This window comes from Crinia signifera, chromosome 6 (genome assembly GCF_055691185.1).
Source record: "Crinia signifera chromosome 6, ASM5569118v1, whole genome shotgun sequence".
In the NCBI taxonomy this organism is placed as follows: domain Eukaryota; kingdom Metazoa; phylum Chordata; class Amphibia; order Anura; family Myobatrachidae; genus Crinia; species Crinia signifera.
In genome coordinates, this window is record NC_139222.1 from 68,805,822 (window position 1) to 69,382,537 (window position 576,716).

Here is a 576,716-nt window from a genome sequence, read left to right on the forward strand (position 1 = left end):
CCCTGTTAGTCCCCTTGCTGTATTGTTCTCTCTATTGTATTGCAGCTGAGAACGACAGATGAAAGGAAGCATTTTCTGCACCTAGATGCAGAAACGTAGTCAAGATGAGCCTGTTCTATCTGTACGTGCTATGGCATGCAAAGATGTGTGAAAATTGTCTGTTTGCTTATTAAATAAGGGCCAATAATTGGCTGATAGTTAATCCTATGATACGCTCTGGTATCTGCCTGTGGTGATAAGTTCCTTCCCCCTGTGAGATCTAGGAGAACTGCAAACTATACGCGTCAATAGGAAATATAGGATATGAACAGTGGTGTAGCTAGGTGCCACGGTGCCCGGAGCAAGGGCATGTCCCCCCCCCCCCCCCCAATTTGTAGTAGCGAACTTTGTAATACCCATTACACATAAATCCACATGCCATAATGACGATTACACATAAGGCTACACATGATGCCCATTACATACTATATAACTAATCGTAATGCCCATTACACATAAGTGGCACTTACCTTTATGCTTGATACCAGGGGCTTCATGCTCCTTGCCAAGGGGGGATGCAGCCCACTCCCTCGCTGTGCCCTGCTGATCTAGAGCTCAAGTCTCCCGCTGGACCGTTAGCCAATAGGCATTCCCAGTCCAGCAGCCAATGGACCGCAAGCGCCTATTGGCTAGCGGTCCAGCAGGGGACTCCGTCTACGCAGGGCACAGTGGGGAAGGTAACTGGGAGCAGGCAAACTGGGGGGGCGGGGGAGCTGGCGGCAGAGTGCACGGCTCCGGTGCCCTGTTATATTTAGTCGCCCGGAGCTCATGCTTCGCCCTAGCTACGCCGCTTGATATGATAGACAATTTGTGCCTAAAGCTGCCTCTAGGAGCACTTCTGAAATAAAATGTATCACCAATACATCAACACATACAATACAATACAACAAAGAAAATAATTCCGTGTGTTCCTGGGCGCTGATCACATTTAGGAATGTCCGATGAGTATGAACTCTCCCAATAGGATCCAGTTGAAGTAGTGATGGTATTTCTACTCCCTTCCTTTTTAACCAAGAGGGCAAATTTTGAACTTACCTCCCAACATGACCCTCTCAAAGAGGGACACAATGCGCTGTTCCGGGATTTCCTTCTTAATGTATGATTGCCATCATCTGTGGTGAATTACCTTTCTGATCCATTAACCCAGTGGTTCTCAAACTCTGTCTACAGGACCCCACACAGTTCACGTTTTTCAGGACAGCCGACAGGTGCACTTATTGCTGACAGACACATTTTAAAATAGCCACAAGTAGAGCTAATTATTTCACTTAATTTTGTTAGGAGACCTGCAAAACATGCACTGTGTGGGGTCCTGAGGACCGACTTTGAGAACCTGTGCATTAATCTGTTCAAAACAGATGCCGGATGACGCTCCAACGTCTGGATCCCGACTGCCGGTGCTCCGACAGGGAGGATCCTGACTCACAGGGGCTATTCTCCCTTGTGGGGGTCCATGACCCCCATAGAGGGAGAATAGAACCTGTGGCGAGCGTAGCGAGCCCAAAAGGGGCTTCTTTACGCTCGCCCCCCTCTCGAAGCAGTGGCACTCGGGATACTGACCGTTGGGATCCGCACTGTGGGAGCCCCATGCGGTTTAAAGAAAAAATTATGAAAAACCTCATGTCGACATTTTTATGTGTCTATCTTTTTCATGAAGACATTTTGACCCCATTGACCTATTTTATGTTGATTTTTTTGGGGTAGACCTATTGATTGTCTATCTAGACACAGTAGATCTATCAACCTGAACCATTCACAGCCAGGGTGGGAAGTCAGATAGTGGTGGGGCTGTTGCCTCACAGACTGTGTCCGGCTATTCTCTTTACTGCTGCTCCTCTTCTTTGGAGGCTGTGCCACAATAGTAAGGACAGACGGTGACGAGCCAGCGCTCTGTAATGATGTCACAACATAATTTATTCTACGCGAGGGCTGGGGCTGAACCATATAACTGCGGTGGGGGGGGGGGTTATGTTCTAGGTGTATGGGTCGACACAATTAAGGTTTACCGCTATTAGTCGACACCTTAGAAAGGTCGACATGAAACATTTTACATACGTTTTTTCACGTGTTTTGGTTGTCTGTCGACTTACTTTGTCATGGACACTGTATCAATGTACCACATCCCCATGCATGGCTTGCTTCACTCAGCCTGCTATTATATTCTCCCTCTATATCCACGTGGAAAGTTAAGTATGAAAAAAACACCTGTTGTGGGGAAAAACTTGAAAACCCATGTCGACCTTTCTTATGTCAACATATTGTGTCGACATTTTGTACATGTCAATCTTTTTAAGGTGTCGACCAATAGTGGTCAACCTAATTACTGTCGACCCATTGACCGCATTCCTGTTGGAGGGTGGAGTGTGCTGTCAGCCAAAGTGCAGGTATAAAAACAAATCGTACCAGAAATAAAAATTACATCTTGGTGTGGAGGGGAGAGAGGAGAGAGAGTTGTTGATGCGCGTGGCCAAACATGATTACACATCATTGAAAATGTAAGTGCTGCAGCAGAATCCATAACTTAATGTATTACCTTATTGCAAATCTGGACAGTTAGATGTAAAAGTATGACTATAGTGACGGGATACGGTCATTAGGTCTACATTAACTAGGTCGACATGGGCTCGGTCGACAGTCAAAAGGTCGACATGGGGTTTTTCACTGTTTTATGAGCCGACATGTGCCGACAGGCGGTATTTCATGCCCTGCCATCCACTAGGGCGTGGTGGGAGAATAAAATAGTGTGCCTGAAGCATTGCGAGCGATGCGGAGCACTTCAAACCGTGTCGACTCAATTTGGGTAAAAAAAACCGTGAAAATCCCATGTCGACCTAGACCCATGTCAATCTAGACCCATGTAGACATTGCTGCCTGTCGACCTAGTGGTGTCGACCCAATGCTTCTCAACCTAGTTGGTGTAGACCTAACAACCCACACCTACAATGAAACAGAGGCGGTGGCCAAGCTTTAAGAATCCCCCCCCCCCCCCCCCAGTGGTCTGCATTCCACTTATTTTTATGTGATATCATTGTAGAAGAAATCTAAAAAGAGGTACATAAAGTAAGAAAGTCAAGTCCCATTTATTTAAGAATCTAGTACATATTAAGAGACCATTCAGTTTAGAATAGATTTGCTGTGCAAATTACCAAATACAGTCTGCTCCTTATAGATTTATAGTAAGCTTATAGCCTGAAGCAATAGAAGGAAAAATGTGACATTTCCATTCACAATATGGGCCCTTATTCTGATCGGTGCGGATATTCCCGCTTGCGTACGGGCCGCCGATGTTTATCGTCTGCGCATGTGCAGAGGTCACTCTGCGCATGTGCAGGCGGTTTCGCCGCATGGATTCTTTATACGCCGCACAGGGGGCGTAGAGGGGCGTGAGGGGCTACTTAGCCTCATTACCCTATGCATACGCCCCGCGTTTCATGGGCGTTCCCATGCAAACGCGGGGCGTATGCATGGTAATGAGGCCGTGACGCGTGGGTACGGGGCGGGCATCTGACATCGCCGGATGTCAGCTGCCCGCCCCCATACAAGATTTTACACGGACAAGTGTCCGTGTGGTCTTGTGTTGCGGGACCTGGTGGAGCGTGCGGCCCTGCATTCGATGTTCAGCGACCATCGAATGCAGGGGCTGCTCCCACCATGGAGGAGGCGTATCCCCGTCCACATTCATGCGGACCGCCACATATCCGCATACGGACGGAGGTGGCGATCCGTATGGAAGGCGGATCGCCAAGACGGACATCACCGCATATTTCTGATCGGGCCGCACCGATCAGAATAAGGGCCATGGTTCAGCTGAGAAAACCATTCTCTTTTATGTATGTAACAGAACAGTACACAGAGTTCCTTTCTAGTTATTAAACAAGACCGTCCACAAGCTTTGTGCTATGAAAGTGAAAATGAAGGCATTTATTTCCTATATCTTAATAAAGATGGCACCATAAATGAATGAAAGTTTATTATTTATATTGTAGATTCATATTACCAGGCCGAGATTTACATTTATTGCTCCCCTAGGCCAATGTTTTCTGTCTAAACCCCTGAATCTAGCAGCGCCACACAGCTTGTTTCAGGAGTTTAGACGGTCTGCTTTTCTATCCTCTGGAGATGGACCGCAGTTCACCAGTTGCCGGTCCCTGTCTTAGACTATTTCATGACAGCATACAGGGGGTTATTAGGTGGGCCTGATGTAACATCAGGGTTGCCGACCCTCCCGGAATTTGCGGGAGTCTCCCCGGCCCCCAGAAAGGTGGGCAACCCTCCCGGAATCAGGGGGACCCCCACTGAGCCCCCCCCCGATCGCAGCATTTAAATGCCGCAATCCGCGGGTCTCAGAGGAGGGGGCGGAGCTAAAATGGCACAATCGTGTCATTTTAGCCCTGCCCCCTCCATGGAGATCAGTTATTTCGGTTATTTGTCGCAATGGGGACGGGGCTTAATGATGTCACCATTAAGCCCCGCCCCCAAACTCGTAATGAAAGATTCCTCTCCGGGATTTTTTGCAAGTCGGCAACCCTGTGTAACGTGCAGAGAGAGTAAGATTTGGGTGGGGTGTGTACTTCAAACTAATATTTATATTGCAGTGTAAAAAATAAAGCAGCCAGTATTTACCCTGCACAGAAACAAAATAACACCCAAATCTAACTCTCTGCACATATTACATCAGCCCCACTCCTCTGTGCACATGGTTTTGTCCATCTGAGAGTGAATTTGCCTTTTGTGAGTGAACCAGAACCACTCCCACAGTCCATTACTGACACATTTTGGAACGTAATTCATCCCTATGCAATCAGAAGCTGGTTAATATATTTTAACCTTTATCTAAGGATCTTTACTGATCCTTTCTTTTCGATGCTGACTTGTTAAACGTTCATTTATTGGACTATTCTGAATAATTATTTTAATTGGGTCATAATTTCTTTTTATTCTCTAAAAGAGTTCTTTATAGCTCAATTACAAATGCTTGACTTGAATAAATAGCATTCATTATTCAGTCCACCCCACTCATATGAAAAAAAAAATGTAGGCAAGCGCTTCAGGTATATCTATACCGGGCTACAGAAACCAGACAGGACTCTCCCTTCTCAGTGGGTCATCATTAAATTCTACCTCATCTGTAATAGATGGGCAGATCTACATGTTCTCGCTACTCCTTTGGTTGTAAGTTGTTTGTCATGATATCAGAAACTCTGACTTTACGAGAACAGTATGCTTTTGGTTCACAGGTTTGTCATAAAGATTAAGGGGCCCATGTATTATTAGTGTATTATTAGTGGGGTTTTTTTATCACCTCTATTTGCAGCAATAAGAAATTCTGTAACGTCCAGATGCATTTATAATCACACGCATTTATAATCGTGTGATCCACATGCATTTATAATCCACATGCATTTATAATCACAGGGGCTGCGATAGGAGTATCACCGGTTATAGTATAAATGGTAGATAATGTCTAGGTCTACCACTTATGGTCGACAGGGCTACATCGACACCTGGAAATGGTCAATCCAAGGTCATTATTTACAAAAGGATGACACAAGCTTAGGGTCTACATGAATACCATCGACATGAGTTTTTTGTTGCCTATGTCGACATGGACACCTTATAAAAGTACCGCGTCCCCTGCGTTTGGCATACTATTATATTCCCACACTATGCCCACTTACATAGTAAGTATGAAAAACCACCTTTTGTATATAAAAAAAGGTAAAATCTCATGTCAACCATGTCTGTTGACCCTAAGCTTGTGTTGACCTTGTGTGAATGTCGACTTTGGGTATGTCAACCATTTCAAGTTGTTGACCTAGTCACTGTCGACCATTAGTGGACATTGTCTACCCAGTGACTGTATACCGTGTCACATGCAATGTGTGATCCCATTACTGTGTGTTACAGAGGTCCGAGATGGGCAGCTGCACAAATCCGGCCTTCGCATGCATGCACTAGTGGCTACTACCAGGAATGTTCTGGATGATCCCTCTCCCGTATAATCTGCACTATGTAGCCTATAGAATGCAATAGCTAACACCATCTTAGCTAGCAGTGCCCAGTTCCATAGCTTGGTAAATTTCACAGTATCCCATAGAAACCTGCTATTTGCGATCAGAATCATATTTGCTGTGGAACCCCTTTAATTACACTTTAAGGGTATCCCACAAAATCTGTGTAAAAAATCTGCCCCTAAAAACATTATTCAATGTTGACAAAAATGTGTTTAACAATTGCTCCATTTTGTGAAGCAGAGTGCGTTCCCTTGGGCCTGCTGTTACAAGTTTAGCATTGTGCGCTAGGTAAAAGTCTACAGACCATAATTGTGAAGCGAGAACCGAAATGGACAAGTGTGAGAAAGGGAGGTAGGCGTTCTGCATCATATAACTGTCCATCAAGGCATACTATTCCACTGGTGATGGAATAGACACTAGAGATGATGGAGTGAATGGGCGAGAAGGTGCAGCTGAACAATGCAATGAAGAGATAAGATTTCAAAGTTTTACAGCTCAGAGAGCCGTTACCTGCTCAGCCCTTCTATCATTTTTAATTTGCTTTTTATAGCAATCATCGCTCTGACAGTTTGATGCAGTCATGGCAAAGTTGCAGGGCTCATAAAGGAGACGTGTCCCTGTAAGAGCGGTTCGCCCAGCAGAGATTGGCTCCACATCTATTGCTGTGTTAGAACATTTGCTGGGATCACCTGATCTTGTGCTCCCACATACTTGAAATTACATACTTGAAATTATTCATGTTAGAAGTCTTGTATTTTCACAGCCTTCTATTTCAAAACACAGAAGCAAAGGTACAATGTTGAAATGCACTATTAATGAGTTGTTTAATGTTTATGAACATTGAGTTATATGACAGAAGGATTTTATTTATTTATTTACAGTTTATTCTATAGCGCAGCATATTCAGTTGCGGTTTGCAATTGGAAACAAAAGTGATAACACAAAATGGGTAGTAACAGACTGATAGAGGTAGGAGGGCCCTGCTCGCAAGCTTACAATCTATAAGGATAATAGGAGGGATACATGGAATCTAGAGCATCTCAGTCCCACCAGATTACAAGACAGTCCTGATGGGATGCAATTAGATATGAATGCTCCTGGTAGTTATGTTGGGGTTCTGGTATAAGATAAGCTTGCCTGAAGAGGTGAGTTTTCAGGGAACGCTTGAAAGTTTGGAGGCTAGAAGAAAATCTGTATGTGCGTGGAAGGGCAGAGGGTGGGTGCTACCCAAAGAAAGTCCTGCAATTGTGAATGGGATTTAGTAATGTGTGTGGATGAGAGACACAGATATTGTGCAGAGATCTTGTCCCCATCTGGATATTGGGGTATGTTTTGGAATCTGACAGATAGATAAAGGTAATAGAAATGAACTTAACATGTGAAACTTTGTGACCAGTCGTGTTTTCTATGCATTATTGTATGTGGAAAATTATAGCGCGTTAAATAATATTCTACATACAGTATACATAATACAATGCACACAGGGTAGAGAATGAAATCGCTGTGTAGAGTGGTAAGATTTTATGTGCAAACATGGTAGTGGCTATAGACTAAATACACATCCTGACCACAAAAACGGCTGCCCACTGTGGTCCCATGCAGACTTCTGCAAAATGGGGTGGTATGCGGAAAGATAAAAAGAATAGTCATTGGTAATGTCAACTCTTTCTTCTATGTTGTTTTTAATCTGTGATAATTAGACTCTATTGCATCATACATTGCTGGTAACAGAGTCATTAATTATTGATACAAATCAGTGGCTAGTGCTGGGAACAGTAAGCTAGAATACAAATGTAGATTGCCGCAAGGTGGATTCTTACTTTGGCTTGATATATGCGCTGTATTAGTTTTATTTATAGATCACGTATTGATACTAGAGAACATTTTGTTTGTGCAAATTGCACTCTTTAAAATGCATGTACAATATCTTACAGTACAAGTCCATCTTTTTGTAGCCACATTTTGCACCTAGAACCTTACGCTTAAAGAGGCCGAATGCAAGAGGCAGATGGGCCTCATTCAGATTATGCAATGCAGATGTTCTCGCTACTGAGTGATTATCGTTACACTGCGCATGCAAGGTACCTTTGTGATGCTGTTTTTAACGCAGAGTGATTAACAGGAAGGCAATTGGGAATTTGCGACTTAAATTCAGGGATGTCATGGCATTTTTCTGGGAGTGTGTGTGCTTTCAGATGCCATCATGTATGCAAAAAACATGGCAGCCCTATTGCTACAGTTGTGGCCAATCTACATGACCATAGACAAGTTGTTGCTCCGTGTTAGTGCATTGAAGTTGAATATGTGCATGCAGTTGCGGAGAACCTTGTAAAGGCTTCAGTGGACGTCTATTCTCTTTTCTTTTCAGATAATTAGCAAGTCTGTAGCCTTGACTATTGCTGCTGCACAGGCTTTTTCATTCAAACCAGAATTATGCCCACAGTACAGTCGTCACCCTGCAAATGTGAAACAATTTGATCTGATGTTATGTCAAACAAAAAGATCTGATGTTATATTATGTAGGAGTAGGGGCTAGGACAATGAACAGGCCTGAGCACTCAGGTACTTTATATTTGCACTTGGTTTTAAACTGTGAACTAAAGCAGGAAATGACTGTGAATCTGTGTTGGATGGACTGTCCTCCGGGTCTCACCATTTGCTTACTTGATACAGTATGTGATCTTTTGTTGTGGGAGGCAGGCTAGTGGGGATGGGGTGATTTTTGTGTTCACACCTGGTAGCAGCCCTACTTATAGTGAGTGCTAGGCTGCCATATCCAAGGCTGCTCAGATTCCAAGTAATCAGTGCATAGTGTAACTTAGAGTTATACAGAAGGGAACTAAAAGGAGAACAATGAAGACTAATCTGTCAGCCAACTGCTTTTATCTAACTACTTACTGTGGATATCCTCCTGACCAGTGGTGTAACTCCTCGGAGGCAATGGAGACTTTTGCCGCTGGGTGTTAGCCATCGGGGGTGGGCACAGAGAGCAAGCACCATGACCACTATTGCAGAGTCCTGGGAGCCACTCGCCGCGGATCGATTCTCTATTATGGATCCGATCTGCTGTATCAATTCTGTGCAGTGAACAGACAGCTGAGTGACAGATCAGCTGTCCAGTGATATTTGAAACTGCAGCCTGCCGCACCCAGGCTGGTGTGTAGGCTGCAGGGAGGAAGGACTCAGTGGAGGTGGGATCCCTGGCAAGCATCCACAGACTTGGCGACTGCGTGTAGCCTGTGCTGCGGCCAGAGGTGGAGGTGAGCGGTCCAAGCCAGGGGGTGCGGGGCACAACTATCAAAACCGCCTCCGGGTGCATCTTATGAATTTACTCCCCTGCTCCTGACTATTTCATCCACCCGCGCATTTGGACCACCTTGCTCCCTTATTATTGCTACACATCTGCTGCTCCCTGAAACAATCTAATTCCATGACTTTTAAATTGAATTTACCACTGTTTTAATACTGCCTTTTATGCCACTGTTTCTTATATTCCTTATATTTTCATCCTGTTACCCCACACTGTATGTTATACCTCTGCTATGCACAAACTGCCAGCAGCAAACTACACTGTGTGCCTCACTCACGTGGCTGCTTGGATGGTTTCTCCATTGGCAGGTTGCACTACATATTGATATTTTCATGTGTGGCAGGCATTCCTGGCCTTGGTCCTTGAGGGGTGCACTGGCAGTGCAGGTTTTTGTGGTATCCAGTCTTTGGCACAGATGTCCAAATTAGAATAATTAAGGTACTGATTGGGTCACCTGTCCTCCGGCATGGATGTTACTGGGGCATGGGCTGCTGGTGTGCTTTGGGAGGCTTCAAAAGTGATAAAATGGAGAGTGCTAAAAAAAACAACCAATCAGCTCCTGCCTGATATTTTTTCAAACACAGTCTGTGAAGTTAATAGCTGATTGTTTATCACTCTCCATTTTATCACTTTTGAAGCTTAATGTATCTCTGAGTCTGTAAATGCCTGATACAGACTATGGAGCAGGTGTATCAACTAGCTAAAAGTGCATACGCTGCACTTAACGTTAGTTAGCTGGGGGATGAAGTTTTTTCAAATGTGTTACTAGTGCACCTAACGTGTGCTTAGGACAGCCCAACGAGTAATGTTCAGTGCAGCTGTCCCCTTCAATCCCCCCAGAAATGAGCTTGACCGGCACAGGGCTAGCATTGTCCTATCCCCACTGCTGCTGGCTTCGGGCTGTGCCCTAGATTTCGCGATAATAGCAACATCTTCCGCATGCCCAGCGAGCTGGCCAGGCAGGCAAAGACACCGTGTCAGTCTGAATTGACACTCCATCTCCAGGAGGGGACATCGTGGGACGAGGGAGTTTACGCTCCCCCCTCCAGCTGACAAGATTTTAATACGCCATTCCGGCATCACCTTGTTAATGAGGCTAAGCAGCAAGTGGGTGCTAAAAGCTGCTATAATACATCTGCCCCTATATATCATATTGGCAAATGTCTTTGGGTCCTTGTATAGCTTATCTCCCAGAGTGTAATGTTTGGAGTGCGCCACCATGGCTGCCTCACCTGGTGTGCTTGTGGAAGAGAAGGAAATACATGGGACTGAGTGTGCTAGGACCCTACTGTAAGCTTTAGGACTTAGAGATGCAGCTACTTTCATTGTGACAGCACGACCTCACAGGTGCACTTGCCGCGGGTTCAACTGCAACTGCTAGCACCGGCGGTGGCTTCATAGAAAACCTATATAGCACTGGTGTGAATATTTACACGCACGCCACATCTGTGCTAGGAACTAGTGACAATGTTGTTAAATGGTGTTCTTTGATAGGTTGAGGTTGAATGTCTGCACACAATGGTTTCATCCACAGCATGTTGGCAGTTTACTTTTAATGTGACACCAATATTAAGTCAGATTTGTACGCAATGCCGATGTTCAGGCAACTGCGATGCCTGCAAACAGCAACAGAAATATAGGGATACAGATGGTTTGATGGAGGAGGGTTCCAAACTAAAATCTGTTCCATAAGGTCTAAATTCCGGTCTGCATCATGATCAATTTTGTGTGGAGTTGATCTGGGTCAACCCCTATACATCATTAGGTGTATAGGGGAAATTCTTGGTAGACCCCACTGCCTTGGGGCTCCATCACCTCCTCTAGAGGTCAGTTACTTGGTGGAGCAGGATCATGGAGGTGCCTGATGGTTTGTCCATCAACATGGGTGATCCTGACACACCCCTGTTCCCTCCTTTATAATGGACCGCTGTCCTCTTTATTGATTGGCTAAATACCTCTGCAATAGCAGGCCACACCACCTCCTCTGGTGGCTGGCCATACCTCTTTAGCTTGCAGTCTAGCACTGCTTACAGTATGTTAGTTTGAAGTGACTAACAGTGAGTGTAAAATGTATTACAGTATGTTAGTTTTCATGCATTTTGCCATGTTACCCAGGGCACATGAGTTAAACAGCCCTCAGTATTATTTTATGAAACTTTATACTGTTAAGGTCTTAGTGCTAACATATATACATCTATTTCTACAGTTTTATACATTTCTAGTAAGCCCGCTTGAAGCAAATTCTAGTCTGCTACCTTGTGATTTTCTCTCTCATACAAGCACTAACAAAGAGGCAGGGATGTAGCTTCACTCACTGCCAACAGATGGCAGTGTTTCGGATATACAGATGATGTCACAATTTCATAGACATTGTGCTGTAATTTAGGATTTCCCTCCGGCAAGCTCAAAGTAACAATTCTTCTTCAGTCAGACAAGTCAAACAGCTTATATAAATCAGCAAGAGAATTCTTGCTTGGGAAGAGCATTTATTCCGACAGGATGTACATGCTAGAGAGTGGTCTCTATATCTAGCTGTCTTTTGGCTTCTGGTTTGCAAATTGGGTCTTTCAGACATAAATTTCATGTCTTCCAGACACAACCACAAGGTGTTAGTGGACAAGAGTTCCGGAGGCATGCTTTGTGGAAGCACAGGCCATACCATGGAATTTTGTCTGGGCTACCAGTTTCTCCCATTCCCAGAGTACTACGCAAGTTCAAGGTGGAGGGTGGAATGATCATACCAGTGGCTCCGGCATGGCCCAGATGCCATTGGTTCTTGGATCTTAAGGGGGAGTATTCTATCTGTGTCGATATTACACCCAGTGAAAATATCGGCACTTGCCTATTCAATGCTGTAGTTTCCAACAGCATTGAAGGGTTTCAGATCCAACAATTTAAAAATTGTCGGATCTGTGGGGCAGCGGGCATCTCAACAGGGAGCCTGTCAGCAGTAGCCGCTGATTGGAGCCAGGGGAAATCTGTTTTTGAAGCCAAAACCAACCTGATTGAAATCTGGCACTGGCACTTATACACAGTAAATTACTGCTGCTAACTGACTGACTGAAATCCCGCCCCCGCCCCCCAAAAAAAAGTATTGTTCCCCAATGCCCGATCCTCGTAAGAGGTGTAGACACTAGACAACTTGTAACGATATTGGTGTTGCTTCCAGTCAAGCAATATAGTGCATACACATTGAACGATATCATAAACTATATTGTTCCATGACGTCACTGTGTCCCCACTCCGTACATGCAGTCATTGATAATATGGTCAAACGCAGCTGCATGCACAGACAATGAAGGGCATCACTATGCACGGGAGAGTTCATCGTTAACTATATTGTGTGTACGCAAATGTTATTATAAACTATTTCAGTCTGAACGGGCAAAATGAGTGATATCGATTGTAATATTGCTTAGTGTGTATGGGGGCTAAAACGATTTTTACTAATTATATCGTTCAGTGGCCACAGCATCATAGCTTTCATTGACTATATAGTTAGGATTAAGCTGCATGTACAGGGGTTTGCTAATGATCCGCGGGTACCCACTGTTAGGATTAATATACATTGGACATGATACTTATTCCTGATCCTTTTTTGTGTGAAAAAAAGGGGGTATAATTGCCCGATGACTATCAGGCAAAAATTGTTACTTTTTACAGGGGATTTTTTGCCCACAAATTTATCGGGGACCATCCTTCTTGGGGGTTTTTGTACAGTGTCCACTAATTTGGCTCATATATAAAAGGGCAATATTTTTTACTAGCAAGCATTGCACTTTTAAATATCAGGCGTTATACAGGATCAAAAGAACTGGATTTTACAACACAATGCTTCGTAAATAAACTAATGATGTAAAAAAAAAAACCTTCAACATAAACATTTTAAAGTATAGTGGAGGTATGGAAAAGTAAAGGCTGTAAGCGCACACTTCAGAAAATGGGGGTGTGCCCTTAAATCTGGTATACCACACCATATACCCCTTATACACATTTTGCACCACAATTGTAGGACCCCTTATACTATTCTGGTGCCCCTTACACATTATGCCACACAAAATGAGCCAAAATTCACATTATGCCACACGGATTGAGCATACCTCCCAACTTTACAGCCAAGGGACGGAGGGACACATGCGCACTGCAGACATGTGCCCCCAAAGTTTTAATGTTCGTTTTAAAAAAGATATACAGTACACTCAATAGGGAAGTTATTTTAAGTCTTGAAACTTGTGGCCATGTTTACTAAACACCAGATAACATTTGCAAATTGTATTTGACCTGAAACATCAAGGTTTTTATTGCTTATTTTTAATTTATCAAAGCTTGGAGTATCAACCAATCCGCTTCTGTAATTTTTTAAATACAGTCTGTAAAATAAAACAGATTAGTTGATGTATCAGATAATGTATTGTCCCAAAATGTCATGTTAAAATGTTTTCACAATTGAATTATTTAGGAAGCACTGTGCCATTGTCATAATTTCTGTACAGACAATTATTTTACCAAAATAGTAAATCTACTGTTTTAGACTGCCAGCACAATGCTGCTCAACACTACTGTACAATTTATTTTCAATACTATAATAATAGTGTGATCAGTGTGATCATTAAAAAGTTCCTCTGGGGCAGTTGTACCAGTGCTTATAGTCACTTGCTCCCCACAGAAGTGCGTGGCACAATTGTTTGGCTACTGTATTGGGTGATAATGTGCGAAGATAGGCATAATAGGGACGTGTTGTGCTTTATACCCCTTTTTGTCCGATATGATAAACATTAGTCAATTACTGTATTAAACAGAATTGATTCAACCGTTCCTTCTCAATCTCTGCCTCTGGCTCCACCTCACCACCTTCCATCCTTCCTGTCGGGGTCCCTCAGGGTTCCATCCTTGGCCCCCTTTTGTTCTCTCTGTACACATCCTCTCTGGGTGCACTCATTAACTCCTTTGGCTTCCAATATCACCTCTATGCGGATGACACCCCAATCTACCTCTCCTCTCCTGATCTGTCCCCCACTGTTTTCTCTCAAGTTTCCAACTGCCTCTCTGCCAACTCCACCTGGATGTCTGAGCGATTTCTGAAGCTGAATATGGACAAAACCGAACTTATTATCTTTCCCTGACCCAGAGCTATGCCTCCTACTAATATCTCTATCACTGTTAACAACACCATCATCTCCCCCGTTCCCCAACTCCACTGCCTGGGTGTCACTCTTGACTCCTCTCTCTCCACATCCAAGCCCTGGCCCATTCTTGCCGGTTCCAGTTACGCAACATTGCTCGCATCAGGCCCTTTCTCTCCCAGAGTGCAACTAAGCTGATCATCCACTCATTGGTCATCTCACAGCTTGACTACTGTAATGCTCTCCTCACCGGCCTCACTCAATCCCAACTGGCTCCTCTCCAATCTGTCCTCAATGCTGCAGCCAGGCTTATCTTCCTCTCCCGCCGCTCTAATTCTGCCACTCCCCTTCAACAAAATCTGCACTGGCTTCCATTCCTCTACAGAATCATCTTCAAACACCTAACCCTCACATACAGGGCCATCTCTAATTCCATTGCTCCATATATCTCTAACCTCATCTCCATTCATACACCCTCCAGCCCTCTACGGTCGGCTGACGACTGTCATCTCTCCTCCACCCTGATCACTGCTTCCCATGCTAGAGTACAGGACTTTGCCCGTGCTGCACCCCTTCAGTGGAATGCACTCCCTCGCTCCATTAGACTCTCCCCGAACTTGCAAAGCTTCAAATGGGCACTGAAAACTCACCTATTCATCAAAGCGTACCCTTCCACTGCATAAACTAGTCCTGCATAAACTAGCTGCTTCTCCCTTGCCTGTTTACATCCTGCTATCTAGCCACCACCTACTTGCTTGCACCTCTTGTAATCTGTCTGTCTCCCCTTCCTACTAGATTGTAAGCTCCTCTGAGCAGGGCCCTCTTCCCTCCTGTTGTCAAAGCCCACTTCTCTTCACATTTCAGTCACAGCTCTCCTTTACTTCAACACTCAGTGACCATCTTCATACTCATCTCCATCATTGGCCTCAAGCCTCTAGTTGTATGTTGATTGAGTCCTCACTACTTACATTTAAGCTGTAATGTGTATTGATCTGTGGTGCTCTTTATTTGTACTGTATTTTTGTTATTTATTCAATGTTATGCCAAGCTTTGTCTCCCTGTATTGTTCCTTTGTACGGCGCTGCGAAACACTTGTGGCGCCTTATAAATAAAATTATAATAATAATAATAATAATAATTGATAAAATCCTGTTGTGTGCATTACTCACTGCTTGGCTACAGTTCATTTGTCTAGGCCAGCGGTTTCCAAACCGTGTGCCGTGGTGCCGTGGGAGACTTGCAAAGGTGTCCTGGATTGTTGGTCCATGAACAAGTGTAAGTTACTTGTGCCCAAAGTTTGTGAATCCTGTCCATTACCACATAACTGCCCCTAAGGATGAGCTATAAACACAATTTAATATTTTTTTCTGACTTTCTTTGAGAAACTTTTGGTCTAGGGGTGCTGTGAAAAACTTTCTGCCGTGATTCAAAAAATTGGGAGCCCCTGGTCAAGGCAATACAGTAAGTTGCTGATATCCTTTACATAAAGAGTTAATCTATATAAAATTGGTTATACAGTAAGTAAACTTTTTTGTGTTACAAATGAAACAAAATTGTGTGTAAATAGTGAATAGAATAATGTAACACTGTATCTTCCTAGAAGCAACAAAAACTTTATTAAACTGAATCCAGGTTCTTGAAGCTGGTTCCTCGATTCCCTCCGAGATGTAAGCTGCACTGCTGTAGAGACTTCCATAGTGGTAAAGGGCTGACCATTTAGGGAATAAAGAATATTTTGTGTACAGATCCTAAACTTGAACACAGTGATTCCAAACCAGTAAAATAAAAGCATTATTGCATCACTGTATTTGTGTACAAATGGTTACATCCTGTATTTTAAAGCGTAAGACACTTTTTACGGATACATAGCTAGGAGACAATATAAGTATTGTATAGTTATTTGCTGATAACAATATGTTGCTGCAGTTGTCTTTAGTTCTGTTTTTTTCCCTGTTTTTATGTATAAACAACTAGTAATCACATTTGTTCAAGTTATAACATCTACCAAAGTGATATGTAAATGCTTAAAACAGAAGTCCTCTTTAGTGGACTTTATTTATGAAAATCCTCAGAGGCTAATTGGGATAAATGACTAAACACCCCTGTTCCCGCGGTTTGCAAGATATACAGGCTTCTGAAGCTTATTCATTTTCAATTTGTTTCTGAAGCAGAAACACAAATTCAGTATGCCTCACAACACGTCATTTTACAGGAGTCAACGCCCAGTGCACTAAATGTGTTTACAGTGTCAGTTAGAGACTTGATGGTGTATTCTATGCACTGTAACAGAGAATTGGAGCGTCTGATTGAAAGAATTAATATAACACAGGCATTTCGGAACTACGGCCCTCCAGCTGTTGAGAAACTACAAGTCCCATCATATTAGGGAATGCTAAAACTATGACCAGGCATGCTGGGATGTTTAGTTTCACAATAGCTGGACGGCCATAGTTTGGACATGCCTGGTATAACAAATCATAACGAAAAGCAATAAAAAGACTGTTAAGTAGCAATTTTCTGAGCAATGCACGTGTCAGCTCTGTGTGCTGAGCGATCTGTCAGGGTCAGTGTTCTACATTGAGAAAACTGGCCCTGACTGATTACTATCCAGCATGCTGGATATTACTCACCAGGCATAGTGATGTGGGGGGCTGCTCATCAGTGTCACTATGGCCCTACACGCGGAGCGATGTAGGGGCATTTTCTAAGTGATCTAGTGAGAGAGCTTAGAAAATGCTACTAAATAGCTACATTCCGATGTTGGGGGGGTGTCTGCGCAGGCACAAGCGTGTATTTGCGCACGTGCAAACCCAAGCAGTGAATGGCTTACTATTGAATTATTTTTCTTGCTAGCGGAAGCATGCGCGCGGGTATGTGTTAACGGACACATCCCCGCGCATGGTACCGAGGGGATTAGACAGCGAGGGGTGGTGGACGTTCGACAGGGCTGCGTTTCAGCACTTGGTAGGCATCAATTTTGGCTGCTTACCAAGCCATAAATCACTTCCTTGATAGAAAAGTACAATGAGTTCCTTACATTTTGTGTTCCTGTGAGAGGGGACAGTAGTCCTATAACATTGTTTAAAATATATATATGGACATAGCCTTAAAACTTTGTTAAAATTAATCAATACAGTCCACTGAAGATGGATAGCTCATTATGAGTTGGTGCTTTGTTTTATTTTATTTTTTTAAATGGAAAAATAAAACTGTGATTACTGTAAATGCAGATCATGGTTGTAACATTAGAAATGACCCTGTGGATGCTAAAACTGTTACATCACTCTCCACTCCTGTAGTGTTCAATCCTACATGCTCCAAACTGCCCAAAGTTTGATTTATACAGTAACATATCTGATTGCCATTGCTAATTTAGGCAGTTCTTCAGACCTGCTCACATGGCTGCTACTTTGCAGAGCCCTGCCTATATATATCTATATATATATATATATATATATAGATATATATAGTGAGAGAGATAAAGATTGTGGCAGGGACAGTATAAGTCAGTGATGGCTAACCTTGACACTTCAGCTGTTGTTGAATTATCCCACACATCCCAGCATGCCCTGCATCAGTTTTAGAATGGCCAAATAGTACAACTGTAGCAGGGCATGCTGGTATGTGTAGTTCGACAGCTGAAGTGTCAAGGTTAGCCATCACTGGTATAAGTTCACATGGTGTGAACTCTCCGGGCCAGGTTTTAGAGCAGCAGGCTAATTGTATCCAGTCCAGGTTTCCTAAGCTGATGTGATCAGGGTTTTAATGATTAGCAGCACATGTGGCTTTCTTTTAAATCTGTGTCCAGGGCATAGGGTAATTGCTCCTGATGGTGGAATACACTACCCAGCCACAGTGAAATCATTCCCTGTGCAAGGCTGTGATAACACTGCAAAAATTTTGCAGCCCTATGATTAGCTGCAAATCCATGCGCAATCACTCAGCTGACGTCACATGACTTGCCTTCAAATGTCTGGTCACACCTGTGTTTTCCATGACACTCACGAAAGGAACATGGAGAGTTACCGCCCCAAATGCCGACTTCATGTCATTCAACTTTCGTTCGGCCATCACTACGAGACTCCAAATTCACAGCCATGTGCTCAGGTCTGAATAACCCCTTAGAACACCAATACACCAATAATGTTTTTACTCATTTCTTACTTAAATTTACTTTAGAAACCCCTTAGAACACCAATACACCAATAATGTTTTTACTCATTTCTTACTTAAATTTACTTTAGAAAAAGAAAGAATAATTTAGCTGGGCATGTGAAGGGAAAAACCTCTTACCAGTGTGATATTATGTGGTGACTAGAATGTAAGAATATAAATTTTATGAACTGAATTATATTTTACTAAAAACCTTGACTGCGTTATTGTAATTAATGTTTTTCCCCTTGATATGGTGAAAAAAACACTAAACAATGTTAGTTGACACTGATAGCAGAAAGAAACGAAGCAAGGTAAAAGAAGCAATTTCAATAAGATTATCCAGATCTTTTACAATACTCTGTGGCAGAAGCATGAGACATAATTCAAGACAATGACTTTCTGTATGTGATCTTTCCATGGCAAGAAGGACCTGCAGAACGTTGAGTGCGCGGTGGTGAGGTCTTAGTAACAAGCTTGCACGGTCTTCCGCAGGAAAAGGATTCAGCTGTTCTTAGAGTAAGTAACAATTTGACACAAAGTTTGTTTCTTATAACTTTTCCATAGAAATGGCTGTATTTTATCCTTGGTTTTTGGGCAAAGACTTGACAAAAAATATATATTTATATATTTTCTTCTTTCTAATGAATAAAAATAATTTAAAACACTAGAGGCTATACATGACTATATAGATGCTGTTCATTTATAAATTAAATATTTTACACTTCTTTCAGTCTCTGTACACGTCACACGCAGGCCGAGTGCGCAGTGTCACTTTCACCACTCATTCGTGGTTTTTAGGTTGTTTTGCAAGTCTGGATTATGTCTTCAAGTTCTGTGAATAAGTCTAAGTAGTTTATTTTTGAATCAACATTCATCTTCGACCTCTCGGATTGGCGGTATCAAACTGCTCGTCGATTTGTATTGATTGATCTGATTAGCCATGTGTGTGCTCATTGGCTTAATCTGAATATTTCTGGGATAAGAATTTTCCATTTCATCTGTATACCATTTCTTTTCTGCTGTAGGGCAAAATTTTGGGGATATAAAGGAGGAAAGCAGGGGAAGGAGTAAAAGAACGGGAGACAGCGGATATAGAAATAGAGCAGATTTAGAGAAGGAAATAAAGTTTGAAAGGAAAGATAAAAGATCATAGAAAACGGTATGAATGAAGAAATAAGAGAGACATCATTTTCAGGACGAAATGATGATTTCCAGTTTAACAGAATAGTGTGTAGTCAATAGATGATAAAGAAAAAGTTTAAGTACAATAAAGCAAAGAAAATAAATAGTATTATGGCCAAAATAGAGAGAGAAGCAGGAGAGATTAGTAGCAGCAAGATGGGTGTAGGCAGGAAACGGAATGGAAGGGTGGGTTTTAAGGAAAGATAAAATGGGAGAAAGGGAAATAGGCATCGTTAGTGCTGGAAGCCAAATAATTCAACAGTCATTAAAAGAAAAAGAAAAATCAAAACATGAGTAAAACTAAAATAAAACTGTGAGAAATAGAGGACCAGCAGTGATGGGAAACCTGCAGGTAGAAATCTAATTTCACAGCACCATTGTTAAATTGTAACTGTTCCTGGTCTACTTAGTTTAGCAGTACAGCTGATCATTATACTGCTTGGAACTTCCAGGCTTGGCACTTTGTGTTCTCTTTATTACAATATGTTTCTGTTTACACCTATATATTATTCAGTATTTAAATAGTCTGAAATTTATTAAGCAGCAATTCCATGTATTGCCAGAGGGTCCCTTTAACACACTGTTTATGTCTTTTTTCTCGCTGTTCCTTATTTTCGGCTAAGGTTGGCTGGTACAAGGCTATGCACTGCTGGTGGTAGGGTTGCGTATCTGAAGCAAGTTCCAATAAGCAGATGGAAATGTTGCTGCAGCACCATTAGGAAAGGATTCTTGCATTTCTGTGTCTGAACACTTCCATTCAGTTTAATGAAATTATAAATATAATTAAATGCAGTTAATAAGTGGTTGGCTTGAACAAGGCAACTACTTTGCATTGTCACAGACACTTATAAATGCAAATTTATTGCATTTGTAAAGGCAATAAAACAAAATGCCTCACGTTTTATGTAAAGCAACAAATCACCAGTGTGTACATAGCCTAAGTCCGTCTAGCTGTAAAATGCCTAATGATAATAACGGAAGATGGAAGCGCTATGTACAGTAAGTTACTCCTGCATTGCTAGCTTACCCAGTTAGGCATAGTGAGAGTTAACTGTCTCTCTAATAAAACTCTAATATTTCAGTTTAATTCGTGTTCTTTTAAAGCTCCCAGATCTCTTAGAACACATCATAGGCTCTGAATTATAAATGAGGTTTTAAAGAGACGGATCTGGATGCATCGTTTTAACAGTGGGTTGTATTAAAACACTGAGATGTGTACACATCAAAATAATTTCAGCTCCATTTAAAAAGCCATTTAGTGGGTATGTGACACATAGTGGGACATATTTCATTCGGGAACAGCCAATTGTGCCTCAAAGCAACCTTTCAATGATAGTGTGTTAAAAGCCTATCTGTGATCAGATGAACACATTTCATATATAATGTTTAGGATTATTATTTTTTAATACAGTTTTTATCTACTTTCTCGCGTACACCCCCACCCACACCTCCGCTTATGCTGTCGCCTCTGCTTGTCAGTAAATATTTTGTTTCTGTTTAGAGAAAAGCCTCGGATTGTTTTTTTATGTGTGCTTAATACAGTGGAGAAGGTAATATAAATGTTTGCGTTACTAACAAATTATATTTTCAGCAGATACCTCTAAAGCTGTACATTCACACTCCTCTGATCACTAATAAAATGTCTTATAAAGGTTCCACTAGTTTATCGCTTCTGAAAATTCTCAACTTACTTGCTTTCATTAAAGGGCTATTGCATTTTTATTTATTGATCTATTTTATATAGGAACCACAATCTGCAAACAACGGCCGCCAGTAACAGTGATCTTCTAGAACCTGGTTTTCCTTTCATGTTACGAGCACTGAACACTGATGCATGGATCTCCTAGGCTAAGGAAGGTAACAGTAGCTACGTTGGTTGATTTCTGTGTGTAAAACTTGCCAGCACTGAAACTGTTGATGGATTGTCCCGTCCCCCCCCCCCCCCAAATTGACAATACACATTGGGGTGTATTCAATGATTTTTTGCTCGCTGTCACAGCTCGCAGGGTCAGTAATCAACTCACCCCCTGCACACGCTGTATCCTCCTCACTACGTTTTTGTAGTGATGGGGAAATGGCGTGTACGGCTGCTAAAACAGCGGGGCTTGTGGCTAAACACAGTGGGCTCCCTGCATTAGAAGCGAGCTTCGCTGTTTGGGGGAATCCTCGCCGTCCTCTGACAGCGAGGATTCCCATGGAACATAGAATAGGGTTAGCGGCTGGCGCGGGCGCTAAACGGCGAGGGTCGCTAGTTTTTGGTGATCCTCGCTGTTTAACTCCCTCGTCGGCCGCATTGAATAGGGCCCTAAGTGTTGTTATTGTTGGATTCAGTCGCCCACTGTGCAATGTTGCACATGAATGACAAAGCAGAATCTACCAAATAGACGTGAGATTTGAAAAAGCTTCCATGTGTGCATGTGTGTATATATTTCAGATAGTATAATATGCACATTGACTTTACTATTATTAAACATAAAAGGGCATTGGACAGGTAACCATTGGTCAAATTGGAATTTGTAAGAGATGCAGACTAAAAATTATAATTCTGATTTAAATAATGCAAGAAACAAAGCTATTTTTTTGCATTTTAGACTTGTCCAAATAGGTTGTCCCTGTCTACACGGTGTAACTGAACACACAAACAAACACAGAAAATGATATGGCAATGGAAACTGACAAAGGGCAAGGGAAGGTATTGAAATGAAGACAACCAATCAAAAAAGCACAAGGTCACATGCGAGAAGGCAAGCAAGCTGGCAATGAGGAGCCACATAAAGACAGTAGCGACAGAACAGCCACTTCAGATTAGGACTCGGTAAAAGCTGAAATCAAAGTAGAACAAAATTACACAGAACACAATAATATAAACAGGAAAATACCACACAATGGGAACCCCTTGGCAGCTGGAACAGCCTGTAGTGTCCTAGATAGAAACATTTACTACCACACTACATTGCATAGTCATAGCCTTCCAGCAGTAAAGGGGCTTGGACTGATTGACCTCTGTCATTATATATATATATATATCTGCTATCTACATGTTATTCATTGTTCCACACAGGGTTTCACAAGGACAGAGTTATAGAAGGAGGAGGAAGCCCATAGAAGCCTCTAGTGCATGCAGAACTGGGGTGATCCATACCTTGGCCCATTCTATTCGTCCTTGTTGCAATTTAGAGAGAGAAGTAATCTATGTGAGTCATTCCAAAGCCTGTTACACAGTTACAATCCTTGCATATGTTATTTAGGTGGGTGGAGCTGTATTACATTCTGATTGTTTATGCTATTATCTTGTTCCAGTAGCTTAATTACCCTGGTTCCAGTAGCACGACACAATATATAGCATTGCTACTGCTTCTAAAAGCTCTGTGCACTGGTACAAATCTACTGTGTGTCTGTAATGTCTCAGATATTTACCTCAATACAATTCCCCTATGAATGCAGAACTTATTTAATCGATAAAATATCGGTTTTATCAAAGAACGATTAGTCACTTTAATTTCATTTAATGTAATTTTCATTAGAAAATACCCACTTCTCTCTTCCTGATATTTCTGATGTGATGGAGGTATTTATCAAAACTTGGAGACAGATAAAGAGAAAAAGCACCAACCAATCAGCTTTAAGGTGGCCATATATCAGAAAGATATTGTACCCAATCGTACAATCTCTACTGATTGTATGACGGATTGTGTGACAGATTGTGAGTACATTGTGTGTCCAAAAACCACCAATGACTGTCGGGAAGTTGAAGAGAAAGATGGACACAATCGTGATTGTAAGACAGGTCTTTCTGATGTATGGCCACCTTAAGACTGTCATTTTGTAAGCAGTCTGAGAGATACTAGCTAATCAGCTTCCACCTTACATTTTACAAACTGTTATCTCTCTCCAAACTGTGATAATTAACCCCCTTAAACAACACATTTGTATAAATGCTTCCAATATTGTTACTTGCTGTGCAGTCTCTGCAGAATTTATGTTATATTTCCTTGTCAGAATTAATGTTATAGGTCATGTGGGACCTAACAAACAGCTACCAATAACTACAACACCACGGGACAAAAGCCACTGCAAAAACCTTGTGTTTGCAACATTTACAGTTATTTAGAATCTACTGAGCTACTTTTAATCTTGGTTACTTCCTGTCATTGTCAAGCTGTATAATGCTCATGTGGAGCTGGGAAATACTCATGCCCTACAAAAAACTATAAAATCTACCAAATAATATATAATGCAGATTTGGAGATTAAACAGTACATTACAAAACAATGACTGTACCTGACTTCAGGCTTACAAAACTTTCTAAGTGTGTCTCCTATTATTACACTTCATTTATCTTTTTTCATAATGGCTAATGGCTGCCCCTAGTATTGAAGTTCAGCAAATGGCACCACATAACAACAAGCACATAAGCACTGAATGGTTCACCTCCGATTGAATGGCAGCTGGTTTAATATCACTTAGCACGATACTGTACATCCCACCAGCCTTTGTCAATTACTATCAGCAGCAACTGCAAATATAGGGGCAGATGTATTAAGCCTTAACAAGAGATAAATGCAAGGGTGATAAGGAGAGATAAACGTCCAGCCAATCACCTGCTAACTGCCATGTTACAGGCTGTGTTTGAAAAAAGTCAGTAAGGAGCTGATTGGCTGGATGTTAATCTCTTGAATTGAATTTATCTCTTGTTAAAATGTGCCCTTAAAAAGAAAATTTAAGCAAGTATATACATCTGCCCCATAATGTCTAAATCCCTGTTATACACCAATTACACACTAAACTAAATATCACACATTTCTAACCTTGTTCAAGATTTCGAACAAACCTTCAGGGCAAGATGTAACCAGCTTCAAAAAGTGATAACTGATAAGTGATAAACAACCAGCCAATCAGCTCCTACCTGTCATGTTACAGACTGGGTTTGAAAAATGATAGGCCACTAGTTGGCCACTCTATCACTTATTGAAGCTTGATACATCTGGCCCTTAAAAAGAAAATTTAAGCAAGTATATATGATGCTCATAGTGGGACTAGGTTTCCTAGACAGTACTGTATGGGAGCAAATATGCAGCCTGTCGGGGGTTGAAGTACTGTAAGCTTCAATTATGGGCGACTGTGGTGTAAATCAACCAAATCACCACATGATGGTATATTTGGTCCCATAATTTTAGCTTAAATAGCCAAAACCTGATAGATGGATAATTTGAAAAACTGATTTGAACTGATAGGAAAAAGAACAGTGTATATTTCCTCTTAAAAGAATAGTCAATAATAAGAATACAGTTTAAGATACGTAGGAGTAATGTGAGAACTGGGACGATGCAAGAACTTTAAGGCTGAATATAGTGGAGACTTGACCCAGTTGTGTACAGTGTTAAACAGTAGTTCTATAGCACAGACGAAGGTTTACTTTAACCTCCATTAAAAAAAAAAAAAAAACAGAACAAATACTACAGTATAAAGTTAGTTTATCTGTTTTTATTCTCAAATGTCTTTAACAGAATTACAGAACATACACAATATGTGTGCAGAACTTGGAAACGTGCAACAATGTGTCCAGAGTGTGAAGCCTAACCGATGATTCACCAGCTAATGTGCAATAAGGCACTGCGCGGTTTTGTTTTGGAGACGTTGTGTGATGTTGGCACTACTGTATAGTATTTTCTCCAGACAGCAAATACAATGCAATTAAAACGTCTATCCTGTAAACTAAGCAAATTATCGTTGCCAAACCAAAAAGTTATTCTAAAGTCAGTAGTCATAATAAAGAATGTACATAATGAGCCAATTACACATTTCTAATGACCATAACTCTACTTCTAGGTTCTACCAGGCTTATTCACTGCATATGGCCCACAAAACATATTCGGGACTAAAATGGAGACGAGGAGCTGTGCAACCTTTAAGGGATTGCCTTTGCTGCATCACCCATAGGTGAGACAAGCTAATGCCATCTTCAGAAGGAGTTACACCAAGGGTGGCCAAACCTGTCCTCAAGATCTACCTACGGTGCATGTTTTCCAGGCAACCTAAAGTGGATCTATAGTAGGAATGAATGCAGCATGTTTTAAAATGACACAGTTAGTAACGACTACAGCTGTGCACAAGCTCAGTAACCTGGAAAACGTGGACCATTGGTAGATCTCGAGGACCGGTTTGACCACCCCTGAGTTACACAGTACTGAGGCTAACAGATAGTAGCCATCCCCACAATTCTCTTTTATATGCTGTTTCCTGCCTGTGTAGGATTCAAGCTCGTTGACTCTGACACAATACCAGGGAGGGAAATTCTATACAAAACCCAATCCACATTGCACTGTATCTTCCAGAAATGCGGTAGTATATGTTACACTGTATCTCCATTAGAAATCGGCTCAGCTGATTCCTTTGGTCTAGTCCTGACTGGGAGTTGTTCATAAGACAAAGCTAGATGGATCTTTGGCTTCTAACTCATGCATTTAGCATCATAGTACAAAAATATAACTGCTCATAGCTGGTTTATGACTTAGTGGCCAAGGTCCATAGTATGTTAGCAATGCAATCAATTGCAGAGATAGTGAATGAGAATTTATGTAGCTAGAAAACTACACTAATTACAGATTTCTGTTACGCTAAATAGACATCTTTATAATACTTCAAAAACATTCAGCAACATGTACATTCATGCAAACACAGATACACTGTACACATGCACATAACCTTTTAAAGGCATTAGAGGAGTGAGGAGGTTTGGCACATATGGTATCAAATACTTATGGCACAAAGATACATCTTTACATTAATCATTTTTGGTAAATATCAGTTGTATACAAATATTACTGTCTAGTGTTGTTACACACACCCATGCTGGCTTACAGTATGTGTTTTTGTTCTAGTTAGAGAATGTTACATTCCTCACAGTAAATCACAGTAATAAATAACTACTACACGATAACAATAAAATAATCAAGGTTTTTTTCCTGTTTTCAAATAAAATTTTGATCACTTTCTTTAACAGTGTTCTACTTCACATGGCTGTCAGTATATAGTCTACATAATAGGTGTCACAGGAAGGTATAAACTAGACGACGGACAAATGATACAATGTTGACAACTTTTCCCTTGTACTCTCAGACAAAAGATAATGGGCCTGATTGATCTTTAATAGTAAAGCAAAAAAGCATGCAAATGGGCAAATCCAAGGGGACAGGTGTAACGTGTGGAGAGAGTTAGATTTGGGTGGGGTGTGTTTAAATTGCAGTTGAAAAATAAATCTGTAGGCTACATGCAAAATGTGCCAGTATTTAAACTGCAGAAAAACCATATAAATGTATTGGCTCCCATTGTATAGCAACCAGGTTTGTTCCAGACACAAAATTACTTGCTTTTGTTGCTTTACTGAATCTGGCCCATAGTGCACACACACACACACACACACACTCACACACTGTGCAATATTGCACAACACCACATCTAGGAGTGTTCTCTCATATCCTCAGATTGAGCTGCATGTAAAACCAACTGCAGGAGTGCTCAAATAGAGCGCACACACACACACACACACGACGATTTAAATATTTTGTTGGAATTAGGCAAATCATAGGGTGATAGGAAAAATCGTAAAGTGAGAGAATTGGTAAGAAATCTCCAGTTTTTGTTAAAGCGGCAATCATTTACACTACAACACCAGTTTGACTGGAAATTTCTTATGGTACCCACAGACGCATCAATTTTACTGTGCTATGCGTTTTTGACTGTACAATGGTTCTATACAATTTTTCTTCCAGCTTGCTATGAGATGTGCACTTGGATGCATAAGATGTGATGTGATGTGATGAACCCATGTTTGTAATGTTAATTTTCAGATGTAGTCTAAAAAGTATGTGCAGCACGTACTTTTTTAGACATACAATATCGGGCTCCCGGGAATGCGCATCGCATCGCACAAGCCCATAAACACCACCCGATAATTGTACATAAGATGCGTTTTGTACTTAAAAAGTACAAAACGCATTAGATAATTGATGCGTCTGTGGGCACCTTTACCCAATCTCTCACTTTCTGATTCTCCCACCCTATTACATTTCACCCCTAGTGTGTACCCAGCTTTAAGATATTGCTGTAGTGTGATCATTTTAATAAAGATCATTATAGTCAGGGAAGAGATTGGGTACTTGTGTATTATCAGGGAGCCCACGAAATCGGCCGCAAATCGCATGCAAAAATCGGATGCAATTTTGCGGCTGATTTTTCCCTTTTTCCGGCCAATTTTTCATTTGCATGCTGTTCCATCATTGCACACCTTGCACACCACTGATTTCCATCGTAGTGCATCGCATATAGTGGCATGTGATGCATGCAAAGCGATTCAATTTGTAATTGTACAATCACCCTGATGGGTGCTTACAATGTTAAATGCACCCCCACTGTCAACACCACCCCCACTATCAACGGCAACCCGAAGCGTGGCGAGTGGTGGCGGTACGTGTCCTTTCGACCTTTTTCATACCCCCACTATCCACGTCGGCATGGAGTTGATTTTAGATAGTGTGGTGAGCGGAAGCGGAAAACATGTAAAGTAATCCGCTGCGCTCGCCACACTATCTAAAATCAACTCCACGCCGACGTGGATAGTGGGTGTATGAAAAGGTCGGAGGACACGTACCGCCGCCGCTCGCCACGCTTCACTATCAATAGTGGGGGTGGCGTTAACAATGGGGTGCATTTAATGGGGTCCACTTGCTGGCATGCAATGCTATGTGATACTTAAATGTACAATCAGGGGCATTTTCTCGAAAATCACATCACATCGCATCGCATACCATGGCATACCATTGCATAGTACCTGGGGGTGTGCAAGGATGGAATAACATGCAAATCGGCAGGAAATGGCTGAAAATCTGCAAAAAAATCGGCTGCAAATCGATAGCAAAATCGCATCAGCAAAAAAAAATCGGCCGATAAATGGGATGCGATATCGTATGCGATTTAGATGAAATCGGGCGCCGTGAGATTGTAAAAGCTGCGAGAGTCTTACACTGGCATTACACATATCTGGAAATTCAAGTGGGATGTGAGAATTATTTACATACTTAGATCAGCTCTTACTTTGTTATTGCTTTCATGATCACCAACAGTACTGGCATCATAACTTTTGGCCTTTAAAAGACCCTACAGACATCTAGTACTTTATACTAGAGAACTAGAGAATAGCACCATTAACATACCCATTGTATAAAGACAACAACAACAATCAAGGTCTCTGTAATAACTGTCCACACTTACAACCTCACATGCAGTAACCCATTCAGCTTACTGCAAACACACTCATGACTTTATTGCAGTGACATTTTCTATGCAAATGTTGCCATGCAAAAGCCTTTTTATTTTACACCACGTGTTGAATCTAATTCACCAGTTAATACTGTAGTAGTTATAGCAGCCTGATTTATGGATATGTCATCAATATCATGCAGATGTGTCCTCCTACAGTCACATTACGCAGCCCTCCTAGTCGTGGTGCAACCCGGCAGTGCTGAGTCATGCAACTTTTTTAGTTAATGGCTACGCCATTAGGATGTTTCTACTGATTAAAATGATATGCAGCTTATAACCAATGTCTATAACCAATGTGATATTCTGTGTTGCTTTACAGTGTTTTCTTGGAAAACACTAATGTTACAGTTCATATGCAGAAGCTGCTTGTGTATCCTATTCAACGATGAGACAAAGCAGCATTTCTAGCAAAAAATAATGGCAGACATTATGAGAGCTGTCCTGCCGGGTATCTCGCAGTGCAGTGTATGAGGATACATGACAATCACATGCGAGACCCTAAACAACTTTTGTAAACCTTCAGTTGCTGACTATAGTGTAAAATGCTGCAAAATTCTAAGGCTCTACAGTATGCAGAGCAGTGGTGTCAAACTTGTGGCCCTTCAGCTGTTGTGGAACTACACGTCCCAGCATGCCCTGCCATAGTTTTGGCAATCCATTATATAAAATCTTTTGCAGGGCATGCTGGGATGTGTAGTTCCACAAAAGCTAGAGGGCCATGAGTTTGACACCACTGCACTAGAGAATATAGTAAAAGATACAGTACTTGTGTACTAGCACGGCGCCCACGATATTTGGTCGCACAACTTTTAATCGCATCGCATTACATCGCATGGCATACACCTGATGCACTGTGATGCGATTCGATTTAAAATTGTATAAGCCCCCTATACGATGTTTAATTGTATAAGCACCCTAATGGGGGCTTACAATGTTAAATGCACCCCCACTATAAACGTGAACCCAAAGTGTGGCGAGCAGCGGCGGTACGCGTCCTCCGACCTTTTCATACCCCCACTATCCACGTTGGCGTGGAGTTGACTTTATATAGTGTGGCAAGCGCAGCGAGCCACCAAGCCCGAAGCGCGGCGAGCGGACGCGTATTACTTTACATGTATTCCGCGTCCCCTCGCCACGCTTCGGGCTCGGTGGCTCACCACACTATATAAGATCAATTCCACGCCGACGTGGATAGTGGTAGTATGAAAAGGTCGGAGAACGCGTACCGCCGGCGCTCACCATGCTTCGGGTTCACGTTCATAGAGGGCGATAATGAACGATGATGGTAATGATAAGGTAATGAACGATGCATGGGACCATACACTGTTAATGGTATTGAGTGTCCACACTAAAAAATATATAGTAAAAGATACCAATCAGAAAGCCCTTTCCGAGTAGCATCTTTGGTACTTGTGTACTATCACTGCGCCCATCGCATCGCAGACCATAAGGCATGCGATGGTATGCGATGCTATTGGCACCCGATGGTATACAATTTAAAATTGTATACCATTGTATATGGCATACAATGCCATACGATGCGATTTAAAATTGTATAAGCACCCTAATGCGGGCTTACAATGTTAAATGCTAACCCAAGAGATTATAATGCCGGATCAGGGGCAACAATAAGGACAAGTTTTGATTATCGCGTTATCCCTGGTGCGCTCCATCACGGAGAACCAGGAAGTAGAGTTCCACATACCGGAAGTGACGCGACGCGAACTCGGAAGCGATCAGCGGTGACAGCGGGGAAGGAAGGTGGACGCTCGTTCACCACTGATCTCTTCAATTAAGGACACACTATATAAACGGGAGCTGCCCATGCCACATCACAAGCCTTGAGAAAGACCTTTTCAATATAAGGTCGAAACGCGTTGGTAGAGTGAAGTGGCAGCTTTTTCTGATCCAGCTCAAGGAGACACCAGGAATTTACCTCCGGTATTCTACACCCAGGACTGCTACCCGGGACCAGACTGGTGACTATTATACCAAGCTTACCAACTGATTAACACCCAGTTCTGATACTATATTCGGTAATTGTACCTGTGCTACTTGATTGCTGGATTTTGTTTTGCTGGATTCATCATCTTTCATTTATTTGTATTTTATGTCCATGTATGTATATGTGTATTAAAACTGGCTTCACTATCTTGAGCCTTTCTTTTTGCATATACTGGAGTTTACCACCTGACAGAGATACTCCGCATATGGAATTTGACCACTGTGCATAAAGGAAGTATTTTTTGCATTTCCCCCTCATCACTATTATTTGCTATTATAAGATTATTTCTGACTCACTGGCGCCATCTGGAGTTGCAAAACTTTTGCTATTTAGATGCAGGACAATTTGGTTATATAGACAATGACCCACATGTACAGCGGGTGCTGGTGACATCACTAAATGGTATCGTTTACCGTTATCGCTCAGTGTATCACTATAACTATAACTATATCGGTGGTGGCTGCTAGAGTAGTCTAGTGTGTAGTCTTAAGACCGCTTTGTTCATTTTGTTGCTTATGTAGAGATACTATAAGATTGCTTTTTCGGCCATAAGCTTAGAGGATATTGCTAGCAAATGGCCACACACCGATCACCACTACACTATCTGTGTAGTAAACAATTTGTAACGTGTACTTACTTACTACGTTGCATATATTATAACAGCATAATATAATGTATGGAGTAACAGATGGAGATATGTTTGGGAACTTGAAATGTCACGCTGAAATAAGGCACTTGGTTACACCAGGTTCCCTGTAATTGACTATAACTAAAAAGTGACTTTGCATAAAGGTTACCATATCAAACTATAACTAGACCATAGTTATGTAAACAGATCCGCTAAAGTAGTTTTTACATTTTCTACATGTAAAAAAAAAGTAGTGTTTCCCACTGAGCCCCATTCCCAAACCACCTTACATTGTAGCACAATTTAAAACAAGCCTGCCTGGGCAACCGCATAGTACTCTGAATGAACAGCTACGTTGGGAAAAATAAGCATAACATTTCAGTTTCGAGGGAAATATTTCCAGTGTATTTTTTAAAACCCTTGCTTTTTGCAGATTTTACTTGCAATATTTAGGACAACAAAAAAAGCCTGATTTTGCATTTACTAATACTGTCCTTTTAAATATATCAAGCATAATCATGGGTTTTAAAAAATCCATTGCTTAGTGTTAAAAAAAGACCTGGCAGTATAATTACTTTGTACGGTCAGGATCAGTAAACATATTTCAAAATAAAATAATAATAATATTTATATGAAAATGATATTGGCATATGTATTGGATATAACACATTGGTTATAAATATAAGTCCTACCACCTCCTGCAGAGTCCCTGGAGGAAACTCTTTTTCCCACTTATTTTGTACAACAAACAAGTTTAGTTTACACTAATAAAAACATTAAGACCATTTCCACCCTAACAGGAAGATGTTTTTTGTTCACAAACTCAATCCGTGCAACCAAAGCGGAATCTATTATTACCACATTTTCATATGTAGCGAGTACCACACTCCTGGAATAAAATTGCACTGACTTATGTAGTGCAATTTTGCATTTTGATTGGTGTTTTGATACCAATCAAAACACATAATTCTCTTGACTATGTAAAACATGTGGCAAAGACAGTATAAGGAAAAAAAATATATGAAAGAGAAAAAAAATACTCCTAACCATCTAGCTTCCGACTCAATGTTCTATCACTTCTCGTGACCCGTGACCCTAGAGACCAAATACTCTCTCTTTCTTCCTTTGCCAAATCTATTGAAGAAGCTACTGTATAAAGCCTTTACTACCATTCATCCTCCATAACATGAGGTCAGCACCCCGTGTGTATCAATAATACACAAGCCTGATGCCAGGCACTTTCTATGGATGCCTAGTATTAATATATTATATTCCTATGTGCCTGTGCCAAGTTGGAAAAAAGAAAAGGTACTCTTTACCTAGAACGGCGCCCATCGCGACCATCGAATGCACTAAAAAACGGGTGCGATGCGATGCCCGCGATTTCCCATAGGGATCAATGTTAAAAGTGAGATTGGACGCGATTTTAGTGTTCAATGCCTCAATGCCCGCGATTTTTACATAGGAAACAATGTTAAATGGGCCACAGAGCCCTAATAGTCCCCCTGAAGTCTTAAATGGCCCCCACAATTTTTAACGCCACCCCACGATCAACGTGAACCCGAAGCGTGGCGAGCGCAGCGAGCCCGCGAGGGGCGGCGGTACGCGTCCTCCGACCTTTTCATACCCCCACTATCCACGTCGGCTTGGAGTTGAGAATAGAATAGTGTGGCGAGCGCAGCGAGCCACCGAGCCCGAAGCGTGGCGAGCGCAGCGAGGGGACGCGGATACCTTCACAGGTAAACGCGTCCCTTCGCGGGCTTCACAGGTATCCGCGTCCGCTCGCCACACTATTCTATTCTCAACTCCACGCCGACGTGGATAGTGGGGGTATGAAAAGGTCGGAGGACGCGTACCGCCGCCGCTCGCCACGCTTCGGGTTCACGTTGATCGTGGGGTGGCGTTAAAAATTGGGGGGGCCATTTAAGACTTCAGGGGGACTATTAGGGCTCTGTGGCCCATTTAACATTGTTTCCTATGTAAAAATCGCGGGCATTGAGGCATTTAACACTAAAATCGCGTCCAATCTAACTTTTAACATTGATCCCTATGGGAAAATCGCGGGCATCGCGTCGCACCCGTTTTTTATGTGCATGCGATGGCCGCGATTTTTTACCCGTGATGCCAATCGCGGGCGCCGTTCTAGGTAAAGAGTACCAAAGAAAACAGTCAAGACAGTAACACAGTGCCACCTCCTCTGCCCTCGCCCCTGAACAGCACCATTGGTCACATACCCCTTGTCACAAACTTGCCATTTAGACAAAGCAAGAATAGTTAGATAAACAATTAAAAGTAAATATCCTCTGCCAAAAGCGATCTGTTGTAATTTATAGGCAAGCAGATATCAGAGAAATGAAAACTCTCCATCGCTAATTAAAAAATGCACAATGACGCTTTCCATAGCTTGATTTGTATTACAAAAGTTTTACCAACTTGGTAGAGTAAGAGGATAATAAATACTACATGCAAACAAATACTGTTAAATATTAGAGGTGCATGTTACAGACATTAATAAATGACGGTGTTCATCCCATAGAAACTTAATGGCACTTAAATAACATAGCTCAATTTTATCATTTACAGAGCTACCGCCAGTAGCAGATGCTTGTCTCAAAGACTAAGTTATACACGTCACACAGTCACTGCGAATGGCGCATCAAAATCAGGTAAGGTTTCTTTGGCAGTTTGCATAAACCTATATTCTGTTTCAGCTTCCACTAGGCTATGAACCCATGCTTATACTGTATGGAAATTCTATTTGTTCTGGTCCACACAGGCTTTCATTGTACATATACTGTATATATAGTAGAACTGATAAGTACATACCAGATTCTGCACGTGGCTTACTGAGTGCTTCTGTTTGGTCATCTATTAGTTAGGACTGGTTCCAAAGCTCACAACATATAACATTTGAGCTATAGATTATAGGAATGGTTGGGTGACACTAATGAGTAGATCAGTAAACAGAAACAGCCATGCACTCATGACCAAAACAAATGAAGGACAGTGTATATGAGGCAGGGTAGTAGAGCTGCGTTTCTGACACTGATGCGACAGGGGAATGGATGCACACATGGGAAACAAAATCACACATCAGTTGTTATGTTTTTACCATTCGCGTAGTATGTCAGTTCTGTGGCTTATATGTGTTTTACACCCTTTATAGCCTTTGGCTATATGACCAGTATCTACAGCTACACCCCTAGCATATTAGTCACTTATACCGCTCCAATAAAGTGTCAATTATTTTTGGTGGGTGTGGGAGAAAGCAAATGAACAGATATTTGAAGTAAACTTGAATATGAGTCCTATCAACCTAAACCTTTTTGTTGTTTGTTTTCTATAGCAGTTGCGTAGGGTTTAGCAAATGTAATACCTTCTTTGCTGGTCTTGGAGTCTTTAAAATATTGCTGCACAAAGGGGATAATTATTACCAGTTACTAGTTAATCATTCTATATTAATACCCCCTCTGTCCTCAGTAACCCATCTACTCCTCCCACAGTGTTACAGTCGGTCTTCCAGCACGTACTTCTGTTTGTCGCGGGTGTCGCGAGCCTTGACGCGGTTCTGGCGGTTAGCAGAGGCTGGGATGGAGTGAACAGATGAACTTTTTTTGCTAGAAGAATGTGAAGAGTGCGAGGAGTGGGAGAGGCTGGCACGAGACTGGCTGGCATTGTGGTCGAACTGCATCAGGCAGAAGATGAGGTCCGTGGGCACCAACTCAAACTCGTAAGGAGGATTTGTTATTACATACCTACATAAAAAAAAAGAGATACTGTCTCTGAAATGACCAGATCAATACGTTTTCCAGGTTTTGTTATAGTTTATAAGCATAAAGTGGTTCATTTGCTGCTATTAAATGAAATATTTAAAAAAGTTCAGAGGTTTATTAATGTACTGTAACATTAAATGTGTAATTCATTTTTTTTGTAATTTTCATATTTCAAACTACAGCCGCATTCTGTGTAGTATTAGAAAACTGCATTAATCTGAATATTACTAGAAAATTCTATCTCCACATAAAGAGAAATTATTCAGGCAGATTATGGGGTAACATTGTTAATTAGCAGCGACTCGTTTCTAAGTTTTAATGATTTGATTGGTAACAAAATTTAAAAGACAGCCCCTGTTTACTTTTGAAAGTATAAATGAAATGAAGAAACTCATTTAAGCTTATACAATGCCCAATCTGGCAAGATGCTATACTGATATTCTGTAGTTTCTAGAATCCAATGTGGTCATTGTTCAATCTCGAAATCAACGGTTAATATTGTGAATGAATGTTGACATTTTGACTACATAAAAAATTAAACCCAAAATGATGACCAACTATTATATTCTATTGAGGAATGAAAGCTAGGATTAACATTCATTCGTCAATAGTAAATAATGGTTAAACATCATTTTGAATTTGATGAATTTTAAGTGTCATATGGTGAAACTGATATGTAGTCAAAATGTCAATCATTCACAATGTTGGCAGTTGATTTTGACATTGAATATGCCTGCATAGATCAGCAGCAGCAGGGGTTAGGCTGTGGGAGGACAGGATAGGGTTAGGCATATTAACATAACCCGAGCATACTGGCATGGAATACGCATACTGATCAGCGATTTTTTTTTTTCTACCAAAGTGACAATACAGGGTGGTTGTGCCAGCTGCTCACACAAGGGGACTTTATCAAAGGTGTGATAAACCTTTGATAAAGTTGTCTGAGGACGATGGCATCAGGCAAAGCCACACTCCCTTGTTGGACTCTGGAAACTTTTGATTGATTTACCCCACTTGGACCAGCTTTCCCCCTAACCGTTATTTGCTAACCAACTGGACACCACCACCTGTTTACTTTTGGAGCCTATCCCGAACGTGAGTCATAAAAAAACTTTTCTTCACAAGTGGAAACAATTAACAAGGCATCCAGCCAGGTTAATGGACCCCACCCTACCAGTTTACCATGGACTCTAATGTGACATACCACATCTAACTACTGGAGGAGAGCAATACTAGGAACAAGCGGGACCTGTCTACGTATATTTTCCATTGTCCTTCTGTTATGCATTTTTAATTCTGATTGTGTATGTTTTATTTTGCATTTTATATTACTATTTATTATTATCCATATATCTCATGTTATGAGATTTAATAAACCTTTATGTGATACCCAATTGATCATAATAGATTGCTTTACATATTACATTTGAGCGCACCACAAACCACATTTTTTTATTTTCCAATACGATTATTTACTTTTTGAAAGACTGCACCAGGCCCATCTTATTGTAACAAAAGTGCTTTGTTTATTATTACCATCTGTAAAATCTAGTCTGCATGGATTTTAGGTAATTCCCAGATAAATGAGATGCTACATTGGAAATGTTTTCCGTAGAATGTGTAAAGGTGTCCATACACGTACCAATTACCTGGTATTTTTTGTGCTAAAATAGCATTGTTGTGCATGCGATGCGATGCTATTTTAGCACAAAAAGTACCGGGTAATCGGTACGTGTATGGGCACCTTTAGACTTGTATGGGGAAGAAGGCATTGAGGACAAGGAGCAAACATTTAGCACATGTCTGTACCACCGCTGTCATCACTGGGGGGGAAAGCCGCTCAGTGCATACTGAGCAGTTTTCCCCCTGCCCGGCGCAGTCAGTGAGGGGCAGACAGAAGCCACTCATCTACTGGTAATAACAGCAGATAAGTGGCTTTCCCAGCAATGATGCAGGAGCATGCATCATTGCTCACCGCCAGACCATACTCACTTTGCGGCCTTGAGCTGTAAGCCACTCAAAACATGAAGTTTGAGCGTCTTTCAGCTCAAAATCGCCCAGTGTGTATGGGCCTTAAAAGTTAAACAGAAGCAAACAGTACAATAATAGTCGACTAAACTTATGTAGACTCCTGTAATCCATTTTGGACACTCTAATCAGCTGGACCTTGGCGATGAGTTTCTGCCTCACAATGGGGGTTATTCTAGTCCATTCTTTCTGACAAAATCCTTCTTAGATGGACAAAACCATGTGCACTGCGGGTGGGGCAGATGTAACTTGTGCAGAGAGAATTAGATTTGGGTGGGGTTTTTCTTCAAAGTGAGATCTATATTGAAGTGTAAAATCATGCAGTCAGTATTTTCCCTGCACAGAAACAAAATAACTCACCCAAATCTAATTCTCTCTGCACATGTTACATCTGCCCCCCTGCAGTGCACATGGTTTTGTCCATCTAAGAAGGATTTTGTCAGAAAGAATGAACTAGAATAAACCCCAATCTTTGGGATGACGCTGTAGGCCATGGCACTGTTACCTGCACCCGCTAATCTCCTTAACCCTCTCTATATTCAATGTACAGTATGAATTTATTTTTGCAAGGATGCGTTATTTTATACTAAATTTCATAACTTCATTTAAAGCACATTTGATTTAAACTTGAAATTATACATTCTGTAGCGCAAAAAAAAAATTCTTATCAGCCAGTCACTTACCTTTTGGTACACTGACTAGGTGCGCTTAGATGGGCATCACGTAATCGATATATGCCAAAGCAAAGCATGTTGTATGTTTTCAGAGCTTTGCAATAGAGATCCCCATAACAGCCACCATCCTGCAGAAAAGCAGAAGCCCGGCAAATGTAGGTAACAATATGTGCATGTCCTGATATTTCAAAGACCTATTTCTTAGTTCGCATTCAGGTTTTCTTAACCTCTCCAGTGGTATGGCCGGAAATTGTCCGGGCTCAGCTTCGCTGCCACAGGGGGCGGTGCCCGAAAAATTTCCGGGCACACCCACACCGATATGAAGGCAAGTGCCAGTGGTGCCTGAAGCAGTGCACCACTGGCGCATCACCTATTCGGGCACCCCCACAGTGGTCATTCCCCATCCCCCCTCCGTGGATGGGGGATGTTTGGTGCGGCTTTGGGAGACTCGGGACTTCAGACGCCCGAGTCCTCCAGAGCCACACCAAACAACCCATGCTGAATACTTTTTCCTCAATTTTGATTCTTAGGTGCCCATTTATCATGATCGCATTTACAATGCGATCTGGGCGGAATATTACCGCTCAGGATCGCATTGTAAAATGCGATCATATCAGGGCAATGTATCAATATTAAGGGCGCAGGGACAGGGCTCTGATAGGAGCCCGTCCCTGCGAAGCCCTAACCCGGGAGGTCAGCGCATGCGCGGTTATGTGCTGACCCCCGCCGACCCCTCTTACCGCACTACCCTGCTCAGGCAGTGCGAAGTGTAGCCATAGGCTACAATGGGCTATCGCCACATTACAATGGCGATAGCCCAGGGGTGCGATGCCGGGCTGCCCGATGTTGATACATCGGGCAGCTTCGCATCCCCCATAGAAACCTATGGGGGATGCGGTCGGCGGCGCTGCAGGGAGGATCGCAGTAGGGATCGGATCCCTGCTGCGGTCCCCCCTTAATACATTTGGGGGATACAACATATTTGCATTGAACCTCGGGGATTTAACCGCAAATATTGCTTGATAAATGCGGCCCTTAGTATGTACACAAGTATTTAGGATTAGTTTTCCTTTTTTTTTACCAAAAAAACTTAGTATACTGTAAGTCTCAGAAGCTACATGACGCCCTGTCTTCTGGGGTAGATGTATGAAACAGTGATGAGGAGAAGTGATAACATCCCTAATACTTTATCACCAGCCTGTAATTTAGCAGTCAGGAGCTGATTGGCTAGTGATAAAGTACCAGGCACTTTATCACTTCTCCTCCCTTAGCCTTGCCACACATTTGAAAGGACCTTAGTGACAGAGCATGTATGAAGCAGTGATAAGTCCTCACAGCAGCAGGACTCTACCAAAGTCCATTAACCATGGCCTTCTGTTCACTGCAATTTGTCGATGACCAAACACTTTACCAGGTTTACAGTGCTCAGGAATAGACAGTATAAGTAGCTGCCCAAATCGCAGAGTGACGTTCAAGCATGACCAATAAGATGTTGAAGGCTGATCAATGAAGTCTATGGCAAGAATGTGTGTACCTCCTTCCCTAGACAATTAAGACAGGGATGGGGAACCTTCGACCCTCCAGTACACATCCCAGAATGCCCTGCAACAGTTTTAGCAGGAAGCAAAACTTTACCAGGGCATGCTGGGATATATAGTTCAACAACAGCTGGAGGGCCAAAGGTTTCCCATTCCTGAGTTAAGATAACTGGCCCCTGACGAGCACAATTAACAGTAATGGTAACTGAAAGTAGCTTGTGATGTGACTAAGGAATTAATAAAAGAAATACAATATATAATGCAACAACCGGACCATTCACCATGGGTTTGATACGAAATCCCGGCGTTCGGAATCCCAACGACGAAATCCCGACAAGGGGGGTATGTGGATCGCCCCCCCCCCCCCCCCTTGTCGGCTTGCTGCGCTTGCCACGCAGTGGGTCCGGTCTATCACAGAGGGAGAAAGTGTCGGGATTTTGAACGCCAGGATTCCGACCGCCAGGATTATAACTGCATCCCTTCACCACGGGGTAAAAAATGATCTGGTGGTGTTAGCAGAGAATTGCAAAGTTTTTACACAAACTGGCGATTTGACAATTATGACACTCCTGGGTTATGGGTGTCAAACCATCATGACATCCTGTCACATGGATATGTCTTTTGTTTACAAAGTAGGTGGAAATATAGAAAGCTGTGGTTCCCAACCCTGGTCCTCAAGTACCCCCAACATTGCACGATTCCAGGTCACCCGGCAGGTGCAATCATTATTCAGACACATTTTAAAAGATCCACAGGTGGAGCTAATTATGTCACCTGTGATTCTGTGTGGAGACCTGGAAAATGTGCACTGTTGGGGGTACTTGAGGACCAGGGTTGGGAACCACTGCTGTAGAGGAAGCTAAGTTGTGCAAGGTGGTGAGTCTGCAACATAATGAATGGGCAAAGCAAACCAGAATGTAGTCACTGCAAATCAATGAGGATTGCCCACACTGATCCTTACATTATGAGCTGATTGTAGCTTTCCGCATCATCGGAGTTACTTTTGTTCAGTGAATATATAAATAGCCACTCTCTGCATTTAATCTATACAAAGTTTACTGCCTGTTGCCGGGTACTGTTCTGTGTGGGTGTGGATCAATTTACAGACATACTGTAGACTAGGTTGACACTGACAAAAGGCTGACCTGTAGTAGCAGCAGCGTAACTATAGCACCGCAGCCACCGCGGGGGGCTGCTGTGCATGTGAGGGCGCCGGGGGCTGCGGTGCTATAGTTACACCCCCCCCCCCCCCAATCCCCCGCAGACTTACCTATCTCACTGGTCCCGGCGGCTCCGTTCTTCTGCTGAGGACCACCACAAAATAGCTGCCCCCATATAGCACACTGTTCTCTGAAACTGTCTGCTGTATGGGGGTGGCCATTTTGTGGTGGTCGGAGCCGCCGGGACCAGCGCGATAGGTAAGGCCGCGGGGGATTGGGGGGGGAATTGCATGGGCGCCGGGGGGGGGGGTGGGGGGGGTGGGGTGGGGAAGGGGTTTTGCCTGGCGCCCAAAACTTAGCTATGCCACTGTGTAGTAGGTCTATTTGGAAAGAGGTTGATATGAGCTTCTTTTTTTAGTGTCAGTCTTTACACCGGAGCATTTGGATCCCCAATTAGTGTAGCGCGTATGCTGGCCATGCTTCACTCTCCTACAGCTGCAATCGGCACACCCTACCTTACCCCAAAATCATGGGTCCTCAAACTGCGGCCCTCCAGATGTTGTGAAACTACAAATCCCAGCATGCCTTGCCACAGTTTTGCTATAAGGGTGTGTTAAAACTGTGGCAAGGCATGCTGGGACTTGTAGTTTCACAACATCTGGAGGGCCGCAGTTTGAGGACCCATGCCCAAAATGATTGAATCGGGAAATCATGTCTACCTTTTCATGTGTTAACCATTGCCATGTCAACCATTTGTAAGTGTCGACCTTTTGTCAATGTTGATTTGGTGACTGTCTACCAGATATATTGAGAGGGGTGAAATCTTTGTAAAAATATTTCAACATTTTCTTCTTCAATACATACAATATATGTAATCTTATCTTTATCTCATTCTTTAGGCAAAGCATAAACATAGAAGAAAAAAAAAGACTCTTGTGCAACTTTTCCTTACCCCAAGGTCGGCAAATGGGCCATCATACAGAGCTAGCTGGGCTACTCTGCAGCGATCCCTGTTGGCTAGTGTTTGTGGGGTGCTGTACCCTCCACGTAATGCATTCTCTTCTGCTATAAGGGCCTCTAACTCCGGCGTTGCACCACCTGTCACCAGCGTTCTGATCAGGGTTAAAATGTTATCATTGAAGTATGTCTGAAAAATTAAGCAACAAAAATAATAATATTACAGCCAGGCAACAACATTGGTGTTCCCTTTGCTTTGCATGTCTATACATCTAGAACCTTTGATCCATTGCAGTCCACAACTTTTCAGTTGACCTCCACAGATTTATGGCAGATAGGATAGCCTTATGTATTCATGATCCATCATTTTATTGTCATAAATTATAACTGTATGAATGGTGTATGGACATTATATATATTTTTATTAATGACACAAAAGTCTCTGCTTATATAATTAGAACTAGATTGGATAGTAGAAAGAGTACTCTGAGTATGAGGATGGTGACCTAAGGTCTCACTGATAGTTGTTTATTGATCAGTTTAAATATTCTGTATGAATCCTAAATTCCCAAAGGGGTTTATATGGCAAGTATATATACAACCATAATGGTTATGGAGCTAGACACGCCCTTTGGATATAGCATGACATGCTCCTGCGACAGGACACCTTGCATAATATACTGCCAACTATAATCTTCCTGAAACTAGTTTTCAAAATTAGGCAAGCATGCATTATGAGCCTGATTCTTGTTTACTCGCACAAGCAAATTCTAAGGGGTTAATCTGGAACAAAAGTTTTGGTTCAAAGCCTAACTTCTAGTATATATAAAAGTCACTGTATATGTCTGTGGTAGGACAAAACAACAGACATGTATGATTGCTGCATATGAGCTGGTCTCTCTTTAATTCACCAGTGGCACCCAGGCAGCTGCTTAGCTCTCTTTCCTGATATTTTGGGTCCATTGGCTCCTCAGCCCCGACATGCTGATTTTTGGGAAACCAGCAGCATGTATGAGAAAGTAGGAAAGTATGCCCTGTATAATAATTGCACTAAAATAGCGTCGAAGTCCCCACTCTGTATGAATGGTGTATGGACATTATATATATTTTTATGGTACTTATGTAGTATCTGGGCGTCCGATTTAGAAATCGGATCGGATCGCATCGCATCGTATCGCATCGCATGCGACCAAATCGTATGCGATGCGATGGTCAAGATTTTTCCATAGGATTCAATGTTAAAATGGTCTGAGTCCATTTTAACATAGAATTCAATGGGAAAAAGGGGTCCTTTTCCTTTCCCCACTATCCAAGTGGGCATGGAGTTGGATATAAACCTGTGGCGAGCGTAGCGAGCCACCGAGCCCGAAGCTGTGCAGCTCGGCGGGTATGTGTTCCCTGTGTGATTTAAGAAATATGCGTTCGCTCGCCACGCTTCGGGCTCGGTGGCTCGCTGCGCTCGCCACGCTATATAAAATCAACTCTATGCCCACTTGGATAGTGGGGAAATGAACAGGACCTTCTTAACATTGAATCCTATGCAAAATCGCATCGAATCGCATCGCATCGCATCTGATTGTATGCCTTAAGGTAAGGCATACAATCACAAAATCGGCAGCCCAGATACTACATAAGTACCATTTTTATTAATGACACAAAAGTCTCTGCTTATATAATTAGAACTAGATTGGATAGTAGAAAGAGTACTCTGAGTATGAGGATGGAGACCTAAGGTCTCACTGTCAATTGTCATCCACATCCAATTTCTCTTGAAATCCAGAACACCCCTAATCATGGCCACACAGAACGATTGATCATTTACTCAACCATGTGGCTCCCCCGTTAATCCTCTCCCTCCACCGCTGGCAAATGGAGAGAGATGCCAGCTGCATGCAGGACCTTTCTTATTTGAATAGGGTGGCCACTGATTGGCCCTCTCAAAGCCAATCAGGTTGGCAGGGGGTGGCAGAGGGTGATGGGGAGGAAAGGGAAAGGCAATGTTTGATTAATCAATGAGACTTCCACATACAATACTGCGTGCTCTCCGATTACCCACATTCACATGGTGGGCGGATATTTTCCCAGTGTTTCAGCTGCCATTTTCCTGGTGATTTCTGCAGCAATGCTACTTTCAGAGAGGGACTCCCCTGCTGCTCCTCCTGGCAGTGCTGCGAGGAGTCTGAAAAATCAGATTAATTTTCTGTTATTTCAGACTCCTTGGATCACTGACTGAGCGATCGGGAAAAAACATTAGTCTGATGGTCTGAAACATGGGGTAGACATTGTGATGCAAGAGATTTATAGGCAGACTCTCCTGGTTATCACAATGACAGTGAATACAAACGGACCCTAAGCTTAAACAGAATAGAAACAACTACCATACAACCCTCCCCACACCCACCCACACCACCACCACCATTAGCCTTTTAAATATTTCACGGCAAAGTAGGTAACTAAGAATAAATATACAACTGGTAAGGGCAAGGCTATTTCAGTGCAATCATTATACAGGGCATACTTTCCTACTTTCTCATACATGCTGCTGGTTTCCCAAAAATCGGCATGTCGGGGCTGAGGAGCCAATGGACCCAAAATATCAGGAAAGAGAGCTGAGCAGCTGCCTGGGTGCCACTGGTGAATTAAAGAGAGACCAGCTCATATGCAGCAATCATACATGTCTGTTGTTTTGTCCTACTGTAGCATTTTAAGCTGTAGCATAAAAATGGGAAAACAAAACTGTAACACAATAAATTTGAATTGTGATCACTGTTACAATTTACAATCTGCTAAACAATACAAACATTTCTTGTGTTCCTCGTGTGTCTTCTGCTAAGTTGCTTTCCATTACTGTCACATGAACACAAGTGTTGAACACACTTACAGTGTACAGTGAAAAAGTTACCCATCATAGCTTCAATGGATTATTTATCAATGGACTCTAACTGAAAAAAAGGGGAGCTAGAAGTGGAACGATTTTTATGTGTAGCTTTTAGAATATTTCATACATTTCCTTCTGTACAGTATGTTTTGTTTAATACTGTTGCATGCGTGGAACCAAAGAGTTCTTGTCACTCATGCACCGTGCATTAAATAATCATTGCAACATATATTCTATTACTAAAATAAAAAAGACATAAAATTGGACCTTCATAACAGGCATAAATCAAGATCGTACAAAGTCATTATTGCTAGCTTGTAGTATTAGTACAGACAGAATATAATTATGATAATGTGACCGAACAGAGATGTGTTCACATATCCCCCACAGCGATACAATTCGCTCAGTGTAACTCTGTGGCATCAGGCATGTTTTGGTGAATGTTTGGCAATTAAGAACCTATGTAATAGAAATTGAGGGAAAATAATGCACACACAGCTTCTGCTGATTAAGATGATATGGGGCAAGGCTATATTGAGTGTTTGACTGGAACTGTACCTGCACCTGCATAAGAAATGGAACATTACAGGATTTTCCTGGAAAACAGTGTAACTTTGCATTTAATACGCAGATATGAATGGTGTGACTAAAAGAGATGTCTAACACAAAAGAAGGCTATGTGGACACACCTGTATCATATAATATTTAATCTGCCAAATCAACCAAAGGGTCTATCTATAATTCTGTTACCTTCTAGACAGGCTGGAATCTAAAGTATCGTTAGAAAGTCAATTATAATCATTGTAGTATAATAGGGATATATGATGCAGAACTAAATGTATGAAGCGATCTCACACTGCATCAACATTACACTGTATGCACATGATTTGTTTCTATACTTAATCAACTTTATTGGAGAAACACAGATTTGCTTGGTAACAATGGGGCAGATGTATTAAGCCTGGAGAAGAGATCAATGGAGATAAAGTGATAGAAGGTAAAGCACCAGCCAATGAACTGTGTTTGAAAATGACAGTTGGAAGTTGATCGGCTGGTACATCTGCCCCAATAAGAGCTGACTGACACCAGTTATTAACCATACACATCCAAGTTTCCCAGTTACATTTATCATTGCGTCTAGCTGTTGCTATGGTTTTTCACTTGTTACCAGAGGATTTACAAGAAGTGGAAATGTATATACAGGTTGAGTATCCCGTATCCGAGTATCCGTTATCCGAATTATTCTGAAAACCACACATTCCAGAAAGTGAAAAAAAAATATTTTTTTTGCTAAAAACTCACTGAGGACATTTGTAACAGCACTACTGAGGACATGATATGTAACTGGCACTATATATGTACAAGAAAATGATTGCTTGGCATTCAAATTCAATATCTGAGATAGTACACAAATTTTGTTTCATGTTTTGAAACCTTGTTTTTTGAACAAATAAAATATATTTGTGTATTTTATGTGGTAATAAAATATATTTGTGTGTATTTATTGTGTTTATACAGCATACATGCAAGATACTTCAAAATACATAATTGAAATATTAAAATATTCCGAAATACGGAATAATCCATTATCCAAAATTCTCCTGGTCCCGAGCATTTTGGATACGGGATACTCAACCTGTAATAGAATATCATACTTACAATTATTTACTTCCTTAACTCTTCTACTGTAAGTTATTTCAGGATGAATTTATGGGAATCTATCACACAATACAGTTCATCTTGTGTACAGCCTCCCCAAACCTGCCCAATGACTGATCACTCAGTTGGTGGAAGTATGTGTAATAAAGCCTTCCAGTAAAGGTGGCAACAGCTGGTGAAGCTGCTATGTGTAATAATGTCACTTACCGCACTCATGAGCGAATCCAGCACGCTTACAGCAAAGGCAGTGCCACAGGCAAATGGCTGGGTCAAGTAAAGCTCAGTGTCTGGATCGTCATCATCGTCCTGGTCCAGGAACTGAACATTAGAATCATTCACTGCAAGCCACAAACAATAAAGATATCAGCTGGATAATAACAAGTGTACAGTACTGCTACTTACCCATAATGTGCCCTCACTCTAGACCTCACATGAGTTTACCTACAACTCACATATCTAATGATGAATGTAAATGTAATCCTACAAGTACACACTCTTATTGTAGTGGAGCGACTATGAAAACATAGGTCACTCATTTTAGTGATGGTACAGCTTATATAAATTCTATATAAAGTTTAGAACAATATAGCTATATATGTTTTGGGATTTATTTTGGAAGATTAGCAGATTACCTGTGAATGAACAACTGGTGTACAGATTGTTAATGTCCCAGGCAACTCACAACCACAATAGAACTTAAAGCAAATCAAATACACTATTTATGCCAAGAATGCCTGAAACAAACTCAAGGGTATTGTAAGTATGCAAACTGCCATAAATCAAATGGGTAGCGAAGCTTTGCAGACCCGTAGGAAAATGGGCCAAGTAGGTGTGCACAGTGGATTTATCTTGCATTGGCTTTTTTGTATTTCTGTTTCTTTCCATTACACACACGGCTTTGAACCTCCCACTGCCCTCAAGAAAAGCAGACTATCTGCTCTTCAATAACCCAAGAGCTTGATCACTCCAGAGAAGTAAGAAATGAGAAACAAACACTAGGAAAAGGCTGCAAGGCATGTGGAGTCAAGGGTTTTTTTGCCTTTTGAGTCATGTCTCTCTTGTCTGAACAGCCAATCATACTGACAGACAAACAGGAGCTGGGGGCAACTAACTATCAGCTCTGTTATAAGAAAAGATTCTATATCAGAGGTTATAGTGATCAAAGCCATACTGATGTTGGCGTGAGAGCCATGAACAGAAAATCATTACAGACGATGCAAACCAGTTCCACTTAACAACTAGAGCCACACACACAAAGTATGTAACAAAAGCAGCCAGAACCAAAGCACTGAATAGTAATGCTGATGGTTTCTCTCCCACAGCCAAATGAAGAGCACCCAAAACACTGGATGAGAAAGAAAAGCACACAACAACATACAGTATGTAGTATATATATATATATATATATATATATATATATATATATATATATATATATATGGAGATCAGGGGTGCAACCAGATCAACATCAGAGGACAATGGCATATTTTTGGGGGGGACAGGTCTCCAAATTTTAGATTTCATCAAATGAACTCCCTGAACAACATCCCTCTTGCACCCATGAATTTACTCACATGGCAGCTGTGCTAGATGGGTACATTCAGTATATAGGTGGTGCACTATTAAAGATTATAGGGAGAGCAGTGGGTTTTACATACTACGAGTCCCACATGGAAAAAATGGCCTGCTTGAGAAAGTGTTGAGTGCACGGATAACAAAAGTGGTCATCTATCAGAACTACTGTGTTAATGCTGACCACGCATGAGTATCTGCCATTGCAAGGGCAGGGATCTGGAAGAACCCTCTCACGGTAAGTAAATATAGTTAATCTAATTATTATACAATAAAGCCATCTGGAGATCGGAGCCCACGGTAAGTAAATATAGTTAATCTAATTATTATACAATAAAGCCATCTGGAGATTGGAGCCAAACACCATAATGCTTTGCAATTTAGAGCTGGTAAATCTAAATGCATGGGGGTTGCAGTTACTGTTGGAAATGCAGGTACTGCCGTAGAGGTTTCCAATATTTGTGGTTCCATGGTACCTTTGGGGATAATTAATATTCATGAATATCCCCCAAAACAGATGTTTTCAGTGAATATCCACTAAATATTCTTTAGAAAAGCATCCACTCAGTGGATGTAAAGATTGCATACAAATCTTGATGGTTGCTTTTGAAAATCAAAAACAAATATTTTTTGGATATAGCCATTTTAATATTTTTATTACTAGGTCTGTGTTGGTCGCTAACTGTGGGATTTTGTTGACGTTATATAATGAAATATAATGAAATGGTAGAGGATAAATTTCCATTTTAAAATCAAGAAAGTACAGTATAGCTGACCATAATGAGAGGGGAGTTCAGATGATGTTAGCCTCTAAAATAACATATGAAAGAAGCATTGGGGGGTAAATTCCACCCAGCAATTGACTTTAGTGAGTAAAGTTCATGTAATTTTGTTCCCTGGTTGCGCCTCTCAGTGGAGTAGCTGTGTAATATCCACAGTGACAAGAAGGTAAAGAAAGAAGAGGTGCTTCTTCTTACCCAACTCTGTAATTATTGGTATGTGAGTTCCACTGTTTTTTTCCTGACTGAGTGATATCAAAGGCAGCAGTTTGCCAGGCTTAGCTGAACAGTGCACGTGTTAGAAAGGGACAAGGCAGGAAAGGATCAAAGAGAAAAGACAGAGAAAGGGTAAGGCAAGACAGCAGCTCAATGAGTGTGCAGATGAAGGGAAAACATGCACAAAGGAGTTCTATGCAAACGGAAGATACAAAAAGTGGAAGTTACCTGTACTTCAAATGATGTTACATAAACTTCCTATTCTATAAGAGTTACTTAAACCACTTCTTGCTTATATCATGTGGATAAAAGTGGTGATATTTTGATACAATATGGAGTTCATTAACCTCACTTTTTGGTTCTTCCACATCTATCAATGGGGAGAAAATGGCAGAGGATAGCGGCATCTCAAAAACACAGTAAACCAAGCTGTAATATGGCAACATGTAGTCCAATCTAGAGAGCCTACAATTAAATAATCCCACATAAAAAAACTATATAAATTGGTTAGAAACAAAAACTCTGCTGTGTTGAAAACAAGGCCTCGCCCGTGCGTACTGCATGCAGTGGTTTCGCAAACAAGCAATCAGGTCTGAATAACGCCAATACGCAAATAACAAAATAAATTGATATAGATCTACATACTGTAGATCTATATTAGAACCCACAAAATACATAATGAAATAATAAAACATATGAAGAGAGGTGCTCTGATCAAATAAGCTGGTACAAGGAAATTGGGGGACGCATAGAGAAAGTGGTGAAGGTGTCAGAGAGAAGAAGTGATCAGGGAAAAGAAGAGAGCGACTGAGAGTACGTGAGAGGAGTATAATTTTGATACACTAGATAGCCACTGGACAACAGACTGACAGAGGGGGCAACAGATGTATGTAATATAAACCTGGCAAGTGAGGAAATTGAGATGAACAGGTGAGTTGAAGATGGATGTAAGAGTGAGGTGAGAAAAAGACATACATGATCACACATGACCGGTTGCAGGAGATAAAGGTGTACATGATCAAATGGTGGATTCCAGAATGAGAAACTGGCAAATTCTGGATTATTGGGAGACCGGTTAGATGTAAGGGTGGAGACACCTCCCTCTACTCCATTTGCTAAGTCCAGACAGTAGAGATGGGTGGAAGAGAGATGAGTATGGATGGGAGGGGTTCCGTTTTATAAAGGAGAAGATTCATGTACATTATGACATCCATTATGACATACAGTTGGAGAGGACCGAGGGTAAGAGGTCAGGGGTGAAGATGTAAAGATGGGGGTCATCAATGGACAGGTCATATTGAACATGAAACAAGATAAAGCACATTCTGGTGGAGAAGTGAAGGGGACTAAAGGACAGAGCTTTGGGGAGAAACAAAATAAGTAGAAAGAGTAAGGAAAAACATGGGTGAAAAGAAAGTACAGCAGGAGAGGTGGTGGTGTACTGCATGTGTGTGTTGACATATTTAGGTGATGGAAAGAAAATCAAATTTGTTGGAGATGAAAAGATTGTGGCAAAACTGATCTTGTTTTCCAGAGGGCACAACGGAAAAAAAGCATGAGAGGGACATGAATTTGAAGAAGTTTCAGGAACATTTGACCTATCTTACAAATAACCTCCTCCAAAGACCTTCCTGCATCCTGCCAATTATTCACAAATATTGTTTTCAAAATGGCACAATAAATTTGAACAAATAAACAATATCTTATGCCTAAATTATGCCGATTTATTTTATTGTCTAAATAAAAAGGTACATGGTTGGCTATAGCTATAGTTATGTATAAAATGATACTTCTACTTGTTATAGTAAAAAAAAGATGTGTTACATTTCTTGTTTCCCATTTTCTTAAGTACTGTACGCCTACTTTTTAGTACAAGAATCAGTCAATCACATGGCAGCAGCTCAATGCATGCACACATGGCGAAGAAGTTCAGTTGTTTTGAACAAACAGCAGACTGGAGAAGAAATGTAATTGATATCACTGACTGTAGAATGATTGTTGGTACCGAACATGGTGGGTTGTGTTCATCAAAAACTAGAGATCTCGTGGTATTTTCAAAAATGATCAAGTAAGGAGCAATATTGTGGTTAAAAAGGTCATCAAAAGCCTCCTGTTAAATTGAAAACTGAGAATGGCCAGACTGGTTTAATTTGGCAGGAAGGCAGCAGTCATTTAAGTGAGGAGCATCCCAAATCCTTGATATGGATGGGCTGTAACCACAAAATACATTGGGTTGTGTGCCAGCAGTGCTTTGCCCACACTATTGGGTGTCAAGAGACCTCAGGGTAAGGTTAGAGTTATGCAAAAGAAGGTGGAGGTGGCGCTAATCCCTGGAGAATCTGGGTGTGTATTCGAGCTGCTGGTCCTCATAAGAGGGGGGTCCTCCCCTCTGGGAAATGGATGCAAAAAACAGGTTTGGAGGACCTGCACTACGGAATACGGTTGATATGGTTGTACGTGATGTGGATGATATAGACAAGTGTTGTTATATAAACCCTCACTATTCTAGTGTCAGAACTGAGGTGTGACACTAAAAATGCAATCGACCAAAGTGATGTTGAAAAAATAAATAAATATATATAAATAAAACAAAATGGGTACTTGTGTATTTTGGCGGCGCCCATCGCATCGCATACCATAACGCATGCGATGGTATGCGATGCGACGCGATTTCGTTGGTTAGTGTACGATGGCATACAATTTTCAAATTGTATGCCATTGTACATGGCATACAATGCGATGCGATTAAACATTGTATAAGCACCCTAATGGGTGCTTATACAATGTTAAGCACCCTAATGGGTGCTTACAATGTTAAATGCACCCCCACGCCACCCCCCCCCCACTATAAACGTGAACCCGAAGCGTGGCGAGCGCAGCGAGCCCGCGAGGGGCGTCGGTATGCGTCCTACGACCTTTTCATACCCCCACTATCCACGTCGGCGTGGAGTTGAGAATAGATTAGTGTGGCGAGAGCAGCGAGCCACCGAGCCCGAAGCGTGGCGAGCGGACGCGGATACATGTGAAGCCCGCGAAGGGACGTGTTTACCTGTGAAGGTATCCGCGTCCGCTCGCCACGCTTCGGGCTCGGTGGCTCGCCACACTAATCTATTCTCAACTCCACGCCGACGTGGATAGTGGGGGTACGAAAAGGTCGTAGGACGCGTACCGCCGCCGCTCGCCACGCTTCGGGTTCACGTTTATAGTGGGGGGGTGGCATGGGGGTGCATTTAACATTGTAAGCACCCATCAGGATGCTCAAAAGCACCCTTTAGGGTGCTTATACGATTTTTCATCGTATAGGGGGTCAAAATCGCATCGCATGCCATCGGGTACATGGGATGCGATGCGATACGTTCATCGTACGATGCACAAATCGTGCGCCGCCAAAATACACAAGTACCACAAAATGTATTTTTTCACCATCACTTTGGTCGATTGCATGAAGAATGGCACCAGTGTGACAGAGCACAGTGTGATAGATCGAAGGCCACAGGGTGAGGAGATGGTCAGTGTGATGGAACGCAGGCTGCGTGGTGAGCGAGGGCAACAGCGTGTTAGATTGCAGGCCACATGGTGAGGGATTGTGTCAGGGTGATAGAGCGGAGACCATGGAGTGAGGGAGCTCATCCATGTAGAGCGCAGGTTGTGGGTTGAGAGAGCATCAGTGTTATAGAGGGAGCACGTCAGTGTGATAGAGTGAAGGGGGCTGGGTGGGGGGATTGTGTCAATGTGATAGAGCGGTGGGTGAGGAATTGTGTTAGATCACAGACCGCGGGATGAGGGAGCACGTCAGTGTGAAAGAATGCGGTGTGAGGGAGTACATCAGAGTGATAGAGTGCATGGGGCAGGGTGGGGATTGTGTCAGTGTGATAGAGCGCAGACTGTAGGGTGAGGGAGTGCGTCAGTGTGATAGAATGCAGGCCACGGGGTGTGTCTATCTATACCTAGCGAAAGGAGCTAGATAGCTAGTATGCTGGATACTCCTCGCCAGCACACTCCTCTGTTGCTGCCCTGGTTGGACACACCTGCAGTCTCCCTATATGACCAATAGTAAAAGGTTATGCGGTAATTTGGTGTGTGTGCCATACAGTAGGTGCAGATAAGAATTTCTTCAATTTAGTGGGTTTTATTTCAAATACTTAAAACATTCAATTACCAAGTTTAACAACATAAAAAATATCAAATATTCCAATAAAATTGTCAATTGATGACCTTACAGTATAATAAAATTATATGCTGGATACTCCTCGCCAGCACACTCCTCTGTTGCTGCCCTGGTTGGACACACCTGCAGTCTCCCTATATGACCAATAGTAAAAGGTTATGCGGTAATTTGGTGTGTGTGCCATACAGTAGGTGCAGATAAGAATTTCTTCAATTTAGTGGGTTTTATTTCAAATACTTAAAACATTCAATTACCAAGTTTAACAACATAAAAAATATCAAATATTCCAATAAAATTGTCAATTGATGACCTTACAGTATAATAAAATTGCAAAGGTGGGGAGTCTTGTTCTAAAGGAACCCAGAGCTGGTGCTTGGAACCCGAGGTGTCAGATGGTGCAGGGTGTTTTCTCCGGATGAAACACCCTGCTGGCTTCCTTAACCCCTTCCCGACGGGGCGTTTTTTGTTAACTTTTTTTTTTTTTTCCTCCTCGCGTTCAAATAAGCGAAACTTTTTTAATTTTCCGGCTATATAGACACATGAGGGCTTTTTTTTTGCGGGACAAGTTGTACTTTTTAATGGTACCATTTACTATACCGTATAATATTCTGGGGAATCAGGAAATAATTCAATGTGGGGTAAAAAGAAAAAAAAACGCAATTCCACAATTTTGCGCTGGTTACGGTTTTTTTGGAGTTCATAGTTCGTTTAAAATGATGGGTTATCTTTATTCTATGGGTCGTTACGATTCCGGTGACACCAAACTTATATAGTTTTCGTTACGTTTTACCACTAAAAAAAAATAGAAAATTTTACGGTTTTTCTAATTTGCGTTGCGTCGCCATGTTCTGCGGCTTATAACTTTTTTATTTTTCCACCTACGGACCTGGGTGAGGGCTCATTTTTTGCGGGCTGAAGTGTACTTTTTAATTAATACCATTATGGGATATGTGCGACTTTCTGATCTCTTTTAGTTACTTTTTTTGGGGTAGGCGATGCGACCAAAAAACGTAGTTTTGGCGTTGGGAATTTTTTTCCGTTTACGCCTTTAACCGTGCGGGATAACTAATGTTATATTTTAATAGATCGGACTTTTAGGAACGCGGCGATACCAAATATGTTTATTTTTTTATTTTTTATTTATTTTTATTTGTGAAATGGGGAAAGGGGGGTGATTTGAACTTTTAATATTTTTTTATTTTTTTATTTTTTTTTTAACTTTTTTTTTTTACTTTTACTACAAGGCCCCCTTGTGTACTTGACCACTAGGGGGCGCGATCGTCTGTACTAGGTTCAGCCATAGAGCTCTATGGCTGAACATAGTGATTTTCAGCACTTCCTATTACATCCTGCCTCAGGCAGGATGTAATAGGAATGCTGACATGGCCAGCACAGGGGTCTACATTAGACCCCTGGCTGCCATGGCAACCGATCGGCACCCTCCGATCTCGCCGCGGGGGGCCCCGATCGGCGCCGGAGGGGGGCGCCCCCCCTCCGATCAGCTATTTAAGCACTGCGGGCGCTTTGCCCGCGGTGCTTAAAGGGTTAAACGGCCACGATCGGCGAACTCGCCGCTCGTGGCCGTGAGAGCAGGTACCTGGCTGTAATATACAGCCATTACCTGCTCTCTTTCAAGCCAGCTCACTCCGTGAGCTGGCTTGATTCCCCCGCAACCGACATATGACGTAAATGTACGTCATATGTCGGGAAGGGGTTAAACATCTCTGCTGTCAGTAGTCACAATTCCAATGCGTTTTGAGCTGCTGGTGGCTTTTTACACAGCCTTGATAAAGAGCCATCAGCAGCTCAAAATGCAATTTTACAATTTTATAATAAGATCATCATTTGATATTCTTATGTTGTTACACTTGGTAATTGAATATATTAAGTATTTGAAATAAAAGCCACTAAACCGAAGAAATTCTCACCTGTTTTTTTTTTTGGTTCACGCTTTCTGACAAATTCCTTCTTAGATGGACAAAACCATGTGCACTGCAGGTGGGGCAGCTGTTACTTGTGCAGAGAGAGTTAGATTTGGGTGGGGTTTTACTTCAAAGTGACATCTATATTGCAGTGTAACAATAAAGCAGCCAGTATTTACCCTGCACAGAAACAAAATAACTCACCCAAATCTAATTCTCTCTGCACACTTTACATCTGCCCCTCTGCAGTGCACATGGTTTTGTCCATCTAAGAAGGATTTTGTCAGAAAGAGTGAACTAGAATAAGGACCATTGTGTTTAAGTGCTCTACCTGGTGCAATGTGTACAAGTGGCACGCTGTGGTGTAATGTGAATAATGGAGACAATACTGTGTGATATAATGTTAGATGTGACCACACCCCTTCCCCATCAAGCCATGCCCCTAAATTTATGGGGCACACCTTTGACACGCATGGACCTTGCTTTAAGTATGAGGAGCGGCGCAAATTCCTTTACTGGTACAGGCACCAAAATGTCTAGTTATGACACGTACACATTTTCAGTCAGCTAAAAACCAGAAACTGAAACTACACTGGGTATAGACTCACCAATATGACTGATTAAAATTGGACAATTGTTTCCTACTCTTAAGGATCTGGATTTCTGCTGCAACATTCTAAAAGCAGGGTCAGAATGAATCCATGGATCCATGGACAGCGGTGGCAAAATAGCAGATGATATAGGGAATGTTTTCTTGACACACATTAGGTTATGTAATTAAATACAGTTTTCTTGACACACATTAGGTTCAAATTTAATTCTTCCTGCTCGTCGTTGAAATCATGCCAAAAATAAAGAAGGACACAAAAACAGATCATATACAGATCATATCCAGTACAATAAGATACTGTATACTTTGTAGAACTAAACAGTAATAAAGTAAACATCACTGGAATGGTATATTTGGCTTTAAAAATGTCTACAACTCGTACCAAATGTCTGTACTATTCAATATAACCAACAGTGTTGCTTACCAAGCTCAGTAATGATGGGAATGTTGGCTCCTGTGGTAATAGATGGTTGCCTTGCTAGACCATGTACCGGGCTGTTATCTGGGGATGATCGATCCATTCCAGGTGGTGTAAAACCTTAGAAGTAAAACACATTGCAATAGGTAATCACTTCCAGTATATGCATAGTTACAGTATTTAAGCAATGCTTCCCACATCTGAAATCATTTAGGTACAGTATGTATGTACTACAAGGTAAGTGTATATCATGCCATCTTTTTGCTGTCAGAGCATAGTGAAATGTGTCAGGCCACATATTGCCTATCCCCAATCTAGTAAGTAAAGACTCCCCAGTACAATTTTTTTGTTGTTTTTCTTTTTTAAATATGCACTAAATTCCCAGGACACATATTGTATTAACCAAAAACAAGAGGATTTTTTCATAGGGTTTCTCTAAGAATAATATTCTATTTTCTGTGTGTGTGTTAATCTGTATTAAGTATTCACATTTACATTTATGACATACTTTTACATACATTACTTTAGACAAATTATGTCTAATGTACCATAATAGACCTTCAGGCAGATGGCTTGCACATGCACACTGGGTACAGCAATACATAAATAACTGGTAATAAAAAAAACAAAGGACGGCACATGAGGGTGGAGGGCCCTAGTTGTGAGAGATTAGATTCTAAAGGGGAGGGGCAGACAGACAGGGTTAACCCTTGTGGTTGGGGGTTTGTAGGGAGCGCTCCCCACTGGGCAAGTTTTTCTGGGAGCGCTCCCTAAAAAAAAAACATACCACTGTAACCGCTGGACACTCCATGAGCCGCTGCCCGGTCCTGCCCCCAGCAACCAGGCTGTGTGCGGCATGACGTTACACAGCCGGGGGTAGGAGGCTGGGCCAGGCAGCTGCAGCACTGATCTCATGAATCTATGGCAGGCGTCCTCAAAGTATTTTGCTCTGGGACCCCATCAGACAATACAAATAATTACAGAACCCCAGCAAGTTACTGCAGAAGGTCACATGTGTGGTCAGCAGACAATTATTAACGACACAAAGAAACTGTTACTTCAATAAACAGAATGTGATCAATCTCTCACTTATTTTTATAGACTTTCCCTTGGCTTCCCCATTTCTTGACAATTTAAATCAGAATTATTGTATTAAACTGTAGATGCAGTCTACATAATACTTCACTGGGCCAGTCACATGGTCCTATCAGAGCCATATTACTGACAGGGCTACTCCATCTGTCTGAGGGGCCAATGGTATCACCATAATGCTAACTCCTCCTCCTGTGACAGGAGCCAGATGCGGCATATTATATTACATGCATCACTGACTGCAGTCACAGCGTTGGCACTGCAGAATGACTGGTCCCTGGGTGCATCCCAGCATCTCCAGACCCCTGAAGTGATGTAAACTGGGGTTCAGACCACAACCCCAACCAGACCACAACCCCTATGCATACAAATCTGTGAGGTCACACCACGTTTTTAATATTGCATGGCTTTGTCACACCCACTGAGTTCTTAAACTCGGTCCTCAGGACCCCACACAGTTCACGTTTTCCAGGTCACCCGAAGGGTGCACTCCTTACTGACTGACACATTTCAAATGATCCACAGGTGGAGCTAACAACTTCACTTGTGATTCTGTTAAGAGACCTGCAAAACATGCACTGTGTGGGGTCCTGAGGACCGACTTTGAACCTGTGAACTAATAAATTTATATAAAGTTAGGTTTTAAAAGAAAATTCCGACCGCCAAAATCCCAACACTTTCTCCCTCTATGGTTGTCCACGACACCCATAGAGGGAGAATAAATTAGTGTGCCGAGCGTAGTGGGGCAATGGGCCCGTTGTGTAGCGAGCCCGCAAGGGGGGGCGATCCATGCGCCATCCTTGTCGGGATTTCGGTGGTTTTCAAACTCCATGGTTTGCATCCATTCCTTTCTTTCATGAAGAGGGCTATCTGAAAGAAAGGAATGGATGCAAACCATGGAGTTTTAAGTGACGATTTTTTATAAAATATATTCTGTTTTACTAACAATTGAACATATTGTGTTTATCTGTTTTTAAACATTTAAAAAAAAAAATCCTATCAGGTGGTGGAGGACATCAGTGCTCTCTATAATCCCTTTTTTCTACATGCTTTTTGTCCCCCACTAACAGGGGGGATCTATAGAGTAGCTGCTTTAAACTTGTGGGGTGCACTTGGGGTCATTGTTCGTTTGTATATATATATATATATATATATATATGTGTGTGTGTGCTGAAAAAAATGCTGTATACACACACACACACATCGCAATAAAGCTTTAAGTTCCAGCTCTCAAAAACAAATAGTGACAAGTGTGTGAAGCTGTGCCAAGTATAAGGACCCTGATTTCCCTGCTATGTGACAAGCCTGTACCTCCAGTGAGTGATGGCACATGTATAATGCAGGGCCTTGCACAAACACATCTATCATGAAACGCTGAATGCTAAAAAGCACAGCTGGGAGGAGAAATCACAGCAGCCACTCCAATCTCGGGATAGCTAACAAGGCTGCAGCAAAGTGATGCCACTTAAAGCTGTAAGCCCTCAGTGTCAAAGTGTTGATTTTCATACTGGTGTAGGTCAACGGTAAACACACAAAAAATAGCGTGATAGGTTTATTTTTTCTATAAAGTGTAGATGTATCTACTGTACCTCCTTAAAAACAAGGTCCAAGCATAAAGATAAGGCTTTAGCAATGTGAATGCTAGCTTTCGGATATAGTTACAAATTAAAAAAAAAAGATAAAAACTGTCCGCAAGACATTGTGTATTTAGCATATTTGACGAGGTGACATTCGTACAGTATTTGTTAAACAGGAGTCATTCACAAAGAGCTATATTTAAAAATCATACTACAGTACCCTCTGGTGGCTGCCTCATACTATAACATAACGTGTACGATTTGGTGAAATGTTTGTTGCTTGAAGGAGTTTTTAAATGTTTAAAATTCTTAAAGTTCTTAAGCAGAATGATACAGGTTTCTTTAGTTATACATGCCTCATGAATCAAATGTCTTGACAGACATCTGTTTTTTTTTGTTTGTTTTTTTAGATCTAGAGATAAAATATCAAACATTATAATGATCAATCTTAAAGCTTTGAAATGGCGGTATAGCAAGGACAGTTCAATGACTTATACAATTATTCATGGAGTTTAGTTATGGTTTAAAGATTATAATTTAACAATAGGCTCAATTTGCCCTCACAGTTGGAGAAATAAAATATTAAGGATTCTGCATTCCTAGATGAAAGCTTTCGCACTCCCCGGTACTACTCGCGATGGCAGCAGTAACTGATTTGATGGACTACAACAAACATGTGAGCAGCTGCGTACTCAGTGAGTATACTACCAAACATGTCATCTATAGGTCACATGCTACAGGTGCGTTCACACACCACATATCTGGGACCTCTGTATGCAACATGTCATCATGTACATCGTACACACACAGGGAAAGTCACCGTGTGAGCATTCAGCGAAGGCAAGACTTCACGTGGTCCGTGCACTTCTTGCGAACGGACCACGTGATGTGCCATGCGCAGTCTTTCAGAAAATCGGTACCCCTGCAAATGGGTCTGAATTGTGACAATTATACTTTCTTCACATTCAATAATTACACATGCATTTCAAATGTCCAAAGATGAACAAATATAAACCAGTAAATTATTAATATTGGTATAAAGAAATTTCCAATTGGATTTGGAGACAAGAGAGACATATATGACATTACTGTATAGCAACCACTAGACCAGGAGTTCTCAAAGCATTTTGCTCTGGGACCCCATCAGACAATACAACTTATTACAGAACCCCAGCACGTTAATGCAGAATGGTCGCGACACGTGTGTGGTCAGCAGATCGCACATGCATGGCAGCATTGCGGAGGCACTAAATGAGGAGTCTGAAGTAACAGATAATTCAACAGATGTTTCGGATTCCTTTGCTCACTAACAAAGAGATCAGAGAAGTCCTAAACCTAAAAACATGGAGTGGTGACCCACTTTGGGGTCAGAGCCCACAGTTTGTTGCTCTTGGTTTAGTGCAGTGGTTCTCAGTTTGTGCACAAGTATCAGGTGTGTGCCTGGACCACCATACCACTCCATGCAATCCCTTTCTCTTTTTGATGCTTTTTAGTAAAATACAGCTAACAAAAACATAGAAAGGAAAAGAGAAAAGAGAACAATGCCAAAAACAAAACCGGTTCTTATTAGAGGGAATTATGATTTTTTATTCTTATTCCAATAAATAAAACGTATTGATGGACACAAATTGTGTGCTATAATTTTTACTTTCATTCTCTGTAAAACTATTTCGTAATATGCTTTACTTTGTTATGTTATTTCTTAACCTCTTTGAACATTTAATAAAAATCCAGTGAAATGATGGGGATTACCTGAAACTGTAGGCATAATATATTCCTAAAGGGTTAACTCCATCAGAAAGGATACATACATATATAAATTTGTGCAATTCCCTGTTGCTGCTTATGGGAAAATTATGCAGATTAGAACTTGATTAGGGTGATTTTGTGAGACTCAATTTGGACTTTTAATCTATTAAATTCCAATAAATGAGCCCGTGGAATCGCTCCCCTGTGCCGCTGTAATAACCACCACAGAGAGTTTTTACAAGACGCGCTCTTTAAACCAAGAGAGATTGGTTCACTTTAACAGTGCCTGAGTGACGTGTTTCTTTGAGTTCTACGTTCCCCAATATGGCACAAGTAAAGCACTGTGCCATAAGGAAGACTATGGCAATGTAAGTACCGTCCCCAATCTTGGTGTGTGTTCTCAGTGGGATTGACCTTGTTTACAAATAATATAAGGGGTCTGGGACCTGTGCAAACAATACACTTGTTTTTTGGTTTTGGAAGCAATTAAAGCCCTATAATTAGATAAGCTAGTCAATTAAGGTAGTGATTAGCAACAAGCTGATGGCACTAGTTTAATGATAATGGGCTTATGCAAGCCCCTGAGGAGTTGGCGGAGAGATGAGGGGCTCTTTCAAGTACAGGGCTGTGATGGGTATAGAAAGGCAGTGTTTTCAGTAAGAGTGCAGATTGTCCTCATAAACAGGCAATGGATCAGTTATGTCACATTCTGCCGCTGTGTGCATACTATATACTGTATATGTGGCATAAAAGAAAGTCTTTTCTTTTTCTCTAGAAATTGGATAAGCGGATGACAAAGATTTAGATATTGTGGCACTTTAGAAGGGGGTAATCTAAATCGAATTGTTAGTTTTGCGAGTCCTTTTATGCAACTAGTAATCAATCTATTTTGATAGCGTGCTTTTGTCCTTCAACTGAGCGATGAAGTCCTATGGGAATAATCTCTTGCATAAAACTTTTGGGATGCTATATATATCGCTAATACTTAAGTGGTTCTGGGCATGAAATAGAGAACACAGGAAGTTATTTTGGGTTTCCACCTTTGGGGAACCCCAAGAGACATGTAACATAGAAATCACAATTTCCATTAGTATTAAATTGCTACATTTGTTGGGACATTAGCACACATAATGTAATGCATTGTCGGGATGCAGTTAAATTGCCGGCGGTCGGAATCCCGACACTGGAATCCCGACCGCCGAAATCCCGAAACTTTCTCCCTCTGTGGGTGTCCACGACACCCATAGAGGGAGAATAAAATAGCGAGGCACCGGGCCCGCTGCGTGGCGAGCGCAGCGAGCCCGCAAGGGGGGGCGATCCATGTCCCCCCCTTGTCGGGATTTCGACCGCCGGGATCCCGACCGCCGGCAAATCGTATCGGATCCTGCATTGTCAGTGGCCTGTATGTGAATGTTCTTGGGTAGCCAGAAAACATGGCCTCTTTTGTGACTGATGTGAATGGGCAACTATACTCTGTAAAGAGCTGCGGAATGTGTGCGCTATATAAGAAACTGTTAAATAAATAATAAATACAATTTGTGTGACCTGCCCAGCAGACAACCTTATGTAAAAAAAAATTCCCTTTAGGGGATAAGAAAAATAAAATACACAAACGAAAAAAAGTGCCTCTGAGCAACGCACTGCATATCTATTTACGTAATCACCAGGTGAAGGGAAATGGCTGCAACCAAACTGATGGAATTTCGGTGACATGGCACAGATAGATTTGTAATAAAGAGATGAATGAGTCACTTAGTATAATTGCCAGCTGTGCCTTATTTGCTACGACAGTGCCAGGTTTTAAAGATCTGTCACTGCATATGTCTCTATTTCTTAGCACTGTCCAAGAAGTACCTCTGATTTTGTGGGTTGCATACAATTATATTATTGACTATCTGATTATAATGTATTGGCATTAATATGTACTATAGTAGATTATAAAGAACAGCATTGACATTACATTCTAGTTTAACAGGCGTATGATTGTGGCAGTAGATCACCAAGGCTTGCCTAGACAGTACACATGAAACCGTATGTGGTGGTAATTGTGAAATGTCAGCAACTATGTTCCAGATTTAATCACAGTGATACTTGAGACTCTGGAGACCCAAGTTAAATTAATTTAAACTAATTAAGTCCTACAATCTGTGGTAAATGTTACATGGAAGATGATCAGATCAGAAATAATTGGCACAAGTTTTAATTTATCTGCAAATAATTGTGACTGTACTCACATATGGTTGTGACACAGTATTACAATAGTTTCAATTACAACTATTTTTTTTTATTTTTGGAACTATTTAAACGTGCAATTTACCGTGACTGGCGCCACTGTGACTCCAGTTATGACAATTTTTTTAATAATTTTCATTTGCTTCAAATCAAATTGAAATGACTGTACATCAATGCCGAGTGCTATTAAGTAATGACTTAATTGTACTTGTTTGAACTTAATTGTTTTTATTTATTGCTTTTATCAAACTCCAACATACTGTAAACCAGGCATGTCCAACGTTGGCCCTCCAGATGTTTTGAAACTACCCATCCCAGCATGCTTTGCAAAAGTTTTAGCATTCTCTAATAGCAAAACTGTGGCAAAGCATGCTGGGATGTGTAGTTTCAAAACATCTGGAGGGCCAACGTTGGACATGCCTGCTGTAAACTGTCGCACAGACACTACTTATTATTTTGTGACTAAACTTAGCTCTCTTTGTATTAAAGAGCAGCAGTATACATACTGTATGATGCACAGTGTAACAGGGGCAAGGCTCAGAAGGCCTTCTGTAGATGGATCAATCTGTACTTTCTACATTATACGGCCGGTGCAGACACAATCACTGATTTCATACCATAAAACATGTGCAGTAACATCCTCAAGATTGTCCACATTTCCAATTGTGCCCAACACAAAATAGGACATTCAGGTACAGTGGTGGCTGCAGCACCGACCACACATTGCATGGGGAGCTGGGTAAATGTTATATATGCCTTACCCCGGGGATTGGCATCGCTATGTGTTTCATAGTCACCATTGCACCTAGCATTCGGCTTCACATCCCACATAAGCTAGGTATGGCCATTGACCATTGATGATTCAAAAACATTGATGGTTTATGATGATGTAGAATAGTTTTGCGATCAATGGGGGAGAACCAGATGGTTTCCCTCCATTGATGACAAACCTAATAGTTTTTTTTCTTATCCAAGGGGCTGGGACACAGGATTTTTACACACTTCTAATGTACCCGATTACCCGCTGCGACCGCCAGGGGATTGCCCCAATACTCCGCTGATGTCACCTTTAATCAGATGACCAATGTTCGCCCCAATGTGCGTCCGATACTCGCAGCTTTCTATGCAAGCAGCTGCTCAGAGACACTACACTCCACTACACTCCGGTAAAGAAAGAAGGGACAATTTACTTCTACCACAGGTGGCCCGCTACCTCCTTTGTCATTTCATCATTTCCAAATATTCCTGTAGCTGTAATGGCAAATGCGGAAAAGATATCACTGATCCTATTTATGTGTTTTATAAAAATAGTTTATACTCACATATTATGTGCCTATCGGTACCCTGGATAATCCTCTGAAACACCCTTTCCTTGTTCTTGTTGAATTTACAGCCTGGAGAATGACTGCATCTCTTTACCTCAAGACTAAAGTTCAGGCAACAGACACATTCTCCCCCAACATCTTTGTTTGTATAATTAAAGCAGCAGATCATTAAAACAGCATTCCGTGCCTCTCTTGTCATGCCGGCAACCAATGCCTTATACTTAGACAGAACACAAAGGCAGTTTCTAATAAAACGTGAAGTGTGGAATTATGTATTCATTAAAGTGCTATGATAACAGGGTGGAGAAGATGGCCCTATGTAATATTTACGCACAGGGCTCCTCTTTGTGTGTGTCCGTGTGTGGGTGTGTTAGGGTAAAATATGTTTTAATATCCAGAGGCACGTAAGCCAGGCTTAAATATTTATAAAATGGTTCAGAAGGAAGCTTGGGGATTTTATACCTCTATATTGTGCGCACAGACAATCAAGCTTAATATGGTTAAAGAGTGATCGATCATTGTAAAGATGTTTCCCAGCTTGCAGTCCCAAGCGAGCAATACAAAAATGTTGTCTACCTAAGCACGCAGGGAAAAAATGTTTCATTCTTAACCCCTTCACCTGCAGTGGGGGCCGGTCTGTCTGGCAGCTCAGAGGTTGACCGAATAAAGAGAAGACGGGGGCTGTTAAGAATGCGTATACCGTTATAAATTTCTGTGTGTAAAACTGCTGGAAACAGAGCATTAAATATGGTGTATTTATCTCCAGGGCATCTGGGAGAATGAAAGATGCTGATTTAATATTTCATAACAGTAATGTGATGCTTGCTTTTGCTGCTGTATAATTAACTTTCTTAAAAGACTTCTGCGGCTGTGTCATTTTTTTCCCTCCCTTTAAATGGAATCAGAGCATTCAGAGAAAGTTGCTTGAAAAGAATCTGTTCCACATAAAATGTCTTAAAATGAGCCTGATGGATAATAGTAATAATAGCTTGCAGTTGTGACAGTATGCAAATGTTATCATTAATTTTACAGCCAATAGCCCACGTCATTTACATCATAACATTGGACAATGTAATCTTGATTCAAAATTGATATGCAGCGCATTGGAGAAGCTAATATTAAAAAAATCCCAAGAGTAAAGCTAGGTACGCTCTTGAGCAATGGGGATCGGTTGAGACATCGGAAGGAATGTGCATCAGTTGGAAACCAATGGGCATCAGTCCAGATTGTGTGTACACACTAGAGCAAAGTTAATGAAGTTAATGTATGATCATGTTCAATTCTTAATTAACAGACTACAGGACGCTTGCGAGATCATCAGGTTTAATGTGCAGCACATCAATCCTGTCAATGTCACATGTGGGAATGCGCTTATTGAGTGTACATACCGAACATTATACACACAGATACCGCTCCAGTGTCTACACGGCTTAAGTGAGCACAGGGAACTAACTCAGAAGCTGTAGATGTTGTGTTTAAATAATGTCTGGTCTTATGGAAAATACTATGCAAAAAATACAGTACAATAATGTTTTCCTCCTAGCCAAGCCTCCATGGCTCCTTGGCTTTGAAGAATTGTACCCTATTAAAAGTTTTGGTAGGTGATATGTGTATGTCATTAGACAATATTCAATCAAGGTTTGACTTCCATTTGTGGATTTCCAATTCAGACACTTCCTGGACTGATCTACGACCCTTAGAACTCTGTTCACCTTTGAATTAATGTGATACCACAGACCCAACTCAGGGAATCATATTTCCAATAGAAAATTAATTTGGGTCCTGCCTCCCAATGATCACTCTTGGTCTGAGATAAGTGAGAATGTTTCCAGGGCTACTGTATATAAATGATAGTAAAATAAAATACCTATAAGATACACTCCTGTGTCCCAGCCCCTTGGATATGGATGATATTTAGTCAGAGTGCCAAGAAGATGACCAAACTATCTAGAGCACTATCTCAAGACCAGCAAGAGCACTGTGTATTACCAACTGTCACATTTTAAAAATACACATGGACTGTCTGGGGTATAGCAAGTTCTCATACTCAGTCCTCAGGACTGAGTGTGAGAACTTGTTATACTTCCTCTAGATCACTAGTCATAATACAATTTCCATAGGTGAAGTGCCAACTAGACTACACAAAACTTTTAAATCCGTCTACCTGTTGAGAAATTGACTAGTAAGGTGGTAAATATGCATTTTTGAAAGATTTTTTCAGACTACCAATCTCAACGTTCTTACAAATAAACTAGTGTTTCAAATTCTAAATGCTTCCTAATGCCTCTCACTAGAAATACCTGGAGGCCCGTCCTCTTCTCTTTCAGATACAATTTGTTATACAGTGAGTACAGTATAACGAAAATCACTCTATCTTAATATGGACTACCTAAGTTCCTACAAATTTGGGGACTGTTCAAAGAACCCCCATCCAACTGCCTATAACATTTGGTCTGTCAGCCCTTGTGTTCTGGCCATAGTGACTTTGTGACCCATCCCTCTACTGTCTCCCACACAAAGAAGCTTTGCCATTTCACAGAGCAGAGTACCAGATACTGCAAATTCTTACTTAAGGAGGGCACCCATCTATATACATTATACATTGACAGTAATGGGTGCTATATGGGGGTGTAACAATTTATGGGGTGTTTCTGGGCTTCACTGGGAAGGGGTGGCAATATTGATATACACATATAGTGATATTCAGAGGATTTGTTTGCTTGCTTGATGGAGGATTTGGGGTCTGTATTCAGTGGGGTATTATTTGAAATGTGGAGATATGAGGTATGTGACAGTAGATTAAGGGTCTGCGGGCCACTAGACTTCCAAGTAAATGGAAACAAACTGCTTCCATAAAGGTGTACTAATCCTACCTATTTTAGTGATGAATCTGCCTTCAATTGTTTTGGGGCCACCCACTTGAGGCCACTTCAAGAATTTTTTAAAGGGACACTTCTAGTTATCAATCCACCCCTGGTTCTGACCCTCTAATTCAGGTATGGGGAACCTTTGGCCATCCAGCTGTTGTTGGACTACACACCCCAAGCATGCATTGCTACAGTTTTGCTATTTGGCCATGCTAAAATTGTTGCAAGGCACAGGGGCAAATGCAGGATTTTCAGAAGGGGGTTTCCAGAAAGGGGCGGAGCAAAGCACGGAGATGGACACTTAGGCATAGCACCTGGGCATAGCAATGTATTGGGGCCCCTACCGATCCTCCAGCAGTAGGGGTGGGGGAAGCTTTGATGTCCCGCGGGTGGTAGGAGGTATTAAATCAACCGCTCAGCATGTGGGGCCTGGATCAGTAATTTCCACTAATTACCCCTTTACTGCACAGATGGTGGGAGATGAGGTGGAAGAAGGGAACATTGGGCTGAATGATGGGTCCTGATACATAATTTCCAGGGAGGTAGAGGATGTTTAATATGCAGAGGAGGGGTGTATAGTGGAGTGGGTTTATTATTCATAATTTTCTGGTGGGAGGACAGCTTACTTAAAAACGAGAAAATCGGGGCGTGGCCTAGCTGCGCAAGAGACAGGACGCCATTATAGGGAGCTCCTATACAAATACGTTTAAAAGTGCCCTTTGCTGCCCAGCATACTTCGTGTCCTCACCACCTTCAGTCCGGAGTTGCCCCAGACGACCCCCGATAGGCGGCTGACGGAGCTGCGGAGCCGGGGGGGGGGAGAAATCTCTCCCTGCGGGTTGCGGCCCTCAGCTGCCTTGAAGCCGCGGCCTCAAGTGAAATCCGGCGACCGGAGGAGAAGCCCCACAGCCTCGCAGACGCATCATCTGGACCCCCGGGGCTGCCAGTCGGGCGGCCTCTTCTGGGGGCGGGGAGCGGTGAGAGCGCCCGCCGCCTCCTTGCAGCTGCTCCGGGTGAGAGCTCCGTGGACGGGAGGTGCGGGGGCGCCCTCCCTCAGCCCTAGCAGTGGCAGCCATCTTGGACCCGGCCGCTCGCGCCGGTGAGGTCCCCTCTCCTGGAGCTCCCTGCCGCCTCTGGAGGCTTCCCCTGACCGCCCCTGTGCCTACCAGGGGGTGGGGAGAGGCACTGAGGAGGCGAGCACTATCTGGCGGAGGCCCGGAAACCGGGGCCTACCGCGAAACGGAAGCCGGGGCCTAAATTTACACCCGCAGCCGCTGGGTGAGATCCACAGGCCCAGGGAGGCGAGGGGGGAGACCCCAAGCCTCCACACTTCTCCCCAGGCCCAGCGGACACCTGCCCAGACTGGGGGGCACCGCTGTGGAGACTCACAGGACCTCAGCCCACCAGAAGCCCTGCAAACATCCAGGTACCTCTATCCAGGCTGTATTCACAGCCCCCCCCGGGGCCCTCCATTGATCCCTGCAGCAACCCAGTGTCTTATGCTGGCACATTTCACCTAGATCACCTCTGGACTCAGTGAGGTACTTACTCCCTACAAGGTCAGTGTCCCTCACCCCCATTGAATATTCTTATGCCCAGCAATCCTCCATACTGTCTGCACTGTTACTATTACTATATCACTGTCCCAGGGATCACTGGGACTGTGGCGCCACCTAGGGGTGCTGGACATAACTGCGACCTATAATCTGAATGCTTCTCTAGAAGCTATGCCCTAGGCGGATACCTCCACGCCTGGATAAACCTTCTATGTGATCCAACACCTGTCACGTCCAATCTACCCGCCTCTATCTACTAGATCCTGATCTCCCCCCAACCCAACCGGGGAGGCGCCGTCGGCCCCAAGAATGCCTGGCAAACGCAGCAAGAACCCCAAACCAGTGCCACAGGTGGACTTCTTTAAGTCCCCCTCCCTGGGCTCGAAGAAGGGAAGTGAGACGAGGTCACATTCACCTAAACCTCATTCCTCCTCCTCTGCGCAGTCCACCTTGTCATCGATGGATCTTCCTCCCTCAGACGCAAAGGCTTTGGATGACAACCAAGCCTACTGTAAGTAGGCACCATGAAGCTTCTTTTATTTCAATTTAAGAAAGACGTGTCGGAGGAATTTAAGTCCACCTTACAAGAATGCCAGAAATCGATTGACGACTTGGGAGACCGTACAGACCATATGGAATCCAAGATGGGTGAGTTTGCCTCTTCGCACAATGTTCTGATCTCGTCTCACGAAGCATTGCAGGCCGAGGTCGCTTCCCTGCGAGACAAGCTCTCAGATCTGGAGGACAGGTCTCGTCGAAACAATATCAAACTCCGAGGGGTTCCGGAAACAATCTCCAACAGCAGTCTGTGCGATTTCGCCATGGACATTTTCCGGAAACTCCTTCCAAATACCTCATCCTCAGATCTACTGATTGATCGGATCCATAGACTGCCCAAAAACAAGGGTGCCCCGTCTGAAGCCCCTCGCGACGTCCTCATGAGGATCCACTTCTTTCACATCAAGGAAGCAATTCTCAAGGCAGCAAGACCTTCGGAGGAATCGGCCAAAGCCCTAGGTCCTCTACAAATTTTCGGGGATCTCTCCCGAGAAACGCTGGCCAAAAGACGTTCCTTTTATCCCATCACTGCTGCTCTCAGAAAGGAAAACATCCTCTACAGATGGGGCTACCCTACCAAATTGCTGATAAATAGAGGCGGCTCGACAATAGTCCTCTCAACCATTGAAGAAGGGAAACATTTTCTTTCAACTTTGAACCCCGCTAGAACACCAGGCCTTCCGTCTGGGAGTGGACTTCAGCTGGACTGGTCTGCCACGGGCACGGATCAATAGAAGCGGTACCTTGTGTTATATTTTTCCCTAAGGCCCTCAAGGGCGTGTTACCGCTAGATATAGAACTTAAATTTATCTAGTTAAGTTAGTTCAATTAGTCTATTTACTTAAAAATGTTGATTAGGCCTCCCTGTAGGGCGAGATACTGCCGCCAGGCATACGCTCTGTCGATACCTCGCAGTGTTTCGTACTAATACCTGGGTGGCCCACAGACTCATTATTTATCATATTTCTTCAATGTTGAAAGTGTCTTTATTTCAGACAGGTTATTGTTGTTTTTCTTATTTTCCATGTCCTCTCTCTCTTCTTTTCTATCCATCCTCTGGACTCTGATCAAATGTCCAGGTGTGGTGGTTCCCCGCCTGCTCATCCACTACCCCCTCTTCGATGTTCCGAGTTGCCATGGTTTGGCATCCTACCATCCCCCCTGCAGGGGGTTTCTATCCCTCCCAATCCCTTTCTTTTCCCTCCCCTCTTCCCCGCTCCCCTGTCACTCTCACCACATACCAGCTATTTTCGCCTGTATATCTGACTATGGTATTGTATATTATGTTCCCCCATTTAGACTATGGTTAACTGTCTCTCTATTAATGCCAAGGGCCTCAATTCGCCAAATAAGAGGAGACTAGCACTAGATTACTTCCACAAACAGAGGGCCAACGTTGTGGCTGTACAAGAAACGCATTTTATGGCCTCCGCCCCTCCGATGTTCCATGATAGACACTTCCCTCACTGTTATACAGCAAATGGCCCAGCCAAGAAGGCAGGAGTTGCAATTTTGATCTCCCAACAATGCCCCTTCTCCCTCACTTCCCAATTCTCTGGCCCTGAAGGCAGGTTTTTGATTTTAACTGCCTCTTAGACAATAGGGAAGTGACTATAGCATTCTGCAGGAAACTCTTCACCAAGATACAGCAATTAGCTAAAGGAGCCATACTACTACTAGGAGACTTTAATTTAGTACCAGACCCATCAATAGATAGCTCACGGAACCAGTCCTTGCCCCGTAGACATGCCCTACCCCCCTCGAAGAGTATCAAGCAGCTACTCATAGAATACGACCTATATGACTTATGGCGGGTTAAAAATCCAACGGTGAAGGATTACACCTTCTTTTCACATCCACATAGTACTTATTCGAGAATCGACCTAGCTCTCACGGATAAGTGGTCTATTAACTCTTTTCACCAGGTCAAAATACTCCCTAGATCGTGGTCAGACCACTCTCCGCTGCTTCTGAAGTGGGACATAGCCAATAGGAAAATCACCCCGGGTCCTTGGAGGCTAGGATATCAAAGCCTCATCCAGCCAGAGTCCCACAAAGTAATTCAGGAAGCCGTAGAACATTATCTCTCAGAAAACTCCCCAGGGGACACCTCCATATTTACCCACTGGTGTGCCCTTAAGGCGGTGGTAAGAGGATCCGCAATTCAGATAGCGGCAAAGCTTAAAAAAGATTATAGGAAATCCTTAGAACAAGAAGAAATTGCCCTTGCTTCCTTGGAGTCGGCCCATAAGGCCGACCCGACTGACAAATCCCTCTTTAAGCGGCTAAACGAAACCCGAGACAAGGTCAACGGTCACTATCTAGCCACGGTACACCGCAATATTGCTAGGTTGAACCAAAAATACTACCTCCTTGGCGACAGGGCGGAAAGGATGTTAGCTAGGAAGTTGAGGGGCAAGAGAGCCAAAGAAAAGATCCACCTGATATACTCAGAACATGGAGCGAAAGTATATGATCCGAATGAGATAGCCAATGTTTTCTCGACATACTATTCTAAACTCTACAATCTACGGGGGGATCCCTCCACCCCCCAGCCTGAAGTGGGGGGAATGGAGAATTTCTTTGACAAAATCTCCCTACCTACTTTGTCCCCGGAGGCCCGTTTATCCCTTAATGCCCCCTGGACTTCGTAGGAGGTACAGTGCGCCATTGACTCCCTTCCGATTGACAAGGCCCCGGGACCAGATGGCTTCCCATCAAATTTTTATAAAACATTTAAATCCCAACTATCCCCTATACTTGTCAAAGTTTTTAATGAAGCTTCTGAAACTAAGCGGTTCCCCTCAGAAATGCTTGAATCCCGCATAGTCACTATACCCAAACCAGGTAAACCTCCTACCTCGGTCCAAAATTATAGACCCATTGCGCTTCTCAATTCGGACCTGAAGCTCTATGCTAAACTTGTTGCAAATCGAATAAGCCCTCTCCTCCCTTCCCTCATCAAAAATGACCAGGTGGGATTTGTCTTAAATAGGCAGGCCCCAGATAACACACGCAGGGTAATAGACGTTATTGAATATTGCTCGGCGGAAAAGATCCCCCTATTGGTCCTGTCGCTGGACGCCGAGAAGGCATTTGATAGGCTCCACTGGGGCTTTATGCAATCGGCCCTGGAAAGGTTTGGCTTCCAGGGACGTATATTAGATGCTATTTTGGCCCTTTATTCTCAACCCTCCGCTAAGGTATTCACCAATGGCTGCACATCACGAAGCTTCCAAATCTCCAATGGCACTCGCCAAGGGTGTCCCCTATCCCCCTTAATATTTGCTCTCGCAATTGAGCCACTAGCTGAACGCATTAGAAGCGAGAACTCCATTCTAGGTCCGATAATCGGCAATCTTTCCCATAAGATCAGTTTATTCGCCGACGATGTTCTATTATGTATCCTAGATCCCATAAACTCCCTTCCTGCCCTACATGAGGTTCTGAGAGAGTATTCAGAAGTTTCATACTATAAACTCAATACCAGTAAGACGGAGGCCCTACCATTAGGCCTCACGCCAGACCTGGTCAACCAGTTGAAAGAAAGCTACAACTTCTCCTGGCAGCCCTGCTCTTTAAAATACTTAGGAATTCAATTGGCCCCCGGAAAAATATCATTGATTGTAATTACAACCCCTTATTAAAGGTATTCTCAGATTTAACTAGAGACTGGATGCTGCACGATGTTTCGTGGCTGGGGAGAATTGCGGCTGCCAAAATGGTTCTCCTTCCAAAATTAATGTACCTTTTCAGATCTATCCCAAGACTTCCCTCTGAGTCCGTTCTTCAAAGATTCAACCAACTTGTATCTAAATATGTCTGGAAGGGGGCTAGACCGAAGGTAGCAAAAAAAAACCTAATAAAACCCAAAACAGGTGGAGGTGTGGCATTCCCTGATTTAGAGCGCTACCTTGCTTCCTGTATCCTAAATCAAATTAGGGACTGGATGTCACCTCTTGATCAAAAACCCTGGGTAGTCCTGGAAAGCTCCTACTCCCACCCTATCCCATTGGTAGACTTGTTGTGGCTACCCCCTACGATATCGCGCAAACTCGCAGCGCAGTGTAAATCTATCCAAGTAACACTTGACGCTTGGCATAAAGTGATAGGAACTACAGATAGGGCAACCCTACCAGCCCCCCCGTTGTCACTTAAGACCCTTAAGTCTCTAATCCCTATACCTCAGCTGAATAGATGGGTGGCTCAGGGCATATCCTCAGTGGGCGATCTCTACATAGAAGGACACCTCAGGTCGTTCACGGATATACAGAATAATTATAACATTCCAAAGCAGGACTTCTTTATATATTTACAATTAAGAAGTTGGCTCCAAGCACACCTACCAGCATCAAGCCAATCCCCCTCCCTTCCTACATATCTTAAAAATTTAGCGAGTACCCCTTCCCACAAGGGAGGAATCTCTAAATGGTATACCCAGCTCACCCAAGCCCCGGATGGGCATAAATCACCTTCCCAAACACAGTGGGAAAGAGACCTAAAAATGTCCCTCTCTGAGGAAGATTGGGACGATATTTTCAAGTCGTGTTTTAAGATCTCACGTTGCTTACTCCACTCTGAAATGTTCTTTAAACTCATCCACAGAGCCTACTTCACCCCGGAGAGGTTGCATAGGATCTGGCCATCCATCACGAACCTCTGCTGGAGGGGATGTGGTCGGGTTGGAGACCTCATCCATGTCTTCTGGGATTGCCCTGCTTTGCGGCCTCTCTGGGCGGAGGTATTTCTCCTGATAGGCATTATACTTACCCGCCCCATGGCCCCAGACCCAGCACTTGCACTGCTTCACATTTTTCCACCCTATTTCTCTGCTGCGGACAAATATTTAGTTGGACATGTGCTCATAGCCACCAAAGCCATGATCGCCAAACAGTGGAAATCAGAGGTCATCCCAACAGTAGATTCCATTCGTAAAAAAATCCACAAGCACTATACCTTTGAAACCACCGGAGCGAAATACTCCTCTTCATCAAATTCAATACTGATGAAATGGTTTGGATGGTCCCTCTACTGTGATAAGGTGGGCGCCACAAACTTGTTAAGCGATCCCACCGAGGCCTCTACTCTAACATCTCCCTCTGTTGGCTCTTAGCCTTAGATCTATACTGTATAATGTTACCCTATATACCTCTAAAGTCAGATGATACACCATCTGATTTAAATACTGGTATACCTTCGTTCTTCTAGATCAGAGATATATATTTGTTCAAATATGACTGTCATTAGATAAGCAATTTGATGCAAATGCTCTCTGTATCTCTCTTGTGTACATGTTCCCTTCCCTTCCTTTTTCCTCTCTGTACCCCTCCCCACCCATACAAAATGTCTTTCAGACGAAATTTCTTACAATAAAAATTTAATATGGAAAAAAAAACGAGAAAATCCCACCTACCAAATGGTACTGGGGACTAGGGAATCAGATTTCAGGAGGCAGTGCAATCTGCCAACGAGTATATAAAACTACATACCAGGTGTGTGAAGCTGGAGCAGTAACCAGCTGCTGGAATGCTGATATCTCTGGTTCTGGGCACAGTAGAGACAAGCTACTAGTGTCCATCAAAGGGGGAGATTCCCAGATTTTGTAATATACCCTCAGAAAAACTCTAAGGGCGGTATTCAATGAGAATACCTGCAAGGTGCAGCGAATCCTTTTTAGGATTCGCTGCACATTCGCCACGTTCCGGAGCCGGCGGGCTCTGGTATTCAACGTGTCAGGGGCTCGCTGCCCCTGACTGGCGAATATGAGCTCCTGCGGCGATTGCGCCTGAGGACGGTGGCAGGCAGAGAGATGGAAGTCTCTCTGCCTGCCCCAGAACTTTGTGGGGGGGAGGTGGGCTCCCCGGGTGCCAGGCAGCACAGGCTGCCCCCCGGGGGTGCCAGCAGGGGACAGTATATTCACTATACCCGATCGTAACGATCGGGTGCAGTGAATATATGAATATGTAATGAGCGGCTCGGCTCCGGCGCCCCCTGCTGGCTGCTGTGTAAAAAAGAATTTTTTTTTTTTTTTATTAAATATATATTCATGTGCTTACAGCACATGAATAAAAATAGCATGCCCCTCCTCAGAATAAAATTCCTGATTTTTTTACACCAAATGTAAAAAACAAAACACTTTATTTTAAAAGTTCACATTCCACTTCTCCATAAAAAGATAGCGATTGCTACTCGGTGAATCATGGCGAAAAAAACCTTGAAATGTATTCGCCATGTGGTAATTGAATAGGGTGATTCACCATTTTAGTCAGAAATTCGCCAAACAGCACAAATTCGCCATAAAAACATGACGAATCAGGCTCATTGAATACCGCCCTAAGTCAGAAAGAACCTGAAATATCTGACTGGGAACAGCAATTAACAGGCTTGGATGGGGACCACTGCTTTGAAGTCAGATATCTCAGGTTCCCCAGGGCAGATTTTTTTAAATTATTGTACCCATGGAAAGAGGGGACCCTCAGCTTTCAGTCTAGGGCCCTTAGATTCATGGGGGGGGGGGGGGGGTGTTTCTGCGTGCACCACTGCGGCATGCTGGGAGTGCAACAACAGCTAGAAAGCCAAAAGTTCTCCATTGCTTTACAGCGTGCTTGTTTGAAACCAATAGTGTACCCTATTTGCTTCCTTTTCAGCTCACTCGAAGAAGCTGAAATTCTGGCGTCAGCAACTGATCGAACCCGCCAGGAGCAGAAATTCAATAGCTATGTCGGGCACACAGGAGATTCAGCTGTAAGCGCTACAATTGAATACCTTTCAATGAGGTCATTACAATGCTTCTTACTGTATGCCAAATACAAACTGAAGTAAATATGGCACACCATCAGGCATACATCCTCATCTAGCCCTTTAATAGGATTCCATCCTTATCTAGCCCTTTAATAGGATTAAGTGAGCCAGAGTTTTGGGACTTAATCCTATGCTCATGCCTTACTTTATTGTTCTTTGTATTGTATTGCAGCTGAGAACAATAGGCATAGCTATCCAGAGAAGGCTAGTTGAAGAAGGCTCCATCTGTACCTCTTCCTGGAATCCCACAAATTCTAAATTAGAACCTACATAAAATTGATAACAATTCAATGTCAACTTAGAATACGAACAAGTAAATTTACTAAGATGGGTTGTTGCCCATAGCAACCAATCAGATTCCATCTTCTAGAAGGTGATAAATAAATAAGAAGTAGAATCTGGTTGGTTTCTATGGGCAACATCTCATCTTCAAGAGACACCCATCTTGGTAAATGTACCCCTGAATGTGTGCATGTGCGCTGTGCGTGTATTCTATTACAGCTTTTTTGTATATCTTTGTTTATAATAAGAGTAATTATTTTCTTCAATTTTGGACAACAAAAGCAGCACAGTATAAAACCACCACCGTTCTTTCACTAAGTAGTAAAATTGGGGCAATATATGGAATTTCCTATTACTGCAATTTTCCTGTGTTGCTTGAGAGCTGAGTGTTGCTTAATGTCATGTTAATAAAAATGACTGATAACATAGCTGAACATGACATCGCCACTTAATAAAACTAGGACATGTGGGCAATGATGTTATAATTGTTTTGGCAGGGTTTTACACGTAATTTTGTCATCATATTTTGTTGATAGCAATAAAAAAATATCCAAGTGACACAAGGGCACAATAATTGCCTTATTTTTAAAAGCAATTATGAGACCTTAAGGAAATTAACCCTTTGAGTGCCAAGTGAATTTAACATAATAGGTGTGAAAATTGGCAAGTAAAGATTTTTATTCATCATAATGACCTGCAAAGTTTACCTTATATAATGAATATTACATTTTTTTTTACACATTTTGCATTTGAATTTATATAACAAATGTGAGTGATGCTGCCATTATTAGCAGATATTTTGCACATCTCTCAGAGATGTTGGCAATTAAATGGTTAAATTATTCCTACCCCTGTAGCACAGGGGTATGGATCACATACATCCAGGGCAGGATTAAGCCTTGAGGGTGCCCGGTGAAGTGGGTGGGCGTTGTATTAGATTATGCAGATCTCCCAACATGACCCATTCCAGGAGGCACTGAGTGCTCTCTACCCAGACTCCACTCTTAGTACATGATTGGCATCACCTGCCTTGAACTATTTAATTGATAAGGAAGGTGCTTCACTACAGGTGAATGCAATCATAACTTAAGAAAGAAAGTCCAGGTAGAGGGCATTTTGTCCCTCCTGGAATAGGTCATGCTGGGAAGTAGGAATTGTGTATATTCAATTTAAAACAATGGTGTATATTAGATTTAAAATAATAGTTTAATAATGTTCAGATACACAGGCAGGGAGGAGGAAAAGATGTGTCACTTACAGGTCTCTCCAGCCTCCTATCTCTGCTCTGGTCATGAAGCTCTATTGGTAGCTTATAAAACGTTATACTCCTTTGTCTCTGCACTGTATCTGTATCTGTCTCTGTCCTGCTCACATTCTGACTGCCTGGTTCTGCTGCTGGGAAATCTAGCGATGTCTGTGTGCTCAGGCCTGACAAAGGGGTCCCGGGGTACAGTATGCCATACAGTATGCCCTGGATCATCATTAATTTTTGCACAAAAAATGAAAGTAATCAGCATTAGTTATTCTGGTCAATGTAACAGTTGGGGTTGCGGTTATTTAATCCCCTTCTTACAGGTAATACTGCCAGCTACTATATATTCTGTTTTGCCTGAATTTGGATTATTGTGGCTCTGCTAATACAGCACTTGCCGTGCCCATCTTATTCTGTGAATGGTTTCCAAGAGACTTATCTAGAATATCAGCAAGTTAAGCAATGTCACAAGCAGAGAGTAGATCTGTGAGAGGCTGAATGAGGAATATTGCGTGTGCCAGCTCTGTGCCTGTGGAGCTTAGCTGGCAAGTGACAGAGGGCCTGGCTTACCTTGAGAGTTCGCTTGCAAGACCCCAATGCTGTCATCAAACTGCATGGATTTGATGTTGAGTGATGCCAAGATACATTCCTTGTCCTGAAGTGAAGTATCATCAATATTGTTCTGATTGGCTGACAGGATAACGCACATGTCACACAGGTTAATGTTGACAGCCCTTAGATCAGCTCGACTTAATGGCGTACCCTAAAGCGAAGGGAAAAAACAGCAGGGAGGGAGGGAATAGGAATGAGTTACAGAAGAATATCAAGGGGAAAGTTGTAGTCAGAGGAAAGAATGGGGGGAAAAAAAGAAGCGAAACGACAAGTTAAACATAATATGTAACACAGAAAATCATAGCGTTTTAATGCAATAATGAGTGATGTAATTAACCAAAAACTAGGACAGCAATGTAGGGAACTAAACAGCAGCAAATGATTCGGCCCGACAATGTCACCTTGCTTCAGATAACAGTGCATGTGTGGCCATGGAAGCATGTACCAGGGCAGTCTGCGGGGTGTTTGCTCCAGCCAGCTGACTGCACCCTTCCGTTAGATGTGTAAGCTCAGTGTGACATTGAAGCAGTGGCGGATGAGGGGTTTGCCACTAAGTCTAAGGAGCATTACAATAAAATGATTGCTCCAATAGAAATTCATTCATTGTCCCATTAAAAAATAATTTCTTCAATACAAAGGAATGAGTGGTCTATAAATGACCACTGGTGTTTTAGTGCAATTATGCCCTCAGCACTCTACATGTTATGAAAGAGTGCTGAGTGTCATATCACTATAAAAATGTTTTCAAATAAAAAGATCATATGCGCATCTCGACTTTGCCCTACACTGCAGCTAGTTCCATTTTTTTTTGGTCAGTAATGTTTACAATTCCTCCTAGAACCAACACCATATGAAAGGGTTACCGCTTTTTATGAAACTATAAAAAATTGGATCCCTATTTCATGGTTACCAGCCAAATATTTCACTTACGGGCAGGATGGAAACCTTGGGAAAGTTGTGCAATGTTTCCCACTCTCGCTTTAGGTATTCAAGGGATCCCACAAAAACTATAGGCTTCAGCTCGTGATAATGAAAGTTGCTGGCTCTCAGTGGCATCACCAGATTCCGAAGCCCAATGAGCGCAGAGGATACATCTCCAAAGATACAAACCACCACATGGCCGCTCAGAACCGTCATGGCAGCTTCACTACGAGTCTGTGGTAGGTGACAGAAATGAATGTGGTTATTTACATTTCAGTATAATATTATGTCAGGTTCTTATTCTCCAGGTATCTCCATCATTTGAGATGATTTTTCAGAAACTGGTCACTTAATTTCTAGTATAATTTTTTGGTTGTTCAGTTCAATATAAAATACTGATTGCTAAGAACAAACAATTGCCCAAGCCACAGTATGACAAAAAAAGTGCAAGTCAAAAAATAAAATATGTCAGTGATCCAAACCTACTCACTAAAGGCGAGCCGCTGGGTATGCCTTCCTTTCTACCTTTTCTGATGTGGTGTGGTTTATTTACTATGATGGGAGTTCTACTGAAGATGGGATGTTGCCCATAACAACCAATCAGATTATACTTCTTATTCATTTAGCGCCTTCTAGAAGATAATAGATAACAATCTGATTGGTTGCCCATAGCATCATCCCATGTTCAATAGTACTGTCATCTTGGTAAATAAACCCCCTCTTGTGTCTCAGGGCCTGATTCTGGTTGGCACTCAAAGCAGCGGTGGTTCGCTGCTTTGAAAGCCTTGTAACACCGCCAGGCATGCGATTGCCTGCGCACGCTACGCGCCGCAGCACTGTGAATGGATGTTTTGCATACCATTTGAATGATGTCTGTACAGCTCGCTAATCTAAATCAGGCTCTGGTGATTTAGATTAGAGATCCGGGCAGGCAGCTGACATCCGGTGACGTCAGCCGCCCGACCCCGAAGTCAGGTGTTTTCCTGGGTGCACCCAGTGTTTTCATGGGTACACCCCCTGGCCGACTCCATGCCCTCCCCACAGATGCAAGCACCCCGGAGACTATGCAAGTCTCCGGAGGCGCCCACAGAGAAGACCAGCACATGCTCAGCTTTGCTTATGTGCATGCGCAGATCTTTCACATCAAACTCCTCATAAGAACGTATGAGGGAGTTTGCAAACCAGAATCACCCCCTGAATCACAGGTGCGTCTTGGTGTATTCACGGTTTTTAGGGATTTATGACATGCACAGTAGTACAAAATTGCTCATTTGCATTGCCTGCAACTCAGACCCAATATCTTCAAATGTGATGATAACAAAGACACTGCAATGTCTGTAACTCATGCCCATTGCCTATGCGAGTTAAGCTGGCCATACACTTATTTGATTTAGCCACTTTTCTCCCAATTCCGACAGATTGGGCAGAGAAATTTTGTGAAAAGTGGCCAAATCGCACAGTCCCGTGCGCATTGGATCAGAGTCGGAGATCTGACCTGCTTGCATGTCCGACCTCTGACTCGCACAGCCTCCTGGCAGCAGGAATTGGGGGTGCTATATATTCTCCAGGGGAGAGGTCGTAGTAGTGTGTGGAGGACTTTAGGGCTTGTGGCCATGAGTTACACTACATTTAAAAAAACTGCAGGGGCAGAAGTACTTGGAGAGAAATATAGTGGAGAAAGACAATGTACTGTACCAAACACTGCCTGTAACATGGTACATCTCACCCTACATGTTCCTACATGTTGCACAGACTGACTGTCACTACTGCAGAACAGTGGCTGGCACTGTGGGTCACATCAATCAGAGGGGGCAAGCCTAATCTGCCATCAATTTCTACTACTGCAAATGAATTGTGAGTGTTTAATACAATAATAAACTTGATAATTGCTATTTAAGTAATAGTTGCATTGGCTAGCTTATAAATTATTAATACACTGCACTAGAAAAAAAAATAGATTTTTATGCTGCTTACTTGCTGCTGCCCTAAACTTGAGCACATTTCTATTCAAGTTATGTCGTCATTTAAAATTATTTTTTTTTTAAACTATTCTTTTTTCCAATATGGTGGCTGTGCTCTGTCCTCTGTGAACACTCACAGCACAGTCCTGTCCTTGCCTCCCACAAGCTCCCACAAGTCTGGTGGTCTATCACTCACTTGAAAGAAAACAGCTAAAAATGATTTGTCCATTTGCACTCACCAACAGAACCTTCTCCATCTCCTTCGCTGGACACCAATGAAACATACCGGTAGAGTCATATTTCTTCACACTGCTGGAGTCCATGTTATCTATCTGATCACTTCCAGCCATGAGCATAGGATCATGTCTGTTGACAAATTATAGATCATCTTTTAAAAACCTAGTACACAAGTCTAGGGTTTCTGGATATCATAATCAGAATAAAAATTAACTAATTTAGCAAATTTATTCAAACAGTACTGTATATAATATTGTCTAAAAACATGTTATGGTGGATAAGCCTGAATTCGGTTTGATCAGGCCTTTTAATAAGTAGCCGTGTTAACATTGAATCTTAAAATGAAAAGGAATCTATAGATTGTCTTACCTACAGAAGCATAATGAAGTAGTAATAAACAACTTGAACTCGTTATTTTTGATAAGTGTGCGCAGACTACAATTTTATAAGGAAATGGTTCATATATTTTTCTGATGATTATACAGTATAGTGTACATTATGCAAAAAAAAGGTATTAAATCCCAAACATGTTCTGATCATGTGGCCTTGATCATCTTCTCCAATTGCTGTTAGCAATTGCAATAACTTGCATTGATCTTCTCACATTACCTGTCTATGCTCCTCTTTTGCTTGAGCATACCACACATATTCAAAATTGGCACCCCACTCGTTTCTGAGCATGGCCAAACAACAGCAGTGCCAATCCTTAAATAAGTTTTGCTATAGAACCAGGGTAATACACCGTTTTTTATAGTTTCACCAATACCCCTTTCACATTGCACCTAATTCCCAGTTTCTTGATGGTTCGACCCAATAATTGGTGTGATGTGAAGGGGTTACCGGTAACAGCTTATCGGTAGCAACACGGCAATACGAACTGGGTAAAAATAAGGGTTCTTACCGGTTCATTGCTGTGTAAACAGGTTAGTCGGCTCACGCGACCCGTTTCCTGTTCACATTATGGAGGAGGCAGCGCTTGGAGCAGCGCCAGCTGCCTCCTCCCCTGTCCCCGATGACGCTCGCCCACCTGATGTCAGCGAACTGGCAATATTGCTGGTTCGCTGATGCGATCTGAACAGACTGCACATGCAGGGTCACACCGGGACTGAACCGTTTTAAATTCCCGGTGCAACTCTGCATTTGCGGTCTGAAAGCGGTATTATTTCTGTACAATTTTATTCTAGTATAATGTATATTACATGAAAGTCTGCAGAGGGTCATGCTCCTCTACACAGCAAAAATATGGTTATGTTATAACAGAACATATGGTCCCATTGTGGTTGCATGACGCAATATGATGTTGCTATGCCTTTAATATAATGTTCTACATTTTAAGGTTTAGCCCATCTATGAGCTTCTGGGTGAGGAGGCTTTGCAGCTAATTGCAGTGTGTACAATACTTGTCTTCTCTTGCACTGTAACATGTTTATTTTTCAAGTTCGGGAATACTGAGCGTCTCCCTTTAGTTGCTGCTGAGTGTTTCTCAGCTCCTTTCTGTCCCTTAATATCAAAGAGCTGCTATTAGGATCTGCAATGAAGTAGAAGCAATGTGAATTTAGTCACCGGTGCTATGTGTTTGGCATGAGGATAGAAAGTCAATTATTTGCTTTCACAGCGGACACTTTCTGACGCGCTGCCCTGCACAGTAAAAGCTTTAACAGGCTGGGCTTTTAATATTTTAGCAAATTGCCCAATCGGGTTTGGCTTTACGCAACTGACGGTCTTTAAAGATTCAACAGAGTGTCGCTTCAGAGTGGGATGTCTGGCCTACCCCCCTTCTCCTCCCGTCACAGAGAATACAAGACTTTAATGCTAGACAACAGTGAGCGGCTTCTGATGACAATCACATTTGTGCTGGGGAAAAAAAAATGCTTGCGTTTTATGACCATGAAAGAGATGAGACATGGTGAGTGTTCATTAACCCTTCAATGCCACAATGGACCCACACTCGTATTTCTGAAGTGCTAGACCAACAAAATTGACTAAACTATTTACATTTGTTATCTTTTTTTACGTTTATTTTGAAACCCGGTAGAACTTTTAGAATAATGGCGTTGTCATTTTAATTAACTAGACTGCAGATGAAAATGGTTGGAAAAGCTGCTCTCTCTAGAGATAAAGCCACTGATCCCATAGTGTTAACTAAATTTAGATGAAACCTGAAACATTGCTTTAAACTCTAAGAGCAAAGCAAATAGAAAGAAGTGCCAGAAGGCAGCCCAAAAAAGCCTGCCTGAAGGACAGAGAGCCTGCAGCTAAACCACAAATCTCACTTGGAAGATAGAAGCACACAGGGACCTGCATAATAGAGGAGAGATCTGTGTAATATCAAAACACATCCTGTTTCCGACATGGTAGCCCTGTGTTCTTGATCAGTGTTGAAGGAAGACTTTCAAAAACACATAAAACACCTTATAGTTTGGCCCAAGCTTCACTTATCCTAATATTCTAGATCGCAGTAGGCAAGCCAAAATAGAGTGAAGGTACAAAGATGCTGTGGAGTTTTATTAACTATATAAAAGCAAAAGTAGAGAACTTACTCCATACAACTGAAAAGGAACCAGTGGAGATAAATGATAATATAAAACACATGCTCATACAGAGCACAAGATCAAGTTATCTACAGAGCTTTTTGAAAGTGTTTTTGATCTTACAGTACATACAAGACACTGTCAGATCATATAGTTTGTGCCACCTGTTCTCATATTTATCTTGTAACCATTGCACTATTGTAATATTGTTATTTAGGATAAACGGTAGCCATGCGCCTACTGTATAATGTGGTGTGATGGTCACAAGTGCGGTATGTCATGTATATGTCTGGACTAACCTCCCCACTGCTATAGGAAGCCTCCCAATTTGTGTTGTGATATGGGTGGGTACTTCTGGGGCACATAAAGACTTTTACGGACGATGGACACATTGTAAAATGCATTATCTAGAGCAGCAGCAATGATATTGATAAAGAGGAATTTGTGGTAGACTAAAATATTTTTTTCTTGACTAGTCTATGGAGTTATTTCACAATCATAAAAGAAAACAATTATATCAATGGAGAAGGAAACGTCCACATCATTAACCCAATACGTGTACATGAAAGGAGATTACTTATTAGCCAATTCCTTTTCACAGACGGAAACTCCTGGATATTGCAATTAATGACCGATGGTCATTATTGCTGTAATCAATTTGAGTCCATTTTTGATCGGACTCGCGTCACAGCAAAAACACAATGGGAAAAGGGAAAAGGATCAGGCACAGCGAACCTAACACAACCCATTGAGTGACCGCAAGTCAGTGAGAGTGGAATAACAGAATGGAATGTCTTTATAGGACATGTAAGGTTTAGGCCAATAATGGGCCTCATGCAGAGTTGGTTCTAAAATTGGTCATCATTTATGATCATTATAGCTTAATTTAAAAAGGTATACATACTGTATGCCCCCATTTTTAAACATTTATTTTGATTGAATTTGCCAATAAAACTTCAAAAACTAAATAAGTATAGCAGAAACAACTCTCAATCTTGAGTTTTGAAACAAATATTGCTAAAATGCACATCCAATAGCATAATATATTCCCGAGCATCGACAGTGCATCTTTAAACAGCAAACCACAAGCTGGTTATTTGATCCTGATATTGACCCCTCTCATATGGCTTTCTCAGGCGTGTCTCTTAAATACATAGCTAATTTTGACTTCCAGTCCCAGTGCCCACCTCTATTGGAATCCACATTCTGTCCCACTAACTGGAAGTGATGCCCACACGTGCTTCCGGCTGGCCGCAGCAGTGTTACTGGATGGCAATTCACGGACACTGCTTCTGATCTGTGGGTCAGGATGTGGATTCCAATGCTGTTTAAGAGGACAACTCTGCACTTAACTGAGAAAGTGCTCAGGATCAGGAGGAGCTCAAAAGGCATTGGCCCAATATCTGCACGCACCTTGGACACCATTCTAGACTAGCTTTGGAACCCTGTGTTGGTCTGGACTATACCCTGCAACACATGCCACCTCCAATCCCTACAGTTTGGTAGGATCAGGCTTTGTATTCATATGCAATTGCTTTTATTAAAAAATAATATTTATCTCACAGTGGGCAGGATGCACTAAAACAAAAATGCGGTTTTAACCGCATTTTGGTATGAACTAAAACCTGATCGCCGGGTTACTGAGACAGGGTATCGCCAGCAGAACCGGGCAATACCCAATAAAGTCTATAGGCTTCTTATCTCGACCCCAGCCACCCTGCACCGACGTGCCCCCCCCCCTCCAGCACCAAGAGTGCAATTAAAATGTCTGGTACTCTTTACCTAGAAGGGCGCCAGCGATTGAAAGCGCGGTCATCGGGGGTAAAAATCGCGGTCATCGCGGGCATCGCGGGTAAATCGGGATGGCCGCGATTTTCCCATAGGGAACAATGTTAAAAAGGCTGATTGACCGCGATTTCACTGTTAAATGCCTCAATGGACCCGATTTGGCCCTAGGAATCAATGTTAAATGGGCCACAGAGCCCAAATAACCACAATTAACCCTTAAATGTCCCCCCCAATTTTTAACGCCACCCCACGATCCACGCGAACCCGAAGCGTGGCGAGCGCAGCGAGCCCGCGAGGGGCGGCGGTACGCGTCCTCCGACCTTTTCATGCCCTACTATCCACTAGGGCGTGGAGTGAGAATATAATAGTGTGGCGAGCGCAGCGAGCCACCGAGCCCGAAGCGTGGCGAGCGCAGCGAGCCCCGCGAGGGGACGCGGATACCTTCACAGGTAGACGCGTCCCCTCGCGGGCTTCACAGGTGTCGGCGTCGCCACGGACACCTGTGAAGCCCGCGAGGGGACGCGTATAACTGTGAAGGTATCCGCGTCCCCTCGCGGGGCTCGCTGCGCTCGCCACGCTTCGGGCTCGGTGGCTCGCTGCGCTCGCCACACTATTATATTCTCACTCCACGCCCTAGTGGATAGTAGGGCATGAAAAGGTCGGAGGACGCGTACCGCCGCCCCTCGCGGGCTCGCTGCGCTCGCCACGCTTCGGGTTCGCGTGGATCGTGGGGTGGCGTTAAAAATTGGGGGGGACATTTAAGGGTTAATGGGCTCTGTGGCCCATTTAACATTGATTTCTATGGCCAAATCGGGTCAATTGAGCTATTTAACAGTAAAATCGGGTCCATCGCGCCTTTTAACATTGATTCCTATGGGAAATCGTGAGCATCGCGTCGCGGGCATCGCGGGTACATTTATGGCCGGCCGCGACGCGACCGACACGATTTCCATGTTTAACATGGGTTTCAATGGGAAATCGCGGGCATCGCGTCGGTCGCGGCCACACATAAATGTACCCGCGATGCCCGCGACGGGCGCCCTTCTAGGTAAAGAGTACCAAATGTCTTTATACATTTTTATTTGTGTACTTTGGGGATACCCATAGATTTGACACCCAGGCTGCTGGTTGCACTTTCAGAGATAGTTTCAATGAACTATTAAAACAAGATGATGTACATTTAAGGAATTATCGTCTGCATTTATCTTTTGATAAAAAAAATTTAAAACTTTTTTGTGTGGTAAAAAATTCCCAGAAAAATGCATTTTGATTCAGTCAAATAAATGATCATGAAAATAAAAAGGGAAAAATGCCAAACGTGGTGGATATTTATTTTTATCCAAACTGTATATTACACATTTTTCTGTTTCATAATCAAATGACTTGATGAAAGAATAACCTATTGTAAAGATAGTATGTTTATGTACTGTACATGTATGTTGGTTTCAGTCCTACATAGCAAAGTCACATTAAAAGGCCTGTGTTGATATTATGCCTTCTGGCTGTAACATGTGGTTGCATTCTATGTACAAGCTATTCTGTGCAGTTAGCACACAACATTTGGGTGTGTTCTGCAAGTTTGACTTATGATTCATTGGGACCTTGTCATTTCAATCTTCCCTGACAGCGCAGTCTAGCACTCAGAAGCAGACACGGCAGACAATTCTCTTTCACAGCTGTCAGCTGTGACAGTTTCTCATCTGAAATGTTGATGACTTGTGATAAGCAATAATTCGCAAAGCATCATCTGCTAGGACAAATTATCCCTCCAGGATCAATACAAGGACTGAGTACTATGCATTATAGGTGACCCACAGAGAAACTCTCAACAGTCATTGCCCATAGGCCCTCATCTTACAAGCGGGATGATAAAGTAATACAAGTACTGGATTATGTCACATATTTATTAAAAGTTATGTGGTCATTAAGCCATGAACTTAATTTATATCTTTGGCTATACATGTACTAAAGCTTATAGTACCGCTGGGAGTTTTTTTTCCAAGTTATTCCATTCTAAAAAGGAAAATGACAACTAACCAGAAAATAAATGGGCAAAGAGGGCAAGTGGTGCTCTTTCGTTTTATAATCCGGCTGCAATTTACCAGCTGTCTGCATGCCAAAATTGTATAAAATTGTGCTCAGTGTGCAAGGAAATATAAGAAGCATTTAGGTTAGGAAATAGGAATAAGTGAAGGCCTTCTATGACTGATGAGGCTTTACACATTTACATCATGCAAACAGACATGATTTCACAACCATATTTCATGGGTACACTACAGTATATGTTCATTTCAGAAACAAAGCAAACAAGCACTCTGTTACGATAAATCTGCAGTAAATATATAGTAAAGAAGGGTGGCTACTTACAGCACAATATGTGTTCATGTTGTATACCACAAATACCACATATCAGTGAGTGCCAGGAGAGGATACATTTAATACTACCTCCCCTTTACCATCCCTACCACTGTCACCGCAGATAGAGGGGACATATGGGGCATGTGACTGTAGGGACAAACTTCAAAGGGGTCTGGAAGGAACACTTGGTGCATAGACACCATATATGTATAATGTGGAACACGTGTCCCTTCCAATTTACCTTCTATTTAGACACATATCAGATGACTCCTGCTCTATGTGGGCAGGGAGGCACAAAATGAGGGTGAGGACAGAGTGACATTATCAGTGCTCGTGGTCTTAAGGAAAAGGGATGTGGCGGTAGGCAGTGGTTTGTAGAGTCAGAACTGCAAAGATCAGCCGGGCATGAGCTGCGACTCCTCTACATAAACTAAACCTGCGCAAGTGCAGCATGGTGAATGCTGCCTGACCATTCTCATTAGTCAGCCCCCGAGCAACTCGGCTGGCATCCTGGCCGCACTCTACTGGCTTTAACAATAATAAATGTGGGGCCACATCTGTTGTGTTTGCAATCCTCCAACCTCCCCGCACATACACAGGGCATCTTTTTAGTGGTCATCTGCTGTTTTGCAGAGTTGCGCTGATCACAGGCTCCCTCCACCCGCGGGATGCTGCGGCAGGACTGACTCGCTGTAATTGGGACCATTGGGAGGAATGGTGGGGAGGGGTCATATTATTTGTGTTTTATTCAGTGTTATGACTGACCTTGGTATTAGGTATGTTATATGGTGATCGTTATTAGAAGACTGATAGCTTGAAGACCAAAATGAAATACCCTGCAACTGGGTAAATGACATGACGTCTGCAGTAAGCTATTCCCAGCAGCATTTCTGCAGCTAAAACAGAAACGTGGACTTTGAAATACCTGAGGCAGCACTGACATTAGGCAGGTCTAAATGTAACAACATGTCCCTGGACAGCAAAAACATATGGATTAACTTTTGCAGGTCTGCACCGAGAAAACTACCATCAAACCAGCAGTTATGCCAAATATTAACTGAAATGTACTTGTTGTTTTTTTGTTTTCTTTTATAAGATGGGAGTTCTATTGAACAAGGGATGTTGCTCTGGCGCAGCCACCATCTTAGTAAATAAACCCCATAGTTCTGCTTAATTCTAATACTGTGAATGCACAATATTATGTAGTGCTGATTCCTGTACACAACCATACAGGAATGAGATACAGCAAGCCTCAATACGATATGCAGTGTGAGGCGCATCAACGTGGGCCATGCTGAGTGGTGCTGCATCTTTTTCATGTCTTTTTTTGCACAAGTTTATGGCAATGTTGCAATGCAAAAAATGATTAACAAGACAGCACTGATCAAATAGCCAACCAATCAGCATCCGCCTGCCATGTCACAGACTGTGTTTGAGAAATGTCAGACAGGAACTGATTGGCTGGTTGTTTATCACTCTCCATTTTATCACTATTGAAGCTTAGTACATCTGGCCCTTAATCTGTATATGAAGCACAACAGAGCTTGGCATGTAAAAAACAACAACTGCAGCCGCTGCATAGCAGCACTTTACATACAGATTTTGACTCAGTTGCAAACAGATACGCAAGTGCTGCATATGAAATGAACCAGTGCAGCCTGCTAAAGTGGTATTGTCACATCACACTGCGACTAAGATGAACACTATACAAAACAATTGCTTACTGCAAGCTGAGGCCCAAAGAACTTGGTGCACTGAGAGGGATGTTTGGTGTGATTGCAGCAATAGTGTATGAAGATGTAGATTATGATCCAGGGAGCCACAAAAGTGCAGCTTTATTCATTCAGTTTCTTCCACACAATCCAATTAATGGAAATAAAATAAATTATTATTAATACTACAGTGACAGGGCACAAGTATATTACAGACACCAATTTACTATGCTTTTGCGCGGGCACAAATAGCTGTACAAATGTAGGCCTCAACAACCACACCCAAAAACTTTGTTGCCCTTTCTCTTTCCAACCCGAAATTCCCAATGTAATGCCTCCCCGTTCACACCCTCTCATCCATTCCTCTCCCTATCTTATTGCGGCTCTCCTCACACAATCACTGGATGCAGGCTCTCACTTTGAACACTACATCTCATCATACAAACTGACACAGCCATGCTTTTCAAAAACCCGCAGCCAATCTGTTAATCATTACTTATTTACAAATGCCTCCGGGCCTGGAGGGGCCTGCAAGGAGCAAGCACGATACCCCAGTCAGCTTCACTTTCCCTGCTAGTGAAATAACTTAAATAAATAAATAAGTGTGGGGAATACAGAAAATAAATAAATAAAACGGAAACACTCCCCCTAAGGCAACCTAAACCCATCACTTTCCATTGCACATAAAATGTACTGGATAACACTAAAGTATTTAATATATATATTTATATATATGGTATAATATACCTACAGGAATGGCCTTTTGTGCGGAACATGGCTGTCTGGTATCTGGTAATTTGATGTTTTGCTAAAGGCAACAGTATAAGAAAAAAAAATGCACCTAGTGTACTGAACTGTCAGCCGAATTCTCTGGGGCCTGTAGGGTAAAGATGTACCCTAAAGCATCAGAATCTTGACATGGCTTTGAAGCACATGAAAACTGTGTAAATAACTCCCTGGAATTATTATCACTCAAGATCAAAGGAAGGAAAGAGATTTAACAGTGCTAGAAAAGGGGGTGAGCCATTACAGCACTGTGAGGCCAGAAAGTAATTTGCAGAGTTTTTCCTCTAATAATTTTAGCAATTCAAAAACCAGTAATAAAAGAAAAAGATTTGTTGTATGTTTTTAATTTAAGCACTTTGGTGCACAAGGTGTTACAGATATGCGATGATACATTTTTGCTGCATTTGCCCCAAAAAGCCTCTTGTCGTGACAAAAATGCATCTTAGATGAAATGCACCAGAACACCGTGCTAATCATATGTGTTACTTATATATCTCAGTGTGACTAAATCTGATTGTGACTATGCATCGGCAATTACCTTTTTCCATATCAAGTTCTGTTGTTCTTCATATACAGACACAGTCATATACAGACAAAAATGCATCTTAGATGAAATGCACCAGAACACCGTGCTAATCATATGTGTTACTTATATATCTCAGTGTGACTAAATCTGATTGTGACTATGCATCGGCAATTACCTTTTTCCATATCAAGTTCTGTTGTTCTTCATATACAGACACAGTCACACACATTTTTGCTGCATTTGCCCCAAAAAGCCTCTTGTCGTGACAAAAATGCATCTTAGATGAAATGCACCAGAACACCGTGCTAATCATATGTGTTACTTATATGTGCCGCATATGAAAATAGTCAGCAGAGTCCCCTGGGATTGCATTGCACCTAAGACGCATTTTAAAAAAAACACCTGACGCTAGTGGAGGCCACTCAGGCACCTCCCCACCGCATGGCATATTGAGGCTAGATGTTTCAGGACACATCTGTATCCTCTTAAAGACGAGGTGTATCAAAACTTTGAGAGATAAAACAGAGAAGTTACCCAAAGCAAGCGATGTGCTTCTTGCGGTGCCTATAAAATGAAAGAAGAGGATTGGTTTCTATGGGCATCTTCTAAACCTTAGCTCTCTTGAAGGTTTTGTAATATCTCTGTGCTGGCTATGAGCAAACTCGGCTACCCCTTTGCTTGTTGCTGTTAAAAACATTTTTGAACCCTACGGCACACTATTGACATTATTTTCTAGTTACAAAAACAATGCATTGACGGTAATCCTTTCCTCCTACGTGTTTTAGCATTCTTACGATCTTAACAAGACAGAAAGTGTAGATAGAATGGAACATAAGAAGAATTATCTGCACTAAATGGTGCAAGCACATTTACATACTCCTTTTTAATTGCTTAATTCCAAAATATTCTTACATATTAATCTCCTAATATTTCTATTTGATAAACACATGAGAAAAGAAACCAGAACACTGCATTACATTGTTTAGAACTGCACTACCAGTCTGCATGACTCCAGGACATTCTGTTTAAATGCTGGATGTGACAAATGCAAACCAAGTTTGTATGACAGTGAGGAGCCTAAGTTGTTTTAGTTAAAATAAATGCAGTATAACTTTTTTAGTAAATTCAAGAACCCGCAACTCTTATTTCCCATCTACTCGCCAGCTCCTAACAAAGTTCTGAATGTCCTAATTACTGTACTGTCACATCGCGGCTGCATTGTGTAACTTCAGCAGTACCTCAGATGAGCGCTGTGCATGTTATTAGTTTTTCCCTCTCCCTGTACCGTCTAAATCAATTAATGAAGATTTGATTTAAATCGACAGCATAAAAGGGAAGGTAATTCTCAGGTTCGGCTTAGATTGTACTAATACATTCAACATAGTCCCAATGAACAGATAGTTGTATTCACAGACGCCGCTTCAAAGGGAGACTAGCCTTAGGCTAGCATATCATGGGAGCCGGCTGATTGGTTCATGTTATCATTAGTGCCAGCGCTCGTTTTCAGCTACACAGGAACAGGATGAGGGGAGAGTGCTCCCACTTTACAGCCGACGTATTTTTCAAACGCCTTTTCAAATTGTTTTCCATGACAGAAATTGTTTTTTCAGCTCTGTCATTACCTGCTGATACGCTGACAGAATAAATACTCATGCTCTAAAAAGCCATCTAACAACCCTGCAGATTTTTTTTCACCTGTCCTCATTTTTTTCCTTTAGCTGCAACATTTATTTCGAAACAGTAAAATAGAGATGAGGGTTTAAACACATACTGACATAGTGCCTGCTGCTCTGTGGAAGAAAAAAAAAAAGTTTATCCAAGGGTAAAGACAGGCCTTTAAAGCCATTCATCTCAGCACACAGAGTTAAGGTTTCAATGCATCAAGATTGAGCTTAATTCTGCAGTACCTAGGACAGCTGTCAGGATCTGTCTAAGCAAACAGCTACAGTACCTTGGACAGCTCCCTCACTTCACAGCGCATCCAAGCTGGGGGATTTTTAAACAGTACCATGCTATGGTTTAAAACACGGTAAGTAGGCTCATTTAGGAACACTTATCACAAGCCACATTTTCAATGTACATATTTTGGCCCGAAATCTGCATGGTGGAAATTAATTTTCTTGTGAAATTACTAAAATGGGTACTTATATGTTAGTTGGGCGCCCACTAAGCTATTTGCATAGTTTTCCGCGTCTGCTCACCCCGCTGCGCTCGCCACACTATATATAAAATAAACTCCATGCCAACAGAGATAGTGGGGGTATGAGCGTACTAACTATAGTGGGCACCCAACTAACATAAGTACCCTAAAATGATTTTTCTAGGAAACAGGATTACATTAAGAGTCTGTCCTGAAGGGCTGGAAGCAGTGTGATAGCATACAAGCTGGCAGCAGATGACGGAGAGGCTACTAAAAACTACAAATGAATGGCCTATAGGCTACTCTATGGTGAACCCTATGAGAGACAAACTTTGTAATGCACAACCCACACTCTTAGGCACATGTCCATTATTAGTTTAAAGTATCAAAATGTAGCAATGTAATAATGCATTTGTGAATGTTTATTTTCTACTTTACCTGAAAATTCTGTTGCAGAATGGACATTTATTTCATTTTGACCTTTGTGGGTTTATGTTTATACCGTTCAATGACCATTTTGGTAAAACACCACATTCCCAATTCTTTTGTGCGTATTGTATGCAAGCTGTTAAACTCCAAATGTTGTTAATGGTAAACATACTGCAAATGATACTAGCTGGCTGAAAAGAAAGGCAGCTGCCCACTACACTCTTACCTCGTCATGTTGGGAGAAGAGTTTGGGGAGTGCCGCATTCCTCCATTCCGCTGCTTTTTTTTAGGTGACAATGCCGATGGCTGCTCATCTTCAACTGCAAACACAGGCAAAGCGGTCAGGCAGGGGAGAGTGAGGAGGACTGTAGACAGAAGACAACAAGAAACTAACAGAAGAGGAACAGAGGTGAAGGGAATACAGACAACACATGTAACGAGTCAGTCACTCACAGCTCCACCACCACTAGCCTACAACGAGAAGGACGGAAGCTGTTAGTTGTGAGGACATAAAGCACACCGATAAAGCAGAACTTGGGATGGGATAAATCGGGGGACACAACATGTGCTGTTACGACAAGCTGTCATCATCACAATTCATGCAGGATCTCCCTCCTGAGCTGATGAATTTCTGACAGCTTGGAAACCCCTGTACCCCAATTGTGTTGTTGTGCCTCTATAAACATCTCACCCGCGGGGATGTGCTGCTTCTCGGGTTAGAAACATTGAATCGGCAGGAATTCACAGATACAGTATAAAAATGTATCATATTCCCTGATTCAGTATAAAAATGTTGGTTAGGGCCGCCTCCCCGTGATTGGTAGATCTACCGGCTCCCAGTGTACCTGTAATGGTTGAACCTCCTTCCTCTTTATGTGTGCAGGAAGCGTGACCTGATTGACTGATACATCAGGAACATGAACATGAAACTAGCAGCTGAAGTGATTGAATCTATTTGCACCTCAAGTATTTTCACTACAGTATTTACCCAGGTCCAGAATCCAGAAGTTTTGCAACATCAATCCTAATTATATAGATTGTGATATAAGTATTTACTGCAAATGATGCAACCATTGTTGGCTGTTTCAAACCTACATAACCCATCTGATAATTGTGCCAGCTTTAGCAGAGCAGAAGTTAATTAAAAAAAAAAAAAAATAAAAGCGGGTTACAACTGTTGTGCTTGCACAGCAATGGCTGTCCCCCTACAGCATGTTGGAACTTTATGAAAACCCTTTACTACAGTACATACAGATTAGACCTAAAAAAAAATCTATGCCATTTTTGTTGTGTATCCATTTACTGCAATGTTTATAATAACATGATGTATGCCTTAACGCTCTCTATTAACCAACGTGCAATGTCAACTTGTATGCTAAATCTTTCCTGTGAAGCCTCCAACCTAATCTTCAATTACCCCCTCCCTCACTGTATTTCTAGACATATACTGTTAGCTGTTTGTTCTATTAATTAAACCCTCCAGGGGTATGAAATGTATTGGATTACCATAGACTTCATTTTCAGGACTCTACAGAACAATTTTAAACTCTGTTAACCTATTAATAGCCTATTTTCTGGGGGAACTGGTTGCTGTTACACAAAGCACTCCAGTCCAGCAGTACCCGATCAGCTGCAACACAAACACTATCTCTGCACGCTGCATACAAAAAGACAACAACTGTAAACCACTCAGAACTTGTAAAGTATAATCCCAGCTCACAATTTTGCTTGTTGATGCTATGCTATTGTTGTCATAAATAATAAGTCATAATAACTAGTTATTTTTTAGCCCTGGCTACATATATAAAACCTTTGAGCAAGAATTTAAAGTAAACTAAATTTTACTGAAAACAAACTAATCTATTTATATACCTTCCTATCCCTGCAAAACAAAATGTGCTAACAAGCTTCCGTCACTGCCTCTGTGGAATTAAGTGATTTGATTGTACAGAGACGCGGTGCTCGTTTCCAGAACGGATTGGCACGGTTTCAGCATGCACTTGTGTAATACACTTTTAGTAAACATGACAACATTCCATCCCACAATCTCTGCTGAAACATCCAAATAATTGTTATCAGATGGCTTTTCAAGGACTAGTTTGTGCCAGGATGTTCACATATTGAGCAGCTCTGCCAGGTAAAAGGTACAACCTCTCTTTGATACTCACTGGGTCCTGGCAAAGATGAGTAAACCAGTGACTGATCCTCCTTATGCACATCATCTATTCTGTATCTGATCCACAATCCCAGCCGCATATGTCATTCATATATTCACATCATACCATGTTATTCTGCAGATTAGGCAGCTCATCTATCATGTTCTCTGCACGCTAAACAGATTTTCCGCACATAGTGGTTTATATACTTAATGAAATATTGTCAGTGCACAAATTCTACAATTTGCACAGCAATTATCCAGTTACATAAATATACCACGGTATGCCAAGGTACCTCTTCTGTATCTATAGTGAAACAGGAGAACGATATTGCAAGATTGATTTATGAAGTGTCATTTCACATAAATAAAGTAAAGGAAAACCACCAGAACGTCAGCATTCCCCTCACACCATACACTGCATACATGAAACCCACCAAAACACCAGCATTCCTTTCACACCATACCCTGCATACAGGAAATCCACCAGAATGCCAGTATTCCCCTCACACCCTACACTGAATGCAGGAAATCCACCAGAAAGCCAGTATTCCCCTCACATCATACACTGCATACAGGAAATCCACCAGAACGCCAGCATTCACCTCATGCCATACACTGGATACGGGAAAATACTTGTTTGCCATTATCTACCTGATGCCATACATTGCATACAGGAACATGGCCAGGAAGACAGTATTCGCTTCAGATAGTATAAACTACAAAAAATTACCAGAACACCAGCATTTACCTCAAACAGCACTTAAAAAGACTACAGGCATACATTATCATTTGGACCATTGCCTGTTGCGTTAAACATGTTTACTTCAAAAGATACAACTGCAATACACTAAATCACCACAACAAATATACAGGCATGTCACATTAAGGCTATATGAGTATGTATATATGTGCATCAATAAGTGTTTTTGTTACTTTTTTTTTCTATTGCCATGTGCGCTGCTAGAAGTTGAATTATCATGTTTTTAAAGCTGCAGAATGTGCTGTTTCTTTCTAAATTAATGATGATAACTTTAATCATGTTCAAAAATAAGCAATCAGAGGTGCTAGTAAAATACTGAGTTAAGATGGTTAGTTTCAACCGCTGAAAAATGACACACGCTGTAAGTACTGTCATAGTCGCATTCTCTGCAACCGCCACACTCCTGTAGGAATGATGCCATCTCTGGTGTGGCACGTGTAAAAATAAATCTGAACATGTGAAACTTCTAAACTATTGTGTCAGTGTTCTATAGGTCTAGAATTTCTCCACTAAAAGTCAATTTATGCTACCTATTTAAAGGTATGAAGGAATAATAACATTTTCCTTTGTAAGTATTCAATCCAATTTGCAATCGAATCATCCACCGAGAAGTGGAATAGAATTGTGCCTAAAAGGTCACAAGTTTGCAACACACAAAAAAATTTGGCAATGGAATAACTTTATTTTTTTCCCCTCAAAATTCTACACACAATACCCCATAATGACAACATGAAAAAAAAATTGGGGGGAAATTTTTGCAAGTTTTTTTAAATAAAAAAACCTAAAAAAAAAAACCACATTCACCGCCTTTGCTGAATACTTTGTTGATGCACCTTTGGCAGAAATTACAGAATCAAGTCTCTTTGAATATAGTTTCACCCATTCCTCTTTGCAGCGCCTATGAAGTTTCATTAGGTTGGATGGGAAGTGTTGGTGCACAGCCAATTTAAGATCTCTCCAGAGATATTCAATCGGATTCAAGTCTGATATCTGGCTGGGCCACTCAAGGACATTTACAGAGTTGTCCTGAAACCACTCCTTTGATATCTTAGGGTCCTTGTTCTGCTGAAAGGTGAACAGGCACCCAAGTCTGAGGTCAGGATCGCTCTGGAGCAGGTTTTCATCCAAGATATCTCTGTACATTGCTGCATTAGTCTCTCCTTCTATTCTGACTAGTCTCCCAGTTCCTGCAGCTGAAAAACATCCCCACAGTATGTTGCTGCCACCACCGTGCTTCACTATAGAGATGGTATTGGCCTGGTGATGAGTGGTGCCTGGTTTACTCCAAACATGATGCCTGGCATTCATGCCAAAGAGTTCAATCTTTGTCTCATCAGACCAGAGCATTTTGTTTCTCATGGTCTGAGAGATCTTCAGGTGCGTTTTGGCAAACTCCAGATGGGTTGCCATGTGCTTTTACAAACGAGTGGCTTCCGTCTGGCCACTCTACCATATAACCTAATTGGTGGATTGCTACAGAGATGTTTGTCCTTCTGGAAGAATCTCCTCTCTCCACAGAGGAATGCTGTAGCTCTGACCGAGTGACCATCAGGTTCTTGGTCACCTCCCCGACTAGGACCCTTCTCTCCTGTTCGCTCAGTTTAGACAGCCGACCAGCTCTAGGAAGAGTCCTGGTAGTTTCGAACCTCTTCCATTTATGGATGATGTAGGCCCCTGTGCTCATTGGGACCTTTCCCAGATTTGTCTCTTGAGACAATCCTGTCTCGGAGGTCCACTGACAATTCCATTGACTTCATGCTTGGTTTGTCTTTCCAACTCATGTCCAAGCAACTGAATTGGTACTTGTTTCCTAGCACGGCGCCACGATTTTAATTGTATTGATCGCGGCCGCAAAAATCGCGTCGATCGCATCGCATGCCAACCAAATCGCATGCGATGCGATCGACGCAATTTTTACATTGGAATCAATGTAAAATGGTCCCTAAGACCCAATTTTATATTGATTTCAATGTAAAAAGCCCCAAAACCCCCCATTTTGATAGCAAACCCCCCCGATGGGTGAAATGGCCCTCCATTGTTAATGCCACCCCATTATTGACAACAACCCGAAGTGTGGCGAGTGCAGGTATACGCGTCCGCTCACCACGCTTCGGGCTCGGTGGTTTGCTACACTATATAAAATCAACTCCACGCCGACGTGGATAGTGGGGGTATGAAAAGGTCGGAGGACGCATACCGTCGCCGGTCGCCACGCTTCGGGTTGGCGTCAATAGTGGGGTGGCGTTAACAATGGGGGGACATTAACCATACTTAATACCCATGAGGGGGCATATACAATGAGAAATTGGCCATAGTGGCCTTTTTCTCATTGTTCCCTATGTAAAATTGCATTGATCGCATCGAATGCCATTATAATGGCATGCGACCGACATGATCAATGGGATTTTAACTATAAAACTAATTTAACATTGTTCTCTATGGGAAAATCGCGTTGATCGCGTCAGTCGCATTGCGGGCCATTATAATGGGCCGCGATCAACGCGATTTTGGCCAGTAATCAATGCCTCAGATTCGCCGTTTTTTTTCAGTGAAACTGGCAATTCGCTGGGTTTACGGCGAATTTTCTGTTAGAAAAAAACAATTCTCCCTATTCAATGGAGGCAATTCGCCACAAATGAATGTCTGCCGATTCGCCGTAAATTATTCTCCACAATTCGCCTGTGATTTTCAATGGGGTTTTTAGTGGAATTCGCCGACAGTGTATTCAATGCTCAAATGGAGAACTGCTTTCTCCATTGATTTTCGCCATGATTCTCCGTTTAGCATTCGTCATCTTTTTTAGGTGAACTGTAATGTGATCTTTTAAATTAAAGCGTGTTTAATTTTTTTTTTTGGTGTTAAAAAATCAGAATATTTTTCCTATGAAGGGGCATGCTATTTTTATTCATATACATGCAGCACATGAATATATTTTTAATATATATATATATTTTTTTAAACAATATTTTTTTTTTTTTACACATTCGCCAGCAGGGGGCCGGGAGCCGGAGCCGCTCATTAATATTCATATATTCACTGCACACTGATCCCGATGATCGGGACCAGTGAGTGCAGCGGCTCCGACCCCAGCAGCACCCTGCAAGCCCTTCTGCTGGGGGTGAGGTGAGGGGAGGGAGGTGAGGGGAGGGAGGTGAGGGGAGGGAGGTGAGGGGACGGGAGGGGGGAGAGATATGCGGGGGACAAGCTGACAGGGACGGCTCCAGCAGTAGCAGACCTCTGACTCCGGCAGCCACAGCACGGTGATGTCAGCGCTGGGACTGCTTGAGCCGGAGGCTCTGCTGCTGCTGGACCTGTCCCCAGGCTGTGCGGAGGCTCCCGCCTGCATCAGCGCGCCCCCCCCCCCCCCCGCCGCGACACCAGTCCCTCCCATCCCCCTGCAGACTCCAGACAGGCATGGAGCATCTGCGCAGGGGGATTCGTCAATCTTCACACTATTCGCCGTCAGGGGCAGCGAGCCCCTGACGCATTGAATAGTGTGGGCTGGCGTCTGGCAGCAAATTGAAGGGGAGTGAAAAATCATGGCGAGCGCACTGCGAATCAAAAACAGGATTCGCTGCCATGCGCTCGCCATGGCATTGAATACTCCCCTTTGTCTTTACCGGCAATTAAAGCTGGTAATTGACAGAAAATCACGTCCATCGCATCAATCGCATGCCTTAAGTACCTTAGCTTAAGGTATGCGATCAACCCCTAGGGCCGCCGTGCTTGGAAACAAGTACCACTAAATTTACCACAGGTGTTCTCCAATTAAGTTGTAGGAAAGCAGTAGATTTTTATTTGAAATAAACTAGCAAAAATCTCCAAAAAACTTTTTTCACATTGTCATTGTGGGGTATTGTGTGTAGAATTTTGAGGGGAAAAAATAATTTATTCTATTTCGGAATAAGCCTGTAACATAACAAAATGTGGAATCCATTCCGGATGCACTGTAACTGATACAGTGTACCACATACAGGACAAAGCTGTACAGAGAAGACAAAGGGAAATATATACTGCTCCCCTTGCTATAGGCAATATAATTTTTTCCTTTGCACCAGTACTCGGCCATAAATGCACCTTGGTATACTCACTGTATTATGATTACCTAAAAATGTTTGGCAAACTTAAAGTGTAAATTGTGAAGTTGTGAAAAGATAATGTGTTATAGTGAACGCCCAATAACAAGTGAGGCATCCCTTTCTATGCCACATGAAAAGGATATCATTTCAACAGGAGTACTGTAATTCAAGCAAATCCCATTTATAATTACAGAAATCTGGATCTACCTACATAGCTCTCGGTTGGACACATGTTGCTTAGGGTGGTAATGGTATTTCCCTGGCAGGCTCAGTGCCCGCTGCAACCTGAGGTTGGCAGAGTTCCCTTTAGCAGAGGAGCCCAGTAACTGCAGGTGCAGTAGGGAAGGGTCACAGGGTAAAAACAGGCTACCTTTGCGATTATTAACAAGAGGAATTGGTTCCTGTGGCTCCAGGCTGAGTTTAGAGCCGAGCACAGAGTTTGAAGTGGCATTCTGGGGAAGAAAATACAGTCTCTGGACACTTAATCTAGCTTCTTTCTTTGTGGCTAAAAAGGGAGAAACAAAAGGTGAACGATTAGCAGCATGATAGGGAAACAGCGAGGGACATATGGAATTTGGAAAAAATGCTTTCACTAAAATCCATTGCAGAAGCAGCTAAAATCTACAGTACGCAGTACTTGCTTATGACAAGAGAACATCACAAGACAAAAAAAGTTAACGATTGAGTTGCAGGGTGACCCCCAGTCTACAGCTCATAAAATGTATCTTATTACAAAAAAAATAATATGTATATACAGTATATATTTTTAAAGAGTTATCTCTGAATGGGTAAGCTTGCTTGGGAAAGAAAGATCACTAAATATTGTCACGAATAGTAATTTCCAATACTCTTCAATTTATACAACATGGACATATTTTAAAATGCCGTCTATTTTACGCTGCTGAGTAAAACTTCCATGTATGCCCTTCATTTGAGAAGGCACTGTATTTTAAAGGGAGCATAAAATGTATTGCCAATAGAAATTAATGAAATTCAACCAATCAAAAGCAATGCCTACATGCTGGTCTTTTGTAATTGAGCAGGTACTGACCTCCTGCCCCGCTACTAAATGACTAAGTCTCATATAAATAAAGAAATATATGGTTTCTGTGATATATATTGATATTTTCAAGAGATTTTAAAAAGTGGAAATTACCAGTTTTAAGCAGTTAGGTGAGCTGTATTTTTCCAAAACAATAGGGGTTTTGACCAAAATTTACTTTAATGCAATTTTATATAATTATTTTCACAAGATTAAGGGGGATATTTATCATAATCTGCATTTCCCATGCAGATGTGTTAAATATTTTTTCACGTAATTTTGCAATGTGAAAATTAAGATTTTTCACACAAATATGTTTCTCTTGCCAGGAGAGAGGCTTCAATAACAGCCCATCCAAGTGAAGAGCTGGAATCAGGTGTTATATACACTATTACACCGTTTCCTGCTTCTGGTGTTTGGCGTATTCTTCACCAGGGGCCATCAAAGAGGGAGTTGGAGGATTCCTCTCCATAAAAAGCTACAAAAGAGTAGCCCATAGGTTACTATAGGATAGCACGCTGTCATTAGATGGTGTTACGGTACCTCTTAGAGCCAAGCTCCAGAAAAATCTAGCTAATGTTTTCAGGGAATATCTCATGGTTAATAGGCCCCTTGGTTGAAAAAAGAAAAAGGAGAAAACAATTCTACAATATTCTTTATTTCAAATAAGCAATTTCTGAACAGAACCACCTATAAATCATTGCAATGAGCTATTAATTACTCACCCCAATATACAAAATTACATTACTCAGTGTTTAAAAATCACATCTGTAGCAAAGCACTTAGGGAACAACGAGTCACAATTCTAGTCTCAGTGTGATCAGCAGACGAAAACACCCTACGCTACGAAAGCCACATATCCATTATGAGAGTGATCTCTGGAGATTGCACCACTAACAGTCAGTCCGTACAGTGACAATATTACTTAGTGTGGCTGCCACTTAATTGAATCTAGGATAACTTAGGAAAAAGCGGTACTACCATGTGAAACTTCTGCTAGTTTTGTGGAATGTCACCTCTGACAGAATTGAATTACATGAATAAATGAAGTAACATTTGCAATTATCCATTTATACGAGTAGCAATTGTCCTGATAATATCTATGGTTAGAAATTATTTTATAACAGGTATAGCGCAGCAAATTCTGTAGCACTTTACAATTGAAATATTTGACCTTTGTTTGTCAAGAGCAGGGGTTCTCAAACTCGGTCCCACACAGTTCATGTTTTCCAAGTGCACTCATTACTGACTATTTTAAAAGATCCACAGGTGGAGCTAATTATTTCACTTGTGATTCTGTGAGGAGACCTGAAAAACATGCGTGGGAGTTTGAGAATCTGTGGTGGGCTATCCTTGCTCTGAACAAGATTATATTGATTACGATTCTATTCGTATCCAATCCAATGTGCAATGATTTGACTCCCACTCTGGATTTGCAGTGAGAAATCCTTCAATACTTAGCCATTTGTTGTCTTGGAGAGCCCAGCAGACTAATTTGCCTTTAGATATCCACTGCAGTACATCTGGATGTCCAGAGTGGTGTAGCAAAATATTTTGAGGCCGGTGGAGGAACAGTGATGTAATAATTAATTACACTAGTGGTGACTGTCATAAAATAGTAATAATTCTAATACTTAAAAAAATTGTTGAGGAAAAATAAAGTAGATAAATAAGTAATAAGCCCAAAAAACAGTATTGATAATAGAATAAAAATATACAGTACAAGAATAAAAAGTGTGTAAAAGGAAAAGGCGTAGAAGCATAAGGTGCAAAGGTCTATTCCAAAATGAAATAAGTGAATACAATGTACAGTATTAAATGGGATAACATTTTACAAAAGTTTTGAGAGTCTTTCAGACAGCAAATATTAAGGGGGGTATTCAATCACCGGCGACCATCTCCTGAGGGGGAGATGGCCACCGGGCCCTATTCAATGCTGTCTTCCCCAACAGCATTGAACAGGGGAGCATGGCAGAACGAGCCCGACTTAACAAGCAGTTGGGCTTGTTCTGCTGAGAATGGCAGGGAAGTGATGAGCTGCCGGCTGCAGCTCGCCTCTTGCCGACCTCTTCCCGACCGCAACTCGCAACCATGCCCCCTTCTCATCCTGCTGCAGACGGGACATTGAATCCTGCCTAAGTGTTCTCGGTCGAGCAGAAGGAAGGTGGAAGTTGATGGTTAAACGCATTTGACTAGAACAATACTAGATTTTAACTACAGGTATGTATTGACTATATTTACCATTTTTTATTTGTAAGGGTTTTTTTTCACATTGTATACATATTTACATTAAGTTAATTTCACTAAAGTAGTTAAACCACAATTTAATTCACATATGCAAGTATTTTCTTATTTGTGTTTTCCATTAACTTTCTCACTTCTACTACATACTGTACTATAAACACTAATTCATAGTTTCTTCTATATAAACTGCCAAATAAATGTTACCTAAAAGACTCACAAAGTATCCCACCAAGCCCATTTTAATTCATTATATTCACTAATTTCACATCTTACGTTATTATTCCTAAATGCATCACCTTTGAGCTGTATACTTTTACTTTTTTCCCCACATATTTTCTGATTTATATATAAATATTTCTTGTATTATAAGCATATTTTGCATTTCCTTTATTATTCATTTATATACTTATTTTTCACCAGCTATATATTAAAATACTAGATACTTATATGTTAGTTGGGCGCCCACTATAGTTAGTACGCTCATACCCCCACTATCCATGTTGGCATGGAGTTGACTTTAATATAGTGTGGCGAGCGCAACGAGCCACCGAGCCCGAAGCGTAGTGAGCCCCGCGAGGGGCCGTGGAAAACTAAGCAAATAGCTTAGTGGGCGCCCAACTAACATATAAGTACCAAATACTATTATAATATTATAATAGTTTGATACTATAATAGTTTCAAATTATCTTGTATTCACTTTAAATCAATGGAAACTCAATGTATTTTGTAATTAGCCAAGTGACTATTTAGCTTTCCATGGCAACAGATGGCTAAATACATCTTTACTTTCAGGGGACACCATGTTTGTATCTATTTTACTGTAGGTGCATAAATGAAAGGTTTGCTTCTAATTCCCTCTATAGAGTCTTATCTCCTGTTCTATATTCCTGCTGCAATTTGCAGCACAGTATGTATTCTAAAATTCTGTAACTGTCAGCAAACAACACACATTCACACATTCAAAAGAAACACATGTTACTTAAATGCATGGGTATAAGACGTAGCCTTACATACAGGAACGTTGCTGCAATGGAGATATGTTAATGATTTGGTAATTGTGGTTTTAATATTGAACCTGCACAAGACATATCATTGGTTTTGTTACCAGTGACCAGAACTGAGTTTAAAGGTTGCTCTCCGCATGACAAACATACAACACATTTATATTTTATACTGTGTTTTCATTCCCTTACTTATCCGGATCACAGAGCTACCGTGCTACGGCCACATTCACTATTGCAAATTATTTTGAAATGATTTACAGTTGATAGAAAATGCCAAAGTTCATAGGCCAAAAGATTAAACTGCCTTTTGTGACACTATGTTATTTTGACAGAAAGTCAATTTTAAACACACGTGATGAACCAATAAAGTTAGATATTAACATTCACTTTGACACAAGACTTCCTGGAAGGAAGGCAAATATTAATACTGTGCCTATAAATGCATAAGGAATGTTAAATATATATGTCAACAGTTTCATGTGTCACTGGCCTTTATATACAACAAATATAACTGACACTGAAGATTATTTATGATTTAAAAAAAAGGTGCAAATTTAAACTAAAATAAAGAACCATTCATTGGTTCTCATAAATGTTGGGTAAGTTTGACAATGAAAGCAAATGTCTTATTGGTTGTTATAGCTTTCATGCTAATTTACACCTTTGGTCGGTGTTTGTACATAACACTCAGCGTATTTCACATGTCTGTCTGGTGGCACAAGCCTTAATAGAAAGCTATAAAAAAAAAAAAAAAAAAAAAAAAAAAACAATGCACTTGTAGCCACAGAGGACAGCAAGTTTTTATTAATTTCCTCTTCCAGTAAAGGGGTTAACATGGGAACTGCAAAGGAAATAAAGCTTCAACCTTTGTGCTATTAGCTCTGAGCCATCCACGGATGCTTATTGCAGCCGTCAGCTGCCGCATAGACTTAAAACCCGGCACGATAACTCCTAGTCTCATCTGCCCCTTGTCAAACCCAGGAAGCTGGGTAAGAAGGAGACTCGGTGTGGCAGCTTCACTGTGGAACTGGAAGCGCCCAGACGGCCCCTGTCTCTCTGTTTCTGGGGAAAGCAAGTGATGGCTCCTTAATGCATTCTTTATCAAAGGTAGATTTTTTTCCCTCTCCCCCCCTTTCTTTGCAATCCCTTACCAGGTCAAGTAAGCCCAGGGGAGGAGGCATTAAAGGAACAGTCTTCTCAAACACAGCTAACGGTGCTGGTGATGATTATTATTATTAGTGAATACTGTGTTAATTTAGTTACACTGAACATAATATTCATATGCTATATACAAGCGTAATGCCAGAATTCCAATACCAATGTAAAATGCTGATGAATGGATATACTGTAACTCGTACACATACAAATTATAGCTCATATGAATCTTATGATTCTATTCCAAAGCAAAAAGCAGCAACTTTTTCATAGTACAAGTATGTACAGATATACAGTTCTGTTAAAAGGTAAATGTAACTCTACTCCATGCCTGGGACATAAGACAAGACATGACATAATGGCACTTTAATTTAGGACGTCTCATGCTTAGTCATTAACTTGTGCTTCTTCCCCTCTGCCATCCCAGTGGCTTCTATGTAGTCAGGTGGCCGGTGCAGTCTACCTGTGTCCTCCCTTGTCTTTTAAACGGCTTTACTTTCTTATGCTCCATACACAGATCTGTCTTTGTCAGTCACAACTCTCCCCTCTCACTCTGTCTCATCCAATCCATACTTCTCAGCTACTGCTGTCTGCTAGATTAAGATCAACCGTTGCTCTGAGTTCTTCTGTCTTGCTCTCCTCTGTCTAATTAGCCTCTTGTATGTATCACTGGGTAATTCTATGCCTATCACTAGTAATCTCTATCAACCTTTCAATAGCTATCTGTCTATCACTGCGCATCCACCGCCCGCTTCCTCCTACGTCCACCTTCCCTGATCTATCAGCTTGCTGTCTAACTAGGTGACTGTTTTTTCCTAGGCTCTGCACCTATCTTGTGTCTGTCAGAGCAGTTTCCCTCATCTCCATTTCACTTCCAGGCTATGCACTTACCTATTAGACCATGTTGGTTTAGCTATCAATCTCCAGCTTGCTTTTTCCTGCTTAGTCCTCATGAAATGCTTCCTAGAGGGATTAAAGGACCTGGAGCTGCGTCCTCTGTACCCGTGTGCTGCCAGCCTCATTCAATCTTCCACCAAGAACCATACTTAATAGAGGATGGTATGGGGTTGGTACAGCGGCATACTGCTTCTTTCCATAACCTAACTACTCTGCGCTTTCTATCATCATTATGTGTCCAGGGAGCAGCATTTTGTTGCTCATTCACATTGATTTGAGGGATCTTATATTATATATACTGTAGCACAAATTGGAGGCTGCTTGTATAACTACCTGTTACACAGGTTGTGTTTTTGTCTACCGTAGATCTTTAGATATTTTATTGTTAATACAATTGTTTTACCAAGAAAGGGAATTTGAAGACTAGGGGAATTTGTAATAGGGTGAGATAATCAGAAAGTGAGAGATTTTGGAAGAGTTTCACAATTTTTATTTAAAGCTGCAACCGTTTACATGGCAAAATCAGCCTGGTTTCTCAGTGTAAATGATTGCTGCTTCGAAAAATTGGAAATACTCTCCCAAAATCTCCCACATTCCGATTCTGACACCCTATTACATATGGCTCTAGGTATTGGGTAAATATGATCCTTTGTCACATATATATCACACAATAGCCACATTTTTACAAAATAAAAACCCAAACATACTGTACTGCTTTTATATGTATGTTCAAGGTACTGAAGTGGCAAATAGCTTTTCTCTTTCAAATAATCTGTAGTGCTTAAGTGGGAATACAAGACACACGAAACATGTACACATAAAGCTGTGTACAATGGACTGCAGGCGAATTCTACGGTCACAGGAAAAAAATTGAACTCTTAAAAACGTATTAAACTACAGCATGCCAAACTTACTGTACAAGTAACGCATTCTTAAAATGTGGCCTACTGTACTTAGCAACTGTGAATTTCACTTAAGGAAAGGAATTCATTGGTGTGTGTATCCCTACCACATCTGCCTCAACTAGCGGACTTAAGGTCCATACACAGTGGGCGACTATGCCCAGCGTGTATGGACAGCGATGATCGCTATCATTGCTGCAGGGAAAGCCGCTCAGTGCATACACACTGAGCGGCTTTCCCCCTGCCCGGCGCCGACGTGTGGGGGGGGGGGGGGAGGACGGCGTTGCATAGCGGAGCGCTATGCAAAGCCGTCCTGAAAGCCGCTCATCTGCTGGTATAACCAGCAGTTGAATGGCTTTCCCAGCGATGTTGCAGCAGCGAGCAGCAGCACTCACCGCTCATCGCCGGGGCATACACACTGGGCGGCTTTGAGCTTTAAGCTGCTCAAATCTGCTGTTTTGAGTGACTTTTAGCTCAAAGTCGCCCAGTGTGTATGAGCCTTTAGACTCCTGTTTTAGGCTGGGTATACACCTAAAAGTTACTGTGGGGGAAATTTACTAAGATGTGAGTTGTATTTCACATGGGATGTTGCTATGGGCAACCAATCAGAAACTACTTCTCATTTTTTTAGCACCTTCTAGAAGATAATAGATAGGAGCTGATTGGTTGCCCATAGCAATATCCAATGTGAAATACAACTCACTTCTTAGTAAATTTCCCCCTGTATGTCTGCAGACATCCCAATTCGCCAACCAGGCAGCCAATTTCATAAGCTATGCACACTTAAGGCCCCTTATACACTAATTCAACTTGTCTGAAGGGCAAGTCAGACACTCCCCCTGGCAGCTCCCTGGGTGGGTTTCCATACAATTTGGCACTTGATGTGTCATTGTTTACATGCAATTTATCGCAAGTAAAAGGGAAATCGGATGCGATACATCACAGGTGTTAAATAGCACCAGCGATGTGCCGCTGATGGGTCAGATTCCGATTTATCCTATGTTCTGCACATACGACTCTAATCCGATGCGCATGGGAATGTGCCTTAAGCAGCCCACACTGCTTTGTGGGCGTGCTTTCCGTGCTGTACTAGCACAGATCACATTGCATTGCATTGAATGTGCATCCGTTGTGCATGCAATGCGATGCAATGTGATATTGCACACAGATAGTACATCACTGTAACTTGTGTTAGCTGAATGGACAATAGATTGCATAGTGTGTAATCAGCAATAGATGTGTTCATAAAACTACTCAGAAACAAATCACTGCATGATCACAGGTGTTCAATTCAACAGCATTATAAGCTACAGGTCATTCGCAAATGCTGAATTATAATAAACAGTCCTTGGGGTCAACATGCAGCAGTTTGTCTTAACAGAAAAGCCATTCAGGCAGGTAGGTGATCTAGGTTCCTTACTTGTGCACCAAATATGACTGGTGGCCTAATTCAGGTTGGTTTGCAAAAGAAAATTCCTTCTTTAATGGACAAAACCATGTGCACTGCCATGTAAAGCCATTTTTTTTCTTTCATTACATAAAGAAATAATATCACCTGTGGAACCCTAAATATGTAGCTAATACAATAAAGTCTATAGAGTCTTCCGATCCCATAGAAGAAGAACAACTGCTTACAGCGAAGTGCTTACACTTACACTGGCTGCCCCCTGTCTGTGCAGCCTAGATGTGAAGCGAGACGCAGGCCAGACATGTTTGATGTCAGGACACGAAAGTGTTGTCTGGACCCCTCCCGCAAAACGCTCGGTCCCCATCGCTACTTAAACTGCAGTCGCGACCGCACTTTTAATTGTTTGCGCCCTGGCGATCTCCACAAATCGTCAATTATCAATTTTCAGAGGTCTGCAGGGCTTACAGGATCAGCTCCTATATAAGAAAGAAGCAATCAGAAACGGGTAAGAAAAAAGCCTGAGCCTAACATGAAGCACTATATCATGCAACAAGCACAGTGTAAAGCAGGACATTTCCCCTGGGTACATCAGCGAGCATAAAGTAGAACCTATATGATATGCCCATTTTGTACTGTGCAGCTTCAAAATAAGCACCTAGGATGCTTCTGCTAGCTTCACCAGCACTTTAGCCACAAAAGGGCATTACAAGAACAGTGCAAAAACGTAAACAGATGCAATAGTTGAAAAAGTCTAAACCACAAGTGATATTACAACATGGAACAGAACATTCCTAATAGCACAAAAACCAGTTTCTTTCAAAAGATGTCAGGGCTAAGCATCCAAAGTAACGTGTACACAATACTGAACTGTGTTATTATTTCCCTCTAGGGACAGACTCCCCTGTCCTGACTACCCACATTCTTCATAGCACACCAAAATAATTATGGAAATTCCTGCTGAAATATACATGTAGCATATGCAGATGGCAGAGCCTGCGGAGCAGATGCTGCGCACCATCTCCCATAAATATAATCAGATCAAGTCTAATGATGTGAAGGGCTTATTACCAGCAGATACAAGGGGTATTATTTAAACAAAAAGTGCCATTTTTGTGTTCTAGAAAATTTATTTCCAGAAGGGTTTCACTAACTATGTAAAATACAAAACCTTATTTGGAGTAGTAGAATGCAACTAAAACATGAATATGTAGACAGTAATATATGTAATAAACAGCAATACCTCACAACACATCTGTCAGGCTTGGGTCACATGACACTGTAGTTTATGCAACAGCTTGTACTTGGTGTCAGTCTTATTACAGGCGGGTTAGGCTGCTGCTGAATGTGCGTGGATCACTGGGTTGATAAGTTGGGCCCATATGGTCGACAAGATAAAAAGGTCGACAGGGTCAATAGGTAGAAATGTAAAACATAGACACCTGAAAAGGTCAACAAGTACAAAAGGTCCACACTGTGAAAAGGTTGACATGGTAATAATCGATATAGGAAAGGTTGCCAAATTTTTGGGGGAGTGCCATTAACCATTTTAAGGGAGGCTCACGATGCCGCGCTGCGCTTATTACGGGTTACTATTTCCAATCCTAGTCCACATAGAAGAGAGGCATATCTACAGAAAGGAAGAGAAATGTTCTATGCTGCTTCGGGATGCTGGTCTTTACAGTTTCTCTACTGATCCTTCCCTGCGCAGCGCGGGAAAAACCCTTGTGCCAACCACTGTCCTGGTGTCCGCTCGCCACGCTTCGAGAGCGTGTTCCGCGTCCGCTCGCCACGCATCTGGCCCGCCACACTTTCTATTCTCAACTCCACGCCGACGTGGATAGTGGGGGTATGAAAAGGTCAGAGGACGCGTACCGCCGCCCCTCGCGGGCTCGCTACGCTCGCCACGCTTCGGGTTGACGTTAATCGCGGGGTGGCGTTAACAATTGGGGGGGCCATTTCACACTTCAGGGTGGGTATTTGGGGTCTGTGGGCCATTAAACATTGTTCCCTATGTGAAATTGGGTCAATTGGGCCATTTAACATTGTTCCCTATGTAAAATCGTGGTAATCTCGTTGGTCGCATCACATGCGATTTTTTTGGCCGCATGCGATGCGACCGACGCGATTTTTTTCCTTACGATGCCTAAGATCAAAATCGTGGGCGCCGTTCTAGGAAACAAGTACCCAACTTTTTTTAAAGTCAGATCTGTTTTGAAGGAAATGGCTGCGGATTGTCGAATTCTGTTTTCACTCGACAGCCGGAACACCGAGTTCCAACTGTCGAGTTACTGTCAGATCAGATGAAAACGGCTCAGGTTTCCGACTTTTGGACGTTCTGACTATCGGAATCCCGGATTGAATACCCCCCTTAACATGTCAACATTCTGACCACGTGGACCTTTTGTTCAGGCCGACTTAATGCATGTCGGCTGTTGACATATCTGGAATCCCTGCTGAATGCCAGTATGCTAACTGTTTAGTTCACCTCTTTGACAACCAGATTTATTACATACAAACATACCCAATGTTTCTGCTAATATTCATTTGCACAGACTTGGTGTAAGCTCACCTAAATACCATATCAGAAAAAAATTATTAATTCCAAATCCTCAGTATCGACAACATTTTAAACAAATAAAGTGATTTTATGAGGAAAGCACCAACACTTATCACTGCCCATAAACAGTACACATGAGATGAGGCAAAATGTGTCTCTATTTTAAAAAGCTGCAGGTTCTAGCTTTGGTCAGACCTGCATGTGGTGTGCAACATCCCTTCCAGCTTCCTGCCATAAGCAGTGGAAAAACTTGAAATACCCATTTGAATGGTGATGTCTCCATCTTGTGGCTATACACATGTTTGCACCTTAACTATATTAACTTAAAATTTAATTCCAGAAAATAAAATGGAAATAAAAACACATACTCCCACACCAGTAATACCTAGTACCTGTGCATGTAAACAATATGCGCTACTCAAAACAAGGTAAACCCCTATTATCTAATCTCCGAGGCACCAATATAAACTAGAAGAGCGCATAGGTCAGTGGTTCCCAAACTGTATGCCGTGGCACCCTGGGATGCCCCAGGATACTTACAGGGGTGGTTTAGCTTGGTGGTGATTGTAATGTGCAAAACCAGTGCTGGTGGTTGCCAATCCTAAACTATGTGGATGTACAGAAGTGAATCCTGTTCCTCCCTACTTAATTAAACCAAGGATGACCTATAAATAAATTTTTCTTACATTAATATACAGTATTTCCTAAATTTCTCAATAAAAATGGTTTATACTTGATGTGCCATGAAAACAGTTCTGATACTCCAGAGTGGTGTGATTCAGAAAAGTTTGTGAACCACTGGCATAGCTACACATATATGTGGAAACATCTGGGCCTTATTCATGCAATGCCAATGTGCATGCAACTAAACTATTATCGGTAACATGATCGGTACGTTTATCAGTAAACGTGAGCCACGATCGCGCTGCACATGCCAAGGTACATCTTAGTGAGGATTTATATGCAAAGGATGATTTACAGGCTAGGACCACTCTCAGCCAATCACTGGCTGCCCATTCATTTGTATGCTTTTTTTTTCTATGTGCGTCTGCCGCCCGGCTTCTCCTACCCAGAGCTCTGGTCCCCTTTCCCCGTTCACTGCCCACTGTCTGCTTTGTACCCTGCCCAGCTCTCCATGAACAGCAGCCCCCCCAACCCCAAGCTCCCCGGGAACTAAACGTGATAAATCACTGAGAGCGCCCAACGCTTATCACTGCACCACTTGACTTTGTCTCATTCCATGTGGCATAATGTGAACTTTGGCTCATACTGTTTGACATAATGTGATTTTTGTCTCATAGGGAGCGGCATAATGTTATTTTTAACTCATTCTGTGTGGCATAATGTGAATTTTGGATCATTCAGTGTGGCATAATGTGATTTTTTTGGCTAATACTGTGTGACATAATACGATTTTTGGCTCATGCCATGGGAAGTTTGGCTCATTCCGTGTGCCATAATGTGAATTTTGGCTCATTCCGTGTGGCATAATGTGTAATCTGCATTAGTACTAGATAGAATAAAGGTTAAAGACCTTAAAGACATTATGTACCACAACAGGAGGACCCCTTATTCTATCTAGTACTAATGCAGCTTACACATTAGGCCCATACAGAAGTTTGGGAGATTATACTTAAGGACATGCCCCCTTTTGAGTGGCCACACCCCTTTTCCTGGAGCATGCGCACCTTCGACGCAAGTATAATTACAGCCTTTGCTTTTCCATATCCCCACTTCTAAATTTCCACTTTGATCACTGTTTTTAAGTGAAGGAAATAGCAATATATATTTAAAACAGTTGCCACACGAATAGCTAATTTTCCTAAATCAGAGGTGTCAAACTACCATTGCACATTTGCTTGTTTTTTGCCACTTATCAAAATCATAAGAGAAGCAAAATTTCATGAAATGCAGGCATAACTTCCCATTTGGGTTCACTTAAAGAAAGTTTTCAATACTGCTTATTTCACACATTTGTCTGATTTACATATTAGTAAGAGGGGAATTGGAACTGTTTTTATTTCTGTGCTTAATATAACTTTTTGAGCCTTTAAAAATTGAGAGGTGTACAGGTGCATATTTACAGCCACAGGCAGCACAAAAAGAACCCCACTGAAAGCATCAGATCACGTTTACACTCAGGCTGTGATCTCTGGCACAAACGGAAGGTTGTCCACAAATGTAGTGCTCATTTAATTAGAATGCCTGCTAAGTAACTCTTAAATCTTGTTTTAGCAATTTTTAAATCCACTCACAGGATCCATCTTCTTAAAATAATAGGGTGTAAACAATCACCTCCCACCCCACCAAGGACTGAAACATGCTCAAGGTCACATATCAAAGAACATGCGTCTCATAAATTATACAGATTGTAAGCTTGCGAGCAGGGCCCTTCTACCTCTATGTTGGTTTGTTGCTAGTGCTACACAGTTTGTTTTACCAATGTTGTTTCCAGTTGTAAAGCACAAGGATATAAGCTGCAGAATATACCAAACTGTAAATAAAATAATTCCCCCTGTATGTAGCAAAAAGGAGCATTTGACAATTTTTTTCATGCAAATCCACACACATTAACAAAACTTCAGGACCCAACATTCAAAAGTGGTTTTGTGACATCAGTCAGAACAATGCACTGTGCGGCTGGTTCATATTTTGGGTGGGATTTTCTAACATGCGCCGCCCCTTACTGCCCCCTCCGCCAGTTACTGCATGCATACTAATCGCAAATGCTCTAAAATATGCCATTAGTAAAGCAAAGGCTGCTCTTTGCGAAGCAGCCTGCGGGGGGGGGGGGGGGGGGGTGTTAGCAGGTCCCCCTCCTCCTGTGCCCGTCAGCCTCCTGCTCAAAGAGCTGCAAAGACTGCCAGGCTCCTCCTCTTCTCTGCAGGTGAGGTGCTAGGGAGGAGGAGGTCACTGGTCCGGGCAGCACAGCAGGAGGCTGCCCGGACACCGGGGTAAAAATGGGGGTTTTACCGCATATTTCTTTTACAGCATCCCGCTCTTTGTCTGAAAAACCGTCTGCCTACAGGTCTGTTTATGGTTTTAATTCTTTTCTATAATATATGAAAGCTTAATGAACTTATAATTTTTTTTAAATTCCTACCTATACTATATATGCATGGACAGAACCTATAGTGGTTTCAGCTGGCTCACCAATTTCTAATCTATATTTTGACGATACTCATTTATTAATCTAGCGAATAAAACAGTTTAACAATAAAAATGTCTATTTTTGTAATTGTGAATTCAAAATGTTCATTTTAATTGACCATCTAAAACACTGGTGTTTCAGATGGTGAATTGAAATGCATATGCACAGATGGACAATATAACAATTGTGAGCTTAGGGTGAACAAATTCCAAAATAATTTATAATATTGTCAACATAATGTACAATAAAATGATATTTTGAAAAGGAAATTTCAGCTGTAATGCCTAGTAAATTATAACAACATAATGTTAAATATTTATATAATATTTAAATGTCTAATCCTAATAATTGCCTTCAGTAGCTGACAGATACTATGCAATTGTAAATGAACAGTAATGGGTAGATAACTGACTCTTGTGTCTCTTAATTTTCTACATCTACAGTTTTAATTAATGATACTTTTGGGACCTGAAATTTAGCAGGACCTGTAATGATCTAATGGTCATTAACGAGTGTCATGTGCCCCAACATCGAAAAACAAGATGAGAGATGCTAATTAATCATGACTTTAGGGATGTCTAGAGGATGATGCCAGTAGAAACACGATCAGGGGAAAACCCCAATGGTTCATAAAGAGTCCCAGCTGCTGCCATCTTTAATAGTTCTTCTAACTTTCATGTTTAGTTAGGACTAATGACAGTCCTACACCTCCCCTCCACAGTTTACATAGAGTCAGACCTGTCAAGACAAGATCTTACAAGGCCAGACAAAACACCTGCCATTAATCTAGGGAAAATCTATTAGTCTGTTTGCTAATTGGACTTCCAGAATCTTGTCTACAGTATGTTGCTACTCCCAGGGGGCCAGGTGGAGTGAGCTTAGATTTTTGCAATCTAATATGCTTTGGGTATTTTTTCCCTGGTGGAAAGACAACAATGAGTTAGGAGCCTGACTATTATAACCATTACAGAAATATAAAAGTGGCAGGACATAAGTGGTATCCAAAGCATGTGTGTGCATTAATGTGTGTGTCGCACTTCGAAAAAAGAGGTAAGTCTGAGATATATATATATATATATATCACCACATTATAATTACTAGCCTGTGATGACAAAGCGCCACTGCTCTTGCTGCTTCCTGCAATTTTTGACAGAAATGATTGATTCACTAAACACTTTGGGCCGCGTTTATCAAATAATATTTGCGGCTAAATCTCCGAAAGGTTAGGCGCAAATATTAAGTATCCCCCGAATGTACAAAAGGGGAATCTCCGGTCCCTGTTGCAACCCCCCTTCAATGCCGCCGGCCGCATCCCCCATGGGTTTCTAGGAATGAACATCGGGCAGCCTGGCTTCACATCCCTGGGCTATCGCCATTCTGAGATGGCGATAGCTTATTGTAGCCTATGGCTACGGAACAGCACTACCACCGGGGAAATGCTGTCAGCACTAACCGCGCATGCGCAGATGCCCCGGCTTCCGGCTCTGGACATCGCAGGGACGGGCTCTTTTCAGAGTTATGATACATACCTTCGATGGGATCGCATTTTACAGTGCGATCCTGGGCGGTAGCATTACACCCAGATTGCATTGTAAATGTGATCCATGATAACTGGAGAGAAGATGTGTATACTTTATAGACCAATCATTTTTGATAAGATTATAAAACACAACATTAAAATTGGCATCATTATGTCACATGACATGGGTTATAGGAATCAGTTATTGTTCTGTACTGTATGTTAGTAAGAATTCATTATATTTATTGGGTGGACTCACTGGTAATGCTGGTAACTGGCAAAAGTAGAACTGATTGGTAGTGAAAAAGCTCCTTATGACCTACAAAATGGTTTAGGAGGATAATTTAGGGAGGTAGAGAAGTCACTATGCAAAATTATGAATTTTATTCCCCACAATGGTGTGGTAACCTATGGAAACCTATAATTTTATATAACATTAAAATAAACATTTGATTTGCTACAGCATATTTCATGCACGCCAGCCTCATTACAGAGATACAATCTTTGCATGTATAAACAATTCCAGTGAATATCAGGTTTTAAGAAACATAAAACGCTGGTCCTGGTTGGCAGAGGATACAGTTCCATACAACCCAACATGACCCATTCCAGGAGGGACAAAATGCTCTGCTCCTGGACTTCCTTGCCATTGGTAACTGCAGAGGTGGGACTGCACCAATGGCCAAAATTTGAATAGGGAAGCCACACCTGCCAGTAATTCCCTGACTGTCGAGTTTGGGGTGGCAGTTGGTGCAGCTCCCCTATTTTGGACTGTGCTACAGCCCTGCAACTGCCACTGGCATGCAAATCCAGTAACATAGCATCTTGTCCCTCCTGGAATGGGTCATGTTGGGAGGTATGCAGTTCAGTTCAAATTAAAGAATTCTTTTTTTTTTAGCGCAATGGTAAGACATTTCCAATAACCCAATCTTTTTATCAGTAATAATCTTCATTAATGACCTGGAATGTTGGTTTTAGTTTTCTCTGGACATCGGTTGCGTCAATCATACTAAAAGTGTAGTTGTGCAATTTATAAATAAAAAAATGTATATGTTCACACCACAAAGAAAATAATGCTTCGGTACCAACATACACTAAGGGGGTATTAGTTTTGTTTTTGGGGTGCATGACAGCTATTAAGCCCAACTAAAATATCTATAAAAACAAACAGAATTCCTTGATGTGGATTTTAATCCTGTATCTGCGACTGGCCTAATAAATGGTCTAGCACTAGCTGGCAGCATGCAAGCAAAATATCCTGCTGAATACTGAGCACTTTAAACAAAATATTTTTTGATCTTAAAGTTCACAGTACAACAGTGTAAAATATAGGTATCCATACTTTAAAAATAGTATAAAATATATTTATTTTAAATACTTCTCAAATGAAAATTTTTGTAGACATCATCAAATAGCAAATGTATAATGCTTGTGCTTTACCTGACCCTGCATAGCAGCATTGCACCCAACTCAACAATCATTTCACCTAACTCTACAATAACTACAAAATTATGATTTTTGTTTTGCAAATTTCAAAGCTACGGTATAGACACACAGGAAAATGAATCCGTGGGTCAAAGACCCCCTGAAGGCCATCCATTAGCTCCTGCTAGGCAACACACCAACTGCCCGTCTGAGAAAAAAAATATTTAGTTGTTCTGTATAGAAAGACATCAGCCCTTTAACAAGGTCACGGGAACACAGGTCACGACACAGGACACATGGGCAATGTCACATGTATACACAAACAGGCACACACACACAGAGCACGATACATGGAACAGCATGGTTAAAACTTACAGCCACGAAAATTGGTGGAGAAATCATTAACAGAGACAGGAGAGAGTGGGAAGGCTCGTTCAAGGGTCCCCATGTTACTACGTATAGTGCCTGACATGCAAGAGCAGTCTATCTCAGAGCACCCAAAACAACATGCCTGCATCAGCCTCTTGCGGATGGACATCTTGGCTAAAATCATGGTTACAATGAAAGGGAGAGGAGAGGAAGAGTGGTAGATTAATGTAGGGTACAGAAAAAGAGACAGGCACATATATAATCATGTATATATAATTAGACACAAGATGCAGCTCAATGCAGTTATGAACAGCGGGAGAGTTTGTCCGTTCAGGACAATGGGCAGGAATCTAAAGGTGGCTTTGACACGATGGAATGTGTAGGATAAGCAGTAGTTGTTTTTGATGAGGAGGTGAAGGAAAAATGCAGAACTGGTCTTTGAAAGGCTGGCCACCTGGTCTGCATGGCAGGTTTTGGAAGCTCCCTTAGTATTCCTCTTTTGTAACAGTAGCAACCTAAATTTCAGTGTCTGAAACACATTCAATTTGCTCCATTGCAAAATAATCAAATCTAAGAACAACAATGCTAAATAGAGTATAATTCTTTATTGAAGGATGTAAGTGGTTTAGGAAGCGAGAGGGCAGAAGAAAATGTACTAAACATAAACTCCTAGACATGAAGACTAGTTTTCCTTCATACATGTGAAAATAGGGATACTCAGGTAAAAGTATCCATTGTGAATAAACAACACAACATAATCCATGTAACATATATTTAAACTACCAGATTCCAAGCCACTGATTAGAGGAAGTGGGATGTATTCAGTTCTATGCTTGAATGAGACAGATATTTCTTGAGTGGCTGGCATTTCCAAGAGGCCCGCAGAGAGCTTGACCTAACTGGGCGTGAAATGGAAATGAAATATTGGCCTACGGTACCCATCTCCAACAATTTAACTTTAATGAATTTTAAAGGATGATTGGTATTTACAATGATCACTCACAACAAAAGTTACAACGGAAAAGCTGAAAGTTATCATGCACCACAAACTCATGCACTATATACACAAGAAATCATATTAGATCTTGCATAATGTTAAAATTCTCCAGCGGTCTGACTGGTTTCAACAAGCAAGTTCCAGAGTTGGTATGAAGAGAATCTAGTCTCTGCACAATGGGACACTACTATGCAGACTCGGGTGTTCAATGCACCAACAGAATCAATTTGTGCGCAGAACAATGTACTGTTTCTATACTGCTATACTCCCCATGCACCGGTGGCACAAACAATGGTTGGTGTTTTATTTTTGGAATGTGAAAGCGCATAACAACAAAGGGCCTTATTTTGGTTCATTCTTTCTGACAAAATCCTTCTTAGATGGACAAAACCATATGCACTGCAGGGGGGGCAGATGTAACATGTGCATAGAGAATTAGATTTGGGTGAGTAATTTTGTTTCTGTGCAAAGTAAATACTGGCTGCTTTATTTTTACACTGCAATATAGATCTCACTTTGAAGTAAAACCCCACCCAAATCTAATTCTCTCTGCACATGTTACTTCTGCCCCACCTGCAGTGCACATGGTTTTGCCCATCTAAGAAGGATTTTGTCAGAAAGAATGAACCAAAATAAGGCCCAAAGTTATAATAAAATTATAAAAAGCATGGCATACTATTTAACAAAAGTGCTTTTTGTAGTGACACTAGCTTTTATAGTTAAACCATATGATACTATATTTGGGCATATTTTACTATAACATTATGGGTCCTTGGTTCAAGGACAGTTATTCACTAAAAATTATATACACCTTGAAAAATATTATGACATCTGCTTTGTGCTTCTCCTCAAAGCAATGGAACTCACTGTGAGAGGCTAAAGACTCTTTCCACCAATCTGATAAGTGAATGGTAACAGCACATATAACAAGGCCCTCACTGGCATAAAAGGTAATCTAATAATCAATTACAGAAGTAAAACATTGCTGTAAATGGTTGCCAATAAGATGCTGCATGTACTCTGACGTCAGTGAGGGCCTTGACACCATCCCACCACCCTCACAGTTAAACAGGACAAAGGAAGGCACTCAACCGAATGATGGTACACACACACATACAGCGGGGGGGACACCACACTGAACACAGTACTACAGTAATATCAGGACAGCACATTTCCTTGGGGCACAACTTCAAAAATATTAGCTCAATACAACATTGGGCTCATTTAATTGTTACATTGCAAAAAAACTAAACAAAGTAAAAGGCACATGGATCTCCATCCAACACAGTTACAACAGAACAAAATGTACAGCCCACAAAATCACAAAACATATACAACACACAAAAAAAAGCAGCAGATAGGACGCCAGTCACAGAGATGTCGCACTGTCACTGCTGGCCTCAGAAATGCCTCTTGGCTATATATGGTGAATTCCCCTTTATGTTTTTCTGCTCATAGATGTTGACCTAGTGAGGTGCAAAAATGCTGAAACGCATCTGTTCCATTTTGTAGAAGGGAAAGAAAGCGAAAGGATGGGCAGGAAGGGACTGGACTGTACAGGAAAGGAACAAGTTGCACCTCTGAGCAGAGTAACAACTATAAGAGTCACTCTGGCTTTCGTGGCTATAGAAATCATTGGTGATTTCTCATATGCATTCAATTTAGACAAAACAATGCAACAGAAATATAGACAATGAAATTCTGGACAAATCCAAATACATGAGTGGTGAGTTGTTAATGACGTCCTAAAGTACAATTAAAAAGAAGCTCAATACAAACTTCAGATTAATTATACAACTACATGTTTTGAATATTTAGAAACTTTCCTGTCCAGACATTTCAAGTTAACATGTCTGGATAAGTAATTAACAAAAAGACAAAGGCCCGTATTCAATGCCGGGGGCGTGCGGTGATAGCGAGCGGGGCTGCCTGCTTGCTGTCACAGCTCGCCCCCACAGTATTCAAATGACCCCCCTAATATGCCGATTCCCCCTCGCTCCGTTTTGGGAGTGAGGGGGAATCTGCATATTTTGCTGCAAAATGCAGCTGATTCGCTGCATTAGCCGCGGTTTTCGCTGTTTGGGGGAATCCTCGCCGTCCTGCGACAGCAAGGATTCCCCGGAACGTTGAATACGGAGATTGACCGTCAAGGGTATTAAACATCGAGGATCGCTGGTTTTCTGCGATCCTCGCTGTTTAACCCCCTCGTCGGCTGCGGCGACGGCCATTGAATACGGGCCAAACAGTTAAACATTTCTTTTTTGTTCCAGAAAGACTCCTATGGTACTACTGTCATGGAATCTCATTTGACATCCAGCTGTTGCCACTCAGAAAACTGCAATAAGCTGTATCAGGTAAGTGTATAGCCAGGATACAGCAGCACAGACTAGTACAGGTAATCTAATAAAATGTTGTGTCTCCATCTCTTCAGCACATGAAGCTTGGCAGTGGCATATTAAAAAAAGGAGGGGGCCCGTGTACAGCATCCTCATTGGGTAGCAACTAGATCTGGTAGATACAGTAGAGCTGGCCATACATCTTAATTGTCAGATCTGACTGTTGGAACAAAATCCTGGTAATGGATGAGAGCAAATGACAGTTGACCATTTGCTTTGAAATGTTGGAAAACTGTCAAAAACTGTCACTCAGATATTGCCAGGTTTTTGTTCTAACCAGTAAGATCTGACAATCGATCTGTAGAAGTATTGCCAGCTTTGGTCAACAGTCAACAGGTCGACCACTATTGGGTCAACAGTCAAAAGGTCAACATGCACCAGTTGAACCTTAACAAAAGGTTGACACAAGAAATAGGTTGACACAGCAAATGGTCGACATGATTTTTTAACTCGGATAATTTGATCATACTACATGGATCTCCATGTGGACTACAATTGGGAATGGAAAAGCATGCAAGGGTACGCATTACAGTAGACAAATAAAACTGAAAAACTCATGCCGACCTTTTTATGTGTCAACAATTTTCCTGTGAACCTTTTGTCCATGTTGACGTTTTAACTATCAACCAATAGAAGTCAACCTAGTGACTGACTATCTAATTTCTGTCTATCCAATATTCCACTACTGGTTCCACCACTCAGTAGACTCGGGTGCTGTGCTTGCACAAATCTCTGGGAGAATGCCATGGTGGCCATTTCCCTGGTACATGGGTGAAAGGTCTGCAATGTGGGCACCCCTGGATCCAGGGGCCCATATACACAGCAAACCATCCACCCATTACCACTGCCACTGATTCTTTTTATGTTTTCTTGAAAACAGAGAAATCTTACTTAATTATTAAAGTCACCAAGTATCTTATTTACCATCTCCAAGACGGCACAATTTGAACAGTCTCCTGCAACTGTTCTTGCTGAACTATTTCTTTACCATGAGATACATAATCACACATCTAACACTGAACTTATCTGAATAAATGTTAGTGAGTGATGCTGTATATCATCAGTATAAAACATTAAATACATTTTGGCTACCGATGCAGCCAATCAAATCTGAGTACACTTGTCAGGAAAACGGGAGCAATATAAGATTTGGAAAATGGGTAAAACACATACGTGTGTTTTAGTAATGGATTTGAACACATTTTACATACAGTACATTTACCATGTGTTGTGCCTTTATAAATAAAATCTATTGGTACCACTTGTTAAACCATCAGTAATAATGTTATATTCTAACATGTTAGAAAGCAGTGGTAGAAATAAGGCCTTGAGAAATCAGTTTTTATATAAATAATGCACTTCTCATGTGGTAGCTGCTGAAAAGTGCATTGATAAAGCATAGGGCTGGAATCAGCTCAACCTATGCGCTCATTCATTCCAGACCTCACTGTATTCATCTAACCTTGAGAAAAATTACAAATTAATGTGGCAAATAGTTCTAAAAACATAAACACACAGCATTTACATTTACACACACACAGTACTGTACTGTACATTCACAAATCAATGGAATAGGACAATATGTCATCATGTGTTGATACATTAACACATATATCACAACTTACATATATCACCAACAGAATTACATGAATGATCACGAAAAACTGGAGTTTTCACAAAACTACTTTGTTTGGACTCAAAAATACAGCAGCACGTCTGGTGAGGGCACATGCGGGCAGAGTGGAAATGGCGATGTTGCCAGTTCCTGCCGCATGGATGCCCTATTCCTATTACAGTTTTATAAAATATATATATATATATATCACTTTGTTTTACAGGTGATTAAGAATAAACAAAATGAAGAACCAACATTCTATAGATCTAAATTTTGTTTATTTATTTTATTTTGAACACTAAAGTAACTTATTACTGGAATTTTGGATTCTTTATTTTATTCTCAAATTCCCTGAGCAGACACCAATGGCCTTAGTAGTACCAAAAATACATTATTATTATTATTATTATTATTATTATTACTATTATTTTTATTTATAATAATAATAATGTAATAGTTAAATGCGCTGTACTATCCTTTACTTATGAGACATTAAAGGATTTGTTGCAATAATCTTTAATTCTGTAAACTACTCTCCATAACACACATGCACATCCCCAGGGATGTGCATGTGTGTTATGGAGAGTAGTTTACAGAATTTACTGTATGTGCATACTGCATGTCTTCATTCTCTATAACTGAAGTCATCTTTAGGCACCGTGACTAACTTCCAAAAAGTCACACATAAAGGTCTAGATTTATCAAAGCTGAGAGAGAGAGAGAGAGAAGGAAGAGAGTAACGGTTAGCTCCTGACCCTTTACCGGCTGTGGGGCAAATGTATTAAGCCTGGTGAAGAGATACTGTAAACTGGAGATAAAGTAAAAGGAGATAACGCACCAGCCAATCAACTCCCAACTGTCATATTTCAAACCCAGCTGATTGGCTGGTGCATTATCTCCTTCCACTTTAACTCAACTGTATCTCCATTTATCTCTTCACCAGACTTAATACATCTGCCCCTATGTTTGAAAAATATCAGGAGGTGACATTGTTCAGAGGTGCTTGGTTGGTGCTTTAGCTCTCTCCAAGCTGTGATAAATCTACCCAATTCTGTTGTGACATTTAGCATAAAAAAAAAACAAAAAAAACATTGCAACGCTCCTTACACAGGAAATTTAAAAAAGTTGGACGTTGGTCTGAAACATAAATGTTAATATGAACGTTGTGAAATAACCGGTGAATATTATGGTTTGGTAAGTTTGCTGGTTAAAACCACTGGTGATATTCACTAGAGATATCACATTTCAGTCAGCAGGCTTACCAAATTAAAGGGTGATGGGAAACACTTTGGCGCTTCACTCGAGGCAGCTGGCTCACTATACTATGGGTAGGATTCCTTACCCGTAAAGATAGATTCAAAAGAAAAAGGTGGTATAGTGTAGTGGCGCTTTGCCTATGTCAACGGGATATATCTGTAGGGGATACTTAGCTTAGAAGTTTTCCTTTGAAGACCTGGTGATTCTTTATGGCTAACTTTCTCATCGGTTCTCCCATTTCCAATGTATTGGTTATGTAAACAAAGGGGATTTGATATGCAGAAGTTTCAAAAACATGAGATAAGAACACTTCGCAAGATATATCGTCGAGCTCTGAGTGCTAGAGGGGACCACATTGGAAAAAGAGAGGTTCTTCTTGTCATCACAGCATCCTGGAGGAAAAGGTAACACACTATTGGAAAACCTTGGTACATTTCACGGCGGGACTGGTTACCAGCCCCTCCCGGATAACGGTGATCCTCTCTTACATTTTTATGTAAAATTGTATTTTTTTTTTAATAAAAAAAAAAAATACTTTTAACAAAAACATCGGACTCTATTATCCACCTCAAAGATACCTTGATAGGAGGAGTCTAACATGAACAACAGTGAGTACTAGTACGCCCATATTTGAATCCATCTGTAAAGAAACCTGGATGTATGTCTGGAAACACCTAACCTGGCGTGAGTTAGGTGCGCTACAGAAAAATTATATCACTAATCTCAGACCTTGACAATATATCTTGAGAAGTGTTCTTATCTCATGTTTTTGAAACTTATACATATCAAATCCTCTTTTTTACATAACCAATACATTGGGAACGGGAGAACCGAAGAAAAAGATCACCATAAAGAATCACCAGGTCTTCAAAGGAAACTTCTAAGCTAAGTATCCCCCACAGATATATCCCGTTGACACTATACCACCTTTTTCTCTTGAATCTTACCAAATTAGCTTGAAGGAAAATAAACTGGCATGTTCCTAGAAATAAATCTGTTATAGTGTATTGCTTGTTTAGTATTTAATGGGAACAAAAATAATGATATAAAGGCCTAAAATTATTTTGTTGCATTTCACAACGCTAGAGTAAAACTGCTGTATTTTCTGCACAGACACATTACACATTGGAAAAGATGTAGGAGGTGCATGCAGGGGACCTTGGTGATGTAACATGTACACTAAGACCTGTCTCTGCTGATGACCCTTCAGCAGAGAACTGACTAACAGGGTGGCCCACTGACTCACTACAAGAAACTTGATATGTACTCACAATACATAACTAATAAGAGAGATATATCCAAATGCAGCAAGCAAAGTAAATAAAGGAAGGACACGTGGTCGGAAAGAGGAAAAAAAAGACAGTAATTATTAGCATTTACATGGATCTATTTTTTTTCCCTTTTAACTTTCATCTGAAGAATCATTTTCTTCAAACTGGATTGTTTTTTAAAGTTCTGTAGCTTGAACCAGCACGTAAAAGTGGTGCTGAACTAAACCTATATCCATAAACAAGCACACATACATCCTGAGGTTCTGATAACTAAAGAATCCACAAAAATGTTCCTAACATTAAAAATGAAAATGTGAGTGTACAGAAGTGAGAAATGACTTTAAAAATTAACCTGTAACTCTATGGAACCAGTGAACTGTAGAAGATGGGGTTTAGTTTTGTAAATTTAAAGGGTTTTATTCTCAATATTCTTTTAATCATAATTGTTTCCTACACAAAGTAAAAACAATGGAGATTATTTGTAGGCTACGATCTGATTACTCAAGCGGTACAGAGCGGTACATTCTGCTGCATTTCACATTGCATAGAATGAAAAGTATACCTCGCTCTATTATTCTATGGCATTTTCTTGTATACAGTTATCTCTGAATGCTGACTATTTATTTTAATCTTCAGTGGCTGTGAGAGGGCTGCTGGAAGCATTGAGCTACATGAGTGATATTCATCATGTGACAACATATCCTGTAATTGTAGGGTGCAGGTTGCTCATTTAGGAGTGGGACTGCTTATACTTTAAATACATTTTTAACAATGCATTCAAAGGCAGAACACAACGTTATTAACCTCTTCCTCTGTGTTCCATGATGGAATTGTACCTCAAGTGCCTTCCTCATTTTTACTTTTGTTGTTTACTCTACCTAACTACGTATGCCAGGTGAGGTTATGCTTACATAAGTATTTTCATGCAGGATACTGTATGACCACAGAGTCATTGTGAGTCTTGGTAATAGAGTTTTATTGGAAATTGCTTTCCCCTTATATCTAAATAACCATTGGGTGACCACAAGGCCATTTACAAGCGGAGCAATTGCGCCCCAACATGTGGAAGTTCTAAGCTTAGAGCCACAATGCCATGTAACAGAGACTTTATGGCAATGGCAGCACCACTGGTGTGGGATAGGCATGGCCATAAATACTTTGACAATGGCACTGAAAGGTGTTATATTGGCCAAATTAGTTAATTAGTTAACAGTCTTCCTTTATACCCAACGCACACACACAGTTCTTTCCTGGTCTTAACTATTGTTGAAAAGGTTCCTATTTTAACTTGATTTTTTTTTGTCTCATTCATTTTGTTGAATAATGCCCACTGCCGTAGTATTCCCTGGTTAAGAGGGAAAAAAGAAAGAAGCATAAAACAGTACTCACGTCGCTTGCATGCACATTTTTTTATCCTCTTTGGGTCTGTGATGTCGTCATGACAAGCCTTGCAGTAGAAAAATGCACTGTGGGAAACAACATTAGGATTATTTCAGTTGTGCTTTGGTCACAGAGGATTTACAGTACAGACAAAAGTCAGCTAACAACTACTCTGGGTGGGAAAATATGTTTAGCATTTACAATTATATCTACACACTCCATCAATAAATGATCAATTTTTCTCCAAAATAAATAGACAATGTAAAGGTTTGTTTTTATTTCATCACATTTTAATTACACTGATGTGCAATGTAATGTGATATTCCTTTTGACGTGATGGGGGAAATTTACTAAAGGAAATTTGTAAAAAAATACAGATGTAGCGGGATTCATCTTTGCAGGTGATGGTGATGGCGTCGCCATCGCCATCCCCTGCCGCCATCTGTATGCCGGAAGGGGACGCACGCGCACGAGGTGCGCGCGCGTCCCCTTCCGACGGTGCTGCCCTCGGTCGCCCGGTGCCCACATCGGGCGACCGCACCCCCCACAGTGGCCAGAGGTCCCCCCCAGCCCCCTCGAGCGGGAGGCGGACAGTATTGCGTCCGCCTCGGCGCCCCGGATACTGAGACGCGCGTGCGTGGGGGACGCACGCGCATCTCAGTCAGATAGAGGCGCCGTGTTGTTGGTGGATGGCCAGCAACAACAAGGCCCGATACATCTGTAGGTGTATTTGTATCAAAATATACACTTATTTTTGACATTTACTATCCCGAAAATACAGCAATTCGTAATCGTATTGATGTGCTATCAATACGAATACGAATTGCCGTATTTTGGGATAGTAAATGTCAAAAATAAGTTTATTTCTGGATACAAATACACCTATTTTTTACAAATTGCCTTTAGTAAATTTCCCCCGATGTCTCAGCGAAATTCCAGCACTTAACCACAGCTACACAGGGCTGTAACTAGGGGTTGGCCAGGATGCCTGGTTGAGCAGAAGGTACCACCAGGCTCAGTCTGCCAAACCCTAAGGGGCTGGCAAGACTAAATCATGGAATATTCCATCTCTTTCCTTGAGTAGTACTACTTTGTTTGGCACTGCCTTCATGTTGCTTGAAGCCTCTTTAATAATTCTGCCTCAGGCCATGCCCTCTTCCCCACACTCTAATTCAGGTCATGCCCCCTTGCATTCGTTATTGCACCACTTTTGCATATATCCTACAAAGCTTCACATCTTGCCCTTCCCCACCCTTCTTCTCTTTCTGATGATGTTAAACAGTGATATTGTAACACATTTTATGCAGATTATTCAATATGGGACTAAGAGTCCACAAATCATCAGTAGACAGTAGCTAAAACCAACCTTAACATTTTTTGGCAGCCACAAGCTGCCAAAATGGGGAATTGTCACATCACTGGGGAAATGATTCCATCCTAAGAAGCATTCAGCCGTTCTGTAACTTCCCTGCTTCCACTAAAATAACCCCAGAGATTCCACAAAGAAAATGTACCAGTAGGTGTGGCCCCAATCTTAAAATGTCATGCAGTTAGAACAACGTCCTGAAGTCACAGTTGGCAACATGGCTGTCACCAAATGTAATGCACAGAGAACCTAATTCAGATGTGGTTGGAGTACTGCTGTATATTTGGACACACAGTACACCTCCTGCTGTGCCTTAGGACACATCAGGTAGCATTCGCTACCCACGGTGCCCGGTACGCAGGCTGTCACAGAGGTTAGGAGATCTCCATCCTATGATGAAGATTCCTGACCATTTTCCACCCCTCCACTTTTCACAAACTTAAGGCCTTCAACTTCCTGTCCCTGCCCACCAGACAGCACCAGGCTGTCAATCACTGACATTCTGCTGCCACTCTGAGTCCTATGTTGCAGGATCTGTTCATGCATGTGCAGAATGTGTCCTGTGCAAAATACGGAAAATCATTACTTTGCAACGATGAGATCTGAATTAGGCCCAAACCTATGCAGAATGGATATAAAACGGCAAACAAAATCTCATGTATAAATAAGGATAAAAATGACAAAAACATAAACATACCGTTTCACTTCCTTGGCATCACTTGCAATGAAGAATCCAAGAGTGCCTTCTTGAATCTTTACATGGTTTCCAGGGTTGATAATAATCCTGGGAACAAGTATATGAGGAGTAAGAAGCTTGGTAAACATAACCTGTGGGCTATTATTTATTTAGTCCCAATGTTTGTTATTATCCCGTCTCGTTCTGTACCATTTGCAAGCATTATGATCAACGGATCAGCTGATAATAAAATAGTAGTCGTGCCAGACTATTTATCAGAAATATTGGGCTCATTGTTTGGGATTGTGTCTAAAACAGCTACGAAATACCACAGTTTAGGAAGAGTAAGAAATAGACTGTAACAATATTGCCACGTTTGAACAGCTTTGGTGGCTCAGACTTTCATAAAGAAACCGTTATTTTACTCATTAGTATAATAGACCAAGTCAGGGTCAGTTTCAGTGATTTCTACAAAACACATTAAAAGTGAAAAGTGAATGGAGTCTCCTGAAAATTAGTGATACAATTCACTACACATAAATGGAGTACAAGGGTTGTGTTTACTTAATAATAGCCAGCAAAAAAAATCATGCAAAAATATTGCCATGTGGCTGACTCTCTGGAGGGGACGGCTAATTATATAAATATATATGCAGTAATACATGGAAAACAAGAGCAGCAGTGACACCCACATTGCAGGTGAGTAGTAGTGGATGTTGTACTGTATGTAAAATATGACCAGACTTCGGGATTCTGTTTGGTGTTTTTGTGCATAATCTCACTGTAGGCTGAAGTGTTTTACATTAAGGCGGGGATTCTCAAACTCGGTCCTCGGGACCCCACACAGTTCACGTTTTCCAGGTCAGCCGGCAGGTGCACATGTGTATTCATTACTCATTGACACATTTTAAAAAGATCCACAGGTGGAGCTAATTATTTAACTTATGATTCTGTGAGGAGACCTGCAAAACATTCACTGTGTGGAGTCCTGAGGACCGAGTTTGAGAACCTGTGTTTTTTAAGGCGTTAATCTTTAACATTGTTTCGATTAGAAGCTCCTACGGTGGTTCAAGGACCATGATTAAGATTTTAATTTAGAGTTTGTTTTATTAAGCTTGAAAACAAACAAAAAATATTGAAGTCATCATCAATGTTGTCCTTATTATTTAGTACTACCCATACCAAGTGTGGCACTTAATGCTCTCAACATTGTACTGTGTAGAAAGTAGAATAAATATAACTCATCAGTTTGAGATACACAGGTTAAGTTAGGATATTACACACAGCGGTACTTTGGGACCATCTCTATAAAGGATACTGGTATATCTGTTGTAGCAAAGTATGTGATCAAGTTAGAGTACAATTTATGATTGTGATAGTTCACTGCTGCCTTGTTTTCACTACAGAACAAAATTTGCCTTTTTTTTTAAATAAAAACCAACTCCAGTCCTCGCTCAAAACATGTTGCTTCCGTACAATTATACTTTCATAAATCCAGAACAAATTGAATTTGGTGCCACTTGAACATGACTCTCAATCTCCCTAGCAGGAAAGGGATGTATAGCCGGTTGTGACATAATGATCTTTTGTCATTTGCTGACCGAAGTGCCAACAAAGCATTATTATTAAAAGAATTACAGGCACATGCAATAGCATGAACAAATCTACTGCCTGGTGAGCTGAAAAGGGGATGGTACAGGATAGCTAGCCTCCAATACTATTAACTCAGCATGGGTCACAGTAATAGGAATCAGACGCACTTCCATGTTGTAATAGAGATCTGAGTGACATTATTGATTTTCTGACTTTCTATTGTGATGTCATTTTCTGACCACTCACAAGAATCATTTAAAAGATAACCGTTTGTCTTGTCAATATAAGGGTGCCTTTGTGTGTGGAGAATCAGGCCTGCATACACTGCAGTCTGTGTGAAAAAAAATCCCATGCCAGCTATTTAGCAAAGATTTCCAGGAAAACAAGTTCTGTGATGTATTCACAGCATTGAGCTACACCAAACAAGGTGCTGTCTGTCTGGATGTCACATCTATGTGACAAAGAGCTACAAGGGACCCTGGCAGATGATAAATGGCCCTTCTCATTTCTTGAAGTTTGATAGATCTCTTGGGTCCCAGTGGAGAACCAGCTATTTAAATCTCAGTTCATCACTGAGCCTGAAGATAAATGGGCCTGCCAATTTTTGACTGCAGCAAGGTAATCCTGCATCTTTCCCGGGATGCTCATTAAGACGGTAGAGGACAATTTGCAAAGTGCCACCACTTTCGGAACAAATGCACAAGCTTTATTTATGCTTAGAAGAGCTGACAAGGACAGCTGTATCTAGAAAAGTTAGTCTTTTGGTCATGGTATAAAGCTAAAGGATTGACAAACCCGTTTCTGCTGAGGTGATCAGGGAAAGAAAATGAGACAAATGTCTGAATGGATAAATTGCTAAGATCTTAAATAGGATAAATATTTGCACAAACAGATTATTTAAAGCATATGTATTGCACAACAATATATGCTGATAGCCGGGTCATCCAACCCAATGATGCATAAATTCACATACTGTCGGAGAATTAAAAGTTTTCGTTTATTTGGGTTTTTTATTAAAACTAATCTCTTAGTGAGGAAAATGTCTGTGTTACATTCTTGTCAGTCAGTGTTGATGCTTGTTCCACTAGATGGCAGTCAATTATACAGAAACCCACTTCCCTACAACATGAAGAGCTGTTCACGCTCCCTAAGATTTAAACACTTCTCTTACAAATCCGAAGATGCAGGTGGAGGATAGGAGGTGGCATGAAGAGATCTGTTTGTTACTCATGCAAACTGAAAAATTATGCAAAATAAAATTGCCAATATTGTGAGCTAGCTATTCTGTACCATTGGCCCCATGCAGTAATGGCAGGTGCATTATATTATATTCAACCAGCAGCATACCATTATACATAATGTGCTTGCAACCCCTTGCAGAACAGTAATAAAAATGGAATCAGCAGTAATGGGATTTGTTGTTTGCTCCCAATCCATGCTGGCCAACACAATGCATATTTAAAACAACCCAACAAATTTTTTTCAGTCTTTTGCAAATCATCAAACCAAGAAACACATGAACATGAATGGACATGCAGTCATAACATGCCTTATGTTGCATTCTGAAAGCAGAAAAATCCAAGGTCAAGCTTCTGTTCGGGATGTTAACTGGATGCAACAAGGTTTAATTTTGGAGAGAGCCTTTATTACATTACTGCAGTCTCGGACTGAGGCATGAAGGGCCCACCTGGGAATGCCGTGATAGGGGCCCAAATATAGAGGTGAAGACAGTCTTTAGAGGGAGTGTGGCCAATTGCCACAGGCTAACCATTAGAGAGTAAAAAGTATGGTCAATTATAGTGAATACTGCTAGTGCATGCACTATAATCAGACTTGCCTACCCTCCCAGAATGGCCAGGAGGCTCCTGAAAATTGGGGCAGTTTTCGACATGAATAGATCGGAAGGGGTTCCGATCTATTCAATCCTAGCTGTTGTTTTTTTCAGTAGGTCGAAATGTTCCGACCTGCCAAAAACCAGGTGGATTGATGGAATAGCCGCTAATCCACCTACTGTTGTGGGAAACACAGCCAAAAACCAAACGGTTTTGGCCATGTTTCCGGCAATCTCAATCCAACATGAAGACATGCCAGATTGAGTCAGGGAGGACGGCGCCGGGTGAGCAGCAGCAGCTTACATGGCACAGTCCTCCTGTCTGCCGCCCTCCCGTACTCTTGTCGCCACCCGTACCTAGCCTGCCGCACTCACCTGTCCCGCCGCCGGGTCAGGTGAGAGCAGCTCACACAGCTCCATCCAGCCTCCCACCGCTGCGCTCACCTGGTCCCTACGCCGGCCAGGTGAGCATCATTTAACGGCCAAATCCGAAATCCGGACTTGGTCACTGAATAATGGATGCCGGATCTATTCCGGAAAAAGAATGCCGAAATGGATCTGACATCAATTGAATATACTCCTATGTGGGAGTCGAGAGCTGCATAGTGAAGATATACTTCTTCAACCCAGAACCGACTAAGGGCTCCAACTCAGCTACTTTTCAAGGATGATTTGGCTCATCTCCTCCCTGCGCTACAGATTTCCCGACCACAGATTTATTTAATCCTCAAACTGGGATGCGATGAGCATGGAATTGGGTTCTCCTCTTGCAGGCCCTGAAAGGTTTTGTGCAAGTAATGAAAGCTCTAGCATCGCTTGGCATGTAAGAAGAAGTAGACAGCTTAAACAGTGAGTAAGTGATCACAAAAATAGTTTAAAGTTTCTAAAAACTGCTAGCTGGAGAGTATTTTAGAAAAAATAAACCAATAAATCAGTTGAATTCATACACTTTCAGAATGCAACAAATGACCTCTGAGCTTGAACACTACAATTTGCAGCAGAACATCAGCAATTTGCAGCTATTAATTGAACAAAATTAATGATGGGTCCCGTGGCATAGGCCCAACATGGCACAAACTGCTCCCAGAGGGCTAGCAGATGGAATACCACTCCACATAAACAAACCATGCAATCACATATAACAAAGCTTCAAAACGGACAGCAAGGCTACCCATAATGCAACCCCCAATGTTGCAATAACTTCTCTGCAGTTACCAAACTTGCAGGAAGTTGTATTTTTTTTTGTTTTGTATTTTGTGAAAACACCCAAACCACACCCATGAGAAAGGGAGAGGATGAATATGTCAGATGGATGTAGGTCAGTAAAACACTCCACACAGACAAGGAAAACAATGTAGAGAGGGACAATTGGAAATGCGTTCTCTCTTTACAACATCAAGCTGATGGCAGAACAGACTTAAAGCAGGAAAAATGTATATAATGAGTAGATGAAGACACAGAGAACAGGGAGCTTTGACCATAGAATCTGATATAGAACAAAAATTGAAGGTTCTTGCAACAGGTTTCAGTATTACCAGGATACAGGGCTCATATAACAGAAACATGTCTTCACACAGCATCTTGCTAAAACATCTAAACAGGTATTTTCTCCATATCTGTTTAGAGTGATTAACTTAAAACTTGTTTATGCTGTTAAAGCTACACTGATACTGATGTTCTTCTCTGGCTAGACACATTGAGAGGGTGCTGATCCAACGCTTACGCCATGATTAGGCTGAATGTCAGAGATTCACCACTGAATGTCAGAGATTCACCACTGGTGAATGAACTCACATATTGATCCCGATTGAAGTGTTCCAAACAAATTATGTTTTCAGCATGATTGGGGAATCCCTATTTCCATTTACAACGCAACAGAGACTGTACAACATCCCTACTCTACTTTTCTATGAGACCAAGTCTGGTTTTAGAGGATTAGCACTGTTATATACTGTACAGTAACTAACCACATAAACATAAAGGGCAGCTTACTTTGACCACAATCCTTGGACATCCCTAGGCTACACCGCCTAAGCTGGTTTCCACTATAAAGTACTACATATTAGAATGGTTGCTATCTAAATGAAGCCCTTGATAGATGTATATCATGTGTTATTATTAGAGATGTTAGGGACCAATCTAACTAGGTTCACTTTGCCTACAGACAAAATACCTCAACCCAATGAAATCTATTGGATTCATGGTATTTCAGGACATTTCTTAATACAAATAATAAGTACAGCACCAGACTGCTTTAGTCAATGACTGCTTTTTTAAACTGCAGGAAGTGAAATATATTATGAAACCCAGAGTGGAAATCCAGGCTAAGTCTAGGGATACAAAGGCTATGTTATTGCAGCACTTTTAATATACTGTATATATATATTTTATTTTTTTTATCGCACATGTCATTTATAGAATTTCTGGTGCAATTTTCCGCTGCCTGCAATTGCCGCTGAAAACTGCAACTCTAAATGTTAAGCATTTCTACGGTGATTTTCAGGATTGACATGTAAAGAAAGAGAGTAGCTACAGATTGCTACTTAATTAACAGCATTATTACATTCTATGGGTTAGGTAATTGTCAGATACCATTAACAGAGGTGTTATTTTCAGTAGTGCTTTTACCAGTGGACTAAATTGCTGTCAGCACTGACTGACTGAGCAGCTCCCTAGAAGAAAATCACTGGTGTGACATAATCCAACAGCATTTAGGGATGTCTATAGGATATCTTTTATTTTTTTTTCCGCTACAGCCATGTTTATGATATTACAGAAATAATGTGCCAATAGCCTAGGGCCTAAACATTATATCTTCCTGCATCATACGTTTTAATGGTCAGTTGCACTTCTTTGCAATATTTCTACTATAATATTGCTGAGGAGTTATGGCAAACAGGTATGCTTTGAGATGGCAAGAAAAATAAGTACTCCCAGAAATAGGAGTTGTGAGTGCAGTGAATGAATGTGTTTTGTCTATTTAAATTTTTAATTAATCTTTTTGTGATCACATGTTCTCATGAACCCTGGTGTTAGGTCATTTAATCTAACTTTTGCCAGCCGCTTTCCTAGGTGTTTTATATTTAATGTGCTTAGTGAGAATTAACAAGCTGGACTTTCTCCGACATGGTCGGACCTAATGCGACAAGCCAGAAATGACCACTGTGCGGCTACTGGATGAAAATATTCCTGCAGCTTCGGCTAACAAAGGGACATCCCAACCCCTCTACTTACTGGTACCCCTGCTAATGGGTACCCCCATCCAGCTGCTCCAGAGACTTAGCAGCTGGCGGAGAAATTAAATAGAAGCCCCCCTTTACTATGTATGCTCTGTGCACCTCGCGAGTGCAAAAAAAAAAGCTAAAATGTTTTGATCATCAATTGACCGAAATTTGGGTCATTAGTGTTAAACGGATGTTTAGTAAAAAAAAAAACGGTAAAGGAATTTTTTTTTTAAATAAAATAATTTTAGAAGTATTTTCTTAAACCTAATTCAGTCATAAAAAACCCCCATCAGTGTGTCTTTTGGAGAAATTATTAGCCAGTTAAAAACCTGCAGATGAGCCTCAACCCAGAAAGCATTGTCTCATGATTCATATTAATGTGATAGCAACTGCAATGTTTAACAAAATTATAGAGTAAAGATAATATAGGGTTATTATGCTGCTGTATTGGGCTAAGTGGTATCTGTGCATGTTGTTTGCTGCATATACCTGCTTCTCCCTATTGGCAGGCCTGGCCAACCTGTGGCTCTCCAGCTGTTGTGAATCTACACATCCCAGCATGCACTGCCACAGTTTTAGCATTCCCTAATAGCAATACTGTGCCAGGGTATGCTGGGATGCTAGGTTTCACAACAGCTGGAGAGCCACAGGTTAGCCTGCCCTATTGCATTAATGTAGTGAAGTGTTCAAGATGACGCTATGCTCTACTGTCCTTATCGGCACTCTTATCTGCAAGTTAGTGCGCCATAAATGTATAAACGGTCAACAGCAGTGACCGTTCTGACAGACGCAGCTATCATTGCACCATCACAACAGTCTGACTTTGCAGCCAGGGAGTGCACATATAAAAACTCCCAATTAGCTTGCAATTCTGCTTGGGGATTTTGGTCCATGTGCACAATTCATGAACCGCCGGTCCCCGGCAGCTGCTACAGCCACAAGAGGGAGACTACAACACTGTCCCTCTTTGGCAAAAGAACTATAAATACATGCTACTGGTATCTGGACGTGCTTCGCCACGCTTAATGGTCCAAACACATTAAGAAAAAAAAAACACTCACCATACATCTTCCCTTAAGGGGAGTGTTATATATCTATATATAGAATATATATATGATGAGTGCAATGCTTCTGTGGTTTTTAGTGAAGCAATGTGGTCATATAGCACATGCACCCCAGGTGTAGGAGTGGCGTACTGTATAAGTGTGACATTTAAAAATCAGTTGCTGTTGAAAAAAAATAATATTACTGAGGAGTCATGTACTGTATATGGTAAACATGTATGCTGAGTCAGGATATAGGTATGCTTACGGGGCTGTTAAGAAAACATTGTTTATTTGACACTAGTTATGATATAATTTGTGACAACAAAACATGTTTAGTATCTCTGAATGCAGCATTTAGAACTATATATTTATATTAAGAGAGAAATAGAGTATAAATGATGGGTTTATATAATATACCGTGGCTGGGATAGTGGAGTCATCTGTGATATGATGACAAAGAACATATAGAGATTTAGTAATGGTATTTCTCACTAAAGACTGAGACACTGGGGAGAGATGGGGGGGAAGTGTGAAAGACAAACTATGACAAACACGGACACAAAACATTGCCACAGACAGACACCAGACACAGTGCCACTTGGGGGGAACAGAGACCTGAAATTGACAATTTCCATTATTCACTAACAGAAGTAGCATAAATCTGCTTTTAACCCCTTAGATGCCAGTGACCATTAGTTTTCCAGCCCGCTGGCAGCAAAAAGGATTAACAAGATTCCTGCAAAGAAGTTAGAGCGGCAGCGGGAGCTCAGAAAGATACTGAGAGTTAATAGCTGAGAATAGTACACTTAGTTTGGTATTTTTGGTTCTTCTTGATGGATGTACATATGTATTCTTGTACAACAGCAGTGCACAATACATATAGGTGCAAAACATATATACAGATTCATACAATTGTAGTGCGTGTATGCGCTTCTGCATATATATGTGTTTGGATATATGTTTGGAATCCATGCCCTTATACTGCCTATATAGACAGAATGTATCTGAGAGATAGTGAAGAATAATATTTTGCTTATTAACACATCTGATTGGATACAAAACCAAATTGTACTTAACCATCACAATTGGTGGATATACACAAGAATGACTAGACATTTCCAATTGAGTCTTCTCTATAAGTTGTATCTCTCACATCCATATGTGTATATAAACATATATCCAAATTTGAAGTATATATACATATGTACACTCATATATATGTTCAGTATATATGCGCATATCTATATATACAAAGGTGTGCATGTATGTATGTATTTGTATACAGATGAGAAAATAGGAGACAGCCAGAGTTTTTGTGTATGTTATTTTCCTTCGGAGGGATCTCCTGATTTATGAGTCCAGTGAGGAGGAGAGGTTAGGGTGAAGTTTGGTGAAGGAGGGTTAGGCACAGTTAATGTTGAAAGCCATACCGCTTTCTGCTTCTGCAAACAACAAGAAAAAAAATATAGATTTCCAATCAAATATCTTGATAAGAAATTCATGGACACCAAGACATCGCCCTCCCGCTCCCATAATTTTTTTTTTTTTAAATCTATAAATAAAATAAAACAAATAATTAAAAGTAGACACAAATACTACAAACAAAATCTCTGTGCAGAAAATTACTAGTTCATACCTCTCCATCTCATTTCCCTGTTTTTTTTTATTTTTTTTTAAGTCTTGGGCAACTATTGTAGCAATTTGTCAAATACATAATCATTTATGAAGATGTATATCAAAAACTCCTATAGCTTTTGTAGATTTGAGATAGAAAAAAAATACCTTGGCTGCTTTAATAAATGCATTAAGTGATTAGGATAAATCCTGAACCATAACATGTAGAACTGTTTTATGGTTTCGGAAAATGAATCGTTAAAAACATAAATAAATGACAAGAAAATGACCACTCGAATCCACTTCCCATATTACGGCAATATTGTCACCATTCAGAGTGATACAAGAATATTTTGTTACCAAATCTACAGATCTTGGAATGCCCTCCCAACGAAACACTACATTTGTTTACATGCATTTCCCGCAGGGAGGAGGAGCCCTGGAGAGGTATGTATGCACAAGGTTTTTGAAAAAGCAGAAAAACAGCTCAGGTTCAGACACATAATTAAATAAATAATAGTAATAAACATAAAATTGAGATAAGAAATTAACAAAGGGTCAAAACATAAGGGTAGGGAGGAGTTAGTAATAACAAAAGTGCAAATTAATTATTAGAGATTGCTGGCAGATAGGCTTTGCTTGGCATATGGTTATTTGGAGAAGTGTTTAGTGATGGGGTGAAGGAGGGTCAGGCAGTGAGGATTTCAGATGAAATTGGGGAAGCAATGTAACGTGACTAACTAAGATCATGAGGCACATGACCAATTGTGGAATCTGGATGAAATGATATTCTAGTCAGGGGCATTTATGGAAACCAGTGCAAACTATACATGTGGAATAAATGTGGAATTTCCCATACCAACTAAGAAGGTGTTAGCCTTAATTTACTAAACCGCACTATAAAATAACAGTAAGAATCTGATTAGCTATGACCATACTTTTACCTTGCATCATTTTTCAGAAATGTCTCCAATGGGTGTAGGTCATTGAGATATGATATTCCATATCTAGCCAAATGTCTAACTGAATACTTATAATAATAACAACTAAATTTATGTATATAAACATACATATGGGGGGAAATTTACTAAAGGAAATTTGTAAAAAAAATAGGTGTATTTGTATCCAGAAATACACTTATTTTTGTCATTTACTATCCCGAAAATATGGCAATTCGTATTCGTATTGATAGCACATCAATACGACTACGAATCGCCATATTTTCGGGATAGTAAATGTCAAAAATAAGTGTATTTCTAGATACAAATACACCTATTTTTTACAAATTTCCTTTTGTAAATTTCCCCCATGATGTCAAATCTTTGGTACAGTTAATGAGTGGTTATGCGTCTTGATGTATTCCGTTTTAAAATGAATAAAGGTTTCTTTTTTATTTATTAAAGACTATTTGGTAGATGTTTATACTTTATTATGCAAAGTGGATTATATTCTGTCCATTTTAAATAAAGTGATGATTCACCTTAAATAAAGATGTCCTCTGTCCTCCGCACAAGTTGATGGACTGAAATGATATATTGACTAATCGGCTATACACGATGCAGCTCTGGCCAAACTTTTATTGGTTTGAAATAAAAATAAATCTACCTATACTATTGTGAACATGATAAAAGTAGGAAATCAGAGTTGACTTTACTATCTCACTTTAGTAAGCATAATCCTAAAGTTCTATTTAGGATTGGAAGAAAAAGATAAGTGTAGAAAGGATCTGGTTACTCGGCCATGTGTTTGTGCCTTAGATGATGGTAACAAGAACAATCAAGCTAGGGAAAGACAACCAGATAGCCCTTTTTAGTATTCCTTGCTTATAAAGCATAACACAGACCATTGTACTTATGTATTATCAGTATGAGATACAAGAAGATTCTGGGGAACTTCCAAACCTAGGAGTAAAAACGTACCTGCTCTCCCCTTTCTCGGATTTGTATTCTATGGCGATCATTAGCAACTTCAGCTTCACAAAGCACAACCTGTGAAGACAGCACAGAGACTGCTCAGTCTTTGTCAGCATTACTTCTTTGTCGGGCCCATGAGTTTCTTCTTAGTTATTTTCTTGGTATTCAAATTCACCATCAATGTGAGCCTTCCTTCGCCTCTATTTATTCCCTGCAGAATGGGTAGGGTACTTACTCACACACCGCGGGAAAAGACAGCCCCACAAAAGCGGTGGATAGATATTCTGTGTACATCTCATTAGACACTCCTTCCAGATAGTACTTCTGCCACGTGTCCTCTTCAATCTGCCACACACAGCATAGGTTACTTGAAAATACTGAATCATATAATTTCTCTGCAGAAAAACTGTTGTTTTGAGGATGTCTGGTCTTGAAAGCAGGTGGGATACTCAGCAAAGTAGATTACTTTGCCTGTGCATGTTTAAAGAGATTCACAAATATGACCTGCTGATGGTACTTGAGACTGATTTAAAATGCTAAAGTCCTATGTGCATCTCAATGTATGATAAAACACACAGATCAAAATGCACACATTAGAGTCAGTCAGTAGTTACTTACACCTGACTTTATCCTTCACTGGACGTAGACCGTACTTGCCTACTCTACTGGAATGCCTGGTAGACTTACACAGTTTGCAAGTTCTCCCTGCAAATTAAACAATGCCCCACTACTGTAGTGAAGTAGACAGGGCGGCAATTACATGGTTCACTGTGAAATTGATTAATCTTGTTCCAGCCTCCCACTGAAAATGACCACAAATAGTGGCCATGATTACATGATTCGCAGCTCTCCTCCCCCTTGCAGTTGCCCCGGGGACCTCCTTGTACAGGATCTCCCAGATGGTAGTCCCAATAAGTAATTCTGATAAACTAATGCCAATAAACCAGAAGCCAACTATTTAAAACCGTTACATTATTGTATTATAGCATTCAGGGAGCATCTTTGGATTATGAGAGAGATAACCCTTACCTTTATAAATGAGCGCATGGAGAACAGATTTGCAAGCATGGTTGATAGACCCTGTGCAAGGCAACTCTGAGCAATGAAGCCCAGCTTCAGCTCAGCCAGACATATGGCATCATCTCCTTCTTTCCAAGTCCAGCTAGGGATGTTTAGTAGATGTGCCTAAAGAACAATAACCCCCATAGTTAAATAAGTAAAAGGCAAAGAATGATGTAGAATAACAAAGAATGATGGTGACATTTTCAGCATGGATTAATCCATGAACTAATTTATCCCAAATCAGTCTATCTTGAAGGCACCGTTACAATGAGAAGGATTTGCCCTGCGCAGTTTAAACTTTTTTTTTTTATCCTCTATACCAGTGGTTCCCAAACTTTTTGAATCATGGCATCCTAATTTATCAGAATAGTTTTCATTACAACCCAAGGCCAAAACATTTTTACTAAGAATTTCAGATTTTTTTTTTAAATGAAATAAATTGTGATTATTTTTATCCTTAGGTCCAGTTATGTGGTGAGGAATATAATTCACTTCAGTTTAACCACATATCAGGGGCGTAACGAGATATTCATAGGCCCCATAGCCAAAGTTTGTAAGGTTTCCCTATTTAGCAACTGATGGTGATACATATATGTAAAACATATTACTTAAACAGCAAAGATGCCCCCCCCCCCCCCTGCAGCTCTGGGCCCCATAGCAGCTGCACCCCCTTGCATCTATGGTAGTTACGCCCTGGCCACATATTTTATAATTGGAAACCATGAGCAGTGATTTTTGCCTATTTCATTGGCCATAAATAAATTAAATTGGTTCTGGACCACCAACCTGAGGCACCCCTGCAAGCGCTCTGAGGCACCCCAGGGAGCAACCGCACACAGTTTGGGAACCACTGCTCTAAATTCATTCTTCTAAAGGACCATATTTATTCTGGCAAACCTAGAAATGGCCAATAGGTAAAAAAGTTTGACCACAATCATACCTTGTTGTGATATTGCAGCATCTGCGTGATAATCCGGATCTTTGGGTGATAGTTTTTTATTGAGATGACTCTGAAACACAGAAAAAGGCCAATAAGTAAAATATGTTATTTTATACCAACTATAATATAGGAACGCACATAAAAAAATAACAATTTTATATTGGAACCAAGTTTTATTCTCTAAACAAATCAATGCAATATTAACTGCAATTAAAAAAAAACACACACTACATAGACAAAAGTATTCGGATGCCCGACCAATCCACCAACAGGGACTGTAATGACATTGTATTCAAATACATGTACTTTGATATGGAGTTAGTCCCACTTTTGCAGCTATAACAGCTTCCACACTTCTTGGAAGACTTTACGCAATAATTTACAGTGTTTCTGTAGGAATTTATGCCCATTCATTTATTCTGTAGAATATTTTTATACAGGCCAGTCAAGTTCCTCCACACCGAAGTAATCAGCCATGTCTTTATAATCCTTACTTTGTGTACTGGAGCATAGTCATGTTGGAAAAGTTGGAAGCATAGCATTGTTCAAAAACTGAAACATAAGGGGCCTAGCCCAAACCCTGAATAAAAGGCCCCATACCATTATCCTTCCTCCACCAAACTTCAGTGAGGCAGATAACAGTCTCCTGGCATCCCCCAGGTCTACCCATATTTCATCCTGGATGTTCTAATGCTTCATTAACTTAATATTTTCAACTCCAAGCTCATAATCCCAAAAGGGCAGTGCAGACGGTATAATGGTTAGCATTACTGCCTCACAGCGCTGAGGTCATGGGGTCGATTCCCACCAGGGCACTAACTTCTGTATGATCTCCCCGTGCTTGCGTGGATTTCCTCCGGGTACTCTGGTTTCCTTCCACAATCCAGAAATATACTTGTTGGTCAATTGGATTCCAACAAAATTAACCCTAGAAAGAATGTGTGTGCCTGTACATGTGGTAGTAAGCTCCACTGGGGCAGGGACTGATGTGAATGTTCAAATATTCTCTGTAAAGCACTGCGGAATATGTATGCACTGTATATACTGTAAGTAACTGTTCATAATAAATAATAATATTTATCGTTCCACCATCCCGAATATACTCACTTTCATCAATGTCATTATCTATTGACAGCACCACCATCCCCTCTGTGAAACCTCAAACTAGGTACATTTCTCACTTCTGCCATTTCCATCTCAAAATATCTTTCTCTTCCTGGAAACTGGTAACTTAGACCCTCAACCACTCATTGAAGACCGGTTCTCTTTATAACTGATTACTTCCTCCCTCTTTCCTTACCACTGGAACTCCCTGCCTCTCAGACTCTCAACCTGTGTCAAAGAAAACTTATCTACAAAATTTCAAGCAGGCTCTCGAAATCCACTTTATCACAGCTGTTCAGATCTCCTACTAACTCACCACACTATGGGGGTTATTCTAGTCCATTCTTTCTGACAAAATCCTTCTTAGATGGACAAAACCATGTGCACTGCGGGTGGGGCAGATGTAACTTGTGCAGAGAGAATTAGATTTGGGTGGGGTTTTTCTTCAAAGTGAGATCTACATTGAAGTGTAAAATCATGCAGGCAGTATTTTCCCTGCACAGAAACAAAATAACTCACCCAAATCTAATTCTCTCTGCACATGTTACACCTGCCCCCCTGCAGTGCACATGGTTTTGTCCATCTAAAAAGGATTTTGTCAGAAAGAATGAACTAGAATAAACCCCTATGCTCCTTTCTGACTGTGTTTGCCCTATGTGTGACCCCTGCCTGTCTCCCACTCCCATTTCTATTATAAGATCTTTATCGAGCAGGGCCCTCTTCTCTCATGTTCTTTCCTTCCATCACTTATACCATCAACAGCACCAAAACCTTTGGTTTTGCTAGTCTTACTGCTCAATTGGGTATTCTCATTGCTGCTACTGCAGCAGCAATGTTTATAAATCAAGTTTTTTTTCTGCAATGTTTTGTACTGCAAGTGAAATATGTCTTTGTTCATACTGTTTTTGCTAAATGTACTATGTGAGGCACTGCGGGCCCCTTAGGGCGCAAAATAAATCAAAGGATAATAAAAATTGTATTCAAATTATTGCAGATCATAGACCTTATATTAGAATTGCAGGACCTGCATAGATCATAAGTTATCAGAGACATCTAATCTCCATACAGAAGAGGATAAATAATCCCATTAATACCCCTTTCAGACAGAAAAACCCCACAAAACCCAGGTATTTCCCAGATACAAAAAATACACAACTAAAAGCTCTGACCCCCTTTCACACAGCACAATAAACCTGAGAATTTCCGGTGTTGACTCCTTTCACACAGAAGCCTGATTAATGGAGAGGTGAGGTGAAAGGGGTCGTGAGAAGGAATGAGGTGATGGGGCAAAATTACATGATGGAGAAAGGTGATGGTGGGTGAGGTGAGGGGGTGACAGGGGGAGTGGTGAAGGTGTGGCAAGAGTGAGTGAGATGGGGGTGAAGAGGAGAGGAGGCTAGCCTCGTTCAGACTCCGTTCACCAGCGCCAGGCTACCTTGCTACCCTGCAGCGTGCTGTCCATCTCCAGCTGCTGGTCGCTGCTGCCGCTCCTCATAACCTGCTCCATCTCCGCTACTGCTGCTCCCCCGCCCCATCTTCTGCTCCCAGCCGCATCTACACAGTGCCTTTCTGTGTAGTAATCTCAAAAACCTGGGTCGCACCCTTTCAGACAGCGAGTGAACCAAGGTTTGCGGAGACCTGGGAAAAACCCTGGTAAATCCAGGTTCGAAGCCCTGGCATATTAGACCTGGGTTGACCAGGAACGTGCGGTGAGCTAAATGGCTGACACATGTGCATCAGTATAACACAGCTGGAGATTCGATGAGTTTGGATAAGAGATGTGCCAAAATGATAGCCAAGTGAGGCACTACCTCACCTGCCATAGACTTTTTACTCCAGAGTTTTGACTATAAAAATTATTAGAATAAAAATAATAATTTTTAAATATTTTATTTGTATTTTTGACATATTTAAAAAATTCAAAACTCTGGCATATACGCTAGTATGGCAGGAAAGGCTGTGCCTCACCTGCCTCACCCCACCACAACGCCACTGGGGTTGACCCTTTCAGACAGAAAAGAAAAAGCAGATCTACCCTCCTGGACCAGGGAAATTCCTGGGTTTTATTTTCTGTCTGAAAGAGATATTATTAAGCTATATTACATACCTCCCAACTGTCACGATTACAGCGGGACAGTCCAGATTTTCGGGTCCTGTCCCGCTGTCCCACCCGCGGCAGGCATTGTCCCGCTGCGGGGGGTGGCAGTTGGGAGACCCCCCAATCTAGTAGAATAGACGCTGTGCGCACAGAGTCTATTCTCGTATGAAAATGAGGCAGCGGCTAATTAGCATAAGCTGCGCCCTAATTTGCATTCGACCCGCCCCCTTTTCGGGCGAGTGTCCCTATTTCATCAGGACTGAAGTTGGGAGGTATGATATTAGTTAAATGATATAGGTGACCCCTCTTGAATATAAAAGCAACCGAGAGGTTTAGAATGTAAAATATTTCTTATACACCACTGTAGAGACACCACATTTCCACTAATTCTATGGAATTCTCTGATATCATCCGAGAGACCTTATACATCATGTGACAAATTTATCTTTTACAACATTAGTAAATGAACATGAATAACAAATGTCATTTTAAAGAAAACAAAAGCCATTTATTGTAAGTAATTCATCAAAACCTGTATGAGTGGCCTCATGAAAATACTGCAAGTTTCAGCCTCAGCATTCACTGATAAGTCTATGGGTCTGATTCATGTTTGTAAAATTTAAAAAGTGAAGCAAAAGCAAGCAACTGGGCAAATCCATGCTGCACTGAAGGTGGGGCAGATGTAACATGTGATGAAAGATTTTAATTTTGGGGTGTGTTCAAACTAAAAATCGAAAGCACTGTCCATTATTTATGGGCTACATGCCAAAGCATTATACCGAACAGGTGGTGGTGTGTTAGGTTTGCAGGGAGGGAGGGTAAGGCACAAATGGGGGAGAATTAAGACTGCAGGTTGGGAGGTTCCGGGGGAAGGAGGGTATGGCACTATCAGGGAGGAATAGGCTAGGCTGTGGGAATGGGGAGTTAAGGCTTGGGGGTAGGGAGAAATGCTAAGTATACTTAGCGAGCCCCTGTTGGGATTCTGCCCATCAGGATAAAGCTGTCTGTCTTCTGACTAGCAGCATCCTGACCCTGGCCTACGGATGTATGTATTCTGACAAAAGCAACCAGTATTTGCCCTGCACAGAAAAATATAACTCACCCACCTGCAGTGCAGCATGGTTTTGCACAGTTACTTGCTTTTTAGCACTACTTGAATTCCGCTGTTCATTGATAGTGCAGACAAGCATTAATCTAAAAGTGCCACAAAATTATACTGTCCATGTTTCTATGTGCAAGCAGTGTTGTGATTAGCTAAATACTACCCCCCTCTTTTAAACATACAGAGGACCATGCCACCAGGTAGTACGTGCATATGACATCTACTGTACCTCATTATATTTGATGCATCCTCTGCATCGGGGTCAGCACAGTACTTGTTAGCAAGGATTAGACAGGCATCTGCTGATTCAATCTAAAAGGGTAAAGATGGAAAAGTCTTATAATCATGCACGAGACTCTTCAGAACAACCATTCAAACACATTTACATGTAAACATTGTAGTTGAGATACAGAAAGATACTAAGGGTGAGATTTAATAGGATGAGAGATTCAGAAAGTGAGAGATTTGGTGAGAAATCTTCAGTTTTTTTAAAGCGGCAATCATTTACACTGCAAAACCAGTTTGATTTTGAAGTGTAAATGATTGCCTATTTAAAAAAACTGGAGATTTCTCACCAAATCTCTCACTTTCTGAATCTCTCATCCTATTAAATCTCACCCTCATGAAAGTCTATAGAACACAAATATTTCACATTAAAAATTATGATTCTACGGAGAACAAAGGCATTGTTTTATAAATGTGGTTCTATAATCGTCACTAAATACACTGGATTATTCCTAGCATTTTGGCCATCACACAACAGTGCTTATTTGTCATACATATGGCAGCTCTGTTTTATGCTTTTTGCCTGAAAAACAATATACGTATTAGGGATGCCAATCATGGGTCATTTTTTCACTCCCAGGATTTGGTATTGAAAAAATCTCAATCCCAGGATTCCCAGGATTGAGTTGGCCAATGAAAATATTATTTTGAGCTAGACTCTGTCAGTTACCGCAGTGTAACATCTTCCTTCCCCTGCACCACGTACAGCAGCACAGCCAGGCAGTGTCTGGGGATGAGTTTATTGCTCAGCGCTGTCCAGCAGTAAACACTGTGCATGTGCCGCTTAATACCAAAATCCCAGGACTGGAGTGCCCAAACCCGGGATTGAAATCCCATTGATTTTGTCCTAAAATCCCAGGATCCCGCCGATCCCATCATAGGATATGCCACCCTAAAACGTACCACTCTTGAGTTGTGTGAAGCAATAACAAAATATACAGCAAAACTGATTAAAATAACAACAGGTAAAAATAAATAAAAATACAATGTATCATATCAATGCTTGCAGTCTGTGCCTCAATTATATGGAAGTAAAACATTAATAAACCAATTCCTGCTACTCTAGCAAACCACAGCTAACGTTACTTCACTTGTGAATTGTAACCCAAAAGCAACGTTTACTTGTATCCATAGAGTTATTTTCAAATTAAAATATATTTTTTGAATGTCCTAACAAAAAGTATTATCATCAAATTCACCAGCACTTCAGTGTGCCCTAAATTGTTATGAAGCATACACACGGGGCATTTTCCAAGCAATCTCACTAGATTGCTTAGAAAATACCCCTATATCGCTCCGTGTGTAAAGGCCATAGCGATAGCAATGCACGGCCCCTGTGTGCCTCTATCCCCCGGTTATAAATATCCAGCATGCTGGATAAATCTTGTTCATCCCCCGTCAGGACCTCACAGGAGAATACTGTACCTGAAAGATTGCTCAGCACACAGCGCTGACACATCACTGTGTGCTGAGCGTTCTAAGCTATCTAGCATCGCTCAGAATGCTCAGCAAAACTCTCTGTGTGTAAGCCCATTTACTTTTGAAATATTTTAAATCCAATAAGTGGATGCTTCCACAGTAGTGCTTGATTTTCCTTAACAAGCTAGCCGCCCGTCACCGTGTCTTCCGCTGCTGTGGTGTGTGCCACATATCTTTTTAAATCAGCAGAAGCTGCTTGTGCATTATGTTGCAAGTAAAATGCATTGTAATGGGAAAAGTTGCACGCAAAGATGCTCAGTGCTAATGAGTTAGGTGTAATCCCCTATTTACATTAGGTGTCATCCCGTCCTAAATGTAAATACCCAGGTAAACCAAACTAAATATATAATACTATTGTAAAGCGCAACGGAATCTGCTGCGCTATATAAGAAACTGTAAATAAATAAAGTAAATACATAATAAATATTATATAAATTATCCTTTTTTTATTGTAATACAAAAGTTAGAGAAATTAGGGTACAAAATAATTATCCTAGGATGATGATATTTTACAATCCTGTTCGTATTCCACAGAATTAATAATGTTTATTTTGCCTTGTTACATAATAGATATGGTTTTTTACCTTAACTCTTGCCAGGTCATGGGGGTTCAGGACGGATCCCTGGTAAAATTCTACCTGAGTAAAGTGCCTCTTGAAGAGAGCTTCCAGCTCCAAGTTAGGGGATATACTACAGAGAAACACAACAAGCATTTATAAGTAAATAAAGGACGTTCAATACTAATATTTTTATGTTTTTATGTTACAGCCCTTTCCAGGTATGTGGCATGGAATAGTAAATCACAGCCTTACACTGTGAAGGTGGGGCCAAGCTGATGCAATTTGCAGGGACTCTTCCCCTTCCCAGAAGGCACCATTAGTATGTAGGTGGAATATTATAAGTATTCCTTTTTAACCATTTCAGATGTTGAGGGTCTTTCCCTTTTTTGGCATCATGGTATTCACAAGCTTCATTATTTTAGCACCATATTAATAGACCTCAGGTTCAAACAAAAAGGCTATTTTATAATCAGCTACTGTAGTTATGTGTTTGCAATATTTTAAAAGATAAGACCAATGTTGCATTTATAACCGATCTGACAAATCAGCAAATCGTGCATGAAAAGGCAAGGAAACAGATTGTTTATCCATTGTAACTTCTACAATTTTGGGTGACCATTTTCTTTAAAGAAAATATGCAGTTTGCATAAACAACAGTGTGTTTGGTAGCTATTTGCCCCGGTGATTTATCTTCACTGCCTATACACCACCAAACAGTTGGCTACATTTATTTAATTAGAAAATTGTCTTGTTTAGAAATACTTCTTAAGGCCATAAATGTACAGTGCAGCATGCTAAGAAACAAAGGAAAATGGCAGAAACGTATCTGTACAATCTTGGGTTGAGGGGTGTTTGGTCTCATATTTAAGCAGTTAAAGTTCACACTACACAGACTGTAAAGATATGTCCTCATACATCTTTGCTGAAAACATGCTAAACGGCCATGTTGCATAAGAATATTCTAGCTTTTGGATATATTTTTTTCCCCAAAATGCAACTTAGCCGCAATCAGTGGAGGCTGCAATCTTCTTTTAGGAGGGGAACTGCCATTTCCACTGCCGGGAGAGTAGAAAAAAGGAGACAGGCAGCCCCTTGTTTATACTAGTTGCATTACGTTGCCACTAAGACTATTTTTTTTTTTAATTCAGTATTTCTTTATTGAAAAAGATTTTTTTTTTTTTTTTTCCCATTAAAATTTACATACATGACATTTGCAATATATAAAACATAGGATACTTTACAGACATCTTCATAGATATAGAATTCCATCACATTTTTTACATATATACTTTCTTTCTGAAAATTCATCACAAATTGACACTTTTATTTAATTTGTATCTAGGCATATCTATTACTTATCTGCTTGCATTTACCCCCCCGCCCCCCCCCCCCCCCCCTCCCTCCTTAATCCCTTGGGCTTTTTACAATTTATATTATAGAATAGCGAATTATTGGCAATGTTAGTCCTTAGATCTACACCGTGTCTGATCCTTTTTTTTTTTTTTTCACAAATTATATTAAAGTGCAATAGTATTTCGATTTCATCCATTTATCCCACTTCATCAAAAATTTACTCAGCTTATCCTTATTATTAAAGTGCATATGTTTTTCGTGTATAATAGTGTCATTCACCAATTTAATCCATTCTGCTTTTTTCGGGCAATCATTTGCCATCCATTTCCTTGCCATTAAAACCTTGACAAGTGTAATCAAACATTCAATCATATCTCCCTCCATCCCTCTTAAGTGGTTCATTTTTATACCCAAAATACATAGCCTACAGTCTATATCTTGTTCCCTACAGCCTATTTCCTTTAATATATCTATTACCTCCTTCCAAAGTTTTTTTATTGCGTTGCATTGCCAAATCATATGAAAAAACGTTCCAGGGCTGTTCTTACATTTAGGGCATATGGCACTCCTGTTCCCGTCATAGAGGTTAATTTGAACTGGAGTGACGTATGCCCGATGAGTAATGAAGTACTGAATTTGTTGAAATTTTATGGACTTGGTAGCTCGATTAAGTGATGATATTGCTTGGGCCCATTCCATATCGGTAAATCTACCCATATCTTGCTCCCATTTAGATCTAATATTTTCTATCTGTGGGACTGGTAAAGCAGTGATAAATATTTTATAGAGCTCGGCTATTTTTACTTTCCTCTCCCTGCTTAATAATTTTTTAATTGGTGAATCCTGAATAATTATTTCCTTGGTTCCTAGGGCTTCTTTTAATCTATTTCTTAATTGTATATGTCGAAAATTATATTCCTGGGGGAGATTATATTCCCTTTGAAGCTGGGCAAAGCTTTTTAAATTACCTTCATGGTATATCTGATCAATATTCTTTATGCCTACTTTTTCCCAGGTTTCCTTGGTCTCGATCATATTGGCCATATTATTTTTATCCTTGTTATTAATTCTACTAACCCATATTGGGCTTTCTGGGTCTATCCATTCGTAGCCCAAGAGTTTATGGACTGCAATCCAGGTCTTAAAGATCAAACACATAATCATGTTTGCTGGTTTCATTTTATCACATACTAATAAAAGCTGTTTTGGATCTATGTTTCCATAGGATTGTAAGACCATATTTTTACTGTGTCCCTCCATTTGGCCATTTATCCACCCCTGGAGTTGGGAAATTTGAGATGCCATATAATATAACCGGAAATTTGGAAGACTTAAACCCCCAAGTTGTTTTGTTTTTGTGAGGGTAGTTAATCCTAATCTGGCCCTTTTTTTCCCCCATATAAATGACGTGGTTATAGTATCTATTTGTCCGAATATTTTCCCTGGAATATGGCAAGGAGTATTCTGAAGAATATACAATAGTTTCGGTAATACCGTCATTTTCACTAGATTAACTTTCCCTGTTACCGTTAATGGTAGTTTTTGCCATGCCCGAGCTTTTTCCCGATACCACTTAATCCCAGGTATCAAATTATTATTGATATATTCCTTGGGGTTATTAGAGATCGTTACTCCCAAGTATTCCACCTGGTCAGTCCATTTAAGCTCCTTATTTATTACTTGGTGAATGGCTAAACCTTTTTTTGGTATTATATTTGATTTTTCCCAATTAATCACTAAACCTGAGTACTGCCCATGTTTTTCAATAGTTTGGAGTAATATTGGTAGCGCCCGAGTGCGATGCCCGGCAAATATCATCATATCATCGGCATATAGAGAGATAATCTCCTTTTTATCTAAACCCTCTGACTCCGGAACTTCCCTCCTATCTATTTCTCTAATTTTACAAGCAAGGGGCTCTAGGGCCAGGTTGAACAGGATCGGGGACAGTGGACACCCCTGACGAGTCCCCCGGCTTAATCCAAACGGTTCCGTGGTGTAACCGTTCACCACGACCCTAGCCATTGGGGATTGATATAACATTTTGATCCATCCAATGATTTTTGGTCCAAATCCGAATCTGCTCAACACGGCCCATAGGTACTCCCACTCGACGCAGTCAAAAGCTTTGGCTGCGTCGAGTGTGACCACCCGATCCATCTCCGATTGGGGTGCCTCCAGTTGGACATTTGTGAAGAAGCGGCGGATGTTAATTGCCGTGCTTCTCCCCTTTCGGAATCCCACTTGATCCTCGTCTAGGAGCTGATCAACTGCTCCCTCAATTCTTTTCGCTATAATTTTTGCCAATATTTTGGCATCCATATTTATGAGAGAAATTGGCCTATATGATTCTGTCCGTCGTGGGTCCTTTCCTTCCTTGTGTATCACCACAATTAGTGCCTCCCCCATAGAGTTTGGCAAACTACCAGCTTCCAAACATTTCCCAAATGTCTGCAATAATATAGGGGCACACACATCAATATAATTCTTATACAATTCAGCCGGTAGACCATCGCTACCCGCCGCTTTACTCCCTGGCAACGCTTGAATCGCCTCCTTGATTTCATTCAACTGTATATCACCCTCGAGCGCCACCATATCCTCCATTTCTACCTTGGGTATTGGAATATCCTCCAGGTAGTGACTTATTTCCTCTGCATTTCTCTTAATACGGGAAGAATATAATTCTTCGTAATATTGGGAAAAAGCCCGGGCAATACCTCGTGTATCCTCTATTAGGACCCCCTGTTTATCAATTATGTTACTTATATTATTTTTCTTTTGAGGTAATTCACTGTTGATCAGGTAAGCCATATATCTACCGGCCCTATCTCCATGGAAATATCTATATTTTGAGCTGAACTGGGCTTGTTTTATAGCGTTTTCTTGGCTTTCCCGAACCCAAGCTGATTTGGCTGCCCACCATGTCGATTTATCTATTTCAGACTTACTCTGCCAGTATTTTATTTCTAACTTTTTACTTTCTAGTTCTAGAGTATTATTTTTTTCCCTGGTCAGTTTTTTTATTTGGGCTATTTGTTTGATCAAGGCTCCTCTCATCACCGCTTTTCCCGTATCCCATACTATACTCATTTCGGCAGAATCCATATTTCTCTGAAAGTACTCTAACCATTCTGTACCAAGATCAACATCCGGGCCCATTTGCAGCAGCCAATTAGGGTGACATTTCCAGAGTCTATTCCCTACTTCTACGTTATCCGCTAATTGCAGCATGACTGGTGAGTGATCTGAAATCCCACGTGGGAGGTAGTTGATTTTTTCCACCCGCCCTAGTGTATTATTATCTGCAAAGGCAATGTCGATCCAGGATAGTGCCTCGTGGGATTGTGAATAGCATGAATATGCAATCTCATCCCCATGCTTCTCTCGCCATATGTCCAACCAGCCTATATTTTCCATAAAATTGTGCAACCCTTTATTATTTCCCTTTCCAGATCTCGAATTTTTTGACCAGCGATCAATTGTGGGATTCATAACATTGTTTAGATCTCCTACACAAAGCAATTCTTTATTTATAGATTTGGAGGCAAATGCAACCGCTTTTATCAATATTTCATATTGAAACGGAGGGGGGATATAGATTGCCAAAATACATATTGACTTATGCTTTATATTTCCCTGCAGGAACACATACCTTCCATATGCGTCAATATCTTGCCTGACGCAATGGAAGGGTGTGTTCCTGTGGAACAATACTGAAACCCCTCGTGAATCATTTGTGAAACATGAGTGATAGGACTGTCCAATCCATGTCCTTTTTAACATTCCAACTCTTTGGTGTGTGAGATGTGTTTCTGCTAAACAAATAATTTGTGCACTATATTTCTTAACCTGATTCATAACAATAGATCTTTTCAGTTTATCATTTAAACCCCGCGTGTTCCAATATATCAATTTAACCATATCTAACTTTAAGTATTTTCTCTGAAACTCTTAAATATTGTGTTCTATTCAAAAAATTCATACCGGTGTATCCAATACCTCTATTCGTTATTTTCCGTAAATTGCCCATCTTCTTCCCCCCCTCACTGTATGCCATCACCCCAATAGCACACTTAAATCCCCCTATCCCTCCCCCACCAGCCCCCCGCCCCCCAACACTCTCCCCTTCCGCCTTCCCCCCCCCCCCCCTCCCCGAACCCTCCCAGATGGGGCGTATTTACCCCCATAACCTCATTGATGACTAGCTGGTTCCCATGAAGCGGCTTTCTGCTTAATTTTTGTTTACATTGACTGATATAGCATGTGGACATCATTAGCCGCCAATTTTCTTTTGGTAGACCACCTAGTATCTCATATTTATCTAGTTGCGAAGACCTTTCCCTATCTTATATTATTTCTGATTTTTTTTTTTTTTTTTCTAATGGTTTTTTTTTTTTTTTCTTTTTCCCCAGTCCCCCCCCTATACCTAGATCACGTAGCTGATATATACATTCCCGGACCCCCAGACTTATAAAGACCAAGTCCTCATAATAAAAAACAGTGTCCCCCTAATTTCAAGCTGATATACTATTTCCTCCGGCCATCCAGCCAACTTGACACTTCTTCTGGGGTAATGAAGAATTTACTTATACCGTCCACAATGACTCGCATCTTTGCCGGGTACAACATGGCATACTGTAATTCTTGCTCACGGAGCCTTTTTTTTAACATTTATGTATTTTTGCCTCTCCTTCTGAACCTCCTTTGCAAAGTCAGGAAAAAACATGATGTTGGACCCATGGATCTCTATTGGGTTTTTTCCCCGGGCAAGCCGTAGAATAGCATCCCTATCGCGAAAGTTAAGAATCTTTGCAATCATGGCCCTGGGAGGAGCACCTGGGGGACCTGGTCGTAAGGGGATTCTATGGGCCCGTTCAACACAGAACACATTGGAGAAGGCCTCTTTTCCAAATTGAGTAGTTAACCAATTCTCTAACCATTTTTGCGGGTCTACACCTTCAGTTTTCTCGGGGATCCCGACAATTCTTATATTGTTTCTACGAGCCCGACCTTCAACTTCTGTCAGCTGGCTCTGTAGACCTTTTATTATATGCATGTTATTGTTGAATTGTTATTTAGGACAAAAGAGAGAAAAGGGACTGCTGTGTGAGGAACGCACTAAAGAAGCAAGAGAAAAAAATACATATTTTTTTTCCTTTAATAAAATATAACTTTTAATTCTTAACTCATTAATATTCCCGTAATTTGTTATGCGGGAAATGGGGTTTACAGCGAAAAATAGAGGTTAAAAATTTGTGGACATACGAAATATATTGTGTTCAAAGAGAGAAATGGTGTTTTAAAATCACGTTAGAGTCCAAGTTGAAAGATGTTAGTTTAATTATATCCGTGTTGTTTGTGCAACATATAATTTACTCCCTTTATGTGTGACCGTTTATGATGGTATAAACTGCTTCTGTTTGTCAGTTGTATCTGTAATATTTTATCAAATGTGTATATATCCAATAAAGATCTCAAACAATATAGAGTGTTTTAATTGCAATATATCTAGCAAATCCACTGTTGGTTGCCTATCTGTAGGTGGCTAGAAATTGCACAGACTTTGTACAAAAATGTTGTTGAGAATATCTTTATTGGATTGGTACCATTTATTTATGGATGGTCCTTTGGTGCCATCTACTGGTATTTTATGGTAATACACTGACTTTCAGTATAATATACACAGTGAGGCTTATTTCTGACACACAGAGATTTTGTCAAGGGGAGAAAAAAATAATTCACATTTATTTATGGAAGGCAGAGTAATCAGTTACACACAAAGTCAGGGATATCCTGTCTGAGTGAATCAGTGCATTTACAGGAGATCACTGTTCATATGCATTGGTGCGCTTAGGTGGACCTATCTTGTATATAGTATTGCAGGCTTAGGTGATTCCCTGGTTGCCCTTAAGTATACAGGCTTGAGGCTAGTCAGGGGCCAAACAAGGGTCACTACCTATCTCACCCCAGGTGTGAGGGTTAGCACCTGGGAAATCTGAGTGGCGCACAGTTACACTAACAACACATTATTTCTGATACATATCAATTTAAGAACATAACATTTCTCTTGGATACCGACGCATGCGTTTCGCTGAATAGAATCAGCTTTGTCAAGGCCTTGACAAAGCTGATTCTATTCAGCGAAACGCATGCGTCGGTATCCAAGAGAAATGTTATGTTCTTAAATTGATATGTATCAGAAATAATGTGTTGTTAGTGTAACTGTGCGCCACTCAGATTTCCCAGGTGCTAACCCTCACACCTGGGGTGAGATAGGTAGTGACCCTTGTTTGGCCCCTGACTAGCCTCAAGCCTGTATACTTAAGGGCAACCAGGGAATCACCTAAGCCTGCAATACTATATACAAGATAGGTCCACCTAAGCGCACCAATGCATATGAACAGTGATCTCCTGTAAATGCACTGATTCACTCAGACAGGATATCCCTGACTTTGTGTGTAACTGATTACTCTGCCTTCCATAAATAAATGTGAATTATTTTTTTCTCCCCTTGACAAAATCTCTGTGTGTCAGAAATAAGCCTCACTGTGTATATTATACTGAAAGTCAGTGTATTACCATAAAATACCAGTAGATGGCACCAAAGGACCATCCATAAATAAATGGTACCAATCCAATAAAGATATTCTCAACAACATTTTTGTACAAAGTCTGTGCAATTTCTAGCCACCTACAGATAGGCAACCAACAGTGGATTTGCTAGATATATTGCAATTAAAACACTCTATATTGTTTGAGATCTTTATTGGATATATACACATTTGATAAAATATTACAGATACAACTGACAAACAGAAGCAGTTTATACCATCATAAACGGTCACACATAAAGGGAGTAAATTATATGTTGCACAAACAACACGGATATAATTAAACTAACATCTTTCAACTTGGACTCTAACGTGATTTTAAAACACCATTTCTCTCTTTGAACACAATATATTTCGTATGTCCACAAATTTTTAACCTCTATTTTTCGCTGTAAACCCCATTTCCCGCATAACAAATTACGGGAATATTAATGAGTTAAGAATTAAAAGTTATATTTTATTAAAGGAAAAAAAATATGTATTTTTTTCTCTTGCTTCTTTAGTGCGTTCCTCACACAGCAGTCCCTTTTCTCTCTTTTGTCCTAAATAACCATTGTATACCTGACTGCTTGGAACAGCACCCCCTCCACTGATTGGATGACTTGGGGCCTTTCTATAAAAATTAAATATTACATTTAATCGGTGTGCAGATGTGCAAACTAGCTCCCCAGCGGAGCCAATACCATTGTTGAATTGTGTCTCCATCTTAATTTGTCTGTCCTCTATTGTTGAGATCCTCTTTTCGGTCTCCTCCACCCTGAGTTGAATCTTTTGTAGATCCTGTCTAATCAGGCCAATCTCTGCCTGTGTTTGGGAGATTTTTTCCCCAATTCTGGTCTCACTTCCCGTTATTGCCTCTAATAACTGTTGTAAGGTAGGTTCTCCAGATGTTTCTACCTGATTACCCATAGCCGAGGTGTTTGGGGATAAAGATTCCCGCGTCTCCTTGTTTCTAGTTTGAGCACTCGTTCCGCTGGCAAAGCGTGCCAGCTTTGCAGCTGCTGTCGTCTGCGTTGTTTTCCCCATATTTTAATTTTGGCAGGTGATTGATTAATTAGGTGAAAACACTTTTGTGAAGCTGCTAGAGAATCGATTATGCAGCTTATAGTGCACACGCCACACCTGTAAACGTGGGAATTTACTAACGGCACTCTGTCCAGGTATCCCCCCCCCTCCTGGGGTACAATCACCAATATCTCCAGGTCTTAGCCTACCACTCCTCTCTGCACTGGGGCTATACTAAATTCACTCCGGGCTGAGAGTGAGCGTTTTCCGCACAGTTCCACGTTCAGAATGAGAGAAAAAAGAGGGTTTCAGCACAGAGCTAGTCTATTGGGTACAGTTCCTTTCATGCTGCCATTTTATATATTATTGTGAAGGCAAAAATAGTGCACCGCTGCGTTTGCAGCTACTCACGTGCCCCCCGGGCTCTTGCTGCTGCTGCGTGTTTCTCTTGTGCCCGCTTGTAGCCTCGTGCTTGTCGGCGTCCGGAGCGAGCCCGACGGCAGGTGTATAGCCACAGCGCTAGCCGGTATGGCGTGGCGCAGGCTCCAGCTCCTTCCCTTCCTCGGTTCCCAGCCTCCCGTCCTGCTGCCGATTGATGTCTTCACCTGGTATATGGGGGGGGGGGGGGGGGTGAAGGGACTTAGGGTATCAGGTCACCGTTCCCGCTTGTAGTCGTTCTTGGCTTGCTGCATGCTGCGTCCGCTGTTCCTCGCTCGGCTTGATTTAAGAGAAGGTGCATCTATTGTGAAGTGCCGGGTGATCGCACTATCTCAGCTGGGCTCAAATAATAGCGCCGTCGCAGCATTCAGCAGTCTCGGCTGGTCTCAGGCAGTAGAGCCGTTGCAGCATTCAGCGATAGTCACGGCCTCCATCTCACACGCTCCCCGCCGCCTCTTGCTCACCAGCGTGTTACGTCATCACGTCTGAGGTCACGCCCCGTCGTCGCCACTAAGACTATTATTGGCAAAAAAACAGGTCACCGTTCCCGCTTGTAGTCGTTCTTGGCTTGCTGCATGCTGCGTCCGCTGTTCCTCGCTCGGCTTGATTTAAGAGAAGGTGCATCTATTGTGAAGTGCCGGGTGATCGCACTATCTCAGCTGGGCTCAAATAATAGCGCCGTCGCAGCATTCAGCAGTCTCGGCTGGTCTCAGGCAGTAGAGCCGTTGCAGCATTCAGCGATAGTCACGGCCTCCATCTCACACGCTCCCCGCCGCCTCTTGCTCACCAGCGTGTTACGTCATCACGTCTGAGGTCACGCCCCGTCGTCGCCACTAAGACTATTATTGGCAAAAAAACCTCACCCAATTTTAGCGTAGTTGCATGGGACCTGACAGCTCACACTGCATATCATATTAAGGCTAGCTGTGTGATAAAACATCTGTATAAACATTATCTTTCCAACCATCCAACTAGTTGGCTGACTGTAACGAAAATCTGCAAACGTTTGGGAGTACATGGCATTCAACAATTCCAGAAAACAGACAAAAATTGTCATTCAGTGAAGCTGGTTAAATCGGTTTGATTTATCATATTTATTAAAACCTGTATCATCTTTTGTATTTTCATAATAATGACTGGAAAATGGTGTGTCGTTATTATTTGTTACACATCAACATTTAAATTGATCTTTTGCAGGAAACGGAAATTTTTCCTTACTGGCTAAATTGTGATAATTTACTTTATTTTCCTGGGATCATTTGTATCTATTTACAATAACATTAAAAAAAAAAAGAAAGAAAAGCACAGGAAAGTGGAAAGTGCTCTCTTTGTCTTAATAATTGCTTTCCTGTTGCATTTGTCACTTTCAAATAGCAGCATATGAATAGATGTTTTTTATACAATGGCCTCTAATAGTATAAACTACTGTAATGTATTAAATTCCTCATATAATGAACACTCCTATTAAATTCATTGTGGTATCTATAAATGTATTACTATTATAGTGTAGGTAGTTATGAATTAGCAATAAAAAAGAAAAACGTATATATTTTTCTTCAATTACTGGAAGCAATGCAAAATAGATAGAAAAGTATGTCTTAATTTTGTGCCTTTAATAAAGTTACTTATTTAGAAAGCAACAGCCGGTACGTTACAAGAGGAACACAATTATACAAGGCGCCCTGTCAAACTTTAGATTTTTTTTCCACTATAAAAATGATTAGAATATGACAAAGACAATATTTATAACTTAGAAGCAGCTTCTTCGTATTATTGCAATTATTTGTATATTTAGAACTTGCCACCATTGCTGATCTCCCTCGATTTGCTGGTATAGACACAGTGGGGTCACTAAGGGGGTGCAGCCTGTACCAGGGTGTCTCTCTTCAGTGGGGTGGCACCAAACAGAGACACACTCACATCCGCACCCCTGCATCCATGGTCAAAACGTTTTCACTCTGCAACCTGTACTATGTGCATCCAGGACAGTGCAAGAAGGAAAAAGTAAGACCGAAGCAATATCTATATATGTAATCTGATAGCTATGGATACAGTACATAGATTTGGTGACAATTCCAGCAGACAAGATGCCGGCAGTGAAAATACTGATGAGGATATTGATATCAGAATCCCACACATAAGTAGGCGGGGAGGGTTAGCGTTAGGCCGGGTATGCTAGCATGTAGAATACCAACGCCATCATCCCAATGGAGGTAATCCCAAATGGGGGCAGGTAAGTATTCTTACCCTCCCCCCTGCCAACACAACCCTCCCTTTCCCCACACAACCATACCCTAAACCCCCCTCCACAGTCTAACCACCCCCAATAGTGCCTAACCCCATACCACTGTACCTAAACCTATCCCTCCCCCATGTGTGGTTAGTAGCTGTAAGTACCTGCTGTCCTGCCCACTGCTACTCCACCAGTATACAAGGGACAACAGCTGTACAGTGATGGGGCTGCCTTCCTCTGACCTCACCACAAGTAACACATGCTGGTTTTATACAGTTTATGCTGAAACCATCTGTATTCTCACCCATTGGAAATAATAATATTAAAATAAAGGGTTTTTTTTAGATGTATTTATTTATTTATCTATTGTATGATCAATATGAACATAAGCAAGAAAGCAATCCTGTATAATATAAAATGTGTCTTTTAATTATAAAATGTCACTATTTGAAATTATTTCCTCCAATTATAAAGCCTTTGCACCGTGCATCACCTTAAAATGATAGCCAAGCATGACAATATAGAGAGAGTGGTGGGACAATATAAAGAATTTATTTACTATACTTTGGTGCAAAGCATACAGTATTCCAAGAGGTAAGTGATTGGTTACCTTATAAGTGGATGCTACAAATAGGGATTGGCACTGCACAATGAGCCTGATTGGGAGTCAGACACTAATGCAATCACAACAGTGATTCCATGTGCAGTTTAATGTGTGTAAATATGCTCATACTGCTGTCACCTGGAAATGTGTTTAGATGACGACCAGCAGCCTTGCTTATATTAGCAATTGCATATAGTTCACACACGCAGCAATGGTTGCAGATGTTTCGATAATCAACTATCTGAGTGACTTGATGGACAAGCAGAAGGTTGGCAAGAACTGAGATGAGAAGTGGAAGCTTAAGACAAATGCCTAGTAAGATGTCTAGTATGTATGGGCCATAGTGCAAACCTATTGTACATGATCATGAAAGGTTACCCACTTGTGCAAGAATACGATCTCCACGTTGACATCATCTCGGTCTTTGTGTAAAAAATCCTTCAAGAAGTTGGACACGCTTTCTAAAGTGATGTGACCACAGACCACAATATGCCTGGAATACAAAGGAACTAATAAGAATGGGGACATTAGGGTGGCTGGGGAAGGAGGAAAGTTCCAGCATCGTTCCATGAATGGATATCTTCTAGGAGATCCAGAGTGGAGGAGCTATGGAAGGAGAATCGTTATACAGAAAATAGTCAAAGTAACTTGTATCAATACATTATCTAATATCAAAATATAGTCACATAATAGAGTAGTCAAATACAGTCAAGATAAAATGAATTATAAGAGAAAAAAGGGACATTAAAATCAACTGTTGGTGAAGAGTTTTTAAAACAAATAAGCAACTAGATCAATATTAAATTATTCTTTTTTTGTTATAGTGTTCTATTTAGTGGTTATAATTTTCATTTCAAAATTTAAAATTTTGGAAGTTCTAAAGCAGGCATGTCCAACGTTGGCCCTCCAGATGTTGTGAAACTACACATCCCAGCATGCTTTGCCACAGTTTTGCTATTAGAGAATGCTAAAACTATTGCAAAGCATTCTGGGATGTGTAGTTTCAAAACATCTGGAGGGCCAACGTTGGACATGCCTGTTCTAAAGGCATCCACTGACCAAACGTGTACACAAGCTGGCAAATATACTAAGGCTTACCAGTCAGAAGATACTTACCAGCAATGAAATATCCTATACTGGATGTTTTAAGATATTGCCATAGCATGCAAACTACAACAACATTACTTAAATGTTTATTGCTACATAACCATAAGTTAGCTTTGACCACTCTGACTAGAAATCCAGACTTTTTGTCTATTTGCACAGTAACTTCACTGAAATGTGCTATACTACCAATTGTTCCTCAATTCCTATAAATGTGATGAATGTCACCAGAGGCACATAAGATGCACCTGTCTCCTATATTTTATCAAAGTTCATGAGCATGCAGCCAAGCAATTCACTTCAGTTACTGACACAATTCAAATGTGTCATGGGGGGGCAGGCCTTATGGGTATTAGTCATTAAGTGCCTCAGTGATGTCATTGTTTGTGGTGAATTAATAGACTGTCTTCTAATGAATGCTAGTTCAGCCCACACAATGTCAGCCTCTGCTATGTTTAGGTGACAGGTGCTCGAGAACTAGGTTTATAAAGCATTATGGGGGACATTTATGAGAATGCTGCAAATATATTTTATGTCTCACATGAATAAATTGGAATTAAACAGCGTCTTTAAAACATGGTTTTGTTCTTTTGTTATTTACAATATTTGTTGTTTGCTACATGCTTTTTATTGTTCTAAGCACTGTATTAGCGGAAAATGAAAGTATTTCTTATAGCAGTATTTATTTTCTATCAATGTTCTTGGGAAATAGGTATGCTGTGTTAGGATACATATGTTGTTAACTGCTATGAAATCATATTTACTACTTTAAATGAAGAGGAGCACTTTTACAAGTGTGTGGACTCTCTGGGGGCCAAGACATCCAAATTGCAGACAGATTTTGCATTTAGAGAGAATTGCAGCCTAGTATTCAATTATAGCGGCAAAAGCGAAAATGTACTCCAAAACAGGTGAAACCATCCCTTGATTTTATATTGATCTGGGAGACATTGCCATTTTTTCGCCTGGCAAAATAATGGCAAAGTCTCCCAGATCAATATAAAATCAAGGGATGGTTTCACCTGTTTTGGAGTACATTTTCGCTTTTGCCACTACATTTATTTTTTTTGTCGGCGAATTAACATGTAAGAAAACGGAACCAAGCAACGGATTAAAACAGCGGCGAAATTGCTAAAACACGTGGATCCGCAGGAAATTTGCCGACCCACGTGGTTTTCACCCAGGTGAAAAATTGGCATGGACATTGAATAGGGCAAAATAAATTGCAGATTTTTTTGCCTGGAGCAAACTCTGTCACAGATTGAATACGCCCCTATGTGCAGCTGTGATTTCTTATGAACCAAGATTGGGCTGGTGTATGTACGAGCTCATGATGAGGTATGAAACAAGCAGTAAAAAGTATGTAGAAGTGGACCAGTGGAGAGGTTGCCCATAGCAAACACTGGGGCAGATGTATTAAGCCTCAACAAGAGATAAATGCAAGGGTGATAAGGAGAGATAAACGTCCAGCCAATCAGCTCCTTACTGACTTTTTTCAAACACAGCCTGTAGCATGGCAGTTGGGACGTGATTGGCTGGATGTTTATCTCTCTATCACCCTTGCATTTATCTCTTGTTGAGGCTTAATACATCGGCCCCAATCACCTTTGGAGATAGCATTCATCAATTACATTTTATAAAATGAATATTTCGACAAGTTGCTATGGGCAAATTCTCTGCTCTATGCAGTGCTTAATACACCAACCCCTTAGCTCAGTGCATGCAGTGTGGGTGTACTTGCGTCTGACTTCCATTTCATTTTTTAACGGGTATATTTACTGAAGCGTCTGAAAAAGGTGAATGTTGCCCATAGCAACCAGTCCGATTCGGTCTATCAGTTCTCTATTGCACCCTAGAAAATGATAGACAGAATATGATTGGTCTTTTCATTTTGTATAAGTTTCAGCCAATTTACCCCTAAGAGTACCGAATGTGGAGCACTTCACAAATTGTAGAAATATCTATAGTAGGAATACAGTAGGATCTCCAGAACAATACAATATATACTTTAGTTTCCTGTAAAAAAAAAAAAAACAATAAAAACAAAATGTAGCTTTTTCTCACAGGACAGACTGTACTAAACAAGAAAAATGAAAGATAATGCAATGGCGGGATTACATGGTCTCCACATTAATTCCTTATTTGTGCATATAAACTTTATCATTGTTCATGTGTATAGTGTACTCACTGCATCATCACCAAACCATCACTAATCAATAATAAACCAGGTCCTAGCCAATGTACTAGTATAATACTGTATTATTCTGAAAGCTCTCTCTGGGCTTAGTAACTGTTCCATTTCCTGATGATTTCAAGCTGCCAGGCTCTTGGGTACATAACAAATGAGGGACGAAATTCTGAGCTGGAGGCATTTGTGAAAATGGCCGCAATTCCAGTATTCAAGCCAGCTGCGAAAGTATCTACACTTTGGGGGGGGATTCTGGTTGACTTGCAGCATTGCAAGTCATTTTAACGCTGCCCCGCAGGACCACCCACCCCCCACTTCCTCACACACCGTTTTTTCCGTAAACATGTGAATGGATGTTTTGCATAAACATCCATTCGCATCCTTGCCGACGGGGGCAAAATCATTTGATGTTCGCCGACCATCTAATGATTTCTACAGCGCTTGCAGATCTAAGACACCTCTCCGGTGTCTTAGAGTGCCTGTACGGGAAGCGGGCGGGACTGCACCCTCATCACGGGTTAATATCCATGGGAGTGCCCAGCGTTTTCATGGGAACTCATAAAATGCTGGGCATTCCCATGGGCGCAACCCCTCGCCGCCGCCCCACACCTGCGCTAGTAGGTGCAAATGGGGTGGCAAATAAGCAATTTGTCATGCCTGCTTGCACCAAGTGGCTGCACATGCGCATAAATGGTTATGCGCAGTCTCAAAACATCACTCCCCTATGCGAACGTGCAGGTGAGCGTGCCAACCAGAATCACGACTGGAGGCAAGAAGCTACTGTATTTCTGTTGGTACTGTAGTGGGCATGTACTGTATGTATGGCTCTGCGTGGTCTGAAGTTGTACAAGGGATGCCTGTTCATAACCGATATGGCATGGGGCTAGTGCAATTGCCAATACTAATGAGTGTTGCATCTGCAGGCGCTGTAACAGTGGGCGGAATAGGATTGCACTTCCAGGCACAAAGATATGCAATTTAGGCTGCCGCATTAGCGTATGAAAGCGAGAACGATGCCACAGCAGCATGTGACCTAAAATCAGGCCCTAAATACCAAAAGTGTCTGTGGCTCTATAAATAAACCTCTCTTCTGGTATTTGTCACTGAACCCACAACAACCACTAGATATTTATTGCTATGAAACATACATTTCTTGTTTGTCAAAGGTGTGGAAAAAAGCTGTTGAATTTTCATTGCCACTTCCAAACTTTCACTTGAGGGTCTGGAAAGTGGGTATTAGTGGGAGTGGGATGAAGTTTTGCCTAGGGTGCCGAGAAGCCTAATTCCTGCCCTGCCCACACTAAACCTTTTGGCAAATGCTCATTTCTCAATTATACAATGGCAGCAGTAAAAGTAATTAGACTAAGCAGGTCCATTATCGGACACTGCCAATATGCAGTGTAAAAATACAATGAAATGTCGAATTGTGGTGTTGAAAGTAGCGTTGAAGTGGTGTCAGTAGGCCAATGGAACCTGATATCATTGCACACTGCAAATAACCTAATTGCAGGGCTATTATCTAGGAGAACTAGACCCATACAAGTCACATTTTAAGATTGCCCTGTGATAGGACAAATAATAGTAATTCATACGTGGGAAAATAATCATTTAAGATTAATTTGCCTACAAACAACATTTCAAAGAAGAAATGCTTTATGTTGGGTTCATTTGAGGTTATGGGGAATTCCGGAGACACCATGTTTTTCGTGTAGATTTTTGTTTTCTTCTTCCCATTTGGACCACAAGGGTATATATCTCAATTGGTATGATAGCCCGAGGGTATTCGAGAACTCTGTTGTTAATCTTGTTGGAGTTACATAAAATACAGTAAATGTAAATCCTAGACAAAAAGATCTTGCACAGTAGTAATGCCATTTAACATAATACAATAGCAGAAATGATTCATAACCTTTGAAAATGACAATCACGGTAAACATTGACGTTATTACGATTTACAAATAGGAAAGAAAGGAGACAGAATCCAAAGTAGAACATCTAGATACAATCTAGTCATCAGGTACGGCATCCAATTCCACGCAGGATGGCAATACGCAATTTAGCAAAGGGATACAGGCAGCCATATATTTGGCTAACATTTTCACACTGTTTTTTGTTTAACAATTACCAATTGCCCTTTGATAAATTTGTCCCAGAAACACACCAAATATAAAGTTCCGACTTTACTGCTCTAATCCTTTTCTCCTCCGAGCCACTGTTCAGTGAATGGGATGTTCTGTTTTCCAGAATAGGTTGCAGTTTTTAAAGAACTTCCTGACTGCCAAAGTATTTGTGTCCTACAATCTTCATGGACTCGCTTACATTTGTTATAAAATGTAGGTTACAGAGCCAGAGACTAAGTATAGTAAAAACTAGGAGCAATCCCATGTAGCCTGACAAAGCAAGCTTTAATAGTAATTTCACTGAAAAAATACCAATGTGTATATAAATTTGACAACGGTTTACAGGCCATGTTAAAAAAAATAGTTTTACTTTAATTTAAACTACATTGATCATATAGAAAGCAAAATATAATTGGTGTTTTTATAATCTGTTTAATTGTTGAACATAAAGGGAGCACCAACGTTATGTATTTTTGTATATCTGTGGCTATGAATATTTAAGGGGGAAAATACAACTTACAGCCAAAAGGAAACACTCAAACATCTAGCTATGCATTACAGGAAAAAAGGACCTCCATTTATTGAGCTATACTTGGTCTATACTAGGGGTGGGGAACCTCAGGCCCGGGGGCCGTATGCGGCCCCCTTAGCCGGTCTGAGTGGCCTGCCCACCCGCCTTGTGGCTTTTCCTGGAGTCAAGTACAGGGGAATTCTCGTGAGAGGTCGGTAGTTCTTTTGCGAGATTCCTCTTAATCAACAGCAGCCGGAGACTGTCAGTCCTATTCAGCAGCAGCCCCTGGAGCGTGGGACGGCTGCAGCAGGACAATTTGTATAAGAAATTTTTACATATGGCCCCCAAAGGATTTTTTCCCCATACAAACGGCCCTTGGCACAAAAAAGGTTCCCCACCCCTGGTCTACACCTTGGGGTTTATTCTGGTTCACTCGGTCCTCAGTGCGCATGCATTGAAGACCTATGTTTTATTTCTGCGCAAGTGCCCGGTGTGCATGCACGCAAGACTGCGGGTGGGGTGGCAGGCCAGGTGATTCACCCATGGGAACGACCAGCGTTTCAGGGGCTTTCCCATGAAAATACTGGGCGTTCTCATGGAAATAAACTGGGGACGCAGGTGCGGGGGGTGGGTAGTTGACATCACCGGATGTCAGCTGCCTGTCCTGTTCCTGTAGAGGGTGCTCACATATCTAAGGGACCTGAGCGTCTCTTAGATATGTGTGTACCTTCCACATCATTCAATGTTCGGCTAACATCAAATGATGTGGGTGTCACCCCATAGGCTGCGAATGGATGTTTTGCCAAAACATCCATGTGCAGCCATGTGGGCAACCGAGCGTGCAAGGGGGTCGGGTGGCGTTAATCCACACGTTGCCTGTGGACCAGAATAACCCCCCTTGTGCAGTAGATGAATTATAAATGTATGTAATGTAGTGCTACTGTATACAGTATGTCTGATAAAAGTTATTATAGGAAAATGGATTTATCTAATAAACAAGAATAGTAAGTAGTGCTGTTGTAGCAACAACAACAACAGAGTACACTGCTGCAGTATTGTGAAAATTACACATTAATGGTCGTATCCAATTAGCCCCCAAAATAGTATTTTTTGGCCTCCCCCCAATGTTTTTTTTTTTTTTTTTTTAAACAGACTATAGCAGTGGTTCCCAACCCTGGTCCTCAAGTACCCCCAACAGTGCATGTTTTCCAGGTCACCTGGCAGGTACACTCATTATTCAGGCACATTTGAAAAGATCCACAGGTGGAGCTAATTATAGCACTTGTGATTCTGTGAGGAGACCTGTAAAACATGCACTGTGTGGGGTACTTGAGGACCAGGGTTGGGAACCACTGGTCTATACGGTTGCTTTCTGGGATTTTTATAAGCCTGTGAGCATAATGGGGATAATAGGCTGCCCTCCGGCAAGCCAAATAGACTGTTGTGGCAAGGAACTATGGAATTTGATCCAGTAAATGAACTGTGTACACTGAGCCTTGAACGCACATCGAAAGCAAAAAAAAATGCTGATCGAATGTGAAATTGAATTTAAAGCAAAGGCCAGATCAAAAGGGGGTGAAATTGGGAAAATCCGAAACAAATCAAATTGAATCAAAAGTAAATTGATGCATGTGAACACACCTAATGTTTAACCCTTTCACTGCCATTCCCACAAAATTTCCGGGATTGCCAGGGTCTCCCCCTCCTTGTGGCGCCGGGCAATGCCACTGTGCTGAGATGAGCTAGCGATGAGCTCAGCTATAGCTGCTTCCTGGCCCCGGCTCCTTCCTCCTGGCTGTGTGTGGCTTGAATTTACTAACTTCACGTGGCACACAGCCGGATTGCCGGGGGCAGGGCCGGGCAGCGGCTAATAAAGTGCACAGCAGTGCTGCCCGGCCCCGGGACACACAGCTATTTTTTTTTATGGAGCGCTCTATAGACATTTTAGTAAATGTACCCCCTGGAGTACTAGGTGTTTAGTAACTAAACAGAGGTGTATAAATATATATATATATATATATAGCAACCCTGAGGGACTTTAAGATGTATGCAGGATCCATCTGGGCCCCCTCCTCTTCAGGGGTGCACTGTGCCTATCACGCATGTGCAGGTCTCCAGGAACAGGGCACCCGCTTGATTTTCCCTGAGATTTATGCAGCTACGGATGAAGGGTTTCTTGGCCCCCACTAGACCCAGGGGCCGGTATGCAACACACACCTTGCACCCATTATAGATATGCCAGAGTAGCAATTAATCATGTCCCAGCTATTACTTATTTAAGTTTTATATAATGATAGCAAAATCTGATTACGTGCTACAGGCAACATCTCCATTTGTCTTTTTTTTTAGAAGGTTTGATTGATCATAAGATTTGTTTGAAACGTAAGTTTTGTCTGCTGTACTAAGATTTATGATCCAGTTAGGTCTTGCACATTAGGCTAATTATTTTGGTATGTTTGCATGTTTTGCGTGTGTCCCCATTTTACCTTTGTGTGGTACTGCAAAATTTTCTGGCAAACTTATAAATAAACAAACAATAATATTAATAATGATGACAATGGATGTAAGTGACATCATGTCTTGTCCATGAAACAGGACTCCTATTGCTAAATGTTCTTTAATTTGAAGGGATACTGCATTATATCCAGTTTAAAGATATAAGAAATGCAGTTATAGGTCTAGGGATACAATCACATACACATTAACATTCCACTACTTAACGGTTTACATGTTTCCTTAAAATAAGGGTTCATACAGTACATACTGCAGAACTGAGCACTTGAAAACTGGTTTATATTTATATATTATATTCTGAATATAGAGTAGTTTTCATTATTTAAAGGTGCACAACTGTAATCTTAAACATTTATTTTACATTATGTTTTTTTCTTTTTTTCTTTTTACAGTATGTCTCCAGGTCCACTGTGTCCTTACAGAAATACAACAATGAGATATTGAAGTAGGAGTTCTATTAATTCAAGATGCCTACCCGATACACAGTTTTAGATACTCTATTAGGAACTGTGTGATATTTGTGGTTCCCTCCAAAAAAACAGCACAATAGCATTTAGTGGTCCCAGAACAATAGCACCACGAGGCCCCTTTCACACGCTCCGGCTGGGCGGCAAAACCCCACATGGCCAAATGCCGTGCCGCACTCAGAAGTTTTCAATGTTGGGGATGGCCACAGCCAGGCAGCCATCCCTTCCAGTGGTGGGATATGGCTGCAAACGGGCAGCCGGGCTGTGGCCGTCGCGTGTGAATGGACACAATCGTGTCCATTATTAACTACTGTGTGTGGCACGGCATTTGGCCGTGCGGGGTTTCGCCGCCCGGCAGGAGCTGGATTGTGTGAAAGGGGCCTGACAATTGAGGCTTCAGAACAATGGCATGCTAATACTTGGGTTAAAAGAACAAAAATCACAATGCCACTATGATTTCCTGTAGAGTTTTGTGAACTTAAATAGAGAGAGAGAAAAAGAGAGAAAGTAGGTTCTTTGGAAAAGAGGGAATGAGAGAAAGAGGAGCAAAAGAACGGGAGAAAGTTTCAGAGAGAACGTAAGAGAAACGTGTGAGAAGGAAAAGAGAGGGGGCAAACAAAAGTGAAATAGAAAGGAACAAGAGAGAGAGAGAGTATCAATGAGAGAAAGTGTGGGGTCTTGGGACAGAATGAAAGAGATGAGTGTGACAATGTTAGGGAGAGTGTCAGGGACAGTGTCAAGCACAGAGGAAAAGGAGAAAGTGTCAGAGAGTTTAAGAGAAAGTGTCAGGGAGAGAGTGTCAGAAGGAGATAGCTTCAAGAAGAGAGTATGGGCCAGATGTACTAAGTTTGAAAAGTGATAAAATGGAGAGTGATAAACCACCAACCAATCACCTCTTACTTGTCATTTTTCAAACATAGACTGTGACAAGGCATTTAGGAACTGATTGGCTGGTGGTTTATCTATTTTACCAGTTTTCAAGCTTAGTAGATCTCGCCCTTAGGGAGAGGGAGACAGTCAAAGAGAGAGGGATGTGAGACAGAGTCAGGGAGATTCAAAAAGAGAGATAGGGTCAGGAAGAGAGTGAGGGAGAGAAATACAGGGGGACAAATGTAATAGGGTGAGAGTTTCAGAAAGTGAGAGATTTTGGGAGTTTTCCCATGTTTTTTTTAAAGCAGCAATCAATTACATGGCAAAATCAACCTGGTTTTGCAGTGTAATTGATTGCTGCTTTAAAAAAATGGGAGGAAACTCTCACAAAATATCTCACTTTCTGAAACTCTCACCCTATTACATTTGTCCCCCTGTATTTCTCTCCCTCACTCTCTTCCTGACCCTATCTCTCTTTTTGAATCTCCCTGACTCTGTCTCACATCCCTCTCTCTTTGACTGTCTAAATTTAATAGGATGAGAGTTTCAGAAAGTGAGAGATTTGGTGAGAAATCTCCAGTTTTTTTAAAGCGGCAATCATTTACACGGCAAAATCGAACTGGTTTTGCAGTGTAAATGATTGACACTTTAAAAAAACTGAAGATTTCTAACCAAATCTCTCACTTTCTGAATCTCTCATCCTATTAAATCTCACCCACAGTGTCATTTAGAGAGCATCAGAGAGATGGTGTCAAGAACTGATTAAGGGAGAGAGACAGGGTCAGAAAGAGTGAGGGAGAGAATGTCATAGAGAGAATGTGACAGGAAGAGAGTAAGGGGTAGATTTATGAAGCAGTAATAAGGGAGGAGAAGTGATACAGTGCCTGGTAATTTATCACCGGACAATCAGCTCCTATTTAATCCAAGCCTGTAACTTAACAGTCAGGAGCTGATTGGCCGGTGATAAAGTACTAGGCACTTTATCACTGCTCTTCCCTTATCACTGCTTCATAAATCTACCCCTAAGGGAGAGATACAGTGTCAGTGGCAAGAGAAGGAGCAGGGGCAGAATCATAGTAAAGGAAAGAGTGCCAGGAAGTGAGGGAGAGACAGTGTCATAGAGAGATAGGGTCAGGGAAAGTGTCAGAGATAGTATCAGGAAGGGAGTGAGGGGGAGAGTCAGTGCCATGGAGAGGGACAGACAGTGCCAGAAAGAAAGTGAAAGTGTCAAGAAAAGTAAAGGAATAGGGAGTGTGTCATGTAGAGTGCCAGGAAGAGAATGAAATAAGGAAAGAGAGACAGTGTCAGGAAGAAAGTGAGGTATATATATATATATATATATATATATATATATTGTAGGGATTACTCTGGACAGTCTGGTAATTCAGGCTGGTGTGGCTGTCCTGGCTATACAATGTCCAGAATTAGGGCGGCTCTGGCAGCTGCAGCTCTTCCGCCCGCTGTCTGGGTGATGAGAGGAGAACCAGCAGGTGCAGTCCACAGTTGGACGAAACACGTTGGGACCCTCCTCAAAACCTCTATGCCATTGAGCCGCTGGACTGAAATCCTGTTACCCCAGCTTCCCATTTGGGAAAAACTTTATTTATTTTGAGGTTTTGAGGAGGGTCCCAATGTGTTTCGTCCAACTGTAGACTGCACCTGCTGGTTCTCCTCTCATCACCCGGACAGCGGGCGGAAGAGCAGCAGCTGCTGCTGCCAGATAGACAGAGAAAGAGGGAGAGACGGTGTCATGAAGAGTGACTATGTCAGAGACAGCATCAGCAGGAGAGACGGTATTAGGAAGACAGTGTAAGGGAGAGAGCAGGAGAGCCACTACCTGACTAATGCATAGGACATTGCTATGGGCAAGCATTTCACAGCATTAGGCCCTGCTGCCCTAAATACCATGATTCACGGCACTGCACTGTTCTGCTGCTGGGAGTCAGCCAGGTAGTGCCAGACGGGCCTGGCTGGGCTGAAAATGACTGGGTGCAGAAGAAGTTACGGACCATGGTAGCAGCTGTACCCCAACATCCACGGTAGTTATGCCATTCTGGCTTAAGCATTGGTGTCAGACCTTATTTAGTGGCCTACCTCATCAGTCCTCATAGTCTGTATGTACTTCAGGTACTCCACATTGTATAACACTGAAGTTTTCCATCAGGCAGCTTTTCTGGCTGAATAAAAAAATAGCTCCTAGTTTGTATCCTTATCTCAACTCAAAGACAATTCTAAACTAAAGAACATCCTAATCTGTATTCAGGTCGCTTGGAGGCGCTAGGGAAGTTTGGGCGCTGCGGGGTCTGCAGAAGCTATTGCCACCGCCGAATCTCTGATGCCCGCAGAGCCTGTCTGCGCTAAGTCCCTCCCTCCTCCGCTTCCTGGCCTCCTGCCATTTGTAAAATGGCCACCCCCTTCACAGCAAACAGTTATTAAGGATGCTAGAGGAGGCAGTGTCCTCCTCTTGCATCCTAAATAATGGTCTGCTGTAAGGCGGTGGCCATTTTGAATGTGACATTCAGCGAGAGGAGCAGGAGTGCCGGAACTGAAGACAGCAGCAGGTCCAGGAAGACGGCCGGGACCTCAACGGATCGTCACGGCAGAAGATGCAGTGGTGAGGGGGTAAGTGCGGGTGAGTGGGGGGAGGGGGAGTAGGAGGGGGGGGGGCAATTGTAGTTACGCCACTGTCTGTATTACATCTAATATTACTTTATTCAAATTTTTGTTTGTACCCACTATGAAAAAATATAGAAAAGCCAAACATTGGGGAGAATACACTTTTCTGATAAACTCTTTCTTAGTACTCTGACACCTTATAACACAGATACAGTACTTTGTTTTCTAAGTTATCTAAACTGTGCTTGTTTATACACAGGATAATTTGATAATGATGCATGTGATCAGCAAAAACATTTTGCTTATTTGGAATGCACTGCATTGAATATAAAGGTACCCATACACATTACAATGTAGTCAGAAAACGTAATTTTGTTTTGTATAAAAATGTGTTGGAGACATGCATATCATTTATTCAGAATGTATTTAACCCTTTGAGTGCCAAGGAAATTTGACAAAATAGGTGTGAAAATTTGCCATCAAACATTTTTATTCATCATAATGACCTGTGATGTTTACCTTTTTTTTTTTACACGTTTTTTTTTTGTATTTTTATAACAAATTTTAGCGACGCTGGCATTTTTAGTGGATATTTTGCGCATCTCTCACAGATGTTGGCACTTAAAGGGTTAATCGGTTGTATTAATATGTGCAGGTGTACCATGGTAGACAGAAAAAAAAGTGTGCGCGGTAGTCTTCATCTGTACTATTTTGTTCTGTTGTGGGTGTTTTGGGAGGGAGGATCCAATTTATGCTGAATTCATCAAATAAAACAAATGACTGTGTGTGTGGGGAAAGTGAATGTAATGGATAAAGGAATGAAACAACACAAAAAATTGTCAAGTTGAGGATTAGGATCAATGGATGGAAAGCCATTTAATTCACAAGAGCCTGCGCTCCATGACATGAAACTGGCAATTACAGAGATAATGAAAAGAAAGATGTCTACTGCAGCACGGATGGTGTAATGTTAGCATTACTGCCCCACAGCATGTAGGTCATGGGTTCATTTCCCACCATGGCCCTAACTGTGCGGAGTTTGTATATTCTCCCCGTACTTGCGTGGGTTTCCTCCAGGTACTCCGGTTTCCTCCCACAATCTAAAAATATACTGATAGGTGAATTGGTTTCCAACAAAGTTAATGTGCATGTGTTACTGAATATAGATTTTAAGCACCACTGGGGCAGGGACTGATGTAAAATTCAAATATAAACTGTATTGTGCTGCAGAATATGAGTGTGTTATATAAATGACTAGTAATATAGTAAATGTAGTCACATTTTAAATTAATCTTTTGGTTACTAAGAATAATGAATTAAATGTTATTCACAATATGTGGCTTTTACGGGTGTGATGTATCAAGCAGTGAATGTACTTGAGAAATGCTGCCTCATTTGTTGTTATAGCCAACTTTTACACTGGCTAGAAACATAATTTAACCATTTGGCATTTTTATATTAAAATGTATCTACTGTATCCTGGAAGTCATACCACTGATTCTTCATATTATTCTCTATTATTAATAAAAGTAAAGCTCAGGAGGTAAGGGAAAAAGAAGGAATTCATGACCTTTTAAGAAACTTAAATAATATGGCCTAAATGAGTTTGTCCAAATCAGGCCATCTTCCGAAAAGGGTTTCTGGGAACACTGTCCATCCCCACCCCCAAACACCTCTGTCAGTGGCTACAGAGGGTAAGTAGTGTAACACTCCTTTCAAACATAATCCAAAATCCAAGGTTTTTGCACATGAACGAGCATCAACCCGGGATTTTGGTATGTCTGAAAAAGTCAACCCAGGTGTTAAAACCCAGGTCTCATACCCTTCCTTTTTACCTGGGTTGAGGACCCGGGATTTTCCACCCGGGTTGACCCTTTCAGTCATAAGAAAAACCCAGGGTTTTTCAGCAAATTACCAGGTAGAACTGCTTCACCTGGTAATTTGCTACTGTAAGTGTGAAAGGGCGCTGGCTGCACCTGGGAAAATGACCTAGCAGTCAAAATGCAGGGTCAATTCCAGAGTAGTATGTCTAAAAGGGGTATCAGTAACCACCAAAGGATTTCTCCTCTGTGTGGGCACTAGCAAACAAATGTTGTACGCATGCACATCAGTTTGCATCCCTGCACATAGGCTAGAACGGAACGTGCATTCGTATTGCATGTAAAGAAAAAATAAGTTATATTCGATGATGAATGCAAAAAAAAATAGTGTGAAATAATACAAAAGAAAAAGTGAGACATGCCCTGGGAATATATTAAGCCACTGTATACTGTACACTATTAAATGCTATTTGTAGTATTATGTAGCAGATTTTTTTAAGATGGCATTCATACATGTCCCAAATAATGCTTTATAACTGATAATAAATCCTCTCAATAAGGAGGGTTAGTAGTAAGAATAATGCATATAGTGTATATATATATATATATATATATATATATATATATATATATATATATATATATATATATAGACATATATCAAAGACAGAACTAGAAATTGACATGGCTGCAGGGAGACAATTACCTACTGCATCTAAGAAAAGTCATCCCAGTTTAACAGGGACTTGTTTGTGACTAAGCCACTGTGAATATTTTTATGAATATGCTTTCAAACTGATTTAAACACATTATTTAAATATTTAAGTAGTAATAATAAAACTTTAAGAGTTATTTATACAGTGAGCTGGGACCAGGGTTTACTTTGCAGCCTACATTAGCCATTATTAATAATGATAACCTTAATCAAAATATTTTTAGTATGCCCATGTTTTGTACATGCTTAGGCCTTTCTGCCTAGTGTGCTGCTCATGAAAACTTTGAACAATAAGGGCTTAATACAGAGTTGTGTCCATATGCGTCAAAACGTGCTGAGCCGTTCAATAAGAGAAATTTAATTGATGGTGATGTTGGCATCGTGATGTTAGAATGCTTTATATGAGTTGGTAACAACAGAACATTGCATACATAATACTCATTATATATCAAACCTGGCCTTTAATTATGTGTTAAGGCCCCCATACATTAGGCCGACTTGTCCAAAGGACAAGTCGGACCTAATGATACTGACAACCCCCGAGCGTGTCACACACAATTTGGCACAGTCACCAGTGGCCACTGAACATGCAGGTCATTGGCTACATAGCCAAAATGACCTGCATGACCTGCATGGTTTTTGAAAAGCTGTCGCTCAGCAGAACCCTTCTGAGGGTAATGTGAATGGGATTTTAGGGAATGCTGGCATTTGCTGTTCCACAATCACCAGCATACAAAAACAGTTTGCAGCAACCAAGGTTACAAGGGTTGCAGGACCAGTAGCAAATATAATGCTCAACACACAGCAGACAGAGGCATAGAGAGAAGTCCCTGCCATTAAGGGGGTCATTCAGACCTCGTCGCGGGGATGCGGATTCAGGGGATGCGGATTCACAGACCGAGCGATTATCGAATGACCCCACATGGGTATGGTACGTAGTGTGCAAGTTGGAGCTGTCTGCCCAAAGGCAGCTAGCGAAGGCTAGACTTTGTTCGCTGCTTGCAGGGTGATAGGCATTCTGTGGGCGTTTGGGGGTATACATTCAGTGTTTTCTGGCTATTGGGACATCAGCAGCCTTTTTTTCCCCAAGGCCATTGCAGCGCCGAGTGAGTCTAGACTTACTTAGCGCTGCGAGCAGGGAGGGAATAATTTAATGGTGAATGATTTTCCCCATTTGAAAGGTGGTAGTTTATAGTTACAGTAGGACTACTGGTCACTTATGTGTTCTCCAGTATTCAGCATTGCTACAATATACTGTGATGTTACAATATCACAATGAGATTTTCAAGTACAGAAATAAAAGGGCAGTGGTCACCAAACACCCACAGGCATAGTCTGCTTAGCTCATTGGCTTATGATTTAGGATAATGCCACTTTTACATTGCTTTTTTTTTCTTTTGTAATATCTGCATTGTCAATGTGTTATTTTGTAACATGCAAAATATGTGCACTTAAAGCATTTTTGCACTTTTATCATAAAGAAAACTAGAAATTTAATAGGATAAGAGATTCAGAAAGTGAGAGATTTGGTAAGAAATTTCCAATTTTTTTAAAGTGGCAATCATTTACCAGTTTGATTTTGAAGTGTAAATCAGTGGTTCCCAACCTTTTTTGCATCCCGGCACCCTATAGTATCAGAATTATATCTACAGTACCCCTAGGCCAAAAGTATTTTATTGAGAAATAAAGAACACAAATATTAATTAAATAAATAATGTTTAAATGTTATCTTTAGGTTTAATTATGTAGTGAGGGACAAGATTAGCTGCTGATTTGCCACATATTTTATGACGCAACCACAAGCACTGGTTATATGGACCATAATTAATTTCAATTGGTCCTGGACCACCAAGTCAAGGCACCCAGGGTGCCACGGCACACAGTTAGGGAACCACTGGTGCAAATGATTGCCGCTTTAAAATAAATAAATAAATGGAGATTTCTTACCAAATCTCTCACTTTCTGAATCTCTCATCCCATTAAATTTCACCCTTACAGTTAATATTTCAGTGAGATGGAGAATCTCCATCATTTACTTCAAGGTGTCATCACAGAATGATTTGACCCATGAACTTTAATGTTCAAAACACTGTGTAACATCACCATAGTATGAAAAGACTGCAAAATGTAATACAATTTTACATACAAAAAAAAATCTAGAATTAATATTTTTTTACCTAGTTTGTTTATTTTTAAAAAATTGTCTAATTGTCTAGTCACACTACTGCCATCTCTAATTGGTTGATACATTGGTTGACTTCACCTCTGTAGCTGAATTTTGAGTGTTTATTTCCGAAATATTTTTGGTACTTGTGTATTTTGGCGGTGCCCCCGATGTCCATCGTACGATGAACGCATCGCATGCCATACGATGCGACGCGATTTTGACCCCCTATACGATAAAAAATTGCCACCCCCCCACTATAAACGTGAACCCGAAGCGTGGCGAGCGCAGGGAGCCCGGCAGTACGTGTCCTACGACCTTTTCATACCCCCACTATCCACGTCGGCGTGGAGTTGAGAATAGAATAGTGTGGCGAGCGCAGGTAAACGCGTCCCTTCGTGGGCTTCACAGGTATCCGCTGCGCTCGCCACGCTTCGGGCTCGGTGGCTCGCTGCGCTCGCCACACTATTCTATTCTCAACTCCACGCCGACGTGGATAGTGGGGGTATGAAAAGGTCGTAGGACGCGTACCGCTGCGCTCGCCACGCTTCGGGTTCACGTTTATAGTGGGGGGGGGGGCGGCGTGGGGGTGCATTTAACATTGTAAGCACCCATTAGGGTGCTTAACATTGTATAAGCACCCATTAGGGTGCTTATACAATGTTTAATCGCATCGCATCATATGGCATTGTATGCCATGTACAATGGCATACAATTTGAAAATTGTATGCCATCGTGCACTATCGTACGATATCGCGTCGCATAGCATACCATCGTATACGTTATGGTATGCGATGGGCGCCGCCAAAATACACAAGTACCTATTTTTTATTTATACACAATCCCATAGCAAATAAAGGTTTTTATTTAAATGTTTGTTTTGATAACAAAAACTGTATCTTGCTTATGACATAGGTTTTTTTCAGAGTTGTTCACTAATTAGAGAATTAAGGGAATATCTAACATCTGTGCATGCGTACCAATCAAATCACGCATGTACAGTACAAGGGGAATTAGCAACAGAAAATGCATATGGATTGTAATCATAATCTTGTTGCAGTCTGACTGACTGGGAGCTGGCATTTGGGGGTGCAAACCTTCTGTTTTCTGTGTCTAAAAAATTGCAGGAGTGCCCAAGCATTGACCTGTGACATTAGCGATAACCACTTCGAACCTGTCTCATTCGCATATTAGTGGAAGCCTCAGACTTAAGGTGCCCATACTGTGCACTAGTGTGATTTGGGCCCTTTTCACCCGATTTCTACAGACTGGCCTGAGAAATCAGGTGAAAAAGTGTCAAATCGCATGTATTTTAGCTCTGATTCCAAATCACGGTACCGTGCGCAATGGATCGGAGCTGGAGATTGCAAGGGCCACCATTAAGATTTGTCAGATTTGCCAGCCTCGGTTGGGACTGCACATGATACAATGTATGCAAAAGGACCAAAACTGCCAGGAAGCTCAAGGGAGGTCATACGTGACTTGCCCTCTCGGAAAAGGTGCAAAACCTTTACACATTTGCACAGATAGTAAAATCCCTTTGATGGTCTGTGAATTATGTATTGATAGTAGTGATCCACTCACAATTCTCTCACAATTTTGCAAAGCGTGGTAACTCTATTTACATTAGCTAACAACTCTGAAAGGTCTCTGGTCAGGTTGAACTAACATGAGGTGGAGCATTGGGGATTAGAAAAATCATACATGTTAAAATCCCAGACCTTCTGATTATTTTTGGGACGGAATCAGTGAATCAAGGATTTCCAATGTTTTGGATTTTGCAGATAACCCGCCCCATTCCTCAACAAAATGTGGTATTGCTGCAATTAATTGTAGATGTCTGAGCCTTTTTATCCAATGTATTCCTGACATAAACCTTGCGCAGATGTTGCAAATATCCAGTTCAGAATATGGGGTTGAATACTGTATGCTATTGTCACATGCATTTTGTTTTTAGAGGTTATCGTTTGGACGCATATGCTGCAACTCTGTATCAGCCCAGAGTCTGCTATTGTTTTGAAGTTACAGGAATCAGTGACCACTGTGTCATTATATTATATCCCCTGTAGTGACTTACACAGTCCTCGATTATGTAGGAAAATTGGAAAGCATTGTCATAGATTTATATCATGCTAATCATTGTGGGGCCACTAGCCAGCACACATGGATTATACAAATAGACAGTCAGCAGCATCATGGAACAAAGAGGTTGGAGATAACAGGACACTGAATGATGCTACTTCTGCTAGTAGGGAAAGGGTCATAATAAAGATTACAATGTGGTATGCCCCATTTATCAGCAAATTGCGACATGTATATAAACCTGTTTACTAGGCTTTGCCAAAACCTTATTATATGCTGAGGCATTTAAGAACAAATAACAGTATGATTATCTTCAGATCCATTACTATAAAAATGTTGTGCTATCTTTATGACAACTGCTTAGCTTTAGCTCATGTATAGATTCCAGCTTGTGGCTACATGGGACTGCACCTCTAGGAATGAATGGACACAGCTCTCCACGCCTCATTCTGTCACATGGTACTTATTACCTTGGATTCCAGGACACAGAAGTATGATTGGGATCCTGATACTCTAGCTTAGACTCAAATGAGACATTTTAAAGGTATTCCAATCTATCTGTGTTGCTAAAAAAAAAAAAACACTTATCAAATAATCGGTTGAGAGTAATAAGTGTTGATGAAGAATTAATGATCTTGTGTAAACTGTGTGCAAGAAAACTCTGTCCCTTATTCAGATCTGATTGCAGTACAAATTTGTTTTAAAAATGGGCAAAACCATGTGCACTGCAGGTGGGGCAGATGTAACATGTGCAGAGAGAGTTACATTTGGGTGGGGTGTGTTGGAACTGAAATCTAAATTGCAGTGTAAAAATAATGCAGCCAGTATTTACCCTGCACAGAAACAAAATAACTCACACAAATCTAACTCTCTTTATACATGTTACATCTGCCCCACCTGCAGTGCACATGGTTTCGCCCATTTTTGTACTGCGATCACATGTGAACAAGGGCCCTTATGTGCGAGTAATGTGTAACTAATGACGCAGTCAATTATGTTGATATTGCTGAAGTGCAACTGAATACTTTATAATTGTACAAAATATCCTTTAATTCTAATAGGAACATATACAGTGTAATGCATTTCAATGACGGCCTGGCGGTTCAGCTAGCTTATGTGGTTCCTAGTCACCTGGTCACTTCCCACAGTGTTGAAGGCAAATGCTTTTAAATTAGTTGCCACTAGAAATTTGCCTGCGTTAAATGCAAGAAGTAGAATTTTTTTTTTTCAAGATTATACTGGTCACATTTATCAACTTAAATTGGAAACTCCACTTAAAGGCACATCACCATTTGTCCACAATGGCTAGTGCATTATTTAACCGAATGCTAACATTGAGCATTATTACATTAACTGTATAGGACTCTTCAAAGTAATGTAATACAGGAATAGCAAGTGTAAAAATGGCTTCAAAATGTATGCTACTTCTGCCATGAAGCACGGTTTCTCCATACATGATTTTTAACAGTAAATTTCAAAATATTGACAAGTTACTTGCTTTAAAAAAATTGTTAACTGAGCAGGGGTTAAAGTGGTCATGCGGAGGTGGGGGAACTAATTTCTCTATGCCACCTAATTACCCCCTCTCCCCTACCCCCCAATAGGCAGAGACAGGGCCAATGGTAGGTTTTTTTTGGCATCCTGCCATTATACTGCATTATAATGCTATTCTATGTGAATTAGTGCAGGGCCAATGTGGAGGTAAAAATGTTCCACCTCACCATTATAGGTGGTGGAACTCCGTTTTACCCCGTTCCCCCTAACTTTAACCCCTGACTGCGAGGTTAACTCACTAAAAACATATGAAATCCTGAGGAGAACTGAAGTTATTACCGAATGGCCGATGCTGGTGATAATTAGTGAATAAAACTCTTTAAACTAATTTAAAATAACTTATTAAGCATGATTTCTGGCCTGAGACGAAGGATCGGTCAGTCAGAACGAATACACGTGCTGGAATAGCACAGAACTGCAAGTCATTTGCCAATCAGCAGCAAATCTGCATCAGTAGCAAAAACAATTGTTTGCTAGTTCTAATATGTTATTAATGCAATTTATGTTCGAGATGGGCAACAAGCAGTGTTATAGAAATTACTAGCTTGCGACATTATTGAATGTTTAATGTAAGCAGTTTGCATTTTAAAGGAATATATTGAGAACAGGTTTACATTACCCAAATTCATGTAGGAAAACCTTGATTTCTAAAATAACATATAAGACACTCACAATGGAAGAGACAAGAACAGTTGTATGTTAAACAACTGTTCAACCAATTTGGCGCACATAGTAATGCTACAAGACTGACTCAGAGGCGGATAAAATGCCAAAGCCGATGGAATGCAAACTGAGACACACATCGACTGCAGCACACATCCACCGCTATGTGCAAAACAATGTGCACTGCCCAATGGCGAATATTCTTCTCAATATGGCTGCTGACATCAGTGCGACTATGGAAAAAAAAGACATAGCTGGCCACAACACACCTGCATCTGGCTAACTACCCTCTTGTTACCTCCAGGAACACCCACTGAAATTGCCTCTCTGCATCCAAATTCATTCGACCTACACCAGCGGTACTCATTGTGACGTGTTCGCAGTATTACTCAGACACAAGTGCAGACAGCTGAAATAAGTCACCTGCATCAGATGCTACAACTGCACCCAACTCTGAATCGAGCCTTAAATGTTACACGTTAGACTATCCAATTGGATAACTACATTTGTAGTGTGTGTGTGTTTCATCAGCCATTAGGCTCTATGTGGCCTTAAGAAAAAGCAAACAGTTTTGTACATACAGTATTGTAAAGTACTGAAGAACACAACATACTCGCAGCACTAGGTCAACTCTAACCCAGACATTATTTTTGAGGTGTTTGCATGTTTTTCCTATTTTTGGGAGGCTCTGACTTCCTCTCACAGTGAAAAACACATTTGCAGGTCAGTTGGCTTACGATGAACTAAAGCCAGTGCTTGCGCGGCAGAGACTTTGTATACTGTAAAGACGGCTGTACAGTAAAGGATTAAACAGATGTCTGTAAAAATGCTGCATAACACACATACAGTATATAAAGGTTGAGGAGAATTTGGCCCTTTACTGGACCTTTTTATGGTGTTAAAATAATTAACCAATAGCTCTAGCCAAAACTTTTGCATAATAATTTGCTAATAGCTTTGTAATTGAGCTAGCTCCATTTAGGGGACACTGTGCATAATACAAATTTTACATCAATATTATAATTAATTGTTTCTGTACTATTTGTGCTCTGTATTGTACAAGCTGATGTCAATCCCTGCAATTCTGAGAACCACTAGTTATTTCCTAGACTACACTAGATAAAAAAACAAAAAACATATAGGTAGTTATTGATAATTGGAATACCTTTAAAATATCTGCAATTTAGCTTGTCCAAAATGAAAAAAAAAAAGTAAACCAAAAACAAAACAAAAAACTTACTTTCTCCCTCTTGTTGAGTTAAACGTCCCGCCATATTTCTTCCGATTAAGGATGAGAGCAGCAATTTCGGGGACGTATCGGGCAAACATTGCCTGAGTGCGTGGAACGAGAAATAGGAAGAAAAAAACAAACAAAGGACAAATCGCATGCAGAGAGGTTTGCCCTGCAGCAGTGACACCACACCTCGGTCAATACTTACTTCCGTCCACTAACTGCACTATAAGAACCACCATATTTCTTTCGGTTTCCTATTAACTCTATGATTTCGGGGACGTAGCTGGCAAACATGGCCTAGGAAGGAAGACAGGAGACAGAAGAGAAGACTAAAAAGAAAGAAAGGACGTCTGTTGCAGAAAAGGACACGCTCGACATAGGGGGGGGGGTGGAATTGGGGGAACAGCCCCAGCTAATAAAACCAGGTTTGGATGGTCAGGCATGATGCTGAATGTTTATTTTCACCAAAAAAAAAATCGGACATTGCTTTAGCACCAGGGTAAAGGAATGTGCTTGTGATATATTATACAATCAATACCTTCATTATAACCAGATCTTGTTGAGGATATACTCTTATAGGAAGTTGGAATGTGGATATTATGCTGTTAAATAATTAACAATACAGATGGAGTCTTCTTCAACTAGCCATCTCTGGATAGCCATGGTGAGCCACGGCTCACCAAGGCCTATTGTTTTCAGCTGCAATACAATACATAGAACAATACAGTAGGGGATTAGCAGAGGATTAAGTCCAACAGCTCTGGATCACTTAACTCTATTAAAGGGCTGGATGAGGATGGTTCTATCTGTATGTTCCAAACATCAGCCAATCATATCACACAATTAAGACTGGTAGAGACAAATGGATGATTTAACCACAGCGCAACACACACTCAGCCCAGGATGACACCAAGAAAAGCTTTCACCAAAAGCTTTGAAATACAAATGGATACAGAAAGGGGTAGGTGCACCCACTGGCGAGAGTAGATAAACTTATACAGAAGGGTTTAACTGAAAAAATTCATGATGTACAGCCAAATAAATCCAAAATGATTTAAACACAAAAAGAAAGGACCATAGTGCAGTATTGTAAGACACTTGAGATTGGGTTAATTCAATCAGTCCACTCACATGGATCCATCAAATATGCGCATGTCAGTAATCTTTGGGAGAACTCCTCCTGAATTTACTTGCTCCTAAAACTGGCAAGAGACTCAATAGTGCAATATTGTTTGGTATATAAAAATGTTATATTTTATATACCAAACAATATTGCACTATTGAGTCTCTTGCCAGTTTTAGGAGCAAATAAATTCAGGAGGAGTTCTCCCAAAGATTTGTGACATGCGCATATTTGATGGATCCATGTGAGTGGACTGATTGAATTAAACCAATCTCAAGTGTCTTACAATACTGCACTATGGTCCTTTATTTTTGTGTTTGAGTCATTTCAGATTTATTTGGCTGTACATTAGGAATTTTTTCAGTTAAACCTTCCTGTGTTAGTTTATCTACTCTCGCCAGTGGGTGCACCTACCCCTTTCTGTATACACAATTAAGACTGCCAATCTACATACTAAGTCTTGAAAAAAATTATTATTATAACAAGCTACCAACAGTGGTGGCTATCGCTGAGTGTCACCAGCGGCAGCCATGTCTTTTGACAGCTTTTTTTTACTATTCCTATCCTAACAAGGACAGCAGTGGTACAAATATTGGGTAACTAAAATATTACTAAAACAAAGTATTATTTTTTTTCTTTATTACATTTTAAAACAATTCTTTATGTTTTATTTTAAGTAGAATCTTTACTAGTCCAGCCTTGATAAGTTGGCCCAAAACATGTTTTATATCACTGTAATAGAAAATCAATGGGCAATTGTCAACAGGTCTTAATCATCACTTTGATGTGTCAAACGCTGTGCTCTAGGGGGACTTTTCCTCATCTACACAGCTTTCTGCTTGCTTCATTTTCCTTCCCAGTATCAGATCATTCATGATATCACTTGCAGCCACACACGCCTCCCCTAGCTATCCACAGGTGAAGAAATCACGGCTTACCACGTGAAAAACACACTCAGCACCTTGACTACTATATTCTGCAGTATGACCTGATTGGCTACATGCAGAAGCATAGGAAATGATGAAAGATAGTAAGATATGACTGTGGCCAAGTTAATAGACTTGGGGTAAGAATAATTAGGTCAATTGTCTAAGGAGACTTCTAATTTGTTTTATAATTGAGATAGTAAACAAAATATTCCTTGGTGTATTCATGTACCAATTTAGTTTTAAGAAGAAAAAAAAAAAAACAACTAGTGTGTATGTATACAGTATTTGTATACATGCACAATGTGATAAAAATTCAAACAAGTCTTTTTTGAGCATATCATCTGATCTTTTATTTAATTGCTAAATTAGAGTTTTAAAATGAGATTTGACATTTCATGGAATAGGATGAATTTTTAGAATGTCATTCCTAAAGACCTGGTGCACATAACTGCAGCCAAGAGGCAAATAACTCGGCAACATATTAGACATGCAGGTTCACAACCCAAGACTGGTTTCACATCTAAGGCGCGGAGCTGATCTCCCTCTGTCGAGCGTGTTTGAAAGAGCAAAAAATATTTGGGTCCACTAAATAATGCCCAAAAATGTAAGAAAAGAAAAAAAGGGGAAATGTCACAAAAAAAAAAAGTCCACAAAAAGGAATTACACATTAAAAATATAATTGTAATATAAAAAGGAGTAATGGCCAGAAGGTGCATTTTCTAAGAATTAAGTCAGGTAAATCTGTTAGACATTGCAAAGATTTATACATATACACATATATATACTGCAAAGACAAACCACAATTATAAAACATTCCTCAAACATGCATTAAGGGAGCATTTAAAAAAAAAAAAAAAACTACTTAAGTTACAGTTGAGGAAACACCCAAAATATGACATTTAACCGCACATCATTTTTATAGAATATACAGGGTGTAATCTAAAATGGGGCTAAGGCTGCACTACTTTGTATTTAACCATCATTTATGTTAAGCCTTCTCAACTTTTTACTGACAAAGGCATTGTGTTGTTGGCTTATAAGTGTCCACCTGTTTACAAATGGCAAGCATATATAAACAAAGAGGAGCCAGCATCATCTCATATCAAAATCACGGTCAAAAATTGGGTTATTTTTAACTGAGTAAAGGACAGCAGTTACAAAAAAGTAAGGCCTAATGTAATTTAAAAAAGGGAAGTCTTAAAAACTAGCACTTCTATCACCATAGGTAAAACCCTATCAGCAATAAAATCTGCTGGGCATCTCTTGCCATAGATTACGTATTCAGGGTATTAGAGTAAGGGATGGCAAAACTAGGGGAAAAAATAGTTTACAATTATTTATTGTAAATTTTTTTAATTTTTGTTTTTCAATTTTTTGTTATTTATTAGTGAAATTGAAAGCACAAATTTAGCTGTGTTTACTATTACGCCCAGGGTCGCCAAGGTAACATATTGTAGTTTTGCTTAGCTGCTCTAAGCTGGACATACACATGCAGATAAAATGCATAGATGTGCTTACATGTCCCAATGCTGATGACTTTCATCTTATCAAATGTTACATCAAACAGAGATGACCTGGCAATATATTCAGATCAGTCAACACTGTAAAATTATTTGGGCAATCTGTGGATATCTGGCAGATTGGAGAGATAATTGAGGCATGCATTCCAATCTTTAGCGCCATTTTAGTGATAGATGGTAGCAACAACGACAGTTGATGAAGTGGCTATAGAAAACCACTGTTAATGCTGCTTCTTAATAAAAGCATGTCCAAAGCTGCTCTGTTTAATACATCTTTAGAATGCACAGAATAATAATAACTCAAATTACATTTTACAGTAACCTGATGCATTGAATTTAGGGGTTTTCCTTATATTTGTAATATTTTAATATTACTGGCATCACTAGTGGGGTGCAGACTACACCAATCTATGGGTGTACCAAAATAGGGGCTTCTCCCCAGTGACATTGATCCAGTTGCTGCACTTTGAGCATGCGTCTATTCAGTGAGTCTGAGGGGCTGGGGGCATTGTCAGGAGCTCACAGAGTGCTGGCCACGCCCCAAGAATGACATAATCGGGAGTCATGGCTTGCGGGAGCATCCTCCCCATGTATTTTACATAGGCATGCCCCATTAATGGGAGCACTGCCGGCCTTCCCCTGCTGTCGGAAAAAAACACACACATTTGCAAGAAAACTTTTTCCTTGCTTTGTGTGGTGCTAAGTCCTAGATTTTGGAAGAAGTGTACTAATGCTGCTCATTGTGCAGTTAGAAAATTATGATCTGCTAAAAGGAAAAGTTGACATCAAGCATGAAACCAACCACAAGGTATAAAAACAACTTAAACAACTGCACACTTAAAAATTCCTTGGACGCAAGCAACATTGATCATGTTATACTAAGGTCTTACGCTCATTTTGTACTTCCCTCCATTAGTGCACAAAGCTTGTTGTGTATGGATGAATGACCCTGCCATCCATGAATATTGTATTAAAATGTTGGTATGGGAATCACATACAGACAAACAACATAAAAGCAAAAGGATGACATAGACACATAAAGCGACAATGCAGCACACAACCTGATATACACTGACATGCAGTGGTATGTACAAACACACTGGTTAACTTGCAAACAGAAAGCATGAGAGACTGACAATGAAATAAATGCATAAATGTGCTCTGGGGATGCCATTGAGACAGGACAACATGCAGATAGTAAGCTAGATGGATATTGAAAGAGACGTACATCATATATGGACATTACAGACAGATTCTCTTTGCAATGAATTCCAGGTCCCTCTGACATGGATTCAGTTCCATCAGTAAACAGATTCACATTATCAATGCATTTATTCACTAAATTCACTAGAAAACACACCTCTGGTTAGTTAACATATATCTATATATATATATTTAAAAAATTACATTTAAGGAGACATGGCTTATGTACTGCCAAATAAAAAAAACTAAAAAAAAAAAAAACAGTGGTAGTCTATAAAAAAAAAAATAGCAATCATAGACATATAGTCAACAGCTACCGATAATGAGATGGCAAAAAAAAAAAGGTAATTGTTAAAAATATAGGTCCCAATTTATTTTATTGGGGACGTCCCTTAAATGTTTGGAAGGGAAGTGGTGGGGGCACATTTAAAATAAACTAAAACGAATAGACAAAAAAAGTTTGCAACAAAAAAAAAAGGTAATGCTACTGGGAGGGTCACACACTAGGGAGAGTGGGGTAAAGGGGAAATTCAGTTTATTTCTAAAAATAATACACAGATACAGAGCCATGTTTTGTCCAACAAACACTTATGATTTAAGCAACTGTAGTCAAAGGCTTGTATAATAACTGACAAAAGGAACATTTGACATGTGTTGTGCAGGAAGGCCGGTAAAAAAACAAAAACATTAAGTGAATATACTCATTGAACTCATCAAAGTACTGATGGCAAATGAATTATGATAAGGGAAAGACAACATTTAAAAAACACATTTAGAAAACAAAACTGTATACGGATGGTCTTGTTTGCATTAATATTACAAATTTAATTCTGTAAATAACCCATTATTCAACAGAATATGGGGATGATTAACATTGTACAAAAGATCAACATTGCACTAACTAATCATTTCATTGATTATTACAATTATATACAAGTATTATAAAGCTACAATAAATGGTATAAAGTTAAATAAATAAACCTACAGTACTGCAGGAGCAAAGTCATAAATACCTGTAATATCTAACTTATTACTAGTACGTTTTGCACTAGCCTGAGTTTTGTATTAGCTCAGGAATCAAACCCTGCCTGCTTAGTGGATATTGCTATATGGGGAAGTACAGGAATACTAGGCTTGGCTAGACAAATACATTTTTATCAATTTTCAAATCATGGTGGCAGAATTGATCAAAGCACACTGCTCAGGCTAATCTGTTGATGTAAACCGAGAAATATGGACCATACTGTACATCATTTTACTGCATGGATGTAAATAGCCATCACTTAGTATTACCACTGCTTGGGGCACTACACAGATGTCCTGAGCAGGAGAATAATGAAACGTATATGATATGATGATAAGGCAAATGTATAGCTGAAGGTGGGTAATCCACCCTGTATGCACTTTGACACAGTGTTATTTCATATTGTTTGTTGGAATAATTAGGGACAACAGGGATGACAAAAAAGGGTAAAAAGCAAAGTAGGAGTAGGCTGAAACCGCAAAAAATAATCTTCACAATAACCATTATATAAAACCCAAATCTTTTCTGGACTGTAGTGGGATGCAGTATTTATTAAAGGCCACTTCAATACCAAATTAGTTAATGCTAAAAAATATATACCCGAGTATAAGAATAAATAACCCAATATTATCTTTGCTACACCATTTGAGGCCAGTAGAGTACAGGTTTCATAGAGCAATCTACCTGTCCCAACACTGCAGTCATTACTGTAAATGGGTATCACTTGAGCACATAAGAAAGTTTAGCCAAAGGAAAGTTCTGAGTAATCTGTAAAACTGTCCTGCTGTGAAAATGGCAAAGTATCACACAAGTAAAGCACAAAATGCTAAACCATTTATCACAAGGGGTTGCTTACATGCTACAGGTGATACTCACTACAGACATGACACTAAGACAAGTGGATGAATACTATCCACCCCCATTAGAAAAATTCAGTTAGTGTATTGCCAGCTGGATCAGCAAACGTATCTGACTGGCAAGTATCTATGGTAACCTGGCTATCAGCAGAGCATTGCTCCTCATCAAAGTTGAACTTATTCCACAAACAAAGTGGTAACGCACTGCAACACCAAACCTAAAAGCAAGCTTAAAAAGTATGATTCCAAATACAAAGCATGACCAAAAAAAAATAAAAAAGATAGTTCTAAACATCAGCACTCCTGCTGCTTCGGAACTGCGCATCTCAGCATGCCCTGTCAAAGTTAGCGTGAAGTGTAGTTACACAGCTGCTGCAGCGCCATACTTTGTTTACCCTGAAACTAAACTATATTTAAGCCTAGAATTCTATAATTTAAATTATTTTAATGTGCTGTAGTTTTTTTAATGACAAAAGTGTACAACAGTTTTAACCTATTTATTTGAAGGGATAAAGGATTTCGCTTGCAATAAACTGGGGGGGAAAAAGTGTTTTTGCAGAAGTTAGGGCTTCTAACTATTAAATTCCATAGGATGATCATAGCTATTCCTATTTTTTTCCAATAAAGCCCAGGCTCCCACAAAGCATGTGCAGAGGAAAACAGAACATTGTACATGGAGGTGAAGCAGAGAGGCTTTGTAACTCCTTCTGAGCTCTATTAGTGTAATCCACTCCTCTAATGAGAAGCTAGTCAGTGAAAACCATAATTGACAGTAATGCACAGATTTGAAAAAGAACATGATTTAAGGAGTACAGCTACGCAAAAATAAAATTGAATGTATGCTTTAATTAACTTGCTACCTACACAAAACAAAAAAAAAATTGTGGCAAGATTGCTGCTTTAATGCATTGTCGCCACAAACATAGTTTACAGATTTGGAATTGCACGATCATTAGGTCTGGATGTACACAGTACTTCCATTTTGTTGTGGAAAAGATAGGGTTAACTCACTTATTCACCAAGTGTCTAAACAAATAGAAGATGAGTTTGCATTGCTCTGCAGATCCATATTCCACCCTAGCCCTTAATACTATACCAATAGAAATTAAAGTATTTTTACCAAACCGCCGAGAATGAAAAACACCATGAAGAGACGGCCAAGGGTGGTTTTTGCATAAACATCTCCATATCCCACGGTGGACATGGTCACCATGAGCAGGTAGACACATTCCCAATATGAAATACTCTGTGAGTTACGGAAATCATCCCACGGGTCTCCAGAGTTTTCCACCTACAGACAAAAACAAGTGATTCATCATTTTACATACGGCATAAAGCATTTAAAAAATTTTGAGAAACATACCATCTTTCAAACATGACACTCCTGCAGAATAAAATGTAAATTGTAGCGCCGTGGTTAGTATTGCTGTCGAAAAAGCATTAAGGTCATAAGTTAGATTCCAACCAATGACCTATTTGTGTGGCATTTGTATGTTCCCCCTGTGTTTGCAAGGGTTTCCTACAACAAGCCAATATAAATTGACATACAAAATTAACCCTTACATATGTCTGGACATGTGGCCAAGGACTGAAGTGACTAAATATTCTCTGCATAATACCGAGTGTATGTTTAATATGTGTGCTATACCCACAAGTGATGTACAGTAAGGATATGTAAGAAATAATGAATATTTCTATAGCAGATCACCTATCACTTATAATTAGGATGGGCCATTAATGGATAACCAGCAATTCTAGATGGTTTTGAAATCAATGGCCGAAAGCCAATGGTTCTCCATTATTGATGATACATAGCCCCCCAACACAGCTGCAAAGCCCTACCTCCAGGCTCTGATTGGCCCCCTAGCACAGTTAGAAGTAGAGTAGGGATGTCTACTGGTGGGTGATACCAACGATGGTTCCCCTTTAGACGGTTTTATACCATTGAGGTTAACCACCACTGGTACCTTTGATGGTTAGTACCAAATGGCCATCCTTACATATAATAGATGTCTTCATCATTGCTTCAAGTGAAAAAAAATGCATGACCCCCATGAAATGAAGAGATCAGTTAAACTAAGTCAAACAAACAAACAAAAACTCACCAAATGAATGAAGCCTGCTGCTGTCAACCAAGTACTGATAAATATGGAGCAAAGATTCACCAGCTTAATGGAATTACTGGAAAACAAGTGAAGAATTGTGTTAAATGGATCACAAACACACACAGAGAAGTAACATCACTTTTACTGCACCATTTCTGAGGATGAGGCAGATATATGGGGCAATAGAATTTTTGAAAAAATATCAGACATTTCATATTAGCCCCCGCACAGCCGGATTCAGTATTGAATCCCGGCGGTCGGGATCCCGGCCTTCAGAATCCCGACGCCGGAATCCCGACAGCCGAAATGCCGACAAGGGGGGGACGTGGATCGCCCCCCCCTTGCGGACTCGCTGCGCTCGCCACGCAGCGGGCCCGGTGCCTCGCTACGCTCGGCACGCTATTTTATTCTCCCTCCAGGGGTGTCGTGGACACCCCAGGAGGGAGAAAGTGTCGGCATTTCGGCGGTCGGGATTCCGGCGTCGGGATTCTGAACGCCGGGATCCCGACCGCCGGGATCTTAACTGCATCCCGCACAGCCATTGTGATCTTGCATTTTTTCTTGCGGAGGATCCATTTACCCTATTGGTGTCTAGGCATTTGGATTACTTTGGGATATTGCTGAGGTGTTACCCGGGATAAGATCCACCTCTCCATGGGGGGGATGCTCTAACATCTGCACCCCCTTAACGCCCCCTATCGCCAGCTACCGCATAAATAATTATAATACCACAGGGACACACATTCACATAGTATCATTTCCACCTTGTGTACCATTTTCAAATCTTCAAGATTTATTTTTGCTTTCTCTATATTTAGCCTGAGCTGCTGCTGACATCTGGGGAAAATCCGGATTCATATTAAGTCTTCTGCAAGGCTGTAAACGCCGACAAGATAAATACCCAGCTGTGTCGCACTAATGTTCTACATAAGGGCTATGTATTTCAAAAGATGTGTGTGTATAAGCACAAGTAAACAAACAGAGATTCCACAGATGTCTTGTAGCACAGCTAGAATAAAGTAGATTTAGTCACATAGACATTTCAGAATTCTGTATTTGTACAGTAATAATAAAAATGTAACAGGTCTTAGGTGCCTGATTCCGAGATGTACGCAATGCTGATATTTCCGGACATGAGTTATTTGCAAGCACCAAAGGACCCTAGCGATGTCACCTGCAGTGTAGACTTCTTAAAGTAACGGACAGGGACCATTTGTGGGAGATAATGGGGAGAGGCAGCAAAAATGCAGATGCATTGTGATTATTTTCAGGTGTGTCTCAGCCTACACCTGCCATCCCTTACACCAGAGCTGGGCAACACCGGCCCTCCAGATGTTGATAACCTACACATCCCAGCATGCCTTGCATCAGTTTCAGCATGGCCACATAGCAAAACTAATGCAAAGCATCCTGGGATATGTAGTTCATTAACATCTGGAGGGCCGGTGTTGCCCAGCCCTGCCTTACACTGACCTGCCATGTCTTTCTGACCACAGCTGAAACCATCGTTATTAGGATCAGCAATTGAGCCTTTGCTATGTTTAAGAGACACATTGGGCTTCCCATCTCTGTACTCACTACTCAGAATTAGAGATAAGCGGGTCCGGATGCCCGAGATCCGACAGATCCGAATATCGGGGATCCGGGCCAGATCCGAGCCGGCTCGGGTGTTCCCGCCTGAATTCCGGACCAATAACGATTCCGAACGTCATCATTGCGCTGTCGGATTCTCGCGGGATCTTATAAAAGACGCACGCGCGCCCGCCATCTTCACTCCAATCTTGGAGAGGGAAGAGGGTGGTTGGGAAGCTCCGTGTGCTCCGTGCTGTGCTCTGTGCCATGTGCTCCGTGACCTGACCTGTGCCCTCACTGCCCTGTGCTGTGCTCCGTGCCATGTGCTCCGTGCTGTGCTCCGTGACCTGCCCTCACTGCCCTGTGCTGTGCTCCATGCCATGTGCTCCGTGCTGTGCTCCGTGACCTGCCCTCGCTGCCCTGTGTTGTAGACTTGTGGCCTGAGCCCTGTAGTGTGATTTAACTAACTAGGTGCTGCAGTGCTCACACGCAGGGGCTGCAGTGTCCACTGTCCAGGGGCTGTCCTGTGGCCCGTGCCCTGATGTGATTTATTTAGCCCTAAGCCCTGTGTTGTGATTTATTTTATTTAGCCCTGAACCCTGTGTTTTTTTTGTGATTTAACTAACTCAGTGCTGCAGTGCTCACACACAGGGGCTGCAGTGCTGCTGAGTAGTACACTGTGTACAGGGGCAGCATTAATACAAGGGGCTGTGTCCAGTGTGACGGCCTATATCTTATCCATTGTCCAGTGTCACAAGTCACTAACGACATATATCCTGTGTCCTGTCCTGTGTGACGACTGACGACATATCCTGTGTCCAGTGTGACGACATATATTCTGTGTCCAGTGTGACGACATATATCCTGTGTCCAGTGTGACGACATATATCCTGTGTCCTGCTGCAGTGCTCACACGCAGGGGCTGCAGTGTCCACTGTCAAGGGGCTGTCCTGTGGCCCGTGCCCTGATGTAATTTATTTAGCCCTAAGCCCTGTGTTGTGATTTATTTTATTTAGCCCTGAACCCTGTGTTTTTTTTGTGATTTAACTAACTCAGTGCTGCAGTGCTCACACACAGGGGCTGCAGTGCTGCTGAGTAGTACACTGTGTACAGGGGCAGCATTAATACAAGGGGCTGTGTCCAGTGTGACGGCCTATATCTTATCCATTGTCCAGTGTCACAAGTCACTCACGACATATATCCTGTGTCCTGTCCTGTGTGACGACTGACGACATATCCTGTGTCCAGTGTGACGACATATATCCTGTGTCCAGTGTGACGACATATATCCTGTGTCGTGTTGCAGTGCTCACACGCAGGGGCTGCAGTGTCCACTGTCCAGGGGCTGTCCTGTGGCCCGTGCCCTGATGTGATTTATTTAGCCCTAAGCCCTGTGTTGTGATTTATTTTATTCACGCCAGATAGGGGTCTTGTTAGATATTAAACTGATATTATCAGATACTACCTTGCAGACTAAATAAGTGCTGCACGAAATGCCCACTACTCCTTGGCTGAACATGAGGAAGAGTGCTCAATCAAGCCAAACAGGGGTTTTTGTACTTGATTGGATCTTCTACCAGAGGAGCGCAGCTACTAGTATAGCTTTGAACGAAGATCGGTCCTTCTCTATTGGGGAAGAATAGATGTCATCAGTGACATCCAGAGTATATCCTCCTTTTGGGATAGTATGGATGGATTGATAAATGTTTGGGAAGAAGTAGTCCCAACAGCTGCTGATGGTCAGTGTACTAGACCAAGTGCGTGCCTTCGGGAGAAACACATGTAATGTGGTGAAGTGGTGAGGGAGGAAATGGAAAACGTACGCCTAGCCTGTCTGATCAAGTTTGATAAGGAGGTATCTTCACAAACCACGTGACCTCACGCCAGATAGGGGTCTTGTTAGATATTAAACTGATATAATCAGATACTACCTTGCAGACTAAATAAGTGCTGCACGAAACGCCCACTGCTCCTTGGCTGAACATGAGGAAGAGTGCTCAATCAAGCCAAACAGGGGTTTTGGTACTTGATTGGATCTTCTACCAGAGGAGCGCAGCTACTAGTATAGCTTTGAACGAAGATCGGTCCTTCTCTATTGGGGAAGAATAGATGTCATCAGTGACATCCAGAGTATATCCTCCTTTTGGGATAGTATGGATGGATTGATAAATGTTTGGGAAGAAGTAGTCCCAACAGCTGCTGCTGTTCAGTGTACTAGACCAAGTGCGTGCCTTCGGGAGGAACACATGTAATGTGGTGAAGTGGTGAGGGAGGAAATGGAAAACGTACGCCTAGCCTGTCTGATCAAGTTTGATAAGGAGGTATCTTCACAAACCACATGACCTCATGCCAGATAGGGGTCTTGTTAGATATTAAACTAATCAAATGTTCTCTTCTCTTGCTAATGGTGTGGAGGTTCTAAAAGAGGAGTGCAGCTACAAGGGGGGGGGGTTATTAAACTGCCACAATGTCTGCCTCTGTAGTGCTGCTCTGCTTCCGACATGTGCCAGGTTGGAAGTGTAAGGTCCACATGTATGTGATGCCCACTGCTGTCGCCTAGCTTAGTCATCCAGCTACCTCGGGATAACCTTATGGCCCTACTACAGTAAATGAAAACGATTTTGTGAGCTGTGAAGTGATCAAAATTGTCTAGAAATTAGTGGAAACTAATGTTATTGAGCTTAATAACACTTTAGGGGCAAAAACAGGCCTGAAAACTATTTTAGCAATTTTTTTAGCATTTTTCCAAATAAATCCAGATCCAAAACCAAAACCAAAACCCGCAAGGGTGGTTTTGCCAAAACCAATCCAGATCCAAAACACGAAAGGAGATCCAGATCCAAAACCAAAACCCGAAAAAGTGGCCGCCGCACATCTCTACTCAGAATAGTACGGAACACAAGCTATTCACCCACAACACTGACACAACACACCCATGATACTCCCACAGAACAGTTTCAAGTGATCGCATTGTCAACACCCAGATTCCATCCCAAAATGAATACTTCTTACAAGAACAGATTTGGCCAAGATTTGTCTGACTCTGGGCAGTATTCAATGTGAAATTTCGCCTGTTAAGGATTCGCTGCACACTCGCTGTGTTCTGGAGGGCTGGCTGCCACTCACTCTCTCTGTATTCAATGTCGGAGGGGCGAGTTGCCCATCGCGACGAATCTTAACCCCTGCAGCGGACGAGCGTCCGCTGCAGGGAGCCGTGGTACGGTGGCAGGCAAGGAGATGGAAGTCTCCATGCCTGCCCCAGAACGTATGTGGGGGGGAGGTGGGCTCCTCGGGAGCCAGGCAGCACAGGCTGCCCCCCGGGAGAGCCAACAGGGGACCGTGTATTCACTGTACCCGATCGTGCATATGTAATGATCGGGTGCAGTGAATACATGAATATCTAATGAGGGCTCGACTCCCGGCCCCCTGCTGGCTGCTCTGTGTAAAAAAATGTATAGGGTGTATATATTTTTTTTACATATATATATATATATATATATCGTGTATATATATATTTTTTTTATTTAAATATATATTCATATGCTATAAGCACATGAATAAAAATAGCATGCCCCTTCTCAGAATAAAATTCCTGATTTTTTTACACCAAAATTAAAACTAAAAACCTTTTATTTTAAAAGTTCACATTCCACTTCTCCATGAAAAGATGGAGAATTGCTACACGGAGAGACACGGCGAAAATCACTCAGAAAGACGTCGAGAAGTGCACATTGAATAGGGTTGCTCACTTTTTGAGAGCAAAAGTCTCCGTCCAACGCGAAAAAAGCACAAACTCGCCATAAAACACGGCAAATTTTCTCATTGAATACTGCCCTCTGAATCAAACGAAGATGTGTAATATAACAAGTTTTAGTCTATAGTGCAGGCATGTCCAAACTGTGGCTCTCCAGCTGTTGTGACTACAAGTTCCATCATGCCTTGCCAGAGTTTTAGCATCTTCCAATAGCAAAACTCTGGCAAGGCATTATGGGATGTAGTTTCACAACAGCTGGAGGGCCATAGTTTGGACATTTGTGCAAAAACATCTGCCCAGCACAGAATAGACCCCAATCAATGGCACAAAGAGCAGTGGAAATGTAATCTTTATTTAGTAAGTTACGATAAATGCCTTATGCTGTGTACACACGGTGAGATTCCCTTGCATTTCGACTTATTATGGTGTGTACACACGGTAAAATCCAGCATTAGATTTTGATTATAAAATCAAAATCGCAAGCAGATCATATGCAGATCGTAAGCAGATCGCACACGTTTTTTACCTTGCGCTCCCGATGCGCGCTCCCGTGGCAGCACAAATTGAAACCCAGATAGACAGGGCAGCAATGACGATATAGTGCAAATCTAAAGCAGATAGTAAGAATTGTATGTAAATAGCACAGGAGTTAGCAAAGATTGTATAGCAAGTCGAATAGCAAAGGAATCTCACCGTGTGTACACACCATGACACTGCTGAAGTCTTTCTAATTGAGCTCTGTCAGTGTAGGGGTTAAGCCTCTCACTGCTTTTTCTCTGTGTTATGGCCAGACCATGATTTCATGAATGAGATTTCATTGTAATCCTAATGCCTCAGTGGATGCCCACCCACTCCCATCTGTTACCCTTGTCACACACAAAGATCAACACAATAACAAAGTCATACACACACATGTAGACAACTGGAAACCAAGTACACCTAAAACACTGACATTGTATGGGACTTGTCAGATTTGATAACACATCTACAATCAATGTCTTCAGTAAGACTGGAATAATGATACATACTTTTAATTATAACACAAACACATAAATAATAGTAATTTTATTAATACACAGTCATTGCTCACCATACACAGTATGACTCAAAGTGCTTTATAATAACATTTTAAATAGCAGCATGCTAAATAAACTTGATCATTTATAAACCACAGAAAATAAAGCTAAGCATTTAGGTTCTATTTTATTTTTTTAATTAAAGGACACGACCATAACAGACATTTTCTTGCCCTGTGTCAGCCACCTGCCCCAATCACTCATCACACAGAAGGGTCGGGAGTAGCTGGGAGCAGGGTGCACCATAATGATAACCTGCTGGGCACCTCGCCTGACTGCAGGGTGCTGTTCTAGACACCTCTCTAGCCAGAAAAGCATTCCAATGTGGGAGAACTGGTGCGGCGGCCATTAATACTCATTGCACACCCCTCCATATGCTTTGCAAATAGGGCATTACTGAAATGCTTTAGAAAATGCTTTTGATGGTTTCTAGAGTAGAGGTCTACCAAACTGTACAGGGAAGCAAGTCAGAGACAGAAACCTGAAAGCTTGACCCCCAAAGAAGTAAAGTAACACTGAAACTACAGTACACACTGTGAAACTTACAAGCATTTTTCCTCAATATGCTCAATGACATCAAATGCTGAACATCGGAATACTAGAGATGAGCAATGACTATGTACACATAGCTGTTGTATTTGGTGGAGCAACTACTGTGGATATAGCTACTCATTTTCTCTCTCTCTTCCTGACACTGTCTTTTACTCTCTCTAACAATATTTCCCACTCTTTCATTAACAGTCCCTCTCTCTCCCTGACGCTCTCTCCCTCCTTCCCCCATCTCTCTCTCTCTCTGTGACACCTTCTCTCTCTCTCTCTAGGCCTGATCTACTAAATTTTGAAAAGTGATAACATGGAGAGTGATCAACTACTGTACCAATCAGTTCCTAACTGTGATTTTCAAACAGAGGGCCAGATTCTCTAAGCTTCAAAAGTGATAAAATGGAGAGTGATAGACAACCAGCCAATCAGCTCCTACCTGCCATGTCACAGACTGTGTTTGAAAAATGTCAGATAGGAGCTGATTGGCTGGCTGTTTATCTAGAGCTCTTTATTTAGAGAATCTGGCGCACAGTCTGTAGAGTGACAGTTAGGAGATGACTGGCTAGTACTTTATCACTTTTCAAGGCTTAGTACATATTGCCATCTCTCTCTCCGCGACACTGTCTCTCACTCACATTTCCTTGACATGCGCTCTCTCTCTCTCCTCAGTGCCCTTTCAATATTTTGCTATGGGGTAAATATTTAATCATTTAATCATCATTTAATCATTTACAACTTATGTTCCGAACATTTTACAAGGATCTTCAGTGATTCTGACAGTGTAATTTATTAGAATTTTTTTTTTCAGAAAATCTTCTTGTACCACTGATGTGCAGTCTACACATTTGATGGAAATGTTGGTTGTCTTTCCAAATACAAGCCATCATATTGTAGAGCAGGCATGTCCAAACTATGGCCTGCCAGCTGTTGTGAGACTACACATCCCAGCATGCCTAGCATTTCCTAATAGAAAAACTGTGGCAAGGCATGATGGGACTTGTAGTTTGACAACAGCTGGAGGACCATAGTTTGGACATGCCTGCTTTAGAGCCAGCATTCATAACATGAGTATGGGTCGACCTGTCAACAGTAAAAAAAAAAACAGCCATTATGGTCGACCACTATTGGTCAATAGGCCAAAGGTCGACACAAGGTCAAAAAGGTTGCTGTGCGTTACGTCAACATAAGACATGAAAAGGGTTGACATGGTATTTTCTTGTGTCTAAGTCGGCAAATGTCGATGTGGACACCGTATAAGTGTACCGCTATACTCACCATGTTTCAGGCACTGTGCCACACTGCGCTCGGCACAATATTATATTCCACCTCTATATCTACTGGGATGGTATGAACAAGTCTTGTGAAAAACTCATGTCAACCATTTGCATGTGAATATTTTTCCATGTCGCATGTGTCAACCTTTTGTCTATGTTGACCTAAGGCATATCAACCTTTGGCCTGTTGACCAATAGTGGTCAACCTAATGACTGTCGACATTTTTACTGTTGACAAGTCGACCGCATCCCTCATAACATACTGTATGAAATGAATGCCAACAACTCTGTTTTCATTCTGTTACTCAATTTACTATTAAGTCATTTAATGTTTATAAATCTATAGCAGCTAGATAATTGGTACATAAGTAAGCTTGAATGATTGGTCCCCGGTGTATTCGCTCCCGGAATGTTTTGGCTCTGCGCATGCGTATATGCTATGCTATGGTGTCCCCATGAAAATGCTGGGCGTTCCCCTGGGTACATGGGTGGGCCGTCGCCAGCCGACGGCGGGTGGCTGATGGCACAGGACGTCACCCACCCTATTCTCTCAGCCGCACGCCGCAATTATAGGTCAGTCAAGATGGACTTATATTTGAGAACAAGGGAAAAAAAATCATTCGATGGTTGAATGATTTTTGCCCTGTACACTCCCATGCGAATGGATGTTTATGCTAAAGATCCATCAGCATTGCGGCGGGGATGTTCGTGGGGGTGGGCGTCGTAAGAGGGCTTGCTAAACAGCAGATCTTTGCTTCTTAGCGAGCCTAATGCTGCTCTCACACCGTATAAACAGCATTGACCCGGTAATTTAAAACCTTTTTAAAAATGGGTCAGACAGCTTTCACACCGCATATCTTAAATGGTATAATACCCTTTCAAGTGCGGTCTGAAAGTGGTATTACCGTTTCAATACCGTTTTGTCCCATCACATTAAACAGGGACAATGAAACAGTTTTGAATTACCGGTTTTCTTGAACCGGTAAATTCAAAACGGACCTTTCACACCGCTCATATTACCGTTTTGAAAAAAAATGCATTTTACCCGGTAATAAGTGCGGTCTGAAAGGGGTATTAGTGAATCAAGGGCTATATGTCCTGGTCTCACATTGAAGGTGTGACTTATTTCATATTGTGCTACCAGAATTATAGTATACTATACTATAATATGTTTCTTGTTAAAGTTTAAGCTGAGCTGTTAACATTCAGATGGGTTTTATGTTTTGTACATCTAAGTGAATGAAACAAGTATATACATAATGCCTCTAGCTTATTTTCTCACCTTGTTTTTAAAATATTTAAAAATTGCAAGATTTCGGAAAACTGGATTAGCCGCAGAGCTCGTAGGAACCTCAGGCCTGTAAGAGAGAGAATATCATAAACATACTTCACTCACATTAACAACTTCCAGTAAACTGATAAATAATCTGAGCAAAAAAAATAATAATTGCCAACATTTAAGACACCAAAATTATAAGATTTATTTCAATTCTTTTTTTAACATAATACAGGTTGAGTATTCCTTATCCAAAATGCTTGGGACCAGAAGAATTTTGGATAACGGATTATTCCGTATTTCAGAATATTTTTTATATTTCAATGATGTATTTTTTGTTATCTTGCATTTATGTTGTACAAACACATCAAACACATGAAATACACACAAACATATTTTATTTGTACATAAAAAAGGTTTCAATCTCAGGTACTGAATTTGAATGCCAAGCAATCATTTTCTTGGACATATTTAGTGCCAGTTACATATCATGTCCCCAGTAGTGCTTTTAGCAAAAAAAAAAAGTTATTTTTTTTACTTTCTGGATTGTATGGTTTTCGGAATAATTTGGATAATGGATATTTAGATAAGGTATACTCAAGCTGTAATAACCACACTGGGAGCATGCACTTCTGTAGCCCGTAACATTAAAGTACTGTATCAGTGTGGAAGTCCTGAAATTCTAAATGACATAAATACACTAGCGTATAAACACTTACAGCTTGCCTTTGTATTTGAATAATACTGCATTACATAAACAGATCAAATAATCAAACACTAATACCACTTTCACATCGCCGACACGTTTTAAAAACCGGTATTTAAAACGGTAATTAAAACGGGTCAGAGCCTTAACATTGCCGCAGATTACCGTTTTAAATACCGGTTTATACCCCTTTCACATCGCACTTTTAAAACGGTAAATTGCCGGTTTTTTTTTCCCTTTTTTAAAACGTTTAAGCCTGCACTGTGAATGCATAGCATTGTACACATTCACATTGCACAAAAAACGGCAAGGAACCGTGTAGGACTCTGCTTTTTACACGGTTCGAAATGCCAGTTAACTTTAAACGGTAAATCGGCTGTGGTGCATTCACAGTGCAGGCTTAAACGTTTTAAAAAGGGAAAAAAACGGCAATTTACCGTTTTAAAAGTGCGATGTGAAAGGGGTATAATTGAACATTTAGCAACAGGACAGCCAGGATAATTCCACTAGGACAAAAAAGTATTAACAAACAGTTGATTTTATGTTTTTCAGTTAGATAGAAAAAGTCTAGAAAATTAACTATAACCAGAAACTAATAAAGATATAAACGATCCATTAAAAGCAAACTTAATGCAATGAGGAAAGCAAAACAACAAATCAAACAAAACCAAAGTATTATTGGGAGGTTCCAGGCATTGGCGATTTTTGGAAGGTGTACCAGGGATTCCATAGCTGTCAGCCCGTGCCGCGTCCCTGGTTGCTGGGCATTACTGTGCATGGCATTATGTGTAATGGGCATTATGGTTTGTTATATAGTACTGTATGTAATGGGCATTACAGTTTGTTATATAATATGTAATGGGCATTACGGTTTGTTATACAATATGTAATGGGCATCATGTGTGGCCTTATGTGTAATTGGCATTATGATATGTGGCTTTATTCCCTGCGCACAAGCCTAGCCTACCTCAAATCGGGGAGGGGGGGGGATCAGTCGGATCGCAGCCAAGCCAGGCAGGCTTGGCTGGGATCTGATGCGATAAATCTTAGGTCGGCAAAAGGACCTCATACGATATATCTCATGCTATCCTGCTGCCCCTGGAGCTCCTGGGCAGTTCAAGGGGGGATCACGGCGACTTCTTCATGCGGAGAATGCACCCTAATGTATGTCCAGCTTTACAAGTTTAGCACCTGCAATTTGAATCAGGCTTAGAATCATCCTTAATTTTATGAGACTTAGTGGAGCCCCCAGACAGCTGCATCATGGTAATGCTGGCTATACAGTTAGATTTGTTATATGGGACAAAAATAACAAATCTAAGTAGTGCCATCAGAAAATCGGGCTGGGTACTGACAGGTAACACCTGTGGGATAATGCAGCTGCTTTTTCCAACCGTGCCAGCAGGGGGCAGATGATCGCTGACGTCTGAGGGCAGCACGGGTAGCTCCCAGTGGATTGCTTTATGGATAAAAACATGAGGAACTAGAAGTGACACAATGTGGTTCGTCTCAATGGCAATGATGACCTCTTCTACCAAAGGTAGACCACCACCACTTCTTCCGCCATTACCAATATTATTTTCATGTACCCCCAACCGGTCTGCAGTGTACGAGTACCTCAGGTTGGAAACCACTTATTTGCAGGGTTGACTTCAAACTCCCCCCCCCCCCCCTCCACTAATATAAAGATGCATACTTAAGATATACAACAAGCGTTCTTACGGACCTGCAGGATCAATTACAGAGGGTCAGATATGCAGGGAAGGCTTGTTTTAAGAAGTTCTCCCAGTGCATCAATATGCTGTTGTGTAACAGCTTGGTGCAGCTCCCCGGGTATCGGAGGTAGGAGCCAAGATTTGGCCCCCCTCTCCAGTATTCGCATTCCCCCTTCATGGCAGCAAGTACAATGCTTTAAAATTAACTTTCTTCTTCTAATTTAGTTTTTTTACTGCATAATTTTTCATAATCCAATGGTTTTCTGCAGGTGCAGATTGGAATAGAAAACCAGCACAAGAAACTTCTAGAAACAGTCCTAATGGGGGTAGGATTTGTTTGGGAGGGATACCTTGTCACAGCGCCTGATTCTGAGTGGTTTATTTACAAACAAGGGAGTTCTACTTCAGATGGGATGTTGCTATTGGAAACAGAATAGGAGGTAGGGTGGGAGTAATAGTGGGAAGCAGTGGCATATGGAAGTTGTAGAAGTGCAGAGTAGGAGTAAGTACGATGGGAGTAGTAGTGGGAAATGGGGGCAGGCTGGGGGTAGTAGTAGTGCTGGAGGATAGGGCTGGGCTGCCTCTTCCCTGTATGGTCTTCTGTGTATTGGACACTGTAGTGGATGTGTCCCAGGGATTCTACTTTTTTTTTTCCCCACCTTCTAAAAGATAATAAATAGAATTTGATTGGTTGCAATGGCAAAATCCCATCTTCAAATGAACTACCATCTTAGTAAATTTACTGAGGCTGCTATGAGAAAGAGGTTCCAGCTCAGCCAGAAGTAACCCGGTATTCCCTGCAACCCTGAAGTAGCACTGCAGCAAACCAGAGGAGGAGAGCAACAGTAACCTGCTCATACATGGTAGATTAGTGGGGTTAGGATTCTTAATGATACAATCTTATCTTCTTTTATTTCACTACATTTAATGTTGATCGGGGACTAACAGGGTTTTAAAAGAACTTTAAAATGTGATGTTATATGGGAGTCAGGCAGCTGTATAGTACATAAGGTGGGCAGCAGTGGCGGTTTATTTTTCTATTAAATGCAAAGCGCTTATGGCCATATCCCCCTCTTTCAAGAGGGACGCACAATCTTGGAAGTTTAAATATTAGAAACGAGCAGGATGGATCAGTTGACACAAAATGACAGGCTGTACTTCTACAGTTAGGTGCTGAAAGTGAACTGTATTATGTAAATATGTTTAAAAAAATAAAATTATATAAACCAGGAGTAATTTTCAACAGAATGTGGGAATTATAGGCTTTGCATTATCATGCAACCCACACCTTATGGCAACTGCCTGCAATACGTGGGCTGATAGCCAACTAGGCCATTTTGTTAATTTACCTCCTATTTTTTTTAAGCTCCAGATTATATTGTTTGAAACAAGGACAGTGACAAGGGCACATTCGATACTGGGTTACAGTAAAGCCCATCACTTAGGGGCCAAGCTTATGATTATCTGTAGGTAATGCAGATCAGAGCAGACGGGTGCAATAAAACCGAAATTCATTAGCACAGAACTCAGTACATTCTTTACTTCTTTATAAACAATTCATAGTTACAGTATGTCAGTTATTGCAATAAGTTTGCCTTACCTATGGATTTAGCAGAAAATATTATTTGGTTATCATGGGGAAATTATCATATACAGCTAAAGATGACATTTTCACTCAATAATTAAGAAAAAATCACGGTACTTGTGAGTTATCTGGACGCCCGATTTTTTGATTGTATGCCTTAAGTTAAGGCATACAATCAGATGCGATGCGATGCGATATCGCATCGCATCGCATCGCATGCGACCATCGGATGCGATGACCCGATTTTTCCATAGGAATCAATGTTAAAATGATTCCTATGGAAAAAGGGGTCCTTTTCATACCCCTACTATCCAAGTGGGCATGGAGTTGGATATAAACCTGTGGCGAGCGTAGCGAGCCACCGAGCCCGAAGCGTGGCGAGCGAAGCGTGGCGAGCGAAGCGAGCCCCGCGAGGGGACGGTATTCCGTGTCCCCTCGCGGGGCTCGCTACGCTCGCCACGCTTCGGGCTCGGTGGCTCGCTACGCTCGCCACAGGTTTATATCCAACTCCATGCCCACTTGGATAGTAGGGGTATGAAAAGGACCCCTTTTTCCCATTGAATTCCATGTTAAAATGGACTCAGTCCATTTTAACATTGATTCCTATGGAAAAATCGGGTCATCGCATCGCATCGCATCCGATGGTCGCATGCGATGCGATGCGATGTGCCCGATCCGACCCGATTTAGAAATCGGGCGTCCGGATAACTCACAAGTACCAAAATCACAGTTTGATACATTTATTTATTATTTATTTATTAACAGTTTCTTATATAGCGCACACAGATTCCGCAGCGCTTTACAGAGCATAGTTATAATCAAAAACACATACCTAATTACAGTACAAGACAGTTTAGGACAAGTACATGGTTAATATAGATAGTTGCATCAGGGGACAGGACACTGAAGCAATCATCAGGGTGGCAGAGGTTTATATATTCTAAGAAAGGCACATGAGGAGAGAGGGCCCTGCTCGTGAGAGCTTACATTCTAATGATATTAGAAATTCTGCCCCATAAATTCTCATAAAGAAACCGGGCGCAAAAACCCCAAACCAGTAATTTGGGCTTACTTACCTCTAGAAGACAGAACAAGGGAGGGTAAGGTTGGTATTCCTTAGACCAAGTACAGTACAGGAAATATCAGTGTAAATACAGATCAAGTAGATCAGGGAAAAACAAGCAAATCTGATGATGATGGTGGTGGCTTGGAATTAACCAGGCACATATGCTGGCACTATAAAGACAAACATCATGAGATTTGCTCGGTTTTCTATAGGAGCAGAAAAATGCTCCGTTCTTGTACACTTTTTTTGCCCAATTTTAAATTTTGCAACATAAGCATCTTTTTTTTAATAGTATGATGAACGCTGCACACACACATGCATGCATGCTTTCATCCCCGGTGTAGATTGAATCTCTTTTGCAATTATAGAGCTGAAATGGGGGTGGCAAGGGGCATACAAATGTTGGACAAGTAAAATATAGAAAAAATGTGTATATGAGGGCACTAGTCAATATAGTTCTAACAAGCACTGCACTCATTCACCCTTTTTAAACGTTATAGACTGCTGCTCTAAGCAACCAAGGTGCTGTTCCTTGGTTATCTCACTGTAACAGAAGAGACAAGTAGAATATAGGCCTGTTCACATAAATGCTTGTCACTTCTTGGTTGCTCCCACAGACAGTAAGTACAGTAGAATGTGGAGATTCTCAACCATTTTCACAGAGTTCCAATGAGAACAATGTATCGCTAGTCCTGTCATAGTATGGGACCTTTTTATATATACATATGTGAAGGTCACAGGTATATTCTATTGAACCAGTTGGAAGAATCCATTCACTAGTTGGGCAACAAATGCAATCTCTTTGGTCAGTGTGATAAAATGATATATGTAATGCTGAGTACACACCGTAATGATTTGGCCTCAATTCCCCCAATATCCATACAATCTCAACTGATTGTATGTAAATTGTGCATGTTTTGGCATGTTTTAGATCCGATCCGATGTGCGTCCCGATGGTTGTTTGGTCGTTTTTCAGATCCTACCTGCTGCAGTCAGGATTTTAAAATGACCCTTTCAACTGGGTACAGATCTGGAGTGGATCATATGCAGATCGGAAGCTCCAACAGATCGTGCGACCATCGTATGTTCGTCTCACGATCATGATCGTACTGGTGTGTACCCAGCATTACATGCATTATTAGCTCCTAAAATGACTGTGTCACAGATTATTTAGTGACAGTTTACAGTAACAGAAAGTGAAATTTGAAACAATAACCTTGGTCCAATAGATGGCAACACTGAACTCAATTGTACAAAATGAATAGCTTAAGCTATGTAAACACGATTGAAGCATAGATGATAACACACCTCCCACTCTTATAACATAAAATATTACAAATCAGCAAGGAGCTTCCATGATCATTTAACACTGAAGGGACTTCTCATATGCTACTGATTACAGTATATATACGCACACACATATGGATGTGTGTTACGGTCATTGCTGCTAAACAATATACATGTGTTTACACCACGTCTGAAAACAAAATATATGTGGATGAGTGTTAGGACCACTGCTGAGAACAATTACAGCTGATAGAGACAGAGCAAAGGAAGATATGGATGGATTACATATGCATCTATGAGAATGTCAAGCAGATCTTACCCCAGTAACGAGCCTTTTTATAGAAAGCGGACAAGGACTGAAGCCATCCAGGTCTCTCCCCTTTATCCCCTGCACCCGGGCCATGCCCAGCTTTGACTCTATAGCCATTCTGGTACAGATCTCCCAGAGATTTCTTGCGTCTCCTCGTAGTTCTGTATACTTCACTCCTTGTAGCCCCCTCTGGAGCCCGACAGACTAAAATCTTGCTGGGTATCATTTCCCGCAAACAAATAAGGAACTGTAAAATTTACACTGCGTGTGCCATGATTTCAGGGAGTTAGGAGAGCATCCCTGGTCCTCAAAAGGCAAAGGTCTGATCCATGAACACACAGATACTGCTGACCAAGCTATGATGGATCGAGGGGAAACCACTAAATACGAAAGGGATGGCGGATTACAGCTGGTCAGAGAGATCACAACGATATCCGGAGATCACATAGAAGAGAGGCAGATCTACAGAAAGGAAGAGAAATGTTCTATGCTGCTTCGGGATGCTGGTCTTTACAGATTCTCTACTGATCCTTCCCTGCGCAGCGCTTTAAAATCCTCTATTTCCTATCACAATATTAAAGCCTAAGCTCCTTTTGGACACTCTATGGAAGTGTATTCTGGCTATAGCATCCCCTCCCACAGCTACATGTGCCAATCCTCATATTCAGCGGATGAGGATGTTGGGAAGATTAGCAACCTCATGCATCCATCAGGAAGAGGACAGGAGGATGTTACTAACTAGAGCAAACCAGATATTACAGTATTGCATGTTGTATACTAATATGGTCATTCACTACAATATTGCTGTTTTGAAGCAATTACTATTTACAACAGTCTATGAAAAATGTGGAATCGGGACATCTGTCAGAATGAACTTAGGTCTACAGTCATTAGGTCGACCCCACTAGGTCGACTGGCAGGAAGGTCGACCTGACTTAAGGAAGACATGGGCCAAGGTCGACATGACTTAAGGTCGAATTTGCATAAAGGTCGACATGAGGAAGGTCGACTGGTCATAAGGTCGACATGGGTTTTTCACTGTTTTTTATCCGAATGTCGACACAGTCGACATGGACACAGTTGGCAATGAGAATCAGACGCTCGCTTCGCTCGCAATGCTTCGGGCACGGTGCCTCGCTGCGCTCGGCACACTATTTTATTCTCCCACCACGCCCTAGTGGATGGTAGGGCATGAAATACCGCCTGTCGGCACATGTCGGCTCAAAAAACAGTGAAAAACCCATGTCGACCTTATGACCAGTCGACCTTCCTCATGTCGACCTTTATGCAAATTCGACCTTAAGTCATGTCGACCTTGGCCCATGTCGACCTTAAGTCAGGTCGACCTTCCTGCCAGTCGACCTAGTGGGGTCGACCTAATGACTGTAGACCTAAGTTCATTCTAATAGATGACCGCATCCCGAAAAATGTTATCCCTTTTCTTAAGATCATGGATTGCATATATTTTATTTACACACCATTTTATTCCCTTTCTTATTCCCTATTTTGTTCCACCCTGTTTAGCTCCGCCCACCGTGTTCAGAACCCCGCCCTGCTAGTTTATTTCGCTGCAGTGCTGCATTTTGTGGGAGAGAATGTGCAGAGCAGTGAGTAGTAGTGGCCTGCATGAAAAGTATTGCCTTTTCCCCATTGCTACCTGCAAGTGTACCCTGCCCTCTGCTCGGCCATATAAGTTTGTCTTCTTAGAACAGCACCCACCGTTAAGCAGACACCATATGATTCACGCGGCCCTCGCCCGACTACACCCTGATGTGTCCTGCAGAGTGATATTGAAAAGCAGATGTGCGAGCAGGCAGGTGCCACATTCAGGGAGCCGCTGCGGAGGATGAAGAGCAGTTGACATGCGCTGCAGCCTGTCACCCACAGGAGAGAAGACGAGTCGCTGCGCTGTGCAGGGAGCTGGACCCGGCCGCAGCTGACCCAGCAGGGTGATCCGTCTGTCATACACACACACTTGTGAGACTTGTGTATGAAGGAGATGGGTGGGGGGGGTGTTTGCCAGTATACGGTGATTAGGTCGATATTACATTACAAGCATTGGGTCAACCACTGAAGGTCATCAGGGCTCAGGTTTACACAGGTTTTCATGGTTTTTCTGAGCCGACATACTGTATGTCGAAAGGCAGTATTTCATGCCTTACCATCCACTAGAGCATGGGTCCTCAAACTGCGGCCCTCCAGATGTTGTGAAACTACAAATCCTAGCATGCTTTGCCACAGTTTTGCTATAAGGGAGTGGTAAACTGTGGCAAGTGTTTGTAGTTTCACAACATCTGGAGGGCCGCAGTTTGAGGACCCATGCACTAGAGTGTGGACAACATAATAGTCTGCAGAGCGTAGTGAGGCCGGCAGTCCAAAGCATGGCGAGCACACGCAGGGAACTTTTTCGGTGTCCATGTCCACTGTGTCAACATTAGGGACAAAAAAAAAGGTGAAACCCATGTCAATTTTTTTGACTGTCGACCTTCCCATTGTCGACCTTATGCTTGTGTCAATCTTTTTACCCTGACAACCTTATCCATATCAACCTTTTCGAAGTGTCGACCTAATGCACGATGCACGATGACATTAATTGGTTGACCCAATGACCCATATCCTTTTGTCGGTGTGCTTACACTCTATGTGGGGGAGAGGTTTTTCTGGGTACATTCCATGTGGGGGATGTACATAAACTCTATGGGGGTGTGTGTGCATATAATCTATGGGTGGGGGGGGGGGGGATGTGCATATACTCTATGCACATCCCCCATATCCCCCACATATACTCTATGTGGGGGGAGTGTACATATACTCTATGTGGGGGGGGGGGGGGAGTGTACATATACTCTATGTGGGGGGGGAGTGTACATATACTCTATGTGGGGGGGAGTGTGCATATACTCTATGTGGGGGGGGAGTGTATATATACTCTATGTGGGGGGACGTACATATACTCTATGTGGGGGGGTGTACATATACTCTATGTGGGGGGGTGTACATATACTCTATGTGGGGGGGTGTACATATACTCTATGTGGGGGGGGGTGTACATATACTCTATGTGGGGGGGTGTACATATACTCTATGTGGGGGGGTGTACATATACTCTATGTGGGGGGGTGTACATATACTCTATGTGGGGGGGTGTACATATACTCTATGTGGGGGGGTGTACATATACTCTATGTGGGGGGGTGTACATATACTCTATGTGGGGGGGTGTACATATACTCTATGTGGGGGGGTGTACATATACTCTATGTGGGGGGGTTTACATATACTCTATGTGGGGGGGGGTGTACATATACTCTATGTGGGGGGGAGTGTGCATATACTCTATGTGCGGGGGAGTGTGCATATACTCTATGTGGGGGGGTGTACATATACTCTATGTGGGGGGGTGTACATATACTCTATTTGGGGGGGTGTACATATACTCTATGTGGGGGGGTGTACATATACTCTATGTGGGGGGGTGTACATATACTCTATGTGGGGGGGTGTACATATACTCTATGTGGGGGGGTGTACATATACTCTATGTGGGGGGGTGTACATATACTCTATGTGGGGGGGAGTGTGCATATACTCTATGTGCGGGGGAGTGTGCATATACTCTATGTGGGGGGGTGTACATATACTCTATGTGGGGGGGTGTACATATACTCTATGTGGGGGGGTGTACATATACTCTATGTGGGGGGGTGTACATATACTCTATGTGGGGGGGTGTACATATACTCTATGTGGGGGGGAGTGTGCATATACTCTATGTGCGGGGGAGTGTGCATATACTCTATGTGGGGGGGTGTACATATACTCTATGTGGGGGGGTGTACATATACTCTATTTGGGGGGGTGTACATATACTCTATGTGGGGGGGTGTACATATACTCTATGTGGGGGGGTGTACATATACTCTATGTGGGGGGGTGTACATATACTCTATGTGGGGGGGTGTACATATACTCTATGTGGGGGGGTGTACATATACTCTATGTGGGGGGGAGTGTGCATATACTCTATGTGCGGGGGAGTGTGCATATACTCTATGTGGGGGGGTGTACATATACTCTATGTGGGGGGGTGTACATATACTCTATGTGGGGGGGGTGTACATATACTCTATGTGGGGGGGTGTACATATACTCTATGTGCGGGGGGGTGTACATATACTTTATGTGGGGGGTGTACATATACTCTATGTGGGGGGTGTACATATACTCTATGTGTACATATACCTCTATGTGCGGGGGAGTGTGCATATACTCTATGTTGGGGGGGAGTGTGCATATACTCTATGTGGTAGGAAGTGTGTCTATACTATATTGGGTTTTATTTTTTATTTTTTAAGTTTATCCTTAAACCCTTATATATAAAAAAGGAAATCTCATTAAATAAAAAAATTAAAAAAACAACACTTATCACCACCGATACCCAAGTGAATAAAATGAAGAGAAAATGACCACGTATAGATGACTATTAAAAAGTGTGATAATTATCACCAAACATTTGAATAGAAAGCCTATTGAAATTGACTGTGAAATAAAAGATGTTCAAAAAACGATCAACTTTTAAAAGACAGGAGAGAAACGAATATCACACGAATATCACGACATACTGTATAAAAGTTGTGGGAAAAAAAGAGATAAAAGGCGTGAAAAAGGAAACAGACCAACATTTGAATACCCCCCCTACCGCTTGGTTTCTGATGTGCCAACTTAATACTTTGACTTAATTTGTACTATTTTGTGTCATTGGATCCCAATATAAATTATTTTTCTGCTCTTTTCGGGCTTTGAAACCACATTCCAAGTACTCTAAGTTTATTGTCAACCTTTTTGATATACTACTACATTGCAGAAAGAATTTAAACAACTGCAATTTGAAAGTTTGAAGAGTTCTTTTATTGATATCCACTTCTGTACCGTGGCAACACATATTGTATATCACAAATGTGAATCTACTGTAAACACTACGGAAATGTATCAATGTTGACCTTGCGCAGATCGACTTTTTGTTGTCGACCTATTGACAGACAATGTGTTTGTCAGCCTTCCGAATACCCTGTATGTACATACAGTGCAGTACGGATGGTGTAATGGTTAGCATTACTGCCTCACAGCGCTGAGGTCATGGGTTCGATTCCCACCATAGCTTGTATATTCTCCCCGTACTTGCGGAGTTTGTATATTCTCCCCGTACTTGCGTGGGTTTCCTTTGGGTACTCCGGTTTCCTCCCACAATCCAAAAATATACTGGTAGGCTAATTGGCTCCCTACAAAATTATCCCTAGAATGTCTGTGTGTGCACGGGAAACGGTCATCTGTCAGACCACACTTAGGTTGACAGTCATTAGGTCAACCCCGGAAGGTCGACTGGCCCCAAGGTCGATATGGGTCAAGGTCGACATGGGTTTAGGCCGACAGTCATTAGGTCGACATGAGTTTATCACTGTTTTTTGAGATGACATGTGCCGACAGGTGGTATTTCATGCCCTACCATCCACTAGGGCAGGACTGGGCAACACCGGCCCTCCAGATGTTGATGAACTACACATCCCAGCATGCCTTGCATCAGTTTCAGCAACGCCACATAGCAAAACTAATGCAAAGCATCCTGGCATTAACATCTGGAGGGCCGGTGTTGCCCAGCCCTGCACTAGGGCGTGGTGGGAGAATAAAATAGTGCGCCGAGCGTAGCGAGGCATTGTGCCCGAATGTGAGGGGCTACGGTTCAACTCCAACTGTGTCCATGTTGACTGTCGACATTTGGGTAAAAAAACAGTGAAAAACTCATGTCGACCTAATGACTGTCGACCTAAACCCATGTCGACCTTAAGTCATGTCGACCTTGACCCATGTCGACCTTTAACCCTGTCGACCTTCCGGGGTCGACCTAATGACGGTAGAGTTTGGTCTGACAGATGTACCGATTCCGTGTGCGCTAGCATGTGGTAGGGAATATAGATTGTAAGCTCCACTGGGGCAGGGACTGATGTGAATGTTCAACTATACTCTGTAAAGCGCTGCGGAATATGTATGCGCTATATAAAAAAACTGTTAATAAATAAATACTGTAAATATAATGTTCCTAATAAAAGTGAAGGAACACATGTGTACATAATGGTCTGTTCTATTTGTACATAAAGGACTGATATGTTCGGAGTGATTTTTTATTTTCAAACCCCCGGGATGATACTGGTGCTAGGTATGGTAGGTACCAGCAATTCTATCGCCAATTGCTGGTTTTTGCCATCCGCCAGAAGGGGGCAGCTCATGCGCCCGCTCTATCGGAGCCCTTTACCGCCTCCATGCCACTCCCCTGTTGCTGCCCGCTACCTGCACTAACCCTGCCTATCTCCCTGAAGCGGAGACAGGCAGGGAATCCGCTCCCCATCCCCATGTGAAGGGGATACGCATGCGTGTGAGACGCTTGCACGTCCCCATCAGATGCAGCACCTCTCCTGTCTGGCGATTCCCTGAGCTGGCTGATAGGCGCGACATCTGTATGCACAGTGGGTATTAAAGGAATACAACGGTGGGTGTGGGTGTGTGTGTACTGTATTTATTTCAATATTTATTTTATATGTTTATTTTACAGCGTACCGGATAGCACTCAATGCACAGGCTTCCTGGCTCCCCATGTTCCAGCGAATGGATCAGGCTGGTTGGGATCTGTAGTCCCACTATGAAGGACGGTATTACTAGAAAATTATTATTGACTGTAATCAAACTAGCACCCATTGGTAACTAAGGCCGGGGTATACGGTCATTAGGTCGGTATGCGTTGGGTATTCCACTGAAGGTCGACAGGGCTTAGGTGAAAAAGCCTACAGTTGACAGGGTTGGAAGGTCAACACAAGGTCGATACAAGCATTAGGTCGACAATGGCAAGGTCAACAGTCAAAAGGTCAACATGACTTTTTCACATTGTGGGGCAGAAGTATGAAGAGTTGTTATGGGGGAGAAGGGGTACCAGCGCACGTTATGTGCACTGATACCGCTTCTCCCCGATGTATTAAGGAGCCAGCATGCGGTAAATCTGCGCTGCTATCTAAATGATAGCAGACCAAATGTATGAACGGTCAGCATCGATGACCGGTCTGCCCAATGCTGGTTTTGGCTTCACCAGCAGCAGGCTGGTGAAGCCCTATCTCAAAAGCAGGGAAAGGGCTGTCCCTGCTGTTGGCTCTGGGCTGCGCTGGGGATCGCGTGTGAGTAGCGAGATCCCGCGCTTTCCCAGTCCAGCCGACCGGGGCGAAGGAGATGGTGCATCAGTGTAAAGTGATGCGCTATCTCCAGGAGGGGGCATCGCCAGAGGGAAGAGTTAGCACTCCCCCGCTTCGGCGGACAAGATGTTAGTACATCTTGTCAGTCTCCCTTCCTGCTTCGCCTCGTTAATGAGCAGGAAGTATTATAGCGGCATGATAAGCGCCGCTATAATGCATCTGGCCCCTGTATTTGAACCGGCATGTGCCGACAGGTGGTATATCCATTACAGCACGGTGGGAGAATAAAATAGTGTGCCGACTATAGCGAGGCACCGTGCCCGAACCATGGTGAGTGAAGCAGCAATATACCGTACAGTTAATTATATCAGAGGCCGCAGAAATCACATCACCAAGTGTGTGCCGGGCTTACAGACTGTGATATTAAAAATGAACTCGCTGGAGCTACAAAATGTACGATATAAAGCATACATACTGAATGATTTCAAAGAATGAAAAATGTATCTTTATCATTCATACACACTGACCGATAAGCACCTAGTCATAAATGACATACAGGAGGCAAAACTGGACTAGATGTGCAGGCATAAAGAAGGTCAATAATGATCCATGGGAGCGTGTATTGTTATCATTCATACAAACTGAAAGATATGCACGATAACCTCATTAATGATATCATGCATATTGTCTGCCTTTATCGCACTGTGTGCATGGGGCTTAACATGCCCAGTGACAGGGGGTACAAGGATCATAGTTGTACTGGGCTTCCAGGCGACGTTAACAACATCAGCTAGAGAGCCACTTATTGCCCACCCCTGGTGTAGTCATTGCACCCCGTGATCGCCTAGTGTGTTTGGGGCATAAGTACAAATACTCTATCAATTAATTATGTTACTCTTAATTTAATTGATGACCTTAGTTACCTTTTATTATAGCAAACAGTGTGATGTATTATTGTTGCAGTCTTCCACCTTTGAATCAGAATGACTGTCTGCCTGGTATAAATATGATATCCTATTGGTATGGATGCCCGCGGTCAAAACCGACAGGGGCTCTGCAAGTGTCCTAACCCTCTCCCCCGCCTTACTCTAACCTTCTTTTGCAGCAGCCCAAGGGTGTTGTTTAGCAGACCAACAGTTGGGATCCCTAAAGTCATTAGTCCGATGTTGGGCTCTCGACTGCACCGTGTGGAGAGTGCAATGAAGCCCCTTGCGGGCTCGCTGCGCTCGCCACACTGCGGGCACAGTGGATCGCTATGCTCGACACATTTTATTATCCCTCTTTGGGGGTTGTGGACCTCTACGCCAAAGCCGGTGGCCTTCGGTACCCCGAGTGTCGGGGTTTTAACAGTCGGAATTCCGACGTCGGTTATAATGACTGAATCCCGACTGTCCTAAACCCCCCTTGTAAATGCCAAAACGTAACCTCTCCTCCCTGCAGCTGAACCCTAACTTTCCCATCCCTGCAACCTAACCGTACAAACCTAACCCCAGTGTTCAAAAGTTGCAGGTGCCGGTCCGGCTGCATCTCTTCCAGACACCCTGCTATAAAGCTGGCACATGCATACAAGCGGCAGTGGCACGACTGCACATGTACAAACCCCTGGCTTCTATAGACTTCACAGAATGTAGTCCATTCTATAGAAGCCAGCTAGGCCTGACCATCACCTGTCCGATAACCGCATACCTCCCAACATATGACTGGCGGGGCTTGCGGTACAGTTTGTGCGCTGAGGAGTGTGCCAAATTTTTAGGGGTGTGGTCTAATGGAAAGGGCATGCCCAGTGCTTGCAATGCTGCCGCGAGGCCACGTCCCCGGTTTTGCGGCTCTGGGGGCATGCTCAGCAACTCCGTGAGCTGCTGGCTGTGTCCCCAGCACCTCCAGCTGCACGCTGTCTATTCGGGGGGGCATCCCAACTGCTCCACCCCCCGCCAAGGGACACTGCCTTCCCTAGGAGGGATGCAGGAACGTCCCAAAAAAACGGGATGTTCCCGCGATAACCGGGACAGTTTGGAGGTATGTAATCACATCCCAGTCTGTCAGTCCCAGATAAAGGAATAGCCTTTCAATGGGACTGCCTATCCTGTAGATGATTGGCAGTTAGCACTTCCAATAAGAAGTTACTGCCAGACAGCAAGTCACTGCTAGACTGCAACTGACTCACTGAAGCAGCGACGGATATTACTGTAGGGTGCTGCAGTCCTGCAGTACATAGGTAAAATCTGCCACTGATAACTATTTACCAGAATGGTTTAAGAAGTATGATCAGACAGGTTTTCATTTTGGTTGCAGGCTGCATTATGTACTGCAAAACTAAGCAAGTGACTGTGCACCTGGGCAAAACATATTACACTGCAGGTCAGACAAATGTAACATGTGCAGAGAGGTGTAAATATGGGTGGGGAGTGTACACAAAGGAAAACTTATCGCACAGGAGAGTGATGAATAAGATACTAGAAAATCTTGAAAAAGCTCCTTGGCGAAAATCTTGAAAAAGCTCCTTGGCGAAGCGTACGCCGACCGTTACACTTCGTCTGTGTCCCCCTTCCCTTCCCTGATATAAATGCATTTTGATCTGTTTTAGCTTAAAGTATTTTTCCTCTGCAGCACGCTCTGGCGATCTGATACCTGGCATATCTCACCAGGGCAAGACACGGTGTGTTGCGCACTAACACCGTGTTGTATCAGAACTGGCAAGTGGGAACGTCTCCGGCATCAAACATAGCCGCATTCGGTACTTCCCACCGGGCGCAGTTACCTACACCGCTACCCGACGCCATCGCCCGGCTCATACCCGCATCCCACACAGCGGGTCAGACTAGCGTTGCTGCAGAGCACCACTACCTTTCCTAGACCCACACTTATTACAGGGGGCAGGACTGTTGTTATAATTGTGGTAATTCAGAGTGCATTCGAGATTAACCAGCACTCAAACTGTAAAAATTGTGTGAGTTGATCCATATACTATCACTCGCACAACAGCCGTGAGTACCTATCAGACCGGGTATCATACCCGTCAATTCTCCACTAATTAAGGAGAACGTCCTAGGTACTAAGTTACTGCTAAAACATCAAAGCATTTTATGTGTACACAAATAAAAGCATTCTCATAAATTTCATTGGGATTGGGGGCCCAGCGTCGTGAGGGTATCAGTACCCTTTTTAAAACACCTGTCTGTGTCATATATGTTTTTGTGTATTGTGTGTCCATTATTTCGCTACCAATTTTAGAGTTATCCAATTAAAAGTTACGTATTATTGTGTCAATTCTTAGGTGCACCACACAGTGACATTTCTTTTTTTGTCTCTGTACAAACCCTGTTGCATGGGTGGGGAGTGTCCAAACTGAAATATAAATTGCATTGTAAATTAAAGCTAACATTTGTGGGCTTCACGCAAAAGCAGCTATTACAACCCTGTACAGTAAAATATATATATATATATATATATATATATATATATATATATATATATATATATATATATAAATGTAGTTGCTGCCTTTGCATTGCAGAGCAGAAGTGGTCACATGACCTGACAACTATCACCCCCATCGGTCACAACTCTACCTTTTGACTCTGCAGCCAATGTAGAGCAACATGTCACAGCAAGAAATGTCAATGGGCACTATGATATCTGTGCCATCTTGGATTGACTGTTGGTGTGACAATAACTTCTTATTGGCAGAAAAATAATTTCATAAGAAAGCTCTGACTTTCTTATGAATGAAAGCATTTATCCCTCTAGAAAACCAATGTTTACCAATTACAAGGTATAATAAAATATCACAAGTATCGATCAATAGAAATTGAGACATATGTGCCAGTGATAACTATCAGGCCAGTGATAACTATCTGGTTCACTCCTTGTGGCAAATTCCTTCTTAGATGGACAAAACCATGTGCATTGCAGGTGGGGTAGATGTTACTTGTGCAGAGAGAATTAGATTTGGGTGGGGTTTTACTTTAAAGTGAGATCTACAGTATATTGCAGTGTAAAAATAAAGCAGCCAGTATTTTCCCTGCACAGAAAAAAAATAACTCACCCAAATCTAATATATCTGCACATTTTACATCTGCCTCCCTGCAGCGCACATGGTTTTGTCAATCTAAGAAGGAATTTGCCAAAAGGAGTGAACCAAAACCTCCCCCTATACAGTATATCTCTTCATTAATTAAATAATATAATAAATATATAAGAATATAAGATTAAAAATGAGCTATCCTCATCTGGCTTGGTTATTGAAGGCAGTGTAATTTTGTCCATTACATTTAGAGTATGGAAAAGTAAGTTCATGTTAGGGCTACGCAGTCAGAATATCGACAATTACAATGTTGACACTGTCAAATGGTCGATATTGTGAATATCGATAGCAAGACTTTTAGGGCCAGGGTGAAATTATGGTCAGGCTGCAGTTATAGGTACAATTACAAGAAAAGAGATTAAGAAATTGCACCGTTGACGTGCTAACTGTTGATATTCAATATAAAGACATTTTGGCAATGTCAGCATTTGACATGTCACCACTCAGACCTACAGTAATTGAATTTCTGGCATTGACACTCTAAAAGCATCTTCATTTGCCTTGTGTAAGGCTTTGAAGTTTTATAACTATATTGCACTCAAATGAAGTTGGTTCTTAAGAAAAAAAGAAGAGTAAAAAATGTGACAGAAAAATGCACAGCTAAAGTGATACAATAGACTGCTATGTGCAATAAAAGGAATGTCATAAGATATGATTTTCTAGAAGTATGAGCGTATTGTCCAATACATTATGTATACACTAGAGGGCAGCCTTTCTACAGAAATGATTCCAACCACAAGTGATCATAGTAGTTATCAGGCTTCTCTCTCTCTCTCTCTATTTTTACTATATCTTTCAAATATGTATGTACAGTAAGGATCATTTTATAATTTTAGATGTTATTCTAAATTCGAATAAGATCATCACTGCGGAAATGGAGAACACACATCATTTTTATGTTAGCAGGATTTACGTGAACAATCATATTTTTTTATACTATTATTTTATTATTAAACAACAAGATGAAAAGTTTTGTTTCAGGTATTTGTGTCATATTCTAAAGGCCCCCATACATCGAGGTGATTTGGTCCGATTTCCGCCAATTGCGACCAATCGGCCCGTTAAAGCGGACCAAATCGCCTCTCCCTGACATGCCGTCGGGCCCGATGCGCGGTCCCGTGCGCATCGGACTCGACCAGGTGGTCGGACCGGCAGGCCCTCCAACCACCCATTCCTCCAGGCGGCGAGGCAGGCGGGAAGCAAGGACGCATGCGATCCATCACAACGGACAGCATGCGTCCCTGCCGCCGGGAAGGTCCTGGCGGCTCGCAGGGTATCTGGTGTCCGTACACTGCTGCGAGACATCGCAGGCAGTGTATGGGCACCTTTAGTTTTTATGTATACACCAGACAACACATACATTAGGTGCACAAACAACTTCCCATTAAACCAGACAAGCCATTAAAATAACACATAGTACAGTACTGATCAGCAAGACAACAGCACATCTGTGGCTCCCAGCAATACTTGCTTATCCTTCCGGGATGGCCAGGAGGCTCATGAAAAGCGTGTGGCCCTCCCAGCCAGAAGAATGGGCAAGTCTCCTGCAACCCACAAGTGGGTGGACCTATGGGGACCCGATGATGCGAATCAGGCTGAATTGCATCACTGTAGCCCGCCCCACACTATACAATGTATGTTTTTTATGTTGCTTTATAGCAGGGGAGGGGGGGGGGGGGGGGCGCAATGACATGATTGTTTAGCCATGCCCAAAAGTCAGCCCATCTTCCCACCAGCCAGGCTGGAGGGGCAGAAAAGCTGGTAAGCATGCTACCAGCTCATTCGCCAATGATCATGTCTGTGTTGTAAGTGCTGCTGAATACTCTACTTCTCAGACATGAACATTTCCTATAATGTGCAAATATTTGATATACCTGTAATGCAGAAATCATAATAAAGTGTCAAAGCCACACGGGGGCATGGTATGTCATGGTATGCGAATTGGGAGTACTGTGATGCATACCCCCCACCCCCCAGTACCATTACTTAGCTAGCTGCGGCGGCAAGGCATCACCCAGGGGCGTAACTAGATATTCGTAGGCCCCATAGCAATAGTTTTTAAGGGCGCCCCCTGTTAGCAACTGATGGTGATAAATGTATATAAAACATATTACTTAGACAGTAAAGATGGGCCCCCTTCAGCTCTAGGCCCCATAACAGCTGCACCCCTTGCACCTATGGTAGTAACGCTCTTGTTCCTGCAGGCCTCCACACTCGCGTGCATCTCCTCGGGAGTGCACACTGCACAGTGCAGCCTGCAGAGTGCCGAGCCCCTCTGTGTCCTAGGCTCGGCGCTCTGCAGGCTGCACCGTGTATGCCTGGCTGGGGGGCCGCTGGGTAGGGGAGGCAGTGTGCGGACGCAGGGATGGGTGGTGGCACCGTGCCGCCGTCGCTGTGGGCAGCAGGGGACGGGGCCCGGGACATTATTTAGGAGGACATCACTGGCAGCAATCAAGCAATGGCAGGAAACCAGATATGACATTAGAATAGTAGTCACCATAGCAGATACAGGGAAGAATGAATTCTGATGGACATGAGCTGCATGATTTGTAGGAGATCAATAAAGGGAGTCATTATGGATGGGTGAATCATGGGAACAATCAATACAGGATGCATAATGGGAAAAGAAACACAAAATTAGTCATAAGAGGATGAGTAATAAAGTGATATGATATTTGGTGAGCATCAATAACCTTGCCATGATATGAGGCTGGATGTTATGAGAAGTAAAGCATGAAGCCATGATGTCCTTAAGAATTACAGACGGGTTGCCTGACATGTTCTAGGCACTCATAATGCAGTACATCAAGTGACAAGTAAGTGATATGAATGCAGTTACATGTGTGTATGGTGGAAAGGTAGGTTTACGGACGTAATGTGGGCGGGGCCGCCATCAGAGGGGGACTGCCAGTGCTCCAGTCCTGGTCCCAGGTAGTTAGAGGGCCCAAAAGTCTATCAAGTGTAAATTGTCAAAGGCAAAGTTCACTTATCCCTTGAAGCAATGTAGAGTAGTGCAGCCAGTGCTACAGAGGTCTCACCAGGCATGCCAGGGGTTCGAGAAGTGAAGTGAGGCCCTGCCAGTCCCGTCCCGGGACCCAAATTTCTGATGGCAGCTCTAAAAATTGTAGGGGCTATTAATGTAATGTGTGTCTCTATATAAAATATGGGCAGAGAATAGAAGCTTACTTTTTAAATGTAACTCATATTAATTTTAGAGATGTGCAGGTTCTGATTTACTCTGATTTCAAAGCAGGATCTTATTGGCTATCCCAAATCACATGACAGTTGTTGACAGTTGATAGCCAATAAGATCATGCTTTGAAATCAGAGTAAATCAGAACCTGCACATCTCTAAAGGTAATATGAGTTACATTTAAAAAGTAAGCTTCTATTCTCTGCCCATATATTATACAGAGACACACATTACATTAATGTCAGGGCTGGTTGCAGGAAAATATAAGCCTCCTGACTCCCCTCTCCCGCCCCCTGTACTGCGTATGATTACGCGATTAGTATCCGGGCAGCAGGTGACAACAATCCACCTGACCTGCAGCACCAATTGGGTGATGAGCAGAATCAGGTGACGGGTATTCGGGCAATGGAGGAAGCCTATGAAGATTTACCCAATCCGCAGTACCAGATAGAAAGCGGAAAATCTATGTTGGCGGAAATAAACACTGTTCTGAATCCTGATATTAGGTCTGACTACATAGGTATCTTAAATGTTCTATACAAATTATTTAACATCTCTGCCTCCTATTCATGTTGTATTTTTTATTTTGGATTTATTGATTGGATGCTGGACCGTCATGTGACCTACTTAACTCAGGTATATATACCCAGCACTTGAGCAACCTAACTTTGATAAAGCTATTAGCTAGCGAAACACGTCCGAGAGATGCCACCCACCTGCTATACACTACCCAGGATTGCAGTCCGAACCAACCCTTTGGCATTACAATACCTGGAACCCATTCAAGGTTCCTTGGAATGATTACCACCTAAATTCTTGGATACTCACATTCATATTGGAAAAAGGCAAGCCTGCCACTCCATATACATGTCACCGCTGTACAGAACATCTCCGGTAGACATACGGTTACTATTGGGGGGTGGGGGATCTTAGAATCCACACCCGATATACATCTTATTAACACACATTTATGTGTGCTGCCCTGGGGCGATTGGCTTATGCTGGCCTTTTTGGGGTTCCGCGCCCCAGATTCTTAGTATTAGGGACCCACCAGAAATGAGGTTACCGTGAAGCTGGTTGGTGGGCAAATATTTCTTGGCCAATGAATATACCAAGAACCTCTATTATTGATTGATTTTGGTTAATAATATGGAGTGTGCATCTGCACCACATGTCTTTACAGAACTACAAGTCCCAGCATGATAGCACCTCATGTAAATCGGGTGTGCATTCTAAGACCCCCACCCCCCCCATAAGCTAACATTGTGTACACCTGTACACCTGAAGGTTGGGACTTCAACTTAGAGTAGCATCCCGCCCACCTGATCTGAACATTAGTTCACCAGTTTGGTCCCTGATAGCCACAGACTGCAAACTGAGGGCACAATAAAGGTAAGACCTAAAAATGTACACTAATTGCTAGTCTTGGAGATGGAATTGGGGCGCGGCTCCCCTTGGGTTGGTGTAACTGAGTTGCTTTCAGGGTGGCACACCCTAACATTTATTTAGCACTATTTATTTTCACTAATATTATACTTCCTATCAGTACACTTTTTAACCTCTAGCTCAGGGGTTCCCAAACTTTTTTGAATCATGGCGACCTAGAGCATCAAAATGTTTTCAAGGCTCCCCTAGGCCAAATGCTTCTTATCGAGAAATTCAGAAAAAAAAAAAAAAATAAGGTGTATATGTCAGTTATCTGGTGAGGGACAGGATTTGCTTCTGTTTGTCCACATATATTATGATTGGCAGCCACAAGCACTGGTTTTGCCTGGTACATTGACCATAATTAATATGAATTGATCCTGGTCCACCAACCCAAGGCACCCCTTCAAGTGTCCTGAGGGTGCCTAGGCACACAGTTTGGGAACCACTGCTCTAGCTCCTGCTTCTTTCTTATTAACACACATTTATAGCTTAGTTTTGCACTTGTGTGCTGCCCTGGGGTGACTGGCTTATGCTGGCCTTTTTGGGGTTCCGCGCCCCAGATTCTTAGTATTAGGGACCCACCAGAAATGAGGTTACCGTGAAGCTGGTTGGTGGGCAAATATTTCTTGGCCAATGAATATACCAAGAACCTCTATTATTGATTGATTTTGATTAATAATATGGAGTGTGCACCTGCACCACATGTCTTTCTTTGCAGAAATACGGTTCCTATTGTATTACCGGGCCAACCACACGGACACAAGTGAACGCTGTACCACATAAATACAGAACGGTAACTACTTTTTGCACTTTACTCCTTTATTGCTTAGGGGTATTCATAGGAACGGACTCTCTGGGACAGCTATACAAATTGTGGGTGCATATATTTTATCAATTTTAAACCCACTGTGTTTCTATTATTACAGGTTTGTGAGTATCTTTAGTATTAAATAATTGTAAAAGACCATCCAATCTTTCTTTTTAGGTTTTATATTTAATGAAATTCATTCATTTCTTGTGCTGCTCATTCTTTGTGTTTTACGTTTTTTGTCTATATAGTCCTGTAGCAGCTGCAGGAGACACAAATCATATTTAGCGCCCCCAGTTCCGTCCCCCTCTAGAGGGTCAGTCCTATCATTTCTTCTTTTGCAGGAAAATATGCCTCTTTATTAAAGATGAATGTTATCAATTTATTTGTGGGGCTGTTTTAAGGAATTAATTAATAGGCAACAGCTAAAATGGATCCTACGTAAAAACAACAAATTCTTACTGATTTGAATACGCTGAACACGTATATGATGTTTAAAATTGTTTATTAGTTCAAGTTTGAGGATCCTTAGCGATGAACTAAGGCAGGGAAGGGGAACCTTCGGCCCTCCAGCTGTTGTTTAACTACACATCCCACCATGCCCTGCAACAGTTGTAGCATGGCCACATAGCAAAACTGTAACAAGGCATGCTTGGAAGTGTAGTTCCACAACAGCTGGAGGGCCGAAGGTTCCCCATCCCTGAACTAAGGCAATGGATAAGGATGGGCAAGCATTTCACTACCTTAGGCGAAAGTTCCCAAGGCTCAGTGAAGTGAAAATCAAGCAGGGCATCTTTGTTGGACCGCAAATACGAAATCTCTTTGAGGACAAAGATTTTGATTGTATCTTAACAGGTGATGAGAAGACTTCTTGGAATGATTTTCATCTGGTAGCACAAAACTTTTTTGAAATAAGAAGGCAGCAAACTACTTTGAATTGGTTGAAAATATGATTTCCTCATATCAGACACGCAATATGTCTTCGAAGGTGCATTTATTTATTCGCATTTAGATTTTTTCCCAACTAACTGCGGTGGCGTTAGTGATGAACACGGTGAATGTTTTCACCAGGATAATTCTGAGATGGAGAAGAGATACCAGGGGAAATGGAATGTTTCAATGCTAGCAGACTATTGTTGAACACTTGCCAGAGATGTCCCGGAAATAGTGTACAAGCGACATGCAAAACGAAAGCGGCATTAAAAGCAATGATTTGTATTATTGTTGATGTTGTGTATGTATATTAAGCTATTTGTTTTGGAAAACCACAAATTTGAATAAGGATCTAGCATCCTCAAAAACTGTGTGTAGTATGGGGGCAGCCATTTTCCGAGTGTCACTTTTTTGTATTAGCAGCGCTGCAGCAGGAGCCGGGAGAGCCGTGGCAGGGGCAGAAGGCAGTGAGTAACTATAGTCCCTCAGCCCCCCCGGCGCCCACACCATCTCAGCGCCTTCCTGCCACCGCAGGGGCTGCGGGACTTTAGTTATGCCACTGGGCAATTGAGAGTTTTGCCTCAATTTGCCCAAATTACCTTATAGAATTGGTGGTATTTAAATAAATGAAGTAGATGATGCCCCTGTGTGCTAGAAGTAGACACCATCGCCACTTTCAGCACAGTTTACTAAGTGCCTGTGTTTATGTACATGTGTGTGTGTGTGCGCGTGTGGAGGAGGGGTTTAAAGGCAACAGACCAGTACATCCGATATGCAACAAAACACTATGTCAAGGCTTATCTTGTCAATTTTAATAAAATGTAAACTTTTTTTCAGCTGTGCTACTGTATAAATCAGGGCTGGGCAATTGCGGCGCTCCAGATGTTGAAGAACTACACATCCCGGCATGCCTTGCATCAGTTTCAGCATGGCCACATAGCAAAACTAATGCAAAGCATCCTGGGATATGTAGTTACTCAACATCTGGAGGGCCGCAATTGCCCAGCCCTGGTATAAATGGTGCAATAAGTAAAATTCTTGCTGAGTATTAATATTCACCATTTTCTTACGGGACCAAAGTAGCTTGATCACAAAATAATTAAGAACCATATTTGTACAGAAAAGGGCTAATATATTTGTAAGATAATCAACTTTTTTTAAAAGCTGTTTTTTCTCCAGCTTCACACTTAAAAATAGAACATGAAGTTTTTCCTTGATGTCAAGTAGAAAAAGATGCAGGTTCCAGAACGGAGCATCTGGCAAAAATCACCTTTTATAGGTACAAACTGTGCTTGCTTTGTCATCAGAAGAGTCTTGTAAAGACATTTTCACGAACATTTTGTAGTAAAAAATGCTGTAAAGTTCTGTTATTAAACAGGCCAGGCACGAGGAAAAAAAGACTGCTTGATTGTGTTTTGTTATAAACAATTGTAAAAGATGGCCTTATCTGTAATGACTAGTGGGAGCCAGGGATAGTATACGGTGAAGCATGTCTCATTGAAATCTATGGTAAATGTAATGTCTGTACTCATTGACATCTATGGTAAATACTCATTAACGAGTAGAATTCACCAATAACAGTACTGTACATGTTGTATTTCAGGTGCATCCTGCTCTTCAGTAAAGAGGTTACATTTAGCAAATTATGGAAACCTCCATAGTTGCAGCAGCTTTAGTTGCATCCACCTTTGAACGGATACAGCATGCTGCACTTGAGGTAGAACATCACTGATTTATACACTACATAGAGTGAACACAAAGTGTGAGAAAGATACGAAAAGTCACCCATAACTCATCCAGGCAGCGAATGGTCATTTATTGTTTTAATATACTGCATATGGTATTATTTCTCTGCTTCACATGTCACTCATATACACCCACATACAGTACTACTGCTAGCCCTACATTATTAGGGTAATGCCTTGCTTATTGGATGCATTATCAGTCAGCTATTAAGAGAAAATGCACCAGTGAAGATATTACAATCTCTACACCTGCAACCATACAACTGTCATCAAGTAAAGGAATTGATGGCAGTGAAATATGAATAAGAAGCTCTAATTAGCTGTTTGGTAAATGACAAGTGTCCATCACAACTGTTATCATTGCCATATGTGTTAATAATTCTGCTACAAGCTAAGGCTAAAGATGAAACTGCAAGTGTTCCAGATCCAAAAAGAAATTGAAACTTTTCTCCTTTTTTTCTCATTGTTGGCATGACCAACACTCATCAAATCAACATGTATTCGCAATGTCTCCAGTTACAAACAAGGTTTCCTAAAAAAAAAAGATGGAAGCAATTTTTTTTATATATAGAACACCAGGACACTTTATTACTGTATGAAGCCTTTCTCTATCATCACTTCCATTTTTATAGGCTTTATAGACAAGCATGCCATTGGAGATAGCCAGATCTAGGAATATGTGCTGTCTGCAATATTGTTTATGAGACAGAGGTCACCTGTTGGACAAGCCTTCTGATCTTCCATCCTGCAGCCTAGGTTCAGCATACAGTTCCTTGACCACAAACCAGATCCCATCCTAAAACCAACCACTCATCACAGCCAGGCTGAAGACATTAAACACTCTTCCAGCAGCTCTTCATTTCAACTTGTTTTTTTTGTTTTCTTTTAATTATTTTATTTATAGTTTCAAAGAATGAGAACACATAATGGGATTGGTACTAAATCCAGACGGTCGGAATCCCGGCGTTCAAAATCCAGACGCCGGTATCCCGACCACCGAAATACCGACCACCGAAATACCGACAGACCAGTATGCTAACTGCATCCCCACATAACAGCCTACCAACGCACAGGTGTGAAAAAAAGGCAAACTTGTGACAAGAAACCCAGCAGGAAACTCATTTGACATCATTGATATACAGTAGCGGGACACATAAAACTAACAATAAAAAAATTGGTGCAGGCAAACCGTAATCATAAAGCACAATTTAGTTATGTACAGTAGAAAAAGGAAAAAGGGGGAGAGTTGCTCAAAGTGTGACACTAGAATTGTGTGAAGAAAGATCTTTTTTTTTTTTAAGAGAGAGAGCAACAAAGCAAAGAAAAGCAAAACAAAAGGCCTAAAAATCCATGTGAAGGATAAACGGTGGGGATGCGTCTGATCAACAAGCACCAAGAACCCCAAGTTTGAAGAAATTGGTGAGACTTGGAGTTGAGGTAAGCCATTTATTTTTTTATTGCAGCCAAGTGCCAGATTCTATTGATAACTGTGAAAAAGAGTGAGGAGCTGTGTTTTGCCATTAAGAGGCAACAAGACGTTAAGGATTTGGGTAGCTAGTTTATCTCCATACTTGTCTAAAGTGTCAATGGGAAGACCTAAGACAGGCATGTCCAAACTATTGCCCACCAGCTGTTGTGAAACCATCATGCCTTGCCACAGTTTTGCTATTAGGGAATGCTAAACCTATGGAGAGGCATACTAGTATGTGTATTTTCACAACATCTGGAGGACCACAGTTTGGACATGCCTGACCTAAGAGGAAGCATTAGTGTTAATGAGGAATTGTAGGTGGCATACAAGAAGTACACAATTTAATTGTTAAAAGTGACTATATTTGGGCAGGTCCAACAGATAAAGGTACCCCAATTCCGGAAACCTCTCAAACAGAATGGCATCTAGTGGCAACCATCTACCAACAGTAATTTTATAAGGATTCTCCTTTACGAAGATGAGAAATCATACTCGTAAAGGAAAGAGGGATGCAGGTGAATTAAGGGGGTGGTTCAGACCCAAGCGGTGGAGAAAGGTAAGAAAATTATACTGTCAAAGGTACTGAAATACGCTAAATTCAGAAAAGGAGAATATAGATTGCATCCATCAATATCCAGCACTTCCAACATAAACTGGCAATCCTTGGATACTGAAAGAGCAGGGCAAGAGATGGTTATATCTGGTGGAAAAGTGGTGGGAGGTGGGAAATTTCAAACAATCAATTAGAGATGCTTAGTACAGAAGTGTCACATTTGTCAGGTATATCTGCCTGAATTTAAATACATTATGAGTTGCACTTTAATGTGGCCGCATGGAGTCTGTAGGATTAATTTTTCCCTGCTGACATGGTACTTTCCAATGTGTTTAATTTAATAACACATTATTTTTCACTTACCGAGCCAGCTTCTGTTTAAATAAACGGACACAAACACAGGAGGCACTGTAAAGAAATCCACCACGGAGTTCACTTCCAACCAAAACCAGAGTTTGTCATTGGCGGCAATAAACTGAGAAAGAACAGAGAAAAGGATATATATATATCAATATCTAAAGCCACAGTAAACACATTTAAATTATAAATGCAAAATATATTTATCGTCTTTCACTATAGTGCTTTGCTGTTTCCTGAGTGATCATTACAGTACAAGAACAATTGCTGAACAATTAGCAGAGGCGTAAGTCTGGGAGGCAATTGAGTCACCTGCCGCCGGGCTCCTGCTCTAAAGGGGACAGCACTCCTCCAGTGCCAGTTTGAATCAGTTAATTGAAAGCCATCGATATCGCTTCTGTGGCTGACTCCCTCTCCTAATATCATATTTGGAAATATCACATCCAGTATTAGAACCGAGGACCTGTCTTACTGGAGACAGACACCTTATTGATTGAGCTATTTGGGGGGCACCAATATTTATCTTGCCACTGGGCAACTGGAATGAACTTATACCACTGGCTAATAGAATACAGTGCTTCAGTCAAATTGCCCCTATGGCTCTGGATGGTGGAAACAGAATTAATGAAACACATGGGTATTGAAATTTTAATGGACCAGTAAACTGTAAAATGTCTGCATAGATTCTGTCCTGTCTTGTGATGTTTGCCAGAAAAACTATGTGCTTGCATTATTAACATTGCCATTTGACTGTCATAGGGGGGTATGCAATCCTCTGCCGCTATTTACGAAGGGAGAAATAGCGATGGGGGCCTATTCAATGTTGTTTTTACCGACAGCATTGAAGAGGCATCACGGCAAACTGAGTCTGACTTTAAAAGCTAGGAAAAAAAACAGTTTGTATCCCAATTGCACACTGAATGAGAAATATACATATAATAATCAGATAATACAGAGATCTTGGTTGCATATATCTGCAGATATAGGGCTAAGCCCCCAGGCCGTACGTCAAGGCATCTCTGTCACTGGGGTCCCTAAGACTGGGTATGGGTCTGGGGTGTGGGACCCCAATATGCCGGCATAGGCTGAGTACTCCAGGGCAGCACACAAATGAAAATTAGTAGGTGTTAAATAAGAAGCACATAAGTGCTATGTAAGGAGGTGAAGGTGTGGTTAAAATAATACATACAATGTGATAGGGAAAAACATAAATGTTAATAAAGTGTTAGGGTGTGCTACCCTGGAGCAGACCAGCCATGCCAACAAAGAGGGAATCACACTCCCAAACCCATCCCATGCACAATAACACATTTTTGGGCCTAATAGCCCAGTGTAAGGCCACATGATAATGGCTTACAACATCTGAGAGCCAGCTTACCTGGAGATACCCCTGGCTTCTCCAATGGCACTCAGGTGTCAGCAATCCCTCCTAATGCTGACCCATCTATGCCTCTCTCAACTGCACAACACTTTTATTGGCAAGCTGCTCAATCAGAGGTAATGTCATTCAGGTACCAACAGGGAGGGGTAAATCTGGTTAGGAAAAAAAAAACAGTTTGTATCCCAATTGCACACTGAATGAGAAATATACATATAATAATCAGATAATACAGAGATCTTGGTTGCATATATCTGCAGATATAGGGCTAAGCCCCCAGGCCGTACATGTGCTTCTTATTTAACACCTACTAATTTTCATTTGTGTGCTGCCCTGGAGTAGTCAGCCTGTGCCGGCATATTGGGGGCCCACACCCCAGACCCATACCCAGTGTTAGGGACCCCCAGTGACAGAGATGCCTTGACGTACGGCCTGGGGGCTTAGCCCTATATCTGCAGATATATGCAACCAAGATCTCTATATTATCTGATTATTATATGTATATTTCTCATTCAGTGTGCAATTGGGATACAAACTGTTTTTTTTCCTAACCAGATTTACCCCTCCCTGTTGGCACCTGAATGACATTACCTCTGATTGAGCAGCTTGCCAATAAAGGGATTTTTGTAAGAACTTACCGTTCGAATCCCTTTCTCTGATATGGTCCTGGTGACACAGCTCAACACTGGGATGTAGGAGGGTCCGAAGGAGCCAGGCACCTATCCTAAAGTTTTAGAGGGTAGGCTCCTCCCCTACTGCATCCCTGGACTCTTCAGTTCAATCTTTCAAAGCCACTGGAATACATTAACTCAGTACAAACGCCTGCACATATTATATGCACATTGTATAACAGAAACTGTTAACCATTTTAACATGAACATCATGAAACTTCTGGCATACTTACTGAGCGTAAGGGAGGGATCGCTGTGTCACCAGGACCATATCAGAGAAAGGGATTCGAACGGTAAGTTCTTACAAAAATCCCTTTTTCTCTTTCAATGGTCCTGGTGACACAGCTCAACACTGGGACGTTCCAGAGCCGGTCCTTTGGGAGGGTACGCTCAGGTCTGCAGCTCTCCGCACTGCTCGCCCGAATGATGCGTCCTCCGACGCGAACTCATGGAATCTATAGAATTTGGCAAATGTGTGAACAGATGACCAAGTGGCAGCTCTGCAAACCTGCTCAGCTGTGGCCCCATGTCGAACCGCCCAAGAGGTGGCAACTGACCTGGTGGTATGCGCATTAATTCTGGCCGGTACAGGCCTACCCACTTTGGTGTATGCAAAAGCTATCACAGATCGCAACCACCTAGCAATAGTCTGCTTAGAAGCAGGCCAACCAATTTTGTGTACGTCATACAGTACCAATAATGTGTCAGTCTTTCTGACACTCTTCACTCTGTCCACATATATGCGTAAGGCACGCACAACATCCAAAGTCTTCAACTTGTCCCTTTTCTTGGAACCCTCTGGGGGTTGAAACACAGGTAGAACTATCTCCTGATTTAAATGGAAGGCAGAGACTACCTTCGGTAAAAATTGAGGCACTGTTCTCAGAACAGCCCTGTCATCATGAAAAATTAAGAAGGGAGATTTGCATGACAAGGCTCCCAACTCTGACACTCTTTTAGCAGATGCTACTGCTAACAAAAACACTAGTTTCCACGTGAGAAACTTAAAGTCAGCCGACCTTAAAGGTTCAAAAGGTGCCTTCTGAAGGCAATCCAAAACCAGTGACAGATCCCATGGCGCTACTGGTTGCTTGTAAGGGGGTTTCAGTCTGGATACCCCTTGTAAAAAAGTTTGAATCTCCGGCAAAATGGCTACTCTTTTTTGGAAATAGATGGATAAGGCCGAAATCTGCACCTTCAATGATTGAAGGCTTAGGCCCGATGAAAACCCATCTTGTAAGAATTCCAACATTCTTGATAACTTGAAGTGAGATGTGTGAGCTTTTCGCCTCTCACACCATCTAATATAAGTCTTCCAGACTCTATAATAATTTGCCGACGAAACAGCTTTCCTGGCTTTTATCATAGTCTGCACTACTGCGTCAGAAAACCCTTTCCTTTTCAAAATGGCGGCTTCAATAGCCAGGCCGTCAAAATCAATCGATCGGAATCCAGGTGATTGAATGGGCCTTGTCTTAACAGATCTGGTCTCAGAGGTAGACGCCATGAGTCCACAGACAACCTCTGAAGCCTCGAGTACCAGGACCTCCTTGGCCAATCCGGGGCCACAAGGATCACCGTAACCTTCTGGTCCTGTATCCTCTTCAAAAGTCTCGCTAACATTGGAACTGGAGGGAATGCATAAAGAAGATCTCCCTTCCACTGAGTAGTCATGGCATCCACTGCCTCTGCTAGCGGATCTCTCATTCTGGCATAAAACCTGGGCACCTGATGGTTGAACCTGGATGCCATCAGGTCCACATCCGGAGTTCCCCACATCAAAGTGATCTGGTGAAACACCTGAGGGTGTAAGCTCCATTCTCCTTCCTTGAGCTCCTCCCTGCTCAGGAAGTCTGCTTCTATATTCTCCACTCCTGGAATGAATATAGCCGATACAGCAGGAACATTCTGTTCCGCCCATAGGAAGATTCTGGACACCTCCCACATGGCCAATCTGCTGCGTGTACCTCCCTGGTGATTCAGATACGCCACAGCTGTGGCATTGTCGGTCTGAATCCTCAAAGGGAGGTTCTGTAACCTGTCTCCCGCCAAGGAAATCACTTTCCAGACAGCTCTCAGTTCCAAGATGTTGATTGGTAACACTGATTCCTCTGCCGTCCACAGGCCCTGCAGCCTGAGATCCAGGACTACTGCCCCCCAGCCCCTGAGACTGGCGTCGGTAGTTACTACCAACCAGTCCCAGGTCTGTAATGACCGACCCCACTGAAGGGAATCTACTTCTGTCCACCATTTCAAGGAGTCTCGAGTGTCCGAAGACAGCACTATCATCTCCGCCTTCATGGTCAGAGTGTTTCCTGACCAGGCTGACAAAATGTTCCATTGGAAAACCAGAGAGTGGAACCTGGCAAATTGAAGCGTCTCGAATGACGCCACCATTTTCCCCAGGAGCTTGAGGCACCTCCATACTGACAAGCTCTGAGCTCTGAGAATCTCCTGCACTAGAGTGACCAGATCCCTGGCCTTTACCTCCGGGAGAAAAACCCGATGGAGATGGGTATCCAGTATGACTCCCAAGAATTGAAGCCTCTGTGATGGTACCAACTGAGATTTTTGTAAATTTAAAATCCAGCCGTGAGCCTGCAAAAAACTGATGGCCTCTGCCAAGTGACTTTGAAGCAAGGCTGCTGACCCTGCTTTGAACAGGAGATCGTCCAAATAGGGTATTACTGTGATTCCTCTGAGCCTCAGCACCGCCGCCATCACTGACATTATCTTTGTGAATACCCTTGGCGCGGTCGCTAGCCCAAAGGGTAACGCCCGGAATTGTAAATGCAGGTCTCCTATAGCAAACCTCAACAGGGTCTGATGTTCCGGGTGAATGGGAACGTGCAGATATGCGTCCTGGACATCCATGGACGCCAAAAATTCTCCCTGGTCCAGACTCAGGAGTACTGACCTTAAAGACTCCATTTTGAAATGGTCTACCCATAGATGGACATTTAAGGATTTCAAGTTTAGTATTGGTCTGAAAGACCCGTCTGGTTTGGGCACCAGGAACAGCGTGGAGTAAAAGCCTTTCTTCCACTCTGCCCTGGGAACCGGAATAACCACCCCTTTTTCCAAAAGGGAATGAGCCGCTCTCATAAGAGCTGTGCGAAGGAGCGCCTGTTTTGGCACGGGTGTGGGGATGAACCTCTTCGGAGGCAACCCTCTGAAAGGGATTTTGTAACCCTGGGTAATAATCTCTAAGACCCAGGAATCCTGGTCTAGAGAAGCCCATGCGTCCCTGAAATGTGTGAGACGCCCCCCTACCTTTATCACTGTCGGGCCTATCCCCTGACAGTCATGCGGAGGGTTTGTCCTCTCCTTTGGAGGCAGGCTTCTTATGGAAGGAGCCAAACTTGGACCTTTGAGTTTTGCCCCTAGAGGCCTGAAACTTTCCCCTGAAAGACTGTCCTCGAAAGGACGCACCACCTCTAGGGGAGGGCCGAAAGGACGGCCTAAAAGCAGCGAATCTAGATGTCTGCTTTGCTGAGGGGGCCGGCAGAAATGTACTCTTGCCGCCCGTGGCTTGCTTTATAATTTCCTCTAGCTCAGAACCAAAAAGCAACTTTCCCTTGAAAGCTAACATTTCTAGGGCCTTCTTGGACTCATTGTCCGCTTCCCAGGCCTTAAGCCAGAGCACTCTCCTGGCATTAATAGAGACTGTGGACACTCTGGTCGCCATTTTAAGAGCTTCCTCCTCTGCTTCCACCGCATATTCTGCAGCAGCCTTAATCTTCTCTGCTATAAGCAAAGCACCAGGGTCAGCTTGCAGCATGGTGCATAATTCACCAGCCCACTCTATCATGGCCTTAGAGACCCAGGCTGAAGCAATAAGGGGGCGTAGGGTAAACCCCACCCCTTCAAAAATAGCCTTGAGGTTTCCCTCCAGCTTTTTATCCACAGAATCTTTAAAAGCAGCACCGCCCTGTACAGGCAATACCGTAGCTTTGGATAAACGTGCCACTGAAGCATCCACAACAGGCACCTTTTCCCAGAGTTCAGCATGAGACTCTGGCATGGGGTACAGACTAAGGAATCTCTTAGGCATCTGTAGCCTCTTATCCGGGGTTTTCCAAGCCCCTTCCAATAATTCCTGCAACCCCTCATCTGAAGGAAAAGTAACAGCCTCTTTTCGCTGTCGCTTGAAAACACCTTTAACAGGAGTCTTATCCTCCACAGACAGTTTTAAAGCCTGTTTCACAGCTATAATAAGATCCTCTATACCAGCAGCAGAGGTCTCTTCACAATCATCACCCTCCCAGGGGGTGTCAGTATACGCTCCCTCCTCCTCATCTACCACAGTAGGCATAGCATAAGACCTTTTAGGGGTCCCTGCCACATCATCCATTTTGTCCAGTATTTCACTGAACCTGTTGATCCCCTTTGCAGTATCCTGCATCACCTGAATAAGCGCAGGATCTGCCTGGGTAAGAGGCAAGGAGCCAGAAGACTGCTGAGATGATGGCATAGGTCTCTGTGATTCTACCAACACATCACTCTGCCTGTCTAGAAGCTGCACCAAAGCGTTTACTGACCTGCCTAGGGCACTGGCCCACGCAGGTTCACTCTGCTCAGCCCTATGGGGTTCACTGCCCATGGGTCTCACATCAGCGCAAGTAATACATAAGCCCCCCTTGGCCATCTGCTCAGGGACAAACTTTTGTGTGCAAACATTGCACGCGCTCAGTGCACTAAGGGCTCCCTCCCCCAAAACCACAGCCTGATGCTCAGACATGATGTAAGCGATAAATGTATAACTATCAGTATACACAGTGCAAACAATGTACAAGCGTTTATACAGAGGCAATGCACCCAGTCACTTAGCTGTCTGTTGGTTTCAACTGCGGGGAAGCGATGCCCAGGAAATCCAAGTCACTCTGCCAGGATCAATTAGCCAGCTCAGCTCCGCTGCAAGCGTTCTGAAAGGCGCCAAAGTCAGAGTGAAGGAAGAGACCAAAAGTCCCTGCTGCTGCGGGGTCCGTGACCTTTTGGCGCCAACCACCCCCAGCCAGCCTCTCCTTAGGTAGGATTTCCTAGTTCCAGTGTCTCCCCCTCGAATGGGGACCACTTGGAACATGCCTGTCACAGCGCTGCTGTCCTCTCAATCAGGAGCTCAGCGTGTAAGCTCCGCATAAAATGGCCGCCGCCATCACGGAGCGCCTGTCCCCCATGATCCCCACCTAAACGTGGAGCCGGTTTCAGGATGCTCCGGAGCCCAGGCAGCCTCTTAAAAGAGGCTAAAAGCGCTGCACAGGGAGGCCAGACAGCGTCTCCCCTGTGCACAGTGAGCTGACAGGACGCGATTCTGTCAGCTCCTGCTGCGCTAGCAGTGTGAGGATTCACTATGAGAATCCTCACACTGTGCCTACCTAGCTAGGGTGAAAGTTAATAAAACAATAAAAATTCCCTAACTACTCTATTTCTTCGGCTGCTCCCGCAGCCCTTTAGAATAGCACCCACTCCAGTGGGCACCTAACACGAACTGAAGAGTCCAGGGATGCAGTAGGGGAGGAGCCTACCCTCTAAAGCTTTAGGATAGGTGCCTGGCTCCTTCGGACCCTCCTACATCCCAGTGTTGAGCTGTGTCACCAGGACCATTGAAAGAGAAAAAAGTGTTGTGCAGTTGAGAGAGGCATAGATGGGTCAGCATTAGGAGGGATTGCTGACACCTGAGTGCCATTGGAGAAGCCAGGGGTATCTCCAGGTAAGCTGGCTCTCAGATGTTGTAAGCCATTATCATGTGGCCTTACACTGGGCTATTAGGCCCAACAATTTGTTATTGTGCATGGGATGGGTTTGGGAGTGTGATTCCCTCTTTGTCGGTATGGCTGGTCTGCTCCAGGGTAGCACACCCTAACACTTTATTAACATTTATGTTTTTCCCTATCACATTGTATGTATTATTTTAACCACACCTTCACCTCCTTACATAGCACTTATGTGCTTCTTATTTAACACCTACTAATTTTCATTTGTGTGCTGCCCTGGAGTAGTCAGCCTGTGCCGGCATATTGGGGGCCCACACCCCAGACCCATACCCAGTGTTAGGGACCCCCAGTGACAGAGATGCCTTGACGTATGGCCTGGGGGCTTAGCCCTATATCTGCAGATACAGATGGGTCTTTTCCCATCTTTGCAGGGGATGGCGCTGGCGTCGCCAGCCGCCATCCCCCGCCAGCGCCATGGCGATCGTGAGAAGGGGACGCGCGCGCACGAGAGGCGCGCGCGTCCCCTTCCGACGGCGCTTCCATACGTTTCCCCGGGTCCCCGCCGGCTTGCCGGCGGTAACCCGGGGTCCCCGCCGACTGCCCGCACCCCCCACTAACCCCCCCTAACCCTGTCCGTCTCCCTGAGGCGGAGACGGAAAGGGTTTCCGTCGCGCTAGCGACGGAGACTGAGACGCGCGTGCGCGTGAGACGCACACGCGTCTCAGTTTTCTCGCTGGCGAGGCTGCTGGCGGGTCGCCAGCGCGTACGTTCTGGCGACCCGCCAGCAAGGATGTACAGCATGACATACTGTATATGCAACCAAGATCTCTGTATTATCTGATTATTATATGTATATTTCTCATTCAGTGTGCAATTGGGATACAAACTGTTTTTTTTCCTAACCAGATTTACCCCTCCCTGTTGGCACCTGAATGACATTACCTCTGATTGAGCAGCTTGCCAATAAAAGTGACTTTAAAAGCTGCCTGGACCGTTCTGCCAATAACGGCTGTGGATTGTCATGTTCCCCGGACGTATATCGACAATCCATGGCCGTTTATGTGGACACGCCCCCTTTTACAACGATCAGCAGGTGGGACATGGAATCCCGTCTGCCGACAGCAAACGGGCCTAAATCACGGCTGTCGGAGGGGACGGACAGTCGTAATCCGGGATTGCATACCCCCTCAAAGTGTTCTTTTCAAGCATTGCTCAAGAGAAATACAACCATTTAAATCGTGCATCCAACTGTATGCGAACTGACTTCTTGCCCTTTTATTTTGGAGTGTCCCCTTTTTTGGGATATGTTTATGTAAAGTCAGCACCAATTCACAATAGTGTTTAGAAAATCTGGAAAATAACAACTGTTGAATAATACACATAGTTATGCCTTGGCCATGCAATTTTAGTAAAAAATAGCCAAGGAGAAAAGCCCTTACCCGCAAGCCAAAGTATAGCAGGAAGAAGATGTTGAAGGCCATGTCTATCTGGAGTGTGAAGTCCTTGTAGAAGTTTTGGCAAGTTTCAATAGGGCTGTAAATGGAGAAAAATAATGTCCTTTTGAAGGATTTAAACAGAAGAAGAAAACAACAGAATAATACTGAAAACAATTACAATTATAGAGGAAAATAAGTTTAAGATAAATTATTATATATATAAATTATATACTTATTACATAGAGCTGGTCTATGTTGTTTATTACACCACAAATTATTGTTGCATCCCGAATGAAGACGCAGAACAGATTTGGATGCACAGGCTGAGGAATACAGAGGACGTTTATGCCTCTGCCTCTTAGCTCCCTATGTGCACCTATCATTCCCATATGTACTGTACCTCTTCTCCCATGTCCATGGATTTCCCTCCCCATTAGTCCCTCTGCCTACTACAGTACCTCCCCATGTGTGCCAGTGATCTATCCTTCCCATGTGTAACTCTGGCCTATTCCTCATGTAGGGATGTGGTCATTTGGTCTACAGCATGATGGTAGACAGTCATTAGGTCAACACCATTAGGTCGACGTGGGAAAAGGTCGACATGGGTCTAGGTCGACATAGAAAAGGGTCGACATGGTTCTAGGTCAAAAGGTCATTAGTTTGACAAGTCATTAGTTCGACAGTGTCTAGGTCGACAGTCAAAAGGTCGACATGGCGTTTTTCACTATTTTTTGAGCCAACATGTGCCAACAGGTGGTATTCAGTGGCGTAGCTACAGCACTGCAGCCCCCGCGGTCGCGGGGAGGCGCTGGGTAAGTGCGGGCGCCGGGGGGCTGCGGTGCTATTATAATGCCCCATCCCCCGCATCTTTACCTACAGTATGTTCGCTGCGGTGGTCCCGGCTCCCCTGGCTTCATTCTGATGCTATTTTGACGGGCTATCATAAAATGTCCGCCCCCATATAGCAAACTGTTCTATGAAACTGTCTGCAGTATGGGGGTGGCCATTTTGTGATGGTCCGTGTTTAGCATCAGAATGAAGCAAGGAGGGGAGCCGGGACCAGGGCAGCGAGTACAGGTAAATATGCGGGGGATGGGGGGGGGGGCATGGGCGGCCGGGGTGGTGGAGGGGGGGGGGGCGTGATTTATTATCGGCGGGGGGGGGCTCCCAAATTATAGTTACGCCGCTGGTGGTATTTCATGCCCTACAATCCACTAGGGCATGGTGGGAGAATAAAATAGTGTGTCAAGCGTAGCGAGGCACCGTGCCCGACGCATAGCGATGCACTTTAAACTGTGTACATTCAGGTAAAAAAACTGTGAAAAACCCCATACCGACTTTTTGACTGTCGACCTAGACATGGTCGAACTAATGACCTGTCAAACTAACAACCTGTCGAACTAATGACCTTTCGACCTAGACCCATGTCAACATTTCCCATGTCGACCTAATGGTGTCAACCATCATTCTGTAGACCAAATGATCCCAACCTCTCATGTATTCCTCTGAGCCCCCTCTCTATATGCTACCATCCCTACTGTGCCTTTGCCTGGTGGCTGCTAAGCAAAAGTATCATGAGAAAAAGGAGGTGAGTAGTGACAATTTAAGTAAATCAAATTAAGTAATTGGCACTCCATTCAAAGAGTACAGTACTTGCCCATGTGTTGTCCTAGTCATAGTTTTAACAAATGTGACATTCCCAGTGTTATAACATTAAGTGGGAAATTTACTAAAGGAAATTTGTAAAAAATAGGTGTATTTGTATCCAGAAATACACTTATTTTTGACATTTACTATCCCGAAAATATGGCAATTCGTATTCGTATTGATAGCACATCAATACGTATACGAAGTGCCGTATTTTCGGGATAGTACATGTAAAAAATACGTGTATTTCTGGATACAAATACACCTATTTTTTTACAAATTTCCTTTAGTAAATTTCCCCCTAAGAGTCAGATAGACACAGTGGACTAGATTTATGAAGTGGTGGTTTGTAAAAGCCCCCAACTTGTAAATATAGCCAAGCATATATTAGTATTTCAACATTTCAGTTCAATTAACTGTCTCATGTTAATCCTCAGAAACGGACTGAATTAAAAAAAAATCTAATGAACATAGATTAAAAAACGTATCCAACACAATTTCCCAGACAGCTGCTAATGCCTGCAGCCAAGGTGTGGGGTGTGCTGCCTAATCAGCAGTGATCGGCTGCACAGCCTGTACTGGGGAAAGAAACAAGGAAGCAGAGGCCAGGATGTCCCACTGAGACTGTCAGCTGCTGCATTTCTAATAGGTCACATCAGATGCAACCAAAGCCCAGCCTGGTATGGATACATCTGATGCAGCCACGAAACTGGTTAATCAATGATATCTCTTATATATTTAGCCAGATCTGTCACTCATCCCCTGTGTATATAACGTTCCCACAAACCCCCCCCCCAGGGAAAAGTGTTCTATGTGTATAACGTTCTACACACCCCACCCCCTTGAAATCACCTCCCCCAGCCCAGCCAGGGCTACAGTACATGCCCACCATCCACCATTACTCCACAGCCACCATCTACCATTACTCCCGGATCCCCCCCTCCCCCTGGACACCCGCGACCCCCCTCCCGTGATTCACGGGGCCCCCTCCCATGATTTGCGGACCCAAGCCCCCTCCCGCGATTCATGGAGCCCCCCTCCCGCGATTCAGGGCACCCCCCGCGGACCCCCTCCCGCAATTTGCGCCCACCCGGGACCCCCCCTCCCGCGATTCGTGGGACCCCCGCGCCCCCTCCCGCGATTCGCCGCACTCCCCTCCCGTGACTTGGAAACCCCCTGCCACCTCCCACGATTTACGGCACCCACCCTCCTGCGATTTGCGCCCCCCCCCCTCCCCCGCGATTTGCGCCCACCCTCCCGCGGTTCGCAGATCCCCGCACCCCTCCCGCAATTTGCAGACCCCCCCAAACCCCATTCTGGCAATTCCCCCCCAGCAGACCCCCGCGACCCCAGGGTTCCCCCACGGTCCTCTGCACCAGACTTTTATCAATGTCTTGCCCACATACCCCTATTATACAGCCTCCTGCTCTCATACACCCCCTTACTCCCTCCCAGTGCGAGGAGATGCTCACCCACTGCCGGGAGCTGCATACTGTTCTCCCTCCTCCAGTTCTAGGGATGCCCATCGACCATCAATGATTTCAAATCATCGATAGTTTATGGCCGATGTTGAATACTTTTGCCATCGATGTGGGAGGACCAGATGGTTTCCCTACATCAATGGCAAAGGAGAACCGATCAAGTTTCACATTTTTTTAAGGTGCCGGGAGCTACCCCCCCCCCCTTCCCCCACACCCGGAAGTCCCGCCACCGAGATCTGATTGACCCACGGCATCATATAATGGATGACCATCGATAGCTACAACAATCGATGGTCATCCAAGTAATATGTTACTACTATCGATGACATGATGCAAAATCGCCATCAATGCCAACCATCTATGGCGTCTGCACCAATGCCCATCCCTACTCTGCAACAGCCAAAAACCTTTACTACCCCTCATGCCCACACACCTCTATCACTGCCCTGCCTCCTGTTCTCCTGCCCCGTAACTTCCGCCAGTGGGGACCCGCTCACCCTGTGTTGCCCACATTCCCCTATCATGCTTTACCACCCAGCCTCCTGCTCTCATGCACCCTAACTCCCACCCAGAAGGAGGAGACACTGACTCAGGGCCACCATCCTGTACTGTCACGCTGGACCCTCACCCAATGGAAGAAGCTGCACAGTGTCCCCCACCCTCCTCTTTAGTCCCCCTTATGCCCACACACCCCAATCTCTACCCAGGCTCCTGTTTTCCTGTGTCGTGACCTCCGCCAGTGGGGAGCCGCTGACTCAAAAACACCCTACTATACTATTGCATACACACACCTAAACAACACGTACACCCCCCACACACCCACAAATGTCACTGTCCCCTCCACACTATCAATGTACATCTTACTCTGTAACCGCTTTTTAATTAAACAAAACAATACACACCCCCTTCCAAATCATATGCTCTCTATTTAACACATTCCACCTATAACTCAAGTTGCAATACAGGCCATCTTTCATACAATTCTAACCATATTTCTCACAATACAAACTTCCACAAATTAAATGGGGCACAGCCCCTCACGACGGTGTAAAGAGTGCCCGTAGGGCGTGATGAATCACCTAGTATTTATATAGACAGGATACATAGGATATACTGGAGGTGGGGATGTCAGCGTACAAAGGACCAACCCTGGCATCCTGACACAGAGGCTCCTTAAGTGACCTAACCCTCTGTCAGCCTGACCCTACCCCTCCACACTAGTGCATAACCCCTATACCCTGCTGCCTAAACCTACCTCTACACCTCGTAGCCTAACCATAACACCCCTCTAAGTACCTTAACCTTCCATACAGCCCTAACTCCCCCCACCTCCCCAGCAGCCTAAGTTCCCACTAGTGCTGAATGCTAACCTCTCCTTCCCGTTATATTTACATTCGATTTGCCGGCTGTTGGGATTCCAGCATCCTCATCCATGTCTAATTCCGGCACCGTGATGTGATGTCAGCTGGGATCCTGACCGCTGGTAATATAACTGCATCCCAAATAGACCCTATCCACTAATTCAGGTATTGTATTGAATTCTTGTTGCTATAACCATACAACCAAGACAATATCGCTCTGCTCCTCAGTGTCATGAACATTACGCCAAGCAATGTACAAGTGGTACAATTAGCTCTCTCTGTCAGTTGAAATTAGTTAATTCATCATTCTGGCCTCACAGGGAGCAGCTGTGAAGTGTACAAGGCACGGAAAAACACTCAAAACACATTATCCAAAATTAAACTCAGATGATATTAGAGAGCAATGTACACAAAGGCAGGCATAGCCACCAATAAAACGCTCTTCGTTCACTCACCACTTGTCAGAATTAATAACTCACAGGTATTCATTTTAATAAATATTAAATAAAAGTAAAAGAAATACAATTATTTGTAAGTGCTATACAATATTTTTCTTTCTAATGCCTACAGGCAAAATTGCCTTTTACATCAAGGGAAAATAAAAACGAATAGGTTAAAGAAAAGATTAAGGAATAGTAAAGAAAAAAATAAGAATTTATATATTTATTTTTGTTTTGCCCTTGCAAGTATCCATACTACTGTACCTTCCAAAAACTATCAGTAATGTGGGGGTTCACAGAGAGGATCCCACAAAATATTTCATCAGGAAGTGTTGCACTGGTAAATCTTTCAGTGATAACAACCTGAAAAATCTCAAACAGTAGGGGGTTGCTGTATTAGGCAATGAAGAGAGTAAAAAGTTTCCTTAGCAACAAAACAGCTTTGTTGTAGCAATTAATAAGTAAACTCTAAAATCATAGTTAGAACTTCTCCACACTTTTTCACTTCTTGATGCCTTTGGTCATCATGGGAGGATTTGGTTCAGCACTGGTAGGGATGAATTCCTTAAATGTTGGTATCGCTTGCATACATTTGCTTTTTCACTGTATTACCTACAGTAAAACTGTATTTTTGATTTCACATACAACTTGAGTAAGGGTAAGGATAAGGGTAAGGCAAACAAATAATAAAGATCCCAAAATGTAAAGGTCAACAAAAAAAGGCATGATAAATGCTATTTAAAATTTTTGTGAAAATCTAAAAGTGGAATGAATGCAGTTTATAATCAATTGGTTTTGAACGTTTTTTTGTCATTTCAGTATTAGGACGGCTGACAAACAATGTCTAGGTTGGCAGTAAATAGGTCAACATACATATGGACGACATGATCAAAAAGACAACACATGAAAAGGTTGACTTGTGTTTTTTTTTTTATTCAATTTTTAGGGCGTTTTGTACTTTACATCCAAGCGGACTCTAATTGGGAACGGTAAAGTGCCTTGCCCAAAGCATTGAACGTGAAGCGAGTACACTCCTTGGGGGGGGTCCACATGCTTAGGTGTTGACATTGACAACCAAAAAAGTGAAACATTCATGTCAACCTTTTTATGTGTTGACCTTTTCAGCATGACCTTTTGCTTGTGTCCCTCCTTTTCCAGTATCGACCTTGTGCATGTCGACCTTTCGGGGTTGACATTTTCTGTGAACTGTACCATACCCTGTCATTTCTTGGAGTATAAAGGTCTTCAGTTCAAAAGCCTGGAAGATTTTGAAAATCTGAGGTTGTTTGTTCTTCTCCCTGTATAACTAATTGTGTGTACACAAGGTGAGACTTTTCCTTCGATTTTGGCTATATAGTTCAAATCGATTCGACATCGAATGCTTTTTGCAACATTCGATGCAGATTCAATATTGATGTGCGCTACTATGTAGTGTAAATCAAATAGAAAAAGTAGCCACGCCATGGTGGGGATCACTGAAAACAAGCGATCATCTCTGTTTAATACCCTCGCCGGTCGCTCACCCTATTTTATGTTCCGGGGTAAATCCTCGCTGTTGGAGGACAGCGACGATTGCCCTCAAGCAGCGAGGCTCACGGCTAATGCAGGTAGCCCGCTGCATTTAGCCGCGAGTCTCGCTGTTTCTGTGGCCGCATACGCCGATTCCCCCTCGCTCCAAAAGCAGAGCTAGGGGGAAATTGGCTACACTACACTACATAGGAGCGTGCAATATTGAATCTGCATCGAATGTTGCAAAATGTAGGGGGGGGGGGGGGTTAGTTGAATACTGACAGAGCGAGCTGTGACAGCTCACCGTAGCACTGAATATGACCCATAGTATAAATCTAATGCCAAAAAGTGAAATTCAAAAAGCAGTAGAGAATTTGAATAGTACAAATGGAATCGAAAACAAGATCTCATTGTGTGTACACACTATAAGAATGTAAAATGAATGTTTATTATCATCAGACCACATAATAAAGTGGCACATTATATATTACCACGTCATTTATAAATATTCATTATATTTATTATTTATTTATTAACAGTTTCTTATATAGCGCACACCTATTTCGCATCGCTTTACAGAGAATATAAGTCCCTGCCCCGGTGGAGCTTACAATCGATATTCCCTGCCACATGTACACGCACACACAGACATTCTAGGGTTAATTTTGTTAGGAGCCAAATAACCTACCAGTATATTTTTGGATTGTGAGAAGGAAACCAGAGTACCCGGAGGAAACCCACACAAGTACGAGGAGAATATACAAATTCCGCACAGTTAGGGCCATGGTGGGGATCGAACCCATGACCTCAGTGCTGTGAGGCAGTAATCTTAACCATTACACCATCCGTACTGCATCCTGCTACCATCCGTAAGATTGAAAATTGACCAGCCTGCACCATTTTTATTATTTCAAAATACAACTCAAACGTATAAATATTTGTTCTGCAAAGAGTTAATTAGAAAATGACTATTATCTGTGTTTTTGTCTCCTTAAAACACCATTAATGAGGCTTGGCTGAAGCCACCAAGGCCTCCCAGAAGCCATCAATATAATAGATGGGTCTGTCCCTTCATGGATAACTGCAGTGTAATTAAATGCACCTCTATGCCAGCATAACAGCATCCAGATCTCATGTGTAACAGCTCAGAATCTAACATTCCCAGTGACACTGTCTCTTTACAATAAACAACATCATTAATGTAATTTCTGTTTCCGAGGACTGCGTTACAAATGTGAAACAATTTAGCATTTTCAGAAGAGTAAGCGTACATAGATATACCCTTTCATATTTGCGTTTTCTTACCACTTATGCCTGTATGTTCCTGTATGAGTCGAATGGTACATTCTTATATAAGATAGTTACGGACAGTGGTGGCTCCGGAAGAGGGGCTGCAGTATCGGACAAAATACAAGTAGGGGAGCGCCACCTTCTGCCATTCCACATTGACTCACTGGCAGTTGGACAGAAGGTCGAGTTGAAAAGTCCTGGAATGGAATCAACCGAACGGAAGCGCCTCGAATGAGGCCACCATCTTCCACAGCAGACTGAAGCAGAGGTGTACCAAAACCCCCTGCGGGTGCGTCAACTCCAGGATTGAGAGGATTTTGTCCAACGGCAGAAATACTTGCTGTCGCTCCATGTCCAAAATGAGGCCCAAAAAGGTCAGACGCTGCGTGAGGCATAGGTGAAATTTCTGCAGGTTCAGAATCCAACCATGGCGAATAAGAAATTGGTAAGTGTGGTGTGCATCTTGGATCAACCTGTCTGGAGATGGAGCCTTTAGAAGCAGGTTGTCCAAGTATGGGATGATAATCATCCCTAAAACATGCAATTCTGCTACCATGATTTTGGTAAAAAACCTAGGGGGCTGATGATAGACCGAATGGCAGTGCCCGGAACTGGAAATTGTGTTTCTTGATCGCAAAATGGAGGAATCTCTGGTGAGGCAAGCAGGAGGAGGAGTTTGCAGGTGCACACTAAATATAAATGCTAGACCTTTTAATATCTTTGCTATATTGCATTTCTGAGGTTATTAGCATAATGATGGCCATTATTATTACCTCTTACTTAGGTAAGTCTTATCACATATAATTTCCCCTATCCCTTTTACTATCACTTTAATTTCACACTAATGTGATGCCATGGCGTAGTTCTGCTGGGCTTGCCTGGGGGGTCCCGTGCCCTGGACCAGTCTCAGAGTAGTGTTAGGGACTTGTCCTATTGAGGTAACCTGGACGTGGTGGACAAACCGATAATAATGGCCATCATTATGATAATAACCTCAGAAATGCAATATAGCAAAGATATTAAAAGGTCTAGCATTTATATTTAGTGTGCACCTGCAAACTCCTCCTCCTGCTTGCTGCACTACAGGTCTCAGCAGGTAGCACCTCATATGTCCAGGGTGTGCAGTTTAGGGCCCCTCCCCCTATGAACCTCTGGTGAGGCTCGTATATTGGTACATGTAAGTAGGCATCTTTTACGTCCAGAGACATGAGATATTCCGCCGGTTCCAGGCTGGCAATGACAGAATGTAGATTGTGGTACGCCACATACAAGTTCAGTGTTTTCAAACTTAGAATGAGATGCACTGAGCCTTCCAGCTTTGGCATCAAATAAAAATAGAAGCTGATGCTGATCCATAGGTATAGGTAATACCCATGTGCTTGTCTGGTTATGCAGTCGCCCCGGCGTCAAGCGCTGTCGTGGCCTCTGGTCCCCCGGAAGGCAACTCGGCCTCAGACGTCAGCTGTGGGCAGCTGTGGTGGATCCCCAGCACCCAGTGTCCTGACCCCCAGGAGGGTGTCCCATGGTGCAGGCAGTCATCGGGGATCCCTGACTGCCTGTGCCACTGCTGAAAGTAACGCTGAGCTCCCTTTTAGGAAGGAGACCCAGGGAACCAACTCCTCTGGGCACTTTAGTAAGACTGAGAGTCAGAAGGGAAGGAGCCATGCTACAATTACATTTCTTAAAGTGCCGACTCCTCACTGCACAGCTAAAACCCAGCCTAGAGACTTCAGTGTCCCTTATGGCATGTTGGAGAAATGTACAGTATGTACAGTGGCGTAACGACAAATTTTGCGCCCCCCCGCTGGAAAATTTCAGCACCCCCCCTCCAGTAAAATTAAGACAAAACCCCCCCCTACCCCACCCCTCGTCCTGCCTTACCCCTCCGCGTCTGTGGCCGGAACCTGCAGATCTACTTGTCTGCGTCCCGGCACTCCTCCTGGCTCCTAATGAAAAATGTCCCTCACAAAATGGCTGCCTCTAACAGCAGACTGTTTTTAAGGATGCTAGAGGAGGACTCCGCTGCCTCCTCCAGCATCCTCCAAAACTGCTGTAAGGGGCGACCATTTTGTGAGGGACATCTTTCATAAGGAGCCATGAGGAGCGCCGGGACGCAGACTAGCAGATCTGTGGGCCCCGACTCCCGGCAAGTGGCGGGATAAGGCAGGTCCTGGCAAGTGGCAGCGTAACAATAGCCCCCGTGCCCACACTTACTCAGCGCTACCACGGGGTCTGCAGCACTATTGTTACACCACTGAGTATTTAGTTGATAAAACATTTTGGAACAATGTGAAAATAAACATATAAGTACTTTACTCAGCTTATAAATGGCATCCCAATTTTTAACAACTATTTCCTTCTGACTGGCTCTTTATGGGGCACTCAGTCCTAATCATTCTGAATTACAGCAACTGTCTGCTTCCATGTATGTCCTGGAAAATCAGAGCTGTCCACATTTGTTTAACTAACAAGCACACGGTGTATAAATTCACATGAAAAAAAAAAATTACCTCTCCATCCAGAAAATTTAACTATTTCCATCTGATATACAGGATGGAACGAACAACACAATACATGCTGATTTATGTAGTGGCTTAATAAAAATAACATGTAATGCACACTGATCTCCCATTGGCTGATCATTAGAAATGGAGGAGGCAATGTTTGTTGATATACAGCAGGCATTCCCAACCATGGTCCTCAAGGCACACCAACAGTGCAGGTTTTAGTGATATCCAGGCTTCAGCACAGATGGTTTAATCAGAATCCCTTAGATACTAATTAAGTAACCTGTGCTCAAGTCTGGATATCTAGAAAACCTGTACTGTTGGTGTGCCTTGAGGACCGTGGTTGGGAATGCCTGATATACAGTATAATCAGACTGCAGATTATCTGGATAGCAAAAAAAAGGTCTGGCTTTATACTGTACTGTATGTACTGTGCAGTCATCTCGCGGTCTCAGATTAGGATATGTACTTAATATTGTTTGGCCTCTCAAATCAAATCATGTGAAAATCAATAAAGCATTTTAACTCAGCAGTATTGGAACAAAGACAACATCACTCAATCATCATTGGACATCCGTATTGTTGGCGACTAACTCTGGCCTGTATTCAACGCGGCCAGCAAGGTGGGTTAAACCACAGGGATCATCAAAAAGAAGCAACCCTCGCCGTTAAACCCCCGCACCTGCTGCTCAGCCAATTTTACGTGTCAGAGGACAGCGAGGGTTCCCCCAAACAGCAAGACTCGCGGCTAATGCAGGGAGCTCGCTGCATTTAGCCACAAGCCTCGCTGTTTTAGTGGCCGCACATGATGTTTCCCCTTTGCGGCAAAAACCTAGCATCAGCGGAACGACGTGTGCAGGTGTGCAGTTGAATACTGACCATGCGAGCTGTGACAGCTCGCAAAAAACATTGAATACCCCCCAATGAGTTACGGCAGGCAATCTCTGGCAACTATAGATGAGGCATAAAAAACAACCAGCCAAAAACAACATGACTGACATTGGACCATGACCACGAATATGCAGCAGCCTGCGATCAGGTACATGCTGCTCTGCTATAGTGAAATTCCGCCTTGCTAATTAATGTGTACGCCCTGCGAATGGATTAGTACATCTAGCAAAGACTTTGCAGCCATGCAAAAAAGTTGAGATCCATTCGTAAGACGCTCACAATCATTTTTTTTTTTACACTGGCCGCCACACCTCATTGCAGACTCAGAGTAGCCAGAGACTTAATTGGTGGCTGCGATAAAACCAGCCTGATCTAAACTGGAGCGGACGTCACACACCCTCTCCCTAACCGGCTTTGGCACGCCTGCGTGTTCCCAGACACTCCCAGCATTTTTCCCTTCATGCTTAGGCGTTTCCTTAACACTGCCGCTAAACTGCTGGTTACCACGCACAGATGCCTACTTCCTGTCAATCTCCTTGCGCACGGCTAGCGAAGAAAAGAAGTAGCAGGCTTTTATCGCAGCAAGGCGTTGCGCACACGTATTGTGGCACATATTCATGGATAGTGTATTGATACTTGCCCACTGTGTGAATTTACAGCTGTGCAATCAGGTCTGAATTACCTCCCATGTGTTCATCAGACATATTAGTGTGCTCTGCACCTGTCTCTGTGTCCCCCTGTGCTCCCTGTCGTGTTGGTGGGCGGTCCCAGTCCCTGCATGCTGCACCCTGATTGTCATTGCACCTTCCAGCAGAGCCACCAAGAGTGAGTGACAGCACTAGTGTGCTTAGGGGGATCCCACGCTGTGTAGAGGAGACGTAGCCCGCAAAGTGTGTGAGTAGGACGGCACTATTATTGTGTCCAGCACGTCCTGAGCCCCGGTTTCTACCAGGTGGGAGCCAGCTGTCAATCACCACCTCAAAGAGTTCCCTGTGTAACCCCCGCTGTTGCCCTCACAGACCACAGCTTCAAAGTCTGCACTCTGTGCAGACTTCTTCTTCTACACCAGAGAGACCTCCATACTTCCAGTCCCAGCTACCGGATATGATAAACACAGTACCTGCACCATACACCTGTGCACACCTGCCTGTTATAGATATATACTATATGCAACTTAACCCTTTGACTACACTGTAAATTTTGTTTAACACCACCACAAGCACCACTATATATACTATGCAAACAAAACCCAGAGGGGTTTCCAGTTGCCTGGAAATCCCCCATTCCCAAAGGCTGGCCAGCAGCCACTACATGCAGTATTAAGGGTGGAATGTAGCTGCTGCAGATTTTTCTACCAAGCCTGCTTTGCCTGTCAATGGATCTGAGTGCTCAAACATCGTACTAGAGAGAGACTTTAGAAAGTACTGTAGAAAATAATGTGATCTAATTATGCATGGGCTGGCAACAATCACTTTGAAATTAAAGATTTGGAACTCCCCCTTTAGAAATCCTTTCATACACAGACACACTCGGTGCAATCTTATGCTTGATGTACAATAAGTTTCTGTTTTCTATATTTAACAGTGGTTGTCTAGACTGAAGCAAAAGCTCTTCTATGTGCAATTGAGCACCTTATCGACAATGCGTTTTTCCATTGACTTGTCAATTAACATCAACTTTTGACATTCACAATGTCAAAATTGTGAATGTTAATTATAGTTGCTCACAATTAGCCTAAACTCGCCAACATTTGAAACCTGAAAGAGCCAAACTCGGGATTCCGGGATGAGTTGACACAGGCGCAATTGAAATGGTGATGGGCAGTGCTGCGCACCTTTAGTATATGGCTCAGATGCTACAGTGCTCACCAAAAGCTGATATACTCAGCAAAACGAGTCGGTGTGACTCTACACCCTTTTCTGGCACCAAAGGAACTTTGACATTCATTTCATCTTGGCGTCCTCCTTTATGGGAAAAAAAAATCTACTGGCAACTATACTGGCAATAAGCAACACATCCTATCCTGTTAAGGAACACCACTCATTGGGAAGCTCCACAAGGTTCTTGAAATTCGGAAAGCGCCTTGTCTAAAACATCTACATCTCCACAGAATAGTGAGGCACACGGACCCAAGCCCGGAAATAATCCCATATTTAAAGTGGTGAGACTTTGATTTGCCAAACAAACTGTCATAAACTGTCCCAACATGTTCACTCACAAGGAGGACTGACCATCTTAAACGAATCCCCCCATTGACCAGAAAAGGGTATTAATTAACTTTTTATTATTTGTATTTTTATTACATGTCGATTCTTTTAGTATTGTGTTATTAATAAATTATTTATTAACAGGCAATCCCTTACATGTGTTACATTTTATATACATAGCGCTGCCTTAATTCTGTTGTTTTGTTTAGTATCTCTTATTGGCCCACTATAACCACTTATCGGCAGCTGCTTATCTTAAATTAATTGAAAGCCCCCCATACCAGCGCCCGGTTCCATTGTTTACCTTGGTATATTCACTTCTTGCTACAGTGCTCAAGCCTGTTTAAAGGAAATGTGGCCTTGTGACCCCGTGACATCACATGAAATGGTACAAGCGCTAGTGGTGCCCTAAAAAACCCACCCCATAGCAACACATGTACGCCAGGACCCGCAATGCACCTCTGGGAACTGGTCCATTGGTACCTGCAGATACATGGGTGTTCTTACAGAATTGGCACCTATGTTGTGTGGAGTGTTGTGGGACTGCTTATACCAGCTCATGTATAGTATGCCAATATAAAACCTCATTCTGTTTGAATTGCAACCAGCTCATTGTTTTTTGGCTATTGCCCAAATTTGTCTGTTTTTGTGTGAGATGGTCAAACAAATATTTAAAGTGATTTTATTTAACTTGGTGTCTAAAAGTGATCAACCACATATCACAATGGGCAAGGTACTTTTCTGTGTCTGATTTTTGCTAGGGTATTTTTAGTGTTTGGGCTAATGTGCAAAGAGTTAGGGGGTGGCATTGATAAGCCCTCCACAAATGTTGCACAGGAACTGGTAGTTGTTGATGAAACAACCTTTTGCATATTGGTGCAACATCAATAACCATTGATTTTTTGGAAGCTACCTTGGTTCATTCTTCTTCTAGGCACGTATAATTGGTATATATATTATGATCAGTTATTAACCAATGTCTGAACAGTAAGGAGACAACATTGATGTCACAAACCATGCTTACATGATACTCTTATAAACAGATTTAACTATTTCCTAATTAAGGGGGTTATGCAGGCCTGATCAGATGGCTGCAAATTCACAGGCCGTCCAAATATTGATTGCCTGTGCATGTGCACGCATCGTAGCACGTGTGCAGGGCCTTTCTCCTAAATCTTGTGTGGGTTTTTTGATGGCCATTCGAAAGTTACCGTAAATGTATGGTGGCAGGCATTCGAGGGTGGTTACCGGTCATTTAATCAAAGTGTCAGGGAAAACACTGGCATGCTCAGACATTTTTAGGGTAGTTCGCTGACGTTATCTCTGGCCCTGAACAGCCTGTTGGATTTGCAGCTGGCGAGTAAGTCCTGGGCTATGCACAGACTGCACACACTAGAAAAATCATTTGATGGTGGGGATTGCGTATGGATTTGCAGCTATTCGCAGGGGCTGAAATATCTTCTAAGCCCATTTGCAGACATGCACAGGGTGGGTTTTCACTCTGGCGGCTACATGACCATGCTTTTTAGGAGCCTTGCGATCAGGTCTAAATAACCCCCTAAAACAATGAGAAATATATAAAGCCACCTGCGCTCATATGGAAAGCTAGGAGAAACATATGGGGTACTAACCCAAACATCTCTAAACCAAAACAAAAATGCATCTCCACAGCGCTATTCCCAGGATTGTACCGACATTTCTTATTAGGGGGAGAATTACTCCAGCTGTCCAACCATAAAGGACAAAAGAAGAATCTTGTGTAAGGCAAGAAATAATTTTTCGGTACTCTTTACCTAGAACGGCGCCCATCGCGACCATCGCGACCATCGTATGCACTAAAAAACGGGTGCGATGCGATGCCCGCGATTTCCCATAGGGATCAATGTTAAAAGTGTGATTGGACGCGATTTTAGTGTTCAATGGCCGCGATTTTTCCATAGGAAACAATGTTAAATGGGCCACAGAGCCCAAATAGTCACCCTAAAGTCAGAAATGGCCCCCACAATTGTTAACGCCACCTCACGATCAACGTCAACCCGAAGGGGCGGCGGTACGCGTCCTCCAACCTTTTCATACCCCCACTATCCACGTCGGCGTGGAGTTGAGAATAGAATAGTGTGGCGAGCGCAGCGAGCCACCGAGCCCGAAGCGTGGCGAGGGCAGCGAGCCCCGCGAGGGGACACGGATACCTTCACAGGTAAACGCGTCCCTTCGCGGGCTTCACAGGTATCCGCGTCAGCTCGCCACGCTTCGGGCTCAATGGCTCGCTGCGCTATTCTATTCTCAACTCCACGGCGACGTGGATAGTGGGGGTATGAAAAGGTCGGAGGACGCGTACCGCTGCGCTCGCCACGCTTCGGGTTCACGTTGATCGTGGTGTGGCGTTAAAAATTGTGGGGGCCATTTAAGACTTCAGGGGGACTATTAGGGCTCTGTGGCCCATTTAACATTGTTTCCTATGGAAAAGTCGCGGGCATTGAGGCATTTAACACTAAAATCGCGTCCAATCACACTTTTAACATTGATCCCTATGGGAAAATCGCGGGCATCGCGTCACACCCGTTTTTTTAGTGCATGCGATGCCCGCGATTTTTTACCCCCGATGACCGCGATGGACATCGTGGGCACTGTTCTAGGTAAAGAGTACCAATTTTTATATTTTAAAATATTAACCCAACATGGGAAGTGTCTGTCCTTTTTTGGGATTGTGTCATTTGAAAGATACCTTTATGTGAACATCTCCAAGTTAGACTAGGTGAGTCCCATGTTGGGTTCATCTTTGAAGATAGAAGAATTATTTCTTGCCTAACACAAGATTCTTCTTTTGTCCTTTATGGTTGGAGAGCTGGAGCAATTTTCCCCCTAATAAGGATCGTTGGTACAATCCTGGGAACAGTTCTGTGGAGATCCATTTTTGTTTCTGATTCAGAGTTGACTGCAAAAGCCAAATCTTTCTTAAATAGACAAAACAATTTGCACTAAAGGTTGGGCAGGGAGAGTTATGGGCCTCATACATAAACAATTCATTGTGACAATCCTCGTTTCTGTAGATGATTGTCACAATTAATCTTTAATGTGTGGGCTCCCCCTTTTGGCAATCCCAATCAAAAATGAATAGGGATCGCCAATTGATTGCTGAATAAGATTTTTAAACATGTTTAAAAATCTGGTTTTAGTGGAGTTTCATTTTTGTATGTGTGTAACAGGAAAAATCTGCCCATCACTGAAACAAATCTGTAGTGTGTGGGCAAGTCAAATAGATTGAAGAAACCATTTATCTGGGGGGAAAATCACTGGATCTGAGAAGCAATGAATTGTGATTGCTGATGTATGGGGGCCATTAGATTTGTGTGGCATGCATTCAAACTAAAATCTAAATTGCAGTGTAAAAATAAAGAAGCCAATATTTACCCTGCACAGAAACAAAATAACCCACTCAAATCTAACTTTATCTGCACATGTTGGGGCAGATGTATTAAGCCTGCAGAAGAGATAAACTGGAGATAAAGTGGAGATAACATGGAAGAGATAACGCACCAGCCAATCAGCTGTATTTGAAATATGACAGTTGGGATCTGATTGGCTGGTGCATTATATCCTTCCACTTTATCTCCAGTTTATCTCTTCACCAGGCTTAATACATCTGCCCCGTTATATCTGTTTCACATGCAGTGCACATGGTTTTGTCCATTTGAGAAAGAATGGCCTTTTTGTGATCAACTCCACATCATGCCCAATGTACAGTTCTGTGGATGAAGAGATGGTAAAAAAAATATTTAGATGTTGAGACATGAATTTTAATAAACATGTTTGTTTCTTGAAACTTAGTAGATGAGACGGTACTCTTTACCTAGAACGGCGCCCATCGCGGGCATCGCATGTACATCGCGGGCATCGCATGTACATCGCATGCCATTATAATTACATGCGATGCGACCGATGCGATGCCCGCGATTTCACATAGAAATGCATGTTAAAATGTAAATTGCGTCGGTCGCATCGCATGCGACCAAATATCGCATGCGATGCGACCGACGCGATTACCACGATTTTACATGGGAACAATGTTAAATGGCCCAATTGACCCGATTTTACATAGGGAACAATGTTAAATGGCCCACAGAGCCCAAATAGCCACCCTCAAGTGTGAAATGCCCCCCCAATTGTGTTAACGCCACCGAGCCCAAAGCGTGGCTAGCCCCGCTAGGGGACGCAGATACCTGTGGATCCCGCAAGGGTACGCGAATACCTGTGAAGGTATCCGCGTCCGCTCTTCACGCTTCGGGCTCGGTGGCTCGCTGCGCTCGCCACACTTTCTATTCTCATCACCACGTCGACGTGGATAGTGGGGGTATGAAAAGGTCGGAGGACGCGTACCGCTGCGCTCGCCACGCTTCGGGTTGACGTTGATCGTGGGGTGGCGTTAACAATTGGGGGGGCCATTTCACACTTGAGGGTGGCTATTTGGGCTCTGTGGGCCATTTAACATTGTTCCCTATGTAAAATCGGGTCAATTGGGCCATTTAACATTGTTCCCTATGTAAAATCGCGGTAATCGCGTCGGTCGCTTCGCATGCGATTTTTGGTCGCATGCGATGTGACCGACGCAATTTTTTACCTTGCGATGCCCAAGATCCAAATCTTGGGCGCCGTTCTAGGTAAAGAGTACCGATGAGACATTTTATTCAAAGACTCATGTCTGGTGTCTATTTCTGGCAATGTACTTCGTACATCTAGATGGATATCTATTCGCTGCTTCAGCTAAGAGATGTTGTTTATATTCTTGGTTTATTATACCCATAAAAACATTGCTGGAGAAAACGTACTTGAAGATTTCCCAGAAGGTGTGAATCCTTGAATCCCCTTTGACTTCCTGGAAAGTCTACCAGTCCAGAAGTGGATTTTCCACAAGGCAACCAAGGCGCCTGCCTAGGAGCCAGTAGGTCCAAAGTGGCCACATAAAGATATCCTGACTGTCCAAAATATTCCCAGAGGAGCACTGCCTGAATACAGCATGACATCATATTGACCTGACTACACTACTCAAGTCCCTTTAATTTTCATTGATAGGATAAAAAATGTTTGGACACAGGAAATGGTTTCATTCACTGTATGTGGGCACATTAATTACTTTAAATGTGGCACAGGTGGTAAGCTTTCTTCCAAACGACCTAGAGCCTGATTCAGATTTGTACACAATGCTGAGGTTTACACAACTGAGCAATTATGGCTAGACTGTGGACATGCAGAAATGCGCAAAGAGAAAACATCCGCCCCGTGCGAACAGACCTGAATAAGGTCCTGAAAACATAGACTTTTGCAAAAGAATGGTCTAGACACCAACATTCTCTTATTAGCATTACTAAGCACTTGCCACAAATAAAATTTCAAGTGAGAGGATGCATGGCGGTACCGGTGTTGCCCACAGCCACAAACAGATTTAAGATACACACTTAAAAGATGGCATATGTGAATTGATTGCTATAGATCCTCAAAAGATTCATAGATGAGCACGGTGTTAATTTTGACAAAATCATTTTTTACTAGAAGTACTTGTCAACGATATTTTATTTCATGACTAAAATTAGATGAAGATGAAAACGAAGATCCACTGATCTTTTACAAAAAAAACAAAAACAAAGCGACTAAAACTAAATCCTTGTCAAAATGAACACAGGATGGACATATTGACTACCAGGAGAACCTCAATTTTAATACATAGTTAGTAGTGTTCTAGCTACATATTGTATAACCTAAGCTAAAGCTCCCTACACACGGATTGACGGAGTGTCTCTGCTGAGCGAGGTGTGTGTGGAGCAATCTATGCTGACAGTGGATCTCTGGCGAGAACACTGGCAATCTAACTAGATCAGGGTTGTCTACCCTCCTGGAATGGCCAGGAGGCTCCCGAAAATCGAGTCCCCCTAGAAAGATGGGCAATCCTTCTGGACACCGGCGGTGACCCCCCCCCCCCCCCCCCCCGTGCATGACATCTCCCCCATGGCAGCGTTAATTTCCCACGGTTTGCAGCTTCTTGGGGAGAGAGGTCAGGGCTAACGATGCAAATCACATAATTTAGCTTGATGAAGTCTACATTAGGCCCCGTCCCCGAATTGCTGCTTACAGTCTCAAGGAGGCTTGAAAAGTAGGCAACCCTGAATTAGATTAATATTTTATGCAGTATAAATCTAGTCAGGCATTGGTGACACGCGGGCCGTCGCTGGGGGGTATAAAAATGGTGTAATCCACGCTTAATTCCTAAGCAATCAATTCAGATCATTAGAAATAGGGCTAAAATCGCCCCATGTGTAGACCCCATCGGGCTTTGCTGTACAAGAGAACAGGAATACTTATCAATGTTACATCTTCCCTCTAGGGTTCCTGAAACATATCATGTTATGCAACACTGCCCTAGACCAGGAACATCTTTTACTATCCCAATAGTTTTGCCCAAAAATTAACTGAAGCCCCTGCAACATATCTCTCTATGCAAATTGCATCATTCTTTGCATAGTCTCCAGGGTGTCTGTACATGCATTAACAAAATATAAACTCACTGGCAACCTGTAACTGCAGTCTTCAACACTGACGTAACTCTCCTTCCAGCCCAGTCTGCTTCATTCAATTAGCCTGAAAGCATTTACTACAGTACGTGTCATTTTCTTAATAAGATTTCACTTCCATTTTCTTCCTATGACACATTTAGTAGAAATAGATTTCAGGTGTTCCTTTGTTATCCCTTCTTTTCTTAATTGCAGACTGAGTAATTGGCCTTGACTTAGTGACCACGCCACATTGTAAAGCACTTTTTTTTTTTTTAAAGGTCAATGTAGATTTTTCTTTGGCAGCTGACTATAAGAAGGTACTATCCGTAAAGTACACTGTGACCTTCACTACTGCTCCATGCAAAGGTACTAAAAGGGTTAAAAGAATCTTATAGCAATAGAATTTGGGCAATATGCTACAATCATAGGGCCTAATTCAGCATGATTCGGTAATTAGAGAAAAAATAATTGTGCGCAAAAAGCCGCCGTTCAGAAAGAATAAATAAACGCACATTGCAAAATTGCAAATGCATCGCAAATACCGGAACGTTGAAGAGTACTTTCCTTCTAAACAAAAGTCAGTAATACCCCTTTTCCACTTGCAGTCCCGGGTCAGACCCGGGAATGTGTTCCAGGATGCTTCCCGGGACACTACCCGGGAATGTACCCTTTCACACTGCATTCAGACCCGGGATCGACCCGGGACAGCCCCATTCATACTGATCCCGGGAAATCACTGCAAATACCATATGAAATGGTCATTTTAAATAAAAAAAAAGTGATGACAAGGGTGTTTAAAATTATTATTTTTTTGGTACTTGTGAGTTATCCGGGCTGCCGATTTTTTCATCGCGCCCGAAATCGGGGGCATCGCGTCGGTCGTGGCCGTTATAAGGAGCCGCGACGCGATGCCCACGATTTCCCATAGACAGTAATGTTAAAAGACGCGATGGACCCGATTTCCGACACGATTTCCCATAGACAGTAATGTTAAAAGACGCGATGGACCCGATTTCCCATAGACAGCAATGTTAAAATAAAATTACAATGTGAAATTGGCCAATATGTTTTTAAAAAAAATGTTTCATGGCCCCCCACCACCGTTAACGCGGTACGCGTCCTCCGACCTTTTCATGCCCTACTATCCACTAGGGCGTGGAGTGAGAATAGAATAGTGTGGCGAGCGCAGCGAGCCACCGAGCCCGAAGCGTGGCGAGCGCAGCGAGCCCCGCGAGGGGACGCGGACACCTTCACAGGTATCCGCGTGCCCTTGCGGGCTTCACAGGTGTCCGCGTCCCCTCGCTGCGCTCGCCACGCTTCGGGCTCGGTGGCTCGCTGCGCTCGCCACACTATTCTATTCTCACTCCACGCCCTAGTGGATAGTAGGGCATGAAAAGGTCGGAGGACGCGTACCGCTGCCCCTCGCGGGCTCGCTGCGCTCGCCACGCTTCGGGTTGGCGTCAATAGCGGGGTGGCGTTAACGGTGGTGGGGGACCATGAAACATTTTTTTTAAAAACATATTGCCCAATTTCACATTGTAATTTTATTTTAACATTGCTGTCTATGGGAAATCGGGTCCATCGCGTCTTTTAACATTACTGTCTATGGGAAATCGTGGGCATCGCGTCGCGGCCCCTTATAACGGCCACGACCGACGCGATGCCCCCGATATCGTGTCTTTTAACATTACTGTCTATGGGAAATCGGGGGCATCGCGTCGCGGCCCCTTATAACGGCCACGACCGACGCGATGCCCCCGATTTGGAGCTAAATCGTGGGCATCGCGTCGGTCGGGTGTCCTTAAGTTAACCAAACTTAAGGACAAAATCGGCAGCCCGGATAACTCACAAGTACCATTTTTTTATTTGGTTTAGCACCTTTGGATTTTAGGTGCAATTTTTATTTGCCTTTCATTTTGCCTTTGTATAGACACTACAATAAAACAATAAAGAAACCCTCCTCCACCCGTACCACCCCCATCCCAACCGCCCCCGTCCCAATCCCCCCATACCAACCCCCCGTCCAAACCGCCCCCATCCCAACCTCCCTCGTCCCAACCCCCCCATCCCAAACAAGAATTGCTTGAAGTTTAGCATTTCAAGCTAACCGAATGCACAACCAGTTGTGCATTAACACTTTAAGTGCAAAACAATGAACTACAGGTACATAAACACTGAGGTAAACTGGTGCCTAAGCACTTTAAGTGCAACACAAAATGTACTAGTAGTGCATAAACAACGAGGTAAACTAGTGCCGAGGCACTTTAAGTGCAAAACAATGAACTACAGGTACATAAACACTGAGGTAAACTAGTGCCGAGGCACTTTAAGTGCAAAACAAACAAAAAAAATTAAATAAATGTGCCTATAGCTTTAAGACAAATTGCGAAAAACTGAAAACTCTGAGGCGTGCTCATTTGCAGCATTGCTTGAACCAAAGTATGGTCCATTAATATATGTGGAATAACCCGGTTCAGGGTATTGTGAGCTGTGGTGTTGGCTTGGAGCTTTTGGATTATTGAACAAACGTTCCAAGAACGCCATGTTCATTTGCTGCAATTCCCTATGACGCTCAAGAGCCTCTCTATTCATGCGTTCCTGCATTGACAGGATTTTAGAAAGAAATGAGTCCTGCATTTCACGCTCGGCCTCTAAAAATTTGTCGATCCTTGCATTCTCCTGTGTGGACATAGCATTGTCCATTTCTCGGAGTTCTTCAACAAGGGCACTTGTCATGGCTCTAGCTGCTTGCCCCGCTTTGTTCATTTTCTTCGTTCTAGGTGGAACGTTGTAAACTGTAAAGATAAGATATAAATTGAAAATGACCATACATAAAAATAGCAGCTTTGGCAAACTATTTAATCCACCTACACACTCAGTGGTGTAACTAGAAACATGTGGGCCCCATAGCAAAAGTTTGTAAGGGCCCCTATTTCTCACCTAATGCTAAAAAATGCATAAAGCATATAATACTTTGACAGGCAAAATGGGCCCCTCTCAGCTCTGGGCCCCATAGCAGCTGCACCCCCTGCACCCATGGTAGTTACGCCCTTGTACATACTGCTTAACACTGCGACATCACTGCAGGTTATACTTTGATAACTGTATATTATGTCACCCCCCCTTACCCTGTAAACCCCCTTCCCACAGCCTACAAGTCCCATCATGCCTTGCCACAGTTTTGCTATTAGGCAATGCTTAAACTGTGCCAAGGCATACTGGGATATGTAGTTCCACAACTGCTGGAGGACCACTATTTGGTCATGCTGTGCATAACCCTATGCTCCACCTCCACCCCACCCCCAACCTAACCCTATAGTGTGCTATGTTTCTTTAAAAAATAAACTTACTGTTTCTCTGCAAAGTTGGGGAGACAGCACTTTGTGGAAACCCACTGTCACTGGTCGCAGCTTCCACGACCTCTTCAACGGTGACGGATATGCTGCCATCAGGGCTGGGCAGGTGGGTGGATGTTTCATGCTCACTACAATCAGGTGTGTCCTCAATTAGCAGGGGTGATGAGTGGCAGACTTCACTTGTCTGTGTATCTTCAGGGCCTTGGCTGGTTTCTGCAGCAATGTACTTTGAACTTGAAGACAGACTCACAGGATTGCAGAGAGCTGTGTGCCCGAAGACGGTTGCGCAGATATCATAATATTCCCACTCGATGCGGCTAGCCCCACTCTTTTTACGGTTGTTGTCATGCACCTTCATGAACTTCTTTCTCAGGGTCTTCAGTTTATTAACAACTTGCTGTTGTGTCCGGATCATGCCTCTGGCTTCAAACAGCTTTGATATGTTTTTTTAAACCACGGCATCTTTTACTGTGCCAGTAATTTGGCGTTTTATCTCCTCCTCAACCCTTATGCTCAGGAGCTCTCTCACTTCCTGGTCCGTCCAGTTTGCCATGATGCCTGTCTGCTCCGATCTGCGCTGTCCAGGGCTTCTCTTCCGCTTTCCAGTGCGATTAAAGATGACATCAGCATTGTGAGCCCAGACAAAGCTCCAATCAGCAGCCTTTTTAAAGTCCCGTGTACCCGATCCCGGGTACGGGACCATTCACACTGGCCGCATCCCGTGTCGATTCCGGGTCCTACCCAGGTCAGGACCTGGGTAGAGATCCCGGAATGCTGAACACGGGATATTCCTCAAAGACCCTTTCACACTGCACTAAATCCCGGGTTGATGCGCGTTCATGTGCAAAAACCCGGGATATTTTTGCAAGTGGAAAAGGGGTATAAGTCTCAGGCTACCACTAATCAGAGACAGCCTGGAAGAAGTCAGTACTAACATCAGCGCATTTTTTCATACAGACCCAGAAAACTACATGTTCACCTCATAAAAGCTGTCTTCCTATCAGTCAAATTGAGAGTGCTATGCAATTTCTACTGTAACTGTTCACATATTAATTTTGCAATATGCCAAAGCATACACACAATGTGAACGCTGCACATGCGTTCACATTGCATCCCTAGTGCAGGTTAACTAACATCTAGCATCATACAAGGAACCATTCTTAAAACTGTATTTCCTATATTTTATTATTGTCAGATGAAGCAACATGGAAACCTTAAAAATGTCTAAGGGCAGTATTCAATGAGAAATCTCGCCGTGTGCAGCGAATCCTGTTTAGGATTCGCTGCACACTCGCTGTGTTCTGGAGGGCTGGCTGCCACTCGCTCTCTACGTATTCAATGTCGGAGAGGCGAGTAGCCCCTCGCGGCGAATCTTAACCACTGCAGCGGACGAGCGTCTGCGGTAGGGAGCCGTGGGACGGTGGCAGGCAGGGAGATTGAAGTCTGCCTGCCCCAGAACGTATGTGGGGGGGAGGTGGGCTCCCCGGGACCCAGGCAGCACAAGCTGCCCCCCCCCCACCACCAGAGCCAGCAGGGGACTGGGTATATTCACTGCTCCCGATCATGCATATGTAATGATCGGGTGCAGTGAATATATGAATATCTAATGAGCGGCTCGGCTCCCGGCCCCTGCTGGCAGCTCTGTGTAAAAAAATATATATATATATTTTTTAATTAAAATATATATATTCATGTGCTATAAGCACATGAATAAAAATAGCATGCCCCTTCACAGAATAAAATTCCTGATTTTTTGACACCAAAATTAAAACAAAAATCCTTTTATTTAAAAAGTTCACATTCCACTTCTCCATGAAAAGATGGAGAATTGCTACACGGAGAGACACGGCGAAAATCACTCAGAAAGACGGCGAGAAGTGCACATTGAATAGGGTTGCTCGCTTTTTGAGAGCAAAAGTCTCCATCCAAGGCGAGAAAAGCACAAACTCGCCATAAAACATGGCAAATTTTTCTCATTGAATACTGCCCTAAGAACTGGCAATAAAGCATTAAATGTTTAGCTGTGTCCTTCTTTAGCTAGCTAAAAAAATGTTTTTAACTTTTTTTTATTTGTTTTTGTAATCTTCTGTCCTGAATTAAAATTGGTACAAAACAATATATTCTCAACAGTCACAAGGCCAAAGATACCCTGTATGTCAGTGTGGCGACTTCAGGCCAAAACGAATTTGAAATGTTTCTCCCGTCAACATTGTCAAACAAAAAAATAGTTAGTATAGCCCCTGAAACATTAATATAAATGGACCTAGTGGTAGTCGATTCTATTTTTTAGTAAAATAGAAAAATTTGTGACAAAACCAAATGTTTTACATACTCTAGGAAGAGGTGCAATTATTTATGGAACCAAATGATCATAAATATATTTTTCAGAGTGACACCCAAATATATACCCTTGCTTTAGGAATGGAAACTTTTGGTATATTTTCTGTGATCTGGCTTGAAAACAATTTGACATTAATTTGCTTTCCCAAACAATTGGATCTTCAAACTGGTCAGGATTGGCAAATTAGTTTTTTTTTTTTTTAACATAAAGAATGTCCTTTTCACATAGAATCAGTGGCGGTTTTTAAATATGTTTTATGTAGAACTTTTTCTTCTATTAGAAGTCTGGCAGACTTCTTACTCCTGCAGCATCCAATCAGGGCTCCATTTATATGAAAATATTCTATATTCAAATAAACCCTTTCTCTATTAGCGCCGGGGCTCTTGGGAGATTGGGACCTTCCTTTTCTCCTAAGTAAAAAAACTCCAATTCGGTTTTTAAATATGGTAAAATCCGCCACTGTCTTTGCCTAAAGTGAAGCCAGATGCAGTCTATGAGACTTCCGGAAGTCCGACCTGCCAGTCACTCAAGGCAGTTCCATTGGGAGGTGTTCCCTCCCACCAGGATGCCTCTCTGTGTGCAAATGTGCGGCAGCCCACAAAACGGGTTCTGTGCATGCGCAGTACCGTGGACGATACTGCGCATGTGCCGGACCCAACAAAGGCAGCCCATGGAGGCTTGGGCCAGCGCATGCGCAGTATGTTTGAAGATACTGCGCATGCGCTGGCCCAGTGCAGGGGACCGGCGACCAGGACCGGAACAATGGTGCGGGGGGTGCGGCAGTGGAGGGGGGGGGGCCCTCATTGCAGCCGCCCCCCTTCACCAAAAAGGTAAGAGCCACCACTGCATATTATAGATGGAATTCGCTTTCAATAAATTCAATGTTCTTTTTTTTCTGACTTTTGGAAACATTTCAAAAGTCGGAGAAGGCTTGGATCAGCGAATCCCTGTCTTTTTACGTGGAAAAAGCCTCTAATTTGCAAATTTAGCATCCGTGACCACAAATGCAGATTCGGCTTTTCAAATGGCCAAATCTGCAGTGACGAATCCTGGACGATATTTCTGAGTATTATATGAATGTATATAGATATACCGATAAATATATATGTTATGAATGTGTTCGCCTCCCTCTTCCTCCCTTTTTTTCTTCGGTCTTCCTATCCCTCTTCCGATCAGTTTTGTTTATGAAAAACCTTTCAATAAAATTGAGGGTTATTCAGACCTTAATTCTGGGCTGCGAAATCGCAGCTTGGTCGATTATTGACTCTTTTGCGCATGAATATGGATCATACGCGCAATGACTAGGCCAACTATTTTCTTTTATTGCTAACCCAGCATGGGGGTGGTAACCAAATGTTTTCTAGGAGTGTCCGGGAAGACGCAGGCAGTTTCAGCCATGTCCTTGATCAGCATGTTTCTTTCAAACCGGCCAAGTAGGTTTTGGGTTACGCACAGACTACAACACACTGGAAAAATCATTTGATGGTGAGTTGAGTTATGAATGCAGCTATTCCCCGATCTGCGATTTTGTTTACATAAGCATTTTGCAGCCTTGAACAGGGTGGGATTTCACCCTTGCTGGGCGGCAGCTGTGTGATCGCAGGGCTAAATAACCCTCATTATCCCCCGCAAAAAAATAAAAACTATCAGATTTATACTTGTTGGTATTGGCACTTTAAAAGTTTTGATGTACCTAATTGTCTTAATAATATCAAGTCTGTCTCATCTCAACTGTATATGTCCAGTTCTTGAAATTTCTCCTGATCAGTTTTATTAGGTAATATTTGTGTTTATTAGTCATTTTAGTGATAGAGCTTCCAGAACTATACACAGCGCTCAAGATTTATAATGAGAATGATCTGTGGTAATGCAGCCATGGGAATGCTGCAAATTGAGTGTGGGAGTTGTTGATAATACAGTATATAGTGTTGGTAATTAAAAGTTACTGTATTTTATAATCTGTGGAAGCACTGAAACAAAAAACAGATAACCAGGAAAATAATAATCATACTTTACCTAAAAGTTAATATGAGAGAGCAAAACAAATTGCCATCTGCGGATAAATGCCCAAACATCAAACTTACTAAATTTTGTCTCCCTTGAACTAGCTCCAAACGAACAGGTGTCTAATGTACTGGCAAGAAACCTAATAATTTATTTTAAATTATGCCAAGCCTATTTTAATAATGCTTGGAACAAGTCTATGTTCTTCTGGCCACCACTCTGTTTTCCCACAAATTGACCTGAAATAGGAGAAGAGATGTAATGCTCTTGGAAATGTACTGTATACAATATGGAGGTATCTGTATCTGCAGTGATAGCATCCTGGATTGCAAGTGCAAAATTGTTTTATGTTTTATGGGGAGTTTTAAAATAAAAATAAAGTGATCATTGCTTGAAACAAGAATTCTGTCTAAAGAGAAGAGGGATTTAATCAGGGGAACATAAACATTTGAAAATACGTAGAAACATTTATAGGATTAATATCGGTACTTGTTTCCTAGAACGGCGCCCACTTAGCAATTTGCTTAATGGGCTATTCTCTGTAGTGAAATCGCATCGCATCGCATGGGCCATTTTAGGGTGCGATGCAATTCGATGCGATGCGATTTTCCTATGTAATTTATTCACTGCTCTCTCAGCCCCGGAACATCGCATTGGCGGCAAAATCGCATGTGATTTTTAATTGCATGCGATCGCATGTCATTTTATAGGGTGTTTGATGCGATGACATTAGGTATGCAATCATATGATTGTATGTCCCCCAAAAATAGGTTTAACGCACCCCCCCACTATCCACGCCAACCCAAAGCGTGGCGAGCATAGCGAGCCCCGTGAGGGGTGGTGGAACGCGTCCTCCGACTTTTTCATTACCCCACTATCCACGTCGGCGTGTAGTTGCTTCTATATAGAGTGGCGAGCGCATGTACATGTATATGTAAAGTAATCCGCGTCCGCTCGCCACACTATATAAGATCAACTCCATGCCGACGTGGATCGTGGGGTAATGAAAAAGTTGGAGGATGCGTTCCGCCACCGCTCGCCACGCTTCGCCGTGGCATGGATAGTGGGGGGGGAGTGCATTACATCTATTTTTGGGACATACAATCATATTATTGTATACCTAATGTCATGGCATGTACTTTATGTACACTTTGCTATAGCATCAGCTGGGCAGCCTAAAGCCACAGGGCGGGATGTATTAAAATACATCGCCGCCCTTGGCCTGCCAGCCGCCGCGATGCTGCCGCATATGTACTAACATATGCGGCTAGCATCGGGTTGCGGTGACGGAGCGATACCTGTGATGTGGTCTGCGGGGGTCTCCGTCACATCTCGGCGGCTGCCAGTGTCCCCCCTGCGTATCCTCCTCCCCCTGCAGCCGGATGTCCTCCCGGCTGTGACACCTGCTGGGGGATGAGGAGATCAAAGGAGGACGGGAGGGGGGCGCGCGGATGGCGGGCGGCTATAGAAGCCAATAGGCTTCTATAGGGTATCGCCACCCAGAGGGTGGCGATACCCTGCCCAGCGGAGACGGGGCGGATGGGTAATGGTACATAGGAAAATGCGGTAAGACCCCCGTTTTACCTAATTTTCCCTTTAGTACATCCCGCCCACAGTCTCCTTCACCCAACACAAGCATTAGATTCTACTGTGCATGTCAGCGTATACCCTTCATTACATGCGGATGGGCAGTGTGAATGGCGAGTCTCTGTTTAAATCAGGCCCTGGACACAAGAGAGACTTATGTTTAAACCTAGAGGTGCAACACAGGAAATAATAACCTTGCTGCATGCAACCTGCAGCAAGGAAATGAAAGTTCCTTAATTGTGTATCAGTCACATGACAATATACATTCTGTCAATATATTCTAAATCTGCAGCTCAGAGATTAAGTTCAGTTCTGGCCTCTGTGATTAATATTGACCATGTTATCTTTATCCAGTACAGACATGGCATGTATAAAACAGTATCACTGACGTCACATGTTTGTTGTTTATCATCTGGACCATAATAAATCATTAGTACAGTAACGACCTTGATGTTGGAAAGACCTTTCATCATAGGGTTCTGTACTTTATATAACCTGAAGGCTAGAAACTTTGGAACCACCTGCATTAACTATTAGTGTGATCTACTGCCGGAATTCAAATAGTACTAACCTCGGAGCCAACTGATCTCCCTCTATGTAAATGTGGAGAGACAGGCCCTACAGTAAGAACACAGTGGCGTAACTAAAGAGGGTGCAGGGGATGCAACTGCTATGGGGCCCGGAGGCTTGGGGGGCCCCGCAGCAATCCCCTGCACCCTCTTGAAGCTTATCGGGTTTTTTGTAGCTATCCTTTCCGATCACGTCAGCGGCCGTGAGCTTGTACCCACCTGAAATTAACTAGTGCTGCTGGCGCCAGTACGCAGGTGGAATAGGAGGCGCCGCTGGCAGCGGAGCAGGAGGTGCAGCGGTCAACAGTGAAGAAGAGCCGGGGGCCCTACGGCAGCAGCCCTTGGGAGAACAGGAGGCGCAGCAGCGGTGGCACTGGCAACCCCATGATTGATTAAAAGGTCTGGCGGCAGGAGCCAGTGCTAGATCAGCAGCGACCAGCTTAGAGCAGGAGGATGAGCGTCGGCGGTGGCTAGCGCGAGACAGGAGACCTGGCAGCGGGAGCGGGACAGAAGGAGAAAGCCCAGCGGCTGCAACACAGGAAAAGACTTGGCAGCAGAAAGCAACGGGGGAGCAGAGTCCTAGCTGCTGCGGTCAGTGGGGGAGCAGGTCTCTTAATAAAGGTACAAAGGTTATATTGGAGAGCAGAGAGGGGACAGAGCAAAGTATGGAGGGCGCAGTGCGGAGGGAATTAAATTAGGAAGTACAAGAGGCCTGTCATAGCCTGGCTCTGCCTCTCATCACTGTCTCCCCCATCTCTTTAACCCCCTCTCTTGCTCTCTATCTCCCTCCCTGTCTCTATTTCTCTCTCTCACCCCAGTCTCTCTTTTTCTCCCTCATCTGCTCTCTCTCCCTGTCTCCTCTTTCTCTCAACCCCCTCCATCTCTCACCTCTCTCTTAATCTCTCTCTGCCCCATGCCTCTTTTCTCCCTCTGTCTCTCTGCACCTAACCTCTTTGCCCACACTACCCCCTCATTTTCTTCTTGGGGGGGCCCTGGCAAGATTTTTGCTATGGGGCCCTCAAGCTTCTAGTTACGCCCCTGTAAGAACATATTGCTAGTTTCTCAACAAAACTATTGCCATCTGCAAAATGTATCACAAGACTTACAATCACCACCAAATCAGAAGCACTAACACATCAGCTCCCTACCTCTATCTAGAGAACACTAGTATATCAGGGTTGCCGACCCTCCCGGAATTTGCGGGAGTCTCCCGAAAATCGGGTCCCTCCTCCCGGCCCCCGGAAGGGTGGGCAACCCTCCCGGAATCAGGGGGACCCCCACTGAGCCCCCCGATCGCGGCATTTAAATGCCGCAATCCGCGGGTCTCAGAGTAGGGGGCGGAGCTAAAATGGCTCAATCGTGTCATTTTAGGCCCGCCCCCTCCATGGAGATCAGTTTTTTCAGCTATTTGCCGTAATGGGGGCGGGGATTAATGACGTCACCGTTAAGCCACGCCCCCAAACTCGTCATGAAACATTCCTCTCCGGGCTTCTCCCGGAGAGGATTTTATGCAAGTCGGCAACCCTGTAGTATATATAATATATTGCTTTCCTTGAATAACCACGGTGAAGGAAGAAGAGCTCTAATTTTACTATGTACTAGAATGGTTTAGTTATTATTGTGAAATGGGTAAGAATTATAACTCTATGGCCCTGTACACGCTACTCGATTAACAGCACCGCCGACATAGATAACTAGATTGACGGTGCCGCTGGGCAAACAAGATAGTGTACGCACACTGAATGGGTATGAGTCGTATGGTCGACAGTAGGAAGGTCGAAATACATTAGGTCAACCACTAAAGGTTGACATATATTAGGTTGATCACTAAAGGTCGACCTGGCTTAGGTCAACACACAAAATAAGTCTACAGGTCGGGAGGTCGACACAATCATTAAGTCAACGTCAGTTTTTCACATTTTTGGCTCGCTGTGCTCAGCACACTATTATAGCCTCCCTCCTCGCCTAGTAGGGAATGAAATACCCCCTGTTTTCCTAAAAACAAAAATGTGAAAAACTCATGTGGACCTGTTGACTGTCGACCTTGCCATTGTCGACCTAATGCTTGTGTCGACCTTGAGCCTGTTGAGCTTTAGTGGTCAGCTTAATGTATGTCAACCTAGCGATAGTATCCCCACTGAGTGATGTGTCCCCAACAGTGCATGCAGCTGCCGAGGATATTGCCATATTGCGCTGCATGCACAGATGACAGGGGTCGTTAATGATGCATGGGAGCACGTCATTAAGTATACTGAGTATACACACTAGATTAGTTTTTAAAGTTTTTTTCTGAGCTTTTGAAAACTCATTTACAGTAGTGTGTATGCATACATCCCAACTGTCCCGTTTTCCATGGGAAAATGCAATTTTTTTGGTGATGTTCCCACATCCTGCCCGGGGCCAGCAATGTCCCGCAAGTATAGGACACGCCCACTCCCCACTAGGCCACCCCCCAATTCCTTCTCCCTCCTTAAAGTTGGGAAATATGGTGCAAGGGTATCAAAGAAGGAGCATAAATATTGTCTTCAGTAGGTTCTTATGTAGATGGTGAAGCTCAACACTGATCTCTCTGTAAGTATAACTATGCAAGTTAGTGAATAGTCTTTATTCTTATCAATCCAATTTTTAACTCAAATATTCAGTTGCTATTTTCAGTGCTATCTCTGCACAATTATTTGTAAGCACATATACTCACTTGGATGAGTCAATGAAGTATATCACCAGGGCCCCGATGCTTAGAGCGAAGACTGTCACTACCTGCAGAGGAAATAGCAGCAACATTAGTCATGGCGAAACAAAAAGGTATGCATCAGTATTCACATCATCAATAGCTACAGTATATTGGGCTGTTGTAAATAGCATCAACATTGCAAAGTATGCGCCTGTATGACAAGCAGCAGTATTGGTGTTGCACATGAACTATTAATATTCATCTCTCAATCCAGAACTGCAGAATACATGTACTGAATTAATTTAGATTTTTCAAGGGATGCATAACCGGGTTGTTGTTTCATGAATTAATACTCAGTTATTAGTAACAAACAATGCAATAACAAAAACCACACAAACATGCATGTCATCTTACACTATACAGTATGGATGCAGGGGAGTAACTCCTAGAAGAAATGGAGGCTCCAGCCTGAAGGGACACCTGCACGTACATCAGCACCTCACAGGGCGCTGCAGCAAGCAATGATACACCCGCAACTGCTGCGATGTGATGCACCAATGAATACTGAGACACATATACACCATATTTACTTTTCTGAGGGGGCGGGGAAACCAAATTCCACCTTGCCTCTCTGTGACTGGGATGAACTTACGCCCCTGCAGAGGGTTCATATACCAGGGGTCTCCAACGTTTTTTTGAATCATGGAACCCTAGAGTATCAGATTTTTTTTTTTTTTTTGTGGCACCCCTTGGCTAAAAGTTTCTTATGAAGTAACTTAGAAAAATATATAAAATTAAGTAAACTGTGTGTATATGTCATTGTTGGGTTCAATTATATGGTAAGGGAGAGGATTCGCTTCTGTTTGTCCACATATCTTGCACATTTTATGATTGGAGGTCACAAGCACTGGTTTTACCTATTTTAGAGACCATAAGTAATTTGATTTGGTCTTGGACCACCAACCCTTGGAAAGTGCCCCATGGCACCAAAGGGGGCCACGGCACAGTTTCGGAATCACTGACATACAAGTTCACAGTAGAGATGTGCAGGCTCTGATTTACTCTGATTTTCTCTGATTTCAAAGCAGGATCTTATTGGCTATCAACTGCCATGTGATTTGGGATAGCCAATAAGATCCTGCTTTGAAATCAGAGTAAATCAGAGCCTGCACATCTCTAGTGCACAGACGAGAGCCGCTTAATGGTTTCAAAAGAAGTAAATCTGAGCCAACCCAAAAGAAAAAACTTAACAGATTAAAACAAAACTATTCCTGTCTACCATGGACTACAATCATTAGGCCTGTGACAAACAAAAGTGTCTGCTGCTCATAGGCAGAAAAAGACCCCAGTGTATGAAACATGTGCAAGCCTATTACACTTGGTTCTATGTTAACCCATTCAACATCTAACACATCATTTGAAAAAAAAAAACACATATAAAACACTGGCAAATGACATCCACAAAGGATTAGACAGTCAAAACTCAAACAATCAAAACGATCATACAATACGAATATTGACATGTCAAAAATGTTGCATGGGTATAATGTCGAAAGTGAAAAAAATGTAGACACAATGAAAATGTCAATCTTGGACAAATGTCGAGAGTCAAAATGTAGACAGTTAAAATGTCAACACTCATAAGAAAATAACACAGCTGTTGCTAAAAGGCGGTGGCTGACACCTGTGGAAGCTGCCAAGCTAGGAGCAGCTAAATAGTTAAACATTTTATTTGCTTAATTAAGTCAAATATACAGCTGTAAACAATGTTAATACAATCAGTTTTTGCAGTTAATTTTTTTCAAGAAAAGTAAGCACAATATATCGTATAAATCTATCAGTGCACATACTGTAGTACAAATGTGCAAGTTTGGACAGAGCCTACCCTGGAACACTACTGTACCAACACAAACACACATAACCACTAAATGTATTCCCTATGTATGATTCAGCCATATAACATACAAGAACTGAACGTGTGAAACATGTTAGTATTGAATGGTCTAACAGACACACGTCTCCCTCTTGTAACCATTGTCTTTAAATCTATTTTAATGTCAGTTCATTAGGATTGCGGTTAAGCTCAACAAATTTTACATTGCCTCTTATTAGAAAGTCAATGTTTTCAGTACAAAGAACATGCTGTGTATATATAACGTATATACATGACAAATCTTTAACACTGTACTAAAAATCCTATAAACAGTACATGTTGTAAGATGACCTTTAAGGACAAAAATAAAAAGTAGCGATTACCAATGTTCTTGCTGGACCTGGAGGGCAAGTCTTTTATTCTATTACACCCTCTTCACCCCACATTTAATTTATTATTAAGGGCTTTCTTTCAGCAGGTGTCTTGGAAATGCAATTAACGGGTATAGATGTTTATCAGGCAGATAAATATCACAGTCTACCATCTGTAGGACAATGGTGTAGAGGGAATGAGGATGCTTCTTTGTGACTATGATTACCAAGGAGGAAATAAATAAAAAAAAGCACAGTGTTTCTAATGCCTGTTCGTAGAGAAAGGGTAAAGCTGATTTTCAGGATAAAAGACTAACATTCAAGGCACCTGAAGTAAATATGGCTAATGCGAAGATGTGCTATTAAGGTGCATACACATACCTCCCAACTTTTCAGGTCATGAAGGAGGGACAAGTGCGCGCACCGCAGACGCACAGGACAACATTTTTTTTTTTGGGGGGGGGGGTGGCCTAGCGGGAAGGGGCCTCGCCTTGTTGTTGCCGCTGTGGACTGGGACGTTCCCGCGATAAGCGGGACAGTTGGGAGGTATGCATATATGTTTTTGCTCATGAATGATGTTATGAAAATCGCTGCCCAATAAAATGCTCAGTACATACACACTGAGCAATTTTCTCTGGCCCAATGATTTTCACAGGTGGGGGGGGCAACCATTTTCCAGAGTTAGAGACTATGAAATGTAGTTCACTCATCCTATATTACTGGGAGACGGCTGGCAGCGGTCAGCAATGATGCGGGAACACGCTTAAAAGTAACTCAAAACGGGAAAAGTGAGCTTCTTTGAACTCAAAATCACCTCCTCAATACAAAGTACAATATAACAAGCTAGCAGCGGAATACATCTCCTTAAAATATAAAGCTCCAATAGATTACATTGTTATGAGGCTCATTCAGGTGCTGTCACAAATTGGCTATTCTACGCACATTGGTTAAATGTTTTCTGACTGGGCATGCATCTGAGCAGCAGTGGACAGAGTGCAAATCACGATTGCACACAGGAATCAGTCGCACTGTGACAGAAATACAACGTTTGGGGGGTGGTAATGGGGAGTAGTCAGCCAAATGCAGGTGTGTTATGGCTGCAAAAAAAAAAGCAACGGCAGCAGCAAGAACAACTGCACGCAAATTCGTCCCTATATGTCTTATTGAATAAAAACTTTAGACCTTGACATTGTATTGGCCTTTCCATCATTGCTTTTCTTTATTCATTGTAGTGATGGCGGTACTTATGTATTATCTGGGCTCCGATGTTAAATGCACCCCATTTTTTCATACCCCTACTATCCAACTACGCATGGACTTGATTTTATATAGTGTGGCGAGCGCAGCGAGCCACCGTGCCTGAAGCGTGGCGAGCGCAGCGAGCCCCGCGAGGGGACGCGGTCTCATAAGAAAAACGGGAGCCCAGATATTACATAAGTACCATGATGGCTGTAAGAATATTGATGGCACTGTCGCAAAATAGTTCAGCTGCCATTTGTACTGGAGACAGTCTCTTGATGTGCAGGGCCATCTACAGACATCCACATGATACCAATTTGAGGGCCATAAAAGGCCAAACCATTGAGTGATAGCTACAGTGATACTACTGCTCAGTATATAACTGCAGGTAAATTCAATAAACGCTGTGACCAGACTGAGCATTTACTGGATCGGTATGCAAACAACACAAACAGTGAGACAGTTCTGTACTCCGCTCCATTTAGGATAAAGAGGTTGGGGAACAAGAGAGAAAGAGCAAAACATCAGATGCTGACCCCGATCCGGCCGTTGCAGGAACATTTGTAGCCACTCATTGGCTGACACACTACATAATTATCAGCTGATCAGCCTGATAATTGTGATAACTGTATAGTGTCTACCCGGCTTTTGAAAGCAGTCAGATTGCAAAGAATAACTCTATCTCTCTCTCTATCTCTGACATTGGACCAGTGGTATATATAATAAAACTGTTCAAGCAGGTGGAGCTTACCCTTTTGACTACTAAGGTCACGGCCACATACTTACCCTCTTTGTTGGAAGAAACATCCTTATTGAATTACAATAAGGTCTACTAGATAAAGTCATAACCCTCTGATTAAGAGAAAGGATTGATAGACTTAATTGCCTGTAGAGACATTCCCATACAAAATCTTGTTGGGACATTAAAAACTTCTTCGCCATACCCCTGATGAAGTCCTATGGGACAAAACACGTTGGGTTTTATGAATAAAGGATCTTTTACTTGATTGGAGTCTCCAAACTTATTTTGAAGAACGGACAAAAAAAACTTTTCTGGAAACCTGATCAGTGTATCAGCTAAATGGACTAACTGTACGAATTGGCTAGGTGGTACTTGTTAGAGCGCACTCCGATAACCCCCTTTTTGTATATTTGTACACCCCAGGCTCTCACTAACAGGAGAATCTTATCGGAGGAGCTGCTACCGTTCTGGAATTTAGCGCACTACGGAGGTGGGTGTGGTATGATTCACCGACAGTCGGTATCCCGACAGTCATTATCCCGACATCGGGATCCCGACTGCCTGGTCTCAGACAGCGCGGCCACGAGGGAAAATAGCCGTCGGGAACCCGGCCGTCTGTGTTTTAACAGTCGTGATCCCGACGTCGGGTTAATGACTGTCGGGATCCCGACTGTCGGGACCCAGTCCGGCACCCACGGAGGTTAACCCATTTTTTTGGCATATATTATATATATATATATATTTAGCAAAAGAAGAAATCCGGCACTCCACAAATCCGTATAAGCAATGCTTGCTCCGGTGCCTTCCCAGGTCAAAGACCAATTGTAGTGTAGATGGCAAAAAGGCGTCACTCGGAGACTGGATACAAGTTCAAGACTTTTTTGTGTGGTGACCGACACCAGTGTTTCGAGCAAACTGCTCGTCCTCAGGGTACGTACTGAGTACAGGGTACGTACTCAGGGTACCCTGAGGACGAGCAGTTTGCTCGAAACACTGGTGTCGGTCACCACACAAAGTCTTGAACTTGTATCCAGTCTCCGAGTGACGCCTTTTTGCCATCTACACTATATATATATATATATACCTCTCAGCACGAGGTGAGCACAATATGTATAAATAACACTGTTTGTTCATGGGTCAGGTTGTACCTGAAGACGATTAAAGACGATTGAAGACGTTGTATCTACACTTGGCTGTGAGACTTTCTTTCCAGACATCTCACGCTATTCAAGGACCGAGAGTGCCGCCCGTCACCCTGCATGTATATATATATATATATATATATATATATATATATATATATATATATATATATATATATATATATATATATATATATATATATTGGATGGACCAAAATGCGACGATTGTTATGCAGATCTTAAATGCAGCTTTAATTAGAACCTGATGATATTTTAGTTTCTAAGGTCAGAAACGTTCAATGAGAACACATCAATCTTATTGATTTCAAATGCAGCACTTTCTTGTAACTATAATACAGACAAAGAGCACAGCATGTGTGTATAACTGCTCAATGGGAGGGCCTTCCAGAGGCAATTGCTATGTGTTATCATTTTCCACATAAGAAAACTCTGGTGTCCTTGCAGTGGTTTCCCTATAGGTTGTCCACTAGAGGCATATCATATAGATCCTTATTGTGGATCAGTCACTAAATCAGAGGGGCTCAACATATGGTCCTCTAGCTTTTGTAAAACTACTCATCCAAGCATACCCTGCTAAAGTTTTAACACTCTGCAATAGGAAAACTGTGACAGGGCATGTGTAAATTCACAATAGCTGGAGGGCCACAAGATACACACCCCTGGATTGGATGGTCTTGAAGTGTTCCACTAGGTAAATATACCAAGTGATATTACCACTATAACATGCAGCGTATCAATCTTGGATCTGTGGTGTTTATTCACTTTAATTGTGTTCTCATCCAAGGGGTGTGGTACAGGGTTCCGACAGTCGGGATCCCAACAGTCATTAACCCGACGTTGGGATCCTGACTGGCCGGACTCAGACAGCATGGCGAGCGCAACAAAGCCCCTTGCGGGCTCGGTGGCTCGCTACGCTCGCCACCTATTCTATTCTCCCTCTATGGGAGTCATGGACCCCCATGAGGGAGAATGGCCGGTGGCTGTCGGGAACCCGTCTGTCTGTGTTTTAACAGTCGGGATCCCAACGTCGGGTAAATGACTGTCGGGACCCCGCCCAGCACCCAAATGAAGATGGCATGCTAGTTACATATTTGCAGCAGCAACGTGTTCTGGGAATAGTCCACTAGGAAAGGTATAAATCATTAGGTTGACCATGTCTAGGGCAACAGTCAATAGGTTGTCCACTATTGGTTGACACTGACAAAATGTTGACACAAGCAAACTGTCGACATGGAGAAGGTTGACACATAACAGGTCGACGTGCATTACTCATGTGTCGACCATCAGCATGTCAATAGTTTGCTTGTGTCAATGTCAACCTATTGCATGTCGACCTTTTTCATGTGTTGACCTACTGCCTACTGACCAATAGTGGTCTACCAATCAACCAGAACCAGTTAGGAAAAGCTGCATATATATATATATACACATATATATATATATATATATATATATATATACACACACACACACACACACACACACACTCACACACACTTTCAGCTGTCTCATTTTACATCTAAAGACATTCCTTATCTTACACTGATATCAAAATATATACATTTAGTACAATATTAAACTTTTGCCACATTTTCTTCCATTTCAAGGAGTCCCTGTTAGGGATGCCAATCCCGGGCATTTTTTTCAATCCTGGGATTCAGGGTTAAAAAATGCATGGCGTCCGGAGAGGTGTGGCAGGCAGTGGGTACGGTGGCCAGAGAATTGCAGTGGCCAGCGAGGTGCGGCGGGCTGTGGGTGCAGTAGTCAATGTGGAGTGGTGGAGTGATGTGGCAGTGGACTGTGCAGCGTGACCTTTGACTTCACGTCATGCTGTGCAGAGCCAGGGACTAGAGTAGCTGGGCAGCTGCTCAGCAATATATTTGGCATGTATCGGCTAATCCCGGGATTGGACTCTCCAATTCCGGAATTCAAAAACCCAAAGATTTTAGGGACAAATCCCTGATTGGTCACCCTGGTCCTTTTTGTGTAAACTCCACTTTAGACTCACATACTGTACCTGTCTGAGCTGCACAATGGGACAAGCATCCCCAAGAGAGATTAGGAACTCCCATCAGGCATAAGTAAATATATTGATCTTGCATGTAAAACCATAGCACATGTTCCCTTGACAATGGAGGAGCTACACCCAGCCTCTAAATCTCTGAGGTCGCTGCCCATGGATTAGGTATGTGCAGTGCGTCTCAAACTTTTTTGAATCACAGCACCCTAGATCATCAAAATATTTTTTAAGGCTTCCCTAGGCAAAATGTTTATTATTCTAAAATTCAAAAACTAATATTAAGATAAGTATATAAATTGTGTTAATAGGTATCCTTAGAGTTATGTGCTGAGGGACCATATTTGCTTCTGTTTGTCTACATATGTTATGATTGGTGGCCACCAGTAATAATTATATCTGTTACATTGACCATAAATAATTTCAATTGAATTTCTTCTGAATCTTCCTCAATAATGGCTGAAATTCAATCATTCTAATTCATGGAAAGTTGCCCGAATTATCTGCAGATAAGAGAAGCCTTTTAGACCAAGATATTTCCATGGAAAAAATACAAGATACCATCACAGAGCTTATGGCCGATAAGGCTCCAGGCCCAGATGGTTTCCCCAGTGAATATTTTAAGATACTCAAACATGAACTGTGCCCATGTGTATAAAAAGATAGGTGGGATACTTATTGCGCAAATAGCAGAAGTTAGGGGTGAATAAGGAAATCACCAAACCTCCAGTGGAGAACTATCTGTAGAAAAAGGAAGCCCTTCACCTCATTAGTGTGCTAAGAAATAGCGTTACTTCCTTCTAATTGGGGATGTATCCCCCAAAATTAATCAATATGGTCGGGGGTTCCTCCCTTTCAGGGTACTCACACTCACTAATGTGAATACAGCGTATCAACAAACCTCAAACCGATCATGTGACCACGGTAGCTTGGTATCCACCAAAATTATCAATAAGATCGGTGATTCCCCCTTTCCGGGTACTCACTCTTTATCAACTTGAATGTGACGTATCAGAAAAATAGATAGAAGGTGTACCAATATGGCCGCCAAGTAAGGACTGAGGAAACGCCCGGCAGCACAATACAGCGCACCTCGGTGCGTCATGTCCGGCGGAAGTAAGAGGGCCGCATCACCGGAAGTGTTTGGAGAGACTCCTGTACCCGGAAACATGTATTTTGATAAACACTCCATAAGATAGAGAAGCCATTGTATATATTATACATATGTACAAGTCACAGATGTTAGGAATCTAACAATTAGGAGGGCTATTTAAACCCCATTCACTGATGGTCACTTGAAAAAGATCTTCCTTCAGATTGAAACGTGTTGGTGATGACCTGAAGTAGCAGCAACCTCATCTAGGGTATCTGAGGGAGAACCAGAGTGATTGGAAACAGGGCCCCGTTTACATACTTACCATCTGGACCTCTGGAACTTCAGATTCCATAAGATGAGTAACTTACAGTAGCTCACATTTTAATTGTTGTATTTACTAATAATGGATCAATTTTACTTCTCTAGTGGATACTGTCTTTATTATATTGGATAAAGAAGTTAAGAATTTTTCTGATACGTCACATTCAAGTTGATAAAGAGTGAGTAACCGGAAAGGGGAAATCACCGATCTTATTGATAATTTTGGTGGATACCAAGCTACTGTGGTCACATGATCGGTTTGAGGTTTGTTGATACGCTGTATTCACATTAGTGAGTGTGAGAACCCTGAAAGGGGGGGAACTCCCGACCATATTGATACTGGTACTCGTACTGGAGACATCCCAATAAGAGGGAAATAACGTTATTTCTTATCGCACTAATGAGGTGAAGGGCTTCCTATTTCTGTGCCCAGTTTTATTAGAACTTTGCTGATTATTACACAGGCAATGCCCTAATTATCCCTCATTTAATGCAGCCCACGCAATCTTTTCAGGCAAACCCATCAACAAAACCCCCATCTTATAGACCAATTACACATAGTTAAACTTGGATTTTAAAATCCTAGCAAAATCATGGTAAACAGGTTGCAATCCATTTCCCCAGAATAACTTACCTCTGACCAACTTGGGTTTGTAAAAAGGCAGACATTCTATTAAACGCATAACAATGGCCATAGCTGCTACAGTCATTTTAAGGAAAGATTCTAACACTTCGAAATTTGCTTTTGAGTTTAGACACTCATAAAGCTATTAACACTATATTTTGGCCTCATCTCTTTGAAACACTCACATGTATGGCATTTGAGCAAGATTTAATTGGTCTGATCCATTATCTTTATGACTCCTTAGGAACAACTCTTCTTATCGGTGAACAGCAGAGCGAGTAATTGAGAATGGGTAGGGTCGCAAGGCAGGGCTGTCCACTGTCTCCTATGTTATTCAACTTATCCCAAGATCCACTCCTTAGACTAATACAGCATGGTTTTAAGAGAAGAGTCCCAAAAGATTAAAGCCACAGGTTTTGCAGATGTTTTCATATACAGTACCTGTCAGATTCTAAAAACTTCTCTACCCCACCTTATATCTTTGTTACAAGACTTTAGTGCCATCTCATAGCTTCAGATTAATTCTGGTAAATCAGAGGCCTTATATTTAAGGCTGGGTTTTTTTTCATCCACATTGGTACACAAATATCCCATTTGGGTGGGCTTAAAGGTCTCTTTATTTATTTAGGAGAATTGATCACCAACAATCCCTCTTCTCTCTATCAGATGAATCAAGCCATCCATGATGAGGGAAGCTAGTTTGCTCAAATGGTCTAATTTCCAAGACTGCTGTACCTGCTTCAATTGCTCCCTCTATTACTTACTAAAGATGAAACAAAAAGAATAACTTTGTCCTTGCTATCCATTGTTTGAATAAAGGACACCAGATCTTCTTGATACGTTGTATGATCATTAATCACGTGTGTGGAGACAGGGGTGTATACACCAATTGGACACAGTTGCCCCACAGGGCTTAAATGAGGTGAATAATCTGTCCATTTTCCTCCCATGATTATGAAATGGGTATACCATTTTGAGTGTTAAATACGGCCATTTAAAAGCGTTAACTTAAATATGACAATTTTTTTCTAGATTGACCATTTGCAAGCAATAATTATGTGTTGATTAGTTTTTAATGTTTTTGCTATCCCCTGTCCTATTGAGGAAGATGATGGAGGCTGTTTATATATATTTTACTTGTGTGTGTACTTAAGGGCGATTCACCAATGCATCATCACTAGATTGTTGTATAGATTGTTATATCTAATCATGGAAGTAGCAACTACTTCCGTGATTAGCGTTTCACTGCTAATAGGATGGATTGCCTGGAAATGATGTTCTTCTGAACTTCCGGTGTGAGTACGGCAGCCAGTGAACGCTACCATATATGTATGCTTGGTACTGATCCCCATACATATTTTATAATTGTATAGTATTGTACCAAAGTGTTGGTAAACTATGATAATGATTATAGACAAACAGAGCGTTTAACAATGCTGATACCGCAGCATCACTTCCTATGATGCTATCAGTGGCGGGGTAGAAATATTAATAATAATTGACAAGGTATAGGTCTAGGAAGAAAGGAGTGCTGTAAGGGAGGTCCGAAGATAATGTAAGTGATTTCAGTAATGCTAAATGTTTTGGGTCACACTTTAAAATGTTCCCCTTTGCTCTGTTAGTCTTCTGGTGGTCCTGAAGATCCTAAGAACACAAAGAGATCCTTCAACAGATTTTACATTTCACATTTAATAAGTTGGCATTGTGTTATTTAATGTATTCAGTTTATACTGATTTTTCATATGTACATTTTATTACAAAGCATTGCTGAATGTATTTCAGCTTTATAAATGTAAACAAAAGTAAAAAAAAAAAAAAAAAAGGATACTGCAGTCTCCACTTTAAACACAAGAGGGAGTGTTGCATAGCAATACTAAAGATGCAGAGCACATAATGATTATGGTACAGAATCATCATACTGTTTAATGCCGTGCTTCACTTTATTAGCAGCTTCCATATTTACTTAAGTGCATGGCTGACCAATTTTCTTTATGTATGTAAATAATCACTGTTTTACCTACATTACCTTATTTTGTCTTGTTCACTGGACAAATAAGGTATTTAGGATGAATGGACAAACCACAAAAATAATCAAATGTAACCTTTTAAAAGTACTGGACAATGAAGTGATCAAGATAATTTTCAGACCTGCACAATTATATATAACAAAACAGTTGCATCTCTCCAGATTAAGGATGACAGGCGTGATAAAGGGGAAAATTCAAGTACAAAAGAAACATCAACATTAAAAAGGTCTATTTTGCGCAATTTATCCCAATGTTTCTCTTTTTTACTTCAGGGTATAATTGCATACTACTTTTTATGTTTTTTTATGACTGTCACTCCGTCTGACAATTGGTAATTATGGCCCCCATGTCCCGATGCTACTCCCCCAACTTACTTACCATTGCAAGGTCTACTTGAAAATATACTCACTTTATCAAAGCGAAACAGAAGTATGAAGTCTAACTTGTAATTTAAAATATCCAGTCTATTTGATAAAGTTTGCTTTAGTGTTTTATTTTTTTTTTGCTTCGGTAGGATTCTAATAGCTGCTAATCCAACACCCTCTAAGGATGCCAGTTTTCTGAAATAACCAATTTACCAGCAATACTATAGTTAATACATTTAATTAGAACTTTGGCTTATGGCCACATACATCTTGCCTAATAGAAGTATTTAAGTCAATATCCATATCCCAGTACTCTCAGGTCAGCAGCAATTGCTCATGTATCACCTCCTATCCAAAGCATCTTAAACTAATGTCCACTGAAATATTTGCAGGACATAAACATGTGACGGGCACTTGGCAGTTCACTACAACCAATACTTCTATTTCTATTAATGGCTTTTCATTTCTTTTGGCTGCAATTGATTGTGGCTATTTTATTAAGCTGATGATTGGGTCTCGTGGCAATTAAACCTGTACAAACTGTTCCTCAGTTGTCAATGGGAATGGCCAACCAAATTGAATTACATATGTTTTGCATGGAAAAAAATAATGTGGGCTTTCTGACAATCATGGACTATTAGAGTAGAAGCATTAAATGCTGCCTGAATGAACAATATACTGAATATTCCATTTCTGACTACTGTTCCTTTAGCTTTTTTTTTTAAACTTAGTTATTTTCATAAAAACTTTTTTATTTAAAAAATGTATATTTTCATGCATACTGATAAACAATTTTAGAGGCGTTAAGAGAGAACCTCTTGTGAAGGAGTCACGGATGCCCATCGACCGTCAATGTTTTAAAATCATCGGTGGTATATGGTGAAAACTTCTGAGATCAATGGGGGCGAAATTGATAATTACCTATCATCGAAACTCTATGGGGGTTTTTTTTCTCCCCATACAGTACAAGGTACTGGGAAGAAGAGCATAGCTCTGTCCCCTCTAACTAGTAGCTACACTACCAGATTCTGTGAAGCCATTGATGTCATCTATTGAATACTTTGCAAACATCAATGTCACTTGCCATTTCACTATTAATAGCAAACACACCGATGACTATCCCTCGTAGGAGCTAATATGTCTATTGATAATACTGTACCTGAAGCAGAGCCGGCCCTAACCAATGTGATGCCCTAAGCAAGATTTTCCCTGGTGCCCCTTAGCCCCACACTAGTTCCACATCTGTCCCAGCATCCATTTCCATTATGTTACAAAATAGTGTTATTCACATTATATCGCCCTATGTTGCTCCTTATTCACATTACATCTCACTGTATTGTGACTCATTCACATTACACTGCACCTTGCAGCTCCTTATTCTACATGGCCTTATATAGCTCCTTATTCACATTACACCTCACCGTACAACTCCTGACTCACATTACAAAACAAGGTATTGTTCCTTATTCACATTATGCCACCAAATCTCACTTCTCAGGCAATACTTAATGGCATATGGGGAAATGAGACATATGCCATCAAGTATTGCCTGATGGGCGGTTCAATTCCATTATGCTTCTTATTGTGATAACCTCATTGAAGCTTGTACAATTATATATAACAAAAAAGTAAAAAATGTATTACTAAATATATAATGCAGATTGGTCCTGCACTCTGCAGTAATACAATACAATGGTGCAATAATCCGGGGTGCTCTACTTACAGGTATGTAGATGTATAAAGTACTGCAAGAGCAGCAGAACTAGGAGAAAACAGAGGTGGTACTCCACAGACTTACACTGGCAAGCTTATCAAATTCCAGAACCAGTCACAGAACCTTGCATTCTGGTGGAATCGATGCAATAAAGAATACAGTATCTATCCTTATATATCAATGCCTATTTCCCTATAGATTGTAAGTTTTAGAGCAGGGCCCTCCTACCTTTTGACTGTATGTAAATACCCTGTTTGTTGTATCACTGTCTCCTTTGTAAAGCGCTACGGAATATGCTGTGCTATTTAAGAAACTGTTAATAAATAAATAAAGATGTATTCACATAACAAGTGATAGTGAGAGTCATAGCGACAACAGTTTTGAAACCCCTTATACTGTATATTATAGTTAAACACAGGAGACCACAGCAGTCACAGGACTTGATGATACAACATCAGCCATTAATTCAATTTGTTAAAAATTCCTCAGGACATTTCAGTTGCTTGTTGGTCATCACTGAAGTTTGTTGTTGTATCATGAAGTCCTTTTAGTATGTAGTCTCCCCTGCTACACTTTTAAACATTAACTGAGGGCACCCAGACGACAAAATTATATTTAGGACTGAGTGCTGTCTATCGGGCCTGATTCAGTTTCACATAAAAAAAAGCAAAACTTACTGCTAACCCTATTTGCGATGGCAGAAAAGCAATCACATTTTTATGACCAAATTTGGTCCCAGGACCAATGGTGCAGGTCTGCGCATGCAAAACGGTGAATATACGCATGTGCAGGCCCCCACTGTGGGAATGCCTTCGGCGAGTATCAAACTTGCTGAAGCATTCGCACAGAGGGGGCGGGCAGGGGACTGTTGCATGGGAACACCCAGCATTTCCTGGGCGTGCCCACAAAAAAAATGGGTGCGACCCGAAAACTTCAGGACATACCAATTCGATTGCTGGCAAGTCAAAGTCTGCACAAGGCGGGCAGCTGACGTCACATGACCCACCCCTAATTCCAACATCTCCAAGCCAAATAAAGGTCAAACTAGACTGACATTTATTTGCGAACGGGTAAAAAAAATTATTTGATGGTTGGTGACCATCAAATGATTTTTAGCCTGTGCGTCCGCATGCAAATAGATGTGTAAGTGTACACAGCCATCTGTATGCTGGTGAAGGCATTTGGTTGGTGAAGGGGCAGGTGCTGGCTCTCCCAGCTGGCACCATTTACCCACTAGCCACGCAGCGAAAGAACCCTGCTTAGTGAGCGAGTCTGAATCAATGGTAATTGCTGGGAGCAATCCTGTGTGTTTCAGAGAAGCCCAACAATAGAAAAACAGCAGAGGCAGGCAGCATGTGTGTATATGTACAGGTTGAGTTTCCCGTATTTGAATATCCGTTATCCGAATTATTCCAAAAACCATTGCTAAAAACTTACTGGGGACACCTGTAACAGCACTACTGAGGACATGATATGTAACTGGCACTATATATGAGCAAGAAAATGATTGCTTGGCATTCAAATTCAGTGCCTGATATAGTACACAAACTTTGTTTCATGTTTTGAAACCTTGTTTTTTGAACAAATAAAATATATTTGTGTGCATTTCATGTGGTTGTGTTTATACAGCATAAATGCAAGATACTTCAAAATACATCATTGAAATATACAAATATTTCGAAATACGGAATAATCCGTTATCCAAAATTCTGCTGGTCCCGAGCATTTTGGATAAGGGATACTCAACCTGTATAACATACATAACATAACCATTTAATTGCTGTCTTAGTTTTACCTATTTGCACTGAGATCCCCTGGTCGAGTGATCTGGCTTTATACAGTGCAGTGACTGCTTCAAACTTCAACACAATGTCCCTCAATGTTTCCTCCTCTGAGAATGCTGACTGACTCTGGTGCAGCCAGAGACAGCCTCTGGTGGCCAGCTTCATCCTCATTGGACGACAACAGCCCAGCCCCAGCAGTGTATACTCTGGCGCCATCAGCGTGATGTCAGTAGTAGCCGCTGGCGCAGCCACAGTGCTGCAGATCAGTGAGGAAGTCCCGGTCTGTGGTGGGGGCAGGGGTTGAAGGTGGACCCTGGGCTATTTTGCGATGACTTATTCCAACCCACTTCCTGTCCACCACTGTATCCCTGTCCCACTGTGGCCCGCTGCCACACAGAGTCGGCCCTAGGCTTGAGATGGATGCCCCTAGGCTTCCTAGATGCTCTAGGCAATTGCCTAACTTGTCTATACCTAGGGCCGGCTCTGACCTGAAGTGGAGTAAAGAATTAGATACAACATGACAGGTTTAGAAGAAGTCCATCACGTCAGTGAACAGTTATTCCTGCTTCTCTGTATAAACACATTTGGATGCCTGGCAGCACTTGGAATACTATTTATCTGTATTTTTGTTGTTAAGCGTGTGATAGCTTGTGGGCTCTACCTTATCTGGAGTATGTAAGCAGCCTTAGGTTGCATATGCACTTGCTGTTCTCTCTTTCAGTAACCGAGAAAGGCATAAACAGAAGATTTCCTTTTCCTTCAGTTATCGCATTGTGTCCATCACTCACTCGCAGTATTACTGCACAATAGCCAGAATTCCTAATACTCCTGTAGAGAGTCCCTTTGGGCTGCTTGCCATGATGTGATTCTCTCTTGTGATACATATTTAATGTATCTGATTGTTTGTGCTCATAAATGGAAGACTGGGGTTACAGAAAGGCTGAATCCCAGGGCAACAATTTTTACATAGCACAAATAAAGACTCTACAAGACTAATATCTGCACTGTGGATCCTGTGCATTTTATTACCTTAAATGTGATGGTAAATGATAAAGGTAACAGATATAATAAGGGCATCGCCAGCTGTTTGTTGGGTTCGGTCAGGAGGATTTAATTTAACAGATCTTCCAATCCAATCACCCTCTGTTCGCACATATACCCTATATAGGGCCTCATTCAGCTTTATATGATGAAGTGTGAAAATTGCTATCTTTGCAATTCTGCGAATGTGGTGCCGCCACCGGGCGCAAGCAAGAGACTCATACTGTAGTCGTATCCTTGAAGGATACAATCGCATTTTGTTAGTCATGGGGGAGTGGTGACGTGACTTTGGGAGGGAGCGGTCCAGACAGGCGTATCAGGTTCAGTGTGGCTGTGTGACATCAAGTGCAGCCGCTGTGAGCCAAAATATGGCAGCACTGAGTCTGCCTTTGCAGCCAGGCTAGGCAGAGGGCTACCCTAGAATTGTGGTCGCATTTCTTTGATTGAATGCTGCGCAGCCCAAAGCATGCGAGAGACACCAGTTGCAGTGTTTCTTTTATTAGCAATACTGCACTGATGCTGAATCAGGCCCATAGTCAACATATCAGTCTTTATTAGGGACAGTAAGACATTAGATGGAAGTGTGATGAATAAGAAGAAGTGATTAATATCTGGGTTGGGGTGGGTAAAGAGGAAAGATGGTTGTATGAGGGATATGAGTAACAGGGCTTGGGTTCTGGTAAAAGAAGAGTGAATGCCCAGGCCACAATACCCCATCATTGGTAAATGCCATTTCCCCAATGGAAGTCATTCCTGACTTCCTGTAGAGGCGAGTCTGGAGAATCCCAATTCCCCCATTCAACTACATGTTCCCTGCTCCCAGCAAATGTTGCAGACATGACATCATAAAATGGCAACTGGAGAGCAATGGGCATACACACGGGGCGATGACGGCTTCATTTCTAAGCGATCTGCCTGGATCACATAGAAATGAAGCACGGATTGATCCATGTGTATGGCCAATGGTGATGCACGGTCCCGCGCGTCGCTATCACCTGACTAGATTTACTGCATGCAGCATTAATCTAGTCATAAATTTGGTGCAGCGCTGTGCGATCTGATTGCTCAGCGCAAAGCTCCCATCGCCCTGTGTAGGGGAATTAGATTGCAGAGATGATGAGAAGTAAAGGAAAGATTAAACTCTATTTATAGCTTGTGACCTGCCTGAAAAACTCCAGAGCAGAAAGGGTACAGCATGATTTATGCTTTACATAAAAAATTATTTTATTAAAATTAATTAAATTGCAGATTAAGAATGTTAGTGATCCGTGACAAATATTAAATGATCATGTAATGAAGTTCAAAGAGCATATTGAAGCCCAAGAGGAGGGGTAGACAGATGGGGAGTTTGGTAGTTGGTCTAAAGAGGGAGGCATTAATATTTCATTGGCTACTGAATGTCAAGGTTTTTTGTTTTATTTTTTGAACTATTGTACTGTAGCAGCTGTTAAGCTCTCTTCAAGAAGCGCCATTATTTTGTACAGAAAGACTCTCTGATACACTCCTATGCAATGTCTGTCAGACAATGGCTGCCTACCCAGCTGCACATAGACAGTGCAAGTCAATCCAATGTGAGGAGGATTCAGCACTCCCTGAGCTGCTAGGACGAAAGCACAGAAGGCATATTAGTATACTAACCACCTATAACCTTTCCGCGTTATATGGCAAATTCTGTTTGGCTGGTCCGTGTAATCAATGTGTGTCACCACTTCCAATGTGGTACAAGAAAATCCATAAGGATACCAATCTTCATCAACCAGATGGATGGTGGCTGCATGTTGTGTTTAAGGTTGATCGGCATGCATACATATAGCTAATTAACACAGAGACAGCGGCTGCTAGTTGTTCTACATGAAAATCTGTATGCATCTCTTGCTCTTCCTTTCTTACTGCCGAGTGGGCTCCATTAGACCTATTGAATCAGTTGTTTTCATACATTACACTTTTCTTTTATCATTTTATACGTTTATAAGATATACGTTCTGTATTGGCACTGTTGGGAATAAATTTGAAATGTCTAAGTAAAAACATTTTGCATCAAAAATATAATGGGTATAATCATAAAATAGGAAAATGGTAACCAGACATGCACTTAGGAGGGAGTTCATTTTCAAGAAGGGAAGACTGGGTAACAAGCCAAGAAAATACCACATGGATGGGGAAGTGGTCCTAATCAGAATGGGGTTGTCCCAAGGTTACCAATTCAACATTATACTACAGTATAATGTTAATAGGATATAGATAGATATAGAAGCCAAGCTATCAGGGGCAAGTTGTTGTTGGTAGAGATGAATGAACACAAGTGAGAAGAAATGGGGTATAGATGGTACAGTAGCTGAGTAAGAGAGCTGTATTTGAAATGCAAGAAGAGGGCTATGAGAACAGGAGGGAAGACGGCCCTGCTCCAGCAGCTTCCTAATAGGAGGCAGTGGTGGCGCTTATACATACTGGACACTTATACCATGTTTAAACAAAACTGATGGACTGGTGGGCACGGGGGGCCGGGCCAGGGAAAATGGCTATGCAGGCCTTATACTGCCTTAGACCGAACTTTTACCACCCCTGATTTAGGTCCACGACCATTCAAAAATGCTCCATGGAGCCACAAGAGTTATTTCCTGGTTGTATAATTTTATTAATCAGTACTTCCAAATCTGATTAGATCACAGCCTATTTGAATCTGTCTCCCTATAGCAGTGGTTCTCAAACTCGGTCCTCAGAACCCCACACAGTTCACGTTTTCAGGGCACCCGACTTGTGCACTTATTACATTCTGACACATTTTCAATGATCCACAGGTGGAGATAATCATTTCACATGATTCTGTGAGGAGACATGCAAAACATGCACTATGTGGGGTCCCGAGGACCAACTTTGAGAACCTGTGCCCTATACGTTGCATATAAAATGCCCCTCTCTATCCATTCAATGCAGGCGTTACTGAGTTTACAGTCTCCCCAGATCTCAGATTTTTTTTTGGACTGGGATATTGCATCAGGGGATTGGGTGGGTCTTAGCCATATACCTAGATACAAACTTTATACAGCATCTAGAAGAGCTAGAAACTCAGGTCCAGGCCCACTGTTATTTTGAGACATTCCCTACTCCTCTTCTGCTAATGATGGAGTGGCTTGGGTGGAGTGATTATAGGGTCATCTCAAAGACAATTTTCTGTGTAGCTGCTATCTCTCTGACCTGCCATAGAGGATTTGATTTTAGCTTTAATATAATAATTTAAGTATACACTGTCAGCAATAGACACTTTTGATAATAAATTAGGCCATGTGGTATTCCAGTGGATAGGGCTTCTACATATATTGACATAAGAGGAACGAGTCTGTAGGGGACACACTATATCTTACAATTACTAAAACATAACTTTTAACATTCTCAATAAAATTTAATAATTACATCACCAAAATATATTAAAAAATCTTATAAAGTGTGTAAGTTTAGTTAACGTTTTGCACACTTTATAAGATTTTGTAATATATTTTGCTAATGTAATTATGATGTGGGCATTAGTAAGGGAGGAACAATTGCAGTGGAGGCCAGGGATGGTTGCATACACGTGGAGCTCCGGCGTGCCCCCCCCCCCCCCCCCCCCGGGACAGGAGGCGCATCAGCCACGGGCAAGAACACCCATGGGCGGTGATCACCATCCCCCACCGCCCCATGAATCCTTTGGGTACAGCAGGACCCCCGGCAATGCACGATTTCCAGCCTGCGGGCCCCCCAACAGACTACACCAGCTCCGGGGAGGAGGTAGGGTTACACCATCTCAACCTCATGGACACCCCCCCCTCCCCACCATCTCACTGACTTTCCCCCAGCCTCACTGACTGACTCTTAACCCCCCCTCCCCACCACCCCCCAAGCTGGCTCTCCTTCCAGTAAAGAAGAACTGTATGAGCCCTTATGCAGCTGAGAGCAGCATAGTCAAGATGGCACCGCAAATTACTGCCTAGGAACTGTGCACTCAGCCATATGTAACCGCGTGTCTCCTGTGTGACAACTGTACTGTCTCTGCTTATACTGTTACCTACCTGGCCAGTGGCGCCGCTGATTGCTGCCTAGGCGCTGTGCAGCTCGGCGTGTATGTGCTCCCAGTGTGATATTTGTACTGTCTCTGCTTATGATGTTACCTACCTGGCTGCAGCAAACGACCAATGGCGCCGCTGATGGCTGCCTAGGCGCTGTGCAGCTTGGAGGGTATGTGTTCCCTGCATCTACAGATGTATCGGGATTCATCTTTGCAGGTGATGGCGTCGCCATCGCCATCACCTGCATCCCCGCCATCTGTATGCCGGAAGGGGACGCGCGCGCACGAGGTGCGCGCGCGTCCCCTTCCGACGGTGCTGCCCTCGGTCGCCCGGTGCCCACACCGGGCGACCGCACCCCCCCGTAGCCTCCTCAGGTTCCCCCCCAGCACTATCGAGCGGGAGGCGGACAGTATTGCGTCCGCCTCGCCGCCCGGATACTGAGACGCGCGTGCGTCTCAGTCAGATGGAGCGCCGTGTTGCTGGCGGATCGCCATTAGCATGCTGCTGGCGGTTCGCCAGCAAAGATAAAACCGGCCCCATCTGTATATCCCCTAGCGCAGCGGTTCTCAAACTGTGGGTCCTGACCCCCAAGTGGGTCCCGACCTTCTCAGTATAGGGTCGCAACTATTCAAAAATTTATTGAATTGTTTATTTTAGACTCCTCCCATCATTTTATGCCTCCACAATGCTGCCATGCAGGTGCTCTCTGATGACTACACATGTTATGTGATCTTCTGCAGTAACTTTGTGGGGTCCCGTAATTATTTTTATTGTCTGATGGGGTCCCAGAGCAAAATAGTTTGAGGACCCCTGCCCTAGCGTATACCTGTATGTGTTATGTATATCTGTACTGTAACTGTTAACTGTACCTCACTAGCTGTTGCACAGCAATCCAAATCAAATTCCTAGTATACGCAAGTATAAATGGCCAATAAAGTTCATTCTGATTGTTATGTGGAACAGCCTTATGCAGGGCAGCGTCTGGAGCAGAGCAATTATCCATAATAGATAGTTTTGGCTATAGTATGGATCACAATGAAAAAACTGTGCATTTGAACAGGACTGGTCCAAGAGCCCGTGCTGGTTTTTTTAAATATAGGGGGACCTCACACATTTTTCCCCTGTTTTTTTAGAACTGGCTCACAGAGTCCAGGGCTGATTATGCTTGAGAGGGGGAGAGACCCCACACAGTTTTATAAAATAGAAGAAAAAAAACTTTCACTTTTAAAACAGTGGCGTGCATGGATCTCATTGGATCTAGTATTGTGGTCTGACGGTCAGTATCCAGACATCGGAATCCCAACTGCAGGTGCTCCGACAGAGAGGCGAGAGCAAAGAAGCCCTGTGTGGACTCAGTGGCTCGATTCGCTTGCCACAGGTTCTATTCCTATGGGGGTCGGCTATGTAAACAGTTGGGATTCTGACCGTCGGAATCTCGACTGTCGGGCAGTCACCCGGCACTGGGATTTCACTGCAATGTGCAGGCTTCATGCACGGGAGTGTTTGGCTGCCAGTAAACTTGGCAGCCAAACATGACTGCATAAAAAAAAAAGCCTTATCACAAAAAAAGTACTGAATGCATTAGAAGCCAAGCCCCTTGCAGTATGCAACATGGAGCAAATCAGTTAGACGTAAAGGGAATTCTGAATCATTAATAGCTGAACCGCAGCTTCAGAGTAGTGTGTTCATTAAGTAAAGAGCACCAATTATGCTAATTGTTTCATCAGATAAGGGGCGGGTTTAGAAAAGGAGAAAGATGAATATACTTTTAGCATCAAATTCCATTAGCGTATCAGAAATAATGGAGAAACATTAACCCATTCAGTTTAGATCTTTAAGGTATCCTCGTTGTCAAAACAATATTTTTACACTTTTTACCAAAAAGGTATTCTAAATCTTTAAAAATATGTATTCATTCCTTTATTTTAGCAATGAAAGTAATTCCACTCATAAATACTTGCATCTAGAGAAATCACAAGGAAATTTAACCAAATGCCTACAGGTTTGTCCTTTCTTACTGTTGCTGTGCCAAATAGCCCCTGTGTCAATAAAATCCCTTATGTGTGCTATAAAGAAACCAAGGCGCTGATTTGAATCTCGCAGCTTACCAAGTCATTGTAACGTGCCGGGCTACATGCACACACACACACACACACACACACACTGCAGTTTCCCATCCATGCGAGGGGATGTGTCACAAAGACATATTTGTGGGCAGCGGACGGAGACTGGGCGGGCAGATGACATCATGTGACATCAGATGCTCGCCCCCAATTCCATGGGTAAGCCCAGCTTTTTCATGGGGACACCCAAGAAATGCTGGGCATTCCCATGGGCGACACCCAAGCCGCAGCGTCATGCCCCTCATCACTCCGTGTGAACAGCCCAGCAACAATATAAATCACCACGGGCATTTGCACAGTGGATATGTACATGCGTACAAAAGACCGTGCACCAGGGACGTGCGGTGAGGTAAATGGATGAGGAGTCCCTGGCAAGCACCAGAGACAAATTTGCACACAATTTATGAGCCATGGGGTAACATGTGGGCATTATACACAAGTGAAGAAGTATATACTGCTGGAGATTCCCTGAGTTTTAGTAAGAGGTGTGCAAAAAAGTTCGCCAGGTGAGGCACTGCCTCACCTGCCATAGACTTTTTGCTCCAGAGTTTTTACTATAAAAATTATTAGAATAATGAAGATAAGATTTTTTATATATATTCTTTGTATTTTTTACATACTTTATAAACTCAAAACTCCAGCATATACGTTCGTATGACAGGAAAGGCTGTGCCTCACCCCACGGCATGCCACTGCCATGCACAGTCCGCCAACCATCGGAACGGCCCTGTCTGAACAATTCAGAATGACCCCCCCCCCCCCAAGTGTGTCTTTGCTATAAAGTCCTATGAAGTTATGCATTTAAAGGATAAAGCATTGTGTTTTACCTGCTTTTGAGGTCAGTATGTTTCTACCTTCCAGCCTGGCCCAGCTGAAGGCATGTGAGTTATCAAAACAGAGCACCCGCCATGTTTTTTTTTTTAAATAAAGTGAAGGCAGGGGTGTCTTTCACTTCTGTCTGAGAGGAGGATTCTAGGGTATATAAAGTCTATCTGGGCTATTTGTCTGCGTTAGAAGCCACCAGGCTCTCCGGGGATGCAGCTTCTGGCTGTTGCTTATGGGAATGTGGCTATTATAGGCTATCATGTCTTCTGCGAGTTTTACTTCTGGGTGTACGAGGGTGACTGTCCAGAAGGGATCAGTATGAAATCCCGGCGGTTGGAATCCAGATGGTCGTAATACCGACGCCGGAATCCCAACCGCTGCAATGCCGTCAAGGGGGGGACGTGGATTGCTCCGCCTTGTGGGCTCGCTGCGCTCGCCACGCAGCGGGCCTGGTGCCTCTCTCTACACTCGGCTCAATATTTTATTCTCCCTCTATGGGTGAGAGGGACAAAGTGCTGACATTGCGATGGTCGGGATTCCGGCTTCGTTATTTCGACCAGTGGGATTCCAACCACCGGGATTTTGACTGCATCCCATCCAGAAGACTGTCGTCAAGTACAGCCTAGTTGAGACATCCACCGGTTCAAGCCTGCCGACTGGTTTTCTCAAGTACTCCCTCACTGTATCCTAACAGTCTGTATGACTGATGGTGGAATAGCTGGCTGGAGGTTTGAGAGAAGGGTCATGAACATCTCACTGTAAAATGGTTACTGGTCTACAGTTACCCTAACAAAATGAAGCCGTGGTAAAGAAGAAGTGGATCAGTGTTTACTTCCACTACACAGCATCTTTATTACACCCCTCTTGACTATTTGGAATTTATCATATTTGTATTCAATGATTTCATATTCACTTTATGATCTGATATTTAATTCAGCTGAAGCTTACATTAGACTTCCAATCATGGCAAATCTCTGAATATGGCTCTATTTTAACCCATTCATATTGTTATTTAGAAACAAAAATCAACCAGACAAATCAAGAGACTAACCAAAAACTGCTCAGTAGTTTTCACGGGGCTTATTGGGCAGCCCCCAGCTATGCAGTTACCTGCCTTTAAATTGCACATGTCTCTTATAATTTAGCTTAAAGTCAAGAAAAAATTAAGAGATAATATCTGCTCAACAATTTTCACCCCAAGGTAAGGTTCCCATAATTTAATAGAGTATTCATATAAATCGATGACAGGGTCAGTGGATTGTGGAAATCCAACATGTTGAAAATGGCCTTTTATTCTTTTTTTCCCAAATGTCTAGTTACGGCCCTGTTTTTATTTATAAACTGTATTGCGTGAAGAGATTCTCTTTTAAATTTGAATGTATTACAAATAAAATACCCAAAATCATCCCATTTGCACTGTAATCGTTCTTCTCTTCGCAAGAAAGAGACACTTTTCTGTATGAATGTGTTGCTGATTCACACACCTGATAATAATCGGACAAAAATCTTGGTACATTTCCAAGACATATTTTGAGCATTTTTTAATGTATACATTTCTTTATACTTTAGAGTTTTTAACATATATAATAATAATAATAATAATAATAATAATAATAATAATAATAATAAAGAGCTGATAGTAGCATAAAATGTAAATCCTTATTGCATGACACACAATAAAGAAGAAAGCAAAGTCGTTGCTCCGCCATACCCATAAAGGAATTATTCCTGTTCTTTGGAAATCAAATGTGACCCCCTGTATGAAAGAGTGGTGTGCACGGCTTGATCATTATATGACAATGGATGACCTTATTTTAACACTAGAAGGAGAAAAAAAATCAATCCTTCATCTGGTATCTCACTAAGAGATTCCTCCTTATATTTAGCCCTAATTTGATTGGCTTACATAATTAACCGAGCCCTGGGGTGTCAGGGGGAAAGTTCCTTTTTACCCTTTCCCTTTTTTTTCTTCTTCTCTTTCCTTTCTTTTTCTAATACTCCTACTATCTTTCTTCTTTATGACCCTTTCATTTTGTAATCTTTTTCTTTTTGTGCCCCCATTCTTCCTTCTTTGCTTATCTAAATAAATTTTGAAATGTTATGGGCCCCATACATCAGCAATCACAATTTATGGATTTCCAGATACAGGGATTTATTGGCCAGATAAATGGATTTTACAATCTATCTGACTTTGCCCACACATTACAGATTTATATCAGTGATCGGCAGATTTTTCCATCTAAAGATTGCATCTTCATATCTGGAAATTGCCCAATCGATTGTCATTTCAGCTGTTCATAATGTAAATAGATGAAGAAGACGAATTGGGAATGCCCACACATATAAAAAAGATCCGCAGATAATACCAGATTATTAAACATGTTTAAAAACCTGATTAAGCAATCGATTGGCGATTTTGATTGTGATTGCCAAAAGGGGGAGCCCACACATCTAAAATTAATTGTGGCAATCATCTCCATATCTGAAAATTGTCACAATTAATTGCTGATGTATGGGGCCCTTTACTTATGTTCTACTTTTGAAAAGTCTGGTTAAATATCTAGAGAAACTGCATATTATACGTGTATATTCGAATTTGTGATCTAGATTTACCCGCTTTACCTACTTACTCGTATCTCTTTGTATCACAAGTATTCTATGATTTACAGTATGTACTTGAAAACTTTTCAATAAAAATCTAATTTGCAAAAAAAAAAAAAGAAGAAAGAAGAAAGTCAGGGCTATGATTACACAGTACACCATTACTTTTGACTGGCTTATCAGTTCCACATTCTTATCATTTTCAGAAATGTCTATAGTATAGCTTTGTAAATTTGTTCTATGCCCATTCTCAGGGTTTAGCAGGACATAAACAATCGTGTGCAATTGCCACTACAGCTAGGTGCTAAGGCTGTGGCTTCCTGAGAGCAAGCTAGCCTGATCCATTCCTCCCTCCACACCCCCCACCAATAGTAGCCATAACTTCAGTGATGTATTATGCTCACATTTTACAAAACAGGTAACATAGTAACTGAGAAATATAGAATTCATATAGTGTGGGAATGGAAGAGACAAGAGATGCGGTTAGGTTGGGCTGCTATGTTTTACAGATCCTTTTATGTTTGCGACAGTTTTCATAATTGTTCCCCTTTTCCTCATTATCTTAAGCTGCATTACTATTCTCTTTGAACCCTGTTCAAAGTTTCAGCATTGGTAAAAGAGATTCGCCGCAAGAGTGTAAGAAAAAGCTACAAGCCCAGTTGTTGGGGACTACTGCAGAGAGAACAGTTTTACAGCTAAAGTGTCCTCATGGGTGTTTTTAAATTTCCATTTGATCTCCATACTGTACTATGGGCCTTTTTCAGACTTGATCAAAGGGCAAATTTTTTCTCAAAATGGGCTGAATCATGTTAGGGTTAACACCTCATCCCTATTCACATTTTCAACACATATTAATTACATACCGGTAGGTTCTGTGGCTGATTAAAACCATGTGAAATGGAATCTTGAAGTCAGCCAGCCACAGAACTTGTGTAATTAATATATGTCCAAAATTAAAGGGATGAAGATGTAACCCTAAACCATGTGCACTGCAAGTGAGGCAAATACAGTCGGCGTGGAGTCTATTTTATATAGTGTGGCGAGCGCAGCGAGCAACCGAGCCCAAAGCGTGGCGAGCGCAGTGAGTCCCGCGAGGGGACGAGTATCACTTTACGCCTGTAAAGTATTACTGTATTCCGCCTCTGCTCGCCACGCTTCGGGCTCGGTAGCTCGCTGCGCTCACCACACTATATAAAATCAACTCCACGCCGACGTGGATAGTGGGGGTATGAAAAGGTTGGAGGACGCGTACAGCTGCGATCACCATGCTTCGGGTTGGCGTTGATAGTGGGGGTGGCGTGGGGGCACATTTAACATTCAAAACACCCATTAGGGTGCTTAATCAATTTTAAATCATACACCATTGTATATGGCATACCATGGCATACAATGTGATGGTATACAATTTAAAATTGTATCACATCGGCTGCCATCGCGTAACATCACATCGCATACCATCGTATGCCTTATGGTATGCGATGTGATGGGCGCCATGCTAGGAAACAAGTACCAAATAAATACATTGGCCCTTTACATGAAAAGAAGAGACCAGTAAATAACAGTTGAACTGGTGGTGGCTGTAAACTGGTTTACGCATCTCTAGATCTCAGGGCACACTTGAGAACAGCTCAAGGCACACAAATGTGCCACGGCACAGTGGTTGAAAAACACTGGTGTAGAGTGTAACAGCCCAGCAGCAGCTTTTGTAGAAAGAAAAAAATGATCCTTCAAGAAAAGGCATGCAAAGGCTGTGATGCCGGCTCCCCCTGCTCCTCCTAGTCCCCGCTGCATTGTTCCCAGTGCTTGTACAATGATGACAGACACCGGGACTGGCCCATGCCCAGAACCAACCTCTGTACTGCGCATGTAGCCATCTTCTATGGACTGCTTGGGCAACAGCTCTAGAGATGAAATCACAGTCCCGGAGCCTGTACAATATAGGGACCAGCACATGGACAGTACTGCCGTAGGTACTGCACATGTGCAGACCCTGGATTTTATTGGCTGCTATGCAGCAGCCCATAGAGGCATACCAGAGGGAGGGAACACCTCCCAATGGGACTGCCTTGGGTGACTGGTAGGTCAGACTTCCAATAGGAAGTCAGTATAGTGAAGCCAGTGCAGTCTCACAGACTGCATTTGGCTTCACTACAGTGGTGGATTAAAAACTGCCACTGGTAGAGAGTAAACATGCAATGCAAAAGGCAGGGATAAAAAACAAACAAATATGTGGAATAAAAGTAAAATTAAAAATTAAAATTTCCGGTATATACAGTAAGAGCTTGTGTTCAGCAGACAAAGCTGAAATCATTAAGTTATCTAGGTGGCAGAGTGAAATATTACATGCCTATGAATAATATAGAGGCTTATTCTATTTCAGCAGTCTGCCACTTTTAAATTCCACCAATTTAAATCCATTGACAAATGATGTGGGAATAGAAGCTCTCTCCGCATTCACTGCAGGGCACAAGGCCGGACCGCAAGTTTCTATCTGACTCATATACTTTTCCAAGGGTGAGAGCACAGCTCAAAATCTGACAAATCTTTGCAGCTTCAAGTCTAGAGAAATTCTTTATGACACAAGTACAGTATGACAGCAGGTGCAGGAGGAATGGCCAGTCTTCTGAGCAGAAGGGCAATGGTGAGGAGAGTCATTTTTATAACAGTGATGCTGGAAATCTGATTCCAGATTAGGGGAACCCCGGGCCATTTCCAGCCTACAGGTGACAGAGGTAATGCAATGGTCTTGTCAAGTCTTACTTTAAAGAATTTTTCATCCACAAGAAAATTCTATGTACAGTATGTCAGTAATAATCTGAAATGAACCTGAAGCTCTTGTTAAAAAATATGGCCAGGATGTACCAATGTAAAAACTATTTACTGCAATACATATAGATCTATAAAAAAAATTAAAGAGGGTCCACAGCAAATATCGGACCTGGGGCACAATCAGAAACATACTGTAGACTTCTATAGTAATGCAATGTGCACGTACTGTATGCAGCAAGCTCTGGAGCTTCAGTCTGAATGTCAGGTATATATTCAATTGATGCCGGATCTATTCCGAAATTCTTTGGATGGAATGAATCCGGCATCCATTATTCAATGCAGCGACCAAATCCGGATGTCGGATTTGACCGCTGATGGAACATTTTGACCTGCCAGAAAAAAAAACAGCTAGCGTTGAATAGATCGGAACCCCTTCCAATCTATTCATATCGAAAACTGCCGTCTTTTCGGGAAGACGGAAGTTTCTACATCAAGTGAATATACCCCATAGAAGCATGCACAGTAAGGCTTCCGGGTCATAAACGTGGAAGTCTTCTCCTCAAAGGGACAGTTGTTATGAAATGAACTATCCTGGATGGTAGGTATTCCTGCATGGCAGAATTAAAACATGCTGTTTTGCAGGCAGAGAGCATGATATTCTAATGAAAATGTAGAAATCCTGCCTAAAATAATGTACTATTATAGACAGCTGAATACCCTCCCAATCCTTTATTAAATGATGTTCAGGCAATTCAGCTGCTATATCATCACTGCCCTTCCTTTTTTTTTCCAACTCTTCTGGGATGTTCAGGAACTCACAAATGTTGAAGAGTTCTCTTGGGACAGTGCAAAAGGGCTGTGATGATAGTATTCATTGTGAATTGCATCACTCACATCATACATCCTTCTAGATTGTTGCATATTTCAGCAGGGGTGAGACATGACTATGCCTCATGCTTCTGCAAGTGATCCTGGGTCGTTCCTTCCAACATCTCCCAGAGGAGGGTCCCACAATGTTGGCAACTGTCCCTGTGCATGAGTACACACATTAAGGCCCATACACACACAACGATGTGTCACTTACGACACATCGTTAACGACCATCGTTCACTTTCTCCCTTGAAGAGGAAAGTGAAAGATCATAAATATTCAGAAGAACGTTCGCCCTGCACGATGTTAACGACCATAGCCAAATTGACCTGCATGCATGGAGGATGGCTATGTTTGTTAATGACCCGCGGGTACGTGCACCATCGGTTGTCGCCCGTTGTTGAAGGCATACACAGTAGACGATGTATAATGATTCACCTCCAGAACGACCCTGATCGACGTCCTTCATGGTCGTACAGGGAGGTGAATATAATGGAATCGTTTATCGTCGTTTGCCTGCTATCGTCTAGTGTGTATGGGCCTTTAGTGTTCTGCACAAGTTTCAAATGCTGGCAGCCACTGTCAGCCTGCAGCAATGGAAGGAAAGTGCAGGATAAACATACTGTACTTAGCCAGGCATAAGCATTTCTGTGCAGGTAAGAGCAGCACAGAAGCACACATTTCATAAATTAATCTAAAATGCAGGCTTCACCTGCGCTTTAAGCAACTCATTACATGCATGTACTGTAATGCCACCTGTATTTGTCTTTAGGATTATTGCTATTAAAACAGTTTTCTCACCCCATTCTGTAATGCGGATATGAGTCATGCAGGTCTGGATAAATGGAACCATAATCCACAAATCAGGACTATACATTTCAATAGAAAGAAACATCTTGAAAACAGCAGCTTAGGATGGTGCAAGGGACTTCACAAATTTGGGTCAACAGCTTCATTTAAAAAAAAAAAAGTTCACAATCTCAGAAAGATTCTGCAGGCAAATCCATGTGCCAGGCCTCACAAGGACATTTTTTGTTGTTGTTTGGCACTGAACAATTCTCTATAGGCTAAATGTTCTTCCTAAAAGAGATCTGCAACGCTCTGCAGCTTTATGTATCCCTGAAGTTGTTGAGTTATTTCCTCTTTCTGTGCAATGCCTGCCTGTAATTGGTGTGCTTATTATGTCTAAAGCTCTGTTGACATTTAGAAGCAAAGGGCTTCGTTCTGCGTGCTGTAAGCTTTGTGAATAAAAGCAGGCATGGGGTGGCAAAGCAGAGTGCCAGGTGCCAGCGGGGTCCGGATTCCACTGAAAAGCGTGCTGTTGTGCACCGAGCAGCAGGAGCCCCCAAACCTCTTTTGAAGAAAGAGAACCCCTTTCAAATCACAGGCCCTCTCCTCCTGTGTCAGACTAATTGTTAAAGCTTTGCTCTTTTAGAACAAAACTAAACACAGTGTTTTTATCGCACTGAAAGCGATCTATATAACTTCTCCCATTTTATTTTTAAATGTATGCCAGCAATGTTTGTTACCAAATGTCAAGATAGATTAAACTGCAAAAGTGATGTTGTGCATTGCATACCCTGCAAAGTTATCCATCTATTTATATTATTTTAGTTGCCTTATGGTTTAAAATGAGCAATAAAAGACACAGCATGGTACTGACAGCGACATTGAACTGACATTGTTAAGTGAATATACCTCCGCTTTAGTACTGACATTGACTACTGCACGCTATACTGCATATTGCTTGGCTATGATTTCAGTCACTTGCAAGAAAAAATTACAAGAAAATATTGTATGTTAATGGCAGTCTTGAAGGTGACACAAAATTATGCAACAGGGTAGACACACCAGGAGGGGTAAAACAAATGATTGATGATCTACAGTAGGTAGATTAGAGGAATGGTCAAGAGCATGGCAACTACAGTTACAGTAGAAATATATTATATATATGGCACTATAATATACAGGCACATTTCTCAACCATTGCAGTATTGTTGGAACCAAAGATTGATTAAACGTAATTCGTTTAGCAGAAGAAGGTAACCCTTTACGTAGGAGTGCAGGGTGGAAACTGTCATTTCTAAGAATAGTATTTCTGTCTGTTTAACAAAAAGACTAGTCTGTAAAGAACCAGACTGTTTAGAGATGGAGATATCTCAAAACTCCACCTTCTCAGTGTGAAAGAAATATGTGAACTTACGAATCACACTCTCACTTAGATTGTGAGTATCCAACAGATCTTTAAGGCATTGTAATTCCCCCATGCCAATAATCAATAAATCATCAATATATCTCCTGTGTATAGAAATCGCAGATCTGAGGGTTCCTGATGGAAAAAAATAAATCTTGTTCTACTTGGTGCATGAATGCTTTGGCATAGGCTGGGGCCACAGTGGACTCCATGGCACACCCAGCTACTGCAAGATATGGTTGAGAATTTTGCCCGTAGGGGTTACCCCAGGGCTGAACTAAACAGTATCACAATTAAAGTATCAGCCATTCCCTGTAAACAATTATTAACAAAGAGAGTGACAAGGTCTAAGACTAGGGTCCCTTGAGTCAACCGGTACACCACACTCTGTATCTAATACTAAAAAAGTTAAGTCCCTATGGCTAATTTTGGCCACTGATAGAGATTTGACCCTTTTACAAGATCTAGAGTCCTACCCAGTTACAGCAGGGGTAAAAGTATCAGAGACTCTATAGTTAAATTAGATATTACAGGTTGGGATAAGGTCCCTGCCATCCATTTTTTTATCAAAGAAGAATGGGTATCATCACTGTTTGGGATGTACTACCTGCAGGTCCATGTCTATAGGTAATTTCTTCAATCATCCCCATACAGGGAAGATCTTTATAAAATTTCCCCTCACTTGCACATCAACGCATGTTATTTATATTCTAACATGCCCTTGTGGTCTGACCTAAGGGAGCGTATGGCCCTGCATAGGTCAGCCATACATCAGGCTTTGTCCAGTGGCTCTAGTGACCAGCCTGTGGTACGCCATTGTCTTTTGTTTAGACATGACGTGGCCAGTATTAGAACTATGATAATTGATCATGTCCCTCCCAGATTAAGGGGCGGGAATAGAAATAAAATCCGCCGCTGGATTCATTTTCTTAATACCATTGCTCCAGGGGGGCATAATGAGACACTTGGCCTTCAGTGTTTTCTGTAATAGCCCTCTTGGTTCAAATGAGTTTCTGATACTTTCTTAGTATTTGTCTATCGCTTCAGTTGTTTACCATTTTTAGAGGATTTAGAGGATTTTTCGTGGTTTTTCGTGATTTTCATGGTTTTTCACGATTTTTCATGATTGATCCATCAGCTTTTGTGAATTTGATCTCTTCTAAAAATGTTTTGAATACTCTATTATTGGTTTAAAAGCAGACATTCAAATTTTTTAAGTGTCTATGATGTCATGCTAATATGAGAATAATCATGCATTCATTATAGTTCAATGTGCTTCAATAATAATATAAAGTAAAAACATGTTTTGTATGTATATGTATTATAGTTCACCAGACCCATTGTTGTTATATAATCAAATGTATTTTTATGTAGTTGTACGATATATACTTTGGTTAAACAGTATGTTTTTAATGTTTATGTTGTTTCCATGGGGATTTCCCCATGGTGATTTTTTCACATATTTTTTTTTATTTTTATTTTGACACACCCTTTATCACGATTAGTTGCTTACACATACCCTACATTCTATGACACTTTACACTCTATTACACTTCACAGCTGTATTTTATTTATGTGATGCCCTGGGGTGGTTTTGCTGGACTGGTTTGGGGGTACCATGCACCCCAGGCATGAACCTCATAGTGCTAGGGATCTGCTCTAAAGAGGTGACCTTAACGTGGTGGGCAGGTACATATCTTTGGCCAAATGTATGCTAACAACCTCATAAATGAATTATAAAAGGAATATATGTTAGCAGTAATGAGTGCATAGTGCACCTGCAAACCCCCTCTGTCTTGCATATAGCTAAAAATCTCAGCAAGGTAGCACCTCTCATTACAGGGTGTGCAGTCTAGGGCCCCCCTCTTCCCATGCGGTCACCGGCGTCCCGGCGGGTGCAGAGGTCTCCAGCTGAGAGGAGTGAGTAATTAACCAATGGGGTCCCACTTGTGGGAGGAGATTTTTGTTTGGTAGTAGGTATTTAGTGTGTATGTTTTATCTTGTAAATTGTGTCCCTGAAGATGGGTATGTGCCCGTAACGGTGTAGGACCTAAATAAAGGACTGCTTATTTGCATTCATTGAAAGTCTGTTGGAGTGCCGCCTTGAATATTCAATTTGTATATGGGATTATTATTGGTCTACATTTTTGGATGGCACCACAGCATTACTATTTACATGATGGAGTGCTGGATTACAAAAGTGGCCCCCTGTATTTGTATTTACTAGAGTGTGTGGTCACAGGCCACTGCACCCCAATCTGGGAAATGTGGGTGCTGTTTGTACCCCATTCTTAGCAGGGCCGAAACTAGGGTTTCCGGCGCCCGGGCCAAGGCAGTCATTTGGTGCCCCCCCCCCTCCAATGACGGGGGGGGGGGGGGGAATGACCGCCTTGGCCCTGACGCCGGAAACCCCCCCTCCCCGCTGACAACATACATACCTCCTGTGTGCAGCCAGCGGAGGTCCAGTGACAGGCAGCAGGGTTCCGGGTAGCCGCTGTAGCGGCAGCTTGACTCCGTCCGTCTCTACTCTCTCCTACTAGCGCGGCGGAGGGAAGCGCTGGTGATGACTTTGAAAAGACTTGCCGGACGCTGATTGGCTAAATTCAGACAATCAGCGTCCGGCAAGTCTTTTGAAAGTCATCACCAGCACTTCCCGCCGCCGCGCTAGTAGGAGAGAGTAGAGACGGACTGAGTCAAGCTGCCAGCTACCCAGAACCCCGCTGCCTTTCACTGGACCTCCGCTGGCTGTCCCGGACCTGACAGCGCCCCCCCTCCCTCCAGCGCCCGGTGCGCGTGACCCCGCAGCCCCCCCCCCCCCTAGTTACGGCCCTGTTCTTAGGAATGGCGAGTGGGGTGGTACATCTGTATCTATCTCTCCCTCCATGAATATCTGTAGGAATGTCATAAGGACATTTTTATTAACATACAACAACTCTTTTTGTTTACATCTACTGTATGTTGCAGTAAAAGAGTTCAATACAACTCTCAATTTGTTGATCAAATGGAAACAACTTTATCACACTGCACTAATTGTTTGTGTTAATAAACAAAAGTTAAATAGGAATAGCTACCTTATGAACTGTAATTGCATGTGCATAACTACTATATCCTCTCTGACAGCCTGCATGTGACTTCTTTATTAGCTGTTACGCTTGTGTTATATAATTGAACATCCTTATTGCATTTGCCATGTGCTCTATTGGTATCTAATAATAATGGATCATCTACGGCAGGCTTTCCCAACCACGGTCCTCAAGGCACACCAACCGTGCAGATGATTTTAGCGATATCCAGGCTTCAGCACAGATGGTTTAATCAGAATCACTCAGGTACTAATTAAGTCACCTGTGCTCAAGCCTGGATATCTACAAAAGCTGCACTGTTGGTGTGCCTTGAGGACCGTGGTTGGGAAAGCCTGATCTACGGTATGTTCTGTTAAGAATCATTTATACAGTGCAGCATAACTAAGTTATGGAACGTGGCTGTATTTTACACCATTTACCAGGAGACAAACTTTAACACACTTTGATTATTGCAGCTAACATTCCTTTTGTATATTTAATGAAGTCACAGACTTAAACTATAAATGGACGCTAAAAAGCAAATCTGAAAGAAAGGTGCAAAAAAAGAGCAAGTTGCTCCTGGACAAAAAGCATGATGTAATGGAAGTGGTTATTAGATAAACATATACATCCGCAATTACATACAGAATATAGGCCTGCTGGTTTTGCATCCTATTTGTGAATAAGACATTTTGTGGAGGGAAAAGTGCAAAAATTACATGTAAAGTAGATTAACTATATTGACAGATCAACATATTTTTTGACGGATTTCAAGGTTAGAAATAATTAAAAAATTATTTTTGTAAATAGGGAAGCCAATCCCGGGGCATTTTTTCAATCCCGTGATTCGTGCATGCGCAGTCTAATCCCGAAATCCTGGGATTAGAAACTCCAATCCTAGGATTGAAATTCCGGCATTTTGGGGGCCAAATCCCGGGATCCCGCCGAGTCCGGGATTGGCCACCCTAGTTGTAAATGTGCTGTAAATCTGTACTAGTAATTGAATTACAAATATAATTTGGCTAAAAACCAACAACTCTAGGTCAAACTTTATAATTATAATATTATTAGAACATAATCCATGGTAAGTGCTCTTATTGCAGGTGCCACAAATGCGGTAACCTATAGCTACGGTACTTGTCCCAGTAACCTATGAGTTTACATTTACAGTGTCAGAATAAGGATCTGTAATTGAATAGCCTCTGGCATAAAATTGAATCAGACCCATGAGCTATAGGAAATGGTGTATAAATAAGTTGAATGTTGTTCACAGACTACAAGATAAGAGTAAAACAAAATCAGTCTGTATTCTGTGATCCCAAGAAATCAGTGTATATGAGTCTATGAGATTGTCATGCTTCCGTTATATGGTGTAACGCCCGGTGTCAAGGGAAGTGCGAACATATGGTCGACAGGTGCCGGGAGTGTGCTTTACAAGGAAGGAGTGTGGGTAAAGGGTATGGTACAGTTACATCTGAATAGTCTGGTTTAATTAGCATTATGGCAAACCTATGTTATACTAGTGGGGGTGGATTTGAAATGTACAATAGCTTTAAACTTGGCAAGGGCATGTGCACCAGCTAATCTAAATTGTCCTGTAAAATCAAAGATGACCAAAATTTTTTGCTGTATGAAAAAAAAAAAAGCCATTTATATATATATATATAAATATATATATATACATGTGTACATTATATATATATAATGTGTGTATTTGCACCACTTCCATTGCAACACGTTTTTTGTCCAGAAGCTACTCGCTCCTTGATTTCTCCCTTCTTTCAGATTTTATTTTAACTAGGCCCTACGCTTATAGTTTAGGTCTGTGTGTGACTTCTTTAAATATACAAAAGGATTATTAGCAGCGCTATTCAAAGTGTGTCTCCTGGTAAATGGGGTAATATTATGGCCATGTTCCATCATTTTGTTATGCTGCACTGCATAAAACTTCTTTTAATAATGGATCATCTAAAGCATTTTCTGGTTATCAGATATCAATAGAGCACTTGGCTAATGGATTTAGCTATAAGGATGTTTATTTATATAGCACATCTAATAACATCACAGCTAATACAGATGTCACATTCAGGCTGTCAGGGAGGATATAGTAGTTATGCACATAAAATTACAGTTCATAAGGTAGTTATTTATTTTAAACTTTTATCTAGCAACAAAAACAATGTGTGCAGTGTGTTTGAGTTGTTTCCATGTGATCAACAAATTGAGCATTTAATTGAACTCTCCTACCGCAACACGAGAAGTAAACAAAAATAGGTTGTTGGACGGTAATAAAAATGTCCTTACGACATTCCTACAAATATTCCTGGATTGATAAAATATTTCTTAATTCATTTTTGCAAAAAAAAAACACCTTACTGATTTTGAAAAATATGTAACATTTGTGACAAAATTGATATACTGTAATATATACGGTGCTGAAATTAAATGTAATGTTGACATTTGCACAATGTAAACTTGACATTGACATTCTGCACAATTATGTCATTAAGTTAAGGCTGTGGGATTTTTGGGTTGGGTGGCAGGAGAAGAGCGTTAGGCAGTGGTGGAGGGTTAGGGTTAAGCTGCGGCAGGGCAGGTTAGGTGCTAGGTGGAGGCTTAGAGTACAGCAGTGTACACACAGTGCGATTTTGCCAATGGACAATTCTGATTATGCAATGTCCCTTGAACTCCCCAGATTCCAGAATAATACCATCTTGACTTGCGATTTTGACTATGTGTTATCTAGCCTATGGCCAAATTAATTTCAAGCTATTTTGCTCTGTTTATCCATGGGATACCCACCTCACAGCGATGAGAGGTTGGTATGTGACTTTGGCTAACTTTCTATAAAATTTAGACTTTATAGTCAAAATTGTAAACCAAAATCACTCCGTGTGTACACAGAATAAGGGCATTAGCGATATTCAGTGTCAAAACCGCTGCTGGAACATAGCAATGAAGTCAATATCAACATGATGCAAGTTGACATTGCGAGATAGTTTCTCAGAGAGCAAGACTGGAAGGATGTGCACATTTTCGAACGGATTCTGTAATGCATTCTAAAAGTTAATAGCAACACAAGAGACTGTAGTAAAGCAGGACACAGGTCAGAGATACTGTAATATCTAGTATGGTGTAAGACATATTTCAGATGGGTGTTGTATGGAGTCCCAACAGTCAGAATTCTGACGGTCAGTGTACCGACATCGGAATTCCGACCGCCAGTACTCCAACAGGGGGGGGAGCGCAATGAAGCCCCTTGCGGGCTCAGTGTGCTCGCCACAAGTATAGTTCTCCCTCTGTTGAAGTCATGGAGCCCCTTAAGTGAAAATAGCCCCTGTTAGAAAGGCTCCTGACTGTCGTGCATTTAAACAGCCGTGATACTGATTTTGGTGTACCATCCATCAGGCCGTCATCTTTCAAATTGGCCGTCAGGCCGTCACCCTTTCAAATTCATTCTCAAAACTCTAAGTGTAGTTGCATTGTAGAGAACGGTGAACAATTTTTGGACTCAGGAGAATACGGTGATAGTATTTTCTAAATGGTTCAGCAAAACGATTCCTTCTGTTATGGAATTAGTGCAGGGGCAGTTTATGAGAGTAGTGGGCCAGTGTGCAAGTTTTGGGTGGGACCGCTCATTCCTGCAGTGCAGTAGATTCTGGCATGCAAAGGTCTATGGAAACATGATGCCCGGGGTGTGCAGCAGCAGCGGCAGGGACCATCGGCAGCTGCAGTGGGGGAGGGGGATTCAGCAGAGGTAAGAGCCGCTGCTGGTTAACTGGCTGCCACAATGGTCACAGAAATCAATAAAGGAGATGAGAGTGCATATTAGTTTTGGTTACAGAGCTGGGAAAGAAACCAGATGTAAGAAATAAAACTGGCACCAGTGGGACTAGAAACAGTGTTATGGTATTGGTTACAAAGATTTGAGGTGATATGGTAACTCGGGGGAGTAGAATAGATGATAAGCTTTCCTTTCCAAAGATCTGGTATCATTGAAGAGGAAGTTGCTGGCTCTGTGCCCCTTCTACACTTTTCTCCCTATACTGGTGATGCGGGTGAGGAGATCTGGGAAATATTTTGCTCTCAACTCCAGTGAAACTCTGAATATTAGACCACAAGGAGCACAACACGCATGATTGATCTTATGACTAAATGTTTTTAATTGTGACTAATTTTATTGAGTACAGAATTTGAATGTAAGAGTTAATCTTTCCTATTATTACTATATTAGTAGTATGTTTATTTATAAGGCGCCACAAAGTGTCCGCAGCGCCGTACATGGCAAACAACACACAAATTACAAGGTAACGTACAGGGTGTGTTGATAAAATACAGCATAAATTGGGGTATAGCTGGTAGAACTAAAATCAGCATCAGTTCTGAAGTAGGTATTACAGTATAACAATATAAAATCATCTTCTACAAAACTTGATGTTTCGCTAAAAATATAGTTTTAAAAAATTTGCTCACATAAAATGGCAAATAAAAAGCACGGTAGATTAGGGAAATCTGGGTAGTGCGAACAAATCAATGAATTAGCTCACCAAGAGAAAAGATATAACGTGAGAAAAGTTAAGGGCTAAGAAAAGAGCCCCTAACATATAGCAGTTGTTGAGGGGATAAAGTGTGAGATGCAGAGAATGATCTCTAGGATAGGTAGAAAAACCAAACAAACAAAAGCAAACAATAAAAAAAGCCATTACATTGAAGGTGTCAAGGGTAAGAAGATATTCAGGTAGCAAAAAGGTCAAGGAGGGTAAGTGACCATTTGATGTAAGTAGATCATTGATGTCTTCTGTGAAGGCACTCACATTTTTATGGTGGAGGCCTTCTAACAGAAAACCGGAATTGGAGTCAGGAGAGAAAGTGAAATAAATGGATGTACACAAATTCTTCAACTACTGTAGTTTGTTGTCAAAGGAAAGGAGAGGAATAGGAAGGTAGTTTGAAAGAGCCTCTAGGCCAGGAATGTCCAAACTATGGCCCTTCAGCTGTCAAGTCGGGATGTGTAGTTTCACAACATCTGGTCCAACATCCTCAAGTACCCCCAACAGTGCATGTTTTGCAGGTCTCCACACAAAATCCCAAGTGCTATAATTAGCTCCACCTGTGGATCTTGTCAAATGTGCCTGAATAATGAGTGCACCTGCTGGGTGACCTGGAAAACGTGCACTGTTGGGGGTACTTGAGGACCAGGGTTGGGAACCACTGCTCTAGGCCAATAGATGAAGTCTTTAGTAGTGGTAAAATGGGTGCTCTTTGAAAGTGGCACTGGAATGCACCAAAATAAAAAGACAAGGTTAAAGAGGTGAGCTAGTGGCAGGAATGCATTGTGGAAGATGAAATGCACATATGGAGAGTAAAAAGGTCAGTTTTTTATATAGCGTAGCAGATTCCAATGCGCTTTACAATTGTAGACAGTGATAGAACAAACTGGGTAACAACAGATATACATGGAGGTAGGAGGGCCCTGCTGCAATTTAACTATCTATAGGTGAGTTGTAGTAGGGTGATCAGAATATGTGTGGAGAGTCTTCATCACTGGGTACAGGGGAGAATTAACTGAATGTATATTGGGGAGCACAGAAGAAAGTCTCTGTGGGTGCAGATTTTGAAGTAGTTGGCAATGCCATGCGCTGTTGAGTGAGGAAATACATCTTTTGAAGCAAAACCAGATGAATTATTTTAACCTGATTTTACTGCACAACATAATTTAATTTTCAAATATATTTGTTAAAAAAAATATGTTTTCTATAGCGTTAGATTTTGTGGCATTGCATGGTTTTAAAGCTACACGAAGGCCAATAAAAATGCTAAACATATTCAGAGTGGCTTTCTACTGTATGTGAAAGAAACCTATAAAAAATGGATATGTCTCATAGGACTTGTATCTCTTACAGGATTCAAACGTATGCTGTCAATTTAAGTCTACTGTATTAGTTGAAATATAATTACTTTCAAATAACATTCTTGCTGCAATGGAACATGGTATACGGACAATATTATTTATGTTGTATTTTTAGACGTATTTATTAACCCCTTCACTGGTACTCCTGAGTATTTTCCGGGCTGTGCTCCAGTACCCAGACTGGCAAACCCGGAAAATTCAGGGTCTATGCTTCGTAGTGCCGGGCAGCACTGCTGAGCTGAGGGCTGAGCTCAGCTTTAGCCCCTGCCCTGCTCTGGTTGACCGCCCCCAACTCCTTCCCCCTGGCTGTGTGCAGCATAAATGTTGTAACATCACGCCGCATACAGCTGGGTACCCGGGGTCGGGCACCGGCTGATGTAGTGCCCAGTGGCGCTGCCTGGCCCCAGGAGAGACGGTAGTGTTTTTGGTTTTTTTTTTCAAGGGAGTGCTCCCCCCCCCCACCAAAGAAAAAAAAATTACCACTGAAGGGGTACAACTTAAATATTTATTAAGTCAAAAAATAAACCAATTATTATTTTTGTCTATAGAAGCGTTCTTTCTTAGGAACACAGTGTAGCAGTGACAATACTGCCAGCACACCTGCCATGTCATCTTCAAATAACAAAGTTAATAGTGCAAGATGGGCCAAGATTTCAATTTGGAGAAAAATCTACAGTATGTTAAGAAAGTGATTACAGTATAACTTTCTTTTGATAAACAATAAAATCTCAAAATAATGTTGGTATCACAATAAACCCAAATGAAATTATATTTATGGTATGGAACGCAAAGGAAATTCATATTTCCAATTGCTAGAAGACATGTCAGCAAATAAGTTGAACATTGGCCCTTATTCAGATTTGTTACAAATTTACAAATTTGTTCTCAAAATGGGCAAAACCATGTGCACTGCAGGTGGGGTAGATAATAACATGTGTAGAGAGAGGTAAATTTGAGTGGAGTGTGTTGAAACTGAAATCTAAATTGCAGTGTAAAAATAATGCAGCCAGTATTATTTACCCTGCACAGAAACAAAATAACTCACACAAAGCTAACTCTCTATACATGTTACACCTGCCCCACCTGCACTGCACATGGTTTTGCCCATTTTGAGAACAAATTTGAACTGCAATCAGATCTGAATAAGGGTCATTGGGGCAGATGTATTAAGCCTTAACAAGAGATAAATTCAAGTGTGATAAGGAGAGATAAACGTCCAGCCAATCAGCTCCTTACTGACTTTTTTCAAACACAGCCTGTAACATGACAGTTAGCAGGTGATTGGCTGGACGTTTATCTCTCCTTATCACACTTGCATTTATCTCTTGTGAAGGCTTAATACATCTGCCCCATTGTGTGTAAAGGAAACAATTTAAAAACTATTAATTACAATTATTTACAATTTAAATCAGAAACCACTGTGACGGAGGAAACAGGTACAGAAAGAGATACATGCTATAGGAATAATGAATTACCTGAGAATAACCAATGACCTTAAGAAGAGGTATCATTTATATCTCCCATAAAAATGAGGGGGTAACACAAACACTTACCAAAGATCATACATTGTGTGTATAAAGCCCTGGCCTCATCCCTCCTAGGGATAGATAATACAGTATGTTATCACCAGAAGATAAGCTCTCTCACACCCTGTCCTCATAATTTCACCATATAATAGCGAATTACAGTTCAACCTATAATAGATCAGTACCATACAAGATGGCAGTATTACAAGTGGTGGCACTCAAATGACTTTCTGATTTTGGTGGTGTTTAGGAGATAACACAAAAATAACAAATTTTTAACACAATCCACCACAGTCAATAACTGACTTTACAGAAGTGTTTTTATATTCTCATAACTTATTTTCATGTTGTTAATACTCCATCTTATTCTGAATAAGGAAGAGGTTTATAATTAAATCAAGAGAAAACCTTTTCATACATTTACCATGAGTGCCTCCACTTACGGTCTTCTCTTACGTTCCAGGTGATTATATTTAGTGTTTACACTATAGAAAATGCACCACTCCAGTCCAGACACATCTGACTGCAGCAGAGACTCTGCTAACTGCACCATTGCTGGTCTGAGGGACATTGAAAGGTCTTGTGAGATGTCTAATCTAAGGGTCATTGAAAAGGCATGTCTTGTGGTCTGAGGGCCATTAAAAAGGCATGTCTGGAATTAAATTGGAGCAATTATTTATTTATTATTATTATTTATTAACAGTTTCTTATATAGCGCATACAAATTCCGCAGCGCTTTACAGAGCATAGTTATGAGCAAACACAAATCAAATTACATTACAAGACAGTTTAGGACAAGTACATGGTTAATACGGATAGTTGCATCAGGGGACAGGACACTGAAGCAATTATCAGGGTGGCAGTGGTTTATATATTCTAAGAAAGGCACATGAGGAGAGAGGGCCCTGCCCGTGAGAGCTTACATTCTAAAGAAATACATAAAATACTACACAATATATGTGTAACTACAAGACGCTACACATTTGTTGTGACACCATATCCAAAATATGCCCTCTGTAGTGATCAGTAGCCTGCTAAAAAAAAAGTGAGTGAACACTAATATTGCACACAGTAAGAGTACGCACGGTAACCTATTATGTGAGCAACATTTCACTACAACTCAAGTTTATTCAGTAAAATAACCATAGGCATGCGCAGGGCGGGTGCTGGGTGTGTCCCAATACACCCACACACCCTCGCTGCCGCCACCGCCATGTCCAGCCTCCAACCCACAGCGGGCCGCACGCACATTCTGTCAGCAGCGGTGGCCCCTCCAAAAATGGACACTGCCTTGAAGGAGGTCCAGTCCGGACCCGCTGTGGGTTGGAGGCCTGTCGTGTAGGTCAGAGGAGTGCGGCACGCTAGGATCTCCATCCGCAACAAGCATGTATCCTTATCCCCAACCCTGGCAATGAGCATGTAAGTCCCCTTGACATGTACTGTAAGTCCCCTTGAAGAGCATGCAACACCTTTCCACAACAGCAATTATGCAGTATACTAAGTCATACTATAAGGTCTGTGAGATATACCTGCATATTTGAGGCCAGACTAAATTTTACATTGCATAGTGACAGCAGAAGCCTAATAACACTTACAGCACTAAAAATATAATCTCTGGATCACACATACTAACATTTGCATAAACGGACAGTATTTATGAAGAGGGTGTAGTTAAGAGGATATCCAGTACTCTACTTTTCTGTGATACTAATCTACTGGATATTACAACTCATCTGACAGCAAGATAATATATGGTCATCTTTCGAATGCAATATGGTGTTGAGATAAGCAGAATCTCTCTTTTTTTAAAGTTCTTATTGACAGGAAAATCAATAAAACACATTACAGTGCGAATGAATCAAGTAACAAAATCAGCCGGTCCTAGTCAAACAAAAATAACTGACGGTATGATGCATATGATCAACGTAATAACATAGAACACGACCGAGCATCTACATAGCAAACACCAACAATTACTTGTCAGAAAGGGGAGTCTTTACTCAAAGATTCTGCGAGGTACCAGGAGGTAGCAGAATCGCTTTTGTTATTAATACTGTACCGTGTTGATATGTGTTTTTTTGTTTTTATTGTGTATGTAAAAAAAAAAGTTGTTTTTATATGTAGTGGTATATGGATTGGTATGACCCAATTCCACAGCGCAGTTATATATTTTAATGCAAAATTGAACACCAACATTACAGTGCCAAACTATTTTTGTATACTAAGTAAGCTGGTCTACATAGACTACATTTTTTCCATTTGGCTTCCAAACTACTACTTTATGCTGGCTGTTTGCAGATCTTGAAAACTACTATTAACTGCTGCAGGAGAAATCATTCTATGGTCGCCGACCATCAAATGATTTCTCCTGCCTTCGCAAATAAAAGTCAGTTGAAACTGACTTTTATTTGCGGGCGCTGGGACGAAGACAGAGTGTGTGTCTGCCCGTGTACCCATGGGAACGCCCAGTGTTTTCATGCAGGGCCGGCGACAGAGGGGGTCAAGAGGGACAAGTGTGATGGGCCCCAGAGCTTCCATGCCTGTACGGGGTGCAGTTTAAATCCCGGCGGTCAGGATCCCGGCGTTCACCATGTACAACAAATCTGGGGCACCCTTGTTCTAGATTATTACCCCAGTTAGCTAAATGTGATTTGTAGGAGCACATGTGCCAGATAAGTGAGAGAACGTACGTGTAGTATGGCTCATTCCATGAAAATGTGGTGCCCAGGACATAATAGAAGTTGTGCATTTGTATATGGGACTAAATTGTAATCTCCATTCCAGAAATAACATTATAGCTGGGACACGTGAAGCGTTATGACTCTGCAGTATACTGTATGAAAGGATCAATAATCCCTTACAGCTGAGCTTTTTCACAGCCTTCTCCAACTTTTGTCACAGGAAGTTTTTGGTTAATGTGGAATGAATCGAAGGAAAAATAACAAAAAAGGATCAATGTTCAGGTCTCTAATTTTATAAACTTCCGGAAAACCTCAGTGACTCAATGGACGGTGCTTAGGGCTCACTGATGCCTAGATAAACATTTTATCTATAACACAAGACACCTTCAGTACAGTATGTCTGCTTTATACTTTAACAAGTTGTCTTCCAATAACACAGTGCCAGGTCCTCCGGGGACACCATCTGCTCCCACCTAGTGTGATGGCTGTTACAACCCTCTGCCACCAAAGACAATTTGTCATTGCTCTGTGTAAAGGTTATTGGTGTAGTTTCATAGTTCTAAAACAAAATCAATTTTTCAACATTTGTCAGTATTTGAATTAATACTTTTTCAAAATGAGTGAAAGTATGTAGAAAGCTTACCAGCACTCGACCTGTTAGTGTCTGAGCTGAAATCATCACACCAGCCCAGTCTTTTACAGATGTCATCCATCCCACCTCGGCCACAGCCAAGACCTCTTCTTTTTCATCGGTTGGCTTGTTGTCCCCATCGGTTACTTGGGTGCTGACTGGTTGCGCAACTTTCTGTACCTCCTGTTGAAGAGAAAACGAACTTTGAAACTACAAAAAATGACAGTCATATTGTCATATCTCAACAATCAAATCACTTTGCACAAGTTGTCAGCATGAGCTATTGGATATAAATAAACAAGTATAAAACACAGTATGTAACAATGACTTCACAATGGCACAAGCAAGGACCAACTATATCTATCAACAGATGTTAAGATAAAGATACACGTCGTTAACAGGTGCACAACCGACCAGGTAGGAAAAAGACCAGTAAGTGCTTCATTGCAAGCTGCTTCTAATGGTGTGTACACACGGTCAGATGTGCCTTAAGATACTATCCACGATCCGATCAGATCGGATCGTGGATAGTATCTTAAGGCACATCCGATTTGCATACAAGTCTGACTATATAGTGCAGATCTGCACTATATAGTCAAGGCAGACAAGACTTTCTGCCTTGCGATACGTGAACGCGCATTAGAATCGGATCGGGATCGCAAGGGTTAAAACTGACATCCGATTCCGATGTTGACTATATCGTCAACATCGGAAGGCAAAAAGTACCTTGTGTACACACTAATCCATACCTTTGGTCTATATGCATCAAACTCAAAGCAGCTAATTAGTTAAGTACAGCCCAAAGCAACATGTGCTGTAACCAGGACACCTTAAAGTCATGTGCATGGCACCATATAGTTCTGGTACGGTACCGACACCTCCTTTTACAAGCATTTTCATTAATAACTATGTAAATGTTCCTACAATTCATCTATATCTGGCCATACATTTATGTGATTTTACCCAGGAATCGGGTCGATAAATCAGGGCTAAATCAGACAAATTGAATGTGTTTTAGATCCGATCCAGTCCACGGTCTCGCGCATTGAATCAGAGCCCCTACATCGCAAATGCTGCACTTAGGATCTGTCAGACTGGACAGCCTCCAGCAGCACCTGCTGGGATCGCATGAAATATTTAGCATGCAAAAGGACCGCATGTGATCCTGCCAAGGGGTTCAACTGCCACTTCTCCCCTTGGAGAAGTGGCAGTAATGTATGGGGCTTTTATTTACATAAAAATAAGTCATTGCTATAAAAAAACAAAGGGTACTTGTTTCCTAGCACGGCCACAATCGCGGCCATCGGGGGTAATTTTTAGTGGCCTGCGACGCGACCGACGCGATGCCCCCGATTTTTTCCATTGAAAACAGTGAAAATCGCGTCGGTCGGGTCGTATGCGGCCAAAAATGCTTAAATGGTCCACCCGCGATGGCCGCGATTTCCCCATAGGGAACAATGTTAAATGCCTCAATTTACCCGCGATGACCGCGATTTCCCATAGGAAACAATGTTAAATGGGTCAATTTACCCAAATCATCATAGGGAAGAATGGTAAATGGGCCAGAAACCCCCCCAAAAAACCCTGACCAGTGAAATGTCCCCCCAAAAGTAGTTTATGCCACCCCGCGATCAACGTGAACCGTCCTCCGACCTTTTCATACCCCCACTATCCACGTCGGCGTGGAGTTGAGAATAGAATAGTGTGCCGAGCGCAGCGAGCCCCGCGAGGGGACGCGGATACCTTCACAGGTAAACGCGTCCCTTCGCGGGCTTCACAGGTGTCCGCGTCGCCATGGACACCTGGGAAGCCCGCGAGGGGATGCGTATAACTGTGAAGGTATCTGCGTCCCCTCGCGGGGCTCGCTCGCCACGCTCGGTGGCTCGCTGCGCTCGCCACACTATTCTATTCTCAACTCCACGCCGACGTGGATAGTGGGGGTATGAAAAGGTCGGAGGACGCGTACCGCCGCCGCTCGCCACGCTTCGGGTTCACGTTGATCGCGGGGTGGCGTATAGTACTTTTGGGGGGACATTTTAATGTTCAGGGGTGTTTTTGGGCCATTTAACATTGTTCCCTATGATAATTTGGGTAAATTGATCCATTTCACATTGTTTCCTATGGGAAATCGTGGTCATCGCGGGTAAATTGAGGCATTTAACATTGTTCTCTATGGGGAAATCGCGGGCATCGCGTCTGGCCCATCGCACCCGATTTTTTAGTGCCTGCGATGGCCCCGATTTTACCTCCGATGACCGCGATCATGATCGTTGTGGCCGTGCTAGGAAACAAGTACCAAACAAAGAAAAAAAAACGAGTTCTGGTAAATAAGGAAGCTTCTGCTTATGGCAATGAAAAATATAGGGGGCGAGACTGCTGAGTGTTCTGAGCAATGTGGATCGCTGAGCACACAGCAATGTGTCAGCATACCACCCAACTGTCCCGCTTACCGCGGGAATGTCCCAGTATTTGGGGACGTTCCCGCATCCCACCCGAGCAGAATAGATGCTGTGCAGCGATGCAGAGCGATGAAAACCAGGGGCCTTAGGACGCATCATCCTGTGAGACCATGCCCCCTTTTTATAGACCATGCCCCTTTTCAGGTGCGAGCGTGGCACGGGTCCCGATCCAGGGGGACCTAAAGTTGGGAGATATGGGTCAGTGCTGTGTGCTGAGCGAGCTGTCAGGGGCAATGTTGGGGCATTTTCTAAGCGATCTAGGGGTAGATTTATTAAGCTCGGTGAAGTGATAAAGTGGTTTTTATCACTGACCAATCAGTTCCTACCTGTCATTTTTCAAACCAAGCCTGTAACTTCACAGTTAGGAGCGGATTGGCCGCTGATAAAAACAAGACACTTTATCACTTCACTGAGCTTTATAAATCTGCCCCCTAGTGAGAAATGCACCTGATTAAATAAATAACTTATTTGCCATGTAATACAAGCAGTATGTATGTTTGTTATTAGCACAAAGCTAAAGGAGAGCCTAATTTACTTAAACAATCATGTTAAAAGCACATTAATACATTTGTACTAAGTTTCACAGTGCAAAGACTAAATAGAATGCATGTACAGTACAACAAGGCAGCATATTGAAAATTTTATTTTGTCTGTATAAGATCTTAACATGCATCTTGAACCATTTTTAATTCACAACTCTGTCACTAAAAATATATGAGCTTTCAACGGACTAATCATTTTCCGTAAGTTAAATATGGGTTATATGGCCTGTGTTTTTAAAGAAACATCATAACAGACACAAAATGGATTGTTTTGACATCACACAGAAATCTTTTGATAAAAAAAAAAAAAAAGATTTCAGTGCTGTACTTAAAAGGTATAATTAAACACTTTCTGATCAGTAAGAAAAGCAAAACTACAATTGTGAGTTAGTGGTGTATTCAAATATGCAAATACAAATAAAAATCTTAAGCAAAATAAAGTAATAGATATTATAAAAAAAAATATATGATTTTTAAATGAGTATCAAAAACCATTTAAAAAAAATAATCCAACAAAACAGCTTGTAAATACAAAAGCATTATATTGAAACATCTCTGTATATAGGCCCTTATTCTGGTTGGTGCGGTAATGTCCGCGTGCGTTCGTGCCGCCGATGTTTTGTGTCTGCGCATGTGCAGAGGCGTCTCTGCGCATGTGCGAGCGGGACGCACGGCCACATTCCGCATGAAATGTGTACACTACGAACAGGGGGTGGAGAGGTGCGTGAAGGGCTGTTTGGGCTCATTACCATATGTTTACACCCCGCGTTTCATGGGCGTTCCCATGAAAACGCTGGGCGTACGTATGGTAATGCGGCTGTGACGCACGTGTAGGGGGCGGACATATGACATTGCCGGATGTCAGCTGCCCGCCCAGATCCCTGCTTTTGCACGGAGAAATGCCCGTGTGATCTGAGGTAGCGGGAGCTGGCGGACCACTCGGTCCTGCATTCGATGGTCTGCGACCATCGAATGATGGGGGAGGTTCCAAGAGATGGAGGAGTTGTATCCGTGAGAAATCCACTCGTGCTCCGTGCGGTCAGCGGCTTACCGCATTCGGACGGAGTGAGCGATCCGTACGAAAGGCGGGGTTTAGGACGCACGGTCCTGCCCGCATATTTGGCTCCGTCCGCACCGACCAGAATAAGGCCCATAGAGTGAACAAGCCCTGCTTGGTAGCATCTCTCCTGGATGCACGCTCTTTAAACAAGCATCACATAAGGTTATCTGAAAAACAATTGCAAAAAATAATGGAAAAGTTGTTGCATGGCCGAGCACTTTTACTTTAGTGGAACGCCAATTTATATTGCTAAGTGAGCCTCCAGGGCTTGTAGTGAATGAGATTCCTAACAACCCAATGGCTTTTTGTCATTGCATCCCTTACTTCCACATGAAGGTTAGAAAAGCACCATGAATTAGCCAGAGCCTAATTTTCTCACATATATTTCTGTGATTATAAATGATAAGGAGACAAAAGAGAACACTTTCCAATTTTATATTCAATTCTGGAATTCTTCATCTTTTTAGTCCACTGGGAACAAAGGGCTACTTATGCTGTCACACGAATGTTAAACATTCACCAGTCCACTAAAAAGGATCAAAGCAAAATTGCCACCTACAGTCATAGCTGTCAACTGTTCCTAATTTCCAAGGTCAAAACCAGGTGTTAAATATTAACCTACCATCTGCACAATTCAATTCTAGTAAATAGTTATTCTGAATACATTTATCACAGCAACATATTTAATAATAGTTTTTATTTTTTTGAATTATGTTTCTAAAGGAGAACACTGTTCAGTCATAATAAGACAATGTAGGTCAGGTAAATAATGTTTACCAGCAACATAGTAAGGTGCATAAAACCCAAACCTACATCTAGTAGACCTCCGACGGCTTTCGAGGGCATGTATTTAGATTTTTCCCACCCGTTGCACTATCTATCAAGATGCTATAGATTTTTGATCGAATATAAGTTCCCAGACCTCCCGTAATATGCAAATTAAATAGAGGACTGGGAAAAAGTTTCCAGGCCACTTTTGTTAACTCGGTTAGTTACTCAGTGATTGAGACGCAAGTTTAAAGTTTTATCATGCTGGTACAGAAGCCCTTTGACGCTTGCTAGAATGATCCCTGGTGTACCTGACAATGTTGGGGATGTGGCAATGGCACAGGTTCCCCAATGCATATTTGGTGGGAGTGCCTTTCACTTTGCCCTTTTTGGAATAATGTTATTTCAATCTCTAGGTTGATTGTCCTGACTTCTGCTCCGAGCCCGCTTTCTGGCTTCTAAATTTAGTGCTGGGTTCCCTATCAACGTATCAACAAAAATCCCTATTAGAATTCCTTAACAGTTCTGCCAAATCAATTATTCCTGTTCGGTGGTGATGTACTAGGCCCCCCTTAATGTAAAGGAGTGGTTTAGCAGGAAAGCTTTGTACATGACTATGGAAGAGATGAGGGTGACACCGGAAAGCCAACAGAGGTCCACAGCAACAGAGTTGTCATGGATTGATTTGGATTCTTCCCAGGTAGTCTTAATGAATAGGACTTAGATTGAGTCCTATATTTCTGGCTGTACACCTAGACTATGCATGCTTATTATTGCAATGAGGACACTCACCTCCTTTTGTAGGTTTTATATTGATTTTTGACATGCCACACAATCCCTCCCACCCCTCCCCCTTATTTCTTCATCTCCTTCTTTCTATTTTCTCTCTTGTCATCTTTTTTGGTTACTACTTATATGTTAATTATGTTATTGTTTAAGCAGGATTAGACATGCGAACAGTGGCGTAACTATAGAGGGTGCAGGGGATGCACTTGCTATGGGGCCCGAGGGGCCCCATAACAAGTGCACCCCTGCCTCCTCTAGAGGTACACCACTGGCACACGCGCTGCCTCTGCTTCTTCTCCCTAGCTGGCTGCGCCGCAAAAGCAGAGACAGCAGCAGCAGCTCCCCGCATGAATCAAAGGGCAACTGCCTGTCCGTCTCTTCCCACCCCCACCTACAGCAGTTCCAAGCTAGGACTGGAGGAGGTAGCGCAACGGAACGCTGCCTCTCCTTCTGCTCCCCAGTGAGTGGGGCAACAGCAGCTGCTCCCCGCTGGATACAACAGGTAGCTGCGTGCCTTTTCTCAGGCTCCCACCCCCGCCAACATGATCAATGGGACGCTGCCTCTCCTCCTCAGTGGGCAGCGTGTAAGCAGGGACTGCAGCCGCTTCCCGCAATACGCAGCTGCCTTTCCTCCTACCCACCGCCATCAGCAGCTCAGAGGGAAGCTGCATCTCCTTCTGCTCCTCAGCGGGCAGCAGCGCCAGCACCAACACATCGTTAACCTGGCCAAAGTCAATGGGTTTACTGGTAGGATTGAGTCACTGCCTGGGGGAAGGTGATAGTAGTGGTCTTAATGTGCCATGCTGCAGGGTTGGGATGTACAGGCTATATGTATGGAACCAGTGTACATGTATGTGTGTTTGTATTTGAGAGGCAGTGTAACTTTATGTATGAATGTCTATCAGTTAAGTATACTTCCCCTGCCCCACTCTAACCCTCCCTGCCCACAGCCTAAGCCCCCACAGCCTGACCTAGCCCTCCATGCTAATGCCTAACCATCTTGCACCTAACCACTTCCGCCTAGCAGCCTAGCCCCCCTTCTAGGTGCCTAAAACTAACCCCCCCCCATTGCCCAACCCTAATTAATCCAGTAGTGCCTAAACCTAAACCCCCCCCTTTCCCCAGCCGCACACTACCACTCCCTGCATTTTTACCAATCGGGATTCTGGGTGTTGGGATTCCAGTGTGAGCATCTTGATCCATTTTGATGTTCCAGAACCAGTCTTCTGACAGCAATTGGGATGCCAGCATCAGTATACTGAACGCCAGCATCCTAACTGCCGGGACTACATCCCATGTGTACATACATGTACAGTATGAATATATTATATATATATATATATATATATATATATATACACACTATGCATTGTGGTGCAGCATTAAAAGTTGTGGGGGGCCCCTTAAAAATTTTGCTATGGGGCCCACAATGTTCTAGTTACGCCCCTGCATGCAAACAATAGGTTGTTTATATTTTCTGGGATCTTATTTTTGGTTTCAATAGCTTTCATCTTCGGCTTCTTTATGACCATAGGACAAACTCCCATTTCACTTGCACTGTATCCCACTGTATTGCCTGCTTCTACTGTTTATTATGTCAAAACTTAAATAAAGTTTGTCATAATGTCATGTCAAAACATGAATAAATGTAATTAAAAAAATAATAAAATATTATGTCAAACCTTCAATAAGTTTATTGAACCCCCCCCCCCCCAACCCTACAAAAAGAATGAATAACCTCAACTATACATACATAATACTATAGAAACTGTATTCGAATATCACAATTATTACCAATAAAGATGGTTTCCAAAGTCAGATCTCAAAGAGGAGGTACAGTACTGTATACCAATTGGCCTGTGGTTTTATTTTGAAAATGTATGATAAATGTATTTTATTCCCTCCCTCTCTATCCTGGGAGAAGCTCTGTCTGTTTGTATTGCAACCTCAAAGGAACACAAGGCTGAATCCCGACTGGTAAGCCAGGGTCACCTTGGGAATAGTGGAGTAGAAGGAAATTGCAAGGACATACAGTATATAGGAAGTCACAGAAAAATTAAAGAAGCAATGCTACAAATACAGGCATCTTTTGTCATGTACAGAAGGCAAAGGTTAAGTCTAGTCAATGTCAGAATCCAAACAGCCATTTGGGTGACTGCAACTAAAAATCTCAAAAGAGAAGTAGTTTATGCTAATCAATGATCAAACATTTAATTTGTTTATACAGTAAATTGGACAGTACCTTGACGGTCAGTCTATAAATCTGGGAATATAACCTCTCTTCTGGGTTAAACAATGAGATCTGACTATCTGTAATGCACACAACCCATACTGCAGGGCCAAGTCTGTATTTAACATAGGACTAAGGTAGTCAAAAAATAGTATTTTCTTCAACAGAGTTGGCCTCATGGAACTATAAATTATTTTAATATGCAGATGTGAACGTGTTAGCAAGGTCTTTCTATTACAAGTTTGCAGCTATGAAGCAGGGACTATAATATTCAAGGCACAAATAAACAGAATATTCTGACTCACTAATACCCTTTCACACCGCACAAATAACCCGGGTCTGACCTGGGTTGATGTGCAGTGTGAAGGGCAATTTGCAAAAACTCCGGTCCAGCAACTCGGCACTCCAACCAGGGTTAAAAGAAAGGTTTTATCCGGTGATGGTAGAGTTCCCTAAAGTTAACAGAACTCCCTCCTTCCAACTCTAGCTCTCTTTATCAAGGTATAAAGAAAAAGAGAGATAATCTCGAAACACATTGGCAGGAGGGAGTACTGTTAACTGGAGGAAACTCTACAATCAATGTACCTCTGAGGAAAGGTAAAACCCAATCTTTTTATCTCACCAGTGCTTACATACGTTTTTTTCTTTGCACTGCTTTGGGACTGCCAACCCACCGAGGTACCTGTGACCCATCTTGTTTTAATTTTAGATCATTGTTTTAACCTTGGACTATTTTTTATCACTTCATACATTGCACTGTTGTCAGAATAAACCTTTTAAAAAGGGACACGTGGCATTTCCAAAGAAACCTTTATAAAAACAGTACCGCATATGACAATGAGTACCGGTACGCATTAAAAATCAAAGTTACCTTGATGGGTGTATATTACATATCTTTTATTCAAGTTAAGATAGGTATCAATTATTGGCCACTACTCATGTACTTTTAAAGAAACCGTGATGTGCTTCCCCTAACTTTGCTAATATATAAGTGAGGTATGCCAATAAGAAGACAACATTACCCATAAATGACCAGTAGTTTTGTTGTTCAAATTCAGTTTTCCTCCACACAAAAGTAATAACCGACCACATATTTTTCTCTTCACATACCATAACATAATTCCTCAGAGAAAAATAAAGTAGTACCAGTGTGAGAAACTTAAAAGAACATCCCCACCATTAAGGAAAAGTACTCACAACCATATTCATACTATTTTCTCACAGGCTTATTTATTAGCGCCACTTTTCTGCACACCTAAAGAATTATTTTCTGATCTGACTGGTTGGAATTCATGAGTGAAATCTCCAAAAATTAGACGGCTAACTACATCCTGCCTTCCCCAGCCGTGGCCAAATACAAAGGCGGCATCTAGTGAAAATATTGTTGCCAGCACTGTCTATTTGGACAGGAGGTAGCACCACTGCGAAGCCGCTCATTGCTCTAGCCCAGGGCTGGGCAACACCGGCCCTCCAGATGTTGATGAACTACACATCCCAGCATGCCTTGCATCAGTTTCAGCATGGCCACATAGCAAAACTAATGCAAACCATCCTTGGATGTGTAGTTCATCAACATCTGGAGGGCCGGTGTTGCCCAGCCCGGCTTTAGCCCCTTCTACACATGGGGCGATTCTGCCTAACCTTCTAGGCGATATTGATGATGTAGTAAAAATTGCCTGGAAGAATCACCCCGTGTGTACATGGCTTTAAAGAAAGGTGTCTATATTTGTTTGTCTATTTGTAACAGAAATGGATTCTAGGGTCACTGTACCAGCATAGTTTGTGGGGGCACATGCAAAATGTGCTTTTGGATGCACTATTAGATAAGATAGGTAAAAAGTAATGATGGGAATGTAAATAGTGCTGTTGTGTTAAATGGCACATTTTGTGATCACTCTCTTTGGCAAAAGAAAAGCAAAAGAACTACCACCGCACGTAATTTATCTCTTTTAAGCCATCTTTCTTTGTCTTGACACACACTGTACTGCAATCTCCTAAATTACATGACACAAGCTTTTGTCTTATTTTTATCCAAGTCTTCTGCTCCAAAATGTCACACTGTGGAAGTGGAAGCAGGATGCTATCATGAAGGACACTTCTGTAACTCAAACTTTCCCTGATTATCTTTAGTCACCTTTACTTCAGCATTCTGGGATCGCTATACATATTTATATAGATCTCTTCAAACTAAGATAATTTCATACCTTCCAACATGACCCTCTCCAGGAGGGACACAATGCACGGTTTCTGTACTTCCTTCTAAATTTATGATTGCTATCACCTGTTTTAAACAGGTTAATTTATAGCAAAGGTGTTTCACAACAGGTGATGGCAATCTTAATTTAAGAGGGAAGTCCAGAAACAGAGCATTCTGTCCCTCCTGGAGAGGGTCATGTTGGGAGGTATGTAATTTTACTGAATCTTGAAGCGCCATATAGATTCTAATATTATAATAGACTGTATTCCTACTTGTGGTTTTAAAGCATTTTATTACTTTGCTCTGTTTGTTAATTATGATTATTAAAATGTGTTCTATGATCATAAGTATATGGAAGTTTGTAGAGGTCGGCAGGGCCGACCAAAAAAAAGGGGTGGGGGGGGGGGGGGGGGGGGGGGGAAAGAGAATCAGGCACAGTTTGCCAAGACTCAGGCATGTGAGGGGGGCCCGGGTATTAATATCAAGTCTTTAAAGTGCAAAATCATTTATAGACCTTTTATATTCTAAGTGTTCTCCCTAAAAAAAAAAAAAGATACATTTACTAACATTGTATTTATCTGCCAAATTTTCACTGAGCCACAGCCTTATTTGTATCTTAATAAACATTAAAACCAAACATTGCATAAAGTTGAACTGGCAAGAATACATATACCAAACAATAAATGACCATCTGAAGGAGGAATGGGAGGTATGTGCATCTCTATGGGCATTAGAATATATGACAGCTCAATATGCTAGCTCAGTGCTTATAGCTCCATTCAGAACTGCCTAATCAATACATCTAATGTGCACAGGGCTGCACAATATTAAAACTACATTATTGATCAAGAATAAGATTACTAATAACTCATAATGTATATCACAATCTATGCATTTCCTTATAGCCTAGAAAAACCTTGAAAATGAGTTTACTGTATTAGATGATGCCATGGTGAAGTTCGCTATAGCAACAGGTCTGTTACAATCTTGCTCAGAATAGTCAACATCTGGGTACACACTTTACAATGTGTAGGCGTGCCACAGTAAGTCAGGCTGGTTTTTTCTACAAAAAATAAATAAATTAACAATTTTAGGGAAAAATCTAACTTGCTCTGGGTGTACATGAAAAAAAGCTGTAATGTTTTCTATAGAAATCACTGCATCTTATTTTCAGTCCTTTAACTGAATTGCAAAACACAGCGGCTGCTGGAAAACCCCAGCCCTTCCCCCCATAATGGCCTATTTTCTTGTGTGTATCCATGTATTTTTGAGATGCATGAAACTCAACATATATGCAAAAGTATATATATATATATATATATATATATATATATATATATATATATATATATATATCGGTGGGTGACGACCGGCACTTGGTACAATTGAATGGCAACAGGGAGGTGCCTTCCACAATATAAGTATAGTGGTAGTGTTTTCAAGTAAATGAAGACTGGAGGCGGCACTCTCAAACAATGGCAAACTTGTATTCAAAACATGCAAAAAGTCAAAAAATCATGCAAAAAGTCACAGCAAAGGTGGTGTCAGCATTTAGAATGTCGACAGTTTCGAGGCTTGCGCCCCTTCCTCAGGACTGCTGACAGTGCAATATAGCAACACATAACATCAAAACTGATTCTCTGCACTTCTCATGTGTCTTTTACGGCATACATGCAGTGTGCAAATGAACCCCAAGCTGTATAAAATGACACACATACAGATTTTATTGCCTGTGTCCATGGAGATGATTAAAATTCTTCCTCTCTTTGATTATGGTCAGTATCTGTGACCATACTAAGAACATTCTCTGCTTGCCTGTCATATGACAAATGGCCTCTACATTCTTATAGCTTTATTGCAGGAATAAATACTCGCTGCAGAGGCAGTTGCGGCTCAAAAAGCAATCCCAAATCAATAAAGCCCAGAGGTAAATATTGACTTTATAGCATATATTACAGGCGCTACACTTTATTTAAAAGGCATAAAACATAAACAAAAACTTTATTTTGAAGAATTTATCACTGAAAGTAAATCAGGTATTAACCATCTTTTTTTCAATGCCTTAGGTGAAAAGCATACAGTCCACCATTATTTAAGTAAATGATCCCCTGTAAAAAAAGTTGGTGGGGTACTCACAGCAATAAAAACTAAACACAAACTTGTGAATAGGGAGGCTGATCCTAGGGAAAAAATTTAATCCAACAAGCCTCCATTTTGGGAAATGCTTTGCCATTGTCAATCCGCATCCCCACCCTTGCAGCTAAAAGGGACACTCTCTTGTGGGGATATTCAATCTCCCGCCGGTATTCCAGACAGGGGAAATGGTGGTGGGGCCCTAATCAATGCTGTCTTTGAACAGCATTGAACAGAGATCTCGGCAGAACGTGCCCGACTTCACAAGCAGTCGAGCACGTTCTGGCGAGAAGGGCCGGGAATTGACAAGCTCAACAGGTATTGTCTACTATTTTTGTCGTTCATACTGATGGCAAAATTGGCTCACATGTGTTGCACATTTTTTTCTATACTTTGTGAGTTCCAAAAATAAAGAATTGATAAAACTCTGGAAATGACTATATACTTACTATATACATTACACTAAAAGGCAATCCAGTTAATAAATCAATGTGCTGGAAGTATAATGCTGGGTACACACCAAAACGATTTTGGCACAATCCCATCAATCTGGATCCAATTCAGACTGATTGGATGCAGATTGGATGCAGATTTGGTCAAAATCGTTTGGTTGGATCTGAATTGGATCCGAATCCGATCCTACCTGCTGCAGGTACGATCTGTAAAAGATCCATTCATCTGAATACAGAGGGGATCAAATTGTATGCAAATTGTATGCAAATCGTACCGGTTTGCATACGATTTGCATCCAATCCAAATCGTTTTGGTGTGTACCCAGCATTACAGTCAAACATCATATATTAGCCTGACCCTAGGGTCAGTATGGCAATCTATCAGTAGATAGAGGAAAGCAAATTTCCTTAAATAAATGGTTCAGCAATTACCATACTATGGTAACAACCAGAGGCGTAGGGAGGGCGGAGCCACCGGAGCTCACGCTACGGGCGCCGATTGGTGGAATGGCGCGGCCGGCCCGCCCCCCCTCCGCAAAGGATACTGCCGGTGCCCGAGGAGTTAATGGAGCCCGCTGCCGCTGACACGGATGCAGCTGTTTTTTTTTTATGTATAGTGCTGCGGCAGCCGGCAGCGAGCTCCCAGCATGAAAACAGAGCTCTGTCCCCCACGTGCCCGTCTGCGACAGCAGGAGGACGGGAGCTTCGTCCTTCCTCTGCCTAGCAGTAGAAGCTCCACCCAATCAGCCGGGCAGCTATCATTTCGTCCCCCTTCCGCCCGGCACCTCCGTCCACGGCCCTGCATGTGATCTAGAAACTACCTGCCCTGCCAGCTTTGTCCACGCAGCAGCTAGGCACCCTCTGCCCAGCACCTCAGTTCCACCCTCTGCCGACTCCAGGTAACTCTGTCCCCTCTCTTCTTCCTCTGCCCCCAGGCTGTGTGACATGCAGTGTAAGCTGCAGCACTTCCAACTGCCACTGTGTATGGGTGCATGTGTGTAGGTGGCACTATGGGGGCATATGTGTATGTGGCAATACTGAGGGGGCATTATGTATGTAGTACTACAGGGGCATTATGCATTTGGCACTATGGGGGCATTATGCATGTGGCACTATAGGGGCATTATGCGTGTGGCACTATGGGGGGGCATTATGCGTGTGGTACTAAGGGGGGGCATTATGCGTGTTGGTAGATTCCGTTACAGTGTTTTATATAACGCAGCAGATTCCGTTACAGCGTTTTATATAGCGCAGCAGATTCCGTTACAGCGTCTTATATAGCGCAGCAGATTCCGTTACAGCATCTTATATAGCGCAGCATATTCCGTTACAGCGTCTTATATAGCGCAGCAGATTCCGTTACAGCGTCTTATATAGTGCAGCAGATTCAGTTACAGTGTCTTATATATCGCAGCAGATTCCGTTACAGTGTCTTATATAGCGCAGCAGATTCCGTTACAGTGTCTTATATAGCGCAGCAGATTCCGTTACAGCGTCTTATATAGCGCAGCAGATTCCGTTACAGCATCTTATATAGCGCAGCATATTCCGTTACAGCGTCTTATATAGCGCAGCAGATTCCGTTACAGCGTCTTATATAGTGCAGCAGATTCAGTTACAGTGTCTTATATATCGCAGCAGATTCCGTTACAGTGTCTTATATAGCGCAGCAGATTCCGTTACAGTGTCTTATATAGCGCAGCAGATTCCGCTACAGTGTCTTATATAGCGCAGCAGATTCTGTTACAGCGTCTTATATAGCGCAGCAGATTCTGTTACAGTGTCTTATATAGCGCAGCAGATTCCATTACAGTGTCTTATATAGTGCAGCAGATTCTGTTACAGTGTCTTATATAGCGCAGCAGATTCCGTTACAGCGTCTTATATAGTGCAGCAGATTCCGTTACAGTGTCTTATATATCGCAGCAGATTCCGTTACAGCGTCTTATATATCGCAGCAGATTCCGTTACAGTGTCTTATATAGCGCAGCAGATTCCGTTACAGTGTCTTATATAACGCAGCAGATTCTGTTACAGCGTCTTATATAGCGCAGCAGATTCTGTTACAGCGTCTTATATAGCGCAGCAGATTCTGTTACAGTGTCTTATATAGTGCAGCAGATTCCGTTACAGTGTCTTATATAGCGCAGCAGATTCCGTTACAGTGTCTTATATATTTCAAATGTAACATGCCAACACATGTTAGCCACGCCCCCAATTCATTACCGGGAGGAGGGGGGGGGGCGCGAAATATGCCCTTGCTCCGGGCACCATGGCACCTAGCTACACCGCTGGTAACAACACATTAGCAGAAAAATATCAATATATACATGGCAATCTATAATTATAACTCAAACACAGCTTTTAACCAATAGAAGCAATACAGAAACTTATAATGTAGCTAGGTATCCAGCATTTAGATTTACTAGCCAGCTTATACTGTAGATATGGGTGTATTTTTTTTGTAGTCAGAGCAATCTGAATATATAAAGGACTATTTCTGGTCTTTTTAAAAAAAAATATACATAAAAGCTATTACAGTACAGATTTGGTTATTTCACTTTTACATGATTTGCTACAGTGTGTGTAAAAACAAGAGTGTGAGTGGGATTGCAGTAGGAATTTGATATGAGTTGTTGAGCTAAATGTTTTAATATCATTAAACAGATTATGGGCCAGGTGTATTAAGCTTTAAAAAGTGGAGAGTGTTAAACAACCAGCTCTTACCAGTCATTTTTCAAACCCAGCCATTGCAGTTAGGAGCTGATTGGATGCCTGTTTATCACACTTAATTTTATCACTTTTTAAAGCTTGATACATCTGACACTTTGGGGGGAATTTAATAGGATGAGAGATTCAGAAAGTGAGAGATTTGGCAATGATTGCAACTTTAAAAAAAAACCTGGAGATTTCTTACCAAATCTCTCACTTTCTGAGATATGCGTGGAAATAGTAGGAAGATAGGAATACATTTTTTGTCAAGGGATATGCAGTGTGTCCTCACCACCCACACTGCCAAGGAGCAGCATCTGTAGGAGAGGTTGGCACATGTATGTCCCTGCTAAATCACAGGCTTGTTGTCATCATCCAGAAAAGCAGCCTTGATGCTGTAGAAATTATGGAAACAAGATGCAGATGATCAGAACGGCAGCAGGAAAGGTGACCGCATAGCAGTGTGTGTGGGGATATAGAAACAGTGTGGATAGCAGATTGTTTTACTGGACTACATGCCTTCTTCTGGTCAGGGCCGTCTTAACAGCAGTGTAGGCCCCGGCAAAGCAATGCACTGGGGTCCTTACCCATTCTCCCCTCCTAGGGGTGGGGGTGCTATCAGCAGCAGCTTTGATGTCCCACGGGTGGCAGGGGGTGCTCTATCTTCCATTCAACATGTGGGACCCGGAGCAGTAACTTCAGCTAATTACTCCTTTACTGCACAGGTGGTGGGAGGGAGAACACTAACGTGTGGAAGGGGGCATTAAACTGAATGAAGGGCCCCTTGTAAATGACTTCCAGGGAGGTAGGGGGTGTTTATACACAGGGGAGGGTTGGATAATGGAGTGGGCTTAATATTCGTCATTTTCCGGTGGAAGGGCAGCTTGTTTGACCGCAGATATCGCCATTATCTGGAAATAGATTTCTTAGCCTTCATTGGTATAAAAACCTAGAGTTCCAACTTTCAGGAGGTGCTGGGGACTTGGGGATCAGAGATCAGGAGCCAGAGCAATCCATTGACAAAAATATAAAACTGTACAACAGACGTTTGGAGCTGGAGCAGGGACCGGCTGCTGGAAGGCTGATATCTCTGGTTCTGGGCATGATAGAGACAATTCGCTAGTGTCGACAGAAAGGGGAGAGTCCCAGCTTTTGGAATATACTCAGAAAAACTGTAAGTCAGACAGAACCTGACAAATCTGTCTGGGAAGTGCAATAAACAGGTCAGATGTGGACTGCTGCTTTGAAGTTGGATATCTCCAGTTCACCATGGCCGTTTTTCAAAATTCTGGTATCCCTGTAAAAAGGGGATCCTCAGCTACCTTATACACGTGGCCCCTGGGCAAGTGCCCATAAAGCCCATACAAAATGACGGCCCTGCTTCTGGTTAACGCTCAAAGCTGCAAATTTTGCAGCTTTGTGAGTCATTGAAAAGGAGTGGGTAAGTGTAACATATTACAAGGGAAAGGCTGTAGGCAGTACCAAAGCTGCCGAACTGCCATCAAAAACTAAAAAAATAATAATAATTTGTCAAAGGTTAAGAATTTGTGTGTAAGTTAGGGGTACGTCTATTAGGCTAGAAAAGCTTTACTAAAAAATTAGTCAGCCTCTGTTTAAAACAAGTAGTTTATTTTCCTACGAAAACAGACAACAAAAGCTTTCTCCTACGCAATGTGGCTCTTGAACATGCCTTTTTTTATGTGATCTTTTTCATAAGGCCTCCTTCATTATTAGGTTGTCTACATTATCCCATCTTGGTGTTAAAATATACTGTTATTTTATTTATATGAAGAACACATTTATACAATATACACAGTACAGTAATTGGCCATTGCTTATCGCCCCTTGCACACTGCTTACTGTGAGATATGCGGGCCGCACAGGCCTTGCCTGTCTTTGCTAATATGCTAATATCGGACACCCTGTGCAATTCAGTAACACTTTGCAATAATGCTGATGTGGCTTAAATGCATTGTAGCAGGCATTTGATATTTGAGGTTTACGTTATATCTCTAACTAGTCTTTAAATCTTTGTATAGTACACACAGTAAAAATAAAAACTGTATTTGTTGGTAGCTCAATGCCACATTTCAGTGGATTGCGACTGACGTCCACAGACTAAAGTAAAAAATAACTCATCAAAGTGTTTCTGACCACATTCCAGGCTATTCCAAGCCAACTGCATTGACCAACACATCACAAAGTGTACTGCTGAATCAATAAAGAAACACATGTTCATTATCTGCTGTGCAGCCAAACAAACCGCCAGGGCTAGGTATCAGGTTAAACCTTCATATTACTTCTAAAAATATCTCTATATCCTAGAGGCTTCATACTTCGTAGTATAATGAGAACTAAAACATTCTGAGAAAGTATGGAGTTCTTGCAGCAGGCAGTGATTCTACCAAGCTTGCCAACAGATTTTTACTTGGTTGAAAAAGGCCCTGCTTACTCTACATGACTGGTCGACATACATTAGGTCGACCACTAAAAGTTGACATGGCTTTGGTCGACACATGAAATAGGTTAACATGGCTAAGGTCAACTGGGTCGGAAGGTCGACACAAGCATTAGGTCAACAATGGGAAGGTCAACAGTCAAAAGGTCAACATATTGACAGTTGACCTTCCCATTTGTCGACCTGATGCTTATGTCGAGCTTCCGACCTTGTCAACCGTAGCCATGACAATCTATTTCATGTTTCGACCTAAGCCCTGTCAACATTTAGTGCTTGACCTAATGTATGTCGACCAAGCAACTGTATCCCGGTCAGGGAAGCTATTTACTGTACCTTACTGCTCTAAATCATATCAGTGTCACAACATAATAATTGCACACTACCAAGCAGTGGGGAGAATCGCCAAACATTAACATTTCAAACATGTTTATTTTTTTGGATGGCATAAATTAACTTTTAACAACATTGGCCAAATCATCAGCAGGAAAAATCTGCACGAAAATAGCAAATAACTAACCTGTTCCAATAATCAGCAGTGGTAGACATAGTACATAAACAAATCTACCCATGAATTATGGCCCTTATTCTGGTCCGTTCACACGGACCAGAATCTTTGCAAGGGCATCGATGGTTGCGTATGCGCAAGGTAATTTCTGTGCATACGCCAAGTGCATACGGCCAAGGCAAACAGGGTGTTCACCGAGCGCACACACCTCTCACTAGTCACAAGTTTGCGGGCGGGGGGTGAAGAGGGGCGGGGGCAGCGGGCCGTTCCATTCGCATATGGGAACGCCCAGTGTTTCATGGGCGTTCCCATGAGAACGCTGGGCGTTCTCATGCTAATGGGTCAATGACACGGGTGCGGGGGGTGGACAGCTGACATCACCAGATTTCAGCTCCCCACCCACTTCCTCCCAAGCGTCCACGCATAAATATTTGACTTGAGAGTCACTTTTGTATGCATGTTCCTTCACCATCATTCAATGGTCGCCAACCATCGAATGATGTGGAAGGATCCCCTAAGGCTGCGAATGGTTACTGTGTAGCGAGCGAATCACCCTTGCAAATGGGTGGTGGCTGACCACCATTCACAAGGCAGGGTTTGGTGGACTCGCAAGGCTGTGAATTAGCAGTCTTGCGAATCAAACAGAATAGCCCCCTATGGGTGTGGGAGAGAGAAAGGAGTTGGTCAAGTCCGCATCCCAAGGGTGCAGAACTAGAGCAGAGTGACAAGTTTTAAAAAGAAAATAGCAGTATTTATAGGGGCTAAATCAGTTACAGCAAGGGTCTCATTACAAACCATTTAACCCTAAGGAAAAGGTCCTACTGGGCAAGCAAGTGATGTCATATTGCATAGATCCTATCGGCTGATCGGCAAATTCTAAAGGCCCCCTCCCATCCACTACAGAGACCTATCTGAAGCTATGAATCTCTTAAAATGTACCTATAACTCTCCTAGGAATCTGATCTGACTCTGGAATACAGTTTTACTTTAATCACTTCAGATACATCTGATCAGATCTATGATGGACCCCTGACATCTTCAGATCAGAGGGATCTTTGGTGCAGCACCGAAGATTTTTTTGTCAGATGGATCTGAGACAAAGTCACATACTGTATCGGATCTGTTTTCTTCAGATCAATCTTTCATACCCATCTGAATCTGAAGAAAACAGGCCAAATCTGGCTAGTGGATGGGGGCCTGGATTACATACATCATATACAATCAACTATCCACTTATGGCTCTGTCCCAGTGACAATCATACCAAAGTCCCAGGTCCAAATACAGTACATTGCACCTAATCAATTGGCCACCTACTGTAAATTCAGAGGCTTATACCCCTTTTAGGCATACGCGACAATCATCCTGTTGACACTGCCAGCATTTTAATGGGGTTGCTAAAATACATTTAAAATTGCTGTAAAAGCAGCATGTTTCAACTTAAAAAATATTAAAGGTAAAAGTATCAGTATGTAAACAAATGGATGCTGGCAATGGAGCTATAACATAAGCAGTGTCATCATAATGTTTAGCTATATCCCAAATGTGTATCTTAGAGAGGCACCAGTCAGTACAGGACTGCCTGGATGATACATTATTTTGTTTTTTTGGTACTTGTTTCCTAACACGGCGCCCATCGCATCGCATACCATAAGGCATACGAAGGTATGCTATACGATGCGATGTTAGCCGATGTTATACAATTTTAAATTGTATACCATCGAATTGTATGCCATTATATGGCATATACAATGGTATACGATTTTAAATTGTATAAGCACCCTAATGGGTGTTTTCAATGTTAAATGTGTCCCCTATAAGATAAATAATTGTATAAGCACCGTAATAGGTGCTTACAATGTTAAAAGCACCCCCACACCACCCGTACTATCAATGCCAACCCGAAGAGTGGCGAGCACATCGAGCCCGCGAGGGGCGGCCGTACGCTTCCTCTGATGTTTTCATACCCCCCCGAAGCGTGGCGAGCGGACGCGGAATACATGTGAAGTAATGCGCGTCCCCTCGCTGAGCTCGCCACACTATATAAAGTCAACTCCATGCCGACATGGATAGTGGGGTTATGAAAAGGTCGGAGGACACGTACCACCGCCCCACGCGGGCTCGCTGCGCTCGCCACGCTTCGGGTTGGCATTGATAGTGGCGGTGGCGTGGGGGTGCATTTAACATTGTAAGCACTTATTAAGGTGCTCATACAATTAAAAATCGTATAGGGGGACCATTTAACATTGAAAAAACCCATTAGGGTGCTTATACAATTTAAAATTGCATCGCATTGCATTGTATTGTTCTTCACAGCAATACGGTCATGGAGTTTGATTCCCACCATGGCTCTAACTGTGCAGAGTTTGTATATTCTCCCTGTACTTGCGGTTACCGGGTACTCTGGTTTCCTCCCACAAAACCAAAAACTGGTAGGCCAATTGGCTCCCAAAAAAAATTAACCCCAGAATGTCTGTATGTGCGTGTACATGTGGTATAAATTGTAAGCTCCGCTGGGGCAGGGACTGATGTACACATATTCTCTGTAAGCGCTGCGGAATATGTGTGCGCTATATAAGAAACTGTTAATAAATAAAAATAAATGTGTGAAATGAAGACATCATACACACAGTAGGAAGTTTGCTAATCATTCAATGATGAATGGAAATGTCTATATTTAACTTTTATTAAGCTGAATATTTCAGAATATTTGAAATTGGATTACAGCCGTATAAATTCCGCATGCTAATAGCTAGTGTGTGAAATAAGTTTAGTGAGTAGAATGCATGCAGCGTAAGTTTAGTCATGGAAGACAAACACTGCATACAAACTAATACCGTTTAATAGCGAACAGATTCCAAAGAAGATACAAGCTTCTTGGGCTGAAGAAAGACCTTGTGTGTCCAAAAAGCATTTACTCCTAAAGATTTGTTTTTTAATTAGCTAGGTCATTAAATGGTGTAATTATATAATACATTTATTGTTTACCACAGCTAAATTGATTTTATATTTAGCACAGAAATGTGTGCTAACTGTATTGTACATGATTAATGTTCACACTGCTGAACAATGGTAAATGTTAAGAAATAAATATTGCAGTATTTTGGGGGTATTTAGAGAATTCAAATAAAGTTGTATTTTGACTACTTTAACAACATTCAGTATGCCAGTAAAAGTTATATAGAGGTGCTTGGATACAAAGCTGGATTATAGGAGTGAAAACCAGCATAACAGCAAATAACATGCTATCATTTATTTTAGGCCAAGCAGCTGCTTTCTGTCACATGCCTGCCTGTGTATGACTTTTAGCAGCTAGTATCCCTATATAAGTTCTGATGTAATCGATTTGCCATGTGATGTACAAAGGCTACAGGTGAGGAGACAGTATGATGTGGAGGGGTATGGATCTTTAGGTCACAGTCATTAGGTTGACACCATTAGGTGGACATGCATTTACAGTAGGTCAACATGCATTTAGGTCGACATGCAGAAAGGTCAACATGAGTCTAGGTCGACAGGATCATTAGGTCGACAGTATCATTAGGTCGACATGGTGGTAGGTCGACATAGGGTTTTTCGCTTTTGTGTCCCAAATGTCGACAAACAGTGAAACATAGCATCACTGCGCTCACCATGCTTCGGGCACGGTGCCTCGCTACGCTCAGGCACACTATTTTATTCTCCTACCACACCCTAGTGGATGGTAGGGTGTGAAATACCGCCTGTCGGCACATGTCGGCTCAAATAAAAAGTGAAAAACCCCATATCCACCTTTTGACTGTTGACCATGTCAACCTTATGACCCTGTCGACCTAACCCATGTAGACCTAGACTAAATGCATGTCAACCTAATGATGGTCGACCAACATGCTGGTGGCCCAATGACTGTATCCCATGAGGAGGGAGGGGTTGTCACAGTAGGGGTGTGTGGGGGGGGGGGGGGGCATGTAAGAGGCCTGTGGTGTGTGGGGTACATAAGGCCATCAATGAGCAATATATGGTTATATAATAAAGCTAAATAAAAAAAAAGAAAGTGAAGTCAGGGCATAATTCATAGCTGTACACAAAGCCGGTGGTGTGCATACAGTATCTCTGATGGTTGTAGACAGCAGGATCTGTACTGTGCATGTGTGTACTTGCGTCTGTGACATTTGGGTGGGCATCTCTGGGCAGTGATGGGGTGGCCCCGAAAATCATTTCACAAAACGGGGGCATGTCTGCCCTGTTAAATGGGCATGCCTGCCCTGTTAAATGGGCATGCCAAGGCCAGTGACTGCATCTTCCCTGGCCCTGGCAGTGTGACAATACCAGCCATCCTGAGTAATCTACAATAAGTGTTTCTCGGATGTCCAATGTTCATTCAGAACCAATATTGCGTCTTCAGGTGCAGCAGCTGATTACAAAAGAGGCATTGAGGCCTTTATGTACACAATATGCTTGCTGCAGAAGGACGGCACCTGCCAATTGCACATCCCTTCCAGATGCAACCTATGCAGTGTACCAACATGGCTGTCCTGGTTGGCTCTTTCTTGGCCAGATGAACAGCACATGTATCTTTCCATTCAGTGCATTTCATATTATATATGTTTTGTGAGATAACAGGTGAGTATACAGTATGTCTTTAGTTTCTCGTATACTTTATCTCACACACTGTAACCTTTGTAGTGTGCCCAAGATGGCTGTTGCACCTGTTACACTCATGGATAAGAAGAAAAATAAGTGGAACTTATGGTAATGTAGGGTTCTGCTTCTAGCTTTAGTGCGCTGCAACCTCCCAATGTTGTGACTATTCCAACCTGCCTCGAATGGTAACTTTAACAAGTGGGTTATGTAACCGGCGGGCTTTATTATCCGAAATGGCTGCATCAACCCTACATTAAGTTCACTGTTCCCATTTTGCTCACTATGTCCAGTTTCAGTATAATTCCCGACATACAAAATACCAACAGTCAAAATACGCCAAGCATTGGCAAAGAGTCAAAATGCCGACATGGCCAAACTGCTGTCATTAAAAATGTCAACATAGGTTTTTGGTCTATGTCGAAATAGGTTGTCATGATACACCATGCTTCGGGCATGGTGCCTTGTATTATAATCTATATAAACTTGGACTGTGGAGTATGAACAAGTTAGTTTCAAAGAATAAAAGCCACGAAAAACTCTTGACATGTCAACATTTTAAATATCATAATTTTGACCAGGTCAGCAATTATTTAGGGTCAATTTGTAGCTTTCATCACGTGGACTTCAAAGGAGTGTACCGCTTCACTAGTCATGCTTTACCGTTCCAAATCGGTGTCAACATGGATGGTAAAGTATGAAACAGTCCTACAAAGATCCCCCCCCCCCAAAAAAAAACAACAACAACCTCATTTCGACATTGTTATGCATTGATCATTGCCATGTCAACCTTGTGCACATAAACCTAGGTATTGTCAACCTATTAAGCGCATATCGGACAAACGGAATTCACTAAAGGCAGTCAGTGCTCTTGCTTGTCTGACCTGTGCATTGCTTGAGATTCGAATTACAACGGTGTTCAAGAGGCAGGGTCCTCCATAAAAAAAAATCCACTCAAGATATATAAAATAAGTGAATCCTATCCATGAGACATACTTGGGAACATTGACTAAAGCTTCTAAAAATCAAAACAGTTGATGTTGCCTATAGCAACCAATCAGATTCTATTTTCAACCTGATAGGTTGCTATGGGCAATGTCGCCCATTTTTAAAAGGTATTTAGTAAATTTACCCCTTCTTGTACATGTGAAAAATACAGCAAATTGTAGAAGATTAAAAAAAAAAAAATAATCTGCACAAATGTTTTTTTTCAGAATCTATTTAAAATTATTCAGTATGAATATTTTTTCAATATTTAAGGCAGCACAATTAGCAAAACAAGCTCTGTTCCAGTTTGAATTGATATACAGTATCTTATGTTTACACTCTAAAGGGAGGAAGGGAAAACAAAGGCACATGATTTGCTCGTTTGAGAGTGTGTTGGTTTGGAAAACATTCTTAATGAATTAATAAATACGGAAAAGTAGAGAGGATGGGTGAAGCTCTAGAGAAATCCTGCAGCTGTGCATAAGCTGAAGTAAGAGATTTGGTAACCAACAGGCTAAGTATAAACATAACATACAGTTGGGAAAATAAAGAAAAGGTTTGGTAATGCTTATGATTTTGTGCATTTGCAAAGGGACGGAAACACCTGGTGGCATGGTTGCCATGGGTAGCTCCTATTAGTAGTACAGGCAGTAAGGATTATACTGTAAAGGTGCCCATACACGTTGCGATTATCGCATCCGTTTTGTACTTTTAAAGTACAAAACGCATCTTATGTGCGATAATCGTGCCGTGTACCTGCGGCGATGTGATTTGCGTCCCCACAGGTACAATATTGTAAAGCACAAAAAGTATCTGCATGCAGTACTTTTTGTGCTTCATTGCATCTATACAGGAGTACATGTGATGCGATGCCCATTAGTAGCTATCAACTTTAAAAAAAAAAAAATAATAATTTAAAATCGCACCCGCACATGAAGGGGGATCGCATCCCCCTACAAGTGCCAGTATCGCACAGCACATTTTAAAGCACAAAAAGTACAGCCCCATATCTCAACATGTATGGGCACCTTTAGTGTAATTTCACTATTCTGCTCTGGACCCAGACTACTCTTTGTACCACTGTCAGCCCAGACCTCGATTCTGGACATGCACTACTTTCTGAATTGCTGTAAAGCTGGCCATACACTACTACTGTGATGCATCACAGCAGTGTATGGCCATCCGACCCCCTTGAGCTGCCCGGGTCCTTTCAGATGAAATGTATAGTATGCGACTGTTCCCCGACACCGGTAGGGGGGACAGAGTCAGGTGTCGGACCTGCTTGCAGGTCCAACCTCTGGATCCCATCTGATGTGCATGGGACCATGTATCGTTTTGATTCTGATGTCAAACATATCTGATCTGGGCCGATTTCTCGGTCTGAACCTTCGGAATCGGGTAAAATCAGCCCAAATCGGGCTAGTGTATGGGGATTTATTATATGTTTGAGTGGCTCTGTATGGTAAATAGGTTTTTAGTAGTGTATGGGGGCCTTAAGTCTGGATCGCAGGATTGGCAAGAGCCATAAACAAACATTTGTTCTTTGCCACCTAATTACACCCCCCCCCCCCCCCCCCCAATTAGGCAGAGACAGGGCCAGTGGTAGGGTAATTGTCATCCCCCTGCAAACTAGAATGCTTTGCTGTGAGAATTACTGTTTCAGAGCCAACGTGGAGGTTACAATGTTCCACCTCACCATTTGAGGTGGTGGAACTCCATTCCACCCCGTTCCCCCTCACTTTATCCCTGCCTGTGCCAGAAAGAGCATTGGTGACTCCCCCCATTTTCTAGAAGACAGCAGCCTCAAAGGTGCATCTACAAAAAGGGGGCAGGGCACCTCAAATTGAAATTATTCCACACAGTACTGCAACCTTATTTACATTTCACCACACAGTATAACCACATAGACGGGCAGATGTATTAAGCCTCATCAAGAGGGGTGAAGGACAGGGTCCCGACAGTAATTTACCCGACAGCATAATCCCGACTGTTAAAACACAGACAGACGGATTCCGGTGGCCACCGGCTATTCACCCTTGTGGGGGTCCACGACACCCATAGAGGGAGAATAGAATAGCCGCCGTGCCCGCAAGGGGCTTTGTTGCGCTCGCCATGCTGTCTGAGTCCGGCCAGTCAGAATCCCGAACATCGGGCTAATGACTATTGGAACCCTGTTCCACACCCGTCAAGAGATAAAGTGAATATAAAGTGGAAGGTGATATTGCACCAGTCAATCAGCTATGTTAGAAAGATGACAGTTAGGAGTTGATTGTCTGGTGTGGTATAATTTTCCACTTTATCTCTTCTCCAGGCTTAATACATCTGCCCCATTGGTTCATCATAGTTATTGAACAACTCGTCCAAATAGCGGGGAAAACCATCTGTACGCACAGATGTTGCAGAGTAGCCACACTTTGAGAGAAAAAAAAACATTACACGTCATTATGATGAATAAAGGGGGCACCTCTCCTACCCTGTGAGTTTAAATCAGTTAATTGAAAGACGTTGATATTGCTGTATGTGTTCCTTCTCTCTCTCCTAGTAGATGTATCTGCAGATCAATCGTTATGCGGATATATCTACAGATGGAACAGGCAGAGTGCTCTCCATACACACTGCCTGATCCGTCAAGATAGACATCACATATGAGCTGTCAATCATCGGCGGCTCCCAGCGTGGCTGTATGAGTGGTCGATGGATCACCTATACACACAGCACGATGCTCCAATATATCTTTATATATACTGTATTGGGCATCGGCTGTGTTTCACAGTCGACGCAATATATCTGTGAACAATGCCATTCACAGACATATCGCTCGTACACACTGGCCATTGTACTGTATTCAATGGGACGGCCGATATATCAGCCAGTGTGTACGCACCTTTACACACTGAGTTTTGCTATTGATCATCTGCCTTCCCTGCCTGTGAAATGCAATGCCACCAAGCTGTTCCTTCTGCCCAACAGCTCCTCCCTTCTCTAGGCCAGGGGTGGCCAACCCGCGGCTCGCTAGCCAAATGCGGATCTTCTCCCCTTTATCTGCGGCTAGGTGGCTCAGGTTTTAAATATACGGTGTTAAATATACGGGAACATTCGCGGCCGCAGCCGTTTGTCCGCCTCGTGTCACTGTCAGTGTCCGTTCACCCTGGGTGCAGTGTGGCGGTGGCACTGACACTCAGTAATACTGATGCTGCAGGAGACGGACTGGCTTGGCTGTGGCTTCGGCTCGTGCTGCTGGTTGGCTGCTCACTCCGCTGTCGTCTAGTCTAGTCTCATCTGACTCTGAGTGAGCTAGACAGTCTGTGAGTGGAGAGCCGAGCGCTGAGGACGATGACGCGGATGCGCAGCACACTATGTGCGCATGTAGCCACCTGGAGCCGGTCCTGGTCAGGTGTGCACTGTGACTGTGCACAGTGTGCCACATAAGGTAAATTGTACCCATGATCCACAGCAGGTGTGGCCCAGGCCAGCTCTTTCCAGTGCACGCCCACAAGCTCTTCAATGACTCTTGGGAAGGGTAGCAACTGACCTAGCGTCATTTTAATGATAAGTCTGGGCCTGGCTGCTGCAGGCTGTCTAAATTGTCCAGCCAGTTGTAGTCCGCTACTGCTGCCCCCAGTAATAACAGTAAGTGTTTTGCAGTGCTCCAGGGTTTAGTCAGCCCTGTGTATGCCCCCCCCCTGTGGCTGGCGCTGTGTGGCAGAGTCAGATTAGCAGTGGCTGTGGCCGTCTGAGAAGTCCTCCCCTAAGTTGTCCCCTGCTGCTGCGCTAACAGGGCCCTCTTAAACAGCCTTGAGCTTGTAACCCCTGGCATAGAGCATGCAACCCCTGCATAGTGCATGCAAACCCTGGCATCGAGCATGAAACATTGAAAACCTCTGGCATCGTGCATGAAACCCGTAGCAGTGAGCATGTAGGTAAGCAGGAATTATGTAGCATAATTTATAATAGGCGTGTGGTATATGTAATGGGCATTACGGTGTTTGGTATAACGTGAAATGTAAATTATGGCATGTGGTATATATATATATATATATATATATATATATATGTGTGTATGTGTAATGGGTGTGTGTGACGTGTAATAGGTATTACCACAGCGGCATCGGAGAGTGACATATCAGACACTGCCCTGCGCAGAGTGCAGTGGCTGATGACATCATTCTGTGAAGCAGCTGTAGAGCGAGCCGGGCGGCCCTGTTGTCCTGCACGGATGTCTTTTTCTATATAGGTAAGTGTCATTTTGCTTGTGATTGTCTTTGATAATGGTATTAAATTACCAAAACGTTAGAACTACTTGCTGGTTTGGTCTGCAATTTCAGATGTTTGAAGTCCATTGAGTGTCGCCCTGTGTACCCTGGTACCATCCGTTAGCTATCTATCTACACATACATATACAGATGGAGCCAGTTTCATCTATCTGGCCGGTGCGCCACATCTTTCTGTCTTGGTGCGCCGGTTGCCGGGACGGGGATGCGCGGATTGTCTCACACGCATTCCTTTCTCAGTGAACATCGCACAGAGATAGAAAGATATGGTCTCCGGCAGGGGCGCTGGAACGTTTTTAGGTTGGGGGGGCAAGATATAATCTCATTTTGGCGCCCCCTAAATTGCTATATGTTACCCCCGGGCACTATACACACTGGCAGCGGCATATACATGTGGGCATTATACACAGGGCAGCGGCATATATGCATGGGCATTATACACAGGGCAGCGGCATATATGCGTGGGATTTTTACACAAGGCAGCGGCATTTACGCATGGGCATTATACACAGGGCAGCAGCATATACACGTGGGCATTATACACCGGGCAGCGGCATATACATGTAGCCAGAGACACCAGGACTGACATTAATCCAGGGGTTGTCATTTACTCGTAAAAAGTGGAAAAAGTGGCAGTGTCACCCCCAAACAGATTTATGTGATTATGTCTGATTATGATAATCAGACATAATTACATAAACCTGTTTGGGTGTGAATCCAGGGGTAAATGACAACCCCTGGATCTGTCAGTCACTGGGGAAGGGAGGGTGAGAGGAGCAGCATTTACCTTTAAGTTTTAGTTGTGGCAGCACAGCGTGATGGCTGCTGCTGCGGCTGTTGTAGGATGCTCCCGCGGCTCTCGCCCATGCATTGATCCACGCGACCAGTCTCCCTCCCTACGGCCCGCATCACGCCCGCCAATCACTGTGGACGCATCACATCCACAGCCACTGTGATTGGCGGGCGCTGGTTCTCAACATCTCCCCGCAGCAGTCATCCATGTGGGCGGACGGCTGCGAATAGGAATCGGATTCTTGCTCGGCGGGCGGCTGCGATTAATCAGTAATATAGGCGGACGGGCGGGAGGCTGGATCAAGCTTAATCAGCCCACCGCCCGCACGCCTATATTACTGATTAATCAGCTGCCCACCCGCACAGCTATATTACTGCAGTAATATAGCCAGGCGGGCGGGCGGCTGTTAAACAATAAAATATGCAGCTGGACGGGCGGCAGGACAAGCACCCCTGCTTTAGCGCCTCAGTAATTTTGGGGGGGGGCAAGCTGCCCCCTCGCCCCCCCCGTTCCGGCGCCACTGGTCTCCGGCCAGATAGATGAAACTGGCTCCATCTGTATATAGACAACATTCCATTCAAAAATGGGTGTGGCCTTTCAGGAGCTAGGTCACACCCATTTTTGCATGGTATCGGCTCTTTGTCTTACCAGCACATATTTTTTGTCTCTTTGCCTCTGATTGGTTGGCCACCCCTGCTTTAGGCACTATCGGAAAAATTATGTGAACACTGTGGAAGCTGAAATCCTGCACTTTGTGTGGTCGCATTGGATGCACCATGTTTGATACAGCCCTAAGATTGGATAATGGCCATTCATTGGAAGATGCCAGATCAAAAAGCAAGCATGTGTGATAAACAAAATCAGTATAGTGATGGAGAACTTGAATTTAGTTGATGTGTTTAGTGGAGAGGAACAGGTTGGAAGATAAATAGTAAAGGGTAAACAGTTATTAGTATTGCCAGTTTGAGCTGGTATCAAATCATTTTTCAGAAATGTGAAAAAAATACAGCATAAAGAATTTTATGACATATATATGTGATCCCGACGATGGGATTTCCTGCAGCCAAAAAAAACAGATAATGGCATCTCAATTTGAAGGATTGTAAACAGGTTCACCATAAGTGCCCTAACCCTCTCCCCTACCTCCCTAACCTTCCTCGCAGCCTAACTCTCATCCTCCTGCAGCCTAGCCCCTGTTCCCTGCTAGTGTTTAACCCTAACCCCCATACCCCACCTCCCACCCCCATGCTTAAACCTAGGTTGTAATTATGACAGATGTAAACATGTTGGCTATATTGAAGGTGCAGAGCTGTATTCATCCAGACAAGCATTTTCTTTTAATGGATGGTGTACCAGCCAGTGCCGGATTATAATGGAGGCACAAGGGGTCAGTGCCCCTGGGCCCCCCTCTAGCTAGGGGCCCCCTGTGGTTGGCATGTATTTTTAAAAAAAAAAAAAATTTTTTTTTTTTTTTTAGCTAAAGGTTTTTGCATGGCAGTGGGGTAGTGCAGCAGCTTCACCTATCTGCCAATGTGACAATGATTAATGGTGCTGAGCTTCGGGAGCCAAGGCACACTGATTGCACAAGTGTGCTGTGCATTACTGGGAGTCCCATGACACTTTGCACCAGAGGGCAGAGGCTGAGAGGTTTGTGCTGAGCTCTGATTGGTGGAGCTCATTACATGCTTCTCAGGCCCATGGAGAACAGCAGCAGCAGCAGCTTAGTCATGGGAGGGTTTTTAATCAGAGGCAGCACTAGGACTGTGAGGTCTCCTACAGAGTAAGGTGCAGAGGGACAAACACAGGCTTTTCATGTGGTAAGTGTGTGTGTATATGTGTATATATCCCCTGCAGTTACCCATTGACCAAGTTTTTTCTGCTTTTACTCTGTTTTGACAGTGTAATATTCTCCCATGCAGTTTGCAGCCAGTAATGACAAGTGCAAGGGGGCCCCCCTGTCTAAAGTACCCCGGGCCCCCCGAAGGCTTAATCTGGCACTGGTACCAGCACAATCATCACTCGTTGACACGAATAAATAGAATATGAGATCCCACAAGAGAATATCTAAGGAGAATGATATTGAAAAGTGATAATTTACTAGCCAATCAGCTCCTAACTGACACGCAAACACTTATTTTGATTTGCTTGTGTCTGCCACTGGTTACTTATATTGTTTCAAGAATGTTATATTACATTGCACTTAGCTGCTCAATATGGCACTTCCTCAATTCCTTACCAGAGGCTTAACTCTTCCGTAACCTCACCCTTTTGGAACATCTTTTTTAAGTATCATCCCATGTATATGGAACTGCCACTGATACTGTTTTTCCTGCCCATAATTCTCACACAGCATAAAGAAACATCTTTTACACTATATCACCTGGTATTCAACTTCAATGTGAATCTCCCAATTGATCCCACTGCTGGAGAAATTGAGGCCTCCAGCAGGGGGGTGGACCTGTTCTGGGCTGGATCCCTTTTGGACTTTGGAACACATACTTCTGACTCTTGAATCTTGAGTCTTCCATGCCAAAATATTTGTGGATCTATCTTCTCAGTTACCACACTTATCTGTATCCTCCTCTAGAAATGTGGTTAGTAATGGTTTTGGTATATGAGACCATCATTATTTCCCTTATTTAACCACCCATAAACCTTATTTTGAACTCTTAATAATAACAATCACCATCACTGTAGGATCATTGAGCAAACCTCTAAAACAGGTGGCATATATTTCTAACTCATCACACTGTTATTTACAATAGTATTAAACACCAATACACATGGCCATCCCCATCACTATTATCTGAGGAATAAGAATACATGAAGAACCTACTTCAAGCCAGGGTAGCTAATTTCATTTTTGCAACTCACCCCCTCATTTTCCTAAATTACGGAAGAATTTCTCTTCAAGATTTAGCAAACGTAACAGAGCCACAGAATTTGCAATCACCTTGCAAAACACAGACTGTCACAACAGGCAATCTTCTTCAATGAAAAATGTGTGATTTTGATTTACAGTAATTAGGAAGTCAAGTTGAGCAATATGGTGCAAGTGCTTCAAAAAAAAAGACTGCTCTATTTCTGATTTTAGCGCTTCACACATCAGATGCTACAAAAGCAAGTTCTTTTGTAGCATCTCACGAATGACAGATTCACAGTACAAGCCACCTTCCAAAGGCCCTGACATATCATTTTCTTTAAATTGATGGATACCATAATTCTCTGTCTTTATATTGCCCAGGCACCGAATAAATGTGAACATTATTTCTGTCTATGCACAACTGGTACCTAATTCTACCTGAAATTTTATCAGTTTTCAACCAGACACATTTTCACAAATTTAACACAATTTATCACTGTTCCCTTAAAATTTTGTATATATTTTATTTTAATAGGGGTTCCACCTTCAGTGTTGAAAACATATATCTATATCTTTCTCTCAATCTATATGAATTCCACTGCACGCAATGCAAGTATCATGGAGAGAACAGCTACAGGTGGCTATTGACCTTAAATTGAAGACCACTCTGTGGGCACAATTGATGGCTCATTATAGTATCTACAAAGGCTTGTCGTTTACTGCAAAATGATTGGGGGAAAATGATTGGGTGAAACAGACATATGTCATCGAGAATCAATATTATGCAGATGCTTAAAGGATTTGCATGACATCATATAGCTACATGATCACATGAAAATCCTCTAAACATCTCCATTGTGACAGGACTTCCGATATTCCACATGTCCTCTCTCAAAATTCTACCCTCGTGGTGTATGTTGCTGTCCCTCTGGCCTCTACTATGTGGGCCAGGCCTCTCGAAAGTTGAAAGAGAGGATGGCATCACACTCTTAGATCTGCTTTTTGTATGACATTAAAAAGCCAAGGATATTGACCAATAGTCTTCTGGCATTGTAAGGAAGCTGATCATTGATTGGAAAGTTTAAGATATTTTATTCTAGACCATGTCCCAGATCTCGACAGCTAGTGAGATCTGGCGAGCGCTCTCCAATAAAGAGGGCGGCTCCATCTGTATGTGGACGATACAAATCTATCTATCAACCCATGAGTTATCACCAGTGGTTTTATATTCCCACCAGCCAAGAGCAGATACCATCCTGACATCTCCAGACCGGTTGACAACTCAACAATCTACCCTATTCAACAAGCCCTCTGCCTACGGTTCATCCTCGACTCCTGTCCTTTGTTTCCCCCATTCAATCTGTCTATAAATCATGTTACATGCATCAAAAAATCACATCCAAACTATGACCCTATCTTACACAAGACACTGCTAAATCTCTAATCCATGCATTCATTATATCCCGCATTGATTATTGCTAAAGCCTCCTTACTGGTCTTCCCAAAAATAGACTCTCCACTAGCCTCCAAACTGAGAGCTATCATATTTAAGTACCACACACATAACCCTCTGAGGCACTTATGTATTATATAACTTCCCTTATGGACTTGCAACTAGTTGGGACTGCTATGCTATTACTGGTGCCTGTACTTGCGTTTCCCTCGATTGTCCCTATATATTGAAAGCTTGCAGCAGGGCCCTCCTACCTCCAAGTCTGTCTGTTGTTACTAAGTTTGTTTTATCACTGTCTACAATTGTAAATTGCAACAGAGTCTGTTGCCCTATATAAGAAACTATAAATAAATTGAAAAAAATTATTATGTATTTTAGAATGAATTATTCCCATGTTTGTGCTTAAGGCTGCATTCCAGATACAGTAGGATGACATTTAAAATTACTATCCCCACTACCCTCTTCTTGAAGGCCAGATAGATAATCAATGCATCCATCTTTTTACAGGTCCATGCCATTTCTCTCACACCACCAGTAAAACACTGTGTGGCCCTTGCCCCCCGAATAATCCCCTTCTGGAAATAAGTCCTTAATCTTATGAATTCTCTATCAGGCCTCTCTCTTCCCCTAGACCCCTGGAACTTCCGGTTAGCCCGCCCTTTTCAGGATATAGACTCACCCCCTTAACAAACTACTCTCTCTTAGTGCTCGCCCCCTGCCCCCCCCCCCCCTCCCGTCTCTCTAAGGTCATTCATAATCCCAGCCACCTCGACCTTTGTTTTTCTTTTCAACCCCCCTCTTTGTCCTCCTCTTCTCTCCTCTCCCTCTCTTTCCCATCCCTCCCCTCCCCCTAGCCCAAAAAGTTTCTACTTCTTGTTTTATATCTTTAATATGTTTAATTACAAAATTTTGTGAAAGCACCTTTTCTGTACTAAGCATTCACATTTGTTCCAGTTTTCCTATTGTGTGCTCTCGCTTTGTCTAAAATAAAGCGTTAAAAAAAAAAAGAAAAACACTGTGTGGCCAAAGGTACCAATATGGCATTTATACAGCAGCTCCTTATTTGTTCCTCACAGACATCTCAGTGTCCCTTTAGAACAGTCATTGATAAAAGCTTGTGCAGCTAACCATAGGCTTACCATAATACCCACTTAATTTGAGAAACAAGATTTATATAGGTTCTTTGGCGAGCCTAGCTAACCATGATCTTAAAGTTAAATGAAAATTTAAATAGCCTACCATATTGGTGAAGGGACACTGTAGCTAAAGGTTTACTTGGATACATCGGATGGCATGCACCTGGATGTGAGTTACACAGTACTGCCTCATGTTCAAGCACGTGAAGCTCCTTTGGCCCAGGGATGTCAGCTATTTCGGTTTTTCCCAGGGAATGGGAAACAACTAGTGTTGTTGGTTGGAGTTGAAATAACTCTTAATCTGTTTGTGGCTTATTTACAATTAATAAACTTTTCAAAGTATATCAGCTCATGCACATGGGATTAAGCTGGCAACCTCATAAAAAGGAGGTGACTAACCACAAAGAAAACTTATCATTTGGTGACAGGTAATATGATTTATGTTTTGAATCAATTTTTTTGCGTTACTTTTATAACATATTTATTATGACCTCAGCCAAAACAATAAGACTATACAGCCAAACCTATATACCATCTTAATAGATATTTAAACGTGTTCCATTTGGTAAATGTTATCTCTTTTCTTGCAGCTTAACTTCATTTTGCTTGTAGCAAAATCCACTGCTTTTTTAGAACATGATAACTTCACTGGGCATAGACAGTATATAGTTATATTTGGCAAAGTGCGTCCACAGTTTTCATGTATTGCAACCTAATTTAAATTGAGGCCCGCTACCTCCAAGGGCACCACCTCAAATTAAAATAGACTGTGAAATAAATAGAAGCAATTAAATGGGTTAATGAGAAAGAGACTGTGGGGAATGTTTCTACTATCTTTGGATGGATCAACCTATTACTCTTGTATCTGCTTTTCCTGGCTGCTCTTAGGTTACTATACTACAAAAATAAAGCTGTATCTTTTTCATTACCAACAATGCTAACTTTAGTAAAACATCATTGTGCAGAAAGATAAAAATGTTCTTCAAAAGTAGATTTATTCTACTGGGGGGGGGGGGGGGGGGGGGGACAACAACAAAACCTAGATCTAGATATATATCTATAGAGGGCCAGCCCTAGCCATGTTCTATAGGAGCGGCCATGCTGGGTGCCAACTTCTAAGGGCGGGCTGTAGAAAGCTTCTATGGAATGTGCAGTAGGCTGCTGAATGAGGCACCAGACTACTAAGGCGTCTCACTCAGCTGCCGCTCCTCACTGCCAATAAGAGCGCAGTCACCTGCACATAATGTGCGGGTGGTTGTGGCAGCTGGCCCGGGAGCTCTGGGCTGCCTGGCTGTATACTGAAAGCAGATATCTTATGGAAAGTACATTTTCAGTTCCTGATGATGTCATATTTAATTACAGGTTCAGGAACTGAGGGGTAGATTTATTAAGCTCGGTGAAGTGATAAACTGTCTGGTTTTTATCACCGGCCAATCAGCTCCTACCTGTCATTTTTCAAACCAAGCCTGTAGCTTCACAGGTAGAAGCTGATTGGTCGGTGATAAAAAACAGACAGTTTATCACTTCTCCGAGCTTAATAAATCTACCCCTCTGTTCCTGCAGAAAAATAGCACTGTGTAAAGGCGGATATACAACAAGGTGGTATTTGGATCAGGTAATCAGTTCCGCTTACAATAAAAAACAGTGCATCCAGTTTACATCTGGGATGCCTTTTCCCACTGGTTTCCTTCAGACTTTATATACCGACAGGGAGCTTTCAGAACTGGTATTGATCTGTTGTAATGGGCCCTGCAAGTCAATAACAGTTACAGCTAAATCCCAAAAGAGAACAAGACCATGTCTGTCTGCATGTCACAGCCAATGTTATTCCCCCAAGTGCTGTAGCTCAGACAGCTAATTCTTATACAAGTGTAAGCAAGCCTGTAGACAGAGGAGGCTAGACCACATACCCAACATGGCCAACTAAATGCTAACAGCAACACAGCAACTATAATAGCCAGCTGACATACCAATGCAAGAAAACAAGTGTCAAAATCGCTTATTCCCTACTTTGGCTATTTCCATAACGGAACCCTGTTCATTTCCTGATTGATAAAACACAGACAAACTCATTTGTAGCCATTTTTTGGTTATGGCCTCATAAACAGGACAGGGAAAATCATTACTATATATTTGTTTTCTTCTATTATTTTTTGCTATAAATTATTCTTAACAGTTTAATCACTTAAGGTTCCGATCCTGGAACAATCCCACCAGATGTGGACAGGGAAGGGCAGACGGACATCACCAGGAAGAGCTGAGCACAACTGTGTACATCTTGCAGAACATGTCAGGGCACCATTCTCAGCAATAGATGAATTTATATTGGGTTTCTAGAACAGGGTAGCTAGGGGAGCTGGCATGAGCCATCTGTTTCCTCTGAGGCGGAGGGACATTTTCAGCAAATTACCATGCAGATGTTTAGACCACGTTGAATCAGTATAAAAACTGGACTGCATACCCATCTAGAAGAAAAGGCTTTGCAACTCGCTAAAGGTGGAAGGGTGCTTGAGTGCGGGCAAACCCAATGCCACAGTGGTGGCTAATGCGACTTCAATGGACAGGAAGAAGACTTAAGGAGTACTCATCACAATCAGATCATACAGATGGAGCACCTCTCATTCCTGTGGTTTTTTTCCGATTCTATCGCCAGCCACCAGAACCCGCCATCAGACAGAAGGTTGGGGTGCGCACAAGACGGTTGTGCGCCGTTACGTCTGAGCCCTTCACCGCCTCCCGTTGATTCCCTGACGCTCCCCCGTAGCTCCCTGGCAAGTCTCCTTGAAAAGGAGACCGGCATGAAAAGCATTCCCCACCGTCATGTTGATGGAGATGCGTGTGCGATCTTTACACACCCCCGTCAGATGGAGTGCTTCTTGCCAGCACAGGGAATCTGACGATTCCCAGCGCTGTTCGAAATGCGCTCTATCTGTATAAAGGATTGAGAAAATAATTTTTCTGAGTACTTCATGTGCCCTGTGTCTGTATTCCCATATACCTTAGTGGTTGTGTTTACTAGAGATGCTTAAACTTTTTTTACAATGTTTTTCAAAAAGGTTCACTGAATTAGCTTCCTTCTAAATGCAAGCAAATTCTAAAGAGAGACCAAATATTTTAAGTAAATAAGCATGTTCAACCATGTGCCCACTACTGAATTTACAATAATAACATACTTGCCTACTTTTGAAAACTAATTTCAGGGAGATTATAGTTGGTAGTAAAATTTGCACAGTGCCCATTGAGGGGGCATGTCATGCTCCACCCAAAAGGCGTGTCTAGTTCCATATATACAGAGATTGTGAAAAGAGATTGTGAACGTGGCACCTAGACATGTGGGTGTGTACTGCTACATCTGAAAGGAATCTTTTAATATGACTTATATCCAAATGTATATGAGCCCAAAGCAGTTAGTAAAAGCTGCTCTACCTGCTAAAGAAAAGTCACTGATACGTATCAGGGATTGTTTATCTATTGTGTTTTATACGTGGTTCCATATAAATGGCCACATGACAAGCCATAAGAGTCTCTGGGGCAGATGTATTAAGCCTTAACAAGTGATAAATGCAAGGGTGATAAGGAGAGATAAACGTCCAGCCAATCAGCTCCTTACTGACTTTTTTCAAAAACAGCCTGTAACATGGCAGTTAGCAGGTGATTGGCTGGACGTTTATCTCTCCTTATCACCCTTGGATTTATCTCTTGTTACAGCTTAATACATCTGCCCCATTGTTTTTTATCAGCAATGCTGGGAAATGGCGTTGATGATTCAATGTAAATGTATCTCCCATTCCTATTTTTCCCAAAAATGTATCAGCTACATAATCAGGGCTAGGTTACATGAGGGAGTTTGCTAGACTAATCAGGGAGAGAGGGAGATTGCTGCTAAATCAGGGAGTCTCCTGCAGAAAGCAGGAGGGTAGGCAACTATGAGTAATAATGAGAAGCAAATGAAGCTCAATGATTTATTGCATGTTGGAAAGGGTCAATTGATTTATTTTTGCTTTCAAACACAATTTTTACATTATTGGAAATCTTTTACAAGGGACACAGAGCAGAGAGCTTTGCTGATAAAAAGAACAATGTGTGTATATTGACAGTACTGTATATTATTATTATTATTAACAGTTTCTTATATAGCGCAGCATAATCCGTTGCGCTTTACAATAAACAATATTGTATAACAATATATATAACAATATATTACAGTGCCATGGTCTTCTTTCACATAACCGATCAAATTATACAGCACTTTTTCCTTCACTGACTATTAAGAATATACATATATATATAAACTATATAAAAATCAACAATATCAATGTAAACATTGCACAACTTAAATGACTGAAATCTAGTTACATTACAATATAATGTTAGGTGCTAGTGCTGCATTACCACATAATCATAGGGTACATTTACATTTCCCAATTTGAAATTGCTGCAGGGATCTTATAATAAGATTTTTCAAAACACTCTAATTTCGCTGGATGGGTTCTGCTTTCACCTAGACACCGCTACAGCAGTGATCATCTTAATTCCAAAACCCGTTGAAGACCCTCAATTGGTCTGTAACTATCAATTAATTTCATTATTAAATAAAGATTTTCAGCTTTTTGCTAAAACTCTTGCGAATACTATAGACTAAACCTCTTCTCCCGTCACTTATTCACACAGACCAGGTGGATTTTGTCCCAACACAAGAACTGGATAACACCAGACGACCTTGTATACCAGATCCATCACTCCTATTTTCTTAAATTCAGTTACTTACTGCTGGCCTTTGAAAAGGCCTTCAATAGGTTCTCCTGGTTTTTTCTGATCAGCACTCTGCAAAGTTTCAGCATTCAAGGAAAGTTCCTACAGGCCATCCAAGCCCTATATTAATATCTCTCCACATCAGACTTCGCATGAGGTATCCTTTCAAGCTATTTCAGTATTTTGAATAGCTTAAAAAAGGGATGCCTACTGTCCCCCCTTCTTTTTGCAGTAGAGCCCCTTGCTTGTTAGATCCATCCAACATTTAGGGTATCTCTGTTAGGGCCACTCAATACAAGCTTGACCTCTTTGTGGACAACATTCTGCTTACCCTAAGTAAACCTTCCATCTCCCTTCACAACATTTTCTGTGAACCCTCCATATATGGGAACCGTACAGAGGTGGTTTTTACCTATGGGCTGCAGCCACTGTCTCTGCCTAAAGTGAAGCCAGATGCAGTCTGTGAGACTGCTCTGGCTTCAATGTGACTGGCAGTAACTTCCTATTGGAAGTCCAACCTGCAAGTCACTCAAGGGAGTCCCATGGGGAGGTGATCCCTCCCTCCGGGATGCCTCCCTGTGCGCAAATATGAGGCAGCCCCCAAAACAGGTTCTGCGCATGTGCAGTACCACAGATGATACTGCGCATGCGCCGGACCTGGGAACCGGATTAAGCCTCCAGGGGCTACCGGTATGTATGAAGTTACTGCACATGTGAGGGCCCTGTGCAGCGGACTGGCAGCCAGCACCGGAATGTGCGGGGAGCGTGGCGGCAGCGGGGGGCGCATTGCGGTGCTAACCATTATAAACGGGTTACAATGCTAACAAAGCAAACCTGGACCTTCTTCATTTTAGTAACCACTTTACGTGGTGGCAGGACTCTATACAGCATTGTGGTGTTCACCTCACTGATTGGGTCATTCTGGTTGGCTCATTAAGCAGTGGTAATTCGCTGTCTTCTTACACCTTCCGCTGGGCGTGCAAATGCCCAAACCCTGCCGCCCAGCGAATGTCCCTGCCGTACTGCGAAGTGTTTTGCATAAACATCCCATTGCAGGGTAGCATGCGGGCCCGAAATCATTTGATGGTTGCAGACCAGCGAATGATTTCTACATGCAAATCTAAGTCAGTCTGGGCTGACTTAGACTTGTATCCATCTGGTCCAAGAACAGAGCAGGGGGCCGGCGTCCTGTGACAACAGCCGCCCGCCCCCTGGCAGGCAGGTGCCCTCCTGCATTTGCCTGGGGATGCCCATCATGTTCCTGAGCACACCCAGGAAACACAGGGCATTTGCATACGAACCTGCCCTCTGCCCGCCTCCATCATACGCCCCCCCCCAAAAAAATTAGTGCCCACAGTCCTATCACCACTTACACACATTATGACTGCAGTTGTATAGCCTCCTTTATACATTATGACGGCTTTCCTAGAGCCGCACATAATGGGGCCGACACAGGTCTGAATAAGTTCCAGTCCCCGAAAGTGGGGACTGCGCATGCGCATAGGTGTCTTTGGCAATATTTTCACCCGGGCATTTCATGGGCGTTCCCACAAAAAATGGTGGGCACATCCAAAGAAATGCTGGGCAGGCCCCACGGAAATGCTGGGCAGGCCCCACGGTGTCCCTGCCTGCTTGGGACACCGGTCTCCAATTCGGAGAAGACCATGCAGCCGAAAAGTAAGTCCTGGGCTTCCATTCGGTGGCATGCAGAGGAAAAGTAATTTGATGGTGCGTAACTATCAAATGATTTCTCCTCTATCCTGATGCTTGCGAGCAGATTTTTAAGCATACACATCTGCTTGCAGCATAGCGAGGGGGGCGTGTGTTAGGTGGGGCTGGTGGGTACCCTGCTCCCTAGGCTGCATTTATTCTGAGCCTAGCGAGCACATCTGAATTGCCCTCAATGTCCACAGCTTCCTTGTATTTATTCTAGCGGAGGGAGTCGGTTATTCGAGCCAACTTGGGCCGCTCCTGGACATTACATCTGGTCCTCCCTCCCTATTGCCCAATTGGGGACACCACCTCAGTTCCGTTTGGACTTGTGGGAACATCCAGGTTATTCAAACTCCTTGGTTGGTTGGTGAGATACGAACACATTTTATCCATGTATTCTGGCTACATGTTATTTCCTATTTTAGAGTAATACATTTTTGTACTAGATCTAACCAATCTTCACTCATTTTTTTTTACTACAGTAACTACCTTATTTTTACTGCACATAGCGCTTCTCAAAAAACCCCCTGTTTTCCTTGCATTTATTCTGAGCCTAACGAGCACGTCTGAATTACCCTCAATGTCCACAGCTACCCACAGTAGTGTATAGACATAATTCCCACTGTAATGGTTCCACATAAACATATAATGCGAACCCCCCACCCCCCCTCTCACACCGAGGTCCGTGTAGCTCCACCCCTTTAATGCCCTGATCGCTGTTGCTATTACAGGGGGTGGGAGGGAGCTTCATGCAGCTGCCCGTAAGACAGTGTGTGACAGGCGCAGCAGCGGCTATCAGCAAGGGGATGCAGAGCACGGAGAGCACCTCTCCTACCTGGCACCTCCCTGCAATGATTCCTCTGCTAATCGGTTAGTGCTGGCCCTGGCTACAGTCTTCCCCCATATCACATTAACCACCTCTAAAATAACACAGTGGATAAGTTTCATGCATTGTGAGCACCATGGTACCCTGCACATAATTAAGCCAATCCTGGCCTTTCCTAAATTAAATGTCCCTTTATCTTCTAATTTGTTCATCCTCTTTTTTTTTCTCCTTTCTTACTCAAATTTTTTCTGCCCCCTTTCCCCCCTTCTAAATTTTCTCTCCTCTTTGAGCTCCCTAGCCTTGTTACACCCAGGCATTTTGCTATTCTATACACATTCTCCTACCTTTCCCCCTTTAATGACTGTAGCCTTTCAACAGTACTAACCTCTCTATATCAATCTTTACACCTCCCTAATTTAGGTCTGCACAAAAAAAAAAAAAAACATTTGACACAAAGACCATCAATGCCATACATCTACTTTGGCAAACACCAATGTCACAACATATAAAACAGCTTTCACATGTAAAGTAAACCAGTGCCTCTACTGGTGGTTGATAAAGTGGGGAATATTTGACGTAAATAGAGAAGACAGTGTTCTAAAGATGATAATGTGCCTTACAGGCTCCTGACCATAGGAAAAAAGCAGAAGTAGATATGAGGACTATGTGATTCCTGGAACTAATAGTTCCATCCTGGTTGCAGGCTTTTATTAGCATACCAATAAAAGCATGTTTTTTCACAACAGCGAATCAAAAAAAGGGAACATTGTATGCAAAATAATGCACAATGTGTCCGGTACATAATGCATTCTTTTTAGAATCATCATTTATTCTCTCTTCTCACTTTGAACTCCTCTCATTAATAAAGTCATTCCACAATCCATGAGTTCTGTCTTCGCTCCAAAACAGTTTTATACATTCTAAGACAGTCGTTTAAATTGTAATTCCATCCCCATCGTTCATCGCTGTCTGAAGCGTGGCTCCAGAAAAATAATTTCCATTTCATAAAGGAGATATCTGGTGAGAGGATAACCCATACAGCCTTTCCTGAGGGTGCTCCTCCTTTTAACCCTTGGCATGCTAGAAAATTACAATGCATCGTGTCATCTGAAGTAATTTATGAAATGATGGACTACAGATCTTTTTGGCTAGAGGTTATCATAATCATCTGTCCCTTATTTAAATTTGCACAGTAATGATTTAGTGCATATTTCAGCTCAAATATTATTAATGAGTCTGTCTATCTGGACACACAAGCTTTTCTCTTCTCCTTCTAGGCTACATTTAATTACTTATGGCTTATTTATCCATATTAATGCAATATGTGCACAATGTCTTCTATTTCCTATCATTCAGAAAAAAAACACTGTGTGCGCAAACAAAAACCATTTTAGGAACAGGAATCAATAAAATTAAATACCAGTTAACACTAGGTGCTCCTTGAATGCACTTGTTTAATTGCAACGTAACCTAGATGGGGGGGAGATTACCTCTATATTAAGATCTCATGTAGAGGTCGCAGTTTGTGAAGTGCAAATACATGAAGTACACTATAGAGTTGCTTGTATATTTGAAAAGCTATTTTACATCATCTATATATATATATATATATATATATATATGTAGTCGGAGGTCCGGCACTCCTCACCTGCCCCACTCTGGTACACTGTTGACCTACAGTAAACTTATTGTTTGAACCAAGTACCTGGAGTGACGCTTTTTTCAACAAGCTATATATATATATATATATATATATATATATATATATATATATATATATATATATATATATGTAGCGAGATGGCTGGCACTCCAGTATCCTGCAGATATTGCCCAGGTGCCTTTCCAGAGGATTTGATGCAAATGCTCGATGTAGATAGGAGAAGACGGACGGCACTCACAGGGTCTTGCAAACGTAATAAAAATACACCACACTTTGGCTTGTTATTCCAACGTTTCAAATCTTTCAATAAGCGAGCTATCGGCACTGCTCGCTGTCATAGCCAACCATTTGGCATTGAATATACCCCAATATCTACTGCTTAGAATTGACATTTTGGATGCATATAATTCTGCATAAGCTCGGCCATGTTCTTGTATGCAGCCGTTCTGTTGACCTCTCATGTCATTGTGTGTATCTACGGGGCCCATTTATTACAGATCGCATATACAATGCAATCTGGGATGAATATTTCCGTCCAGGGTCGTATTGTAATATGTGATCCTATCGTGGGGATGTATCATCCTGCACACGCAGGGACAGGGCTCGGAAAGGATGTGCTCAGCCAGGTGCGCATGTACGGGCAACGCTGACCCGGCGGCAGTGCAGGCTGTAGCCCATAGGCTACCACCATCTCAGAATGGTGGTAGCCCAGGGACCCAAAACCTATGGGGGATGTGGCCGGCGGTGGTACAGGAGGGATCTGCAACAGGGATCAGTGATTTCTGCTGCTGTCCTTCCTGATACACTTAAATGATACTTAAGATTTGCAGCTAACCCCCAGAAACGGGTGTTTTGGGGGATTTAGTCGCAAATATTAAATGATAAATGGGCCCCTATACAGGTGTGTAGAGCACATTCTGAGTATTCAATTGCTACTTTGATAATACTGAACACAAACAACAAAAAATTTGTGTGACAGGTAAATGCATCACCAATGTGCTGTAGTCTCCCTTTTGCTTTATACATACTGCAAACTACAGGTTTGAAATATGAAATATAAATAGTAAACAATTTAATAACTGAAATACACGGAGACTAGGAATTCCCATCGTGATCCAAGGGCGACTAAATGTTCAGCTTCACCGGATCTTCTCGATTAAGCACATGTGCCTCTGTAAAAGGATGAGTCATTCTGACAAAACAATCTAGGACAGTGTGAGGATGCCATAAAAATATGCACAAACTGTCTCTTTCAGGAGGTTCGCTTTCATTGGTTTTACCAGTGCAGGAAAATATACAGCTTTGTGTTTGAAGCGTTCATAAATTTTAAATAGAGGATGCAAGCAAAACATTGCAACTAGTTCAGCATTCCAATTTAATTTGTCACAAGCAAAGTATAGAAATAGGCCCATAAGATACAAGATTCCCTGTGTTCACCAGACATGGCCATAATATGTAAAAGTGTCAAAAGAGAACAACTTTGTATGGCAGCTTGCGGTCTATGATTTCTTCCAATATATTACAGTATGGTGTCAGAGAAGTTAAAGTTTCTGGTTAAGGGGCATACACACGGGGTGATTTTAACCCTCTTCTAAGTGATCTGGCTAGATTGTGCCTCTTAATAACGAGTGAGCAAATTTGCACATTTTGTGAGACTGAACATGAACAATATTTTAAAATAATAATATTAATAATGATGATAATAATAATAATAATAATAACAATGGCAGTGTATGGACCTCATTCTGCAACAGTGTTCTGTCAGATTACAGCCTCAGTTAGCAATTACATTCCTTCTTTTCACCGTCACTGCCTGTCCTAAGCACATCCTGCCTCACGCCCATCAGCCAAAAGCACAGGTTACTATTGCAGATGTAAGGGTTAACATAACAGTTAGAACCATTGTTACTTTCCTTAGCAACACATTGGCCCGGGATGTACTCATACCATCTACGTCGTCATCATCAACATTATTGAAATGTTGACATTATGCAAGGTAAAGATGTTGCAAGAAAATATAGTACATTGACTCCTGTCCCCATAATGAAGACTGTGCGGACTTTCAGACGATGTTACCACTTTGTATTTATTTTATTGTTTTACAATCCAGGCATCTTGTATTCAACAAGCTAATAGTTTCCCAAACACAAGGTTTTAGGGTTATCCATGCTTGAGCACAGGTGATTAAAATAGTGCCTCGGACAATTTGGGGTAAATTTACTATGATGGGAGTTCTACTGAAGATGGGATGTTGCCCATAACAACCAACCAGATTCTGCTGCTTATTTATTTAGCACCTCTAGAAGGTAATAGAAATAATCTGATAGGTTGCTATGGGCAACCTCCCATCTTCAATGGTACTTCCATTTTAGTAAATTTACCCCTTTCACTTAACCATCGGGAAAAAAGGGAAAACCTAAAGAGATAGAAATAAATAATAAAAATAAAAAAACAGTAAAGCAGAAAAACAAGAAATCGAAAAAGACATTGCACATGTTTGTATAAAAACTTCAGGGAGGATGCACTACAAGGTCTCCTATATATTGTAGTCAGGAGTAACATTTACCCCTGACAAAAAAACACATGCTTTAACCTGAAATAGATAAGGGAAAGAAATCTATGTGTAACCATATAACAACCAGCAATTGCGCTTGCAGTCAAAGCATTTACAGCACAGTTTATCTGGTACTTGTTTCCTAGCACGGCCACAAAGATCATGATCGTGGGCATCGTGAGAAAAAATCGGGGGCATCGCAGCCATCGCATGCACTAAAAAATCGGGTGCGATGGTACCGACGTGATGCCCTCGATTTCCCCATAGGGAACAATGTTAAATACCTTAATTTACCCACGATGCCCCCGATTTCCCATAGGAATCAATGTTAAATGGCTCAATTTACCCAAATCATCATAGGGAACAATGGGAAATGGGCCAGAAAACCCAAAAAACACCGCTGAACACTGAAATGTCCCCCCAAAAGTAGTTGACGCCACCCCACGATCAACGCGAACCCGAAGTGTGGCAAGCGCAGCGAGCCCGCGAAGGGCGGCGGTACGCGTCCTCCGACCTTTTCATACCCCCACTATCCACGTCGGCACGGAGTTGAGAATAGAATAGTGTGGCGAGCGCAGCGAGCCACCGAGCCCGAAGCGTGGCGAGCGCAGCGAGCCCCGCGGGGGACGCGGATACCTGTGAAGCCCGCGAAGGGACGCGTTTACCTGTGAAGGTATCCGCGTCCGCTCGCCACGCTTCGGGCTCGGTGGCTCGCTGCGCTCGCCACACTATTCTATTCTCAACTCCATGCCAACGTGGATAGTGGGGGTATAAAAAAGTTGGAGGACGCGTACCGCCGCCCCTTGCGGGCTCGCTGCGCTTGCCACGCTTCGGGTTCGCGTTGATCGTGGGGTGGCGTCAACTACTTTTGTGGGGACATTTCACTGTTAAGGGGTGTTTTTTGGGTTTTCTGGCCCATTTACCATTGTTCCCTATGATGATTTGGGTAAATTGAGCCATTTAACATTGATTCCTATGGGAAATCGGGGGCATCGCGGGTAAATTGAGGCATTTAACATTGTTCCCTATGGGGAAATCGGGGGCATCGCGTCTGGACCATTTAAGCTTTTTTTAGCCGCATACGACGCGACCGACGCGATATTGACTTTTTTCAATGCATTTCAATGGGAAAATCGGGGGCATCGCGTCGGTCACGTCGCAGACCACTAAAAATGACACCCGATGCCCGCGATTGTGGCCGTGCTAGGAAACAAGTACCGTTTATCTTATACTGTCTGCTCAATTTACTTGCAATAAACATCTAGGGTGAAATTTAATAGGATGAGAGATTCAGAAAATGAGGGATTTGGTAAGAAATCTCCAGGTTTTTTTTTTTAAACGGCAATCATTTACAATGCAAAAACAGTCTGATTTTGCAGTGTAAATGATTGCCGCTTTAAAAAAAACTGGAGATTTCTCACCAAATCTCTCACTTACTGAATTTCTTACCCTATTACATTTCACCCACTATGTCTGTGCATTTAATGCAATGCAACTCTTCAAATGAACATTAGCCTGCCTATATTAATTCATTACAATCTGTCCTCAGAAGAGTGAAAATATATAAGGCGCCCATTACTTTATTGTGGCACATATCAACATGAACCTTAAGATAGCTCATCACTAAGAAATAATAACTCGGACATCAACTGCTAGTTTTAAAAGGTCAACAGGTATTTGTTGTTTTGTTCACCTGAATTTAAGTATGTAGTGGAGGATGGCAAAAGAAGGTGCTACTAAAACCAGCACCATTCAACTAGATCTCACAACAAATAACAAGGAGGGGACTTACCACCCCCTCCTAATTGCATGACCTGCATTCTGTAGGACTCACCACCCTTTAATCTGACAAAGCATGGATGTCCCCACACAGAAATGCCCATTGTCCACCCATAGGGGAAGGACACATCTGCCATCCTTCCAAAAGATGACCACTTATGCAAAGCCTTGGTAGCAACTTCCCACCCATCTGGCTGTAAAATAGCTGACTAAAGAAGCAGAACTAGTACCAATCAAAAGAGGAACAAACACCAAAAATGTAAAAAAAAAAAAAAAAAAAACTCAGGTTGGCATGAGGACTTCCAAATGGCAAGAGAAAGATGGATCACATGAGCAGACCCCATATACTATACTGTAAGCTCCTCCCACTAAAGCTAACCTAGCAATCTGCAGTGTCTTTAAACAAATATGCCACAGAAAATAGGGTTCTTATATGCAGGGGTTAAAGTGAGGGGGAACAAGGTGGAACTGAGTTCCACCACCTCTAATGGTGAAGTGGAACATTTAAACCTCCACATTGGCCCTGCACATTAATTCTCACAGAAAAGAATTCTAGCTTGCAGGGGGGTGCCAAAAACCCTATCACTGGCCCTGTCTCTGCCTAATGGGGGGAGGGGAGGGGGGGTAATTAGGTGGCATAGAGAAATGAGTTCCCCCACCTCTGCATGACCACTTTATGCCCTGCTTATATGGACTTGAGCCTATGCAGCCCTCAGCCAGTTTTAATGGTGTATGATTAGAGATCTGATTTTACCATTACATTACTATTGTTCAGAAGTTCTCTGACCGGCAGACAGAGGTAGTGCACAGTAAGTAAAAGGTGAGTGACAGCATGGCTTAGGTTATATATCACCATATGTCAAAGAATATACATTTGAGTGAATAAGACTGGGAAGATACACTACATACATACCATACAATATTTATACATGGATGATAATGATGATTAGCTGACAACTCATTATGCATTCATGGTTGCCACTGAATAGATGTATTGAGAGAACCCTGCTATACCAACCCCTACCCTACATCAACAATCAGATTGGATCAGTCAGCTACGGGCAGATAAACTCAGTTTCAAGGACTGCTCATAGTCCCTGCTCCCGATTCTCTTTCCAGGATCACAAGTGAAATAATAGCAGCACCTGGGGACTGCTAAAGCTGTGTCAGTATGTGTCAGTATGACTTTGCTTCAGCATGGGGATCATACACTGTTAGTGGCTCCTATGGACTGGATTTGGAAAACACTGCTACAGTACTTGTATACCGTACATTGATGTAGCTGTGCATAGGATTATGAATCAGTCTATAAAGTTCAAAATGGCATGTTCAACTCTTTCTTCTATCCTTTAAATACTAGCAATTAAAGATGGCTGCATTTCAGATGCAGTATCACTGACCACAGTTACTTAGTTGAGATGATCATTCTGAGCAACCGTAGGGTTGCCCTAAGATCTGTGATGCAACCAAACCTGCTTCTTTGCATGCAATTGTCCATAACGAAGATGGCAGCGGTGCGTCTCTGTACAGAATACAGTGTATATGTAACAATTGCATATCTTTGTACAAAGATGCAATTAGGGTCCTGTGCCTTCCTTTACATATCATATCATTATTGCTGCATTTTCATTTTGTAAAATTAGAAGGAACCTCAAAAAACATCACAATTTAGTTTGGACTACTTTTAATAATTATGAAACAAGGAACCAGATGTATCAATCTTCAAAAAGTGATAACGTGGATAGTGATAAACAGCCAGCCAAAATGATATGTTATAGGCTTGCTATATCTGGCCCAAGGTAAGTATCCAGCTAGCTACACTGCATAATTGTAGGCACTGCTTGTGACACACACATGTGTATTTATTGACATTCTGCTGTTTGATAGCAAATGTTACTTAATTCATTTTGTATATTAACCGCTTCAGTGGTGGGGTTTTTTCTCAGGGAGCGCTCCCCACTGGGCGATTTATTTTTTTAGGGGGAGCGCTCCCTAAAAAAATCCCACCACGCTGTCTCCCGGGGCTGGCCAGCGCCGCTGAGCACTACGTCAGCCGCTGCTCGGCCCTTCCCCTGGCAACACGCCTCGGCCCCGGCAAGTCAGTAGCCGGCGCCGCAGCCTGTAACACAACAGCTGGGGGGGGGGATGAGGAGGAGGCACGGCAGACGAGAGGGCGCTAAACAGTGGCAATCCCGAGAATTTTCTGGGCTTGCCAGTCTGGGCACTGAAACATAGCCTGGAAAATTCTCAGGATTACCACTGAAGGGGTTCATAACCCGAATTATCTAATATGTTGTTAAACACTGTAATGACTTCATGTCCTAGTTATTTATATATTTGCAGCTTTTTGGGGGCCAGCTTAGTCCGAAAGGGCCAAACTTTCCATAACAACAGATAAATGTATATACAGATTTAATCTATGTAAACTAAGTGACGATATTCTGTATATTAATGCAAATGTTGTAAGAAAGGAGTTAGATCTGTCTCAAAATTGTGTTAACATAATAGTGTAATATTTAGCTTTTAATGCCGACCTTGTAATTAACACTTAATTATACCTTACAGTCTTCCAGTAATTTCCCTATAATTGCTGTAAACATTTATATAAATGACACACAAAGTTATTTTTGTAGGCAGATCATGGTTTGATTAAAGCAGCTATTTTAAGAAGAAAAACAATTGCATGTTACATATTCAGAATCAGTGTCTAACTCTCAAGTGAGAAAGTTATAGAAAAGGAAGACACAAAAGGAGACCTGGAGTTCACGTTTTATAATTAGGCCCCTAATTAGTACTATGCGGAAAAAGGAAATATTTTGAGTTGAGCATGTCAGTTAGCGAATGAGAAGCAGAGATTGGCAGGGAGGGAAGTGACAGCAGAAGGTGGGGTCAGCAGGGGGCAAGCAGGCATCACCAGGAGACTTGCGCAAATCATCACCAATTACAGGTCGTAAATGAATAACATCACAGTTGGTGGTAAAGACTTTATACATAGGAAATTATTTATGTGTACATAAACTTTAAGCAGGTATGGCAACTAAAATGTACAAGATGTTTTAGAATTTGATTTTGTACCCATTATCTACACAGTAGGTGAATAACTATGACTTGGCTGTTCCGTAGGAACGCAGTTATCTGTGTGGATGCGTTGTTGCATTATTTGCACATTAGACCAAGATATCAGCGTGTAACCACCATACGCTAGCTTTCTTGCCATGCTTAAAAGTAACCAAGCACCAAATTGGCGTACTGCCTAGGTGAAGCCAAATGTTAAGTTGATTCTGATGTTAAGTGCACATATATCAACTCCAGTGATGAGAGAAGCTATAGAACACATACTGTCTACAATAACCATTTGAGGCGATCCAGTATCCTTAAGCTACAGTATGTGTCCTTATATTCGTTGCTTATATAATACATTTATGAAGCCACAATATTCTTTAAATACTTTAATTACACAAAATATTCCATGTTTACTTTGGATCAAATTAAACTGGTCAGATGTGGATAAATGGTTATTTATTTTATTTAAATAAGGTGTATTTCATCATGGGTTGATTACAGCACAAGGTCCCACTCTTGTGAATGGGTGATATATGGCAGTATTGTGGTATGTCCAGAGCAGGGCTTAAAGTGGTCCTGGAGAGGTGGTGGAAACCATTTCCCTCTGACTCCCTCCCTCCCTCCCTTCCCCTGTACTACAGGTTGAGTATCCCGTATCCGAATATCCGTTATCCGAATTATTCCGAAAACCATACTTTCCAGAAAGTGGGAAAAAAAAATTTGTTTAGCTAAAAACTCACTGGGGACATATGTAACAGCACTACTGAGGACATGATATGTAACTGGCACTATATATGTACAAGAAAATGATTGCTTGGCATTCAAATTCAATATCTGAGATAGTACATAAATTTTGTTTCATGTTTTGAAACCATGTTTTTTGAACAAATAACATATATTTGTGTGTATTTTATGTGGTAATAAAATATATTTGTGTTTATTTTATGTGTTTATATAGCATAAATGCAAGATACTTCAATATACATCATTGAAATATTAAAATATTCCAAAATACGGAATAATCCGTTATCCAAAATTCTCCTGGTCCCGAGCCTTTTGGATACGGGATACTCAACCTGTATTAGGCAAAGCCAGGGCTAGTGATAAGGTTTTTGGCATCCCCCTGCAAATGATAATGCTTTTGTGTTAGAATTACTGTGCAGGGTCAAGGTGAAGGTAGAACTAGTTTCACCTCACTATCACAGGTGGTGGAACTCAGTTGCAACCCCCTCTCCATCACTTTAAACTCTGGACAAAGGGAATGAAATTAAGCAAGCCAATCCGCTCCATATTGGTAGATGGGTCAGATAATTGTATAACTGATCCAAAGTGACAAATTCTAAAATGTAGAATTTTTGCATTGGCAAACACAGTCTGTTACATGGCAGGTAGGAGCTGATTGGCTGACTGTTTATCACTCTCCATTTTATCACTTCTTTTTTTTTCAATAATAGATTTTTATTTGGTCTTCAGGAAAAGGTACAAGGTACAAATGCATATACAAGAACATTAGCGATACTTAAACACGACAGTATATATAAAGTTTGCATCACAAGAGGATCACCCATTATTCTGGTTGGGCAATGTCCAGGAGATATATGGCATTTTTTTTTTTATAATCGTCCTTAGAGACCTACAATTTTCCAATTTTAATATAACCATAAGTAAGTACAAACTTGAAAAGTATCAAATATATATATAAAAGAAAAAAGGGGGGGGAGAGCAGAGGAGAGGAAAGAAGACAGACACAAAAGGGAAGAATTGCAGCCACATAGCATAGGGTAGTAATAGCTTAGTACCTACGTCACACTAGGGGTGGATCGTTGCCAGGTAGAGAGGCATATGGAAAGAGCTATCAGTGGATTGAGGCATATATCCTATGTGTGTGGAGGCTAATTGAGGGCTGAGAAGTTCCACCTGTCGTCGCTAAACACAGCGAGGTTCTGCGATTCCCTATATTCACACCACTTCAGCCACCTGAGGTGGATTGATGAGGCGACAGGTGAGTATTGAACGTTTGCAGTTTCGAAGAGGTAGTGGTTATGGACCTTATTTACAATATGGTTGATTGAAGGTATGTCCGTGGATTTCCAGTTATGGCCTATAGCTGCTTTTGTAGCTATTAGGATATGTCTTAAGATATATATAAGTTCACCCCCCCCCCCCCCCCCCCCCCCCCCGAGATGTTCATGATGGTGAAGTAGCGCTACCACCGGGTCTAGCTGGGTACTGGATCTAATTACTACGCTAATAAGATCAAAGATTTCTATCCACAGGGGACGGATCTTTGGACACTCCCAGAAGATGTGGAAGATAGAACCCACCTCGCCACAGTTCCTCCAGCATAGATCTTAGATATTCGGCCATATGGCATGAAGTCTCTTGGGGGTGAAATATGTCCTATGGCAAAGTTTATAGAACATTTCAGCATGTAGCGAGCATTTGGACATTTTAAAACCCGAGTATAGGATAGAGTCCCATGTCTCCTCGCTCAGGGAAGTATTGAGGTCAAGTTCCCACTTTAATTGGGCAGGTAGTTTCCCTTGCTTAGCTGTAGATACCAGGAAGTTGTACCACCTAGAGATGCCTCCTTTGTGTGATTGGGAAGATAGCTTAGAGGTGAGTATTTTAGATGTAGGGAGTCCTACTGCGGAGCCTGTGCTAGTAGTGGAAAGCCAGTGTCGGATCTGAAGATATTTATAGAAATCGTTTTATGTAACCCGTATTTCCCCTGGAGCGAGGAGAATTGCAAGAGAGAACCCTCCTGCACTAAATGGCCGAGGGAGGATATGCCCGCAGAGGACCAAGACTCTAAATTTAGATCAGGGATTAGTTTAGCTATAGAGTTAAGGGATAGCTCCGTGCTTGGCAGAGACATCTCTTTTGTCCCAGCGGTCACCTCGTTCCATACCTCTAGGGTTGCCTTGACTGCTAGTCCCAGCTCCGGTCTACACAGGATAGCCCGGGCAGGGAGCCAGCAGAGGTCTACCAGTGGAATGATTGGGGAAAGGGATCGCTCCAGCACCACCCATGGCTTTGGGGAGCTTGGTTCAAACCAGTCCCTAGCCTGGCTTAACAGGCAGGCCAGGTTGTATTTTTCAATATCAGGGTACCCGAGTCCCCCAAGGCACTTCGGTAAGACCGTTGTGCTCCTAGCTAGTCTAGGCCTCGCCCCCTTCCAAATATATTTAGTGAATATCTTAATTTTATGCATTAAATACTTGGGAAGTCTTCTGGGAATTGCTCGGAAGAGATAGATTAATTTAGGGAGGAGAAACATTTTAGAGGCCGCCAATCTGCCCAACCATGAGATTTCGTGGGTGAACCATTCTGTTATCAGTTTCTCAAAAGATTTGAGAAGCGGCAGAAAGTTGCATTCAATCAGATGCATGTCTCTGGTTACGGACACTCCCAAGTATTTAATTGATCGCGTTTGCCAGGCGTATCTATACATATCCTTCATACGGGCTTCCACCTCAACTGGAATATTCAGTGGAAGAGCCATTTTATCACTTTTGAAGCTTAGTGCATCTGGCCCTTAAGCTGGGTACACGCTGGGCGATATATCATTAATGATATGGACAATATCGATACAACATATAGCGCAAATCGATCAGTGTGTACCCACTATATTGCTAACCATCATTAACAACCCATCCATCATCCGTACCTGCAGCTCAATCTGACAATATCATCAGAGACTGCATGTATGGAGCAGGGATGGTGTAGGGGGATGGGTGATGTCACTTGACCGACATTGTGAACACTATTGGTCAGTGTGTCTAACACAGTTGGGAACTGGGACAACTTCCAATTTCCTGCCAGAGAGATGCTGATACACTGCAGGACAGATACAGGGGATAAGAGATATAATGGAAGTCATAAGAGATATAATGCAGAAGCATTTCTCTTCTGGATAACCTATTTCTGTTGAGCTGCTCACAGGGTGGACGGTTGTGCAACACAAGGCCATGAAAGGAAGGCTGTTGTTCATTCAGAAATGTAGCCATGATAACATGCCATAAATGTTAGTATAGAATTAGAGGTGCTTGAAGTAGCGGCAAATTTTTCTAAAACAGGTTGAATGGGTAAAACAAAAATATAAAATTACATATTATGGCATTTCTCAAATTGTGAACACTTTAAAATTTGACAAGCACATGCTCAGCCAGTTTGCACATGACCCAATTGGATTGGAGATGTCTCAACTTCATCATGATGACGACTTCAAATGTGATTGCTGTAAACTGTGAACACAGCAGTTAAAATGTTAAAGCCAATGGTGCGGTGTGCCCTGGAACTGTGCAGCTGGCAAGGGATGACTTTATCTAACAATTGCTCTCCATATATCGCAGGAAGAGGGAAAAAAACATGTACTGCAGTAGTTCACAGCACAGAGGCTATTTCTGGATTTTGTGACAAAACTCAATTAGCAGTGAGCCACAAGTCAGTCAGGGGTGTCCTCTTTTCAGGCCTCCTTGAAGACCTGAGAAATGAATGTGCTATTTAAACTGACAAAGGTGGAGAGGTAAGCTTCAGGCATTTACTACACCTGGAGTGTGTGAAAGCACGGCACCCAACACATTACATCTATGCTTCTAAATTTAACCTGCTTGAATCTATATTAAGAAAAAACGACTGTCCTTTAGTTGTTAAATCACCTTCATTCGAGCAGAAAAGTGTAGGGAACGCATGTAGAAGCCTACGTGATACTCATTCTGATCAGGCTAGCAAAATAATCCTAATCATCTCCACAAGCTAACCTATATGGTTTCATTTGACTCATATAAAGGATTGATCGCTTTTAATTATTCTGTATAATGGTTGTGCAATACAAATAAATAATCATAGTAATATTCAAATTAAAACCCCAAATTCGGGAAAATTCTGGAGCGACGGTGTTCCATTTCGACATTGGAATAAATCCCCATCAGCCCAGATCACCTGTACACACTGGAACAATGTTAATGAAGGAGGGAACAATCATGGTTCCGTTCTTCATTAACATGCATGGTGTCACCAGGTTTAATGTGCAGCATAGTAAACCTTTTACAGATGGACCTACAGGGTCCAGCTAGCCTCCCCTGCATGCTGGTACTTGGAGTACCACCAAATACCAGCATGCAGGGCATTAAAGGGCCCGCTGGTACCTGTAGTGCCCCTGTGAAAGTAATCCACAACCCCTGTAAAAAATACTATATTCACCTAGTATATATAGTGTCCCCTTCGTTCCATGTAGGCATCCAGGGGTTATAAAAAAAATACACAGAAAACCCAAGCGGATATGTGCAAGTGTTTGATCACACACTCACTTCCACTAGTGATTGACAAGGGCTCGGGTGGCTCCTGTCACTGGGAAACGATCATCCAATCACAATGGAGCTCCTGTGGCTGGCTTGTGTCACTCAACATTCTCTCCATATGCTACTGAATAATGGAGTAAAATCCCAGCCTATGATAGAAACCACTACATGGTGACTAGCCGCAGGTTAATTGAGGTCAAATATGTGGTTGGTTCTCAATTTATCTGTGGCTGGCCACACTGTAGTGACAAATAGTGACAATGCGGCCAAATCAGACCGGTGAATTCGGCCGCATTGAATTGGTATTGTCGGATCCATTCCAACAAATGCCTGTCTGAATGGATCCGACTCCAATCGAATTTATACCTGATAAAAAAACATGTTTCATTATGTCAGCTTTCTGTAGCATACCAAATTGACAAAATGTTTTACAGCACAGCAGGCCGTCTGTAATTGTGGTAACAGGACTCTGGGACATAGAAAGCAGACCCAGTGGTAACCCTTATCACCTCACAGTCACTTCCACACTTATAGTGCTTTCTCAGCTGGGACAGTGCCAGTCTGAGAGATATGTATGGAGAGGACTGTCATCAGCCCAGTGATGGAAAGGCAGGCAGCTGTCTCCATTCACTGCTACAAAGGGACATTTTCCAAAAACAGTTCAAGGGATTCCCCAAAGCAGCAGGAGCCTGCACTCTCACAGCTAGCGTCCCTAAATATTTTTATTCTTATGCTGGCGATGCATTACAGTATCTTCATACCCCACCAAACAATTTATTTTCTGGACAAGCACATCCCTGAATAATTTAAACACATGGAAAGCAATGTAATTGTTTTACTCTCCTAAGGTTTGCAGTCAAATTCATTCTTCATCATTAGTGCAAGTGTTCTTGCATATGTGTTCATTTTTTGCTAAAGCATGTGCTTAGAAGGATCATTGCAGTGGAGTCACACAACTGTACACACTTTTATCTAGGGCCAAGACATGCTCAGATCAGTGCTTCTCAACACAGCTGCCCAGGACCCCAAAAAGTTCACATTTTCCAGACTAGCTAGCAGGGGTATTACCAGTTGTAACATTCTGCCCTCTAAACGGTCAAGCAGGGGTATCCTCTTAGCCACAGTAAATGACAGCGGCTAATGGATGCCCTAGGTGTTACTCTGCTGGCAATTATCAGGGATTATGTTTTACCTGCTTTAGGCACACAAAGCAGAATCCCTGATAACCATCCCTATGAGCTACGTTTTTTCCCTGATCCCATGTGTTATCGCTTGAAAACGGATCATTTACCACATGTTAAAAAAGGCTATATTTGGATAGCAAGGTAATCTGACTAAAATTGCGATATTAGCCCGTTCTGCCATGCAGTAAATTACGAGAGGCAATGTGAAACCCCCTAATTATTCCCCCCTCCAAAAAAAAATTCCAGAAATACGTTATTTTTAAATTTAATTAACTAGTATTTAAATGTATTTTGAAAAAAATAAAGAAACTAAGCAACCTCGTCCCATCTCCTTAGGCTCCAATGTGACCGTATCTGACAACTAGGACTATATGGCTATAGAACCATCAGTGGAACTATGTATCCAGTTACATTACCTTCTATTGTCCATTGCCTCATGGTTCCACCCCCACATGTGTCAATATAATCCACTATTAACCGCCCCTCCCTTTTCCAGGGTCAACAGGTCAATGAGTTTTTGTTTACTATCAACTTGGAACCCCAGTTAGTGTAATGTGTACCCTCGCATGGCTCACTTTGTTTGCCATGCTTCAGGCTCGGTGCCTCTCTACACTCAGTACAATATTATATTCTCCCTCTATGCAGACATGGATGGTGAAGAACGAACAAGCCGGTTTAAAATAAATAAATAAATGAATAATGAAAGCATGTCGACCTTGTCATGTGTCTACCATTTTCATGTCGACCTTTTGAACTGGTCGACCTATATCCTGTGGATGGCCATGGTTTGGACATGCCTGATCTAGGCAGTAGATCTAGCAACCGGAATCAGGTGATGGTCAATGGTCGCTGCCAGGTGGGCAGAGCAAGATGATTTACGCATTCAAAACAAAACGTATTGGGGGGGGGGGGGGGGCGGTGTGTGTGGAGGGATTGGGGCTGTATCAGCCCCTATACCTGGCCTAGATTATAAACCTACTTCCAACCCTCCCAAAAATATTCACTTCACACATAAAAGGACCAATTGGCATCTGTCATTTTATAGGCTATAAAAGATAAACTGATTGGTTAACGTTATCACTCTAGTGGGATTGACACTAGAGAAATAAAGTATTTCTGTAGAACACAGTGGGGTCAATCCTATTATTTGCAAAGGGTGCGAGGGGCCGTTTGGGTGCCATTCCAATGCATTTATATGCTGGCAATGGCACCCTTATTTAGGGCCAGATTCTCTAAGCTTGAAAAGTGATAAAATGGAGAGTGATAAACAGCCAGCCAATCAGCTCCTGTTTGACATTTTCAAACACAGTCTGTGACATGGCAGGTAGGAGCCGATTGGCTGGCTTTTTATCACTCTCCATTTTATCACTTTTGAAGCTTAGATAATCTGGCCCTTAAACTGATCTCATACCCTTCACAGGCCAGAATTCACTAGGCCTTATGGAGCAGCGATTGCTTGCGATTGTGTCCGGTACGGTGATGATTCGCACTCGTGAATCACCCGCGGCTAACAGGATCGACTCCAATGTATACATTTATTTCTGTAAGCAAATATTAAATAATACAAACTTTAAAAAAAATAATGATAATGACTGTTTAGTTCATTTAAGTGTGGAAGCTTTACTTATGTCTTCCCAAGAACCAATCTTGTAATACAATTAGCCCTATGCTTTATATTTTGTTAATTGTTATAGTCAAGCAATCATTGTACTATAATGCAGAATATTGTATTCCCTATGGTTGCTATTTGAGTATATGGATAATATTTCTAATTGGGAAAGGAAGCAATATTTCAACACTCATTAACTCATTTTATCATAATTACATATTTGCAGTTAATTTTATATTAAAAAATGTAATTGTAAAACTATAAATCTACAGTATGTAGGGCACTTTATTTTTATAAATAGTCCATCTGCAAATCGGAAGATGCTTCTTGATGTATGGCTGTACTGGTATCAGTACATGTATGTGAAACTGCATGTGAGGGGATTGTAGATGCTGCCTGAGGGCCACGAGGATGGACAGGACTTGCCATATGTTTTACTTTACTTGGATGTGATTGGTTATGTTTGAGTTTATGTTACTCTTTACTTTACAGTGATTGTTGCCAACAGTATCCCATTTTTTATTGCTTTATGGTGTGTTTGATGTGGTTTTCTGTTGTCATTCACCATACTGTTTCATAATAGTTGATTGTTCTTTTTGCTATGGGGGCAGTGGCGGTTGCAGCCCTCCACAGGTAAAATCCGCCACTGTAGTGAAGCCAGATGCATTCTGTGAGACTGCACTGGCTTCACTGCCAGTCACTAAAGCTGGCCATACATCAGAAAGATTGATCTTAAGATCGATTGCGCTCATGATTGTGTACAATTTCCCTTAAAATCCCCGGCAGTCCTTGGTGGTTTTTGGACACACAATCTACTCACAATCCATCATACAATCAGTCATACAATCCATCTGCTGCATGACTGTGTACACAAGATGTGCACACAATCTGCATAGAATCCATCATACAATCAGTGATACAATCCATCTGCTGATGGATTGTATGATTGTGTACATAAGATGTGCACACAATCTGCATACAATCCATCTTACAATCTCAATCGATTGTATGATTGGGTACAATATCTTTCTGATGTATGGCCACCTTTAGGCAGTCCCAATGGGAGGTGTTCCCTCCCTCCGGGATGCCTTTCTACGGGCTGCTGAGCAAAATCCAAGATCGTGTATGTGCAGTACCTACAGCAGTACTGCGCATGCACCAGTCCCAATGCCTGTAATCTGTATTATACAGGCGCTGGGACTATGATTCCCCTTTCTGCGGGCTGTTGCAGAGGTGCCCATAGATGCTGGCCGCATGCGCAGTACAAAGGTTTGTACTGCGCATGCACCAGTCCCGACGCCTGGCAACATAGCACAGGTATCGACAATGCTGCGGGGACCAGGAGGAGCGGTGGTGGTGGCAGGGGTGCCAGTGGCAGCTCCCCTCCCACCAAAAGGTACGAACCGCCACTGCATGGGGGGGGGGGGGGTGACTGTTCAAATTTAACATAACCATTGTTTTGTTTTAACAGTAACTCTCCTTCATATATGAACAATGCTACGTGACATGTTTATGATTAAATAGTTAACTTGGCACTGGAAAAAGAACGCATTTACAGTAATTATGGCACAGTGCCCACTGAAGAATGTTTTAGTCAATGAAGCAAAAATAGTAACAGGCAGCACATCAGGCAAGGACATTTTTTTCTTTACACAGAAAAATGTATAAAAAACATCTGTTGGCAAAAAAAGATATGAGGTTTACAGAGAAAAGAGGGAGTCCCGGAGTATTTTCTTCCCAACTGATAAACTGCACCATTTCTAATTGCCTTGCAGACAAACGCATCGGAGATGTGACTCACTTCACAAGATACACAGAAGCATATCCACACACACTTGATGTACATTCAGGAGTTGGTGAATACTGCAGCTTAGATATCATTATTTGAAATAAATAACACATGCAATTCAAACCATATTCTAAATAGATATAACAAATGTCTCAATTTTTTTTCTCAAATTCTTCACAAGCTTTATTTGTGCTCCTTAAAATGACCTTGAATACACAGACTGTGCTGCTTGAACACTTCACCACACCTTGGGCCTAATTCAGACCTGATCGCCATAGTTAGACACCCAGAGGGAGAGAAATCCCACCCATGCAAGTCTATGAAGACTTGTGACTGAATCGACAACCTGCAACTCCCTCACCATCAAATCAATTCCCAGTCTGTGCAATTGTGCGTAGCTCTGACCCTTCCACAACTCTACATCAGAGACAGGCTGATCGAGGGCACAGCTAATGTCACAGAGCCTCCTTGAGAAGGCCTGGCTAAACCTGCGTTTTATTTTCAGAATTCCCAGAAAACGGATGTTACCACCTACAAACAGCAACTTCCTGTCAGTGAAACCACAAGGCGATAACGAATAGATTCACTGCTGGTTTTTGAGCCGGTTTGGCCTTGCGCATGCGTGCTACAACCCCTATGCATGCGCAGTCGTCCAGTAATCGATAGACTTATAAATTTCCACAGCAGATTTACGTTCTGAATTAGGCCTTTGTGTGGGTCATTTTATCTGGCCAATTATAAAAGAAGAACTAATGACTACAGCTTAACCCCTTCCCGCCGCAGCCTGTTTTTGCCTTCCTGACAGAGCCCTTTTTTTTCAAATCTGACAGGTATCACTTAAGTGGGGATAACTTTTTTTTGCTTTTACTTATCCCAGTGATTTTGAGATTGTTTTCTCGTGACACATTGTACTTCAAGTTAGTGGTAAATTTTGGTCGATACAGTCTGTGTTTTTTTGTGAAAAATACCAAAATGTCGTAAAAAAAGTGAAAATTTTGCAATTTGCAAAATGTTAAATTTTCTGCTTGTGAGACAAATAATCATACCACTCAAAATAGTTAATAACTAACATAGACCATATGTCTACTTTATGTTTCCATCATTATTTCAACCTCCTTTTAATTTTTTTGGACACTAGGAGGCTTAAAATATGAATAGCAAATTCTCAAATTTTCAAGAAAATTTCAAACACTGATTTTTTTAGGGACCAGTTCAGTTCTGATGTGACTTTGAGGGACTTGTATGTGAGACACCCCCATAAATGATGCCATTTCAAAAAAACTGCACCCCTCACAGTATTCAAAACAGCATTTTGGAAGTTTGTTAACCCTTTAGGTGTTTCACAGGAATTAAAACAAAGTGTAGGTGAAATTTCAAAATTTCATTTTTTTTGCAGATTTTCAATTTTAATACATTTTTCTAAGGAACACAGTAGATTTTACTAGAGAAATGTGACTAAAAATTGATTCCCCCAATTCTTTTGTTTTCATAAATATCCTATATGTGGCCCTAGTGTGCACGTTGACCAAACCACAGGCTTCATAATAGAAGGAGCACCTACTTGATTTTGGAGCCTCCTTTTTATGAGATTATTTTTTAGGCATCATGTAGGTTTCTAGGCACCATAAGATGCTAAAAGTTAGGAACCCCCCCACAAGTGACCCCATTTTGCAAACTACACCCCCTCAGGGAATTCATCTAGGGCTGGGGTAGCCAACCCTAGTCCTCGAGAGCTACCAACAGTGCATGTTTTGCAGGTCTCCTCACAGAATCACAAGTGAGCTAATTAGCTCCATCTGTGTATCTTTTAAAATGTGTCAGTGATTAATGAGTGCAGCTGTGCAGCAGCTAGGTTGTCTGGAAAATGTGAACTGTTGGTAGCTCTCGAGGGCTAGGGTTGGCTACCACTGATCTAGGGGTATAGTGTACATTTCAAACCCCCAGGGGTTTCACCAATTGTGGTACAACTGGGCTGTGAAAATGAAAAATTACATTTTTTTACACAAAAATGCAGTTCTGGCTCAAAATTTTTCATTTTCACAAGGAATGAAGGAGACAAAGCACCCCAAAATCTGTGCCCCAATTTCTCCCGAGTACGGCAATGCCTCATATGTGACCAAAAAATACCATTTGGGTGCATGGCAGGACTCAGAAGGGAAGGAGTGATTTTTGGATTTTGCAGCACAGATTCTGGTGGAATGAATGGTGGGTGCTATGTCGCATTAGCAAGACCCCCGAAGCACCAATACAGTGGAACCCCCCACAAGTGACCCCATTTTGCAAACTACACCCCTCAGGGAATTCATCTAGGGGTATAGTGTACATTTCAAACCCCCAGGGGTTTCACCAATTGTGGTACAACTGGGCTGTGAAAATGAAAAATTACATTTTTTTACACAAAAATGCAGTTCTGGCTCAAAATTTTTCATTTTCACAAGGAATGAAGGAGACAAAGCACCCCAAAATCTGTGCCCCAATTTCTCCCGAGTACGGCAATGCCTCATATGTGACCAAAAATGGCAGGACTCAGAAGGGAAGGAGTGATATTTGGATTTTGCAGCACACATTCTGGTGGAATGAATGGTGGGTGCTATGTTGCATTAGCAAGACCCCCGAAGCACCAATACAGTGGAACCCCCCCACGTGACCCCATTTTGCAAACTACACCCCTCAGGGAATTCATCTAGGGGTATAGTGTACATTTCTAACCCCCAGGGGTTTCACCAATTGTGGTACAACTGGGCTGTGAAAATGAAAAATTCAATTTTTTTACACAAAAATGCAGTTCTGGCTCAAAATTTTTCATTTTCACAAGGAATGAAGGAGACAAAGCACCCCAAAATCTGTGCCCCAATTTCTCCCGAGTACGGCAATGCCTCATATGTGACCAAAAAATACCATTTGGGTGCATGGCAGGACTCAGAAGGGAAGGAGTGATATTTGGATTTTGCAGCATAGATTCTGGTGGAATGAATGGTGGGTGCTATGTCGCATTAGCAAGACCCCCGAAGCACGGTGAAATGATGAACCTAATAATCCATAGATGTGTGGTATATTTTAAAGCACTCCTTCATACATAGGCCGGGTTTGTCGGGGCAAGTTTCACAGTGGAAAATAGTTTGCTTTCGTATTCCCTTTTTATAGCAAACTTTGCACCTTTTTTGTGTCCTGCCCTTTTTTCCAGTGGAGGGGATTTCGTTAGGAAAATGCTGCCCTGATACAATACGGGGGCCAGTACTAGAAGTACGGGGGCCAGTACTAGAAGTACTGGGGCCCTCTGCCTGATGGTTCCCAAATATTAGGCCCTTTATGACTTCCTCTTGAAAGTGCATAAATGTCCCCGTCTGGCTGGTAGAACGGAATGGTACTTATGTAGTAACTGGGCTGCCGATTTCTAAATCGGGTCGGATCGGGAGATCGCATCGCATCGCATGCGACCATGCGATTCGATGCGATGCGATGCGATGCGATGACCCGATTTTTCCATAGGAATCAATGTTAAAATGGACTGAGTCCATTTTAACATGGAATTCAATGGGAAAAATGGGTCCTTTTCATACCCCTACTATCCAAGTGGGCATGGAGTTGGATATAAACCTGTGGCGAGCGTAGCGAGCCACCGAGCCCGAAGCGTGGCGAGCGAAGCGAGCCCCGCGAGGGGACGAATACCGTCCCCTCGCGGGGCTCGCTTCGCTCGCCACGCTTCGGGCTCGGTGGCTCGCTACGCTCGCCACAGGTTTATATCCAACTCCATGCCCACTTGGATAGTAGGGGTATGAAAAGGACCCATTTTTCCATAGGAATCATTTTAACATTGATTCCTATGGAAAAATCGGGTCATCGCATCCGATATCGCATCCGATATCGGATGCGATGCGATGCGATATCGCATCGCATCGCATCTGATTGTATGCCTTAACTTAAGGCATACAATCAAAAAATCGGCAGCCCAGATACTACATAAGTACCAACGGAATAGTACGTAAGCGTTATACAGTGCCATCTGGATGATATACACGGCCAGCTTCTTGTACCATATTTTTGTTTTCCGCAGGGCACTGTATGGCTTCAGTACCTGATCTGAAAGATCCACTCCGCCCATGTACTTATTGTAATCTAGGATACAAATAGGTTTTGAGGTGTGGGTACTGGTACCTCGTACAGGGACGTAGGTGGTACTGTCTCCGTGAATTGTTGTCAGTATAAGGACATCCCTCTTGTCCTTATATTTGACCAACAACATATTTTCGGTACATATTCCCCTGCTTTCACCCTTTCTCAGAAATTGGGCAACGTGCGTTTTTGGGAGGCCTCTTTGGTTCTTGCGCACAGTACCGCAAGCTGCTGTACCTCTTGAACCAAGGGCCTTAAACAGGGGGATGCTGGTGTAAAAGTTATCCACATAGAGGTGATAACCTTTATCCAGGAAGGGGTGCACTAAATCCCAGACAATCTTTCCACTAACACCTACGAGGGAGGGGGGGCATTCTGGCGGTTCAATTCTTGTGTCCTTCCCTTCATATACCCTAAACCTGTGGGTGTACCCTGAGGTACTTTCGCACAGCTTATACATTTTTATGCCATACCTTGCCCTCTTATTGGGAAGGTACTGGCGGAATTTAACCCTTCCTTTAAAATGTATAAGTGACTCGTCCACACAAATGAATTTTTGGGGGATGTACATCTCAGCAAATTTGGCGCTGAAATGATCAATGACCGGCCTGACTTTGAATAGCCGGTCAAAGGTGGGATCATCTCTGGGTGGGCACTGTGCATTATCGTTGTAATGCAAAAATTTAAGGATCGTCTCAAAACGAGTCCGGGTCATGGCCATACGATGAAGTGGGGTGCTGTACAGAACATCTGTACTCCAATATTGCCTAATTTCTGGCTTTTTAACTATGCCCATATGTAACACCAGACCCCAAAACGTCATCATCTCTACTGCATCTACAGGGGTCCACCTAGCAAATGATGACGTGGGGTTTTGGGCAATAAACTGCTGGGCATATAAATTACTTTGGTCCACCATTAAATTTATAAAATCATCAGAGAAAAAGACTTTGAAAAAGTCAATTTCTTTGAGGCCTGTACTATCAAATTGGATTCCCGGGTTGGCCAAAAACTCAGGAACCTGGAGCTCAAAATTGTCTGGTGGTGGGGTCCATACGAGATCAATCATTGGGGGGGGGGTCTCAGCTGCTCTACGGGGGCGTCTTTGAGGGGGTCCCTTATCACTAGAGGAGGAAGAGGAGCTTAAGACAAATGCCAATTCATCGCTTACTTCACTGGCTGTGTCAGTGTCAGAGGCAAGAAGGGCATATGCCTCCTCCGCTGAAAACAGTTCTTGCGATGATTGGGACATTTTTATTATTTTTAAGTGTAGTGTTTCAACACGTGTATAGTGTAGGGGGTACAAACTTTATTTCAACACGGGGGGTATGTAGTGTGTATGTAGTGCTTTAACACGTGTAAGTTTAAAAGAAAAAAAAAAAAGCTCCTGCGCCAAAAATTGAGCACAGATGTTGGTCAGTAACGTCCGTCACTGATCAGCGCTCAGCGGGCACAGGACACCCACAACAGCAACGTGGGTGTAAAAACAATTTAAAAACAAAAAACCACAGCACTCTCCAAAAAAAAACAATACAAAAAAAATGCAGAAAAAAAATTATATCAACCCTGTGCCAAAAATGCTGTTCAGTGATGTACGTCACTGATCAGCGCTCAGCGGCCACAGGACACCCACAAAAGCAACGTGGGTGTAAAAACAAAACCCCACAGCACTCTCCAAAAACACAGTGATGCAACACAGTGATGCAACACTGATTAGCAGTGAGGGGCAGCAGGCACACAACTGTGGGTGCAACCTGACAGGGTATATATATAAAAAAAAAAAAAAAACCTGCACCCCAAAAAAAGGTGCTGATCACATAGTTTATAGTGATCAGCACAAAAGGGGGGCAGCAGGGGGGAGCAGATACAAAATTATAGCACAAAATAATATCACACAATTTAAATCTCTGCCTCAATGACGCTGCTGCAGCAGCAGCAGCAACACAAGGAAGTCACAAGGAAGTCACACCAGGAGCTGGCAGCACGGATGCCACCAACGATCAGGTCAGTATAGGGCACAGATGGGCACGGAGACCGCTCTGCACGCTGTTCCTGACCGGAATGGCGGCTGCAGGGCTGTCTCCGTTACCTCATTTGAGGTGAAATGGCTGTGATTGGTCCGTCGGTCCGACGGACCAATCACAGCCTTTTGGGGGCAGGTGGAGTGAGGTGGGGTGACACCAGTGTCACCCTTACACCCGGTGGGGATTGGTGCTGTACTTTACAGCACCAATCACCACCGATCCCTGTGTCACTGGCGAACGTTATTCGCCGGTACACAGAAAACGCTGTAATTGGCTGTTCACATTGAACAGCCAATCACAGCGATCGCCGAATGGGGGGGGTATCGCTGCCCCCCCTGGGCAATGAGGGAAGATGTCTGCTGTCAGGGACAGCAGACATCGTCCCTCTGTCACCGCGCCTGTAGACGCGGTGGCACTTTGAAGTCATGACGTACATGTACGTCATGTGTCGGGAAGTACATCCCGGCCATGACGTACATGTACGTCAAATGTCGGGAAGGGGTTAACAGATAGCAAGGGTGACTGGACTAGAGAAACAACCTATCATACTATAGCCTGCATGATGTATAGGAACTCTGTTGGGTCAGTGTCATAGCTCCACAACCTGTACCCTGGACTAAGATGCTTTTGTGTTCTTATGGTGGCTCTCTCCTTTACTTACATCTAATGGTGCCGTCTTTTGTTATCTTCAGTAAGATGGCACTTGGCACAGAAGCATGCAAATATGAAAGCCTAAGCCTATGGCCCTGATTCAGTATGGATTGCAAAATCATATGCACTGCTGGTGGGGCAAATATAGCATTAAAAGCACTCTATTCCACAGGCGTAACCATAGAGGTGTCTCACACCCCACACGCCACTGTCCTCCCCCTTAAAAGTCAAAAATGTCTAACGGAATTGCTTGGTCCTTTCTTCTTTCCCGGAGTCTATAATTGACTAATGCATATAGTTAATGACTATGGAGTTTATTTTCCAAACAATGGAAATTGAATTAGACCATAGCAATAACATACTGGGCAGTATTGAAAGCTCCGTCGAGCGCAGCACAGTGTACGCCGGTTTAAGCTCACCGTACATGCACCATTTTTTCCACCCGTCGCCATGCCTTCCGCTCACCCTATTCAACGTGTCAGCAGCTCGCCACCCCTGACAGCGAGAATTGACCAATGCGGTGTACAAGTAGTAATTGGCTCCATTTTATGCAGAAAAACGCAAATTAGCCTAATAAAAAAAAACAGATTCAAAATCAGCAGACTGCTAATGCTGTGTATCTCTACAAAGGGCAAACGAAGGAATAAATAAGAAGAGGTGAATCATAGGTACAATAAACAGTGAGAAAAAAAAAGCATATCGGGGGACAAAAAAATAATATAGATCCTTCAAATAATAAAAACAATTGACTTGTAGACCCCAAAAAGCAAAAATTATATATATATGTGTGTGCATAAATTGAGTTCACCTAAAAAAGAGGCCGAGAGCAAAACGGAGAGACATACCAAAAAAAAAAAAGCGAGCAGGGTTCTCCGTTTTTGCATTGAATATAGAGGTATGCAAAATTTCCCATAAGAAAACAATGGCGAGGACCAAGTGGTCAACAGGGAAAAGCTTGCTGTTCATTTTTAGGGACCGGGAGTGTTGAATAGGGTGAGGATCATTTCGGCGTGAGGACTGGCCTTCTCCCCCCCCCCCCCCCCCCCCCCCCAAAAAAAGTGATCATCGCAAGAAAAAAAAACGGAAAACTGGGAGCATTGCATAATGCCCAATGTTGCTACAGTATACCCTTGGCAGCAGGAGGACAGCCTAACATAGAATAACCCAGAAATTATTAGAAGGTAGAGGCCGCATTAACTGATGGGGATTTGAGAAACTCCGGTTTTATCTGCCAACTGAAGTGTGTTAATTAAATTTTACTTATGAACATGAATAATTAATACAAAATACTTCATTTTAAAATAGCTTGGATGAGCAAAAATAACTTGTATTGTATATTTGCATCCATCCTGTATATTAGCATGTGGTTTAACAAGGTGCATTGTCTATTGCTTTATGAAAGCAAAATACAGACTTTTCCTTCAAAATCATGCATCTTCCTTTGACCATACGCAATGTTGGAGGAAGGAACGCTTTAGGAGAGACGCATATTATTAATGCATGATTTACACCTGAGCTGAATATTAATTATATTCAGTGGGCCTGATTCTGGACAAAACCATGTGCACTGCAGGTGGACAGATGTAACATGTGCAGAGAGAGTTAGGTTCTTGTTTAGATTCACGGCGGCAGCATGGCCGCCTGCTACATCCGGGTTCGGCGCTCGGAAAACTATCCAAAATAAAGTCCATGCCAACGTAAATTGATTCATACCCCCACTATCCATGTTGGCATGGAGTTGACTTCAGATAGCGTGGCGACACTGCTGTGACTGAGACGCTGCCGCCGTGAAACTAAACAAGTACCGAGAGTTATATTTAGGTGAGTTATTTTGTTTCTGTGCAGGGTAAATACTGGCTGCTTTATTCTTACACTGCAATATAAATATAAGTTTGAAGTAAAAACCCCATCCAAATCTAACTCTCTGCACGTTACATATGCCCCACCTGCAGTGCACATGGTTTTGTCCATTAGAGAGAGAATTTGCTTTTGCAAGTGAACCAGAATCAGGCCCACTGTCCAAGTAAGCCTCAGGTTATAATTTAGTATGCATGTGAGGTGTTTGTTGAAATCTGCTGCCCCTGTGATCTGCATATTAACATCAGCAGACAAGCTATACTGTCCATGCTATCTCCATGGAGACACATATGATACATGGGGGCTGGAGGTGCATCATTTATGAACCTTGAATGCAGTCCACTGTAGAAAGGAGAAAGATATTTTGCCAGCAAAGTGGAGAGAACATTTTATAATCCCTCTGTGGGCATGAGGAACAGGGTAGGTCATTCTCAGGCACTAGGATGTCACTATACGTCATAATGATGCCACAGTCAACAGAACACAAGGCTTAGCAGATTTATGGCAAATTTACCAAAGGATGAAGTGAAAGGTATTGATTCCTAGCTGCATTTACTTATGTAATTAGCAATAAACACAAATAAAGGAAGGAGATGTAATAAGATATAGTTGCAGTGTATTTGTGTACATTAAGATAGACAAGCAAACACTATGAAAGATGGTGGACAGATGGGGGTAAGAGTGTCACTGCATGCTTCTAAAAAGGAACAATACAGTTGTAGCATGTAGCATGCATTACCTTTAGAATGAAAGACAAATGGTAACAAACAAACAAACATACTGTATGAGCAACATTAAGAAAATGTTTAGCTGGTTAATTTGAGTCCTGTAAAATTGTTCTTCTGCAGCTTATGGGTATAATACTAGCATATCATGCCCGGTATAAAAGGGTTGTAAATTAGAATTTGTGATCCCCAATAGCAACATATTGTAGGGGTCCCTCCCTTGCTTCTTGAGAGACCCCTTTGCCCAGCAGTTCTAATTTGTATGCCCAATAACAGTGCCTGGGTTCATTTTATGCCCCATAGTAGTGCTCTAGTTTATTTTATGAACCACCTTAGTTCCACATGTAATAGGGTGAGAGAATCAGAAAGTGAGAGATTTTGGGAGAGTTGTCACACAATCATTTTAATGGCAAACTCAACCTGGTTTTCCGTGTAAAGGATTGCTGCTCAAAAAAAATAAAATAAAAAAAAAGGTACTCTTTACCTAGAAGGGCGCCCATCCATCGCATGTACTAAAAAAATTGCATGCGATGCGACCGACGCGATGACCGCGATTTCCCATAGGGAACAATGTTAAATGTCCCAATCGACCCAATTTTCCATAGGGAACAATGTTAAATGTCCCAATTGACCCGATTTTCCATAGGGAACAATGTTAAATGGCCCTCAGAGGCCAAATAGGCACCCTGAAGTGTGAAATGGCCCCCCCAATTGTTAACGCCACCCCACGATCAACGTCAACCCGAAGCGTGGCGAGCGGTACGCGTCCTACGACCTTTTCATACCCCCACTATCCACGTCGGCGTGGAGTTGAGAATAGAAAGTCGAGCCCGAAGCGTGGCGAGCGCAGCGCGCCCCACGAGGGTACGCAGACACCTTCACAGGTATACGCGTCCCCTTGCGGGCTTCACAGCTGTCCGCGTCCGCTCGCCACACTTTCTATTCTCAACTCCACGCCGACGTGGATAGTGGGGGTATGAAAAGGTCGTAGGACACGTACCACCGCCCCTTGTGGGCTCGCTGCGCTCGCCACGCTTCGGGTTGGCGTTGATCGTGGGGTGGCGTTAACAATTGGGGGGGCCATTTCACACTTCAGGGTGCCTATTTGGCCTCTGTGGGCCATTTAACATTGTTCCCTATGGAAAATCTGGTCAATTGGGCCTTTTAAAATTGTACCCTATGGAAAATCGGGTCAATTGGGACATTTAACATTGTTCCCTATGGTAAATCGCGGTCATCGCGTCGGTCGCATAGCACGCAATTTTTTTTTCCTTATGATGCCCACGATCAAAATCGTGGGCGCCCTTCTAGGTAAAGAGTACCAAAAAAAACAATTTGGAAAACTATCCCAAAATCTCGAATTTTCTGATTCTTTCACCCTATTAAATTTGGCCCTATGTGGCATAATGTGTACTGGCAGCCCTACACCATGACATCATGTAAACTAAGGAAATAAGATTGTTCATAAAATAAACTAGGGCACTACTATTGGGCATAATATTAAATAGGGCACTACTATGGGGCATAATATTAAATAAGGCACTAGTATAGTTCATAAAATGAACTCTGGCAATGTTGTGGGACATACAATTTAGAAAATGGCCTACATTATGCATACAGTGTCCCCAGTTCATATTCTGCAATATAACGGTGCCCCCTGTTCATACTGTGCCACATTAGAGTGCCCTTAATTGCTTATGAGGCAAATCTGGGAAATTGGTATGACATTTTAAACCTGGGTCCAGGGCCCCTTAAGCTTTGTTTTCAGGTCCTTATCTCAGTACAATTATGGGTACTTGTTTCCTATCTGGGCGCCCGCTACGTTAATTGCGCACCATGCTATTCTCTGTATAAAAATCGGATCGCATCGGATACCACAAATGCACATACACGATATTGAACGATGCGATGCGATCCGATTTCGTTCCCGCTTTTATGGTTGACCCATAGGATATATAGGAAACCCCCCCTGATGGTTTAAAATGCGCCTCCATTGTTAACGCCACCCCAGTATTGACGTCAACCCGAAGCGTGGCGAGCGCAGCGAGCCCCACGAGGGGCGGCGGTACGCGTCCTCCGACTTTTTCATACCCCCACTATCCACGTCGGCGTGGAGTTGAGAATAGAATAGTGTGGCGAGCGCAGCGAGCCCCGCGAGGGGCCGCGGATACTTCACAGGTATCCGTGTCCCCTTGCGGGCTTCACAGGTATCCGCGTCCGCTCGCCACGCTTCGGGCTCGGTGGCTCGCTGCGCTCGCCACACTATTCTATTCTCAACTCCACGCCGACGTGGATAGTGGGGGTATGAAAAAGTCGGAGGACGCGTACCGCTGCGCTCGCCACGCTTCGGGTTGACGTCAATACTGGGGTGGCGTTAACAATGGAGGCGCATTTTAAACCATCAGGGGGGGGTTTCCTATACAAATCGTGGGTTTGCGGGGTTATTACATTGAAATCAATGTAAAATCGGGTCTCAGGGACCATTTAACATTGATTCCAATGTAAAAATCGGGGTTGATCGCGTCACCGCATGCGATGCGATCCGATTTAAAATGGGATCGGATCGGATAGCATCGTATGCCATCATACATCATCGAGTACCGAATCCGATGCGATGCGATCCGATTTCATTACGGTGCCGTACGTAGAAAACCTGGGCGCCCAGATAGGAAACAAGTACCCAATTATGTCAGGAAGGTGATAAAGGAATCTTCTGATACAAATGCTTCCCGCTACAAGGCAGTGTTGCAGAGAAAGTCAGGTATCACTCAACAATTCTGACATTATGTCAGGTAGATTGTGAAGATACACACATCTAGCCTCAATATGCCATGCAGCAGTAGATGCCACTTTTGTAGGTGGTCAGCATAAATATGGACAATTCACATATTTTGTCATAATAAAGCTAGTAAGAAACTCTGCTTTTCTTCCAAGAGTAAATTTTCGTCTACACTATTAAAACCTTGATGATTAAGATACTTCCTGCCCCATATTTTGCTGATAAATGTTTTCCACACGACTGCCTTCTACCTAAGCTATGAGGCATTCAACATACCTGCCTCAAGGAGTGACAGAACTTCAAAACAGGATTTTAAAGGCAAGCTTAAATTGGGTACACATTAGCAGATTATTGTTAACCATACAAACAATAACAATATCAGTACCACTATTTTTGTGCATGTCAACTATTGTGTACGTACTATTAACAATGCGCACTCCTGCAGGCAGTTAACGACAAACTCAGTTGTCTGTACATTCAAATTCTGACTATATCTTCAACGATAGCTGGCTTCCGGCTTGTGGCCACTGAATGATATCATTAAGGAAATGGTTTAATTTGTAGGCAGTATATGGTTTGCTCAGGGAGTTCCAGCCAGTTCAAGGGAATCATTAACGATATCATTCACGTACGATAATGGCTAATGTGCACCCAGCTTTGGGGGTTTATTTACTATGCAGCAGGTTCAAAAATCCTGGTGCTTCCAACGATTTTTTTTTTTGTATGGAATTTAAAAAAGGCAATTATTTTACTAGCCGCGTTTCGTTATTACCAATCCCAGCATTAGGCTAGCTAGCTGAAGTGGTTAGAACCACTAGAACAGTTGCAGTATAATATGGACTAGTGTACAGTAAGATATTGTACTTTTTACCTGATAGGTCTGCAAAAATTTAGCAGACTTTTAATAATGTTAACAGGGAAACTGATATATTGCTATGCAGAGGTCTTGTGAGCCCAAGGAGCAAAAATTGCAGTGGAAATCTAAATTTAGAGTTATAAAATATATTACCTTTCTGCACTTGTAAGGTAACACACGCGCTGCATTGCGCAGACATTAAACCTGCTTGGGAATACTGATGCGAAAAGGGCAAGTTATCCACAAATGATGTGGTTGTCCTTCAAATGGAACAAGAGGAAAGAACTTTAAGTGTGTTCGTGATTGATATAGGAAATAAATGAATGATTCATAATTGTTATAATGTAAAATTGCACAAAGAAGCAGATGTAGAATTACAAAATTAAATGATAATCAGACATAGGATTAATAGTTAAAGATATAAAATCCTTAAGGCATTAAACAAATTAGGTGTTCAGTGAACGATATTGTTGAAAATTTCCCTTAAACTTTCCAGGGTCCTGGGCAAATGATATTGTGCATACACACTGTAAGATATGTGAAACGATTAACCATCTACTGTAGCTTGAGTCTAGTTATAGGTAGTTTTAAGTCAGGGATGGGGAACCTTCGGCCCTCCAGCTGTTGTTAAACTACACATCCCAGCATGCTTTGCAACAGTTTTAGCATGGTCAAATAGCAAAATTGTAGCAGGGCATGCTGGGATATGTAGTTCAACAACATCTGGAGGGCCAAAGGTTCCCCATCCCTGTTTAAGTGTACATGCAGCTCATTTTTGGCTTTTTCATTCAGACGACAGAAACCCTCGTCAATGACCCCCTGGGAGCGTGCATCGTAAATCGTTGGTTATACATAATACCTGATATTTTAAACAATATTGCTCAGAGAGGAAGAGTTGTAAAGTCATGTCAAATATTTAGTTTTCATAAAAATTGTCATCATTACTTTGTATAATAATGTATCAGTAGTGACAAAACTAGTAGGACCAGACAGAAACTGGAACAGCAATAATCCTCTGCTAGATGTGTATTCATGATACCCATGGAGTTTACAGATCTTGTTATATTAAAAACCGGATGTGCACAGAAATATATTAGTTCCGTAATTATGGCTTGTAAAATATTAATTCTGTTGATTCTATGTAGGAAAGGGGATGAGAGCGACCTCCCTACAGCCCCTCAAAAATACCAAAATACCTGTACATTAAGAATCTTCCAAACTGTTATTTTTGCTATATCACATCTAGGGTTTCCAATCCCGGAGCATTTTTTCAATAACGGAATTCGGGTATTGTGGGGCGCCCCAGCTGCCCCACATATTTACTTTCATGTGTGGTGCGGCCGGGAGGCTGGGCGGCTGATCACTGATGCCGGGAGGCGGGCGGATGAGTGAAGCAGCCGGTAGGCAGGCGGGCGGGCGATGAAGCCATGCTGCGAGCCCAGGACTGGTCTCTGCAGCTGCATGGCATGCACAACGTGACCTCTGTCCTCGTCATGCAGCGCAGAGCCACACTGCCGGGGAAGGGAGAAACTGGGCAGCGTCTGAGCACACGCTCAGACGCTGCCGGGTATTAGACTGCGCATGCGCAGTCTAATCCCAAAATCCTGGGATTATTATTTATTTATTTACAGTTTCTTATATACCGCAGCAGATTCCGTTGCGCTTTACAATAGAAACTCCAATCCCGGGATTGAAATCCCAGCGTTTTAGGGGCCAAATCCCGGGATCCCACTGATCCCAGGATTGGCCACCCTAATCACATCACCTGAGTTGAGCAATAATGCCCTCGCTATAGCAGCACTCCGCCTACAGGCCAATCACTCCAGCTCATTCATCATTCAACTAGTTTTTTTATAGAAGTTCTCTACAAATCAACTACCCTTCTGTGTATCAATGTTCTTAGAGTCCTGGATAAGGATCAGTATTTGTAGGTTATGCTGGTCCTTGTAGTGCCCTACTGGAGGATATTATGGGGTCTCCAAGTGAGTGGCTCTCAATTTAAAAATACATAAAAATACAGTATGATCCAGGTACAATTATCATGTACTGTAGGCAGGGCCGGTGTAAGGCTTCTCGGCACCCTAGGCAAAACTTCAACCAACTTCCTCCTCCCCCATACTGCCACCAATACCCACTTTCCAACCCCTTAAGGCACACCTGCATACCTAACATTCCGGAATGGAAGGGAGGCTAAAAAATTGTGAGGTCCTCCCAACCCCCCCGGGCGGTGGGCAAGTCCCCTGTTTTCCCTGGAGGCCCCTTGCACACCCACAAAAAAGTACAAGGCAGCAAAGTAGGAAAGTATGCCTCAAGGAAAGGCATGGGGGTGAGGTCTTGGAAGTCCCACAGTCCTACATTAAGTACAACAAGGATCCTCATAGACATTCTACATTTTTTGAAAGGCAGACTTGGTGGCGCCCCCCCAGATCCCGGCACCCTAGGCAGCTGCCTAAGGCTGGTTTCACACACTCCGGCTCCTGCCGGACGGCGAAAACCGGTACGGCCAGGAAGCCGTCCCGTGTGAATGGACACAATAGTGTCCATTCACAACTACTGTGTGCGGCACGGCTCCCTGGCCGTGCGGGATTTCGCTGTCCGGCAGGAGCCGGAGTGTGTGAAACGGGCCTAAAGCTGCCTAATGGTAGAGCCGGCCCTGACTGTAGGACACCAGAACAGACACACCCTGCCCTGGTTTACCATATGTTTGCAAATATCTATATAACGGAGATCTCTGATTTACTACTATTATTAAGCAGGATGTACAGTAGGTCTCTTTTGCTGGCCTATTGCAGTGTGCTGGGATGTAAGCTCTCATGTGCAGGGCTCTCTCTCCTCATGTTCTTTTCTTAGATTATATTGCCATTCGCCGTCCCCCGCCAGCGCCCCGCTCACTGCCAGCTCTGTCCCAGCTCCCTCGGTGAAGCGGAGACGGACAGGGAAGCCTTCTGTCCCCGCTGCCTTACTGACGGGGATGCGCAATCGAGTGAGCAGCTCGCCCTTCCCCGTTCGCCAGCCTGCACCAGCTGATGGCGGCTCCATCTGTATTTCCGATTGTTGAAAATATCAGCACACATTGATTACCCCCTAAATGTCAATCCGGAACACTTTAAAAATGACTGATTCTACAAATATGTATAAATCTCTAAATTCAACATTTACAAGATAAACACTACTTTGTATTGCTTTTTAATACTTTTTAAAAGCTAAATAAAATAAGTTATTCCTTTTTAAATGCACACAGGTGCAAGCAGGCAGGAGAGACTGTCACAAGGATCAATCCACCTTTTAAAATCTGCATTATACAATGAGCATGTAAGGGCCCCAATGCACTTTACAATAGTTAACAAGGGAATGCCATGGTTGCACTTATATTTGTCCTACATGTATGTAAGGGTATCCAGTGACAAATTATATTGAATAATATCCATTTATGTAGATCATTTTAATGGGAAAGGGTTAATGCATGCAAGGTCGCCTCACTGACCTAGATTTTCCAGAGATATTATTTGGCTATGGGATTCCTGTAAATCCCCATAACGACAGAAATGGTGTCAGTGGGATGCTGCGTGTGACACGGCCACAAATCCAATGACCTTATTGTGTCCCTCTACATTTAGGTCTTGGACCAGCCTGATACAAATCTCATTTGTAAGGTCAATGAGTAATCTAAATATTGGCTAAGTCACTGCTACTTTCTAACATGCAAATTAGACTGACATGTTAAATAAAGTACAGTAACATGTACATAAAATAAAAAGGATTAAATGCACAGGATTATAAATGTATGCTGTATTTGTAGAATAAGCACCATGAAACGGAAAACCAGTAACCACAGGTAGGCAATCCACTTAATCAATTTGTTTGTAAAAATCTTCAATCATCTATACATACAGGGGGTTATTCTAGTTTACTCGCAAAGGCAAATTCACTCTAATGGACAAAACCATATGCACTGTAAGTGGGGCTGATGGAACATGTGCAGAGAGAGTTAGATTTGGGTGGGGTTTGTACAGGGCCGGATTAAGGTCTGTGGGGGCCCTGGACAACAAAATTGCCCCCCCCCCATTCACAAAAATAGTTATTCTCGCTACCCCTTGGAGTTGGAGCTGCTGCACGGGCACGGCCTCTTCATGGAGCCCGGGACAAGGGTGATCAGGCGGAGAGAGCAGGGTAGGTCCCCCGGAGGGAGTGTGACAAGAGATCAGGGCAGCGGGTAGATGCGGGGCTGGCAGGTGAGTGGAAGAACACGGCATCTAACCCCTAGCACTGCTGCAAAGCTTCCCACGCTGCAGCGGATGGGCAGTGGCAGGGTCCCTAGTTCCCGTCCGCTGCAGGGACCCTGCCGCTGACTCACGCTGACTGTGATCATTGAGATCTGTGCATGGTTCAGTCTGTAAAAGTTTGCAAAATTAAAAATGAAAAGAAAAAAACTATTTACATTAAGAATCTAGGAAGAGTTATATAGCATGCACTCGGCATGCAGAGTACAGTTAAGACCATGTGTGTAATCCATGTGTGTTAAAAATAAGCAATTAAGTTGCCAATTGTGTCTCAATTTAGAACATTATTAAGACCATGACAGAATGGATGCAAGAATAATGTTAGCTACTTAAAATTAACAGGTAACCAATATGTGAGACCAATACAAAACAGGAAACCAACAGGGAAACATTTCTAGGGATACTTTGTTGCAGGGTTATTAAATATTCCTGGCTGTAATATGGTGAATGGGCAGGGACACCTGCAGCTGTCGATATCAATAGCTGCAGCGGTCTAACTGACAGTGCGACTGCATTCATACACTGCCTAGCATATTGGTGCGCTCCACTTACTGTACATCCCTGCATTCATACATGGGTGGTGGCGGTAACAGCACACATAACATGCGCTAAAACCCCCATATGAGGGCATGATCTAAACATCCGCATGCACATTACTGCCCATTTAAACTCATCCTATAGCACCAAACGAAAAAAAGGGAGCCAGTAGTCAGCAGGTAAAGAGAACATGAACAGTCCTTGCAGTGGTGACTGTTGGACTCAATGGGGCAGATGTATTAAGCCTGGTGAAGAGATAAACTGGAGATAAATTGGAAGGAGATAACGCACCAGCCAATCAACACCCAACTGTCATATTTCAAACACAGCTGATTGGCTGATGCGTTATCTCCTTTCACTTTATCTCCACTTTATCTCTAGTTTATCTCTTCGTCAGGCTTAATACATCTGGCCCAATAAGAGATCAGTGGGCACCTACGAGTGGATGTATTATGGGGCATACCGCTATCGTTATGAGCTGCAGATACTGCATCCCTGGATGTTATATGCCCATGATGTGTGCTCATAGGCAGGAGTGCTTTGCGCCCCTGTCTATATCAGCGCTTCTATCTACAAGGTAGCGTGCCAATATCCCAGACTAAGTAGAATTGGTCAGTGCAGTGAATGTTATGACACCTGCAGCTATGAAGATCACAGCACTGTCCCTGATTGCGACGGCTGCCACCTCCAGACTGCATGGAAGATAATAGTGAGATCTCGGGAAAACCCAGTGAGCCGGCTGCATGGTGACACATGGGCTCTGACAAGGGTCACCAGAGGCGGGATTTATAGCTCCTCCTTTCCAACAAACCAGGCGGTAACTCATTTGTTGCTAGTTCTTCCTGCTTGGTAAAGAGGTGAAGCAGATAATACCGACATGAGCAGTGCCTGGAGAACACATCTACACCATATTTGCTTTAATATATTGTACAGAATATTAATTTTGTTTACAAATGGTGAATTCCTGGAAATTTTATGTAATTCAGCATATTCTTAATTTTTTTTTAATCTCTTATTTTACCAAGTTATAATGTAGTTTAAATGATCAACATGCAAAAAGGTCAACACATGAAATGGTTGACATGAGTTTTTCATGTCTTTTAGGTCAATTTGTAGACTTCATGACATGACCCCCATATTCGTGTACTGCGTTTGCTCGCCATGCTTCAGACAATCGGATTTCACGTGGAAGGTAAATTATGAAAAAGTTCAAACAAGAAAATAATTCAGAAAAAAAACAAACATGTTGACCATGATTTTGCTTGAGTCGATCTGGTCAACCATATGGTATCGATCGGTCGTATACCATTTTACCCACACGGATGACTTCCTTATACAGGTCGGACAATTCAAACTGAGTTGAAGCACAATTTTCTTGTTGGCCGACATTCAGGGCCGCCGAGAGGTGTGCTGGGCCCCGGTAAAATTTTGGGTGTGTGGCCTTATCACGGGAGGAGTGGCCACCACCAGTGATTAGGCCACGCCCCCAAAATGTTTACGGTGGGTGAAAAAAACACTCTAAAGTTAAGCTCTAACCCTGTCAGTGAGATGCCCATGCTGAGCCTGCAGCACATGCAGTAGATGTGTGCTGCTGCCCGGTTGAGAAGGAGGGGGTAGGTATGGGGGGGAAGGGGGTCGGAACAGGGCCCCCACCAGGTCCCTCCAGCAAGCCCGGGCCTGGGTCATTAGTACCCACCCCCCCCCTCGGCAGCCCTGCCGACATTCACATACTGGGAGATGTGATAATTGGGGGTAATAGAATTTATAATCCGGACAATTATTTGTATGCTCACTTAATTTTCGTCTCGTTTGCTGTAAAACCAGGCAAAGTTGCAGCGTGTGTGCATATAGATTCATCAGTCAGGGGATTCATCTTGGTAAGGGGTTGAAAGATCTAGAGCAGGCATGTCCAACGTTGGCCCTCCAGATGTTTTGAAACTACACATCCCAGCATGCTTTGCAATAGTTTTAGCATTTTCTAATAGCAAAACTGTGGCAAAGCATGCTGGGATGTGTAGTTTCACAACATCTGGAGGGCCAACGTTGGACATGCCTGATCTAGAGTGTCTAGGCCAGACAGTCAATATGTCGACACCAAAAGGCCGACATGCAAAGGGTTGACACAGACATAAGTTTTTGACATGCACTGTCGACATGCAATAGGTTGACAGTGACAAAAGTTTGCCACAAGTAAAAGGTCAACATGAAAATGGTTGACACATGAAAAAGTCGACATGGGTTCTTATACAATTTTTTCCCCAGTTTTTGGACTTTACGTGGACTTCAACTGGGAAGTCCACATGGATGGTAAAAGTACGAAGAAGTCCAAAAACTGGGGGGGGGGGGGAGGAATTGTGGAAGCACCCATGAAAAGTGGCCATGAGAGGGTATGCACTACACTAATTGGGGATACTGTAAATGACGACAGGTGTCGTCGTCGACATTAAAAACAGTGAAACCAAAATGTCGATCGTTTCATATGTTGACCGTTTTGCTCATGTCGCCCTTTTGTCTGCGTTGAATGTCAACCATTTGACTGTCAACCTATTAAATGTCGACCTTTTGTTGTCGACCTTTTCACAATCTACCAAGACACTGTAGACCAGGCATGCCCAAACTGTGGCCCTCCAGCTGTTGTGAAACTACACATCCCAGCATGCCTTGCCATAGTTTTAACATTCCCTAATAGCGAACATGTGGCAAGGCATGATGGGACTTGTAGTTTCACAACAGCTGGAGGGCCATAGTTTGGACATGCCTGCTGTAGACCTTTAAATCTACACCCTACAAAATATGTTCAGTTTGAAGCTGCTAAAAATATGTAATTATGACTGTGAACATTAATAGCAGTTCATTTATATAATGCAACCTGCAATTTTAGATCACTGGCCCTTTAATATTGTAATCCGCTGACATCTATGGTTTAAATAAAAGAGAGAAAACTCCAGTTATCGGGAAAGCAGCCAAATATTCAGGACATATTAAACAAGTCCCGGGTTATTCTCATCAAACTTTACGATTTGTTTCTTGGATGAAAAAGAAAAGCCAATACCTGTCTCAGCCACTTCCTTGTACAATATTTGCTCGGGTTTTAGACGCTGGCTTGCATGCTATTAATTTCAAGTTGTGAGAATATTAAACAGAATTGTATTTGTTTGTGGTCACAGTGCATAAAAGCATCACCGAAGTAGACACTACAGTAAATTGTGATAACGGTATGAAAATGAAACAAAAAAAAAACTTGCGTTGTGTCGTATCTTCCATAAACTAAAATGAGTAGAGAACACCATTTAATTAATTCCTCAATTCAAGCTCTTAAAAAAAAAATGAGAGAGAGAGAGCCACTGGGTTAGCCGCAATCCAATGAAAATGGATGCCTAATACAGTAAGGGGGTCACACACTCTCTGTACATTACCCCCCTGGCAGTGAAAAGGTTACACTACCTGACCTTTTCTGGAGCTGCCCTTGGCTTCAGTGCAGAGATGCTTGGGAAGACAATGTAACAGCTGAGGGAAAATCCTTGTTTGTTCAGCATGTGAGGGACAAAGGCAAAGCTTACAGCCAAGCGGAGAGAGACATAGGGTGGGGGGGTGACGTGTGTAAGAAGAAGGCAAGAAAAAAAATAAACGTTAAACACAGCAGGTGCTTGCATATAACATTAGGGGGGATATGATGCCAAGAGTAAAGATGCAGAATAAATCTACAAATGAATAAAGTGCAGATAACATAGCGGAGCAACAAAAGACACAAGGTCAAGACAGCAATAGACAACTTGATAAAACTTCGGCGGCTGCTTTAGATGACCCATTACATTTTAAAAGGGCCATGCATTACTTCTAACCGCAAAAGTTATTTAATTTAATTTAATAAATGTAATCAATGACAATCAATGAAACAGCATATCAGCAGAACAAGCTGCAACAAACACATCTGACAAAGTAGGAAGCAGCTGCGGGGTTTAACACCCTGAGAATTCCACATGTTAACCCAAGGAGTACTCCACAGGGAAAAAGCAGTTTTCTTGAATAGATCTGGACGTGAAACCCAGAGCTTAATGCCTGTGCTGCAAACCCCATCACTAATTATATTACCACCCCTTACAGTTATAGAGTATACTGTTTGACTGCACTATCTATGGAAGAACTGAATGAACACATACTTAAACAATGGTAAAACCATATTAAAAAGAAAAAACATCCTTTAAGTACATACAAACTCTACCACCTAACTACATAAACAAAAATATAAACATCTCATCAAAACCCTGGACCTATGGTGGCGATGTAGTGCTAAAAATACATTCTGTTTGCAGTGAGCACTTTATTTTAGTACATGAATGCTTTCATCATACTAGTGTTGGTCGACAAGCATTAGGTCGACAACATTAGGTCGATATGGGGACATGGTTCTAGATCAACATGGGACAAGGTCGATATGGGTCTAGGTCGACACGGTTTAGGTGGACAGTGCAAAGGTCGACAGTCAAAAGGTTGACATGGGGTTTTTCACTTTTTTTTACCCGAATGTCAACACAGTCAACATGGACACAGTTTACAGTGCACCGCATCACTGGGCTCGGCACAATATTTTATTCTCCCACCACGCCCTAGTGGATGGTAGGGCATGAAATACAGCCTGTCGGCACAAGTCGGCTCAAAAATCAGTGAAATACCCCATGTTGACCTTTGACTGTTGACCTAGACACTGTCTACCTAATACTTCTGTCGACCTAATGACCCATCAACCTAAACAAATGTCGACCTAGACCCATGTCGACCAACATGCTGTAGACCAAATGACCGTCTCCCCCCTAGTGTTCACTACCTACTTCTTGTTTACAGACTAGAAATACATATGTTTTGTCCAGAGTCAATATGTTGGTGGAAGAATCCAACTTTAGAACTGTGAGCCTGACCAGAAAGTATTATGTTTAAAGTTAGAAGGTGGAAACCGTTAAAATGTTTCATTTAACCCTTTGAGTGCCAACATCTCTGTGAGAGATGCTCAAAATATCTGCTAAAAATGCCATTTGTTATATAAATTCCATTAAAAATGTTGTGTAAAAAAAGACCATGTTTCTAATATAAGGTAAAAATTACAGGAACTAAAATGTTTGCTTGGCAATTTTCAAACTCTCTTGCCACTCAAAGGACCTTATTCTGGTTCACTCGCAAGGCTGCAAATTTGCAGTCTTTCAAGTGCCCCAGACGGTGCTTGCCGGTCTGCCCGCCACCTCCCCCCCCCCCCCATCAAACAGGGAGGTTGCCCACATGTCTGCGAATGGATGTTTAACATAAATATGCATTCACAAGCCATGGGAAAACACTGCGCATCATTCGGTGGTCGCTGGAGGGTGTACACATATCTAAGTGACTCTCAGGTCACTTAGATTTGCATGCACACTCGAGGTGAACTAAGCGGGCAGCTGACATCCTATGCCCGCCGCCAGCATCACCAGGTGATGGACATGGGAATGCCCAGCATTTTAAAGGGAACCCCCATGAAATGCTGGGAGTTCCCATTGGGAATCCCCCAGCCCGCCGCCCCATGCCCCACGCCTTCAGATTTGGGTGCATTCGCCTGGCAAACACTCTGTTGCCTGCACAGAAAAAAACATTGTGCTCGCGTACGAACGTGACAACCAGAATAACCACCAAACGGTTAATACAAGTGTCAGCATTACGTCATTGGCATTCATGCATCAACCTAGTTTCTATAGATGTAAAAACGAATTCCCACAATCATATCTACATAATAATACTGAAATATAGGTTGATGTAAATCAACTGAAATGTGACTTCGGCCCACAAGAATATTATTCAATTTCACGTGCAATGCAACAAATGAGCAGTATGGTAACTCTAATAGCATGTTAACGGAAATCCAGTTTGTATACATGGTCCTCAGTCCTAACTTTGTCTCAGAGACATTCTATTTGCAACTACAGTATATTCAATTATTCAATCCATTACAGCTGTAGCACGTGCGACTCTAAGCTTCACTTTAAGGGGGATCTACACTAGTTGCTTTTCTCAGAAGTGTAATACTAGAAGAGTCACACAAAAGATAACCTTCTCACCACTAAAAGTCCATTAACAACCATAATCATGATGTAATATATACATAAAAACATACAAAGGCTCTTATTCTGGTTGACCCGCCGAATACATAAACATCTATTCGCCGGCTATGTGGTAACACCCACATCATTTGATGGTTGCCGATCATCGAATGATGTGGTGAGTGCACGTATATCTCAGGTCACTCAGATATGTGTGCAGACTCGCCAGGAACTGGGCGGGCAGCTGACATACAGTGATGTCAGCTGCCCGCCCCCAGCACCCACGTCACAGGCCGATTACCATGGGAACGCCCCTGGGCACAACTATACGCCGCTGCCCCACTCCCGCAGTCTTATATGCGTGCGCCCAGAGAACAGTCTGTTCGCTGTGACCGCACACACCCGGCATATGCATACGCCCAACATCGGCCCCCCATATAAACTCACGGGTGTTGTGAGTGAACAAGAATAACCACCAAAGTCTCCTCTCTCCTAAAACACCATTACACTCCCAGCTATATGAAAAAAAAACATACATTTTAGCTCATTATTGCAATATATATTTTAATTTACAAGCTCACACTAAGGGGAATATGTAATATGCAGCCTTTTTGGAGCAAATACTTAAAACATATTCACAGGCTATTACTTATTGGTGCCAGATGGCCTCCCAACAGTCGGGATTCTGACAGTCAGTAGACGGACGCTGGAATCCTGACTGTTAAATCAAGAATTAAAGGGGCTATTCTCCCTCGTGGCTTTCCCAAACCCCCATAGAGGGATAATAGCACCTGTGGTGAACTAATCAGGCCACCAAGCCCGCAGCATGGCGAGCGCAGCAAACCCGCAAGGGGCTTCATAGTGCTGGCATCCCTGCCAGAGTCCAGGCAGTCGGGATTCCGATGTCAGTCAGAATTCCCTTGGTCATTAGACAATCAGGAGGATATACCACACCCATTACTTATTGCCCCAAGTCTTTTCCATCTGGTCAGGACTAAACTGGATTACATAATAGTTGCTTACTCCGTCTGTAGAGAGCAGCCAGGCTGGGACAGCAGGGGGTGGGGTCCTGCAAAAAAGGGCTGTCCCGGGGTGAGGAAATGGCAATTCTATGATAAGGGTTCCGCCCTCACTATTCAATGCCAATATTACCAGCCATTTGCTCCCTTTTTCTCTTGTTTCATATGGAGAAGGAGCGGGACATTTGCAGTGGGAGGGAGAAAGTTGTGAGAGACTTACCCACATTTCAGGGTGTCCGGAAGTGCCACAAAATTTTTAGGAGTATTCCAGTATGGATTACATATATTTCTACACAATATAGTCACATCCCTCTTTCATCAAAGCTTTACAACTAAATAATGATTATAACAATAAATGATTCTGATGTAAGCACACATACTGTACACACCTTTAAAATGTTTACATTGACAAGATTTCATTGAAGAAATGAAATATAATAAGGCACTATGCATTTAACTATGTAACTGTACGCTGTTCTGCAGTAAATACCATCCTGTTGTGTATCAGTATTGTTGTTGTAAGTATACAGTATATTCACTGTAAAATACAGCTAGATGAAAGCAATATCTCTATGTGCACATGCTTTGGACAGAGTTCACCGGACAGTGACCTCTACTACCTCACTGAGCATTGGATTACAGTTTGAGCACAAGACTTCATTGACCCTGGGTTTCAGAGATAGTTGGTTTAGAGGGCACATTCCCCACTATTCACATCGTGCAATCTATATAATAATCTTGGATAGCTCCCATTGCCAGGATAAATGGGACAGTGATCCTGCAGGAGAGGAGAGCAGTTGTCTAATGAATAAATACAGTGGGGACATGCCAGAGCAGAGGTGAACTAAAGTTCCACTATAGCCTGATTTCTTAATAGCTATATTTACTAAAGTGCAAGTTGCTATGGACATTATTTTAAACTATAAATCTGCACTTTAGTACATATACTTCTAATGACTTTTCCCCTTCTCTTCTACAGTATCTCATGTGACAAACGTCCTTTGCTATTTCCAAATAGATGTCCAAACACTTTTTCTGTGTATCATGCCCAAATCAAAGCTCAACCTATTTTTTTCCTGCCAAAGTCACCCCCTAAAATCTCCTTCAAAAGTCACCACCCAAGTTTCCTCAGTTTTGAAGCCCTTTCACCCTTGAACCCTAAGTGTTACTCATATTCAGGATTTTTTTGTAGTCCTTTTACCTCTACATTCAATGACCCATCCCTTTCCTATCCAAGATGCAATTCAAACTATTATCCAGTTTCTCATCATCTCCAGCTGTGGCTAATGCATCCTTCTTTAATAAGACATTGTCCTTACGCATCTGTGATTACAACGTGGATACAAACTGAAAGCTATGGAAATGCTTCGGCAGCTGAGCAGCTGCACATGAGCAGGTTATGCTGAAGACAGGACCTCTACGGTACATACATTGCGCTGACTGTGCACACAAAGCTGCTGTTGTGTCAGAAGTAGCTGGCATCAGAGATAGCAAAGAAAAGGTAAGGGAGTCCTGGTAGTGACAGAGATGTGGTCTGAAGAGATAGTGTGAGCATGTGAATACAAGCAGCTGCGTTCCCAGTCATAGAGCTTCTACCACAGAGGCAATGCTGGATGTAATGGTGCACTGGCCGGTAGTACAGTGACAGAAGTGCAGAAAGTATTGCAAGCCTTGCACATTTTATCACAGGTACCGGGGAAAGGCAGAAACAAGCAATTATATCATCGCTGGCGCGACTCCACAGACACATGTAAGTTTGGACACAAGCAGCATCCACCTTTGAATAAGGTCCTCTGTCTTAGATGTTGCAGTAATGTCTTCTGCACTGGTCATGCCACATAATCCGCACCAATGTGCAAATCCTTAAATTGTCTCCCTACATCATCCAGAATCCAAATCATATAACTCAACCCATCTACTAAACTCTCAAATCTACCCCTTAATATAGCCCAAGCTTCATCACTTTCTCCCATCTGACTTAGATATGTTCCTTTCCTCCTCTCCAGACTGTTCTGGAATTCCCTAACACAGTGATTAGGTTCTCATCATACATTGTCAACCATATCTAAATGTCAGGGAGACGCCCTGAAACAGTAGCAACCTCCCCACCTTCCTGAATAATACAGCTATTCTCCCTGATTGCACCTTACCCCCAATATGTATCTCTTGGAAAAAGAGAAATTATATACATTACATAATGAGACTGGCTCATCAGTGCCATCTCCATGCATTGGTAATAAGGCTCAATCGCTATTGCTCGATTCATACTAAAATAAAGTTTCTCATGGCCATTTATATGGAATCACATGTAAGCAGAGCTTAATACTTAAACAAGCCCTGTAAAGTATCAGCGTATAATACTCAACAAGTTGATATTATGGCACGAAAAAGGAAACATACAGTACTGTATGATAGATATGATATTATAGATAAATGTGACCAACCCTTCTTCCCTTAAAACAACTTCAATTCTTCTAGGTACACTTCCACAAAGTTAGAGATTTTGGAGGATAATACAGTAGGTGTATGATTAATCAATCATAAACAGGTGATAATGATCATCCAACAAGCTGATCTCATATCATCAAGTCTGTCTGGGTGTACATGAATATAGAAAGAATAGAGCAAGCCTACATCCACAGAGTGCCTAGAAGAACTGGTGCTGTTCTGAAGGCAAAGGTAGGTCATACCAATATTGATTTGATCTTGAATTCTCTTCTGTTTGTTCACTTAGCATTTTTTTAATTGATCAAAACAAACAATTAACACTATTTTTGAAAGCATTCTTATTTGCAGCATTATTTTTCCATGCCATGTCTAAAACGTTTTCACAGTACTCCATGTGTTTCAAATTTTGGGGCTCTTTTACATTTGAATGTAAGACAACATTTTGAACATAATACAGATGGACCGCTCAATGTCTATTTTAAAGCCACCCTCATGGTTTCACAATCTCCTAGCAAAACTTTTCCAAAAGTATGGCTCACCTAAAGTCTATAAATCATTAAGAAATCTGAAAACTCATGTGTTAAGTAGAGCTTATTCCACTAAAACTATTCACAATGGTGCACCCTTTCCACTGCATCAGCAGACCCTACAGCAAAATTTATGGAAAGGCCTAGTGGTACAACTTAGGTCTCACCACTCAGCTCTCAGAAAAGTCTAGCAGTGGCCTCCACTGAACGTGTGCATTGGACACACATGTGCACAAAGTTCCACACTGAGAAAACAATGTTGACTATAACCATGCAGAAATATTTCTGCCACACACATATTTACTATTTTCCTCTGACAAAATAAATAGCATTTTGTACTTGGAAGAATTGCTTTTTAAAACATATATTATTCACTATAGCTTATTCCCTTCCTAGTTGCATAGTTACGTCAATGGTGCATCTCCTCTCTAGAATGTTGGTCCAGAAATACTACAGTGAAGTCTTATAAATAACGAGTCACTTTAACAGGTCATGATGAGTGTTTGGAACTCAACTCGTGGTTACAGTATCTATCACACATCTATAACAACTACGCAAGACACTTGTCTATCACAAGAGTACCAACAAGGCAATAAGGCATTTTGCAAAGTAGATGGCATAGAAATAAAGCTAAATTATTTGCACGTTGTACAATACTGCATGTCCAGGCTGTACAATCAGGGTGACTACAGCCTCATTTAGATTCCAACAGGAATGGAGGTACTGTATTGAAACACTAAAGTATCATGAAAAACTTTGTTTGACTAAAGCTAAAATGGACATGAGCTACAGTATGATGTACAATAAGGTGCAAAGGGCCTACATTAAGGATACCTTCTTACGTCTCCTTCCCCCTAAGTTTTAATCAACTTTTATATATAATTTAATTATCTCTGTATGTAAATACTTAAAAATGAGCTGCTCGCTCACAAAATCAATTAATTTAGTTTGATTTTGCTAAATAATGGTAGGACAGAGGCATGCACAGGATTTCTAGGATCAGGTTTCCAAATGCTTGAGTGAACATGGTTAGCCCATGAAGGGGCTTAGTTGCCACTTTACAATTTAAAGTCTGTCTCACAAAGTGCAGTGTAATTTCCTGTAAGAAAGAGACTCTAAGAAATATACATTTCTGCATTTGAATATATTTCTCTCATATAAATAACATTAGTGGTCAGGAAAACGTTAAACATCCCATAATAAATGGTGTGGTTTGGCTGGGCAGGCGAGCAGATGCAGGGCGAGAAGGCTCCATTAAAATCCGTGCATCCATCCTGTTTGAGGGACCATAGGAGCCCCAGACCCACTCTAAGCTTAGTCTCACAAGCCAGCGCCATCTTGGAGACACCTTTCTGTGGCTCATATATCTGGCTCCTACCTCACTGTGTCTGTTGATACTCCGTTCACTGGAACCCGCCAGGAGTGCCTCGATAACCGCTACCCTGCTGCTGAGATCCTGTGTGAGTACTTCAGGAAGGGGACATCTAGCCTGTGCTCAGCTGTATTGCTGAGCTGCATATACTTTAATAATTGGTATGTCAGCACTCTAGATACAGTATGTGTATTCAAAGGGGCTGCCGAGCTGGAGTCGTCTACACTAATAAAGTACAAAGGTTAAATGGTATTTTGCTCTGCGCTCACTTTCTATATCTGTAGACAAGCCATATCTGATGGTGGTAACGAAATGTGAGGATTGTGCAGAGTGTAAGCCCCCTCAATTGAGAAATGAAGGGAGATAGTGAATGATTATTTTTGGTGGTGTAATAATAAAGGGTGGGGAAGTGGGGAATGTCCTCTTGATGAGGAAGGATATGTCCTGGTGAGTCTCGTAAATGTACACAGGTAGGATACCTCACCATCGGATACCTCACCGTCACTAACTTAGGGGAAGGGGTGTGAGGAGGGGGCCCTGAAGCTGTGTGTCGTCAAATAAAACTGCCCGGATGAATGTCAGGTGGAATGGACCTCTGCTGTGTGCAGGGAAAGCCCTTAAGGGGATGGGGGTATCAACAGATCCCCTTATTTAGCATAAATCACAATGCTGCATATACTGTAACCCGGATACTCTGTTCAGTCCATGGTTCCTATATGATACAGTAGCTACCTGCCTGCCTATAATCCCTACATTTACAAGAGTATAACTAATTTCTGGCTGCTTGGACTTTTCTCTGCACAAAAGGAGACATTCCTTATTGTATACTTTGACTGGGTGTTGTGTGCTAGCCACCACTACCCTGCCTTTGCTGTATATCTGGAGTATACGTCTGCTACAATATTTTGAGGATGCCTGACTCTCTTCTTCTAATACTTGAAGCCATTGCTGCTGTCACACAGAGGATCCTTGCTACATTTGAAAAAAGCAACATTGCTTCTTCAAATCCTGTGACCCCTGTGGTTCTGGTGTTGACCACACCATTGACCTCTTTGGCTATATCTTGCCATTGGGAGGCATTGCTACATATACCTATTACTATTTTAGCTCTAGACCCTGAGGGTTCTCTGAAGATCCGACCTACGGCTTTGCTAACAGTACTGGAACCATGTAAATCCTTACTCACACACTGCTTATTCATATCTATACGTTCCTGGATGGAGGAGCTCTCCTTGGATTTCTTGCCCCAATACTCCATGCTCCTTTTTTGAGTATTTTTGGGTGTATGATGGAGGGACTGCTGTCTTTGTGGCTTTGCGGGAGAGGAGGGCCTTGCAGGACTTCTTCTTGCATCCTCCTGTGTCTATTGTTCTGGCCTTTTGAGTACTCCTGTATACTGGACTACTTGTCTTTGCCCAACCATAACTGCTCTCTATGCTGAGTTTCTAATGTTCTAATGCTCCTCCTGTATTATGTGAGCGATATATACTAAATGTTGCAATTTGTACTTGTTTCGGTCTGATTATAGCGGTTGCTGTATTACTCCTGTTTGATAGGGCGACTAATATGTATCTGACGGTAAACTAAGTATAGTTTAAACTGATCTGTTAAAATTACTGTATTATAGCACTTTGTCTGCTGCATTATGTTTCTATAAATCCTTTGCCCCTGTCGGTCCATACGGCAATTATCCTTCAGTCGGGCGGGAGGGATAAACTAGGTTTAGGTATAGGTTAGCTAAAATTGTGATATTAATATCCTGCTTGTGTGGTTTAATTAGATTTTGGCTAAGACCACTAGTTTACTTCCTCCCATAGTTTATTGGGTTCTCTCTCCGACATGATAGAAATCGTTAATTGGTCTAGAAGGTTTATTTTGGGCATATCCTTGCTATAATATCCTGAAATTGGAGGGGGGGGGGGGGGGGAGAGGAGGTAGTCTTTTTAGATTAACATAGTTTAGAATAAGTATAGGGGGGATAAGATTTGAGGGATCCAAGTTCGTCTGAGTTGGGGGTGGGTTGTACAGGGTGGGGGGTTATGTGGGATGTTTACTTTGGGCAATATTTTGGGTTGGTTTGTTTTGGAGTTTTGTTATTTCTTGGTAGATCTTAATAATAATAGATCTTAATAATATTTTTCAACCTATAATATAATACTATTTTATTTGGGGGTTTTTTTGTACGCTTTAATTCACGGATGATCTCTACTTCTATGCCTCTACGATCCATCCGGCCTGAATGGCACCTTCTACTTGGAGGATTGGTCCTTTCCTGCTGCAGAGGGATTTTATATATATCCGCAACTGTACTGATTTCCCTGTGACTGTGTATTACTATACGATGCTGGATGGTTTCATATCCTTTTTTTATGATAACTCTACCTTATTTTTTTTTGTTAATGCAGAACTCAAAAAAAATTACTCAATCAAAAAAATCCCATAATAAATATTTGTACATAATATAACTAGTATGAAATATAACTGAATCCCCCCCCCCCCTTTTTTGATGTTGCTCTATCTGGTCTGGCGCACTGATGGAACACTAAGATCCACACACATAAGACTTGGTAGGAGAAGCAGCTGCCGCTGGGCATGCGCAACAGCACTGTTCTATAGCTTACATTCCATGTTGTTGGCACAGGTTTATTAAAAGGGTACTATAGATTATTATTATAATTATGTTCATGATTTGAATTGCAGTCTAAGGGAGTTCCAGCAACAACTAGAGGGCACCCAATGGAGCTATTCAAATGTAGCTCCGCTCAGGCGCGTCAGTCTTACGCGATGACATTTCAGCTCGCACCCTCGGGGTGGCAAACAAAGCCACAAAAATTCAACTGTTTCAGTGTGCGAATTAGACTTTTCCTAGTGCTTCCATTAATTTGGTTGGGTTTAGCCGCTATGCATGGCTAAAACAGACTTTAAAGGGTGTGATCTGAGTGAAAACAACATCAATGGTATATCGCCCACAATCTACCGTAGCTTTAGATGGGAGATCGGGTGCAATAGGACAATTGAATATGGCCCTATCAGTCAATCAGATCTTTTAAGTCACTCGCTGGACAAAAATGACACCACGCATAACCATAGAAACAAATAACAAATATTGAATAGGCTAAACCAAACCATCCAAATGGCATTTCCTAGTAATTTGTTTTTGACCATTTTAATCCTATAAGAGAAAATATTTTCTAACTGAATCTACATTGCATCCCTAAATACATTATTTGTTGCTGACAAATTAAATTACTGCTATTCACTGCAAAAGATAAAAGCATTTTAAAAGTTACCATTGTGCAAGTCAAGCAAAGCATGTGCCCTTCGTGTAACCTTACTGCTGATGACCACTCATATTACTCGTTTATTGTGCTTTTCTTAAATATATTTGGGATAAATTCTTATGGTGTGTACACAAGGTGAGACCTGGTTTTCACTTCGATTTCGCCTATTTGATTTCTCTACTGCTTTTCGATTTTCCCTTTTTTGCCTGGCAAGTCTACTTTTCTATTCGATTTACTCTACATGGGAGTGCGCATCGATAATGAATGTTACAACAACAAAAAATTATGTTGAATCGATTTGAAATATATAGTCAAAATCGAAGGAAAATTCTCACCTTCTGTACACATGATAAGAGTCACAGTGACCCTAAAGGATGACAAAATAGGAAACACCATCAAGAGTACAGTATATACTGTATGGATTGTTTTTTTTACTTTTTCTTCTTTCCAGCCATGTTTCCCTATGCAGCCACACTTCTCACAGTAAATAAAAGGAGGAGGAGACAAGCACTCAGGTCATCAGAAGTTATTGGGGACGCATGGCTTAGCTAATAGTGGCATGGGGGTCTATTTACTAAGCCTTGAAGATAGATAAAATGGAGAGAGATAATATCATCAGCAATCAGCTCAGTCACTTTTTTTAAACCCAGCCTCTAACATGTCACTTTGGAGCAAACTGGGTGGCACTTTTATCTCTCTATACGCTTTGTCTCTTTCCGAAGTAAATAGATCCCGATGGTCACTTCCATTCAGTTGACTGACTTCTTACACACAGAACCTTTGTACATTACTAACACAATGCTCTGAGAAAGTAAAGGAGTATGCTTACCTTACTCTGCCTGTAAACTGGGGCAAACATTAATTACACAGGTTTTATGGCTGATGAAACACTTGTAAAATGCTGTCTTGACTTAAGACAGCCACAGAAGCTGTGTAATTCATGAGCATCCTGGATTAAAGGGATAGTATGGTAAGCATATATATAATAAACAGCAAGCCTGCATGTTATTAAGATGAATATTATGCATGAAATACCTGAAGTATTTATACTGAACTAAAAAAAGGTTTCCCATGTTCTATGCAATAGGGTTTCTTTTTAGGAGGGAAGAGCTTCTTTATCAGGCAGATGCGGACAGCTTGGAGTTCTGACTTTGCAAAATGCACTGAATTTATACACTTGAGTACAAGATCCCACAAGAACTGTACCCCAAAAATGTACGAGTTGATTCAGTTAATTGTAATGGAGTGGAAAGCGAATAAATTAATTATAAGCCAATAACAATTAAACAATTTTAACATCATGATTCTGAAAAAGGATCTAGTCATGATGTTGATTACAATGTAGAAATGAATTACATTGTTGAAATCTCATTGGCACATGCAGAATGATGGCAAGTTTACAGTGTCAACATGTTAAATGTCGACATTCAGGGAGGACCGGCAGAGGACTGATAGGGTTAAGAAGCGAGAGGGAAGGGAGGCTCCTGTTGGGCAATAAGGGAATGATAGCCACAGCGCGGAATCAGCTCGCCCTGCTCGCAGCGTTGTGCGATCTCTGGCGAGCACCATGGCAAATTCACCCTATTTGCTTGCAGGAGCATGGGAGTGCAGAATAATTAGTGATTGGATGCAGGTGTCCTGCTGCAGCCGCGCATAGAGTGTGGAATTAATCAACCCGGGATTCTGTAGTGACTCGGCATCCCAGTTACCTGGTAACCAGAATACTCCTGCTGACGGTTCCAGTAATGTCCTGACTACTGTAGAAACTCAGAGAACCCGCCATAGCTCATTACCAGCACCATTCACAAGATATTTTCAAAAAGTCTGTAAAGCGGATCAATATTCTATTCACATCTGCTCTGTGTACATAGCCATTGTTGTACTGTTCCTTTAAGACTGCTGCCAGCAACTCCCCCAGCATATTCCTCAAGTAAACCTGGAGTCTTCCTACACCCACAGTCCCTGTACAGTCCTCTTGTTTCCTGCATACTTTATCCATGTTTGCTATGGTTATCTTTATCAGTAGTGGGTGACTTGGAAAAAAGGACTAAGATATGCACATCAGGTTCCGTTAAGTCCACATCTCCTTGCGGGGCTTCTGGTGAATACCCCCTGCGTGTTAGACCCCTTGCCTCGGTCTTGGGTTCTACCAACTAACCACACCTGAACTCCAGTTTTCTTAGCAGGAAATGGATAGTGGTCTGACTAAAGGTATCAGCTGACGGATCCAAAAAGACACCACTGAACCCGGCATGCGAGGTGACAACTTGACCACTAGGGATATTTTGAATAGTTTCATGCCGACATTTCTTCAGTGTTGGCATGTCTATGTGGTCTATGTTTCTCATGTCAACAAAGCATACCACATCTTCTGAAAATAAGACATTTGTGGTTCAGTTAAACTTTAAACTACAATATAAACGGTTATGTATCATGCTTAAAATGTTGTGTTTTCTTACTGGCAAAATACTGTAGTAAACACTGGTAGCTAATACACTTATACCCCTTTCACATCGCACTTTTAAAAAATTGCCGTTTTTTTTCCCTTTTTAAAACGTTTAAGCCTGCACTGTGAATGCACCACAGCCGATTTACCGTTTAAAGTTAACTGGCATTTCGAACCGTGTAAAAAGCAGAGTCCTACACGGTTCCTTGCCGTTTTTTGTGCAATGTGAATGTGTACAATGCTATGCATTCACAGTGCAGGCTTAACCCCTTCCCGACATTTGACGTACATTTACGTCATGGTCGGGAAGGACTTCCCGACACATGGCGTAAATGTACGTCATGAGTTCTAACTGTCACCGCGTCTATAGACGCGGTGACAGTTTGGAGATGTCTGCTGTCCCTGACAGCAGACATCCCCCCTCGCCGCCCAGGGGGGGCAGGGATGCCCCCCCCGGTCGGCGATCGCTGTGTCAAATCTGAAAAATTTTGAGCCAGAAATGCATTTTTGTGTAAAAAATTACATTTTTTTACACAAAAATGCAGTTCTGGCTCAAAATTTTTCATTTTCACAAGGAATGAAGGAGACAAAGCACCCCAAAATCTGTGCCCCAATTTCTCCCGAGTATGGCAATGCCTCACATGTGACCAAAAAATATCAGTTGGGTGCATGGCAGGACTCAGAAGGGAAGGAGTGATATTTGGATTTTGCAGCACAGATTCTGGTTGAATGACCCCTGAAGCACCCATACAGTGGAACCCCCCCCCCCCACAAGTGACCCCATTTTGCAAACTACACCCTTCAGGGAATTCAACAAGGGGTATAGTGTACATTTCAAACCCCCAGGGGTTTCACCAATTTTGATACAACTGAGCTGTGAAAATGAAAAATTAAATTTTTTACACAAAAATGCAGTTCTGGCTCCAAATTTTTCATTTTCACAAGGAATGAAGGAGACAAAGCACCCCAAAATCTGTGCCCCAATTTCTCCCGAGTACGGCAATGCCTCACATGTGACCAAAAAATACCATTTGGGTGCATGGCAGGACTCAGAAGGGAAGGAGTGATTTTTGTATTTTGCAGCTCAGATTCTGGTGGAATTTTGGTGGGTGCTATGTCGCATTAGCAAGACCCCCAAAGCACCAATACAGTGGAAGCCCCCCACAAGTGACCCCATTTTGCAAACTACACCCCTCAGGGAATTCATCTAGGGGTATAGTGTACATTTCAAACCCCCAGGGGTTTCACCAATTTTGATACAACTGAGCTGTGAAAATGAAAAATTAAATTTTTTACACAAAAATGCAGTTCTGGCTCCAAATTTTTCATTTTCACAAGGAATGAAGGAGACAAAGCACCCCAAAATCTGTGCCCCAATTTCTCCCGAGTACGGCAATGCCTCACATGTGACCAAAAAATACCATTTGGGTGCATGGCAGGACTCAGAAGGGAAGGAGTGATTTTTGGATTTTGCAGCACAGATTCTGGTTGAATGACCCCTGAAGCACCCATACAGTGGAACCCCCCCACAAGTGACCCCATTTTGCAAACTACACCCTTTAGGGAATTCATCTAGGGGTATAGTGTACATTTCAAACCCCCAGGGGTTTCACCAATTTTGATACAACTGAGCTGTGAAAATGAAAAATTAAATTTTTTCATTTTCACAGCCCAGTTGTATCAAAATTGGTGAAACCCCTGGGGGTTTGAAATGTACACTATACCCCTAGATGAATTCCCTGAAGGGTGTAGTTTGCAAAATGGGGTCACTTGTGGGGGAGGTTCCTAACTTTTAGCATCTTATGGTGCCTAGAAACCTACATGGTGCCTAAAAAATAATCTCATAAAAAGGAGGCTGCAAAATCAAGTAGGTGCTCCTTCTATTATGAAGCCTGTGGTTTGGTCAACGTGCACACTAGGGCCACATATAGGATATTTATGAAAACAAAAGAATTGGGGGAATCAATTTTTAGTCACAATTCTCTAGTAAAATGTACTGTGTTCCTTAGAAAAATTTATTAAAATTGCAAATCTGCAAAAAAAATGAAATTTTGAAATTTCACCTACACTTTGTTTTAATTCCTGTGAAACACCTAAAGGGTTAACAAACTTCCAAAATGCTGTTTTGAATACTGTGAGGGGTGCAGTTTTTGAAATGGCATCATTTATGGGGGTGTCTCACATACAAGTCCCTCAAAGTCACATCAGAACTGAACTGGTCCCTAAAAAAATCAGTGTTTGAAATTTTCTTGAAAATTTGAAAATTTGCTATTCATATTGTAAGCCTCCTAGTGTCCAAAAAAATTAAAAGGAAGTTGAAATAATGATGGAAACATAAAGTAGACATATGGTCTATGTTAGTTATTAACTATTTTGAGTGGTATGATTATTTGTCTCACAAGCAGAAAATTTAACATTTTGCAAATTGCTAAATTTTCCATTTTTTTCCGACATTTTGGTATTTTTCACAAAAAAACACAGACTGTATCGACGAAAATTTACCACTAACCTGAAGTACAATGTGTCACGAAAAAACAATCTCAAAATCACTGGGATAAGTAAAAGCAAAAAAAAGTTATCCCCACTTAAGTGATACCTGTCAGATTTGAAAAAAAGGGCTCTGTCAGGAACGCAAAAACTGGCTCTGTCAGGAAGGGGTTGAACGTTTTAAAAAGGGAAAAAAACGGCAATTTACCGTTTTAAAAGTGCGATGTGAAAGGGGTATAAACCGGTATTTAAAACGGTAATCTGCGGCAATGTTAAGGCTCTGACCCGTTTTAATTACCGTTTTAAATACCGGTTTTTAAAACGTGTCGGCGATGTGAAAGTGGTATAAGGCTTGTTCAATGTGTACATACAGGAGGTTTCCTTTTGGTACATACATAATGAAAATGGGTCATTACAGACAACATGGATGCACAGAAGATGTCAGGCTAGGGCCAGGTATAAGAACTGTTCTGTAAAACTTAATGAACATCAGCAGTCTTATAACGAGATATGCAGACAAGGTCTGACAGTAATCAGGGATTTAGCAGGAGCAAATCCTATTAGACAGGCAGTGTACCTTTTAGTTCAGATAGAAATACACATTAAATTACACAATGCAATTGGGTAATGTACAATCCATAATGACATTCAGATAGCAGTTTTCTAGAAGCTGCTTTGAATAAAGGCCTTTCCAATTATGGCTTAATCTAGCAATATATTTTATAACTATGATAAACTATAACTGTACAAAAAATGTATTTCTTTTGAATGAATAGGAGTTTCATTTAAATTTAAGAAAATAATCAAATCAAAACAATAAACAAAACAACATGTATTTTTGATACTTTAAACACTTATGGTGTGTACACACAGTAGATATGCCGTGCGATGCGAGTCCCGATACGAGCAGATTGTATCGGGACTCGCATAGCACGGCATGCATGAAGTGGCACAATTTTGACTATATAGTGCAGATCTGCACTATATAGTCTTGGCTGCCCTCTCTATTTGACCACTGACCTTCACTCACACGGGAGCGCGCATCGGCAGCGCATTAGGCTCTCAAGCCCTAAAAGAGCATACAATCACCATGCGATCTGGCTTCCGATGTTCACTATATCGGCAACATCGGGAGCCATATCGTACCTTGTGAACATGCTATTAGGGGGCAAACACACAGAGTGATTTCAGCCCCTTTTCTAAGCAATCTGACTAGATCTCTTAGAAATGTAGCATGGATCACTCCGCATGTATGCCGACCCAGCAATGGTGATGCGTCACCATCGCTCACAGGGAAAAAGAGTGCTTGTATGAATATGGGGCTTTTCCTATAAGCATACACAAAACCTCGCTCAGTACACATCACAGGTGCACCGTATGTGTGCTGAGCAATCTCTGTCTGGGAGATCATCAGTGTCGATTTATCTTGGATCTACAGTTTCAACCCCAAGACGAAACAACATTTGGTCCGGTGGATCCCAATTGGAGGTGTGCCACTACAGAAGTTCTAACATGAGCATAACGTGGCTGCTGTTTTTATGGTCAAGCCTGGTCATGTAGCTACTTTATCACTTGTACAGCAGCACACCCTCACTGGGGACTGACTGCTAAGTGCCAACCAATGCCTGCTGCAAATGCTGGAAGCCATTCCAGGATCCATCCAAAAACCCTTAACTCTTTTATCCAGAATGTAGAAAACATACCCGATTCGGGCTGCTCCAGCTGCCGGTTTGAGCACATTTAACTTTATATTTAATCAAATTATTCTCCAGAGGAATATATGCAATGTTCACTTTGCAAAAATAATACTATTTGTGAATCCAGAAACTTAATGCACACCCCTCAAATAAATATAGGGCACTTGAATATTATAGGTATTGAAGCACCTGGATCAATGACTCCTAATTGCATGGTTGTCAAGGCAGATTGAAGATTTTATTCTGAGCAAAGTGACAATTATCTGAATGACCATTGCAAATATTTCTAAGAAGCTATTCATAGGGTTAGTAATGGTTAAGCAAAGGTTCTTGAACAGTATTTGAGCAGAGGCACAAACATCAAAATGATGAAACCAAAATGGTATATCAGCAAAGTGAAAGGTATAAATGATGTACCAAGGAGCAGACAGGATAAAACATTAATGCCTTAGAATAGTAAATGTAAATTAAGAATGAGATTGTGAACTGTACTTCTGCCAACAAATTACAATGCTCAAGAACAGAACACAAAAAAGCAAGAAAAATAAACCTGGACACACTAGGTAGGCCATTTAGTGGTACTGGATAGAATGTATTTAATGGGCACTTATAATTCCTCAATTTAAATACAGGTTGAGTATCCCTTATTTAAATATCCTTTATCCAAATTATTCCGAAAATGTACTTTTTTTGCTAAAATCCAACTGGAGAAATCTGTAACTGGTACTACTGGGGAAATGATATGTAACTGGAACTACTGGGGACATCTGTAACTGGCACTACTGGGGAAATGATATGTAACTGGAACTACTGGGGACATCTGTAACTGGCACTACTGGGGAAATGATATGTAACTGGAACTACAGATGGAGCCGGCCTTGTCTTTGCAGGGGATGGCGGCAGAATCGCCAGCCGTCATCTGCTCTGCGAAAGGCGCTTCCCCTGGGTCCCCGCCGCCTCACCGCTCCCCCCCGCCGCCTCCCCTAACCCTGTCCGTCTCCCTGAAGCAGAGATGGACAGGGTTCCCGTCACCCCGCCGCCCGCACGCGCGTCTCAGTCAGATGGAGCGCCAGGCTGCTGGCGGATCGCCAGCGGAGACAGTCTGGCGATTCGCCAGCAAGAGGGAGCCCGGCTCCATCTGTAAATACGTGCAAGAAAAAGATTGCTTGGCATTCAAAGTCAGTGTCTGTGATCAGGGGCGTAACTAGAACTCTTTGGGCCCCATAGCAAAACCTTGAAAGGGGCCCCCCTACCGGGGCAGTGGGGTCGGTAGGGGTCAGCGATGACCGCACATGTGCGGACCCCCCAGCAAGTGGCTGAGCACATCGCAGGTGCTTTCGGCCCTATCCCTGCATGTGCGGGATTATATACCCCCACGATAGGATTGCATATTACAATGCGATCCTGGGCAGTAATATTCCACCCAGATCACATTGTATATACAATCCTTAATAAATGGGCCACTTAAAGGGGAGAAAGAAAACAGGAAAGAGAGGGGGCTGGGGGGGGGGGGGGGGCAGAGTGCAAGACAGAGGAAAACAGAAGAGAGGAGAGAGAATAGAGATGTGTGTGTGTGTGTGTGTGTGGGGGGGGGGGGGTTACGCAGTTTGAAACTATTGAGAAAACAATCAGATTATGCCCTCCTAATCCACCCCCCCCCCCCAGTATAAACTGTGCTAAACCGCGCTTATTACCTCCAGCAGTAGCGCTCTGCACCGGGTCTTCATACCGGCGCTGGGACCTCAGTGGAAGATCTCATCAGCAGCGCAGAGTCTGCACATCACGGATGGTCCGCACATCAGCACGGGTCTCATCGGCGGCAGCGCTGCCAGTGCAAACACTACACAGCTGCTCTATTTTCACGCCAGGGCTGTCACCGGCAGCGTCAGAGAAGGGTAGGATAAGGGGAGAGCAGAGGCTGGATTAGCCAGGCCAGCTCCTCCATAATCATTAGCCGCTGACGGAGGGGGGAGAGAGGAGGCACGAGGCGAAGGGGTAGGGAAGAAAGGAGGGATGGGACAGCAGCGCTGCCGAGGCACTATTAAATATAAAAATCCAAACGGTGCAGGGGATGCCTGCTTAGCCCTCGGGCCCCCCAAAGGCCCGGGCCACATAGCAGTTGCATCCCCTGCACCCTCCATAGTTACGCCACTGTCTGTGATTGTATACAAACTTTGTTTCATGCACAAATAAAATATATTTTTGGAATTTTATGTGTTCGATGTGTTTGTACAACATAAATGCAAGATACCTCATTCAAATATATAAATATTCCAAAATACAGAATAATCCATTATCCAGAATGCTTCTGGTCCCGAGCAAAGGATACTCAACCTGTATCTTACTTCGAGGATGAATTATATTTAGAGGAGTCCGCACAGATAAAGATGTGACCAACACATTTTTCTAAATGTGTGTGGGATAACATTTTGTTAGCAGACACAGGACATATAGAAGGAACTCTATAGCGAATGTTCTCTAACCTCGGTCCTTAGGACCCCATACAGTGCATGTTTTTAAGGTCCCCTCACAAAATTACAAGAAAAATAAATATGTGGATATTAAAATGTGTCAGTGAGTAATGAATGCACCTATGTACCTGCTAGGTGTGAACTTTGTCCTTAGGATACCGTTTGAGAACCACTGGTCTATAGCTGATAATATTAAAGACACTCCTACCATAAGTCATACATTATGAATAATAAAGGATAAATTCATGAAAAGAGTGGGGGATGGGATAGTCATTTAAGGGGAAAATCCTCAATCTTTTAATGAGTTACCTCAATTATAGTATTTGCATGTTTTAAGCTAAATAGATGTGTAGATGGTTTTGTTTTTCTGTTTGTTAAGTGTGAAAAATTGTAAAAGATTTTAACTAATCCTATAAGTAACTATTAAACAATGATATTCTTCATGTTTGGCCCTTTGGTACTGTACAGTACAGTACAGATGGAGCTGGTTTTAACTTTGCAGGGGCTGGCGATTCTATTGCTGGCTACCGCCAGGGGTGCGGCAGCACTGCACAGCGTGACCACTCAGCGTGACGAGATCAGAGGTCACGCTGCGCAGGCAGAGGTCACGCTTGGCAGTATGATTGCGCGACACCCGCCAGCCAGTGCGCCAGCCCACCCAGCCAGCAGCATGGACGACACGTCCCCCCACCCAGCAACCGGGCTCCTGGCTCCCGGCAGTATGAAACTGATTGGCAACCCTGCTGCACCCTCAAATGTAAGTAAATGCGGGGCAGCCAGGGCGTCTTTATTAGGAAAGCCAGAGAATCCCGGGATTGAGCATTTTTCAATACCGAATCCCGGGATTGAAAAAATGCCCCGGGATTGGCTTCCCCAGTCATTACTGCATACAGAATACCTAAAGACCTCTTCTAGCTCCTTTTACTTGAATAATTCTTCTATCTAATTTAAAGTAGCTGATAAATGATTAAGTCACACATTTCCTGCTAAAGCAACAATAGGCAAACATTCTTGATAATGATATTTAAACAGATCCTTCAGGCTGCATTACTCTTTGTCTGGGGAGGGTTACTGAGCACCAGAATAGGAGTAATGGTCTTCCACGTAGAATGTTATAGCTGTAACAAACACTGCGAGGACTGTGTATATGCACAGGGTATAGTCCTACGCTACAGAATACAAGCCTACTCTACTACTTTCAGCAACCTGCTGAGCACAACTCACGCCATCGATGGGTGTAGTAAAGTCTGTATATAATGTTAGGAAAATTACCACATGGAGGACACTTCTGACTCCAGTGAATTCGATTTGTATTAAGCATAGAAGGCCGTGTCCACACAATGGTGCAACAAATTAAACACTCTGGTACACAAGGGTCATTCCCCTACTTGGGCCATTGTGTTACCAACAATAAAAAGAAATACTATATCAGGTAAAACAAGTTTATAATGCCTTTCCTTTGAAATTGCTACATATTCAACCAATTTTACTTCCATAATTCAAAAAGCGTCTATTTGTTTTCGGCCATTAATGATACTATACCCGAGATTTGAAAGATAGACACCACAAACTGAGGACTGTTGAGCTTAGGACCAGTCTCTTGGTACTTTTTAAAACCCAACATAGTGATCCTTTACTACTGAGTCATGTCTGCAAACCCTGTAATAAATGCAGGAAACACGGAAACCTCCAGTGATGCCAGTCAGCGTCTTCCCTTCACAGACTGCATAGAGCCTTCCTGCCCCAGGGGTCTGTGCTACTTCTACTGAACTACAGTACTGTTCATCATTCTGCTTCACAAGCTTACAGCAGAGTCAGAGGTTGTATATAGCTAACAGGGGAAAATGTATATATTTAGCAATTTCAGAGGTCAGCTTTTATCACTATGCCAATAAAGAATGCAATATGCAAAGCTATGAACTGCCCAAAAAGTCTTCACATGATAAGACTGTATGCATTTGATGTTCCTACATTTAATACTTCCAGTAGTATACATAAGACTTGGCAAATGTCATTGCTAAATAGCAAAAATAGCAAATAAAAAAATATAATGTTACAAAAAATATTACAAAGTGCTTTATTACAAACAAGTAATCAGGATCACTCATTATGATACTTGGTGTTATGAAAGTGTATATTCGCTGGAAGCCAATTAAATAAATTGGTTTAATTATATTTTTTTTCATCTTTTCGTCTTTGATACTGCATTCTATCCTGGAAGCACAGTGTTACAGCTCCAGACACACTGGAGATAAGATAAAGTGGAGAAAAGGTAAAAGGAGATAAAGCACCACCCATTTAAAACTCCCAACTGTCATTTTCAAACACAGTTCATTGGCTGGTGCTTTATCTCCAGTTTATCTCTTCTCTGGGCTTAATACATCTGCCCCATTGCACCTTGCACATTTTATAAATGTTGGAATATAGGGACAGGTTTATTAAGCCTGGTGAAGTGATTAAGGGTCAGATGTATCAAGCTTTAAAAAGTGATACAGAAGAGAGTGTTAAACAATCCACCAATCTGCTCATAACTGTCATAAAAAAATCAGCTTCTAACATGACAATTTGTAGCTGATTGGCTGGCTGTTTATCACTTTTTTAAGCTTGATACATCTGACCCTAAGGGTGAAATTTACTAAGATGTGAAATACACTTCACAGGTCATGTTGCTATGGGCAACCAATCAGAAGCTACTTCCTATTTATTTACCACCCTCTAGAACAGGGCTGGGAAACACCGGCCCTCCAGATGTTGATTAACTACACATCCCAGTATGCCTTGCATCAGTTTCAGCATGGCCACATAGCAAAACTAATGCAAAGCATCCTGGGATATGTAGTTCATTAACATCTGGAGGGCAGGTGATGCCCAGCCCTGCTCTAGAAGATAGTAGACAGGATGTGATTGGTTTCCCATAGCAAAATGACCTGTGAAGTGTATTTCACATCTTAGTAAATTTCACCCTAAGTGTCCAGTGAGAGCACAGCAGCCAGTCAAGATCATAACTGTCAAGTTACAGCCTGAGTTAGGAGCTGATTGACTGTCACTTTATCACTTTACCAGGTTTAATAAATCTGCCTCATAGTACACTGATTGTGGGTGAATAATCAATGTAGGGTAATGTTAGCATACACTGACATGTGAAGGTTGGGTAGATTTGGCATACACTGTTGGGGGATGTCCCAAATCGGTGTCTTGCTTACGGCCTCGTGAGGTCTAATTTTACTCTGGATGCTCATTGTTTAGAAATGATTCACCCAGACCAATATGAAACCTCGGTACAATATATTTAAGTAAATAGATGTGTTCTAGGGGCCGGATTCAGACTCAGTCTTACTTTTGTGGGACTTTGCAACGTGCCGGTTCCCGCCCTGACCTCACCGCTTCCCAACCCTCATACGGCTCTGAGACTTCGATCAGCTATGACAGTAGTTTCAGGGATTGCGCATGCGCACTTCGGCGCAGAAGTGCAATTAATGCACTTTTTCACAGGGTGCTGAATCAGGCCCTAGGTGTGTTCTTTCTACAAAGTCTTGTGGTCTTTATATAATTCCAGGTTTATGGTACATAATTTTGTATTAGGAAATGTATTTCAAGTTAAATCCTATGAAAATGCCTTCTAGTGGCTAGATTTTTATTTATCTAAGCTCTGCTTCCTATTACGTCTGCAAAGAACGAAGGTGATCTGCAAGCTTAGGCGTAATGAATGGCATGTTCATGTAATGATCATGTTCAGGTTGACATGCTACCTGGAGATGCCATGAAATCAGCCATGATTGTAACCCAAAGATACAACATTTCGATATATCCCTTGCAGGTAATGGAATACTGGTACGAGGGTTGCATCTTATTTTTGAAGGCGTAGACAACAGATTGTGTTTAAATGAATACAAAGTATAGTCAAGATTGACACGTGGGCCATCATATATAAAAATACACAAACCTTCAAAAATGGTCCAATATTCACATAGCGGCATGGATACATGAACATTTGGGATGGTTACAAGTCGACAAAAGAAAGGTTACCCTTGGAATAACACAACCTCTAGAACTAAATTATCATGTGATCAGGGATCGCCTAGTATTTTTCTCATCTCGATATTCAGTATTTTGAAGAGATCTTTTAATCCTTTCCTAAAAAATCATCAGGAAGGGTACCGCTATAGCTCTCCCATGTTTCGAAGAAGCCTTTGTAAAGAAAATATATTGTAGTTTATTTTTAACCAAATCTAGGGACGGGGGAGTTTAGTTAATCCAAAACTGTAAAATACAGATGGAGCCTCTCATCCAGCTCTGGGGCTCGCCAGATTGCCCCTGCTGGCAAAATGGCGCTCCATCTGACTGGGACGCACACACGCGTCAAAGTTTCCGGGTGGCGGGGGATGCGAACCCTGCCCGTCTTCTCTTCAGGGAGATGGGCAGGGTTAGGGGGGGGAGTGGATAGGTGGAATCGGGGTGGGGACCGGCGGTGAAGCGGCGGGGACCAGCGGGGAGCTCCGTAGTAAAGGGACGTGCTTGTGCTCCCTTTCTGGCTTCTGGCGGCCCGACCGCCAGCGCCTGCAAGAATGTAGGGCACTCCATCTATAACCTTGCGGGCTGCCGCACTTATTGCTATTAGTAATTTTTTATACCCCTTGGTTATTCTTCGGAAGTCGGGTAAAACCCCAAATGTTGCCCACTCCATTGTAAAAGGAAGGTCATTTATGAAGTGTGTAGTGGTAAATGTTCTAATTGGTTGCCAGAACCTGTGGAACATGGGGTGTGTCCAAAGGCAATGGATTAGATCTGCATGTAGAGTAGAACATTTAGGACACTTACTTGAGTCTGACATACCTGCTAAGAATTGACAATTACTGTAGGCTAATAATATGCTCGGTGAATAATGTTACGTTACATTTCTTGATACCGTGCTGGGTAGGCAACTGCAATAGGTTTACGATTTCAGCAGTGTGGCACATCCTTGGATCTGGTCATGGCTACAAATGTACATTTTTTTATTTTTTAAGGAGCTTGTGAGAACCTTACTTATGCTGTACAGAAATGTGAAGGCAACAACAATAGAAGAGACACAAACTTGCACTGCATCAATTAACTGTGATTCAACCATTGTGTACACAGGTTATACAATAAACCTGGTTTTAATAAGAGCCAGTCTGTGTTTGAAGCGGCTCAAAAAAAAAACAACAACAAAGATCAACATGTTATATGTCACTTAACACTGTTCATATTAGATTTGCAACCAAGCACACATTGATCAGCCTCAAAAGACAATAAAAGAATTGTGTAATACGTATATGTACTTGTTTTTCTCCAATTTGTGCCAAATCTGTCACCCGTGACCCATAGTATAAGGTGATGCTCAAAACAGGCTTTATTTCAACTCAGGTGGCAGGCAAATACACAAAGGCCACTATTAACAGTTAAGTACAAATTCAGCCAGAGGGTGTAAATACGCACCAGGACAACCTATTGTATAATGCAAGGCGAGGGTTTACATATGTTACCTTTCTTCTTTCCCCTTCAGGGAACACATTCTACACAATGGGAGCTAGAATCTAATTGGTTGTTATAGGCAACATCCCTACTTATCCTATTTAGAAAATCTCATTAAGCACCATCATCATTTTGAGCAACAAACCTTAAATGTCACAGGGTGATTTTGCTAAAAATTTGTATATCAAGGGTTAGTTAAGGTTCCCCCATTCAATCAAACACCTACCCCTGACCGCACAGAAAAAAATAATAAAACATTTGTAAAATCCCAGCAACATTGCCCTCCAATTTGCCACGGTAGTAGCTAAATCCAAGTTGGAGAAAAGGACCTTTCATGCCTAGGAGGAGAAGCAAGGCCAGTGGCCTCTCATTGTCAATATCCTCCCCTCTACCCTATGCCTTTAGCAACCAGGTGGCAAGTGAAGTGTGGTGAATGCCCACTTGGGCTCCCATATTCAGACCTTTGCTCCTCCCCCTGTTGTGGGTGACATCAGAGGTCAAACTACAGTATCTAGTTCTAACCAATTTGCCAGATATAATACTGAGCACTTTAGAGGGTATAAAACCAAGCTGCTGACAATGTGTGGAAGATTTGAAACCCACATATCACCAGGGGCTTGGACTAGACCGGCATGTTTAAATACTTAACTGGCATGGCCATACGGGAATTAAAATCTGCCAGGTGATCTTTCAGTGACATGGTTGCATCCCATGTGACTATGTCCCGGTATTTTAAATGGGAAACCAGTTGGAGACATGTGCAGAACCAATTGCTTCCTGTGGTTTGGTGAACCCAGTACTGACATAGCAGTGATTGACTGCTGACTTCACATGCCAATTTTGTCGCTCAGAAAGCTGTGTGAACGGCATTCTGGAGAGAATACATTAAAAACCCATGTTTATTTAAGTGTGCAACAGTTTCCAAACTCTTCACTGAAAGTGGATGGGGGGGGGGAGTGGGGTTCTAGTGAGGACTCTCACTATTGCGTTTGTCAGTCTACCTACCCAACCCTGTTATTCTAAGCTCATACTACCCTCAGAAATACTCTAGGATAGCTGGACAATTTGGAGGAAATAATGCCTTCTAGTAGAACAACTCCATTCCAACTTCATGCTTGCATCCTACAATAGTGTTCATTCTAGCACCCACTATCTTTGAAAACCCATGCAGTTCCTCTTCCCTGTCTGGGGTGTCAGTGTCTGCTGTAGTGATTCTAGCACAGTGTGGTCTGTATATCAGCACTGATATGCAAACCAGACCTGTGCTAGAAACACCACATCAGACAGCGACACCCCAGGCAGGGAACAGAAACTGCATGGGTTTTTAAAGCTAGCGGGTGCTAGAATAAACACTACTACAACTCTGATCTTTTTCATAGCAAACCTCAGAGTTAATTTCTCCTCCTAATCCTTTTTCTTGTCCTATTGCCTCTATGCAATCTTAATCCCACCTGCTCCCTTTCACAACCTACCTTTCTGCTTTCCCTCCCACCACCAGAAATGAAATCCATATCCTCATTTCCCTTGCCACTTGCACCATTCAACATATCCCGTGAGTCCAACCTCCTTTGTTTTCTTATTTTTACTCTCACCATCAATATACTGTAACTATTGTGTTTGCAAATCTATTGTCAAGGTGCAATTTATAACCATCAGAGTCGTTATATTTTTTATTACCTTTACTTTTGTTCTAAGGACAAAGGAAACAATTGTGCACCTGAATCCAGCATACAGAACAAAGAAAGTAGCAATATGCAACTGCATACAGTAATTATTTAAGATTTCTATTAAACCATGGATGAATACAGAAATAGTAAGAAGGCCCGTGGAGATCAGAGACATTTCATAGCATTGCTCTAGTTTTATTTTAAGTGCTGAGAAATGTGTCATGATTGTGTGTAATGTGTTAAAAAAACACATCTAAAAAGGACTGATGGGGCTAATAAGATAATCACTTTTGCAAGGCAGATTAAGGATGTATTCTCTCTTCTGTCCTGTCAACCTCTACAGCTTGACACCCATTGATTTCTAAGTATAGGTTTTTACTGTCGAGTGTTTAATGCTTCCCAAGTGGAATAATTGGAACAGATAAACACAATTATAACTGATTAATAAACTAATTGAATCCCATGAATAATTTGGATATGAAGAAAATGGAGAGGAGAATCGTCTGCTGGTTCCACTATAAATTTTGTTTTCATGGCATTAATCTCAGTTGTTAAAAATATGTGTGTAATAAAATGATCTTTCATACGCACTTACATTAGGAGAACAGTGAACCCATGACATCTCAGTAGTATATCTCACTGCAGTATATATAAATGCTATTCACATTTGTATATATTCTGATTACATATACTAAAGTAAATACAGAAGACAGCATACAAAGCATCCAGATGTTTCAAAAGAGACCATGAAAGGAAACATCCATGTTTCCTATCCATTATATTTATTGTGCCTGGGTGCCAATATAATAGACTGTGATAAATATCATTATTGTTGAGGGCCCCCAAACTCACAGGCAAACGCAAAATACCACCCACACCACCGCAAATCCTGGATGCTATTACTTTCCCCCCCCTAGTGTCCAATAATAAATGTGTTTTTATTAAAACAACAAGGTCTCAATACATCAAAAAACACAGGGATAGGCCCAAATACATGTCCTTCTCCTAGAAATAGCCTTAAGCTGGGTACACACTAGGAGATGCGAATCTGGTTTGGTGGATCGTACTGACATATCAGGTACACAAGTCATATGCCGGTTGCAGCACGTCAGATGGGACAACACTTACAACGAACAGATGCACTGGAATGTGAACAATACATATTGTGCAATATAGTTTATCTTTCAGTGTGTACGGCACAGCTGATTATATCATTACATCGGTCATGCTGTCGCCAATTATGCTGAAGTTGCTTTTGCTCTTTCTGCTCACGCATCCTTAGTACGCGAGCAGAAATCATAAAAGAAACACTGTTTTAAGTTGCGGTAATTGAACCCGACTATATTTGAATTATTTTCTACACTTAAGCCACGTAAGTTCACAAGTAGGCACCTCATGGCTAAACCAACTGTCGTACGCTAGAAGCAGCTCGCAACTCCCATATTGTTTTCATGTCAACAAATGAGGAAACTTTATTCATTCCCAGAAATAGGGGTTAGGCAAAATTTTAGCTCTAAAGTATTGCTAATTGAAAGGTTAACTTAAATTGCCGAAAATCCTGAGTAAAAGTTAGGGCCCCACACAGCGCTTATAAACTATAAAATATTTAACCATTTGAGTGGTAATGTTGCTGTTAGTACAGGTAGAGTATCCCCTATCCGTGCATCCCGTATCCGAATTATTCCAAAAAACGTGTTTTTTTTTGAATAATTTGAATTTTTTTTTGTCTCCCCCCCCCAACCCTTTTTTAATACTTACCAAGTCCCCCGACGTCCATGGCAGGCCTTCAGCATCCTCTCCGGCGTCTCCAGCACTCCCAGGAGTGTTTTGCGTGAGTGCGCGCGAGCAGGTGACGTCACCGGCGCGCCTGGGAACTCGCGCAAAGCACTCCTGGGACCGCTGGAGACGCCGGAGAGGATGCTGAAGTCCTGCTGTGGACTCCAGGGGACAATGTGGACGCCGAGGGACCACCGGGCACCACCAGGGGACAGGTAAGTATGCCTAACAAACTTTTATTCCAAAAACCGGAAAATTCCCTTATCCTGAAAGCTCGTGGTCCCGAGCATTTCGGATAAGGGATACTCAACCTGTATACTGTAAATAAATATAAATACAGCCAAATCAATTAATTGAAGCTTATTTAAATATTGAATTGAACCCCCAAAAAAGAACAGTCGCTGTGAGGGATGCTGGATATTTAGCAGATATTTTGAGGATCTCTCACAGCAACTTTGACACTCAAAGGGTTAATAACTGCCCCCATTCATTAAAGTTATCAATACATTACAGGTGGTAAAAGCATCCCAAAGCTCTATAAACTTTCATAATTCAGATATTGCCTTATTGTCATTCTCAGTACCAGACCAAGTTATAGGGCACTGAAATACCTTTCCTATACACAACTACACCCACCAGGATAACCTTCCCACTACCTTATCTGCATTGAAGATAAGTGAGCTGAAATGATGTTAGTACACCCAGGGGCTGGCAGGCAACTTTTAGTCTGGGGGGCAAGTCCAGGACACTGGCCCATAAGTAACAGCGCATTGTTAAATGGTGTTTTTTTTATTGAAAAAAAGATGTATTAATAAAAATCTTGGGGGGGGGGGGGGGGGGGAGTGTTTATTATTGGTAATGTAGCCTGTAGGTATTAGAAAGGGGGTGGTTCTGAATGTCAATGCCCCTAGCAGCAGGGCGGGTTCATCATTAATAAGTTACGCTCCCCTGTGTGAGGCTTGTTGCGCATGCTGTGTGTGCTCAGCTGTCACTCCCTAAGTGGAGCACAAGGGGTGCCGGACGGGGTCCCGACAGGCATTTACCAGACGTCGGGATCCTGACTGTCAAAACACCGACAGCTGGGTTCCCGACGGCCACCTGCTATTTTCCCTCGTGGATAGAATAGGTGGCTCGCGTAGCGAGCCAGCAAGGGCCTTAGTTGCGCTCACCATGCTGTCTGGGTCCGGCCAGTCGGGATCCCGACATTGGGCTAATGACTGACGGGATCCTGACTGTCAGACCCCTGTACCACACCCGAGCACAAGAGCCGCACACAAATGACTCACTGACTATGATACGGTCGCCTATGCACAGCAGTATCAGTTTGCTTTGTAGCTAATTTTGGACCTGCAAAGCTTCCGTAGCCCTGCAGGACCCAGAGGGAGGTTGATCAGGACAATACATTGGACCAACATGGCCCTTTTTAGTTTTTAAGGCTGCCCCAGTTGTGCAAGTAAAGAAATTGTATTATTGGTACTGATAGCTAAAAATAGGCGTGGCCATGTGTCATGAGGGGGTATGGTCACATTAAACTAGGGGAGGGGTTACATGGGAATATGGGGGTAGCCACATTATGCCACACTCCATCATGCCCCTTGCACATTATGCCACACACCGTAATGCTCATTACACATTATGCCACACACTGTAATGCCCAATACACATTATGCCACACATCAGAATATCCATTACACATTATGCCAAACACCCCAATGCCCATTAAATATTAGGCCTCACAGTAAGGCTTCTAATTACTCTCTTATAGGGGTAACTTGAGTGAAACAGCGAGGGCGCCATGGAAAAAGAGATTGCCTCTCTTTTTTCCCATGAAGCCCTCTCTTTCTCACTCCTCAAAAGAAAGAGGTGTGAGTAAAGAGAGATGGTATCAGAGAGAAAGGAGGAGTGTGGAGTAGAAGTAAGAGAATGTCAGGGAGAGAGAGAGAGAGAGAGACAGGAGCAAGAGTGAGTTTCAAAGAGAAAAAATAGAGAGGGTGTCAGGGAGAGAGAGAAAACAAGAGTGTGTCAGGGAAAGAAAGGGGGTTGGAGATGGAGTGAGAGAGCGTGTCGGAGAGAGCGAGAGACAGCGCCAGGTAGAGAAAGAGAGGGGGTGGTGAGAGAGCGAGAGACTGTCAGAGAGGAGGAAAGAGAGAGAGAGGAAGCATGGAGAAAGGAGGGGAGCTAGAGAGACTAGGGGAAGAGAGACACAGAGGAGATAGAGAGACTAGGGGCAGAGAAAGGTAAAGAGAGGGGGCAGAAGGAAGAGAGGAGGGAAGAAAGATAGGAGAGGGGGCAAAGGGAAAGAAAAAGCAGAGAAACAGCAGGGGAGAGAGGGTGATAGAGAGAGCAGAGGAGAGAAAAAAGGGGACAGAGAGAGCAAAAAAAAAAAAAAGGAAAGAGACTGATGGGGGAGGGGGAGGTGACAAGGGAGTGAGGTTATAGGATGCAAGGTGATGTGGAAAGAGGACGAGATACAGTAAGGTGACGTGATGAGATGACAGTGGTGTTGTGACACGGGTGAGTCTTGGTGTGGTGACAGGGAAAGGTGACGGTGGTGGAGAGGTGGTGACAGGGCAAAAGCGGGTGTGAGGTGATGGGGCGTGAGAGGGGGTGAGGTGATGGACAGTAAGAGGTGATAGTGTAATGGGGGGCAAGAGGGGGTGTAGTGACAGGGGGTGAGAGAGGGTGATTTGAGGGGTGGGGGTCTCCCTTTACCAGCATCGATGGGCCTCCATCTCCTGGCTGGGTGCCACTGCTCCTCCTCTTCCTGGCTAATTGCCACTGCTGCTCCTCCATCTCACTAGGCGGGCACTAATGCTGCTGCCCTTCTACACATCTGGGTGATACTACTGCTCCCCCTCTAGCCAGCCGGGTGCCGCTGCTCTTCCATCTCCCTGGCCGGGCACCTCTGCTTCTCCCTAGCAGCTGGGTATGAGCAGGATGAGATGGGTAGGGGGGTTGGGAAGGGGCAGGGTAGGAGGAGATGTGCAGCTGGGTATGAGCAGGATGAGATGGCATGCTGGGTATGAGCAGGATGAGATGGGATGCTGGGTATGAGCAGGAGGAGATGGGGGGCTGGGTATGGGCAGGAGATAGGAGGCTGGGTAGGGGCAGAAGATAGGAGGCTGGGTATGGGCAGCAGATGGGAGGCTGTGAATGGGCAGGAGATAGGAGGTTGGGTATGGGCAGGAGATAGGAAGCTGGGTATGGGCAGCAGATGGGAGGCTGGGTATGGGCAGGAGATGGGAGGCTGTGAATGGGCAGGAGATAGGAGGCTGGGTATGGGCAGGAGTTAGGAGGCTGGGTATGGGCAGCAGATGGGAGGCTGGGTATGGGCAGCAGATAGGAGGCTGGGTATGGGCAGCAGATGGGAGGCTGTGAATGGGCAGGAGATAGGAGGCTGTGAATGGGCAGGAGATAGGAGGCTGGGTATGGGCAGCAGATGGGAGTCTGGGAATGGGCAGGAGATGTGAGGCTGGGTATGAGCAGGAGGAGATGGGAGGCTGGGTATGAGCAGGAGGAGATGGGAGGCTGGGTATGAGCAGGAGGAGATGGGAGGCTGGGTATGGGCAGAAGGAGATGGGTAGGGGGTTGGGAAGGGGCAGGGTAGGAGGAGATGGACAGCTGGGTATGAGAAGGAGGAGATGGGAGGTTGGGTATGGGCAGGAGATGGGAGGCTGGGTATGGGCAGGAGGAGATGGTTAGGGGCAGCCACAACCTGGTATGAGCAGGAGATGAGATGCTGGGTATGGTCAGGGGGTGGGCGGAATAATGGGCGGGACAGGCAGAGTGCCATCACAATCCCACCACTATCCACCCGAAGCTTCCTGCAATGAGTTACGTGGCGCCTGCACAACACTGGGGAATCTGGACGCTAGTCGGAGCAGCAGCTGCTCTGTATCACAGAGGAGCAGGAGGTTGAGCACCGTACAGCGGCAGCATCGCCGCCATTTCAAATGGCGCCGACTCGTGAGCCAATCAGAGCTCACGGCCCAGCTTCTGGTACACAAGCTCTGATTGGTTCAGGTCAGGAGCCGCACAGCAACTGGTCAAGAGCTGCCGGAGGGGGAGGGAAGTCTGCGGTGCTGTGCTCCGCTGTCCTACTTCCCACTCAGCAAATAGGTGGTGCGGGTAAAGAATATGGCAGGGGATGTCGGATGCCGTAACTGACATCACTGGGCGGCCCACAGTACTAATCAATAGAGCGGCCCGTGGGGCATATGGCACCCTGCCCCCCGGCCCAGCCCGCCTCTGAGTACACCCATCTGCAGAAACAATTGAAAACCGCCATCAGGAGTGCACAGGGATGGCCTTAAACAATTGAATACCACTTATTATCTTGAAACCCATCCACTTTGATTATGCAGTCATACCTTTGGGGTTAGTTAGTAAATACTGCAGACTGGAATACATATGAATGACCAGCAGACAGGATACCAGCCCAGCAGTCAGAATACCTACACCTACATCCCGATGGAGTGGCACTCCGAAGCATGCTTATGATCGGGATGCCAGCAGTCGGGATTCTGGCTTCTAGTTGGGATGTTGGTGTCGGTAATATGACTGCCGGCATCGTGACCCCCGGGATGCTAACTGCATCTCACCAGCCCAATTACATTCCCATAACCTCTCTATTCTATGCAAATGTACTTTCTGTAGTCTGGTGAAATGTTCCCTAAGCAAGGCTATATATACATAAGAAAAGCATTTCTTTTACTGAATGCGCTGTCTTTCAGATAAATGTATCCTTATTTGACCGAGAACATGTCATAAATCCTTCATTACATTTACCATACAACTCTGACATTGGACAAGAATGATTATTTATTTAGAGAAATTTAGATGAATGAAAGCTGCTGAAATAGCTTTCTGTTACAAAATGCAGAATGAGAAGGTAGCGAGCCTGCAAGGCAAATTATCCACGCACACGCACACACACACACTTTTACTAAAAATGCAACAAAATTAAGCCGTGGAAATAAAAAACTTATAACTTAGCTCTTATGACCGGGCTTAATACCTACTAGACCCTCTCTACTTTTTGACTCTTTACAACCTCCACAGCCTAGATTCATACAAAACAAATGAAGGATCCAATGAGATATGAAATAGTTAAATTTGTTTTGCCCTGTTCCCGTTCAGTTTCCTGACTGGCATATCCTAGTGTGTGACAATCTCAGGTCTTTCCTGCCGTGCACAGCTGTCGTGTCCCTCCCCCTCTGCCATGCTGCCTTGTCACCAACCCTTCATTCCAACGCCTTATAAACAGTCACGTTTTCTTCACCACTAATCCGTTCTATGTAATATCAATTTAACAACTGAGCACAACTAATTAATGTTTTCACTGTAGCACAATGTATTGGAAGACCATTTTTAAGGAAATATATACGTAAAACAAAAAAAAAAATATATATATATTTTTTTAAATCCTGATAACTTTCTGAAGTATTAAATAAACAAATACAATTATTTGGTGTTGAGCCCAGAAACTATGGTTGAGGTTTTGGATACCAGAATGGAGGATGTGGCATTCCCATGTAATAAAAGTATGTTAGTTATTACACAGCAATATAGAATAGGAGTTCAGCTTCACGTTCTAGGTATAAACAAAATGAGTTCCCATTTCTCTAACTTTTTCTGAAAGCCGCCTAAATCAGCACTGATTATGATGAAGGTAGGGTACCCAAAAGGACCAGTCCCACAATACTGAACAGAGCCATACTGTCCACTATGTAACCTAGGTGATACATTTGATATCCTGGTGTTTGGAATTCTGGTGGGCAGAAGTCCAAACCCAGCATCCCAATATGGTCAATATTCCCTAACTCTCAACCTCAATCCCTCCTCCCTCCACAGCCTAACTCTAAAACCCCCCCCCCCACCACCTTTTTAATTGCTTAAGCCTAACGGGTGCCGGGACGTCGGAATCCTGACTGCTGAAAGCCTGACACACGGGCAGCAGCTATTCTCCCTCGTGGGGGTCCACTACCCACATAGAGGGATAATGGAATAGGTGGCGATCGTAGAGAGACACTGTGCCCGCAAGGGGCTTCGTTGCGCTCCCCCGCTGTCTGAGTCCCCGCAGTCGGGATTCCGAAGTCAGGATAATGACTGTCAGAATCCCGACTGTTGGGGTGTTATACCACACCCAACCTAACCCTCCCTCCATGCAGCCTTACCCTATGCTCCCCTTCCCTCCCCCGCAGCCTTGCCCTAAGTACCCACCTAGTGCCTAAACCCTCTCACCTTTCCCGGATCTGACCCTAACCCATCCTGGAATACTTACTGTCACGATCCGAGCTCTCAGACAGACTTTCTTACCGGCTAAGTGCCTCCGCAGGTTCAGCTTGCGGTCCAGACGTCACCCCTGCCGGCGTCCTGTCTGCCGTGCGCCATCACCGCTGCCATCCTCCAGTCTGCTCAGCGCTGCTGAGTCCGCGGCTGCGCGGCGCACCGCTCTCCTTGTCCCCAGTGACAGTACTCAGTGCACGGCAATCCACCTGTCCGCCGCCATTGCTCCCAGTATCCAGCATGGTGTGCGCAAACATACTTTCCGCCATAGCCTGACATGGGGGCTGCCATGTTTTCCCAGTCACATGTCATTCCCGTCCAATCCTGTGTGATCTGATCTCCCAGTCATACCTGCCCGGCCAATCCTGGCCACCCAGTGGGTATAAGTATGCTGGGAGCTCTCAGATCAAGGCTAGTGCTTCAGTTGTCTCCTGTATATGGTCAGCTGTCCTTGTCTCCGTGCAAGTGTCTCTCTCTGCTGGTGTTGTCTTCCATGCTGCAGTGTATTCCAGGTTATTCCATCTCCTGTTGAAGTCCAGGTTATTCCATCACCTGTGAGCCTGCCTCGTCAGCCCAGCGATCCAGCCTAGCTCCAGGACTCTGGTCCTCCGATGCTCCAGCATCATCCGTCTCCGATGTTCCACCATCGATAGTCCGATACTCCGGACCCACAGTCAAGCTTCCGTCCGTCATTCCGGACCCACAGTCAAGCTCCTATCTTCCGTCCGTCATTCCGGACCCACAGTCTCCATATCCGATATCCATCCGATGTTCCACCATCGATACTTCATTCATCATACCTGTAAAGTATTGCAATCTGCATGAACTGTCATTACTCCTGCATACTTTACTGCCTGTATCATTACAACCTTCTGCATAATAAATCTGGTTGTACTTTTACCTCTGACTACTTATTGGCTCTGGGTGCACTGTCGCGCAGTTCATGCGCAGGGGTCCTCTCCAACCTCCCCGGTTCAGGTACCGGTCCAGGTCCCCACCAGAGGTCTCAGTCTTGTCGACTGAGTCCCCTGGTGTGACAGTAAGCACTAGCCAAATGGATCCAGCCGCAAACCAAGCTTCTCCACCCAGCCCTGTACAGCAACTGGCTGTTCGCTTGGATCAGCAAGAGGCTGCGCAGAGCCAAGTGATTCATTGCCTGCAAGATCTGTCTTCCCGGCTGGATAAGTTACAGACCACTCTCAGTGGCCCTGAGCCTGTCAGAGAACTTCCAAGTCCCGTTCATCCTCCTGTAATGGCTGCTGCACCTCGCCTTCATCTGTCTGTCCCCACCAAGTATGATGGGAACCCCAAGACCTGTCGAGGCTTTCTCAATCAGTGTGAGATTCACTTCGAGCTGCAACCCAGCAACTTCCCTACTGAAAGGGTCAAGATCGCCTACATCATCTCCCTCCTGTGTGGAGCGGCACTAGAGTGGGCGTCTCCCTTATGGGAAAGATCTGATGCCATCCTGTCCAATTACAAGGACTTCGTGTCAACATTCCGGCGTATCTTCGATGAGCCTGGGCGATCAGCATCTGCCTCCACTGAACTCCTCCGTCTCAGACAGGGATCCCGCTCCGTCGGGCAATATCTGGTCCAGTTCCAGATTCTGGCGTCTGAACTCTCCTGGTGTGATGGGGCCTTATACGCAGCTTTCTGGCATGGTCTATCCGATCGTATCAAGGATGAACTTGCTACAAGAGACTTACCCTCCGGTCTAAGTGACCTTATTTCATTGTGTGTTAAAGTAGACCTACGCTTCCGAGAAAGGGCTATAGAACGTCACAAGAGCGCTCCAGTTAAAGTGCCAACTCCTCCGCCTTCTTTACCCACTGCTCCTGCGGTCCACTCCAAAGAAGAACCAATGGAGATAAACCGTTTCCGCTTGTCTCCAGGAGAACGTCGACGTCGACGGTTGGCACAGCTCTGCCTGTATTGTGCCGATCCTGCACATCAAATTTCTGCATGCCCAAAGCGTCAGGAAAACTCCTCCTCCTAGCCCGTCAAGGAGAGGGTAGGCTAGGAGTAATTAAGTCCTCTCCATCAGCAACCGATTGTGTGTCCTTCCAGTTTCCCTACAAGTTGGTCAGCATTTCAAGACTGTCTCCGCGCTTCTTGATTCCGGTGCCGCTGGCAACTTTGTTACTGCAGAACTGGTCCGCAAGTGGGGGTTGCCCACTGAAAGTCTTTCCAAGACTGTCTTCCTTACTGCTGTGGATGGCAGTAGGATTCCTGATGCGACAGTCTCCCGCAGAACTTTGCCACTTACAGTAAAAGTGGGAGTCCTGCACACTGAACTTTTGTCCTTCCTGGTTTTACCCCGAGCCACTCATTCTCTGGTTCTGGGTTTACCCTGGCTCCGTCTTCACAATCCCCGTCTTGATTGGAAGACATCTGAAATCCTTTCCTGGGATCCTTCCTGCTCCGGTACCTGTCTCCAAAAGGTACTCCCAGCTCATCATTCTTCAGCCGATGCAGCAGACCTTCCGCCTCTTCCCTACCAAGAGTACTCAGATGTATTCAGCAAGTCTGGCGTTGATGTTCTACCTCCTCACAGACCGTGGGATTGCCCTATTGAACTTATCCCAGGCAAAGAACCACCCAGAGGTAGAACCTATCCTCTCTCTCTTCCAGAGACTCAAGCCATGACCAGTTACATCAAGGAAAATCTGGCAAAGGGATTCATCCGTCCTTCGACTTCTCCTGCTGGCGCAGGATTCTTCTTCGTCAAAAAAAAGGATGGAGGCCTACGTCCCTGCATTGATTATCGCGGCCTCAATGACATTACAGTAAAGAACCGATATCCGTTGCCTCTCATCACCGAGCTGTTTGACCGTGTCAGCGGTGCAACCATCTTTACAAAACTCGATCTGAGAGGTGCATACAATCTCATCCGCATATGAGAGGGCGACGAGTGGAAGACGGCGTTTAATACCAGAGACGGCCACTATGAGTACCTCGTCATGCCCTTTGGGCTCAGCAATGCCCCAGCCGTGTTCCAGCACTATGTCAATGAGATCTTTCGGGACATTCTGTACAGTCATGTAGTTGTATATCTCGATGACATTTTAATCTACGCCAATAACATCACAGAACATCGTTATTGGGTCAAAGAGGTTTTGTCCCGGCTGCGAGCTAATCATCTCTACTGTAAACTGGAGAAGTGTGTCTTCGAGGTGAAGTCTATACCCTTCCTAGGGTACATTGTCTCCGGTTCCGGTCTTCAAATGGACCCAGGAAAACTGCAGGCCATCCAAGATTGGCCAATTCCCTCTTCGCTGAAAGGTATTCAACGTTTCCTGGGTTTTGCCAATTATTACAGAAAATTCATTCGTAACTTCTCTTCTATTGTGGCTCCCATCACTGCCTTGACCAAAAAGGGGTCTAATCCAGCGAAGTGGCCGGCAGAAGCCATCGAAGCCTTCCATCTGTTGAAACAGAGGTTCACTTCCGCTCCTGTTTTAAGACAACCTGATACCACCTTGCCCTTTATTCTCGAGGTTGATGCCTCCTCCGTGGGTGTTGGGGCAGTCCTCTCGCAGAAAGCGCCCGATGGTCGTCTTCATCCCTGTGGGTTCTACTCCCGTAAGTTCCTGCCTGCAGAGCGTAACTATGCCATCGGTGACCAAGAGCTTCTCGCCATCAAGTTGGCATTAGAAGAGTGGAGATATCTTCTAGAGGGCGCTGTTCATGAGATCACAATTATCACAGACCACAAGAATCTTCTGTATCTCAAGTCTGCTCAATGTTTAAATCCCCGTCAAGCCAGATGGACACTTTTCTTTTCCAGGTTCCGTTTCAAGCTGTCGTTCTGTCCAGGGACACAAAACCGAAAAGCTGATGCCCTTTCCCGCTCATGGGAGCAAGAAAGTGAGTCTAAGTCCACACATCAACACTTTATTATTGATCCAGTGGCATTCTCCGCAACGAGAGTTTCAAATCTCACGCCCCCTACAGGGAAAAGATATGTTAAGCCAGCTCTAAGAAAGAAGTTGCTCTGTTGGGCGCATTCTTCAAAATTCGCTGGCCATGCAGGCATTCAGAAAACTTACGAGTTTATCACCAGGTCCTACTGGTGGCCGTCCCTCAAACAGGATGTACAGGACTTTGTTTCCTCTTGTGCTAAATGTGCTCAGCACAAGACCAGCCGTCAGTCTCCTCCTGGGCAATTGATGCCACTGTCAGTGCCACATCGTCCTTGGACGCATATTTCTATGGACTTTGTAACTGATCTTCCAGAGTCTGACAAGTTCACCACCATCTGAGTGATTGTTGATCGGTTCACCAAGATGGCTCACTTCGTTCCCCTCACCGGTCTTCCGTCAGCTTCCAAGCTGTCCCAGCTCTTCATCAAAGAGATATTCAAGCTTCATGGACTGCCTCTCGAAATCATCTCCGATAGAGGAGTCCAATTCGTAGCCAAATTCTGGCGAAGCCTGTGCTCCCTGCTTCAAATCAAGCTAAAGTTTTCCACAGCCTACCACCCTCAAACCAATGGCCAAACGGAGAGGGTGAATCAGGACCTTGAAGCATTTCTCCGCACATATGTCTCTTCTTCCCAAGATGACTGGGCTCAACTCCTTCCATGGGCAGAGTTCTGCCATAATAACCAATATCATTCTTCATCTAATGTCACTCCATTCCTTGCCAATTATGGGTTTCATCCTCGAGTTCCTGACTTCACTCTGCAACCTGTGTCCTCTGTTCCAGCGGTCGACACGACCATCCGGCAATTCGTCAAATCCTGGAAGCTCATTCGTTCTTCACTTCTGAAGGCTTCAAGCAGGTACAAAAAATTTGCCGACAGGAAACGCAGAGCTGTGCCAGCCCTCCGTCCCGGAGATCGTGTCTGGTTGTCAACCAAGAATCTTCGATTGAGAGTGCCATCGATGAAGTTCGCTCCCCGATATATTGGTCCTTTCCCAGTTGAGCGAGTCGTCAATCCAGTAAAGCTTAAATTGCCGCCCTATTTGAAAGTGCCAGCTACATTCCACATTTCGCTGCTCAAGCCGCTGGTCTTGAATCGCTTTCATTCCAAGCTCCCCAAGGCTCCTAAGGTTTGCACCCAGCGTGGAACTGAATATGAGGTCAGTAAGATCTTGGACTCTCGCATCCGATATGGTCGTCTGCAATATCTGATCGATTGGAAGGGCTACGGCCCCGAAGAACGATCATGGACCAATGCCATCGATGTCCATGCTCCCAGACTCATCCGGGCGTTCCACTCCAAGTTTCCCCGCAAGCCTAAAAGGTGTCCTGGGGCCACCCTTAAAGGGGGGGGTGCTGTCACGATCCGAGCTCTCAGACAGACTTTCTTACCGGCTAAGTGCCTCCGCAGGTTCAGCTTGCGGTCCAGACGTCACCCCTGCCGGCGTCCTGTCTGCCGTGCGCCATCACCGCTGCCATCCTCCAGTCTGCTCAGCGCTGCTGAGTCCGCGGCTGCGCGGCGCACCGCTCTCCTTGTCCCCAGTGACAGTACTCAGTGCACGGCAATCCACCTGTCCGCCGCCATTGCTCCCAGTATCCAGCATGGTGTGCGCAAACATACTTTCCCGCCATAGCCTGACATGGGGGCTGCCATGTTTTCCCAGTCACATGTCATTCCCGTCCAATCCTGTGTGATCTGATCTCCCAGTCATACCTGCCCGGCCAATCCTGGCCACCCAGTGGGTATAAGTATGCTGGGAGCTCTCAGATCAAGGCTAGTGCTTCAGTTGTCTCCTGTATATGGTCAGCTGTCCTTGTCTCCGTGCAAGTGTCTCTCTCTGCTGGTGTTGTCTTCCATGCTGCAGTGTATTCCAGGTTATTCCATCTCCTGTTGAAGTCCAGGTTATTCCATCACCTGTGAGCCTGCCTCGTCAGCCCAGCGATCCAGCCTAGCTCCAGGACTCTGGTCCTCCGATGCTCCAGCATCATCCGTCTCCGATGTTCCACCATCGATAGTCCGATACTCCGGACCCACAGTCAAGTTTCCGTCCGTCATTCCGGACCCACAGTCAAGCTCCTATCTTCCGTCCGTCATTCCGGACCCACAGTCTCCATATCCGATATCCATCCGATGTTCCACCATCGATACTTCATTCATCATACCTGTAAAGTATTGCAATCTGCATGAACTGTCATTGCTCCTGCATACTTTACTGCCTGTATCATTACAACCTTCTGCATAATAAATCTGGTTGTACTTTTACCTCTGACTACTTATTGGCTCTGGGTGCACTGTCGCGCAGTTCATGCGCAGGGGTCCTCTCCAACCTCCCCGGTTCAGGTACCGGTCCAGGTCCCCACCAGAGGTCTCAGTCTTGTCGACTGAGTCCCCTGGTGTGACACTTACGTTAAGGATACGCCTGTCGGGATTCCATCAGCCGGCATCTTTATCCATATGGAAGTTCTGCTGGTAGTCTGGATTCATGCACTGGTAATATAACTGTATCCCTAACCTAGGCTGTGGAGTAGGAGGGCATTTCTTTTTACACTCCTAGAGACTCCAGTAATTCAGGAATTTCTCCAGCATTCCTGTGAAACAAAATGACCTGTGAACAACATTACACAGGATGGTTGCGATTAGGCGATTCAAACTGTCATACCCCCCTGCATCCCCCGCCACTACATACAGATACGTATGCCTCATACTTTATTGCCGCTGTAACACCACGTAGCTCTTCTTGGCAATCAAGGTCCCATGTGACCAATATAAAAGTGTTGCATACCAAATTAACCAGTGCAGTGTGGAAAGGCTTGTGCAAACAAATTCTTCCACACGCAGAGTCGTATCGGACCTGGCAACTCACTTGCACCAGGTATCTCGCACCGCATGGCATATTGAGGCTAGTTGTGTGAGGACACATCTGGTAGTTTATCCACTTTATCTCTCCCCAAGGTTTCATAGGCCCTAACAATCTGAGTGGTTGAACTAATTTCTCTCTGCCACCCAATTCCCCTCCCTCCCGTCCCAGCATACAACACAGCCAGGGCCAGTGGTGGGGTTTACCCCCCCCCCCCCCCATATGCATGTCCATGGTGGAGGTTGAATTAGTACCACATGGCTGTTACAAGTCGTGGAACTCAGTTATTTTGTTTCTACGCAGAGTAAATACTGACTACTTTATTTTTACGCTGTGGTTTGGGCACTTTTCCCATGTCTTTGACGCATTGAGCCAAGAAACTGTGTGAAAACTACCAAATTGTATGTCTTTTACTTCAGATCCTGATCCCGTGTGCACATCAGATCGGATTCGGAAATTCTCACTCCAGCAATAAAAACACCTTGTTTCACGTAGCAGTGAATGTGATCGCAAGCGATACATCATATGCACAGGGACCGCATAGGATGTATTGTATGTGATCTGGCCGCCTGGTTACCCAGAATGGATTTGCCGAGGTATTGCTTGCATTATTTCCGCTTTGTGTATGGGGGCCTTTACTCTTTGCACATTTGCCCCACCTGCAATTCACATGGTTTTGCCAATTAGAGAAAGATTTTGCAATCTATGCTGAATCAGGCCTGAGAAACGCATATCTTGTGCTTATCAGAGAGGTCGAGCTGGGAGATATTTTGAGATAGGTGAAGAGATTCTCTCTCCCCATCTTTCTCTCCTGCCCTTTCTCTCTTTCTCCCTCCCACTCACTCTCCGTTGCCCTCCCCTTCCCCTTCTCCCTCCCTCCTAGTTTTTATCTGGAGCTGTAAGTGGAAAGGAGGAGCCATGGGAAAAATTGTTGTCTGGAGCAAGCCTCAGTGCTCTAATTAAGAGGAGAGCCCTGAGGCTTGCTCCAGACAACTATTTTTTATTTTATTTTTATTTATTTTTTTAGACGCTAGTGCATAATTAAGCAAGACAAATTGAGATTATTTTATCCATACATGAAGCCGACTTGTCTGAAGGACAAATCAAACCTAATTTCTCATGATCTCCCCAGGCAGCTCACTAACAATTTGGTGCTTGATGTATCATGCATGATGAATCACATGCGATTTATCCCATGTTATAATTCCCAAGAAAAGAAAAAAAAAACCTGAGCAGCATGGGGTCCGTGGTCCACTGAGTGCCTGGGGGTGTGGGTGCAGCGTTGCGGGCAGTGTCCAGGAAGTGCTGAGCAGACGCTGCGGACGGTGGATACTGACTTTAAATTTTTCTCTTTTCAAAAGATAGGCCGACCACTGATATGCGCTCTCTCTCTCAGCCAATCAGCGGCAAGGCAGCTAAAAAGCAACCGCGAAGTGCCTCTGATGGGTCCAATCCGACAGATTGAACCTGCAGCAGGTTCGATCTGATGCGCACGGGACAGTGCATCGGGTCGGATGGGGTGTCAAACACATGCAATTTGGGCCAATTTCTCTGCACTATCCATCAGAATGGGCAAAATCAGCCCAAATCAGATAAGTGTACCCTTAAATTAGCACTGTAACTATAATAAGAAACTAATCTACGGATTTCTCAATGTGTGGTACTTGTGTATTATCACGACGCCCCCGATTTCCCCCGTACAACCACAAAATCGCGTCCTCCGACTGTTTCATACCCCCACTATCCACGTCGGCGTGGAGTTGATTCTATATAGTGTGGCGAGCGCAGCGAGCCACCGAGCCCGAAGCGTGGCGAGCAATGAAGTAATGCGGGGCGCGCTGCGCGCGCCACGCTTCAAGCTCGGTGGCTCGCCACACTATATATAATCAACTCCACGCCGACGTGGATAGTGGGGGTATTAAAAGGTCAGAGGACACGTACCGCCGCCGCTCACCACGCTTCGGGTTGGCGTTGATAGTGGGGTGGCGTTAACAATGGGGGGGCATTTAACATTGTCATTACCCATCAGGGTGGGGATACAATTAAAAATCGGGTCTGGGTGGGCATTTAACATGGAAATCGCATCGCATCGCATGCCATTATAATGGCATGCGATGCAACGCGATATTAAAATTGTACACTCATCCCTGAGAAAGGCTCAAATCGGGTCCATCATATTCCATCGCATACCTTAATTAGTGGTATGCGATGCGGCGCGATGGGTGCCGTGATAATACACAAGTACCCAATGTGCAAATGTTTTACTTACTTAAATATATTGTTAAACATTTGTAGGTCTGGAAATAAAGTAAAATATGAAAAAACTTAGTTCAGCAGACTGCGCACTACACTGAGTGTGTAACCTCTGCTTTACAAAATGGGAATACACTGAATTTATTTTTTTAAACAACTTAGCCCAAAATTGTGAAACATCTGAATTCCCTAGAGAATACCATAATAAACACATTGTGCTTCCTACTCGATTAGCTGCTAAGTTAACAACAGAACAGCTTTGGGGAACAGTCCCCTATTTATATCCTTCACCGTACAGAGGTATAATTAGTTTAGCTAGTAAGCTACTCCCAAGAGTAGACCTAAAATAAACTAGGAGGCTTAGGAAGGAGAACTGGTGCTGGATTTATGGCCAGCCTGGAACTTGCACCGTTTACAGAGAAATCTTGTACAGAATTAGCACTTTGAGATCTATTGAAAGAACCGGGTTATCTAGATAATAATAATAACAACAATAATAATAGAAATGCACACAAGGTGTGAGCATGGGACTGTATAAGTTGTGTACTTTACTACGTTGTATAGGACAGTGACTCACAATGTCTGTCAGGCAGCCAAGACAAACATCCACCATCTCAATACTGTACATCAAAAACATTGTAACACTCAGGAACTGTCCCTTAAAGTAATATGTATGCTTTTTTTGTATCATTAGTTGAATTAACAGAAACACAGTGTGAATTTAATATTTTACCACTTTAATATGAGATTCAGAAGATCTAGGGTACATTTTGAACATACATTACATGCGTATCTTATATCACTGTAATGAGGTTAAAAATATTATTGGATATACTGTACTATTAGCACACACATACTGCAGCAATTAAAAGAGAAATTTATTCAGATACCAAGATGTTTGCAGCGTCACAGCAAACATGTACACACAAAATTACAAATATGACCTCACACACATCCCTTTTCCCATATGTTAAAATTCACTAGGTGCAGCAGCAGAACTACTGGCGGCGCAGATGGGGCAGTGCCGCCCATGTACTGAAGGGGCTTACAGCCGGCATTAGCAGTTCCAATAAAGAGTCACTCAGACTCATTATAGCATGCCGGAGAAGAGGGTGAGCACATCCTATCCCTTCTATACCTGCCACTTCTGCAAATGATCTGTTGTACATGGTGACTGGTCCTTCCCCCATGATCAGCCACCTGTGTGCTGCACACAACATCCCCATCCCTTCTGCAGGAACAAGCTAGCACCCTTGGCTCCTTCTCCTATTTTCACTGTTTTCCTCAAGAGGGCCACTAAACCCAACTCTCCTTCCCCTCTAGTCTATTCTGCTCCTGTTGGACCAGAGGACCAAGCCCACCCCTTCCTTCTATGTTTCACTGCCGCACTCCATTTGGCTTCCTCTAATTCAGGGAACAAAGCTGAGAAGTGAAGAGATCTTCCGCATGGTAATCCCATATGGAGCAAATGTCGTTGAGAAAGTAGCCATTGTAGTGATACAGTGCTGTGGGGTAGATGTATGAAGCAATGATAAGAGTGGAGAAGTGAGCCAGTGTGGAAGTTGCCAATGACAACCAATCAGGTGTTACAAATAATTTGATAGAGTGGCAAATGTTATGTCAAAGATGATTGGTTGCCCAGGGAAACTTCTCCATTGGCTCACTTATCTGTTCTTTTCACTGCTTCACACATCGACCTGCATAGTGCAGTAGATGGGCGGATGTAGTGTAGGGTGATCTAATATAGTTATGTAGTGCAGAATATGGGGGCATGTGATGTAGGGCTTGTTTCTGATGCAATCACAAAAGCAAATGCTCTCTCTAATGGACAAAACCATGTGCACTGCAGGGGGGGGGGGGGGGCAGATGTAACGTGCAGTTAGTTTTGCGTTTTATTTTGTTTCTGTGCAGAATGAATACTGGCTGCTTTATTTTTACACTGCAATATTAGATATCAATTTGAAGTGCCAACCCCACCCAATCTAACTCTCTCTGCACATGTGTAAAACCCATATAGGAATATTCATCTACAGCAGTGTCTACACTCAAACAACTTAACAGAAAGCTCACAAATACTACATTCGGTCTGGCTGTTCTGTTGAGTAAAGGAACAGAGTGTTTGGGGCACCCATTTGTCAGACCTTGATGTACTGATGAATGAATTGAAGCCCCGATATTTGTTCCTTTTTGTGTATTAAAATCTATTAGGAAGCAGCACCCCCTGCAAGCAATGTATTCTAAAGTACTTTGGCTGGGTCATAGCTCAAGTCACTCTCCCGTACAGAATGTGCCCATTTTCCCACATAGCCAATGATGTTATCAAATATCAGTGTAATTTTCAGCCCATACAAGTGCAATATTAGGCAAACTGACTAATGATCTGAGCACCTTTAGCCACCTGTTCTGTACTCCTGTTCTAGTACAACATAGTTTGACTTTGAGCTCTGTTTAGGGATAATGCTGTTTTAAAGAAAATGTAAATGATGTTATGCTGATATACCTGGGCAATGGACACTGTTGTGTTCTTTAGAATTCTTTTACTTATGGCATGGTCTGAGGTTAGTCTGTTTAAGTGGGTGCTCTCTTATAAATGAAAGAAATGACCGCTGTTCAATGCCTGTTCAGGCATTGTCAAATTGCACTTGATTATTGCATCTGAAGATGTGAGCACTTACAAATTACCCATTTCATGTACACATGATGTCAGTGCAAAAGCAGCTCTTTGTTAAAAATTGTATTTCTCATTGAGGGAATTGCTTCCGCTTGTCTAAATACATATTTATACTTTTTTGTATGAAAATGCACAGTATATACTTCGGTTATTCCTCTACTAAAAATGTTGAAACAATGAGGAATGCTTCACTAAATCTTAGCTGACACGGAACATAGAGCAAAAATAATATATATGGTACACTGAAGGTTTCATGTGGCCTTTAAAATAAGGGAGACACTGTGACATAAAAGAGAACATGAACAAATCATGAGAATGGCATTAGGGAAATGAAGGTGGTACTGTACATACACAATAACAATAAGCAGAGAATAAAGATGCTAAAAGGGTTGCACCAAACCTGACATGCCACTCACACCAGGCATCTCCCACTGAGTGGTATAATAAGGCTAGATGTGTGTGGACACATCTGTGTATTGCACCTGCTGTTATCTTATCCTTTTTCTGTTACATGCCCAGAGTATTATGCAGTACAAAAGGGACCCAGCCTATAAATGAGCACCTACTACAGAAACTAGTATTTGCTAGAGTAGAGGTGCATGGTTAAGGGCAGTGTTGCATGAGCAGCATTTTGCATTAATTATATGCAGGATTTTTGGAATTATGTTGCTTTTAGCACCTGTACATTTTGTACATAGTACAGACCATAGTATTGCAAAAGGAAATTTCATTGATTTGTGAGACCACAGCATTTTGCCATATACACAATGCTACGACTATCTCCCCATCTTGCCCACATCACTATGAAGCAGGTGGCACGTGGGAGACCTGCCGAACCATGCAGGAGTGCAGTTGTCTACCAGAGAAAAAAAAGAGCCTCCCACAACATCCGGAAGGGTAGGCAAGTAAGATGCAGAGAGATTTAGATTTAGGAGGTGTAACAAGAAAGTGGTCCAGCATTTGTGATCAACACAAAAAATGCATATAACAACGTGGTTTCTCAAAATTCAAAGTTACTTGCTGCTTTTTTATTTATTTTTTTGCTCCTAACTCAGCCCTGCAGTCTAAATTATTAATATTATTTCCTCCTAATGCCAGTGAGTATCTTCATACCTAGAAGGATGATCCACTGCAGTCACTGTGATCCTGCCTAGAAAGATTTGAATAACATAAGCTCCTGCTTAAGATAAATCTAATGCAATCTACTGTCATAGTTTTGAGTAACCATCAATGAGGCTGAACTTGAAAATAAAGTACGGTAAGTTAGATTCCTGCATTACAGACATTACAGATTGGCTGCTGATAGTGATTTATTAGCGAAAAGTGAGAAAAGTAAGTGCTAACATTCTAATATTTCCATTTGGTTCTTTCATTTTCCATATTGAAAAAAATATACATTTTGGTGTTGGATTGAATTTATGAACATCTATACATAAAAGCCCATAGTTTTATGTAGGAGGGTGGCAACGTGTGGGTCAAGCATTGTCATCACTATAGAGCATACACATGGGGTGATATTTCCTTAAAAAGACATTAATGTAACACGGCACTGGAGGCAAATAGAATTCAAGAAGTACATCTTCATGAACATCACCCACAATGATATACTTAGTTTAAATTCTTCTTTAGCCAGTTAATGCTTACAAGAGCCCTATCTTTAGAGTTATTATTTTTAGGAGTGCAAATGCACATCTGGAAATGGACAGTCAACTTTAGAGGCAATTTTTTAAAGGACTTTTTAATGTGGAGATGCATTGCAATACTGCATTACAGTTCAGTTTATTTCATAATCTGGATTAATATGCATTTTGTTTTACAATTAGGACCTAGACATGATCCTTATTGCTGTATTAATATTCAGAATCCAACATGAGGTGGCTTAATTGGGTCCAGATAATGTTCACGCCCACTAGGACCCCTAATTCTGACCCCATGGAGGTCCATTAAAGGGGTCCGGTCAGGGAAGCAAAATATGGCAAAGTTGCATAACATAGAGTAGGCAGAGGAAATGTGGTGAGATCTGGGAGCCAACCCCAGAAAAGTGTATGCTAGGTACAAGATGGGTATGGGTCCAGTATGCATTTGGACAGAGACTGATTTGGAAAAAAACAAAGAGAGGTGGCTTGATTGGGTCCAGATTAGGTGAATGGCCAACGGGCTCCCAAGGACAAACAAGGGGTGTATCCCGGGCATACTATGGGCATCGGGATCATGTTTAGGGCCTTGCAGTGGACGGATTTGGATGAGAACTTCAGATGGCACTAGGCAGCCACCTACTGGGTATGTTGGAAGAGCTGTCATGCTTAAAACAAAAAGGATAAAGTTCAACTAATGCTAAATGCACAAGCAATGCCGGGGACCTCAGCTAGTGATTAATGTAATGTCACAACTACAAAATATGGGTGGGTTGAAATTTAGGTTATAAGTAATTATTGATTGTATTGATTTAGAGACCAATGCAGACATAGAGGGATATGCAATAATTAACGTTTTATTTTCGTCATTTGAAAAAACTGCAATTATTCGCTGATCTGGTGTTCTTCAAAACATTCCCGACATGGGCAAAAACTGACCCAGAAACAGGCGAAAATGCCTGCAAATTTGCTAAAATGCGTGTATCAGTGGCAAATTCACTGATCCACGTGGTTTTCGACCATGCTGGATTTTTTGCCCAGATGAAGATAAAGCATGGAGATTGAAAAAGACTAATCTAATATGCCAATTCATCTGATGTTCGCAGCCATGTTTATTGTAGCACTCTTACACTATAGGTGAAATGCAATAGGGAGAGAGAATCAGAAAGTGAGAAATTTGGTAAGAAGTCTCCAGTTTCTGTTAAAGCGGCAATCATTTACACTGCAAAATCAAACAGGATATTTCTTACCAAATCTCTCACTTTCTGATTCTCTCACCCTATTATAATTCATCCAATATGACTGAAGGCTACAAACACTGCAGACTTTATTTTATGGAGCTATTTCATTCTGAACTTCTATAGTAAGCAATTACAGACTTCCTAAAACCTATCTATTCATTTTGTATATACTGTATTTTTTACTTGAGCTTAGTAACTTTCTGATACAAACGAATTGCAGTAAAGATCTCCATTATTATGTGATGTGCGTGGTGGGTTCCGCGAAACATGTGGAGGAGGCCCAAGTGCAGATTTCATCTTTTGACAGAGCTAATATTCGCTATGCTCAAGACTACTGCACATGTGCAGGTCTCTAAGAAAATGGCGCAATGGTACTGAGCAAAATGGTAGGAAAATGGGCATCACATAGGTGCAGATGTTGACTTTGGAGAGGAAAGTACCAAATAAATGCACAGTGTGGCCCCTCCTGGGCCTGAGGGGCTTGTATACATCTCACACACTGAACCCATTATACATGTACACCATTGGCTAGTACCCCCCCCCCCCCCCCCCCCCCCAAAAAAAAAACCATGGAAGTGAGTGGGAACTATGGGAATACCCATAGCTTATGTTCTAACCCCAGCCTTTAAACTAGGGATGGCCAAAAAACAGTCCTCCAGCTGTTGAGGCCACTTATTGCCCATCCATGTGCTAAATCTATTCCTATGCCTATTGTCAAATTAATCGATTCCAAAGTTTGGCAGCGATTGTTCAACAAACAACAATATTTAATTTTTATATATAAATAGGGATTAGGACGGAGTCGAGTCAACTATCTCTCCCCTACGAGTGCAGCTGTACAATGCACTTATAGTATATCTGGGAATCTGATTTTTGTGCACAGCCCCTCACAAAAAAAAACAGCAAGTCTGGGCCAGTTCAGTCAAAAGGAGGGTTAGATGAGGTACTGTTGGACAAAGTTCCATGCCATTGCGATGACAACTCGTCGCTCCTCACAACTACATTTATTGACCCATCAGACTTGGGGTTTTTTTTCTGACTTTTAGTTACACACTTTGATATTTTTTATATTTAAAGCACTACAATGTTTTTGTAAAAATTTTTTATTATTATTATTCTGTTTCAAAGTGCTTAAATAACATATGTAGTTCCCCAGTCAATAGGAACAGCTTAAATCCACTAGATTATTTAGGCAGGACATATATTTACCTTCTGATTCATGTTACGTTTGTTCTTTTTGGGAAATGTCATAACACAGTTTGCTGGGAACCCGTAAGCAAAGAGGCTCTGCAGTTAAGAAATGCTTATCGGACAAAGGAAAGGTTTACTATAGCATATAGCCTAATATGTAACACTATTGCTACTGACTGACTTTGATGGTTATTTCCTGAAGGCTACATGGATTAATAACTCAGTAAAAAGTCAACCAGGCTCCAACATTTGTCAGTTGCCTACATTATACAGTTCACAAAATGCTGTATAAAAGCAGGGTCTGACAGACTGATCTAAACCAGACTACCTATAGGCTTGAGAGCCCACACCAATTAATAGACACTTGGAACAGACACTGAAAAATACTGGAAGCCATATTTATATGTCAGTTATAAATATTTTGAAAATCTAAACTATAGAGAACCCAAATATAATAAACTAAAACTGGTGACTGAGATGAAAAAAAAAAAAAAAAAGATTTTAATGAAAGGGGGTCTAAGGCATGGTAGGACAGCTACAACAATGGTAAGCACATCTGTTATAAACACAGTGTCTGAGAAGCAGTTTTATTGTAAACTGTCGAGACAGCGCGTGTGTGACACATCTGAACGTTTATATTTTCAAATAAACAGAATTATTTAAAGTTTACTAATTATATCTCTGGTTTTCCCTCTTTCCTGCCAACTCTTAATTCAGACACTTCTTCCAACAATGTTATAAACAAATCATATTAAGATTTAAAAAAAAAAAAAAAACATATCTTGTAACAAAATACTTTAAAATTTGTACACCATCACTTACTGCATATTGTTACTAGAAGGTTGTCGCAATATAACAAAACCAACATAAAGGGGAAAAAAAGACCAGAGTTCTACTGAAGATTGGGATGTTGCCCATAGCAACCAATTAGATTATATATATTATCTACTAGAAGCTGCTAAATAAATAAAGAGTAGAATCTGATGTGCTGTTATGGATCATCGATAGAACCCAGTCTTAGTAAACTTACCACATTGTTTCAAATAGCAAGAGTAATAATCAGTGTGCATGTAAAACATCCATTTCAATAAAAAAAAGACACCACAGTGATTACCAGTAAGCAATGAAAATGTTGCTCACTTGGCATCATGTTAAGAAATAGGGCCACTCTAGTGTCACATACAGGACATCTGTACAAGGTTTAAAAATCAATGTATGTTAAAACTTAACACAAGGTTCCTGTTCAAAAATGGATGTAATATCCAAGTGCCTTGGATATCACGGACGGTGTAATGATTAGAGAAAAATGGGTTGTTTTTAGATTAACCTTGCGCTAAATCGCTGCTCTGGGTTAGTCAGATTGTATGTATCAGAAACAAGTATACAGACAAAAAGAGGTACCGACAGTATCCTTGAGCGCTGATCGCTGATCCTAAACGTGTCTCTCAGTAGGTAGGTACCCAAAACACAGAAAAAAACACAACCACAATAGTGTATTATCATAAGCAGTATGGAATACAATATTTATAGACCAAATCTTTATCATGAAATTGAGAAGACTCGTACCCTATGGTTTGGTCTACTATTTAGGCAGACCAAACAGGCTTGGGGGGAGCGGTTCTCTACCGTTAGAGCCCAGGTGTCCAATTCCAATTTCACATATAAAAGAAGTGAAAAACCGACATGGTGTAATATCACTTTGATAATGTGTCCTCAAACCCACACATAAAAGAACAAGCAGACTCGTACCATATATCTTGGTCTACTGTTTTAAGGCAGACCTCAAATGCTTTGGGGGGGAGCGGTTTCACACCGTCAGATCTCCTTGATGTCCCACAACCAATTGCATATAAAAGAGAAACAAAGCTGGTATGGTGTAATACCGCTTTATTTACAATACATTTAAAAACAAAAGTATGAGGGGGCCAAATCAGCAGACTCTCACCAAGTTGTATTGTCCACAAAAGAAATGCAGACAAAATAGGCAGATGGTATTATCAAGCGTCCCTGTAGCCTCTCCCGGTGAAGGTCCAGTGTAGAGGTCACCGGGAGAGGCTACAGGGACACCTGATAATACCATCTGCCTATTTTGTCTGCATTTCTTTTGTGGACAATACAACTCGGTGAGAGTCTGCTGATTTGGCCCCCTCATACTTTTGTTTTTAAATGTATTGTAAATAAAGCAGTATTACACCATACCAGCTTTTTTTCTCTTTTATATGCAATTGGTTGTGGGACATCAAGGAGATCTGACGGTGTGAAACCGCTCCCCCCCAAAGCATTTGAGGTCTGCCTTAAAACAGTAGACCAAGATATACGGTACGAGTCTGCTTGTTCTTTTATGTGTGGGTTTGAGGACACATTATCAAAGTGATATTACACCATGTCGGTTTTTCACTTCTTTTATATGTGAAATTGGAATTGGACACCTGGGATCTAACGGTAGAGAACCGCTCCCCCCCAAGCCTGTTTGGTCTGCCTAAATAGTAGACCAAACCATAGGGTACGAGTCTTCTCAATTTCATGATAAAGATTTGGTCTATAAATATTGTATTCTATACTGCTTATGATAATACACTATTGTGGTTGTGTTTTTTTTTCTGTGTTTTAGGTACCTACCTACTGAGAGACACGTTTAGGATCAGCGCTCAAAGATACTGTCGGTGTAATGATTAGCATTAGTGCTAAGGTCATGGGTTCGATACCCATCATGGCCCTAACTGTGCAGAGCTTGTATATTCTCCAAGTGTTTGTGTGGGTTTACTACGATTACTCTGGTTTCCTCACACAATCCAAAAATATAATGGTAGGTCAATTGGCTTCCAACAGAATGAACCCTAGAATGTCTGTGTGTGCGTGTACATGTGGTAGGGAATATAGATTGTAAACTCCACTGGGGCAGGGACTGATGTGAATGTTCAACTATACTCTGTAAAGCGCTGCGGAATATATGTGCGCTATATAAGAAACTGTTATTAAATAATAAAGTGCCCGACTAGGCTTATTTTTTAGTTATTAAAAATTAAACCAAGAGATAATTTGATAGGTGAATGTGTGCAAATAATGTAGCCTAGTATGGAATTCTCTGCTTTACCCTCTTTGTTTACACTTGCCCTTGTGAAATTCATTGTAAACAGGAGCAATATGGGGAAGCATTAGAGAAAGGTTTGGCTTCAGTTGCCAGTCACTTATATAAAATAGGTTTTTGAGCTGCTGCTGCTGCTGCCACTTTGTATAATAAAAATCTTGCACCTTGGGAACACCCATAACCATTCTCTAATTCGTAGATGTTCCAAAATGCATATTGATCTTGAATGATACTTTGGTGCAGCAGGTGCATTGCATTGGGGCCCCTGAGGACTGAAGTGCCCACTGCTACTCATGTCACCTACTGTTTTTCCCTGTCACCCACTGCCATATTGTGAAGTTGGGGTTGGGTTGGGGTGGAGAAGGGGACTCAAGTTATATTTTTGTACATGGGCCCACATTCCACAAGCTCCACCACTGCGGTGAATGGAACGTTGAACCAAGAACCTAAAAAGCACTGAAAAAGGGTCAGCATTAGGTTAATAAGTAAGTTTCATTTATATAGTGCACCTTCCTTAACAGGACTCAAGGCGCATTACAGACATTAAAAAACAAGGCACATAGTACAGAGGATGTTGGTAGTACAGTCACAGATCAAAGAAACCCTTGAGCACACAGTAAGCATAATACAGGAGTGGTGCAGCACTTTGCATAATAACTGCGTAGGATTACCATGGGTGGAATAGATTATCCCTAAAAGAAATTACCCAAAATGGATGATTTCAATGTATACTCAGGTCCATGTATTTTTCATCCCATCCACAAGTGCACCAGATGAGGCAGCCATGGTGGATGCACTATGAAGGTTACACTGTAGGAGGCGAGCCATACAAGGACCCAATCAATATATTAGAAAGCAAATACTTGTGTAGTAGTATGATATACCCTGCACAGAAACATCCACGTGATCCACATCCTGCCCACAGAGAAACCACCTGGAGGCAACCAGCTTGGTGCACTGCATAGGTCAGCGCTGGCAGGGTGTGCAATCTGCGGAGGTACACATTACAGGAAAAGCACATGGTGGGGTAGATGTATGCTGCAGGAGGGGGGAATAAATGAACACATCTTTGCAGGGGACCGACACCTTTACAAGGGACTGATGGGGGAAGTGTTGTCACATAGGCTGGCCCTGGTGCTTCCCCTCACAGCTCCATGCTCACCATGAGGGGTAAGGCTGGGGTAGTCCTGGTGTTCTCAGCCATAGGGGTGGTGGGCCTGGTCCAGGAGTTCTAATGGCAAAGATTAGTTGAGGCCACATGATGTTCCTGAGCTTTGGGATTTTAATGCAGACCTTCAGAAGTAATGTTGGTGTGTAATGTTGGAAGGTACAGGATGGCTGAGATTGTTACACAGTGAATGAAGGCTATAGGGGAGAAAAAAAGAGTGTCTCACAGCAATACGTGTTAAGTGTTCAGGCTGTGCAGACTGTTGGTGTTGCTGGTTGGTGACACGTCAAAAACAATTATTTTACCCTTTTCAACATCTTGGTGGGTTTGCTCTTGACTACAATAGATGTTCTCACAATGTGCAATGAGTGGTATCATTTTACAAAACATGTAAGTACCCCCTAAATTACCACTGCATGGTCTCTCATCTGTATTGTTTCAGCAGGACCCTGGGTGAATCACCCCCGTTGCATGGAAAGATATTTCTCTCTCATGCCAAGATGCCAGAACCACCAGGACTCCCTCCAGCCATAGCATCTGCTTTTTAAGATGGTGGCCATGTCTCTCCATTGCTGGACACGCTGCCACTGCCGGGCTCCTCTCCTGCTAGTCCCACCAGCCCCATGGATCCGGGCATCTCTTCCCACTGCAGATTCTTTCAAGGACTTAAGAACAATATAGCTCCCATGTTTAAGGAGCATGCTGTTTCTTTCAATCATACCATTTCTGAGCTGAAAGAGCATTTATCTCAGCTCAACCAGTGGCTCACTCAGAGTCGCAAAGGGGAGCTTCCTTTCATGATGATCAGGACTTAAAGTCACACACTTAAATTATCTCCAGAAAGAGAAACGTTGGGCGTCCTTGCAGTTGGAATCTCGCAAGCTCCATCTGTTTGAAGATTACTCTGCAGAGGTCACCAGGACTAGGAAAGAGGTTTTTGCCGGCTACCGCCAGGGGCGCACGCACGCACGAGACGCTCACGCACCCCGTGGCAATGGAGCCTGCTGGGGGTCCCTCACCTTTACCGCCGGTCCCCCTCACCGCCCGCCCCCCCCCCCCCTGAACTGGGCAGTGTCTCACTGAAGCGGAGACCGGTAGGGAGACACTGCCCAGCCGCCGTGATACTGGGATGCGCGTGAGACGCACACACATCCCAGTCCCTATCGCCGGTGCTCGCCAGTGAAAGGGAACTGGTGGGCGCCAGGCAAAGAAGAGAGGCGCTACATCTGTACACCTCCGGTGTGTACACACAGTGAGATTCCTTTGCTATTCGATTTAAGATTTGAGTGCTATACAATCTTTGCTATCTCTGTACTTTTAACATACAATCAGCATTATATTTGCACTGTATAGTCATTGCTGCCCTGTCTATCTGGGTTTTGATTTGTGCTGTCAGAGGAGCGCGCATCAGGATCGAAAGGTATAAAACCTGTGAGTTCTGCATACGTCCCCTGTGCTGTTGCACAGGGGACAGTGAAAAGCAAGCTCACATACTGTATGTACACATCCCAGGTTTGACAGCAATTTCCTGGACTGGGTCTTGTCATCTCCACTGCCCCCAGCCCCCCTTAGGCCTCATTCACATATGCACCGCCACCATAGCCAGAATCCTGTACCTTGTGTGAGCTGGGATAAACGGCCCAGTTTTGCCCAGGCTCCACCTTTTCAGATAGAGACTTTTCTGCATAAAATAACTATGCTTAATGGAAAAGAGGACTAAGCATTGGGTTATATATTTTAAGATCTAAAGAAACATTTAGTTGCCACAAAGAGAAAAACGTGACTCCCAGAGGAATTAAAGGAGATTCTATATACTGCTAAGGCCTTCTTCTACAGATAGCAGTAATCAGGTATCATGGACCCTGGTCATTCAGGGATTTTAAACAGTTTTGAAATTGAGTTGCCATCTCACAGGCATCTCCTGAAGGGAGCCAAGAACAGGTTTGGTTAGTTAAAAGCCTGGCAGCTGCATATTGTAACACAAGCTGTGCAAGTGGTGCAATTCCTTTTCTGGGAGATACATGTAAAGAGCATTGGAAAATGTTATATCGATCTATCTATACAGGGCAGCCATTAGGGGGCTGCTGTGGGTAGAGCTGTCATGGGCACTCCTTTTGCCCACCGCAAACCCCCCCCCCCCCCCCTCCACTGTGCTGTGCTTCTTCATATCAGGACGCTGGCAGCCAATTAATATGCGGCACCAGCTGGTGAGCCAATCAGAGCTAGTGTACCATTAGCCAATCAGAGCGCTACCGGTATGCGAGCTCTGATTGGTTCACCACAGGTACTGCATATTAATAGTCCGCCAGTGTTCTGAATCTGATGTCCGGGAGCCAACACAGCGGAAGGGGGAGATGGGGGAGCCAGGCAGTAAGTGAAGGAGGGAGGGGGGAGGGAGGGGCCCGGACTAGATCCGTCCCGGGCCCCAAAATTCTGGGTGGCAGCCCTGTATCTATATACCTATATATCTGTATCTATCACAGTGAGCAATGTCTCATTACAAACTAGTGCCCAGCATTAGCAAAGTTATGTGTGATATGGGGACTGACTCATAGCAGGCATCTTGCACTGTGCGGCGCATTGAAGCTAGATATGTATGTGGACACATATGTCGCTTGCACCCAATCTTTTATTACACTGTGGGATCCCTATTAGAATAGGAACTGATCTATGATAGTTTACAGTTCTGTCGTAGTGACCATTATTTTCAACTAGCTCTGACAACAGCATTTGGTAGCGGTTTTGATTATATAAGAGCACGGGTGGTTCTACTCTGGACCAGGTTATTGAAATAACATTGCTGGTTTCCTGTAGCCTTAGACTTCATCTATTAATTATAACTCTTGACACCTTGTAATTTCTGTTATATTGTATTCCCAGAATGGCCCGATATCATTGACTCCTGTCATGTTATACTGCTGATTTACCTGATATCCTGGACTCCCATTGTATTGTATATTTAATTCATTAGATAGGCTGAATTCTAATTATTCTGCACACCTGTTGTTTTTTTTTTTTTTTTGCTACCTGTGATCAGGGAATTATCTGTAGCTATTTGTGATCTCTGAATTACCTTTTGTGTGCTCTGTTACTATACTTAACACGTCCCTGGCCTGGGAATCCTTCTGCATACATTAGATATATCTATCTATTTGTTTTGTTTTTCCTAAATGCATTTTACGAACATCAGCAAGTGGTATGAAAGGTAAATAATTAATGAACAGCAGGCACTACTCTTACAGGGAGGAGTTGTTAGAATAAATGTACAAAAGGAGACAGAAACAATCGTGTAATAAAAGCACACTGCGTACTGTACCTTCAAAACCGCGTACCACATAGTAACAACCAAAAGATGCCAAAACAGGTTTTTTTTTTGTTTGTATGGTTTTTTTTTAACAATAGACAGGGATTATAATGACAGTAGAGAGGGGAGTACAAATGGAATTTAGGAACACTTGTGAAAACTTATGTTCCAAGCCAGAGGATCAGCGAAAAAAGCCATAGAACATGCGATCTGGAGAATGTGTATTCAAGATGCTGGTGAAGTGCTATTACAATGTTGGGACCAGAGGCTTCATGTTTTGTGTAATGACATGAGTGCAGCCCTACGATACGCCAGTTTTGTAAGTGAATCAAATCTGATGCGTGAGCGCATTTAGTGTAGGAGTATTTACTGAGGGAGGCGTTTGAGATTTCCAAATTATAGCCATGAGACGGATTGCAACAAAATAGCGTCTCATTCAGCATGGATAGCAAAAGCAAAATATTTTTCTAATGGGCAAAACCATGTGCATGCAGGTGGGGCAAATGTAACATGTGCAGATAGAGTTTAGTCCAGTACACACTTGAGGTCATTCTGATCTAAATCACTCAACCGCACCTTCGCACGGGGAGCGATGTTTTGCTTATGCACTTGTGCTTAACCATTTATGCGCATGTGCAGGCTCTGTTTGCGAACAGACACGGCCACTTGTATAGTCACCGGCCCGTTCGCATGAAGCAGTGCAGGCAGGGGGTGCCGGGCACAGGTCGCACCCATGGGATCACCCAGCGTTTCATGGGTGTTCCCATACAAATGGTGTTGTAACATGGGTGCCTTGGGTGGGCAGCTGATGTCACCGGATGTCAGCTGCCCGCCATGTTCTCGTAGCAGGGCAGCGCAAATCTGAGTCACCAGAGAGTGACTTCGATTTGCAAACGCTTTGGCCCCACACGCAAGGCTGCGAATGGATTTTCACGGAAAACATACGTTCACATTCGTTCACAGACATTCGGCATGCGAGTGGGGGGGGGGGGGGAGGCATTCCTGCAGGCAGCGTTTAGTTGGCCTGCAAAGCTTTGAAATTTGCAGCTTTGCGAGTCAACCAGAATGACCCCCCACTATGTGATAAAGGCAGATGATATGCACGATAATGTGTTAGTTAACAATAATATTGTTAATATCATTTAGTATGTAGGAATGATAAATATATATTTTGCACAGGACAAGATGGTACAGTAAGTGGTAAAGCAAACACTTTATCTTTATTGTTTGAAATCATTCAGTGTGTATGAACTGTACTGACTATGGGCAGTATTGAATGAGGCTGATTAGCCATGTTTTATGGCGATTTTGTGCAATTTTCGTGCTGTAAGGCGATTTGTTTGACTAAAACGGTGAATCACCCTATTCAATGACCAGATGGCGAATACATTTCAAGGTCTTTATCGCCATGATTCACCGAGTAGCAATCGCTATCTTTTTATGGTGAAGTGGAATGTGAACTTTTAAAATAAAGTGTTTTGTTTTTTACATTTGGTGTTAAAAAATCAGGAATTTTATTCTGAGGAGGGGCATGCTATTTTTATTCATGTGCTATAAGCACATGAATATATATTTAATTAAAAAAAAATAGTTTGTTTTTTTTTTTTACACAGAGCAGCCAGCAGGGGGCCGGGAGCCGAGCCGCTCATTAGATATTCATATATTCACTGCACCCGATCATTACATATGCATGATCGGGTGTAGTGAATACCCGGTCCCCTGTTGGCTATCCCAGGGGGCAGCCTGTGCTGCCTGGCTCCCGGGGAGCCCACCTCCCCCCCACATACGTTCTGGGGCAGGCAGGGAGACTTCCATCTCCCTGCCTGCCGCCGTCCTCAGGCTCCCTGCGGCATCGGTCAAGGGCAGTGAGCCCCTGACTCGTTAAATACTGGAGCCGGCGAGGCTCCGGAACGCGGCGGGCAGTGGCGAATGTGCAGCGAATCCTAAACAGGATTCGCTGCACATCGTCAAAATTCTCATTGAATACTGCCCATTCTGTAGCTCCGGGGTGTTCTAAGGAAATTGTTACCTGCCTTTAACTCATAGTAGGGGTTATTTAAACCCGATAGTTGTTGTGCAACTTCGCAAGCTGATCAATTATCGAACAACTGTGCATCCATATGAATTGTGGTGTGCAAGCACAAGGCCACACAGTGAAAAAAAAAAAACATTTTCACATTACCCTCGCAATATGACCAACAGGAAGCCGCCATTTGGGGATGTAACCGGACATTTTCTGGGAATGTCAGAAAACACTGAGGCGCGCCCAGTGGAAGGGTCAGCGTTATTTACACTCAGAAAGACTGGAAAAATCATTTGATGGTGAGTGAGGATTTGCAGATGATATGCGATCCATTTGCAAAACGTTCTCAGATTTGCATGTGGCTGAATTTGTCTGTCTTACAAAAAGGAGGACTGTTGCAGTCCCCAACTAAAGGTATTTGGGGAATACTTATGAGTGCAGATAGTTTTTTTTTTAGTTCAATTAAATCTGAGAAGCATACCAATGAAAATAAACAAACAATGACAACAGAAACAAAATCAATTTTCAGCCTTTTTTTTTTTAGGGCGAAATGGCTTCGCCCCACTCAATGCCCGCTGCTGGAAAAATCGGCTGAAAACCACATGGATTGGCAAATTCCACCAATCCATGTGTTTTCAACCACTTTTGGTCAAATATGCGGGCGCTTTTGACTGCTTTTGGATCAGTTTTTGACCATGCTGATTTGCTCCCCCGAAAAATAACTGTCAAGTAGAAGATGATATAATTAAGATACCGCATGGTCTGGTGTATGAGGTAAAACACAGAGGGGGGTATGCAATGTGGGATCACGGCTGTCGATACCCGCCGACAGCCGTGATCCAGGCCCATTTGTGTCAGATCGACCGCATAACGACAGACGGGATTCAATGTCCCGCCTGCTGATGGGCGCGGCTGCGAATACAGCCGTGGATTGTCGATCCGCGGCCCCGGATAACGCCAATCCACGGCCGTTATCGGCAGAACGGGCCCGACAGCTTCTGAAGTCAGGCCTGTTCTGCCGTGATCCCGCATCAATTCTGTCATTAATGACAGCATTGAATAGGGAGCCGCCGCTATTTACCATGTCGGAAATAGCGGCAGCAGATTGCATACCCCCCATAGATACTCAAACGGAGAGTACCCTCTGCAGAAATGCTCAAGGAAATTCTTCTGTAGGGGTAAGTTTCCAAGTAGTACTCAACCCAGACCCATTGTTTAGCCATGGAATTGGGTTCTACTTATTACAGTACTTGCAGTTGCCATCCGTCTTTGATTATATAGGATGTTTGTATGCTATGATAATTAATAACACTGCTATCCAGTGCAAATATTCTTCCCATAGTATGATTGATTTGGAACAACGATATTAAACAAAGTTATAGAAGTATGTCAAATGCCAACATATATGAGGGTGGATCAATAAGTACCTGTGTTTGAAGACAGGTGGCGTTGCTGAGGAATGTTGGTATTACTATTTTGCACTACCATCTTTCAAACAACGCCATACCAAATTTCAGATTGATTCATAGGTTTGTTTTTTTGGTACTTGTTTCCTAGCACGACGCCCGTCGTAGGTGATCGCATACCTTAAGTTAACGTATGCGATGGACGTGACCGATGCGATTTCAGAGCTATTTTTAGCCTTTACCCCCAAAATTTAAAAATCGCGTCCCTTAAGTTAAGGTTACATAGGGAACAATGTTAAATGGGCCAATGGACCCGATTTTTATACCCACCCTTATGGGTATTTAACATGAGAAATGCCCCCCCCCCCCCCCCCATTGTTAACGCCACCCCACGATGAGGGGTGGCGGTATGCGTCCTCCAACCTTTTCATACCCCCACTATCCACGTCGGCGTGGAGTTGATTTTATATAGTGTGGCGAGCGCAGCGAGCCACCGAGCCCGAAGCTTGGCGAGCGAAGCGAGCCCCGCGTGGGGACGCTTAATACCTGTGAAGTAATGCGCGTCCCCTCGCTGTGCTCGCCACACTATATAAAATAAACTCCACACTGACGTGGATAGTAGGGGTATGAAAAGGTCGGAGGACGCGTACCGCTGCGCTCGCCACACTTCGGGTTGGCGTTGATCGTGGGGCGGTGTTAACAATGGGGGGGCATTTGACCCATCAGAGTTGGGAAACAAAAATTGGGGTCTGGGGGCCATTTAACATTGGGGCCAATGTAAAATCGGGTCTCAGGGACCATTTTACATTGATTTCATTGTAAAAATTTGGTTGCATGCGATGCGATCGACACGATTTCGGGGGGTCCCGATGGACACAATTTTTATCGCTGGCGCCGTGCTCGGAAACAAGTACTGTTTTTTTTTTGCACCACGACAATGCACCCATATCCGGAATTGTTGCAGGCAAATTGGCTGAATTGCGCTATGAATTTTTTTCCCCGCGAGCCACATCGCAGGGAGTCAAGTCGAGTGAGTATGGTGGATGCGGCAACAATTCAAACACCGGTAACTAATTGATCCACCTTCATGCATAAATATTTGCATTGTTCATTGGTTATGCTCTACCTTTATTAAACCGTTTTACACAGTGTTCATGTCATTCAGCATTACATTTTTTATGATGGGGGTGGGGTTTAAATAGAAATCCAATGAGGTGTTTCCCACTGGGAACAATGATTGCAAATCTGTTAATAAATAATTAATATATATTGCCTTCATGTTCCATGCAAACATTTATTTTACTGCAATTCCCCACAGGCTGTAAAAGGCATTTTACTAAGGTACATCAGGTCAACAGTATTGAATGGGCATTCACTATTTATGCAAAATTGATTTTAGAAGGATATATCAAAAGAAGTAGTATTGTCACAGATGTGAACAATACACTAGGCTATTTATGCAAGGGGATTTACCATGTCCGATTTAATGATAGCACAATATGTGCCCTGCACAGTCCTCCAACTGAATGATATCTGCACCAGCATCTAAAGACAGACCTGTCGCGTGCCGGAGTGGTGCCCCTGGGAACATAGAGACAGGGGGGTGACGAGGAGGGGTGAAGAGCATGCAGAGAGGGAGGGGGGACGCAGGGTGGCATAGAATGCTGGAAGGGGAGATGCAGGGTGGCTGAGGACGAAGGGATGGAGGAGGTATGCAGGGTGGCACAGGACTCAGAGTGTGAGGGGGGCATGGTGGCACAGGATGCAGGGTAGGAGGGGGAATGCAAAGTGGCAGAGGATTCAGGGAGTGGAGTATCAAAGTGGTGAAGGATGCAGGGAGGGGAGATGCAGATTGGCGTAGGTTGCATGGTGGCAGAGGATACAGGGAGGGGGGGGGACACAGGGTGGCATAGGATGTGGGGTGGTGGAGGATACAGGTAGGGAGGGGGGAAGCAGGGTGGTGGAGGAAGCAGGGTCGGAGGAGTTATGCAGGGTGGCGTATATGTATATATAGATATGTATACATACATACATACATTATTATATATATATATATATATATATATATATATATATATATATATATATATATATACACACACACACACACACACACACACACACACACACACACACATATATATATACATATATACAGATGGAGCCGGGCTCCCTCTTGCTGGCGAATTGCCAGACTGTCACCGCTGGCGATCCGCCAGCAGCCTGGCTCTCCATCTGACTGAGACGCGCACGCACGTCTCAGGTTCCGTGCGGCGGTGCGACGGGAACCTGTCCGTCTCCGCTTCAGGGAGACGGACAGGGTTAGGGGGGGGGGGGTGCGGGGAGGTGGTGGGGACCCCGGGTGACCGCCGACAAGCCGGCGGGGACCCGGGGGAAGCCATCGGAAGGGGACGCGCGCTTATCTCGTGCCCACGCTTCCCCTTTAGCAGGTACAGATGGCGGGTGGCGGGGGATGGCGTCGCCATAGCCATCCCCTGCAAAGACAAGCCCGGCTCCATCTGTATATACACACACAAACACGTGTATGTATACTGTATATATATATATATATATATATATATATATATATATATATATATATATAGATAGATACATACATACATATATATACATACACACACACACACATATATACACTGAGGCAGGCTATTATTACAACTGAAACTGACTGTACCTGCCTGTGGCCGCCCTCAGACCTGCTAAGCTGCTGCCGCCGCCCATCGGATTCGGCTCGCTGGGGTACATCACATGGGCAGCCATTCTTTCTCCGGACCGCGGGAGCAGATGTGTGCGCCCACGCATGCGCACCAGCCCTCTCACGGCCATTTTAACTTTGGGCACAGCCGAGGCTGGCCACGGCCACATTCAATTAGGGCATATTGCTGCGGCCACTAACCACGCAGATGGCCTGGCTTCCCGGTGGGCCAATCCGCCCCTGGACTATGCAGCCCCATTTGCACTCATTGGTAACCTGGTTTACATAGACAACACTGATCACCCACTTTATCTCTTGTCAACATTTATGGTGACTCATTTAAATGCACCCCACTTATTTATTTATTTATTAAAAGTTTCTTATATAGCTCACACAGATTCCACTGCGCTTTTACAGAGAATATATGAACACTAAATCAGTCCCTGCCCCAGTGCAGCTTACAATCTATATTCCCTACCACATGTAACGGACACACATTCATTCTAGGGTTAATTTTGTTGGAAGCAAATAAACCTAACATTATATTTTGGGATTGTGAGAGGAAACCCAAGCAATACGGGGAGAATATACAAACTCAGCACAGTGAGGTCCATGGTGGGAATCGAACCCATGACCTCAGTGCTGTGAGGCAGTAATGCTAACCATCACACCGTCCGTACTGCCCATGCTATAAAATGATTGTGATGTTTTGTCTAATACATTGTCAGCCTTCACAATTCAGTCAAAATTGTAAAGCAGCATGAACCCAAAATGTATGTCGCACTAAACAAAACATTTTCTACAAAGTACTGGGAAAAAATTAACATCCCTTCCTTTTTTTTCTTTATATGAACAGATTTAGGATAAAAGTGAAGTATAGAAGAATGATAATCAGTAAAACGTATTATAGGTTTATGTGTTTTAGAGCTTTATTTGTGTCTTTATCTGTTCTTTTTATACTGTCTGATTATTCTTTAAGTATTGAGGACACTTTTGCTCCCTTCTCAGAAAGTTTGTGCTGGAAAGGACAACATACTGTGCCTCATTACGCGAGACAGAAGCAGAAATGCCTCAACCTACCTGCATATCCTGATTAATTCATAACAAGCAACACATTTATAATTTACACCCTCACTCAACTGAGCAACTCAACTGGTGAATAAATTATTAAAGTGTGAGGGCTTTTTAACCTTTCCAGCGCCAGTTATTAAATCATCAAAGTGGGGTGATGAGGAAATCACAACCGAATCAACGGGATGCAGTTAAAATCCCTGCGGTCGGGATCCCGGCGTTCAGAATCCCGACGCTGGAATCCCGACCGCCGAAATCCCGACACTTTCTCCCTCCGGGGGTGTCCACAACACCCCTGGAGGGAGAATAAATTAGTGTGCCGAGCGTAGCGAGGCACCGGGCCCGCTGCGTGGCGAGCGCAGCGAGCCCGCAAGGGGGGGGAAATCCATGTCCCCCCTTGTCGGGATTTTGGCGGTCGGGATTCCGGCGTCTGGATTTTGAACGCCGGGATCCCGACCGCCGGGATTTCATACTGAATCCGAATCAACAAGTCAAGAGGTAGCAGTCTGTTAACCTGGACCGTTCTTCTTTAAAAATCAATTCTCTGCTAATGTTCCTGACCTATATAAAGTGATTAACAATTTACATATTCCATATACTATACGTTTGCATACATTATAGAGAAGGTGCCACTTGCAGGAACAACTTCTATTTAAAATCTTGCTTCAAATTAACAATTTACAATGCAACTATAGTTAGCTGTATTTAAGTGTTTCCATGCTTTCATACATAGCTTATTAACTGTATCCATGTTTTCCATTCTTTAAATGTTTAAATATACAATGACTTTCAGGCACTGAATAACTGACAGGAAGTTAACATTAAGAGGTGGTGGTTGTTCAGAACTTTCCATCTCTGAAATATTCAATGGTTTAAAACTATGGAGAGAAGTTAAAAGACAAAATATAAACAAAATAAAAAACTTCTGTTTTACCCATCCATTATCTCAATATAAATAATGTATAATATCTCTTTAATGCTTCATAGAGCTAAAGAAGGTTGTTTGTGTTTTTGTAATGAAAGCTCATCAAAAAACTGATGGGAAAACTAAAATGTGCGCTAGCCATTAACAAATGTATCAGCAAAAGATCTCCTTCCGTGATTAAGCCCTTCTGTGCTGTAGATTTATCTAACAAACTTGGATAACCCTTCCTGCCTAGGTGATGGACTATAGTGAGTAAACAGTGTGCAGGCAGCTGATTGGCTGAGCTGCCAGCTGGCAGATGGAGTGCATAATCACCCTAATTAGCTGGTAGTATTAGCTCTGTGTCTCTGCTGTCCACTGTCATAATGCAGCAAGTATTCCAGACACTCAGCACAAAAACAGTTTCTTGTTAGAATGACATGTAAAAAAAAGAATATGCTCATTCTGTTCTCTTTCATGTAACGCTACAGTTATATAAATAGCAGTAATTTACAGCAATGACCATGTATCTTGAACCAAGGAGAGGTTTTTCAGGTTATCTTAATCGGTAATGGGTAGGCCAAAACGTAAGTAGACTCCTGAAAACAATCCAAAAATGAGGTTGTAAAGCAGGGATGGGCAACCTTTGGCCCTCCAGCTGTTGTTGAACTACCCATCCCAGCATGCCCTGTTACAGTTTTGCTGGTACTTGTGTATTATAGCGGCGCCCCCGATTTCCATCACGCGATTTTTTAATCGCATCGCATGCCATGCACCCGATGGCATGCGATGCGACGCAATTTTTGCCCCCTATACGATGAAAGATTGTATAAGCACCTTAAAGGGTGCTTTTAAGCACCGTAATGGGTGCTTACAATGTTAAATGCACCCTCACGCCACCCCCCCACTATAAACGTGAACCCGAAGCGTGGCGAGCGTAGCGAGCCCGCGAGGGGCGGTGGTACGCGTCCTCCGACCTTTTCATACCCCCACTTTCCACGTCGGCGTGGAGTTGAGAATAGAAAGTGTGGCGAGCGCAGCGAGCCACCGAGCCCGAAGCGTGGCGAGCCCCGCGAGGGGACGCGGATACCTTCACAGGTATCGGAGTCCCCTCGCGGCCTTCACAGGTATCCGCGTCCCCTCGCTGCGCTCACCACACTTTCTATTCACGAGTACCGCCGCGCTGCGCTCGCCACGCTTCGGGTTCACGTTTATAGTGGGGGGGGGGGGTGGCGGGGGGGTGCGGGTGCTTATACAATGTTTAATCGCATTGCATAGCATTGTATGGCATATACAATGTCATACAATTTTAAAATTGTATGGCATTGTACAATATCGCGCGATATCGCATGCCTTATGGTAGCGATTTTGCTATTTGGCCATGCTAAAACTTTCTACAGGGCATGGTGGGATGGGTAGTTTGCAACAGGATTATGGAACCTTTGTACCTACAGCTGTTGTTAAAGGTTTGTTCATACAGTTCCATGTAGTCCATGCTATTGTGCCTTTCTGGTGACTGTATACAACTGCACTGAAAATGCTTGTTTCCATAGGGATGATAATTCTTATAATGATAACCAAATCACACATGTTGCCTCCTTGGACCATCATGCCTTGGACTGCTTTCAAGTGGGTACATTGAGTGTATGATTTCAAATAATAAGAATGCAATTAAAGAACAAAAATATTAAGGGCGTACCTGACACTGTATGCCGCAGACACAACACCAACCCTTCTAAATGACGATACAATATTTTATTGAGCTTTGCTATAACGTAATATACAGTATCAGCATTTTTTTATATTTGTCTTTATAAAATGATAATGCAGAAAGCTTCAGTATATGAACCGCCCACTCCAGCCGGTCAGTACAGGTAAGTTACCGATTTCACAATACTGAAAAATTCCTGAATAGCGGTGCACATGTACTACTTGTGATGGCAGATACAGTGACGATATTAGGAGATGTTGAACCCTGCAACTGTAATTTCTTAAGCAGTTGTAAAGGCGCCGGTAGCTTACTTGCGATGGACATTACAAAGAACCCTAGGATTGATTCATAGGTACATCTTTGTATGCAAGCAGCGGACCAGAGACTCTGTCAGTGGGCATCTCTGTCAAAATACCTACGGCAGCGTCATTAGCATATTTCCGCAGATCCACATTTGCGATGCATGCACCTCTTGATCATGCTCATTGTACCATGAGCAACACGTTAAAAAAAAAAAAAACGACTTTGTTTGACAAGGCCTGATGAGCTCATAGGACAACAGTCATGTCTAGGGATGATTAAAAACATAGGGGCAGATGTATTAACCCTGGTGAAGAGATAAAGTGGAGATAAAGTAGAAGATGATAATGCACCAGCCAATCAGCAATGTTTGAAAATTGATAGTTATGGGCCCTACACACGTAGCGATATACAGGCATTTTCTCAGCCATTTTACTTAATTTAACTGCATTGCTCAGAAAATGGCTTTAAAGCGTTGTGTGTGTTTGTGTAGAGGCCATAGCGATGTGTGGCCCCGCCCATCGCTATCTCTCGGCGATTAATAGCCAGCGTGATGGTTACTAATTGGTCGGGGTCAGTGTTCTCACCAGAACAGCTGACAGATGGCTCAGCACACATTGCTGGCACATCGCTGTGCAGCGCTGTGTGATCTAGCATTGCTCAGAATGTTCATCTACACACATCGCTTTGTGTGTAGGCCGCATTAGTTGACTGGCTGGTGCGTTATCACCTTCCACTTTATAGATCTGCCCTATAGCCTTGCAAGGCCCTATTTTTCATTTTTCATGACCTACTTTAAAACAATACATCCCCCTCTACATCCCACGGATCCTCTGAAATGAAAAGAGAATATGAAACAAGAACCAAAATGTTCATCTTGTCAGTCAGTACTATCTAACTTATGCACAGTGTGATGTGGGCTGTGTAACATTTGGTAGTCAAGAACCTATTTATATAGGAGTTCATGGCACAGTTGAAGTCATAGAAAACATTGTGTCGCCCATTGCTTTAAGATACATGCGTCGCCTACATGCATTGTGTGGGCTGAATCAATATTCAGGAGAATGATGCCATATCAAGGTCACTGCTTCCTAGTGAATTGATAGGCTGTACCCACAGATGGCTTCCTCAATCATATTTATGTGACAAGACTTACAAAAAAAATAAAAAAATTTCAATTTGCAATATCCGTACCAAAGCGAGCTATACTGTGCTGTTTTACATCTTCACCGCTATGCTAATGTAGAAGACACAAGGCTCTGATCTTAGTATAACAGGTACATATGGAGCAGACCTGTGCTTTCAGACTTCAATGTGTGTGTTATGTATTATATATATATTTATGTATGCATATTATGTATATAATGGTCATTCACTTAATGTCTACTTAAAAGAACCACTAAAACCGCAAGCTTGATTTTTTTTTTTTTCAATGCAGACAACTAGGTGAAACCACAGTAATTGCAGTTATTAGGTCAACACTAGCCTTGCCCCTCTGCATGAATATGAATGTGCATAGTACTATATTTCCACAAAGCATGTCTGCCAAGCTATGACTCTATGCAGTCATGCTCTAGAACAGGCCTAGCTCACCTGTGGCTCTCCAGCTGTTGTGAAACTACAGGTCCCAGCATGCCTTACCACAGTTTCGCTATTACAGAGTGCTAAAACGATGGCAAGGCATGCTGGGACAAGTAGTTTCACAGCAGCTGGAGAGGCACAGGTTGGCCAGACCTGCTCTAGAACGTTCTGGCTAAAGAAGCGCCTATGGTGAACATATTTTACGTATAAACACTCCAGTTATTCAATTTATTATATTATATAATATAAATTAATAGATTATATTTTCAGATATTCTTTACATGAGCTTGGAGAAAGATCCCAGCTATAATTCCGACACATTCGTTTAATAGTCAATTTGATGCAATATTAGATCAAAACTATGTATCTATTGATTTCAGCGTTATGTATTAATTCATAGTCAATACTCCAGAGCAAACAAGGCACTGGCTGTGATATGTATATAACGCAACACTGTCTCAACTCAACCAGTGTACATGGCTGATATAGAAGAATAACACATTCTAAAACCATCAACAGGATCAAATAAAAATATAAGCCAGAAAACATTGAGTATTAAAAACAAATACAGAATGAAAATGGAATAAATAAAACAGGAGCAATCATCTAATGGGTATTATTTTAATTTGCTGTAGGGTTTGTGGCAGGAAAAAATGTCTTCCCCTTAGAGAAAGATTTCCTAAGAACAAATAGCAGCATTGCAGGGAAATTCCTCATTTATTTTAATAGCTCCTTCAGATTTATTTTGATTTCAAAAATAGACTATTGATTTTCTACTGTTTATGACTGTTTTTATCATAATTTACAAGAACAGTGGTCGAACATCTCCGCAATCTGTCTGTGCTTTCTAGAGTGTGGGCCAAGCTGTTTTCTTTCGTTATATACTGTGTTGATTTTCATTCCCCTTATCCTGCAGGGCTACGACACAACAGGGCTACCTAGCAACTGTCTCCATGAAGGTTGGATAGTGATGGGAAGTCACAGTGATGGGAGGGGGAGTGAAGTGTTCCATCTTAAGCATCAATATACATGAGGGGGTTAATACCCAAAGGCTTATACTAAAGGGCCTGCAGGGCGAGGTCGATCTTCTTTACACTGCTGCACTGCTGATGCATCCACAAAATCCCTTCTCCTCGTGAAACATAAGTTACAATCCTCTTTTCTCAGGTACTCATATACTTAAAAGCAATTTGAGCTCCATTTGAAATGTTTGTTATACTTTAATAAGGGAATTTGGGTTGAAGAACAACTACACAGACTGCCCTGCTCTCTACAGATTGTTAGTTCTCAAAAGCAGGGTCCTCTATCTTGTGGTAAATGTTTACTGCTGCTGGACAGTAAAGTTGCACATAACCAGTTGTAATTATCTGGGCGCGAGAACTCCTATACACCATACCCTCCAACATGACCCACTCCATTAGGAACAAAGGGGAGAGGGGTTCATTCTAGCACCCGCTATCTTTGAAAACCCATGTAGGTCCTGTTCCCTGCCTGGGGTGTCACTGTCTGCTGTAGTGCTTCTAGCACAGTGTGGTCTGTATATCAGTACTGATATGCAAACCAGACCTGTGCTAGAAAACACCACAGCAGACAGCGACACCCCAGGCAGGGAACAGGAACTGCATGGGTTTTCAAAGATAGTGGGTGCTAGAATGAAACGCTGATTGGTGCCATGGCATACTTCTCCACTCTTATCACCGCTTCATACATCTACCTTAATATGATGTGTTCCTGGACTTCCTTGCCAGTGGCCATTGCAGTGTTGGGACTGCAGCACAGTCCAAAATGTAAATAAGGGAGCCACACCACTGGCCAGCAGTGGGTCTGGCTTCCCTATTCTGCGCTGTAGATCCACATCTGCTACTGGCAAGAAAGTCAAGGAACAGAGCATTATGTAACAAAATGGGTCTTGTTGAAGGCTACGATATACTATGTAATTATATATTCATAATTTTTTTATTAATTGTTCGTCTGCATCATATATAAAACTGTATTGCTCTACTAGCAACTTATAGGCTTCAAAAAGTTATAAGGGTTAAGGCAATGACCAACAACATTTTTTAAGTTGGCACAGTATCTGCACTAGCTATATTTATCATCTACACAGGACTTTCCTTGGTAAGGGCTGTACCTAAAAATGTTTTTAGGTACTACAGTATATACTATAAATAATCAATTACTACAGTTTAACGAAGATCATAGGCTATCTTAAGAAAAATAAGTTGCAATACCACCTACCACCTAATTTTTACTGATCTGTTGATTACACTAGCCCAGTGGTTCCCAAACTGTGTACCGCAGTTCCCTGAGGTGCCATAAAAGTATTCTGATACTCTAGGGTGCCGTGATTAAAAAAAAAAGGGAACCCCTGCACTAGCCAGATGGCGAGCCCTATATAGCCAAATTACCTGGGCTTCCATTGTTCTATCTCAAAGCCTTCAAGAAAAACTGGACTAGGGCTTGCTATGTAGGGTTGGTGAGAGTAATAACTGCAATCAAGACATTTGAGATTCTAATTTGGGGGGTGAACACAGTAAATTTGTAAATCCTGCATTATCACATAAGCAGTCCATTTCAGATCTGGTGGCACTAGTCTAGCAGCTACATTTGTGAACACTTGAGCATCCCTCGTATGTTGATGTCCACATACACGTATACTGTATAAGGATGGCGGTTGTCATGTGCAAAAGTTACTGCTTTGCATGATTACTACGTAAGGTACAGTATCTAAGAGAGCCATTCTTACTCCAGTGCAAGAATTGTAGCAGCCACCAGCCATATTACAAACTGCAAAAGTAGAGGGCAAGTGGTAAGCAAAATGACGTTCAATCATTGTTTTATTTATCATGAATATAAATATAAAAGTACACAGTATTCACAGTCATAAAATTGTGAAAATGTACAGTTTAAATGAGTGCATTACGGGGGGGGGGGGATCAATATTGTTGGCCCTTGGACACCAGAACCAAACCAACCCGAAACGGTGCAACTAACTACACACCAGCTTCTCCACTGTTGGGTCCAGATAAAACCATGGATCCTACCTTTGCAGAAGAGGGCTTCTCCGAACGGAGATCCCAATCATTTATGCAAGGGGAAGTAAATTATGTGGAAGTTAACTTTTTATCATTTCCTCTATAAAAGTATAATTAGCATAATAAGTCTCGCAGGTAAGAAAATTAGGTCACAGAAGAGAGGGAGCGAACGACTACTCTGAAAAAAAAATATTTGGACCATCTTGTTATGTTTGGGATCCTAAGCCAATGTTTTACTATGGAGTAGATATTCTAGAAATTTTAAGGAAATCATATCGCCTCAGTACACCGAGATAAAAGTTATATCAAAGGTGTGCAGAATTATACATACATATGGAGAGTGCAATACAAGTTATTTTGAGGATCCAGAATTCACCTAAACCACCTCTCTTCATGGCATACTGACAGATTGCTCTGAAATGTTTTATTTTTTATTTTTATTTAAGAGCCCACCCTTACAGCCATACAAAATGTAAGAAATGAGGATGATCAAAATGCAGTCAAACTGATCATCACATACACTGTACCTATTGGTTATGAATATTTTTATTCATCCTAATGACCTGTGACATTTACCCTTATATAGGAACTATAATTTTTGTTATACAACAATTTATATTTGAACTTATATAACAAATGTGCAAAATATCCACTAAAAATGCCAACATCGCTCACATCTCTCACAGAGATGTTGGCACTCAACAAATCAAAGTTTGATGACAAAAGAATGGAATCATGAATACGTTTTTCAACTTGGTCAGTGCTTAGAAATCTTTTTTTGAATTGTGGCGCCCTAGTGTATTAGAATGTTTTACATGGCAACCATAAGTTTCGTATTAATAAATTTAGGGGGAAAAAATATACAACAAAGTAAATTGTGATTACATGTCATCTGTAACTTTCATTGTGGTGTGAGGGGCAAAATCGGATTCTATATGTCCACATATTTTATAATTGGCAGCCACCAGCACTGGTTTTGCCTTATACTGTACATTGAGCATAATTCATTTGAATTGGTCCTAGACACCGGTGCAAGTGTCCCCAGGCACCCCACAGGATACGGTCGGTTGGTCGACCTAATGATGGTCGACAGTCATTAGGTTGACATACTACAAGGTCGACAGGTGTCTAGGTCGACATGAGACAAGGTTGACAGGTGTCTAGGTCGACATGAGACAAGGTCGACATGAGACAAGATCGACAGGTGTCTAGGTCGACACAAGCGTTAGGTCGACATGTGTTAGGTCAACAGGCAAAAGGTCGACATGGGTTTTTTCTAAATTTTTTTGAGCCGACATGTGGTATTTCATGCCCTACAATCCATTAGGGCATGGTGGGAGAATAAAATAGTGCCCAAAGCATGGCGAGTGCAGCGAGGGGACGCGGTGCACTATAAACTGTGTCCATGTCGACTGTGTCGACATTCAGGGAAAAAAAAACTGAGAAAAAACCCATGTCGACCCTGTGCAATGTTGATATAGACATCTGTCGACCTCAGAGTATGTTGACCTAATGACTGTCGACCATCATTAGATCGACCCAATGGTCCCAACCCCCCAGGGTGTCACGGAACACAGAATGGGAACCACTGAACTAGGATGAAAAAATTGATGAGGCAACCATGGAATATATATATATATATATATATATATATATATATATATGTGTGTAGCACAAAGACACAAAGAATTGCAACTTTGTTGCTAGTACATTATGTATTCTTGCACTGGATATATAGATAATAAACCTTAGTAACTTTCTACATTTAAAACGGCCAAAAGTCTGATGTCATAGTGCTGCGGTCAGATGTCACTTTCAAGTTATTTGTACGGATTTAGAAATATCTGTAAAGAATAGCTATATATTCTGAATAAATGCTATGGACAATATACTTAAATTTAGAAATATTGGTCCTATTAACATCCAATAATAAATGAATGTCCATAAAGGCTTGTTTTTTTTGTTGTTGTTTTTTTAAAGCATCACATACATTAAAGCAATATAAATTATTTTAAATGTACAGGTTTGTAAATTGTAAACTAGAATACATTGTTTGCCAGTTTCCTAAAAAAACAAACCTCCCCCCCTGCAATCTATAATCTTGCAAATCCAATATTTTAAACATCCAACATTGTTCACATTGATAATAAAGTTCACATGCATATTCTGTTACCTTATTCTTGCCCCCACAGTGGCAGCAGACTGTCCAAAGGTATTTCAGGGTTCTCCATACCAGGATAATGAAAAGACCCCCAAAAAATGTCACCATAGAAGAGGCCAGGAAAGCCCACCACATGCGCTGTCCCCTACTGTCACACGGAACATCCTGGGTTACTGGTATAATGAAGGCAGCCTCCACTTTAGGTGAAAGGATGGAGGAGTCCAGGTGCAGGTTGTTGTTGTTGATGGCGCTCATGGTTAAACCAATGCTACTGAAGTTGCTTTGGGATTTGTTGCCACTTGCCATTGCTAACAGGAAGACCCAGGAAACCCTGAAAGCCACTTATGTCTCAGCCCCCAAATTCCTGCACCAGCCATATTGCAAAAAGGAAGGGGGCAGGTCAGACAAATTGTGGGGCCTTCTAGAGCTGCCTCCTCAGCATATAAAATAAGGGCAGGCTTCTGACACAAGTGCAGTCTCAACGTTCGATTTAAAACCTCATTTCACAAAGCCAGGGGAGCCCTTAAGATCAAGACAACCCCAGCACCTTCAGAGAACTGTCATAGTCCCTCCATCAAAAACAAGCAAGGCAAAATCCAAAGCAGTCCTTCATTTCTCCCTGATGTTTGGACCTAAATGTGCGTCTTTTTTGTTTATTTGTTTGTTTTCCTATAGAAAAATCAATACAGCATTTATATAGAATACCAAACAATGCTGCCAGTGATATTTATAATATGCAGTCATTGCTTTGCATTTGGGAAGCACGCACATAATATAGGTTCAATAATGCTAAGCATTTCCCAGCACCTGTTAGCAGACGTTTTTACTGTAAATGGGGCAATTGCTGTTCTCAGATTATTATAAGGCAAACCCCTTACTGTGACCAGCGGCTCCTCGGCTCCCTTGCACTGTGCACAGCCATATAGGATTTGCGTACATGGAGGGTCGATTTTCTCTGCTCTTAATATCTGCTGATCAATAACAACCTTGTGGATCGATGCGCTGGATCCCAGTCCTTCCTTCCACTCGAATGAAATCCTGGATGTTGCAGTGTTCAGTGCCGTTCTATCCCTCTCTCCTACACGCTGCTGCCTCCTGCCAGCCTGCTGGCAATCCTCTCCTCCTACCTTCCCTTTTCCTCTTTCTCCTCCGACTGTTCAAGGCTGTAATCCTCCCAGCTGATCGCTTCTGTCCCTCCTCCTCCTCCAGTGCTGTTGCCTCTGTCACATCCCTGTGCTAGGCATAGATGGAGAGAGGACACCCTGGGAAATGGAGGCGAGGAGGGGGGAAGAAAGAAGAAGGGAGGAGGGCAGATTTACAGGTAGCAAGGAGGAGTCACCCTGTATTAGTTCCTTCTCATTCCAACAAGTCAGTGCATTTGCAAGACCCTGGACAGCTACGATGGGCTATTACCCCCACCCCACCGAGGAGATAAAATATGGTGCACTATTGGTGTGAAGGGGTGTGAAAAGAACGTGCATTAGCTTCCCAGGTTATCCTATGACGCAATAACACAGACAGGAGCTGTCAGTATTGTCTTGTATATTTCCTACACACAGCATCATGTGCTAATGCGATTATTCTGCGTATTACTTGCTTCCATCACTCACTGCCCAGTATTCAAACTACACAGCGAGTGCATGGTAGCGGATTCTGTTTTGAATTCACTGTGTGCTCGCCGTGATTCACCCATCTCCACAGTTCGCCGCCAGCCCACCCTACGCAACGCGTTAGGGATTCACGCCCCTTACAGCCAATTGCTGCCAATCTGGCATATGAAGAGACAGGGCGGAGGGTGGGAAATTGCCCGGGGGGGAGGGGGGGGGGTGTCCCACATGTCTTGGGTGTGTATATTTCTCTGCTTATGTCCATGGCGGGTGGTTTTTATGTGCTGTCGCAGTTTTTCATTTTTCTTTTAATTTCACTGGGGCAATGTATTTTGTGCTGCAGCATGGTTTTTGGGGGTGCTGGGGCGTGGTTGGCGTGTCCCACCATACTTTGGGTGTGGTCCTGGCTTTCTAATTTAAAATATGTCCTTTTTTTTTTAAATGGTGCAGGGTTTTTTTAAATGGTGCAGTTTTTTTTAAATGGTGCAGCGTGGCTTGTGGGGGTGGGGGTTGGGGGGGAGTGGCCCCCACATGTATTGGGTGTGTATATTTCCCTGCGTATGTGCACGGTGGGTGGTTTTCATGTGCTGGTGCAGTTTTTCACGTTTTTTATTTATTTTACAAGGGCAATGAATTTTGTGCTGCAGCATGGTTTTTTGGGGTGCTGAGGCGAGGTCAGGGTGGCCCATCATGCTTTGGGTGTGATCCTGGCTTGCCATTTTAAAATGGGACCTTTTCCTTAATGGTGCAGTTTTTTTTTTAACTGGTGCAGTTTTTTTTTTAACTGGTGCAGCATGGCTTTTGGGGATGGGAGTGTGGGGGGAGTGGCCCTCACATGTCTTGGGTGTGTATATTTCCCTGCTTATGTGCATGGTGGGTGGTTTTCATGTGCTGGTGCAGTTTTTCACGTTTTTTTTATTTTACAAGGGCAATGTATTTCACGAACGTCCTATGGGATACTGGGAATCATTTTAAGACATTGGGTATTAGAGGGTATCCACAGGAGACAGGCACATCTTTAACTTTGAACTGGGTGTACTGGCTCCTCCCCTCTGATTCCCCGCCCACGAACCAGTTTAGAAAAATGTGCCCTCAGGAGAGGATACACACTGCTGGAGCTCCAGAGAGTTTGTCTTCAGTTTAATTTCTTTTACTATTTTGGGTTTGCTGTGTTGGACTTTCCTGGTTCGAAGCATTCGTGGGAAGTGAAGAGAAGGGTTAAGTTGCAGGCCTCTTAAGGTACCGAGCTGTCCCTGCTGCAGGACCATTGTCCTGAGTGTGTTGTTGTCATCGCGGGAATTGCGCTGCAGCGTTACACACCCCCAGCATGCCGCACACTCCTGACTCAGTCCGAAGACGTCAGTGGTGAGTACAAACAGTGATCCCCACAGTGGAGTACCCTGGTTATTTGTGTGGCAAGATGGCGGCGGCAGATGCGGCGTCCCTGCACAGGGGCTGCGCAGACCCCCCGTCACAGACTGGATGCTAGGTGACAGTCCCTGGGCCACCAGGGCAGTTACCACATAAAAGCGCTGTTCAGGCGGGCGATACTGACAGCCAGCGCCAGTATAAAAATTGGTATAAGCCCAGCGCCATTGCCAGGGGCGGAGCTAACCCGGAGCGGGATTAGAGACTCTGTGGGCGCCAACACTGCTTCCTGCTTCTCCCTGCAGTGCCATTATTGCCTCACAGACACTTCTCAGCGGTTAGGTGGTGAAGAGGAATTCTGCAGCAGAACAGCAAGTGTTATTTAGCACTAATCGCTCATTTTGTGTCACACTATGCACTCATTGTACTGACATTTATTGTGTATGTACTGAACCAAAGCCTAAAAACGGGGGTTAAGGTTACAGGGTGTGCTCAGGGCAGCGAGAGGGGGGGGGGGGGGGGGGTGTGTGTGTGGACTAATTACCCGGGCCCAGGCTTGCTGGAGGGGCCACGGGCCCTGGTCTGACCTCTCCCTTCCCCCTCCGTCCCTCCCGGGTAGCAACAGCAGCACAAACATGTGCTGTGCTGACAGCAGGCTCAGCATGAGTGTCTCACTGAAAAGGTCATGCTGAGCCTGCTGCCAGTGTGTGCTGCTGCAGAAATTACAGATTTTAGAGTTTTTTGCACCCTCCGCTAAACATTTTGGGGGCGTGACCTAAGTGTGGGAGGTGCCCACACTTAAGCCACGCCCCCAAAATTTTACCGAGCCCCGACATTCCTCTCGGCTGCCCTGGGTGTGCTGGTCTCCTCAGTGTATTCTTAGTGCTCCCCCACAGGCTTGTTAAAGCTACACACATTCAGTGACAGAGACTCACACATATATAGCTTCTATACACTTCACCCTGATTTATATATATATTTCACTGTGTTTCATTGTGTGTTGTGGGAAGGTTATATTCTCCAGCAATGGTGAGAAAAATAACCTGTGTCATTTGCAGCACTAAGTTTGTGCCTGGGTCCACTTCACAGATTATCTGTGAACAATGCATGTCCCCACAGCTTGGTATATCACCCCAACTTAGTGGAACCCCGCAATCTGACTCCCTAGAGCCTGAGTGGGCATCTGGCATTAAAAACATGCTGCAGACAGTGTCAGCTCAATTGGCTGCAAATAGTGTGCAGACCAAACAGGTGCAGCAGGACCTTTCTGTTCTGTCTGCAAGGGTGGATAATATTACACCCACACTGGGCCAGTCACGCAAGCGTGCTGCGGCCGCCATGTTGCCTGATTCTGATGTTGATTCTCAGACAGTAGATGATAATGATGACATTACAGGACTCTCAATCATCTCTGCGTGGCCCGGAGCCTCTTATTATGGCTATAAGAGAGGTTTTGGATATCCCCCTGGCTGAAATACAGGAGGGTGACACATTTTTTGGCTCACAGAGAAAACAACATATTGTTTTTCCTGAGCAAGCTGACTTAGAATACACATTTAAGGAGGCTTGGAAACAACCTGAAAAACATTTCCAATTGTCCAAAAGGTTCAAATCAGCCTTTCCGTTTGACCCAGTCAGTAGGAAGGTGTGGGAGGAGCCTCCAGTTGTGGACGCTTCGGTGTCCAGGTTGGCTAAAAAGGTGGTACTCCCTGTTCCAGGGTCGGCCAACACTAAAGGATAATGCTGACAAAAAGCTGGATACCACCCTATATGTACGGCAAATGGTGCATCACAGAGGCCAGTCCTCACCAGCTGTTGGATGGCTTAGTCTATCCATGCATGGGCCACTCAAATACAAGACGGTTTGTTGGTAGACATGTCAGTAGCGCAAGTTGCTGAAAAATCCAAGACACTGAAAAAGTCATGTGTGATGCCCAGAAGGAGCTGGGCGCTATCAATGCCCGCACCTCTGCCATGGCGGTCTCAGGTCATAGGGCCCTCTGGTTGTGCCAGCGAGTTGCAGACGCTGACTCCAAGCGTAGTGTTGAAAGCCTTCCATTTACAGGGGAAAAGCTTTTTGGCAGTGAGTTAGATGATCTAATTTCCAAAGCTACGGCAGGAAAGTCCACCTTTCTGCTGACTACGGCCACACAGACCAGAAGGCCTTTCTCTGGAAAGGCTTCTGAGTCATTTCAGTCCTTTCGGCCTTCCAGGCCCAAGCAGCGGGCAAGAGGAGCTTCCTCTGCTGCCAGGGGTGGCCGCGGCAAATGCAAAAACGCAGCAGGCCCAGGATCACAGGACCATGCTCCTAGTGCATCCACCTCTAAACCCTCGGCATGACTTGGGGCTCATTCCACGAGTCTCATGCGAGGTGGGGGGTCAGATGGCTCAGTTCGGCCACGTATAGGATGCCTCTCACCTGGATTCTTGGGTGAGGGATCTTATTTCCAATGGCTACAGGCTGTAATTTGCAGGACCTCCCCCTCAGGTTCTTCTGGTCAGGCTTACCAGCAGCTGCGGAAGATCAGGTAATCTTAAACCAAGCAATACAACGGCTGGTGAAATCACTGGTAATCATACCAGTCCCAGTGGAGGAACCGGGAAAAGGATACTACTCCAACCTGTTCGTGGTACCAAAGCTGGATGGCTCGGTATGGCCCATTCTAAATGTAAAAACTCTGAACCCTTTCTATGGGTGTACAAGTTCAGAATGGAATCTCTAAGGGCGGTCATAGCAAGCCTAGAGGAGGGAGAGTTCCTAGCATCAGTGGATGTGAAGGACGCCAATCTCCACATACCTATTTGGGGCCCTCATAAGGCATTCTTGAGATTTGTTCTAAAAGACGAGTATATTTACTAAGGTGATGGCAGAAATGATGACTCTACTGAGGAAGATGGGAATCAACATCATTCCCTACCTAGACAATTTGCTTATTTGCTTATAGATGCCCTGACAATGCAGTGGTCATTTTCCCTGGTTTACCTGTTCCCGCCTCTTCCACTGCTGACAAGGGTACTCAAAAGAATTGGCCAAGAAGGGCGTGGTTCGCGGATCTTCAGAGCCTGTTGGTGGAAGAGCCTTGGCATCTACCTCTCAGGAGTGATATGCTCACTCAAGGTCCCTACGTCTACCAGGACGGCTTAGTTTAATGGCTTGGAGGTTGAGTGGCAGATTCTAGCTCATAAGGGCCTTCACACGTCTCTCATATCCACAATGACTCAGGCCAGGAAACCAGTGACTGCGGCCCACTACCACCATATTTGGAGGAAATATGTAGGTTGGTGCGAGGAAAAAGGTATTCCTCCAGCAGAATTTAATCTGAGCAGATTCCTGAGTTTTCTGCAGGCGGGTTTAGATTTAGGCATACGCTTAGGATCTCTAAAGGTCCAGATTTCAGCCTTATCAATCTTCTTCCAGAAGAAATTGGCTGTTTATCGGAAGTGCAGACCTTTCTCCAAGGAGTGCTTCATATTCAGCCTCCTTTTGTCCCGCCTACACCGCCGTGGAGTCTGGATGTGGTCCTGACTTTCCTGCAATCCTCCTGGTTTGAACCGTTATCAGCGGTGGAATTAAAGTACCTCACCTGGAAAACGGTGGTGCTTTTGGCATTGGCCTCGGCTCATAGAGTCTCTGAGTTAGGGGATCTGTCCTGTAAGGGCCCCTACTTGATTTTTCATGAGGACAGAGCGGAATTGAGAACAAACCCGCAGTTCCTGCCTAAGGTGATCTCTGCTTTTTACCTCAATCAACCTATTGTGATTCCTTCTCCATCTGACTCACCGGATATTCTGGTGTCTCTAGATGTAGTGCATACTCTGCATGTCTATGTTCAGAGGACAACAAGAATCAGAAAGACAGTCTTTTTGTCCTGTACGATGCACAGAAGAAGGGTCGTCCTGCATCGAAACAATCCGTTGCTCGGTGGTTTGGTTTAGGACTACGGTCCAACAGGTCTATGTTGTGGCAGGCTTGCCAACACCTTCAGGACTGAAGGCACATTCCACTAGGTCTGTGGGCGCATCCTGGGCGGCTGCTCGGGGTGTTTCTGCCTTATAGCTCTGTATAGCTGCTACTTAGTCGGGGCAGAGTACTTTTGTTAAATTTTACAAATTTGACGCCCTGGCCAAAGAGGATACCCAGTTTGGGCAGGTGGTACTGAAGCGGTCTCCACACGTACCCTCCCCTTCTGGAAGCTTTGGGATATCCTCAATGTCTTAAGACTATTCCCAGTATCCCATAGGACGTTAGTGAAAATAGGAATTTAGTACCTTCCGGTAACTCCTTTTCACGTAGTGCGTATTGGATACTGGGCACACGGGGTCTCACTGCAGAAGTCCACCTTGTTTTTGGTGGCCTCATTGTTTAGTTGTTATTTTGGTTGCATGCGGGTGTGCTGGTACAAATCTCACCACATTTTACACACATTTGTATTTACACAAGTGATATATATCTGAAATTCCTCTCACATGTTCATCCTCCGTCAGGCAAAATTTTACCTTAACTGGTTCGTGGGCGGGGAATCAGAGGGGAGGGGCCAGTACACCCAGTTCAAAGTTACAGATGTGCCTGTCTCCTGCGGATACCCTCTAATACCCAATGTCTTAAGACGATTCCCAGTATCCCATAAGGACTATGTGAAAAGGAATTACCGGTAGGTACTAAATTTGTATTTTTGTACTGCAGCATGGTTTTTGGGGTGCTAGGGCGAGGTCGGGATGGCCCACCATTGCTTGGGTGTGGTCCTGGCTTGACATTTTAAAATGGGGCAATTTTTTTTAAATGGTGCAGCATGGCTTTTGGGGGGGGTGGAGGGTGGGGTGGCCTCCACATGTCTTGGGTGTGTATGTTTCAATGCTTATGTGCATGGTGGGTGGTTTTCATGTTTTGTTTTATTTTACAGGGGCAATGTATTTTATGCTGCAGCATGGTTTTTGGGGGTGCTGGGTGTGAGATCGGAGTGGCCCACCATACTTTGGGTGTGGGCCTGGCTTGCCATTTTAAATTGGGCCCTTTTTTTTCCAAAGTTGCAGCATGGCTTTTGGGGGTGAGGGTTGGGGGGGATGGCCCCCACAGTTCTTGGGTGTGTAGATTTCCCTGCTTATGTGCATGGTGGGTGTTTTTTTAATAACAGTTTTTATTAAAGTGTAAAGTGGTATTACAATGTGTATTAAGTGTAGCTCTATAATTGTATTGGAATAACTATATTTGTGTTAAGGTTAATATGCTAATATGCTGATCACATGACCAGGGGTGTAGCATGAGATACAGAGTAACTGCCACTGACAGAGAAACTGACACTTCAACGGCTGGAGGAGTGATGAGCTGGATACTTGCTATGGACACCTTTCCTCTATTGAACTGCCCAGAAAAATAGGGAGCTGTTCAGTAAATATTGCCAGCAAGGCACTAAGAGGTGCTGGATTCACAGATTGGGATGTAGCTGATCGCAGCAAACGACAAAGCTGGGGGAGCTGCAAAAGGCCCGTGACAGGGGTCCACATCAGTGCCCCGTAAAGCTGCAGGTTTGTGCGCATCAGCCCTGTGGTGGAGGAGCAGCAGCCGGCTGTGATTTGCCAGAATCAATCACTGAAAACATCCAGAGTGGTAGATATATTGAGCCTACACCAAACGCAGCACCAACCACACTATCTTTAAAGGGAGATAGCTTCATGTATGGCCATACTGTGTATTTGACATTCAATTTATTCATAAGTCTGGAGTGGACTTCATCGTAGGAATACAACAGAATACAACCCTTGGCCTACTTATTGGCCTGTCCTATGCAGCTTAAAGGAACAGTTAAATCTGCTAGCGCTATCCCTAGCCAGAAGCTTCTATACGCTTTCATCTATGTTAAATGCATTTAACCATATACTGCCAACAATTGCTTCTAACTACTGGGGAGTCCAGTGAACTAAAGAGAAAATATTAGGACAAAACTGAATATGACCCCCAGTTCTCTACTGTTTACGTTATTGTACCGAAAAGCTGTGTCAATAAGTTTATTTAAATGTAAGCAACTTTATTGCATAATAAGGCATAGATGTATTGCTAAGGGTATATGGTATGCTGCATGTCTAAGGTATGCTGAACTGGGCGGTGTATTGATAACACCCTGTCAAAGTGACAGTTGTTAATACCACCCAGCCTGATTACCCATATAGGGGGCTAAGTTATTATAGTGAAACTTAATGTTAGGAATATGTAAACTATTATTGGCATTTGTTTATCTGTAAAGTAAGTGGCCTATATGGGCTATAAGTAAACAAAATCAAAATTCATGAGTGTGTTAAGTGTACTTACCTTGATTGCCTGATGGAGAGCATCCAGATCACATCTGGAAGGTAACACCTGTTGATATAAGAAGAAAACAGTCATTGGGAGAAGCACTACATTCTCTGATAGTATATATTAACTGAAAAGCAGAGGGTATTCCCGAGCCTACCCTGTACCACTCATTAGTGTGGTTCCAACAGTTCGGGTGGAGGCACTGTGTATAACAGACATATTACCCCAAAGAGGTGACACTAAGGCGTAAAAAGGGGTTACAAAAGTTTTAAGATACACAGAAAAAAAATATTGGGGAAAGGAGGGGAGGGGGGGGGGGGAATACTAATAAAATGGGGATAGGGAAGGGGGGGGGGGACAAACATTACATATAATTGACATACTGTATGAACAATAAGCAACAAGCGTTAGAATAGAAAGGAGATGATGTTAAACACCACATGATGCAGAAGATATTTACAAGTTAATGCTCCAACAGGCCACACTCAATGTATGTATATATCAAACGGTAGGGCTAGAATTTGGAGAGTGTAGCATAGAGAGATCTATTTGAGAATTTTCAGGAAAGGGCTGGAGCCGTTTCTCCCTATATTGACCCCATTTAAGCCATTGCATAGACATCAGTGTTGCTGCTGTAGAGTACATGCAATCTGCAATTTCAAACAGGTAATGCTTATGCATTTTGTTCTCAATGGTTTGTGTAGTTGGGATGGCAGAGGATTTCCACAACTGAGCAATGGCAGCCTTCGTAGCAATTAAAATGTGTCCCAAAAGGTAACTGTCTTCAGCAGACAGGTTTCCAGGGTAGAAATTAAACAATCAACGTTACGAATTAGGAGAAACACTTTAGTCCAGAGGGATCGGAGCAGAGGGCAGCAGCAGAATACATGGAAAATGTTTCCAATATATCCGCAGTGTCTACAACAGTATTGGGATACATTAGGCCAAATTGTGTGGAGACGTTTAGGGGTAAGGTAGGCTCTTTGGGATAACTTATAAAACATTTCCGAGTGGCCAACACACATTGAGATTTTGAAACAGGAAAGGGCAATGGAGTCTCAGTACTCCCCCGAAAGGGAAAGACAGAGATCCCCCTCCCACTTAAGTTTAGCGGGCAGTTTGCCCCTCCTGGACTCCAATAAAAAGGTGTGTGTACCACCAGGAAATGCCTCTCCTCCTGTGAGGGAGCATAGATGCGACACCAAAAGCTTCGGGAAGGATAACTCCATTGTGTGCCTAGGTAGACTATTATACAACCAATGTCAGAGATGTAAATATTTGTTGAAGTCCTGTTTTGTAATATTGTGTTGAGCTGGAAGTACTGAAAAGGGGGCCATAACACGCTTATGGAGAACATCTTTGAGAGAATGGAGGCCACGTTCCACCCAAGAATCAAAGGACAGCCCGTAGATTAGGCTAGCAATAGCTGAAAGGGACAACTCTGGACAGGGTAAGGAAAATGTTGTGGAAGAGGAAACTAGTTTATGCCATGTGGTGACTGTAGCATGGACAGCTTTGCCTACTTTCTGCTGGGGAGGAACATCATTTGGGGGCAGCCACAATAAGTCTTGAAGGAGGAGGGGATGAATGGGGGCGTGTTCTACAACAGCCCAAGGTTTGGGATCAGTCCGCTCAAACCAATCTGCAGCCTAGGTAAGGATACAAGCCGCGTGGTATTTATCAATATCTGGGAAGGCTACCCCCCAAACTGTTTGGAAAAAACTAGAATAGCTAAAAGCACTCTTACTCTCCCCATATGTAGGTGGAGAAAATTTTATTAATTCTATTATATAGAGGTTTTGGCAATAATCTCGGGATTGTGCGGAAGAGGTACATCAGCTTCTGTAAGAATACCATTTTAGCCGCAGCGATGCGACCAAGCCATGATACTGCTTCATGGAATAACCAATCTTTAGTCAGTTGTTCAAAGGCCTTCAACAGGGGCTCATAGTTACACTCCAATAAGAGATTGTCCCTCGCTAAGTATTTAAGGGAGCTGGCCTTCCATGCATATTTATCGGTTTTTTTTTAAGGATTTAACTACATTTTTAGTAACATAGTAATTAGACAAATGTGTTCAATAAATTCTTATTGGAAAAGACAATTTTAAAAATGCAATTCTGGTCCACATCCAAACCAAGAGGGGGCCAACCTGACCACACCCCCGCAGCATCACTAAAATATATATTCTATTACTTTGGAAGTTGGCACCCGGGGCAGTTGCCATTGGAAACTTGAGTGCCGGTTCTTTCTGCTTGTTGTGTATATATATATATATATATATATATATATATATATATACACATATACATACACACACACACACACACACTGTACCATGTATGGCATAATATAGCACACCTTGGACTCTGCAAAAGTCACGCTTTGTGATTTTTCAAAAAATTTGCTTCTCTAATCTATTACTTTATACAAGTTCTACTGCTTCAGTAATATTTTAGACTCTATCTCCTTGCTACATTTGGAAAAACAGCTAAGCCGTGTTTTACATGTTGTGACAAATTGAGAAAAAAAGCCAAGATGTATGTGGACACATCTGTGTATGTATGTATATATGTTTACAGGAATGTCAAAAGAGTAACGGTCCCGCGGACCCCCTTCCTCTCTTTTTTCCCATACAGGTTCATCAAGCCCGAAATAGGGTTGACATATATTAGGTCGACACAAGCAAGGTCAACAGTGAAAAGGTCAACCTGAGTTTTTTACGTTTCATTCGCCATGCTTGGGGCACACTATCATATTACGACTGAAAAAAAATCATGAAAAACTCATGTCGACTTAGTCACTGCCACCCTATGGTTTCCCGAGCCCCATGTTTAAAGCTCTATTCCACATCACACTACGGGGTAGATGTATGAAGGAGCGCAATGTGCTTAATGCACATAGCATAGTATTTCTTTAACTGCATGCATTTACGTTTTTTAAATGTATTAATAGTGCACATAACATGCACTAGGGACATCCTGCTGCTTAATGCTTGGGGCTGCTGTCCTCTTCAATCCCCCTCCTGTTTATGTATGAATGCCTGTCAGGCATATGTCGACCATTAAAGCCACGGTGTCCCCTTTGCCAGCCCTGGGCTAGCATTGTCCTAGTCTTAATACAGGGAAGCTAATCCTGCTGCTGGATCCGCATTGTGCTTCAGATCTTGGGCATGCTCAGAAAGGCCGGCAAGGGAGGGCACTAGTTGGTCACATCACCGGAGGGTGAGTTTGAACTCCCTGCTTTGGCAGACAAGATGTTAAAGCATTTTGTCACTGTCCCTTCCTGCTTTACTTCATTAATGAGGCAAAGCAGGAAGTGTTATAACGGTGTAATAAGCGCCGCTATAATACAGTTACACCTTCATCTCCTGCCCCATACACTAGTCTGACTTGTCTGAAGGGCAAGTTGAAGCAGATTTCCCTTGAACAGGAGTGCTTTACATCTGATTTGGCACCTGAGGTGTCATTTTTATATGCAAATTATCGCATGTAAAAAGGACTCCCAGGGAGCTGCCGGGGAAGTTCAAGGGAATCGGATGAGATACATTATAAGTACCCGCTAGGTGCGCTGATGGATACAAATCCAAATGAAACCTTATGTTCTGGAAGTCTGACCTCTGACTTAAGGCACCAATACACTACATTTGGGCTTTATTTCACCCGATTCCTGCAGATCAGGCCAAGAAATTGGGTTTAAACGGCCCAAATCGCAAGTGTATGACATCCGATCGGATCCAATGCACGGCCCCGAGCGCAACGGTCGGAGGTCGGATAGGCTGCACATGCTGTAAAAGCAATATTATATGCAGCCATCAGCGGCACATCATGGGTGCTAGACACCCGCGATGTATCCTATCCGATATGGTGCAGTGGGCGGGGTCTGGCGATCGTGGTGTGGCGGGAGAGCTCTCTTAGCCAATCCGCTGCCAGCCAGTCTTTTGAATAGGATTTTAGCTGAGCTTACATGTGATAAATGGCATGTGATCAGTGTTGCTAAGCAAGGGGAGAGGGCGTCCACTCCTTCTGCCTGAGGGTCTCTCGCCCTGGAGAAGTACCTGGATACTTTCCAATTGTGTCTTGATGCCATCAAGTCTACTAGTGGGGTCCCTCACCGAGCCACCAGAGAACTGAATACCTGGTGGTGTAGACTCCATTCCCCGGGATGGAGCTCGTGGCAACTGCAGAAGTCTGCTTCCCAGTATGAATATGGCAGAAAGAGCCTGACAGTGACTCTCTGCCCAGGACAGGATTTTTGATGCTTCCCGCATGCAGGGCCTGCTTTTGGTCCCGCCCTGCCTGTTCAGAAATGCCACAGTAGTGGCATTGTCTGATTGTATGCGGACCGCCTGTCCGCTTAGGAGAGGGGCCGCCTTCAGAAGTGCATAATACACAGCACATAACTCCAAGCTGTTGATGTGGAGGCGTGTTTCCCATTGGGTCCGTCTGCCCTGAAAGGACTGACCCATGGTCACTGCACCCCATCCCAGGAGGCTTGCATCCGTGGTGACTAAGACCCAATCCTGGATGCCAATCCGATGTCCTGCTTGTAGGTTGGGCGTGTGGAGCCACCACTGTAGTGACAGTCTGGTCCGAGATGACAACACAATCCGCCGATGCATCTGGCGGTGTGAACCGGACCACTTGCTCAGGAGGTCGAGCTGGAAAGTCCTGCTGTGAAACCTCCCGAATTGGAGAGCCTTGAATGAGGCCACCATTTTTCCTAACAGGACAATGCACTGGTGCACTGTCACCTGGGGGCACTTCAACAAGTCTGTGACCAGCTGTTGAATGTCTACAATTTTGTCCTGTGGCAGGGACACTCTCATGAGAGCCCTGTCCAGCACCATCCCCAAGAACTGGAGTCTCTGTGAAGAGATCAGAGAGGACTTTGCTAGGTTCAGGAGCCAACCATGACCCGACAGGGTCTGTATGGTAACTTGTAAGGCTGCCTGCAATTCCTCTGGTGACCTCGCCTTTACCAGCAGGTCGTCCAAGTATGGTATCACACAAATACCTTGTTTCCTTAGAACCACCATCATCTCCGCCATCACCTTGGTGAATATGCACGGGGCTGAGGACAGGCCGAACGGCAGTGCGCGGAACTGATAGTGATCGTTCATTAGCGCAAACCTCAGATATTTCTGATGAGGGGTCCATATTGGGATGTGAAGGTAAGCGTCCTTCACGTTCAAAGACGCCAAGAATTCCCCCTCCTCCAGTGCCGCTATCACGGCCTGCAAGGACTCCATCTTGAACTTGGTTACAGTCAAGAAGGGATTCAGGGATTTTAAGTTCAGTATCGGGCGTACTGACCCGTCCGGTTTTGGGACTACAAATAAATTTGAGTAATAACCCTGCCCCCTTTCCAGGGGAGGGACCGGGGTTATTAACTTGGCCTGTACCAGTTTTTGGATTGCTTGCTGCAAAACCACTTGGTCCTCTGGGGACGCTGGGAGGCCTGATTTGAAAAACCTCTGAGGTGGCTGTACTGCAAACTCCAGCTTGTAGCCTTGCGTAATAAGAACCTGTACCCAAGCATTGAGGCACGAGGCTTCCCAAACATGGCCGAAGAACGCCAGTCTGGCTCCCACCTCGGCCGGAGCTATTGGTGGAGCCCCACCGTCATGCTCCGGGTTTACCTGCAGCTGCCCCGGATGGCCGCTCTGATGTGGTCGAAGCAGAAGGCTTCCTGAATTTACCTCGGGAGCCTCTGGCAGCATTTGAGCCACCCCTGGCCTTTGGATGGAATTTACTTGTCCGAAAGGACTGCTGGGAGTGAGATTGGAAAGGACGCTTGGGCACCTGTGGGGTTGATGGCAGGAATGTGGACTTCCCTGCTGTGGCTTTAGAGATTAACTCATCTAAATCACTCCCAAACAACTTGCCGCCTGTGAAGGGGAGGTTCTCTACACTCGTTTGGAGTCAGCTACCCACTGCCGCAGCCAGAGGGATCTGCGCCCTGACACCGCCATGGCTGAGTTACGGCTGTTAATGGCTCCTAACTCCTTCTGCGCTTCACACAGAACTTTAGCTGTGTCCTGAATATGGTGTAATTTTTCAGACACCTTCGCTACGGTCATGTCACCCAGGAGACCTTCCTGGATCTGGGAGGCCCACGTGTATATAGACTTAGCCATATAACAACTTGCTAAGACAGGTCGCTGACACGCGCCACTAGCAGTAAAAATGGACTTAAGGGTATTTTCAACCTTTCTGTCCGTGGCGTCTTTCAGTGAAGACGACCCTGGTACTGGAAGCACCATCTTTTTTGCAAGGCGAGACACAGAAGAATCAACCTCCGGTGGCTCCTCCCACACCTTGTGTCCCGCAGGATCAAAAGGGAACGTGGCTCTAAATGTCTTAGCCACTTTAAACCTCATTTCTGGGTTTTTCCATGCTGACTTGAAAGTATTTTCTAGGTCAGACTGCTCAGGGAAAACAACCTGTTGCTTTTTCTGAGTAGCAAAGAAAGCATCCCCTTCAGAGGATTCAGCTAAGGGAAGGTCCAACACCTCCCTGATTGCCATAATTAATGGCTCTGTGCCCGGGAGCAGTGACTGTGAAGCATCAGGCTCCTCATCACCTGCATCTGCATCTCCCACATCATCATCATCATCCCCATCATCAGCCCCAGAATCAGGGGTTTGAGAGGGGGCACTTCTCTTACAAGTTTCCCCAGGGGTAGGAGTGATTATATCAACTCTGGCAGAGAGGATAGCTAGCTCCCTCTGTACCCTCTGGGTCTGTGCTGCAGTAGCAGTTTGTGTAGTCACAGTTTCAAGCATGGATTTCATCCCTGCTGCCCAGGCAGGCTCCTGTGAGCTGTCCTGTGTGCTACTCTGCTGCCCAGTAAGTTGTGGGGGAACCCCACTGCTTTGTGGGGACATGCATGGCCCACAAGTAACTTGTGATGAAGATGCTGGCACAAACTTATCACTGCACACCATACATGTAAGTTTCTTCACCATTGTGACAAACAAACAGTCTCCCCTTACACACAGCGCAAACACAGTGGATATGCAGTGTGATTTATACAGATAATTACTATGTGTAGTTACTATCTGATTTTGTATAGCTTAACAAGCTAGTGGGTTGGTGTATAGAGGGTAATGGAGGGGACCAATACACCAAACAACCTTAGCTCTCCAATTTTAAGAGCTGGTAAACAGTACAGTAATCTTAACAGTACTTTACAGTGTATGCAGGCAAGTGTACAAGTACACAAGCGCTGAAAACCTGAAGCTGTCTCTGCAAGCAGATTCCCTCTGTTCCACACCGCTGAGGAGTGTCTGGAGCAGTACAATGGCGTTTCCAGCAGCCAGGGAAGAAGCAGGAAGCAGGTTTTGGCGCCCTCACAGAGCTTGGTCCCACTCTGGGTAAGCTCTGCCCAGCGTAATGGCGCCGGAGCTTACCTGCGTTTTATACTGAGACTGACATTGAAAAATGTCCAAACCTCTCTGGTAACTGCCCTGGACAATACAGGAGGCAGTACCCTGTCCCAGTGTAGGCAGGGGGTTGCGCGGTCCCTGTGCAGGGCACCGCCGATACCGCCGCTGCCATCTTGCCGCACCGTTACCCGGGGACCCCACGGTGGGGGACCCCGTGGTCATACTCACCACTGACGTCTTCAGACTGGACTAGGGGTGTGCGGCATGCCAGGGGTGTGCGCGCTGCAGCGCAATGCCCGCGGTAACAGCACCCACTCAGGACGGTGGTCCTGTGGCAGGGACAGCTCGGTACCTTGAAGTGGCCTGCAGCTGAACCCTTCCTCTAGTCTCCCACGACGCAGGACTGCTGTTAAGTCCAAACAGCAGCCCCAAAATAATAAAGAAATTAAACAGAAGATAAAACTCTCTGGAGCTCTTCCTGATGCGTGCTTCTCCTGAGGCACATTTCTCAAACTGACTAGAGGGAGAGGAGCAGAGGGGAGGAGCCAGTACACCCAGTATACAGTTTTATATGTGCCTGTCTCCTTCGGATATGCTCTTTTCCCCATCGTTAAGAACGACTTCCCTGTATCCCATAAGAATGATAGAGAAAAAATATTTGGTAACAGGTTTTTATGTTGCTGTTTAAATCTGACCACTCATGCATTAGTTAAGGTTATGGTAGACAGTGGAAGCTGATTGTTAGTAACCACTTATGTTACCAATCTGATGAAAGTACTTTTCCAATCAAATTGTGAAATTCGGTGGTTGCCAGACATCGAGCCAACTTTCAGATGTTCATCAGATGGCTGACTGCTTCTGTGCATCTGTGTGTACATGTGGTAGGGAATGTAGATTGTATAAGCTCCACTGGGGCAGGGACTGATGTGAATGTTCAAATATTCGCTGTAAAGCACTGTGGAATATGTGTGCGCTATATAAGAAACTATTAATAATAAATCATTCACAAAGCCGTGAATGTTTTATTGCATGTGCACACTAATACCATCAGTGGAGAACTACCAACAGTACAGCCGGTGCAATGCAATTATTATTATTATTATTAGTATTATTCTTTATTATGTGGTGCCTCAAGGGATCCACAGCGCCCACTTACAGAATACATAAATAAGCACAACAGGAAACAGAGTACATAAAACATAGACGCATCTGCAGACAAAACTGAAATAAGTATTAGGGTGGTAGAAAACCATGGGATTTGGTTCCAATGAAGATGGTTGTAGTAAGAGAAGGAAAAGCACATGTGTGGCATTTTGTACTTACTTTATTTGTGAGAGCACCCAGTCAAGTATGGTTTCCTAAATGGATGCACCAGACCCAGTGCTGTGTTATTTATAATTATAATGACAACTTGAAGAACCAAGTCCAGCAGGTGTGGTCAACAGTATGGTTTTTTTCACTGCAAGTCAGCAGACTCCACAGTAGGTTACAAATCTTTTGAAGAACAAATCAATCACAGCCATGAATTTCCCCCTTAGCCACAGCCATGAATTTCCCCCTTAGCCACAGCCAGGGTCGGACTGGTCATCTGGCACCTCGGGCAAAAACAAGAGCAGTGTATGGAAATGTGGGCCAATTTGTCCGTCCAAAGTGGAAGCACCACCTCCCGATCAGCGCACAGAGAAAGCCGCTGGATTCGTGGCGGGTCTGCTGGCTCTCTATGTGCGCCAATCGGGTCCAGGAGACAGGGGGCATCACATGTGGCTATTCCCCTCTCTCCTGCAAGCTGGAATCAGTAGTGTCGGGGCTGTGTACGCGTGCTCGGCATGTGCACAAGCGTGACTTCACATCGCACGCGTGCACAAATGCTAGGGCCAATTCAATGGCCCAGTCCATCCCTGGCCACAGACTATGTACACAACAATAGAGAACCCTCCTAGTCCCAGCACTCTGACATTAAATCCACTCCCACCTAGCCTATCACTTGGCCGGCTTGTTCAGCATCAGAAGCCCTGAACCTTGTTCTCAGTGGATCTCTAAGCCATACTCTCAGATGCTGGCTATTCAATGGCTGCTGATGTCAACAAGCTACAAAACATAGACCACACCTGCCATATACACTACACACAGTTAACCAGGAGGCGAGTATGTCCCAGCACACTCTGCACCTGAAAACCCTTCAGGGCAAAACTACTCAGCTGTGGCCAAATGATCCTCGTGCTACTTTACAGAGGTTTCCACACACATCTATCCTCCATGTGCTACAGAGTAAAGCTGGGTACACACCTACAGATTTATCTGTCCAATATATCTGGTGGGAAAAAACCTGATATCATGATACCTGATATAGATATATAGAGATTAGAGAGAGAGGGCCAGATTCGCTAAGCTTCAAAAGTGATAAACTGGAGAGTGATAAATAGCCAGCCAATCAGCTCCTACCTGCCATGTCACAGACTGTGTTTGAAAAATGTCAGACAGGAGCTGATTGGCTGGCTATCAATCTCCATTTTATCACTTTTGAAGCTTAGTGAATGAGAGAGAGAGAGCGAGCGAGCAGTGGTCAGTGGCACTCCACCGGACTGTAGAAAAATGGACACGGAACACAGGTTGTAGTCAACGTTTTGGAAGTCTTTCGGAAGTAAAGTCCAAGTGCTCTATATCTATTCCTGTATTGGCACCCCGGCACTTATTGGATGGAATGATTTGAGTGCCTGCAACTGCGATCTACTATATATCACACAGATATACAGTGCTCGAAGTGGAAATTTTAAAGTGGGGGTATGGAAAAACTAATTATTTATTTATGCTTGCGACGAAGGCGTGCGCGCTCCAGAAAAGGGGCGTTGTCATCTATAAAGGGGCGTGTCACATTGTCAGATACACATGCCCCTACATTGCAAGATACACATTGCCCCCCAGTGCCAGATACACATTGCCCCCCAGTGCCAGATACACATTGCCCCCCAGTGCCAGATACACATTGCCCCCCAGTGCCAGATACACATTGCCCCTCAATGGCAGTGAAGCTTCCCTTCCCTCACCTCTTACAATCTCAACGGTGGCTGTCTTTCAGTCCCGCTGGCCAGAGATGGATGCTTAGATGGATGCTTAGATGGTCTGCATAGTTATTCAGGCCAGTCCCTTTCTTGTCAGAGTTAATAATGGCCGCGTACCCAAGTTACCCTTCATTTTACCATAGCCTCATTAGCCTGCCCATGTTACCCTGCAGTCTTCCATAGACTCATTACACAGCCCTCATTATCCTGCGGTATGTTATAGCCCTACTACACAGCACTATACTTGGAAAAAAATATATATATATTTATTATTATTTTTTTAATTATTATTTATATACATTTGGTCTATCTATAATACTTTAACTGACCTGGCATATACAAGTGTCCATCTCCGTGCTTTGCTCCGCCCCTCTGGAAACCCCCTTCTGAAAATCCTGCGTTTGTCCCTGAATGTTCCTAGTGTGGCCTGATTAACATCAACTATCTGTATGTACAGAGGGTGCCGGATGACTCACTGGCAGTCAGGTAGTTCCCAAACAAATGGATCAGAACACAATGCTAACTGTAATGTTCACTATAGCACTCAACACCTAACCAGTGAGGGCATGCAGTATATTGATTTTGAAGGGCACATTTTAGATTTTAGAAGTACTGTAGTTGTAGCAATACATGACATTTAACATTTTGCCCTTAAGTAATTCAAATACGCCCTCCTCACTGATTAGGTTTAGGGTGCTAGAAGGAACACATCATCCACAGACCTAAAAGAAAGGTTAAACAAATCACAAATGACGAGGATATCCTGTATTACTAGTTACAGAAGGAAATTGGATGAAGAACTAAAGTTATTTAAAAGTTTGTGCCAAGAGGATATGACCTAATTTTCCTTAACAATTAAGTCAGTCATTGTCAGAGCCTTAAATGTTCTGCGACCCAAAATGTTTGCAGGCTCGTGTGAACAACTTATAGTATAACTACTAAAAACCACATACAAGAGACACACTCTACTCACAAACCAATCTACAGAAACACACAGCTCACTTAATAAGAATAGTTAAGAGCTAGATATTTTTAAGATAGTGGTCACTAGATACTAGATGCACAGAAGTTCACAAAATAAATTATAATAGTCAATATTAAGTTGATATCACCACAGAGTTAAGTATAAACAGCAAAATAAAGGTTTAACACGATAAATAAAATGGAAAACAGTATACTGAAGTTACTGAATAACACGGATATTAGAAAAGCACTGAACTGATAATAACAAAGAGCACAAAAATCTACCAGACTTGATGTTCTAGACATGTATGTTATGCCCAATTTATTTTTTTATTTTTTTATTTTATTATTGTTGTTTTCTTAAGTGTCTATGTCTATGTGGCTACGTGAAATGTATATGACTTGTCTTGTAAATGGAAGTAAATGTGCTGTAAATATTTGTAATTTTTTATATGGGAAAATTGAAATAAAGATGATTGAATTAAAAAAAAGAAGTTCTGCGACCCATAGTGGCAATGAATAAAGCATGTTTATCTAAGGCAGGGATGGGGAAACTCCGGCCCTCCAGCTGTTGTGAAACTACAAATCCTAGCATGCCCTGCAACAGTTGTAGCATGGCCACATAGCAAAACTGTAACAAGGCATGTTGGGATGTGTAGTTCCACAACAGCTGGAGGGCCGAAGGTTCCCCATCCCTGCTCTAAGGGCCCCCATACATTAGGCCGCATGCGATTTATCACATGTAAAAAAAACGGGGAGCTGAAGGTGCAGTGAGGAGCCGTGGGGTGGGTGCAGCGGCAGTGCTGGTGAGGAGCAGTTGGGCGGGCAGCAGGTGCAGCGGCGGTGATCAGTACAATGCAATGCAGCAGAAGGGCAGCGGCGGCTATTAGAATTTCAAAATAATATGTTAAATGACTGATTGGCTGAGATAGAGCACTCTCAGCCAATCAGCTGACTCCCTCCTGGCGGCCGCTGATTGCCTGAGAGTCCTCTATCTCAGCCAATCAGAAGCTGGCCAGTCATTTGACACATTATTTTAAAATTCTAATAGCCACCGCTACCAGCCCGCTGCATTGATCACCGCTGCCTGCCCCACTGCTCCTCACTGCACTGCTGCTCCACCAGCCGGCCAGTAATTTACATTCTAATAGCCGCCGTCATCATACATGCTGCACGTCCAACCTCCTAATCCGGTTCGATGTGCATGGGACTGCGCATCAGATCATATCAAATGTCACATAGATGCGATTTTGAGCCAATTTTACCCCATATAACGGCCCAAGTGACGAAATTGCGTGAAATCGGCCCAAAATCGCATAGTGTATGTTGGCGTTAAATGCATAAATGCGTATGAACACCATTAATTCCGAGATTCTAAAGGTGTGTCAATTACAAGATTTTGAGACATACTGTATGTATGCGGGACCAAATTTTAAACATCCACATACAGAGAGAACATCTAGCATAGCACACGGATTGTACATTATTTCTCAGTGAGTGCACAATTCCAAGTCAATACCTGTACTACTTCCCACTCTCACTAACACATCAACGCAAAGCCATAGCACTATCATTGTAAACAACAGCATCAACCCAAGAAACGCTACTCACAGAAAAGAACAGTCCATCCCTGTTTCATTGACAGCTGCCCATCCCTGCCTCACTGGTCAAAATTTTGAATACAAGCGAAAAGCCGACATAAGTTTTTCATTTGTTTTTCTTTTCTTTTTTTTAAACTGACTTGTTCATACTGTACTTCACCATCCCAGTGGATGTGAAGGGCACAGCGAGGGGATGTAGTACACTTACGGGTTTCTTGGGTGTCTATGTCTATATTGACAGACACCCAAGAAAAGTTTTAAAGACTCATGTAAATTTTTTGAACTGTTGACATTTTAACCATATCAGTATTTTCACAATCGAAATGGTGGTCGGTATTTTGTCTGTAGGTATATCACACTGAACCCGTGAAAATGACCTTAGTAGCCATTTCTATGGAGTATATAGACTTTGTTACCTCAACACTGAGGCATAGAAGTTTGTGCAGACTTGATTGACTGACCTATGTCCTGCAGCTACCATCTCCATGTCCCTTGAAGCAGCATGTTTAGAAGCATTGGCTGACTAACATGTTTGACGTGCAGTTGAGGACTCCATGGCCCTGGATGTTGCTTGTACAAGCAGCATCAGCAGATTGGCAAACTAGCTTTGTATTGAGTGATCCTGTCTCTCAAATGGCAGTCTGTCTCACTTGATGAATTGCCAAGGATACTTTTCTAGAACTTCTCACCCTTTTCCTTTTGGTTATGAACGTGAATGCATATCAACCTAGGATTGAGTCACCTAACAATACTTTCCAGGTAAGCTAGCAGAGTTTTGACTGGCAATGTCCCAAGTGAGCTGCAATGTCTCTCCTGTATTGTAAATAGAACTCGGGTTATTCAACCCAGGCCCCACTTACAGTATGGGAGAGACAATATTCCCGGTGCTTTGAGAAGATGCATCAGACCCGGAACCGTGAATATGCTTCTATGGACTACTGCCGAAGCAGCCCATAGAGGTTGGAGGCCAGGCATGCGCAGTGCCGAATAAGCAACTATGCATGTGTCAGCCCTGGACTAGGGGTCGGGACCGGCAGTGGGGACCAGCAGACACTGACGGCAGGGTCCAGCAGCCGTGGTAGTCGAGGGGATCCGGCATCGTGCCCAGCGGCAGTCCTCCTCCTCCACTGTTCATGTTGAAACAGTTCGTAAATTTGTGGTCAGACCCGTTACTTTGTTGAAAAGTGTGTGGTGGTACTTCAATAGTAAATGGCCCTGAAGGGGCTGAGATGTGACAATAAGTAAACTTACTTTGAATATGGTATACTAAAAGGGGAAAGCTTTGAGAAATAACAGAGAATATCTACCCCCTCCCATCAAGCTACCCCCCTTTTCATGACCTGCACTCTGAAGACTCGTACCGGTTGTCATTATGGAAAGTGGCGCCACTGGTGGTCCAGGGGGAGAGAGATATCCTTCTTATTGGTTAGAAACCTCAAGGCCTAAAGCTGACTAATATCAGCACCAACCATTAGTATCTACTACAAACAAGGCATCTGGGTATTATACATTTGGATTAGAGTGACGGTCCTACATAGGTAACTCTCTTTCCATGGGCGGTAACCTATTAGCAAACAACATTTTGGGTCCACAGTCACTAGAAAAAAAGTTAGTTAAGCATGGAAATCAAGGATAAATTTGTATAGCCCCAGGCATGCTAAATAGCACTAATTTACCACTGCTAATTGAATAATGGCATATACAGTATATTACTCTAGTCCAAATAGTAATATACAACTCATGGCGGGTATCGAACCCATGACCTCAGCGCTGTAAGGCAGTAATGCTAACCATTACACCGTCCATGATGCCCTTTATGATTCTTTGAATGTGCACTGGAGCAGTTTGTTTATTTCAATTTATTGTGTGTAATATATATATATATATATATATATATATATATATATTTATTGTGCTAGGATTTGAATTTTAGACCTTGGGGCCTCCCCTGTCCTGCTCTGGTCAACAGTGTCATCATGATGTGTCCTAGCACGGCTCCCAATATTTTGATCGTAGTACATCTTATACAATTGCATTTTTAATTGTACAAGCACCCTGATGGGTGCTTTCAATGTTAAATGCACCCCCATCGGCAACGCCATTCCCACTATCAATGCCAACCCGAAGCGTGGAGAGTGCAGCGACATATATTCAGCTGTGCTCGCCACGCTTTGGGCTCGTATTCCGCGTCCCCTCACCACACTATCTAAAATTAACTCCAAGCCGACGTGGATAGTGGATGTATGAAAAGGTCGGAGGTCGCGTATCGTCACCCCTCGCGGGCTCGCCGCGCTTCGGGTTGGCATTGATAGTGGGGGTGGCGTTGACAATGGGGGTGCATTTAACATTGTAAGCACCCATCAGGGTGCTTGTACAATTAAAAATTGCATTGCATTGCATTGCATGCCATTTGCTGGCATGCAATGCTAAGAGATATTTTATCATACAAGCACTCCTGTTCATTTAACATGAATATCGCATCGCACACCACTAAGTATGGTATGCGATGGGCGCCGTACTAGGAAACAAGTACCCATTTATTTATTTTAAAGAAAAAAAATTACAAAAAACCAAAACTTATCACCACCTGACACCCAAGTGAAGAAAAAGACGGGAAAATGACCAAGTTTAGACAACTATTAAAAAGTGTGAAAATTATCACCAAACGTTTGAATAGGAAGCCCATTGAAAATGACTGTGAAATAAAAGATGTTAAAAAAACTCTCAACTTTTAAAAGACGGGGAAGAAATAAATATCACACTAATATCACAACATATAAAAGTTGAACAAAACCACATTTGAATACCCCCATTGTGTTTATTAAAAGTATGCCAAAAAAGGACTATAACCAATTTATTAAACTAGATTATACATGTAATGAATTTACCCAAATAATAACTACTGTAACATGCCCATACAATGATAACTGGAAATGAGTCCTATTACTAATCACGGCACTCCTAGGATAAAAGTTTTTATTGATAAATTTGGAAAGAAAATACTAAACTTAGTATTTTGTTATCACTTTAACCATAAAAATTTGATTTGATCCTGGACCACCAACCCAAGTGCTATATTATCATCCTAGCTCTGTAATAGCTTTGCCTCTTATTTTATATTGTATTATTTTATTATATTTGTATAAACGAGACTCCTGACACTGAAATCCCAAATGTAAGTATTTCCCAGGAAGACTTATGCTGCCCATACATATGTGAGATATCGCATGCAATCATTCGATTTCAGCCACATCTGGCCGATAAATGGAATGATTGCATGCATTTTTAAGCTGACATTCAACGCAATGCGCACACCGTCGAATGTCGCATCGATAGATATTATGAGCTGCACATAATATTTATCTAATTGCATGAGCAATCGCATGTGGTTTTTAACCACATGCGATTGCTCGAATGCAATCAGCGGTGGGTTGGGGGAGCGGGGCCGGGATGGGGACTGGAGCGCTGGCGGGGAGCCGGTACCTTAATGCTGGGGAGGCATGGGGACTGTGTAGCGGGGACCGGAGTGGTGGGGCTTTGAGGCGGCGGGACTCGGCAGCGGCAGCAGATGACAAACACTGGACGGCCCTCTGATTGGCTGAGGCCACTGAGAAAGAGCTCTCTCAGCCAATCAGAGGGCCGTCCAGTGTTTCAAAGTCACAGCTGCTGCTGACAAGTCCCGCCGCCTGAAAGCTCCACCGCTATGGTCCCCAGCTCCGGTCCCGCCTACACAGCCACACACCACCCCTCTTCCAGCACCCGATGTCCATCGCAGGATGGCATGCGACATCAGGTGTTGCACTGGGCACCACTTGATGCAATCAGATGCGATGGGACATCGCATTGCGATGTCCCATCGCATCTGATCGCATACGTTTAGGGGCAGCATTAGTATTAGGCTGCGGGAGGGTTAGGGGGAAGGTTAAGGTCCATACACACTGGGCGATTTTGTCCAGTGTGTATGGACAACTTCGCAACCAGAAAACGCTTGCAGCATGACCGATGGTCGGGCTATGCGCATACACATTTCTGCGCATGTGCAGGGTGCGTGCACCCACAACGAATAGTGGGATTGCTGGGTGGGGTACCATATGGGAAAACCAGATGGGAAAACGATGGGCGTTCTCATGGTAATGAGGCCGTGATGCGGGTAGGGGGGACGGGCAGCTGACATCAATGGATGCCCGCTCATTTCCACCCGAGGGTGCATGCATATGTAAGGTTGCCTCAGAGCAACCTTACATATGCGTGGGCCTTCCACATCACTCGATCGTCTCCGACCATCGGATGATGTGGGTGTTCCCTGCAGCATGCGAATGGCTGTTTATGTTAAACATCCATTCGCAGCCTGTGCACGTGAACACACGCTGCAGGGGGGGGGAAGGCAGCCCGGCATTCACTGGGCGGGGTTTGGTGGACTCACGAGGCTAGGAATTTGCAGCCTTGCGAATCAACCAGAAATACCCCATTATGTAAAATTGCTGGCCTGAAAATCGCTCAGTCAGCGCTCACTGCTGGCCCATACACACTGGGCGGCTTTGAGCTGAAAGCCGCTTAAACGACAAAACTGAGCTTTCGCTCAAAAGCACCCGGTGTGTATGGGCCTTGAGTGTTAATTTAGTTAATCACCCCTATCTGGATTTTAGGCAGTCAGTATGATCAGGGAACAAAAATGAGTGTGTGCGGAGGGGGAGCAAGGCATGACACTGTCATAGTAGGCTTTAATTAATAAACATTAATAAGCACATGTGGTGCTGGGGATGCAATCACTTGATGTCAGCCATCCACCTTGTCTTCGTCCTGGAGCCCGCAAATATAAATCAGTCTCCACTGACTTATATTTGTGAGCCCAGAAGAAATCATTCGATGGTGACCATGGTATTATTTCTCCTGCTGCGGGCACATGTGAGGGGATGTGTTTTCATAGCAAATCCCCTTGCATAGTTGCGAGGGGATACAGCGAGCAAGAAATCACAGGGGTCCTTAATTAGCAGACCGTTGGGTATGTATTGCTACATACTAATACTGCCGCATTGGGTAAGTATTGCTCCATACTAGCAAAACACAAATACTGGTCTGGATGCAAAGAGGGTCGGGATGTATCAACCCAGGGACGGAGAAAAATGTGCCAGATCAACCACATGATGCGGTTTATGAATTTACCCAAATAATATTTTGGATGTAAATTTTACTTATTTGAACCTCAAAGCTTGCGAAAAGCACTAATACTACATCACATCAGGTTTCAATCAATCCACCATACATGCATTTGGGACCAGTCATGACAAAGTTCCAATTGAGATTCTAGAAAAAGGTAAGGTAAAGTCAACACTCCGTGCCATGGTCTATTCTGCAGTCATGCGTAGAGAGGACAGATGAGAGGGGTCTCTGCTAGTGGCTCACACAATTGCAGCAAAATTTCTCTCTGTACAGCAGTATTTGGTTATTCTGGTAACTACATCAAAGAGAATCTAACTGTTGTCAGAACAAGTATATTGTGTGCTCAACTCTCTGTGCAGCAAAAGTAGGGTATCAAGCCTCCAGCATTTTTATTGAAGAGAATCAGTGGCAGAACTTGTAATACCCCTTTCACACCGTCGCAAAACCCCGTGTCCCTTTATATGGGACTTCTACCCAGGTCCTGACCTGGGTAGAACACGGCTTTACATCAATGGGGGTTGTACAACCTGCGGACCGCTCAGAAACTCAATTTCTGCTTTCTATCCATTTCTACTTTTCCCCCAGGGGGGACAAATTGAGTTGCAGCCCAAATCTTACAAGCGCATTGAAAGGGTACCCCAATTATGTGTGTGTATATATATATATATATATATATATATATATATATATATATATATATATATATATATATATATATATATACACATACATATACACAAACACACACAAAGGCAATTGTGTGCATGGTATGCTGGCCTAAAAGGAACGGGTGCCGGATGACTCGATGAGAGCTGGGATTCCGTCACTTGTTTCTCCAACATCAGGAGCCCATAGAGGGAGAATAAAATAGGTGGCAAGCACAGCGAGGCTTGAATTCACTTGCCCCTGTCTGGTTCCTGACAGTCGGGATTCCAATGTCGGAGGAAGGGCCTTTAGAATCCCATACCGGAGTGTAATATCATACCTATGGAAAATAATTGGTTCACTATTGAGCCATATTGCAGGTTTCGTCTTGCCTTGCTGACCATATTAGCCGGCAGTATTTCTGATTTATTTCTGAGTTGAGTGCCACCGTATACTGCTGCTGTGTGGGGATTGGCTCTTCTCCTGAATGGCAGATGGCCGCAGGGGGGTGGGGGTGTTTCGGGGTTGGTGCGGGGCACCATTCACCTAGCTCCAACCAAGGAGGGGGGGGGGGGGGACGGACTGCTCCCAAATGTCACCCTCAAGTGTATATGTACATTTTCATTAGTTATTTCTAACAGGGTATCCTACTAATTTATCTCTTTAAATTTGTCTCTGCCTTGTTCCATATTGTTATAATCTGATAAATATTTTTTATGATTTTCATCACGTCAACCATTTTTTACATTCAAAAGGTATGAATAAATGTTTACTAAAAGTATATGATACTGCACCCTATTATTTTAAGAAAAGTGAAAAATATATAAGTTTTAACACTATGGGAGATATCCTATTAGGAGCAATGATTCACTGCTAATAGTTTTTTCCGGGGCTTTCCTATTAACGCTGATGCCGGCATCTTTTTTCTCTGATAAACCCTGTTATTTATTAACAGTTTCTTATATAGCGCATACATATTCCGCAGCGCTGTACAGAGAATATTTGAACATTCACATCAGTCCCTGCCCCAGTGGAGCTTATACAATCTACATTCCCTACCACGTGTACACGCACACACAGACAATCTGGGGTTAATTTTGTTGGAAGCCAATTAACCTACTTGTATATTTTTGGATTGTGGGAGGAAACCGGAATACCCAGAGTTAACCCACGCAAGCACGGAGAGCATATAAAAACTCTGCACAGTTAGGGCCATGGTGGGGATCGAACCCATGACCTCAGCGCTGTGAGGCAGTAATGCTAACCATTACACGGTCCGGGATTATGTTTAACGTGCTTAAGGGACGCACAAAACTTAATATCCGAAAAGCAGCTGCCGAGACCGGCGATAAAACATGGTATCAGGAACTTATCCCATGTGTTTTTTGCCCGATCACAGGTCCATTTTCTGCCGCTAATTGGACACCGCGATAATGACCATCAGTCATTAATTGCGCTATCCATCCATTTTATTGGTTGAAGGAGCTTCAGAGATAATATGATACCCCCCTTTAATGATTATTATCATCATTTATTTAGCGCCACAAGGGATTCACAGCATCCAGTTACAGAGTTTATAAACAAGTAAGCAAAAAAAAAACAGTAACTTACAGACCAAGACCGTATAGGACAAGTACAGGGTATATAAACATGTCTGCATCAGCAGACAATACTAGCATAAAGTAATAATGGTGGCATAAAACCGAGAAATTATATGCCATTGAAGGAAGTCTGGAGATGGTTCAGGTTAAAGAAGGATGGGCAGGCAAGGAAAGAGGTCCCCCGTGAAAGCTACATTGCTTAAAACTCAACATTACTGAAGGGTTCCCCCAAAATGAAATTACTTTCTAGAGTAGCTACTGCCAATTTAGTAAAATGTTGAAGACATGTTCACATTGTAGATATCTGAATTTTCAACATGTAATGTATAGACAGAATGCCGATGGTCGGGTTTTGTCTCGGAGGCAATGTTAAGCTTCGAAGGTAAGTTAGGCACTAGGGGAAGGGCTAACTGGAAAATGTCCAGAATGTGGCTCTGTCAGAGATCGGCCCGACATATGTTGATATGCTAAAGCGGTTTACAGTATATTTTCCCGACTCTTCCTTCAATATGTTGGGAGGGTTAGGATTATGGGTAGTGATTTGGATTAGGGGTAGAGGTGAGAAGACTCACTGGAATTCCACTGCGGAGATATCACAGCCAGAACTCACATGACCTCTGAAGAAGATGCTGCAGCTGCCAGTAGAAGGTAAGACACTGCTAGACCACCAGTTCATAATGTCGACATATAATCCACATGGACATGATGAAAGTTGACATTTGTCATTAACGACATGTTGCATGTAGACAGTTCAAACATGTTGAAATTCTCATGTCAGCATGATAACAGTCAGTCAACCAATCATACTCCAGAAGAAGCAACCAATGTTCAGCTGGTCAATTGAAATTATTTGATGTTCCGAACCTTCTGACTCGTCCACATTGTTTAAAATGTGGTCTTATGTGTAACCAGCCTACAGTTGTATTTATTAGTAAAAAAGTTGTGTATAACACAGACTATATTGAGCGCTTAGGGCAGGGACCGTGGTCCATCTCCGGACCACAAAGGATAGAAAAGCGGACCCTCTAAACTCCTGAAACTAGCAGTGCGGCGCTGCTAGTTTCAGGAGTTTAAATGGACTGCTTGTCTATCCACCTGCAGCGGTCCCAGGGATGCATTGCGGCTGGTGAGCGGGTGATGTCATCTAGTGAGATAAGTCGGCGCCACGTGTTGAGGCTGCCGCAGCACTGCGAAAACACTGCAGCAGCAGGAAGGCAGGAGGGAGTAGCGACGGCATGAGGACCCATCGGGAGCAGCTGCGGCAACGGGGATCGTGACAGCCAACTACCAGTAAGATGGGAGTATTTTACTGGGATGGGAGTATTGTTTTTTTAATGGATGCAGTGGGAGGGGAATGGGGAGGGGGGGGGGGTCTCAGGTAAATGGGATAGTTTTGTGCCCCCTTAATAAATAAATAAATTAAGATAGATAGATAGATAGATAGATAGATAGATAGATAGATAGATAGATAGATAGATAGATAGATAGATAGATAGATAGGAGATTTTTTTATTTATGGACCTCGATCAAAATAATTATTACGGACACCATTAACAATTACTTGCCTACCCCTGGCTTAGGAGATAATAGGGGAGGTAAAGATGGGATAAGTGGGGATGGAGTAGAGCAGTTTTTATAAGAAGAAGAAATAGATAACAATTGTGAAAAATAATAAAAATAAATAATAATAATAATAATAATAATAAATAAGAATAGGTCAATATAAAATGAAATGCAAATAATAAATATAATCCATATATCCATATTTTGCTGAAGCCTTCATGGATCAGTCAGATCTGTGCAGGCTTTCCTGTGTAAAAATAAGAATAAATAAAATATAAAATCTGCATAGGATCCCCCTCCACGAGTATAACCAGCCTTGGGCTCTTTAAGCCGATGCTGGTTACAAAAATATGGGAGGACAAAAAGAATAGGGGTCCCCCATACTTTTATAACCAGCACCAGGCTCAAACGGTTAGCGGTGTCATGCCACAGCCAGGGGGATTTTTTTACATAAGTTCCCCCAACCAAAGCATGAACCCAGCCCTGGAAAATCCCTGGTGGAGTGGGGACCTCCAATAAAGGGGTCCCCCTCAGCATGGACGTCGTACTAATGCCAATGAAGTGTAAAATAAATGTTAAAATAAGGTATTGAACAATAGAATTTGACAGAAGATAAGAACCACTTGGCCCTCTAGTCTGGCCCTTATTTAAACAGGTTAGCTCAAACCATATTTGATGCTTGTAGTAGAACTACAAGCCCCAGCAAGCCTCCCCTGCAATCTGGGACTTGGAGAACCACAATTATCACAAAGTTGATACTGCGCACAGCCTATCAGGTGCGGAACTCCCCTGGAGATCCGCATGGGATTGGTCATGATTGCTGACAATAGTAAATTCCCCTACCCTGTGAATTATTCCATTGAAGAATTTTACAATATAAATTTTAGAACCTACAATAAAAAAAAAAAAAAGGTACTTGTTTCCTAGCACGGCCACCACGATTTCTATCGTGGTGGTCGTGTCGGAAAAAATTGCATAGGTCGCGTCGGGTGCATACCAAAACGCACACGACGTGACCGACCCGATGTACCCGATTTCTCCATAGGCTTCAATGTTAAAATAATTTAACATTGAAGCCTATGGAGAAATCGGGTACATCGCGTCCATGGTGTGCCGACGCGATGGACCCGATTTCTCCATAGGCTTCAATGTTAAATTATTTTAACATTGAAACTGAGTACATTTAACATAGAAAAAAAAGGTAAATGGCCCAATATGGGCCATTTCTCATTGGCTATGGCCCCGGCATGTGTGTAAAAAATAATGGACCCCCATTGTGGCCGCCACCCCCACGATTGACGCGAACCCGAAGCGTGGTGAGCGCAGCGAGCCCGCGAGGGGCGGCGGTGCGCGTCCTCCGACCTTTTAATTCCCCTACTTTCCACGTCGGCGTGGAGTTGAGAATATAAAGTGTGGCGAGCGTAGCGAGCCACCGAGCCCGAAGCGTGGCGAGCGCAGCGCGCCCCGCGAGGGGACGCGGATACCTATCAAGCCCGCAAGGGATGCCCCTCGTGGGTTTGACAGGTATCTGCGCCTGCTCGCCACGCTTCGGGCTCGGTGGCTCGCTACGCTCGCCACACTTTATATTCTCAACTCCACGCCGACGTGGATAGTAGGGGAATGAAAAGGTCGGAGGACGCGCACCGCTGCGCTCGCCACGCTTCGGGTTCGCGTCAATCGTGGGGGTGGCGGTCACAATGGGGGGCCATTATTTTTTACACACATATGCCGGGGCCATACCCAATGAGAAATGGCCCATATTGGGCCATTTCCCATTTTTTCCTATGTTAAATGCACTCATTTTCAATGTTAAAATATTTTAACATTGAAGCCTATAGACAAATCGGGTCCATCGCATAGGCTTCAATGTTAAAATATTTTAACATTGAAGCCTATGGAGAAATCGGGGGCATCGCGTCGGACGCGCATAGGCTTCAATGTTAAAATATTTTAACATTGAAGCCTATGGGGAAATCGCGGGCATCGTGTGCCTTAAAGTTAAGGCACACGATGCCCGCGATTGTGGCCGTGCTAGGAAACAAGTACTGTACCAAAAAAAAAAAAGTTGTAGATCTATGCACAGCATGTATTTGTGAAGGGATAAAATGGTGTTCTGTAGTGCGTAGGCAGCATTGTCACATGCAGTATAATGTGGCCGCAGGTACAAGGTGCTGTGCCCCTCCTGTCCCAATTAAATATAAGTGAAACTTATCAGCATGCACTTTAATGTGTTTGTATGTATTTGCAATTAGTGAGACGGGATTGCATTACACATTCTTAGAGCCCAACTAGTAGTAAGACTCTATATGGAATTGAGATCAGAAATGGAAATCTAGACACGAAGATACATTTCAAAGCAGGAATGGCAAAGCCAACAACACACTAAGATTGAAAGCATCAATTCCTTGGAAGTAACAGTGACAATATGTAGCATACTGTAGGCTGGTATATTTTTAGCCACAATTATTGTCTGTATTAACCATCTGAGTCCAATAATTCTGATGATGCATTCATTATAGATTCTCTGCATTGCACCAAAATTGCTTAATGTTACTTTAGAATAATACACGTTATACACTTATGATATGCATTACAAAGTGCTACTTAATGATTGTTTCTCAATAGTTATACTGCTATTAGTTTACAGGGGAGTAGTTCATAGAGTGAACGGTAGCATTGATTTTTACAACTTCACTTTTACCCCTTTCACACCAGCTTAAATTCCCGGGTTGGGTCCTGGAACAACCCGGGACTAGCACTGGTGTGAAAGGTTCCGGGTTAATTTGCTGGCAATTCAACCCTACTAGGTAGGAGGGTGGCTCCCGGGTCCTTCTCGCACCACTGGCTGGTGTGAAAGGTGCAGGGACATGTCCCTGCTTCCCGTGTTGCCTCTGCTAATGCTGTTTTGCGTGCAGGGCAACTTCCTGTTGTGGTGGATGCTCACAAACACGCCCAGAGGCAGCATACAGCCTGCAGGGAGACACTGTGCATGTTCTGTGGCACCGCAGACCCCAGCCAAGAATGTCTGCATTGGCAATCACACAGCATACAGGAAGACACTGTGCAAGCTCCGACAGACCCCAGCAGTGCTATTTCACCCCTGAAAGGCTGCAATGTCTGCAAAGACCTGCCCTCCCTCTACCCCTCTCCCTAATTAGCTCATCTTTGTGGTCCAAAAACTCTCATAGAAATGCAGGGTCATCCCGGGTTCAGTGTGAAAGGTGCCAACCCGGGTTGTCCCTGCTTCAAAAGCATGTGTCAATGGGTCCCAACCCGGGAATGTCCCTGGAATTTAATTCCCGGGTTGGTCTCTGCATTTCAGGTGTTAAAGGGGTATTTATGGGGCACATTTATTATTGGATGTCAGAAATGATATGTCCCCAAGGGTACTAAAATTAATATGCAGGGACAAAGGCTCTGAAAGGAACTTGCACCTGTGATTTGTAAAGAAGGGAAAATATAACCAAGAAAATAATGGTCTTTCTAGATCAGAAGTATTATGCATGCACAGTAAATCGGGAGAACCCGAGTTATTTAGGCTTCAGAATAAACTACTAAATAAAAAAGCAATTAGTTAAAAGAATGTACAAGTCAAGTACTGATCAAGGTGTCATCCAGCAAATACCAGATTTTACAATAACATGTTATTGAGGGATGTGGGGAAAGGGGCTAGAAAACACACATTTTTTAACACGTTGGAGGGTGAAGTACAGATAGAAAATAGCAATCAATCTTGAGAGAGGGGAGAGCTAGGAAATGGTTGTGTTGAAGTCAGGGCCCAAGTTTTGTAGAAAAGGCCACACAAGCACTTCAGGAAGCTGGCCAACCTAGATCTCGTAGATGAACCAAATCTTCTGAAGGAGTGAAGCCACATAACATTTGGACTCAGGGATTTGGACTCAGGGATTTCCAATTGTCAGCAATAAGACGGGTAGAATTCCCCAGGACGCATCTGGCAAGCCTGTTTTGATGGTTTGATCATTTGGAATGGTAGGGGGAGAGCAGCCAGTAGGAAATGAGCATCCACCCAAATCAACTGTAAAACAGGACAGGCACCCCAAATATAGATGAAAGACTAGATGGAAGTGCAACCTCACCAAAACAGGGCAGAAGCAGAGGTAAAACAATTTATGGAGTCATGGAACAGAGAGATGACTGGAACAGAGAGATGACTGGAACTGATAATATGTGTTTTGAAAGCCTGTTTAAAGTTTTAAATTAAGGTGGAGAGTCTTATAGTGAGATAGATCATTTTAAAGGTAGGAAGCATTACAGACAAAACCATTAATTCATTTGTGAAGAGAAAAGGGGAAGATGGTAGTGTGAGGGGAAAGTAATTCAGAAATGTAAATGGGACAGGAATGGGCGAGGACTTTCTAAGTGAGCGTTTTGAAGATGAAGGACTTGAAGGAGAGAGGAAGTAAACATAGTACATTCGGAGAGAAATATGCACCAGACAGCAGCATGGAGGACAGATTGGAGTGGAGCAAGTTGGTACTCATGGAGGCCATATAGGAGAAGGTCACAGTAGTCGAATTTGGAGATAACCAGTGAGTTGGTGAGAGTCAGCAGCATCCACGGTGATAAAGGGTATGACTCTGGAAATATTTTTGAGATAGAAATGGCAGGAATGTGAACGGTACTTAGTGTTCATTCTAGCACCCGCTATCTTTGAAAACCCATGCAGTTTCTCTTCCCTGCCTGGGGTGTCGCTGTCTGCTGTGGTGTTTCTAGCACGGGTCTGGTCTGATATACAGATCACACAGTGCTAGAAGCACTCAGCAGACAGTGACACTCCAGGCAGGGAAGAGGAACTGCATGGGTTTTCAAAGATAGCGGGTGCTAGAATGAACACTAGTACTTAAGGTGTAGATGGTAGGAGACTGTGGAGTCAAGAAAGACAGTGCATTGTGGGCAAGAGAAGGTGTTGTTCTGTCAATACATTATAATACATAATTGGGAAGTAAGATTATACAAGATGTTTGGAAGATAATCAGCTCAGTTTCAAGGTGCGTACACACGTACAGATTTTCTGTCTGATCTATCTGGTGGGAACAAAAACCTGGAAATGTATCCTGGACATGAGTTCGATACCCACCATGGCCTTAACTTTGTATATTCTCAATTGGCTTTCAACAAAAATTAACCCTAGAATGTATGTGTGTGCGTGTACATGTGGTAGGGAATATAGATTGTAAGCTCCACTGGGGCAGGGACTGCGGAATATATAAGAAACGGTTAATTAATAAATAAATAAGAGACAGAGTACGAACTGGCAGAGAGGTAGGAGAATAGCCAAGAGAGGGCAGTTTCATGTAGACCAATTCAATTAAGGATTTCCAGGATGAGAGGGTGGTCTACAGCATCACGGTTTAGGTAGAAATGGGTGGAACCCATTCTGGATAAAGAAAAGGAGAATGTCATGAGGCTTAATGAAATTTTTTTATTATGGGCCAATTCAACCCACAACAACAAAGAGACCGAATTATCTTGGTGGGCAGATGCATAAATTCCGATCTATTTTTTTGAGATCTTGGTTTGTGGGTGGTAAGCTGGAGAGAAGCTCAAGTTGATAATAAAACCCTTACATAAATCACTCTTACCGAACCCATGCAGCTTGAAGACCTCTTCAATGAATAATTCTGCCAAATTGGGTGCTGCGGGTAATCCCTTAAAAGAACAAAGAAAATATCTTTGAAAACCTGTCCACCACCAATCAGATGGTATTAGAACCTTGAATGAAATACAGATCCACAATTAGATCCATGGATATATGCATCCATGGACAGTCAGGGACTGATGGCAGATGTAACGGACACATATCAGCATGGCATAAAAACATTATAGGACATGCTAACTGCCCTTTGTAAGTCCATAATATCCTGGCCACAAAAATCCGCTAACTTTATTATTATACCACAGACATTCCAGGCCATACATTTCAAATCAGGCATATGAGACGTGGTGCCATATTGTGTGGAAGGATAACAGCAATACACCCACTTGCAGAACAAAACAAAAAAAAGAAAGTAAAAGGGGGGGGTGGGAGGGATGACACAAAAAAACAACTGACAATATATTCAAAAGAGACATGGAACAGGCGGAGACATACCTTTGCACAACATACAAATAGATAGACAGACAATATAACATTAAGCAAACATAATAACAATTATTCTCAGATAGTAAGGAGCATCAGTCCCACCGAGGCAATACCAAATACCACCACATAGCAACTGCGCAATACACATATGGCAACACAAGAGCTAAAAAAAATAATAATAATAATTATAATAATAATAATAATAATAAGTCAACAATAAATAAATTTGGGGAAAAAAAGAAAGTGCCAGGAGGTAAGGGCCTGAGGGGTATCCTGTTTGCACATTCCACTGCAAACTGAGGGGTGAAGGATTCAGCCCCAAATTACTATTTGAGCCAGGATTCCAAAAACACTTCTGGATGGGAGCCCTCTTCTTTCTGCGGCAGACTGACAAAACAAACGTTATTTCTGCGTAGGCCTCCCCCCATATAAAGAAGTTTAGTTTGAATCAAAGATACTTGTTGGTTCAGAGTGGAAACATTTTGTTTTAAGGGGCCATACGTATCCTCCAAAGTAGCAACATGGGTTGCGACCTCCCCAACCCTTTCATGGATATGTTGCACATCCGGCCGTATAAGTGAAAGGTCACATTGTACTTTTTCGATAGTCGCTTCTCAGTGCTCGCAAGGGCATCCAGAATATGCTGGGGGGAGTGGGCACGGGTTAGGCCAGATGCACCGGAATCCATCCCAGAAGGGGAGGGGGTGTCAGAGAAAACCGGCTGATGGGATACAGGGGGGCTGTGATGTACCCAACTAACCAACCATCACCTGTCTCACCCTGCCCAGCCCAGTGCCCACCCCCCCCATCTAACCAACAATCCCTCGTCTCCAGCCCAGTGGCCTCCATCATCCCAGTGTCTGTCATCCTGCCCCTCCTTCCCTCCCTGATCAGCTAACTGCCTACATCGCTCTGCCCACCACATAACTCCCAGCCAGTACAGTCCCAGTGCCCCCCCCTCCCTCCGCGTAACCTTAACACCCCCCCATACACTTCATTCTCACCCTCGTGTAATCTTAGCCAGTGTCCAGCCATTCTGGTCCTGCCTTCTACTCTGTCATACCCCTCCCCGTCTTCTATTCTGACCTCAACCCTCTCCCCCCCCCCCCCCCCCCCAATTCTGATGGAGTGCTGGGGGCCCTTTCAAGATTTTGCTATGGGGCACAGACAGGTCTAGTTACGCCCCTGCCTATTGAAAAGTTAGCGATCAGGGGTGAGGGGTATTGGTCCTTTTTGACGATGGCATTTAGACCCTAGTAATCAACGCAGGGCCTGAATCCTCCATTTTTCTTCTTTCAAAAATAGTCTGGTACCAGTTGGTGATTTAGATGGCCTAATTTAGATGACCTAGTCTCTGGTGAGAATGTGACTTCGTTCACCACAAGATCAACACAGCTTGTTTCCCAACCTGCATGGGTTCTTTGGGAGATGAAACAGAAACAATGAATCAAGGAGCTAATTTGAAACTAGGGCATCAAGACCCCCTCCCTTCTTTCTTGTGTTCTGTCCCTATGCTCTATCTTGATGCACAAGGGTGCATGCACAGAGTCCAACATGTTGGGGGTTTTCACCAGGAACCATTCCACCATCAATCATCAGCACTTAGATCCATACTCTACAGAAATACTGGACTTCCTTGGGGAAAAATTGTATTATCTCCTATATAATAGCCCAGATCTGTCACTCTCTGACTGTGTGTATAAAGCTAGGTGAAGTGACAGATCAGGGCTAATCAGCGCAGCATTAGCCGAGATCGCCTCTCCCCAATCACTCATCAGGAAAAAACCATCACTCAGAGACTTGCAAGTGATAAAACAGTGTATGTAAGTATGCACCACCTGCAGCACACTCACACCGGTACTTATGTATTAGCAGGGCGCCCAATTTACATACGTACGGCACCGTAGGGAAATCGCATCGCATGCGATTTTTTGCATGCGATGCATTTTTCCTATGTAATTTATTTACTGCTCTCTGGCCTTGGGCGGTGCGATGAGATCGCATCACATCGCATGTGATCGCATGTCCTGAAAAATCGTATGCGATCGCATGCGATTTTATTGGGTGCGATGCCATTTAATGTACTATACACTTGTATGACATACAATGGGATTTAGGCACCCACCCCCCACTATCCACGCCACCCCGAAGCGTGGCGAGCGCAGCGAGCCCCTCATGGGGCAGCGGAACGCGTCCTCCCGACCTTTTCATACCCCCACTATCCACATCGGTGTGGAGTTGATCTTATATAGTGTGGCGAGCGCAGCGAGCCTCTGAGCCCAATGCGTGGTGAGCGCAGCGAGCCCCGCGAGGGGACGCGGAATACATGTAACGTAATTTGCGTCCCCTCGCGGGGCTTGCTGCGCTCAAGGGCGTAGAGTTGATTTTATATAGTGTGTCGAGCGCAGCGCGCCACCGAGCCCAAAGCATGGCGAGAGCAGCGAGCCCCGCGAGGGGACACGGAGTACATGTAACGTAATTTGCGTCCGCTCACCACGCTTCGGGCTCGGTGGCTCGCTGCACTCGCCACACTATATAAAATCAACTCTGCGCCGACGTGGATAGTGGGGGTATGAAAGGTCGGGAGGACGCGTTCCACCACCGCTCGACATGCTTCGGGGTGGCGTGGATAGTGGGGGGGGGGGGGTGCCTAAATCCCATTGTATGTCATACAAGTGCATACTACATTAAATGGCATCACACCCTATAAAATTGCATGTGATGCGATCTCATCGCACCACCTAATGCCAGAGAGCAGTGAATAAATTACACAGGAAAATCGGATTGCACGCAAAAACCGCATGCGATGCAATGCGATTTTCTTACGCAAAATCGCCCGGCAAATACATAAGAACCCTTACATCTGCCCCTCCTACAGCACCACCAGACACCCTCCCCCACCACCCGCAGTACTAATGAACCCACGGCACCTTCACACCCTCCCTAACCCACACCAACCCCACGTCCACCCCTCCAACACCGGCAACATCCCCGCCCCCGATCGTCCCCCACCCATCTGCAGCACCCCACACCACCCATATGCGGCACCCCTGCACCTGCAACTCCACCACACACAGCACACCCAACCCTCCCACACCCACAGCACCACCGGACACCCTCCCCCACCTGCGGCAGCACCACATCTGACACCCTCCCCCACCTGCGGCAGCCCCACATCTGTCACCCCTGGTACTAATGTACCAACCCACAACCCCCCTGCACCTGGACTTCCTCAACACCACAGTACCCCTGCACCCAGCCACAGCCTATCCACCAACCGCAGTACCCATGCACCTCTCCCTCTCCCACACTAGGGAATCCTCCATATTATACGAACCATATTTTACACAATAAAGGCGTTCACAGGTTAAGGGGGTGGAGCCCCTTACAATGGTGTGAAGAGCACCCGTAGGGTGCAATGGATCACCTAGTATACAATAATTCTATCCCTCAATAATGTAGCTCACACTCCTTACTCACACACACCCCAGCTCTATATCCACACTCCACTCTGCCTTCCTCCTTTTAACAATAAACTGTAGCTGCCACGGGTTCTTGACCATTCTTCAAGTCTACCTAGATCCTCATCATTTGTTGGGTATAGGTCACAAGGTTGACAGTGTCTAGGTCAACCACTATTAGTCGACATTGAAAAGGTTGACACATGAAAAGGTTAACATGCATTATGTCAAACTGGTCAAACACTCAACATGAAAAAGGGACAACATGAGAAAAGGTCAACATAATTTTTTTGCTCGCCATGCTTCAGGTGAGGCACATCGCTACGATAGAAACACTATTATATTCATCCTCTATGCCCACTGGGATGGTAACAAGTCCATTTAAAAAAAAAAACTCATGAAAAACTCATGTTAACAGTTTTCTACATGTCGACCTTTTTACTGTTGACCTATAGTGGTCGACATTTTACTGTTGACCTGGACACTGTCAACATAATGACCACACACCTATTTTTTTTTTTTTACCCCTCCCGGTGTGTCTACCCTGTTGCATATCTTTGTGTCGTCTTCAAAAATGCATATTTTTTCCTTCAATACCATTTGAAATGTCACCAACAAAAATATTAGATAATATAAGAGCACTGGTCCAAGAACAGGTCACTGGGGTACTCCACTGGTAATATTTCCCGGCTCTACAAAGTACACTGCATTTACTACAAACTGTCTGTTTCCTATCCTGTAACCAGATTCTTATCTACTTAACGGTTTAATAATCTAACACCAACACTTTCACGTTTAATTAGCAGTCTGTGTTGTGGTACTGTGTAAAATGCCGTACTTAAGCAGCCCATACACGCTGCTTTGTGGGCGTTCTTTCCGTACTGTACTAGCACGGATCACATTGCATTGCATGTGCATCCGTTGTGCATGCAATGCGATGCAATGTGATGAAACCAAAGTACAAAAAGTATGTGCAAGCAAGCACATACTTTTTGTACTTTGGTTTCATCACATTGCATCGCATTGCATGCACAACGGATGCACATGCAATGCAATGCAATGTGATCCGTGCTAGTACAGTACGGAAAGAACGCCCACAAAGCAGCGTGTATGGGCTGCTTAATGGCTAGTTATGCTACATCCCCCCCCCCAACATATTATTTTGAGGGGAAAAAAAGAGGCAATGAGATTTGTTTGGTACGATCCCCACCTAGTATTTATTTCCATGCGATTTGGGATACTGTAAGTTTTTTTAAGAGATCCCACAACTCCAATTGCTTTGCACCTGCGCCTAGTGAGTGGTTGAATACTTTTAAAATGTTTCATGCTTCGAAAACCAATAAAATATATAAAACAGCACAAAAAAGAATCCATGTTTAAAACACCATAGGCAATAGAAAATACTGATGATGGCAGACACTGCTGGGGAAGTACCAGGGAATCACCTCACGTGAAAACTTCAAGTCTATTATACACATTGACTTTTTTCATTTTTGCATTTATTATGTAGAGTTTTCGAATATATGAATATTTGCACTTTTCTAGATATTTTATTGGTTCAGAAGAATTAGAAAAATTACCTGTTTTTGTAAAAACATACAAATAATCTACTTTAAATCACCTTAAACTGAGAAAAAAAGTAACCTTGATTCTGATTGCTTTGTACCGGTGTTTTTGTGCATATACTGTAAACAAATGATGTACCCATATGCACACAAACACAGTTAAGGCCCATACATACTGAGCGACTTTGAGCTGAAAGCCGCTGAAAACAGCCTGTTTGAGCGGCTTTCAGCTCAAAGCCGCCCGATGTGTATACCCCAGCGGTGAAAGCCGTTCATCTGCCGGTAATACCAGCAGATGAGCAGTGTTGAGGATGGCTTTGCATAGCTCTGTGCTATGCAATGCCGTCCTCCTTCCTCCGTCGGCGCCAGGCAGGGGGAAAGCCGCTCAGTGTGTCTGCACTGAGTGGCTTAACCCGCAGCGGTGATTGAGATCATAGCTGTCCATACAGGCTGGGCATAGTCGCCTAGTGTGTATGGACCTTTACAGAGCAAAATACACACTTTGAATAACTTTAATATTAATTAAATAAAGTACAGAAAATTATACTCCTATTAAAGATCTTGGGGGGGGGGATGTTCTAACATCCGCGCCCCCTTACCGCCCCCTATCGCCGGCTACCGCATACATAATTATCGCATATGCTGTAACATATGCGATAATTATGGCAAAGGACAGCTCTTGCGTTAAGAGCTGTCCTTTGCGGTGAGTCAATGGCTCCCCCCTCCCTCCCTTACCCGGCACTGTGCTGCTGCGGCGGGGGGGGGGGGGGGGGGGGGCTGACTCTCTTCCTTCCTGCACCCAGAAGAGGACCATAGTGCAGGGAAGAGGAGGTCACAGGTCCAGGCAGCACACCTCTGTGCTGCCCGGACACAAGTGAGGGGTGGTCGATGCGGGGCGGCGGGGGGTCACGTTAGAAGCCCATAGGCTTCTATGGGGTATCACCAGATAACCCGGCGGGGGATGCTTAGAGCAGTGGTAGCCAACCCTAGCCCTCGAAAGCTACCAACAGTTCACATTTTCCAGACAACCTAGCTGCTGCACAGCTGCACTCATTAATCACTGACACATTTTAAAAGATACACAGATGGAGCTAATTAGCTCACTTGTGATTCTGTGAGGAGACCTGCAAAACATGAACTGTTGGTAGCTCTCGAGGACTAGGGTTGGCTACCCCAGACTTAGAGCATCCCAAAATGCGGTAATAACCAGATAACGGGGTTTTTACCGCATTTTTAGTTTAGAGAATCTGCCCCCTACACACAAATAATAGTTTAAATAAATATTATTCACAGAGGCTCAAATATTTAAAAAAAAAAAAAAACTTCCATGCAACTCTTGCATACCTTCCTTCAGCTGCATCACACTGAGTAACTCACTGAAGTCGGGGCATGCTCACTGCAGACGATTTGCTTCTGTTGGGCTGCACAGGCAGCAGCCCATGGAAACACTGTAGCTCTGGTGATGTGCACAGAATGGCTTCCTGCTGGAAAGCTATTGTTGTCATCGCTCCATGTACTGGCAGCCCAAGTGGGGGAGGAGTTTTCAGTCCTCTGTATGATGGGCAGTAGCAGCTTCCAATAGAAATCTACTTCATAATGAACTCCTCCCCTCAGGAGAGGTCACAAATGGAGCCTGGTGTTGTGACTCCTGACAGGAAAGACATGTGATCATGTGACACATGAGGACTGGGAGAGACACAGACAGCCAGCAGAGAGCTCCAGAAGTAGATCCCACACCCCCTCCCCCCCGCAGGTAAAATGCGCACCCCCCTCTTGCGCGACCGCACACACCCGCAAACTCTGATGCTGGCTGTCTGTTTTACACTGGCTGAAAACCTCCTGGTTTTCACTGGAGGGGCTGCAGTCCTGTGGCCCAATAACAGGAGCCGCCACTGATCCTAAATGAGATTGCAAGAACCCGCAATCTAGATCAAAAGAAATTGGATCAGAAAGTGATATTTTTAAAACCTTATGTCACATTGGCCCTTATTCTGGTCGGTGCGGATATATCCGCGTGCGTTCGGCCCGCCGATGTTTTGTGTCTGCGCATGTGCAGAGGCGTCTCTGCGCATGTGCGAGCAGGGCGTACGGGCAAATCCCGCATGATATGTGAACACTACGAACAGGGGGTGGAGAGGGGCGTGAAGGGCTATTTGGGCTCATTACCATATGCATACGCCCCGCGTTTCATGGGCGTTCCCATGCAAACGCTGGGCGTACGCATGGTAATGCGGCCGTGACGCACGTGTAGGGGGCGGACATATGACATCGCCGGATGTCAGCTGCCCGCCCAGATCCAGGCTTTTGCACGGAAAAATGTCCGTGTGGTCTGAGGTTGCGGGAGCTGGTGGAGCACTCGGTCCTGCATTCAATGGTCTGTGACCATCGAATGATGGGGGAGGTTCCCTTAGATGGAGGAGGCGTATTCTGTGAAAAATACATGTGCGGTCCGTTCGGCCAGCTTCTTACCGCGTACGGACGGAGTTGGCGATCCGTATGGAAGGCGGGGTTTCGCACGCACGGTCCTGGCCGCATATTCGGATCCGGCCGCACCGATCAGAATAAGGGCCATTGTGACCAAGTATTATAGTGTATGCAACAAACCTAACTGTAGCATAAGAGGCGCTACATAAATGTACAGCAACAATATTGCTACATTATTAGAAGACAAAATAAAAGGAGTTGCTCAGAGTTTTCCTTTAGGTTTTTGGGGCTGTATAAGACCCTCCTAAGAGTGCAGCAGACAAATGTCACTGCCCCCCTCCTCATATGCCTTGTTAAAACAGCAGAGGTACATTCTAATAACATACTAGAGTGTTCTCTCTCACAGTTCGTGACAGCTGGCCATTTATTTGCACAACAATAAAAAAATAAAAATAAACTCTTAACATTGCCACATATAGAGTATATATTTACTATATAACACTACACAAGGTATACTCTAAAGCTGGGCATATTATCACTCATTTGTAAAACACCAAGTATATTAGTTGTCTATCATAAAATAATAATACTTAAAGAAATAAAAATACAGTTAAACTGATGAAGAAAAATTGTTAAAATAAGTAGTAGACAGTATCTGGTGAGGTATAGGAAACAAGGGCTAATACTTACTGATGAGGTATAGGGAACAGGTGTTATGCTGTACTTAAAACACAGACAAACCACAAATATAAAGAACGCTGATCTACCTGTAAAAAGTCTACTGAGATTTGGCCCAGTCTAAAATGAGGTACTTGTGTATTTTGGCAGCGCCCATCGCATCGCATACCATAAGGCATGCGATGCGATATCGCGCGATGTTGTACAATGTCATACAATTTTAAAATTGTATGACATTGTATATGGCATAGAATGCCCTACAATGCGATGCGATGCGATTAAACATTGTATAAGCACCCTAATGGGTGCTTACAATGTTAAATGCACCCCCACGCCACCCCCCCCACTATAAACGTGAACCCGAAGCGTGGCGAGCGCAGCAAGCCCGCGAGGGGCGGCGGTATGCATCCTCCGACCATTTAATACCCCCACTATCCACATCGGCGTGGAGTTGAGAATAGAAAGTGTGGTGAGCGCAGCGAGCCACCGAGCCCCGCGAGGGGACGCAGAAACCTCTGAAGCCCGCAAAGGGACGCGGATACCTGTGAAGGTATCCGCTGCACTCGCCACGCTTCAGGCTCGGTGGCTCGCTGCGCTCACCACACTTTCTATTCTCAACTCCACACCGACGTGGATAGTAGGGGTATGAAAAGGTCAGAGGACGTGTACCGCCGCCCCTTGCGGGCTCGCTGCGCTCGCCACACTTCGGGTTCACGTTTATAGTGGGGAGGGTGGCGTGGGGGTGCATTTAACATTGTAAGCACCCATTTGGGTGCTTAACATTGTATAAGCACCCATTAGGGTGCTTATACAATGTTTAATCGCATCGCATGGCATTGTATGCCATGTACAATGGCATACAATTTCAAAATTGTATGCCATCGTGCACTATCGTACGATATCGCGTCGCATCGCATACCTTCAGGGTGCTCATACAATGTTTCATCGCATAGGGGGCAAAAATCGCGTCGCATCGCATGCCATCGGGTGCATGGCATGCGATGCGATAAAAACATCGCGCGATGGACATCGGAGGCGCCGCCAAAATACACAAGTACCTAAAATGATACTTAATTTGCCACAAGTGTTAGGATTATCTTCCAATAGAGTACAATCTGTAGCACTGAGATGGTTTTAAAAGAAGTGGAGGATGTGTTTCTTAAATATCTAAGTCCTGGGAGAAAATAGTAGCTTTACAAATTATGCATTAACACAGTTCTTCATTAACCAAGTATGCGGATACTGTATAAAAAAAAAAAAAAAAAAAAAAGGGTCCTGGTTGAAGTAAAAACATTATTGAAGACTATTTCAGCTCCACCTGGTGGGCATTAAGAAAATTAAAATGTGTGAGATAATTGCAGACAAGTGTATAGGTCCATACACACTGGGCGATTTTGCCCAGCGTGTATGGACAGCGATGATCATTTCATCGCTGGAGGGAAAGCCGCTCAGTGTATACACACTGAGCCTCTTTCCCCCTGCCCGGCGCCAACAGAGGGGGTGGCGGTTTGCATAGCGCAGAGCTATGCAAAGCTGTCCTCAAAGCTGGTTATCTGCTGGTAATACCAGCAGATGATCGGCTTTCCTGGCGATGATGCGGGAGCGCGCAGCAGCGCTCACCGCTCATCGCTGGGACATACACACCGGGCGGCTTTGAGCTGAAATCTGCTCAAACATGCTGTTTTGAGCGACTTTCAGCTCAAAGTCACCCAGTGTGTATGGGCCTTTAGACTTCAGTTGAACTAGTTTTACATTCTCACGACATATTTTCATTCGCACACATGCAGAGGCCTGAATAAACATAATTTGTTCAATTTATTAAAATACTAAAAAAAAAAAATCACAGCACACATAAATGGGGAAAATCTTTATTACCTGAGCACATGGCCTATTTAATACTTAAAACAATATGCAACATAAGTAGTATGAACAGGACATTTCTTCAACACAAGAAAAAAGGTAGCGCTAAAATAATAAAAAATAATACAAGTTTGATCAATTATACATATAGAATAACAAATGTATTTAGATAATGCTAAGACATACATGTAGTAAAATTAAGTTAAAATAATATTAGGCACACTCAGAGGATAGTAAAAGTTCTGTTTTGTTTCCTAGAATGATCAGTCTACAATTAGTGTATAGGACACAATATTATACAGATGTAACATTCAGGTTGTAGTTTTCATTCTAGCACCCGCCATCTTTGAAAACCCAAGCAGTTCCTCTTCCCTGCCTGGGGTGTCACTGTCTGCTGTGTTGTTTCTAGCACAGGTCTAGTTTGCATATCAGTGCTGATATATAGACCACACTGTGCTAGAAGCACTACAGCAGACCGCGACCCCCCAGGCAGGGAAGAGGAACTGCATGGGTTTTCAAAGATGGCGGGTGCTAGAATGAACACTAGGTTGAATATGTCACCACTGGAATCCGTGACCTGACCTGGTTGGTTGTCACTGCTGGAGATATGTTACAAATGGCAATGTGTGGCCTCTCTAGTATGCGGGTATATGGATCCAGTTCAGATTAATAAAATGGATAACTATCTGGATTAATGGAGTGGGTGACAGTCCACTGGAATCTGTAACCTGACTTGGTTAATTTAGCACCGCTGGAGGACAGTTGGAAATTGCAGCATGCAGCCTCACCAGTGAGTTGGCATACGGACCCAGTCCAGGTGGTAAGTGGATAACACTCCCAAAAGGCAACGGGTGAGGGAGTAAGTTTCCCAGTATAGGCGAATTTGATCTGGTTCAAAGCTGGGTGGCAGAAATAAAGTCCCCTGGAGTTGTGCCACACAACTTTATCAATGTAAAGCACTCTATCAAACTGTGGCTATTGATACGCAATATATTAAAGTTAAAAGCCAGCCTATCAGGTAAGAGCCAAGCACTACCTGACTACAGCATAAAAAAGATCTCTGGTGGGGGCAAGCACTACACAGGATTAGGCCCCAGACCCCCAAAAAAACACTCAAATTGGGAGCCGGCCAGGCTGGGGCAAACTTTAACGCAGTGTGAGGGGCCTGCTACATCCTCACACACTATGGGCCTTATTCTAGTACACTCTGACAAAATCCTTCTTAGATGGACAAAACCATGTGCACAGATGTAAAATGTGCAGAGAGAATTAGATTTGGGTGAATTATTTTATTTCTGTGCCGGGTAAATACTGGCTGCTTTATTTTTACACTGCAATATAGATCTCACTTCGAAGTAAAACCCCACCCAAATCAAATTCTCTCTGCACATGTTACATCTTCCCCCCTGCAGTGCACATGGTTTTGTCCATCTAAGAAGGATTTTGTCAGAAAGAGTGAACTAGAATAATGCCCTATGGCACACACATATACCAGGGGCACAGTGACACACATTTTAGGGCAGGCAGGACTAGGTGCAGGGGGAGCTGCAGGCCCCAGCAACAGCTCAGGCCCCATTGCAACCACACCCCCTGCACCCTTGGTAGAACAGTTGGAACTGGTGGAACAGTTCTTAGGGGCCTACTTATCACAGTCCCCATAAAATTATTTAGAAACTGCAGTTTTTGCATCATTTTTGAATTGTTGCTCTGTATGAATAGGAGATTATTAATAGGGACTACTGTAAAAGTATTTCATGGTGAGCGGCTTGCGAAAGGATTTACAGCTTTTTGCAGGCCTGCGATATTTTCACAAGCCATGCTAGGCAGATTTGCACAAGGCGGGAAATTAGAAGCCGTGCGATCAGGTCTGAATTAGTCCAATGTGAAAGTTTCAGAGCCGGATTTAGACCAAATACCCCCCTCAAACAATCCATAGCACTACATTTTCATTACCAATTCATGCCAGTTACATTATTTGTAAATGTTCCTCCTAACAGTAATGCCCCTTACACATAATGCCACACACCGTAATGATCCTTACATATTATGCCATGTACCTTAATGCCCATAACACATTATGCACAACAGCAATTTTGCTGTTATGCATAATGTGTTATGGGCATTAAGGTACACGGGAGTGTCTGGGGTAGGAAGGGGGGTATTTAGGGTTGCCACCTCATCCCTTTAATCCTGGAGACATTTAACACAGGTTCTCTGGCTGATTAAAAAAACACAGTTGGAATGAAGCCTGATGGCTGTTTAAAAAAAAAAAAACTGTTGAAGTGAGCCAGCCACAAAACCTGTATAATTAATATGTTTCCAGGATTAAAGGGATGAGGTGGCAACCTTAGGGGTATTACCCACGGTTGCAATCACCATGGAGTGGGGCACACACAAAGAGAAGGGCCTGCCCTACTGATGTGTGAGGTTTGTGGGTGGACAGCTGTGGGAAGAGAGGGCGACCTCTGAGCTTTAAGCAGGCATGACTTCAGGAGGCAAATGGCAGGCATGCTGTAGTACAGGAAAAAAATGTTTTCCCCAACTACAACTGCAGTTGACTGATCAGGGCTGAATTTCGGGGATGGGAGGAGACCTTTGGGACCTGCTGAGCCCTAGTTGGTACCTAGGATGCTAGTGATAAATGTGTCCCTTAAAAGAGTCCTCCAATATGCAGTGATGTACTATGACAGTTATAGTACATCAGGACAGTGGTTATCGCTACGTATAACACTGAAAAACACTGATATAGAACCTTCTAAATAAAATGTAATAAATAATAGAATTAATAATGAGCCACTTTTCGATACATCTCCCCTATATAGCAATAGCAATTGTCTCTTATGGGACTGGTTACATAGGTCAGCCTCTCTTATATCAGTGTGCAATGGGCTCCAACTATATCATTTTTTTGTAATGGAAGAGTGGGGGGAGGGATGGGGGGGGGTTAGTAAAAGTACCATAACCAAGCATAACTAGCCCTAGGCACTCTGAGCCAGTCCTGGTTTAAGATATACGGGGGACAAAGACCTGTATTTCAAAAACCAGAACCGGTCTTTCGGACCCATAAAGGTGACCCCCAATTGACTTTGTGATCAAAGGGATTAGCTGGTTTTCATCATAGGAGTCAATGTTATTCTCATAACCCGGTCTCCTATGTTGAGAATCGCCCATAGACTCCCATGTTGATTTCCTAACATGGAAGTCTATGGAGACGGCACCACCCAATCAGGCGCAGAGCTCCACTGGAGTTCAGCCCTGATTAGCTGAAGCCCACTAATGGTTACTGGGATTTCCCTCAGTATCAAGGAGCAGTATCAACTGTGAGGGCCGGACTGTTTGCGCTTCTTCTTTTTTTTTTTTAAGCCCTTGGATGCCTACTGGACAATAAGACAGATCTACTGGAGGAGGTGAGTATATTATTTTTTTTCCAGCACCATTTTGGATTATTCTACTGGAGAAGAGGACCGGCCTACTGGTCACTCTATAGGTAAGTATGTATGTATGTATGTATGTTGTATGGATGTGCGTATGTATGTATGTTATTAAAGTTTTACGTTACAAGGTGTCTGTCTCTTTATTTTAGTATTGTTCATGCTGTGGAACTACAAATCCCAACAGGCCCTTTATGCGGGGGAGCTTATACAGAAGGGGAGCTTATACAGAAAAGTGTTCCCCAGCATAGGCAAATGCCTTAAATTATGAAAACAATACCTGGTATATAATATAACTAATAGAGCTGCCCCCACATAATGCAATGTAAGGGTCAGAGCAGAGCTGCTGCACGCACCTAGTGTACCAGCTACTTCTACCACATTTACTGTATGTGTGTATCTGAGCCCTCAAACATAGCAAGGGACCAAAGAGTAGCTTCCAGGAGGAAGAGACAGGAGCCATACCACGAAGTGGGAGATTGTGAGCTTAGAAAGTGCAGTACTGGTTCTACTTTGTGAATTTATTTAGTATATGTTTAACCTTTTTCTGACCACTTATCTCATTTAAAATTTTGAAACAGCCTATACTATAGACCAGCTGTACTGTTAAATATTAATATAGTGTTCCATATAGTAGCCAGTGTATACAAAGACCCATTTTCAGGACTGCTAATATTCCCCCAGACTGCAGAGTGGGAGATTTTGGAATACATTTGGAAACCCCCCTCTAAAAATCCTGCGTGGGGCCGTTGGAGACTAGTGCTGGTTCCAAAATATGGGGGACCGTTACTTTTCTTGTCCACCATATTTTTGGAACCTGAACGGTGATACGGGGGGACTCCAGCTCTTTTGTCCCCCACATTTCTCAAACCAGGACTGGCTCAAAGAGCTCGGGCGGGTGATGCAGGCAGGGGGACCCCAATGGTATTTTATTTTTTTTCCATTTTTCGTTTAAAACACTTACAGACAAAACTATGCACACATCTCACTGATCTGTGCATGGTTCTTTCAAATTCGCCTGCCAGAACCAGATCTATTTTTTTTTTTTTTTTGGTTATTTTGCATATTAAAAAATTCAATGTCTACTGTACAAATTCTACATTTCTAATTTCTAAAATATTTATGGCCCCTTTTTTTTCTTTTCTGAGGCCACTGTGACAGTAGACTTCTTGACATGCTGAAAATATGGCTCCTCTCTCAGAACTTGATAAAGATAGTAATTAAATTTATCTTTACACATAGGCCCTTATTCAGATCTGATTTCAGTACAAATTTGTTTGGAAAATGGGCAAAACCATGTGCACTGCAGGTGGGGCAGATGTAATATGTGCAGAGAGAGAGCTAAATTTGGGTGGTGTGTGTTGAAACTGAAATCTAAATTGCAGTGTAAAAATAATGCAGCCAGTATTTACCCTGCACAGAAACAAAATAACTCACACAAATCTAACTCTCTTTGCACATGTTACTTCTGCCCCACCTGTAGTGCACATGGTTTTGACCATTTTCCAAACAAATTTGTACTGCAATCAGATCTGAATAAAAGCCATGGTGAGATGGTGCTTCTCCTTACTACCAGAATAACCACCTCAATGACCAGTTGGCATAAAAAAAATGGCTAGGCTCTGCAGCTAAGGCGGATTACGAACGGCTTCTTTTGCCATCACGTTCCCCTGATCTCACTCTATAGGATTTCTTATTGAGGGGATTAAACAAGGATTGCTATGTTTGTACCACCAGTCAGCCATCACCACAATTAACCCCAACATGCTTTAAAGGGTTTGGAGAAACCTGATGGATTGATATGCAACGTGTGCAGCGGACACTGAACATTTGCAATTTGTCTGAAATAAAAAAAAAAATGGAGTTTTCATTTTCATATGTATTTATTGTGATTACCTGAACAACTGCAAATGTGTGTATAAAAATAAAAAGGATTTTAAAAATTTGTTGAAAAAACAACCATTTCAATAAAAATATTGATGTTAAAAAAAAAAAATTAAAAAAAAGGAAAATCATTTAGACTTTCCCTGTATAATCTGATTATGTAATACGGGTTGAGTATCCTTTTATCTGGATATCTGTTAGCTAAATTATTCCGTAAACCAAAGTTACCGGAATTTACAATTATTTTTTTTATTGCTAAAAGCACTACTGGGGACATCTGTAACTGGCACTACATGAAATCTAACTGCCACTAAATATTTGTAAGAAAAAGATTGCTTAGCATTTAAGTTCAGTGCCTGAGATAGTACACAAAATTTATTTCATGTTTTGAAACCTTGTTTCAATGCACAAATAACTAAAATTTGTGTGTATATTTTATGTTTTATGATGCGTTTATACAAAATAAATACATTTTGTGTTCAAACATGAGTCCCATCCTCAAGATACCTCATTGAAATATAAAAATATTCCGAAAAGCGGAATAATCCATTATCCAAAACGCTTGCGGTCCCGAGCATTTTGGATAAGGGATACTCAACTTGTAGATTCAAAGTGAAGGAATTTATGTGATGTTGCGAACATCTCTCTCCACACATTCTGTATTGGCAGTCAATGAAGCTCTCTTAAAGACTAAAGTTGCGTACGCACTGGACTATATATCAACCGTTCGACTGAATGGCCAATATATGGACGGGCCAATGAAAAGTGTGAACCACCTATATATCTGTTAATGGTCTCACAGCCTGTACCCGATTATATCTAAAGATATATGGGCCCATCGTGCTGTGTGCACAGGTGACCTACTCATCACCCGCACAGCCGCTGCAGGAGCCACCAGTGATTGATAATGGCTTACTGCACATGTACAGTACATTGCACACCCTATCATACAACACCTGTACCATCAAAACCGGCGTTGTCATTGCAGACAACAAATTTGCTTAGCCCAGTGGTTACCAAACTGTGTGCCTTGGCAGCCTGGGGTGCCGTGGAACCCTTACAGGGGTACCCTGGACTGGTGGTCCAGGACCAATTCAAAGTATTTATGGTCAATGTAATAGGCAAAACCAGTGCTTGTGGCTTCCAAGCATAAACTAAGTGGACAAACGAAAGCGAATCCTGTCATCACCACATAACTCACTCTAATGGGGGTATGCAAACCTGGGTCGTGACTGTCGATCCGTCCCAACAGCCGTGACTCTTGCCCATTTTTGTTTTGCTTTTAAAGTTGGGCCCGTCTTTAAGCTTTTAAAGGGCCCATTCTGTCAATATGCCTCTTCAATGCTGTCGGCCAAGACAGCATTGAATAGGCGCCCGCCGCTATTTCCCCGTCGGAAATAACGGTGGGGATTGAATATTCCCTAAGGATGTCATATTTAAAATATGTGTGTGTGTGTGCTCTGCACACACTAAATTAACTGATAATAAATAGTGGAGATTTGGTTCATGAATTGATCAATGCATTTAAGCCTACAGCCCCCTTCATGGGACCCCACTTTTCTGCAGTCCTAACACTATTGCTCAAAATGGCTAAAATACACATAGCTATCATGTCAATGCTTGATTCCAGGCATGCTATCTGGTCTAAGGCTCACAGCAGACTAGGTTTTTATAGGTGAGCAGTTACCAACACACCTGTCACTAATCATCTAGGGAACTGGCTAACATAAGCTATGCACTATAGGTTTAAGACAGGGTGCATGAGAGAATGTGACCACAATAAGACTCATTTTAAAAATTAATCTAATAAACTATATATACACACTAAACATCGGCACACACCTTTCCTAGTTTTGGGGTGCCCTGTGGCTTGTGAACACATTGTTAAAACATTGTAGGGGCTCTGCACACACTAAATTAACTGATAATAAATAGTGGAGATTTATTATCAGTTAATTTAGTGTGTGCAGAGCCCCTACAATGTTTAAACAATGTGTTCACAAGCCACAGGGCACCCCAAAACTAGGAAAGGTGAGTGCCGATATTTAGTATATGCTACGCTCGCCACAACTCTCTAAAATAAAGTAAATTAACTCCATGCCAACATGGATAGTTCATACCCCCACTATCCATGTTGGCATGGATTTGATTTTAGATAGCGTGGCAAGCGTAGCGAGCCACCGAGCCCGTAGCGTGGGCGAGCGAAGCGAGCCCCGCAAGGGAACTCAGACGCACGGCGCCATGCTGGTGCCGTGAAACTACACAAGTACCGAAACTTTTAGCCTAGGGGTGCCATGAAAAAATTTCTGATACTCTAAGGCACTGTGTTTCGAAAAAGTTTGTGAACCACTGGCTTAGCCGATTAAATATTTAGATTGTATAGGCTATACTGAGTGTTATAGCTCATAATTTACTGATAATTTCTCAAAGTTAATAAAAGAATTACAAAATATTACTTTCCAGTTAGATTCTGATGATGTAATATTTAAAAAAAATTAGCTTATTCTCAATTTTTGTTTAATATGACAAAAAGACTTGTTATGTTTAAGTCACAAATTTCAACACATCATTGGTTAACCCCTTCCCGACATTTGACGTACATTTACGTCATGGTCGGGAAGCACTTCCCGACACATGGCGTAAATGTACGTCATGGATTTAAACTGTCACCGCGTCTATAGACGCGGTGACAGTTTCAACATGTCTGCTGTCCCTGACAGCAGACATGTCCGTGCATGCCCAGGGGGGGCTGCGATGCCGCCCCCCCGTCGGCGATCGCTGTGATTGGCTGTTCAGTGTGAACAGCCAATTACAGCGTTTTCCTGTGTCACCGGCGAATAACGTTCGCCGGTGACACGGGATCAGAGGTGATTGGTGCTGTAAAGTACAGCACCAATCACCGCGGGGTGTAAGGGTGACACTGGTGTCACCCCACCTCACCCCGCCCGCCCCCAAAGGCCGTGATTGGTCCGTCGGACCGACGGACCAATCACAGCCAAGGAGGGGGATTTAAACTAACGGTGACTGCACTGCAGACGCCATTCCGGTCTGGAATAGCGTGCAGTGCGGTCACCGTACCCCCCTGCCGCCATACTGACCAGAACCTTGCTCCATACTTGCTCCATACTTACCTGATCGCTGCTTCATCACTGCTTCCTGGATCCTGTTGCTACTTGTGCCTTCCTGTGAAATTGTGCTGCTGCAGTGTACTAGCTAGATAGATAGATAGAGAGATAGAGAGAGATAGAGAGATAGAGAGAGATAGAGAGAGATAGAGAGAGATAGAGAGAGATAGAGAGAGAGATAGTGTCAGAGAGTGCTATATTTTGTGCTGCTGCAGTGTGATATAGTTATAGATAGAGAGAGAGAGATAGAGAGAGAGAGATAGATAGAGAGGCCTAGTGACAGAGTGCTATATTTTGTGCTGCTGCAGTGTGATAGTTATAGAGAGATAGAGAGAGATAGAGAGAGAGAGAGAGATAGAGAGAGAGATAGTGTCAGAGTGCTATATTTTGTGCTGCTGCAGTGTGATATAGTTATAGATAGAGAGAGAGAGATAGAGAGAGAGAGATAGATAGAGAGGCCTAGTGACAGAGTGCTATATTTTGTGCTGCTGCAGTGTGATAGTTATAGAGAGATAGAGAGAGATAGAGAGAGAGAGATAGAGAGAGATAGTGACAGATTGTGCTATATATTTTTTATATAACTGACTGCTGCCCCCTCCTTTTGTGCTGATCAGTATAAATTAACTGATCAGCAACTTTTTGGGGGCGCAGGTTTTTTTTTATATATAGATATACCTGTCAGTGCTGCTGCTGCAGTGTCATAGAGTGATAGATAGTGAGAGATAGAGAGATAGAGAGAGATAGTGACAGAGAGTGATAGAGAGTGCTAAATTTTGTGTCTGCTGCCCCCGCCTTTTGTGCTGATCACTATATCTGAGGTGATCAGCAACTTTTTTGGGGGTACAGAGGTTTTTTTTTTTTTATATATACCTGTCAGTTGCACCAAAGGTTGTGCACCTGCTGCACCTCACTGGTAATCAGTGTCGCATCACTGATCACCTTTTTTTTTTGTGTGTGTGCTGTGGGGTCTTTTTTTAATTTTTTTTTTACACACACTGTGATTTTGTGGGTGTCCTGTGGCCGCTGTGCGCTGATCAGTGACGTACATCACTGATCATCTTTTTCGGCACAGGGTTGATCTATTTTTTTTTTTTTTTTATCAAATTCCTGTTGCCTTTGAGCGCTGTTCAGTGACAGACGTTACTGACCAACATCTGTGCTCAATTTTTGGCGCAGGACCTTTTTTTTTTTTTTTTAACCCCTTAAATTTTTTATTTTTAACCCCTTCATTTTTTTTTTTTTTATTGGTATAAAGTATTTTTTTTTTTCTGCACCACATACACACTACACACTACATACCCCCCGGATTGAAATAAAGTTTGTACCCCCCCTACACTATACACGTGTTGAAACATTTCACTACCAGTAACACAAAAATAAAAATGGCATCCCAAATGTCCTCCCAAATGTCCTCCCAAATGTCCTCCCAGTCATCCAGGAGAATGTATTCAGTGGAGGAGGCATATGCCATGCTTGCTTCTGACTCTGACACAGCCAGTGATGCAAGCGGGGAATTTGAAGGATTCGCCTTAAGCTCCTCTTCCTCCTCTGGTGATGAGGGACCCCCTCAAAGACGCCCCCGTAGAGCAGCTGAGACCCCCCCCCCCAATAATTGATCTCGTATGGACCCCACCACCAGACAATTTTGAGCCCCAGGTTCCTGAGTTTTTGGCCATGCCAGGAATCCAATTTGATTCCACAGGTCTCAGAGAAATTGACTTTTTCAAATTATTTTTCTCTGATGATTTTATAAATTTAATGGTGGACCAAACTAATTTATATGCCCAGCAGTTTATTGCTCAAAACCCCACGTCATCATTTGCTAGGTGGACCCCTGTAGATGCAGTAGAGATGATGACGTTTTGGGGTCTGGTGTTTCATATGGGCATAGTAAAAAAGCCAGAAATTAGGCAATATTGGAGTACAGATGTTCTGTACAGTACTCCATTTTACCGTATGGCCATGACCCGGACTCGATTTGAGACAATTCTTAAATTTATACATTACACCGATAATGCACAGTGCCCACCCAGAGATGATCCCACCTTTGACCGGCTATTCAAAGTCAGGCCGGTCATTGATCATTTCAGTGCCAAATTTGAAGAGGTGTACATCCCTGAAAAATTTATTTGTATCGACGAGTCCCTTATACATTTTAAAGGAAGGGTTAAATTCCGCCAGTACCTTCCCAGTAAGAGGGCAAGGTATGGCATAAAAATGTATAAACTGTGTGAAAGCACCTCAGGGTACACCCACAGGTTTAGGGTTTATGAAGGGAAGGATTCAAGAATTGAACCGCCAGAATGCCCCCCCTCCCTCGTAGGTGTTAGTGGGAAAATTGTCTGGGATTTAGTGCACCCCTTCCTGGATAAAGGTTATCACCTCTATGTGGATAACTTTTACACCAGCATCCCCCTGTTTAAGGCCCTTGGTTCAAGAGGTACAGCAGCTTGCGGTACTGTGCGCAAGAACCAAAGAGGCCTCCCAAAAACGCACATTGCCCAAGTAATGAGAAGGGGTGAAAGCAGGGGAATATGCAACGAAAATATGTTGTTGGTCAAATATAAGGACAAGAGGGATGTCCTTATACTGACAACAATTCACGGAGACAGTACCACCTCCGTCCCTGTACGAGGTACCAGTACCCACACCTCAAAACCTAATTGTATCCTGGATTACAATAGGTACATGGGCGGAGTGGATCTTTCAGATCAGGTACTGAAGCCGTACAGTGCCCTGCGGAAAACAAAAATCTGGTACAAGAAGGTGGCCGTGTATATCATCCAGATGGCACTGTATAACGCTTACGTGCTATTCCGTTCTACCGGCCAGAGGGGGACATTTATGCACTTTCAAGAGGAAGTCATAAAGGGCCTAATATTTGGGAACCAGCAGGCAGAGGGCCCCAGTACTTCTAGTACTGGCCCCCGTATTGTACGAGGGGAGTATTTTCCTGATGAAATCCCCTCCACTGGAAAAAAGGGCAGGACACAAAAAAAGGTGCAAAGTTTGCTATAAAAAGGGAATAAGAAAGCAAACTATTTTCCAGTGTGACACTTGCCCCGACAAACCCGGCCTATGTATAAAGGAGTGTTTTAAAATATACCACACATCTATGGAATATTAGGTTCATAATTTCACCGTGCTTCGGGGGTCTTGCTAATGCCACATAGCACCCACCATTCATTCCACCAGAATCTGAGCCGCAAAATCCAAAAATCACTCCTTCCCTTCTGAGTCCTGCCATGCACCCAACTGGTATTTTTTGGTCACATGTGAGGCATTGCCGTACTCGGGAGAAATTGGGGCACAGATTTTGGGGTGCTTTGTCTCCTTCATTCCTTGTGAAAATGAAAAATTTTGAGCCAGAACTGCATTTTTGTGTAAAAAAATGTAATTTTTCATGTTCACTGCCCACTTGTATCAAAATTGGTGAAACCCCTGGGGGTTTGAAATGTACACTATACCCCTAGATGAATTCCCTGAGGGGTGTAGTTTGCAAAATGGGGTCACTTGTGGGGGGGTTCCACTGTATTGGTGCTTTGGGGGTCTTGCTAATGCGACATAGCACCCACCATCATTCCACCAGAATTTGTGCTGCAAAATCCAAATATCACTCCTTCCCTTCTGAGTCCTGCCACTTTTTGGTCACACATGAGGCATTGCCGTACTCGGGAGAAATTGGGGCACAGATTTTGGGGTGCTTTGTCTCCTTCATTCCTTCTGAAAATGAAAAATTTTGAGCCAGAACTGCATTTTTGTGTAAAAAAATGTAATTTTTCATTTTCACTGCCCACTTGTATCAAAATTGGTGAAACCCCTGGGGGTTTGAAATGTACACTATACCCCTAGATGAATTCCCTGAGGGGTGTAGTTTGCAAAATGGGGTGACTTGTGGGGGGGTTCCACTGTATTGGTGCAACATAGCACCCACCATTCATTCCACCAGAATCTGTGCTGCAAAATCCAAAAATCACTCCTTCCCTTCTGAGTCCTGCCATGCACCCAACTGGTATTTTTTGGTCACATGTGAGGCATTGCCGTACTCGGGAGAAATTGGGGCACAGATTTTGGGGTGCTTTTTCTCCTTCATACCTTCTGAAAATGAAAAATTTTGAGCCAGAACTGCATTTTTGTGTAAAAAATGTAATTTTTCTTTTTCACTGCCCACTTGTATCAAAATTGGTGAAACCCCTGGGGGTTTTAAATGTACACTATACCCCTAGATGAATTCCCTGAGGGGTGTAGTTTGCAAAATGGGGTCACTTGTGGGGGGGTTCCACTGTATTGGTGCTTGGGGGGTCTTGCTAATGCGACATAGCACCCACCAAAATTCCACCAGAATCTGAGCTGCAAAATCCAAAAATCACTCCTTCCCTTTTGAGTCCTGCCATGCACCCAACTGGTATTTTTTGGTCACATGTGAGGCATTGCCGTACTCGGGAGAAATTGGGGCACAGATTTTGGGGTGCTTTTTCTCCTTCATACCTTCTGAAAATGAAAAATTTTGAGCCAGAACTGCATTTTTGTGTAAAAAATGTAATTTTTCATGTTCACTGCCCACTTGTATCAAAATTGGTGAAACCCCTGGGGGTTTGAAATGTACACTATACCCCTAGATGAATTCCCTGAGGGGTGTAGTTTGCAAAATGGGGTCACTTGTGGGGGGGTTCCACTGTATTGGTGCTTGGGGGGTCTTGCTAATGCAACATAGCACCCACCAAAATTCCACCAGAATCTGAGCTGCAAAATCCAAAAATCACTCCTTCCCTTCTGAGTCCTGCCATGCACCCAACTGGTATTTTTTGGTCACATGTGAGGCATTGCCGTACTCGGGAGAAATTGGGGCACAGATTTTGGGGTGCTTTGTCTCCTTCATACCTTCTGAAAATGAAAAATTTTGAGCCAGAACTGCATTTTTGTGTAAAAAAATTTAATTTTTCATTTTCACTGCCCACTTGTATCAAAATTGGTGAAACCCCTGGGGGTTTGAAATGTACACTATACCCCTAGATGAATTCCCTGAGGGGTGTACTTTGCAAAATGGGGTGACTTGTGGGGGGGTTCCACTGTATTGGTGCAACATAGCACCCACCATTCATTCCACCAAAATCTGTGCTGCAAAATCCAAAAATCACTCCTTCCGTTCTGAGTCCTGCCATGCACCCAACTGGTATTTTTTGGTCACATGTGAGGCATTGCCGTACTCGGGAGAAATTGGGGCACAGATTTTGGGGTGCTTTTTCTCCTTCATACCTTCTGAAAATGAAAAATTTTGAGCCAGAACTGCATTTTTGTGTAAAAAAATGTAATTTTTCATTTTCACTGCCCACTTGTATCAAAATTGGTGAAACCCCTGGGGGTTTGAAATGTACACTATACCCCTAGATGAATTCCCTGAGGGGTGTAGTTTTCAAAATGGGGTGACTTGTGGGGGGGTTCCACTGTATTGGTGCTTGGGGGGTCTTGCTAATGCGACATAGCACCCACCAAAATTCCACCAGAATCTGAGCTGCAAAATCCAAAAATCACTCCTTCCGTTCTGAGTCCTGCCATGCACCCAACTGGTATTTTTTGGTCACATGTGAGGCATTGCCGTACTCGGGAGAAATTGGGGCACAGATTTTGGGGTGCTTTTTCTCCTTCATACCTTCTGAAAATGAAAAATTTCGAGCCAGAACTGCATTTTTGTGTAAAAAATGTAATTTTTCATTTTCACTGCCCACTTGTATCAAAATTGGTGAAACCCCTGGGGGTTTGAAATGTACACTATACCCCTAGATGAATTCCCTGAGGGGTGTAGTTTTCAAAATGGGGTGACTTGTGGGGGGGTTCCACTGTATTGGTGCTTGGGGGGTCTTGCTAATGCGACATAGCACCCACCAAAATTCCACCAGAATCTGAGCCGCAAAATCCAAAAATCACTCCTTCCGTTCTGAGTCCTGCCATGCACCCAACTGGTATTTTTTGGTCACATGTGAGGCATTTCCGTACTCGGGAGAAATTGGGGCACATATTTTGGGGTGCTTTTTCTCCTTCATACCTTCTGAAAATGAAAAATTTTGAGCCAGAACTGCATTTTTGTGTAAAAAAATGTAATTTTTCATTTTCACTGCCCACTTGTATCAAAATTGGTGAAACCCCTGGGGGTTTGAAATGTACACTATACCCCTAGATGAATTCCCTGAGGGGTGTACTTTGCAAATTGGGGTGACTTGTGGGGGGGTTCCACTGTATTGGTGCAACATAGCACCCACCATTCATTCCACCAGAATCTGTGCTGCAAAATCCAAAAATCACTCCTTCCCTTCTGAGTCCTGCCATGCACCCAACTGGTATTTTTTGGTCACATGTGAGGCATTGCCGTACTCGGGAGAAATTGGGGCACAGATTTTGGGGTGCTTTTTCTCCTTCATACCTTCTGAAAATGAAAAATTTTGAGCCAGAACTGCATTTTTGTGTAAAAAAATGTAATTTTTCATTTTCACTGCCCACTTGTATCAAAATTGGTGAAACCCCTGGGGGTTTGAAATGTACACTATACCCCTAGATGAATTCCCTGAGGGGTGTAGTTTGCAAAATGGGGTGACTTGTGGGGGGGTTCCACTGTATTGGTGCTTGGGGGGTCTTGCTAATGCGACATAGCACCCACCAAAATTCCACCAGAATCTGAGCTGCAAAATCCAAAAATCACTCCTTCCCTTCTGAGTCCTGCCATGCACCCAACTGGTATTTTTTGGTCACATGTGAGGCATTGCCGTACTCGGGAGAAATTGGGGCACAGATTTTGGGGTGCTTTGTCTCCTTCATACCTTCTGAAAATGACAAATTTGGAGCCAGAACTGCATTTTTGTGTAAAAAAAATAATTTTTCATTTTCACTGCCCAGTTGTACCACAATTGGTGAAACCCCTGGGGGTTTGAAATGTACACTATACCCCTAGATGAATTCCCTGAGGGGTGTAGTTTGCAAAATGGGGTCACTTGTGGGGGGGTTCCTAACTTTTAGCATCTTATGGTGCCTTGAAACCTACATGGTGCCTAAAAAATAATCTCATAAAAAGGAGGCTCCAAAATCAAGTAGGTGCTCCTTCTATTATGAAGCCTGTGGTTTGGTCACCGTGCACACTAGGGCCACATATAGGATATTTATGAAAACAAAAGAATTGGGGGAATCAATTTTTAGTCACATTTCTCTAGTAAAATGTACTGTGTTCCTTATAAAAATGTATTAAAATTGCAAATCTGCAAAAAAAAAGAAATTTTGAAATTTCACCTACACTTTGTTTTAATTCCTGTGAAACACCTAAAGGGTTAACAAACTTCCAAAATGCTGTTTTGAATACTGTGAGGGGTGCAGTTTTTGAAATGGCATCATTTATGGGGGTGTCTCACATACAAGTCCCTCAAAGTCACATCAGAACTGAACTGGTCCCTAAAAAAATCAGTGTTTGAAATTTTCTTGAAAATTTGAGAATTTGCTATTCATATTGTAAGCCTCCTAGTGTCCCAAAAAATTAAAAGGAAGTTGAAATAATGATGTCAACATAAAGTAGACATATGGTCTATGTTAGTTATTCACTATTTTGAGTGGTAAGATTATTTGTCTCACAAGCAGAAAATTTAACATTTTGCAAATCGCTAAATTTTCCATTTTTTCACGATATTTTGGTATTTTTCACAAAAAAACACAGACTGTATCGACCCAAATTTACCACTAATTTGAAGTACAATGTGTCACGAAAAAACAATCTCAAAACCACTGGGATAAGTAAAAGCAAAAAAAAGTTATCCCCACTTAAGTGAGACATGTCAGATTTGAAAAAAAGGGCTCTGTCAGGAACGCAAAAACTGGCTCTGTCAGGAAGGGGTTAAAGTAAAAACATTTTTTACAACAAACAAAAAAAGAAACCAAAATTAAACAAAAGTATGTACAAAGTTATTAACATTCCGTATCAACTGCATTAGAATCGCATGGCAAAGTGTACCCATTCGATTTTGACTATATAATACAGATCTGTACACACGGGGCCATTTCAGCCCCACTACTAAGATATCTGACTAGATTGCTTGAAATGGAGCAGCGATTGCTCTGTGTGTATGCCCTGCATCTATCGCTTTCCTGCTAGATTGTGTGGTTTTGTTTATAAACAATAGGCAAAACCCTGCTCAACACACAGCATCGCAGGGTGCATTGCTAGTGCCGCGAGATCGTGCTTTAGCCTGTCGGCCAGCACTGAAGACCGCATCACCCTGAGTGTACAAGGCTTATCTGAACAGTCTATTTTTCTATTCCATATAGACTAAATGGGAGCATGCATTGGCATCGAATCGGGATTGGATGCGGCTGGAAACCATTCTATTTCTATTCGTTTTTGACTATATAGTCAAAACTGAATAAGTGACCCTGAATCGCACTGTGTGCACAGAGCATTAGTATACTAAGAAAGTAATGAATAATAATTAAAAGAAACTAAAAGTCAGATGTAGCAGAGAACAGCTGGGTACACTCTGAAAGGAATCTCTGTCAGCCCAGATTGTCCATACATTCTGAATCAATGTTATTGAAGGATAGAACAATCATGTTCTGTCGTACATTAGCATACTACAGAATGCTAGCGACTATGGGAGCGCGCATATTTCCTGTAGACAGAGCTCTAGGCAAAGTGTCGGTCCGAATACCCGATCAGTAGACATATCGCTCAGTGTGTGCCCAGCTTTAGGATGGAAAAAAATATTTTTTCTTTCTTAAACAAGTCTATTAATCTTCAATGACCTGTGGTATAAGCTTTAAAGATGCAAAAACTGAATTGTACTCAGTTTAAAATAACATGCTATTTATACAACAATGACCTTTGTAAGTTCCACCAGGGAAGGAACGTAATGTAAATTAATTCATATTCTCTGTAAAACTAGGTAATATGTATTTGCCATGGAAAGTTCAACAAACAAATAATATGTCTACATCAAAATCATCTCTCAGCAGTAAAGTTTCAAGGTCATTTACAATAAATAACAGAAAGTCAAGTTGCAAAGCGGAATCCTGGGGCTCCTGCGGTTATTTATACATAGGACCCTTGGCTATAAAATGCAAAGTAGCCAGTATTTGGCTTGTATACAAAATATATATATGTTTCCTTGCTACTATCCATAACAAAAATTGTAGTACTGGACATTTTAAATAAATTATAGTCTAACTCTGTAAAATAGTGACGGATGTGTGCAATAAATAATACATTCAGTTACCGTAAACTCACTTATAAAAATGACTTAGGGACACCTCGTGGAAATAAATATAGGCTTTAAATATTTGTTTAGAAGCTGTGAATGACAGGGGAATTTCACAAAGGAGTACATACAGTAAGCTCGACCTTACCACTACTAAGGGCCATATTTAGGCGTCATTGGGAAGCAATGTAAAGAGGAAGGTAACCTGATTCTGTGCTATTCTTCCCAGCCCATGGGAAACCTGAACCATATACTATTTCTTATCAACAGCTGTTACCACAAAAGTTCATAGATGGGAGGAGGCCCATCCTTCTCAGTGACTGGTTCAGGCTATTATTGTTTTCTTTAGCATTACATTATCCTGACTACCAATCCAGAACTTTAGTCACCGTGGAAATGAATGGACATACAGGACCAGATTCAATTGTTTATGTGCCGGCAGCCAGAAGAGGGCACTCATCGGAGCTATAGCTTTGTATGGCACCATCATTTCAGCTCCAACCCCTCGGGAGTGGTGAGCTGAAATGATGGTGCCGAGCGGCACCCTTTAAACGCAAACTGATGGTTGATTTAGTGCCCATGTGCACAACATGTCCGGCGCCATTGCATGCAGTTCCCTTTAAACAGTAGCCTGATACTCGTACATAGCACTTGGACCGATGATGCTGGTAGTAGACGTATTTAGCCCTCGGGTGTCTCCTCCAGCATAAGCATATTTTAGCATGGCTGTTGCATCCAAAGACACGGGGGAGATTCCATCATCATTCATCTCTGGATCACCCCCCTCCATGATTACAAACTTTTTCTTTACTTTACTTTCTTTACTGTTTTTTTTTTTTTTATTGTTTATATTTTTTAGCTACCAAAGTGACTGTAACATCACATTTCTGGTTTCTTACAGTATGTTGGCTACAATATTGGTTTAATATATCTATATCTGTAGTAGAATATGATATATGATTACACTGCCCAGCAACCTATATGAATACCAACATTTTGGACTCAACATTTTCCGGGCCGCTGGCCATTACGTTGACAGCGAGGATTCCCCCGGCACATTGAATAGGGCTATCGGCCGGTGACGTGGGTTAAAGAGTGAAGATAGCTGGTTTTCTGCGATCCTCGCTGTTTAACCTACTTGCTGGCCGCGACGGCCACCATTGAATACGGCCCAATGTCTACCTCTTTCAATCTCTCCTTCGACCCCTGTTTCTCTCCCCCTGTTGCTTCCATTTATCTTTGTTTCTGTCTTCCCCCCTTGTTTGTCTCCCGTATATTGGTCCTGTAAATATATGGAGCACATTGTGGTCTCTAAAGCTGGATGGTCCACCTCCCCCTTTTTGTCTTCCTGTGCTGTGGCCCTGTATAAAGCACCTTAACTCTGTTCAAGAAAGAGCACTATATAAATAAAATTATTGTTAATACTATATCCAAGGAATACCTCGACTCCTTGGAAGGTCGCATGCTACAGATCAGAGACAGGTGTCTATCTCTGTCTCTTCAGCCTATGCTTCTCTCGATAATCCTTTATGGTGGAACAGAGAGTATGGGGGATATTTATGTAAGCTTGGAAAAAAATAAAGTGGAAAGGTATAAAGTACTAACCAATCAGCTTCTTACTGTCATTTTACAGGCTGTGTTTGACAGATGACAGATGGGAGCTGATTGGTTGGTACATTCTCTCTCCAAACTTTAATACATTTTCACCAGATTCTTTGTCACTAAGGGGGTATTCAATCCCCACCACTATTTCCGACTGGGGAAACAGCAGCGCGTGCCTATTCAATGCTGTCTTGCTAGATAGCGTTGGTCCCATTTTGTCTACTATGGCCGTGAATTGTCACGATCCCGGGCAAATCTCGACAAACCATTGCCGTTTATGTGGACACGCCCCCTTTTTATTGATCGCTTGAATCCCGCCTGGTGATATGCTGTCCAGCAAAACTAAAATGGGCCAGGGTCACGGCTGTCAGGGCAGTTCGACAGTCGTGATCTGGGATTGAATAACCCCTAAGAGCTCTGAGAGGTGGGGTAAACCCCTCAGCATTAGTCTGCAACTGTGGAGACATTTGTATAGACCTAATGGCAGCTATACATTAGTTGCCACAATTCACTGACCCACCTACAGTCAACAATGATTTAACACATCTTACTTTACATGTATTCCGCGTGCACTCGCCACGCTTCGGGCTCGCCACACTATCTAAACTCGACGTCGATAGTGGGGGTATGAAAAGGTCGGAGGACGCGTACCGCTGCGGTTGCCTTGCTTCGGGTTGGCGTTGATAGTGGGGGGGGGGGGGCATTTAACATTGTAAGGACCCATCAGGATGATTGTACAATAAAAAAAATCGTATACCATCGCATTGTATACAATTTTTTTATTGTACAACATCGCATCGCATACCATCGTATACCTTATTTAGTCTTATGGTATACAATGCGATGGGCGCCGTGCTAGGAAACAAGTACCCAGGATTTTAATCAGTGTTTAATATTCCTGATTCCCTAACCTGGCCATCAGGGAATTGGGACATTGCCCCAATAGCTCTCTGTAAAACAGCATAGTGACTATCCCGATTTTTGCAATGTAAGTTTCCAGATGTAGCAAGTACAGACTCTAAACAAGACAAACAAAAAAAAAAGCATGATCGTTCAAACACTTCCCATGAGAGGGCCAAAGGAAAGCCATTTATTCCAAATATTGCAGGCAGTTAATCCAATAAAACAGATTGTGGTTTTGCTAATCCTTAAAACTCCACACATGCCTTGCTACACCTCCACTATTTTATGTCTACAGCTGGAACCTGCAGAGTAAACATACAAAACACACTGTATTTCCTCATCCAATTCCTGTCTGTGCTGGATCACCACCCTGCACTTTGTTAGGATGCTGACACAACTGCAGACAGCTGGGGCCCTATGCAGACCTCCAGGCACTCTCTATACTAAAATCATTGGTGCATATGGTATAGCTTCTGAATGGATGCCACAATAGGAAGCACAATAACCTTCATTCGGCTCAATATTATAATAATAATCATCATCATCATCATCATCATCATCATCATCACCCATTAAAGCCATTAGTTGACCATAACTTGAAGAGTCACAAGATGCAGTCATGGTTATGATTCCAGCTGGTCAACCAATATTTTTATAGCAGAAGTCGTTTAAAAATCAAAATCATTTTGTATTTTACATGATTGCAGCTTTAAAATGACAGGAACACTCGCCAGATTGTGCCCACATCTGCCAGGACTTTACATAAGTACCATTAAGTGTAGGAGAAACATGATGTAATTTTGTATTAGTATATATATATATATATATATATATATATATATATATATATATCCGGCACTCGCTGGTTGAATTTGTTTGTAACACCCGATGCCCTCCTCGGTGGGGTCATGCGACCTTGCAGATAGTGGGTACAGACAGGCGGCACTCTCAGGATTTTCTTGTGAAAAAAGCTTGATATTTATTTCAAACACGATCCAACATGTTTCGGGTCTTGCCCGTCCTCAGGGATCAACAGTGTAATACAAGTGCACATATTTAAACATCTAGGCAGAACCCGCCCCCTGAACAAACACACCCCACCTGGATTATGCTCACCTGAGGCGTCCATTGCCAGGTCCGGCTCCCGCCGCATCCACGTGCGTCGATGACGTCACTCAGGGAACCCAGTGCATTGGGAATCACCCGCCGCGTCATCAGCCGTCGCCCGGCCTCGTGACCCGCAGCTCTCAGCCAAGCCTCACTCTGGGCGCCGCAGGAGGCCATCTTCATGGTGACACATCTAAAAAAAAAAAATTGATCATGTGTAGTGCTGACGTAGTGGGGTTGTATACGTGCATTCCCCACAAGGAAGGCATAAGGGCCACTAGAACTCTGTTACAAGAATCGGCAGCATATAATGGTCCAGAGCAGGACTTCTTTTTTGATTTGTTGTATCTTGTATTACATCGCAATTATTTCTACTTCGATGGTAAGATGTATCATCAGTGGCTGGGCGTGGCAATGGGGTCCAATGTGGCCCCATCCTACGCCAATGCCTATATGAACATGGTAGATCAAAAGCTCATTTATGACACTGCCTATGTAGGGAAGGTGCTATTGTACCTCCGCTACATAGATGATCTATTAATTTTTTGGTTGGGCAGCGAAGAGGAGCTCAGGAACATCTTGGAGGCTCACAATTCAAGTAACTGCCCCGCTAAATTGACTTTTAATATGAGCACACAGGATATCAACTTCTTAGATGTAAAGATTAGTTTGAGTAACAACAAATTACAAACGTCTATACATGCTAAAGAAACTGACCGCAACACACTGTTAAGGTATGAGAGCTGCCACCCGAGGGCGCTGCGATATGGCCTCCCATACTCACAGATGTTGCGTGTCAAAAGGATCACAAGTGATGAGGAACAGGCTAAAAGGGATTTAGAAGCAATGCAGGAGAAATTTTTTGAAAGAGGGTATAGGAGGGATGACCTTGAGGCCACCAAACAAAGAGTCCTTAGGATGTCCATGGAAGCGGCCCTCACATCCAACAAAGAAAAAGAGAAAGATAAAGAACTACAGTCTAAAATTAGAATTCCATGGGTCACACTGCATGCAGCCAATAGTGAGTTTCACACTAAAAAAGTGAAATCTCTCTGGCCAATAGTCTCCTCGGACAGAGAGTTGAAGAGCTTGCATAACAAAAAAAAAATGCCAGCTTATAAAAAGGGCAGGAACCTTGCTGACATGCTGGTCAAGGTAGATGTCACAGAGTTGACTAAGAAACCGGTGGTGGGCCATTTTTTGACCCGCCCTAAGGGATGTTACAGGTGTGTTGGGTGCACGACCTGTAGGGCCATGCTAGTTGGGAGCACTGTTAACCATCCACACACGGGTCGTAAAATACCCATTAAACATTCAGTGACATGCTCCACCAAGTTTGTTGTGTACATTCTGTCTTGTCCATGTGGACTATACTACGTGGGCAAGACAGAGTGTCAATTTAAAGAACGCATGGCAAACCATAGGTCGGCCATCCGACATGCCCTTAGCACAGGCACCAGTGACCAGCCGGTCGCAAGGCATTGTGCCCTCATGAAACATAGCATAGCAAGCATTAGATCTAAAATCATTGACCATATACCCCAGAAGGTTGCTACAAGCAGAATCCAAATGGATTTTTAAGTTGGACACCCTATCACCGAGAGGGTTGAATGAACAGCATGGGTTGCAGAGTTTCATTTAAAGTATTTAGTTTGCTGATGTAAAAGTAAAATATAAGAACTTTGTGCGATATGCAGGGAACTCTGCATGACATGCCTCCATTCATCACTAACGATGACCTATTGACTCATGAATCCCACATTGGTATAGTGCTTTTAATGAAGCAGTTCGGTATTAAGTGAAACAAATATGTGTTATTTCCAGTACTGTATAGTATGAACGATATAGGCACTCCCAATGTGAAATGTATATCTAGCGTTTATGTTTAAATCACTGTATGTTTTTTCACCTAAAATTATTCAGCACATGTGATATGGCAGCCAGCTGCCTCCTAAATGGCTTATATTAAGCCTCTTAATCAAATTTTTAAATATAATTTCTTTTTTTTTGTTTTGTAGATGTGTCACCATGGAGATGGCCTCCTGCGGCGCCCAGAGCGAGGCTTGGCTGAGAGCTGCGGGTCACGGTGGCGGGGCGACGGCTGATGATGCGGCGGGTGATTCCCAGACAATGCACTGGGTTCCCTTAATGACGTCATCGGCGGAGCGACGCACGTGGATGCGGCGGGAGCCGGACCTGGCAATGGACGCCTCAGGTGAGCATAATCCAGGTGGGGTGTGTTTGTTCAGGGGGCGGGTTCTGCCTAGATGTTTAAATATGTGCACTTGTATTACACTGTTGATCCCTGAGGACGGACAAGACCCGAAACATGTTGGATCGGGTTTGAAACAAATATCACGCTTATTTCACAAGAAAATCCTGAGTGCCGCCTGTCTGTACCCACTATATATATATATATATATATATATATATATATATATATATATATATATATATATATATATATATATATACACACACACACACACACATATACACACGGGACTAGCACGGGACTAGTAGAGATAGCACCTACCCTAGAAGTTTCCCTTTGACTGCATACCAGTAGAATACAATTTCCAGACACACTTTGCTCTTCTGTAGCACATTCCTAAAGCATTACTACTAGGCAAAAAGGGATGACTGCTGACATGATCATAATACAATTCTATTACATTGCATACAAACACAGAGCACTATACTCACCATTCCGTCACACAAACTGGAAACAATTCTATCCCTCTTACAGATGTTACATATATTTAATGGAAATGATAACTAGAATGCAACTGAATGTCATGCTTTACAGTAGAGCCTGTACTGTATGAGCAATAAGCAAGTTCATGTATCACACTTAGGGCGGTATTCAATGTGAATACCGGCGACGTGCAGCGAATCCTGTTTAGGACTCGCTGCACATTCGCACTGGTCGCCGCGTTCCGGAGCCTCGCCGGCTCCGGTATTCAACGAGTCAGGGGCTCGCTGACCCTGACTGGCGAATTTGAGCTCCTGCGGTGGACGCCTCAGGGAGCCTGAGGACGGTGACAGGCAGGGAGATGAAAGTCTCCCTGCCTGCCCCAGAACGTTTGTGGGGGGGAGGTGGGCTCCCCGGGTGCCAGGCAGCACAGGCTGCCCCCTGGGGGTGCCAGCAGGGGACCGGGTATATTCACTACACCCGATCATGAATATGTAATGATCGGGTGAAGTGAATATATGAATATCTATTGAGCGGCTCAGCTCCGGCCCCCTGCTGGCTGGTCTGTGTAAAAAAAATAAAAAAATTAAAATATTTTTTTTTTAAATTAAATATATATTCATGTGCTTACAGCACATGAATAAAAATAGCATGCCCCTCCTCAGAATAAACTTCCAGATTTTTTGACACCAATTGTAAAAAACAAAACACTTTATTTTAAAAGTTCACCTTCCACTTCACCATAAAAAGATAGCGATTGCTACTCAGTGAATCATGGCGAAAAAAACCTTGAAATGTATTCGCCATCTGGTCATTTAATAGGGTGATTCACCGTTTTAGCCAGAAATTCGCCTTACAGCACAAAATCGCCATAAAAACCTGGCGAATCAGCCTCATTGAATACCGCCCATAGTGTTTATTCTAGCACCCGCCATCTTTGAAAACCCATGCAGTTTCTCTTCCCTCCTGGGGTGTCTCTAGCACAGGTCTGGTTTGCATATCAGTGTTGATATACAGACCTAACCTGTTGCAGCCCCGTGAGTGCCCCATTCCACCTATTTTGGGAATCACTGCTTCAATTCAATGAGAACCTGTTATGCATAGCTCTCAAAGGCAGGTAATCTGACCAACTCCAAAAGGAAGTCGTTTTGCATAAATGGACATAATGATGGAAAATTGTAATATAATATTTACGGTGAATAATGTGCTGCACTATGTACGAGGGCTGATTGATAAGTCATGAAACTGCCTCTGTTTTTCTGACCCATAGGTAGATGGGGCAATGCTATGCTGTTTATTGTGAAGCTTATACATTGATGTGTCCATCAGACTGCCGTAGTTGTCTTCGTTTCCTCACAGAGAATGGACAATCTTTATATGTATTGTCATGGCGGATGAGGAAGATGGGTCAGTGAGATTACATCAGAGATGTGCAATAGAATTTTGTGCTAAACTTCGAAAAAGTAGTCCCCTCATGGTGAAACGTATGAAGATTTTCCATTCTTTGTGACCAAACAAAGAAGACTATGGCATTCCAACCACAGGTTCAGACATCTATGTATGATCTCCACAATAACCATCGTGTTGCTACGACTAACTATGGTACAGAAAAATAGAGGCAGTCTCAATACTTTTCAATAATCTATATTTTATGTGTCTTCTATGAATTAGACCACAAGTAGAGGGCTGTCAGGTACTAATATAATTGAGGGTACTTGTGTATTATAACGGCGCCCCCTTGATTTCCATCGCAGGGCATTGTACAATGAAAAATCACATCGCATGCGATATGATCGCATGCGATTCAACGCGATTTTTCCTAATTTCTAATTGTATAGGCATCCAGATGCCTTATTACAATGTTAAATGTCCCGTCCCCCCCCGACCCGATTTTTAATTGTATACCCACTCTCATGGGTCATGAGTATGTGAAATGCCCCCCAATTGTTAACGCCACCCCACTAAGAAATCCCGAAGCGTGGCGAGCGCAGCGAGCCCGCGTGGGGCGGCGGTACGTGTCCTCTGACCTTTTCATACCCCCACTATCCACATCGGCGTGGAGTTGATTTTATAAAGTGTGGCGAGTGCAGCGAGCCACCGAGCACGAAGCGTGGCGAGCGCAGCAAACCCCGCGAGGGGACAAATATACCTGGGAAGTAATGCGCGTCCGCTCGTCACGCTTCGGGCTCCGTGGCTCGCTGCGCTCGCCACACTTTATAAAACCAACTCCACGCCGATGTGGATATGGAGGTATGAAAAGGTAGGAGGACGCGTACCGCTGCGCTCGCCACGCTTTGGGTTGGCGTTGATAGTGGGGGGCCGTTAATAATGTGGGGGCATTTTACATATTTATTACCCATCAGGGTGGGTATACAATTAAAAATCGGGTCTGGGGGTGCCATTTAACATGGGACTCAATGGGAAATCGCGTCGCATCGCATGCCATTGTAATGGCATGCGATGTGACCCGATTTTAAAATTGTATACTCAGCCCGGGAAAAGGCTGAAATCAGGTCCATCGCATACCTTAATTAGTGGTATGCGATGCGATGGGCGCCGTGATAATACACAAGTACCTAATTGAGTATAACCTATGGGGTTAGTTTGTCTCTGATTTATTTTCTAAGCATGGAATACAGAAACTATAGCACTGCATATTCCAGTATTTGTGAAAATTAAAAGAAGCATTCTATTAATTTCACTACTGTTTCATAAACATGGAAAAGTTATGCTATAACACTATCACCTTGCTGCATGAGACAGCTACCGTAAAAGGAAAGAATTAAACAGACAGAAATTTTACTTTGTGCAGCACAAAAATACAACAAACCCACTAGTCAACCATGTTGCCCGAAATCAAGCAACTGATGTGTACACAGTGTGACATGCCATGTGTGTAAAGATTGCAAGCAGCTTCCATTAGAATGAATGTACAATGGAGCGTTTATTCACTGTAATGGTATAGTACGTCAAAATTACTCTCAGGCCACGGTAATGAAAGGGGCATGACCTAATTGTGGAGGTGTGGCCATGTTCCCAACCTGTGCCCCATTAACCAGAGTTGGAGCACAATCAGGGCAATTGCTCACCCCCTTCCAGCTGAAGGAGACAGCAGGGGATGCGGTCATCTATTAGAATGAACTTAGGTCTACAGTCATTAGGTCGACCCCACTAGGTCGACTGGCAGGAAGGTCGACCTGACTTAAGGTCGACATGGGCCAAGGTCGACATGACTTAAGGTCGAATTTGCATAAAGGTCGACTGGTCATAAGGTCGACATGGGTTTTTCACTGTTTTTTGAGCCGACATGTGCTGACAGGCGGTATTTCATGCCCTACCCTCCACTAGGGCGTGGTGGGAGAATAAAATAGTGTGCCGACCGTGCCCGAAGCATCGCGAGCGACATTCGGATAAAAAAACAGTGAAAAGCCCATGTCGACCTTATAACCAGTCGACCTTCCTCATGTCGACCTTTATGCAAATTCAACCTTAAGTCATGTCGACCTTGGCCCATGTCGACCTAATGACTGTAGACCTAAGTTCATTCTGACAGATGTCCCGATTCCGACAGCAGAGACCTACTGAAGCCCAGCACAAAGCAGGGAGAAAGAGACTGTAGCTGGCGTTGGACATGTAAGAATGGGTGCACAGACCTGGTCCTCTCCAATAAGCACCCACCCCCCTCTCAGCACCACTTAGTATACTGTATGCCCTGCTATGCCGCAAGTTGTTTACAGCAACAAAAGAGGACACATCCTATTGAATTAGACCTGAACCAACAAAATTGGTGCTGTCATTGTACAGTACAGTCGTTTCAATATATAGATAAGGAACATACCAGCCAGCTATCTCTGCTTGCCCCCACACTAGTAAACCCCACTCAAAGCAAATGCGTTGAAAGCTAGTAGATGTAGTTATTATTATTATTATTATTAATAAGGCGCCACAGGTGGTACGCAGCGCTGTATAGAACACATTAGTACAGAGTAAACAGAACTAGACATAACAGTGACAGAAAAACAAAAACAGCACAATTGACAGAACAGATCATGGTACACAATACAGCTGAGATATAGGGAAGTGAATGAGAATAGCTGCAGGTATAGATTGTAGGTGAGTAATGCTGACCACACATCAAACCAACTTTCCTCCAACCATCCAACAAGTTGGTTGGATGGAATAAAAACCAGGTACTGGATAGGAGCAAATGTAATTTGTAATTAAGTCATTTGTTTCCCAAATCTGAAAATGGACAACAACTACTGTATCACTCAGACATTGTAATGTAGTTGGACCTATTTGATTTCAACAAATTCACTGAATGTTTTTGTCCATTCTCCTGAGTTGTGAGCAAATTGCTTATTGTCATTTTCCCCAATTCAGTAGCAGATTTTCAGTCCAACCAACCAACTAGTTGGATGGTTGGAGGAAAGTTGGTCTGATGTGTGGCCAGCATAAGAGAGCTGTCGTTGAAAGGCAAGAACAGTGCTGTGAGAACAGGAGGGAATAGGGCCCTGCTCTAAGGAGCTTACAGTCTAGAACAGGGCTGGGCAACACCGGCCCTCCAGATGTTAATGAACTACACATCCCAGGATTCTTTGCATTAGTTTTGCTATGTGGCCATGCTGAAACTGATGCAAGGCATGCTGGGATGTGTAGTTCATCAACATCTGGAGGGCCGGTGTTGCCCAGCCCTGGTCTAGAAGGAGGGGGAGACAGACAGGTGACAGTGTTTCAGAGCCACACAGACACTAGACATATATAAATGAGATTATGGAGGAAATTTAATAGAATGAAAGATTCAGAAAGTGAGAGCTTTTTTTTAAGCTGCAATTATTTACACTGCAAAAGTTTGATCTTGAAGTGTAAATGATTGTCGCTTAAAAAAACTATAGATCTCTTACCAAATCTCTCCCTTTCTGAATCTTTCATTCTATAAAAAAAAAAAATTATAATGTGTGTGTGTATATATATATATATATATATATATATATATATATACATACATATATATATATACATACACACACACACACACACACACACTCAAAACTTAGCACTAAGGAAGTACAAGATTACATGACCCTTAATTAGAAATCCAATCACACTGCATACAACTGGTATGGATCAGTTGGTCACCAGCAAGTTGACAGTCATTAGGTCGACATGCATTTAGGTCAACATGTGTCTAAGCTGACATGCAGGAAGACCTGTCAGCGCTGGGTGCACTGCTGCTGCCCAGCGCTATGCTGATAACGTAGCTTACATAAGGAAAGCAGCTGCGCTGAGAACAGCTAGAGTGGCACGCGCACAGTAAACACAGAGTCTGGCAGACTGCCAAGTTTCAAACTTTCACTGTGCGCGCGGTGGCGCCGTGAAACTACACAAGTACCTGTTTGTTTTTTTACCCAAATGTAGAGACAGTCGACATGGACACAGGTTAAAGTGCACCGCGTGTGCTCGCCATGATTCGGGCTCGGCACACTATTGTATTCTCCCACCACGCCCTAGTAGATGGTAGGGCATGAAATACCGCCTGTCGGCTCAAAAAACTGTGAAAAACACCATGTAGACCTTTTGACTGTTGACCTAACCCATGTCGACCCAATGACCCTTTTGACCTTCCTGCATGTTGACCTAAATGTGTGTCGACCTAATGACTGTCTAATGCAGCCCACACACGCACCGATTCCAGCGTGCGTTGTGGGCTTAACTAGCACTCACAGCATCGCATCGTATGCCTTGTGCATACAATGTGCATGCGATGCGCTGCTGTGCTAGAAAAAGCTAGTACAAAAAGTATGTGCAGCACATACTTTTTGTACTGTACGATGAGGTGCTGCGGGAGCGGCATCGGCGCGTGTGTGGGCTGCATAACAACTTGCTGGTGACCCAATGACCGTATTCCCATACAACACCCAATTGTATTTTATATAGTGGCAGTATAAAAAAGGAAATATATTAATATGCATGTTCACATTGTATTTATGTGCAAAAATTGGAAGAGATACTGCCTGAAAAATGCTTATACAATGGAATGCAACACAATTGATTAGTTTCGAGTGTCAATCCAATTTTCACACATTTTGCAAATTAAAAAAAAAAAAATATGCATTAAAAAAAACCAGTATGTTAGGAAGACCTATACACCTATTTAGGAAGGCATACCATGGATAGGACACTAATTACACAGGATCTGTGGCTAGCTGACTGCAAGTCTGCTTTTCACTAGTTTTAATCAGCCACAGAGCCTGTGGATGTCCATACTATGGCAAACCTTCTCAGATAATGTAGGGTTTAAATGATCACTTACAGAGGTAGCAAACCTAGGAAACTAAACTTACTTTTGTAGTTTAGTACATAGTATTGTAGTCCCCATTGATAATGGGGACAATTGTATGCAGGGGAAATCAGACAGGAGATTCTGTCCATTACACTATAAGTAAATAGTACAAAATCATATCATTAATTATACAGAAACTGGTTTCCACATAGTTTAAAAAAAAAAAACCAACAACTTGTTAAACAGGCCCCTCATGAAACATGGAACGGTCTAGATCCACAATTTAAGAATAATTTTTCAAGAGCAGCAAAGAATGTAGCACACCTTAATAACCTAGTCACATAAAAACATTAAAAAGACTACATTTTATCTTTGCATAGATAGATATACTAAAATAAATGTCTCTAACATCACAATAATGTATCACAAGGTGCTTACCTGCTTCCTAGATACTATGGTGGTGGCTGTTGAGCACAATAATGATGCAGGTGAGAGTGCAAGCTATAATAAAGGCCTGCATTCTGAAGACACATGACCAGTGCTGGAGGTCCCTGCAGGTATGGCATGGGGTACCGAAGAACTCCAAGCCAGTTACCAATACAAACTCCTGAGGTAAGAGATATGCAGACAATTACACCACTAAGGATGAGTTAATTAGCTATTATACAGTATATTGCTGTACAAATCCCTATGGCCTTCACCAATTTTTTTTTTCCAAAGAAAATATCCAGCTCAATATTGTTAATTTTATAGAATACCTTTATAGACAATTAACATCTCATTGCAATAATAAGATTACCTGTCTAGTGGCCATACATTACTGAGGAAATATCCAGGTGTTTTGGTTAGCTGTACACTATCATTGCTTGGTAAAGACTACATTATATTATTTATGTTGGATTCAAAAAACATATTAACTATATATGGAATCACTTCATAAGTATATATAGTATAATATATTGACTTTTGCTTTATTTATGTTGTGGTGTTGGCTTTTTAACAACGTTGCAGGAGTCCTCCTGAAGCACACCCTGCTTGTAACAAATAGGGGTCTCTGACAGGAATACTAAATATTTGTAGGTTTACCCCTCCTCCCTGCACCTCCCACTCCCACTAGAAAGGTAGGCAATTCTAACAACATTTCTTACACGGACACGACACGACACACACACACTCACGAGAAAACGCTGCAGAAATGTTATAGATATACAGCTCACCTGTGTGACAGTGCAGCTGTGTGAAGGAGATGAGGGACAATAATGCTGTACTTATGGCTACTCTGTTTCTGCCACCACAGGATGCGCTGACATATGAGGGGTAGATAAATAAGATGGCAGCTCCGTGCACAGGCTCAGACAATCCATGCTGCAGCTGCTAGTAGGGACCGCCCTCCACCTCCTCTGCGTTTCCCGAGGCGCAAGGCAGTGGAGGAGTGAGCGGCGCTAGCTGGCTGCGTGGCTGTGTCTACAGTTTCCCGCGTACCCCGGGCATTCCCTGCCCCGGCCAGCTTCTGCGCGTGAGAGCTGTAGATAATCATGCAGGCTATTGTTTCTGCAAAGTTGCATAGTGCTTAGATATTTGCCACAGATACTGTATATGTAGTGTGTACGTTTGATAGCTCTAGGTAAGTGTTACATTTTGACAAGTGTCAACATTGACTCAAAAACTGAAAAAATATCAGGTACAGTACTTGTTTCCTAGCACTGCGCCCACTACTCCATTTGCGTAGAGGGCTATTAAGGGTAAGGAAATCGTATTTAATGGCATGCGCATTAATGGCATGCAATGCGATTTTATTATTGCATCCTATCTTAATAATGTATTCACGGTACTTGTTTCCTATCTGGGCGCCCACGATTTTAATCGCGGGCATCGGGGGTAAAATCGGGGCCATCGCGGGCATCGCGGTCGATAAAAAATCGGGTGCGATGCCCGCGATTTTCCCATAGAGAACAATGTTAAATGCCTCAATTTACCCGCGATGACCACGATTTACAATAGGAAACAATGTTAAATGGGTCAATTTACCCAAATCAGCATAGGAACAATAGTAAATGGGCCAAAAACACCCCTGAACATTGAAATGTCCCCCCAAAAGTAGTTGACGCCACCTCGCCATCAACGTGAACCCGAAGCATGGCGAGCGGCGGCGGTACGCGTCCTCCGACCTTTTCATGCCCTACTATCCACTAGGGCGTGGAGTGAGAATAGAATAGTGCCCGAAGCGTGGCGAGCGGACGCGGATACCTTCACAGGTAAACGCGTCCCTTCGCGGGCTTCCCAGGTGTCCGCGTCGCCATGGACACTTGGGAAGCCCGCGAGGGGACGCGTATAACTGTGAAGGTATCCGCGGGGCTCGCCACGCTTCGGGCTCGGTGGCTCGCTGCGCTCGCCACACTATTCTATTCTCACTCCACGCCCTAGTGGATAGTAGGGCATGAAAAGGTCGGAGGACGCGTACCGCCGCCCCTCGCGGGCTCGCTGCGCTCGCCACGCTTCGGGTTCACGTTGATGGCGGGGTGGCGTCAACTACTTTTGGGGGGACATTTCTATGTTCAGGGGTGTTTTTGCCCCATTTCCCATTGTTCCCTATGATAATTTGGGGAAATTTATCCATTTAACATTGTTTCCTATGGTAAATCGTGGTCATCGCGGGTCAATTGGGACATTTAACATTGGTCCCTATGTAAAATCGCGGTCATCGCGTCGGTCGCATCGCATGTCATTATAATGGCATGCGATGTACCCGCGATGGGCGCCCAGATAGGAAACAAGTACCGTATTCACTGACAGCCCATTAAAAAGATAGGATGGGATAAAAAATCGCATCGCATGCCATTAGGCAGGAGATGCGATTTTTTATCGCATCCTATCTTTTTAATGGGCTAAGTCAGTGAATACATGTAAAAGATAGGATGCCGCCCCCCCCACCCCGAAGCGTGGCGAGCCCTGCGAGGGGCGGTGGAACGCGTCCTCTGACTTTTTCATTACCCCACTATCCACGTCGGCGTGGAGTTGATTTTATATAGTTGACTATATAAAATCAACTCCACGCCGACGTGGATAGTGGGGTGAAGAAAAAGTCGTAGGAAGCATTCCGCCGCCGCTCACAACGCTTCGGGGTGGCGTGGATAGTGAGGGGGGTGCGCTAGACATATAACAAACAAACAAAAAAATTTGAATCGCATGCGATCAAATCGCATGCAATGCGATGCAATTTCCTTATGGTGCCGTACGTAGAAAATCTAGGCGCCATGCTAGGAAACAAGTACCAAATATCATGTCGACATTTTGAGCATGTCCACCTCCTCCTGACTGTCTAGAATGATACTGTTGAACTATCAATCCACAACCATATGTAGAGTGATAAGCTAAACAGGTTTTATCATACAAGTTTATTTTTGAACAGTAGAAAAGTAATTTATAGTACTGGAAAAAAATATCCTCTCACAAGGGCCAACAGCCTATCTTACATTCCATTACAACAGGCATTCCCAACCACGGTCCTCAAGGCACACCAACAGTGCAGGTTTTAGTGATATCCAGGCTTCAGCACAGATAGATTAATCAGAATCACTTAGGTACTAATTAAGTCACCTGTGCTCAAGCCTGGATATCACTAAAACCTGTACTGTTGGTGTGCCTTGAGGACCGTGGTTTGGAATGCCTGGTCTACAACAAGAAGATAGACAGCCATTAGGTCGAAACCAATAGGTCGACATGCCATTAGGTCGACAGTCAAAAGGTCGACATGGGGTTTTCACTGTTTTTTGAGCCGACATGTGCCGACAGGTGGTATTTCATGCCCTACCATCCACTAGGGCGAGGTGTGAGAATAAAATAGTGTGCCGAGCGCAGCGAGGCACCATGCCCGAAGCTTTGCGAGTGGCTGCGGTTCACTTCAAACTGTGTCCATGTCGACGGTGTTGACATTTGGGTAAAAATAAACAGTGAAAAACCCCAAGTCCACCTTTTGACTGTCGACCTAGACACTGTCGACCTAATGGTTTGTTGACCTATTGAGTTGTCGAACTAATGGTTCGAACTAAATCCACAATCAAAATGTCGACATGATATTTGGTACTTGTTTCCTAGCATGGCGCCTAGATTTTCTACGTACGGCACCATAAGGAAATCGCATCGCATTGCATGCGATTTGATCGCATGCGATACAATTTTTTTTGTTTGCTTGTTTGTTATATGTCTAGCACATGACATGTCGAACTAATGGTATGTCAACCTAATGGCATGTCGACCTATTGAGTTGTCGACCTAATGGCTGTCTATCTTCTTGTTGTAGACAAATGGTCCCACATCCCTGTTGGTGTGCGTTGAGGACCGTGGTTGGGAATGCCTGCATTAAAAATGTAGAATAAAATTGGGCCAGCTTAGGTCCTTTAAATAAGTGTCTAGGTCGACAACGAATGGTGAAAAGGTTGACATGGATTTTTTTTGGGTTGTCGGCATGGATAACATATGTGTACCTGTACCCTTGCATGGCATGCTTCACTTGGCACACTATTAAGCTCTATGCCCATGTGGATGGTAAATATGAACAAGTCCTTTTTTTTTCTCAAACAAATCATGAAAAAAATACATCGATCACCCATGTTGACCTTATGACCATGTCAACTTTTTGTCATCCAATAGTTGTCAACCTTTTAGATTGTTATAGACTTAGATAAAAATTAGGAGGATAAGCTGTCAGCTCCCCAACTCCCCAGCTGTCAGCTCCCCACTTGTGCAATCGGATGCGATGGGACATTGCAATGAAATGTCCCATTGCATCCGTTCTCGTCTTATGGTGCCCAAGTGCTTGTCTTTCAGATGTCGCAGGCCACACCGGGTGCTGGGAGAGGGCGGGCATCGGTGTAGCAGAGCAGTTGGGCATGCAGCGGTGGCAGTCAGTGGAGGGCGGTAGAATGTGATTTTTTTTTTTTTTTTTAAACACTGTACAGCCCTCAGCTCTCAGCCAATCAGAGGTCTCACATTCAGGCGGATGCTGATTGGCTGAGAGTGCTCTCTCTCAGCCAATCAGGGTGCTGCCAGTCTTTTGAAATGTTTTTTTTTTTTTTTAAATTCTGCCACCCGCCACTGGCTGCCTCCTTACACCAAGCCTCCTGCCGCCTGTTCCACTGCACAATGCCCTCCTGCCACCTGCCAAATGCAATGTGAGCGATCGCATATGGTTAAAAACTACATGCGATTGCTCATGCAATTCTATAAATATTATGTGCAGCACATAATATCTAACAATCATACTTGCCTACCTGACCCTCTCCAAGCGGGAGAAAAAAATGCTCCTGGACTTCCCTGGTGATGTATGAATGCCATCACCTGTGGGGAGATAGGTAATTGATAAGAAAGGTGTTTCACCACAGGTGATGGCAATCATACATTACCAGGGAAGACCAGGAGCAGAGCATTTTCTCCCGCATGGAGAGGGTCAGGTAGGCAAGTATGCTAACAATGCATCATTTGACCAACAAGCCCGTGCATCGCATTGCATAGTGCATAAAATGTGCATACATTTATGACATATGATCGAAATCGAATGATTGTATACAATATCTCATAAGGGTATGGGCACCATTACATGCATGTTGTTACTGCACTAATTTCTGGAAGAGGGTAAAAGCTGGAAGCATATTCATTGCATTAAAAAGGCAGAAACCTCATAAAGTATATTGAGAAAGCCAGAAATCTTAATAAACGCATTGAAAAATTAAGATTCCTGTTCCTTCAACAAATTTGACATGGTTTCCAGCATTTTCAATGCCTTTACCCAGCTTTTACCCAATCCCCTAATTTTCAATGATGAATTATTGCCTCTAGCCGATACCTTGCAGAATGAGGGTTTGATTGTTTTGTGCTGTGTACACACGGGGTCGACAGGGGCTATAATCGTTGGGGAATATGGTCGCTGGCGACCATATTGCCAGTGATTGGAAGTGTGCCTCGGCTATAAATCGCCGGGTGCGCGTTCCCGTTTACAGCCCCTTTCTAATCGCTGGTCGCAGGAGCTTGCTCCTGCGACCAGCTAATTACCTCTGCTGCACCGCCAGCAGAGGTTCCTTTTCATCAGCGACCATATCTGGTCGCTGATGCAAAGGAGACACTGGGCAATATATTGCTCAGCAATATATTGCTGAGAAATATATCTCCCCCCGTGTGTACGGGGCTTTGGAGCTATGCATGCTGAGGAGCTGCACTACACACGTGGAGATCTGGGGATTGTATGCTGATCGCAGTACTACGACATGATTAATATGCTTCTGGTATTTGGGGGTGGCGAAAAGGAGCGTCTTAGAAAATAGAGGTTTGTTGGCCACATTTCATTTGCACCTGATTACTAGATTTTCATTCCAACCAGCTTGATTGGACAGATGGTTTGCCAGATAATTGTATAATGTGTGTACCTGTAACCAATGTAATATATCAGCCGCACAGCACACACTGAACGATATATTGCAAGCTGTATCATTCTCAGCAACATTCCGCTACATCTGATTATAGTCATGTTCATCCCATTGGGTGTATGGATCCGTCTTGAAAAAGTCTCCGCCTCCTGAGACGAAACGCGTCTACGTCACTGGTCACGTCACGTCTGCAAACCTCCGTGCCTTCTTTCTCCACCGCCCATCACACGAGCTGGTTTGCCGCGGTCTTTGAAAAATCTGTTGATCCACCGTCATCTGGCAGCAGCGAGTGATTACCAGCCGGCGGTCGAGGTCCCCCTCCCGCTTCCTCCCGCTATTTGGCTCCTACTTCAGCCGCCCATACTTCACAACATCAGGGCATTCACGTCTGCCACTGGATTTTGGGTTGAGCGATAAGATCTAACAGCTCCCCACAACACCACCGCACTGTGGTCGGGTTGAGCCAAACAACCATCGGAAGCTCCCCGCTACACGTATCCCCTCAATTTCATCAACGGAGGGTGAGATATACTGCATACCATTCAGCCTCATACTAACCTGCTATTTAAGCCTGATTTGACTGAGTTACATTTGCCTGTGCCGCTGGCATACCTGCTTCAATTCCTCTTACCCATCTCCCTCCCCCCCTGCTCATGCATTCTAATTGCCATGAATGATTGCTACTAACTCTCAATACTAATATACTCCGGAGTTTTTCTATATTTAATAGTAGTTTGCAAACGTGACCCACACATGGCCATATAGATAAATTATTTTAATATTGTATACCATTGTACGAATTGTTGTTGTATTTTATGTCCTTTTTGATATGTACAATATTTTTATATATATGTATTTTTCTTTATAAATTTATTCAAATATTGAACAGTGTGTCCAGTATCATTCTGTCCGGTGGTATTCTATAACATATATCCACTAGCAGCGCAAAATGGTTTTAAACCCCATATTTCTTTGTCACGCATCTTTATATGAGCTCCAGCTAACTCATATAAAACCATCTGCAGCAGCAGTGGACTAGTTACATTGTATCATACTTATGGTTAATATTCATCATTTATTTTGTATTACATTTTTGGTATATAACAGTGCCAGAATAATTGTGCAATACGAGTTGGTTCCGTCCACTCATATTTGCACATCCCCCCCCCTCTCCGTGTATGGAACACCAGCCAGAACAAACCATGGGAGTGCATGATTGCTTGTACACATTAGATCGGCGGCTTTCAAACTCGGTCCACAGGACCCCACACATTTCACCTTTTCCAGTTCACCCTGCAGGTACACTCATTACTGACTGACACATTTTAAAAGGTCCTGTGAGGAGACCTTCAAATCATGCACTGTATGGGGTGCTGAGGACCGAGTTTGAGAACCTGTGCGTTAGATGATGTGGCCAGATCATACTTGCTTACCTGACCCTCTCCATGAGGGAGAAAATGCTCTGTTCCTGGACTTCCCTGGTAATGTATAATTGCCATCACCTGTGGTGAGCTAGGTAATTGATAAGAAAGGTGTTTCACCACAAGTGATGGCAATCATACATTACCAGGGGATGTCAAGGAACAGAGCATTTCCTTCCTCGTGGAGAGCATACTTGGCTCCCAACGTGACCCTCTCCAGGAGGGACACATTGCTCTGTTTCTGGACTTCTCCCTTAATTAATGATTGCCATCACCTGTGTTGAAGCGTCTTTCTTATCAATTAACCTGTGTGAAATGAGGGAAGTCCAGAAACAGGAGTAATTTGTCCCTCCTGGAGAGGGTCGGGTAGGCAAGTATGGGACAGATATGTCAGTCTAAAGCTGGCCATACATCTACAGATCGATTGTCAGTTTGGGCTGGTTAGAACAAAATCCTGGTAATGAATGAGAGCAAATGACAGTTGACCATTTTCTTTGAAATGCTGGAAAACTGGCAAAAACTGTTATTCAGATACTGGGGGAGATTCTCTAAGCTAAAAATGCGGTAAAAACGCTGTTATGCCCCATAGAAGCCAATGGGCTTCTACCGCATCCCACCGCCGCCCCGCATCGCCCCCTCACCTGTGTCCGGGCAGCACAGAGCTGTGCTGCCCGGACCTGTGACCTCCCCCTGCACTGATCCTCTTCCGGGTGCAGGGAGGAGGAGAGCCCGGCGCAGCAGCGCCCGGGTGTGTGAGGGAGGGGGGAGCCACTGGGACCTACTGGGACCCGGCGACTCTCACTGCAAAGGACAGTTCTTAACGCAAAAGCTGTCCTTTGCTATAATTATCGCATATGTTAGAACATATGCGATAATTATAAATGCGAAGAGAGGCAAAGGGGGGCGGAGATTCTTAGAGAATCTCCCCCATTACCTGTTTTTTTGTTCCAACCAGCCCAATCTGACAATCGATCTGTAGATGTATGGTCACCTTAAGATTGGACTTCATATCGTCTAGTGTAAACCCAGCATAAAAGAGCTGCCCTACAGAGATGAGAAACGGGATTGTTTAAACTCCAAGATCTGTGAATAAATCTTTCTTATAATTATACAGTTTGTCATAATTAGTAATCATCATTGAAATATTCAGTAGATTTAGCTAACCGTTTACAGGGAAAAAATTGCAAATTAACTGCCGCAAAAAGCTTTTAAACCACTTTTTAGATGCAATGCCACAGTTTCATATGTTGCAGTCAGGGTGTAATGTCCTTTTGTGTCTTTTAAGGCGACATCAGAGGCCTGGTGCTGGAGAATTGTGTTGTCTGGGCCTGACACATACACTAACAGGCAGCATAACTCCTGCTGCAAGCCTTTATTCATATTTAAGACATGAGTAATATGTCATGTCCTGGACTGAGAGCCGCAGCAATGGCATATAACGAGATGAGTGCTCACTGTAATTAGCAAGATGCAAAGCAGCTGTCTTACTGCATAGGACTGATTAAATCAATGCCAGCAGTTTGGGGTCTGGCTGACAATGTGCAGTTTAGTCCTTTAATGTGGCACTGGAAAAAGTTAATTTATGAATCACAACAGTGCCCACAGCAGCTCAAATAATCTTTTTGTAATTGTGTTAGAAAAAAAAAAAGATCATTACAAGGGGAACAAATTTTATAATAATAAAAAAAATTTGCATGCAGGAAAAACAGCGTCTTTTGGGCATTTACCAGTGGCATAGTATATTTTTGGGCATTGTGATGGTAAGAGTGATCATAGGGCAGTAGCTGTACTACCACGGTCTATGTTAAATAGACAATGGCAGTTGGGTACGAAATCCCAGTATTCAAGATCCCAACAGTGGGATCCTGACGTCAGAATCCCAATGGATTGCAGTATTTTAAAGGAACCGCCCACACCCTGCGGACTAACCCCAAGGCCAGTTCTTAACTTCAGGATCAGTCAGAATTCTGAAGGTTCATAAACACGGTGAATTTTTTGGCTATGTACAATTTTGTTATACGATTTCCCTCGAACTTCCGTAGCCCGGAACCATACAACTTTGATAATATTTACTTGAGATTTTGACTAGGCTCATTTTTGACTATACTAGAACACTAGCTTGTACACAATATAGTATATCGAATTGCTTGCACAGCCTTTTACTTTTCTTGTGATGCCAAGGGGGTGCGCATCATCATCGCAAGCTGTATATACAGTGGCAAACGCAGGATTTTCAGAAGGGGGTTTCTAGAGGGGCGGAGCAAATCACGGAGATGGACACTTAGGTGACCCAGTATATGCCGGGTCAGTAAAAGTATTATAGATAGACCAAATGTATATAAATAATAATAATATATATATATATATATATATATACACACACATACAGGGGCAGCAACAGCAGTGTAGACCCCTGGGCATAGCAATGTATTGGTGCCCCTACCGATCCTCCAGCGGTAGGGGTGGGGGAAGCTTTGATGTCCCACGGGTGGTAGGGGGTATTATATCAATCGCTCAGCATGTAGGGCATGGATCATAGGCGTGCGCAGCACATTTTATTAGGGGGTGCACCATCAAAGGAGTGTGCATTGCTCCACCTATTGGGCGTGTCTAACACCACCAATCAGGTGTGTCTTCCATCATCTAGTGGCACTCACTACAACATAAAGTCTCTCAGCCACACCAAAATCTCCTGCCTATTTAATCTTCTAATTACTCTGTCTAACAGTACATGCACATACAGTCACAAACATATATGGATGATGCAGGTATTTAGTGATATGACAATGGTCTAGTACAATTAACAATGCAAATATACATATAATTGATTGATGGGTGCTTCTTTAAATGGAATACAGTTCTAAAAAGTAAGTCTTTGGTTAAGGGTATTGCTGGTATTGTTAGCGGCAGAGGTGTTCATAAGGGTGGGGCTCGGCATTAGGGGGTGCCTGTGCACCTCTAACACTCAATGTGCGCACACCTATGGCATGGATCAGTAATTTCCACTAATTACCCCTTTACTGCACAGATGGTGGGAGATGGGGTGGGAGAAGGGGGCATTGGGTTGAATGAAGGGACTCTAATACATAACTTCCAGGGTGGTAGATGTTAAATATGCAGAGGAGGGGCGTATTATGGAGTGGGCTTATTATTCATAATTTTCTGGTGGGAGGACAGCTTGCTTGACTGCAGATATCTCCAGTTCCCGTAAATGGATTTCTTAGATTTTAATGGAATTAAAAACAAGAGAATCCCACCTACCAAATGGTATTGGGGACTAGGGGATCATAGTTCAGGAGGCAGAGCAATCTGCCAACGAGTATATAAAACTACATACCAGGTGTGTGGAGCTGGAGTAGTAACCAGCTGCTTGAAGGCTGATATCTCTTGGTTCTGGGAACAGTAGATACAAGCTACTAGTTTCCCTTAAAGGGGGAGAGTCCTAGCTTTTGGAATATACCCTCAAAAAAACTCTAAAGCCCCGTACACACGGGGGAGATGTATTGCTCAGCAATATATTGCTAGCAATATATTGCTGAATGTCTCTCCTGTTCATCAGCGACCAGAGATGGTCGCTGATAATCAGGAGACTCTGCCGGGGGAAGAGGCAGGGAAATAGCTGATCGCAGGAGCAAGCTCCTGCGATCAGCGACCATCAGGGGCTGCACACGGGAGCGCGCACCCGGCAATTCATCGCCGACAGCACACACAAATCACTGGCAATATGGTCGCTCAGCGACCATATTCCCAGCGATACGTGCTGAAATTGCACCCGTGTGTACACAACCTTAGTCAGACAGAACCTGAAATATCTGATGGGAAGAGCAATTAACAGGCTTGGATGGGGACCACTGCTTTGAAGTCAGATATCTCCAGTTCCCAGGGGCCGATTTTTAAAATTCTTGTACCCATGGAAAGCGGGGACCCTCAGCTTTCAGCCTTGGGTCCTTAGACTCCTGGGGGAGTTTCTGGGTACTCAGAAACCCCCCCCTGTGTGCGCTACTGTGTATATACACTGTACGATTTGTGCTAACTATTCCTCCATTTTTGGCTATATAGTCAAAATCGGAAGCTCAAATCGTGTGCATGCACCTGTCCGTATTCTGAGTGTCTCATCCTGTCAGCTGGATGGCTGTCTTAAGCCCCGTACACACGGGGAAGATATATTGCTCAGCCATATATTGCTAGCAATATATGGCTGAACAATATATTGCTCAGTTTCTCCTTTTTATTAGCGACCAGAGATGGTCGCTGATGAAAAAGAAACTGCCGGGGGAGCCCTGCAGTGGTAATCAGCTGATAGCAGGAGCATGTTCCTGCGACCAGCGATCACTACAGGGGTAAAAACGTGAGCGTGCACCCGGCGATATATCGCCGGTGCACACTCCCATCGCGGGCAATATGGTCGCTTAGCGACCATATTGCCCGCGATATTACACAAAATCGCCCCCGTGTGTACGCACCTTTAAGTCCGTACACACGGGGGAGATATATTGCTCAGTCATATATTGCTAGCAATATATTGCTGTCCAATATATTGCTCAGTTTCTCCTTTACATCAGCGACCAGAGATGGTCGCTGATGAAAGGGAACCTCTGCTGGGGGAAGCCCGGCAGTGGTAATCAGCTGGTCGCAGGAGCAAGCTCCTACGACCAGCGATAATAAGGGGGCTGAAAACGGGAGCGCGCATCTTGCGATTTATCGCTGGTGCGCACTCCAATCGCTGGCAATATGGTCGCCACACAGCTTTAGGGAAGCTATAAATCTACATGTCTACTGACACCTTTGATAAATAGAAAAAATCCTAACAGATGATTTTACAAGAGATAGAGCATTTCTCTTCTTAATAAACAGACCCTGACATGAGACCTGTTACTGTGTGCAGTAACCTTCTATGTTGTATAGTGCAGTGGTTCTCAACCTCAGTCATCAAGGGCCCCCAACAGTTCATGTTTACAGATCCCCTGGCAGGTGCACATGTGCACTCATTATTCACTAGTACATTTGAAAAGATCCTCAGTTGAAGGTAATTATTTAACTTGTGAGTCTGTGTGGGGACCTGGAAAACATGACCTGTTGGGGGTCTTTACTGATTAGGTTTTATCTTGATATGCTATATACCAGTGGTTCTCAACCTCAATCCTCAATCAATTGTGGAAACTTCTGTTTTTATGTCACTTGAAGATTTCAGCTACATTTAATACTTCATTTAGACTGAAAAAACTGAACTACCCGGCATTTACCCAACTTCGGATGGCGGGTAATTTAACTATATTGTCATATTACATCATTAACTATATTGTTCATCGTATGTATGCGCTATATCCAGTGGCGTAAATTTGTCCCAGTTGCCCGGAGGCAATATATATATATATATATATATATATATATATGCCCCCCTTACACACACACATACACTTTATTAACAATAAAAAAAAAAAAAAAAAAATGGATATATATATATATATATATATATATATATATATATATATATATAAGTTATTGGACCGGCACTCAGGACTTAGCTTGAGCCCAAACGACGTAGCTTGCCCTGGTGCCAGCTATTGGGACTTTGCAGCCCCTTGTAGATAGGCGACGAAAAGAATGGGCACTCAGGGACTTGCAGGTGCGTGGTGAAGGTAGGACAGAATTTAATCCATATATCAACGTTTCGGGGTCTCCCCCGTCGTATCCCACTGTTTGTTTATCCTAACGACGGGGGAGACCCCGAAACGTTGATATATGGATTCAATTCCGTCCTACCTTCACCACGCACCTGCAAGTCCCTGAGTGCCCATTCTTTTCGTCGCATATATATATATATATATATATATATATATATATATATATAGCGGGGGTTGGCGGCACTCAGAAAAACGACACCACACAAGGTTTTAAACCGACGTTTCTGTGCTCAGCGGCACTTTTATCAAGGTGCAGGAACAAAGACAATACAAACAATGAACATTTAAATACCCTACCTGATCTTCCGTACCGCCCGTCGCCTCCTCCCGAACTGGCGTCTGATGATGACCTCACAGCACTGGGTGGTGCGGCGGGACGCACGGAAAGACCACGTGTGCCGGGTGCTGCTATGGGAACGCCACAACAATGAGTGCGGTATCCCAGCAACGCCCTATAAACAAAAACAAGAAACCATTACCAAATGAATGAAGTGTTACAACAAACACATCAATAACCACCAAACAACATTACATATTGGAGACAGGTATTCAGGTTGTACTTGCATAAGTCTGCACTGCGGTTAATACATTTTACATATTTAAAACTACGTATGTAAAGGATTCCTGTAAATGACATACGTCTCCGCAACAAGAGTTGTTGTGGTACAGTTCAAAATAACAATCTAAAATCACAGTGGAACAATATATCGCAATGGATATTATCACCTAAATCTGGCATCTTGGTGACAACAACAGGAGCAAGAATTAATACATCCTATGACCATTTTAGAATATTCATTATATATAATGTACTAATGGCTGAGTACGCTTCATAAAAAGCAAGATAACCCCAGGTTCTCATTGAGACCTTTGGGGCTGAGGGTTTCTAATGTGAAGATCCACCTACTCTCCAGCCGGAGAAGGCGGAGTGATCTGTCACCCCCTCTCTTGAGGGGGGGTACATGATCAATAATCCGATACCGTAGAGAGGCTAAGTTGTGTTTTGCCTCGGCAAAATGCCGAGCCACTGGTTGTTCATGGTGGCCGGCCTGGATCGCTGCTTTTATTGCCGATCGATGGGCCGCAGCCCTCTCCTTGAAAGGCCTATCAGTTTTCCCCACGTAATGTTTACCGCAGGGGCAACTGATAAGATAAACAACAAACTTGGAATTACATCCCACTCTATGGTGTATCTTAAATCTCTTCCCGGAATACGGGTGACAAAAGGACTCACATGGCACCATGTAACCACACGTGGTACACCCTGTGCATTTTACACAACCTTTTTTGGGATTGCCCCAAAAGGGGGCCTTGTTGGATAAAGGGTAAGTGACATCATTTTTGACGAGAAAATCTCTCAAGCTCCTCCCTCTTGTGTAGGAGTGCATAAGGGATTTCCCGTTAAGCCCTGGCAGGGTGGGATCTGTGGCCACAATGGGCCAATATTTTTTAGAGATTTTGCCGATGTTTTGGCTTTTGGGATGAAAAGAGTTGACCCAAATAATCTTGTTGTCGACATTTTTTGCTGACATGCGGGGAATTAGGGACTCCTCCCTAGATAATCCCAACACTCTCTCTTTTGATTTAAGCAGTGTGGGTGTATCATACCCTCTTTCTTTGAATTTGTTAACCATCCCGGTCAGGGATTCCTCCAAGTCTCCCGGCTCGCTAGTGATCCTCCGTGCCCGGAGCATCTGGGAGAACGGGAGGCCCTTTTTGAGTGAAACGGGATGGAAACTTGAATTAAGCAAAATATTGTTTCTGTCGGTGGGCTTGCTGTATAACAGCGTTTCCACCTTGCCATTATTGATGCGAATTTCTACATCTAAATAATGGATGGAAGAAGCATCAGATACATATGTAAATTTTACCGGGGAATTCGTGGCATTGTGGGCATCAATCAAATCATGTAGGACCCCCACATCACCCACCCAGAACACCAGGAGGTCGTCTATGTACCGTGTGTACAATAGTAACGACCCCCTAGTAACGGGATTGTCAGTGAACAAGGCCCTCTCCACAATGAACATGTATGAGTTCGCGAACGATGGGGCCACTGAGGACCCCATCGCGCAGCCCCTCTGTTGTAAAAAGAACTTGCCATTGAAAATGAAATAATTACGGGTTAGGGTTAATTCTAGCAATTTCATAAAAAACCCAACCTCCGGCCCAGAATACAGGGGATTGTCTGTGATGAGTACTCTGACGGCGTCCAAGCCTGCACTGTGCGGAATGCACGTATACAGGCTCGTCACGTCGACCGTACACATCACACAATTAGTTGGAACAACCTGTAATGCAATCAATTTGGCAAGTAACATGTTAGTGTCTTTTAAATAATATGCATCTCCCTGAACACATGGCTGTAGAAACATGTCGAGGTAACGTGAGATTATCTGGTACAAAGAACCCCGGGCAGAGATAATCGGTCTGCCCGGGGGTTTTATCGGGTTTTTGTGAACCTTAGGGATAGAATATAAAACTGGCACCACAGGGTGTGCCACATGCAAACTGTCCCTGATTTTCTTGTCAATGTAACCATTGACAAAGGCATGTTCTAAAATCCCATCAAGTTCAGCTTTGTATCCACTTGTTGGATCTTTGGGCAGAGGTAGATAAGTGGCGGTATCGGATAATTGTGAATTTATTTCTGTCACATAGTCACCTGTGTCTAATACTACGATGCCACCACCTTTGTCAGCCGCCCTTATTGTGATGGTAGGATCTTCACTCAAGCACTTTAATGCTGCCCACTCAGCTTTTGTGAAATTGGTGTATGGGGCCTTGTAATTCTTCAAGGCTTTGGATGTGTCCTGCTCAACCATTCGTGAAAAAGTCTTGATTGCCGGGTTGAACGTCTGGGGGTCAAATTTTGAAATTTTTCTAATTTCCTTTGGCAACATGTTAGAAGATGAGGATGCAACTTTGTCTTGAAAGAATTCTTTTAATTTTAACTGCCTGTGTAATTTGAATTGTTCAACTCTAATGTTAAACGGGTCTGGCTTTGTGGTTGGCACAAAGTTGAGGCCCTTAGACAGTACTTGTGACTCTGTTGCAGATAGTTGCCTTGGAGATAAGTTGAATATTAGCGCGGTTGTTGCCGCGACGGCTGGAACCTGGTCTTTTGGCCGCGATCTTTTATTTTGGCCCCCCCGCCGCGTGTACTTCCTAAACCGGGGACTGTGGTTGGCCTCGGACGTCCGCCTAAAGGGGGGAGACCTGTGTTGGAAGTACTAGGTTCAGCGTCGCTCATTGATGAATGTTCATCACGGGAGGTGTCAGAATCGAACCCAGGTTTAGTATACCGTCTGCCATAGCGTTTTTTGAAGACTCTGCGTGGGGGTTCACCCCCGGTCAGCCACGGGTATACTTGGTGTTTATCATAATCTTGGTTGACCCTGTCTCTCTTGTTTCTTTTAAACGCTTGGAGTTCTCTCTTGTATTTCTCCATCTGGGTGGCCAATTTATCTGCCCAATTGCAGGATGGATCACTAGTGAGAGTTATCTTATGCAGACTTTCAAAACTGACCAACTTTGCTCGGATGACCTCGAGCTCTCGTTTGACCTCTTCGATAACTGCCACCATGAGGTCAAATGAGCATTTATTCAATATGGATGTCCATATTTTACAGAAGGGAATGTTGTACCTCCCAATGGTGGGGACGTTGTTGACACGGAAGCCACGTGGGATTTTCTTGTCCCTCACATAGTCTGACAACGTGACTCCGTGGAAATAAAAGTCAGTTTCCCTTCTTTTTAAATTAATCCACTCGTGGTACAAATGTAGGTGGTCAGGTGGAGCATTAGTGGAAACCGGGTCTTCTGAGAATAACACACGGTCGTAGTCAGAGTCTGAATAACTAAATATTGCCCCTGGAGTCAGTTCAACCCTGGTTTGGGATTGTGCCTGAGCCAGATTGTCGGTTGTTGTAGTATCCATCGGATCGATTATCGCTGTGCCGATATAATCAATAATGATGCAAGCAAGCACACCTTTAGCCAATCACCAATACATCACCAGGGTGAAAACAGTAAAACACACCGTCACCGTGCACACGTTGGTCCTGCTGAACAGGCTTAAGGTCTTTCAGAATAGACCAATGCTGGGTGCCCTCCTGTCTTAGGATCCGTGTCGACCCAGAGATTGTAGATACAAGATTTGTTAGGAGGCACTCCCAAATGAAGTGTAGTTATGCTGGTGAAAACTGTAGATAATAGTAGTCCGGTGCCCTCCTGGGAATAGTTCAGCCACTGCTGGCGATGTATAGCGGGGGTTGGCGGCACTCAGAAAAACGACACCACACAAGGTTTTAAACCGACGTTTCTGTGCTCAGCGGCACTTTTATCAAGGTGCAGGAACAAAGACAATACAAACAATGAACATTTAAATACCCTACCTGATCTTCCGTACCACCCGTCGCCTCCTCCCGAACTGGCGTCTGATGATGACCTCACAGCACTGGGTGGTGCGGCGGGACGCACGGAAAGACCACGTGTGCCGGGTGCTGCTATGGGAACGCCACAACAATGAGTGCGGTATCCCAGCAACGCCCTATAAACAAATCACTAGCGAGCCGGGAGACTTGGAGGAATCCCTGACCGGGATGGTTAACAAATTCAAAGAAAGAGGGTATGATACACCCACACTGCTTAAATCAAAAGAGAGAGTGTTGGGATTATCTAGGGAGGAGTCCCTAATTCCCCGCATGTCAGCAAAAAATGTCGACAACAAGATTATTTGGGTCAACTCTTTTCATCCCGAAAGCCAAAACATCGGCAAAATCTCTAAAAAATATTGGCCCATTGTGGCCACAGATCCCACCCTGCCAGGGCTTAACGGGAAATCCCTTATGCACTCCTACACAAGAGGGAGGAGCTTGAGAGATTTTCTCGTCAAAAATGATGTCACTTACCCTTTATCCAACAAGGCCCCCTTTTGGGGCAATCCCAAAAAAGGTTGTGTAAAATGCACAGGGTGTACCACGTGTGGTTACATGGTGCCATGTGAGTCCTTTTGTCACCCGTATTCCGGGAAGAGATTTAAGATACACCATAGAGTGGGATGTAATTCCAAGTTTGTTGTTTATCTTATCAGTTGCCCCTGCGGTAAACATTACGTGGGGAAAACTGATAGGCCTTTCAAGGAGAGGGCTGCGGCCCATCGATCGGCAATAAAAGCAGCGATCCAGGCCGGCCACCATGAACAACCAGTGGCTCGGCATTTTGCCGAGGCAAAACACAACTTAGCCTCTCTACGGTATCGGATTATTGATCATGTACCCCCCCTCAAGAGAGGGGGTGACAGATCACTCCGCCTTCTCCGGCTGGAGAGTAGGTGGATCTTCACATTAGAAACCCTCAGCCCCAAAGGTCTCAATGAGAACCTGGGGTTATCTTGCTTTTTATGAAGCGTACTCAGCCATTAGTACATTATATATAATGAATATTCTAAAATGGTCATAGGATGTATTAATTCTTGCTCCTGTTGTTGTCACCAAGATGCCAGATTTAGGTGATAATATCCATTGCGATATATTGTTCCACTGTGATTTTAGATTGTTATTTTGAACTGTACCACAACAACTCTTGTTGCGGAGACGTATGTCATTTACAGGAATCCTTTACATACGTAGTTTTAAATATGTAAAATGTATTAACCGCAGTGCAGACTTATGCAAGTACAACCTGAATACCTGTCTCCAATATGTAATGTTGTTTGGTGGTTATTGATGTGTTTGTTGTAACACTTCATTCATTTGGTAATGGTTTCTTGTTTTTGTTTATAGGGCGTTGCTGGGATACCGCACTCATTGTTGTGGCGTTCCCATAGCAGCACCCGGCACACGTGGTCTTTCCGTGCGTCCCGCCGCACCACCCAGTGCTGTGAGGTCATCATCAGACGCCAGTTCGGGAGGAGGCGACGGGCGGTACGGAAGATCAGGTAGGGTATTTAAATGTTCATTGTTTGTATTGTCTTTGTTCCTGCACCTTGATAAAAGTGCCGCTGAGCACAGAAACGTCGGTTTAAAACCTTGTGTGGTGTCGTTTTTCTGAGTGCCGCCAACCCCCGCTATACATCGCCAGCAGTGGCTGAACTATTCCCAGGAGGGCACCGGACTACTATTATCTACAGTTTTCACCAGCATAACTACACTTCATTTGGGAGTGCCTCCTAACAAATCTTGTGTATATATATATATATATATATATATATATATATATATGTGTGTGTGTGTGTGTGTGTGTGTGTGTGTGTGTGTGTGTGTGTGTGTATGGGTGTGTATATATATATATATATATATATATATATATGTGTGTATGTATAGAATCTTCTGAATTATAGATAGAGTGAGAGAGAGAAAACACAACTCGGCTACAAAAGCAATTTCGATTGTTTTCAGTTAACTGCTTTAAACTAGCAATTCCATTGTCTCCCAGAGTTCTGCCTCTGGCTATATCGTTTGTCTAGTATGCATGGGGCTTAAGGTGGACTGGATTGGGGGGAAATCCTCACAATTTGGCAGCATCACAGACATTCCAAGAAACTAAAAGCTGGATACCAATTTGCTGGCAACTTTGTGTAAACTTGGGAAGGGTCTAGGTAATCTTGCAAGACATATTTATTGGGACTATTATAAAGCATGATGCACAATGAATTACCAAACAATGTAGTAGAGCAAAAGGTGTCGCACAGTGATAAGTTTGCTTATAGGCTTTAGCGTTCTAACATAAACTACATTCCCCTGTGTTTTGTACAATTAAGGGGAAAAAATTAGTTTAAGGTTAGAATATAATTTAAGGAAGGCCTGATAGACGTATGTCTATTGTTTTGAGATGACGTCACACAACAGTCGTACAATACTTAATTAGGTATACATGCAACTATTTTTCCAGTCCTGAAACTTTCTATTTAAAGTACTTTGAGAAAAGCATGTTCTTATATATTTAGTAGCATGTCTCCAATAAAAGATATCTTGTTCACGAGAGTTGACAGTCCCGAATAAAAGCAAAATTTAGTTCTGGAATTATATTGCGAATGTGCCAAATATAATATTTACTTTAATGCTAACCACTAAATGATGTATCTGCCAAGTGCACAGTTGTTTAACATAAATGGTCACTTTGACAAAACAAGGGTGAGATGTATTAAAATACATTGCCGCCCTTCCCCCCCCCCCCCGCCGTGATGCCAGTGCATATGTACTAACATATGCGGCTGGCATCGCTGTGGGGTGGCTGAGCCCCCCTGCGATACCTGTACTCTGGTGTGCGGGGGTTCTCCATCACCTCCCTGCTGCCTGGCTCTCCCCACACGCCGGGGACAGCTAAGCAGGCTGTCCCTGGCGCCGCCTCCTCCCCCCTACAGCCGGAAGGATGTCCGGGCTGCTTCACTAGGGGGAGGAGGGGTTTACCTTCTGGGGTCCAGGAGGACCCTTCAAGAAGGTAAGCCAGAGGGGGGGTCGGCGAGGCGGCGGGCTTGTGTTGGCGGCGGAGGGTGGCGAAAAGAAGCCCATAGGCTTCTATAGGGTATCGCCACCCAAAGGTGGCGATACCCTTCAATGCGGTATCATTTTTGATACCGGGGTTTTACCGCATTTTCCGTTTGATACATCTCGCCCCAATAATGTTGCAATACACCCAATATCCGGGATACGGTCACTAGATCTACATCAGGATGGTCAAAAAGCATTAGGTTGACATGCATTAAGGTCGATATGCAGGAAGATTGATTTGTAGGTCGGCAGCGTCATTAGGTCGACACGGGGAAGGCACAGTCAAAAGGTCAACATGGGGTTTTTCACATTGTTTTTGACTCGACATGTGCCGGAAGGCGGTATTTCATACCCTACCATCCATTGCAGTGAGGCGGGAGAATAAAATAGTGTGCCAAGCGTAGCAAGGCACCGAGCCCAAAGCATGGCGAGCGCCGCGGTGCTACGTTTCAGTGTGCACGTCGACTGTGTAGAAATTCGGGACAAAATTTTTTTGAAAAACCCCATGTCAACCTTTTGACTGTCAACCTTTCTTATGTCGACCTAATGACCCTGTTGACCTAAATGCATGTTGACCTAATGGTGTCAACCTAATGCTTGTCGACCATCCTGCTGTCTACCCAATAATCCATACCCTTATAACCTGGTCTCAACATGCTCCCCTCGTGTGGATATGTGATTAGTAAAAAGTCCGGGGGTTCCGGGATATTGCTGTCAGTGGAAAAAGGGGTATTACCAATGGGATGCAATCAGCATCCCAGTTGTCAGGATGCTAGGTTTCAGTATACAGATGATGGCAGGCCAATTGCCATCAGAACATTGGCGCTGGAATATTGTTAGCCGCCATCCTGAAGATAAGTACGCCGGGCAAGGTTAGGCTCAGGCAAGGGAAGAGGGGTGATTAGGTTTAAGCACTAAAGGGGGATTAAGGTTTAGGGTATGGGGGTTAGATTAGGGTTAGTCTGTGGGGAGGAGGGTTAGGATTAGGCTGTTGGTGGGGATAGGCTTGGCATGTTAGGTTTAGGCACTAGCAAGAAGGGTCAGGCTGTCTGTGGGGGAAGGAGGTTAGGTTAATACTGACAGAAGCAAGTGTTACGGTTTGGGGAGCAGGGGATAGGGTTAGGTAATTTATGGGGCCCCTATCGGGATTGTCTGTATCAAGTTCTGTCTTATAACAGCCGGCATCCTCACCACCAGGATATCGTATGTATCCCATTACCAACCTTAAACACCACTAAAACGAGCTACAGTCGGGCAGTCAGACATGACAGAAATCACGTTCTTCATCTTAAAATCACATCAATTACAGTCATTTTGGTACTTGTGTATTTTGGCGGCGCCCCTGATGTCCGTCGTACGATGAACGGATGCCATGCACCCGATGGCATACGATGCGATGCGACGAGATTTTGACCCCCTATACGATAAAAAATCATATAAGCACCCAAAAGGGTGCTTTTGAGCACCCTAATGGGTGCTTACAATGTTAAATGCACCCCCACGCCACCCCCCCACTATAAACGTGAACCCGAAGCGCGGCGAGCGGCGGCGGTACGCGTCCTCTGACCTTTTCATACCCCCATTATCCACGTCGGCGTAGAGTTGAGAATAGAATAGTGTGGCGAGCGGACGCGGATACCTTCACAGGTAAACGCGTCCCTTCGCGGGCTTCACAGGTATCCGCGTCCCATGTAGCTGAGGTGGAAAACATGCATACAGTACTAGTTTTGGAGGTAAGCCTGAAATTTAAAGGGGTGGGGAGGTTTGTTCTGGAGATTCCAGGAGATTATGCAGTTATGACAGGAAATTAAGAAAACTACAGCAGATTCCAATTAACATACAAATGTACCTGTAGTATTTGCACAGGAGGATCATTTCTTGATTTGTTTTGGTGCTTTTCAGTACCTAGGTGTTGCTAGTGATGTTTTGGTGTTCATTAATGTGTCATATGGTGGAATACTTTGTAATGCTCTGCCTTTGTATTCAGAGATCTGTCCTCAGTATAGCAGCTGCCTGTTACCCATCCTGTGTCATATATTGGTTTTACCTGCTGTCTATTTAATGTGCTATGACCTTCACTGCTAACAAAGGGTGTATAGAGTATACTGACTTCATAGAGGCTTACCTGAGCAAATACGCTATTTGTTCTTCAGATGAAGAAATATCTTCCTATGTGGATAAAAAAATGCTTTTAGCTTTGTGTTAACCCATTCGCTCCACTAGCATATTATTTTTTTAACATTTTATTATTTATTGTGCTTCGTAAACTTAGAGAAAGATAGAATGGGGTATATTCAATGCTCTTTGCGAGCTGTGACAGCAAGCATTGCTGACTGCTTGCTGTCACAGCTCGCACAGTCATTATTCAACTGTCCCCCTGCAGACGCCGTTTCCATGCTGGGTTTTTACAGCGATGTGGAAATGGCGTGTGTAGCCGCCAGAACAGTTAGGCTAATAGCTGCAAACCTGGCTGTTTGGGGGAATCCTCGCCATCATCTGACAGTGAGGATTCCCCTGGGACATTGAACACAATGAGCAGCCAGCGCGGGGGTTAAACAGGGAGGGCAGCTTGTTTTCTGTGATCCCCACCATTTAACCCCCTCACCGGCCGCATTGAATACTGCCCAATGC

The 576,716-nt window shown here is 42.8% G+C and overlaps 1 protein-coding gene and 1 long non-coding RNA gene across 22 annotated transcripts; one reads left to right on the forward strand and one right to left on the reverse strand.

Moving 5' to 3' along the window:
- Positions 1-17,571: 17,571 nt before the first annotated feature.
- On the reverse strand, positions 17,572-476,849 carry KCNMA1 (potassium calcium-activated channel subfamily M alpha 1). Of its 21 annotated transcripts, none has more exons than XM_083146231.1 (32): positions 475,487-476,849; positions 317,730-317,900; positions 272,128-272,189; positions 239,701-239,794; positions 230,505-230,616; positions 202,032-202,107; positions 192,531-192,606; positions 191,546-191,716; positions 183,975-184,066; positions 161,530-161,640; positions 148,925-149,030; positions 146,806-146,888; positions 142,273-142,342; positions 141,300-141,455; positions 140,506-140,615; positions 140,277-140,345; positions 138,174-138,185; positions 129,071-129,157; positions 127,017-127,093; positions 118,098-118,265; positions 93,648-93,786; positions 81,154-81,280; positions 78,963-79,187; positions 77,991-78,183; positions 56,136-56,249; positions 48,994-49,077; positions 46,652-46,782; positions 41,903-42,097; positions 38,262-38,380; positions 35,308-35,532; positions 22,966-22,985; positions 17,572-19,657 (listed from the first exon to the last, which is right to left on the reverse strand). In XM_083146231.1, the coding sequence occupies exons 1-32, from the start codon at positions 475,778-475,780 to the stop codon at positions 19,506-19,508; spliced, it is 3,921 nt and encodes a 1,306-aa protein (XP_083002357.1). In that variant the 5' UTR covers positions 475,781-476,849; the 3' UTR covers positions 17,572-19,505. The 21 variants fall into 21 exon arrangements, with proteins under 21 accessions (XP_083002357.1, XP_083002356.1, XP_083002361.1 ...); XM_083146230.1 differs by having other exon boundaries at positions 17,572-19,660; positions 475,487-476,848; XM_083146235.1 differs by lacking the exon at positions 118,098-118,265 and adding an exon at positions 100,789-100,923 and having other exon boundaries at positions 17,572-19,660; positions 93,648-93,741; positions 475,487-476,846.
- Positions 20,477-36,932, forward strand: LOC146007698 (uncharacterized). Its single transcript, XR_014444387.1, has 5 exons — positions 20,477-21,680; positions 22,885-23,017; positions 25,653-25,763; positions 34,361-34,443; positions 35,281-36,932. It is a non-coding gene; the product is annotated as an uncharacterized LOC146007698 (long non-coding RNA).
- Positions 476,850-576,716: the final 99,867 nt, after the last annotated feature.

Bases quoted from the DNA above. Each gene is read 5' to 3' on its own strand.
- KCNMA1 (XM_083146230.1), bottom strand. From the start codon at position 475,780: ATGGCAAGTGGCAACAAATCCCAAAGCAACTTCAGTAGCATTGGTTTA. The intron at 317,901-475,486 runs GTAACAGAATAT...TCTCTTCAACAG, and splicing joins ACTGTGGGGGCAAGAATAAG to GAGGTACAGAAAGTTGCGCA. The intron at 192,607-202,031 runs GTGAGAAAATAA...CTTGTTTTCCAG, and splicing joins TTAAATATTTTAAAAACAAG to TAATTCCATTAAGCTGGTGA.